We start from the raw sequence: 549357 nt of genomic DNA, 5'->3' as shown, positions 1-549357 counted from the left end.
ACCCCAGCTAAAAGGTAAGAGTTTTCAATAATACAAGAGGAGATAGTCCTAGGTTGCTTAAGTGTTTCCAGCCTATCACCAGATTCCTAGAGTTTAAAGACAGAAGAGACCATTAGATCATTTAGTCTGACCTGTATAACACCGGGTGTGACACTGAACCAGCAGAGGTTGGAACTAGCAGGATAATTAACCCAGATTCAACCTTCAGAGAGATATTAATATATAATGATTGTATTTTTGTGTGTGTTTACATATACACTTCTACCCCGATATAACGCTGTCTTCGGGAGCCAAAAAATCTTACCATGTTATAGGTGAAACCATGTTATATTGATCTTGCTTTGATCCCCGGAGCGCTGCTTTACCACGTTATATCTGAATCTGTGTTATGTCGGGTCGCCTTATATTAGGGTAGAGGTGTGTATTGTTAGAGGTTGACCATGTAACCAAACGGTTCCTGTCTGTCACTGTATTATGTTAATTCAGAGATCAAAAGGAGATGTTAACATTTAGATGAACTGCAAATGTAGTAATATCCTTGTCTTTTTTTCCTCTTTGAAGTATGTAGTAAACTACCTGTATATGGTGGAAGATGGGCAGTTGCCTTATGCTAATCCATGCAGCTCATTACCAGTGGTGCTTAGGAAATAGAAGATCTTACTTCAAAGCCACAATGATCATCTATTGTTCACCCAAGGAATACCTGCTGTCAAGAGGAAAGAAACCTGATGAGGTTCAACAAGGACAAGTGCAGGGTCCTGCACTTAGGACGGAAGAATCCCATTCACTGTTACAGAATGGGGACCGAATGGCTAGGAAGCAGTTCTGCAGAAAAGGGGTTACAGTGGACGAGAAGCTGGATATGAGTCAACAGTGTGCCCTTGTTGCCAAGAAGGCTAATGGCATATTGGGCTGTATAAGTAGAGGATTGCCAGCAAATCGAGCGATGTGATCATTCCCCTCTATTTGACATTGGTGAGGCCTCATCTGGAGTACTGTGTCCAGTTTTGGACTCCACACTACAAGAACGATGTGGAAAAATTGGAGAGTCCAGTGGAGGGCAACAAAAATGATTAGGGGGCTGGAGCACATGACTTATGAGGAGAGGCTGAGGGAACTGGGATTGTTTAGTCTGCAGAAGAGAAGAATGAGGGGGGATTTGATAGCTGCTTTCAACTACCTGAAAGGGGGTTCCAAAGAGGATGGATCTAGACTGTTCTCAGTGGTAAGCAATGACAGAACAAGGAGTAATGTTCTCAAGTTGCAGTGGGGGAGGTTTAGGTTGGATATTAGGAAAAACTTTTTAACTCAGAGAGTGGTGAAGCAGTGGAATGGGTTACCTAGGAAGGTGGTGGAATCTCCTTCCTTAGAGGTTTGTAAGGTCATGCTTGACAAAGCCCTGGCTGGGATGATTTAGTTGTAGATTGATCCTGCTTTGAGCAGGGGGTTAGACTAGATGACCTCCTGAGGTCCCTTCCAACCCTGATATTCTGTGATTCTATGATTCTAAGAGGATGTCAATAGCCTGCCAGAGATCTATAAAAGAACTCTAGGGCCCTGGTCCTGTTATCTCAGATCTGCTTAAGCTTCGACAGGGGAAGTTTGAGTTGTAAGACTGAGGTCTCCAGCTCCAGTCTGAATCACCCTGATATATGGAACTAATTCTGAAAGAACTCTTTGCAACTCAAAAGCGCACCATCTCTATTATGAAACTGACCTAAGAATTTTATTCAAGTCTGTATGTATAATGATCTTTTATCCAATACTTTGTCTCTTTTCTTTTTTAATAAAATTTTAGTTTAGTTAATAAAAATTGGCTGTAAGCATGTATTTGGGTAAGATCTGAAATATTCATTGACTTGGTGAGTAATGTGTCCAATTCTTTGGGATTGGTAGAACTTTTTATATGATGAACAAGATTTTCAATAATCCTCATCATATTTGACTTGGCTGTCTGGGTGGGAGCCCAAGGCTGGATTGTTTTAAGGGACCTGTATTTTTGGCTTCTGGGTAACCAGTAAGGTATGTAGAAGCGGTTTTGTTGTTGGCTTGGTGAATCCAAGGCTATGTCTATGCTACTGCAGTAAGTCGACCTAAGTTATGCTAGTTCAGCTACATGAATAACGTAGCTGTGTATGGGGAGATTTTGGCAAACCAGTAAAGTGCCTGAAACCACTATGTCTTATTGCTAAAAGCAGCCTAGTTAGCAGACTTTAGCTTAACCAAGGCAGGAGAGGAGGAGGTTTTGGGTGCCACAGAAAGGGCAGCTTGACCCTGTGTTCTTCCTGATAAGAATTGTGTTGAAGTTGCTGATACATGCGTTTTAGATGAGCAGGATGTGCCCCAGAAATGTCTATTGGGGCCTTGACGCTGCAAACTCTGGAAAAATCCACACCTGGTTAATCAATAATCAGAAGGAACTTCTTGCTTGACCATTGAAACTGCTTACTTAACAAGTTTTCTTTAAGGGACATGTCATTCTATTACTAATGTATAAATAGGGAGAAAAGTTTGAGGTAGTTGGACTCGTTTGGATTCTCTCTCCAGATACATCTTGCGGTCTCCACCAGCAGACGGAAGATTTGGCCACCAGAAGCCTGCCGCTGTGTCACTCAAGAGCCACACTCAGCTTTGGTAATTATCAAGGGTTGGGGGTGTTTTACTAACCTATTGTGGACGTGTGTAAGTGCTTGAGACTAAGTAAAGTTTAGCTTTAAGTGAAAGCACTCTTGTGTTGTCCTGTTTGTGCTAGCCATCTATTGGTCAGACAGCCATGTCTCCCCTGATTTATTTCATGATGCTACCTTGTACAGAGTAAAAGTTACCAAGCTTGGTAGCTTAGGTCGACTTACTGTGGTGTCTACACCACGCTGGGTCGATGGCAGACACTCTCCCATCAACTTACCTTACTCTTCTCATTTGGAGTGGAGTACTGGGGTCGACGGGAGTGCGATCTGCAATCGATTTGGCAGGTCTTCACTGGACCTACTAAATCAATCCCCAGTGCAGTGATCGCCAGAGCGCCGATCCAGTTGTAGTGTAGACATATCCTAATACTTAGGATATCCACCAGTTTTGGGATCGTCTGTGAAGGGTTCAAATGCATGTGCATTTTATATAACAATCTGGTATATGGATTGTGCCAGCTTTTTTCCAGATCCAAAGTCCAGAATTTGGTCAAGAGACCAGAGGCCTAGCAAATAGTGATCAGCTAAGAGAAAGCTGGGGTAAACAAGATAACATTGCCTTTGCTAAGCTATGCTTGGTCAGTAGAAATGCCAGATGTTGAAGCAATAACTGAATAATTATGGTTCATCCAATGTTTCAAACTGAACAAAGGATCCCTGTTCCCATTGTGTTTCTCCTGTAGGGAAACAGTCTTCCCACAGATCCAACCTTGAGTTTATGAAAAGTTGGCACATGTCAGTATAAAGATATGGCATCCTTCCACCTCCCTTCCCAGGGACCAATGCCCTGCCTTAAGACTCATAGACATTAGGGTCAGACATAAAGGGGACAATCTTTATTGCCATATACTTTCACTGTTTCTTTGCTTTAACCCCTAGGAATGTACCTGTTGGCCAATCAAAGGAGTTGCTCCATTCCTATGGACCCCAAATCAGAATTCAATATATATATTTTATACTAATAACATTTTATCAAAGTATTAATTAAATGTTAACGTGCTAACTTGAGACCATGGGCAGAGACATTACGTAATCTTTTAACCATTGGCTAATGTGCTATCTTGTCTTGCTGCAAAACCTATCCCGGGATGTGGAACTGCCTACCCCGTCATTTTCCCCCGCCCATGGAAAATCTATATATTCTATTGTAATCAATTGATTGACAGTGTCTCTGAGCCTAATAAGCAAGGTGACACTCCACCAGCACTGTGTGTAATAAACTCCTATGCTTGACCTCTACACGGTGTGGATGTATGTCCTTCAATCTGCCCCATTCTTTGCAGTTTGCCCTGATTGAGCAATCTCAGTGTCGGCCCCCCTAGGATCCCAATCACACAGGCCATTACATTTCACCCAGTTTCCACTGTACTGATCCCAAAAACTTGTGTTTGGCTAAATCGTATCTTCCAGAAAGGCATCCAGTCTCAATGTGATGACATCAAGAGAGCCATTTCCTTTGGCAGTTTGTTCAAATGGTTCATCCCCCTCACTGTTAAAAATTTGTGCCTAATTTCCAATTTGAACTTTTCTGGCTTCAGCTTCCAGACATTGGTTCTTGTTATGTCTTTCTTCATTAGATGAAAGAATCCTTTAATACCCAGTATTTTCTTCCTGTGAAGCTACTTATACACTGTTGTCAAGGTATTAGTCCCACTTTGAACTTTAGCGTCCAGAAAGTGGGGACCTGCTGTCATGGTATAATTCCCCAATCTGAACCTTAGAGTCCAAAAGTTGGGGTACCAGCATGAATTCCTCTAAGCTTAATTACCTGCTTAGATCTGATAGGCTGCCACCACCCAAAAGTATAGTGTTTTGGGGCACTCTGGTCCCCTCAAAAACCTTCCCTGGGGACCCCAAGACCCAAATTCCTTGAGTCTTACAACAAAGGGGAATAAATCATTTCCCCTCCTTCTCCTTTCTTCCTCCCAGATCTTCCCCGCCCTGGGTACACTAGGAGATCACTGTGATTCAAACTCCTTGAATCAAACACAGAGAAATCAGGTTTCCCCTCACCCTTCTCTCCCCCTCCCAGGGCTATCCTGGAGAGATAGACAGATTTAAGCTCCGTGAATCTAAACAAAGGGATTCCCCCTTTCCCCCTCCCTTCTTTCTCCCTGTCTCCCACCTCTTTCCCGGTAAGTACAGACTCAATTTCCTTGAGCCTCAACAAGGGGGAAAAAAATCAAACAGGTCTTAAAAAGCAAAACTTTTAATAAAAGAAAGAAAAAAAAGTAAAAAGTTGTCTCTGTACTTTAGATGGTAAAAGTTACAGGGTCTTTCAGCTTATAGACACTAGAGAGAAGCCTCCCCCCAGCAAAATACAATTTAAAATACTTCCAGCAAACTACACATTTGCAAATACAGAAAACAATCAAAAGACTATAACCGCCTTTCTACTTAATACTCACTATTCTGAATATATAAGAGACTGTAGCAGGGTGATTGGCAAGAAACCTGGTTGCACATCTAGTCCCTTTCAGGACCCAGAGAGAACAAAGCAAAACCCAAAAAACACAAACAAAGGCTTCCCTCCACCGAGATTTGAAAGTATCTTGTTTCCTGATTGGTCCTCTGGTCAGGTGTTTTTGGTTCCCTCTTTGTTAACCCTTTACAGGTAAAAGAGACATTAACCCTTAACTATCTGTTTATGACACCTGCATGTACCTCTCTAAACTTAATTCCTAGCTTAGATCTGATAGCACTGCCACCAACCAAAAATATAGTGTTTGGGTACACTTCCTCTCCCCCAAAAACCTTCCCTGGGGGACCCAAGACCCAAATCCCTTGGGTCTTAAAACAGAGAGAAATAAACCAATCCCCCTCCTAGACTTTCCCTGAGAGGTATACTGATCCAAACTCCTTGGATCCTAAAACAGAGAGGAATTAACCTTCCCCCCCGACTCTCTCCCCGCACCACTCCCTGGTGAGTCCAGACCCAATCCCCTTGAGTCTTACGCAAGGGAAAAAAAATCAATCAGTTTCTGAAAAAAGAAAGCTTTTAATTAAAGAAAGAAAAAATAAAAATTATCTCTGTAAAATCAAGATGGAAAATGTTTACAGGGTCTTCAGCTTATAAAGACTAGAGGGATTCCCTCCCCACTAGCCTAAGATACAAGTTACAGCAAACAGAGGTAAAATATCCTTCCAGCAAAATACACATTTTCAAATAAAGAAAACAACCATAAAGACTAATCCGCCTTCTATCTAGTACTTACTATTTTGAACATGAGAGACTATTTCAGAAAGATTGGAGAAAGATCTGGTTGCACGTCTGGCCCCCTCTTAGCTCCAAGAGAGAACAAAGAACAAAACAAACAGCACAAACAAAGACTTCCCTCCACCAAGATTTGAAAGTATCTTGTCCCCTGATTGGTCCTTTGGTCAGGTGTCAGCCAGGTTCACTGAGCTTCTTAACCCTTTACAGGTAAAAGAGACATTAACCCTTAACTATCTGTTTATGACAACTGTAATCAATTCACCTCTCAATCTTCTTTTTGATAAGATAAACAAATCTATTTAAGTCTCTCATTGAAAGCAATTTCTCCCACCCTTAAATAACTTTTGTGTACGTTTTCTGACTCTCCTCAGTTTTTCAAGATTCTTTTTAAAATGTGGAGACCAGAACTGGACTCATTATTCCAGTATTAATCTAACCAATGTGGTATACACAAGTGAAATCACCTCCCTGCTCCTACCCCCATTTATACATCCAAGGATTTCCACAGCATAACACAAAGAGCTCACAGTCAGTTGCTTGTCCACTATGATCTGTATATTAGACCTATAAATAAGTTACCCTTCGCAGGCATACTTGTGTCCAAAGAGGACAGGGAAATCCTACTCATGACAAATTAAGATACATTGTTTTCAGACCTGAACTGTATAGGTTCTGGTACTGGCACTAGCTCCGCACAGATGGAGCTGTGCACCTATTTGGAGCCCCAAAGGGTTGTCCTACACAGCAGTACTGGGGGCCTATGTCACTAACAATATACACTGTAATGAACTGAAAGAATGCAACAGGAACAGAATCTATTGTTTCAGGTGCTGCCTGTGGGTAGCACCTTGCAAACTTATTACAAATGATGACATGATGGAAGATGGTATCACAATAACACACACGCCTCCAAGACAGAGTTAAGATGACACACAGTATGGACAGTGGGATCATCAGACCCAGAGCACTTCCTCTGCAGCCTTCCCCTCCCATCAAGGCAGCCTGGACACTCCACAAGCAGGGCTGCCAAAATTTAATCTCTAACAGGCTCTTACAATAAGGGTGGAGAGCACCATGGTACCCAGGGTTATCATAGAGATATGGGGGGGGGTCACCCCTCCACACACACCCCATTACCATGGAGATAGGAGTCACCATCCATACACACACCCTGCTACCATGAAGACAGAGGGCAGCATCCCCACATACACCCAGCTATCACAGAGACAGAGAGCACCATCCCCACACACACCCTGCTATCACAAAGACATGGGAGGGCACCATCCCCTCATACACTCCGCTGCCACAGAGATGTGGGGGGCACCATACCCCCACACACCCCGCTAACACAGAAATGTGGGGGGGGCATCTTCCTACACACACACACACCTTGTTACCATGGAGATGTGGGGGCACCATCCTCACATACATCCTGCTGCAATGGAGACATGGGGGACACTATTCCCACACTCACCTCACTACCATAGAGACATGGGAGGGCACTATACCCCACACACCCCACTACCACAGAGACACGAAAGAACACCACCCCCCACAAACCCCATGACCAGGGAGATGCGGTGGGGGAAGCACCATCCCTGCACACACCCCGCTACCACGGAGACATGGGAGGGCACCATCCCCCTCACATACCGTTACCACAGAGACGGGGGGTATCATACCCCCACACACCCCGTTACCACAGAGACGGGGGCATCATACCCCCACACACCCCGTTACCACAGAGACGGGGGGGTATCATACCCCCACACACCCCGTTACCACGGAGACTGGGCCGGGAAGGGGAGGAGGAAAGGGAGCGCGAGGCCCCGCTGCCAGTAGGAGACAGCCCCACGGTCACAAAACCGCGATTACCGTTCGCGCCGACAGCTCCAGACGCTACTCAAGTTTCCCGCCAGGCAGTGAGTCCTGTCTCGCCATGATGACCTCACAATTACGTATTTCCGGGACCCAGCGGAAGGACAGCGTTCACTCAATCCCGGAAGCGAAGTCAAGGCGAAGGGTGAGGAGGGGCTAAGCCTCGGGCAAGGGGTAGCGGGCGGCTGTGGGGCCGGGGAGGGCGCTGGGGTCTCTGTGCCGGGCAGGGGGCAGGGGGCAGCAGGCGGCTGTGGGGCCGGGAAGGGCGCTGGGGTCTCTGTGCCGGGCAGGGGGCAGCGGGCGGCTGTGGGGTCCCTGTGCCGGGCAGGGGGCAGCAGGTGGCTGTGGGGCCAGGAAGGGCGCTGGGGTCTCTGTGCCGGGCAGGGGGCAGCAGGCGGCTGTGGGGCCGGGAAGGGCGCTAGGGTCCCTGTGCTGGGCAGGGGGCAGTAGGCGGCTGTGGGGCCGGGGAGGGCGCTAGGGTCCCTGTGCTGGGCAGGGGGCAGTAGGCGGCTGTGGGGCCGGGGAGGGCGCTAGGGTCCCTGTGCTGGGCAGGGGGCAGTAGGCGGCTGTGGGGCCGGGGAGGGCGCTAGGGTCCCTGTGCTGGGCAGGGGGCAGTAGGCGGCTGTGGTGCCGGGGAGGGCGCTAGGGTCCCTGTGCTGGGCAGGGGGCAGTAGGCGGCTGTGAGGCCGGGGAGGGCGCTAGGGTCCCTGTGCTGGGCAGGGGGCAGTAGGCGGCTGTGGGGCCGGGGAGGGCGCTAGGGTCCCTGTGCTGGGCAGGGGGCAGTAGGCGGCTGTGGGGCCGGGAAGGGCGCTGGGGTCTCTGTGCTGGGCAGGGGGCAGTAGGCGGCTGTGGGGCCGAGGAGGGTGCTGGGGTCTGTGATGTTCCCCTCTGGTATTATCTGGACTGGTGATCTGCTAGGTCACCCCAATCCTTGGCTCTGGGAGCCAGCCATACCCTGCTCTGCTGTGACAACCCCCACTCCTGGGCTGTTCACGCACAGCCTCTGGCATGTAAGCTGCTCCTAGCTACTTGCAACCAAATGACACTAGCCAATGTCTCCAGTCCCAAACACAACCCTAGGAACCTCCGTCCTGTAGTATCCAGTTATGCCTGCTGGACATTGCAAGATTATATGAATTCGTCAATTTATGTACCAGGCTTGTTATCCCAAGGGGAGTCTCAGACATGCTTCAAACCAAACACACTGCTTCAAATAGAATAAACAAATTTATTAACTATGAAAAACAGATTTTAAGTGATTTTAAATCAAAGCACAAGAAGTCAGATTTGGTCAAATGAAATAAAAGCAAAATGCATTCTAAGCTGAGCTTAACACTTTCAGTCGCCTTACAAATTTAGATGCTTCTCACCACAGGCTGGCTGGTTGCCCTTCAGCCAGGCTCTCCCCTTTGATCAGTGCTTCAGTCCCTTGGTGGTGATGTCTGTAGATGGAGGTGGAAGAGAGAGGAAGGGCATGGCAAACATCTCTCCCTTTTATCATGTACATTCTTCCCTCCTGGCTTTGCCCCCCACCCGCTTTCAGAGTCAAGTGGGCATTATCTCATCACATTCCCGAACTGACCAAAGGAAACAGGGTGACTCACTCAAGAGTCCAACAGATCCTTTGTTGTTGCCTAGGCCAATGTCCTTCATTCCTGTGAGGCTGGGCTGGGTTTGTCCCATAGATGCCCTGATGAGGTGTGAGCTCCCCCTCTGCTTCTGGAGAGTTTTTGCCTAGGGTTGCTTTAAGCCATGAGGGCACATTTTCAACCTCATAACTATATACATAAAATTACAACCTATAACATTACTATAACAATTACTACATTATTACCATAACAATAATGCTCAGTACATCATGAGCCTTCCAAAGACACCCGACATGACAAACTTAGCATTAGATACCACACTCATATTATAAGGATGAACATGGGGGTGCTGGGTGTTCCGCCGAGGTGCAAAATGTCACAGGGTCTCTGTGCTGGATTGGGGGCACTAGGTGACTGTCGGGCAAGGGAGGGGGCTGGGGTCTCTGAACTGGCCACAGGGCAGTAGGTGGCTGTCGGGCTGGGGTCTCTGTGCTGGACTGGGGGCAGCTGTCAGTCCTGGGGTCTCTGTGCCTGGCGGGGGCAGTCGGTGGTTATCACACAGAGCAGGCTGGGATCTCTGTGCCAGGCACAGGGTAGAATGGGGTCTCTGTGCTAGGGAGGGGACAGAAGAAGTGATGAGCGCTGGCCTGTGGCAAATGGGACATGATGCCCACATACGCCAACCCTGAGGATCAAGCAGTTCCCCACTGCTACTGTTGCTTTAACTTCCATTCTTGCATATAATGATGGGTAATTTGTGATGCTCTTCGTCCTTGTCATCACTAGGAAAACTGTTGTATTCATAACTCAACTTATTGATCACAGGTTGACTAACAGCAGGGAAAATCTCAGTTAAGACAAGAAAAGAAAAGAAAAGAAAAGAAAAGAACATTCAGCAGAAGCCAGGCAGTGTGGTGTACACACTTCTGAAGTTAGTGGGCTAGGAGCTATGGGTGATTGTTCATATTGGCACTAATGACACTGTATCAATGAATAGCTCACAGATATGATTTCAGGGAACTCAGACGCATGCTGAAAAAGAACGTTCAAGCGACCTTTTCCAAGCTCCTTCAAAAGATTCTAGCTGTGAACCACTGTCTACATAAATGGTGTACAGTGGAGGTTTGGGTTGTGTGGAACATTGCTCCTCCTTTTATGGGAAGAGGAGCTGTGTAGTTTGGATGGCCTCCACCTCAGTAGAAGGTGGCCCAATCTCTTCAGGGACAGGCTGACCAGAGTAATCCAGTCAGGGGGTTAAACTAATAGCAGGAGAGGGTAAAATGAGGGAAGATATGAACACTCAGCACAAAATTGAGATGTTGAAACAAAATTAATCAAGGAACCAATGGATGTGAAGAGAAGAAATGATTGAATTGCATATACACTAGTGGTAAAAGCCTGGATAACAAACAAGAGGAATTGGAATTACTATAATATATAGGGGGAAAACACTTGTGATCATGGGGGAGTTTGAGTAACATATATTGGTGGTCTCATGCTGCCAGTACTAAACCATCACTGGAATTTGTAAACACTGTACATAGTAATTTCCTAACTCAAAAAGTATTGCAGCTAACACAGGGGAATTCTTTATTAGACAGTGCAGTAGGTGGCTTTTGGGCTGGGGAGGGGGTTGGGGTCTCTGTGCTAATAGATGAAGAGCGAATGGATCACAGAACTAAAAATTAATGGTAGCTTAGGTACAAGTCGTCATGACTTGATCACACTTACAATGTGCAAACAGAATGAAGTCCAGACCAGAAATATATACACTTGGTGCCTTAAAGGAGCCAATTTCACAGCATTGAAAACAGTTATGAGGTATCTGCTGTTAATCACCACATGCTAGCAAATACAAGTTCAGAACACACCATTTTTCTGAAAGAAAATACACCCTTCATGAGTGGAAAGTGCTGCAGCATTCTGGGTGTAACACATAATCAGATCCATTTTGTCTACCAGAATCTACTCTAAAGATGAGCGAACCAGAGCTGCTGCTGGACTCCAATATCCGGTTATGGGTGGTTCTTCCAATTGTTTTCATAACATTCTTTGTTGGGATGATTCGTCACTACGTGTCCATCTTGCTCCAAAGTGACAAAAAGCTCACTAGAGAACAAGTGTCTGACAGGTAAGTTAACAAGTGCATCAAAGTTTTCCTAAGGTCTTTCTAATAAAGCTAGGATAAAAGAACATTAAGTTTGCAAAGTCAAGCAATCAGAAGTAAGGAAATACCAGAATTAAAGTTGCGTGTGCAAGCTTAATTCGGACTCCTTGTCTGTATGCAATATGATACCGTTTCTAATTACATGATCACATTTTTTCCACTGAACCCTTATCTCAGTCAATGAACTTGATGGATAGAGCTTACTGAATGAACAGCTATTCAATATTTCTTTTTCTTATTCACTGTGTGGTCCTAGGCCATATTTACTGTACTATTCAAATCCTATTATGTATTAGATTCCTCATGAACTTTTCTATGGTGCTTATCGTATAGCATTTGAGGATTTCATGAACTTCTGGACAAAATTCCGTTGGTTCCCAAGTTTCTCTCCCTGGCCACAATGGAAACAGGGTATTGAACTAGATGAACTGAAGACCTGATCCATGTGAATAATTTCTATGTCAGCTCAATTATCCTGCTCTAAAAGGGTGGAAAGATGCCTTTGTTGGAAGGAGTTCTTAAAACAGGCTGGAGAACTCTCCCTTATGAGACAGGGAGTATTCATTCATTATGTTCATTTATCTTCTTTTTTTTTTTTTTTTAATCTGGCTGTCCCTAGTCATGTTTGGATCTCATCTTGAGCTGCAGTTATTTTTTTCATTGAGTACGAATTTTGCAGTTAATTTACCCACAGTATCATTGCTTCCTCTTAAGGAAGACTGAGGATAACTGAGGAATCTATTCTTATGTATAAAAAATTAACACTGATTCTCCTGCTGCTTTGCAAAATGCATTTCCTCTTAAATCTCATTTAAGTTGGGACAGCAAAGATTTTGGTGAATCAAGTCTATTTAATGCAAGACCAGGGGTAGGCAACCTATGGCATGCGTGCCGAAGGTGGCACGCAAGCTGATTTTCAGTGGCACTCACACTGCCTAGGTCCTGGCCACAGTCCAGGGGCTCTGCATTTTAATTTAATTTTAAATGAAGCTTCTTAAACATTTTTAAAACCTTATTTACTTTACATACAACAATAGTTTAGTTAGATATTATAGACTCATAAAAAGAGATCTTCTAAAAATGTTAAAATGTATTACTGGCATGCAAAACCTTAAATTAGAGTGAATAAATGAAGACTCGGCACACCACTTCTGAAAGGTTGCCAACTCCTGTGCTAGACATATTTTTGGTTTTCCTATAAAAATTGCCTTTAGGCCTAGAAGAAGCTGCTATTATTCCAAAGGTACATATACAGCATGTGATAGAACTTAGTCATCCTCTGAGGAAATCTTTTCCCAATCTGGATGGAGGAAGAGGAGGTGACCTCCTTATTCCTCACCTATCCTGATTTATGAGTGAGATGCTCCAAACTGTGAAAATTACTACTCTGGAAATGAGTTTCTAGTAATAAGAAGGTGTCTTTATATTTGTGTGGTAGATGTTGCTGAGTCAGCCTCTCTCAGCTCAATTACTGTCCAGCATGTTGTTTGCATACAGCTCACTTGCTGCCCTCATTTCTATTCTTCTCTAATATTGATCTTTGATATTCCTGCAATAATGGGTTTCTTTTTTTAGCCAAGTCCTAATTCGAAGCAGAGTCCTCAGAGAAAATGGAAAATACATTCCAAAACAGGTATGTGCATGTGTGAAGCTGCATATTTGAATTGCATTAGTCTTTTTATGAAAGCTGTATAGAGAAAATGAAAACATAAATGAACATAGATTTATAAATTCCTAAGCCAGAAGGGACCAATGTGGTCATGTAGTCTCGCCTTCTGTATAACACAAGCCACGCTGCCCTCCCCTGAAAATAATTCCTAGAGCACATCTAGAAAAACATCCAATCATTATTTTAAAATGATCAGTGATGGAGAATCCACCATGACCACTGGTAAGTTGTTCCAGTGGTTAATTACTTTTACCGTTAACATTTTACCCCTTATTTCCAGCATCAATTTGACTTGCTTCAACTTCCTGTCATTGGGCAGTGTGTTATCTTTTCTCTCGTAGAGAAAAAAATTGATTGAAGAGCCTGGTATCAAATATTTGTTCCCTATGTAAGTACTAATAGACTAATCAAGTCACTCCTTAATCTTCACTTTGTTGGCTAAATATATTGATCTCCTTGAGTCTACCACTATATTCTAATCCTTTAATCATTTTCATGGCTCTTTTCTGAACCCTCTCCAATTTATCAGCATTATTGCTGAATTGTGGGCACTAGCACTGGACACAGGATTCCACCAGTGCCAAATACAGAAGTAAAATAATCTCTCTGTTCCTACTCAAGATTTCGCTGTTGATGCAGCCAAGGATTGCATTAGCCTTTTCGGCCACAGCGTCGCACTGGGATCTCATGTTCAGCTGATTATCCACCATGACCTCCAAATCTTTTTCAAATATTAAGTGCAGAAAGTAGTATTAATTCATTGTTAAAACTGAGACTTGTGCTCAAATGTCAGACAGTTCCTAAAGTAGTTAAGCTTCTTGTAGTAAGATTCATGTGGTCATTTTGTACATAGTGTTACATGTTTAAAAAGAAAAGCAGTAATGTGGAACACTGCAGGAGGTCACGGGACATAGGCTGATTGATCCCAACTAGGACCAAACATTCACCATCAGAATTGATTAATTGCTTTCAAAATATAAATAGTTTGTTCTCAGCCTCCGAGAATGTTGGGAAGCCATCTTGGAGAAAAAAAGAAATGTAGAAAGGTGTAAGTCTCCTTGATAGCAAATGGGTTCTGTGCATGAAGCAGTCAATAATGTTTGAGATGTGGATGCCTCAGAATTTCAGAGATAGACACCAACCTCGGGGACATTGAAGACAGAAGCTCTGCCCAAATACAAATCAGTTATTGGAATTACTCGGATCCAGGGAAAAAGCCCAACTGACTTCAAGGCTGAACTTGATAAACTTACAGAGGGGATTGTCTGATGAAACTTCCTACAGTGACATGTAACCATTCTGTGACTGCTTGTAGCAAATATCCCCACTAGCCAGTGATGGGACACTAGTTGGGGAGGCCTCTGAGTTACTACAGGAGAATTTTTTCCCAGGTGTCTGGCTGTTGGGTCTTGCTGAAATGCTCAAGATCCAACTGATTACCATATCCGGGGTTAGGAAGGTTTGGCAGAGGTCCTGACAGATTTTTGTCTTCCTCTACAGCATGGGCCACAGGCACTTCCAGGTTTAAAATATTGTAAGTGGTGGATTCTCTGTAACTTGAAGTCTTTAAATCATGATTTGGAAAACTTCTGTAGCTCAGCCAGAAGCTCGGGATCTATTACAGGAGGGGTGTGGATGAGGTTCTGTGGCCTGCAATGTACAGGAAGTTAATCTAGATGATTAGGATGGTCCCTTCCAGCTTTAAAGTCTATAAACCCTGGCAGGCAGAGCAAGACTGTACATGAGTTTAGTGCATCTCTGCAGGAGAGGAAGGAGGAGATATGGAAAAGGTAAAAATGGCAAGCATGCGTCCTGAACACTGGAGGAGTTCTGCTGTTTGTACACTCAGTTGCACTTGTCTGATTCCCAGCCCGGTTAGAATTTGTTGTTCCTTTTGTTTTCAGTCTTTCCTGACACGGAAGTATTTCTTCAATAACCCAGAGGATGGATTTTTTAAAAAAACAAAAAGGAAGGTAGTGCCCCCTTCTCCAATGACAGGTATGTTAAGAGATCATTGCAAAAGACATTCTAAGTAAGCTGGTCACTTTCTTGACAAGGCTCTAGCGCTCTTGTAACTTGCTGTTTTCATTTTCCACCCTTAAAATATAAACAAAGTAATAAGAATAGTAATAAGATGTTGGTTTGGCTAGGATTTACAAGCAATTGCATTGGGCTCACAAGTGTTGGTATTTTTTGTTGCCTTGTCACTTGCTGACCTCTGATCCCCTCACTGATATCCTCCACCGCTGCTGAAGTGAGGCCAAGAAGCTCGGGTAGAGTCTTTTGGGGGTTACCATCTTCAAAGGGTAAACTGCAAAAAATTGAAAAAACTGGCCTTATGCTCTTTTTCGTTGCTTTAAATGAATAAGGAGTAAGCATTTGGGGGTTTTTCCTCCTGCATGTTTTTAACCTTAGAATAATCAGGAATGTCAAGTCTTGTCTGCCCTGGCAGACCTGCTGAATGTCTCTGAAAATGTGTATTGTTGTAGCCATGTTGATCCCAGGATATGAGAGAGAAAAGGTAGGTGAGGTAATAGCTTTCATTGGACCAACTTCTACTGGTGAGAGACGCAAGCTTCCGAGCTACAGCAAAGCGTTTCAAGGTTAAAACTATCCTAGCTGGCTGAGAGTGTCTACACTACGAAACCTCTGCCAGCATAGCAGTTTTGGTGTAGGCCCTAGTGTAGATGTAGTCTACACCAGCAGGAGTTTTTCTGTTGGTGTAGGAACACTACGTTCCCGTACAATGTTAACTATCTCGACAGAAGCACTCTGCCATCAACATGTCTGTGTCTAAGCTGAGGGTTTTGGCAGCATAGCTACGTTAGTTGGGAGGTGGATTTTCACATCCCAGACTGATTTAGTTCTGCTGACATAACATAAGTGTAAACCAAGCTTAAGTCAGATTTCTAATAAGAAGAAAGGAAAAGAGAGGCAGAAGGAATGAGAGGGAGGGAGGAAATTGACAGAGTGAGTGGGTGTAAGCAGCAGGGCCGGCTCCAGGCACCAGCTGCCCAAGCACATACTTGAGGTGACACCTTATAAGGGGCAGCCAATCTTGGTTCGGCGGGGCAGCACTCAGGTTTCTGGTTTTTGGTTCAGCGGGGGGGGTGCTCGGGGGGTGGGTTGTTTTTGGTTCAGTGGGGCGGCGCTGGGGTTTTTTGTTGTTGTTGTTTTTGGTTCGGCCGGGTGGTGCTTGGGGGGAGTGTTCTTTTTGGTTTGGCCTGGCAGCACAACAGCGCCTGGGGGGAGGGGCGTTTTTGGTTCGGTGGGGCGGCGCTGGGGTTGTTTTTGTTGTTGTTTTTGGTTCGGCGGGGCAGCACTCTGTGTGGGGGGTAACTTTCTTTTTGGTTCGACGGAGTGGATTTTTTTTTTTCTTTTTGCTTGGGGCAGCAAAAACGTTAGAGCAAGCCTTGGTGAGCAGGAGCCATGTGTTTGCTGCTCGTGACACAGGAGTGGAAATAGTGGCACTGCCTACTTTCCTTGCCTCATCTCGTTCAGTCACAGCATCTTTCAGGATTAGGAAAAGGTCCAGTTATGTGATGACAAGTTCGTCAAGCCCCCAGTTGGTTGTGACAGCTGTTATATGCTTCCTGCTGCCCTACACTCGAACTATATTGTCAAATGCTCTTCAGAAAACCAGTGGTCCAAAGGGAGGGCAGCCTTGTCACATCAAAAATGGCCAGTAAAAACAAGTTTTCACTGATCCATGTATTGTCACCTTTGTTATTTTAAAATGGTGCTGGTCTCTTACCATAACACTTCTGTACCCTCAACAGAAGCCAGGTAGTCCTTAATCACCTGTCCTTTTAGGCCTTGGCTACAGACAAACTTGCTTCAGCTGCATCCCTGTGTAGCCACCAGGGCCAGCTCTACGGTTTTCGCCGCCCCAAGCAGCACGCTGAATTGCTGCCGGATGGCAGGGGCAGTCTGTGCGCCCTTAGGGCGGCAGGCGCGTTTCCGCGGCGGCGGCAATTCGGTGGCAGCTTCTATGTTTAGCTGAAGCCGCTGCGGACAGCTAAACATAGAAGCTGCCGCCGAATTGCTGCTATTGCGGAAATGCGCCTGCCGCCCTAACAGTGCACGGACTGCCCCCGCTGTCCGCAGCGGCAATTTGGCGTGCTGCTGGGGGGCCGCGAAAACACAGGGACTGCCGCCCCTTGCAGATTGCCACCCCAACCACCAGCTTGGAATGCTGGTGCCTGGAGCCAGCCCTGGTGGCCACTCTTATTTCAGTTTAGCATAAAACCTGTTCCTAACTGACTTAAGCTAAATTTAAATCCGTGTCCACCTACAGGTTTGCACCAGTTCAACTAAATTGGTTTAAACTGACACCTTTTGTTATACTCCATGTGTAGACAAGGCCTTAGTCCTGACAGCCCTAGCTCTCACCATCTCTTTGTCTCTATTCTCTGCTTTCTTTTAATAATAATTTTATATAACATGCTTATCGGTTGTGGCCTTTTTGCCATCTTTCCCCTTTTGGGACATTTGTGACTTCAGCCCAGGCTAGAGTTCAACACCAATGTCCTCAAGGCTTGGGGAGGTAGGTGCAACAGAAGGGAAAAGCTAAATTCGGTTCTGCCACTCATAAAGACTTCCTGAAGTCAACTGGGGTTAGGGTCAAGTAGAAGTTGGCTCCAGCACCCAGCAGGAAAACAATTGGCCTTTCTAACTTCCTAGCCGAGCTGAAATTTTTCAGAGGAAACCTCTGAGGTCTGCTGAGATGCAGGTAGAGTTTTCTCCTAAGAAGCTTGCAGGAAACAGCATTCTTGTCAGTACTATGAATTCAGAACCCTAGACTCTGTCTTGCTGTGTGCCCCCATTTCAGGTCAATGTAATGGATTGCATAGATGAAGTGACACCACTTTATTAACACTGTGTGCTATTGCCCTCCTTTGTAAAGTGCTTTGAGATCTACTTATGAAAAGCACTATATAAGACCTATGTGGGGATATTGTCATCATGATTAACTTCTCCTTCATTCATTGATACAACCCACTTTTTCAGTCAAGCAATGTGACCTCTTACATTGTTTTCCTTTAACTACTGTCAGAAAGGTAGGCTGTGAGAAAACATCTGGGAAGGCAGCTTGTAATCAGTGCTTAATGTTCTGTGTTCAATCTGTACCTGATAGATCCTACTATGCTGACAGATATGATGAAAGGGAATGTAACCAATGTTCTACCCATGATCCTCATTGGCGGTTGGATCAACATGACGTTCTCGGGATTTGTAACAAGTAAGTGTCATGGAGCAATATGCAATGGTTGCCTGTAGGCATTAGGCCCCATCAGAGCCTTGCTACCTCTGCCTAAGCATGGGCTGAGCTAGAGGAGTGAAATGTGTGTGATCCTGGCTCGAAAGAGGCACAGCAAATTTCTCCCCTCTTGACCAAATAGAAAGGGAATGCAGAATCTCCACACCTACCATCAACAACAATAACTACACATATAAAATGATGCTAAATTAGCTGTTACCACTCAAGAAAGAAATCTTGAAGTCATCCTGGATAGTTCTCTGAAAATATCCACTCAATGTGCAGCATCAGTCAAAAAAGCTAAGAGAATATTGGGAATCATTAAGAAAAGGATAGATAAGACAGAATGTATTGCCTCTATAAAAATCCCTGGTACACCCACATCTTGAATACTATGTGCAGATGCGGTTGCCCCATCTCAAAAAAAAATATATTGGACTTGGAAAAGGTACAGGAAAGGGCATCAAAAATTATTAGGGGCATGGAACAGCTTCCATATGAGGAAAGACTAAGAAGACTGGGACTTTTCAACTTGGAAAAGAGATGACTAAGGGGGGGGGGGGAATATGATAGACATCTGTGAAATCATGACTGATGTGGAGAAAGTAAGGAAGTGTTATTTACTCCTTCTCATAAACACAAGTACAGGGGTCACCAAATGAAATTAATAGGTAGCAGCTTTAAAACAAACAAAAAGGAAATTTTCTTCATACAACTCTCAGTCAACCTGTGGAAATCTTTGCCAGAGGATGTTGAGAGGGCCAAGACTATAATAGGATTCAAAAAAGAACTAGATAAATTCATGGAGGAAGGTCCATCAATGGGTATTGGCCAGGATAGGCAGGGATGGTGTCCCTAGCCTCTATTTTGCCAGAAGCTGGGAATGGGCAACAGGAGATGGATCACATGATGATTACCTGCTCTGTTCATTCCCTCTGAAGCCCCTGGCATTGGCCATTGTCAGAAGACAGGATACTGGGCTAGGTGGACCTTTGGTCTGACCCAGTATGACCGTTCTTATGTTATCTCCTTCCAACTGAGAAACCCCTCCAGAGCCCTCTTCTAAGGGCTAAGTGTTCCGTCTCCAACTACAGATGACATAAAGCAGAGTCATCAGAGCTGGAAAGCATGTCTTCATTTACAAATTGGAGAGAGGCATAAAAAAGAAGTGTTTGTGCAATGTGCTGAGGTACTTTTGCCATGCTTGTTTTATAATGTTTCATCACTCTGTCCTACTGGCAGAATGGATAAAAAAACAAAATGGGATTTTTATTTAAAATAAGATTTTTTTATTTGAATAAGTTTTTTCCTCAAAAAAATGCATCTAAAGATAGTTTTAATTAAGATACATTATAGTTCAAAGATATCATCATGGAATAGGGATTATAAAGTCTAATTCTATAGTATGAGACAATATATTCTTGTAATATTTAAGAAAAGTTTTGTAAATGAGTTCCAATAGTTCATGGGTTAGGGACCCAATCTTACGGAGTTCCAGGGGCTTCTGTATAGATTATTTATGTTAATCTTTCTATCTACCCAGTGGGACTCAGTGCTTAATCTAGAAGATACTATCAGAGATGCTTAGTTTTGCAGTTCTCAAACTGTGCATTTGCGTCTCCAGAGATAATGCTTGTTAACAGCAAAAATGTTTTTAAATATATAGAGGTGAGAAATAAGACCTCAACCCTGTTGTCCCTCTGCAAATTTGTGCACACAGAGTCAGTCCCTTACCTCTCTCTAAAAGTGCAAAGTTTCAAAAAGTTCAATGAATAGAAGATTGTTGGGGGCGGAATAGATCTGGACAAGGAGAAGATGTCTCGAGATAAATGTGAGAAGGGAGGAACAAGCAGTAGAAACAAAAGTGAAACTGTTTGAGCAGCATATTTCAGAAGTCTTGAGGTCTTTCTGGTTGTAGCCTTCATTGATTTGAGATCTACCACACCATTCTCTCACTAGAAAGGAAAACCTATAATGGCAGCAGGCCGTGAAAGAGACCCAGTTTGGGAATATTTTAATGAAGTTCCTCTACCTGTGAGTAAGACAGGCATGCGTGCAAAATGCAAACAGTGCAACAAAAATGCAGGGCCTGCTTGCCCGAATGAAACATCATGAGAAGTGTTCCTTCTCAGGAGGAAGCTGCGTTGAAGATTAAAGGAACATGTCTGAACATGCAGGATCTTCAGGTTGGTAAACTTTATTTCATACTTCTTTAAGGGCTGCCTGTCTTCCTTCTGGACTATTCTTGAATTCTCATGTTTGAGCAAAAAATATATAGTTGTTACTCTATGGTACCTTCATTTCAGATGCAGTTGTGAAAAAATAAATAGCTGAAATAGGCAGATCTTCCTTTTACAATTTCACCTCGAAAGTAGTACTGAGTGTCAGTGAATGCAATTAGTAATACTAAATAAGCAGTACGATGATGATAATTCAATAACTGCATTGACTTATTTTGTTTAGGAGAATCCATCCTCAACTTACAGGATACTGAAGACTATCCACCTTCAAGATCACCGTCATTTTCTATAGTTTCAGAGTTATCTGCCAATGATAGTGTTTCAAGTCACATCATATGTCACAATATATCACCTGTAGCAAAACGAAAAATATCTCCATCATCCAGAAACAACCATAGATAAGTTTGTGACAAGAACCAGCAGAATATAAAAAAAAAAAAAAAAAAAAAAAAAAAAAAAAAGAGGTAATTGATGAAAAATTGCCTGGTTTGTTTATGCAACAAACTCTCCTTTCCATATAATTGAGAACCCACGCTTCATTAACATGGTCTAGGTATTAAGACCAGGATACGGTCCACCCAACAAAGCAGATGTTGAAGGCAAATTGCTGGATAAAGTGTGTGACAGAGAAATTGAGCAGTGTGCAAAAGGTCTAGAGTGTAAAATTGTTAACCTGAGTCTTGATGCGTGGAGTAATGTCCAGAACGAGCCTGTTGTATGTGCTTGTGTGACAACAGAAAAACTGAATGTCGTCCTTACAGAAACAATTGATACATCAGGAGATGCACACACCACAGAATACTTACAAGAAGTAGCAGTAAAAGCTGTAACAAACGGTGAAAAAAAAATTTCAAATGTCTATTATGCAACTTGGTCACAGACAATGCTGCAAATGTATTCAAGATGAGAAGAAATTTAGAAGAGCATGAAGAGAGTCCCAAGCTGATAACATACGGTTGCAGTGCTTATTTGGTGCACCTCCTAGCCAAAGATTTCAGTGTTCCAGAAATAAAGGCTAATGTTGCTGAAATTCAAAATTCCTTCAGTAAGAACCATTTTGCATCAGCTGCTCTGAAAAAAGTGGGAGGAACAAGCCAACTGTCCCACAAGGCATGCGATGGAACTCAGTAGCGGACTGTTTTGCGCACTATATCAAGAACTGGCCTAATCTGATGACAGTTTGTGAACAGAATCGTGAAAAAATAGATGGCACTGTCACAGCCAAAGTTCTCAACATTGGTCTTAAGAGAATCGTTGAAACACAGGCTGAGTACCCTGAAGCCTATTTCTGTAGCCTTGAACAAAATGCAGAGAAATAGCTATTTTATTGCTGACACTGTTGAAATTTGGAAGGATCTGAATGAGATTAAAAAGAGAAATATGCAATGACAGTTAAATTACAAGCATTTAAAAAAAAACACGAATGGGACAAGCACTATCGCCAGCTCGTTTTCTTGCAAATATTCGGTACCAGAGTCAAATCTTAACTGCTGAAGAAGAGAAGTTCGCTATGACATGGACATCCAGCAATCATCCCTCCTTAATGCCAATTATAATAAGCTTCAGAGCTAAGGGAGAACCATTCAAGAAATATATGTTTGATGATGATGTTTTAAAGAAAGTCACAGCAGTGAACTGGTGGAAGTCACTCAAACACCTGGATTCAGAGATTGTTGAAGTGATAATCTCACTTTTAACAGCAGTAGCGTCTTCTGCTGGTGTAGAAGGAATATTTTCTTCCCTTTGGACTAATTCATTCCAATTTGGGACCTGAAAAAGCGGGGAAGTTTGCTTTTCTATTCCAGATTTTGAACAAACAGGAAAATGAAGGAGAAGATGACTGAGTTAGCTGCAGAAGCCAATATTTAAATTTCTCATGTTGAGCTGGCTGACAAAGTCAATGTAATTTTCGGGTTTTTTTTAAATATTTCATTTAACAAAATGAAACCTGATTTTTAAAAAACTTGACTGTTTTGTTAAAATATTATGTTTGCTGTTGAAGAAAAAAATCCAGAATACATAACGTTGTTTTAGTTAGACCTTTAAATTTTTTATAATCTATCTCGTGATGTTCTCCTCCTAATACAGCATGGCAAGGAAATCCTCCAAATATTAATGATTAACTTGTTGAATTGGCGATAGTTCACCTCTGTAAAGGTGCACGACTCGCCCCTGCAGTGCCTCCTGCTGGTCGTCTCAGAGAATTAGCTCTTTTCCAGCCTCGAAGCACCCTCTGTAGGGCTGGTGTCCTGCTTGTAGCTGGCCCTGTGTCCCTCCCGGCCCCCAGTGCCCCTTTACCCTGGAACTGCCCCCTAGCAATACCCGTACCAGTCTCTCTGAGTCTTCCCACCCTGGGGAACCCGCACCCTCTATCCCCACCTTGCCTCAGTCATGGGCTACTGCCAGTCACCATCTAGCCCCCGCTCACTGGGAGAGACTGCAGTATAAAAGCCACTCATCATAGGCACGGGGATTTGGACCAGCTGCCTTCCTCTACCACCTAGTACCTCTGTGGGCCTAGGACCAGGCCCTGCAGCCTGGGGAGTTGCCAGCCTGGAGCTCCCCTGGCCTTTCCCCAGCCCAGCTTCACTCCCAGTACCCTTTCTGCAGGCAGCCAGGCCCTGTTCTCTCCCAGCCTGTAGAGAGACTTCTCATGGGCCTCTGACTCACAGCCTTTTTATACAGGCCAGCTGTGGCCTGGTTGAGGCTTGGCCCAGCTGCAGCTGCTTCCCCAGTCAGCCCAGCTTAGCAGCTCTCAGCCACAACCTTCTCCCAGGGCTGACTTCAACCCTTTTTTCGCTGGAGTGGGGAAGCATCCCCACTACAACCTCCCAGTGACTTCATAAATATCTGCTTCAATTACCTTTGGTAAATGAAATAACCAAACAATCATTCATTTTCTGTTATAGCTGTAAAACTATAGTGTATAGTGTGTACCTTCTAAAAATGAAACCTCCATCTATCTCTGAGTTGTGAAGAATATATATTAAGGTTATAACAACCAACAAGAATGCACTTTTATGTAGAAATCCATGATTAAATTGAGTCTTCCTGACTAGTGATTTAAATCATGATTTAAATCAAATCCACCCTGCCTGCTGGCACTATTGTGATTAAGTAAAAGCAGCAAAGAATCCTGTGGCACCTTATAGACTAACAGACGTTTTGGAGCATGAGCTTTCGTGGGTGAATACCCACATCTGACGAAGTGGGTATTCACCCACGAAAGCTCATGCTCCAAAACGTCTGTTAGTCTATAAGGTGCCACAGGATTCTTTGCTGCTTTTACAGATCCAGACTAACATGGCTACCCCTCTGATATGTGATTAAGTAGACATCCACTAAACATCTAGCAGGGAATGGGAGATACTGAGTAGTTATGGCAGAGTTGCACTCTATTTGATGCAATGGCTCATTCACTGAGTGACAGTGGAGTGAGAAACACTTTTTAAAAAAAGCAAAATATAACTGTGAAATATAGACATTGGTAGGTGCAGTTGAGAGCAGGCGTAGCACCAGAAACTGCTTGAAATTTTTTTTATTGCCTAGATTTGAAGTTGGCAGAGTATGTTTCCTTCCAGACATGTACGGGAGTCAAGTCACACTAAGTAACTAGTGCAGTGGGTTCCAAACGTATATACTTTCCTTCAGTTCAGGGTTTGTTTTACTCCTACCATTTGTGAGATGACTCTTGTCCATCATGGATGTGTTAATAGCAGTGATGATTTGGTTTATTTTCAAAAACTCTTTAAAATTTGATTTTTACTGGGAGTTAAAAAAAAAAGTGAGTTTTGTGTACATCTTCTTGTATGTATTAACATTTTTCAGCTGAACAGCTGGTTGTGGAACAGCTCTGCAGTTGCTTACGATTGTTTGTGAGATGATCTTGTTTACCTTCCTTACAGCAAAGGTACCATTTCCTCTGACACTGCGCTTTAAACCAATGCTGCAGCAGGGAATTGAGCTGCTCACTTTGGATGCATCCTGGTAAGAGCTTTGTTTTTTAATCAATACATCACAGGCTGGGAATGGTGGAACTTTTTTATGAAAAGCTTAGAATGAATGAGTTCCTCTGCCTGTGCAAGCATGCCTGAAGTGAAATCAGAAAATAGGCATCCTGCATTCAGGCACTCATTGAGCTGAAATCTAATCTTTTTGTTTTGGTTTGTCAGGGTGAGTTCTGCTTCATGGTACTTCCTGAATGTGTTTGGACTTAGAAGCATTTACACGCTCATCCTGGGTCAAGATAATGGTAAGACCCTATTGTTTCTATTTAATTAACTGGTTTCTGCTTGTGTTGGGGAGTTCATCTGACTGTTAATAACCTTCCATAGTTCCAGGTTTCAGAGGAGTAGTTGTGTTAGTATGTATCAGTAAAAACAACAAGGAATCCTTGTGGCACCTTATTGACTAAAAAATTTATTTGGGCATAAGCTTTCTTGGGATATAACCCACTTCATCAGATGCATGGAGTGGAAAATACAGTAGGCAGCAGGGCCGGCTTTAGGAAGTGCGGGGCCCAATTCGAACATTTTCGGCGGGGCCCTGACAGGGCTGACTTAAAAAAAAAAAGTGGAAAAAAAAGCCTTTCATTTCTTTCATGTATTATTTACTTTCCATAACTATATGAATAGTAAAATTATATATTATATACATTGCATCATATATGCTGTTGATTGGCTATTAATGACCACCGTTTCACATGTGTGGGTCCCCACCACTCCCTGGGGGTGTGCACATGTGTTGGTCCCAGCTGCTCCCTGCCCCCCTCATTGAAGCAGGTGTGCAGGGTTACTGCCCTGGAAACTGCAGGGCAGCAGTGGACATGGGGCTGACTGGAGGCAGGGAAGGGGCTGACTGGAGGTAGGGTCTGGCTGCAGGCAGGGCAAGGGGTGTGGGGCTGGTTGGAGACAGGGGGTGTGGGGTGGGCTGGCTTCAGGCAGGGCCACAGGGGGGTGCAGCAGGGGTTTGCAGGGCTGGAGACAGGAGTGTGGGACTGGCTGGCTTCAGGCAGCGAGGTGCAGCAGGGGTTGACTGGAGACAGGGCAGGGTGTGTGGGGCTGGCGCGGGCAGCAGGGTGTGTGGGGCTGGCGCGGGCAGCAGTGTGTGTGGGGCTGGCTGGCTTTGGACAGGGCTGCAGGGTTGTGTGGTAGGGGTTGGCTGGAGACAGGATGGGGTTTGGCAGAGGCTGGCTGTGGGCACGGGGTGCAGAGCTGGCTGCAGGCAGGGGGGGCCGGACTGGTGTGGGCAGGTCAGGGGGTGCAGCAGAGGCAGCTGGAACCCCAGCCCTTTAAGTAGCCCCCAAACCCCCTTCTACCCTGCCCCGGACCTTTTAAATAGCTGCGGGAGCGCTGGGGAATGCATGGGGGAGGCGGGGCTCCGGCGGCTATTTAAAGGACTGGGGTGGCAGAGGCAGCTGGGAGCCCTGGGCCCTTTAAATAGCCCCTGGAGCCCTCACTGCCCCAGGGCTCTGGGGGCTATTTAAAGGGCCCAGAGCTCCAGCCGGGGTCGCGGGGCTTGCTGCGCTCAGGCCAGAGCTCCAGATGGGAGAGCGGGGCTTGCCGCGCCCCGCCGCCCTGCTCTCCCTGCCGGAGCGCGGCAAAGCCCCGCCGCCCTGCTCTCCCTGCCGGAACGTGGCAAAGCCCCACCACCCCGCCTGGAGCTCTAGCTGAGAGAGCAGGGCTGCACCGCGCTCCCACCGGTGCTTCGCTCAAAGGAGCGGGACCATGGAAGACCCCGGAGCAGACTGCAGCTGGGGACCGGGGTAAGTTTAAAAAAAAAAAGAAAAAAAAAAAAAGGTGCCTAAGGCGCGAGGCCCGATTCCCCAGAATCGGCCTAAAGCCAGCCCTGGTAGGCAGGTATAAATACACAGCACATGAAAAGATGGGAGTTGCCTTACCAAGTGGGGTAGTCAGTGCTAACAACGCCAATTCAGTTAGGGTGGATGTAGCCCATTCCCTTTTCCTTCATTAGCCTCAAACAGTTGGGGAGAAATTGCTCTAAATCTGCTTGGATATTTAGCTTTAAAGAAAAGTGCAAAGACTTAGACTAGTCTTCGGTACTAGGTGCAGGGCAGAGGGACACCTGGTTGCTGTCAAAAGTTTCTTGGCTGGGAAACTAGGAGTTCACATCTTGCTTCTCCCTGCACACCTCATATTAAAAGTTCTTTCGGCCCTTGCTTACAGGGGAGAGAAACACAGGAGTTGCAGCCCCTGCCCACTTCAGTAAGCCTCAGCCATCTCAGAGAAAGGGCTGGAAGCAGCTGTTGGGTTTGAAACTCATGCCAGTTCACTCTTGTGCCTCCAGTCAGAAGCTCTGATCCACTTGAAGGGTGGGAACAGCAGAAAATAAACTCAAGTTTACATCAGAGCATCAGGGGCTGCTGTACTGACTGCAATAATGTCTGCAAATGTCAGGATGATGGGTGCTACTAAAGAAGAATATGGAGCCAAGGTCCTGAGAGTTCATTGTTTCAGGCCTCAGTCTGGGACAAAGGGGAGGGCCATAAATTGGCTCAGCCTGGCCTTCTGCAGTCATCAGTCTGAGTCTCCATGGCTCTGCCCTTTTAGGGATTGTCATGTCCATCTTTATGATGGTTCTGAGAAAAGACTCTTCCCCATTCCCTGTTTAAAAATCATTGACTCATGTTGAGAAACCCTGATGTGAAATCCCCACCAAGGACTATGAACAAGCATTACAAGCTGACTCAGGCAGCATGGTTCAGTGGTCGCAACATGGCTTAGTGGCCACAGGTTGGATCGTTTGTTGCTGTGTTCAGTTTTCCTCCATTGCATTAGAAGTTACATCCCTAGGAGGGATTAGATAGCTAGAGAACCCCCCACAAAACTCAGTTTTTCTTCTCTGAAGATCCCCTGTTAAAATAAACAGAACTAAACTGCCTTTCCAATCATCCCTTTCACAAAAGAGATCAATTCTTGAGATCCCCAGAGATCTGTCATCAGCAGGTCCGAAGAGTCACCAGAGGGCTGTTTTTCCAGTACAGATCTCTACCATTCTGGCTGATAACTGCCCCAAACCCTTCACAAAGAAGATGGTGGATGCTGCAGCTCTAAGAGAGAAAAGCTAGTGGTGTTCTGCCATATCTGGGTGAGTGGAGCTGGCCTTCCTCAGTCTGTACAGTAGACTCTACTTTAAACAACATATGCAAATCTTTTTTCCAGAACCTGAGTCTGATAATAGATGAGAAGAGCTGTTCCATCCCAACTCAACAGCAGACTCTCACCTGGTAGTCCTTCAGCTCAAGGAGAGCTCTTGCTTAACTCTCCATGGACAGAATTCTAAAATTAGATCACTGGGTTCTTCTAGTATAAGACGAGGAGTTTCCAGCCAAGGATCTTCCAAGTCTGCCAGTTCTAGTGCCATATTTGCAGCTGCACACTGAATCCATTAGCTATTTGCCCAGAAGTCAGAAATTCATTTCTCTGAGCGGGACATGCTGTTTCCTCCACTACTAGTGCAAACTGCACAGTTGGCATCTTGAGCACAGTGCTCAAAGGAATGATGCTCTGAGTAGTCATAAAATACCAGGCTCTCCAGCCCATCAGATTGGTATCATGTAGCCTAGAAAATGTTTGCATTCATGTAATTGAGCTTCTAAAGGAAGTTTGATTACAGCCTCCTGGAATTAAGAGAAGTACAAATGACCTTCAAGTTGCTGGTCAATGGTCACCCAAAAACACCAAACCACAGCTGGTAACCCTCATCACTTACCAAGGAGGTAGTAAGAGCAGAGTTCTTCCCAAAATGAAACTATTGCTATTCCACTGGGCCAAGCACAACCGGCTTTTTATTATTTGAGTGATACATATAGGGCCATGCTGGATCTGGTTTATAAACTTCTACAGCTGCAGGCTAGCAGAGATTCCCTACCTTGCATTCATCAAGGTTCACTTCACTTAAGTCACTGCCAGTTTTTACACCAAGAAAAGTGATGCTTTATTGGGAAAGCTGGGCAGAACCCACCACCAAAGGGGGTAATAGCATTCTCCCCACAGCTTCTCTGGACATTGCAGGCTCAGTAGGAGCATCCTCTGGGCAGAAAGTTACTGAAACCTTTCGCTACAGGCAGTTAGTTTACCTGTTCAAGCTGAATTTTGTTTTTCCTTCATGGTTTCTGGCCATTAGCCATTTTAGCATAAGTTTCCATAGAATGTTTTCAGTTTGGAGATCTGTGTAGCTTTGCCTTTTGCCTAGTTAAATAGTCAGTGGGAATGCTAAAAAGATCCTGCACTGGTGGAGAGTCTGAGGTTGGGTGTTTTGTATCTGTGGAAGCCATTAAGTTGGAGAAGGCAGGGTCTGTCAGCAAGGGCACAAAATGTAAACTTGCACATGGAGGAAAGTTACCCACACACCTGCACTGGTGCTCAGCATGGCTCAGAGGAATTAACAGATGAAAAATGTTCCTTTCCATGCCGCCTCTTGAGCATACGTTACTTTCATCCTGCAGGGTCAGCATAGCATGATCATGGTGGGTAGGTGCCTGAAACTCTTTAGTTTACAGTTCAGATCCGGAACTTCTTCTCTGGTGGTACAGTGCTTTCAAGAACTCTGTCTGTGTTGAGTAAGTAAATATCCATTCTTTTTTCTCTGTTGCAGCTGCAGACCAATCTAGGGTAATGCAGGAACAGATGACAGGAGCAGCAATGGCCATGCCCGCAGATACTAACAAAGCCTTTAAGGTACAGTATTGCTTAAATTTCCAACTTAACTTTTGTGTGCTGTACTCTTACAAACCTGTGTACTGCATGCAGCCCCTCTTCCCTTACTCAGTGCCTGGAAAACACAGGTCCTCTGAAGGAGTGAGGAAAGAGGATGAATGGAGATCTGTGAAGGTAATATTCTGCTAACTCCTGTTATAGATAAGTAGCCTAGCTATCTCAGGAAATAGCCTCCACATTTTCCCTATTCTTGGAAATTAACAGAGCAGAAAAATCCACCTCAGGAGGAAATGTTCCTCTTCATTAATACCCCAAGCTATGGAACAGCATTTTCAAAGTGGCCCATTATGCCTTGGCATTGAGAGAGTAGTTCTTCATAATGATAGCCAAACACTTTTTCCACAAATCTGAGCTGGCATATGACTAATACAGAACGCAGAAGCTTCCATAGTGTTAGTGGAATGGGCTTTCTGGTCATCTGAAGCAAACCTAGTTATTTACAGGCCTGTCTGAATACAAGAAAGGATCCATTTGGATAAGCTCTTCATTTATTTTCCTCTTTGGACTTTCCTCCAAGTGCAGCAAATAACCTGGATGACTTCACAAAAGAGGTGGTTGGGTCATTGTGAAGCTGAATATAAGGTCAACTCAAGGAGCAGGTCTGTGATGGAGCTGGGGGGGGGGGGGGGAAATCAGCAGAGGGGTCTAGCTCAGATGAAAATCTGTTCCCCTTTTGGCAAAATTTTTGAGTGAGGTAAAAGCACAACCTCATCTTTATGAAAAGCCACCAAAGTGGTCAGGGGAATGAGTTATCAAGGGTTGGAGTATCCTCACCTGCCTGGCACAGGAGAGCACAGTCAGGAATGTAGCTCAAGGACAGAAAGCATAAAGAGCACTCAGAAGTTCTGAGTTTAGTGATGCTCAAATTTAAATCCAGCAAAGCTAGTGAAGGCAGCACTGGAGAGTTGAAGTGCCCGAGACTCTTCTTGAATTGAAAAACTTACCTGCTGATGAGCAAAGATAAAAGTCAGAAACAGCCAGGTGAACTTCCAGGGAAGATCAGGGTTAGCTGGACTCCTAGATACATCATTCCAAGATCTCTCTGTAAAAGTCTTGTAGGATTTCATCAGCACCTGACGGCGTCATCTGGAAATCCAGAGAGCTGGGAGTCCTGTGATGCCGATGGTTAAAGGTAGGGAAGCTGTGTCCATGTGTGAGGCTTATCTGTCACTCAAGAAGAAACGATTAGGCATGACTGACAGGAACAGAAAATTCTGAAGCCTGAGCATTAGATTAATAGAACTTGAGCCTAAGTGAATCACAGAATATGAGAGTTGAAAGGGACCTCAGGAGGTCATCTAGTCCAACCCCCTGCTCAAAGCAGGACCAATCCACAACTAAATCAACCCAGCCAGGGCTTCGTCAAGCCTGACCCTAAAAACCTCTAAGGAGGGAGATTCCACCACCTCCCTAGGTAACCCATTCCAGTGCTTCACCACCCTCCTAGTGAAAAAGTTTTTCCTAATATCCAACCGAAACCTCCCCTACTGCAACCATTACTTCTTGTTCTGTCATCTGATACTACTGAGAACAGTCTAGATCTATCCTCTTTGGAACCCCCTTTCAGGTAGTTGAAAGCAGCTATCAAATCCCCCCCTCATTCTTCTTTTCTGCAGACTAAACAATCCCAGTTCCCTCAGCCTCTCTTCATAAATCATGTGCTCCAGCCCCCTAATCATTTTTGTTGCCCTCCACTGGACTCTTTCCAATTTTTCCACATCCTTCTTATAGTGTGGGGCCCAAAACTGGACACAGTACTCCAGATAAGACCTCACAAATGCTGAATAGAAGAGAATGATCAAGTCCCTCGATCTACCGGCAGTGCCCCTACTTATACAGCCCAAAATGCCATTAGCCTTCTTGGCAACAAGGGCACACTGTTGACTCATATCCAGCTTCTCATCCACTGTAACTCCCTAGATCCTTTTCTGCAGAACTGCTGCCTAGCCACTCGGTCCCTGGTCTATATCAGTGCATGGGATTCTTCCATCCTAAGTGCAGGACTCTGCACTTGTCCTTGTTGAACCTCATCAGATTTCTTTTGGCCTAATCCTCTAATTTGTCTAGGTCCCTTTGTAGCCTATCCCTACCCTCCAGCGTATCTACCACTCCTCTCAGTTTAGAGTCATCTGTAAACTTGCTGAGGGTGCAGTCCATGCCATCCTCCAGATCATTAGTGAGGTATTTATGTGTCATGTGTGGTTCCTCTTGCCTTGTGAAAGACCAAGGCAGAGAAGGAAAGCATAAATACTGGAAGCCTGAACCCAGGGAATCAGAGAGGTCCCTGGAAAAGCTACTCAACCTCTGCCTGCTTGATGACACAATTACTGGTACTTGGGGCATTGGCCTACAATGTCAAGAACTATCTTGTCTGCCTGCACCTGACAGAACTATGACTGCCTCGATTCTCCCAAACAGTCTCTGTACCCACTCGCACACCAGGACACTCCTATGATTTCCCTTCCTGATTAATGGAAATGTAATGGGTGTAGTAACTGCCTCCTTCCTCCCGCACCCCCCACACTAGCCTGGTCCCACCACTTTCCACAAACCATGGCCAGAGCATTCTCATGGTGCTGTGTATGAAGGGAGTCAGGCTGATGGTCTGCCCCTGAAAGTGCTTTAATTCAGTGAGCTTCCTGAGCTCCTTGGTGAAAGACACCATTCAGCCTCAGGCCCAACCTGTGGAGGGATCAGCCAAACCCAACCAATGTCTAGCCACTGCTTATTGATGAGCAATCCCCAGAACACCCCTGCTCCACACTGCGTGGTAATCCCATACTTCATAGACAACTTGTCTCAAATTGAGCATAATCTAGGAGTCAGAACAAGAAACTCAAAGCTTATTCCCAGACCACCTATGGGTGACATTGTGACAAATTTTTGTTACCAGTCTGCCTGCGGCAGATGATTAGGCTGAGGCCGTAGGATTGTTTGGGGCGGAGATGACGAAACACACCAAGAATCTAAGCTTTACAGCTGTATTAGTAAAATAATAAAACACCACCAGAGAGTGCTGGGGTGTTTCCCACATCACTTAGAGGAGGGAAGAAAGCATTAGTGCCCCAAGCCCTAACCCACTTTCATACTTACACACGCATGACCCGAGGCTGGCCAAGCCTAGGTGTAATGTAAGAAGAGGGGGAGGGGTGGACGGGAGTTCTTGTTCTGAGCCGAAGTTGTCTGGGGTCCGCTGTGATCTCCGAATTGCTCCAGCTCTCAGGAGAGTTTTTAAGTCCAGGGGGTTTTGGAGGGGGTGTTTTGTTCCACAACTTTTGGTTTTGGTGCTTTTTGTACCAGTCTAAACTGGCTTTGTGGTCTCCTTAATTTTTCCAAAACATACTAGCTTCAGGGATGCGCAGCTCTGCTTCCCACCCACCCTTATTTTTTTGCCTGTGTTTTTATTTTTGCAGCCCTGGTTTAGTGTACTTTTTTTTTTTTTAATGGCTGCTTGTGGCTGAGTGGGAGATAAACGCAGCTGCAGATTTCTTGTCTAGTGCCATGACCTTGAACTAGGGCCAGCATAGCATCTTGTTGTTGGACTGAGCTAGATAACTCAACACTGTAGCTAACCCATTCTCTGCTTTCTTCCTCCTTCCCCCTCTTGTACTCTGCAAAGGAATCTTCCACACTCACACTTTTGACCCTCCCCAAAATGCCCTGTGATGCTTGCAACATACAATGCTGATCTGCCTCCCCCAGGGGGATGCCTTGAGGGAGGGGGCCATTGGAGTGTGACAACATAAGGAGTTTGTAACTGGTGGGGTGACTCAGCAGAAAAAGGACAGTGATCATCCACAAGGATTTCTCTCAGGTGGAAAAATCTTTTCCCGTTTAAATCAAGGCATGTTAGCCTTCGCACAACAAACATAAGCTTCACTAGCCTGGGGTTCATCTATTCTCCTGAACCTAGAGCTCTTCCTTTCCACATCCATTGTTCTAGGCCTCAGCACCTGTTCAAGGAAAGAGGGGAAGTCAGTTTAATCCCTTGCTTACTGAGGTGAGCATCCTCTGTCACAATCCTTGAGACTCTATGCCACAGACAGGAAGGTAATCAAAAGATCTTTCTCAGCTTTGATAGAAGCCACCAAATCCTGCCTAGCTATCTCAGCCTAGACTGTCTTTGCCCAACCTCAGACCCAGGTGCCTCTTGCTGCTAGGAGCTCTCACCTTAATTCAATAAGGAAACTCAGTGGCCTCATTGGTTCCAAAGATGCAGAATGAAGCAGTGATGCCATCCTCCTGATCAGAATTTTGACCATTCATCAGCACATTCTCATAAGATTGATGAAAGCAAGAGCACTCTTGGGAGCACTGCTCAGCGATCATCAGTGTCTTCCTCAGAGAAGACAAATTACCACGTCCATGAAGTATGCTGGACTCCAGCCACTTCTTAACAAGAGTGCTGGCCAACTTCTTACCTACATCAATAAGAACATAAGAGCGGCCACACTGGGTCAGACCAAAGGACCATCTAACCCAGTATCCTGTCTTCCAACAGTGGCCAATGCAGGTGCCCCAGAGGGAATGAACAGAACAGGTAATCTTCAAGTGATCCATCTCCTGTCACCGATTCCCAGCTTCTAGCAAACAGAGGCTAGGGACACCATCCCTGCCTATCCTGGCTAACAGCCATTGATGGACCTATCCTCCAATGACTTTTTAGAATCTAGAATCTGTCTGTTTTTAATAAAAGGCAAATAAGACTTCTGGCCTGTTTGTTTCTTCCCTTTGATATTTTAAGTCATCCTATGTTTATTTTTCTGAGAACAGAGAAGTTTCATTGCCATGCAGACCTGTGTATAAGCTCAGTCACAAACAAACCAACCATGTTAGTTTGTCTTTAAAAATAGAATTCTCATATGTTTGCTTAGTATGGTTACACTGTAACTGATTTACACTGCTAATGACTCAAGAAGTAACAGGGACTTCTGCTCCAATGTCAGTGAGGTGAAAATGGTACCTGGATGGAAGGTTGGGCAGAAATTGTGCTAGACTGATGTTCCAGCTGCAGCCCTGGAACTGCTCACCTTAGCGGGTCTTCAGGAGACTCAGCCTTAGCAGCCTACTCCAGTCTTACAGTGTGTATAAGCTCCACAGCCTCCTGGAACTAGCAGAGGTGATAGCCTCAATCCCTGTGGATGTCATCAATTCTGACATGAGGCCTGCAGCATTCTCAGAGGTACAGCTAATTCTAGCAATGTCTCCCAAGTGAATTACCCAATTGCCAAGAGGCACTGCTCCCCTGGGGACAAACAAATCCAGCCAATGTGGCATTTGTAGTCTCAGGTGTTTTAGAGGGAGAACAGCACTCCAAAAGTTAGAGGCCTTTTCAGAAAGAAAAAAAACTCATTTTTCAAATTCTTTGTAAGCATGAAAGGCCTTACATCACTGAAATGCTTTAATTAACCAACTTTTCAGATATGTTCTTCTATAAGAGTAGACTACTTGTGAGTAATTTCATGCAGAAAGTATTTGTTTTGAGAGAAGTGTGTGAAATTGGGCATAGTCCTGTTTATTTAAACAAGACATTGCACCATCCTTGAAGAGAATATGCACAGGAAGTGACAAGAGAACTGTTTTAATACTCAGGCCTCTCTTTCTTCCCCCTCCCCTTCTATTTACTCTCCTTGTAGACAGAATGGGAAGCTTTGGAATTGACTGATCATCAGTGGGCATTAGAGAATGTGGAAGAAGAGCTCATGGCAAAAGATCTACACTTTGAAGGCATGTTTAAGGAAGAGTTACGGATGTCTATCTTCTGAAAGCAGAGCTGAGTCTGAACATATGCTTTGCATTTTCATGCAAAAGGCGTTTTTAAAAAAAAATCGCTTACTTACTAAAATACACTGTACTTTTTGATGCTCAGAATAAAAGAGACCATGTTCAGAACTGCCGTTATCTAACTTCCACTACTGTGAGACTCAAAAGAGTTTTTGTTCCCATCTGTCTTCAAGGTATATTTGATCCAAAGGGGATCAGTATAGGTTTCCAGTTACTAGGAGAGGTTTTTATTTATCTTTTTTGATGAAGACATGCATCTTTCTGTAATGGCAGCTAAAACAAGAGGCTTATTGACAAACAGTAACTTCTAGTCCTATCATAAATAAATTAAAAATAGGGTTTTGGAGATAAAGACCTCAAAACTTTACTACAACAGCACATCAGACATCAAACAGATCAAGTAATGCACTAGTCACCTGTATTTTCTCCTTTAAAATGTCATCCAGACAGCTGGAAATCCAATTGCTCTTTGATGTTAAAACAGTCAAACGAAGTAGAAAATATAACCATATCAGAATAAGAAATGCAGACCTGAAGTATAAAAAACTATATCACTCATCTTTCAGAATTAGTCTCAGGATTGTTTCCTCAGGTTTTGATTTTTCCTCCTTGTGTTTATAGTCTTTTCCTGTTTTATCAGATTTTGTTTTCCTCTGAGAAAACCATACAAAGAAACAAACCTTGAAATACCACTGAACAAATACCACACAAGCAACTGTTGTCAGAATTATTGTTCCTCTGAAAAATCAAGGTATTAAGTGCAGTTTACATATGTACGTGGCCTGACTTGCTATGTAATATATATTCCACTGGTTTTGACCTAAGATGTGTAACAGAGTGTACAAGAAGTACAGTCCACATTCCCCAAATTCACACTGTCCTTGGAAAAAGGCAGTTACTCACCTTTGTAACTGTTGTTCTTCGAGATGTGCTGCTCATATCCATTCCAATTAGGTACGCGCGCACCATTTGCACGTCCGTCGGAAAACTTTTATCCTAGCAACACCTGGTGGGTCAGCTATGGAGCCCCCTAGAGTGGCACCTTCATGGCGCTGGGTATATACTCCAGCCTACCCAGCGCCCCCTCAGTTCGTTCTTGCCAGCTTCTCTGACAGAGGGGAAGGAGGGCAGGTTTGGAATGGATATGAGCAACACATCTCGAAGAACAACAGTTACAAAGGTGAGTAACTGTCTTTTCTTCTTCGAGTGCTTGCTTATATTGATTCCAGTTAGGTGACTCCCAAGCCTTAGCTAGGTGGTGGGGTCGGAGTGAAATACCGTGGATTGTAGGATCGCCCTTGTCACGGAGTGTGGGTGAGTCAGGGCCCTGCACCCCCAGACTTCCTGCGATTCACCATGACTCTCGGCCAGCCTGTAAAGCAGAAGGTTTAGACGACAGGAACACAGTCCAAAACAGGTTTTGCAGGCACAGACAACAGGATCCTCCCCAATTAGGTCCATCTTGGGGTCCCAGGAGCACCACAGCCCCCTTGGGGGCTCAGAGCCCTGTCTGTCCTTCCCTCCTTTCCCCAGCCAGCTCCTGAAACTCTCCCCCCAGCGTCTCCTCCCCCCTAGCCTTTGTTCAGCTTCCCAGGCAGAGGTGTCACCTGGCCTCTGACCCCCTCCTGGGTTCTCACGTTACATGTTCAGGCATCTTCTCTCAAGGCCAGTCTCCCATCCCTCAGTGCAGATCGTCCTCCCAGGCCAACACTCCCCCCTCCTCAGCAGTCACAGACCACAGTAAGAACAGTCCCAGTTTGTCTCATCTCTTCTGCCTTCGAGACCGAACTGAGCAGGGGGGTCACTTCAGCCAGTGACCTGGGGAAGTTCCAACCTACGCACGTTCCCAGGGATGCCCCAACATCTCGCCCATTCCTTGGTGAGAATTACACCAGGCCCTTCCTGTTTCACGCCCCCCTTTAGGTCGGGGGTGCTCGATGGCACTCGTAGTTTGCATGTGGGAAGGCTTATGCAGCCCGTGTCCTTTTCCCACCCCAATACCTCTGGGGTTCACGCTGGACTGGGGTCTTCTCCCAGTGTTCCAGTCTGGGGGGCTGTAATTCAGGCTCTTAGTTCAGAGCCCCTCTTTTGACCTGGGCCCTCCTCTGGAAAGGCTCCTCTATGATGGGCAAGGGTCCTACAGCCATTTTCCCCTTGTCCCGGGCCTTTCTTACCCTCTGGCAGGGGTCACAGAATTGGCAGTACTGCCAGACATTAGTAAAAACCCCAGGCCAGTAAAAGTTCCATAGCAGCCTCTACTAGGTACGCCAGGTTTCCTGAGAGGGGGATGTCATGGGCCTGGCACAGCAGCTGGCAGCGACACTTGCGGGGTACCACCAGCTGCCTCTTGATCCCCCTGACTCCATTGTCCCGGGGGAAGCCCATTCCTGGTACATGAACCCCTTCTCCCACAGGAACCTTTTCCGGCAACCTCCCCCCCCCCCCCGGTGGTCTACCACACCGAGGTTGGCCGGGTCCCTTATCTTCTGCAAGGAGGGATCTTTCTGCAACTCGGCCTGGAACTCAGCAGCTGGGACAGGGATGGAGACCTGCTCTCTCTCTCACTGGCTTGGTCTGAAGCCACAGCCTCCCTGAGCCGTGTCCCTGGGCGTTCCCTCCCCACCGGGTTAGGGTCCTGTGTCTTGGGCAAGGTACCCTCCCCGTTGTCAGGGAGTCGTGCCCCTCGCTGGTTCTGGCTCTGGGTCCCGACTAGGGCACCGTGGGAGCTGCTGGGCCAGTCCTCCAGGTCACCCCCCCCCAATCAACGCCTCAGTGGGCAAATGCGGGTGTACCTCCATGTCCTTGGGACCCTCCACTCCAGGTGTACCCTCACCACAGGCACCTTGAATGGGGTCCCGCCCACCCCCATCAGGGTCACATTGGTGGTGGGCACCACCCGATCTCAGGCCACCACCTCAGGCTGGGCCAGCGTCACCTCTGCGCCCCTATCCCAGTATCCATTGACTTTCCTCCCATCCACTTCCAGGGGAACAAGACACTCACTCCACAGGGAACCAAGAACCCTGAGTCTCGAGCATCCAGCCCCCCAGAGGAGCTGGCCTGGGTCCCTCCTCAGCAGGTGGTGCACTGCGAGCCCCCTTGCATGGCAATGCTGCCCCTCATCCGGCTGGGTCTTTACCCAGTCAATCCTCTGTGGGTTGGCTCTGCTCAGTCTGTCCCTGAGCCTGAGGCACTGGGCCCGTATGTGGCCTCTTTGGCCACAGCGATAGCAGCTCATGTCCCATGGGTCCCCTCAAACAGGGTTCTCCATGCTTCCACTTTGGGAGGTCTCCAGGTCACACTCTTTCTGCATTGTGGTGGGTCTGCTCCTTTGGGACTCCTCCCTGTCAGTCATCCCCTGCCTGACTGTCCACAAACTTGCTGGCCAGCTGGCCTGCGGGCTACGGGTTCTCTGGCTTTTGGTCCATCAACCATTGCCTCAGGTCGGGTGGGCACTGCTCATTCAGGTGCTCCAGTAGAAATAGGTCAAGCAGGTCCTCTTTAGTTTGGGCCCTAGCTGTCCACTTTCGGGCATACCCCTTCGTCCGGTTGGCCAGTTGTAGGTATGTGACCTTACGGGTTTTACGCTGACTCCAGAACCTTTTCTGGTACATCTCAGGAGTGAGCTCAAACTCACGGAGTGGGGACTTTTTGAACAGTTCATAGTCCCCTGTCTCCGCTCCTTTCATTCAGCTGTACACCTGTGGAGCTGTGGAGTCCAGTAAGAGGGTGAGAATCTGGAACCTGTCTGCAGGGTCAACCCTGTGCAGCTCGCAGGCATTCTCAAAGGCCGTTAGGAAGGTATCTATGTCCTCCCCCTCCTTACGCTGGGCCAGAAAGCACTTATCAAAGCTCTTTGTAGTCTTGGGTCCCCCATCACTCAGCGCAGCCGGGACCCTGCTGCTCCTCAGCCGGGCCAGTTCCAGCTCACGCTGACGCTGGTTTTCCTTCTCCTCCCGTTCACACTGACGCTGGTTCTCCTCATGCTGACACTGTTTTTCCCATTCCTCCCACTCCTGCTTCAGTTCTTGCCTCCTTAACTCAAGCGCCTCCCTGTCATTTTCCAGCCGCATCCGTTCCAGGGACGGGGCTCTCCACCGGGACGATCCCCTGCTGGCTTCCTGGATCAGGGTGCCCTCGCTATTTGCTGGGCTTCTCCCAACCCCTCCCCTAGGTGTAGGTAGGCAGGCAGGCAGGGTCTCAGAATGTCCTCGGCAGCAGTCTGGCCCCTCCCAGCCATGTCAGGCCCCGGGGCCCATGCTGCATCTACTGGGCAGCTTCCCTCAGGGACAAGGCTCAGTTCATTCAAGCGATCCTTCTCCAGCTGGGCAATTAGCTGTCCCTTGGTGGACCTCCCAATGCACAGCCCTCTCTGCCTGCACAGCTCCAACAGGTCGCTCTTAAGGCGTTTAGCATACATCTTCCTGCTGGCCACTTGCCGGCCTGTGCTCTCAGCTTTCCACCGGTTCCAGGGAGACCCTAGTGCACCAGCCCTTCTTCATGTCACTCCCCTCTCTGCCAGGGTCGAGGTGCAGACTCCTCTGCCCCTAGGACCGCTTGCTGCTATCCCCCGGGGGACCCTGTTACTGCAAAAGTCCTTCTCTCTGGTCACACACTCCCAGGGGTTAATTGCCCCCTGAAACCATCTCTCTCTGAATCTTCAGCATGCCTGGTCCCCGTCAATCCCCCTTCATTTTACTGCTCCCCAGTCACCTACTGCAGGAAGCACTATCCACGGGGTGTAGTACATCCCACCGCTACCACCAGTTGTCATGGAGTGTTGGTGAGTCAGGGCCCTGCATCCCCGACTTCCTGCGATTCACCATGACTCTCGGCCAGCCTGTAAAGCAGAAAGTTTAGATGACAGGAACACAGTCCAAAACAGGTTTTGCAGGCACAGACAACAGGATCCTCCCCAATTAGGTCCATCCTGGGGTCCCAGGAGCACCACAGCCCCCTTGGGGGCTCAGAGCCCTGTCTGTCCTTCCCTCCATTCCCCAGCCAGCTCCTGAAACTCTCCCCCCAGTGTCTCCTCCCCCTAGCCTTTGTTCAGCTTCCTGGGTAGAGGTGTCACCTGGCCTCTAACCCCCTCCTGGGTTCTCACGTTACATGCTCAGGCATCTTCCCTCAAGGCCAGTCTCCCATCCCCCAATGCAGATCGTCCTCCCAGGCCAACACCCCGCACTCAGCATTCATAGACCACAGTAAGAACAGTCCCAGTTCGTCACAGCCCTATGAAAAGCCTGTCTAACGATGGCATAGTGTGAGGCAAATGTATGCACTGAAGACCTAAGCAGCAGCTCTGCAGATCTCCTGGATTGGCATCTGGGCCAGGAAAACTGCCGACAAGGCCTGAGCCCTTGTGGAGTGAGTGGTGAGATGGGGGGGGGCAGGGGCGGGGGCAGGACCCCAGCCAGATCATAGCAAGCACGAATACATGACATGATCCAAGAAGAGGTCCGCTAGAAGGAGACCAGAAGACCCTTCATCTGGTCTGCTACCGCAATGAAGAGCTGAGTCGTTTTCCGTAACAGCTTCGTACACTCAGTGTAGAAGACAAGAGCCCTACGAACATTGAGGGAGTGAAGCCGCTGTTCCTGACTATTGGCATGAGGTTTTGGGAGGAATGAGCCCCCTCCACCCTTGCTTGTTGATGTAGAACATGGCCGTGGTGTTATCTGTGAGGACTGCCACACCAATGACCATGCAACCACTCCTGAAAGGCTTGGCATGCAAGACGCACCGCAATCAGCTCCCATACACTGATATGGAGAGAGAGATCGGACGGGGCCCATAGACCTTGCATCTGGATGTCCCCAAGGTGGGTACCCCATCCCAGGGCTGACACATCTGTGAGGAGGGACAAGGAGGGCTGAAGGGTGTGGAAGGGGACTCCTTCGCATACCACCGTTGGGTCTAGCTGCCGTTGGAGGGAGGCCAGGACCCTTTCTGGGACAGTGGCCACCAGGTTCAGGTTGTCTCAATGTGGGCAATAGACAGATGCCGGCCAGGCTTGAAGTGGTCGGAGCCGAAGTCTGGCATGTTTGGTCATGTCATAAACAGATAAGTAAGAGTTAATAGAACAGAAGTACTTCATATCTCTCTTCCCTGTAAAGGGTTAACAAAATCAGTGAGCCTGGCTGTCACCTGACCAGAGGACCAATCAGGGGACAGGATACTTTCAAATCTTGAGGGAGGGAAGTTTGTGTGTGCTGTTAGTGTTTGGTTATTGTTCACTCTAGGGGCTCAGAGGGACCAGACGTGCAACCAGGTTTCTCTCCAATCTCTTTGATACAGTCTCTTATATGTCCAGAATAGTGAGTACTAGGTAGATAAGGCGAGTTAGGCTTATGTTTGTTTTCTTTATTTGCAAATGTGTATTTGGTTGGAAGGAGTTCAAATTTGTATTTTGCTGAAAGGATTTTACTTTGGTACTTGTATACTTAGGCTGGGAGGGTACTCCCAGTGTCTATAGCTGAAAGACTCTGTAACATATTCCATCTTAAATTTACAAAGATAATTTTTACTGTTTCTTTAATTAAAAGCTTTTCTTGTTTAAGAACCTGATTGTTTTTTTTTATTCTGGTGAGACCCCAGGGGACTGGGTCTGGACCCACCAGGGAATTGGTGGGGAGAAAGGAGGGAAGGGGAGAGAAAGGTTAATTTTCTGTCTGTGTTAGGATTACTCTCTCTCTCAGGGAGAGTCGGGAGGGGGAGAGAGAAGGAGGGGGGAAGGTGAATTTTCCTCTCTGTTTTAAGATTCAAGGAGTTTGAATCACAGTAATCTTCCAGGGGAACCCAGGGAGGGGAAGCCTGGGAGAGGCAATGGTGAGGGAAAGGGTTTACTTTCCTTGTGTTAAGATCCAGAGAGACTGGGTCTTGGGGGTCCCCGGGCAAGGTTTTGGGGGGACCAGAGTGTACCAGGCACTGGAATTCCTGGTTGGTGGCAGTGCTACAAGTACTAAGCTGGTAATTGACCTTAGAGGAATTCATGCTTGTACCCCATCTTTTGGACGCTAAGGTTCCGAGTGGGGAATTATACCATGACAGGTCACATATGTGCAGGAAGCCATATGACCAGGAGACTCAGGCACGTTCTTGCCATCAAGGTTGGGAAGCTTTGAAGGCTCCGGATGAGGCCTGTCAGAGCATGGAAATGAGCATCCGGCAGGAGGGCTTGGGCACGCATGGATTCTAGGACCGCCCTGATGAATTCTATTCTCTGGGTTGGTTCTAGACTTGACTTGCCACATTGATAAGAAGACCTAATCAAGAAAATGTGTCCATGACCACTTGAATGTGGAACTGCACCTGTTCTATACCTGTATCCATGGCCGATGAAGGGAGGCTGCCACGACAGCCATACATTTGGTGAACACTCAGGGAGCCATGGAAAGGCTGAACGGAAGGACTGCGAACTGGTAGTGTTCACGGTTGACCACAAAGCGGAGGAAGCGTCTGTGCGATGGATGGATTGCTATGTAGAAATACGTGTCCTTCATGTCGAGGGCGGCGTACCAGTCTCCAGGATCCAGGGAAGATATAATGTTGCCCAAGGAGACCATGCGGAACTTCAACTTTATCATGAATTTGTTGAGTATAGGCCCAGGATAGGCCGAAGCCTACCCTTTGCCTTGGGGATTAGGAAGTAACGGGAGTAAAACCCCTTGCCCCTTAGCTCCCTTGGAACCTCCTCGATCGCCCCCATAGATAGGAGCATTTGAACCTCCTGAATGAGGAGTTGCTCACGAGAAGGGTCCCTGAAGAGGGACGGGTAGGGAGGATGGGGAGAAAGAAAATTGGAGAGCGTATCCCCTTTCCATCGTGCAAAGAACCCAACAGTCCGTGGTTATAAGGGACCAAACAAAGTGGAAATGGGATAAATGATTCAGGAAGGGTAGGGTAGGATCCTGAGCAGTCCGATCGTCCCTTCAAAAGTTTTGCTTAGGGCCCGCTGAGGGCTTGGAAGGGCCCTGGCCTTGGCCGGGTTGGTGGTTGGAAGGTTTCCTCCTGATATTGCACCCCCGCCTCCTATAGAAGTCCTGCCTCAGCCGAGGAGGATAGGAGCATTGGGGCTGACACTTAAATGGCTTCCACTGGGTAGCTGGTGTGTGCATCCCCAGTGATCGCATTACGGCCCTTGAGTCCTTGAGGCTCTGATGCCTCGAGTCAGTTTTGTCTGAAAAACAGGCCCTCTCCATCAAAAGGGAGATCATATAATATATTTGCTGAAGCTCCTGTTGTAAGCCGGAAGCTTGCAGCCAAGATATACGTCTCATTGCAATGCCTGAAGAGAGAGAGTCTGCAGTGTCTAACAAGGCCTGTAATGAGGTCCTCACCACCATCTTGCCCTCTTCCATCAGGGCCCCAAACTCTTCTCTGGATTCCAAAGGAACCAGCTCCTTAAACTTTAACATGGAGTTCCAAGAGTTATAGTTGTATCGGCTCAGGAGCGGCTGCTGGTTTGCGATCCAGAGCTGAAGGAGTAAACTTTGTGCCCAAATAAATCGAGGCATTTGGCCTCTTTTGATTTGGGTGCCAGGGCTTGCTGACCATGGCACTCCTTCTCATTCACCAAAGCCACCACTAGTGAACAGGGCTGTGGATGTGTGTACAAATTGTCATATCCCTTGGAGGAGATGAAGTACTTCGGCTCCACCCCTTTGGCAAATGCCCGCATCCATTCCTCCGACTGCTAGATTGTCCTGGCCATGGTCTGAATGAGTGGTAGGGCCACTCTAGATGGAGTGTCTGCGGACAAAATGTCAACCACAGGGTCCTCCACCTCTATAACCTCCTCCGCTTGGAGGTTCATATTCTGCACCACCCTGCGTAAGAGATTCTGGTGGGCACGGAGGTCTATTGGGTGCAAACCCAAAATAGCAATGCCTGCCACCGCCTCATCAGATGAGGATGAGGAGGAGGAGGCGGCCACAGGAGGAAGAGGTCAGGTGAGCAAAGCCCACAGGTAAGTGCGGAACATGAAGACCTGGGAGATGGGTCGGAAACAAGAGGGAGCGTGGGCTATAATGGCAGAGAGAAAGGAGGGTCAAGGCAAAACTGGGAGGAAAGATCAAACCAGTATCTTAAATGCCTATATACAAATGCAAGAAGTATGGGTAATAAGCAGGAAGAATTGGAAGTGCTAATAAATAAGTACAACTATGACATTGTTGGCATCACTGAAACTTGGTGGGATAATACACATGATTGGAATGTTGGTGTGGAGGGGTATAGTTTGCTCAGGAAGGATAGACAGGGAAAAAAGGGAGGAGGTGTTGCCTTATATATTAAAAATGTACACACTTGGACTGAGGTGGAGATGGACATAGGAGACGGAAGTGTTGAGAGACCCTGGGTTAGGATAAAAGGGGTAAAAAACAAGGGTGATATCGTGCTAGGAGTCTACTACAGGCCACCTAACCTGGTGAAAGAGGTGGATGAGGCTTTTTTTAAACAACTAACAAAATCATCCAAAGCCCAAGATTTGGTGGTGATGGGGGACTTCAACTATCCAGATATATGTTGGGAAAATAACACGGCGGGGCACAGACTATCCAATAAGTTCCTGGACTGCATTGCAGACAACTTTTTATTTCAGAAGGTTGAGAAAGCTACTAGGGGGGAAGCTGTTCTAGACTTGATTTTAACAAATAGGGAGGAACTCGCTGAGAATTTGAAAGTAGAAGGAAGCTTGGGTGAAAGTGATCATGAAATCAAAGAGTTTGCAATTCTAAGGAAGGGTAGAAGGGAGTACAGCAAAATAGAGACAATGGATTTCAGGAAGGCGGATTTTGGTAAGCTCAGAGAGCTGATAGGTAAGGTCCCATGGGAATCAAGACTGAGGGGAAAAACAACTGAGGAGAATTGGCAGTTTTTCAAAGGGACGCTATTAAGGGCCCAAAAGCAAGCTATTCCGATGGGTAGGAAAGATAGAAAATATGGCAAAAGACCACCTTGGCTTAACTACGAGATCTTGCATGAGCTACAAAATAAAAAGGAGAAATATTAAAAAATGGAAACTAGGTCAGATTACAAAGGATGAATATAGGCAAACAACACAGGAATGCAGGGGCAAGATTAGAAAGGCAAAGGCACAAAAATGAGCTCAAACTAGCTATGGGAATAAAGGGAAACAAGAAGACTTTTTATCAATACATTAGAAGCAAGAGGAAGACCAAGGACAGGGTAGGCCCACTGCCCAGTGAGGAGAGAGAAACAGTAACAGGAAACTTGGAAATGGCAGAGATGCTTAATCACTTCTTTGTTTCGGTCTTCACTGAGAAGTCTGAAGGAATATCTAACATAGTGAATGCTTATGGGAAGGGGGTAGGTTTAGAAGAGAAAATAAAAAAAAAGAGCAAGTTAAAAATCACTTAGAAAAGTTAGATGCCTGCAAGTCACCAGGGCCTGATGAAATGCATCCTAGAATACTCAAGGAGTTAATAGAGGAGGTATCTGAGCCTCTAGCTATTATCTTTGGAAAGTCATGGGAGACGGGAGAGATTCCAGAAGACTGGAAAAGGGCAAATATAGTGCCCATCTATAAAAAGGGAAATAAAAACAACCCAGGAAACTACAGACCAGTTAGTTTAACTTCTGTGCCAGGAAAGATAATGGAGCAAGTAATTAAAGAAATCATCTGCAAACACTTGGAAGGTGGTAAGGTGATAGGGAATAACCAGCATGGATTTGTAAAGAACAAATCGTGTCAAACCAATCTGATAGCTTTCTTTGATAGGATAACGAGTCTTGTGGATAAGGGAGAAGCGGTGGATGTGGTATACCTAGACTTTAGTAAGGCATTTGATACGGTCTCGCATGATATCCTTATCGATAAACTAAGCAAATACAATTTAGATGGGGCTACTATAAAGTGGGTGCATAACTGGCTGGATAACCATACTCAGAGTAGTTATTAGTGGCTCCCAATCCTGCTGGAAAGGTATAACAAGTGAGGTTCCGCAGAGGTCTGTTTTGAGACCGGCTCTGTTCAATATCTTCATCAACGACTTAGATGTTGGCAGACGATACCAAACTGGGAGGGATTGCAACTGCTTTGGAGGACAGGGTCAAGATTCAAAATGATCTGGACAAATTGGAGAAATGGTCTGAGGTAAACAGGATGAAGTTCAATAAATACAAATGCAAAGTGCTCCACTTAGGAAGGAACAATCAGTTTCACACATACAGAATGGGAAGAGACTGTCTAGGAAGGAGTATGGCAGAAAGAGATCTAGGAGTCATAGTGGACCACAAGCTAAATATGAGTCAATAGCGTGATACTGTTGCAAAAAAAGCAAACGTTATTCTGGGATGCATTAACAGGTGTGTTGTGAGCAAGACACGAGAAGTCATTCTTCCGCTCTACTCTGCGCTGGTTAGGCCTCAACTGGAGTATTGTGTCCAGTTCTGGGCACCGCATTTCAAGAAAGATGTGGAGAAATTGAAGAGGGTCCAGAGAAGAGCAACAAGAATGATTAAAGGTCTTGAGAACATGACCTATGAAGGAAGGCTGAAAGAATTGGGTTTGTTTAGTTTGGAAAAGAGAAGACTGAGAGGGGACATGATAGCAGTTTTCAGGTATCTAAAAGGGTGTCATCAGGAGGAGGGAGAAAACTTGTTCACCTTAGCCTCTAATGATAGAACAAGAAGCAATGGGCTTAAACTGCAGCAAGGGAAATTTAGGTTGGACATTAGGAAAAAGTTCCTAACTGCCAGGGTAGTTAAACACTGGAATAAATTGCCTAGGGAGGTTGTGGAATCTCCATCTCTGGAGATATTTAAGAGTAGGTTAGATAAATGTCTATCAGGGATGGTCTAGACAGTATTTGGTCCTGCCATGAGGGCAGGAGACTGGACTCGATGACCTCTTGAGGTCCCTTCCAGTCCTAGAGTCTATGAATCTATGAATCTGGGCCCTCTTGGTGAGCTGTGTCTCGGAGTCCTGAGCCTGCAATCTGAGCGTCCGGTCCCGGAAGTTAAGTTGGAGGAAGGTTTGGCACCTGGATGAATGACGCCCCAGTTTCCATGCCCCCAGGAGCAGGACGGCTGACAGTGGCCTCTGGCACTCGCGGTTCGGAGGGGGCTGAATGAGAAGCCTCTGATGGAGCACCCTGGGCCTGGTGGTACCCCAGTGCATCCAAAAGGGCTATTGAGTAGACCCTTGGACTGGACCTTGTCTCTACGCCTGCCAATGAGCAGCCCCTGAGTTTGGATGGCTGTGATTCAAGTGGCGGTGGTGGGATAGATACGATCCCGCATCTGACTCCATTGAACGATAGGCAGAATGCAATGGCCACAGTGGTGCTGAGCAGGTCTGCGCCAAGTCACATCGTTGGGATGGAGATCGGTACCATGAAAATGGAAAGCAGTGCCGCAATGGGGAGCGGTGCTGGGGTCTGGACCAGTGCCAAGATTTGGACCTAGTCTGCAGTGGTGATCATGGTTGGGAGTGGCGTCTGGACTGAGATCTGCTCCTGGATGGTGACCAGTGTACAGAGCGGTGCCACAAGTACGACCGGTGCCACGAGTGCAATTGGCGCCACAAAGGAGAGCAGTGGCAGGACTGCGAGCAACGTCAGAAGAGGGAACGGTGCCGAGACTGGGATCGGTCCCGTGGCTCAACCGACAGTGCCGGTGGGTGGATAAGGGCCAGCTTGCCCCAGGGTGGGACTACATAAGCAGGAACTGGTGCCTTTGTCTGCTGAGTGGATGCCGACGCTGTCATAGCTATCAGATCCTTTGCAGCCAAAAATGTATCCAGAGTCGATGGCAACTGGACTTCAATCACACTACGTGTTGGGAAGTCCAGACTCAACGGCTCCCACTCTCGGTGCCGGAGTCAACGGTACCAAAGTCAGAACTTGTGTCCCTGGTTGCTCCTCTAAGGGATGTGGCGCTGAGGGCAGATCCAGGGAGGCTGGCTGAGGTGGGCCAGCCTTTTCCGGTCTACGATGCCGCTTCTGACCAGGTGAGTGGGAGCATTGCTGGACTGATGATGTCGACTGCAGTGCCAGGGAACGCCGGTGCCACAGGTCTCTATCAGAGTCCCACCACACTGCAGTTCCTAATGTTGCCGCTGGGGCGCTGCGCACCAAAGCGTTCAGTGCCGGGTCTTGGTGTGGTGCTGGAAGTTGAGGGCTAAGAGCCGCCTCCATGAGGAGCTGTCACAAACGAAAGTCCCGCTCCTTTTTAGTGTGGGGATGAAAACCTTTGCAGATCCTGCACTTCTCGGTCTGATGAGTTTCCCCAGACACTTGAGGCAAGAGTCATGAGGGTCGCCCGACTGATGGTACTGCAGCTAGTGCTAAACCACTGTGTGACAGTGGACACTCACATGAGTGCCTCCTATCATTTGGATGTGTGCTGCAATCTTTTTTTTCCCCTCTACCTGGTGCCCCCCTGTAAGTTGTCAACCTTGCTTGACAGGTCTTCAGTGGCTCAGCCCTGCAGCCAAGTAACAGTCAAATAATGAATGAACCTCTTGCAGGGTAGCAAAGAGTTTAACAAACTCCTCAGGGTCTTCAGACCTACCCATGAGCCCCTTTAACTCCCACCCATCACTCAAGCTGTCCCCTTCTCAGGCCTTAGCCCACTTCCCCAGTGCGGGAACCCAGGCCCACCCACCACTCCTAGTGAGCCTATCTACAGCAGCCACTTACTGCCTCCTTTAGTTGGTTGCTGCTATTTTCCCTGGGCCTCTTCCCACCTGGTACTTTTCCTTTTACCCATTACCTGAGGGTTAAAGCTCTCAGGTCCTCTTTCTCCAACGTCCAGTAAATGCAGCCAGTCAGGCTCCTGTGGCCACCATGAAGTACCCTTACTCACCCCACTGATCCAGGGTCCTGCAGTCCTTTTATCTGAGCCTACTGGGCTCTGACTGGCTGCTTACATGCAGGACTAGAGGACCCACTGCTCCTTCTTGTGGTGGGGGTGGCAGGACCACAGGGCCTCCAGCAGGGAATTAAAAATGATCAGGAACACCCTGTCACTAGCTGACACTACAATACAAAGGGAGAGCTGATGCATTAAGCACTCTTCAAAGCTGAATTGTTTGGGGCCTAGTACACATCTGATGCGTTTTCTAGGACCTATGCATAGCCAAAGGGTCATCAGGGAAGAACAGAAATAAGTAACAGGGCACTTAGCTGCCCCAATCTGTCATACAGATTAATTTAAAATTTGTGAATAAAATAGTCACATTTTATTTTCAGATAAGTTAAGTAGGGAACAGAGGGATGGATGGACTTGGTTGGAAGGCACCATGGTGCAGGCTATTGCTGCAAAGCCAAGAGCCATAGGCTTAGATCAACAAAGGGACTTAAAAAGCAACAAGGAGTCCTGTGGCACCTTATAGACTAACAAATGTATTGGAGCATGAGCTTTCGTGGGTGAATACACACTTCATCAGATGCATGCACCCACTTCGGCATGTGTCTGACCAAGTGGGTATTCACTCCAATACATTTGTTAGTCTATAAGGTGCCCCAGGACTCTTTATTGCTTGTTACAGATCCAGACTAACAGCTACCCCTCTCATAAAGGGACTTAGGTGCTTAACTGCCACTTTAGGTACTGAAGTGCATCATTTAGCTCAGTGGTTCTCAACCAGGGATACACATAGCCCTGGGGGTACGCAGAGGTCTTCCAAGGAGTGCATTAACTCATCTAGATATCTGCCTAGTTTTACAACAGGCTACATAAAAAGCAAGCAAAGTCAGTACAAACTAAAATTTCATACAGACGATGACTTGTGTATATTTGCTCTATATACTATACACTGAAATGGAAGTACAATATTTATATTCCACTTGATTTATTTTGTAATTACAAAATGACAAAGTCAGCAATGTTTCAGTAATAGTGTGCTGACACACTTGTATTTTGATGTCTGATTTTGTCAGCCTGTAGTTTAAGCTTTTAAGACCAATCAAACTCCTAAAAAGGGTACAGTAGTCTGGAAAGCTTGGGAGCCACAGATTTAGCTCCTCAGAATGCCTGCTGAGCTGCCATTAACCCTGCAGGTGCCTACAGTCCCAAGATAAGGCATTTACCTGGAGAAACTTAGGTGTCCACATGCTGGAGTTGTCCAAGCACTGACATTGCTGAGCAGCTCAGGATTCACAAACTAGGCATCCCCCCACCTGTCTCATCTGTGGGACCTGCTGCAGTAGGCATATTCATGGCATGCCCAGCCTGGACAAAAGACAACCAAGGAAGGGATGCCCCTCCTCCCGATCAGACAGCCTGATTTGGAGCAAGGACTTACACCCAGGTCCCCTCCTCCCAGGTGTGTGCCCTAACCACTGGGCCATTGGACATAAGGGATCGCCACCTCCTTCTCTTCCTTGGCATTTCCTGTGGGCTAGTTTAGGTGGCTCCCCACTCATTTTGCTGACTTTTGTGAATCCAATTCCTAGGCACCTAATACATTGTATAGAAAGCCTGAGCACCTAACTCAGGGCTGAGGATTCCACCGGGAAGCATGGTACCTAAAAGTTACATGCAGCAGAAGTGAGCCTATGTCCTTTTTGTGAATTTTGCCCGTAGATTCTAGGCTTGGATCTGAAATTGTGTGCTGTTTTTGTTGGCACTTTTTGCCAACACTGAGTGAAGATAGCATGCATGCACAGCACAGTGTGTTAGTGTACATTTTCACTGCATACCTACACATAGCCTCAGTCACTGCACCGTTAAACATCTACTCACTGGTGAGGAAAATATTTTGCTGCTGTCTAGCCATATAGTGCAAAAGAATAATTTTTTAAAATGAAAAAAAATCCATACAAATACTATATTATTGTATCTGAGGGTTGCACAGTTAGATATTAAGTCAGGCAATATGACAATTAAAGTTGCATGAATGACCATATAAGATACTGTAATGGGGTCTTGTAGCACAACGCAGACTCACTCTTGTGGCGCCTCCTGCTGGGGACTTCTGGGAATTAGCTCGGTTCCAGCTCCAGAGCCCCCTCTGCAGGCCGATGATCCGTGTCCCCTCTGGCCCCATGTCCCTCCCTGGACCCGGTGCCCTTTTACCTGGGGTGCTGCTCCCAAGCAGTAACCCCTTTCTCTCTGGGTCTCCTCCTCCCAGGGGAACCCTCCACCCACTAGCCCCACCTCGCCTCAGTGTATTGCTATTGCTAGTCATCATTTAGCCCTCACGCCCTGGGGCAGAGTGCAGTATCAGCCTACTCATCACTGGCAAGGGTGGGTTTGGACCTGCTGCCTTGGCCTACCCCTGGGCTGCCCTCTGCAACCCCCAGTACCCCTTGGCCTCCTGCCTGGCTGCAGCCTGGGGCTTTCCAGGCTGGAACTCCCTGGCTCCTCAGCCCTGCTCCACTCAGGTACTTTGTCTCTAGCTCTCTGCAGCCAGACCCTTCTCCCTCTACAGGCAGAGGAAAACTGCTTGCTCCTGGCTTCCCTGGCCTTCTTGTAAGGCCCTGTTGCTCAGTCTGGGGTGTGGCCCCAGCTGCAGCCACTTCCCCCAATCAGCCAGCTACAAAGGAGAGAGTAGGGGGAGGCAGAAAGACCTGTGACAGCGGAGGGGCAACACCCCTGCTGCAGGCTGCCTCCCCGAGCACAGCTCAGAAACTAAGGCACGTTTCCAGACTCAAGCAAAGGTCAGAGTCAAAGAACTGCCCTGACCGGGGCAAACTAAGTGGGTCTATCACAGAACTACATGGTGTTCCCAAACTAGCCCAGGAACTTCTCTGATTCTCTGTAGCATCTGTACTAGCCCTGCCAATCCAAAAATCTGTGTTCCTCCAGCACAGCCAACAACATGCACTTCATACACAGGAAATCTCTTGTGGCAGGAAAGAAAAAATGGGGCATAGCCGCTGCAGGTCACCACCACTGTTCCATTGTTGGTCACCATGGAATCGCACTTAAAGCTGAACCTGGAAAGAGAGTCTCCCACAACTCCCTCTCTGAATGCTCTCCTGAACTCCCCTGTGAGCTGCCTCTGTTCACAGCTCTTGAGTTTGCATAGCAAGTGACTTTTTATATGAAGCCTCCCTGCTTAGTTTAGGTCAGCACCACCCTTTTACACCAGGGAGTGATGAACCACTCAGAGACTTCAGGCAGCTGAGCTGATCAGCACTCCCAGGGTCAGAGCCCTGTGGTCCTTATCAAGAAACCAGCAAACAGAACTGTCTTCTTTGCTTAATCAGCTGCGGCACAGTCTTGGAGTCCATACACAGAGACCAAATAAACAAACAACACACAGATGGGCCAAACACACCACTTACCAAGTCCAGCTACTTCCAAGCGCAGAGTCCGCAGCTACATCCTCTGAAATTCTCCTGTTGGCTGCCTTTGTTCATGACAGAGAGTCACAGACTTTAAGGCCCAAAGGGTCACCAGGTCATCCAGTCTGACCTATCACAGACCACCGAATACTCATACCCTAAACAACAGAGACTAGACCCACTGCAGCTTCCGAGGAAAGTCGGGGAGGAGGGGGAGGAGGATACCCTTTTTCTTATTTGTATATGATGAAAGACATCATAATAAGCACTGCTTCATTGTGCTTTTTTGATTCACTATCTGAAAACCTAAGATGGTTAAAAAGGATGTTAACATATCAGGCTTCCATAGGCATTAATGTTACTGTGAATCCAGAAATACTCAAGTTATATCTATTAATGTCTTAAAAAATGTGCACAAAAAGGAGACATTTGTATGCTGTACTTCAAACATCAATATTTTTTAGAAGGTGGTACTTGAGCCAATAAATTTTCTGAACCACTGGATGATCCAAAATGATCCCTTCTGACCTTGAAATGTATGTATATCAGAATACAAATGTTTAGATTTACTTTAAGCTAAGATTAAACTCTGAATTTCCTACATATCTGAGGTTCAGACATGCAAGATGCTAAACTCTCTGGCCCATATTCAGTAAAGCATTTAAGCACGTGCTTAACTTCAGTCATGTGAATGGTCACATTGACGTTAATGGACTACTGCTACTTAATGTTAAGCATGAACTTAATCGGCTCCCTTAAACCTCTTGGATGTAAGCTATCTGGACCTGCTGGTTTAAAAATGTCTAACATTGGTGGCTGCTCTTTAATATCCTCCAGAGATACAAGTGGAGTGAAAAGAGTGTTATCATCACCATATCATGAGAATATATCCTCTGTTTTTTCCCCAAATGCAGAAGAGAAATATTTATTGAACACTTGTCTTTTTTACAGAATGAATGATAGAATAATAGAAATGTAGGGCTGGAAGGCCCCTCAACAGGTCATCTAGTCCAGCCCCTTGAATTGAGGCAGGACTAAGTAAACTAGACAATCCCTGTCTGGTGTTTGTCTAACTTGCTCTTAAAAACCTTCAGTCCCACAACTTCCTTCAGCTAACCTGTTCTACTGCTTAATTATCCTTATAGTTAGAAACTTTTTCTCTAATATATAACCTGAATCGCCATTGATGAAAATTAAGCCCATTACTTCTTGTCCTACCCTCAGTGGACATAGTAAACAATTGATCACCATCCTCTTAATAGCAACTCTTAAAGCACATGAAGACTGTGATCAGCCCTCCACCCTCACCCCCAGTCCTCTTTTCCCTAGACTAAACATGCCCAGTTTGTTCAACCTTTACTTGTTGGCCATGTTTTTCAAACAGTTTCTCATTTTTGTTGCGCTCAGAGGGACTCTCTTCAATTTATCCACATCAAGTGTGTTGCGCAAAATTGGACACAGTATTCCAGCTGATACTTCTCCAGTCCTGAATGGAGAGAGAGACTTGCCATCTGCAATTAGTACATGCCAGAATGATACTTGCCTTTTTCAGAACAATAGCATATTATTAAGTCCTGTTCAATTTGTGGTCCACTGTAACCCCCTTGATCTTTTCTGCAGTTCTGCTGCCTAACCGCATATGCCCCATTATGGATTTGTGCATTTGATTTTTCCTTCCTAACTCTTACACCTTGCACTTGCCTTTATTGAATTTCATCTATTTCAGACCAATTAGCGATTTATCAAGATCATTTTGAATTCTAATACTATCCTCCACAGTGCTTGCAACCCTTCCCATTTTGCTGTTATGCACAAATTTTATGTGTACATTTTATTCCAGCATCCAAGTCATTACTTAAAATATTGATTAATACTGGATCCATGACAGACACCCAGGGGGAGGGGGGGCTCACTAGATATGTCCTCTCAGTTTAACAGTGAACCATTGATAACTACTCATTTAAGTATGTTTTTTTCAACCAACTGTGCACCCATCTTATAGACAGACAAGATGAGTGAGGTAATATCTTTTACTGGACTAACTTCTGTTGGTGAGAGAGAGAGAGAGAGAAGTTTTTGAGCCACACAGCACTCTTCTTTAGCTCTGTTGTTGGTCCAATAAAAGATATTACTTCACTCACCTTATCCCGGGACCAACATGGCTACACCTACACTGCATACACCCAGGAATGGCTTTAGGGGCAGGTGACCCAGGCGATTGCCTGGGGAGCTGGGCTTGGAGGGTGCCATTTTTGTTGTTAGCAACAAAAGGGAAAATAGAATGAAGTAAAACATTTAGGTATTCTTTATGTGGGTTCATTTTTTACTAACTCCCTAGAATGTTCTGGACCTTTGTAGAATCTCATGGAACCTTCCAGGCTTTCTGAGAACTACATTTTCCTTGAATCTCCTAGAATATTGTCAACCAGCCTTTTAACAAATGGGGGGAGGCACTGAAGATGCCCTTTGCTTGAAATGCCATTTAGTCTAGGGCTGGCCCTGAATACAGCCATTTAGTCTAGGGCTGGCCCTCTTATAGTAATTTCATCTAGACCATAGTTCCCTAGTTTGCTAATGAGAATGTCCTATCGGATTGTGTCAAAAGCCTTACTAAAGTCAAAATATTTCATGTCTACTGTTTCCCCCTGTGACACCCTGCAACTGCAATATTCACCACTGTCATATAATTAGGATATCTTTTGTACAAAGTATGCCTTATGAGGTATCATGCTAAAAGTCTTGATCTGCTAGACATTAATATCTCATTCGATTGTATGTGCTATCATTGTATGTGAAGTTATGAAGTTTGGCTTTGTATGTCTTACTGAAACATGGCCTGAGGTTGAAAACACCCACAAGCAGCCTTTGAGATACACCAGTAAAAAGGCCAAACAATTTTAATGACTTACTGAGGAAATGCACACAAGCACAAGGATTACCGTGGGAACTGTATACAATAGAAACCTCTCAGAGATAGCACTACACACTGGGAAATGTTTGACCCAGGTCACAGCAAAAGAGCTTTCCAGCAAGTGGAGAGAAGCTATAAAAGGGGGAAATGACATCATGATGGTACCTCACTCTCCTTACAACAACACACCTAGAAACACCTGAGGCATAAAGAATGAACTAGGGGAAGTAATGGTTCCAGGCTAAAGGGATTTTTAGTCTGTGAATGGAACACCTGGGGAATTCTAAGCTGTAAGCAAGTGCAGCTTGCCCCTTAAGAATCTGCAGCTTACTTATATCCAAAGAGATTATACAAACTCAGGGGCAAAAGGCTGATGCATATTCCTCTCCACATTGAGGGAGGGCTACAATTTATGAGCTTACGCTGTACAGTTCCCTGTTAAGTGAAAGATTGTATAATTTTGGGTTTATACTCCAGACGGGGTGTGTCTGAGGAGCTGGTAGTTGCCCTAGCTGTAGTTTGCCCATGCAAGGGCTGGTCAGAGAGCCTGCATGTAACCGCAGCTAGGTGTGTCCCTACCTATATGTATGTTGGTGAAAGTGCAGGCTGGAGGGCTTTGCAGCTTGTCACAGCAGTACAGTGTAAAGGGGAGCCCAAGCTGGTGGGTCAGGGGGGCTCAGTGGTACCCCAGATCCAGGCGACACTCGGGAGGGGGGGAAACCCGTCACACCCTCTATTCATGAAACTGGTTTCCCTATCAAAGAAGGAAATCAGATTGGTTTGGCATGATGTCTTCTTGACAAATTCATGTTGGCTATTAGTTATAATGCTATTATTCTCTAGGTGCTTACAGTTTGATTGTTTAATAGTTTGGCCAGTATCTTTCCAGGTATTGGAGTTTAGGTTTAAGGGGATATAATTTCCCCTTCTTAAAGATAGGTACTATGTTTGCCCTTCTCCTGTCCTCCATAAGTTCTTGAAGATAATCACCAACGGTTCAAAGTTTGCTTCACTATGATGGGGCAAGGCCAGATGGCTACAGGAAAGTAGTGAGGAACAGGTATGTTAGCCCCAGGCTAAACAAATCCCTAGTACCACGGTAACCAAATGGCAGTTGCTCCAGGTTAATCAAGACACCTGGGGCCAGTTAAGATCCTTCTAGAAGGCAGTGGAGATCGCTACATTGATTGGGACACCTGAAGCCAATCAATGGCTGGCTGGAACTAGGTAAAAGCCTCCCAGTTAGTCAGTGAGGGGCATGTGTGAGGAGCTGGGAGCAAGAGGCACAAGGAGCTGAGAGTGAGAGGGTGTGCTGCTGGAGGACTGAGGAGTACAAGTGTTATCAGACACCAGAAGGAAGGTCCTGTGGTGAGGATAAAGAAGGTGTTTGGAGGAGGCCATGGGGAAGTAGCCCAGGGAGTTGTAGCTGTCATGCAGCTGCTACAGGAGGCACTATAGACAACTGCAATCCACAGAGCCCTGGGCTGGAACCCAGAGTAAAGGGTGGGCCCGGGTTCCCCCCAATCCTCCCAACTCCTGATCAGACACAGGAGGAGTTGACCCAGACTGTGGGTTCCACCGGAGGGGAAGATCACTGAGGTGAGCAAATCTGCCAATAAGCACAGGGCCCACCAAGGTAGAGAAGGAACTTTGTCACAACTGGTGTCAGAGTGGGATTTTGGTGTGCACAGCATGGCAGAAGAAGGAGTGTGATTTAAAAAAAAAGAAAAAAGAGGGTTTATTTTTTTTACCACAATGGATGACGTAGTGTGGGCACTGATACAAGCCATGGTGGCCCAGGAGGAGGCTACCCGTGTCCAGGCAGCCACCCAACAAGAAGCAGTGCGGCTGCAGCAAGAGACTAATCACCTGCTGATGGACCATGCTGCTCAAGACCGAGCTATGTTGCGGGAACTGGTAAACCAGGTAAAGACCCTTACAGAGCTGAACCGTGGCCATGATGGGATGCAGCTCATACGGGTCAGCCATTGGCTGCAGAAAATGACGCGGGAGGATGATGTAGAGGCGTACCTTCTGGCCTTTGAGAGGACAGCCCTACGGGAAGCCTGGCCTTGAGATCAGTGGTCTGGCATCCTTGCCCCATTCCTGTGTGGGCAGGCCCAGAAGGCCTACTATGATCTGCCTGAAGAGGCTGCAGCAGACTACCCCCAGCTGAAAGCAGAGATCCTGGCCAGATCTGGGGTAATGACCGCAGTGTGGTCTCAGCAGTATCACGAGTGGAGGTACCAGGAAGACAAAACCCCGCGGTCCCAATTGTATGACTTCATCCATCTCGCACAAAAGTGGTTGCAAACAGAATCCTGGAGTCCAGAAGAGATACTAGAGATTCCGGTCATTGACCGATACATGAAGGCACTGCCACCAGATCTCCGCAAATGAGTAGGCCAGAACAATCTGACCACCTATGATGAGATGATCACACTGATAGAAAGACGCATGACAGCCAGGAAATTGACCTGACTACCCAAGGAAAATCCCTTTCGTAGCAAACACCCAACCCCAACCGTGGAAGTTGGGACAGCCAAACCCCTGGGGCGCCCTAGGTGGAGGAATGGCGGGGGCTGAAAACCAGTGGAGACCCCAGAAGGAAGGGATTGGCCTGAGTGAGGGGAACCCTGGGACTAAACCCCCTAACCCACATAACAGGGGAATGATTAGAAACAATTGTAGATGTTATGCATGTGGGGAGTGGGGACACATAGAAGCACAGTGTCCCAGCACTGAGGAGCCTATGCAATGCAATTTGGGGGATTGGGAGGTCCCGTGCTCCCTTATCCACCTTGCGGGCGTCGCATTAGCCCTGCATAATTATACCAGGCTGGTGAAAATAAATGGAACAGAGACTACAGCGCTTGTGGACTCGGGGAGTGCTATCACCCGTATATCAGGTAAGCTGGTAAAAAGTAGCCAGCCGCTACAAGCCAAACGCGTAGCAGTGATGTGCATGCATGGGGCCATGAGCCATTACCCCACCATCCTAGTGGAGATAGAGGTTCAGGGGAACCCCACTGAGGTGACGGCGTAGTTCCTAAACTCCCATATCCTGTAGTCATTGGGAGGGACTATCCAGGGTTTGATAATTTACTCCCCCTGGAGAGGCTGAAGGGAGGTGGGGACTCTGTTGGCAGAGACTTATCATTGGGGAAATGTCAACGCCCAATGTTTTCTGAGATTTCTCAGGATCTATTCTCAGCCCCCCAAAAGGCCCAGAAGACAAGAAAAGAGAGGAAGGCCTTGGGAACCCGGATCCTGACCCAGGGCCAGAAGACCACCCTAATAGGCAGATGGACACAAGCAGCCATCAGAGAAACTACCAGCACAGAAGGTGAGCCGGAGGCTGGCCCAGCTGTTACGGCGACGAGTCATTGGAAGAAGCAGAAGCCAGCCCCTGGGAGCTCAGGCAGGTTAGTCCTGGGAGAGAGACTTTCAGGCGGGACCAGGCAGAGGACCCTAGATATGATAACATCAGGAAAAAGGTGGCTGAGATAGATGGAATACCAGTGGAGAGGAAGGTCTGGGGTCCAGGACCCTACTTTATAGTGAAGAAAGATCTCCTGTACTGCGTGGTGCAAATGCAGGAGCAGGAGATACATCAACTTCTGGTGCCATGAAAACATCAAAAAGCCATATTGAGTCTCGCCCACAATCACCTATTTGGAGGACACCTAGGGGTAGAGAAAACCCAGGCATGGATCCTGCGGAGGTTCTTCTGGCCAGGAGTACATGAAGATGTCCGGTGATACTGTACCTGTTGTCCAGAGTGTCAGCTACATAGCTCTTGCCCACACTTGCAGGCCCCGTTGATATCTCTTCCAATAATAGCGATACCATTTGAATGCATGGCCATGGATCTGATTGGGCCCCTAGGGAAGACAGCTCGGGGCCACCAACATGTGCTGGTTGTACTAGACTATGCAACCCGATCCCGGAAGCCATCCCCCTATGCAACACAGCTTCCAAGACAATAGCTAAGGTACTAGTACATATCTTTTCCTGGTTTGGGCTACCCAAGGAGATACTGACTGATCAAGGGACACTTTTCATATCCAAGTTGATGAAAGATCTCTGTTCATTGCTCCATGTACAAGCCCTTCGGACCTCTATATACCACCCACAAACAGATGGCCTTGTGGAAAGATTCAGTAGGACCCTCAAGGCCATGATCAGGAAAGTGGTGAGCCGGGATGGGAAATATTGGGATACCCTATTGCCTTACCTCATGTTTGCCATCCGGGAAGTCCCTCAAGCCTCCACAGGTTTCTCTCTGTTCGAACTACTATATGGGTGCCACCCCGGGGCATATTGGATATAGCCAGAGAAGCCTGGGAAGAGGAGCCAAATCCCGGAAGGAACATAATCGAGCACGTACTACGGATGAGGGATTGGACAGCCCGAGTTACACCCATTGTACGGGAACATTTGGAGAAAGCACTGGAGACCCAACGAACCCATTATAACCACCAAGCAAAGCTTTGACGGTTCCAACCAAGGGATCGAGTAACGGTCCAGGTGCCGACAGCAGAAAGCAAGCTGTTGGCCTAGTGGCAGAGACCCTATGAAGTGATTGAAGCCATGGGAGAGGTAAACTATAAGGTGCAGCAGCCAGGCCGCAGGAAACCAAGCAAATTTACCACATCAATCTTCTAAAACCTTGGCATGATTGAGAGGCATGCTTAGTCACCCAGGAGACCCTTCCCCAGGAGGAGAACTTACACGAGCAAGTGAGGATATCACCTGACTTGACGCCAATCCAAAAGATTGGGGCAGTCAACATGATTAATCAGAACCGAGGTGTGTTCTTTACAAATACGGGGTGGACGACTGAGACCTATCACTATATCCACACAATCCCCGGAGCCAAGGTAACACCAAGACCCTACCGAATCCCAGCAGCCAAAAGAGAAGAAATCAAGGCAGAAGTAAAGAAAATGTTAGAATTAGGGGTTATTGAAGAATCTTACAGTCAGTGGTGCAGTCCAATCGTTCTAGTGCCTAAACCTGATGGTACCACAAGATTCTGTAATGACTTTTGCTGACTGAATGAAGTATCCCAATTTGATGCATACCCCATACCAAGAATCGACGAACTGATTGACCGACTGGGTAGTGCCCGATTCTTGACTACACTGGATCTGACAAAAGGTTATTGGCAGATTCCCCTGACTGAAGAAGCTAAAGAAAAGACAGCATTCTCCACCCCGGATGGGCTATTCCAGTACACCGTCCTTCCTTTTGGGCTATATGGGGCCCCAGTCACATTCCAGTGCCTCATGGATAAGCTGTTGCACCCCCATACTAGTTATGCAGCCACATACCTAGATGATGTCATCATCCATACGCCAGACTGGGGAATCCACTTGGAGAAAGTTGAAGCAGTACTATGCACCTTAAGGTGGACTGGCTGCACCATTAATCCTGCTAAATGCGCCATAGGGCTAGCAGAGGGTAGATACCTGGGATATATTATAGGAAGGGGTATAGTGAAACCGCAAACTAATAAGCTAGAGGCGATTTAAAACTGACCCCAGCCAACCCGCAAGAAGCAGGTCCGTGTGTTCCTAAGCGTGGCAGGCTACTACCGACATTTTATTCCCCACTTTGCCAGTAGGGCAAGTCCTCTATCATACCTGGTGAAGGCCCGAGGGCCAGACATGGTGAAGTGGACCAATGCAGCAGAAGGGGCATTCATAGACCTTCGGACGGCCCTCTGTAATGACCCCATACTCATAGCCCTGGACTTTAACAAGGAATTTATTTTACAAAGAGAAGCTTCCGAGGTGGGGTTGGGGGCGGTTCTGTCACAAATGAGTGGTGAAGAAGAACACTTGATCCTCTGCCTAAGCAGAAAGCTGCTCCCAAGAGAACAGAAGTATGCAGTAGTTGAGAAAGAATGCCTTGCTGGCAAATAGGCCATGGAGATGCTGCATTATTACCTCTTAGGCTGGCGATTTACTCTTGTGACGGACCATGCATCCTTCCAGTGGATTCAGAGAACTAAGGAAAAGAATGCAAGGGTCACCAGGTGGTTCTTATCCCTCCAACCATTCCAGTTCCGCATATGGCACAGGGCTGGATGCCACCACCGCAACACTCATGGTCTATCACAAGCACACTGCCTGGTGTCCCAAGTTGCCCAACTCTCTGGTGTTGAGCAGAGGGGTGGGGATATGTGATGGGGCAAGGCCAGATGGCTACAGGAAAGTAGTGAGGAACAGGTATGTTAGCCCCAGGCTAAACAAATCCCTGGTACCATGGTAACCAAATGGCAGTTGCTCCAGGTTAATCACGACACCTGGGGTAATTAAGATCCTTCTAGAAGGCAGTGGAGATCGCTACATTGATTGGGACACCTGAAGCCAATCAATGGCTGGCTGGAACTAGTTAAAAGCCTCCCAGTTAGTCAGTGAGGGGTGTATGTGAGGAGCTGGGAGCAAGAGGCACAAGGAGCTAAGCGTGAGAAGGTGTGCTGCTGGAGGACTGAGGAGTACAAGCATTATCAGACACCAGAAGGAAGGTCCTGTAGTGAGGATAAAGAAAGTGTTTGGAGGAGGCCATGGGGAAGTAGCCCAGGGAGTTGTAGCTGTCATGCAGCTGTTGCAAGAGGCACTATTGACAGCTGCAATCCACAGGGCCCTGGGCTGGAACTCAGAGTAGAGGGTGGGCCCAGGTTCCCCCCAAACCTCCCAACTCCTGATCAGACACAGGAGTTGACCCAGACTGTGAGTTCCACCAGAAGGGAAGATCACTGAGGTGAGCAAATCCGCCAATAAGCACAGGACCCACCAAGATAGAGGAACTTTGTCACATCACCTAGTTCCTTAAGGCCCCTAGGATGAATTTCATCAGGCCCTACTAACTTTAATACGTATAAATATTCTTTAACCTGTTCTTTCCCTATTCTGGTATGAGTTCCTTGCCCCTTGTTAATATTAATTGTGTTAAGCATCTGGTCACAGTCAGGGGCGGCTCCAGGCACCAGCATGCCAAGCGCGTGCCTGGGGCGGCAAGCCACGGGGGGCGCTCTGCTGGTCTCCACAAGGGCAGCAGGCAGGTTGCCTTCGGTGGCATGCCTGTGGAGGGTCCGCTGGTCCCACGGCTTCGGCGGACCTCCCGCAGGCTGCCACCAAATCTGCGGGCCCAGGGACCTCCTACAGCCAAGCCGCCGAAGGCACCCTAGAGCCGTGAAGGCTGAAGCCAAAAAGGCATTAAGTATTTCAGCCTTCTCTGTGTCATCTGTTATTTGCTGTCCTTTCTCATTAGTTAATAGACAATAAAGGGGAAAGAACATGTAGGTCTAACATATTTCTAGAACCATTTCTTACTGTCTTTTATGTTCCTTGCTAGGTGTAACTCATTTTGTGTCTTAGCACAAACTATGTATATTCTCAACTGACTCCAGTTTAATGTAGCTTTTGTCTAGGACTGGTGTGTTCCATTGTATTTGAGAGGAACAGTGTGTCAGTGAAGTATAAAAGAACTTATATATCTTTGGCTCCACAATAATGTCTATGTGTCTAGTGTGCCAGCCTCTTAACATTTTTCTTTTGTTCACAATGGTTCTGTAGCCCACGAGAGTTGAATCTGCAGATGCAATACTCCTAGCATAATGCTGTAGTTATGTTCCTGAAAAATGTGACTTTAAGCTAAACGATGTTAAGCTAATCCAATTTCCCTATAAGAATCAATGTAAATAGGGAGGGCTAGGGAAAAAATTTTCACTAGACAAAAAACTATATATTATATAGATATACACACAGTATACGTTTTAAACAATTTAATACTGTTCACAGCTATGATGATTGTGAAGCTTGGTTGAGGTGGTGAAGTTAGAGAGTGGAAGAGGGAGGGATATATCCCAGGGAATGCCTTGCTGCTAAATGATGAACTAGCACTCAGCTGAGCCCTCAAGGGTTAACACGTTGTTAATGTAGCCTCTCACACAAGGCAGCATAAACACGAGGAAGAGGAGACAGCATAGCAGAGACAGATGCGCACCTTATGTATGGGCGAGAGAGAGAGAGAGAGAGAGAGAGATGCACACTGTCCCTTTAAGTAAGCTGACCCACTCTTAAGTGCATTGTCTTTTGAAGTGGATCAGGAAGTTGAGACAGCAGCTGCTGCCCCAGGCTCTCTCTGTCTCTCTCCGTCCATGTCCCCTCCCTGTTCTATATGGGAAGGGGTAAGTGGGATGCAGGAGCAGGGATGAAGGGGACACCTTGACATTAGCCCCTCCCTTCCCCCCTGCACAGCAAGCAGGAGTCTCTGGGAGCAGCTCCAAGGCAGAGGGCAGGAGCCGGACATGGCAATGGGTGGAGGGACAGCTGACCTGCCCAGCAATTGCTAGCCTGCGGGGTGGCTGCAGCACAGGGAACTTAAGGGAGCGGAGAATTGATAGGGGGAGCTGATGTGGGGCTGCCGGTTCACCCTGGTTACAAGTCCCCACCAGCTAGCTGCAACAGGCTGCTCTTCCTGCAAGCAGTGGACAAAGCAGGGAGCATTGCACAAATTTAAACAAGCATGTTCCCTAATTGATCAGCAATGTAACAACGAAACAACATTAACCGGGATGACTTTAAGTGAGGAGTTACTGTATTGCTGGAGAAAGTCAGTCGCAAATAATGAAACCTCCCTTCTCACAAGAAAAGAAAAAGCAGCACTCAGAAGAAAACTTGAATGGTACAAAACACTGGCATAAAGAAGGGAGAGTTTGAAAATTACTATTATTTTAATTGAACCTTTATATTACATGGAATCTGCCATTTTTTTTCCCCCAGAAAGGCTCCATGTTTAAGAACTGTTGTTTCTTAGGTCTTTGCCTATGTAAACCTTTGAGCCAGTTTCCCTAGTTCAGTTGGTGCAGAGCAGAGATGGCTGTGCTGTAATCCTCTTCCAAATCCAGAACTGTCTGGATAATCTCTTCATCCTCAATGTTTGGTCTTCGGTGCCTTGTCTCAGAGCTGCTGCTCGCATCCATAAAGATGGCTAAAACATCATCTCTAAGTGGGGGCTCACCTGAGTGCCTGTGAACTCTGCTTAACTCATTCACTAGGGCCAGCTGGCCTGCTAACTCCTCTATACCCCAACTGTTTGGGTTCCCTACAAAATAAAGGAAAATGCCATGAAAACCAGTCCGTCAGTGTAATCAGTAATTGGAGAAGAGTAAGAGAGGCTGTAAATATCTATAGATACATTATAACCACTCAGGGATCTTTACATGGGCACCAACACGTCTCACCATATACTGGCCGAGGTGTGGCTCAGGAGTGCTGGAGACCTTTTGTACTCGAGTATGCTGTGAGCACTGGGCCCCCCACACTGTTTTGCTGTGGGAGTTGCACAGAAGCATGATGCTTTGTACATTTTAATCCCACCCCTCTTATTTGTCTCCTCTCTAAGGTGAGCAATCCCAGTCATTTTAATCTTTCTGCATATAGAGGGTTCTCCAAGCTCTGGATCATTCTTATCATCCTTCTCTGAACCCCCCATCTAGTTCTGCAGTTGTCTCTTTGATAACGGGTGACCACTCCTGCACACAGTATCTGGATGAAGCTTTATTGTTGATGGAGATAAAGGCATTATATTTTCTGCATCACTCTTCATCTCATTCCTTATGAATCCCAACACTTTCATTGAGCAGCGGTCTCCACTGAGCTGTCCAGTGAAGCTTAGATGCCTTTCCTGAAACAGCTTATTTGGAATCCTGCAAACGTATATGGGTAATTCATTTTTTCCCTCCAGTGTGCATTACCTGGCATTTATCAATACTGAATTTCATGTGCCAGCTTGTTGCTCATAGCATAGTTGTAGATATTGGCAAAAATGTGGCTTTTGCAGGCCAGAGTACCAAGGTTTGAGACACACGTAGGGATGTCATTGGTACAGAGCTGTGAGAGTGTGAAAATGTCACTTTTCATCCACTCCTTCCCAGTCATAGAATTTCCCCTACAACAAAATCTGGGTTGCCCCTTAAAACTGCCACTGCATATAATATGGTGAGAAAGTGTAGGAGCCCAGTTAGGTCTGTCTCTCTTGTTTGGTGATATAGATGGCAGAGGCAAGGATTGGGAGTGACATGTTTTATAAACCCAGAATATATTGCAGTGAAAGAGATCTGTTAAGTTCCCATTCTATACGTACCCAGGCTGAGGTCTTTGTATTCTGCCCCAATACCAAGTGAAAGACCTGCCTTAGTAGAGAGCATTCTGGGAAGTCTGAATCTGGCCTTAGAAGCAAGTCAATATAGCTTCAAGTGGCACGTTTCTCAGAGGAAGCAGTGGCTGTTCTACTGATTTAGTGTAGGAAGCTTGGGGATGGTTGGCGTATAGTAACTGAGGCAGGATGTTTGTCTTGATAATATTCACCCAGTGCCATTATTTCAGGCCATTTGATGTTGCATTTGGGAGGATTGAGGGATTGCACATAGCAGCGCATCAACTGCAGAGGGAGAGGGGAATATAGTCATCAATCTCCTCCCCCCTTATGCTGTGCCCATGGCCAATGAACATGCCCGCACCACAGGCACTGCAGATCTGGGATGATGATCTGCTAGCAAGGCTAGCAGGAGAGAGAGGTTGGGATGTGGTGGATCTCAGCAGTGTACAAGCAGTGCTGCTGGAAGCATCAAAGATAGGGAAAGAGGCTGTTGGGACCAGGAGGTCATGGCAGAATCACTGTGGGGTCTCCATCCTGGCAGTGGGGGCATTGGGTATCTCAGGATGCCTCCTCTGGCTGAGGGGCGCACTGATTTGCTACTGGGGCAGCGCAACAGCACTGAAGGTGCTGAACTGATAGTACTTAAGATTTAAATCCTATGTAGAACAGGTATATCACGCACAGCCAGCTTCCTATCTCCTTCATATGGAGGCATCACCTCTGGGGTGAGAGGGTAGTTTAGCCTCAACATTGAATCAGTGCTTGGCTTTTTTGCTGAGCATATTCATCATGCTGCCACTTGGGGTGCAGTGGCCATACACCCAGAGTGAACTGGACTGAGACACAAAACACGTTTCATCTAGTTCACCAAGCACCTACTGGTTGTTAGTCTGTCAAGCAATGAAAAAAATTAATTGCACTTAATTTCACTGTTAAAGAATAATAGAATGCCATTTATTTAAATATTTTGGATGTTTTCTACATTTTCAAAATATATTGATTTCCATTACAACACAGAATACGAAGTGTACAGTGCTCGCTTTTTTATTACTTTGATTACAAATATTTGCGCTGTAAAAAAAATAGTATTTTTCAATTCACCTTATACAAGTACTGTAGTGCAATCTCTTTATCATGAACATTGAACTTACAAATATAGAATTATATACAAAAAAAACTGCATTCAAAAATGAAATGTAAAATTTTAGAGCCTACAAGTCCACTTAGTCCTACTTCTTGTTCAGCCAGTCACTCAGACAAACAAGTTTGTTTTCATTTGTAGGAATTAATGGTTCCCGTTTCTTGTTTACAATGTCATCTGAAAGTGAGAACAGGCATGGCCAGGGCCGGCTCTGGCTTTTTTGCCGCCCCAACCCAAAAAAAAAGAAAAAGAAAGAAAACCTGCGCTGGGGCTGGAGCAGCAAAGGGGGTGGGAACAAACCTGCTGCTCAGCCAGAGCGGCAAAGGGGCGGGTGGAACAAACCTGCCAGCCAGCCCGAACAGCAAAAGGGTGAGGTGGGAAACCAACCTGCTGGCCATCCAGAGCAGCAAAGGTGGGGGGGAAACAAACCTGCTGCTCGGACGGAGTGGCGAAGGGGCAGGGGGGAATAAACCTGCCAGCCAGCCTGAAAAACAAAGGCGGTGGAGGGGCGGGAAACCAACCTGCCGGCTGGCCGGAGCAACGAAGGAGGGGGGCGTGAAACAAACCTGCCGGCTGGAACAGCAAAGGAGGGGGGGCGTGAAACAAACTGCCTGGCCGGAGCAGCGAAGGGGGTGTATGTGTGAAACAAACTGCCCGGCCGGCCGGAGTGGCAAAGGGAAGAAAAAACAAAAAGAACAAAAAATACATGCGGGGTGGCGGGAGCCCAGTTGCAGGGGGACTCCCAGTCTGCAGACCCCGGGCAGCGGAGTGCACACTCCAGCTAGCGAGGGAAGGGGGGGAGAAGAGAGAGAAGGAGGATGGCCAGGGCTTCCTTAAGCAAGGCGCTCGCCATGCGGCCCCTTCCACCGTGCTGCCTGCTGGGAGGGCTCCTCACCATTCTGGTGGGCAGGCAGGGAAGGACATGGGCTGCTGTGCCGGGCTTGCTGCAGACCTGGCACCGCTCCCAGCAGCTTCCCTCCTCTGCACCACCGCCCCCTACAGGGTGGCAGGAGCAGCAAACCAAAAAAAAAACCTGCAGGGGCGGCAGAAGTGGTGAAGCCGCCCCTTGGAATCTGCCGCCCCAAGCACAAGCTTGCTTGGCTGGTGCCTGGAGCCGGCCCTGCTCATGGCACTGTTGTAGCTGGAGTCACAAAATATTTGTGCCAGATGTGCTCAAGATTATATGTCCTTTCATGCTTCAACCACTCTTCCAGAGAATGTGTTCATGCTGATGACGGGTTCTGCTAGATAACGATCCAAACCAGTGCACGGACTGACGCATATTCAGTTCCATCATCTGAGTCAAATGCCACCAGCAGAAGGTTGATTTTCTTTTTTGGTGGTTCCAGTTTCCGTGTCAGAGTGTTGCTCTTTTAAGACTTCTGAAAGCATTCCCCAACCTCGTCCCTCTCAGATTTTGGAAGGCACTTCAGATTCTTAAACCTTGGGTCAAGTGTTGTATCTATCCTTAGAAATCTCACATTGGTACCTTCTTTGCATTTTGTCAAATCTGCAGTGAAAGTGTTCTTAAAATGAACGTGCGTTGGGTCATCAAGACAGCTATAACATGAAATATATGGCAGAATGCAGGTAAAACAGAGCAGGAAACATACAATTCTCCACCAAGGAGTTCCGTCACAAATTTAATTATAGCATTATTTTTTAAATGATATCATCAGCATGAAAGCATGTCCTCTGGAATGGTGGCCAAAGCATGAAGGGGCACACAAATGTTTAGCATATCTGGCACGTAAATATCTTGCAATGTTGGCTACAAAAGTGCCATGCAAATACCTGTTCTTACTTTCAGGTGACATTGTAAATAAGAAGAGGGCAGCATTATCTCCTGTAAATGTAAACACTTGTTTGTCTTGGCGATTGGCTGAACAAGAAGTAGGACTGAATGGACTTGTAGGCTCTGAAGTTTTACATTACTTTGTTTTTTTAGTGCAGTTATGTAACACAAACCTACATTTGTAAATTGCATTTGCAGGATAAAGAGATTGCACTACAGTACTTGTATGATGTGAATTGAAAAATACTGTCTCTTTTGTTTATAATTTTTACAGTGAAAATATTTGTAATAAAAATAATCATAAAAAGTAAGCACTGTATATTTTGTATTCTGTATTGTAAATGAAATCAATATATTTCAAAATGTGGAAAAACATCCAAAATATTTAATACATTTCAATTCATATTCTATTGTTTAACAGTGCAATTAATCATGATTAAATTTTTGAGTTAATCATGTGCATTAACTGCGATTAATCAACACCCTAGTTTTTAGTAACTTTAGTTATACCTGATCTGGCTGGATTTGAACAGGTGGCTTAGAGGCAAACAGTTCTATTGCCAGTTATCTGTTCCCTTACAATTTACAGATCCTCACAATCCCTTCTACAAAAGGGTGAGGAGATGTTTTTAAAAGCTTTCACAGAGCTGGAAAAGCCAGCCTACCCTGAGTGTGAAGAAGAAAAGTGGAGCTCTGGACTCACCGGGTGTGTCAGGAAGATCCTGCGGAATGTCCTGGGAGACAGCATTGACAGCTATGTTTGTTTCTGACTTCATGCATCTTTCAGCATCTTTGCTAGACAAAACAATGGAACGGTTTTGGTTCTCTGGACAAGCTGCACTGCAGAAGTTTGTCAAATGGTTGACAGCAAAAATGGAGCTTTATAAACACAAGGACTAAATGTAGGGCACACATTCAAATGAAGATATGATGACAATGGTTATATAGTTGTATAGAAGATGTCTCAACATCTTCTAATGTGCATGTGAAGGGCTCTACCAATTTCATGGCTGTGAAAAACGTGTCATGGACCATGAAATAAGCCCTTCCCTGTGAAATCTGATCTCCCCCCTGATGCTGGGATCACCCCAGGTGGGGGATCCTAGCTGCTAGTTGTGGCCAGGTAGAGGAGGCACAGGACTTGTCCTTCCACTGCATGTCCTCTCTTGGTGGGGAGATCAGACCCACCTCCAAAGTCAGCGCAGAAGTGAGGGTGTATCACCCTCACTTCTGTGCTGCAGCAGCCCAGGAACTGGGTTCAGGGCTTCTGCCTGCAGCTTCTGCCACAACTCAGGGTGCCTAGCCTAGGGGCTTCCGTGTGTTGGCTCCTGTCACAGCTTGGGGCACTTGGGCTTGGACTTTCTGCCCCCGCAGCACCAACCAGGGCTCAGGGTGCCCAGGTTCAGGAGACCCAGGCTTGGGGCTTTTGCCCCCATGGCTCTTGCCAGGGCTTGAGGTGCCCAGCCTCAGGGCTTCTTCCCCCCAGGGCTCCTGCTGGGGCTCAGGTCTTCTTCCCCTATGGCTCCAGCCGGGGCTCGGGACACCCAGGCTCGGGGCTTCTGCCTCCACAGCTCCAACTGGTGCATCCACCTCACAGCTCCTGCTGGGGCTCAGGACTTCTGCCCCCCAATGTCTTCTGCCAGGGCTTGGGGTTTCTGCCTCCAAAGTTTGTGCCGGGGCTTGGGGTGCCCATTTCTCCAGGGGTCTTGTAGCAGGGCAGTCACTTCGCTGCTACCTGGAAGGGCTTAAAGCAGCCTGGGAGAGGGCTATGGCAGAGAAAAGCTGGGCTGATGGGGAAAACAGCCACAGCTGTAGCCAGTGTCATCAGGGCCCAGCTAGCCCTTATAAGAGGGCAGTGGGCAAGAAGCACAGACTCTTTCTCTAATCTGTTGAGAGGGAAGGCTGTGGCTGCTGGGAGCATACCAAGGTACCTGAGCTGGAGCAGGGCTGGGGGAGGCCCGGGGAGCTTCGGCCTGAAAACTCCCAGGCTGCAGCCTAGTGGAAGGCTGAATAGGTACTGCGGTTGCAGGGGGGCAGCCTAAAGGGATAGGTAGAAACAGCAGGTTCAAACCCTGCCCCTGCCTGTGATGAGTGGCATTTATACTGCAGTCTGCCCTAGTGAATGGGGGCTAGATGGAGACTGGGCAGTAGCCAAAGACTGAGGCAAGGTGGGGATAGTGGGTGGGGGTTCCCTGGGGAGGGGAAACCCAGAGACTGAGGGGTGTACTGCTGGGGAGCAGTACCCCAGTGTGCAAGGGGCACTGGATCTGGGAGGGATACCAGCATGCAGAGGGCACTCTGATGACTAGAGAGCTAATTCCCAGAAGGTACCAGCAGGAGGTGCCACAGGGGTGAGTCCCGCACCATTACAGGCCCCAAATTGGGCAGGGCCTGTGCATTAATCCACCACTGGCTAGGACTAGCAGGTAGGAGCCCCCAGCTGTAGCACTTCAAGGAGCATATAGGAGGTCAGACCCACCTCCGCCTCTGGGAACATCCTCCAGCTGCATGAAGTTCTGGGGCTGCTGCCCAGCCATAGAGCTTCCTGCACCCAGGAGAGGTAGCTGGAAGTGGGTCTGATCTCTCCCCTAAAGGGGCCATGCAAGGAAAGAGTAAGTCCTGTCCCTCTCCAGCCAGCTGGGATTAGCAGGTAGGAGCCCCCTGGCTGGGGCACTCCCAGCAACACAGCGGAGATCACCTCCACGAGCCTCCTCCAGCTGCAGGACTCTCCCGCAGCCCAGCTCTGAAGGCAGCGCAGAAGTGAAGGGGCGCAATTCTCCTGCAACAGCTTGGGGGGGGGGACAACCTTTTTCGGGGAAGGGGATCACCCCCTATTAAATACGGTGAAATTTCAGATGTAAAAGTCAATTTTATGTTTTCAGACAAACTTTCAAATCCAATGGCTGTGACATTGACAGAATGGACCATTAATTTGGTAGGGTCCTCTGCATGTGAACGTTTTTTCATGTGGTGACTCACCTGAGATTTGTCTCAGACATGAATATTACTATATTGCACTTCAGGCTGTTTGGAACAGAGACTGTCTTACTGTACAGCTTCTAGCACAGAGGAGCCCTGAGACTGAAGTCTCTACATGCTATTGTAGTGCAAATAATAAATACTAAACTAGTCACAGATTTTAAGGCCAGAAGACACCGTTATGATAGCGTAGCCTAAACTCCTGCATAACACAGGCTGGTGATACGCTACATAGCCCTGTGTAGCAAGGCATTAGGAGGGAGGCAAGCAGCATTCTCCACCTACAGACTGAAGGGTAGATGGGGGCAAAACAGGGTGCCCAAAATTGCAGAGAATACTTGACAGAGTTGGAAATAGCACCCTGAGGTTCTGATTCTCAGCCCCCCACTCTAAGCATGAGAACTCATCCCCTCTCAGGAATAATATCTACTGTCTGAGCTTCTGGAGGAAACATTCTTGCACATATCTCCTCAGATGTTCCCTCTTCTTGGAAGTCTTGAAACTCGACACCCTGACCATCTAAGCATATGTCCGAACAATATTAATGACAAAGAACTATGAATACAAACTGTACCTCGCATGTCCTTTCCTCCATCTCTCACTGTCCCCCAGAGTTCTTGGAAGTTGTTTGTCAGACACAAAAATGGAAGAACGTAGCCAAGTATTTTCCTTACTTGTCAAAGGTTCTCTCTTTGGGCATAAGGGATTTTGGGCAATGCTTACTGGAATAAGGTTTGGTATGAAGACAGGAGTCTTTTTTTCTAGCACACAGGAGACTGCTGCAGACTGGTCGAGATAGGAAGATAAGGTAGAAATAGGATCTCTTCTGTAACTAACTCTGTTCATTTGGGGCAAGGAGGAAGGTGTCTCTGTCTGCAAGTCTGAATTCTGTTTGTTGATGCAATCTTCTGAGAGACAGAAAGGAGCTGTGAAATCTTCAAATGCCCTGTCTATAGCTGCAGTCAGTTCCTTCCTGCATCTCCTTAGTTTTTCTGACATCTCACCTAGAAGGGATGAGGTTTCTAATTACACACCTTATTGTAACCATATGATGAAAGTAAAAGACAATTGCAGTAAGAATAATAAATAAATTATATTGGTACCCAGAAAGATAATGGAGCAAATAATTAGGCAATCAATTTGCAAGCACTTAAAAGATAAAGTGATAGTAACAGTCAGTATGGATTTGTCAAGAACAAATCATGTTAAACCAACCTAATAGCTTTCTTTGACAGGGTAACAAGCCTTGTGGATGGGGGAAGCAGTAAATATGGTATATTTGACTTTATTAAGGTATTTTATATTGTCTCCCATGACTGTCTCAAACAAGCTAAGGACATACAACCTAGATGGAACTAGTATAAGGTGGGTGCATAACTGGTTGGAAAACCTTTCCCAGACCATAGTTATTTGTAGTTCACGGTTAAGCTGGAGGGGCATATCAAGTGAAGTCCCACAAAGATAAGTTCTGGGTTTAGTTCTGTTCAATATCTTTGTCAGTGATTTAGATAATAGCATAGAGAGTACACTTATAAAGTTTGCAGATGATACCAAGCAGGGAGGGTTGCAAGTGCTTTGGAGGATAGGATTAAAATTCAAAATGATCCAAACTGGAGAAATGGTCTGAAGAAAATGGAATGAAATTCAATAAGGACAAATGCAAAGTACTCCACTTAGGCAGAAACAAACAGTTGCACACATACAAAATAGGAAATGACTGCCTAGGAAGGAATACTGTGGAAAGGGATCTGGGGGTCATAGTAAATCACAAGCTAAATATGAGTCAACAGTTATTCCTGGGGAAATTCTGCACATGTCCATGATTAATGAGCCATGCATATTATTTTTTTTTGGCACAGAAAAAAAATTCTGCCAAAAATGTTGCTGCAGTTCTGCCTTTTGCCCACAAGAGAGTGCTGTGGTGATAGACCAGTGCAGCAGTTTCTGACTAGCTAGGGAAGAGAAGGAGCCTGCACTGCCTTCTTCACAGCACCTGTCAGGCCAGGTCTGGAGACAGGGGCTATGGGGAGACAGATAGCATGCGGCTTCTAGGTGGTCAGATAGGGGCTCACAAGGGCTAGTGGGGGAGGACAGACTGGGGCACAGGGGCTCAATGGGAGTGGAGGCACAGGGCCACAGGGGTAGGAAGATGTGAGCTACATAGGGACAGAGGGTGACTGAGGGACAGAGACACATGGGGACAGAGGGATGGGGTGGAGGAACACAGGGGGACAGGATCAGATGTGCTGACTGAATGGGAGAGGCTAGGAATCAGCCAAGGTCTTCATGGGGGAAGCTCTCTAACAATCCCTCCCCACCCCCAAAAAACCCTGTTCCATACTTTTCCCACCCATACCCAACAACCCTCCAAGTTCACACCCTAGGCTCCTTCCCAGCAATGACTTCCCTCTCCCTTAGCTCCTTCCTTACCCCTAACTCCCCTAAGCCTTTGCACTGCTTCTGAGGGGTGCAGGAAATATGCTTCTGTATTGTAGTTTAAACGAATTATTACTCCAAGTTCAGTGTCAATATGCCTAGTAAGGGATCTATTTGTCAAAAAAAAATCCTGAATATTTTTTGTTCTCTGTACTGTTACAGATGTAACCGTTCTGCCCCTCTAAGTTGGCAGCAACAAGGGCCGGGTTCAGTATCCAGAGGTTCCGTTTCAATAACCCAATGCCAAACCAGCTCGAGCCCCCACCCAGTGACCTGGGAAAATCTTACATACACCCCTAGGCGCCTCAAAGAGGCAATGCTTCCCCTCTCGCAAGCACAGAGTCTCGGTGTAGCAGAAAAGATTTAATACATGAGATAAACAACAAACACTAAATTGGGAAAAACACCTCTACTAGAGTTCATAGACCAAACCGTGAGCAAAGACCCACCCCAGGAAATTGGGCTGTGTCCTCTTTCCTGGGCTCTTGAGACCAGCAACCCCCAAATCACCCACAGTCCCAAAAGTCTCTGTCCTGGGTCAGTGCAGCCCAAAGTTCGAGAGTCTATCTGCAGGTCTCCCCCCCCAGCCTGGTAGAAAGGGGCACCTTACGTGGTCCGGGGCCAACTGCCCTCCCTCTCCGTGGATTCTGCTCCCGCCTTCTCCACGAACTGCTCCGCTTTACCAGCCACTCCACTCTGCTCCTCCAGCCGTTCTCAGAAACTGCTCCGCTCCGCCAGCTGCTCTGCTCCACTAGCTGTCCTATGAGCTGCTCCAGTTGTCCCTGCAAACTGCTCCGCTCTGCCAGTCGCTCCGCTGCCACCAGCTGTCCCGTGATCCGCTCCAGCCATCCCCACAAACTGCTCCACTCCGCCAGCAGCTCTGTTCCACAGTATAGCTTTGGGCTCCCCACTAGTTAGCACAGTACTCAGTGCTCTCAGCTCAGTGATTTTCAGCTCTTAGTGATTTTCAGCTCATAGTAGGGGAGCCCCAGTGCTAGTGCTAGTGCACCATTAGCCCAAAGTGATTTCAGCTCAGTCACCTGTAATTAAATTCTTAAGAGAATAAAAAAAACAACTCTGACATTCCACAGTGGAGAGAGGAGGAGGTGCAACTGGTGCTTCTGGCTCCACAAGGAGACTGCACCACCAGGCACAAATACCTGTCCCCAGCCTCTCTCAGTTCTCTGGGTTTTGGAACCCATGTCCCATGTCTAGCCAGTACCACCCAACTGAGGGTGAGCAATTTGTCACCAAGCAGTCCCACAGCTTGGCAGTCTGGGATAGGGTGGGCGTGCCTATGCAAATACACTCTCTCACATTCTTTCCACCAGATGTCAGGGTAGAGCTTATTCTGACTCTGCTTACATCGACATACTTGCTGACAGCTATTTTGAAATAAATGACCAAAAATAATTGAAACTGGTGTGATTATATTGTTATTTTGACAATAAAATATGCAGAATTTGAAAATATTTTGCTGAGAATTTCTTTTTTTTTGTTGCAGAATTTAATTTTTTGGTGCAGAATTTCCCCAGGAGTAAACAGTGTAACACTGTTGCAAAAAAAGCAAACATAATTCTGGGATAAAGAGCCCTGTGGCACCTTATAGACTAACAGACATAGTGGAGCATAAGCTTTAATGGGTGAATACTCATTTTGTCAGACGCATGTGTGGGTATTCACCGATGAAGCTTATGCTTCAATACTTCTGTTAGTCTATAAGGTGCCACAGGACACTGTCACTTTTTACAGATCCAGCCTAACATAGCTACCCCTCTGATACCTAATTCTGGGATGTATTAGTGGGAATGTTGCAAGCAAGACACAAGAAGTAATTCTTCCACTCTACTCTGTGCTGATTAGGCCTCAACTGGAGTATTATGTCCAATTCTGAGTGTCACATTTCAGGAAAGGTGTGGATAAATTGGAGAAAATTGAGAGAGCGCAACAAAAATGATTAAAGGGCTAGAAAACATGATCTATGAGGGAAGACTGGAAAACTTGGGTGTGACGGGTTGAACCCCCTCCCATCCAGTGCCACCTGATGTGCTGGGGTCCCACTGGTTCCACCTGTTCCACCAGCCTGGGTTTCCTCACCCTGACCTAGCTGTGCCAGGCTCTCAAGCCTTCCCTAGCGCACACACACAGGTAAGGACACCCAGCTGCGGACAGACTGAAATCAGCTCTGTGGGGAAGATTCAGCTCAGAAATTTACTCAGCACTCATGTGTACACCTCCTTTGGAGTGTAAACCCAATATCATATTGTCTTGCGCTCTATAAGGAGATCTGCACAGCACAAACTCATAAAAATTGCCCCCTTCCACAATGTGGAGAGAGAGATGCACAGCTTTTTGCGCACACACACACCCCATAAGAATTGTACAAACTGGGATTTCTTATAAATGAAAAATAAGTTTATTAACTACAAAAGGTAAATTTTAAGTGATTAAAGGGATAGCAAACAGAACAAAGCAGATTATTGAGCAAATAAAACAAAACATGCAAACTAAACTTAATACACTCAAGAAACCGGTTATAAAACGTAATTTTTCACCCTAAATGTTGTTTTAGGCAAGTTTCAGAGTTTCTGTAACTTAGAGTTCCAGTTATTTCTCTTTACAGACTGGACCCGTGTCTCAGCCTGGACTTAGCCCCCACCTTTCCCTTCAGGTCTTTTTAGCACTCTTCCTTCTTGGATAGAGAGGCAATGGAGAAGAGTCTTGATTGCCATATTCATCAGCCTTAAGTAGAATTTATGTAAGGTGGGAATCTTTTCTTTCCCAGTCTAACCCCCCACCCCCTCTTAATGGAAAAAACACCAAAAGCCCAAGATGAGAGGGGAGGTGTCTAGTACCAGGTGACCTGATCACCTGACCCTGTAGTGTCAAAACAGCAACCCTGGGGAACTTCTCAGGAAGGCAGGAGAGTAGTATCTTTCAAGTCTTATTGTTCTTCCTAATAGTCCATTGAGGCTGATTGGGGGAACACCCACCAGACAGTAGGCAAATACACACACAGTTGTAATAGTTACATAGTCAATATTCCTAACCTCAGATACAGAAGTGATACATACAAATTGGATAAACACATTCAGTAGATCATAACCTTTCCAATGATACCTCACATGACCCATGTTGCATAACATATTTAAGTATGCCATATTCATATCATAATATTTCTATGAAGAATATGGGGTGCAGTGTCACACTGCGCTCGTTTAGTCTGGAGAAGAGATTATTGAAAGGGGACATGATAACAGTTTTCAAGTACATAAAAGGTTGTTACAAGGAGAAGGGAGAAAGGAAAAAAAAATTCTTGTTAACCTCTGAGGACGGGACAAGAAGTAATGGACTTAAATTGGAGGAAGGGCGGTTTAGGTTGGACAATATGAAAAACTTTCTGTTGGGATAGTTAAGCACTGGAATAAATTGCCTAGGGAGGTTGTGGAATCTGTGTCATTGGAGATTTAAGAGCAAGTTAGACAAAAACCTGTCAAGGATGTCTAGATAATACTTAGTCCTGCCAGGAGTGCAGGGGACTGGACTAGATGACTTTTTGAGGTCCCTTCCAGTCTTCTGATTCTATAACTAAGGGATTGTTTTCACTGTTAGAAAAATCCAATATTTTACCTCAAGGTATCTAATTGAGTGAGCTATCTCAAGGTAAAAAACAGTGAAGAGCAGGACCGCAAGGTAAACTAGACCAGGTCACCTTCAGACAGGATTACAAGGCTAGTTTATCTTGTAAAAGTAAAGTGCCTGCTCTTCACTGCGTTTTTTACCTTGAGGTAAAAAATGCAGCTTTTCTCATGGTGAATACAAGCCCTAAGATAAGCAATGTTGTAAAATGAAGATGTAATTCCAGTTGAGGGTGCTGGAGACCAGATCTCCAATACATCCAGATATTTCCTGACTGCAGAGCAGTTACTTTTGCATGAAAATGTTTCTGTTACACATATAATGGAAATACTTTGTGATGGGCTCGGTCACAGAGACCCCCTTGGGACTGTCACCTGATGTGCTGAAACTACCTCTGAGCCTGTTTTCCCTGAAGGCTTGGGACTTCAGAACCCTCCCTTGTTGAGCCAGACACACATCAGTCTGCTGCAATACAGACCCAGCTCTGAACCATGCCCCCAAAGCTGCAGGCTTTAATTGAAAACCACTCAGGAAGTATTTCTGTCTCCAGCACCCAGCGCCCAATGGGATCCAAACCGCAAATAAATCCGTTTTACTTTGTATAAAGCTTATACAGGGTAAAACTCATAAATTGTCTTCCCTCTATAACACTGATAGACAGAGATGCACAGCTGTTTGCTCCCCCAGGTATTAATCACTTACTCTGGGTTAATTAATAAACAAAAGTGATGTTATTAAGTATAAAAAGTAGGATTTAAGTGGTTCCAAGTAATAACAGACAGAACAAAGTAAGTTAACAAGCAAAATAAATCAAAACACGCAAGTCTAAGCCTAATACATTAAGAAACTGAATACAGGTAAAATCTCACCCTCAGAGAGGTTCCAAAAAGCTTCTTTCACAGACTAAACTCCTTCCTACTCTGGACCCAATCCTTTCCCCAGTACAGTTCTTATTAGTTCACCTCAGGTGGTACCAAAGGGGATTTGTCATGACTGGAGCCCCCTTTGTTCTGTTCCACCCCCTTTAATAGCTTTGGCACAAGGCAGGAACCTTTTGTTTCTCTCTGAGTTCCCACCGCTCCTTTTAAATGGAAAAGCACCATGTAAAAGATGTGATCATGTCACCTGAACTGGAATCCATGTCCTGTGAGACTTCATTACTCACTCGCTGGCACACACATATACAGGAAGTCTTACAAGTAAACAGAGCTATTTACAACCAATTGTCCTGGTTAATGTGAGCCATCAAGATTCCAAACCACCATTAATGGCCCACACTTTGCATAATTACAATAGGACCTCAGAGTTGTAGGACTGGGATAGCTGCTTTCCACTACCTGAAAGGTGGTTCCTAAGAGGATGGATCTAGACTGTTCTTAGTGATACCAGATGACAAAACAAGGAGTAATGGTCTCAAGTTGCAGTGGGGGAGGTTTAGGTTGGATATTAGGAAAAGCTTTTTCACTAGGAGGGTGGTGAAGCACTGGAATGGGTTACCTAGGGAGGTGGTGGAATCTCCTTTCTTAAATATTTTTAAGGTCAGGCTTGATAAAGCCCTGGCTGCGATGATGTAGTTGGGGATTTGTCCTGCTTTGAGCAGAGGGTTGGACTAGATGACCTCCTGAGGTCCCTTCCAACCCTGATATTCTATTAACTGAACCCTAGGATGGCACTCAGATACATTGGGGATTAGTGCCATTTAAATTCTACAGCTAGATAGCAAGGTGGGTAGATGAACAGATAGGTATCTTAATTTGATGTTTTTGGAATATTTAATTTACATATTGTGATGTTGCACTCCATATTTTTGTGAAAATGTTTATAAGTATAAATATGATGTAACTGGAATATGCGTTATGCAGAAGGTATCTTGTAAGGTATCATTACAAAGCTTATAATCTACTGATTGTGGTCATCCTATTTGTATGAATGTATCATTCTTGTTTTAAGAATGCTTGATAGAGAACACCTACAAGATCCCTATCAAGCATTCTTAAAACTACAGTACCCACCTGCTGAAGTGAAAAAACAGATTGACAGAGCCAGAAGAGTACCCAGAAGTCACCTACTACAGGACAGGCCCAACAAAGAAAACAACAGAATGCCACTAGCTGTCACCTTCAGCCCCAACTAAAACCTCTCTAGCTCATCATCAAAGATCTAGAACCTATCCTGAAAGATGATCCCTCACTCTCACAGATCTTGGGAGACAGGCCAGTCCTCGCTTACAGACAGCCCCCCAACCTGAAGCAAATACTCACCAGCAACCGCACACCATACAACATAAACACAACCCAGGAACCTATCCTTGCAACAAAGTCTGATGCCAACTTTGTCCACATATCTACTCAAGTGACACCATCATAGGACCTAATCCTATGCCACACCATCAGGGGCTCGTTCACCTGCACATCTATCAATGAGATATATGCCATCATGTGCTAGCAATGCCCCTTTGCCATGTACATTGGCCAAACTGGACGGTCTCTACGCAAAAGAATAAATGGACACAAATCTGACATCAGGAATCATAACATTCAAAAACTAGTGGGAGAACACTTCAACCTCTCTAACCACTCAGTGACAGACCTGAAGGTGGCAATTTTGCAACAAAAAAAACTTCAAAAACAGACTCTGAAGAGAGACTGAACTTGAATTCATATGCAAATTAGATACAATTAGCTTAGGTTTGAACAGAGACTAGGATTGGTTGGGCCATTACATAATTGAAACTATTTCCCCATGGTAAGTATCCTCACACCTTCTATGGGTCATCTCTATTACCACTAAATTGATAGGCCTCTTACAGTTGATATGGCTACTTCCACCTTTTCATGTTCTCTGTATGTATAAATATCTTCTTGCTGTATGTTCCAGTCTATGCATCCGATGAAGTGTACCTGCCACAGGTACTCCTGTTCTTTTTGCGGATACAGACTAACATGGCTGCTACTCTGAAACCAGTGGTTATGTGCATGCCCACCAGCAAAACTTAGGGCCTGCGATCTCTCTCCTGGAGCTAGCCACCTAAGCCAGTCCTCTCCTCAAAGAAAAAAAAAGACCCATGCACACCTTCCCCCTCCCCTTTTATAGCCAGTAACCCAGGATTAGGACACTCAAATCCAGGAGTTGCCTGATATGGAGAAGGGCCTTGAACCCAGGTCCCCTATATCCCTAGTGAGTGCCCAGACCACCAGGTTATTGTGAACACAAGCCACGCACACCTGATGATGTGCTCTGCGGCACGAGTGGTGAGATAGGCAGGGGACCATATGTGAGAATCCTACTTCAGGGTCATAGGGGCTTTAGCTCACACAAGAGTACAGAGCTGCTCATTTGCTGTGGAGTAGTGTCAGGGTTTAGGAGGCTATGCACATGCCTACTTGCTGGGAATTTAGGCACCTACCAGGTTAGGCAGCAGCTGAGTGGTGATCTTGAGAATGTCAGTGGCACCTAAATGGTGGACTTAGGTGCCTAAAGAGACAGAGAGGCACTTAAGACCCTTTGTGAATCAAGCCCAGGTTTTTAAAATCATGCCAGTGTCATTGCGAGCATCTTTTATTGTCGAGGAATTGTGCTCAGTTGTGATCATCATTGAAAAGGTCACTTTCACTAAGTGACAGTGTTGTCCAGGTCTGTATAGAGCAGGCAGTAACTCGTGTCTCTACTGAAGTGGGTAAATGTGGCATTGTGAGGGTGATCACTGCTTCCTGTGAACTCTCTGGACTGCATTGTCCCTAATTTCTCTTAAGCGAAGCAGCACTTACTCACTCTGCCGCCCCCAGTCAGTGTTTGCTCTGCTGGCAGAGTAGAATAACAATGTTATTAATTTTCCCTTTTTGTGGATGAGGTCATCATCCCCTCTCTCCACCATACTTACCATCGCCTGTAGGGTCGAGTTACTGGACTGGCAAGACTAGATGTGGCTGGGCCCTTCGGGGCAGGCCTGCCTGGTCTCGCTCCTTCTGGGGAGTAACAGCAGCAGGACAAGCAAAATCCAAGGTGGTAGTTACACCAGCCTCCTTCCTCAGAGCTGCTGGCCAGAGCTGCTGCCACATTAGTTTGTCCTGTGGGCTCCCACCCAACAGCCAGGTCGCTCCTGCTCCAACTGCCACGGAACCTTCCTGCCCCCTGCCCCTGGCCAGAGCTGCCCCTGCAGCCACACTTAGCATTTGCCTCTTCTGTGGGTGTCCTCATGACATTCACAGCCTCTGAAACTGTCAAGAGGGAAACTGCTACTAACCTCCTCTTCTGCCCCAGACCTCACCATAGTAACCTATGGTAATTGGACACCATCCACCAGAAATTCTCTGCTGGTGCCCCATCCTGTGCTACCTGGCCCTGTGATCCCCTGCTCCACCTCTCAGTTTTCGCCCCTGCACCTTTCCATACCCCACATCCTCATCCCACACACACACACTTGCTGCTTTCAATAGAGAACATGTGCTGGCTTTGACAGGAGTGACCATTCCATTCATTCACATGCCCCATAGTCATAGATGTGAAGGCCAGAAAGAACTCTTCTGATAATCTAGGGCCAGAGTCACACAGGGACAGAGGTGCCCAATTGCCACTTAAAAGACTCAAATCCAACATCTGGGTGCCACTGACCCCTGCTTAGCAGGCACCTGACCCTGGAGGGGCCAAAATCTTCAAGTGCCTAAATTTTTGCCAGTGGGCATGCGCCAAGTGGCCTAAGTCCTGACGTCACCTCACCACAGCTCATGAGTTGCTCAGAGAGCTAGCTGCCACCTCTCAGTGGGATTCTCAGGCGAGATGCTGCACTGCCTTTCTCACTTGCCAGGCTCCATCCAGTAGGCATGCTCTGTGCATGCCTAATTCACAAAGAGGCAGGGCTAAGCATGTCAGCACTTCTTCTGTGTGAATCGCTACTCTGACATATTTGGAGCGGGGATGGAACGTACATCTCCAGTGAGTGCCCTAGCCAGCAGGTTATAGGGGATTCCAGGGTAGGGGATGCTCAGGGAAAACCTCTGGAAGATCAAATATAACCTGTGGAATGTCAGGTATAACCCTGAGGTAGCACCACAAGATGGAGTGACTATGCACTGCAGACTATCAACTAACTCTTCTCAGCTGGTATTTGTGTTGTTAATGTCTAGCAGCCCTGAGCCCCTCTTGACACTCTGCAGGGAAAATAAAGCAGAATTAGTAGGTGAGCTTCATGGAAGTTATTTTATAGCTATGGGCAAGATTTATTATAGCTGACTGGAAATGTGAGTTTATTTGATTAACACCAATAAGAATAAACATCCACATAATTTATATGATTAGATTGTAACTTTAGTGGCCTCATGGCCAAGACTGAGTCTGCTCTTCAGGTGGCTGTGGCCAAGAGAAGGTGTGTGGAGGAACGCAGCAGAGAAACTCCCTTCCACCCCAGGGGAACCTATTCCAATCCCCTAGAGGTAAGCCCCCTCCTCCATCAATAATACAACTAATATAGAGAAGAGTAGGTTACTCACCTTGTGCAATAACTGAAGTTCTTCAAGATGTGTCCCCCTGTGGGTTCTTCACTCCATGCGACAGCATGTACTGGCGCTGTTGATTGGAGATCTTCAGTATCAGTGCCTGGTCGGGCCACATGTGCGCAGCTGCTGTCTCAGGGCATTGTTTGAGTCTGTTCAGTGCACACATGGCCCGACCCCCTCAGTTCCGTGAGACAGCAGCTGCGCATGCGCAGCCCAACCAGGCACTGCTACCGAAGATCTCCAATCAACAGCGCCGGGACGCACTTTCACGTGGAATGGAGCACCCACAGGGACAGCACTCGAAGAAATACTGATGCAGAGAGGGATGGAGAAAAAGCAACAGAGGGAGAAGATGAGAGAGTGGTAGAGCAGGCTTACATCCATCCAACATGAGGCCCCAGTGCTATAACATAAAAGAATGGACGCTGAACACTGCATCTGCACTCAGAGGTCAGGAATCCTGGCAGAGTTCCAGTTCAGCGGCGAGTCTTGTGTGCTCCTGGACATCTCTGGCACCAGTGAACCTTCCCCAACAAACTCCTTGGGTGCCCTCTTCTGCCTGTCCTCATCATATTCACTTCTCCCCATCCTTGCCATGGCTCTGTCTTTTCTGTAATTCTCTGATCTCTCCAACTGCTTCTCCAGCATTCTTGGGGAATTCAACTGTCCCACCCTTCTCCTCACCGCAACCCCAGGGCTCATCCCCTGGCCTCTCTTCTTACACTATCTTTCCAAACCATCCTCCCTCATCCCCCTCACCCCACCATCCTTCCAGCACACAAGATTAGTGTCACAAGAGGCAGCAAAGTTCAGTGATCAGTGCACTGGACTGGAACACAGGAAACCTGGGTTCTGGCCCCAGCTCTGCCCTGCTGCATGACCTTGGCCCAGTCACTGCCTCTCTCTAATTAGAAAAAGGGTTTTAGGGCAGAGACTGTGTCTTGGTTGGGGCCTCTAGGTACTATGGCAACACATGTAACAGGGACACAGGCCTGGAAGGGAGCCCCTGGGTCATCATGTGTATCTCCTGCTATCACAGGCAAGCCCATCACATAATCAAACAGTGTCTCAGGCCTTGGCTACACTGGCGCTTTACAGCGCTGCAACTTTCTCACTCAGGGGTGTGAAAAAAACACACTCCTGAGCGCAAGTTACAGCGCTGCAAAGCACCAGTGTAAACAGTGCCCCAGCGCTGGGAGCACAGCTCCCAGCGCTGTAAGCCAGTCCCCACGGGGAGGTGGAGTACCTGCAGCGCTGGGAGACCTCTCTCCCAGCGCTGCTGCCGCGACCACACTCGCACTTCAAAGCGCTGCCACGGGAGTGCTCCCGTGGCAGCGCTGTACGGCTGCAAGTTTAGCCATACCCTCAGTCCTTTGCCGTCACTCTGTCTGTGGCTTCCTGACCGGGCTCCTCACTCCTGTGTCACATTTAAGGCATTAATTATGAAGCTAGTTCACCTGCACACAAAAACCACAGCACTGCCTGCCTGAGGTTCTCTCAGAAGGGAGCTCTGCATGCGGCTCTTCTGCAGTATCAGGCCATGACTGCTCCCCCACAGCCTCTCTCTATTTCCCATTGTTCTCCATCTACTGCAGGACATGAGCTCCGGCTCAAGGGTCTTTTGTGCCAAAGGATGCACTGGGAGCACTTCCTCCTGGTCTTGATCCACAAGGAACAGGGGCAAGCCTTTGGTGCCACTCCTCTTATAGGGGAGGTGGCCAGAGCAGAGAATATATGCCTAATGCAATCCTCCTCAGAGACTCTTGTGGCTGCTTCAGGCAGACAGCCCCTGCCTCTGAGCAAGAGACTACTTCTCCTGAAGGGGGTGTCTGGAGAGAGCAAGACACATTATTAGTGCATCTGGTCAAACCTTTGGTCCCTGCCACTTCAGTGGCAGCAGCAAGCAGGCCCTGGAGACTAGACAGGAGGAATGTGAGGATGCCCGTGACAGCCCCTACATGTGAGGCTTCTTCAGAATCTTCTGGGGCATGGGACTGACCTGGCTCTAGGCTCCTAAACCAGGCTGATTAATCCAGGCCAGGACTGCTGCCTATTCAGAATATTCTGCAGCTGGAGGTTGCTTCTTCCATCACAGACTCCATGCTGCCCCCTGGGAAACCCTGTGGGTGGGCAGCACTCCCCCTGGGTGTGGGGAGTGGGCTGGAGCCTGTGCCAGACTCTCCCAGAGGGATGACAGAGTGCAACTCCCATGCTCAAAGCAGAGACAGGCTGGCAGCTGGTACCTCTCCCATCTCTGGGCTATGCAAGCAAGAATCAAACTGGGGAACCAAAGGCTTGTGTATACGCTAGGTCATGGCAGTTTACTGAAAGGCAGCATGCTATATTGTTGCAAACAAGTGTGCATGCTCCGAGTTCAATTTTAAAGCATGTTGAGTGTGGCTTAGCTGAAGTTCATCAGGAACAGGTTTAGGTTATGTCTACACTACATAGCTTACAGCCACGCCGCTAAAAATCGTGCAATGTAGTCACTGTTTGTCAGTTCTCCTGCTGACAAAAAACTTCCACCCCCAATGAGCAGCATTTGCATTCATACTGGTGCTTGTCGCAGCAAAACTTTTGTCTTGGTGGGGGGGTTAAACACCTCTTAAAGACAAAAGTTTTGTCATTCAATTGCCAGTGTAGACATAGCCTGGGTATAAACCAAAATAAGCCATTCTTAAACCAGGTTGGCTAATCCCTTGCAACCTCCTGTGTGGGTACTGATTTTGGTTTAAGTATAATCAGTGCAAGTCTGTGTGTAGAGAAGACCTTACGGAAGCCCTCATAGCTAAGTTCCCTCTAAGCTGCGCAGTCGCGTCGCAGCCTATTAAGCGCTGTGCGGGTGCTCGGTGCTGCGATAGGGAGAGACGCCTCTCCTCCAGCCTCGGACCTGCCACGACTAGGGAAGAGGCACCTCTCCTACAACCTCAGCCCCAGAGCTGCTGTGGCAGGGAGAGGCACCTATCCTCCTCCCCCAGCCCAGGTGCTGCTGCGGGGAGAGCTGGGAGGAGTCCTTTCATCCCCCCCTGTAGCCCCAGGGCAGCCTGCACCCCAAGCCCCTCATCCCCAGCCCCATCACAGAGCCATCAGACCTAGCTGCAGCCCTCACCCCCCCACATACTTCAATCCTCTGCCCAGCCCTAAGCCCCCTCCTGCACCCTGAACCCCTCGTCTCTGGCTCCACCCCCGGCCGGAACCCTCACCCTCCTGCACCCAATCCTCTGCCCCAGCCCTGAGCCCCCTCTCACACTCCGAACTCCTCAGCCCCATCCCTGTCACATGAATTGTGTTATATGCACCAATATGGAGGTGATGTGTCACCTCCATATTGGTGCCCATAACAAAATTCACTCTGCACATGCATATTAAAAAAATAGAGGGTGCACTGCCCCAAAGGCTATGAATAGTCCAGTTTGACAGGCAAGACTTAGTTAATTTGGCTAAGGTGGTGAGAAGCAGCCATTGTTTGTACTGCCATGGAAACCAAAATCCACCATCACACATTAAATTGATGGAGAAACCACCAGTCAGCCAAATCTCTCTCTGCACTCAGATGCAGATCTCTTTGAAGGCAGTGCTAAGAACTTATGAGTTTGGGCTAATGATTGATTTTTGAGTAGCAACATGGTTACTGAGGGAGTTAGTGACATTATTTCATGGTAGTCCACAATATCACAATCACCCTCTCTCAACGGTGGAGCATTAGCGATACTGTAAGGCGGCTGTGGCAAAATCCTCATTTTGATAGGAGAGTTAAACCTTTATTGTTCCGGAAGTGACAACAATCCAAACCTAGGAATGAAACCCGACAGCATATGAGAATTTTTCCTGGCGATCTGGTGCAGATCAGTGCACAGAAGCACACAGATCCTGAACTGGTGCAGCTGGCTGACAAAGGATGGATCACTCGATTACCTGTTCTGTTCATTCCCTCTGGGGCACTTGGCATTGGCCACTGATGGAAGATACTGGGCTACATGGACCTTTGGTCTGACCTCATATGGTCATTCTTATGGTAGCAGTGTGTGCACTTCATGTGGGCCACCTGTGCTTGGGGGATCAGTAAGTAGGAGATAAGCTGGAACTCCTTGTGGTATCAGTAATCCCCTCCTGCCTTTCAGTCTCCTCCCAGGGGCAGTCGCTTGTGAATTAGCCTGTGTCCTATTCATTCTGATCCGAATTCAGAGAAGCAAGGTTGACAACACTAGAAAGTCCCAATTCAGTGCAAACCACTCTTCTTTATTTCCTCTTTGTACAATAAAGCCAGTCACTTACAAAGTGCCAGTCTAAAAGCAGATTTGACATTATACAGAATGTACACACCAATCAGAACCCAATCAGCTGACAGGCAGAGGAGAAGGCCAGATTCCTGTCACCCTTTTAACTGCAGTATATTAGAAGAGATTTCAATTCAGCATCCAAGAATCAGTCTTCAGCCGGATGGATGCCTTTTCAGTCTGACCATACAAAGGAAAATGGGAAGGTTTCTTGTGTCAATATAGAAGGGGAACCAAATTTGTTACATTATATTGTTCTTCATTTTTAACAGGATCTTTTCTTACCTTTTCCCCACTGTCTCCCCAAATTTTTACTTTAAAAGGGTGGAAACCCCACAATCAAAGATGCTAAACAAAAAAACCCAGTGCAGTGCTACAGTTTAAACTTAGCCCCTAGTGAGGGGGACAGAAAAGAAACATAATATCGACTTAAGCCAGGTGTAAAAACCCAAACAAACCAAGAACCAAACAGCAGAAGCATCAGCAATTCTGAGCTAAACAACTCAAACCTCAGTGCTTTAAAAGAGCCGCTCTGCAGAGCAGCAGAGCAATGCTAACCTGAGGGCTGGGGACACAGCAGCTCCCTTCTCCTTTACAGCAAACCTCGCGAATGCAGCTTTAATCCTGTACTGCATTCCCGCATGGTGCCTTCTCTCCCTCCCTCCCCCCACCCCCTTCACTTCTAGGAAATAAAATAGTGGGAGGCCTGGGCAGCTGGCAGTGCCTGTATGGGGTGGCAGTGGTATGGAACCAGTGTGGACAGCAGTGGGGAAAGGGAAGAGTTAGCACTGGGGAGGGCTGGACTGGAGTGAGGCCACTTTCTGACTGGGCCAGCTCCTGGAAAGAATTAGCATCTGGGGGGGTGGTATGTAAGGCTGTCTACACAGCAGCTGTGGAGATCACACGGAAGCTGTGATCCCTGGTGCACAGAACCCCCATGGTTTCACAAAGGTGTGGGGGAAGGGGACAAACTCAATTGGGGGGTTGTCATTCTAGGGATCGTCAGCAGGTTTCTATGGGAAATGGCACAAAGGACTGTGGAATATGAATGAACAGGACAATACCTGACTGAATTTAAGGTCCCAAAGGCTGAGACCTCACCCTGTGATAGTGCTAACAGCAGGAGCCAGAGCTGAAATCCTATCATACACATAGGAGTGTGTATATTTTGCAATCAGAGTATAGCTCTCTCCATGCACCACTGGCCAGGGGTGCTGCATTTCATTTCCAATGAACTTCCTACTTTTTTGGGACCAAAATGATATGTCTGAATGTAGGAAAGGCCCATGGCTCAGCTGCCCAGAATAGTCAAAGATGTCACCAGCATACATGGACCAGAGCAAATGCACCCAGCTGCTCGGCACAGGAAAAAAGGTGCAAAAGCAGAAAGAAGAAGAGACACCAGGAGCTGTGGCCATGTGGACCGGGGAGTGTGAAAGAGGCACTGCTGGAGCCATAGCAGGAATTCCGGACACTAAAGTTGATGGGATTAGACAGAGAAAATCTGGACTGGGCCTGACAGCTACGCACAGAGCTGTCAGACACACCACAGGAGTAGCGTTCATGCCCAAATGACACCTCTCTGTTATCTCTGCAACACCCTGCAGTCACCCTCTCCGCCCCAGGCACCAGCTCTAGCCCCACAACTAGCCCAGCCCAAGCCTCTCCTTCCCCAGCTCCAGCCACACAGTCTAGCCAGATTTACAACAATTTTATTGAAGCTTTGATATATGTAATTTTTGGCCTCTAGATACCCCATGTCAGCTCATTCTTGGCTCCCCAGTGCTATCTTACAACACCGGGCACTAAACCCTCAACACTAGATTTCCTGCTTGAGAATCCTACTGAAGGCAGAACAGCAATTCTCAGATGCTTCAGACATGGCGTCAAACAAAGAACTCTACCGAACAGTCTAAGCGCAGCAGGCTGGGCTCAGTTGGTATCCATGCCGTCACACTCTTCCAATGCCAGCTCACTTTCTGCAGGCAGAGACAGGGCTACGTGCTGCTTGCTGTCCCGTTGCTGATAGAATAGCACATATGCGGCTTTTGTCTGCCAAACAAGGAAAGAAAACCAATCTGAGGAAAAGAAACCATCCACGAAGCACAGTTCTGGAAAGCTGGTGATGCAGGAGATAACCTATCGCAGACTCCCAATAGGGCAGCTCAGTACTTCTCTGCCTCACGTGGAGGCTGGAGGCCTAGAGGGAAGCATGGCCTGTAATATAGGCTGTATGTAGAGATTAATGGAGCTTCAATATCTAAAACAAGAGAAACAATCCAGGAAATGCTTTCATATCACCTTAGTGCCCTCTCTTCCCCACTGTCTGTGCAGCCTGGGGATCCTGGGAAGGCTGTAGCCTATCAGGCTCAGGGGCAAGCCATTCAGGCTTTGCTCTGAGAAGCCAGCCCCTACACATAAAGGTGTATTAGCAGGAACCTTAACTACAGAATCTTTGCAGACATGATCTTGTAACAAAAGAAAATCCCCGCCAATGGCTCTTCATGCAGGAAGGGACGTTCGACCCATTCCAAAATGCATAGAGCAACCTCAGCAGCACAATGTGGAGGCCGGGAGAGATAGCTCAGTGGTCTGAGTATTAGCCTGCAAAACCCAGGGTTGTGAATTCAATCCCTGAGGGGGCCATTTAGGGATCTGGGGCAAAAATCTGTCTGGGGACTGGTCCTGCTTTGAGCAGGGGAGTTGGACTAGATGACCTCCTGAGGTCCCTTACAACCCTGATATTCTATGATTCCATGAAAGTCGTCTGCTCCTTCACAGCATCATCAGCTTGAATCTGACCTCAACTCACAGCAGATTCTAGCCTGTATTTATGATGATTTGATTAAGAGGCAGAAAACATCTCGGTCCATCCCATCATGCTCCTGGGTTTTATATCTGGGGATTTCCCCCATCTTGAATTAGTCTAAGTCCAAGTACTCACCACTATTTGATCTTCAGAAGCCATTGATACACTGCTGTCATCAAAGTAGTACCATTTGCCATTCACTTTGTTCTTTGCATATGCAGTATCTGTCACACAAACAGAGTGGCTATCTACATTCAGCAGTAAGGCAGGGGGCTCACTAGTGTAACTGTAATACCCCGATCACACTCAGTTCTGATAACTCCATCTATAAAAGGTACAAAGTAAGTGTGCGGGGAAAGAGAAAGAGGTTGGAGCTTGGGTTTCATTGCTCAGAAGCGATATCAGTAACACTGGAACATAGTGGATCAGAGGCTAGGTCCATCTAGTCCACAATCCTATTCTAAACAGTGGCCCATCCTAAATGCTTCAGGAGGGGGGGTGTAAGAAACTTAAATTTCTCTTTGATCTTTCAGTCAGTGGTTGGCTTTTGCTCTGGAGCAGAGGGTTTATACCCACTCCAAATTTATATTTGAAAATAATCCTAATCTAATGCTAACTGTGGTTTTCCTGGTTGCACAAACAGAAGGCCAATCTTGTTTTGAATCCTGCTAAATTTCATCCTGCTCTCAGCCTCACAGGGCACTGACCATGTGCAATAGAGAGCTTTCTTAAGTTTACAGGAGCTGCACACAGATGTGAGCATTAGCTAGTGGAAGGAATGTACAGTCTCCACTGGAAATGCCAGCCACATCCCTACACAGTAAGGCATTCCCAAGCACCACAAGACAAGTCCTTCCATATCATTTCTCTCTCTCTTTTTTCTTTTTTTTAAGCAAGGACAATATAAATGCAAAAAGCTAAACAATGCACCACATTGCACACTAAGCACCAGAGTGAGGAACTGCAGAAATTCAGGTTCCAGAAGCAGTGTTGCCAACTAGTTTCATTGCACAGTATATTCTTATTCCTATTTTAATGGTTAACAGCTCTGATTACCAGAACGTGTCCAATAAAACACAGAAGGCGCACAGGAAACTACAGCTGAACATTACATTTGTTGTGATCTCAGCATTGAAGTTTAATGCTGCCCAAACAGCTTTCCAACCAGTCCTATCAACCGTCCTAATTTCTTCATTAGCCAAGGCCCCGCCCTCCACAGTGGCCAGATCCCAGTGTGGATGCAGCAGCCCACCCATAGAATGGCTAGCTGCTCCCGGTTGCGGATGAGATTTAAATGGGGTGGAGCACATCTTTTACTGCCTACCTCCTTACAGGGATGCAATCAATCCATAGACCGCCAAGGGGTTAAGGGAGTGAGTGCTGTAAACTCTGACTGAATTTGCTCCCTTGGCTTTCAGGGCAGAACCACAGCTGTGAAACATAGGGACGGATTGAGCAACTTGCAGCCCCACTAGTGCCCATCCATCATGAGTCCCCACCCCCCGGAGAGAGAGTCACTGCTCTCCCGACAACAATTTTCCCATACGCACACAGACCTCCCATCCACCTGCAGATAAAGAACAGACAGGTAGTTACTCACAGTGGCCTACTCCCATAGCTCCATAGTGATTGGACACTGCAATGAGGTCATACACATACGGATCAGCTGCTGGGTCACAGACAAACTCAGACATGCTCAAATCCCTGAGAAAAAAGTAAGAACACATTGTTTTGTACACAATTATTATTGTACATAATAAGAGAAAGGCCTAGTAATAATGAATCATTGTAAACAGCCAAGGGCTAACCTGCTCCAGTCAATGCTGTTTGTCCCTTTTTAATTATTAATGACCTATTTGACCCACAAGCCACTGATGTCACCCCCTTAGGCAGCTGTAATATGGATGGCATCAGCCAGTTTGTCTGCTCAAGCAGTCAGGAATGATGGTCACTGGCAAACACAAGTGTTGTTGTGTGGTTAGTGAGAGAGGATGGCTAAGTGCCATGCCAACAACAATCAACGTAAAACAAGCATGAAGAAGTCAAGCTCTTCCATATGAGGGATTGGAGCAGCACTGGATAGGCCTATGTCCTGCAGTGGATGGTAGTGTTTGAGATGTATGGATGAGTGCAAGGCCTTCTCTTGGTAGAGGATGCAGAGGGACGACACTGATGGTCATGCAGCATACACGTAATCCACACTAACAGCATGGCTCCATCCTCCTCTAAAGGGCAGACTTAAAAATTTTATTAAGATGATGTTTAAAAAAAGTGAACGGTACAGAGTTTAAGCATAGAAGTTTCTGGTTATCAGTGAATAACATACAGATTATCGAGGGTGTGAAGTTCAGTTTAAGTTCGGGTGTTGTAAGGAATACATAATCTGCAATATCTCCGATTGGGGAAAAGGTTGATGGGTCAAAGTACTTACAGCTACGTAGAGAGTCTACTACAGTAAGAGGCTCATGCTTTTAGATCCAGAGGTGTCAGGTTCAACGCCTGCCAGCGACCCATTCCAGGAGCATTATGGACACAGAGATCAGAAAAAACACTGATACCTGACTTCCAAAAAGGATCTCCAGGTATGTACCATACCTGCTTCCAGGACACAGATACTATTACCCAAAGAGGACTCTGCTATGCTTTGCCAGATGAACAACTTTCATACCTCACATAGCACCTTTTTTTCCCCAAGTGCTGCACACTACTGTTTAAGTAGCGGTAACACTGAACTGGAAATCCTAGAGGATCTACACAGGTGGTATTTTGGAAGGGAAGGAAAGAATATTCAGTGAAGCTGCAGGGGAGGTTAAGCAGCATAGAAATCTCTGGCGTAGAACTTGGCCTGGACACGCTGTTGCCAACACTCTCCACCCTGACACTCATGAAAATTGTCTTAGGATCTTTAAAGGACAAAAGCGTTCAGGGTCTGCTGGGACACGGTTCAAAACTGACTCTGAGGGAATTTTAAAGACGATGAATCACCAATCCCACTTTCTGCAACACCAGATTTTCTCAGCAGCATCCTAGCCAAATAGTGGCCAGGCCCATCCTTGCTAAGCTCAGGAGCTCTGCAGAGTCATAGCTCCAAGTATCGCAGATGCAGGTAAGCACCCCCTTTCCCTAGACTATTGCCAGAGCTTCACTGAGGTTTACTGGCTTGTGGCTCTGGAGGCAGAATCCTATCCTGAGCTATGTCTCCAATGAGGCGCCCATACAATTGCTACATCAAAATTGGAGTTTCTTGCTCTGTCCAGTTATGACTTGCTGGTAAAGAACCTTACCTGATGGGGAATTCAACCACAGTGTCAAGTTTATCCCTCCAGTATCTGCTGTACGAGAAGCGTTTTAAATGCACCACCAAAATCCTGGGCAAAGACCATAGATCAAACTTCTTTGTGGCCTGCTGATGCTTCTTGCACTTGGGGCAGTACCTGAGAAAGGAGTATAAAGAAGCATGAAACACCTTTGATATCTGCCTTCTATCCAAGGGTCTCAAACCCCTTTTACAAACAATCTCTTTTTGATTAACATATAAAATGCCTATCACTATCCCAGGCTGCAGTCAACTTTGTCTTTTTTTTTTTTTTTTTTTAAATAGGCTTTGGAACATCACTCTGATTTTTCCTCACATATTCAATCTCTTCTTCCTCCAGTACATCCTCCCTCCCGCCTTCAGGCACTCACCATGTCCGCACCTACTGCTACCCAAATGCCATTGCTCAGTATCCCTCTCCTCTTCTAAGGGAATGCAGGAGCCAAGATGAGCTGTAAGAAAAACTCCTGGAGCACTGTATTTTCAGGATGTTTTTCCCCACTGTCCTCTTCCTGTCTTGTCTTCTGTCCTTATTTGCTTTCTTTCCAATCCTCCCCTCTGTTCCTCCCTCCCCTCTGCTGTACTCCCTGCCCAAGTGACAGAGTGAAAGTGGCTAGATTTCCAAGTTTCTGAAGGGAAGACATTTTGTCAGTTTCACTGGAGCACCAGAACAAATGTAGTATTGTGTTAGAGAGCACTAGGTCAGCCTGCTTCCATCTGGTAATAAATGAGGTACAGTGAGAGAACCATACAGGGTGGGGTGTTAGGACTTCAACAGCATGAGTGCTAAAGATCAAGCCTGAGGTGGCAGAACTACACAGAGCCAAAGAATAATAACTACAGCAGCTTTTTAAAGGCAACAGAGTAATTGGGTTTTGTTTTTGTTAAGGTAACATTCCCTCTCTTGCTGCTGAGGACTGAGGTGCAGTGGCAAAGCTGTGGCTGTGGGGACAGGGATAGGATAGTAAGAGGCTCAGAAAGAATAGTGTGGGGAAACCTTTACCCAAACGATCTTGTTATTTTATAGTATATATAAAGACAGTCCAAGTAATATGTCTGCCAAACAGCTGGGTGGTAAACTTACCAAGGGTCATGTTCACCAAGCGTTTCCATTGTAGTAAAGAGTTCTATACAGTCTTTAAGAGCGACAGTAGTTTTCTTCTTCTGTGACTGTAACATACTTTCATCCTTTTCAAATGCCTACCAAAAAGGATGCATGTTAACCCTTTGTATCCTGAAAATGATTATGGTCATCCTAGGCATCTGGAACCACCTTCCCATGCCCCTATACAGGTTATGTGTGTCCCATCCCAATACAGTTCCCTGCCATTGCTTTTTTATCTCCAAAATGAACCCTCCCCATTCCTCTCCTGCTCCAGTGATGACTGTTTGACAATCCATCCTTTCCTGGATGTAGGCAGCCAGCCTCTTTCTTTCCGCCCAAAACACCAACATCAATACCCACAACCTCTATTGCTCACAGCTGTGCAAAGCATTTTATAGAGGTAATTAATAAAGAGAGTTTCTTGCATGAGGGTGTTTACAGCTGAAGTTAGCCCTAAAGCAGAAAGAAATTTTGTCAGATGTTCATAAACAGAGAAGAAAAAGATAGTCCCTGCTCTGAACAGCTAACAATCTTATTGTACAACAAGAGAGAAAAAAAGAGGAAGGAAGGGGGAAACAAATAAGTACAATAGGACAATCATAATTGTCCACTCTGATCTTAAAATCTATTAACCAGATAGGTTACTGGCGGCAGTCTATTACAGATCATCAGATAAGACCAGAGAAAAGGATGTGCATTTATTATCTGGAGAAAAAAACAACACTGAATTACAGAAGGGGCCATACACTCGTGAAACATCTTTGGAGTTTCTAACATTTGTAACACAGTAAATGTTGCTCCCAGAGCGTGACTCTATAGGAAATCTCATTCTGACAGAAAATTTGATCACTGACCTAAAAAGTAGTGGCTGTCCAGGTATAAGTGATTGAGAGCTGGTTACATTTGTGTTGAGCAAACAGAAAACACTCAAATAGTTACATACATATAGCAGCTTTCAAGTGGCTAATTTCTCAAAGCCAAAATTAATTTGCTGAATTGACTGGGAGGAAAAATGTAAACAGAGAATTATGAATGAAAGCTGGAGATTGTTTAAGAACATTTCACTTGCTTCCCCAAAAATTTACAATTCCTTATCAGATAAAAAGGCTGTTGATTAATAAGTCATCTTGGTTAAGGCTGTTATTGTAGGCTTGTCGATCCCAGGATACTAGAGAGACAAGGAAGGTGAGATAACATTAGTCCAATAAAAGATACTTCCTCACCTTCCTTGTCTTGGTTAAGAATAACATGAAAGCAGCAATAAAACTAAAACCAAAAATCATTACATAAATGAGGAAAAGGAGCTGAATAGCAATAATATAAATAAGAAGTTAAGAAACACAAGCAATTAATGACTGAACCTAAAGGTATATCAACAAAATATCTATAGCCAGTATGGTTAAGGCATTTATAAATATATCAGGAACAAAAGCAATCCTAGCAATGGTCTAGCTCCCTAGGTCCATTACTAAAGGGAAATATTGTCAATAATGAAGCAGAAAAAGATGTGTTTAATAAATATTTCTGTTCTGTATTTGGATCCAGTATGAACAACATATCAATATCATATGACAGTTGCTAAGGAGAATGCTGAACAGTATCTACTATTAAAGTTAAACATTTTGTCTGGATAATTGTACAGAAAAATTTTAAAGGGGTTGGGAAAGGAGCTTGGTTATTAATGTTTAACAAGTTTTGGAAAGCTGAGGAAGTTCCAGAGGGTTACAGCAAACCCAGAGTTTTGCCAGTATTTAAAAAGGGGCAGCTGAAATGATGTTGGTAACTCTAGGTCAGTTAACCTGACACTGATCCTAGGCAAAACAGTGAAATGGCTGACAGTCCTGTCAATAGAGTTAAAGAACAGAAATATAAATTAATACCAATCAACATGGTCTCCTGGACAACAGGTATTGGCAAACTTGATATTGCTCTTTGACAAGATTCCAAGTCTGGTTGAAAAAGGTAACTGTGCTGATCTAATATACTCAGACTTTGTAAGTAGTTCAACTTACACTGTATGGCATTCAGAATAAAAAACTAATGTTATGCAAAATCAATATGGCCTGTGTTAAATTGATTACAATCTGTCTGACAGATCTCAAAGTGTGCTGTTAATAAGGAATTAACTACTGGGGAATTAAATACTAGTGGGGTTATGCAGAGATTAGTTCTTGACTCAGTATTATTTAGTATTTCTATCAAGAATTAAAGTAAAATCACTGCTGATAAAGTATGCACATGATACAAGAACTGGTGGAGTGGTAAATAATCATGAGCACAAGTCACAAATAAAGTGTTCAGAACTCCTGGTGAGTCAGGTGGAATCCAACAATACATGCTTTAATACAGCCAAATGCAAGGGCACATGTTTAGGAACAAAGACAGTTATAGCCAAGGACAAAGGTATTAGGTGTACTTGGGATATAGAGGTGAATGTTTATGTTGTAACATAGGGCCTACAGGCCTCAGGCCTTTAAGACATGTAGCTTGGCCAAGGCCTAGGACTTAGTCCTACAGCTTATTTTAGGCCTCGGGATAAGTTAACTATAATATAAAGATAAGTTCACTATAATATAAAGATAAGTTCGCATAAGTAAATTAATAATAAACCTGCTGAGCCTAGTCTATGTTTGGGAGGGAGGGCGAAATGATAGAGAATTCCTTAAGATAACTGCCTGTTACCATGTTGATAAGGTGAGGTAAATACGAGTTCCCCTTACACTCATTAACAAGTTAGCCTGTGAAAAACAGGACATCTGGAAAGCAGAAGACTGTGGAAATTCAAATAAGGAAAAGAGTTAAAACCTTCATAAATAAATATGAATTTCAGTGGGTGTCGGCATTAGCCCATTATATAAGCTGTATCCCTGCCTGCATGCCTTGCAGGGGGAAGACACCAGGATGACAACCACTGGTGGTAAGGATGATGATGAGAATGAGGGCTAACACTGAGTTTTCCCACAAGCCATGGTGTGAGTAATGCAAATACTGACAGTTCTGTGTTGGTCTCTCTCTCCTTCACCAGACTGCAGCACGTATTGTAGTTTGGTTGATTAGTAAAAGTAATTACCAGAGACAGAGCACTGTGTCGACTCTGCTGTACACCATAAAGTCCCACTTCTATTGCTGCTGTAGTCAACCTTGGGAGCTGAATTCTCACACAGTAAAGTAGGTGTAAACCTCACTTTGTGTGGGTAACTGGTTAAAATAACCCATAACTATATATAAGGCTACCCAGGCCCCACACAGAGTGTGACATTGCACTCCATATGTTTAATGGAAATATGCTTATAAGTGTGAATATGATGTAACTGGAATGTGCTTTATGCAAAAGGTCTCTTGTAAGATATCATTACAAAGCTTATAATCTACTGAATATATTCCTCCTATTTGTATGTATCATTCTTATATCTGAAGCTGGAAATATGAAGTATAACTCTGAGGTCCTACTGTAATTATGCAAGGTGTGGGCCATTAATGGTGATTTGGAAGCTTGATGGCTCCCATTCACTAGGACAACTGATTGTAAATGATCTGTTTACTTGCAAACCTTCCTGGGTGCATGCGGGCCAGCCCTGGAAGAATGAAGGCTGGGATCTCACAGGACATGTGAACATATCACCTGACACTGGAATGGTGCTTTTCCATTTAGGAGGAGGGGTGGGGACCCAGAGAGACAAAAGATTCCCGTCTTGTGTCAAAGATACAAAAGGGGGTATAACAGAACAAAGGGGGCTGCCAGTCATGAGAACACCCCTAGTTTCCACCTAAGATGTCTGCTGGAGCTAACAAGGACTGTGCCAGGAGAAAGGATTGGGCCCAGACTAGGAAGGAGTCTAGTCTGTGAAAGAAGCTTATTGGAACATCTCTGAGGCTGAGATTTTACCTGTAATCAGTTGCTTAACGTATTAGGCTCAGACTTGTGTGGTTTTGCTTTAGTTTTGCTTGGTGACTTACTTTATTGTCTGTTATTACTTGAAACCACTTAAATTCTACTTTTTATTCTTAATAAAATCACTTTTGTTTATTAATTAACCCAGAGTAAGTGATTAATACCAGGGGGAGCTAACAGCTGTGCATTTCTCTCTATCAGTGTTATAGAGGGTGGACAGTTTATGATTTTGCCCTGTATAAGTTTTATACAGAGTAAAATGGATTTATTTGGGGTTTGGATCCCACTGGGAGCAAGGTGTCTGAGTGCTGGAGATACGTGACCTGCTGAGCAGTTTTTGGTTCAAGTCTGCAGCTTTGGGGGCATGGACCAGACCTGAGTTTGTGTTGCAGCAGGCTAGCATGTCTGGCTTAACAAGGCAGGGTTCTGGAGACCCAAGCTGACAGGGAAAACAGGCTCAGAGGCAATTAAAGGATCATCACAGATAACTATTCAAACATGAACGCCAGTGCACTGCTGTGGCAAAATGTACCAGAACTATGGTAAGTTTAGTAACTGTTTTTTTTCTTTTTCAAGTGATTGCACATGTCCATTCCACTGTCGGTGACTCACAAGCAGTCCCATGTGGAGGTGGGTGTGGAGTCTATTTGAACAGGGATTGGAGGACCACTTGTCCAAATTTGGCATCTCTAGAGTTTGAGAGACTGCATAGTGAGAGGCAAACAAGTGACATGATGACCAGGTTTCTGCTTTACAAATGTCTAATATGGGCATGTGAGCCAAAAATGCCACAGAGGATGCTTGGGATCTAGCTAAATGACCCAGTACTCTCTCTGGTGGATTCATGTTACCCAACTGATAACCCAGGTGAATACAACTGTATCCATGATGAAACCCTTTATGTGGAAACCTCACTGCCCTTCATTCTGTGCACAAATGCAACAAACAATTGAAATGAAGACCTGAAAAATTTAGCCCACTCCAGATAAAATGCTAAGACTCTTCTAATGTCTAGAGTGTGCAGTCTTTCCTTTCCCTTATTAATGTGAGGCTTTGGGAAAGTCAGCAAGAAAATTGTTTGGTTAATATGAAAAGTGGAGACCACTTTCGTAAGAAAATTTGGATGGGACAAGGGGAGACATTAGCCACATAAAAAAAGTATAGGAAGGATCTGATATTAATGCCCTCAGCTCCCCTACTCTCCTGGCCAATGTATGGCTATTAAAAATGAAAAGTGCAACAGAGAACAAATCACTAGTGGTTTGAAGTGGGGATCCATCAGCTTTGTTAAGAATGAATTCAAGTGCCATGGTGAAATAAAACTCTGTACACATGGAAACAATCTGTCTAAATCCTTTAAAAATCGTATGGCCCTCAGGGTTGAAAAGCCAATATAGCAGCTTGAATAGGGTACATCTGGCAAACTGCCAATCACTGATGTTTCAGATACAAAAGATAGTCCAGCATATGCTGAATAGAAGCAAGAATAGGCAAGACCTCTTTCATCCTCAACCAGGTGGAAAAGCTCTTCCACTTAGCAAGATAAGTTGTCCTTACTGATGTTTTTCTACTATTCGGCAGTACTTCCTGCACCTCTCTGGAGCTGGACTCCTCTGCTGGTAGCCATGAAGACCCCAGGCTGTGAGGTGAAGGGCCTGAAAGTTGTGGTGGAGGAGAGGCCATGACTGAGTGAAACTAGGCCTGTGTGAAGTGTAAGAATAGTGGGAGACTGATTCAGAGGTCCAAGAGCTATGAAAATCTGCGCTGACAGGGCCATTCCAGCGTGATTAGTATAAGATTGGCCTCGTCGTCTTTGAACTTGCACAGAACTCTGGGCAGAAGAGGGATGGGAGGAGGGGGCGTGAAGCATATAGCAGATCTTCTGACTGCCGCTGAAGAAAAACATCCATCAATTAACCAGGGCCGTGTCTTGCTCTGGAGCAGAACTGGTAACATTTTGTGTTGTCCTCTCTTGCAAACAGATCCACTTGGTGAGCTCCCCAGAGCTGCAGAATGGATCTTACTACATCTGGGCGAAGGGATCACTTGTGATAGATAAACAACCTGTTCAGGTGATCTGCCAGCACACTCTGAGCCCCTAGGAGGTGGGCCACTTTCAGAAGTATAGAGTTGCTGATGCAGAAGTCCCAAAGCAGAATTGCTTTCTGACACGAGCAGGCTCCTCCCTACTTTTTTACATAAAACATGGAGAACATATTGTCCATCAGCACCAATACTTCCCTGTCCCTGATGTGAGGAAGGTACGCCATGCAAGTCAAATAGATAAACATCAGGAGGGCTACAGGCTATCTGTAGACAGATCTTGAGGAGACCACAGACATATCTGCAGGGGTGCTGGGTGAGCCCCCACCCAGATCTGAGGCATCCATGACTAGGGTAAGAGATTGTAACGGTGGGACAAAGGGAACTCCATTGCAGACACTGATTGGGTCTATCTGCTTGGTACACAGATTAATGTCTATGTGGTGCCTTCTTGGAGGATACACCTCTGCTACCCAGCCCTGAGGGTGTCCAAGACACAGTTTGGTGTACTGCACTGTGTAAGCGTACGCCGCCACATGCCCCAGAAGCCTTAAACAACTTTTCCCCGTGGTAAACGAATAAGCCTTATGTCCAGAATGAGGCTTCACAATGTAAGAAGCGTTGCCTATGGTGGTAAAGCCAGGACCTCTCCAACAAATTCTACTTTCTGGACTGGAGACAGGACTGACTTGTCTGAGTTGATCAGGAGGTCTAGTGTGTTGAAGGTGGATTGGATTATGCAAATGCTGGGCACCATCTGCGAGCTGGATCAACCAATTATCCGACAGGGCTCCATGTATTCCCTTACCTGCACGACTGTCTTCTGGAGGAATGCTGCTACTGCCTCAAGCACTTTGTAAGAACACATAGGGCAGCCAAGAGATTGAAGGGGAGAACTGTGAACTGATAATGGTGGCCACTGACAGGGTATCTCAGAAACATTCTGTGGCTCTGAAGAGTTTCCATGGGAAACTGGGCATCCTTTAACTCGAGAGCAGCATACCAGTCCCCTAGCTCCAATGGAGGAACAGTGTAAGTTAGAATGACCGTCTGCAATTTTGACTTTTTCAGGAATTTGTTTACCTGCCTTAAATCTAAAACAGGCCTGGAGATCCCCTTTTGCTTACAGACTCAGGAAGTACTGGGAGTAAAACTCCTTTCTCCTGAATAAAGGAAGGACTTCCACTATAGCTACTACAAGGAGAGAGGTGGATTGTGTAATACTGTCTTATGAGAGGGGTAGAAATAAAATGGAGCGTGTATCCCATTTCCACCATGCTTAGAACCCACCGATCTGCTGCGATGTGGGGACAAGCAAGAAGGAATTGGACCGGCAGTTTGCAAAAACTGAAAAAGAATAGACACTCAGAACTGGTATTCTGCTCTTGACCTGCCCATCAAAAAGAGCTCTTGGAAGATGCTGCCTGCCTTGACGAACAAGCAGTTGCAGAGCAGAGGCCAGCAATGGTCATTGTTTGTAACCCCTGCTCCTTCTCCTTGGCAGGTCTTAGGCTTGAGAAGCAAACCACTGAAAACACTGGGACTGATGAGGGCAGAATACATTCCACTTCGATGCTGAGGTGTAAACGTCCAGGGATTTCAGGGCTGCTTTGAGACTATGCAGAGTTTTGTCTGTCTTTTCTGTGAAGAGCAACAGCCCTTCAAAGGTAAGTCCTGAATTGTCTGTTGCACCTTTGGGGGGAGGCCAGAAAAGTGTAATCATTGTGATAGAGGCCATGCTACAGAATCTGCTGTATCAACACCCATGAGCAGAGCCGTTCTGGTGACCAATTTGTCTTCTGTAGCGAAGTGAGACTCACTGATGTGGTGCCTCCTGCTGGTCATCAGGTCTCCAGTGTACGGAGCGCCCCACTGGCCCATGTCTCACCTGCCGCTGGCCCTCATGTCCCTCCCAGACCCTGGTGCCTCCTACCCTGGGGTTCTGACCCCTGGCAGTCCTCACACTCTGGGTCTCCCCTCCCAGGGGAACCCCAACCCTCTATTCCCACCTTGCCTCAGTGGCTACTGCCAGTCATCATCTAGTCTCCTTTCCCTGGGGCAGACTTCAGTCTGTAAACCGCTCATCATTGGCAAGGGGTGGGGTGGGGGTGGGTTTGGACCTGCTGCCTCTCCTAACCCCAGGCTGCACCTTTGCAATCCTAGTACCTGCTTTAGGCCTTCACCAAGGTCTGAAGCCTGGGGAGTTGCCAGGCTGGAGCTCCCCAGTTCCTCTTCCCTTTCCCCAGCACCGCTTTGTCCCAAGTACCGTTCTCGCCCAGGCAGCCAGGTCCTTCTCTCCCAAGAGCTAGAGAATGACTGACTCAGCCCGATTTCACAGCTCTTGTATAGGGCCAGCTGTGGCCTAATTGGGTGTGGCCCCAGCTGTGGCTGCCTTCCCAATCAGCCTATTCTTATTGGCTCTCAGCCCCAACCCTCTTCAAGGGCTGGCTTTTAACCCTTTCAGGGCCGGAGTGGGGTGAGTGCCTGCTACACCCTCCTTTACTAAGGACTGGAACTCCGGTTTCCTCTCATCTGGGAGCTTGTCACTGAGCTTCAAAACAGTGTCCCAAAAGGTGAAATTGTAACACCTCAGCAAAGCTTGCTGGTTTGCAAAACAAATCTGTAATCCACCTGTAGAATAAAGCTTCCATGCAAATAAGTCAACTTCTTGTCCTCTCCTTTTTAAGGCTGATGCCTGGCGCCCTCATCTTTCTTTTTCAGTGGCTGGTACCGCTAAAGGGAGCCTGGAGGAAGATGCTTATATAGGTCCTTGAACCTCTGGGTGGGTACATAGTATTTCACTCTTTTTGCAGTCAGAGCAGGGAAGCCAAGGTCTGCCAGAGCAGTGGTTTTCAACAATCTTCATTTGTGGACCCCTAAAAAATTTCAAATGGAGGTGCAGACTCTTTTGGAAATCTATTGTCTATATATAGTTAAAATCTGTTCAATCAATGTTCAAAGTTCTTGATGCCCAGTAGATGGAGCCAGCTGAGTTGGCTACAGGGAAGCTATTGATTGGTGTGATAGAATACACCCATGTTCACATCCTCCTGTAATAACCTTTATACAAGGTATGCTCATCATTTGAAAACTCATAATTTGCTCATCAGTAATATCATAGAATCATAGAAGGTCAGGGTTGGAAGAGACCTCAGGAGGTTATCTAATCCAACCCCCTATTCAAAGCAGGACCAAACCCAACTAAATCATTCCAGCCAGGGCTTTGTCAAGCCGGGCCTTAAAAACCTCTAAGGATGGAGATTCCACCACCTCCGTAGGTAACCCATTCCAGTGCTTCACCACTCTCCCAGTGAAACAGTGTTTCCTAATATCCAACCTAGACCTCCCACTCTGCAACTTGAGCCCATTGCTCCTTGCTCTGTCATCTGCCACCACTGAGAACAGCCGAGCTCCATCCTCTTTGGAATCCCCCTTCAGGTAGCTGAAGGCTAGATCAAATCCCCCCTCACCCTTCTCTTCTGCAGATTAAACAAGCCCAGTTCCCTCAGCCTCTCCTCATAAGTCATGTGCCCCAACCCCGTGATCATTTTCGTTGTCCTCTGCTGGACTCTCTCCAATTTGTTCACATCCTTTCTGTAGTTGGGGGCCCAAAACTGGACAATACTCCAGATGTGGCCTCACAAGTACCAAATAAAGGGGAATAATCACTTCCCTCGATCTGCCGGCAATGCTCCCACTAATGCAGCCTAATATGCTGTTAGCCTTCTTGACAACAAGGGCATACTGCTGACTCATATCCAGCTTCTCATCCACTGTAATCCCCAGGTCCTTTTCTGGGGAACTGCTGCTTAGCCAGTCGATACCCAGCCTGTAGCGATGCAAGGGATTCTTCCATCCCAAGTGCAGGACACTGCACTTATCCTTGTTGAACCTCATCAGATTTCTTTTAGCCCAATCCTCCAATTTGTCTAGGTCACTCTGGACCGTATCCCTACCCTCCAGCAAATCTACCTCTCCCCCAAGCTTAGTGTCATCTGAGAACTTGCTGAGGGTACAATCCATCCCATCATCCAGATGTTAATGAAGATGTTGAACAAAACCGGCCCGGGACCGACCCCGGGGGTACTCCGCTTGATACTGGCTGCTAACTAGACATGAAGCCGTTGATCCCTACCCATTGAGCCCGACAATCTTGCCAGCTTTCTATCCACTTTATAGTCCATTCATCCAATCCATACTGCTTTAACTTGCTGGCAAGAATACTATGGGAGACCATACCAAAAGCTTTGCTAATGTCAAGATATATCATGTCCATTGCTTTCCCCACATCCACAGAGCCAGTTATCTCATCATAGAAAGCAATCAGGTTGGTCAGGAATGACTTGCCCTTGATGAATCTGTTAACTGTTCCTGATCGCCTTCCTCTCCTCCAAATGGTTTCCTTGAGAACCTGCTCCATGATTTTTCCAGGGACTGAGGTGAAGCTGACCAGTCTGTAGTTCCCAGGTTCTCCTTCTTCCCTTTTTTAAAGAAGGGCACCATATTTGCCTTTTTCCAATCATCTGGGACTTCCTCTGATCGCCACGAGTTTTCAAAGATAATGACAAATGGCTCTACAATCACATCAGCCAGCTCCCTCAGCACCTTTGGATGCATTAGATCCAGACCCACGGACTTGTGCATGTCCTTCTTTTCTAAATAGTCCTTAACTTGTTTTCACAACTGAGGGCTACTTGCCTGTTTTGCCCAGGACAGCAGTGTGGGAGCTGACCTTGTCCGTGAAAACCAAGGCAAAAAAAGCATTTTTCCACATCATCTGTCACAAGGCTGCCTCCCCCATTCATTAAGGGTCCCACGCTTTTCTTGACCTTTTTCTTGTTACTAACATACCTGTAGGCACTCTTCTTGCTACTCTTCACATCCCTTGCTAGCTGCAACTCCAGCTGTGTTCTGGCCTTCCTGATTATACCCCTGCATGCTAGAGCAATATTTTTATATTCCTCTCTCGTCATCTGTCCAAGTTTCCACTTCCTGTAAGCTTCCTTTTTGTGTTTAAGCTCACCCAAGATTTCACTGTTAAGACAAGCTGGCCGCCTGCCATATTTGCTATTTTTTCTGCACATCGGGATTGTTTGTTCCTGCGCCCTCAATAAGGCTTCTTTAAAATACAGCCAGTTTGGTAAAGTGTGATATCATACTTGGTATACCACACTTGGTAACGCATGATACCATAAAATATGGTAAAGTGAATGTAGCAACATTATAAGTAAAGTTATGAACGTAAGCTGAAATCATGGCTGAAGTATGTTTGCCAGGTAAGTCAAGGGAGTGGTTAAACCAGTGGCAAAGGGCAAGCTGACACTGCAGCCAGGTGTCAACAAAGTGGATGCGCCTACGAAGTGGTCATTCTTTGGCCAGAAAGGGGGGCAGGGAAAATGATCTGCATCTTAGCAAACAGAAAGCATGGAGTCTCCTTCCTCCAGCAGACTGCCAGTCTCCTGACTCTCAGCTAGAAACACTGTACTTTTCAAAGAAGGAATAAAACATATATATATATAAATAAATAAAAGAGGGGCAAATCCCAAGACACCCCTCTCTCTCCCCATCTGTCTCTGGCATTTCACTGAAGATGACAAAGAAAAACAGCCACTGGACATTGGGGGAAAAGGTGCCTGACCTAAAGAGTTTGGTCAGCAATGCAGCTGGAACTTTGCTTTGAATCTAATCGAGTTCAAGTAAGCACCAGAAAGTGCTATCTTTACTATCTTTATTTATTTTTTTAACCATTTCTGACTTTTATGCCTCATTACGTGTACTCACTTAAAATTAGTCTCTTTCTAGTTAATAAATTTGTTTTATTGTTTCATCTAATCAGGGCCGGCTTTAGCAAGTGCGGGGCCTGATTCTTGGGGCTTGTACTCAATGGGCGGCGCTCCGAGTCTTTGTCGGCACTTCAGATTGCCGTGCTCTGGCTGGGGGAGTGGGGCCACGGGGCTTTCAGCACTCCGGCCTGGGGGAGCGGGGCCACGTGCTTAGAGCTGTCTGCCCACTCTCTGGCCGGGGGAAGGGGGCGGCAGGGCTTACCGCGATCCGGACGGAGGAGCGGGGCCACGGGACTTGCTGCACTCTGGCTGGCGCTCTGACCAGGGGAGCGGGGCTGCGGAACTTGCCGCACTCTGCTGAGGAAGTGGGGTCGCAGGGTTGCTGGGCTCCGGCTGGGGTAGCGGGGCCACGGGGTTGCTGGGTTCCGGCCGGGATAGCAGGGCCGCAGGGCTTGTTGCACTCAGGCTGGCACTTCGGCTGGGGTAGCGAGGCCGCGGGTTTGCCTCACTCTGGCTGGACGCGGGGCCCTCTTACGCCCGGGGCCCGATTTAGGGGAATGTCTAAAGCCGGCCCTGAATCTAATGCACTGTGTAAATTGAAGTGTCTTATCAGATAAGCTGGTGTACATTATACCCTTAAGGGAATAACAAACAGTATTTGTGGACTGCATAGGAGAGGGCTGGACACTGCAGAACATACATTTCTGGGGGAAGTTTGGGATTGGGAGTGTGTTGGGGTCACCATGCAGTAATAATCAAGGCTGTTGAGAGCCCAGGTGTGGCTGGCAGGCTGCAGTTCACACAAGCATATGGGAGTGACTGGCAGACTGGTGGCTGTTTGAAAGCAGTCCACACTGGAGGTTACAGCAAGGCATTGGAAAGCACCCCAGGTTACAGGGCAGGGGTGACACAGCCACTCCCTGGTCTGGACTGCACCCCGATATGTCACAGTGGTATCGATGATCCTGACACCAGTAGGTGAAGCCAGCTGAGGTGGCTGCAAGGATGCTACTGATTGGGCAGGACGCCCCACAGGTTCCAAAAGGTTCCCCGTAAGGGCCCAGTCCCCAACTATGCATAAGTCCTGAGGTCCCTCCTATAAGCATCCTGCTGGTACCGAGGCAGAAACCACACAGGGCAGCGACACGTCCCTCCTGATGGGACCAGTTAAGATACATAGGATCCCACTTCAGCGTCTGATGAGGAAGAGACCTCTTCTTGTGGTCATGGCTGTACCCACTGGTAGCAGTGAAGAAGGCTCGGAATCTGAAGAAAGGGGAGCTGGGGAGATTATCTGTGGCTTTTCCTTGGATGGTACAGCCCTAACTGGTACCCTGATGGCACAATCCGATGGAGCTGCTTGGTGCAGGGGGACGGCACTGCAGGCAATAGCTTGGGGGCCTGGAGAGGCTTTTGAACTGCTGGTGATGGCGACTCAGAGACTGAACAACCCTCTCGTAGCCTCAAACGCCTTAGGGGTAGACAGTACCAGGAAGATGCACTGTGGCGTACAGAGGTGCCAACTAAGGTGCTTTGGGAGTCGGTCTCAACAGCCTGCACTGGGCTCTGAAGTCAACAAACTCCCCTGTTTAGAAGTATGCTTTGGTGAGTGCTTCTTCTTTGAATGCCCTCCCGAATCTTTAGAAGAAATCATCCTCTTTATGTCTGTCGACACACTTAGTATCAACTCCAATTTCTGATGCCTCTGTTACTAGTGATGCTGATCTGTCTCTTGGTACCAGTTGCCCAGTGGTGAGCTGCTCCTGACCAACACCAAGGTGCTCGGTACCTGGACTGAGGCAGATGGCTCAGATGGAGGACACGGTGCCAGTTCCATCAGGAGATATTTTAAGCTGGCTGCCCTATCTTTTCTTAGAATGAGGCTTAATGCCCTTACAAATGCCACACCTGTCATTCGCATGAGTCTGCCTCAAGAACTTAAGGCAGCTGGGGTGAGGGTCACTACTAGACATTGCCTTGCTGCTAGAGTGTCAGGGCTTGAAACCCTAAAGAGCATGGCATATCATCGGTCCTGGGGCCAGTACCCAAACGGGGTGTCAGAACCACACACAGTAACAAAAACAATTATTTTCTGTACTGACTATAGATGGGTACTATTTACAGGTACTGAGTAGAGACTTGCAGAAGACCAGGGAGCTCCAACAACTGTCACAGGGGGTAGGAAGTAACGGAAGGGGGTTGGGGCAGTTCATCCCATTATGCCTGCATAGTGTGGGTGCTCAGGTCGCCCCAACGGGTAATACTAACAGCTGAAACTCTCCTACAACTGTACACTGGAGCACACAAACACGTACAGTGGAATGGATATCTGCAATCACTTGAAGAACTGGAGTTTACCTGTACTGCCTCCCAGGATACTCTTGGATCTGAGATGCGGATAATCTGCAGGGGCTGCATGTGACTGCATATGTACACGCCTGTGTGTTGTGTGTGTCAGTTTTCTCCCTCCCTACATGCACACTGCAATCAAAATTTCACTTTAACAGGTCTGCAGACCCTAGCATGAGAAAGTAGAAACATTTCCCCATGCTTACTTGAAAGTTTCCTTTCTCTCAGCAGTAAGGTCCATAGATCCAGACCGGACACAGAGCAGATCATTCTTCGTTACTAACTGGGACCCCAATTCAGGATTTAAGTCAATAAGAAATTTTGAAGTTTCTGTTAAGCGCTACAGAACATAGCTGTCAAGTGTTCTGGAAGTGAATTCTGAACTAGTCTACTGACCATACAACTATCCTTTGCTGAGCAAGTTCTCAAACTGGCTAGGTTTTCAGGGCTGGGGCAAATCTCACTGCCAGGGACTGACAGCTCTGGCTCTGCCTCCTTTGGCGGAAGTAGGCTGAGGGCCCACTGGAATGGATCTGTAGACCTTATTAGAAGTTTTCAGGCAAATGGATAAATTTTCTCCTTCCATACTGAACTCTGATTCCTAGGAGGGAGGCTGATCTTGCATTCTGTATCAGCATTTTGGCATTTGCTTAGCTCCAACTAGAGATCACATCAATAACCTTTAAAGATGCAAACTACTGACCTGTGACTCTTGTTCATCAAACAGCAGCTTCCGAGTGTCTGGATCCAAGTCAATAGCAAGGGTGGCATAGGCTGCAGGACAGAAAAATGAGTCAGGGTTGCTGTCAGCATGCTACTGAAGGGAGAGCTAAGAGTTACAGAGGATACCTACAGTTCAGTTTTAGAAGTTTCCCCTGTGTTGTAATTGAGTTTATCTCAGAGGTCCCATAGGAATTCACAAGGCTAAAGGTGAACAGATGCTTCTTGTGATGCTGCCATTCCTTCCCCAGAAAATCACGTGCACAGCCCTCTGACTGGCAGGAATCTGTTTCTGATGCTTTTTCCCTGCCCTCCTCATCTCTATCCTGATGTTCCATCTCTTCAACTGGCGAAAATTAAAAACAACAAACATAATATTACATGCTCTGTAGCCTTTAGAGAGACACAAGTACCTCACTGAGAACCACGCTGTGTGAGCTCGTTAGGAGTGCTTACATGACACACAAATGCCAGTGAAGATGTGGCAGAAGCTGCTTTACAACAAACTAACTAAAAACAGTAGATTCACACTTTAAAGAAGAAATTTGCATTTGCTAATCAGTTGCACCAGAAAGGTGTTTTTTTTCCTGTCAAGGGATCTAGGTAATACAACCTGGGTTTTACATCTCAGATTCTGAGACTCTAAAGGGGACCACTGTGATCACATAGCCTTACTTCCTGTATTACACAGGCTCGGGGACTTCCCTGAATTAATTCCTGTTTGAACTAGAGCAGATCTTTAGAAAAACATCCAATCTAAATTTTAAAGTTGCCAATGATTGAAAATCTCACAGGTAGGTCATTGCAACCTCCACAGCCCCATCCCCTTTCAAATCCATTCAAAATGCTGGGGCTAATTCTCTGCCTGACACGTAATTCAGTAACATCAGTCCCAATGAATCTGTTCTTTGGGGAGAAGTTGCATGGAAGAAAGAACAATGGATGCTGGTCAGAGAGGAGAGAAAGCCGTGATCAAGAGTGGGATCATTAGTGCACTGAAGGGGACAGAGGGACTGATTGTGAAGGGTCCTGAAGATAAGGACAAAACAGGTATTTTGTTCCTGTGAAGAACACCGGGTAGATACTGGGCTACAAGTCATGCCAGTTAGCATGGCTGACAATATGCTCCAGCAATGTCCCAACAGAGGAGTGGCAGGGGTTCAATAGGGTCTGTCCTTTCAGCAGAAAGACGAGTAGGTCCAAGGGAGGTAGCTCTCTTTCTCTGCAGCAAGGCAGCATGTCTCTTGTTTTAAGTTCTTCCATATCCCCTGTTCCCATAGTTACTCTCATGGCAGCACAGCAGGATCCTCTTGTGGCAGCGTCTCCACAGAAGTGCAAATGTGCAACAGGCTGTAGGGCTCTGCCCAGGTGTGAGCCCCTGTATCTTTAGACTGCTGGGCTCTGGGCAACCTCTCACTTGATTACACTACAGTGCCCTCACAAGACCCCTCCCTTTCCCTCCTGCTGCTCAGCCACCTGCTCTAATGCCATTAGAACATTTGATAGAGATCAGGGACAGGAGACTACTAGTGTAACAGAAGACGAATGCACTACACCTGGTTCTTCAAATATACAAACTTAACATACAACACTGTACAACCAGAGGAGTTTGAGATTTTGTGGGCCCGATAAGAAGCCCTCTCCAATAATGTGATTCAATCACAGTGTAGAACGAAACATTCTATTAAAGTCTACAATCCACAACAATAATGCTATAAAGTAGAAAATTAAAGGCTGATAGAGGTAGGTCTGAATGACCTTCTAGCAAAGCTTCTCCAATCCAAATGATTCAACTTTACCTTCGCAGCCACCACTGGAGCCATTGCAGATCCCACTGTCCAGGCATACACCAGAATATTCTTTTGTCAGAGGGAATTTAATGTAGTGGCTAAACAAAGAAAATGTATTCTTCTTAGGACATTCATGTTAGTGCCCAATGCCAGAATGCCTTGGTCCCCTACATCAGTGGTTCTCAACTAGGTGTATGTGTGCCCCTGCGGGTACGCAGAGGTCTTCCAGGGGGTACATCTAGATATTTGCCTAGTTTTACAACAGGCTACATAAAAAGCAGTGGCAAAGTCAAACTAAAATTTCACACAGATAACTTGTATACATTGCTGTATATGCTAGGCAATGAAATGTAAATACAGTATTTATATTCCAATTGAGTTATTTGATAATTATGTGGTAATATTGAGAACGTAAGCAATGTTTCAGTACTAGTGTGCTGTGACACTTTTGTATTTTATGTCTGGTTTTATAAGTGAGGTGTAACCTGGGGTACACAAGACAAATCAGACTTCTGAAAGCAGTACAGTTGTCTGAAAAGGTTGAGAGCCACTGCTGTACATCAGTTAAAGACAATGAACAAGCCTGAGTGGCCACAGAACCAAATCAAAACAAACCATCACATACAGCAGCCCTGGCTTCAACAGGAGCAAACTCAAGTTAACACAGTGTTTTTGAAAATCCCACCCAAAAGCCTTTACAGTTTTATCTCTGCAACTGGATGATAGTAAAGGGAATATCATTATAACATGCGCCGACTGCCAGTATATCTGAACATTTTAATGGGGGCCTCTGCATGTACACACACAGACACAGTTATTTTCCTTCCTTTCTCTCCTCTGAGGGAGGGTGTAGAAGAAGGAAGGTGGGGGTAAGTCTTTCAGTCACAGACATTGTGGCAACATTTTTGTTGAAAGAAAGCAAGTAGAAAATTCAAGTAGAGAAGCCAATCAGAGCAGAGAGATTATAGCAGTCAATTGAAGTAGAGAGTTGCCTTAATTATCAAAGCGATCATGCAAGTCCCTTCACTCTGAATGGCTAATGGTGGCCAGTCAGCCAGAGAACAAGGGTTTACATACAGCTCAGTTATTTAGAAATAATCACTGCAGAAATCATGCACATCAGAGGGAGCATGGTCACAGGGAAAAGCTGTAGAGCTCTGGGCCAGAAACTGGGCAGCCTCCTGCCCTCAGAGGGGTTGAGATAGACTCACTACAGTATAACCGCATGAGCTAATACTAGAATTTTGTATAAACATCCCCACTACCATGCCTGTACTTACCCAATCTGCTCCAAGACAACATTGTACAAGTGATCCAGAGTGAGCTTGTGTTTGGGCACAGAGATTAGCAGTGGCTGCCCACAAAGAACAGTCCCCGAAGAAGTGCTGGACTGTCTTATTCTCTTTTCTCTGAAGTATACAGAGAGAATGATGCACTCAGCGCCATCCTCGCTTGACTTGCGAACTTCATATCTGTTTGAAAGAAAGAAATGCGTGAGTTCTACCCCTACAGCACAGTGGGCAGAAGCAATACTAATTAACTCTAGCAAGGGTTCTGCAAAAGATTAACACTTGGGAAGGACAAGAGGGGTTCTCAAACTTTTGCCATGTTATGGACCATACCTTACCAGAGAGATTCTCTCATGGACCCCTCCCAGGCACTGAGGATTGTGCTGATGGCTATCCCTGCCCCTTCGCCCAGAGCCCAGCTCATCACTGCTGTCTCCCTTGCCTCTCGCAGAACACTGCTGTGGTGACTATAGATATTGTTTATGTTAAAAAGCACCACTAAGAAAATACGTCTCTAGTGTAATAAAAGTTCTGCCCCTTTTGAAAGGTTAACCACACCATCTCCTTCATCTAGCCACATAACAAACAGCATATATTCCTTGACAAATCCTTCTGGTTGCCCCCTCATCCCCATACAAAATCAACATTTACCTCAGCCTTATCCAAATTAAGCCTCAGAAAGCCAGCCCTCTTCCAGACTTCAATCTCATACAGACCTCGGGTCCTTTGTTCCACTGAACAAGCAGGTTCAGAAGTAATGGGGACACAGAGCTAAGCATCACACTCAAACTAAAGCACTGCAACCCATATCACTTCAATAACCATCCCCGCACACTTCTATACCAGAGGGGCAACAAGCTGTAACTTTACAGTACTTTGCAGTAAAGAGCCTTAAAAGCAACTGCCCAAAACTACCCACTGGAATAAATGAGTAGAGCCACTCAGGCACAGCTCCACCTGCTCCTACTAGGAACCACAGACATGTCAGCAGTACTTATATCCAATGGTGTTAAAGGCAGGTGATAGAGCTGTAAGAATCAGCATTTGCCACTTCTTGAGTTTTTGCAGTGATGGTCCCTTCTAAAGAATTCCATGGACTGGACAGTACCAAGTGTTGTGCCTATATTTTAAAGAGGCACTAAGGATCATGTGGGGAATTAAATGCCAGAACACTTTCCTTCTGGTATCTAGTAATTTGGTCTAAATGATAATTTAAAAATAGAACACAACACTAGGAAGAGCACACTATGACAGGGTATAATCAGCAAAGTTTCTAAAAAGGAAAATCAAGTCTCACTAATCTACCAGTCAATAAACAAGTGGATACAGGCAAACAATTCATTGAGCCTTTCAAAAGGCCTTTCGCAAAGTCCCTCACAAAAGCTACTAAAGAAACTAAACAGTCACGATGAAAAAGGCAAAAATATCATTTACAGGTCAAAAACTGTCTAAGAAAAGGAAAACAGAATAAGAATAAATGGCCAGTTTACATCCTGGCAAAGGTTAATACTGGGTGCCACAAGGTAGCATACCCATGTTTTATATGTTTATTAGTTAATCTGGAAAAAAGGGGCAGGCATCAGAGTGGAAAATTTGCACATGACAAAATTATTTAGTTTAGTCAAGAACAAAGAAACGTTAGGACCTTTAGAGGTACCCAGCATAGTTAGGTGAATGGACACGATTTCAGTACATATTCAGTTTTGACAAATGCAAAACACATACATTGGAGAGAATAATATGAAATTGTTCATACATCTTAAAAGGTTCTAAATTAACTACATCAACCCACTGTATCACTGTAGACAGCTCAATGTGCAGCAATGGTTAAAAACCCCAAAGGTTTTATGGAATGGAATAAAGAATAATAAGGAAAATAGCATTATTGTATCTCACAAAGGATACTGCAGAATTAGAGGGGGCAGAGAAGGGTAATGAGACTGACTAGGGGCCCGAATAAAGTCTCCTATGAAGAGATTGCAAAGACCAGGATTGTTACCCTATAGGAGGATACAATAAAAGTAAACAAAATAATGTGTGATCTACAGAGGAAGGTTGGGAGCTTTTAGTCACCCTCTCTCATGATACCTCAGCAAGGGAACAGTGAGTGAAACTGAAAAGTGACAAATTCAAACTAATAACAGGAAGGAGGAGGGACAGCTCAATGCTTTGAGCATTGGCCTGCTAAACCCAGGGTTGTGAGTTTAATCCTTGAGGGGGCCATTTAGGGATTTGGGGCAAAAATCTATCTGGCGATTGGTCCTACTTTGAGCAGGGGGTTGGACTAGATGACCTCCTGAGGTCCCTTTCAACCCTGATAGTCTATGATTCTAAGCACAATGGACAATTAACCTGTCGAACTCATCGTCAAAGGATATTACAGAGGCCAAGAGCTTGACAAAATTAAAAAAGATTAGACATTTATTACAGTAACAACAATATCCAAAATTGTTATAGTAAATATTAAACATACAGATTAGTTTTGGAAAGGATCTAAAACCTCATTTCAGGACATGAGTCAATTGTTAATTGAGAAGGTTAGGAAAAACTTGCCAGAACTGCCTACTGCAGAGAGTTTCTCACACCTTCCTTAGAAACATCAGGTATAAGATACTGCTGGAGAAAAGACACTGGACTAGCTGCGTCTGATCCACTGACTGGTCTGATCCAGACTGACAACTGCTATGTCCTTACTCGTGGTACTAAGTAGGAAGCTTCTGCAGCCAAATCAATGTTTTAGAAACCAGGAACATTTTGGAATAAATATCACAGCATGTGGTAAGAAAGAGAAAGCAGAATAAAGTGGTTTATGACATGGCAAACACATATTTTATAAAAATGTGCACATTTGTGTAAGTTAAAGGTGACCTGCAAATCAGTTCGGCAAAGTTGCATCAACTTTAACAATAAAATATACTGAATGCCCCTATTAGCCAGGCTACAAGAACGGGGGTATTCAGAATATTAATCACCTGAAAAGCTTTCATTTTAGGTCCCATGACCTAAGAAGACATTGAAAATAAACAAAAAAAAACCTAAACCAAAAACAATAAAACTTTGCAAAACTGTGCACTGTACTTTTTAAAAAGTCACTTACCTGACCCCCTTGTAGGCCGGCTCCATGCTCCAGCAGGATCCCTGGGTGATGTGACATCACCAGCATGGTACATGCTGGGGCGTTACATCGGAGCGGGAGCCGGAAGCCCTAGTGGGGCTGGACATCATGGGACCTATGAAAAAAAGATAATAAGTGTTCCGGCTATGTACTGAATGCCCTCTTCTGTTTAGCCTGGAGAATGAGGGCATTCAGCACAAACAGCTGATGGCATTTTGTCAGATTGATTTGCAGACCACCTTTACATACAGTCACATTCTGATGACATGCCACAGAGATCTCACTATTCTTTCAGCAGGAATAACATTCCTCCAGAGAACAATTTACAGTGCTATGGGAAGTGGAAATACACCCATAAAGCAACACTTTGGCCACAAGGCCCTTGTGTGCATTTCCAAGGGCCTTATGAGAAATTCTGTTTTATCTAAACCCACACCCTTGCTTCAAAAAACATCTCCCCCTCTACAGTTTATATGCTCCAACTGTCAGTTACTATACCATTGCTTTGTATGGAACTGTCTCAATTATATATTGAAACATATTGTCATAAGCGGGAGAGTGTATGAGTAGAGAGACCTATAAAAGAAGCTACTTTCAGAGAATTCCAGTGTCACTCTCACTTCCCTCACAAAATTGACCTGCAAAGGAAAACAATGCACTTGTACTTTCTTTCTGGTTTAAGGTGAATATAGAAGACTAATGATGCGTTTGGTTTTGTTTTAAGCTAGAAGCTTCTTTTTTAAAACCGTAAGATATTTAGATCTTGCCTGTCCTGGAAGACTGTATTGTTACTAGAGAAGTAGTGAAACAATGACATCATAAGAACCAAGAAACTGGAAGCTGAACAACTGAGAAGAAAAAGGCTTTTAATCCATCTGCCCAAAACTCTAGTTTGTTTTTGTTAAGGCCTATTTAATTTAAACTCCAAATGAAGTCTTGGGAGAAAAGATGCTTTCGTTAAAGATTCAACATCCCCAAGTTCAATTAAGGTTTGAGAATTCACAATGTACATCTCTTGAGATGTCCTCCAGGAAATCCATAAAATACCAGAGTTGATATTCTAGATACCACCTTCCCCAAAAAGGCCCAAAACGAAACAAAGCTTTTCAGATTTTCTTTAGCCATAACAAAAGGGACCAAGGGAAAAAAAAGGCTCAAATCCAGCATTTTAAAAACACTTTCCAGAGCATCTTTCAAAACCAATTGGGATTAAAACGTCGGCACTAACACAAGACATCCTTTGTTAAAGTTATGTGGAAAAAAGTGTAGTGCCCTCTATCCTCTACCTCCTCTGAAAGTTCTCCCTGTCAAAGTGCCTGTTTGGCAATGTATCTGTACATAAGGCAGCCCTGTGTACAGCGAAACCTTTTCCAAAGCCCCCATCTGACACTTAAGAGATCCTGCTGACAAAAGCAACAGAATGAAAGTCATAACTGTACTGTCACACTCTGCCCTGGCTCTGCTTTTCACTGAAGGGAGGTGACATCCCCAGGATACAATCTGAAATGTGAAATCACTGTGACCCGTTAACTCTCTAGCTCAGGACACCTCTTATGCTGCTCTGTGAGTGAAAGGCAGCCCCTCCAGGCTTTTCTCTCACACAGCCATCAGCATATAAAGGCACATCCAGCAAAGTTACATGAATGGTCTCTCAGCCACTCGTGAACTCTATACAGGGAGACACTCCCATTAACTAGTCCACCACTCCATCAAAAGGTAATGGATATGCACCAGCCTTTGTTAACCTGAGTAGAGATTCCCCCAAATACTTCAGTCAAAGCACATTGGTTCAAATAAAATATTAAAACAAGTTTATTAACTATAAAAAGATAGATTTTAAGTGATTATAACTGGTAAAGGCATAAAAGTCAGAATTGGTTACAAAAAGAAATAAAATAACATTGCAATCTAATTCCTAAACATAACCAAGGATAGTCAACAGGCTCTCTCCTTCCAGTCAGGACCACACCTCCCAGTTCAGTGATGCTACCCTTTTGTCTTTCAAATTCTCTTGCTACCATGAGGGGAGAAGGGGAAGAAGAGGTAATGAAGAAGCCATTGTCTCTTATTTTACACCCTCCTACTCTACTTAAGGAATACCCTCCTGCGGGGTGCAGACATTCAGTCTGTGGTATACGTGAGATGTGAAGTGTATGGCAAATTTCTTGCTTATACCTTCTGCATATATGCTGTTTGGAGAACAATATGTAAGGCCTCGGTTTACAGTCCTCTGGTATCTCTAAGGAGCTAGTCTGTGGGCATTTTCCAGGACTCTCAATATGTTTCAGTAACAAACATACAGCAAAATCTCATAACTCCATATACAACATTAATGCACAAATTTTATAGGACAATGATGTTCCGCAAATTATGACTTTTCAAATGTCGTCTCATGAGGCATGCTTTGTACAAAATATCATAACCCTATAAAACGGGTGAATAGGAGGTTACAGGGGGTTACTTGGGTACATGGTGTCACAGGAGGCTGTTCTACGTTTCCTATAGATCCCTCCTTCCATCTGGAAAATGAGAACTGGGTGCTAATTAACAACATTTATTGAATTCAAAACTCCAGAATCATAAAACTCAAGCCCACCAAGAGTGATTCTGTTCTCCTATCTGAAGATCTTTATTGATTCTCTCATCAAAACAATGCTGGATGGATGTTACAAAGAACTGACAACTTAGGAGGGAAAATGTTCCCTTTTTGGAACCACTTCATGAAGCAGTACTGGTATAAGAAGAAATGAAAAAGCTGCCAGGCCAGGTTTTCTAAGGACCCCAGAACTCCATACCGCTTGAGCAATGAACTTTGGATTACATAAAACAAATGCATACATGTGGTCCTTGATTTCAGTGTTCAGGAGGATAATTCTCATGGGGTTGCCCAGGGTCTCATATCCACCACAACTGCCCTGTGATTATTCCTGGTGTTCTCAGATATCAACCATATTCACAGGCACAATTAGTAACATTAAATATCTTTTGTTTCTGGCAGTGTCCACAATGCAACAGGCACTTTCCAGATGCTATGAAAGGATTGTCCCCTCCTGAAGGGCTCACAATCTAAATAACAGATTTGATCTGTGGCATGAGACTATAGACAGAGCTGTGTGAAAGTTATATCTCCTTCAGGCTCAGATTAGAGCCACCGTCTCCTCCTGTCCACACCAACAGAATTTCAGGGGCCACAGATGAATGGAACTTGAAGGGCTCCAGACTCTTTGGGAATTACATCCCACAACCAATAAAGTCAATGGGAACTGCTGGGCAGCTGGCACTTTCAAAGTTGGGCGATTTATTTAGGGTTTTAAATATGGATTTGGGGGCCTATATTTGGGGCACCCATTTTAGAAAATCTTGGACTGATTAATTCTCAATAATGCCTGGGAGACCTGCTGCAAACCAGTGAGTAAGCAAACAACAAGGCAAGTACAGTACAACTTTTCAGATAAACTTGCACAGCTGGTTCCACTCCCAGCTCTGCACACTAAGGCACAGACCTCAATATTGGTGCAAAAAAGGTTAACAACAACATCGTAATTCACTATCATTTTAGGTTATTACAAACTCACCTTTGCCTTTACTGAATTTTAGGAGATATTTACAATTCTTTTCCATATACAAAATGCTCTGAGATCAACAGCTTATGTATTTAGGTATTTAATTGTCTGTTTTATTAAATGAAGCGTTCATGCTAATTAAACAAATTCCTGATGAAAAACTGTTTGGTTTGTTTATGTAACAAACTCTCCTTTCCGTATGATTGAGAACCCCCAACTTCATTAACATGGTTCAATCATTGAGACGAGGATACAGTGCACCCAGCAGAACAAATGTTGTAGGCAAATTGCTGGATAAAGTGTATGAAAGAGAAATTAATCAGTGTGCAAAAGGTCTAGAGTGTAAAATTGTTAACCTTAGTCTTGATGGGTGGAGCAATGTCCACAATGACACTGTTGTATGCGCTTGTGTGATAATACAGAAACAACTGCTACATCAAGAAATGCACACACAGCAGAATACTTACCAGAAGTAGCAGTAAAAGCAATAACAAACAGAAAAAAAAATTCAAATGTCTAGTATGCAGGTTGGTCACAGACAATGCTGCAGATGTATCCAAGCTGGGAAGAAATTTAGGAGAGAGTAAAGAGAGTCCCAAGATAACAACATACAGTTGCAGTGCTCATTAGATGCACCTCCTAGCCAAAGACTTCAGTGTTCCTGAAATAAAGGCTAATGTTGAAACTGCAAAATACTTCATAACAACCACTTTACAGCAGCTGCTCTAAAAAAAAGTGGGATGAACCAAGCTAACTCTCCCACAAAACATGCAATGAAACTCAATAGTGGAGTGTTTTGAGCACTATATCAAGAACTCGCCTAGTCTTATGACAGTTTGTGAACAAAACCATGAAAAAATAGATGGCACTGTCACAGCCAAAGTTCTCATAATTGGGCTTAAGAGAAACGTTGGACACATGCTAAAGTACCCTGAAGCCTATTTCTGTAGCCTTGAACAAAATGCAGGGAAATAGCTGTTTTATTGCTGACGCTGTTGAAATTTGGAAGGAACTGAGTGAGATCTTAAAAAGAGAAATATGCAATGATAGAGTTAAATTACAAGCATTAAAAAAACAAATGGGATAAGCACTATCTCCAGCTCCTTTTCTTGCAAATATTCTCAATACTTGGTACCAGGGTCAAACTTTAACTGCTGAAGAACAGGAATTGGCTATGACATGGACATCCAGCAGTGGTCTCTCCATAAAACCAACTATAATAAACTTCAAAGTTAAGGGTGAACCATTCAAGAAATATATGTTTGATGATGTTTTAAAGAAAGTCACAGCAGTGAACTGGAGGAAGTCACTTAAGCACCTTGATTCAGAGACTGTTGAAGTGATAATCTCACTTTTAACAGCAGTAGCTTCTTCTGCTGGTGTAGAGAGAATATTTTCCTTCTTTGGACTAATTCATTCCAAATTGAGAAATCAGATTATGAATAAACAGGAAAATGAAGGAGAAGATGACTGAGTTAGCTGAAGAAGCCAATATTTTAAATTTCTCATGTTGACCTGGTGACAGTCGATTTAATTTTTTTTGAAACTATTATAGTTAAACAATTTTAACAAAAACAATTTTTGTAAAACACATGACCATTTAACTAAGTTCAAAAATTCATATGCTTGTTTTGTTAAAATATTATACTGTATGTTTGCTGTTGAAGAAAAAATCCAGAATACATAACGTTGTTTTAGTTAAATAAAACAATTTAAATGTCTATCTGGTGATGTTCTCCCCCTAATACAGCATAGCAAGAAAATCCTCCAAATTTAATGATTAACCTGTTGAACTGGAGATATAGTTCACTCCCAATGACTTCATAAATATCTGCTTTAATTATCTTTGATAAATGAAATAACCACTCATTCATTTTCTGATATAGATGTAAAACTAATCTGAAAAAAAAGTTTTCAAAATAAATCACTTTAAAAATGTATAGTGTGTACTTTCTAAAAATGAAACCTACATCTATCTCTGAGTTGTGAAGAATATGCATTAAGGTTTTAACAAACAACAAAAATGCACTTTTATGTAAAAATCCATGATTAAATTGAGTCTTCCAGACTAGTGATTTAAATCGAACTGATTTAAATCAAATCCACCCTGTCTTCAAATTTGACATAATTCAGGAAATCATATTTTGCTAACAACTCCTGGTACTTAACTCTGAACTGGAGATTAGTCATCAAGAATATTTTTCTACCCAAAAGGTCAAGGTGTTTAGCACCCCTGTCAGTTGGAGGAGTCTTGGAGTACTACACCCTAGACCTTTCTCTAGCCACTTGCACTACTAAGGAGTGTGGCACCAGATGTGTGAATAAAAACTCCGCCCTTTAGCTGGCATGAAATATCATTTCTCAGCTCTCCCTGGGGTAGGGGCACAAGAAGCAGGGGTATGCCACACTGATCTATTGGGGCCCAAAATGGTTTGGCTAACTGGAAGGGCCACTCTCAAAGGGTCAGAGGATATCCAATAAGTCCTATTGCATATTCTGGACCTCTCTAAGAGGTATCTGCAGCTCAGTGCCACAACTCCCGATACTGCTTGTGGTCATCAAGTAGAAAAGGAGATGATGAAGCAACTGCCTCATCTGACGAGAAGGATGACATACCTGTTGGAACAGGTGCAATTGGCTCGACTTCATCCACCAAGCATTCTGACAGAGCCAGTTGGTACTGGCTGGGAGAGGAGGATCAGTGCGATTCCTGCACAGATCCAGGGCGCCTACTGTAAGGATCCCAAAGGCCCCAGGGCAACCAGTAAGGATTGACCAGAGAAGCAGTGGGCCAAGGCATCGGGTACCAGCAGTTCCCTGGGTAGCCATATTCAGAAGGACATGGACAGTTCCAATACCTTCTTTGGTCTCCAACCAGGTTTGTTTCCCCTGCGGGTGGGAAGCCTCCTCTGGATTGTCAGATTCACTTGATGAAATGATAGGCTCCTCTTATGCCGGTGGTGCTGACAGTACTGATGGGAGGATGGTTGCGGATGTAGTTGTTGAAGATATTCTTCCCCTCAAGGTGGTTTGCCTAGTTGTAGAGATGTCTTTAAGAGTTCAGCCTGATAGCAGGAGAGACTGTGGGTATGACAGAGTAAATATATCCTCCAGTGAAGTAAAGGCTTCAGTCTTCCTTTTGGTTTGGGGAGCCCCTGAGGAGGGTACTGGCAGATCCTGGGTCTAGTGTTCAGACAGCTCCATTGTGGGATCCCCTGATGGTGTCCCAGCATTGATCTCCCAGATGGAACCGCTAGGTACTGCTCATTAGATTTGTGGAATGGAGCTGGAGCCAGTACTGTCACATCCTTCTTCCTTTGGCCAATCCTTCTTGGACAGAAGGTTTGTGTAGACCTAATTCTTTAGGACCCACACACAAGGACTCACCTGATTTTGACTGAGATGAGGAGGGATCTTTTCTCACAGAGACAGATCTGGACAGATCTGTCCTTATGCCTATATTCTTGTTCCCTACTCTAGTAAGAGGGTTTCTTAGACTTAAAGAGATTTTGCGTCAACTCTGGAGCTCATGCTCGGAGGGGTGCTGCTCACCTTCTGAACCCCTTTTACAGAGTAGTCTCCAGAGTTTGAATCTGAATGAGGTCTCATGGCCTGCTCCATGAGGTGCTTCTCCAGATGGAGCTCATGAATTCAGAGAGGAAATGAGTGGCAGATGCTGCACTTGGTGGCAATATGAGCCTCCCCAAAACAATAAAGGCAGGCCTAGTGGTTGTCGCTAATGGAGAAGGAAGGGGGGTGGGAGATACAGTTCGTGAAACCCAGAACTTTTGCTATAGTCCCCCTTTGCAGGGAGAAGTGCTGCAAGGTGGGGAGAACTAAATTTACTCTGAAAACTATAAAAACACTAAACTATTACAAAGTATTTAAATTTATTCATACATTCACAGCAAAGGAAGAGCAAAGCAGACAGAGGATTCCGACTGAGACCATGTGGTGGTCAGAAGGAACTGGAGACCTGTCAGTCCAGACTGCCCTGTATACTTTCAGTCTGGAGCACAATTTTGTTTTAGTATTCTATATAGTTATATATTTATTATTGGTGGGAGACTATATTGTAACAAGCAATAATACACCCAGAGATACATCTCAACACTCTCTGGGGAGATATTGTGGATCCCTTGGATCTGGCTGTGATGGAAACAAACAGTCTCAATGCCTTCCAGAATTATTTGATTCCATCTAGGTAGAAGGCCAACACCCTTCTAAGATATGAAAACAGGTCTCCTGTTGAGACTTATGCAGTTTTGGACAAAAACATGGGTAGACGAATGGACTGGTTAAGATGAAATTCCAACAGTACCCTAGGTAAGAATTTAGGGCATGGGCATAAAGAGACCTTGTCCTTGAAGAACACTATAAAGGGGGACCTGCCATCAAGGCCCCAATTTCTCCAACCCTGTAGGCCAATGTGATAGCTACTAAAAACGCCATCTTCATAGATGAGTTATGCACATTGCCACTGGTTCAAATAGAGGTCTTGTGAGATATTTAAGTACCACGCTGAGTCCCAAGTTGGAGTGGGGTCCTAATCTGGGGAGTAGAGCGTCCCAAAACCCTTAATAAACCTTAATGCCATAGGATGAGTAAATATGTATACCTTTTCTACTGGAAGATTAAAACGCTGATTTTGCAGCCAACTGAAACTTAGTCACGCTGACAATGCTGATTTCTTTAGATCCAACAGCTAATCCAGGATGACATAGCAATTCAGATTCAAGCACAAGTCAGTGACAATGGCACCAATGGTAGCATCTCAGATTTCTGCAGGTAAGTAATTTGGGTTGACTCCTTTTTATTGTTCAGTAACATCTGCTGCACTTCTGCAGAGCAGGAAGATTCTAACCCTGTGAACCAGTGAGGAAACATGCTCTGAGGTGGAGAACCCTATGATGGGGTGAAACACATGATCTGCACCCTGGGAGAGGAGATGGGAAAAGGTCAGAAATTTGAATGACAAATGGACGCACAGATGGAGTAGGTAAGAGTGCCAAGCATATATCAGCCAGACTGGTATTGTAAGGATAACCATAGCTTTGTCTTTTCTGATCTTGTTCAACACCCTTAGTATTAGTTGTGTTGGAGGAAATTCTTAGAGCAGACCCTTCATCCAAGGGTGGTGGCTAGTGTTCTCTTGACCAGAACAGAGGACACTTATTGTTCTTGGACACGGAAAAAAGAGATCCACCTGTACAAATCCCCACCTTTGAAACACACTGGAATCTCTGAAAGACCAACTCCCATTTGTAGTCCTAGGAGATGCGCCTACTGAGAATGTCCACTGTGGCATTCTGAATGCCTGGGAGACAGACAGCTGAAAGATTGGATCTGATGGATTATACACCAGTTCCAGTTTCACAGTTTTGGCACACAGGGAGAGGAAACTTGCTCCTCCCTGTTTGTTGATATAGAACGTGCATGACACATTGTCTGTCATGATCCTGATTGATTTGCCCCAATGAGGGGTAAGAAATGAAAGCAAGTGTTCCTGACTGCCCTGAGTTCTAGCAGGCGGACGTGGAGACTGGTTCCTGAGGTGGCCATCTGCCCTGAGTGGTGAGGGCACTGAGGTGACCCTATCCCAACAGTGATGCATCTGTTGTCATGGTTGTTGCTGGAGCAAAGTGAATGAAAGGGATGCCACCACAAATGCTGGGTTGATTCTTTTCCAGAAGTCTAGGGAATTCCTCATCTATAGGGGAACGGTAACCTGTCTGCCCAAAGTGTCTCTGGCCTGTGAATAAGTCATTCTGAGCCAGACATGAAAGCAGCAGAGGGATAACTTTGCCTGGTCGGTCATGAAGGTGAAAAATTGCCATGTGTCCCAGGAGCTGTAGACAGTTCCTTATTGTAGTTCAAGGATTTCCTTGAAATGTCCTGACCAGACTTGACAAAGTTATGAACCTGTTTGTGGGAAAGGTAGGATCGGGCTACCCAATGAATCCAAGTATGCTCCTATCAACTGTATTTTTCTGTACAGGGGCTAATCGTGGATTTTCTTGCATTTAGATGTAAACTCAATTCCTGAAGAAGAAAAAGCAGACGATCAGCCTTTGGGCAGTGATTTGTCAGGGTACAGAAAGACTAGAATCTCCTGTCATCAGAGGTAAGCAGCCACTACCACCAGGAACTTTGAGTACATCTGTGGAGCCACAGAGAGACCGAAAGGAAGTACTCAGTACTGAAAATGAACCTGGCCTATAGTAAAATGTACGTTTTTTCCTGTGTGATGGGTGTCTTGCTATATGGAAATAGTTGTCTTGTAGGTCAAAGGTTGAAAAACAATCACCTGCCTCTACTGAAGGGACTATAGCTGCCAGAGTCACCATCCTGTGTATAACAACTGCTGTGAATATGGACCTGGTAGTGGTGTCTGTGGCCTCCAAGGACACTTGAAAAGTAAGAAGATGGACTGAAATTGTTCCCTATGTTTCCCTGTGGAAGAAATTTCAGTAAATTTATTATAGCTCGTAAAATTATATTTAGTAATAGTAATGATCGCCTGATAGTTTGTGATCTGAAATTGCAGGGTCATGGATGAATAAGATTTCCATCCAAAAAGGTCTAGCCTCTTTTGGTCCTTACAGGATAGATCTGGAGTAGTGTTGTTTACGCCGCTCTTTTACTGCACGCACCACCAGGGAGTGAGATGGAGGGCTGGAGAAGAAAAATTCTGAGGAGGAACATAATATAATATTTCTTATCTGTCCCTTTACAATAGTAGCGGGTGTTTGCCACACAATCTTAACCGAGTCCAGGAGCACCTCGTTAATGGTCGGAGTTGATGACTTTACAATGTCTAGCTGTTTGTGGTCTGGCAAATTGCTGGCAATGTGCAGTCCAGGGATCCCACCACTCTTGTCGTCATGCACAAGGATCTTCTCTGTGAATGTCAAAAAACAGGTTCCTACACAAATACATAGGAGAACCCCGTACAGAGATAGACTGAATGGAAGTCTCCCTTATTCTCCTCAATACCCTCCCAGTGACGGGGGAGAGGCACCAGCAGAAAAGGGTGGAGAGTCCTATGGTACCAGAGGAAGATGGTAATCTGGGGATTGAGGTCTTAGTACCAAGAGACAATTGGTACGCATGAGCAGTGGGGGCTCTGGTTCATCTATCTCAGACAAGTCCTTAGAGTACACTGGAATGGGTTACCTAGGAAGGTGGTGGAATCTCTCTCCTTAGAGGTTTTTAATGCCTGCCTTGACAAAGCCTTGGCTGGGATAATTTAGTTGGGGATTGGTCCTGCTTTGAGCAGAGGACTGGAAAAGATGACCTCCTGAGGTCCCTTCCAACCCTGATATTCTATGATTCTTGTGGTACCAAGTGGCGGATCCGTACCAGCGTGGCCTGAAGTAGACGGTACCGCTGATTGCGAGTGTACCATCCCAGGGGCTGTTGGTATCTGGAGCTGTGGTTTGCCGGGTGCCTTGTAGGTAGGTACCAGTGGCGGGCTGTAACCAATGAGTCCACTCTAGAGTGCTTATCCTTGTCCTCCTTATCTCTCACAGATGGTACCATCTCTGAGCTGCGTTTCTCTTTAGAGTCTGGGACTTGCTGGCCCCACTGGTACCAGAGGAGGAGTCTTTCATCTCTATGGTACCAAGCCAAGAGGTCGAGGCTTCCAAGACCATAGATCTAACAAAGGACAAGATCAGTTTTGTATGATGACAAGCCAAGTGCCTCTTCTTCGATGCTTTCCCTGAGGCTTCCATAGCCTTCCCCTTTTTAGGGGAAACCTGCAACCACTGTAGAAGGGGTGCTGGATTTGTCCAGAGACCAGGGCCACCCAGAGGATTCAGGGGACCTGGCATCTTGGGCGCGGGGGGGCCCCCGCTTCGGCGGTAATTCAGCAGTGGGGGGTCCTTCCGCTCTGGGAACCGCCACCGAAGTGCCTCGAATACCCACAGTGGGGGCCCCTCGCTGCCTAATTACCACCGAAGACCCAGCACTTCGGTGGAGGGTCCTTCCTCTGAAGACCCAGAGCGGAAGAAGCTCCAGGGGCATTGGCCCCGTGAGAGTTTTCCGGGACCCCTGGAGCAAGTGAAGGACCCTGCTCCAGCGGCCCCAAAAATTCTCATGGGGGCCTCTGCGGGGCCCAGGGCCTGAGGCAAATTTCCCCTCTTGCGTCCCTCTACCTCTGGGCGGCCCTGACAGAGACAGGTGTACAGTGGCGGTCTCCTGACCTGACTTAGAAGAGGGTTAAAGTGCCTTCAGCAGCAGCCTCAGTTTAATTTCCCTGTTCTTCCTTGCCCCAGATTTGAAGGCCTGGCAGAAGTTGCACTTCTGGGAGACATGGGACTCCCCCAAGCAACAACAAACTTGGAGTGGCCACCACATACTGACATAACCTCTCGACAAGAAAGGCAACATTTGAAACCTTGGAAGCCAGGCATGCCCTGCCAGGAGAATAAGGCTCCCGGAAGAACAGGAGGGAAACAAAACAAGTAAATCCTCTCATTACTTATAGCTAATTAACTATAAACTATCTACTAACAACTAAATATACCACCTAATCCTAAACCAAAAACTATAGATAAACTGCACAGGGGAATACTTGAGGCCCACTCAAGGCAGACATACTAAGGCTCCATCTCAGGCCAAAGCAGTTGAAAAGTAACTGAAGGCAGTTCACCCACGCATCCTTATATAGTCTTGGTGCACGGTACCAGGATACAGAGGATGCATGTCCAGTCCAAACAAACACTGCTAACAGAAAAATCTCCAGTCAAGGTCTCAAGAGGCACATGTACACCTGCAGAGAAGCACTCAAAGGGACACTACTCAAAGCAACAGCTAAAGTTGATAAACAGAAATTGTGGGATTTGGATAGCTTTTAAGATTCCTAATATTCATTACAACTTGTTACAAGACCACTCTTAGAATGGCTTCTTTTAGGTAACTGATTTAAATACTCTCCACCCATCTACCCACCCACAGGACTTAGTTAAGAATAGAGAGACAAGGTGAGTGAGGTAATATCTTTTATTAAACCAACTTCAGTTGTCGAGAGACACAAACTTTCGAGATACACAAAGCTCTTCCTCATGTCTAGGAAAGGTACTCAGATGTTCCAGTTAAATACAAGGTCGAACAGATAGGTTAGCATAAGTAGTTAGCACTAGTTATTGAAGTTGGTTCAATAAAAGCTATTACCTCACCCACACTGTCTGTCTAATATCCTGGGACTAACACAGCAACAGTAGCACTGCATATAACAATTAATTCCATTTATGAACTATTTAGCTTATCCATATTAAACCAGGCAGGACTTACCTACCCTTTGCCATGTATTAACTTTTTCAGTTATTTATGATACACAGAGAGGACTGAGTCTTGATTTTGGGACTAATGAACCTTGGCTGTAATTTACCTACATAAAAGTGTCCCATCCAAGTGCAGATCCATTCTCTAAAGTGAAATCTCTATTAACAGCTGTCCAGAGAGTCATAGAGAAGCAACTGTAACTGAAGTAACCATTGCATGTTGTTTGTGTTTTGTTTATATTTTCCTTTCTTTAATAAGGAAATAGTCATAGTTAAAAACTGCAATTGTTTTGCTTGTCTTCAATCCTGGTGTCCCCTACGATAGTGGTTTTCAACCTTTTTTCATTTACAGCCCCCTTTGGAAATTTCAAATGGAGGTGCAGACCCCTTTGGAAATCTATTGTCTGTATATACAGAGTTGAATTCTGTTCACTCAGTTTTCAGTCTAAGTCTTTCGCGGACCTCAAACTTAGTCCCTGGACCCCTGGGTTGAGAACCACTGTCCAGAGGCATAAAAAGTGTGTGACTAAAATACTGGGAGTGATATCCCTGAGTTGTTATTAAGAGACATAATTCTTAAGACTTGGTCTACTATTTCTTGTTTTTCTAGACTATACATTTTAGTAATTTGGGGGATTATATAACTTGGCACTCAATAACTGAAGACACTGCTTTCTACCCGACAATATGTCAATCACAGGTAACAGACTACACAGAATCCATATGTTCTTCCAAATTATTGTAACTTGTCCCACGATGACCAAGTTCACAATTACAGCTGCAGGAAATAACATTGAGAGTTTTTTGGAAACTCTGCTACTATTACTCAATGGCAATGCCACAACAACTAGAGTGACACTACAGCACAAGACTGCAACGTGATGCAGTGATCATCTTTGAATGACATATCAGCTGCTTCACAGGAAACAAACACCTGACTTTACACCAGCAAAGGCAACAAAACAGCTTTCTAAAACCAAGCCTCAGACTAAAACTTGTTTTTTCAGACAAAGAAGAAGAATAGTCTTGTGGTTAAGGAACTGCCTTAAGGACTCTAGGTTCAAATCCCTAGTGTCTCTCTCACTTCCTATGTGACCTTGGGTAAGTCGCTTTCTCTCTCTGCCTCAATTCTTCATCTACAAAATGGGGGTAATGCTACTTCCTTTCCACCACCTTTTGTCTATTTAGACTGTAATCTCCTTGGGGCAGACACTGTCTTTTATTTCGTATATGTACAGCACCCAGCACAAGGGAGCCACAAATTCTGTTGAAACCTCAAAGGCACTACAGCAAGACAAAAGTAACAGGAGATCAAAATAAGCTGGCAGCATCCCTATAAATTATAGAACATAAGCGCGAAGTGACTAGAAAATAATCACTCAGACTTAAGAGCTCCTCAGAACAGAGACCTTGACCTTGACTTATGTTAGGAAAGCACTTAGCATACTATGATTACTACTGGAAATAAAGCATATACACTGAGGGGACATGCATGAGAACGGTGCCCCCAGACTGACAAGCTAACTCCTGGCTAAAGGCACAGGGCCAAAGAGCAGGCACGACATGAAGGACAACCAACAGGCAGGCTGAGGGTTGGAAAAAACATTTCAGCTTTTATATACAGAAGCCCAAAATCTCATCTCTTAGCACATTCTTCTCAACACTGCACTTTCCAAAGAGATGGTTACTCACACAAAGATGTTGTCTTTTGGCATGATGTGACTTAACCCTTCATCCATTTGGAAAATTTTGTGGAATCGGTGATTATAAACATCTGTCACCACCATCTAAAAGAGTGAAGTCAGAGATGGTTAGACAAACTAAAACAATTCACAATTCTAGAAACAGTTCCTCATTTTTTCCTCTCAGACACTTTTAATGTACACGTCACCAAAGTGTTGATGGAGGCTCTATAGTGACACCTTGTGGTTGATCCAACATACTATTAACTGAACCTAATCAGACCAACGAGGCAGAGAACAACAATTGGGCCTGATTTTTCAAAGGCATTGAGTACCTGCAGCTCCCAGTGGCTTCACGTTAAGCACAGTGGCCATCGTGCGTGAAGATATCATCATACACCCCAGCAGGCTGGCATGTAACACAGAGATAACCGAACACTTAATAACTACAAAGGAACTGAACTAATCCTCTGAACTGGCATGAGGTAACAAATTATATACATAGGAATCCAGACAGCTTCCCACGAACCACAGGTTTCAAGCCTGACATTTTAATGGGCAATAAAATTATTCACTTTTTAAGAAAGATAAAGTACATCCCATTTCCTGTTGCTACTAAGGAGGTTTCTAAGGAATAGATACCCCCAAAGTAGTAATATGAGGGACAAAAAGGATAAACTAAGAGGAGTTGCAATGGTAGTGGCAGTCATTTTTCTGTCTCTTCCCTCATCCTCCCCCCCCTCCCAGCCTTTTAAAACCATTATTACTATCATTACTATAATGGAGGTATCAAAGTGAACAGGGTTTGCCTGTGTCATGGCTTTCTTTTTAGAATTCAGGCAAGCAAGGAGTTATGTATCAGTCCAATCAGTTAATGCTTAGTTACTATTTTGCTCCTCTTTGCTCATTGTCCATTTCAAAGTTTTTCCTATAATAAAATGCTTTAAAAAGAAAACACATTTATTAGAAAAATTATTGTGTGTGCTTGGTCTTACATTTTCTCGAGGGATCTTGGAGAGTTTGGAAAGAGCTTCACACAGGTCTGATATAGTCCCCATCATTGGCACAACTACCCGGTACTGGAAACAGAGAGAACGTTAAACTTACACAAGGCAAAATAAATCCAAGCATCAAGCAGAATGTTAGCAAATGGGAGTTGAGCCATTTGTTAGTCCTGACATCTTAAAAGCAGATAATTCTATGGCAAATCGGGTTTCTAGTCACACTTGGCTGTCTTCAGTGTCTCAGGCTCAGATTTAAAGATTTGAAGCCCAGACAGCCATAGCACAGATCACAGAATTTCACCCAGCAATTCCTCTGTCTAGTCCAATAACCTGGGGTAGAACTAGATCTTTTAGAAAAACATCCCATCTTGACTTCAAGGGATGGAACAATGCACCACACTGCCCCGAAAAGCTGTTCCAATGGTTAAATACCCTTACTGCTGAAAAATCTCATTACAAAAAGGTACCGTCCTAGAAAAACTCTCCCAGAATGTTTTGACTTTATGTATCTAAAGCAGGGGTGGGCAAATTTTTTGGCCCGAGGGCCATATCTGGAAATAGAAATTGTATAGCAGTCCATGAATTCTCACAGAATTGGGGTTGAGGTGTGGAAGGCGTGAGGGCGCTGGTTTGGGGTGAGGCCAGAAATGAGAAGTTCAAGTGCGGGAGGGGGCTCTGGGCTGGGGGGATGGGGGTGTGTGTGAGGGCACAGGCTGGGAATGCGGGCTCTAGGGTGGGGCTGGGGATGAGGAGTTTTGGGTAACAGCAGGGTGCTCTAGGCTGGGGCAGAGGGTTGGGGTGTGGGAAAGGGTGCAGGCTCCAGCTGGGGGTGCAGGCTCCGGGCTGGGGATGAGGTGTTTGGGGTGCAGGACAGTGCTCCAGATTAGGATCGAGGGGTTCGGAGGGTGGGAGGGGCATCAGGGCTAGGGCAGGGGGTTGGAGCAGAGGGCTGGGGTGTGGGGGAAAGCTCAGAGGTGCAGGCTCCAAGAGGTGCTTACCTCAAGCAGCTCCCGGAAGCAGCTGCATGTTCCTTCTCCAGCTCCTATGTGGAGGTGCAGCCAGGCAGCTCTGCACGCTGCCCCATCCACAGGTATTGCCCACGCAGAGCCCATTGGAGCACCGGAGGATGCCATTAGAGCGGGACATTTGGAGAGCATAGGAGCCGGAGGGGGCCATGCCATTGCTTCCGGGAGCCACATGGAGCAGCCCCCAACCCTGCTCCCCGGCAAGAGCACCAGAGGGGGGCTATGCCACGGCTTCGGAGAGCTGCACCCAACCCTGCTCCCCGGCTGGAGCTAAGAAGCAGGCCAAGCCCCGCTCCACAGTGGGAACTCGAGGGCCGGCTTAAAATGGCTGGTGGGCTGGATGCAGCCCACAGTTTGCCCACCCTGATCTAAAGCAAGCACCAGGAAAGAAGCAAGCCACTGTCAAGTTGGCTGGATTTCTACTATACCTCATGTAAATTGGAGATAACCAATGTGTCTTCCTACAAATCACTGCTCCAGAACTATCTAACTCCTATAAGGATATCACATAGGCATTGGCTAAAATCAGAGATTTCCTATGGCCACTGGGAATACTTTGCAGAGAGGAATAAATATTTTCCAGACACGAGAAGAGGAGACAAGTTGAGACTAACGCCAGGAGTCAAGCTCTCCCCTCACTTCTGCTTAAAGCCTTGCACCAGTCTCCATCCTCCTCATCCCACGAATGGTAGGCTCTCCAAGCTTGCACTAACCCCTCGGGAGCCAATCAACACTACCAGAGCCTACCGGCATCAGGCACCTGCAGCCCACTATGGCCTTCCAGCACTGAATGCCCCACTCCCATACCACCACACGAAGTGAGCTTTTCTATACAAAAATTTTTTTATTCAGCTCATGCAATAGCCGTCTCCTGCCTGTGATTAGATGTTCGGCTGTGTGTGTGTGTGTTCTCCCTGTGTGCTACCCCAGCTTTGTGCAGACAGCCATGACAGCAGACCTCAAGCGAACTGCCCAATGACCACAAGATCCTTAAGGCACAAAGGCACCAGGCCAGGTTTACTGTCGACAAAGCATGGTAATAGAACCTGGTAGACTCTACGAGGATAGTAAGACATGTATGCCCATGACAAGGATGCAGCTCAGTGAATGGCAGGACTTTCCATTCCCCTCTCGGCTGGACAAAGATACTCCCTCTGAGATATATCTTCATACCCTGAAACAAACAAATTATGTACTACCTCTGACATAGTTACTGCCCCCAACATGGCTAGTTATCACCTTGTACATGTTGGTTCAATCAAAACATCTTTATTACATACTGTCATTCTGACCTTATCTTTTAGTAGGGGTCAGCGTGTTCCTGTTATCCTTGTGGATTGCTTTTGTACCATCCTTAATATTGGGATGTTCTGGTACCATTTGATATCGGGATGTGTTTGCATGAGCACTCTGTGCTTAATACTTCTTAGGAATGTGTATTTCTGCAATATCAGCCCTGTTCTTGCCAGATTCTGTGAGCAGGTCCTGCCTCATACCAGGCCTCTGATACAAGGGCTTATGTCTCAGGATCTCTTCCTAGTACATTGCCCACTTCCTGATTCCTGCTCCAAGGGACAAGTCAACATGCACCCTGCCAGTGATACATCAGAGGAAAGACATCACTTACCAGAAACCATCATTCAAGAGAGTCTCCTCTGTGCAAGCAGACACACCTGAGGCCCCTCCCATCCAGCATCAACCTTCAGACCCTCTTCAAAAGCAGTGTCATCAGGAAATGCATGCACACCCCCTTCTGGTACCAAATGTTCAGCACATGAGATTACATAAGGGAGCACAGCAGCCCCATCACCTTCATTCCTTCTCCTGAACTGCAGAGACCCATTTACATGGAGAACTCTGAAGTAAAAGGGAATACAGGAAGGTATTGTGAATGAGCAGGGGCAATGCTCAAAGAACAACAATTACTGACAAGCTGCCCTTCTTCTCTGAGGGTCTCTGAACATTCCCAACTTCGGAAGCAGTGAGCGGTATTGCCCATATGGAAGGTGGGAGAGGAGTTTTAATGAATTAGAGACCGTAGCACCGCCTTCCCAAACTGAGCACTGAAACAGGATGCTTTGTCATACCTAGTGAGTGACACTGAAGATAGTTACAGGAGTGTTCAACAATGGTCCCCGTTAGCATCTCTGAATCTGCAAATCCTGAACACCTACTATTACAGTAAAACTAAAGAATATATCTAGGCCTACAGAGCAACACAGTCATCAGCATAATGACCAACTGTACCTAAAGGTTGACACAGTCATCATCATCATTCAAAAGGGTCCTCATCAGGGCAGACACTGATGATAATATCAGCAAATGTCAAAGGGCTCTTGCATGCCAAACAAGACCTTATAGCCAAAATGTGCCCTTACTCTCACTGCCAGGTATTATGCCTCCAGGAGACACACAAAGGGATTAACAGCCACTGCCCTGGATATTTGGGATGAACTTGACCCCTGAAAGACTACATAAAAAATACGGCAGTATCATTTTTGTCTAACAATCTTGTCATCAATAACACATCTATAGAATTTATTTAATAAAGAATATTTATTAAATGTATTGAATAAAGACTGGAAGTGGATGGGCCATTACACAAAAAGTAAAACTATTTCCCCATGCTTATTTCCCGCCCCAGTACAGTTCTTTATAGCTCCTTTTCAAGTGCTAGAAATGGGCCACTTTCATTACTACTACAAACAGTTCTTTTTCTCTCCTGCTGGCAACAGCTCACCTTAACTGGTCACTCTCCTTATAGTGTGTATGGTAACACCCATTGTTTCATGTTCCCTGTGTGTATATATATCTATCTTCCTTCTGTATTGTCCACTACATGCATCTGATGAAGTGAGCTGTAGCTCACAAAAGCTTATGCTGAAATAAATTTGTTAGTCTCTAAGGTGCCACACATACTCCTGTTCTTTTTAATAAAGAACTGGTCACTCAAGTTGTTTAAACACATGCTCAGCCACATACAAAGTACCCAAGATTTGACAAAGAACACATGTTGTGGCACTCCTGAAGCTGAGGAAGGACGCAACAAGAGTCAAACAACTTTAGGCTTATATCACTACTATGTCACCTCAAGAAACTGTAGGAGCATCTCATCCTAAAACACCTATTACCACTCATTGAAAAGCACCTAATCTCAGATCAAACTGGATTCTACCTAGGCAAGTCATGCACCAGTCAAGTACTGAATATCACTCAATACATCGAAGACGGCTTTGAAAAGTTTGTGGTAACAGGGGCCATGTTTGTCAGCTTATCAGCAGCATACAGTAGTGAATTACTAAAAGCACCTCACTAAAATATACGACAAAAGATCACCACCTCAAACAACTGATTCAATTCCTATTAGAGAGTCAATGCTTATATATCAAAACATGAGGGAAGCAGAATGGATGGCGGCAAGAGAACAAGGCCTACGATAAGGGAGCATTCTCTCACCAATACACTAATATTTACATGAATGATCAACTGATCAATCTCAGCATAAGAAGTTTTATCTATGCCAACAACAAGCCAAGGATTTTGCCCAGAATGAAGCTATGCTAACATCGGTGATCTCTGGGCTCTCTGTTTACTACACCAACAACCCAACTGCATGCCAACCCAGCCAAAACGTGAGTCTCTTCCATCTTCAGAATCATGAGGTCAGTAGATAAATCAACATAATCTGGAATGGGGTATCACTTGCTGCTGGAATCCTGTCTGCCTTAGACTGATACTAACTAACTATCTCACACTCTTTCCTTCAAGGCATGCATGGAGAAGACAAAAGGGAAAGTTTGCACCCAGAACAAACTCAGAAAGCTTGCACATTTAAAATGGGGAACCAACCCAGCATTGCTACAAGCCACGCACCTGCACTTTGCTATTCGACAGTTAAACATGAATGCCAGCATAGGAAAGATCGGTTAATTCAAAGCTGAACCCTGTCCAGGATGACAACTGCTGCTACATCACAGAATGTCTAAAACCAACAAATGAGAGCTACATTTATGTGCTTGCTAGAACCACTTCACTACATATCAGGAGAGTGGTTACAAGCAAAAGGGAACAATTACGACACGTCAAAGATGCCAGATATCTGCTACATGGCCACACAGAGGCAGCCACCCACCTGGAATCACAGAAAAGCTTCCTAGCTGCAATGGAACTACTTCGAAAAATCACCAACAGTTAATCAACTGAAAATATGGTATACACACCTCAAAACACTCAATAAGGACATCAAAACGCACACAGGTTGCCGAATCCCAAAGGTGCAGAGAACAGGTTGACTTGAAGATGTTTAAGTCGTCTCTGAACAAGAGTTGGCAGGTCAAAAGTCAACACTCAGAAGTGACCCAGATGACCAAGATATTTGTGACTGCGGTGAAACAAACCATGGCGCATCTGTTGGTTTGCCAATTCCTGCTGGAACCTTACACCACAGAAGATCTCACCAGAGCTATAGACAAGGCCATATCACATGCCCAACACGTGTCCTTCCACCACAGTCATAGGGCATAAGCAGTAGTAGTTAGATTAATGTGAATCTTTTAGAGTGCACCAGCAAGGTTATGAATGGGGCAATTAGAGCACTTTACAAATCACATGCCTGTAATGTCCTTTGCCACACTGCGTAGAAAAGCTCTAACATGAACTACAAAGTTGGAGTGTGTTGCAATATGACCTGTCTCATTCGGATTTCTTTCTTTTAATAGGTGGTAACCAAAACAGAATTTAGTTTACTACATGGGTGGAGTTCTGAGTCCTCTGTCTTGAGGCATACACCAAATGCTAATTAATTTGGGCTTCTTCTGTAGAAGTCAACCTTCTGATAAAAGTTAAGTTTAAGATTTTGTTTAACTTGGGTTCCTCGCATAGGGTCTGTGGAAAAATACAGGGAGGGATAAGTACTCACTGAGATGGTTTGGGTAAATATACAGCTACTGTGTAAGTGGCAAAAAAAGACAGGAATTTTTTCCATTTTTACACATCCTGGGCAGACAGCCAAACAAGTGGTAAGAGCTTGTTTGTTTTAATACATCTTACAAACATATAAACAGAAGCAGTTAAGTTTTGTTTTAGCTACAAATTAAGAGAGTTGTAAGTTCTCAAGCTCTGTTAACATCTGAAAGCTTTAACTATAATTTTTGTAATATTTAATTAAGATTTGTAAACCCTGATTTTGGGATAAAATTTTCAAACCTTAAAATATAACCACGTAATTCTTCCCCCCTTCTTTTTTATCCTTAAACTAAAATGATGTTTTTGTTTGTAATTGGGGTTTATGAACAAATGTCCATTCCTAGGTGGGGTTCAGAAAAGAGAGGAACTATGCCATGACAATTGGACCTACAAACTTATCCAAATGTGAGCTCAATTGTAACAAGTATGTACAATAAGATGTTACAATAACCTTTATCAGCAAATACTGATGGGGAAAAGGTACAAAAGGGAGATAAAATAATGGAATTAATCAAAAACAAAAAGGCCAAGTTGATATGATACAACTGTGTTGAAATAATGGTTGTTAAAAATAGGAGATGTGGAGCTGGAAGTTAATGAGCCAAAATTAGTATGTTGGATATTAGGTCTAACTGGTGGACAAAATAATCAAGAACATAAGAACGGCCGTACCGGGTCAGACCAAAGGTCCATCCAGCCCAGTATCTGTCTACCGACAGTGGCCAATGCCAAGTGCCCCATAGGGAGTGAACCTAACAGGCAACGATCAAGTGATCTCTCTCCTGCCATCTATCTCCATCCTCTGACAAACAGAGGCTAGGGACACCATTCTTTACTCATTCTGGCTAATAGCCATTTATGGACTTTACCACCATGGATTTATCCAGTTCTCTTTTAAAAACTGTTATAGTCCTAGCCTACACAACCTCCTCAGGTAAGGAGTTCCACAAGTTCACTGTGCACTGTGTGAAGAACTTTCTTTTATTTGTTTTAAACCTGCTACCTATTAATTTCATTTGGTGACCCCTAGTTCCTGTATTATGGGAATAAGTAAATAACTTTTCCTTATCCACTTTCTCCACATCGCTCATGATTTTATATACCTCTATCATATCCCCCCTTAGTCTCCTCTTTTACAAGCTGAAGAGGCCTAGCCTCTTTAATCTTTCCTCATATTGGACTCTCTCCAAACACCTAATCATTTTAGTTGCCCTTCTCTGAGCCTTTTCTAGTGCTAGAATATCTTTTTTGAGGTGAGGTGACCACATCTGTACACAGTATTCAAGATGTGGGCATACCATGGATTTACATAAGGGCAATAATATATTCTCTGTGTTATTCTCTATCCCCTTTTTAATGATTCCTAACATCCTGTTTGCTTTCTTGACTGCCTCTGCGCACTGCGTGGACATCTACAGAGAACTATCCACGATGACGCCAAGATCTTTTTCCTGACTCGTTGTAGCTAAATTAGCCCCCATCATATTGTATGTATAGTTGGGGTTATTTTTTTCAATGTGCATTACTTTACATTTATCCACATAAAATTTCATTTGCCATTTTGTTGCCCTATCACTTAGTTTTGTGAGATCTTTTTGAAGTTCTTCACAATTTGCTTGGTCTTAACTATGTTGAGTAGTTTAGTATCGTCTGCAAACTTTGCCACCTCACTGTTTACCCCTTTTTCCAGATCATTTATGAATAAATTGAATAGGACTGGTCTTAGGACTGACCCTTGGGGAACACCACTAGTTACCCTTCTCCATTCTGAGAATTTACCATTAATTCCTACCCTTTGTTCCCTGTCTTTTAACCAGTTCTCAATCCATGAAAGGACCTTCCCTTTTATCCCATGACAGCTTAATTTACGTAAGAGCCTTTGGTGAGGGACCTTGTCAAAGGCTTTCTGGAAATCTAAGTACACTATGTGGACAAGGAGGATCCAGTGGACATGTTTGTTGACCCCTTCAAAGAACTCTAACAGATTAGTAAGACATGATTTCCCTTTACAGAAACCATGTTGACTATTGCTCAACAGTTTATGTTTTTCTCTGTGTCTAACAATTTTATTCTTAACTATTGTTTCGACTAATTTGCCCAGTACCGACGTTAGACTTACCGGTCTCTAATTGCCGGGATCACCTCTAGAGCCCTTTTTAAATATTAGCGTTACATTAGCTACCTTCCAGTTACTGGGTACCAAAGCCGATTTAAAGGACAGGTTACAAACCTTAGTTAGTAGTTCCGCAACTTCACATTTGAGTTCTTTCAGAACTCTTGGGTGAATGCCATCTGGTCCCGGTGACTTGTTAATGTTATCAATTTATTCCAAAACCACCTCTAGTAACACTTCAATCTGTGACAGTTCCTCAGATTTGTCACCTACAAAAGGCGGTTCAGGTTTGGGAATCTCCCTAACATCCTCAGCCGTGAAGACTGAAGCAAAGAATCCATATAGTTTCTCCGCAATGACTTTATCGTCTTTAAGCGCTCCTTTTGTATTTCCATCATCAAGGGGCCCCGCTGGTTGTTTAGCAGGCTTCCTGCTTCTGATGTACTTAAACATTTTGTTATTATCTACGGAGCTTTTGGCTAGCCGTTCTTCAAACTCGTCTGGCTTTTCTTATTACACTCTTGCACTTAAGCTGGCAGTGTTTTTGCTCCTTTCTATTCGCCTTACTACGATTTGACTTCCACTTTTTAAAGAAGTCTTTATCTCTCATTGCTTCTTTTACATGGTTGTTAAGCCACAGTGGGTCTATTTTAGTTCTTTTACTGTGTTTCTTAATTTGGGGTATACATTGAAGTTGGGCCTCTATTATGGTGTCTTTAAAAAGCGTCCATGCAGTTTGCAGGGATTTCACTTTTGTTTACAAAAATGAGGGGGTTAGTTATAGTTCCCCCTTCTGAAATTAAATGCCACAGTGTTGGGCTGTTGAGATGTTCTTCCCACCACAGGGATGTTAAATGTTATTATAATATGGTCACTATTTGCAAGTGGTCCTGCTACAGTTACCTCTTGGACCAGCTCCTGCGCTCCACTCAGGATTAAATCTAGAGTTGCCTCTCCCCTTGTGGGTTCCCGTACCAGCTGCTCCATGAAGCAGTCATTTAAAGTATCGAGAAATTTTATCTCTGCATTTCGTCCTGAAGTGAAATGTTCCCAGTCAATATGGGGATAATTGAAAACCCCCATTATTATTGGGTTCTTAATTTTGGTAGCCTCTCTAATTTCTCTTAGCATTTCATCATCACTATTACTGTCCTGGTCAGGTGCTCGATAATAGATCCCTAATGTTATATTTTTATTAGAGCATGACATTTCTATCCATAGCAATTCTATGGAACATGTGGATTCGCTTAAGATTTTTACTTCATTTGAATCAACATTTCTTTCACATATAGTGCCACTCCTCCTCCTGCAGGACCTGTTCTGTCCTTCCGATATATTTTGTACCCCGGAATGATTGTGTCCCATTGATTGCTCTCAGTCCACCAGGTTTCTGTGATGCCTATTACATCAATATCCTCCTTTAGCACAAGGCACTCTAGTTCACCCATCTTATTATTTAGACTTCTAGCATTTGTGTACAAGCACTTCAAAAACTTGTTGTTGTTTATTTGCCTGCCCTTATCTGATGTGCCAGATTCTTTTTTATGTGACTGTTTATCATCTGATCTGGCCCTTACATTATCCTCTTCCCTCCCTGCTCCTGACTATAACCTGGAGACTCCCTATCATCAGACTCTCCCCTAAGAGAAGTCTGTGTCCGATCCACATGCTCCTCTGCAGCAGTTGGCTTTCCGACATCTCCTAGTTTAAAAACTGCTCTACAACCTTCTTAATGTTTAGTGCCAGCAGTCTGGTTCCACTTTGGTTTAGGTGGAGCCCATCTCTCCTGTATAGGCTCCTCCCATCCCAAAAGTTTCCCCAGTTCCTAATGAACTTAAACCCCTCCTCTCTACAAGGTGTAAACTACTCCACAAACTGGGCTCGGGGGCCCCTATAGGGTCCCTAGAGACTGCACAGGGAGTCTGCAAAATATTACCAAAAAAAAAAAATGATCTCACTGCACATGTCACACCAAATACAGACTGCAGTAAGAAGCAGGCACACCCATCTCCCTGGTATTTGTAAATATAGTCTCTCTTAAAGCATTACTAACAGTATGTGTTTGTATGAAGTACACACATACTTTTCTCAATTAGTTTCTCAGTTAGGGATCCGTGATTAACATTGTATTTGAAAAGGGGTCCATCAACAAAAAAAATTTGAGAACCTCTAATCTAAATTACTGTCAAAACAAGGGGATTTTTCCTTCTAAAAGCTCTCTCCAGCAAAAGAAGGGAACAAAGAATGTTAAAAAGAAAGCCTTATTTACTACTTTACATTTCAAATGCTTAAACTGTTTCTCTTTCTTTTCTGTATTTTTAATAAAAAGTTAAAAAGGATTTTTAAAGGGTGTGTTTGCAATGGTGTTAAGCAGGCAGAGGTCTCTGTATTCCAAACCCCAGACCTCATTCAACTCCGGTGAATGTTAGGTTATGTTAACATCTTTATCCCATTTATTCCACTTAAATTAATGCAACAGTGGAACTATACAATGTTACAGTGATCACACCGGCCCTCAAGAAATACTGAGTAGTCTCAGTTGGAGCGGCCTTTAGCACAGGAAGAATCTGATAAATACCGAGGAAACTTTTCTTTGGCAAGGAAGCTTTCCCCTGAGCAGTATCCAAAACAGCTCTCATGAATGTGATCCTCTGGAAGCGATATGGGTTGATTTCTCCTAGGTAATCTGCAAGCCCCACACTGTGGAACCAGTGGCAGATATGGACTATGGAGTCTCATCTTCTGCTACAAACCTGGCTCTTATCAGCCAGTTGTCTACGCATGGAAAGACATGGACCCATTAGGGGTAACATCTTAGTGAATGTCCACACCACAAAGGCACAGTTATGGTGCTGCAACTGTACTGCTGTTGTATCATAGTGTACACACTGCTACATAGATGGGTTTTTTCCATCAATATAGTTAATCCACCCCTCACAGAGGCAGTAGCCAAGTCAACGGAAGAATTCTGTCAACTTAGCTGCATCTATCAGTGGAGGTTAGGCTGACCTAACTACATTGCACAGGAAGTAAAAATTTTCCACAGCCATAAGCCATGTAGCTAGATCATTCTAACTTTTAGGTGTAGATCGGGCCTCAGATGAGCAGCTATTCTGGCCAGATATTTTGTGAATACCCTTGGGGCCACGGATCAACCAAAGGGGAGTACTTTGTACTGCTAATGTGTCTATCCCACCTTCCTGATGGTTACGTGGAAATGGGCATCTTTTAAATAGGGAGCCAGGTTGCAGTATCCTTGCAAGAGGGAAGGAATGATTGCTTCCAAGGGATGGGGGGTGAAGGTATGTGTGCATGGGTGTGTGAACTCCAAGATCCCGATGGAACTATTTAGACAGACAAGGTCCAGGATGGGTCCAAAGGTGTCTACCTTCTTGGGAATGATGCAAAACCAGGAACAAATATTATTCTTCACTTTCATGAGGAAGGAGTTCCCTTTTGAAATGTAAGGAACCACAGAGGAGTCCACTTTCTCTAGAAGGACTCTTGTGACAAGGGTCACTGAAGAGGGACAGAGAAGGGAGTAGGCATTGTGCAGAACCTAATGAATATCCATCACAGACTGTTTCGACCCAGCAATGAGATGTGATGTAAAAAGAAAAACAGAGGTGGTCCGAAGGGAGGAGCAGAGAGGGAGCAAGGGGAAAGATGCGCAGAGGCCAGTAGTCTGTACTGGACTGCACTGTCAAACCTGCCTTAGGCTGACCAGAAGCAAGACAAGTTTGTTTGTGTTCTGTTTGCTTCTTGTCATATGGTTCTTGCCTTTGATAACAGAAGGCTGGAGAAGCGACTTCTGCTTCTGAGAGGCAGAGGGCTTGGATAGCTTCAGGGAGGGGCCTGGGATCCTAAAAGATTTCAACTTTTCATTGATAAAAGAAATGACTCACTGGATGAGATCCTGCCTTCGAAGAGCAAATACTTTATTTTTGCCTGTGGTTCTGCAGACAGACCCGGCAAATGAAACAGGAGTACCACTGGAGAGTAATGCCATGGTCACAGTCTTCACAAATGAGTCAGACACATGTATGACTGTTCACAGGGCACATCATGCAAAAAGGGCTCCAGAACAGGACTTATAGCTCCCACAATGCATACTGGTATCTCACCATAGCCACCTGGTAGTCTGCACTCTCATCCCCTAGGAGCCTGAGGAATAGACTTTGTGGGCTAAGGAATTCATCCTCCTGCCCTCTCTATCTTTAGATGTGGAATTAATTATTCTCATCTCCTTTCCCTTTACCAAAGCTACTGACACCACCAGACTATTAGGAGTAGGGTGCTGTATCTAGTATCTAGGGCCCAGAGAAGGGACTGGGTACATCCTAGCCACCTTCTTGAGACTGCAGGCAAAGATGCTGGAATAAGGCAAAAATCCATGGCTGGATCTAAGACCACAGCTAATAGAGTCAGCTTGTCCTTAGAGCAAAATGGGAGAATGTCAACAGTGGCTTCAGAGCTTTACAGCTCTGGTTGATATTGGCAACTGTAACAGCAGTGATCTTTCTCAGCAACACCTGACACTGATATCTGGAAAGTGACACAACTGAGGATCCAGTGTTGTGATCTGGGGAGGCAGCATCAGTGACATCCCCCTTCAGAAAGTTAAAAAAAAAAAAAATCTTTCAGCATTACCTCTTACAAGATATCCAGGTCATCAACAGAGAAGGCACCAGGGAGCTGGTAGAGGAAGAGGAGGATAAGGCTGTGATGCTGGGTCCACTTGTATTGGTGCCATAAGATCAGGCCCTAGTACTGAAACAGGGGCTGTGTTGATGGGACACTCCCCAAAGCCCTACAGCTGAGGAAAAAGACAAGCTGGGGTCACCCTTCCACTAGGTCCAGCCAACTCTGAAAGTTTGTATTTAGTCCCAAATATAGTTCCATAGTTAAAAGCTGTAAAGGACTCTGTGTAAGTCTATGAGTTGGACTCATTAGGGAGTCAGAAGGCTCTGTGTCCTCATGCCGGGCAGCACAGAAGATCCTCCAATCTCCAGATCAGCAATCGTCCAGAATTGGGAGTCCCAGATAGGAGGGCTAGGTAACTACTCCAGGCTCAACGATGAGATGTATGAGTGAGGTAAATATCTAAGCAGGAAGATGGTGCCAAAGCATGAAGAACCCAAACAGGGCTCCTGCTGCAGCAAAGTCCAGCAGAAATGCTGCTGTTTCTTTTTAGGACACACTTCACTGCTGGACAAACATTTCCTTTTCTCCTCCTCAGAATTAGTGCAGTAATCAGTGCTGAGGCTGGAGCCCTATGAAGGAAGGCCTGAGGCAGAGCCAGGAGTGTTCTGCTGTACAAGCAGAGCCAGGTGTTTTGGTGCTTTAAGGGGCCTAGCAGAAGCTAGTGCCAGCTTAGAAGATCATTGGAGCTCCCTTTGTGGCAGAAGTCAATGCCAAAGGCACTGTTTTGTGTTGAATCTTGATTGTACCACATGGAGTAGACTCTAAGGTAACTGACCCAGCACTCAAGTCCCTAGTGAAAGCTGGTGCTGAAGCTGTGGCCAGAGTAAACAACTTTGCCCATACAGCTGGTGTGGGCAGCGATGAAGATAAAGGTCAGTCTGGGCGGTGCACAGAAACACAGCCTTCTAGTAACTTTAGGGCCACTTCGACAAGGTGCAGCTGGGGCTGCAGTTGGCAGTCCTGGAAAGCCTGGAGTGTGAATGCCTTGCAGGCAACATACTGGGTCGAAGAGGGGGAAATCCTCCAAACAGATCAAAAACCTCACTCGGGCATCTGATTCTGGAATCATCATCAACATGGGCACAGCTTTTCAACCCCTTGCAGGTTTCAATCTGAGCACAGCTTCAGCACTGGAGAGAATTTTGAGAACTCAATTAAACTTAGGGACATACCTCAACTACAGAACAGGGCATTAAACTTACCAGTAGTCAAGAGACACAGCAGAAGGAACTGAGACAGCGGAGAAGTGCACTCCCTTCTATGACTTGGGTGCTGAATGTTTGAAAACCTCAGAACATGTACACCCCAATGCTTTGAAGAGGGCTCTGTGAGCTCGTCAGCAGAGGCAGCTATCCCACATGTGGGGATGCACAGAAGTTCTTGAAGACAGGAACTGCCACCAGTGGATTGTCTAATCCAATATCCTGATTCAGACAGAGGACAATACCAGATGCTTCAGAGAAAGATGCAAGAATCCTTGCAATGGTTAATTACTTAACATGTCCATACAGTAAGGTTCCACATGACCCCGGAGACTGCCTTGTTCATTTAAATCCTCTATTTGTATTTTTACCTTATCTGTGCATTGTTCCAATTATCCATAAAATTTTCCTTTCTTAAATCCGGCTAAGCTTTTGGCCTCAATGTTATCCAGTGGCAATGAATTCCACACATTAATTAGGTGTCACATAAAGTACTTGCTTTCATCAGTTATAAATGTGTTATCTTTCAATCTCATTGAAGGTCCACCTTGTTCTTGTTTTATGGGAATGCTTATAAACATTCTATCTATGCCATTTATTATTTTATATACCTCTCTAAGGTCTCCTCCTATTAACCTCGTCTCTAAACTAAACAGGGTGTCATTTCAATTGTCACTCAGAGAAAGTTTCCAGGCTGATAATTTTATTGCCTGTCTCTGAATCCCTTCTGTTTCTGCTATATCCTTTTTGAGATAGGGCGAACAGAACTGAACCCAGTATTCCAGATAACGCTATGTCACTGGTTCATAATGATCTAATATCTTCAGAATTATTTTCCTTCCATTTCTGTATAAATCGCAACTTACGTTTGCTTTTTTGATGGACACTGTACAGTAAGCGTGTTTTCACTGATGAGTCTACAATAATGCTTCAGTCTTTTTCATTTTAAATGACAGCAAACTGTACGAGTAGTACAAATTATGGCCTCCAATGCACATTGTTTTGTATTTGTCAGCACTGCCTTTCATCTGGCATTATGTTGCCCATTCTTTTAGCTTTATTTGATCTTTCTGAAGCTTCTTGGGGTCTTTTCCAGTCTTCATCAACCTAAGTAATTTTGTGCCATCTGCAATTTTTCACACCTGATTGTCCACTCCCATTTCCAGATCACAGATAAACCCACCCAGCCATACAGCAGATACATAAAAGGGTCAAGTTGTTCCTGAATTTCTGCAAACACAGGATATTTTCTAATTTTTCCTCGGGATCATAAGGTCATAAGAACAAGAACATAAAAATGGCATACTGGGTCAGATCAAAGGTCCATTCAGCCCAGTATCCTGTCTACCGACAGTGACCAATGCCAGGTACCCCATAGGGAGTGAACCTAACAGGCAATGATCAAATGATCTCTCTCCTGCCATCCAACACCACTCTCTGACAAACAGAGACTAGGGACACAATTCCTTACCTATCCTGGCTAATAGCCATTAATGGACTTAATCTCCATGAATTTATCCAGTTCTCTTTTAAACCCTGTTATAGTCCTAGCCTTCACAACCTTCTCAGGCAAGGAGTTCCACAGGTTGACTGTGCGCTGTGTGAAGAACAACTTCCTTTTATTTGTTTTAAATCTGCTGCCCATTAATTTCATTTGGTGACCCCTAGTTCCTGTATTATGGGAACAGGTAAATAACTTTTCCTTATTTACTTTCTGCACATTAGTCATGATTTTATATACCTCTATCATATCCCCCCTTAGTCTCCTCTTTTCCAAGCTGAAAAGTCCTAGCCTCTTTAATCTCTCTTCATATGGGATCTGTTCCAAAGCCCTAATCATTTTAGTTGCCCTTCTCTGAACCTTTTCTAATGCCAGTGTATCTTTTTTGAGATGAGGAGACCACATCTGTACACAGTATTCAAGATGTGGGCGTTCCATGGATTTATATAAGGACAAGAAGATATTCTCCATCTTATTCTCTATCCCCTTTTTAATGATTCCTAACATCCTGTTTGCTTTTTTGACTGCCGCTGCACACTGCGTGGACATCTTCAGAGAGCTATCTACAATGACTCCAAGATCTTTTTCCTGATTAGTTGTAGCTAAATTAGCCCCCATCATATTATATGTATAATTGGGGTTATTTTTCCCAATGCATTACTTTACATTTATCCACATTAAATTTCATTTGCCATTTTGTTGCCCTATCACTTAGTTTTGTGAGATCTTTTTGAAGTTCTTCACAATCTGCTTTGGTCTTAACTATCTTGAGCAGTTTAGTATCATCTGCAAACTTTGCCACCTCACTGTTTACCCTTCTCCAGATCATTTATGAATAAGTTGAATAGGATTGGTCCGACGACTGACCCTTGAGGAACACCACTAGTTACCCCTTTCCATTCTGAAAATTTACCATTTATTCCTATCCTTTGTTCCTTGTCTTTTAATCAGTTCTCAATCCATGAAAGGATCTTCTCTCTTATCTCATGACAACTTAATTTACATAGAGCCTTTGGTGAGAGACCTTGTCAAAGGCTTTCTGGAAATCTAAGTACACTATGTCCACTGGATCCCCCTTGTCCACATTTCTTGACCCCTTCCAAGAACTCTAATAGATTAGTAAGACACAATTTCCCTTTACAGAAACCATGTTGACTTTTGCCCAAAAGTTCATGTTCTTCTATGTGTCTGACAATTTTATTCTTTACGATTGTTTCAACTAATATGCCCGGTACTGATGTTCGAGTTACCGGTCTGTAATTGCCGGGATCACCTCTAGAGCCCTTTTTAAATATTGGCATTACATTAGCTATCTTCCAGTCACTGAGTACAGAAGCAGATTTAAAGGACAGGTTACAAACCACAGTTGTTAGTTCTGCAATTTCACATTTGAGTTCTTTCAGAACTCTTGGGCGAACACAATCTGGTCCTGGTGACTTGTTACTGTTAAGTTTATCAATTAATTCCAAAACCTTCTCTAGTGACACCTCAATTGTGACAATTCCTCAAATTTGTCACCTACAAAAGCCGGTTCAGGTTTGGGAATCTCCCTAACATCCTCAGCCGTGAAGGCTGAAGCCAAGAATTCATTTAGTTTCTCCGCAATGACTTCATCATCTTTAAGTGCTCCTTTTGTATCTCAATCGTGCAGGGGCCCCACTGGTTGTTTAGTAGGCTTCCTGCTTCTGATGTACTTAAAAACATTTTGTTATTACCTTTTGAGTTTTTGGCTAGCTGTTTTTCAAACTCCTTTTTGGCTTTTCTTATTATATTTTTACACTTAATTTGGCAGTGTTTATGCTCCTTTCTATTTACCTCACTAGGATCTGACTTTCACTTTTTAAAAGATGCCTTTTCATCTCCCATTGCTTCTTTTACATGGTTGTTAAGCCATGGTGGCTCTCTTTTAGTTCTTTTACTGTGTTTTTTTTAATTTGGGGTATACATTTAAGTTGGGCTTCTATTATGGTGTCTTTGAAAAGTGTCCATGCAGCTTGCAGGGATTTCACTCTAGTCACTGCACCTTTTAATTTCTGTTTAACTAACCCCCTCATTTTTGCAAAAGTCCTCTCAGAGCCGTATACACTCAAGAGAAGTTTCAGCCTAGCACTTCCCAAGGCACCAGAGGCAGGCAGGGTTGGATGTGACAATCAAATGTGTCATTGCTTATGCTCTCCAATATTATCATATGTAGTCTTGTTGCCACCAGAGCAAATAGCTTCCTGCTGCCCCATCATCCCAGTCACTTAGACTGAGATATTTTCCAAACCACTTTCGATTTTGGGTGCTCAATTCCCTATAATTTTTAAATGAGAATTTGGCATCCAAGTCCTTTGGGTGACTTTGAAAATCTCAGCCTTAATAGTCAAATGGATCAGATTTTCCTGAACAGGATTGCAGCGACTGTCGTTGGGGATAATTCACACCTATAAATGTCTTTTTTTTTACCTGGGTAGGTCTACGATGCACGTCTGCCAAAACCAGAGAAACATCCATGGAACGATCTGTCTTCAAGGGCAATGGAAGAGTTAAATAGCAGAAAGGGTCAAAAGTAACAGAAACTTTAGAGCATTTTGGACAGACCAGGGTGGATTTGAAAAGGCCATGAAAAATATCCACGATGATAGAGTCATTTCTTAATCTATGGTTCTCCCAAGCTTCTTTCGCCACCACCTGTAGAAAGCAAATAAAATTAATTCTGACTCATACACTTCACTAGAATTGTAAATAAAGAGACATGAGACAAAAGGAACTCTGCATAATTCTGATATTTAAAATATATATATACACACATATACATACATAGACATATACACATACATGCACACATACACCTAAGTAAGCTGGAAATACTATCAAGGTTCCCTGAACTCAGCCCCTCTTAACCACCTACCATTCTCTCTCACTAACCAGGTCTGCAAATCTTCCCTGCTGCAGAAGGAAATAGCGAACACCTAATTCTACCACTCTGTGTTAGGTCAGGCCTGTATTGCTACACATTTCCTCAGTGTTGGAGGTGAGAGTTGGAGAAAGAGGGGGCAGTGGAGGGAGCAAGTTGCTTGAAGTCCATGGGACTGATCCAAAGGCCACTGCAATCAATGGGAGTCTTCCTATTGACATCAAGGACTTTGGATCAGGCCCCATATACTGGATGCAGCTAAAGTTCATCTCTGGGCTGTATGTGGAAAGTATGACATAGAATGGATTTCCTGTCCATAGTGGGGTATGAAAGGCTTCATGTAGTCCTTACCCAAGGAAGGTATTTGCTTTCTGTCCTGACCCAGAAGGGACAGGTTGTGGTCTCCAGCTTGCAAAAGCTCTCAGCTTATAAATGTTATATAGAGTTCTCTCTGGAAGAGTAGAACACTGTGGCCTTTGAGCCTAAAGTTAGAAGATGATGATTCATAGACCAGACAAAAAGGGACCACTGTGATCATCTAGTCTGACCTCACATGTAACAAAGGCCATAGACTTCCCTGAATTAATTCCTGTTTGAATGAGAGCATAATCTTTTAGAAAACATCCAATCTTGGTTTAAAAATTTCCAGTGATGGAGAACCCACCTCAACGTTTGGTAAACTGTTCCAATTGTTAATTATTCTCAATATTAAAAACATATGCCTTATTTCTAATCTAAAATTGTCATACTTCAGCTTCCAGCCATTGGACCTCGCATAAGCCTTGTATTATCAAATGCGTTTCCCATGTAGGTACTGTAACCCATTAAGTGTCTCTTTGTTAAACTACACAGATCAAGCTCCTCAAGCATCACTATAAGACATTTTTCTAATCCTTTAATCCAGAGGTTCCCAAACTGTGGTCTGTGGACCAGTGGCAGGCCACGAACACCATTCAGGTGGTCCACGGATAGTTCCCTCTAAGGTGCATGCCCGGGCGGCCACGCACAAGAGAATGAAGGGCCACTCAGCTAATTAGTGGAGCCGCACAGGCATGGCTCCACTAATTAGCTGCCTGGACCCTGGAGGAGATGCACATGTAAGGTGAGGTAGTGGCCTTGGGGGGAACAGGAGGTAGATGGGAGGGGGCAGTGGGGTGAGAAGAGGGAGTAGTGGGGAATTTGGGACATGCAGGGCTGTGGTTGCCAGAGAAAGAGGCGACTTTCTTCAGCTCCAAGGCTGTGGCTGCCAGGGAGAGATGGCCCTCCTTCCCAGCCTCAGCTCTATGGCTGCTGTGGCTGGGGAGAGACCCTCCTCCTTCCCAGCCCCAGTTTAGGGACTGCCACGAACTACCACGCATTAGAAAGGTAAGACTACTAATACTAAAATATGAGTTGTGTGCTTTTATTTGTAGAACAAAAAAACATTATTAAGGGTTTTTTAATATTGCGCTTTTATCCAAAGCACTTTACAATAGTTAGCTAACGGTACAAACAATATCTGGAAAGATCATTAAGTGGTCCACTGAGACCCTCAGCAATTTTCAAGTGGTCCATGAAAAAAAAAAAGTTTGAGAATCGCTACTTTAATCACTATCTTGGCTCTTTCATAGAATCACAGAATATCAGGGTTAGAAGGGACCTCAGGTCGTCATCTAGACCAACCCCCTGCTCAAAGCAGGACCAATCACCAGATAGATTTTTGCCTCAGATCCCTAAATGGTCCCCTCAAGGACTGAGCTCACAACCCTGGGTTTAGCAGTCCAATGCTCAAACCACTGAGCTCTCCCTCCCCCTTTCTCTGAATCCTCTCCAATTTAACAACATCCTTCCTGAAATGTGGACACCAGAACTGGACATGGTATTTCCAGTAGTAGTTGCAAGAGTGTCAAATACAGAGGTAATATAATCTCTCTACTGTTACTCAATATTCCCATTTATGCATCCAAAAATTGCATTAGTCTTTTTGGCCACAGCTTTGCACTGGGCACTCACGTTCACAGCTGATTATTTACCATGATTCTTAAGTCTTCTCCCACAGTCACTGCTTCCCAAGATAAAGTCCCTCATCCTTTAAATATGGCCTGAATTCTTTGTTTTCTGATGTATGACTTAATATGTGGCTGTATTAAAATACAGATTGTTTGCTTTCACCCAGATTACTAAGAAATCCAGAACGCTCTGTATGAGTAACCTGTCCTCTTCATCATTTAACAATATTTGTGTCATCTGCAAACTTGATCAGTGATGATTTGACATTCTCTTCTAGGGCACTGATAAAAACTATTAAATAGCAGTAAGCCAAGAACCCCTCCCTGCAAGAGTCCACTAGAAACACACTCACTCCATGCTGATTCCCCATTTAGTTACATTTTGAGACCTAACAGTTAGCCAGTTTTTAATGCATTTCATGTGCGTCATGTTAATTTTGTACTTCTAATCAAATGTCATTTGGTACCAAGTAAAATGTTTTAAAGAAACCTAAGTATATTACATTAACACTATTACCTTCATCAAACTTGTAACCTCATTGAAAAAAAAAAAGATATCAAGCTAGTTTGACAAGATCTGTTTTCCCTATACACATGATGATTGGCAATTACAGCACCCTCCTTTACCTCTTTATTAAAGGAGTTCCCATATCAGCTATTACATTATCTTGTCCAGAATTGGCATCAGACTGATGAGTCTATAATTACTTTGCTCATCCCATTTATTTTTTTTAAATATTAACACTCTAGCTTTCTTCCCCAGTATTCCAAGACACACTAAAAATCAACATTAATGGCCCAGAGAGCTCCTCTGTCAGCTCTTTTAAAACTCTTTGTTGCAAGTTATTTGAACCTACCAATTTAAAAATGTCTAGTTTTAGCAGCTGCTATTAAATATCTTCTTTAGATACTCTTGGAATGAAAAGTATTTTTATTAATCATCATTATCCTATGATACATCTACATCACTTGGCTTTTTCCCCAGTGAAGGGTAAGGGGACTGAACTAAAGAAAATCTGCAGGCAGTAATCATGGAGATATCTGAACTGGCTTTCTGGAAATTCTTGTCAAAGTTTCAGGATTTCTATTTGCTTGAGCCTGTGGATTGCGAGCTCTTCTTGGTTTGGCACACTTTGCCTATGGTACAGTACCATATGCACTATAACTAGGTACCTGAGATGAGATCAGAGTTATTGCCAACAGCAGGGCTCAGGACTATAAAGGAAAGATATTGCATAAAAGCTCATAGCGTCTCCTTAAGTTAGAGAAAAATGGAAGTGCTTGGATAAAAGGCAAAGGTAGGCTGGGTCCAAGGCCTCTTCTCCTTAACAGGATTCTAGGTAATTCCTTATATACACACAACAAACAGCTTTATGTGGTATCTTGGAGAAAAGGTAAATTATGTCATCATTTGTGTTGCCACATAATCACATTCACTGCACACAGAACACAAAAACATAATTTATTAAATTCTGTGCTCCAACACCACATATGGAATGACAGTAAAGTGATAAGTTGCAGTGACATGGGATAATGCAGTTTCCATTCACATTTGAGTTTATTAGCTGCATTCTGCTCACTAATCTCCCTCTATTGAGGCTTCTAGCATTCCAAGTGTCAGAGCAACGCTGGGGATATAACAAGACCACTGCAATCCCAAGGTGCAAACAATAACTTAAGCTCATTTGCAGCTTTAACTATCATCTTCCTGGCTTTGGACAGCAGTTTAGCACAGACTATTCATGCTATTTAAATGTAGCTCAGATCCTCCAGTGAGCATAGGTGTAATTTTATCTAAGCACTGTACCGAATCAGGCCTGCCATTGGCATCCTTGAGCTCCAAGTAGGGCTTCTTCTTCACTCGGTTCAGATCCTCGTGCAAGCCATCCAGGAGGAATGCCAGGAGCTCCTGAGAATCTTGCTGCTGGTACCCTGAGAACTGAGGGGCAAAACGGCCAACCTGGGTCTAAAATTAAAACAGAATAGGACAATCTGTTCAGAGCAGCATCATGCATGTATTTGTAGAAATGAAATAAAGAAATTCATATCCCGATTTCTGCAGAACTCTGCAGCAAGAAGCTGTTGTAGAATTTATTGCTAGCTACAATGAAGCTGAAGGCAACATAACAAGGATGTCAGTACAGATTTTCTGGTCTATTTTAAAGTTAGAGCATCAGTTAGAGCAGCGTTTCACAAAGGATGGCGGGTGCCCTTCCTCCCACATGACATGAAGGATTAGCTGGGTTGTGCGGCGCAGACAGGCCTCAACTGTTATCCAGTCTCAGCTTTCACTAAAAATTATTAAGAGTGAAATTCTGGCCCCACTGAAGTCAGTGGCACAACTCCCAGTGACTTCAATGGAGCCAGGACTCTACTCTAAGTCTCTAGCTGTTTTAATTTCAAACAAACTTTGAAAACTGACTAGAGTATAACCGAAGGTAACAATAACAGCCTAGATTTGACAGTGACTGACTCATAGTTGTTACTGCTAAGTAATATTGAAAAGTGATGTTCTATTTCAAATTTATGATAATTATGAAAAAGACTAAACATCCACTATTGAATCCACATCACGGCTTAACGTAAAAATTTAACACTTTCAAAAACTAAACACACAAAAAGAGTTCATTTGGGGACAGTTAAGGACGCTTCACGATATATGTCTCACACCAAGCCAAGATCTTAGAAGTTAAGGGGAAAGTTTCCTGCATTCCTTGCCACTTCCACATCACCCACAACACTGTCAATAAGCGACTCCACCATTCCATAAGGCTTACATTTCCACCTTCAACAGCAACTCACCCCAAATTCAAGCTTATACTTTAAGGCAAAGCCTTTATAGCAACTTCTGACATTATTTCAACAGATTGGCTTAGTTGAAAGTGACACATTCCATACATTTGAGAAGTTATTCTACCTTAACACTGTTCAGGTTGTTTGGGTGCCTTAAATGCGTTTCCCTTCTTTGACATCTGTGGATTTATTTTTATGCTCAACTTCAACTTGGTTTATAATGTTTGCTTCTGAGGTAACTGCAACATTATTCTAATGTTTGCAATTTTGGTGGAGCGGTGGTGGTCCCAGGATATGGAACAGACAAGGAGGGTGAGGTAATATATATTTTAATTTCCCCTCTATTCTGCACAGGTGAGGTCACATCTGGAGTATTGCATCCAGTTCTGGGCACCCCACTACAGAAAGGATGTGGACAAATTGGAAAGAGTCCAGCAGAGGGCAACGAAAATTACCAGGGGGCTGGGGCACATGACTTACAAAGAGAGGATGAGGGAATGGGCCTTGTTTAGTCTGCAGAAGAATGAGGGGGGATTTGATAGCAGCCTTCAACTACCTGAATGGGAGTTCCAAAGAGGATGGAGCTCGGTTGTTCTCAGTGGTGGCAGATGACAGAACAAGGAGCAATAGTCTCAAGTTGTAGTGGGGAAGGTCTAGGTTGGATATCAGGAAACACTGTTGTAATGGGTTCAGTCACAGAGACCCCCTTGGGACTGTCACCTGATGCGCTAAAATTACTTCTGAGCCTGTTTTTCCTGCCAGCTTGGGACTCCAGAACCCTGACTTGTTGACCCAGACCAGCTAGCCTGCTGCAACAGAGACGCAGGTCTGGTCCAAGCCCCCAAAGCTGCAGACTTTAACCAAAAACAGGTCAGCAGGTTTCCTATCTCCAGCACCCAGACACCCAGCTCCCAATGGGATCCAAATCCCAAATAAATCTGTTTTACTCTGTATAAAGCTTCTACAGGGTAAACTCATAAATTGTCCGCCCTCTATAATACTGATAGAGAGATATGCATAGCTGTTTGCTCCCCCAGGTATTAATCACTTACTCTGGATTAATTAATAAGTAAAAGTGATTTTATTAAGTATAAAAAGTAGGATTTAAGTAGTTCCAAGTAATAACAGACAGAACAAAGTAAGTTACCAAGCAAAATAAAACAAAACACGCAAGTCTAACCCTAATACATTAAGAAACTGAATACAGGTAAAATCTCGCCCTCAGAGATGTTCCAATAAGCTTCTTTCACAGACTAGACTCCTTCCTTGTCTGGGACCAATCCTTTACGCTGGTACACTCCTTTTTAGTTCCAGGTCAGGTGGTAATTAGGGGATTTCTCATGACTGGCAGCCCCCTTCCCTTTGTTCTCTTCCACCCCCTTTTATAGCTTTGGTACAAGGCAGGAATCCCCATCCCTCCTCCTAAAGCACCAGGTTTAAGATGGATTGCAATATCCTGTGACATGGTCACATGTCCTGTGAGACCTCAGTCTTCATTCTTCCAGGACTGGCCTGCAGGTACCCAGGGAGGTTTGCAAGTAAACAGAGCTATTTACAACCAATTGTCCTAGTCAATGGAAGCCATCAAAATCCAAGCCACCATTAATGGCCTACACTTCGCATAATTACTATAGGACTTCAGAGTAATACTTCACATTTCAAGCTTCAGATACAAGAATGATATTCATACAAATAGGCTGAACACACTCAGTAGATTATAAGCTTTGTAATGTTACCCTACAAGAGACCTTCTGCATAAAGCATATTGCAGTTACATTATATTCACACTCAAACATATTTCCATAAACATATAGCGTGCAACGTCACAACTATTTCACTAGGAGGGTGGTGAAGCAATGGAATGGGTTACCAAGGGAGGCAATGGAATCTCCATCCTTAGAGGTTTTTAAGGCCCAGCTTGACAAAGCCCTGGCTGGGATGATTTAGTTGGGGTTGGTCCTGCTTTGAGCAGGGGTGGACTAGATGACCTCCTGAGGTCTCTTTCAACCCTAATATTCTATGATTCTATAATATCTTTATTGGACCAACGTCTGTTGGTGAAAGAGATAAGCTAGTTAGTTCAATAAAAGATATTGCCTCACCTACCTTGCCTTTCTCACATCCTTCTAATGTTATTTTACCCTTTGTACACCAAATGAAAAAAACTTTTTTGCCTGAGAACATTTTAAAACACCAATCCTACAATATTCTTTCACGGAGGATAGGTCAATCAATGGTTATTAGCCAGGATGAGCAGCGATGGTGTCCCTAGCCTCTGTTTGCCAGAAGCTGGGAATTGGTGACAGGGGATGGACCATTTGATGATTACCTGTTCTATTCATTCCCTCCAAAACACCTGGCACTGGCCACTGTCGGAAGACAGCATACTGGGCTAGACAGACCTTTGATCTCACCCAGTATGACCATTCTTATGTTACGTTCCTATTTCCATATCACACTATTTTCCTTTGTATGTTTTAAAATTCTGTTTTGTTCACAGTTCAGCTATTTTATTGTCAAGTTCAAAATCTTTGGCTATAATATGCTGAGTAGGTTCCTATGTGCTTTATCAATTTGTTCCAGCACCCCTCTGAAGATGAGAGTACCTCATTTTTAAAGATCTGGAACAGCACTTGGGCAATTTTTCATTATAGCTTTCGTGATAGCAAAACCTGCGGAAAGACATTACAACTTTCATTCTAACCCTGCTTTCACTACCATCCCTCCCTGAAAAATGTGTCTACTTACTTTGAACATACGAGGTGCCACGTGAGAGTGTCTCCCAGACCACATCTGCTTAATAAGCTCTGCATATGCTTCTGCAATTTCTCCTCTCATCCCCAGAGGATTGTCGTGATTTATTTCAGCCTCATATCTATCTTCCAGGAAATACTCAGTCAGAGGTGGGGTGTTACTCAAACACTGAAATTAAAAAAAAAATTTACAAAGCTCATGTCATTGTCTAGGACAGCAAACTCCTATGAGAAGGAAGTAATGCAACAGTCCAACTTTCACATCAGTACATATGTGAAATGACAAAACCTTTATAAACGCTCATGTGAAAATAGACAGAACAAAGTATTTAAAAGGAACAATGCAAGTTCTGAATCTACAGCTCTCTCACAACTTAGTAAAACAGAAAGCCTCGTATTGAGATACAATGCCACTCAGACAACAAAGGCCATATAAAAGAGTTCACAATATTCCGACTTCTCTTCCAATGGTAAAAAGTGTAAATACACATCTACCCTGATAAAACGCTGTACTCGGGAGCCAAAAAAATCTTACCACGTTATAGCTGAAACCGCATTTTATCGAACTTGCTTTGATCTGCCAGAGTGCACAGCCCCGCCCCCCTGGAGCCCTGCTTTACCATGTTATATCCAAATTCGTGTTATATCAGGTCGCGTTATATCACAGTAGAGGTGTATCAGCACTTTGCTAAGGCTATTGCTGAAGCAGAGATGCCCCTTTAATGCACAGCTTCTGTTCATGTCACTTACAGTTTAATGAAGAGTTAATTTCAGTTTAATGAAGAGTTACTTTCTGATCTACAATTTCTCCACCTTGTCTCCAATCCCAGCACTAAACACATAGCACTCGGCGTGGCTAACAGCAGTAGTGAAGCTAGCCTCTGCTTAGACAGCATAGCTAGCTGTTTTCAGGAGTGTGTCTGTTAAAGGTTTTCCACCCCACTGAACTCCTGCAGACTGAAATGAGGCCTAAAAGATACTATATAATTGTAACTGTCCACAGTGGAATCCATGCATCCAACAAAGTGGGTATTCACCCACAAAAGCTCATGCTCCAATACATCTGTTAGTCTATAAGGTGCCACAGGACTCTTTGCTGCTTTTACAGATCCAGACTAACACGGCTACCTCTCTGATACTTGACACAGTAGAATGGAGAATATGAAAAGGGAGCACTCTATTCCATGTGACACCTTTCTCCCCACTCTGTCTATAGCAATTTTCCTCATTTGTACTGAGATTAAAGATGCATGAGTAGTCGACTTCTGTAACACAGTAGAACGTCTCTAACCTACACGAATGGGGGAAACTCTTGTGTGAAGTACCAGAGGCGGGAGCAACACAGTGATGCTGTGGTCCCCGCAAACCAACATGGCAGGGAGGGGTGTGTACCAATCCCTGGACCTGCCCCACTCAATGAATCTGAAGATTACCCATGTACAGTTGGTCTTCCCTCCTCCTAGCTGCTCCTCCTCCCTGGTGCTGAGATACTTTCTGTAACCCAGTGACTCTAGGAATCAGCATTGAGCAGGGTAGGGAGGCTTTTAGGAAGCTACCTTCCTGCTCTCCTCGACTCTGCCGTCTGTGTGTGCCTGGCATAGAGTCCAGGTACAGCGAGGGAATGCAATTGCTAAACATGGGGAAATCACATGTACATTTTATCCAACAACGAGATGGAAATATTGTCAAAAAAAGAAAACTGACAGTATTTAAAAACAAAAAATACCTTATCTTGAATCTCTGCCCCCATGACCTCTTACCTGTATGCAACCTATTTAGGCTAGACCAGGGGTAGGCAAGCTATGGCAGGCGTGCCGAAGGTGGCACATGAGCTGATTTTCAGTGGCACTCACACTGCCCAGGTCATGGCCATTGGTTCAGGAGGCTCTGCATTTTAATTTAATTTTAAATGAAGCTTCTTAAACATTTAAAAAAACCTTATTTACTCTACATACAACAATAGTTTAGTTCTATATTACAGACTTACAAAAAGAGACTTTCTAAAAATGTTAAAATGTATTACTGGCACACGAAACCTTAAATTAGAGTGAATAAATGAAGACTCGGTACAGCACTTCTGAAAGGTTGCCGACCCCTGGGCTAGACGCTCTTCAGGACAGCTAATGGTCTTCTAACAGGCCTATAAAGTGCCTAAAACACTCTGAGGTGCTATATGAGAGCACGAGACAGGTGTGCAATGGATCCATGGGGATAAGGCGTGAAGTGGATTCTTTTCAGCCCTTTACCTGTAATGCAGAGTTCATGAAGCAGGTGTTTCCCAAGTTACTGAGCCCACAGATGCCGGGCTGTGACTGGGAAGGGGACTCCCTGCAGCTGTACGAGTTGTAGGAGAAGCCAGAGACTCTGGAAGAAGAAAACAACAATTTTTTATCTAGACCACACCAGTCCACATTTCACCCATCACAGCAATGTTTACGATTTGCATCAAATGCTATTCCTTCTTACTGGTGCTTTTTCATATATTTCTGCTCTTCCATATTTGTTAGTTTTGACATCTCATTTAACTCTGATCACTGGCAGGTCTGATGTTTACTGTAACAATGTATTTTCTGTATCTATTCAGGCTACTTTTCTTTGACCATTTACCTCTAGTACTTTATGACAATATTTTCCTCAAGTGTATGGTGCCTACAATCCTTTATCACATTATACAGACATATGCAGGTGAGCTACTACTTCACAAAAGTTGGTGAAAGTTTTATAGTCTCTGCCTTGTGAAGTGCCTATCACAGCCAAAGAATGGGACACAAAACATCTGAAAGGGAGAATAGGTGTTGGAGTAAGTGCTAGTTTTTCATGCAGTTGGGCTAGAGTGGGGCAAGTGTTTCTTTCAACAACAGCTTGAAAATATAAGTAGCCAGAGATAACAGGGAGGACACAAAAAGGTAGTCACAGGAAGGAGAGGGGGAAAGAAAAGCATTCCTGCTCTTACCCCCTGCCAAGGCTGGAGCTGGTCAGTCCATAGGAGTGATTGCTATCACCATTTGCAATGGCAGAAGAGACAGACATTGAGGAATAAGAATTTACTGATGATGCTGAAGTACTAGTAAAATTTCTGCTAGTTGCAGTGCTTGATCTGGGAGAAAGGAAAGAAGCAGAAACAATGCCACCAGTTTTTGCAAACCCCAGACTCTGGCACTCTGAAATAAAGGTCATTTCTGATTGAGAATTTACAATCTTAACCTGTTAGTACCTGCATTTCCAAAACACTAGTCTGGAACACGGGGTCAATCTAGGGCATCACAAGTGAGAGGCAGAAACAATAAGCCAATCATACGCAAGAAGAGGCCCCAGATGGCATAAGCACAGGACGTTTGGACTGAGTGGGTAGCAGGCTCCAAACAGCCTGGTGCACTAAGAAATTACACCCTCTAAAAATAATAAAACCTTTTCCCTAAATAAACAACAGACTACCAAACAAAACACCTCTCTTTAAAACTCACTCTAACTATGCAGGTAAGAAACAAACCGCAGACTAAGAAAGGTGGGCACTACCTAACTTGGGCCAAGTACAGCATGTAAAACTACATGCTTCGTGGCTAAGTGGTGTATGCAGGAACCCAACACAAGCAGTCTGTAGCACTCAGAGCCCAGCTGCATCATCTTGAGGTTAGAGCGGGTGAACTGGAGGAGCAGAGAGACAGAACTACTTATATGGGGTAGTCAGTAGGCGGATGGTAAGCCAAATCTGGACCACCAGATGCTTGTGAATGGACAAAGATATCCTTTTATTAACTTGATGATGATCATTATTGTTCTTGTTTTTGTGTTATTTTCTCGGAGTCTAGACCTGGACCAAAAAATATGGACCCGACAAATAATTTATTACCAGGGTGGATAAAAATCAACGACTCAAAAAAAAATCAAATTTAAATAAAAATATCAATCTAAAGATAGTTTTAATTAAGATACATTATAGCTCAAAGATATCTCATTATCGAATAGGAATTATAAATTATAATTCTATAGTATGAGAATATATTTATGTAATGTTTAAGAAAAGTTTGGTAAAATGAGTTCCGATAGTTCATGGATTAGGGACCCAATCTTATGGAGTTCCAGGGGCTTCGGTATAGATTTAGGTGAATCTTTCTATCTAACCAATGGGACCCAGTGCTCAGTCTAGACAATACCATCAGAGAAGCTTAGTTTTGCAGTTCTCAAACTGTGGATTTGTGTCTCAAGAGATAACATGCTTGTTAACAGCAAAATTGTTTTTAGATGAATAAATAAAGGTGAGAAATAACAAACCTCAACCCTATTGTCCCTCTGCAAATCTGTGTACATACCTCTCTAAAAGTGCAACGTTTCAAAAAGTTCAGTGAATAGAAGATTGTTGGGGATGGAATAGATCTAGACGAGGAGAAAGTCTGGAGATAAATGTGAGGAGGAGGGGGACAGGCAGCAGAAACAAAAGTGAGCAGCATATTCCAAAAGTCTGGAGGTCTTTCTGAGTGTAGCCTTCATTGATTTGAATTCTATCATACCATTCTCTCACTAGAAGGGAAAACCTATAACGGCAGCAGGCTGTAACAGAGACCCAGTTCGGGAATATTTTAATGAAGTTCCTCTACCTGTGGGTAAGACAGGCATGCGTGCTAAATACAAAAAGTGCAACAAAGAAATGCAAGGCCTGCTTGCCCAAATGAAACAACATTGTGAGAAATGTTCCTTCTCAGGAGGAAGCTGCACTGAAGACGATGTAAGGAACATGTCTAAATATGCAGGATCTTCATGTTAGTAAACTTTACTTCATACTTCTTTCTTAAGGACTGCCTGTCTTCCTTCTGGACTATTCTTGAATTCTCATGTTTGAGCAAAAAATATAGTTGCTACTCTATGGTACTATCATTTTAGATGCAGTTGTGATAAAAAATAAATAGCTGAAATAGGCAGATCTTCCTTTTACAATGTCACCTTGAAAGTGAGCAGTACGGTAATAATAATTAAATAACTGCAATGACTTATTTGGTTTAGGAGACTTCATCCTCAACATACAGGATTCTGAAAGACTATCCACCTTCAAGATCACCATCATTTTCTATAGTTTCAGAGTTATCTGCCAATGATAATGTTTCAGTCACATCATGTATGTCACAGAGCCACGGTATATTACCTGTAGCAAAAAAAAAAAAAAGAAAAAAAAAACTCCACCATCCAGAAACAACTATAGATAAATTTGTGATAAGAACCAGTAGATTACAAAAAGAGAGATATACTAGTTCACAAGCCCAATATTTTTGGTAAAAAGTGACACATCAAAGAGCCGGGGGTTGCCTTATAAACGGGTCTACACCAAAATTTGATGATTTTAAACTCTATGGAAATCACTACCTGGAGCATTTGCAGGCAAGGAGCCCCTCAGCTCCCTGTGGCTGCGATTCGCTGTTCCCAGCCAATGGGAGCTGCAGGAAGTTACGTTATTTTTAAAAGAAAAACCTTGCCTAAAAACATGAAATTTCCCGCTGGCGTCATCGTACATGCACACAAAAAGGGATGGATGGATGTAAGTGCAATTACTGAATGGCTGGGAAAAGTGTGGAATAAGAGACCAGGAGCACTTTTCAAGAAACCTGCTATGCTTGTTTGGGACATGTTCAGGGCACACAAGACGGATGAGGTGAAAAATGTGGCCAAAAATATGAAAACTACTTTGGCTGTAATACCTGGAGGCTTAATTTCAGTTCTACAACGGCTTGATGTCTGCCTGAACAAACACTTTCAGGACAGGCTACGCAAAATATGGTCTGAATGGATGTGCTCAGGCATGGCGAAGTTGACAAAAGGCAGCAATCTTATGAAGCCCAAAATCAATTTGGTCACCCAGTGGATAAAGGACGTGTGGGTGTCCATTCCCTCAGATAGAAAAATCATTTAGGAAATGCTGTATCAGCAATGTAGTCGATGGGTCAGACGATGCCATATTTTATGATGAGACAACAGAGGTTGATGATGAGAAGGAATCTGAGTCTGAAGACAACACTGCTGATATCTACGATGACAATGCAGGTGCAGCTGTGACTGAAGCAGAGTTTAATGAACTGTTTGGTGAATCAGAGACTGATTCAGACTTCGAAGGATTTTAAGACTTTTTAAAGTCTCATATTGTTTTAAGTTACGTGTTTTAAATATCCATTTACTGACTTTAAATATTGACTGTAATTTTAAAGGTGAATACATATTTGTTGAGTTATTATAACAACAACAGGTTTTAAGTTAGATTACATTAAAATAATTCTAGCACAACTTCTGTGTGTTTCTTGTGATGACAGCTTTTAAAATATAGCAGGGATCAGAAAACTCTGGTTCCTGGCCCATTAGGGTAAGCCACTGGTGGGTCGGATATTTCGTTTATTTGGCAGCAGGCACGGAGCTCCTCAGCTCTCAGTGTCCATAGTTTGCCATTCCCAGCCAATCGGAGCTGCGGGAAGTGGCCACTTCCTGCAGCTCCCATTGGATGAGAATGGCAAACCGTGGACCATGGGAGCAGAGGGGCTCCGTACCTGTGAACGCTTCAAGTAAACAAAATGTCCAGGCCTGCTAGCGGCTTAGCCTAATGGCCAGGACCCAAAGTTTTCCAACCCCTGAAATATAGGGTCGGCTTATGAAAGGGTCATACACTTTTTGCTATTTTTACCTAACCATCTTCGGGGGTCAGCTTATAAAAGAACAGGCTAATGAGCAAGTATATATAGAAATTAATGAAAAAATTGCCCTGTTTGTTTACACAACAAACTCTCTTTTCCGTATGACTGAGAACCCACACTTCATTAACGTGGTTCAGTCATTAAGACCAGGATACAGTCCACCCAACGGAGCAAATGTCGCAGGGAAATTGCTGAATAAAGTGTATGAAAAAGAAATTGAGCAGTGTGCAACAGGTCTAGATGGTGAAATTGTTAACCTGAGTCTTGATGGGTGGAGCAATATCCACAATGATCCTGTTGTATGTGCTTGTGTGACAATAGAAGAATAGAATGTCTTCCTTACAAAAACAATTGATACATCAGAAAATGCACACACAGCAGAATACTTCCAAGATGCAGCAGTAAAAGCTATCACAAACTGTGGGAAAAAATTCAAATGCCTAACTCTCCCAAAAGACGTGCGATGGAACTCAGTAATGGACTGTTTTGATCTTTATATCAAGAACTGGCCTAATCTGATGACAGTGCCATCTATTTTTTCATGATTTTGTTAACAAATTGTCACAGCCAAAGTTCTCAACAGAATTGTTGAACACATGGTGAGTACCCTGAAACCTATTTCTGGAGCCTTGAACAAAATGCAGGGAAATAGCTGTTTTATGCCTGATGCTGTTGAAATTTGGAAGGAACTGAGTGAGATCTTAAAAAGAAAAATAGGCAATGACAGAGTTAAATTACAAGCAGTAATAAAACAAATGAGACAAGCACTATCACCAGCTCATTTTCTTGTAAATATTCTCAATACTCGGTACTACGGTCAAACCCTAACTGCTAAAGAAGAGGAGTTGGCTATGACATGGACATCCAGCAATCGTCCCTCCATAATGCCAACTATAAAACTTCAGAGCTAAGGGTGAACCATTCAAGATATATGTTTGCTGATGTTTTAAAGAAAGTCACAGCAGTGAACTGGTGGAAGTCACTTAAGCACTTGGATTCAGAGACTGTTGAAGTGATAATCTCACTTTTAACAGCAGTAGCTTCTGCCGGCGTAGAAAGAATATTTTCCTCCTTTAGAATAATTCATTCCAAATTGAGAAATCGTTTGGCACCTGAAAAAGCAGGAAAGCTTGTTTTGTTTTCCATATTATGAACAAACAGGAAAATGAAGGTGAAGATGACTGAGTTAGCCGCAGAAGCCAATATTTTAAGTTTCTCATGTTGACCTGGTGACAGTCAACTTAATTTTTGTGGGTGTTTTTTTTTTTTTAAATATTTCATTTAATTATTTTAGTTAAAAATAATTTTAACAAAAACAAACCTGATTTTAAAAAACGTGAATGTTTAACTAAATTGAAAAATTCATATGCTTGTTTTGTTAAATATTATGTTTGCTGTCTAAGAAAAAAAAATCCAGAATACATAACATTGTTGCTTTAGTTAAATAAAACAATTTAAATGTCTGGTGATTTTCTCTGCATGGCAAGAAAATCCTCCAAATAGTAATGATTAACCTGTTGAATTGGAGATAGTTCACCCCCAATGACTTCATAAATATCTGCTTCAATTACCTTTGCTAAATGAAATAACCAATCATTCATCTTCTGATATAGCTGTAAAACTAATCTGAAAAAACTTCAAAATAAATCACTTAAAATGTTTAAAATGAAATGAAACCTACATCTAAACATAAGAACGGCCGTACTGGGTCAGACAAATGGTCCATCTAGCCCAGTATCTGTCTATCGACAGTGGCCAATGCCAGGTGCACTAGAGGGAGTGAAGCTAACAGCCAATGATCAAGTGATCGCTCTCCTGCCATCCATCTCCATCCTCTGATGAACAGAGGCTAGGGACACCATTCTTTACCCTTCCTAGCTAATAGCCATTTATAGACTTAGCTACCATGAATTTATCCAATTCCCTTTTAAACATTGTTATTGTCCCAGCCTTCACAACCTCCTCAGGTAAGGAGTTCCACAAGTTCACTGTGCGCTGTGTGAAGAACTTCCTTTTATTTGTTTTAAACCTGCTACCTATTAATTTTGTTTGGTGACCCCTAGTTTATATTATGGGAATAAGTAAATAACTTTTCCTTATCCACTTTCTCCACATCACTCATGATTTTATATACCTCTATCATATCTCCCCTTAGTCTCCTCTTTTCCAAGCTGAAGAGGCCTAGCCTCTTTAATTTTCCCTCGTATGGGACCCTCTCCAAACCCCTAATCATTTTAGTTGCCCTTCTCTGAACCTTTTCTAGTGCTAGAATATCTTTTTTGAGGTGAGGAGACCACATCTGTACACAGTATTTGATATGTGGGCGTACTATGGATTTATATAAAGGCAATAATATATTCTCAGTCTTATTCTCTATCCCCTTTTTAAATGATTCCTAACATCCTGTTTGCTTTTTTGACCGCCTCTGCGCACTGCGTGGACATCTTCAGAAAACTATCCACGATGACGCCAAGATCTTTTTCCTGATTAGTTGTAACTAAATTAGCCCCCATCATATTGTATGTATAGTTGGGGTTATTTTTTCCAATGTGCATTACTTTACATTTATCTACATTAAATTTCATTTGCCATTTTGTTGCCCAATCACTTAGTTTTGTGAGATCTTTTTGAAGTTCTTCACAATCTGCTTTGGTCGTAACTATCTTGAGTTGTTTAGTATCATCTGCAAACTTTGCCACCTCACTGTTTACCCCTTTTTCCAGATCATTTATGAATAAATTGAATAGGATTGGTCCTAGGACTAACCCCTGGGGAACACTACTAGTTACCCCTCTCCATTCTGAGAATTTACCATTAATTCCTACCCTTTGTTTCCTGTCTTTTAACCAGTTCTCAATCCACGAAAAGACCTTCCCTTTTATCCCATGACAGCTTAATTTACGTAAGAGCCTTTGGTGAGGGACCTTGTCAAAGGCTTTCTGGAAATCTAAGTACACTATGTGGACAAGGAGGATCCAGTGGACATGTTTCTTGACCCTTTCCAAGAACTCTAATAGATTAGTAAGACATGATTTTCCTTTACAGAAACCATGCTGACTATTGCTCAACAGTTTATGTTTTTCTCTGTGTCTAACAATTTTATTCTTAACTATTGTTTCGACTAATTTGCCCGGTACCGACGTTAGACTTACTGGTCTGTAATTGCCGGGATCACCTCTAGAGCCCTTTTTAAATATTGGCGTTACATTAGCTAACTTCCAGTTACTGGGTACCGAAGCCAATTTAAAGGACAGGTTACAAACCTTAGCTAGTAGTTCCACAACTTCACATTTGAGTTCTTTCAGAACTCTTGGGTGAATGCCATCTGGTTCCAGTGACTTGTTAATGTTGAGTTTATCAATTAATTCCAAAACCACCTCTAGTAACACTTCAATCTGTGACAGTTCCTCAGATTTGTCACCTACAAAAGCCGGCTCAGGTTTCGGAATCTCCCTAACATCCTCAGCCTTGAAGACTGAAGCAAAGAATCCATTTAGTTTCTCCGCAATGACTTTATCATCTTTAAGCGCTCCTTTTGTATTTTGATCGTCAAGGGGCCCCACTGGTTGTTTAGCAGGCTTCCTGCTTCTGATGTACTTAAAAAACATTTTATTCCCACCTTTGGAGTTCTTGGCTAGCCATTCTTCAGACTCCTCTTTAGCTTTTCTTATTACACTCTTGCACTTAAGCTGGCAGTGTTTGTGCTCCTTTCTATTTGCCTCACTAGGATTTGGCTATAACTAAACGTTTTTATTCATTTTTTTTGACTTTTCAATTCACCAAAGAATTCTGAAAAACCATTTTCAGCTGAATATGAAATTTTAATTTATTTTCAAAACTGCCAGCAAACCAAAAAAATCCCATTATTTGTCCAACTCTAGCAAATAGGACTGTGAACCCAACACTATAACTTGTCTGCTTGGTGCAAAGGTGGCAGATATTATGAGACACTGAGATGGACTTCCGGTGAGTGCTGAAGAGGAGTCTGTGGTTTATGGTACATGTTGGTACCACTGATGTAAGGACATGTAAAAGAAAAGTCTTGGAAGTGAGATTTAGACTGCTAGATAGAAGACTTCGTCCCAAGGTCTCCAAGGCAGCTTCCTCTGAAATGCTTCCAGTTCCATACAGAGGTCCAGAAGACAGATGGAACTGCAGAGTCTCAATACATAGTTGAGAAGATGATGCAAAGAAGAGAAGATGAAGTTTATTGGACACCATGTAACATCTGGGTGAGGTGGAACCTATACAGAGGAGATAGACTCCACCTAAATTGGAATGGGATCAGGCTGCTGGAATATAAAACAACACATTGGAGTAACATTTAAACTGAACACTGGAAGGGCCTGAGCAGCACATAAGTCAAAAGCCCATTAAGATGTTGAACATACAATGGTATTTGTAAATCCAATAAACGGTAGGGTGCAAACTGCAACTGAAATAGAGCAGTGACAGGATAAGACCATAGAGGCAAATTCTGCAAAAAACAGGGTGCCAGATCAAGGAGTTAAATAAAACAGGCATCTAGTCAAGAACAAGAACTATAAGTGTCTATATACTGTGACAGACCCAGGCCAGTGTGGTACAGGAGTCTGGTAGAGGGCAAATATACTAGTCACTGGCTAAGTAGTTTTCTGTTCCCTGAGTGATGAGAGCAAGGGCTGCACTGGAGTAATCAGGAACCTGCTAGAACCAATTACGGCAGACAGGCTGATCAGAACACCTGCAGCCAATCAAGGCAGGCTAATCAGGGCACCTGGGTTTAAAAAGGAGCTCACTCCAGTCAGGGAGGGAGGAGCTAGAGGAGAGGAAGTGTGTGTGAGGAGCTGGGACCAAGAGGCACAAGGAGCTGAGAGTGAGAGGGTGTGCTGCTGGAGGACTACGGAGTACAAGCGTTATCAGACACCAGGAGGAAGGTCCTGTGATGAGGATAAAGAAGGTGTTTGGAGGAGGCAATGGTTAAGTAGCCCAGGGAGTTGTAGCTGTCTTGCAGCTGTTACAAGAGGCACTATAGACAGCTGCAATCCACAGGGCCCTGTGCTGGAATCCGGAGTAGAGGGTGGGCCCGGTTTCCCCCCAAACCTTCCAACTTCTGATCAAACACAGGAGGAGTTGATCCAGACTGTGGGGAAGATCACTGAGGTGAGCAAATCTGCCAATAAGCGCAGGACCCACCAAGGTAGAGGAGGAACTTTGTCACAATACATATGCAAGAAGTTTAAAAGCAAATATCAGAGACCTAGAACACCTACCATGGACAAGGACCTTGATAAACAGACATTACAGAAACATGGTCGAATGAGAAAAAACAAAGGTATTCTGAAATACTTGCTTACAAACTGTACAGAAAAAGACAGAAAGTTGAACAGGTGGGGAAGGAGAACTGGATGTTAGGGATTCCACAGAATCTAGTGAGATAAAAATTCTGACTGAAGACCATCACACAGCTGAATCTATATGGATAGAAATCCCAAGCTTTCAAAATAGAAATATATTACTAAAGCTATACTACTGGCCTCTGGATCAATAAAGAAACTCAATGCACAATGCTGAGGAAGATCAATGAGGAAACAAGATCCCACAAAACTATAATTGTGGGCATTAACTATCTACTGTACATAGAAACTGGTCAAACAGCACAACAGGATCAAATTTAGAGAAAATTTCAAGACTTCATATATCCATAGACCCCAAAACCAGAAGGGACCTTTAGTGATCATATAGGAGGTCAGACTAGATAACAGAGATCATAGAACTTCTTCCAAAAATTCCTACAGCATAAACTTTTAACAATTGCTTCTTGGAGCAGCTAGTTCTACGGCACACAAGGGAAGAAGTTACTTCTGACAGTGTCTTAAGTAACACAGAGGAACCAATTCAAGAAGTGACAGCAGCTGAGTCACTAAGTAACAGTAACCACACTATAACTAGGTTCAACATCCAAGGAGTAGGTGGTATACCAAAAAGTGATGCAGTGACACTGTCCTTTAGAAAAGAAGATTTCAGTAAAATGAAGCGGTCAGTCAAAAAGTGCACAAAGCTGAAATAAAAAAGTAAAATGTGGCTTGGATGCTACTAAAAAGACCCCAGAAGACAAGAGTACTGTTGTGCAAAAAAGGAAGTAGGAAGGCAAGGAGTAAACCATTGCAGCTAAATGGCAAGGGTTAAGAGGCTATTCAAGCTAAACAGAAATCCTTCTACATTTGGAAATATAACCTTTATGAAGACAATAAATTATAGCAGTCGTTAAGTTCCTGTTTATGTAAGAGGGAAAATAGAAGGATCGAAATAAAGTTCAAAAAGCAAATGACTAAAGGTATAAAAACCAAGAGATACTTTAAGATGATGAGAAGCAGGATGCCTAGAAACAATCACTTAGTCCATTGCATCACCAAGAGTTAAAGGCAGCCATCAAGGAAGTAAGGATGTTTCCAAGAAGCTAAATAATTCCTTTCCATCAGTCTTAACCACTGAGAATTGGGAAGATTCCTTCCAAGACCTGCTCTTTCCTGGTTTCAAAGATGAGATGCTGTCAGAGGTAGAGAAACAGATATAAACAGGTGTAAAGCAAAATGATAATTTAAAATGCAGTAAGTCACAAGACCCAGGTGGTACATCCAAGAGAGTTCTGAAGGAACCGAAGTATGAAGTAAACAAACTGCTAACAAAAACCTGTCATCTCTCATTAAAAACAGCTACTGCTCCAGAGGATTGGAAGACGGCAAATGCAGTCACATTCTAAAAAAGTTAAAAGGTGTGATCTGTACAATTATAGACCCATAAGCCTTCCATCTGCACCTGAAAAATTGGTTATATTAATAATTAAACAGAAGAACAACACATCTAGAAGTTCATGATTCAACAGTGTCTACTGAGCAAGGATTCTGCAAAGGAAAAATCATGGCTGACCTAATCTCTTCAAATTCTTTGAGCGCGTAAGGTAAAGCAGCAGCAGCATATAAAAGAGAGCCATCTGATGTAACTTATGTTCCAAAAGGCCTTCAACAAGGTCTCACACAATAGACTACTAAAGAATCTAAACCATCATAGGGCAAGAGGCAAAAATAGTGTCTTGGATCAAAAAGGAGATAGGACAGAAATTTAAAAAGGAGGAGCAACAGGTCAATTTTCATCATGGCAAAAGATGAATGGTGCAGGCCTCAGGGTAACGTACTGGAGTCCGTGTTATTTAATATATTTATCAATGATCTGGAAAGGGCAGTGAACAGTGGGGTAACAAAATCTGCACATGACAAAGTTATTTAGGTTAGTCAGAGCTAGAGAGGACTGCAAGGAACTTCAGAGAGATCTAAACAAGCTAAAGAAATAGGCAGCATGATGGTAAATTAAATTTGAAGTCAATAGATGCAAAGTAAGGCACAATGGAAAAATTAAAACTAACCTTACATTTATGGGGTTCTGAATTAACTGCATCAACCCAAGAAATGGCACCTATGCATTGAGGTGTTTACAGTTGGTCCAACTTCCCCTCTTTCCTGAGTGCTCGACCCCCACACTCTGCCCCTGTCACCACTCTACCCCTTCCATGAGGCCCCCCTGCCCTGCTTCTTCCCACCCCTTCCCTGCCCCCATTCCAACCCCTTCCCCAAAGTCCTCACCCCAACTCCACCCCCTCCCTGTCAATATTCCAACTCCTTCCCCAAATCCCTGCCCCTCCTCATCCCTTGAGCACATCACGTTCCTGCCTCCCCTCTTCCCGCCCCCCGGAGCATGCTAACACCGCCAAACAGCTGTTTGGCAGCGGTCGGGTGGGAAGCGCTTGGAGGTAGATGGAGGAGAGAGGATGTGGCATGCTCAGGGGGGAAGTGGGGGAGAAGGAGGTGGGATGGGAGGGAGGGGAGCTTGGCTGCTGGTGGGTTCAAAGCACCCACTACTTTTTCTCTGTGCGTGCTCCAGCCCTGGAGCACTCACGGAGTTGGCGCCTATGCCTCATTAATGACCTCTGTTCAATATCAATGTTAGGACACATAAGAAATGGGGTGGAGAATACTGAAAACATTATGATGCCTTTGCATAAATCTATGGTGCAATCTCACCTGGAATACTGTCCGTGTGCAGTTCTGGTCACCCCATATCAAAAAAATATTAAAGATTTGAAAGGGGTTCAGAGAAGAGTAAAAAGAATGAACAAAAACTCTGGAAAAATCCTCATATGAAAAAACTAGGATTTATACATTAGAAAGGAGACAAATAAGAAAGACCATCATAAAAGGAAACAAAATAATGAATGTCAGAGAGAAGGGTCGTTCATGAGAGCCTACCTGTCTCATCACACAAGAATAAGGGGATGGTCAAATAAATTAAAAGGCCAGAAGGTAAAACCAATAAAAGGAAACACTTTCACAGAATGTGCAATTAAGCTGTGGAACTCTCTGCCACAGGAAGTCATTGAGGTCAAGAAAGTAAGGTTCAAAAAGGCACTGACATTTATATGGATATCAAGACTGTCCAGAGATACCATAATTAATGGACAATAATTTAGAAGGGATATAAAATCTTTCACTCCAGGGCTTAAGACAATCTTTAATATTAGAGATCAGGACCTTTGTGGAGGAGGAAGAGAGAGAGAGGGAGAGAGAGAAATTATTCCACAAATGCCTATTTCTGGGTTCATACAGCCTTTCTGGTCACTGTAGAACACAGGACACTGGACTAGATCAAGTGCTGGTCTGATCCAGTCAGGCAATTCCTAAGCTCCATACTGCAGTTAAGTAATTTTGTTTTTCTTTTTTAAACACAAAGGGCCACCACATTTCACCCTTTTTCCCCTTATTCCCATGGCATTCAAGAATAAAAGTAAATGTTAAAAGGAAGAGTCAAAGAAATTAACTACAAAATTGATTAGTGAAAAGCACCCAACTCAATACTGTTAACAGAAGGAAAGAAATACCAACTCTGGCTAAAGGTTTATAACCTTTGACACCTCAAACTAGAACCGTAATTCTAAAATTACAAAGAAAACATTATTTGCAACTTCAGAACATATGGAAAATGTCAGGGCAGGTCATTCCAGAAAGGGGTACTGAGACTACAGAAACATTTACAAGTACACGCCTATTTCTATGACCTTGAAAAGTCTGGAACATTATGGTCTAGCATCCCATCCACATACAAGAAGGTAGTGGAGTTTTACTGAGGAACAACTCTTCTCCACACCCTACAGAGACAGCTGCAGAGGTGTGTTGATCCAGTAATTACTGGGGAAAGTGCATAGACAGGAACAGCTGGCAGCTCTGTAGATCTCTTCTATAAAAAGCTTCCAGTCCTAGCCGAGAAAGGTGCTGCTGAAGAGAGTGCACTCTTAATTCTCAGGACTCCCTAAAACAAGCTTTTAGTCCGCCTATCAGAACAGCCTGAGAAGCACTGGATTCCTTCCTGGGCTCACTGCACATGGTTACACACTATTTTTTCCATAGGATCCCTGCTTCATTCAGCACATGAGGGGACGGTGTTCAGCGGAGGAGGCAGATATTCAGTGTTTCTTTTGACCTTTTTCATTTAACGTATGGTTGTGGCTGGGAGTGACTATAAAAGAAAATCTAAAATAGGAGCCAACACATTAGGTTCAGAAGTGACTGGATGCCCCTTATTGCCAAGAGACTTCTGCTAAACACAACAAAACTTGAGGGTAGCATGAGGGACTGGGACTTGGGAGACCTGGGTTCTATTCCTGGCTCTGCTTTTAAACTGCTGAGTGACCTTGGGCAAATCACTTCCCCTCCCTGTGCCTCTCTTTCCCCATGTGTAAAGAGAGGCCTGAAACATGCTTTGAGATCTAAGGATGAAAAGAGCTAAGGAAGGAGCTATGTATCATCACCGGCAGCAGCTACGTATGATCCAGCCCTGGAACCGAATACAGCAATATTTTCTTCCTCATGAGCTTTTTGATGGTGCTTATCACCCCGGTATGCAAGCCCCTAAACATTAATTCTCAGAACAATCCTGGGAGAGGAGATTCCCTTATCGCATTTCACACATGGGGAAACTGAGGGGTTGTCTACACTACAGCGCGGGATCGATGTAAGATACGCGACTTCAGCTACATGAATAGCGTAGCTGAAGTCGACATACTTGGAGCTACTTACCGCTGTGTCTTCACTGCAGTAAGTTGACAGCTGATGCGCTCCCACCGACTCCACTTGTGCTTCTCGTTCTGGTGGAATACCGGAGTCCACGGGAGAGTGCTCAGCGGTCGATTTATCGTGTCTACACTAGACAAGATAAATCGACCCCCACTGGATCGATTGCCGCCTGCCAATCCAGCAGGTAGTGTAGACAAACCCTTTGACATAGAAAGTGCAGCTTGCCTGAAGCCACACAGTGAATCAGTGGCAGAGCCAGGGTTAGAATTTGGGAGTCAGACGGTCCCAGCCCCGTGGTTCCTCCTCCAGAACACACTGACTTAATGGCACAAATGCTGAGCATTCACGGCACCCCATGACTTCAGCTACAGTTGAGAGTGCTTCACACTCCTGGAAAATCAGGCCCCCAGTGTCTCCTCTTGAACTGAGAAAATGTGGCTGCCTACCAAAATGTTGATTTAAGTGACCTGCTTAGCATCATATAGAATTCTGTGGCAGAGGCAGGAACAGAACTGAGTTCCCCTGTGTAATACTCACCTGCCTTAATCACAATACCATCTTTCTCTTCCTCCAGTTCCCTGTCTCTCCACACCTTCAACTTCTGCTAATCAAGAAGCGGTCCTACAGACAACAGCCTCCTTCGCTATACAACTGTTCAGTTCCCTGAGCTACATCTGTCCTTTATATACCAACTGAAGCACTGGTCCAGTAGAAAAGAAAATATGATCATGTAATGAAAGATTATATCATAACGCATACACACAAGGAGACAGAACTAAAATTTCCCTGCATCCTTAGTTCTGGCATTTCTTAACTTTCAGTGTGTTCAATTTTGCAATGAGAAATATTGGGGGGGGGGAGCGGGAAGGGAGATGTAATTTCCTACTTTTTCAAAACAGAAAAAAGGGGGAAAAAATCTGTTCTATAAATTCTATTATGTGCACCGTCCCTCCATCCATCAGATTATGAGCAGGATTTGAACCCCTCCTCTCTGCAGGATATGCAGACCTGGGCCAAGAAGTTTATTACTAGGGCTCTTGGTTAACTGCAGTTAACTCACACGACCAACTCAAAAAAATTAAATCGTCATTAATCACAGTTTTAATCACACTGTTAAACAGACCACCAACTGAAATTTATTAAATATTTTTGGATGTTTTTCTACATTTTCAAATATATTGATTTTAGGGCTGTCAATTAACTGCTGATTAAGGCACAGCACAATTAACATGTTAATTTTTTTTAACGCATGTTAATCACAGCAGGGCAGCACAGGCTGCTCCAGAGAAGCTACCTCAGGTCAGGAGCAGTAACACAAGCCGCCACTGGAAGGCAGATGGAAAGAGAAGAGGCTTTTAAGTAAGTAAAAACAGGACTGTCAGGGGCTCACCTGAGCCAGCCCGCCCTTTGCATGGTGCTCCAGCTGCCTTCCCCATGCTCCCTGCTACTCCCGGAGTGCCGCACTGCCCATGCTGGGATCTCCCCACATGCCCTGTGCTGCCTGGGGCTGACACACACACACACACACACACCCTGAGCTCAGGGCTGACCCCTACCCCTGAACCCAATGTCTCCCGCAGCTGGGGCTCAGCCTCCCCCCTGAGCTCTGCACTGCCCACGGTGGGGTCTCCCCCCCACACCCGGCCCTGTGCCATCCACAGTTGGGGCTCGGGCTAACCCCCACTGCCCACAGCTGGGGATGGGGATGGCTCCCCCTTCATGCCACCCACAGCTGGGGCTGAGCCCCGTGCCACCCACAGCCCCGTCCACAGCTGGGGCTAGGGCTGACCCCCATCCCTGAGCCTCATGTCGCTCACAGTTGGGGCTGGGCTGACATCACCACCCCGATCTCGGGGGCTGACACACACACCACTCCCCAGAGCTCCATGCCACCTGGGGCTGACCTCCACTCCTGAGTTCCACGCCACATGCAGCTGGGGCTGAACCCCCACACCCAGCTAAGTGCCTCCCTCGGCTGAGGCTTATCCTGCCCCCAGCTCTGCGCCATCTAGGGGTCAGCTCTGAAGCCAGCATTGCCTGCCAGCAGAAAATTTCTCCACTTTCCTGCTGGCAGGTAGTGCTGTCTTCAGCTGAGCCCCAAGCAGCAGCTGCCTCTCTCTGCTTTGCCCTGTTGCTGGGACAAATGCCCATGGTGAAAAAATAGGGACAGCCAGGACAGAGGTGAAAAGGGGGACTGTCCTGGCCAAAACAGCTTGTACCTTCTTGTGCCCGGCTGGCCGCTCAGTCCCAGGACCAACCCACCTGCGTCATGCCCCATTGCCCCTAGCCAGCTACTCACGCCAGCAGTACCCCATAGAGAACATGGCCTGACAAGCTCAGTTTCCCCACACCAGCTTCTCCTCCCCTGCAGTATTAGTCCCTGAGGTAAAATCCACCCTCCCTTGCAAACAAGGGCTTACTCAGCTGAAGGGAGTCCACCTAGCTCAGTAAAAGGAGGCGAGCCCAGTACCAGAAACCACCCTTCCAGAAGCAGCAGCAAGACACCTCCCTCACCCTCCTCCTGCACAACTTATTGCTTGCTGCTCCTCGTTGTCACCCCTAGTCCTCCCAGACCTTCCTCCTGCACAAGTCATTGCTTACTTCCCCCCCTCCCCTGTCCTCCCCCAACACTGAATGCAGATTTCTAAGATGAAACTCTCTTTGGACAGAAGGTGAACCTAGTGAGCTCAGAAACCCACCCCTACAGAAGCAGCATCAAGAATTCACTTTCCTCCTGCACAACACACCCCTCTCATCCTCAGAGTACTGAGATAAAAAAAATCTTACCCTTTCAATAAACCAACACTCCTCTAAAGGACACATACAAAATAGTACACAGAAGGCTAACCAAGCAGCAGCAGGCAAAAAAAAAAAGCCTCCTGCACAATTCACTCTCCTACTGAATGTTAATCCTAAGGTAAAAACCTTTCAATATCCATGGCAAGGACTCTTTTGAACAGGACAAAAATATATTGATTATGTAGAAGAATCTATTGAATTTTCCAGACATTGACACAGTTCTACTGTGCTTTCATGATCTGGAGTGATTAAATATCAGAAAACGGTAATGGAGCAAAGCAGCAACAGTTCAGGTCTTTTGAATGGAAAGTTTATACTTAAAATACTTCCAGATGGTTCTTTGGCTAAAAAGACTTATCGGTAGCTATTGCAAGGCTGAGTTCCAATACCACAGGAGCACTTCAAGTCTGCAGTACCACTTAAGTTCTAAGCATGCTTTTGCCTCCGGATCTTGTGCTACAGATAACCCACCGTCAGCAAATGAATCCAGCCAGCCAGGATAGAGTACAATTACAGAGTTTTAGGATCGGTTCAAGCCCATGGATCAAACAAAGTACAACACTTTAACCAATGCTATTGCTAAATGGATAGCTATGGAATGCAGACCACTCAACATTGTAAATGACAGACGTCTCTCAGATATTATTCAAACTGCATCTTCCAATCAGTCACACACCTTGCCCCCCTGAGGAAACATTGCATCATAAATAAATGACCTATATGACAACGAGAAGACTACAAAGTTGGAGCTTCTGAAAAACGCACTGGCTGTTACTTTGACTGGTAATCATTGGACAGCCTTGAGCAATCAGCTATCTTGGTGTCACTGCATACATTATTGATGAAGCATGGACACTGTAGTTGTTTGTTGTAACAATAACTCATACTGAAAAGAGACATGCTGAAGCATGTGCAGAGAGTTTCATGGATGTGGCGAAAGAATGGAATATTCAAGAAAAGGTAACAACAATTGGTACTAACAGTGCACATAACATGGTAGCAACAGCCAGTCGCTTGCCTTTTGAACACGACATGCATTGCTCACAGTCTGCAGCGATCCATTACAGTAGCGCTCAGTGAGGGTGGTTTTGAAAACCTACTAGCAAAACGTAGAAAACTTGTGGGCCATTTCAATCACAGTCCAGCTAACAATACAGAGCTAGGAATAACACAAGCTGCAAATAGACAGAAACAAGAACTTCTCGTACAAGATATTTCAACCAGAGGGAACTCCAGGTTGGCTATGATTCAGCGCCTGCTTTGCAATAAAGCCGTTATCACATCAACATTAGCTCTTCAAAAGCACTATCAGTATTGACAGATAAGGATTTTGAAAAACTGCAAAAGCTAGAAACACTACTTGAGCGGTGCAAGTTTGTGACTGAACTCCTTGGGGGAGGAATTGTATATCTCCTGCCCTGTGGTTTTACCCACATTCTGCCATATATTCCACATTATGACAGTCTTTGATGACAACCCAGCATATGTTGTTCCATTTAAGAATGACACTGAACTGGGAGAAGTGGTAGATACGCGGGAGTAGTGGTCCCCAACCTTTTTGTGGCCAGTAGCACATTCATATTTTCTGAAAAGTGTGGTGGGCGCTAACAATTTTTCAAGGCTTATTTTGTATTTGTACATTAAATAATATGAAAATCATATTTAATATACATAATATATGAATCCATAATATAGAAAAAGTAATTTTACATGTAAAAAGGTATTAAATTATTCTGCAATTACTCTTTCACCTTACCATGTGAATTTGCTATTTTTTATCGACCTGTAAGAAAAATTAAAGAGGAGATTTTACAAAATAAATAACAGTTTTCATCTTATTTATTTTTTAAAAGTTAAACATTGTTGAACTGTTGGTCCAAATATATTTTATTTATTATTCTTACTGTAATACAGAATGAAGCCTGCAGCCCCGGAGTTCTCTGTCCCCAGCAGGCCCGGGGCTGCAGCTTCTCTCCTCTGCTGGCCACTAGGCGGGCGCACATAAATGCCCCAGCGGGCACCAAGGCGCCCACGGGCACCACGTTGGGGACCACTGTGCTGGAGGGTAGGGATAGGATACAGAGGGACCTAGACAAATTAGAGGACTGGGCCAAAAGAAACCTGATGAGGTTCAACAAGGACAAGTGCAGAGTCCTGCATTTAGGATGGAAGAATCTCATGCACTGTTACAGACTAGGGACCGAATGGCTAGGAAGCAGTTCTGCAGAAAAGGACCTAGGGGTTACAGTGGACGAGAAGCTGGATGTGAGTCAACAGTGTGCCCTTGTTGCCAAGAAGGCTAACGGCATATTGGGCTGTATAAGTAGGGGCATTGCCAGCAGATCGAGGGATGTGATCATTCCCTTCTATTCAACACTGGGGAGGCCTTATCTGGAGTACTGTGTTCAGTTTTGGGCCCCACACTACAAGAACGATGTGGAAAAACTGGAAAGAGTCCAGCAGAGAGCAACAAAAATGATTAGGGGGCTGGAGCACATGACTTATGAGGAGAGGCTGAGGGAACTGGGATTGTTTAGTCTGCAGAAAAGAAGAATGAGGGGGGATTTGATAGCTGCTTTCAACTACCTGAAAGGGGGTTCCAAAGAGGATGGATCTAGACTGTTCTCAGTGGTAGCAGATGACAGAACAAGGAGTAATGGTCTCAAGTTGCAGTGGGGAGGTTTAGGTTAGATATTAGGAAAAACTTTTTCACTAGGAGGGTAGTGAAGCACTGGAACGGGTTATCTAGGGAGGTGGTGGAATCTCCTTCCTTAGAGGTTTTTAAGGTCAGGCTTGACAAAGCCCCAGCTGGGATGACTTAGTTGGGAATTGGTCCTGTTTTGAGCAGGCGGTTGGACTAGATTACTTCCTGAGGTCCCTTCCAACCCTTATATTCTATTTTAAGAATACTTTCAACCAGATTTTACAGAACGCAAAGAAGGTACCATTCTGAGTTTTCTAAAAATAGCTACAGCACTAGACCCAAGATTTAAGAATCCAAAGTGCCTTCCAAAATCTGATAGAGATGAGGTGTGGTGCATGCTGTCAGAAGTCTTAAAAGAGCAACATTCTGATGTGGAAACTACAGAACCCGAACCACCAAAAAAGAAAATCAGCCTTCTGCTGGTGGCATCTGACTCAGACAACTAAAATGAACATGCGTCAGTCCCCCAGCTTTGGATCGTTATCAAGCAGAACCCGTCATCAGCATGGACATGTGTCCTCTGGAATGGTGGTCAAAGCATGAAGGGACATATGAATCTTTAGCACATCTGGCACATAAATATCTTGTTACTCCAAGCCTGTTCTCACTTTAATGTGACACTGTAAACAAGAAACAGGCAGCATTATCTCCTGTAAACGTAAACAAACTTGTTCAGCCAATCACTCAGGCAAACAAGAAGAAGGACTGAGAGAACTTCCAGAGTCTAAAGTTGTACATTTTTTGGTTTTGACAGTTTTTTGTGTACATAATTCTACATTTGTAAGTTGCACTTTCATGATAAAGAGATTGTACTTGTATTAGGTGAATTGAAAAATACTATTTTGGTTTTTTACAGTGCAAACATTTGAAATCAATATATTTGAAAAAACGTAAAAAACATCCAGAAGTATTTCAATAAATGGTATTCTATTATTGTTTAACAGCACGATTAATCACACAGCCCTATTACCTATGCCCAGAAAATAGTTAAAATATTGGCACCACTTCTCTACACTGAAGACATTTGATAAAGACCACCAGAATAAAAGATTGAAGCAAGGGTTCCTGGACAACCTCTTAATGCATTTTAAGCCACAGAGCACCATACTCACATTAGACTTTAACTATCCAGATATTTGTTGAGCAACAAATACAGCCAAAGATGCAGTATCAAAAGAGATCATTTAATTACGCAAAAGACTACTTTATGTAAAAGAAAATGAAGACTTGTATTCTACAACCAAAGATAAGCCATTTTGGATATACATCTTGCCTGATGAGTGGGAACTGACAGACTACCAGGAAGCTTGGAATGTATGACCATGAGTTGCTTGACTTCAAGTGAACATAGTAGGGAATGAGGATTTAGAGATGTTGTTCACTGAATGCAGCTCTACAGAGGTGTTAGATTTCAGGAAAGCACATCTGGAGAAATTAAGGAATCTAGAGAGGAATGTTTGAGAGGAGGTCTCATCCAGCAGCATAGAAGGTGGCTGACTACAAGCTACCTGAAAAAGACGACACCAAGAAAGAAGAATCAGCTAACTTGGTTGCTAAAAAAATCTGTTTAAAGGGGGGAGGAGGGGGACAATCAAACAAAAAACATCAGAAGCAGTTATAGCTGTGGAAGAAAGATATAGGCAATATAAATATAAAATGAACTAATATTACCAATTCATCAATGGCCAAAGTAATACTAGGAAGAAATCTGGTCCATTAATAAATGAGAATGCTGAAATTAAATAACTCCTTTTTAAGCATGTGTTCAACAAGATAGATACTGAACAAAATAAGGAAGACCGACCTTGTGAAATGACTCTTGAGAACAAGCAGGAAAGAGCATGCTGAGAAATATGAATATGTATATTTAAACCAGCAAAGAAACCTGTGGCACCTTATAGACTAACAGACGTTTTGGAGCATGAGCTTTCGTGGGTGAATACCCACTTCTTCAGATGCATGTCTTCTTCAGATGCATATATTTAAACAGTCCAGATAACAGCCTGATCCACTGACATTTTTGAAAAATCATGGGCAACAGGGGAAGCACCAAAAGATGAGAGAAAAGCAAGTGTAATAACAATCTTGCAAAAAGGAAAAAAGTATAATCCTACCAATAATTGTGCCATAAATCTAATATAATGAAACGTGCTAGCAGAACACACACCACTAAAGACGACCCATAAGCAATAAGCAACACTAAGGATTTATCAGGGGCCTTCTGAAATGATCAATTTAACCTAATCAATCATCTGCTACCTACAGCAAACATATGATTATGAACAATAAATTTCTGAGCTTCCTTCTCCCGACTCCCTGATTACTGAGGTAAAGAAGATTACACTGCAATTCAATCTGTTTGCTAGGGGAATGGATTTCCTTGAGAAATAGGCAACCTTCAGAGCAAAACAGCACCCTGCTTGTTAAACTAGTCCACCAGTGCTGACCTGCCTTAGTCTGACAAACACAGCCCTGAGTTTTTACACATTAATGTACATTGGTTTCTCAGAAAAGAAACCTTTAACCCTTGAAGCATTCAATATCCATAAAGATTCCAGTCTGGCAGATTGGTATATGACCACCATAAATCCCAAATGTGTTTTTAAACAGATTATACAATGAATTTAAGAAACTAGGAAGATAAACAGGTGCCCCTGCAAGAAAATGCTATCAACTCAACATCACCTTCCTTTCTTATTGAATTGTGGACATCTGTTTAGCATAACATTCCTGATTCCGTTCCCCAGTGAAAGGGAAATGAAATATTGACTCAGATTGAACAGAGGTATAGATAATCCCAACAAGAGAGATTTGCTTCTATTGCAGTGTTCTCAACCATCATTTGTAGCTCTTCAATAAAACACACTTAATATTTTATAAATTCTACATTATATAATCCAAAATCCAAGGTTTCCATCTATGGTAAAAGCTTTTTTATCTGGCATGTTGGGGCATGAGGGGTGCCAGTAAGTGAAAAAGTCCAATTAACTAAGAGGGAGGGAGATTGGGTGCGGGAGGGGGTATGGGGCTGGGGGTTGGGGCACAGAGTGCAGGTTCTAGGAGGGAGTTTGGGAGCTGCGGGGGTGGCGCTTGCAGGTGGAGGCAGCGAGCAGAGCCATCGAGCCACACTTCCACCTAAGAACAGCAGGGACAGCTCACCGCTTGCAGGGAGCAGCCCGAGGTGAGCACTTCCTGGATCTAGCGCCCCAAAGCCCCTCTCATGTCCCAACCCACAGCCCCAAGCCGTCTCCCACACTCCAAACCCCTCATGGCCCTTCGCCTAGGAGCAGCAGGGACATGTTGACACTTCCTGGGAGCCACGTGGAGCCAGGTAGGGAACCTGACAGCCCCATGTCAACTGGACAGTAAACTGGACTTCCTATGAAGGATTAGAAATGCCAATTTTTAGAGCTTTCCGGGTTTTTTTTTACTAAAAAAAAAAAAAAAAAAAAAAAAAAACGAACAGGAGTACTTGTGGCATCTTAGAGACTAACAAATTTATCTGAGCATAAGCTATTCTCAAATAAATTTGTTAGTCTCTAAGGTGCCACAAGTACTCCTGTTCTTTTTGCGGATACAGACTAACACGGCTGCTATTCTGAAACAACTTTTACTGTAATTAGGAGGTAGTAACTTGCACCCTGGTAAGCATTTTCACTTAGAAAGTCCTAGGTATATGAAGTTAGGTATATGTCTGTTTCTAAGTCTAGCTACTGAAGGAGAAAAGGTATGATACTTGGGAATTATATAGAATTCCTTGTAAATTTTTAGAATGTTTGATACTTGCCCAAGTATCCAGCACTTAAGACAAATCTATAATTGGCCAAATGGTTGAACCTTCTCTTTTTGGATCAATGGTCAAAGAAAGTTAGAATGACATAGGTCTGATTTTCCATGGAATCCTCTGAACCTCCTTGACTTCTTTCAATCATAGTCCTCAGTGATCAATTAATTCTTCTTGTACAAACAGGAATTTTCCTACCAAATCAGACCAGTGTTTGGTCCCCCACATCTTGTACTGTTTCCCAGTGGACAGTAACAAGCTACAGAGGAAAATGTAAAACTTCTAGAATGAACAATCCTGGGCTAACCGGCTCATAGATCATGTTTCATCCTATTCTGAGAGAGTTAGGGGTTGACTTTTGCTATGAAGCATGACGGTTTGTACTATCTATGCAATCTGAAGCATGATGATTTATACTATTTATACAATATTAATCTTATGAACTACAAATGTGGATGTTGTCATGATTCACATAACTATCTAGGGAACATTTTTCAAAGGAATAAGTCACTTAAAAATCCAGATCCCATTATAAATCAGCTTTTGAAAATTGAAGCCCTGGTCTTTTTAATCTTACTAAGCTGTTAGCCTCAGTAATATCTCATGGCAGCAAGTTCCATCAGTTAACCGTGTGTTTTATAGAAAAGCATTCCCTTTGTCTCCATTAAGTTTGCTGCCTTTCTATTTTACTGAAAGTCATTCTGTTCTTGCACTATAAGAAAAGAAATAGTACACATACATTTTAAATTTCATTCTATAGCATTAATTATTCTATATACTTAGATCAAGGTCCCTCTTATTCATCTCCTCGCTAAATTAAAAAATTCTAATCTTTGTAATCTGTTTTCATGCAAAAGCCTTCCCAGGCTTCCAATCATGTTGTCTGCTCTTCTCTGGACCTTTTCCATTTCTATTATATCTTTTTTGATGGGAGATGACTAGAATTGAACACAGAATGGAATAAAATACTCAATATTAGTATCTCTGTTAATACGCCATGACATCTTGTTTGATTTTTTACCACCACTGCACAGATATTTTCATTATGCAGTACACAGTGACATACAGGTCTGGTCCACACTGCAGAAAAATCAACACCCCTGAGCAACATAGTTATACAGACCTAATCCCCAGTGTAGATGGTGCTATGTCAGCAGGAGAGCTACTGCTGCCTCTCAGGGTATGGCTACACTTGAAACTTCAAAGCGCTGCTGCGGAAGCTCTTTGAAGTGTGAGTGTGGTCGCAGCGCCAGCGCTGGGAGAGAGCTCTCCCAGCGCTGCACGCACTCCACATCCTCTACAGGAGTAGCTTGCAGTGCTGGGAGCCACGTTACCAGTGCCGCGGCACTGTTTACACTGAGGCTTTACAGCGCTGTATCTTGCAGCGCTTAGGGGTGTGTTTTTTTCACACCCGAGTGCGAAAGTCGCAGCGCTGTGAAGCGCCAGTGTAGCCATGGCCTCAGGGAGGCATATCAACCACGCCAACAGGAGAGCTCTTTCCCATCAACATAGAGAGTCTTCATTAAAGGGCTAGAGCAGTGCAGCTGTGCTGAAGCAGTGTTTTAAGCGCAGACATGCCCTGAGTCTTTGCATCTTTTAAAACTGTAAAAGCAACTAAAGCAGCACCAGGTTTGTTTTAGAACTTAAAAAATAATACAGATGGTACACTTAGCATCTTCTAAGCATGATACAGACATGCATCAAGTCACCTATTTGAGATCACACTTCGTTGCCTATCCCCTTTTTACAGCCCAAGACCACAGAGTCAGTGGTAGGGCCAAACTAGAACTACAGAATGCTGATGTTCTTGCTTTGAATCTCACATTCAGTTGATCAGGGCATGCTAACCCTTTCTCTTTAAAGAAATTAGCAAAATAATAGCCTTTAACAGGGCTTCTCTAGGAGGCACCCGGTCACTGGAATTAGAGAGTTCAGCAAGACAACGAAACAAAAGTGAGAAGACAAGAATGGAGAGAATGCTTACTTTGCTGGAAGAGACTGCCTAGGCCATGTACCATCTTCATTCTTCACTTCTATTAATAGCACCTGAAGAGGGAATGCAGACAGTAGAGCAAGCCAAAAACAAACTTATTTTACATGTTCTATAAAATGACTTAGACATCTCTTAATTGATGTTCTCTGAATATTGTTTAACATCTTTTTTTTTCTATTAAATGTATATAATGCTTCCATTGCAGGGTCTCTTTATTGATAGATTCTCTTCTTGTGCATAGTACAGGAAAACATTTTCATAGACAAGCTACTTACCCAAGGAAAACCAGGTGTTAGGCATTTCAATATCATGATCATTAGAGAATTCTGAGCATCTTACCTGACCATGATAGAGCCCTGCATCTTGTACAGTGCTATCCAGATAGTTGACCTGCTCATAGGTGTTACTCATATACCTGCTCCATAATCTAGTTTCCTTCTCACTGGGGATATTAAACAGCTGTCGCATTTCCTTCTCAATGGTGGCTGTTTAGGGGACAAAATATATATAATAAACTTCTGAAATGCTTAAATATTTCTAGAAAGAACTAATCAACCAAAGATACATTAAAGGCATATGTCCCCACTTTATCAGTGCCCGAACAGTAAAAGATATGTCTCATAATCCAGTAGTGTGACCATCATTTGAGCTGAAAATGTCTACTTATTAAAACTCTATTTTCATACACATTCATCTGTCAGAAATGTTCCTTTTGGCTGGGTTGCAAGCAAGCTTGAGAAATTTGTCCAACAAGTATCTTTTCTGAAATGTGATAAGCACCTGAAAATTGGAGTTTAAAAAGGAAGCGTGCTCAGATACTACTACAAGGTCACACTACTCAGAACTATCAGCCAAGCACATCTATGGATCACATTATAGTTTACATGCAGCATCTTAAAAGGGGGGGGGGGCATATGATGATGCAGTGACATAGGATATAGGGCCAATTTTCAAGTAAAATGAATGAGCAGGGGAAACTGGAGGAAGTATCTGCTGGAATATTTTAGTCATAAAGCCCAAGGAGCCACATCTCTTGTACATTCTGTCACTGAAGTACTGGAAATATTTAGACACAATTGTTTCAAACAATGTCTTGGCCATTTGCTAAGGAAGTGGACAGAAGACAATGATAAGCACCGATTACCCTTTAACCTCACCCCCACCCCATTTACAGGTCTTGGGATCATAGAATATCAGGGTTGGAAGGGACCTCAGATCATCTAGTCCAACCTCCCTGCTCAAAGCAGAACCAATCCCCAGACAGATTTTTGCCCCAGATCCCTAAATGGCCCCCTCAAAGTTTGAACCCACAACTCTGGGTTTAGCAGGCCAATGCTCAAACCACTGAGCTATCCCTCCCCCTCAGGTCTGCTGAGGCCTAACTTTTAAGCTACCTGGCCTCAAAGGGTCAAGCAGTTTTCCAACCAAACGTAACCCTTCCCCCTCAAACCTGAGTCAGTGCCATTGCTGCCTCCAGTCCATGGAGTTGGTACGTGGTGGTGGATGCATACCCTGTTCCTGATGCCTCTTCTACACTGTGTGTGCTCAGAGCAAGAAGTGATGAGGATCTGCAGCACACACTGTAGTGCATACAAAGCAAAGCAAGGAGTAGGCCACGCCGCCATCACTGTGCTGACCCGAGAGGCAGGAGGTGGTCATCAGAGGCAACCCAACCCAAACTTTGTAGTCATGTACCAACAGGCTAAAGAGCTCTACCCTCATTTACTGCTATTAAATGAGGTGTTTTTAAATATTCCTTATGAGAATCAGTCAGTTCAAAGAGGCAAATATCACATAGCTACTTACCAATGGTGTCTGCTTTGCTGAAATGACAGGTCAACACATTGGTAGGATCACTATTTTCACACAGCTTCAGTTCGAGGAGATAAACTTCTACTTTACAGTGCTTCACAAACAGACCGTACTCCACCACCTATAAACAAAAGGCTGCCCCTGAAGCAGGCATGATACTGACCACTTCACATAGGTGAGATGACAATCATTTTTAAAGCGCCCTCCACAACCTGGACTGGCTGCCTAAACAGTGATTTACAGTTTTAAATTGAGTGGGGGAAGGGTGGTCTGACTCAAACTGGGAATTCATTAATTCAATCCCAGCTCTGCCCCGTCTTGTTGTGTGACCTAGATCACCATTTTCCCATCTGTAACACACAGACTACTCCTTTTTTCCCCATGGGAAAGTTCTGAAACTTAATTACAGCAGCTGAATAGTAGCACCAACTAGTTAAGGTTATAAAAAACAATTCCTATTGCAACTCCTATGTTTCATGCAGAGAATTCCAAAAATGTTTACCTTTTGTACCTGGTCTCTGCCCAAAGGCAATGTTCCACCCCCTAGAACACTGCAACAAAATCCTACCTGTTATTTTGAGTTACAACAAGGAACGAACCATTTTATGATTTCATGACTACATTCTCACCCACACTCCTCTAACAAAAATCAATCAATGATGGCACAAAAGTGACTGAAAAGTCAAGTACTTACTAGAACATAAGTAATCCTGTTTGCTTTGGTAAACCTAACAAAAATTGGTTTCAAAATGAAGGACTCAATACTTCCAAATGTGAAACTGCACATGTGCAGTAACCCTTTTCATTCAGCTATCATCCGCACTCATAAAAAGGCAGAGTGCACTGGGACTTAACTGTGCAGCTATGTACCACATGCCATGTTACTTCCGATTAAGGAACTGAGCTATAGAGGTAGAAAATAGCAGCGTGTGGAGCCAGTGTTAGCTTCACCAGTACGCAGAGCAGCCTATACATATTAGTAGTGACTATTCATATTAGAGTAGCACCCAGAAGTCCCAACTGAAATTTGGAACCCACTGGGCTGGGAGGAGTTAAAGCCAAGCCTTATGGATATTTTATTTGAGAGACGCGGGCAGGAAGTGGGGAAGGCGTGATGGAAGTGGCAATGTAGGATTCAGTGAGGGAGGTAAAGTAGATCTGTTGGATAAACACACAGCAGGAAGAATGCAGTTGTAGCAGACAAGGTCAGCATAGTCACAAGACTTCCAGAGACTCCACAGCAAGAGAACAAGAAGGCAACAAGCAGAGGCTGGGGGTGAGCCAGGGCTTGGTAATCAGACTCAAAGCTCAAAGAGAGGGGGAAGGAGGGGCTGGAAATGGCTGGATTGAGAGAGAAGCAGCCCAGCAAACCTGCCAACAGACTTCAGAAGATGACTCAGGGTGAGAGAAGCGGTAAGAGAAGCGGTAAGAGAAGCCATCTTATAGATTCATAGATTCCAAGGCCAGAATGGACCACTGTGGTCATCTAGTCTGCCCTCCTGCATAACACATGCCACAGAACTTCCTCAAAATAATTCCTATTAGGATGAGGCTCTATTATCTGAAAAATCAGAGTTATTGGTCCAGCTTCTGATTTACTCAGTCAACACCTGGAAGTTTCTTCCAAATTCTTAAGGCCTCTTTAAAATCACATAAATCTGGCTGCCTCCTTCAGGTCAATGTTAATAAAACTGGGGTCTTTGTGTCTTTCCAGCGCTTACAAATACTATCCTTTTCCAGGTAAATATACAGCCTCACAAAACAAATTAAAATACAACAGAGATGAATTATGTAACAGTTTAAAATTCAAATGTTTAAATGACCAGGGAACTTGCTTCTCTGATAATAATCAATCTACCAAGTCAGTTTGTTTAAAATCTTAGAAGAATACATAACAAGAAACATTGTGGTCCAGGATATAGGGCAAACTAGATCAGGAGACCCAGCTTTGCCACAGAATTGGTGCATGACCTTGGGAAGTCACCTCATGTCTCTGTCTTTATTCTCCCTCCCATCCTTTATCTGCTTTGTCTATTTAGAATGCACGTTCTTCCGTCTAGGGATGGTCTCTTACTAGGTGTTTGTACAGTGCCTGGCACAAGAGGGTCATGATCTCAGATGGGTCCTCTAGGCACTATGGTAATACAGGTGATAGATAATAAACTGCATTCCATTTATGGAACCCTAAATGGAACAGACTAAGTTTGCATTCAGTTAAATTTAATGCATGGTACTCATTGTTTCGTACTGTCACCAGCTATAAAGTCTTGCTCAGTTTCATTCTGAGCAGTGCACCAAGGAGAAGTGTCCATATTTGCATATAGCTGCAAGAACCAGACTGGAGCACAGGACTGTGGTAAGAGTCACTGCACATATCAAGGTACCGTGTTGTTTGAGCCCCACTTGACAGAGTGGATGCAGCAGCAGTGTCAGATGAGATCCTAGTCTTGGTGAGGACCAGGAGCCAGAGAGCAAGGGATGATGAAGTAATGGTTGACAGTGATATATATTATGTGGGTCAGAGGGGTGGGGTAAGGAGGGCAGAGAAGTAAAGCTGGTGGGAAAAAAGAAAGGGAGGAGGAGAAGATGGTGGCAGTGGATGGAGGGAGGGAAAGATATATTCATAGTATCTAAAGCCAGAAGTGACAATCCAATTATCTAGTCTGATGACCTGCATATTATACAGCCTTTAAACTTCACCTAAATAACCCTGTGTTAAGCCCACTGACTCCAGTGAGTGGCAAACTGATTAAGTGAAACATGTCCAGCTGATCCTACCAGGCATGCCATGCCGCAGACAAAGACAAAAAACCTATGAAGTCCCACCCAATCTGACCTGAGGGGAAATTCCTTTCAGACTCTAATCTGGGAATTAGTCTGACCGTGAGCATGAGAAAAGGCACACCAGCCAGGCATCCGAGACAGGAGTCTCTGGACCGCCTCTGAGCATCAGTCCATCCTAACCAATGTCCCATCTCTAGCTGTGGCCAATCACTGATGATTCAGGGGTGCAAGAGAGATTACAAATGTGCATTGGGGAAAAACATTTCTGTGACCCTTGCAAATGACTGAAGCCCTGCAGCATGAGATTAGATTATAATCAATGACATACAGAGCTACAAGTGTTATGAGCATGCTGAGGGCAACATGGGAAATTCTGTTCTCCCCAAGACCCATAAGGAAAGGGGGTGAATGTGGGACCCACAGACTCCTAAGCCATATAGGACCATCACAACCCAGGCCAACTCCCTCCACACAAAAGCTACAGAACCTCTCCCAGAAACCAAATTAAAGTTTATCTTTCAGAAAGATAGCTAATCTCGTTTTAAAGTCTCCAAGCAAAGGCAAGTCTACTATCTCCCTATGTAAACTATTCCAATGTTGAATCAGCCTCACTGCTAGGAAATACCATCAAAGTTTGTCCAGTTTCAACTTCTGACCACCTTTTTATATCTCTGTCAGTAAGATTAAAAAGTCCTGCCCCAACAAATGTGTTGTTACCTACGCACAGTGATCAAGACACTTCTCAGTCTTCTCTTCAATAAGATATATAAATTGAGCTCCTTAAGCCTACATCATAACAGCTTGTGTTCCAGCCACTGGATCATTTTTATGAACCTCCATTGAATTCCCTCCAGTTTTCCAAACCCTCCTGGAAGTGCGGGTACAAGAACTGGGCCCAGTATTCTAGCAGCAATTTTACCAATGCTGTGAATAGCAACAAGATTACTTACCTACTTCTACTTGATATTCCCCTTTTCATATGTTAGCCTTTTGGCCACAGCATTGCACTGAGAGCTCACACTGAGTCAATTATCCACAACGATCTCTAAGTTCTTTTCGAAGTCACTACTTTCCAAAACAGTCACCCATTCTGTAGGTATAACCTGCATTATTTGTTCCCAGATGTCTGGTTAACCACAGCAGTTAGTGCTGAAAACTGAGCCTATACAGCAGGAAATCTCAAGGTCCTACCCTCAGAGATGCACTCTGTCTGCAGGCTCAGACAGTTACATCCACATTTTTCAGAACTGATTTTCACCCCACTGTGCAAAGTGGGAGCGGACAAAAAAGGATGGAGGCTCTTCTTCCAAGGTCCTACTTATGTTGGCCCAAGGACAAGCCTTCAGTCTCCAATCAAATCCCTGGATAATATTTCCTCTTAACCACCCCTACAGGCTACATCTATCAGGCAGGAGGATCTGGCAATGATGAAGGTTCAACTTGCAAGAAAAGTTTCTTCTGCTTCCTTCACAATTGCCAAGTCCTAATCAGTGGAAGTGTGCTGAGTGGTGAATAGCCTGACTAACCCACAGGATTACAGAACCAAGTATTTCATGCTGTGAGGAATGCAGTTTGAGGATGAGCTCATTTGGACAGGATTACAGAACCAAGTATTTCATGCTGTGAGGAATGCAGTTTGAGGATGAGCTCATTTGGACAGGATTACAGAACCAAGTATTTCATGCTGTGAGGAATGCAGTTTGAGGATGAGCTCATTTGGACAGGATTACAGAACCAAGTATTTCATGCTGTGAGGAATGCAGTTTGAGGATGAGCTCATTTGGACATGGACTGAACCTTCTGTCTCCATGGTAGCAGAGCTGTGAGTTTGTGTGTTTCCTAGCTTGCCTCCAGTCTTTGTTTCCCTTTAAGTTAGTGTTGCTCACTGAGGTTCTGGGGGAACTTCGTGCTACATCATAGGAGTTGTACTATTGTCCTCCCCTATTGAAGGCCTCACTCCATTATTAGGAGCATGTCAATTACTCTCTTTAAGAAGGCCAGGTGCCATCTGCTCTTAAAGTTACACTTTTGCTCAGGAAACCACCTCTTACTATTGACACTTGTGCCAATTATTGACTATTCTTAAATCTCAAACGTCCCTGTTTAAGAAAAGGTTATCAAGACAAGTGTGGCAAGGCCACTCCAGTAATAGCGGAGTTCTCAGATTTTCTTGCGTCCAGGCAGTTTGATTTTAGGGCTAGGTATGGCAGGTTACATCATCCATTGCAAGGAGGAAATCAGCCAAAGATCAAGTGTCCATGATTTCCTCCAGCAGTTGCTTTTGGCACTGTTCAAACAAAGTTACCAGCAAGCTCCTTGCATGTGTGGCCATGTGCCCTGTGGGCATGCTGTGAAAAAAGTGGGAATTTTTTGTAAATGCTATGAATTATGTGCCTCAGTTTCCCCTATGTGTTGCATTGTTAGGGAGAGGGTGGAAGAGGGCTCCATGTTCTCGGAGAAGGCTAAGACATAGGTGTCGGTGGTGCCTTTCTGTTTGCATCTTGGGTCCCATGTCAATGGAGTATCTCAGAATATGAAGGCAAATCCACTTGCCCAGACACTATGGCCATTCGTTGCCAGGTGTCAGATTGCCCACCTCTCTGCAGGATGCCAAGCAACATTGCCCAGCTTGAAAAAAAAAGGACTGAGAGGGGTGAGGTAGTGAGTTAAAAGTTGGCTGCTGAAGAAGTGAGGGAAGAGGGGCTACTCACCAGGAAGTCTAATTGAGTGACAGAGCTTTGGGCTCTGGACTAACCAGAATGGATTCTGCCATGGCCTTCATGTCTTTATGCTAACCCAAGGACTTCCCGTGCTGTATTCCAGCTGACAAATAAACCCTACTGTTTTACAACACTGGCTGGCAAGTATCAGAGGGGTAGCCGTGTTAGTCTGGATCTGTAAAAGCAGCAAAGAATCCTGTGGCACCTTATAGACTAACAGATGTTTTGGAGCATGAGCTATCCTGGGTGAATACCCACTTCGTCAGATGCATGTAGTGGAAATTTCCAGGGGCAGGTATATATATATATATGCAAGCAAGCTAGAGATAATGAGATTAGTTCAATCAGGGAGGATGAGGCCCTGTTCTAGCAGCTGAGGTGTGAAAACCAAGGGAGGAGAAACTGGTTCTGTTTGGCAAGCCATTCACAGTCTTTGTTTAATCCTGAGCTGATGGTGTCAAATTTGCAGATGAACTGAAGCTCAGCAGTTTCTCTTTGAAGTCTGGTCCTGAAGGTTTTTTTGCTGCAGGATGCTCACCTTAAGGTCTGCTATAGTGTGGCCAGGGAGGTTGAAGTGTTCTCCTACAGGTTTTAGTATATTGCCATTCCTGATATCTGATTTGTGTCCATTTATCCTTTTCCGTAGAGACTGTCCAGTTTGGCCAATGTACATAGCAGAGGGGCATTGCTGGTATATGATGGTGTATATTACGTCGGTGGACATGCAGGTGAATGAACCGGGGATGGTGTGGCTGATCTGGTTAGGTCCTGTGATGGTGTCGCTGGTGTAGATATGTGGGCGGAGTTGGTATCGAGGTTTGTTGCATGGATTGGTTCCCGAGCTAGAGTTCCTATGGTGCGGTGTTCAGTTACTGGTGAGAATATGTTTCAGGTTAGCAGGTTGTCTGTGGGCGAGGACTGGCCAGCCACCCAAGGCCTGTGAAAGTGTGGGATCATTGTCCAGGATGGGTTGTAGATCCCTGATCATGCGTTGGAGGGGTTTTAGCTGGGGATTGTATGCGATGGCCAGTGGAGTCCTGCTGGTTTCTTTCTTGGGTTTCTCTTGCAGTAGGAGGCTTCTGGGTACACATCTGGCTCTGTTGATCTGTTTCCTTATTTCCTCGTGCGGGTATTGTAGTTTTGAGAATGCTTGGTGGAGATTTTGTTGGTGTTGGTCTCTGTCTGAGGGGTTAAAGCAGATGCAGTTGTACCTCAGTGCTTGGCTGTAGACAATGGATCATTTGATATGCCCGGGATGGAAGCTGGAGGCATGAAGGTAGGCATAGCAGTCGGTAGGTTATCTGTATAGGGTGGTGTTAATGTGACCATCACTTATGTGCACTGTAGTGTCTAGGAAGTGGACCTCCCGTGTAGATTGGTCCAGGCTGAGGTTGATGATGAGGTGGAAGCTGTTGAAATCGTGGTGGAATTTTTCCAGAGTCTCCTTCCCATGGGTCTAGATGATGATGTCGTCATCAATGTAGCGTAGGTAGAGAAGGGGCATGAGTGGACGAGAGCTGAAGAAGCATTGTTCCAGATCAGCCATAAAAATGTTGGCATATTGTGGGGCCATGCAGGTGCCTATAGCAGTGCCACTGATCTGGAGGTATATATTATCATCAAATTTGAAATAGTTGTGTGTGAGGATAAAGGCGCAGAGGTCAGCAATCAGTTGTGCTGTGGCATCATCAAGGATACTGTTCCTGACAGCTTGTATTCCATCTGTGTGTGGGATGTTTGTGTAGAGAGCCTCTACATCCATGGTGGCTAGGATGGGGTTTTCTGGAAGGTCACCAAAGCATTGTAGTTTCCTCAGGAAATCGGTGGTGTCACAGAGATAGCTGGGAGTGCTGGTGGCATAGGGTCTGAGTAGAGAGTCCACATACCCAGACAGTCCTTCAGTGAGAGTGCCAATGCCCGAGATGATGGGGCGTCCAGGATTTCCGGGTTTGTGGATCTTGGGTAGTAGATAGAATAACCCTGGTCAGGGCTCTGAGGGTATGTTGATTTGTTCCGGTGTTAGTGTAGGGAGTGTCCTGAGTAGATGGTGTAGTTTCTTACTGTATTCCTCAGTGGTATCTGAGGGAAGTAGCCTGTACAATTTGGTATTGGAGAGTTGTCTGGCGGCCTCCTTTTCGTAGTCAGACCTGTTCATGATGACAACAGCACCTCCTTTATCAGCCTCTTTAATGATGATGGTGGTTTCTGAGGCTGTGGATGGCATTGCATTCTGCGTGACTTAGGTTATGAGGTAAGCGATGTTGTTTTTCCACAATTTCTGCCTGTGCATGTTGGCGGAAGCACGACGGCACGATAGCTCATGCTCCAAAACGTCTGTTAGTCTATAAGGTGCCACAGCATTCTTTGCTGCTAACACTGGCTGGGTATCACAACAAGTGCTTGGTGAGGTGCACTGCTCTCTAAGATTGTACAAGGCTCTATCAGGGTCTGTCTCAGTTGGACTTGCTGAATGGAGCTCACTGGGCAAAGCAGGGGTGCTAAACGATCATAGATCCAATCTAAGGAGGCAGTGAAGCCACATGAATAAGCCTGAGGGAAGAGTGAGACCCCCTAGGGGGTATCGCACACTGAAAGGGTTCCTCCCAGAGACTGTTCAAAAGCTGGGGCCATAGCATCGGTCCTGTGGATCTGTGACACATGCACCATGCTCAAATGTCCATCATTCAGAGGGGAAGCATTTGCACTGGGCTCTGTCCTTTTCCCTAGCCAGTGCTACCAATCTAGGGAAAGGGCTTCAGTGCTCCTCTCTTCCCCTCTTTCCTTTCTACCATTATAACTATTCACAAAGTGAAAGTGAGGGAGAGGGTAGGAGGAAAAGTAAAGGAGTGGCAGTGGAGATGGAATGCGTGAATGAAGTAGTAGAAACAATGAGGTGAAGGAGTGAGAGGGACTGCACTCTTACTTTTATGTGCTCAGGTTGTCACTCATTCTGCACACAGTAAAATAAGTAAGGAAAATTGTTACTCAGTACAAGGCATTGTTAACACTTGTGCAGCCCATATGAGGAGCAGACAGTCCCTCCAGTGACTCAGTTCCCTTCTCTCCCAGATGTTTCAGAAAGCAATAGGGGGGAGCTGCTCATCTGCCCCAGGGGCACCCTTCACAGTGCTTTCTACTCTATCAGTGTTCTACTAACATGATCCATCAGTACCTACACAGAGAGAAGATTTCTGATAGGAGAGGGCTCTTAATCTAGGAGGCAAAGCATTAAAAAATCCAGTGGCTGGAAGCTGAAGCTAGACAAATTCAACATGGAAAAAAGGCCTAGTTTTTAACAGAAAGTAATTAATCACTGGAACAGCTTAACTAGGGGGATGTGATGGATTCTCTATCACCTAAAGTTTTTACATAACTATTGGGTGTCTCCCAAGATCTGCTCAACCAGAAATTATGGGCCTGATGTAGGAATCAATGGGTGAAATTCTCTGGCATGCATTATCCAGGAGTTCAGATAATGGTACCTTCTGGCTTTAAAATCTATGATTCTACATACATAAAGCCATTAAGCAGTTATTGAGGTGCAAACCCAGGTGGATTCAGTGCACACATTACATCCTGCCTACTTTCAGGAGACCTGGAAGGTGCAGTTAACATAGCCTGCATCTGGCCACGCTTGGATGAGAGTTATTAGGCAGAGACTCTGTTCAGAAAAAACAGAAGTTGTGCCTGTGGGTTTGGAAAAATGGTATCACCTAGCCTGCATGAGAGAAGTGTGCTCATCTTTCACCACGCTTTTAAAACATGGGAATTATATTAGGTCCTCAGCTGCTCCTTGGAAGCAAAAGCACTTTCCAAAATCGGTACTTGCCCAGAAGTTTTTGACTTCTCTTTCAGAGGCAAGATTTTACCACAGGGATCTAGGCCTTTGTCACCTCGAGATGGGATAACCACAATACGCCCTACGTGTGGTTACACCTGTAGTGCACTAGGAACTTCCTGCTAGCACAGGATGTAGCCAATCACTCGTTTAGTGCATCATACATGGGCTCCACGACCTGCACTAGCCTCGAGTACATTTCTGGGTCCTGGCTACTTTATAGGCCTACTGCGCTGTGGGCCAATACAGTGGCAAAGCCTAAGGTGCTCACGGTAACAGTCCCACAGATTTAATAGGAAGAGACAGCGAGCTTTTGTGCAAGATCATCAACGCTGGAACGTACTCCATCTCCCTCAGTCAAAACCCAGATCTGTTAACCCTGAGGCATATTGCACAGGCTGCATTCTAATGTTTTCCCTCAGGGATATGTGTGAAATGGCAAATGGGGGGGTGGGGAGAGACCTTCTTTGCGGAGAGCAAGGAGCCTACTGTGTAGACAGAGAATCACTGGAGGTTTTAAGTGTTATAGTTGTTATACAGTACCTGGAATACTAGATAAGTAAATCACCTACTTATTATTAAAATGTTCCAAATTAGATACAAAGGGGAGCATTCAAATACCCTCTTTAGGGTTCCGTTCTTGGGTGCCAGCAGTTTTCCGGGAAGACAAATGGCTTTGGCCTGTTAAGTCACAGTGGTCTTCTGGTGACAACCACTGCTGTCAGAGCTTTTGACAATGAAGAGAAACATGTCAAGCTTTTCAAGACAAAATATCCACATCTTTGCAGACAAGGAAAATCAAATCAGAGAAGGCAGAGGATGAGACATAACCGTGGAGACAACATGAAGCAGTATAACAACATTTGAGCTCTTTCCTTATTTTAGTCCAAAAAACTTCGCACTGATCTTTTTATTTTCTGGGCCTAAATAACTGTAGTGAGAATCCACCTGTGTTAGGATTGCACACCTGGATACACGTAGACAAAGAGCTAATAGATATGAAGCAATATTATTATGTCTATCCTAGGATCCTGATTTCTGTAAATTTGTTAAGGTATCTAAATGCTAACTGCCTCTCTTGCTACAGAGTGAGAGGGGCATCACCACAGTACAATAGGGATGGGGATACTGAAATATTCTGGAAAGTTCCATCAAGTTTTAAAGAGATTGTATATGTAGCAGCAAGAGCAATTTTTCTGCCACAGGCAGAGTGCAATCCTTTGAAAGATGGTAGAGAAGAACTGTGTCATGCTTTGAGTGCAGCTGGGATCACTGGGGGAGGACAGTAAAAATGCTGTGGCTAACAGATCTTGGTTTGGTTAGCAGAGAAAGCCAAAGCTGGATGCTGAGCTGACCGGTAGAAGAAAAGTCTCTCAGCTTATTGATGTTGGGAACAGGTAAGTACCCAGAGAAGAATTCTCCTTTTCAACAATTTTGCACTGAAGGAAGTAGGGTGCGCATACACGGCTGCATGAGCAACATTAACGCTGGCATTTATTGATACTTTATAGTGGATATGTAGGGTTTTTGTTTTTTAATATATAACTATACATAGCACTGCAAAATGGAACAGCTTGTCTGCTTAGGGCACAACACTAATTGCTACATGCTAAGATTAAAAAGCCTGTGTGGCATTAAACTAACTGAACTTCTCCTAATTTAAGAAAAAGGGCTAGTACTAACAAACTTTAAGTGATCTTGGAAGTCAAGAAATGTGATATTAAATCCATAAGTTACTTGCTTTAAAGAGCAAAAAAAAAAGTGAAGACACCTGAAAAGACTTTTCTGTAATATTTTATTGATAAAGCAAGAACAGAAATTAAAAATCCTTATGAGAATAATGAACCGGCCAAACTTATTTGACTTTTTGCTTTGTTTTCTTAAGAATAAAAAGGCACTTGCAACAAGTGTTCAGTTGCTCTTTCGACTGTATGGGAAATAGATCTTTCCTATTTACTGATCTAGTCTCTGACTTCTATAGTTCTGATGTTTTTAATTAAGCAGAAGGAAAAAGAGGTCGTGTTCAGAGATGGAACTTCTTAAAAAAATTTAGTTCAAGTCAAGGATTCTTATTACAGCAGACACCAAATAAAGCTAGTCTCTAATGTAATAGTTTAAAGATGCCAGACAGATAGAAGCAGTTTTGTAGTAAACTGCAAACTCATTTCTAGTAAAGATTTTGGCAGACGGAAACTTCGCTTGTGCTGTTGGGTAGGAACCTAAAGACAATATATATCACTTTACTGAGAATAAAGTGCAGCCTTAGAAAATATGCACATCAGCACAGTTTAAGTGTGAAATTCAACGGGAGGATGTTGAAGTATAAAACCTCTTCACTAGTCTAACACTTCAACTGTTAACAGGAAACCCCAAAGCCTGAATTCAAATATCATAAAAATGAGCATACCATCATCTAGTCCACTATGCCCAGATCAGATCAATAGTTCATCTAGTCACTATGCCCATCTATGACCACAGCAAATACTGGATCCCTCAAAGCAAGAAAACTTATTCTGGAATAAGCTGCATGAAGGGAAGATTTCTTTGTAACAGCTAATCAGCTAGATATATACCTTGAAGCATGATTTATAGGCTAGTTTATGCTATCCTGTATTATCCACAAATGTCTAATCCTTAAGTCCAAATAAGCTCATAAATCTCAATGGTATCTTGTGGAAATGAGTTCCAGATGACATCTGACCAGTTTATATGCAAACAGTTGAAGCCAGATATTTAGTTTTACTGGTAGCTGAAAGCCCATGCTGTCACACACATGTAATTCATAAAGTCACATGTGTGAAAGAGCCAAAAATAAATGAGAACTTAAAAAATGGACAATAACTGACCATGAATCTGAGTGAAAACTGAACCCAGTGATATTCTAAACTAAAAGAGCTCTCAAACACATGTGTAGTAGCTCTTTCCATCACTTCACTCTGACTCAGATATGCTACACTTCAGAGCAATGTTTGGGATTGTGCAAGCTGGTTGTGTTGATCCAGGTGGAAAGTGGAGGGGGCAGAATGCATGCTGAGAGATCTTTGTTGATCTGTGCAAATGCATAGGTGGGCATTTAGGCCCAGTGATCCACCACCTGTGCAGTCTACTTTCATATAACTAATGAAACAGTTGTATACAAATCAACTGTACAGTAAGGGTGAAAACTGATTGTGTTACCTCTGAAATCACAAAAATCTAGGACAATTGGCATGGCATAGATACATGCCTTGGTGTGCACAGATGTAATTTATAAAGCCAAAATGGCTGAGAAATTAATCCCAGAAATTATTCAACCCAGTGATATTCTGAACAAAAAGAGTTCTCAACGATGCCTGAAGCCACTCCCATCGCCTCATGCTGACATTTAGGATTCCGAGTGACACAGAGTGATGTTCCTGAAATCTTATTATACAACTTACTTATTTGCCTCTGAGCTCTTCATAACTGTGCCCCAATAACCCTTCCCTGATCTGGAGGCTTGTAGTATAACCCATAACGCAGGCCACACAATCTCACCCATCCACTCCTGTAGCAAACCCTTAGCCTATGTCTGAGGGTATGGCTACATTTGGAATTGGCAGCGCTTTGAAGTGTGAGTGTAGTCAGAGCGGCAGCGCTGGGAGAGAGCTCTCCCAGCGCTGCTGCCCTGATTACACTGACGCTTTACAGCGCTGTATCTTGCAGCGCTCAGGGGGGTGTTTTTTCACACCCCAGTTGCAGCGCTGTAAAATGTGAGTGTAGCCAAGGCCTGAGTTATTGAAGTCCTCAAATTGTAGTTTGAAGACCTCAAGCTGCAGAGAATCCTCCAGCAAGTGACCCATGCCCCATGCTGCAGAGGAAGGCGAAAAACCTCCAGGGCCTCTGCAAATCTGCCCTGGAGGAAAATTCCTTCCCGACCCCAAATATGGCAATCAGTTAAACCCTGAGCATGTGGGCAAGACTCACCAGCCAGCACCCAGGAAAGAATTCTCTGTAGTAACTCAGATCCCACTCCATTTAACATCCCATCACAGACCACTGGGCATACTTACCTGCTGATAATCAAATATCAATTGCCAAATGAATTGCCAAAATTAGGTTATCCCATCATACCATCCCCTCCAAAACTTACCAAGCTTAGTCTTAAAGCCAGTTATGTCTTTTGTCCCCACTACTCCCCTTGGAAGGCTGTTCCAGAACTTCACTCCTCTAATGGTTAGAAACCTTTGTCTAATTTCAAGTCTAAACTTCCTAGTGTCCAGTTTATATCCATTTGTTCTTGTGTCCACATTGGTACTAAGCTTAAATAATTCCTCTCCCTCCTTGATATTAATCCCTCTGATATATTTATAAAGAGCAATCAAAACCCCCCTCAACCTTCTTTTGGTTAGGCTAAACAAGCCAAGCTCTGAGTCTCCTTTCATAAGATAGGTTTTCCATTCCTCAGATCATCCTAGTAACCCTTCTTTGTACCTGTTCCAGTTTGAATTCATCCTTCTTAAACATGGGACACCAGAACTGCACACAGTATTCCACTTGAGGTCTCACCAGTGCCTTGTATAACGTACTAACACCTCCTTATCTTTGCTGGAAATACCTCGCCTGATGCATCCTAAAACCGCAATAGCTTTTTTAACGGCCATATCACATTGGCAGCTCATAGTCATCCTGTGATCTCCGAGGTCCTTCTCCTCCTCTGTTACTTCCAACTGATGTATCCCCAATTTATAACCAAAATTCTTGTTATTAATCCCTAAATGCATGACCTTGAACTTTTCACTATTAAATTTCATCCTACTACTATTACTCCAGTTTACAGTGTTAACTCTAAAATCAATCTTTGTTTTCAGTGCAGCCTTTGTTGTAGCCTCTGGGTTTTAGGTACTGGCGGTTGGTTCTTTTTGTTTTTTTAAACATCAGTGCCGCTTAGAAAAAGCTTTGAGTTATGGGAGTCACTGATTTTACTTTTTCTTTCTTTCTTTCAGTGAAGCTCAGCAGAGCTATTTGCTTCACAAGGCACTGTGCTCTTAAATGTTTTCTTGTACTAGTTACTTGTGTCCAATGTTCATTCAGGAAAGTTCAAAAGTTGACAATCTTTTAGAACTTTTACTAAAGCAGCAAACAAGCCTGTATGGCATCCATGCCCTTCCCCATGTTTAAATAAAAACAGAATAATATAGAGGGTCAGCAAACCTTGTGACGAGTCCCTGAATCTCCTATTTTAATGGCAAAGCATCTTTGTCTGATATCTCCTTCTGCCCAAGAAGATCCTCAACTCAGAGGCAACAGGCTGGGATTTAGGGTAACCCAAATAAAATGTTCACACTCTTCTGTTATGAAGGAAATTTACTATCACCACTACTTCCAACCCCCATTTTAGCTCTGTACACATGGGCAAACAATGCATTCATCCTCAGGTGGAGCCAAATATGCTATTCTCCTACCAATCACTAAGGTAAAAAACGTTATCCAGGATGAACCTCTTCACTCCCCCCAACAGAAGCAATTAGTTGAGGAACTTGCAATACTCATCATTCCAACTAATCATTCCACCTGTGATAGTGAGATCACCGCCTGCCAAACCAGTGAGCAGCCCACAAGTCCATATTTTGGGTTACCTTTAAACCAGCTACTACTGGAGAGTAACTTCATATGCCTGATTTAACTCACACTAGCACCACAAATCTGATAAACTTCGATGGTGTTTCAGATAATGAAGATTTGTGGGAGTGTTTAAAGGTGGCTAAACTGTTTGGCAGATTATAAATCAAGAGTCTCAGGTTCATGCACACTTACTTTTCTTACAATAGGTTGCTGCCCCTCTATACAGCCATACCAGTTCACTAGCTTATTCCAGGCTTCAGTGGGAACCAACACATAATCCAGCTCATCAATGAGATGTTCTTTTAACGTTTGTATTTCTGGATCTAAAAAGGAAGAGAGGGAAAAAAAGTGAGATTTGAAAGTGGGATAAACTAGAAGTTCTTCATGTTTTAATGGCGTTCCACATATTCTATAAAATGCAAGATCTCTGAGACATGCAAATCAAAATTTTCTTAGCCCTTTGGATGTTGGCTAAGATTGTGAAGTTTCATACTGGGAGCTATAAAAGGTAGAAACTCAGGAAAAATTCTGTATTAATTCATTAAATGTCAGCAGTATCTTTACTGTTGAACAAGACATGGTCCTCTCCCAAGAGTCCTCCTTACTCTGACAGTCTCAGAAAATAACTGAAGTATAAATGGAAAAGTTAATTAAAATCCATTATTTAAATAGAGGCTTTCCACTGATTAAATCACTGAATTAAATTGCTCTGATTAAATCAAACTGTCCCAGCTTGGCACTGTCTCTTAGGATTTGGGTGTCAATTAAAAGGAAGAAAATAAGTTATGCAAGTCCTGGGAAATGTCATTACAAAAACAGAGGCAATAAGAATCCCAGAAAATCTTAATTGCCACAACTGCCACCTCAGAGGCCTTAAGTGCCACAAGAGCTAAATGATGAACAATCTCCCCCTGCCAGTCTGTGACAGTGCTGCACCACATTCTGAAGAAAATGATATTTCTATGGCATTATCGACCGCAAGAGGACATAGTTAACTTTCATTGTTATTAAAATAATTCAAAAAATGCAATGCAGATTGAACACAGAACTAGCCTATATTATTCATTTGTGCTACAATAGAGGATAGTTCTCTTGTGAAGCTTAATAGCCATGACAGGATGGGAGCCTTTGCATTGTGCAGCCAGCTGAGAAAGTAGAAGTCAAGAAAACCAAACAATAAGAAAGGCTGAAGCACTATCTTGGAAGAATTTGGGATGAGACATAAGATTCTTGGGAGCTCCATATAGCAACCCTCTTTCCATGCTATGAGACTCTCAAGACACACAGGCGTAAGTCCTCTTACAGCACAGGACATGATATATCTTGGTTTTAGTAACACTTCTGAAACAGTCCCACATGACAATATCATAAGCAAACTAGGGAAATGTGGTCTAGATGAAATTACTATAAAGTGGATTCATAATGGGATGAAAGACCATACTCAAAAAAAGAGTAGTTTATCAACGGTTTGCTGTCAAACTAGAAGGGTGTATCTAGTGGAGTCCTGCAGCGATCAGTCCTGCATCTGGTACTATTCAACGTTTTCATTAGTGACATGAATAATGGAGTGGAGATTGTGCTCATAAAATTTGTGGATGATACCAACCTGGGAGGGGTTGGAAGCACCTGGAGGCCAGGATTAGAATTCAAAACAACCTTGACAAATTAAGTAACTGGTCTGAAATCAACAAGATGATGTTCTATAAAGCGTGAAGTACTGCACTTTGAAAGGAAAAATCAAATGCACAATTAAAAAATGAGTCATAACTGGCTAGGTAGTGGCTGAAAAGAACTGGGTGAAGTAGCAGATCATTAATTGAATGTGAGCCAACAATGTGTTTCAGTTGTGAAAAAGGCTAATATTCTGAGGTGTATTAACAGGAGAGTCATATGTAAGACACAGGATGCAATTGTCCTACTCTACCTGGCACTAGTGAGCCTCAGCTAGAATACTGTGTCCAATTCTGAGCACACACTTTAAGATAGATGAGCATAAATTAGAGAGAGACCAGAGGAGAGCAACAAAAATGACAAAAGAAAACCTGACCTATGACCAAAAAAAAGGGAGGGGCATGTTTACTCAGGGTGGGGGGAAGAGTAGGGACCCGATAGTCTTCAAATATGTGAAGAGCTGTTATAAAGAGGATGGTGACCAATTGTTCTCCATGTCCACTGAAGGTAAGGCGAAGTAATGGGCTGAATCTATAGCAAGTGAGATTTAGGTTAGATATTATGAAAAACTTTCTAACTAACGCTAGATAAGTTCTGAAATAGATGTCCAAGGAAGTTTGTGGGATCCCCATCATTGGAGGCTTTTAAGCACAGGTTGGACAAACAGCTAACAGGGATGGTCTAGGTTTTCTTGGGCATACCTCAGGACAAGATCCTGACCTGTGATAGTCTCTTACAGCCCTATATTTCTATGATTCCAAGAAACTAGTAAGTATACAAGCTGAGGTGTTGGAAAATGGTTATTTGCAGATTTATTATGGAGCAGCTGCTAGTCGGACCATAATTAAGGTTGCTGAATTTAAAGCTGAATTTTCAACATGCTCTAAAACCATATGCACAATCAGATCTTTCCCTGCAGGGATGCCAAGAGGAACTGGGAACATTACAGTACCTTTCCCAGCATTAACAAGAACTATTTTTTTGGGGAGACCTCCAATTCAGGATTCCTATTCACATGCTCCAACAAACTTTTAACATGTTCTGTACAGCACCACTGATTTGTCAAATACTTGTTGTGGTTTGGATGAGATCACACTGCGCTAGAAGACTGAGGAAAGGGTAATAAACTACTATGATGTTACAAAGGAACACTAAACTGCAGGGAGACCTAAACTGAGCATTTCCTCATTCTCTGCCTCCCTTCTAATACTCAGGTTTTACATTTTGAGGTTCCATGTTTTGGAAAGAGAAGGCAGGACCTGTGTGCTGCAGAAATATTAACCAAGTTTTATGGCAAAAAAGTTTATGTAACACTAGGGCAGAAAATTTACACACTATATCTACAGACAATCATCAGCTGCATCTATGGACAACCAAGCAGGCATTGCAGAACAGAAGCAGTGTTACCACTGGTTTCCACTCAGCCACTGACTGTATTTTCTAATTAACTTTTAGTATGTTCATTTCCCCAAACACTTACCAAGGCACTTCAAGAAGTTAATTAAGTCCCAAACACAAATCCAGGAGAACTGGTTTGTGAGTCAGATCAAACTCAGCACTTAAAACCATCACAAACTAACTCTTATAAAAATTTAGAATTGAGCTTCATCCAGAAGGATCCACCAGTGGAGAGAATTCCAAACTCGCAATCCCTCAGTGGAAAAACAGCCTCACTGCTGTTGTTCCATAAAGGTTTGATGCACACATGAACACCAAGAGTCTCTTTCCTAGGGCCAGTGGAGTCCAGATATATCTTGCTAATAACATGATAGGGTGCCTGCCACAACAATCTCCATGCCAGACAATTGACAAAGCAGCACTAACAGTGGCTCCAAAGTAGATTGCACATTCTATGTTACATGCTATGATGTCAGGCACTTAAAGTAGCATCACAGGAGCAAGAGCATAAAGAGTGCATTGTATCACCTTACAGAAGATCAGCAAGAATTCAAAAACCCCTTATCCCCTACCCCAGACACACTAGCTTAGATCTGGTCTAGGGAACACAAAGAGAACTTTATAGCATATTTTGTTCATTTTTCAAAACATTAAGTCTAAAAAGGTTTCCTAGAGTTATTAGAATTTTGTATCAGGCTAGAAGTTCATTCAGACTGATCCAACTATCAAAATTCAAAGTGGACATACATTTTTGCTTCCAGGTGCAACTTTTGAAAGTTTTGTATTTCAGTTTCTATTTACAGTAAAGTTGACTGTCTCCAGACATTTACAGAATTTCATGTCAGTGTGTGGGAGGGAAGGAAGTAACTTCAGGCTAGGGTGTGGAGAAATGGTAGAAGATTATAATGTTTCCAGCCTTCTCAGAAAACAGAATTTATTCCTCCTTAACTTCACTCATCTGTGCTCAACCTGAAATCCTGTTCTGGCACATCATGATAAGAGCCTAGTCTGGTCAAACCCATTATTGATATTCCATTATTTCATGCTCCCTCTGGAATATACACTGTGCCCCTCAGAAAGGTTAGTGGGTTTTGTTTTTGTGAGGGCAGGGAATGAAAAGAGAAGCTAATCTGCAGATTTTTTCAGTCAGCTGGTGTCAGAGCTAAAGGACACTTTCAAAAACTGCTAAGAGCTCCTAGATTCTCCTTCTCTGCCAGACACAAATAGCTGTCAAGTGCACCTTAACTATGGAGAAATTGGAGAGGGTCCAGAGAAGAGCAACAAGAACGATTAAAGGTCTTGAGAACATGACCTATGAAGGAAGACTGAAAGAACTGGGTTTGTTTAGTTTGGAAAAGAGAAGACTGAGAGGGGATATAATAGCAGGTTTCAGGTATCTAAAAGAGCGTCATAAGGAGGAGAGAGAAAACTTGTTCATCTAAGCCTCTAAGGATAGAACAAGAAACAATGGGCTTAAATTGCAGCAAGGGAGGTTTAGGTTGGACATTAGGAAAAAGTTCCTGTCAGGGTGGTTAAACACCGGAATAAACTGTCTAGGGAGGTTGCGGAATCTCCATCTCTAGAGATATTTAAGAGTAGGTTAGATAAATGGCTATCAAGGATGATCTAGACAGTATTTGGTCGTGCCATGAGGGAAGGGGACTGGACTTGATGACCTCTCAAGGTCCCTTCCAGCCCTACAATCTATGAATCTATGAAAAACTGCATGCGTTTTACCTGCAAAGAGTCCAGAGTTATCAATGGGTCCAGGAAACAGGTTAGGCTCACCCACGTTGTACATGTCCCAGCTGTCAAAACCCACATACTTCTTCCACTGTTTGAACCACCGACTGTCAATCAAATACCTGGAACACAGTTTGAATAGCAAGATGTCAGGAGCAGCTTTCAGCTTGTACCAGCCAGAGCACATACTACAACATCGTTCTCGCTGGAGGAGGAATAGCTGGTGCAGATGCACAGGAACCCTTGCAGCTAAGAACGTCCTGGGAGCAGAGGCCACTCTAAGCTAAGGTAACCCAGCTGTGTAGGGAGCAGATCATGTTCATGGGTGGGAGGCCTGTCAACAACACAAAACAGAACCCAGTGCTGGCCAGGCCTCTTGTCCTGTCTGTGTAGTGCTGCATGCTGGCCAGGTCCAACTCTGCCTTGTACCCAACCCTTATCTCTCACTGGCTGCTGAAACCGCAGAAGCTTGTCTCAGAGCCCTCTCAGTGACAGGGACTGGTTAGATACAGGACACAAGAGATGCACCACCAACAGGGCTTGCCAACAGGGAAAGAAAAGGACTGGTTGGGAGGCAGGAGCTCTGGGAGAGGAGAGCTAAGGGGAGGCTAGCATAGTAAAAACAAAAATGAATACACACACTTGAGTATTTTAACAAATGAACAGCAGTATGACCTAGTGACTGAACTAGACGACTAGCTAAGTAGTTAGGTCGACAGAGCCCTGTTCCCAGCCTTGACTCACTGTGCAATCTCGGGAAAATCTTTTAGGCAAATATGTCCAAAATGTCCACTAACCTGGGAGGGCTTCAGTTTTTTGTTGGTCATCTTGGGTCAGCTATTGCCAGGTTTTTGGAAGTACTAAAGACTCATAACTCCAACTGACTTCAGCGGGAGTTTCTGATGCCCAGCCCCAGTAAGGAGTCCACCCAAAAACCAAGGCACTCTTGATAAGTAGATACTTTTGAATATTCAGCTCTCAACCTCTTTTTGCATCATTTTCTCTGTTCGTAAAACTTTGATAGTAATAGCTCCCTTCCATTATAATCACTTTGAGAATCACTGATAAAAAGTGCTATTTCATATAGTAACTTGTAAATAGATCATCTTTAATTCATGTAGTGTTAGTTACGGTTCCCCCTTCTCTTCATTAATGTCTGTATAATCTTGACATAAACTGGACAAGGTAGATTAATGAGAAACTACTGATTTTTGTTGTTGGACACCACCACAGGCTTTGAGTAGTACAAGCTTAGCAAGCAATTGTGGTTTCATCTTCAGTGCTCTAGATCACTCCAAACTCCCACTGAAATCAACAATGGGCCTCAAATGTAAAAGCAAGGGGCATAGGACAAGCTTTTCAGATCAGATATAATATTTGTCTGAAAAGTGCTTCCCATGCTTTCAGTGCTATATACAGTAAATAAATAAGATGAAAATGTATTGCTATGGAAACAAAGCAGATAAACTCATAGGAGATACAGTGTGCAAATGCCAATTATTTCCCTTCCAAAAGGGAATATGTAGTCTAAATGAGAAATTTCTGTTGCTATCTTTCCATATGGGAAGTTCAAACATGTCTTTAATATTTTGTGTATTTGTTTTTATCTCTTTGCCAGTTTTTACATCTTCATTTAAAAAAAAAGAATTTATTTCATTTTTCCTCTTTTTCCCTCGCTCAGTAGAACAAAGTTTCCACAACAATTTACATACCAGGTTTATATTTCAAGTTTTTCTAATGGTGGGATTTAATTTTAATTTTTTTTGTTTTGTGTTTTAGCTTTACCTACCAATGACATCACTCCCCACATTGGAGCAATTATCCGTAAGCAGGGTCTGAACTCATCCCTGAAATCTAGTGGTGAACTGGGGGGGAAAAGATTTAAGGAGCAGACCATATTTGCACAAACACACCTACTCTGCTTAGGTAACCTGCAGACAGACCTGCTTTGGTCCCTTTGGCATTTCTGTTTTGGGTTAAGATTCACTTTACTATTAAATGCAGGAGTAATGAAATATTATTGTATGAGCAAAGGGCAGCATAGCTATACATAGCATGCCCTAATTGAGGGGGTCATCCTAAAATCAAGTCCACTTGCTAAGCACGGGATAATGATTCCACACCTAAGTAAAAAGGCAGAGTGAGTGAAGGTGCCACAGGACTCTGCTGTTCCTACTTGGTGACATGGACTCCTTTTAACAAGGCATTTAACATTTGACCCTCCCCTCCAGTGTTTAAAGACAGAGCTGATCAGAGTCAGTTTAGAGTCCTTGTTTCTGTCTGTAATTAATAGAGCTGAAATCACTGATATGTTGATCTAAGGGAAGCTGGTCTTAGACTGGTGTGGAGATAATATTGCCATTAAAAGACAGTACAAAAGAGGCAACAGCAGAGACTTCCACTTACACCACTAAGAACTGGGCTGACAGAACCACAGAATCACAGCTAGAGCAAGTAGTGAGCAATGGCCCTCTGCACAAAGAATCCCACCCAAAAGCAAAGGTAGCATCTACACTAAAGCCCAGCAGCAGGGCAGCAGTAGCGTTTTAAAGGTAGACAAACCCTGAGCATTACGAAGTCCTGAAAAGCGGAATGAGCAGGTTTAAGTATTACACATTTAACGAGGGGACCCACATTAGAAACCTGCACTAAGACGCACGTTCCTGTGGCTCCACCACTGGTGACTCAGCCACTTCAGCGGGCAGAGCAAAGGCCCACATGCACGTGATGCCTCCCAAGAGCCGAGACTCGCCTTATTGAGCCACCAGCTCCGTTACAGCCAGGCACAGAGACCCACACACCAGGCCATGAGGCTCGAAGGCACCGCCATTCCCCACTCAGCCTGGCCCTCTCGGTCCAGCTCCGCTCCCTGCCCCCCCGCGTCGCGTCCCGTCCCGTCCCGTCTCGGCTCCGCTCCGCTCCCCCCTCACACGCACACCTCGTTCCCTCCCCCGCCAGCTCCGTTCCCCGGCCCCACTCGCTCCCCTCCGCCCGGCACGGCTTGTCACTGCCAGGGGCAGCCCTCCTCTCACCAGGACTCGCCCGGCCTCAGAGCTATCCCTAGCAGCGGCCCCAGCTCTGCCCGCTGGGCCCCGACATCCGGCCTCTGGCCACAGTCTAGCTCCGCCGCCATGTCCGCACACCCGATACCCCCCGCCCTGCAGCGGATATCCGGCCTGGCCGCACCGGCCAACGTGCGCAGGCGCACTGCCTTCCTCCCTCCCGCCGTCAGCCGCCCGGGCTCCAGGCGCCCCTGGCAGCACAGCTCCCCTGCGGGAGGCGGGCCCCGCGCGCGGAAACCCGTGGGACTGGCTGCTTGACGGAATGTGCGGCTTGGCTGACACTAAGCATGCGCAGTAACGTCCACTGAGACCGCTGCCCTCAGTGGGCATTAAATCCGCTCCCTGTGGTATTTATGTGGGGTGTGCACAGTCGCCTAGCCAAGCGATGGCATCTTCAGGGGAATGGTGCATTCTTCCAGGCCACCGCTGAACCTAGTCAGCGGGCATTCCTGGACGAAATGCATCATTGTCTGTGTTGTGTGCAGCTGCACAAAGGGCTGTCACGAAGGCCCCAGCGATACTGGTTTCTTGCACAGAGACCTTGGCTCGTCGGGAACCTGTTCAACAGGAACCATTGGCGACAGGGCAGGTCAAAACCAGGTGGGCAGATTGTGGGGTCAGCGATGAGGCACTGGTTGGGGATTATAACAGATATCCATTCCTCTTGCCAGACTGTTTCTGCCCTAACATCCTGGCATAGCGGATGAGACCATGACAGGCAACGTGATGGCAAACGTGCAGCTGGTGGTTTAAAAAGGTCATTGTGCAGCAGCGAGCTTGAGTTGGCGCATACTTTCTCCACTTGCCAGTGACAAACTCTCGTCTGATATGTGGAGGAGCAATATTGCTCAGAACTGGAAGCCATTGGACTGGAGTCGGATGCAGGGTGCCAGAGGTGATACGCATGGCAGCATGTAACTGCATATTCACCATTTTAGTGCGTGATAATCTACTCCAAACTGGTGCACAGTACTCTGCCACTGAATATGAGGTGGCAAGAGCTGACATCTGCAAAGTTGGAGCACGAGCACTCCATGATGAACCTGCCAGTTTGCTAAGGTTGTTGCACATCTTAACTTTAGCTGCTGTCTTCTTCAGGTGGGCATGATAACTCAGTGTGCAGTCTAAGGTCACACCTAGAGAGACCAGTTCTACTTCATGCTTCTCCTTCTGACCATTCAGATAAACATTCAGGTCTCGGGTTCCACAGGTGTGATGAAGATGGAACAAACTGGAGACTGTTTTTATGATACTTCGCTGGAGGCTCCAAGTCTTATAGTAGTCAGCTAACTTTATCATGTCCAGGTTTAAGGTGGCATCAAGTTTGTGAAACATCCAGGCCTGGGTACCACAACAGATGTTGTCTGCGTAAATGAACTTGCATGACTCTGTTTTTGGCAGGTCACTGATGTAAAGGTTGAAGAGAGCTGGAGAAATCACATAGCCCTGGGGTAACCCATTGCTCTATCTTCTCCATCATATGGATGAGAGGAGACAACCGAGAAGATGAGCTTTACCTGCTCCAGCCGCAAGTGTGGGAGTCTGCTCTGATGCCTTAGAACAGCGCAGCAGCCACCTGCACTCTGCCAACCCTCAGTGATACCCAGCCAGGTAGCCGGACACCTACTTAAAGTGGCCAGAGCACCTATGAAGTAACACGTGCGAAGACAAATGAGGAACAAATGGCATATTTTTAAATGTCTACACCAGAACAGAAACTGCCCAGAACCATTCACTGCAGCAGAGTACCATCAAGTGTGGAACAACTGCAGGCTATGACAACATATCTCCAGAATTTCTGAAAAATCTTGGCCCCCATGCTTGTCTTTTGCTTCTGAAATTCTTCACCAGGATCATCAGTGAAGGTAGGCTACCGAAGATATGGTGCACTGCAAAAATCATTGTTCTCTTAAAGCCTGGAAAGGACCCAAGTCAAGCCTCAAGCTATCGTCCAATATCATTATTGTCGGTGTGCTTCAAGGCACTGGAGCGCTTGGTCCTACAGCGCATATTACCCTATGTGGAGAGAATTTTGAGCCCCAAACAAGCCAGCTTTCACCGAGGCCATAGCACATGTGACCAAGTACTTGTGCTGACTGCATTTGTTGAAAATGGCTTCCAGATAAACTTGAAAATAGGCGCTGGTTTCATTGATCTAACAGTGGCGTACAATACGGATGGCACACTGGCCTGCTCGTGAAGGTATCACGCTATCTTGAGTCACAGGCGTTGTTGAACTGTTCCTCCACAATAGGCTCCCTCTGGGGCCAGGGGCAAGCAGGGGAGATGGGCACAGTCTGTGCCGGGGGGGAACAGAAAACAGTAGGAATGGGCAGGAGAGGGACTGAGGGGTAAAATCGGGGAGGGGGTATAGGTGCCAGGTTTGAGGCACTACCTGAGGGGGGCAGAGGGGAAACCCCACACAGGGAGGGGCAGAGGGAGTAACAGTGTCCCCAAGGGCAGTGAGCTACATGCAGCGTTTGCAAAGATAGGCAGGTTGTAACCCCTGTCATAGGGCTGTCTGGCACAGCATCCACGTCCCAGGACTGGGGTTTGTGCATCCCAGTGCCTACACAAGGCAGCTCTACCCTAGCTGGTGTGATGTATGGAACTGGTAAAGTTAAACATTTTACACACACCCGCAAAAAACTATCTATATATCATGCAATCATAGAATATCAGGGTTGGAAGGGACCTCAGGAGGTCATCTAGTCCAACCCCCTGCTCAACTCCCCCAACTAAATCATCCCAGCCAGGACTTTGTCCAGCCTGATCTTAAAAACCTCTAAGGAAGGAGATTCCACCACCTCCCTAGGTAACCCATTCCAGTGCTTCACCACTCTCCTAGTGAAAAAGTTTTTCCTAATAATATCCAACCTAAACCTCCCCACTGCAACTTGAGACTCCTTGTTCTGTCATTTGGTACCACTGAGAACAGTCCAGATCCATCCTCTTTGGAATGCCCTTTCAGGTAGTTGAAAGCAGCTATCAAATCCTCCCTCATTCTTCTCTTCTGCCGACTAAATAATCCCAGTTCCCTCAGCCTCTCCTCATAAGTCATGTGCTCCAGCCCCCTAATCATTTTTGTTGCCCTCCGCTGGACTCTTTCCATTTTTTCCACATCCTTCTTGTAGTGTGGGGCCCAAAACTTGACACAGTACTCCAGATGAGGCCTCGCCAATGCTGAATACAGGGGAATGATCACGTACCTCGATCTGCTGGCAATGCTTCTACTTATACAGCCCAAAATGCTGTTAGTCTGCTTGGCAACAAGGGCACACTGTTGACTCATATCCAGCTTCTCGTTCACTGTAACCCCTAGGTCCTTTTCTGCAGAAGTGCTGCCTAGCCACTTGGTCCCTAGTCTGTAGCCGTGCGTGGGATTCTTCCATCCTAAGTGCAGGACTCTGCACTTGTCCTTTTTGAATCTCATCAGATTTCTTTTGTCTAGGTCCCTCTGTATCTTATCTCTGCCCTCCAGCGTATCTACCACTCCTCCCAGTTTAGTGTCATGTGCAAACTTGCTGAGGGTGCAGTCCACGCCATTCTCCAGATCAGGAATGAAGATATTTAACAAAACTGGCCTCAGGACTGACCCTTGGGGGACTCCACTTGATACCGGCTGCCAACTAGACATAGAGCCGTTGATCACTACCCCTTGAGCCCAATGATCTAGCCAGCTTTCTATTCACCTTATAGTCCATTCATCCAGCCCATACTTCTTTAACTTGCTGGCAAGAATACTGTGGGAGACTGTATCAAAAGCTTTGCTAAGTCAAGGAATAACACATCCACTGCTTTCCCCTCATCCACAGACCCAGTTATCTCGTCATAGAAAGCAATTAGGTTAGTCAGGTATGTCTTTCCCTTGGTGAATCCATGCTGACTGTTCCTGGTCACTTTCCTCTCCTCTAAGTGCTTCAGAATTGATTCCTTGAGGACCTGCTCCATGATTTTTCCGGGGACTGAAGTGAGGCTGACTGGCCTGTAGTTACCCGGATCCTCCTCCTTCCCTTTTTTTAAAGATTGGCAGTACATTAGCCTTTTCCCAGTCATCCGGGACCTCCCCCGTTCGCCATGAGTTTTCAAAGATAATGGCCAATGGCTCTACAATCACATCCACCAACTCCTTTAGCACCTTCAGATGCAGCACATCTGGCCCCATGGACTTATGCTCATCCAGCTTTTCTAAATAGTCCTGAATCACTTCTTTCTCCACAGAGGGCTGGTCACCTCCTTCCCATACTGTGCTGCCCAGTGCAGCAGTCTGGGAGCTGACTTTGTTTGTGAAGACAGAGGCAAGAAAAGCATTGAGTACATTAGCTTTTTCCACATCCTCTGTCACTAGGTTGCCTCCCCCATTCAGTAAGGGGCCCACACTTTCCCTGACCACCTTCTTGTTCCTAACATACCTGTAGAAACCCTTCTTGTTACTCTTAATATCCCTTGCTAGCTGCAACTCCAAGTGTGATTTGTCTACTCCTGCATGCCTGAGCAATATCTTTATACTCCTCCCTGGTCATTTGTCCAATCTTCCACTTCTTGTAAGCTTCCTTTTTGTGTGTAAGATCAGCAAGGATTTCATTGTTAAGCCAAGCTGGTCGCCTGCCATCTACACATTGGATGGTTTTTCCTGCAACCTCAATAAGGATTCTTTAAAATACAGCCTGCTCTCCTGGACTCCTTTCCCCCTCATGTTATTCTCCCAGGGCATCCTGCCCATCAGTTCCCTGAGGGAGTCAAAGTCTGCTTTTCTGAAGTCCAGGGTCCGTATTGTGCTGCTCTCCTTTCTTCCTTGTGTCAAGATCCTGAACTTGACCATCTCATGCTCACTGCCTCCCAGGTTCCCATCCACCATTATCCATTCCTATATCCCATCCATTCCCATTTCCCAGCATTAGACATCCTCACAGTTTCCTGTCAATGGCCTGGACTTCCAATTTAAACAAAAAAATCAGCAAACCAAAGCATGAAGTGATAGCTGCAAATGTTTTTGCTCTATAGGCAAATGATTGATTAATTAATTAACTATCTGAAAAATGTTGAATGTGTGTCATAGAATCATAGATTATTAGGGTTGGAAGGGACCTCAGTAGATCATCTAGTCCAACCCCCTGCTCAAAGCAGGACCAATCCCCAATTGGCCCCCTCAAGGACTGAATTTACAGCCCTGGGTTTAGCAGGCCAGGGCTCAAACCACTGAGCTATCCCTCCCCCCTGTGTGTTGATGCATCAAATCGCAGACCGGTGAAACTGGTTCCTGGCTTGATTTGCTATTTCAGGGCTTATGAAGGCAGTGCATGTGGTCACACTGAACTTGTAGATTTTGTCAAACTTAAAAGGCGAGACCTCAGAACTTATTGCAGCTGAAATAATAAGGTTGTGCCATTCTCAGTAGATAATACAAACACAAACTTTGGCAGCCTCTACAAACGTGGAAGATGCATGCCAAAGTAAGATGAGCATAGGCCTTGGATACCCTGCTCATGTCATGCACAATTGTGCCTGAACTGCAGGGGATAGAATGCCTTCAATGTCTACTGCACTTGTAATCAGGGCCATCCTTAGGCATATGCAGAATATGCAGCTCCATAGGGCACCACGAAATTTGGGGCACCAAATTGCCCCAAATTTCATGGTGCCCTACACAACTGCGTGCTTCGTATGTGGCATCGCCAGCAGCCAGCCCCATCCCCCAGCTGGCCCCCCTCTGCATTCCTCGATGGGTGCGGGGCCTGGGACAACTCCCTCTGCCCCTGCCCCACCTCTTCCCACCCCCATTTTCCACCCCTTCTCCCAACCTCCTTTCCCCAGCAACGGATGTGGCCCAGGGAATTTGGTGGGGGCCTGGCAATGGCAGCAGAAGTCAGGCCTACCCCCGCACTCAGCGGCAGTGGCAGGAAGCAGAACAACCCAGCCCCAACCCACTCAACTCCACTGGTTTCCTGCACTCCGCTCCACAGGCTCCTCGCTGTGTCACTCTGCTTCCCACTGCGGGGGGGCGGACCCTTTCCCCCAAACCGCCTCCCCCAAATGACACGGCTGGGGTGGATGGATCAGAGAGGGCTGAGGTCGGGTCATTCTGCTTCCTGCTGCTGGTGCCAGGTCCCCCACTCGCCCCCCGGGCCGCTCTGGGCCTGTGGGGCCCCCCAAAGTGGCCCTCCACAGCTCCTGCCTCCATGGCCCCACAGGCCTTGAGCACAGCCCAGACCCTCCGTGAGGGGGGCAGAATGGGGGACCAGGTGCTTGGGATGCGTAGGACACTCTAATTGGTAGGACGGTCCTGCTTGTAATTAAGATTTTTGGATATTTTCATATATTTGCTGTTCACATAGACTGAAAAGTTTTTGTGAGTACATGGGACAAGAATATCAGAATATCGTGGGAGGCAGTAGTGTCAGATGGCTGTTGATGTTATCTGCTTTAGAGAGGATCCTTCAACTCTGAGTCATTGAAGTTGTTTTTCTCGTCAGAGGAAAAAGTGCCGAGTAGTTCCTCACAAAATATTTGAACACCCATGTACCAAACTCTGGCTTGCTTTTATCTATGCAAAAATGACACGTTTTTGTGACAATCAAAATGCTTGAGGGAGATGATCACTATGCCGTAAAATGGGCGGATATCTTAAACAATCTCAAAAAGAAGCTGGTTACAAGGTATGAAGAAGACTTTTTACTTGTTTTACTGAGAAAACTACTTAGAGTCCTAGAAGAAGTGGGGGTCATGACACATCACTTCTGTCTTAATATGTTGACATCTTTTTTTGATACAGCCATAAAATAAATACATGCGCAGGGAAAGCGTACAGATGACTTGAGAGATTTGAAGTGTCTGCTTTTAAATAAAGTTTCTTTAAGATCCAAGGTTGAAACAGCAGTCAAGTTACTGCAGAAGAAATGCCTGAATGTGACAATTAACAAAGAAGTACTGTTTGCTGAAGTAACTCCATTCAATAAATGTATGACAGGAAAACTGTGTGAATGGAATGACAACTACAATTATCACAGTTTATGGCAGATGGGATGAAGTAATCAAGCTGTCAAGGTTCCCCACCCACACTCTGAACTCTGGGCTACAGATGTGGGGACCGACATGAAAGACTCCCTAATCTTATATTCTACCAGCCTCGGTTAAAACTTTCCCAAGCCCCAAATTCCTTTCCTTGTCCTTGGATGGTATTGCTGCCAAGTGATTTACACAAAAATTCAGGGAAGGGTCACTTGGAATCTCTATCCCCCAAAAATATCCTCCCAAAACCCTTCACCCCGCTTCCTGGGGAGGCTTGAGAATAATATATCAACCAATTGTCTTGGCAGTGTAAGCACAGACCAGACCCTTTGTCTTCAGGACATTGAAATCAATCAGGTTCTTAAAATAATAACTTTATTTATAAAGAAAAAGTAAAAGAATCACACCTGCAAAATCAGGATGGAAGGTAACTTTACAGGGCAATAAAAAGATTAAAACACAGAGAAGTTCCCTCTGGGCTCAGCTTCACAGTACAAAAACAGGAATAAAACTACCTCTGTAGCATAGAAAAATTCACAAGCCAAAACAAAGGATAACCTAACACATTTCCTTGTCCTACTTACAATTCTGTGGTTTTAGATGGATTATTCCAGGTATATTTTCAGAAGTTATTCCTGTCCAGAGAGGGAATAACAAAGGAAAACAACAAACAAATCCTTCCCCCCCCCATCCCCCAGATTTGAAAGTATCTTTTTTCCTCATTGGTCCTTCTGGTCAGATGCCAAGTAGGTTATTTGAACTGTTTAACCTCTTACAGGTAAGGCGATTCAGTACAGCTGCCAAGGAGGGATATTATGCTACCCTTCACTCTATATTTATGACACAAGCATTTTAGAGAATCCTCAGTACCACATGCAAATATTAAAAAAATGTCAGAACTGATGCTTCACTCTAGAGAGTGTTTTCTGTCATGAATGACCTGTGCACAGCAGAAAAATCCAATTACAAGTTTGAAACTTTGAAAACCATTCTCATTGGCTAAGCAGCAGTTCTGCAGAGAAGGATCTGGGGATTACAGTGGATGAGAAGCTGGGTATGAGTCAGCAGTGTGCCCTTGTTGCCAGGATGGCTAACAGCATATTGGGCTGCATTAGTAGGAGCATTGCCAGCAGATCGAGGGAAGTGATTATTCCCCTTTATTCGGCACTAGTGAGGCCACATCTGGAGTCTTGCGTCCAGTTTGGGGCCTCCCACTACAGAAAGGATGTGAACAAATTGGAGAGAGTCCAGCGGAGGGCAACAAAAATGATTAGGGGGCTGGGGCACATGACTTAGGAAGAGAGGCTGAGAGAACTGGGCTTGTTTAGTCTGCAGAAGAGAAGAGTGAGGGAAGATTTGATAGCAGCCTTCAACTACCTGAAGGGGGGTTTCAAAGAGGATGGAGCTCAGTTGTTCTCAGTGGTGGCAGATGACAGAAGAAGGAGCAATGGTTTCAAGTTGCAGTGGGGGAGGTCTAGGTTGGATATTAGGAAACACTATTTCACTGAGAGGGTGGTGAAGCACTGGAATGGGTTACCTAGGGAGGTGGTGGAATCTCCATCCTTAGAGGTTTTTAAGACCCAGCTTGACAAAGCCCTGGCTGGGATGATTTAGATGGGGTTGGTCCTGCTTAAGCAGGGTGTTGGACTAGATGACCTCCTGAGGTCTCTTACAACCCTAATCTTCTATGATTCTATGACTGTCAAAATAAACTTCACTTTGCCCTGTCTTGAGTTCAGCAAACTGAGCAAGAACATTAACATTCTAAAACAGATATACTCATCAGAAATACAACTAGTAATCCAGCAAGCTTCTCCAATACTCACCAGTATTCCTGGTGCTGGCAGCACAATTCCTTATATGCATCCATAGGTGGCAGTTTTCCATCTACAGCTGATTTCCACCTCTTAGACCATTGGAGGAGTATGCAGAGGTCTTCCAGGGAGTATATCTGTTCATCTAGATATTTGCCTAGTTTTACAACAGACTACATAAAAATCACTAGCGAAGTCAGTACAAACTAACTTCATACAGTGATGTGGTTATATAGCTCAATACACTGAAATTTAAGTACAATATTTATATTCCAATTTATTTTATAATTATATGGTAAAAAAGGAGAAAGTAAGCAATTTTTCAGTACTAGTGTGCTGTGACACTTTTGTATTTTTATATCTGATTTTGTAAGCAAGTAGTTTTTAAGTGAGGTGAAACATGTGGGTAAGCAAGACAAATCAGACTCCTGAAAAGGGTACAGTAGTCTGGAAAGATTGAGAGCCACTGTCCTAGACATTTGGGGGGAACTGTGAAAAATTGAGGGACCTTTTTTGTTTTATTTTACATATAAACTCTATAAAATCATTTTGTTTGTAGTTTTATAATGCTCCACTAGGTGGTGAAAAGTCACTTCTGTTCATTCTCATTTAAAATTGTTACATTCTTTATAGCCACATTATGGTTGACTACATGGTTGTATGGTGGAGGTTTAGCTCCAGGTAGATTCCACTAGCAGAAGCAACAAAGTAGTCGTGCCAGTTTTCTTGAAATGCAGAGATAACACAGCACTCATTGATAAATCTGTGAAAAGTAAATGTTGAGTGATGTGAAGAAAAAGATTATTTAAATAGACCATACTATGGACAGTGGGTACAGAAAACTGATATTTCTTGAACAGTGTTTTTGTATTGTTTGTAACTGGTGTCTGAATGCACTTCTTTAGCGTGGTGTCACCTTCACTGTGATTATATATATGCATATTTATAGTGTATATTTTAATAGTTACATATATAACTGTTAACATAGAAATGTTTTGCTTTGTTACGCTCCACAACTTACATTTTCAGTCTTGGCTACTTTGCTGTGCTCTCACCCCATGCATCCGCACATTTGTTTTACAAACAATATGGTCACTTTAGATTGCTAGTAGTTTTAGCAATGACAGCTGTGTTTCTAGTATAACACTGCCTATGTTTTTACTGTGGTTTTTAATTTGGAATTTTTAATTCAAAATTTTTCTTCTTGTTGTTATAGCACAAGTTTATTCTGATGGATCATGTGACATCCATTTTGACTGATTTCCTGGTCTGGTGTCAAAACTTCTTCATTTTAATTTGACCCACCAATGGGGATTGCCTTTCTCAACTGTTGTTATGCTTCTCAATCCAGCTCTTCGCACTCTTTTGCATTTCACTGCTGGTGTGTAGAACTTGGTTTCCAAATATTCACTAAGGGCAGTATACTATCTCATATTAAATCCTTTTGAAAGGCAACTATCTACTGTGATTTTTATTAAAACACATCTACAATCCCAAGATTACTTAACCACAATAACTCTAAAGTCCTGAGTTACATACCCACAAGTCATGACATATAAAAAAAAATATTTGTACCTTTTTGTTCATGAGCCTTTCGTGTGCAGTAGGCCCAGATCCACAAAGCCTTAACACCTTAGTGAATCTTGGCCTAATCTCATACTTCTGTTGTTATCTCACACAAACAATTCATATCCCTAAGGCCACTACAAACTTATGTTTACTCAAATTACATCAACATAGAGCCACCACAGTTAGTAGATCATGGTTCTGAATTCAGTACGGAAGTAAAAATACTGTTTTTACTATTTCTTCAATCTCAAAAATAAGTCACATTATCAGGTCCTAGATAATTGATGGTGAATATAGGCTTCATTATCCTCATGAGTTTATTTAATGTGAATTGTTGCGGACAAGTTTTTCAGCCCACCCTCCCTCTTTTTGCAAACACTGCAGGTGGCTCATCCAATGAGATGTTGCTATGAAAAAAATTCTGTCTCCTTACCTACCAATACCCCTTCTCCTCCCAATATATTTTTCCATATAGTAATACTAAAAGATGGGATAGCAAACCACACTAATTTCATGCAGAAGAGGGGAAGGAGTATACATTCAGGCTTTTCCAACGGAAAGATTCTGGCATAATTTTTCTTTCAGTTTAACCTGATTTTTTTTTTTTTTTTTTTTTTTTTTTGGTAAATACAAACACACCACACATAGTATCACCAGCCCATACCACCCACAAATCAATGGCTGGATGAAAACACCAACAAATCCATCAAAAGGTAATTTTAGGGTGAAAAAATTCTAGTACTAGAGGCAAATAGAATGCACCATGCCATAAGTGCTCATAAGTTTTTGGAAAGTGTAGGGGACAATTTCCTGGTCCAAGGCCTGGAGGAACCAGCTAGGGGCAGAGCTCTTCTTGACCTGCTGCTCACAAGCAGAGAAGAGTTAGTAGGGGAAGCAAAAGTGGATGGGAACCTGGGAGGCAGTGACCATGAGATGGTAGAGTTCAGGATCCTGACACAAGGAAGAAAGGAGACTAGCAGAATACAGACCCTGGATTTCAGAAAAGCAGACTTTGACTCCCTCAGGGAGCTGGTGGGTGGGATCCCCTGGGAAAACAACATGAGGGGGGAAGGAGTCCAGGAGAGCAGGCTGTATTTTAAAGAATCCTTATTGAGGTTGCAGGAAAAAAACAACCCAATGTGTAAGAAGAATAGTAAATATGGCAGGCGACCAGCTTGGCTTAACAGTGAAATCCTTGCTGATCTTAAACGCAAAAAAGCAGCTTACAAGAAGTGGAAGATTGGACAAATGACCAGGGAGGAGTATAAAAATATTGCTCAGGCATGCAGGAGTGAAATAAGGAAGGCCAAATCAAACTTGGAGTTGCAGCTAGCAAGAGATGTTAAGAGTAACAAGAAGGGTTTCTTCAGGTATGTTAGCAACAAGAAGTCAAGGAAAGTGTGGGCCCCTTACGGACAGAGGATGTGGAAAAAGCTAATGTACTCAATGATATTTTTGCTTCTATCTTCACAAAAAAGGTCAGCTTCCAGGCTGCTGCACTGGGCAGCACAGTATGGGGAGAAGGTGACCATCCCTTAGTGGAGAAAGAAGTGATTCGGGACTATTTAGAGAAACTGGAAAAGCACAAATCCATGGAGCCGGATGCGCTTCATCCGAGAGTGCTAAAGGAGTTGGCGGATGTGATTGCAGAGCCATTGGCCATTATCTTTGAAAACTCATGGTGAATGGGGGAGGCCCAAGATGACTGGAAAAAGGCTACTATAGTGCCCATCTTTTAAAAAGGGAAGAAGGAGGAACCAGGGAACTACAGGCCAGTCAGTCTCACCTCAGTCCCTGGAAAAATCATGGAGCAGGTCCTCAAGGAATCAATTCTGAAGCACTTAGAGGAGAGGAAAGTGATCAGGAACGGTCAGCATGGAGTCACCAAGGGCAAGTCATGCCTGACTAACCTAATTGCCTTCTATGAGGAGATAACTGGGTCTGTGGATGAGGGGAAAGCAGTGGATGTGTTATTCCTTGACTTTAGCAAAGCTTTTGATACAGTCTCCCACAGTATTGTTGCCAGCAAGTTAAAGAAGTATGGGCTGGATGATTGAACTGTAAGGTGGATAGAAAGCTGGCTAGATCATCGGGCTCAATGAGTAGTGATCAACGGCTCCATGTCTAGTTGGCAGCCGGTATCAAGTGGAGTGCCCCAAGGGTCAGTCCTGGGGCAGGTTTTGTTCAATATCTTCATTAATGATCTAGAGGATGGCGTGGACTGCACCCTCAGCAAGTTTGCACATGACACTAAACCTGGAGGAGTGGTAGATACACTGGAGGGTAGGGACAGGATACAGAGGGACCTAGACAAATTAGAGGACTGGGCCAAAAGAAACTTGAGGAAGTTCAACAAGGACAAGTACAGATTCCTGCACTTAGGATGGAAGAATCTCATTCACTGTTACAGACTAGGGACCAAATGGTTAGGAAGCAGTGCTTCGGAAAGGGACCTAGGGGTTACAGTGGACGAGAAGCTGGATATGAGTCAACAGTGTGCCCTTGTTGCCAAGAAGGCTAATGGCATTTTGGGCTGTATAAGTAGGGGCATTGCCAGCAGATTGAGGGATGTGATCATTCCCCTCTATTCAACATCGGTGAGGCCTCATCTGGAATACTGTGTCCAGTTTTGGGCCCCACATTACAAAAAGGATGTGGAAAAATTGGAAAGAGTCCAGTGGAGGGCAACAAAAATGATTAGGGAGCTGGAGCACATGACTTATGAGGAGAAGCTGAGGGAACTGGGATTGTTTAGTCTGCAGAAAAGAAGAATGAGGGGGGGATTTGATAGCTGCTTTCAACTACCTGAAAGGGGGTTCCAAAGAGGATGGATCTAGACTGCTCTCAGTGGTACCTGATGACAGAACAAGGAGCAATGGTCTCAACTTGCAGTGGGGGAGGTTTAGATGGGATATTAGGAAAAACTTTTTCACTAGGAAAGTGGTGAAGCACTGGAATGAGTTACCTAGGGAGGTGGTAGAATCTCCCTCCTTAGAGGTTTTTAAGGTCAGGCTTGACAAAGCCCTGGCTGGGATCATTTAGTTGGGAATTGTTCCTACTTTGAGCACGGGGTTGGACTAGATGACCTCCTGAGGTCCCTTCCAACCCTGATATTCTATGATTCTACACCCCATCAGGTTTTTCCCTCTAGTTCCTCCATCTGCCCATTAGTCTTCTTAACCTTTTCACCGAGGCCTATCCTCTACTCCAGGTACCAGCTCAAGGAACCTCTGGCTAGCAACCAAGAGCTGCACTGTCTTAACCACCCACACAGGAAGAGACTACCAGTTACTTCTTTATAGCCACTTCCGTTACTAACTTCCTGGCTTTATAAAGCTGGCACAGCTCCTCCCCCAGCTGGGCTTCATCAAATAATTAGGCATTAGTGCTGCCTGGCTTTCCTCTTCCAGGTGCAGCCTGTGGAGTTATTTGGCCCACCTGGCTATCTTAACCCCTTCCAGTTCTGTGTTGGGTGGACACACACAGGTGTACCCCATCTATAAGAATTTGCTATCCTAGACCAGAAGATAACAAAGGTGAGAGAATAAATAAGAAAGGTAATAGCAGAATGGAACAGCGTCCCTGCCAGTGGTGGAAGGGAGAATAGGAATTCCTGGTATGGGGGGCAGCAGCACAAAAGACCCTGCTTGGTGGGAGTATGGGAGACCTAGGACTGGGGCATGCAGAGCTAGCCCTGAGCAGGGGGATAATGGTATCAGAAGGGGGACAAGAGGGGACACAGAGCCACTAACATGGGGGGAGAATGCAGGGAATGGAGAACACACAACAACCTTGCCATGAAGGAGGACTGGGAGTTGTATGGAGTCCCTGAACCAGACGTGGATGGGAGGGTGGCCCACAGGGAGCTGGGAAGGGGGTGGTGGTGGAAGGGTACAAGGACCCCTGGGGTGTGCCATGAGAAGCAAGCCAGTACACTCCCCCTAGTCTTATTTTATCTAATTTAGGGTTTCCTCTTAAATTGCAGGAACAGAATTGAACCAACATTTTCTCTCCTAACCAGCTCAGAGATTCCTGTTTTCTAAGTGTGACTCTCAGGGTCTGGCTGCAGAGCATTAACCCAGTTATCTACACTCATTCCTTCTCTTGAATGGGCTGAGCTCAATGAGCATGGCCACACTATGAGATAACACTTGAATTCCAGTGCCCACACTGGGTCTGCACCCACACATGCATCTACTAAGGCATCTGGGGATTTGCACTAGCACGAGATCTAATACCTGAACTGCTTTGGCACCTACACCATTGTCTCTAGCCAGATGCCATCCCACAATTCATTCTCAGTGAATGAATTATTTCCCAGTGAATGGCAGAAGAATGTGCATGCCCTCTCTGGGCACACAGGGGGAATTGTGGGAATGCATTGGGAGGGTTAAAGGGACTTGAGTGGGGCTAGCCTGCATCCACACTACAGGTTGTGTTAGCAGCTGATTACCTGTGCTGATTCAAGCTTTAGCCTGTGTCCCCTGACAGACCAGGCTCTTGAGGTAAAAGCACCGGCACACTTGATTTTGTAAGGACTGGACCTGAGTTAAGGGAAATACCTGAGCAACTGTTATAAAGGGCCTCCTAGCTCTTACCCTCAGTTCCGCTACCAAGACAGACCCCTGCAGTAAAATCTCTCTTCCATTATATGGCACAGAAAAGTCACAGATCCAGATGCCATATTAATCACCATGGGTTCCCCAATATTTAACCCAATAACCCTTTTTGGCAGCTGTGAAAGTTAGCAGGATTTTGCTCATCCATTGTGCTCATTACGGAAAGCTATTTGTTCCAGCGTGTCTGGTGCCATCTATCTGGAGACAGGTTTGTGCCATCACATTAGATACACTCCCTGTTTAATTCTGCAAATGAAAATGCTTTTTCCTGTGAAGTTGATGACAGCTTGGGTTTCAGACATTTCCCTTATGGCTCTGTTATTCTATAAACATCCACTACAGGGATTCTTGGATTTTTCTCTGAAGTATCTGGCTGATGTAAGAGGATCCTGCAGTAGATGGACACTGGTCTGGATCCACTGTAGCAATTATGTTCCTAAAAGAGCACAACTGAAACGTGTACTGCACCCCAGGTGCTGGTAGTTGGTATTTCTTGATCCAGAGTTTAGTATCAGGCAGTCCAGATTCCCACCATCCTGCTCTTTAAAAATGCCCTTGATTGAAAGGCTTTAAAATAGACTAGGAAATCTGTACTGACATCCTTGTTATATTGCCTTCAGCCTCACTGTTATTAGCACTAAACTTCTGCAGAAGCCAGCACATGAGTATTTCTCTCTCTCTCTCTCTCACACACACACACACACACACACACCATTATTCAAGCTATACTTTAAAATGTTCTATGCTGCCTGCAGCCCAAAAATACCGTTAACATCTCCTTCCAACAGCTCTTATCAGTTATAGGAAGAGGTGGAGACTTAAGTGAAAGAGGAAGACCCTACCAAAATTAGGCAACTGTTTAACCATACACTGAAGCCCTTGCACATACAGAAATTAAACAGACATCCTGTTTTTCACTGGGTGGAGTGAAGCTTGAGTAATAATGTGGTAAACACTCTGCAACACTCAGCTCCAAGTACCATTACTCAGACCTACATGAAAGCAGAACATTGGCACTCACTTCTGCTGCCACCTTATTACACAGCGCCATAGAAGGGTTGGGCCACATGCAGGAGAAAAGAACCAGTTTTTATTAGTACAGGAGACGCAGAGAAGCTCCCTGAAGAAAGCAGAACCATTTAGAAATGTAGCAGTTGAAGTAGTGTTATTTTTTTAAGTACACCACCTCCTCCCTTCCTCAAGCCAATAGGAACTGGTGTGTTTGGCACAACTCAGGCAGAATGCAATGGAGAGGCTACCCCACCCCCACGGGCTTTGCAACAGGCTCATTGTGGGCAGCTTTGTGCAAGGATTAGGTGTTCTTCCTCATAGGGAACAGGATGCTATTTTCCATGAGAAATGGGCCCAGTCAGTTGTACCTTGATTACCCAATTCTGCATTAGTTTGGTTCCTTTGGGAAAAATATTTTGTGACAGCCAACCCCCCACCCGCAAAAAAAAAAAAAAAAAAGCCGTGAACATAATAACTTAAATATTCCCTTTAACTGTCTAAACGCAGTGCTGCTGGGGTAACTTGTTCAGTAAGTTACTGTCCCTTCTCCCCAACCCATTGCAGGACAGTAGTGTGCAGCTCATATGTGGCTTGACATATCTGTGTTTGTCTACCCACCAAAATTTTACCAATAGAGTTAAACAGATTAACTCTCACATACCCTCCACAGACACTTATTCTGGTATAAAAGAGTAAAACCCTTCCAAAGTGACAAAAACTAATCCGAAAAAATTCATTCTTATACCAGCATGAGTACCCATACTGGAGTTACACCTATGTATCAGTTTAAATTCACATCTTATCTTCTACTAGCATAACATTCCCATGTGCACAAGCCCCAAGTCAGAGAGACCAGATAAGGTACTTATCTGTTATTTCCTCCATGCCATTTCTCCCACAAGTTGTGGTCTAACAAGTCCCTTGTGCATGAAACATAATAATGTTGATCTATTTGATGCTGTATATGACCCTATTTAAGAAGCAGAGTGCGCCCCCCCACACCATGTTCTCTGCCTCCTGTCTAGGGCATAGACAAGAGGCAGGACGTTGCAATTTCTTGCAACATCCTACGCAAACCATGTTGAATTGAAATTTTCAGTATTTTAGGAGTTCATTGTATTAAAAATGAAAGTGTTTTTGTTATTGTGGGATTAACTGGAAATTCTTTGGAAGGAAGAGAGAATTAACACAATCTCTGGCAAGTACTGTGAGCTTCAGAAGCCGATGCTGAACAACATAGCAGACACAACTGATCTTTGTGGAAAATACGTGTGAAGTGGAATCCTTAGGGGCTCAGCCTTTGAAGCTTCATTCTTAGGGTATGGGAGAGGATGGGACCTCTTGTCTGCTGCTCACCTGTTACAGAACAGTTCAGAGACCGGCTGTATAAAGGAGTAACTGACTTACTTATGAGGGACTTTTCACTGGCCAGAGATAAGATGATTAGTAGGCATTTAGTTTTTGGGGTTTTTTTAATAGTATGTTTTCTCTGTAATGCTTGTTACCTTAGGAATAAATGTCCTTGTGTAGAAAGAGCTGTGGGGTAGTCTAACTGTGGTACTTACACTGATTACTGTCTCGGAGGAGAAAAGTACAGCAGGCTGATTTAGGCAGCCAGGCGTTGCTGGAGAGGTCACAGCCCAGGCAGGGAGCTGTGCAGTCTGGAAAGACCTGGGTCAGGAGGCAGAGAGAGACTGCCCAAGGAGGAACCTTCCGGAGGAGCCTGGAGCAGGTGCCCTTGCTGGCCCACGGAGGGAAATACAGGTGCAGTTGCCCTGAACTGTAACACAAACAACTTGATATCAGGCACTGTGCTTGCAGAGCTTCTGAATCAGGGTCCAGTACACCAGTGAGCCAGCAGATCATTTTACAAAGGATGCTCACAAGCTCAAGGGCAAACTGATCATCTGATTGGGGTCAGGAAGGAATTTTCTACCAGGTCCAATTGGCTGAGACTTGGAGGGGTGGTGGAGCAACTGCCTTCCTCTGACGCATGGGGTGTGTATTGCTAGGTTGGGCATGTCTCCCTATATCTTTTCTCTGCCATTGCAGGGCCCTTAGGCATTGGTAGCACCTCAGCCTCTCCTGTTCTCTGTCTGTGGAATACAACAGTTTAGTTTCCTGGGGACTGAAACCCCTCCCCACCCCTCCAAGTCTAACCCAAGTTATTGGGCGCTATACAGGGGTAACTGCGTGGAATATAATGGCGAGTGATATAAAGCAGGTCAGACAAGACGATCAAAGGCCGGAAGGGACCATTAAAATCTTGAAAATGACGGTGCAATGTGGCAGCCCCTTCTGCCTGGCCCTTCAAAACTAAAGAAGCCATGAGACACAAATACCCAACACCCCATGGCTAACCAGGCAGTAACCTTACACAGAAAAAAACAGACTTCTGGTCTTCAGGAATTGTATTAGTAATACAAAGGCTCACAATAAGCTACCCAGACTCAGGGCTGCTTCCCCTGCGGGTAATTTGCTAAAAATTCACATGCAACTTTTACAGAATACATCAAGTGCTTCTCCTGAAGAATTTGGAAGAAGCACCTTCATGAGTAAAACTTCCATGGACAATAGCATTTTACTTGCAGAGCAAAGAGGTCACAGAAAGAGCAGGGAGTCCAGGCTAGGGACAAAAAGACTAGCAAAATGACTCAACAGGAAGCAGAGAAAAAGCAAAGCTGAGGAGAGAGAAAAGTTTCAGCAGGACTTTGGCTTGGTTGAGAACATTCTATGGGACATGCTGAAGGAGCTTTTCAATATCATCTTGGATCTTGATAGTTTCAAAGTGCCTGCTGTAGCGCTTGAAGGGCACGCCATCACGCCCAATGAGGAATTTTTCAAAGTTCCAGGAGATGTCATTCCTGCACACTGGAGACCAGATGATGTACTGTGGGTTGGTCATCAGTGACATTGGATCATCATGTGGGAAAGGGAGTGCCTCTTTCAGGAAAGTGAAGAGTGGGTGAGCATTTGCCCCATTCACATCACACTTCTCAAATACGGTGAAGTTGGGCTCATAACCATTGCCAGGGCGGACATGCTTTAAGGAAAGTAGGATCTCCTCATTGGTAGCATTCTCCTATTAAGAGAAAAAGGAAGTGTGATCTATTGCAAGGATAAACACCAACAACTGGAATGTATTCAAGACAGAGCTTCCATCTCCATTGCGGGAAGCAAACAAGAGACAGACAGACAGACACACACACACAGTCTGTCTCTTTCACATTCATCTCCCAACAAATACTTGTATTACTGTTGTTGTTACTTCTTGGTACTTCCTTCAATGCGCATATATCCTCTGTAATTTTATTCTTTCGAAGTGTTATTTTAGTGTTTTGACTGGTCTATGCATTTCATAATTTTTATTTTTCTTACACTTAAATTTAATTCTTTGAGTATTGAGTTCTAAAATGGCTAACCTGCCCTGGCTGGAGTAATTATCCCTATGGCAACTTCTTAAAAAATATAATATATATCTAGGTTTTGTTGTTTCCTCTGCTGCACATACCTCAGTGCACATAGCAAAATTTATTCCACACATGGATGGAAAAAATGAAAGGGAACATTGCCTAGCACCCTCAGCAATATGGGTGAACAGATATGCAAGTCAGCCTCTTCCATCTGGCACGTTTATTTTCACAAGCACACTTTCTGCCTAGATAACATTCTATGCAGCAATGCCCTTGATATCTCATTTGCTAATTCACAACGTTGTTTATTTTGCAACAGTGCCTGGTAACTAGTGCCAATTAAGGAGAGTCTGCTGTAGCCCTAAACCTTAGTTACACTAGCAAGTTTACTTCAGACCCTCTATTACTCCACTCCACCCTCTGCCCCAGGCCGTTTTGCTCAGTTACCAGCACTGCTGGAAAGCAAGAAGAACATTCTGTGATAACTTCATCCCAGGTAGCATCCTAGCCAATCCACTTAACTTTTAGCCTCGGCTTGCTGTGACAGTGCATGAAGATGGGACTGCAGGGCAAGCACGGGAAACATTAGCAGCACAGAGACATGGGCAGAGAACAGGATCCCCAGCAGGCTTGTTGCTAGCCCACATCAGGATGTTTACACTACTATTGTTACCTGTTACCTAGATTAAGGCGAGCACAGGCACGCCTACATCTGCTCCAATCACACTGACTAGGTAAAACTAGCAAAGAATCCTGTGGCACCTTATAGACTAACAGACGTTTTGGAGCATGAGCTTTCGTGGGTGAGTACCCACTTCCTCAGATGCGTGCAAATACCAAAGAAAACCAAAACGTCTGTTAGTCGATAAGGTGCCACAGGATTCTTTGCTGCTTTTACCGATCCAGACTAACATGGCTACCCTCTGATACTGACTAGGTAGGCACAGCCCTGGCGGGTCTGGAGCTGTGCACCACTGACACTGCGCGGCATAGCAGTCACTAGGCCAGCTAGGATGTAGTCTGGCCAATGGATAGGAGGAAGCCACGTACTGGAGACTAGATGCAGGGACCAGCTCTGAAAAGTTATGGAGATTTATCCCTTTCGGGGGCACATGCCCTGCAGGACACCACGCCGGCGTGGGGGGCAGCAGGGCCTGTGGAGGGAGGTCTCAAGCATTTAAACCTCTTCTCCTGAAAGCCGCCCCACAGCCCGCGCCCCACGATAGCTGCGCAGTTGCCCTGCGAGGCCCCACGCGGCCGCTGAGGGGGAGGGATCAGTGGCTGTAGCCGGGCCCGGCGGCGGCGGCGGCAGCAGCAGCCGGCCAGGATCGCTACAGCACAGGAAGCGGGTGCAGGGCCTCCCGAGCTGGGCTGTGCGAGCAGCTGCCTCCCGCCCCACCGCAGAGAGCCGCCCGCCCTGTCCCCGGCGGTACCTGGTGGCCGAACTGGTTGCAGGGGAAGGCCAGCACGGTCAGCCCGGGCCCGTAGCGCCTCTGCAGCTCGCTGAGCTGGGCGAAGTCCCGGGCCGTGGTGCCTCAGAGTGACGCCACGTTGCTCACCAGCAGTACGCGGCCCAGGAGCGAGCCCAGCGCCAGCGGTTCCGCCGCGCCCAGCGGCCGCGCCTGCAGCCCCGCCAGCCGCCCGGCCGCCATAGGATCGCGCAGGGTGTGAATCGGGGGCCGCGCCCCGGCAAGAGCCGCTGGGCGGCCCCGGCCCCCAAGCGGGGCGGGGCCTGGGCAGGGCCGGCCCCCAGAGAGGGGCACGCACAGTGCTCGGGTGGGAGAGTCCCGGGGAAGGGGCCCAGCCCCAGCAGCAGGGGCCGGGTAGGACCGGACAGGCGTCTCAGCGCCCCGGAGGGTAGAGCTACAGCTGGACCGCGGCTGGCCTCGCCGTGCCCGTGTTTTCTTCAGGAATTAAAATGCGGGGCGGAGGTAGTGAGGACCGATAAGAGGTGAGACCATTAGGGCGAAGGTGTGCTGTATGGCACCATGGCAAACACTGAAAAATGTTTCACGACCATTTTATTAGCTTTAACTTATGTTTTTAAATCATCACACAGTGTAAAGTCGGCTACACAAGCCTACTATGAAGCACTATAGTTACCACCTTCTTGGTTTCCTGTTGTACTTTTGCACAACTCTGTTATTGTCTCGAATGCAGTACATTCATTTTTGGTGGCATCTCATGTGTCTGGTACCTCCAGTCCTTCATGATGTGCTCATGAGCCTGCAGAAGGGGACTTCTATTCAAAATTCTATTCAATGAGGAAAAAGCACAACTGTCGCTGTTGGGACTGGGAGCAGAAAAAGATGAATTCCTACTTCTTTCATCCCAGGAAACACAGCACAAAGTTTGGGTCGAACCACTAGTGATGATAAAGAAGACGTTGAAGTAAAATCTTCATTTGTTCATCAAATGATATTCCTACTATGTGTTCAAACTCTATTCTGTCCTGATTACATGGCAGTCCCATTGCAGGTAGTGCCTCACTCCACTGAACTGATGGTGTTTTATAAGACAGGCATCTGTAAAGGCTAGGTAGAGGTTCATAGAATCCAAAAGCTGCTGTTGTAGAGATGTAAGAATCAAGTCTTTGCGCTTTACTTTTTCAGATGGCTTAACTAACGCTTCTTGTCCTCTTCATTTAAGGAGTCAGTATAAGTGCCCTAATTATTCAACTTCTGAACTGAAGTCGTTGCTTCTTCCAGTATGTTTTTAATTTATATTTCTCTGATTGATCCAAGGGTAGTTTACATTACTGGACAGAGATCTACTACTGTTATAGCAGATGCCTAAATGGCATTGTTCAATGACCCATGCAGTTTCAACAGTAGACTTACAAGAGAGTATGGTGATTGTCTTCTCTGAAATTAGTAGCAAAAGTAGTCCACCAGCCTCACTACTTAGATCCATCCCATCTCAGTAGATACTTTCCAAAGCCAATGATAACAGTTGCTGTAAATTTAAGACAACAGGGTGTGTGGATGGGGCGGGAGTCCTGGGGGGGCTGTTAGGGAAGGGGGGGTGGATGGGGCAGGAGTCCTCAGGGGGAGCCAGATAGGAAGTGGGGGCCGGGTCATGACCCGCTCCCCTAATGGGCTCTCCATACAATTTACGAAACCCCATGTGGCCCTCAGGCCAAAAAGTTTGCCTGCCCTGGTCTAGCAGATCAAGACTTTTAGAATGATACCTCACAGTACATGCTTTATACAAAACATATCCTAATTGCATGACAGTGGTGAATATTGGGGTGCCAGGGTATCATAATCCCCATAATAGAGAGACAGGAAATGGAGGTGAGCTTCAGTTCACAACTTTCAGTCAGCCAAAAAGTGGTGTGAGCACTCTGACCAGCAAACCATGTTATAGGCATTTGAAACCTGCCTGTTGGGTGACATGGCCATGGAAACCAGGACACCTTATCCAGGGAGTGTGGAGGCTCCAGAGACCAGGCACCTTTATTACATGGGAAAGGGCTCGACTGGATGGCTAACTGCAGAGAGTTATGAAAGCAAAGAGGACTAGCTCTACTACTTATAGTGACATGGCTGGGAGTCCTAGCTACGTGCCAGGAACTAGGGATTCTAACAAGAATTTTTTTGGTAGCCTCAGAGTGCAGCCACTAGTGGCCGCTCTGACAATTTTTCCTAAAATAGTTAATTAACTTTAGGAAAAATAAATAAATATGCCCATAGACTAGGCCTGCACAACTCGTAAAATGGCGAGGGCCGCATTACTCCAAAGAAAACAGCTGAGGGCCGAAACCCCCAGGACCTCCTGGCCCGGCAGAAACACCCTGCTCCAGCACCACCTGGCCCTGCAGAAACAAACCCTCCTTCCCCAGCGCCGCCGCACCAAAACAGCTGTGGGCCAAAAAGGAAGGTTGAGGATGGGGAGGTGATACTTGATTTTAAATCAACCAGGGACTCCCAGCTGAAGAGGTGGTTGGGAGCTGTCAGGGGCAAATTAAAGGGCCCGGGGCTCCAGCGGCTGCGGGAACCCGGAGCTTTGCGGGGCTGGGGCAGGGATTTAAAGGGCCCAGAGCTCCTGCCGCTGAGGGGAGCTTGAGCCCTTTAAATCCCAGCCCCAGCCCATCCACTGGAGCTGCGGCTGGGATTCAAATCTCTGGGGCAGCCCAAAGCCCTTTGAATCCTGGCTGCGGCTGGGATTAAAAGGGCTCTGGGCTCCCTGCCACTGCGGGCAGCCCAGTGCCCTTTGATTCCTGGTGGCGGCTGAGATTTAAAGGGCTCAGGGCTCCCAGAGGCTGCGGGCAGCCCAGAGCCCTATGAATCCCATCTGCGGCTGAGATTTAAAGAACTCTGGGCTCCCCACCACTGCGGGCAGCTCAGAGCCTTTTGAATCCCGGCTGCGGCTTGGATTTAAAGGGCTCTGGGCTCCCCGCAGCTGTGGGCAGCCCAGAGCCCTTTGATTCCCCGCCGCGGGCTGCACAGTCGGCCCGCAGGCCGTATGTTGTGCAGGCCTGACATAGACTCATAGACTTTAAGGTCAGAAGGGACCATTATGATCATCTAGTCTGACCTGCACAACGCAGGCCACACAATCTCACCCATCCACTCCTGTAGCAAACCCTTAGCCTATGTCTGAGTTATTGAAGTCCTCAAATTGTAGTTTGAAGACCTCAAGCTGCAGAGAATCCTCCAGCAAGTGACCCGTGCCCCATGCTGCAGAGGAAGGCGAAAAACCTCCAGGGCCTCTGCCAATCTGCCCTGGAGGAAAATTCCTTCCCGACCCCAAATATGGCAATCAGTTAAACCCTGAGCATGTGGGCAAGACTCACCAGCCAGCACCCAGGAAAGAATTCTCTGTAGTAATTCAGATCCCACTCCATCTAACATCCCATCACAGACCACTGGGCATACTTACCTGCTGATAATCAAATATCAATTGCCAAAATTAGGCTATCCCATCATACCATCCCCTCCATAAACTTATCAAGCTTAGTCTTAAAGCCAGATATGTATTTTGCCCCCATTGCTCCCCTTGGAAGGCTGTTCCAGAACTTCACTCCTCTAATGGTTAGAAACCTTTGTCTAATTTCAAGTCTAAACTTCCTAGTGTCCAGTTTATATCCATTTGTTCTTGTGTCCACATTGGTACTAAGCTTAAATAATTCCTCTCCCTCCCGAATATTTATCCCTCTGATATATTTATAAAGAACAATCACATCCCCCTTCAGCCTTCTTTTGGTTAGGCTAAACAAGCCAAGCTCTTTGAGTCTCCTTTCATAAGATAGGTTTTCCATTCCTCAGATCATCCTAGTAGCCCTTCTCTGTACCTGTTCCAGTTTGAATTCATCCTTAAACATAGGAGACCAGAACTGCACACAGTACTCCAGATGAGGCCTCACCAGTGCTTTGTATAATGGTACTAACACCTCCTTATCTTTGCTGGAAATACCTCGCTTGATGCATCCTAAAACTGCATTAGCTTTTTTAACAGCCATATCACATTGGCAGCTCATAGTCATCCTATGATCAACCAATACTCCGAGGTCCTTCTCCTCCTCTGTTACTTCCAACTGATGTGTCCCCAATTTATAAATTTATAAAATTCTTGTTGTTAATCCCTAAATGCATGACCTTGCACTTTTCACTATTAAATTTCATCCTATTACTATTACTCCAATTTACAAGGTCATTCAGATCTTCCTGTATGATATCCTGGTCCTTTGCTGTGTTAGCAATACCTCTCAGCTTTGTGTCATCTGCAAACTTTATTAGCACATTCCCACTTTTTGTGCCAAGGTCAGTAATAAAGAGATTAAATAAGTTTGGTCCCAAAACTGATCCCTGAGAAACTCCACTAGTAACCTCCTTCCAGCCTGACAGTTCACCTTTCAGTACGACCCGTTGTAGTCTCCCCTTTAACCAGTTCCTTATCCACTTTTCAATTTTCATATTGATCTCCATCTTTTCCAATTTAACTAATAATTCCCCATGTGGAACCGTATCAAATGCCTTACTGAAATCGAGGTAAATTAGATCCACTGCATTTCCTTTGTCTAAAAAATCTGTTACCTTCTCTAAGAAGGAGATCAGATTGGTTTGACACGATCTACTTTTTGTAAAACCATGTTGTATTTTGTCCCAATTACCATTGACCTCAATGTCCTTAACCACTTTCTCCTTCAAATTTTTTTCCAGGACCTTACATACTACAGATGTCAAACTAACAGGCCTATAGTTACCAGGATCGCTTTTTTTCCCTTTTCTTGAAAATAGGAACTATGTTAGCAATTCTTCAATCATACGGTACAACCCCTGAGTTTATTGATTCATTAAAAATTCTTGCTAATGGGCTTGCAATTTCATGTGCCAGTTCCTTTAATATTCTTGGATGAAGATTATCTGGGCCCTCCGATTTTGTTCCATTAAGCTGTTCGAGTTTGGCTTCTACCTCGGATGTGATAATATCTACCTACATATCCTCATTCCTGTTTGTCATCCTACCATTATCCCTAAGCGCCTCATTAGCCTTATTAAAGACTGAGGCAAAGTATTTGTTTAGATATTGGGCCATGCCTAGATTATCCTTAGCCTCCATTCCATCCTCAGTGTTTAGCGGTCCCACTTCTTCTTTCTTTGTTTTCTTCTTATTTATATGGCTATAGAACCTTTTACTGTTGGTTTTAATTCCCTTTGCAAGGTCCAACTCTACTTGGCTTTTGGCCTTTCTAACTTTATCCCTACATGTTCTGACCTCAATAAAGTAGCTTTCCTTGCTAATCCCTCCCATCTTCCACTCCTAGTAGGCTTTCTGCTTTTTCTTAATCACCTCTCTAGGATGCTCTCTCATCCAGCTTGGTCTGCAACTCCTGCCTATGAATTTTTTCCCCTTTTTTGGGATGCAGGCTTCTGATAGTTTCTGCAAATTTGACTTGAAGTAATTCCAGGCCTCCTCCGCCTTTAGATCCACAAGTTCTTCAGTTCAATCTAGTTCCCTAACTAATTTCCTTAATTCTTTACAGTTAGCCCTTTTGAAATCAAAAACCCTAGTCCCAGATCTATTTTTGTTTATCCTTCCATCTAGTTTGAACTGAATTAGATCATGATCGCTTGAACCAAGGTTGTCCCCTACAACGATTTCTTCTATGAGGTCCTTACTACTCACCAAAACCAAATCTAAAATGGCATCCCCTCTTGTTGGTTCTTCAACTACTTGGTGAAGGAATCCATCAGCTATCACATCCAGAAAAATTTGAGCCCTATTATTACTACTACCACTTATCCTTCAGTCTATATCTGGGAAGTTAAAGTCTCCCATGATCACACAATTCCCATTAGTGTTTACTTCATTAAAAACATTAAAGATGTCTCTATCCATATCCAAATCGGATCCCGGCGGTCTGCAGCACACCCCAAGCACTATCTCAGGGGAGGCTCTAGTAGCTTTCTTTCCCAAAGTGATTTTTGCCCAGACAGACTCTCTCTTATCCATTCCATCACTTCTCATTTCTTTACAGTCTACCACATCATTGATATACCAGGCTACTCCACCACCTTTGCCTTTATTCCTGTCTTTCCTAAACAGCACATAGCTTTCAATACCCATACTCCAGTCATTACTACTATTCCACCATGTGTCTGTTATCCCTATAATATCCGGTTTCACTTCCTGCACCAGTAGCTCTAGTTCCTCCATTTTGTTACCTAGGCTCTTCGCATTAGGGTACAGACATTTTAATTTTTGCTGTTTGGCTTCACTGACATTCTTTACCCAATTAGGCACAGATATTCTACCACCAGTATCACCAATTAGACTGGTATCTACACTACCCTTCCTCCTTATGTCCATTCTTCTGCCCACGGTTGTATCCTCTCTTTGTTTTCTTCCCTCTCAATGTTAAATTCCAGCGTGGAGATTACCTGGACATCTCCCAAACATCTCCCCAAAATTCCTAGTTTAAAGCTCTCTTAATCAGTTGTGCCCGTCTCCATCCTAGAAGTCTATTTCCCTCCTTACACATATACACATCCAAATCATTGTCATTTATTATGTAGGGGTTTTTTGCAAGCTTGGGAAAAAAAATAATGTACAATTCTCTCTATTCCTTACTGGACCTAAACAGAATAGAAACACAAATAAGGTACTCTGCATGTTCTTGTCTTTTGTTTTTGTTGTTTGTTTTGCTTTTCTGGTTGCTTTTTTTCAGACTTGCTAGCTAGTAAGTTTGCTGCTGTGAAAAGTGATATTTGTATGTTTGTTAATATTTTTCACAGCAGCAGACATGCTAGTTAGCTGGGAAGCAGTGAAAAGTGATATTAACAAACATACAAATATCACTCTTCACAGCAGATTTACTCAGCCCCAGCAAACTGGGGAACAAATTAAGCCCTGGATGGAGAGGTAGGTAGGGAGGCAGTGGGGGCCAGAGGTGATAGGTGAGGGGGCCGTGATAGGCAGCAGGGGCCAGCAACAATGGCTGGGGGACAACTTGGGCTGGTGCCCAAAGCCTTGTGGTCAGGGACCGGAGCCTGCTGCTGTGTGGCTGAAACCTGGCGTGGGTGGACACAATGGGGGCGAGTGCTGATGGGCAGGGGGGGTGAGCCTGGGGCCAGAGCCTGAGCTTGCCGCTGTGCAGTCAGGGCCCAGGAATGGAGGAGACAGCAGGAGCCAGGGATGATGGGGGGTGTGGTGAGCCTGGGTCTGGAGCCCGCTGCTGTGCAGTTGGAGCCCGAAACCCCCTGGCCAGAACTGGCACCCCTGGGCTGAATCTAGAAGCCCGAGCCACATCACCCCCAGGAAGGTGGGGAATTCACACTGGCTGCTTGCTCCTCTGGCGTCTCTGGCTACAGAGGGGGGCAGGGCCCAACCCCTGCTGGTGGCCCCAGGGAAGGGGCCACCTCTTCCCCTCCTCCCAATCACCGACAAGGAGGCTGTGGTGGCAGAAAAAGCCCCTGGTCGCAGCATGCAGTCATGGTGGCCCCCTCTGAGAAACGCTGGGCTAGGGACTGTGTGACACTAGGCAGCAAGTGGGGAGGCACCCAGTTAAGATTCAACAGTTATTAATTTGGTGCTATGGTGACATGGATGCAACCAGCCATTCCCCTGACCAGCCATAGGCCCGGTCAGAAGTTGCTGTGTGGCTGGATCCTGCTTGGTTACAAAACTGTAGTGGTGGTGTGGATGGGCTCTGAATCTACACTGTTGCCCCAGGGGCAGGGAGAAGATGGACAATAAACAGGTTGGTGAATGCTGGAACTCCGCATGATGCAGGCCTAAATGAAGCAATGAAGATGAAATGCTACTAACTGGAGTTAGTTTTGTTCCTTTAAACTTTGCCACAGGAGATCTGGGTGGCAATTATCCCCTGGCGACTGAGTCTCTGGATTTTGGCTACACATTTGTGTAAACAGACCTCTCCCCATGCTGTGCAGGTGCAGGCTCAGTACACTCAGGCTGACCTGCCTTCTTCCCCAGCATGTCAGTGCTTGCAGGCAGTAAGTGTAGTGCTCTCTCTTGGGAAAGCAAGAGAGCACCTGCTTGTCCCCACTTGCCCAAAGTGACCCCAACCCACAGCTGCTTTGGCAACTTGCCAGGCTCATCGGGGCTGCACCAAATTTGCATAGACAGGAAAGTTAATCTTTAATCAAGAGCAAGAGTGTGGCCAAATGGCTAACCACGGTGGTGGGAGGTTTCCCTAGCCCTCCAGAACCCTAGCATCCCAGGACACTTGGTGTGACCACAGCTATCAGCGTTGCAAGTGTCAGGCACACAGGAATCAGAAAGTAGCTGAGCGGCAGAATGGAGTGAGGGCTTGTGGCTGTGAGAGCTCTGTGTACAAACACACACTGCGGCACAAGAAACAGCTCAGTTTGCAAAGTCCAATGCTTGAAAGTTAAGAAATGCCAGATTTAAGGTTGTCTGTACAGCCCCCTTGGGGACATATGCTTTGTGATAGACTAGTGGTGATGGCTAAAGGATTGCACAGGCCTATTGCTGCAGGATTTGTACCTCATCCAGTGCACAGTCTGGGTGAGCTCAGGGAACATTTAGACTGAACATGTGGCCCCCTGCCTTATTTACTGCAACCATTCAGATCCTGCAGGGAATACAGTCACTTCATTTCCCTGCTGGCTTTGTTATGGCCACACATCACTGTGGGAGCTGCGAGCTAGAGTCAGCATGGCGCACTGATGTTACAGTCTGTAACTCTTTGGCATCCTGTTCCTCACTGGAATCCTCAGCTGTAAGTCAGGTGCATGGGTGCACCCTGCATTGCATGGGAGGACACAGGCACCCAAGAAAGGGATCCTCAGAAACTTGCATGTTGAACAGGAAGCCATCGAAAAAATTCAGGAGTGAATTGCACTTAATCAGGCTCAGCCCTTTCTCATGAAACACCAGAGAGAGAGAGACCTGACCCCCTTCCACATCTCAGGGCATGCACCTGGGATGTAAGAGAGTTGTTTTCAACCCCCTACACTGCCTGATCTGGAACAGGGACTTGAACCTGGGTCTTCCAAATTCTGGGAATGCCCCACCCACCAGGTTGTAGGGCATTCTGGGGTGGGATCTCTCAGTCTCGCCCGTTAAAGTTTTGTCTAAATAGTTCAGTATTCCTTGGGGCAGAGCAAAGGAGTGTGCGCGCATGGGCGATATGCTGACATGTTAGCCCTACGGCAGGTACTCACTCAGGCTGTGAGGAGAGAGATGCGAGTCTCTGCTTCAGCAATATTGAAATATTTATTTGAAGTGGGAGAGACTGAGAAAGCTCCACCCCAGAATGCCCAGGGATCAGGCCATGCTCCCAAGATGTGGGTGACCGAGGAAGATGCAAGCCCTAGATCCTGGGGGATTCTGGGACCCCACAAGCTGTATGGGCTTGACAAGCTCAGAGCACACCTACCAGACCAGGCCCCACTGGCAAGAGAGGCAGGGGATCACCTAGCTAGAGAATCTGTCTGGGGCGAAGTCAGGAGGCAGGGCTCTAAGCACCTTCTTGGCTGTAGGCAGTGCCAGGGCTTAGGCGGTTTCATGCCTGCCGACCAGTGGAAACCAAGCACCATGAGGATGTCAGTACCTCCAGGGTTATGGTGCAGCTGTGCAGGGGGGTTGTGACTGTCACAGTGCCCAAATGTTGGTGGAGGCCTAAAGAGATAGGCCCTTTGTGAATGTAGCCCTCAGTGAAAGGACTCAGACAAATGATCTTTCAAGTGCTAGAGGTTCAGTAGGACTTCTGTGCCTGTGTGCATGTAAGCAGGGTATGAATGAACTCTCCCTGACAGTGAGTTGGGGAGGGTGGAGGGTTGCCAATTTTCTACTCACACAAAACCAAACACCCTTGCCCTGTCCCCTGCCATGCCCCACCCCCGCTCATTCAACCCACCCCCGCTCATTCAACCCACCCCATCTCTTGCTCTCCCCACCCTCACTCTCTTGCTCATTTTCACCCGGCTCAGGGTGTGGGGGGGCAGGAGGAGGTGAGGACTTCAGCTGGGGGTGAGAGCTCAGGGGTGGGGCCAGAAATGAGGGTTTCAGGGTGCAAGAGGGGGCTCTGGGCAAAGGCAGTGAATTAGGGTACAGGGGGATGTAAGTGCTCCAGCTGGGGGTGTAGACTCTAGGGTGTGGAAAGGTATGAGGAGTTTGGGATGTAAGAGGGTGCTCTGGGCTGGAACCAAGGGGTTCAGATGGCAGGAGGGGGATCAGGGCTAGAGAAGGGGAAGTGAGGGCTCCAGCTGGGGGTGCAGGCTCTGGGGATGAGGGGTTTGGGGTGGAGGAGCATGCTCTGGGCTGGGACCCAAGGGGTTGGAGAGCAGGACGGGGATATGGGCTGGGGCAGGCGTAGGAGGTTGGGGCATGGGAAGGGGAGAGGGGTGGTGCTTACCTCAGACAGTTCCGCCTTTGGCTCCTATGCAGAGGTGCAACCAGTTGGCCAATGGGATCTGCGGAGCTAGCACTTGGGGCAGGGGCAGTGCGCAGAGCCTCTTGGCTACTCCTATGCATAAGCGCCAGAGAGGGGACATGCTGCTGCTTCTGGGATCTGTGCAGAGCTACAGCAGGCAGCCTGCCTTAGCCCCACTGCGCTGCCAAGCAGACTTTTAATGGCTGTCAGCGGTGCTGACTGAAGCCACTGGGATCCCTTTTCGACCATGCATTCTGTTAAAAAAAATGGACACCTGGCAACCTCTGGAGGGGGGAGACTTCAGGAGCAAACTGTGTTTACATAAACACATCGACTCTGCTTAGATATCCAGCAGACAGGAGATGTGTAGCTCCAACTGATCAACTTTGGCTGGTGTTGGGTTACAAATCACTTTAGCACTGAATGCAGGGGTAGTGAAATGCTGTGATCAATGTTGTTGTCTCTGAGCCCTCGTCCAGACTAACCCGCGGCATCGGCGGGTTAAAATCGATTGCTCGGGGATCGATATATCGCGTCTAGTCTGGACGCGGTGTATCGATCCCCGAGCGCGCTTACATCGATTCCGGAACTCCATCAATCCGAACGGAGTTCCGGAATCGACGCGGAGAGCCGCGGACATCGATGGCGCCCCGTCCAGACTGGTGAGTATCTCGATTTTAGAAATTCGACTTCAGCTACGTTATTCCCGTAGCTGAAGTTGCGTATCTAAAATCGATTTTAATTCCTAGTCTGGACGTGGCCTATGAGTAAAGGGGAGCAACAGAACTGTGCTTAACCTGTCCTGAATGACGAGGTCACCCTAAGGCCACGTCCAGACTAGGAATTAAAATCGATTTTAGATACGCAACTTCAGCTACGGGAATAACGTAGCTGAAGTCGAATTTCTAAAATCGAGATACTCACCAGTCTGGACGGGGCGCCATCGATGTCCGCGGCTCTCCGCGTCGATTCCGGAACTCCGTTCGGATTGATGGAGTTCCGGAATCGATGTAAGCGCGCTCGGGGATCGATACACCGCGTCCAGACTAGACGCGATATATCGATCCCCGAGCAATCGATTTTAACCCGCCGATGCCGCGGGTTAGTCTGGACGAGGGCTCAGCTGAAACAACCTCATTAAGCCAGGAGCTCAAATGTCAGACCCCTGTGAAAGTAGAGAGGGGTGAGGGCAGTTGTCCCAGCCAGGTGGTGTGGACTCTCCCTCAGGGTCCCTGGTCTGTTTTAACTTGTTCCTCCCCAGTGTTTAAAAACAGAGCTAAATAGGTTCCATGAGGAGTCTTTTATGTTAAATAATAATTGCATTACTAGCATCTAAAATCACTTCTGGTGGGACAATGTTTCAGCCTCCTAAGAGCTGAAAATCAATAAGAGACTGACCTGAAGAGGTCACAGCAGAGAGGCAGGTGGCAGCAAAAGGTGACTGATGGGCAGCTGATGGAAGCAGCTGGCAGGGTGGCCAGTGTCAAAGAATGGCAGCTGATGGGGTGGCCAGAGTAACGAGTGGCTGGTGTGACAGCTAGTGGAGAGGAATTGCAGCTGGTGGAGCAGTCAGCCAGAGCAAGTGCTCAGATAGTAGAGCAACCAAGTGCCTTCTTCCCCTGGTAAGAGATGAACTCACACAGATGCACCTCTGAAGCCTGGGTCCTCTGACCAAGGAGAGCCACACTGAGTGAGGTGGGACGAGGGAGCACAAAGACACAGAAAAGGAGCTTTTGGTTGTACAACTCAAGAACATGAGGCGAAGACTCTACCACACATGCTCTGGGGTGGGTGTCCTGCTCAGAGTCTTATGATTATGAATTCTGTTGGAGGGGCAGGTTGATGTCTTGAAGCATGAGGGTTTGTATTAACTCGGGCTATTTTCAGAGTGGGGCTTTCCAAAGCCCCTTAGTGATTTTCAATGGCACTTCTCGTCCAGTTACAGAAAAACTCCCATCCATTATAGTTTCATAGAATTGAAAACCAGAAAGGACCATTAGCTCATCTAGTCTGGTCTTCTGTACGTCACAGACCATTACATGTGACCAGTTTCTCTGGGCTCAGTATAGGGTCTTCTAGAATAAAACATTTCTGACCTTAGGAGCCTGAATTGTGCCACAGTTTACCTGGGGAAAAATTCCTGCCCAACTCCAAATCTGGCAGTCAGCGTGACCCTGAGCTTGTGAGCAAGACCCAACACTAGTCATCTAGACAGAAGATTCTCTCTACAACTTCAGACCACTGATCCTCCCCAGCTGATGTCCCATTAATATTTGCATGGTGGTGACCCCAACACCCTCCCAGTCCTGAATTATCTCCAAAATGTGGGTTCTGCATGGCCCACTCCTCTCCTGTCCAATTCAGATATTCAGGGCCATTGCCCTTGTAAGGGGTCAATATACAACAGTTTGCTACTTTAACTGGAGTTACCCCCACAGTTCAGTTTAAATGTAGCACTGGCTTAAGTTTAAGTTTATTTAAACTACAAAGCTGTTAAGTAAGTACAAATATAAGGTATTCAAGTCAGAAATGGTTACAAATTAAATAAAGCTAAAACACATTCTAGCAGGTAAAACTTAATAAACTAGACTTGGTTCAAGGTTAAAATCCTCACCACACGTTCCAGCGAGTGGGCAGACCAAATTCTCATGTCAGAACTTCTCCCAAAATCCAAAGGCTGGTTCCTTTTTTCCTTAGGTGAGAGAGCACAATAAGGAGAGAAAGAAAACACCTAGGGCATCTTGCCCCTCATTTTATAGTCCAGCTACCCTTTGAAATGCGTTTTCCTGAGGGTCACCACCTAGTTAAGTTCCTTTTTATTGTGATGACAGAGACATGGAGTCTTATGACAAAGGAGATTCCAAGTTGGTGTTTGCTAAAATACAAATCGAGCTGTTCCTGCTCCCTGCCATTGACCAAGAACAGCCACTTGACTGGTGATTCCCCCTCCTGTCCTCGAGAAACAGATTTACGTCTTTCCCAGACTTGTCTCGTAAACACATTTCAGTCATAATTTCAGCATATGTTCTTAGCTATATAATGTTATACACATTTCATCACATTATTGGTCAGTGAGTTACTAGTTTTCAAATGATACCTCACAAGGCATATTTTGTACAAAGAGCAATACAATGGTGTGTAGGATGTGAATACATGGGTGCATTCAGTCGCAATCAGCATCTACATCTTTAATACAAATTAAATAGCATTGAACTAATTCCTACAGCATCCTGCTAGAAACAGCTCCACACATTGATACCTGCCATTACTAACTACATTCTGAGAGCTGTCTGTGATCCTTGTTAATGCCATATAACACTTCGATTTAAAAAACTTTTATGTGGTACCAAGTCAAATGCCTTGGAGAAATCCAAGTATACTGAATCATCACAGTTGCCTTTATCAATTAGGCTTGTAATTCTGTCAAAAAGACAAGATTTCTTTGACAAGCCTTATCATCCATGAAACCAAGCTAACCGGCATTATCAACAAAGAACTAGATGTTAAAAATAAAAGACCCAAATGAACTCTTCCATTATTTTACTCAGGATTGATGTCAGGCTAACTAGGCTGTAGGTCCTAGGGGCATCCCTTTTACCTTTTTAAAATATTGGAACCACACTGGCATTTCCCTTCTTTCCCAAGATTAATTTTTAACATCAGTGGTTTAGAGCACTTCTCAGCTATTTCAAGACTCTTGGGTGCACATTATCTGGGCTTGTTGATTTTAAAAGGTTTGAGTTTAGTCAATGCTGCCTCACATCTTTCTTTGTTACAGATAGTAAATTTTCCTATTCCATCCACATCATCCTCTGGGATGGATACATCCTGATGCTTTGTTACAAATGCAGAACAGAAATAGCTACAGTGTATAAACCAAGAGATTTTTTTTTTTTTTTACCCCAACTAAGCTCTTGGTATTAATACTATCTAGTTGCAATGAGGCTCAGTCCTGTCTCTGTAACCTTTTATCACATTTAATTTTTTTGCCTTTTGATTTCAGCATCTGTCTCTTTTTTCCACCAAAACCTTTCAGCCGGGAAATACGAAATAATACATAGCCGCCCAATGCCATCAAACTTGCATGCTCATATGAAAATCTTAATGGTGACCTCATCTGCTTTGTGTCACTTAGGATCAGCACATCCGACTGTCTCACATTCCCTGCATTTAGGAATTTATTTTGTCTTAATGCTGCTGAGGTCACTGTGAAAGGTTTGATGAAGCTGGGATATGTATTGGTTGGAGACGTCATGAAAGACTTAGGAAATGTTGGAGTGCGTTATTGACAGCATTGTAGGCTATATGAAGGTCAAAAAGAATCCACAAGTTTTTCCACTTCCAGTATGGGGTTAGGGAAGTGTGTCCTATACAACCGTACCTGATTAACGTAGTTTTTCATAGGGCTTTGGCATATCTCAGAGCATAGCTCCCCTCAGTCAGGGAGAAAGGGAGCTGCACCCACCTGGGAATCAGAGGAGGAAACTGCGCTGCTAAAGCAGCAAAGAATCCTGTGGCACCTTATAGACTAACAGACGTTTTGGAGCATGAGCTTTCGTGGGTGAATACCCACTTCCTCAGATGCATGTAGTGGAAATTTCCAGGGGCAGGTATATATATGCTAGCAAGCAAGCTAGAGATAACGAGGTCAATTCAATCAGGGAGGATGAGGCCTTGTTCTAGCAGTTGAGGTGTGAAAACCAAGAGAGGAGAAACTGGTTCTGTAGTTGGCAAGCCATTCACAGTCTTCGTTCAATCCTGAGCTGATGGTGTCAAATTTGCAGATGAACTGAAGCTCAGCAGTTTCTCTTTGAAGTCTGGTCCTGAAGTTTTTTTGCTGCAGGATGGCCACCTTAAGGTCTGCTATAGTGTGGCCAGGGAGGTTGAAGTGCTCTCCTACAGGTTTTTGTATATTGCCATTCCTAATGTCTGATTTGTGTCCATTTATCCTTTTCCGTAGAGACTGTCCAGTTTGGCCGATGTACATAGCAGAGGAGCATTGCTGGTATATGATGGCGTATATTACATTGGTGGATGTGCAGGTGAATGAACCAGTGATGGTGTGGCTGATCTGGTTAGGTCCTGTGATGGTGTCGCTGGTGTAGATATGTGGGCAGAGTTGGCATCGAGGTTTGTTGCATGGATTGGTTCCTGAGCTAGAGTTATTATGGTGCGGTGTGCAGTTACTGGTGAGAATGTGTTTCAGGTTGGCAGGTTGTCTGTGGCAAGGACCTACGCTACACTGATGACATCTTCTCATCTGGACCCATGGGAAGGAGACTCTGGAAAAATTCCACCACGATTTCAACAGCTTCCACCCCACCATCCACTTCAGCCTGGACCAATCTACACGGGAGGTCCACTTTCTTGACACCACGGTGCAAATAAGTGATGGTCACATTAACACCATCCTATATCGAAAACCTACCGAATGCTATGCCTACCTTCATGCCTCCAGCTTCCATCCCGGACACATCACACGATCCATTGTCTACAGCCAAGCACTGAGGTACAACTGTATCTGCTCTAACCCTTCAGACAGAGACCAACACCTACAAAATCTCCACCAAGCATTCTCAAAACTACAATACCCGCACGAGGAAATAAGGAAACAGATCAACAGAGCCAGACGTGTACCCAGAAGCCTCCTACTGCAAGACAAACCCAAGAAAGAAACCAACAGGACTCCACTGGCCATCACATACAGCCCCCAGCTAAAACCCCTCCAACGCATCATCAAGGATCTACAACCCATCCTGGACAATGATCCCACACTTTCACAGGCCTTGGGTGGCAGGCCAGTCCTTGCCCACAGACAACCTGCCAACCTGAAACATATTCTCACCAGTAACTGCACACCGCACCATAATAACTCTAGCTCAGGAACCAATCCATGCAACAAACCTCGATGCCAACTCCGCCCACATATCTACACCAGCGACACCATCACAGGACCTAACCAGATCAGCCACACCATCACTGGTTCATTCACCTGCACATCCACCAATGTAATATACGCCATCATATGCCAGCAATGCCCCTCTGCTATGTACATCGGCCAAACTGGACAGTCTCTACGGAAAAGGATAAATGGACACAAATCAGACATTAGGAATGGTAATATACAAAAACCTGTAGGAGAGCACTTCAACCTCCCTGGCCACACTATAGCAGACCTTAAGGTGGCCATCCTGCAGCAAAAAAACTTCAGGACCAGACTTCAAAGAGAAACTGCTGAGCTTCAGTTCATCTGCAAATTTGACACCATCAGCTCAGGATTGAACGAAGACTGTGAATGGCTTGCCAACTACAGAACCAGTTTCTCCTCTCTTGGTTTTCACACCTCAACTGCTAGAACAGGGCCTCATCCTCCCTGATTGAATTGACCTCGTTATCTCTAGCTTGCTTGCTAGCATATATATACCTGCCCCTGGAAATTTCCACTACATGCATCTGAGGAAGTGGGTATTCACCCACGAAAGCTCATGCTCCAAAACGTCTGTTAGTCTATAAGGTGCCACAGGATTCTTTGCTGCTTTTACAGATCCAGACTAACATGGCTACCCCTCTGATACTTGCGCTGCTAAAATGGCTCTCAGCTATGTCACCCCTTCTGAACCTATGAACACATCAATATATGAGTGCCAGCTTGGCCAACACCAAGGATTGAACCGATAAGCTCCAGCACTAAAAGCGGGAGTCTTTGTAGCTTGTACTCAACCTAAAACTGGTCAAACTCTCCTCCTGTGTGGACCAGCACAGGGGGACCAGTGTGCACACAGTGAACAGTGGGTTGCACAAGCAAACTAACAAATGACTGAAACGTGAAAAACGTGGTGTGAATCAGCAGAAAAGATAATTGGCAAGTCACGTGAATCTGTTTCTTCTCACTGTGTGGATCACACAACCATCCCTTTCCCCACATAGATCAATAGCAGCTTGAATCCTTACACTTTAGATCCTTAGCTTTGACCCACTAATGTTTTTTTTTTTTTCTGATTAGATGCTAGGGTTCTTTGCTACAGTGACCTTACATAAGTTCTCCGCTAATTTGAGAAGGGGGGAAAAACAGTGTTCTGCAGCTCTTCCCTTTCTTCTACATGGCAGGGGGGTGTTATTGCTTTACTAAATTACACGGAAATTTAAACAGCACTAAATTATGAGATTTGAACTCCTGCTCTCCTCTTTCTTGGCTTAGGAAACTTTTCCTTAGGCTACAGGGATAGATGGTGAAGGAGGTAAAAGTTGGTCTGTCTCAAATTAGAGTTCAGAAGGTTTAACTTGGTGCCTGTTTTCCATCAGGGAGAACAGTTATACAAATACTCCCACTGTATAACTGATATCTAGACATCCTCACAGAAGCAGCAACAATATGGCCACAGGCCAGGCCCAGACATGTTTTAGGTTTGTTGCAAGAGGGGTACAATGAAAAACGAGAATCCCCACACAAAAAAAATTGGTTGTTTTTGAATTCTTATTATTCTCATTATCAATATATTTTTCATCAAACCACGAGTGCTGTTAGAATTGCTCAAAGTTTGCATTCTGCTTTGGGTTTTGCTCTTTCAATGAGATTTTTACACTTTAAAGGTTTAAAGCGCTTGTTAAAACTGAACTCTGTAACCGAGTGTTAACATACCACCTCTCTCATGTCCATAGACGAATAGAACCAGTATGGCACAAGTTCTGTATCTGCAGGTCTCCCACACTCCTTTGTGGCACAGGGCACACAGCTCTCACATACCATTACCAGGGGAGCCTGGCTCAGATGTTCCAGAGGCAGGGGGGAACATCAAAGGAAACTGCCTGGGTGTAAGAGGTACATTCTGTGGGTAGCAAAGAACACATTCGACAACACTCAGGCATGCTGCTGCTGGAGAGTGTGCACCCAACACTCCTCCTCCTGCTGACACATCACCTCTCGCTACACTCTCCTCACCTGCGCAATGAAGTAAGAACTTCAACTGTTGCAGCAGCTAATCATCTGGGAGCTGATGGTCTAGTCTGAAGGGTCTTTCACAAGAGATTCCTCAACACACAGAGGTTCATTTTTGGGCACTAGAGAGCAGGGAGAAGATGCTGGAATTCAATGGTTGGGCTCTGCCACTATCAGAATTTGCTGCAGCCTCCAGAGTGGAATCCATTGCTGCCAAAGGTATTCAAGTGCCTGGATGTGCCAGGTGACTTTCTAATGAAGTTCTATCAAAGTGAGATTTTTGTCTGAGCCTGTTAAATGCAAGGCCTCAGGGCAGCTGCATACAAATACCCTGCAAAGAGGAACACAAATACCAGGATACCAAGAGCTTAGAAAACTGCCTTTATTCTATTAGTTGTTGGAAAAAAGAAATAATACAGAAAAGAAGAGTTTAGTTGGCTGCAGATCAGCAAGAAGTTCACAGATGGGAGTTGGGCCACCAGGTGGTAACCAAGCAATACATAAAGAACTTGCATTTTTATAGCCTTGAGCTGAGTCCAGCAGGTTAACTTAAAGCTTCTGAAATGTTCAGTTGCCTTGAGTGTGAACAGGCTGCCTTTCCCTGGCTCCTAAGGCAGATGCCGGAAGATCACAGAAAAAACCTCTTCCTGGGTGCAGAGATTAGAATTTATACCATACAAATGCGTCAGACACTTACAAATAAACAGGGAGGTGGGGGAGGAATCAGTTGCTTTCCACTCAATTTTATTTTCAAATAAACTTTAAAAAAAAAACAAAAACAAAAAAACCCCAGAAAACCCTTATGCAGGGCTGACAAGTAACAGTAGTAGGAAATCCAATTATACAAAAAGTACTACATTGCGGCTGGGGCATATAGATTTATTTTTGGTACCATACATTTAAGTGGCACTAATTAAATGGTAACTAAAAGGTAACTAACATGAAACTACAGAACTGTCACTTTTCATAGCTTGATGGGATCTGTTATTTCAGGGTGGTCACAGTTTCCAACTATCGTTTTACACCCTATGCAGCCATGAAAAATCAAATCTCCCTAAAATGTGAAAGCACTGGTGTTATTTTGGACTCCACATACAGCCATGTAGCTCTTGTACCCAATTTGAATGGTACACTAGTTATAAAGTAGTTACAGCTCAATTCTCAGCGTTACCAGCTTTTTCCTCTTTCTAGAAAGAAGCAAGAAGTTAGAGAATTGTCTTCAATTAGCGCCTGGCACATACTGCACGTGCAGACGTTTGTTAAAGGAATGTTGACGTTACTTGTGTGCACAGACTAATTCGATGCAGACTGTTATAAAAATCATAGCTGGCTTCTAAATATTGGTAGCAAGATGATTTGATTTTTAAATCTCTTAAGTAAATTATTATAGATAAATGAAAAAGGCCAGTAATCATACACTAAGATTAATAAACAGCACTTCAAAATTAATCAAGTGCAGGGTGCTGCCTGGGCCATCTTCCCTTGGCCATGCTTTACAAGAGAAGGCAGCCAGATTTTTTTTTGCCACGCCGGGCTTGCAAAGCAGCTCTAGTGGCCATTTCAAAAACCTCCCTCACACCGTCTTTGGTCTTTGCAGAGCACTCCATGTACCCGAATGCACCAATGCGGTTTGCCATGTCTCTGCCTTCTTCAGGTTTGACTGGCTCCTGTGCAATACAATAGTAAAAACAAATTAGTAGGGTCCAACAATGCACCTGAACAGGTCATTCCTTTCGTCGTCTTCCAGGTTTGCCAGAAGTGCAAACTACATACTCTGTTTACATCCCATCTGGAATCTAACATGCACATTTATTTTCTGGATTAAGACCCAGTTTAATTAAGAATAATGTTAAATACATTTTCTTTCCCATAGGTTGTAACATAACACTTCACATTACTGAAGAATTTTTAAAATCTCATTTACCTCATCACTTCATTTATTTATATTTTGGACAATGAAAACGATAGCCCAGTTTGGATCTGTCAGTGTCAATTATTTATAGTCCATTTATTCAGGGTCCAATTCTCATGTCATAGTATAAAAGCTTCAACATTTGTGTTGCAAATGCTTCAGGGGAATATATGTTTAAACGAACTGTTGCCATTGGCAATTTAAAAGTCATGGAACCAGTGACTTAATGATACTTGGGAAGTAAACGCAATTTTACAAGTCATTACCGTAGCAGTACCAAACACCCCAGCAATATTAATAGCTACAAAAATTGACGTGTCACTTTTCGTTTAAAAGAAACATTATGCCAGGACAGTCAAGTTTGCCTATTTGGGAAGGGTATTCTCATGCTGAAGGATTAATACTTTTTACTAGATCTGGTATGCTGCTGTTGGGGATTGTTTCAAAATGAACCACATTTTGTCTTTACTCATGAACAAACCAAAGCAAGGCTGTTCAAGTTATTATTTAAAACCACTGTCCAATGCAATGGTTTCTTTGTGGGACAGTGTACTATGAGTACCGGATAAATGGTATCCTACATAGTAATCTAAGCATCTATTTTGTTGTGTATGTGCTTGGTCTGTTGATTTTACCTTATTACTGACCTCCCAACTCTTCTAGAACCACTCCTTCAATTTGGGGCATTCATCTACCAATAGTCTAACTGACGAGAGAGAAATTCTTAATTTCTCTGAGAGTGACCTTTACTGCTACGAAGCCCCAAGAAGGTTAGGAAAGCATCATTTGGTGCCTCTGACAAGATCCTTCGTAAGAGACTACTAAAGAAAATCTCTAACTGCAACTGAGCATCATTTGGCTCTTTAACGTCTGTATTTAACAACTTAGTTCTGATTTAAAACTATGCAACCATAACACTTAAGTAACAGATTGTGTTTATTTTTCATCTAAAAGAGACTTTCAATTTTCTGTCCTGCATAACTGTCATTTTCAGCCAGTTCTCTATGATCTGTATTGCTCTGAACATTTTCCAATTTCAATATAAGCCCCACTTAGCTATTTCCCACAGATCATGTGAGTCAAAACACACGCAGGGTGACCTGCTCTACATCAGCTTAGCAAGAAACAGGAGCACACAGACGAGGGGTGGAGGAGACGGATGCGATAAAGGAATCTAACACTTCTTATTCTACCTAGCGGAGCCAAACTGCACTAGAGAAGGATGAGGAGACAAGTAGCTTTGTTCCAGGATGTGGTGCTGAGGGGATGGTGTCCAGGAAAAGCTGTCAATTAGTGTGCACATTTAGTTAATGTGCTCATTAGCCATATTACAAAAACTGTCACGTTTTATTGTAAGAGGGGCAGAAATAAACTTGCCTGCTTCATTTTGGCCAGCTCCCGTCGTGTGTGCTCATCATTTCTTAAGTCCTTCTTGTTTCCTACCAGGATGATAGGCACATTGGGGCAGAAATGTTTCACCTCTGGGGTCCACTTCTCTGGGATGTTTTCTGGAGGAAGGGGGAGGAAAAAAAAAAGCAGAATTGTCTCGTAATCCACATACAAGGCTAAGAAAAAGTGTTTGGGGCAGTTTTCTTTTTAAGATCATTGCTGCTTTATCCCATGAAATTTCATGCAGCTTCTGGTGAGATATAAACCACTAAACATCACATTTTCTCTCTCTTGTTGCAACTATCACCAAATACACAAACATTCTAAAGCCAGGGCCTGTCTGTTACCCTCCCAAATTCCTGTTCGAAGTGGTCTCTGATTTCCAATTTTCTGGTCTCTACCATGTCCATTTCTCCAAGCCCCATTCATATCCAGAAAGTCAGGCCCCATACTCTGCATGTACACGAGGCCTTAAATAATCATCTCTCTGAGACCAAGCCTACCCACAAGTTTTAGACTTTTGGTGCACATGAAGGTAAGACTGGGGATCCATCTGTCTCAGCGCTGAGACTGTCCAAATGAAACAGATGATATTTCATGATTGCTATATGACTTGGCAGGTGTTCAGCCACCCGGAGCGAATGGTCTGAAACGTTTGAACTGTTGGCTGCACGAGCTTTACAAGAACAAGACTCCAACACCACAGCAGAGGAAATGCCTACACCAGACCTCAAGTGTAGCTCAAACAAACCTGTCCCACCATGGTCTCCAGAGCACAACCCTTACATGCTAAAGGAGAATTTCATTTCCTTTGCCACAACTATCAAGGAAATGCTATTCCCCATAAGTAACCCCAATAGCAGGTAGAGCAATTCTTTTATAAACTTGTTCAACTGCACCATGAGTGAAGGCTAGGAAACCTGTGCATTAAAGCATGGGAAGCAGAGATGGCATCACATCTACCTCAACAAAATTCAAACACAGCTTAACAGCTACGCATTTGGGGGACACCCCTGGCACAAAGAAAGGCCAAATAGTGGGCTACAGTGTTATGAGCAAAGCTCCTACCCTACACAAACCCGGTATATTCAATGAGACACACAGATGAAAGTAGTATCTTTCAAGACTGTCACATCAAGCTTGCTGTTTTAGCTCAGTGCAACTAATGGGAAGCTCCACAGGGAGAAGGAAGAGTGCCTCAATGTTTCCTCTAATTTTTTTCCATCCATGCGCAGAATGAATTTTGCTTTGTGCACCAATATCAAGGCAATGCGCAGATGTGTGCCACCAGTGGAATATAATATATATATTTTTAAAAGTTACCTTTGGGATAATTACTCCAGCCAGGACAGGTTAGACATTGTAGAACTCACTACTTGAAAAAATTAAATTTAAGAGTAACAGAGAAATAAAAATTATGACATGCACAAGACCAGTCAAAAAACTCAAACAGCAGCACTTTGAAAGAATAAAATTACAGAGGATATGTGCGCATTGCAGGAAGTACCAAGAAGTAACAATAATAATACCAGTATGTGTTGGGAGGTGGGCGAGAGAGAGTGAGAGAGAGACACACACAGAGACACGCACATACTGCCCCTTTTAGTAGATCAGCACTTACCAGTCTGAATGCTGCTTTTTCAGACACAGCAGCACCACCACCAGCTCCGTCCCACTTCTGAGCCCTGTCGTGTTCCCCCCACCCCCGGGGCTCTGCAGAGATGGGGTACTGGGGGGGGGATATCCTGACATCAGCAGCCCCCCACTCTGCACAGCAAGCAGGAGGCTGCCAGGAGCAGCTGGCCAGGGGCTCCAAGGCAAAGGGCAGGAGCAGCGCGGCATGGGGGGGAGAGAGGCACTTGACATGTGCGGCACTTGATTGACTCTTGTGCGACTGTACAGATATGCAGCTTAGCGGGAACACTTCTGTGGACCACCTCTGGGACCCAGACAGAAGTGGACATTCCTTTATACTGTCTCTCAGGGAACTGATACAACAATACAACTGTTTGGCCTGGGGTGGAAGTCATTGTCAATACACCGATAGCTGGCAGTCCTCATCTACAACAACATGGCCAAGGATTAAACTTTCCACACCAATAAACCCTAGAGAATGGAGTCTATTCTTGTGTGAATCCAAGAGTTCCAGCCTAGTGCTTCTTCTCATTGGCCACCATTACTGCCCAAGTTCTCAAGTACACAACATTCGAAAACACTGTTCATGGACTAGATACAGACTGGCTGTCACATCAAAGATGGGAGGAACTGAACTGAGGCCCTCAAATGCTGATCCCATTTGAGCTGGGGAGAGAGTTTCATACAGGCAAATGATGGCACCCTTTCAATCTCTGGCACTAAAACAGAGCTCACCGTTGCTGAAGAGGAACCTCCTGGCCATCTCAGTCCCTGGCACCAAGGGCTCCTTGGTTCTAACAACTTGGGATAACTACTCACTCTGGAATGATCTCAGAAAGTCCCCTTTCTGCTGCAACTAGCTTCTTGTTCTAAGCCTGGAAGTTGGCAGATCAAAAGGACTCCAGGGATAAGATATGGTTTCAGTAGATGATGGTCTGTTGTTATTTGTATTACAGGAGCACCTAGATGCCTTGAGATTGGGGCCCTATTATCCTAGGCACTGTATAGACCTACAGTAGCAGCCCTCACCCCAAAGAGCTGACAATGTAAATAGAAATGACAGAGGGAAACAGAGCCATAGAGCGGTAAAGGAACTTCCAAGGTCACACAGCAGATCAGTGGCAGAGAGTCTGGAAGAGAACCAGGTCTCCAAAGTCCCAGTCAGTGGCTTATCCACTGGACTAAATTCCAGTTTGCAGTCTGCCCAGGAAGTGTTAGGATAGGAGTCTGGTCACTGAGGAAACCCCACCTCAGACCTCACGGTCCATCCTTGAGCAGCTCTTTGGAGCTGACAGTGATGGAACCTCTCAGCCCAGACTCAGTCTACCTCAGCGGTTCTCAAATTTCATTGCACCACAACCCCCTTCTGACAACAAAGATTACTACAGAATCTCAGTGCCTTGTATGACTCTAGAATAGTTAGTATATTTGAAATCAAAATGCATTACAAGGCCGCATCTACAAAAAAATAGCCACTAAATATTTTAATTCACAATCTACTCGCAAGACAATCTTTATATCCAGCAGTAAAAAATAAATATGCACCTAATGAGAGAGGTGAGCTTGTATTGATGAACACAAAGGCTTGAAGCAGAGCTCTGTGTGGGTGAGGTAAAGATGGAAGCCCTGTATTTGTTTTTCAGTAAAGTCAGTGCTGAAAACCCCAGCTTCACACAGGTAGGCGGATGAAAAATGGCATGAGTGCTTTCAAAGCTGCAGACGACAGCTCTGGATATTCTTCACACACAGCAATCCAGAAATTGGCAAAGGGTTGTTCAGAAAATCTCAGCATCAATGCCTCATCACAGGAAAGATCCATTAATGTTTCTTTCACTATAAAAAGGTGACAACAGCACTTGCAGTCACTTCTGCATTAAAGGGATTTCTAATGCATGCCTGTTTTCTGATCCTTTACAGGGAAGTACTCCTCAAGCTGCAGTTTAAGGCTTTCCAGGTGGCTGATAATGGATTGCAAATCATAATTTTGGCAAGGCATTTTCATCCAAAAAGTTATCCAGTAAAAGGCACCCTTCAAAACTGCCACAGTCCACATGAGCATACCACAAGGAAAATTTCTTGAATCAACTTTCAATTTGGTCAGTGAGAGAAAAGGCGGAAGTACCTCATACGTGAAGTGAGGTACTGGCATTCAAAAATGTCTGCCAGGTAAGCTAGCAAAGCAAGCCACTTGGTATCTGCAAACTTCTCCACCAGCGGGGAATCTTTGAATGAAAAATTCTCACTTCCTCTCTGAGCTCAAACAAATGATTGAGAACCTTTCCCCAAGAGAGTCACCAAATTTCTGTGTGGTAAAAGTAACTGACGGTGCTCAGCTCTCACCTCAAACAAAACTCCAAACAGAGATACACTTGTTGAGCTACTCTTGATGAAGTTGACTGTGCGAACAGCAGGGCTGCCCAGAGGTGGGGGCAAGTGCGGCAATTTGCCCCAGGCCCCGCAGAGGCCCCCACGAGAGTTTTTGGGGCCCCTGAAGCAGGGTGCTTCACTCACTCCAGGTGCCCTGGAAAAACTCTCGCAGGGCCCAGGCCCCCGGAGCTTCTTCCGCTCCGGGACTTGCTGCCGAATTACCACCAAAGCAGGGGCCCCACGCCGCCAAAGACCTCAGGCCCCCTGAATCCTCTGGGTGGCCCTGGCGAACAGTTTAATCAAGAACTTGGTTTTAGAATGAGTGGCATTTTTTTTGCAATTAGGACTTGCCTGTGTATAATACAGTGAGTCCAAACTGCTGCAGTGCAACAGCCTTCACCCGAGTGACTCACTCACTGTTTTTTTCCAGTCTTGGCACAAGCACCATCCCTGCAAATTCCTACACAGCACTGTTATTCCAAGCCATAATCAGAGACAAAAGCATCCAAAAGTGCAAAGAGCTGTTCCCCAGTAGCATGCCGTGGTAATGGCTGGTAGAACAGAAATTCCTCTTGGAGTTTTTCCCATCACTCTCAAATTTTATGTATGTCAGTATCTGAACAGCACCAGACATCCATCGTTTTGTCAAGCTAAATGGCAAAAAAGGACTTGGTTTGATTTTGGAAATCACTTGCTCAGTCACGTTGTCTGCCATAAGTGAATACGCCTTGCAATGATTCAATTCTCCTGACACTAAGTTGAGTTGCTGCACCTTGCCCCACCATAATTGAAAACACTTTCTTGGCATATGGCCGAAAAAACGTTTCTCTGATAGTGTGTGGTGTCCCAGTTTTAGCTATCTACTATGACACATGAAAGATGTCTCAAGGGCTCTCTCATTTGCTGTAGTTGCCATTCTCAGTGCTCTTTTCTAGCCCTGTAGCTCTCCCAGCTTTTGCTGGAGAAAAATTGAGCAGTTTTGTCTGAAGACAACTGTGCTGTGTCTGCAAGTGCCATAACATTTTACATGGTTTTAAGCTCTCCTTTGCCAGAACTTCACCACACACGACATACTGTGCCCATGGGTCTTCCTCAAAGCCTGTCCATGTAAATCCAAATTCAAAATATTTCGGATGGTATTTGCAGTTTCTCTCTTTCTTATTTTTTAAATTGCAGTTTGGATCCTTGTTGTGAACTCTTCTTTAGCCAGAAGTGGCAATTGACTACCCTTCATCACCCGTCTTTCCTACACTTTTCTTCAGAAAACGGTTCATTGCTAAAATTATTTCTACATCAACTTTTCAAACTGGCTTCAACCATAACACATGCCAGGTCCTTACTAGGAAACCACACAGATGTCTGAGTAGACAGAAGTAATGCACAGAGCCAGGGTCAGGGAGTGGGAAGCAGGGCAATTGTCTGTGGCCCCATGCCAAAGAGGGCAAGCAGCTAAGTTGCTCGGGCTGGGGTTCCGGCTGTCAGCAGGGGCTGAAATTTGTGGCAAGAAACTCAGGGTAGAGGGTGGGGGAGCAAGTACCCCACACCCTCTCTGATACCCCTGCAGTTTCAGCCCCAGCCCCGCAGTCAGGTACTCTATATAGGTGTGCAATGACTATTCAGTTGTCTCAGCGAAGTTTCTGCCTATCAAAGGGGAGCTCATTATTAGTATTCTAGAGCAGTGGTTCTCAAACTTGTTTTTTCACAGACTTGAAAATTGCTGAGGGTCTCGGCGGACCACTTACTGATCTTTCCAAACGTTCTTTGTACCGTTGGCTAAGTATTGTTTTGGATTAAAGAACTATATAAAAAACAAAAAACCCAAACCAAAAAAAAAAAAAAAAATCAGTTCTACAAATAAAAGCACACAACTCATATTTAATATCAGTAGTCTTACCTTTCTAATACGATGGATGTGCCCTCTCCCCCCTGCTGTGGCAGCCCCTGAGCTGGGGCTGGGAAGGAGAGCAGTCTCTCCCTGGCAACCACAGCCCTGGCGCTGTGGAAAGTCGCCTCTTTCTCTGGATGTGCAGCCCTGCACATCCCGAATTCCTCCCACCCTCTGCATGGCTCCACTAATTAGGTGGGTGGCCCTTCGTTGTCTTGTGTGCGGCTGTCCAGGCATGCACTTTAGAGGGAACTATCCACGGACCACCTGAATGGAGCTTGCAGACTGCAGGTGGTCTGCAGACCACAGTTCGAGAACCTCTATACTAGAGTTTCCTAGGGAATTCAGAGAGCTGAAGCCAAGATGCCCAATGCATCATGACAGCAGTGGAAATGGACAGAGCTGCCATATCAGCTGCATCTATGGACGCTTGTAGCAATGCCCTAGCCCAGGGGTAGGCAACCTGTGGCATATGAGCTGATTTTCAGTGGCACTCACACTGCCCAGGTCCTGGCCACTGGTCCGGGTGGCTCTGCATTTTAATTTAATTTTAAATGAAGTGTCTTAAACATTTTAAAAACCTTATTTACTTTACACACAACAACAGTTTAGTTAGATATTATAGACTTAAAGAAAGAGACCTTCTAAAAACGTTAAAATGTACTACTGGCACACAAAACCTTAAATTAGAGTGAATAAATGCAGACTCAGCATACCACTTCTGAAAGGCTGCCGACCCCGTTAGCTGATAGTTGACCAGGAGCTATGATGGCCTGGAACTGTTCACGATGTTCTGTTGGAAGGTGATTCAACAGACAAGGTGACTTTTGATGGTATGACTGTACTTTGCCATAAGGGTTTGATAATTTGTGATCCTGAAGTGTAGAGTCACAGACAAATAAGCCATATGGCCCAAAAGGTCAAGGTGTTTTGATCCTTATTGTATGTGGTCAATTTAGCATGGGGCTGCCTGCCATGTTCATTTACAGCTGAAACACAACCAAGGATTTAGGTGAAGGGTGCTAGATGCTCCGTCTCAGTTGGAGGCAATTGAGAAGGCACTGAGGGCAGTTTGCTTGCATGACCCAACATATCCTCAGCAGGAGGCACAAGGAGGTGTAGGGCGCATGCACTGGTTGAATGGGCACTGCTAGTAAAACTCTCCAATCAAAGGCAAATGGGGTGCACATGCACCTGAAGTGGAGCACCCACAGGAACACTACTGAAAGAACAAAGATCCATTACACAAAATATTGAAGCTAACATTGCAATGTATATAAAAAAGTGGTTAGTAGAAATCAGAATTTCCACTCAATATTAAAACATAGATAAATGAATTAAAGGCTGCACAGTACAGTCTCCTAGGGATACAGGAAACCTGGTTTGGATTCAGTTTTACTTACCTAAACTATCAGGACTATCAATTGAAAAACACATAAGTATAACATCAGTGTCTGGATATGACAGAGGCCTAAGTCGATCATAATCTTCTTGTCCTGCAGTATCCCACAGGGCCAACTCAACCTACAGAAAAAAATGAAGGCAATTAGCCAAAATGATCAAGGGGAAATCTGATTCAAGTGTGAGTAATCCAAGCAAAGTAGAGAGTGGATTTCAGTGAACATGACTCAACAGGAGGGGAACACAGTGCACTCCACATTCACAAATGGAAAATGAGGAGTTGTCTATTCCCTGCATCCAAAAATCAATTTAACATAGTGACAAGATTTTCCATTATATCAGTGGTTATCTCTACACCTCTGAAGAGTAGTAGCTACCAGAAAGAAAAGCAAGATGGATGAACTGAAGGGATAAAATAGCCTAAAAATAGTTCTCTGAGGCTGGGAAACTACTCTAAACAATCGAAGAGGTCACATTTTCAGTAAAACAGGACTATACATGCACTTGCTTTTCAGGAACTTGGACAGATTAAAAAAAATTCACCCCACACTCCAACTAAAAGACAAAAATGTCAAGGGGCCACTCATTTCTGTTTAGTTTTACTGAAGTTCCACCACCATAGTGGAAACTTAAACCTGCAATTTGCTGATCTTTCGTGTGCAACACCCATTATTGCTAAGGGCTGAATAAATGAAGTCATCTTTTAACATCTCAGTTTGGGGCAGAGCAAGGAGAACTACAGCACAGAATTTTTTGGAAAAAAACCTAGATAACTACAAGCTATATAAGTACTTAAAATAATAAATTTGTAAAACTGCAAATACTAAATGGATGGACCCTATGCAAAAAAGAGTTCAGAAACTTTCCAAGCAGGTCTGGTTAAGTGTGACAGGCAGCAACTGGACTCCAAACATCAATATGCTTGAATGCCAAACAACTGTCAATTGTTTAACTTATAAAGACAACAGCTCAAATGCTACTCTCAATTACAGGGTGCATCTGCATAGATTTCCAGGAAGGTTGCACTAATGGAACAGAGGGCAGAACTGGCTCAGAATGAGAAGTTACTTACCAGTAACTTGTTCTTTGTGTCTCCTTTGCGCATTCACATTTGTGGGAGCAGGCTCCTGGTGGTGAACACATGGAACCCTCTTCTAAAGCAGTGTCTGCTGGGGGAGTGCACGAGTGCCTTTGTGTGGTGCTGAAGGAGCTGCTCTACTCTACACAACAGTGCATACCCTTTAGCCACCTCAGCTCCTTCTCTCCTTTGACGGCATCTGTGCATTCCCACTTGTGGGACAGTAGTAAGTAGTGTTCCCTGTGACGTTCCCCTCTGGTATTATCTGGACGGGTGATCTGCTGGTCACTCCAATCCTTGACTCTGGGAACCAGCCTTACCCTGTTCTGCTGTGAAAGCCCCCACTCCTGGGCTGTTCACGCACAGCCTCTGGCAAGTAAGCTGCTCCTTGGATTGTGCAACCAAATGACACTAGCCAATATCTCCAATCCCAGACACAGGAACCTCCATCTTGCAGTGTCCAGTTTATGCCCTCTGGACACTGCAAGCTTATATGAGTTCATCAAAGAAATTGATATGTACCAGGCGTGTTATCCCAAGGGGAGTTTCTGACATGCTTCAAACCAAATGCACTGCTTCAGGCAGAACAAACAAACAAACATTAATTAATTAACCAATCATAGAATATCAGGGTTGGAAGGGACCTCAGGAGGTCATCTAGTCCAACCTGCTGCTCAAAGCAGGACCAATCCCCAGACCCCTAAATGGCCCCCTCAAGGATTGAATTCACAACTGTGGGTTTAGCAAGCCAATGCTTAAACCACTAAGCTATCCCTCCCTCCAAAACAACTGCAAAGATAAATTTTAAGTGATTATAAATCAAAGCATAAGTCAGATTTGGTCAAATGAAATAAAAGCAAAATGCATTCTAAGCTGATCTTAACACTTTCAATGCCCTTACAAACATAGATGATTCTTACCATAGGCTAGCTGGTTGCTCTTCAGCCAGGCACGCCTCTTTGATCAGCGCTTTAGTCACTTGGTGGGGTGTCAGTAGATGTAGGTGGGAGAGGAAGAGCATGGCAAATGTCTCTCCCTTTTATCATTTCCTTTATTCCCTCTTGGCTTTGCCCGCCCCCCTCAGAGTCAGGTGAGCAGTACCTCAACGCAGTCCCAAACTGGCCAAAGGAGGGTGCGTGTGTGTGACTCACTCAAGAGTCCAACAGATCCTTTTGTTACTGCCTAGGCCAGCATCCTTAGTTCCTGTGAAGTTGGGCTGGATTTGTCCCATACCTGCCCTGATGAGATGTGAACTGCCTCTCTGCTCTTGGACAGTTTTTGTCTGGGCTTATTTTAAGCCATGAGAATATATTTTCAGCCTCATAACTATATACAATAATGTTACAGGTTATAATTTATGTAACATTACTGTAACAACAATGCTCAGTGCAGCATGAGCCTTCCGAAGACACCTGACATGACAAACTTTGCACTGGATACCACACAATCATTTTACAAGGATGAACATGGCAGCGTTGGATGTTCCCCCGAGGTACTGAGCATCACGTTCTCTTAGGAAGAAGGCAGGCAAGGAGAGCGATAATAAACTTGGACTGCAGCATTGTCCTACCCAATTTCGCATCGGAGTTCAATTTCAAAAGAAAAATGCCTGGTTAAGGTATGCACTGAACTCCATGTTGCTGCTCTCTCTTTCTACAACAAGAATGTGCCTGAAAGAAGCCACAGCTGTAGGAGTGGCTCCAGTACAATTTTTTAAAACTATAGGTACTGGTACTTTAGTTATGATTTAACAATTCTATGCATCTCTTAATCCACTGGGACAAACTATGTAGAGAGAAATGCCATGGGGAGTCTCTCTCCATGAACTATAAACAGAATTTGTCTTAATAGATTTTGTTCAGTCTAGATCAGGGGTCTCAAACACACGGCCCACGAGCCGCATGCGACCCGCCAGGTTATTTTCTGCAGCCCACAAGCTCCTCGTGGCCCCCCTGCCCTCCCCCAGCGTTTACCTAGAGCGGCTCCGATCTGGCGTACACCAGGGACAGGGCAGGCTCCCTGCCGACCTGCCCTGCCCCTGTGCCGCTCCAGGAAGCAGATAGAACCTGGGGGAGGAGAGGCACAGGGGTGTGTGTTGACATTGCTTCAGGCACCGCTCCCAGCAGCTCCCATTGGCCGCAGTTCCCCATTCCCGGCCAATGGGAGATGCTGGGGGCGGTGCCTGAAGCAACAGCAACATACACACCTCTGCACCTCTCCACCCCCACATTCCAACTGCTTCCCGGAGCGGCGCGGGGGTAGGGCGGGGAGCCTGCCCTGCCCTCGGTGCATGCCGGGCCAGAGCCCGCCCCCTGAACCTCTCCTGCAGTCAAACCCCCTGCCCTGAGCCCCTTGTCGCACCCCGCACTCCTCCTGCACCCCAACCCACTGCCCAGAGCCCCCTGCTGCATCCCGATCCCTTGCCCTAACTCCCTGCTGCACCCTTCACCCCAACCCACTGCCCAGAGCCCCTTGCCGCACCCCTCACCCCTCCTGCACCCCGATCCCATCCTGACCCCTTGCCACACCCCTCACCCCCTCCTGCACCCCACACCCCGAGCCACAGCCCAGAGCCCTCTGCCGCACACCTCCTGCACCCTGACCCCCGGCACACCCCCTCATCCCTCCTGCACCCTACACCCCAACTCCCTGTCCTGAGCCACCGTCACACCCCACACCGTTCCTGCACCCCTTGGGACGGGGGGGCAGAGTTGAGGTGGGGATTTTGGGGAAGGTGTTCGAATGGGGGCAGGGAAGAGGAGGGGCCTCAGGGAAGGGGTGGAGTAGGAGCGGGGCCGAGGGTGGCACAGGGGAGGTGTCAGTAATGCGGCCCTTAGGCCAATGTACTAGTCCTCATGTGGCCCTCCTGGTCATTTGAGTTTGAGACCCCTGGTCTAGGTAAACCCAGGGAGTTATTTTAACACAATGTGCCAGTGTGTTTCCCTGAGATGGGAATGGGGTTTTAGGAAGAAGACAGCAAGGGAAATGTATTGACTGAGGTGCAAGTCAGATACCAGCTTAGGCCTTATCTACACTACCGTGGTAACTTGACCTAAGTTACACTACACTTCAGTTACATGAATAACGTAACTGAGGCTGACGCAGCTTAGGTCGACTTACCAAGGTGTCTACACAGTGCTGTGTCAATGGGAGACGCCTTCCATCTACTTTTAGGGTTGCCAGGCATCCGGTTTTAGACCACAACACCTGGTCAAAAAGGGGTTCTGGCAGTACTGGTCAATCCTGCCGACTGGGCCGTTAAAAGTCCAGTCAGCAGCAGTTGCAGGTTTAAGGCAGGCAAGTCCCTAACTATCCTGGCACTGTGCTGAGCCCTGGAAGCAGCCAGCAGGTCCAGCTCCCAGGCAGGGGGGCCATGGGGCTCTGTGTGCTGCCTCTGCCCCGAGCACCAGCTCCACACTCTCATTGGCCAGGAACTGTAGCCAATGGGAGCTGGCGGGGGGCGCCTGCAGGCAGCACCCAGAGCCTGCTGCCCCACCCCCAACCTAGGCGACGGACCTGCTGGCCACTTCTGGGGTGCAGCGTGGTGCCAGGACAGGCAGCGAGCCTGCCTTAGCCCTGATGCATTGCTGACCGGGAGCTGCCTGAGATAAGCCTGCACTCCAACCCCGAGCCCCAACACTGTGCCCCCCAAACCCAGAACCCCTGCAGCAGCCCAAACCCCTCATCCCCAGGCTCAGCCTAGAGCCTGCACCCCCATCTGGAGTCCCCCCCCACCTCAATTCCCCATCCCATCCCAGAGCCAGCATGCCCTATTTAGAGCCCTCACCCCCTCCCACTCCCTAACCCCAGCCCAGTGAACGTGAGAGAGGATGGGGGACAGTGAGCCACTGAGATAGGGGTAATGCAGTGAGTGGGGGGCAGGGCAGAGCAAGGGTATTTGGTTTTGTGCGGTTAGAAAGTTGGCAACCCTACCTACTTCCCTTACTCTTCTCGGGGAGCTGGAGTACTAGAATCGATGGGCTAATTAGCTAAGCCATCGATGTAGTGGGTCTTCACCAGACCTACTAAAATCGATGCCACTGCATTGATCACAACAGCGTTGATCTACCGGTAAGTGGTCATCACCTTAGGCATGATGGAGCCTCATAACCATCTTTGAGCCATGGTGTAAGGTGGTGTAGCCCTTGTGCCTGGAGTACTTACCCTCCTTGCAGAGGTGGAGACAATAAGGAAAGCTGTATTTAGAAATAAGATTTTCTAAAAAAGCTAATCTAGGAAGCTCAAAAATGAGGAGGGAAGGAAAGAGGAGGAATTAGTACAAGATTTAAATCCCAAGAGGAAGGACACTGCTTGGTTGGGGGAAAAAGCATTAGTCAAGCCTTTAGAAATCTGGAGACTGGAGTGGAGGGAAAATTGGTCTGCCTCTGACATACTGCTAATAGTGGAAACGGCTGCCAGGTGAACCTTAAGAAATGCACCCAACAGACCAGACCTTGGGTTGCAAGATGCAGTAAGTAGCCCAGATGTGCAAAAACCCATTTTGGAATGGAGGCATAACCTTGTCATTGGTCCAGATGCAAAATCTTTTCATTTTTGTTTGAAAGAGGAGCTCTTTCTAAACATGAGCATGATGGACTGGAATCTAAGAACAGGTGCAGTCCACGCTAATTAACCAGGCTGTCGTCCATGCTGTGAGATGTAGCATCTCGGGATTCGGGTACAGTATTCTACACTGAAACAAGCAGTCTGGAGACAGAGACAAGCAGGTTAGGGTGGTTACCTAGAGAGGTCCAGGAATTTGTGTACCAGAGTTGGCATGGTCACAGGTTAGGAAAAAATCAAAGCAGACAGTCACTGATTCTAATGACCTTGGGATCACAGGTGCAGGGGAGAGACAGGTCCCACTTCAGAAGAAATGTATCAGAAAGAGGTATTGCCTCTTTCTGCTCTGGTGCAGCAGAGTTGGCGCTTGGTATTTTGCCTTGATGTGAAATGGTATAGTTTTTGTGTGGCCCCATCTGAGAAAATTTTCTGACCACTGATGTTTTTAGAGACCATTCATACAGATTCTTCATCTTGCTGCTCAACAAGGCTGCTTGCACATTTTCTTCCAACAGATATATGCCTACCAGATGGATCTGGTGCTTTGTATACCACATCTAGTTTCTTCACTCTACTTAATGACGGAGAACCTGGATGTGATGTTGCTCATTATTAACCAATATCAGTTTCCCTAAGGACCCATCACATTGGCCTGAAAACAATGGCGACGGCACTTGGATTCTTGACTTCCCTTGGGAAGGAAGTAGAGGGGTCAGTGGCGAATGTGGATATGAGAGCAGAAGGGATGGACTGTATACCCTACAAGGTATTTTTCCTCACCCCAACCAGGAAAGCTGTTGTAGGACTTCAGAAGAGATCACAAGTTTCCTCTAAAAACAGCAAGGAATCCTTGTGGCACCTTAGAGACTAACAAATTTATTTGGGCATAAGCTTTTGAGATATAACCCACTTCATCAGATGCAATCATATGAAGTGGGTTATATCCCACGAAAGCTTATGCCCAAATAAATTTATTAATCTCTAAGGTGCCACAAGGACTCCTCATTGTTTTTTACTGATACAGACTAACACGGCTACCCCTCTGAAGTTTCCTCTGTAAACTGCATAGTTAGACTGTGGTGTTCTGTGACCCAGTACTGCAGGGGTCTCACATGAAAGTGAGCTTGAGCCATCACGTATGCTGAAGAGGCCATAGGGCTCATAAGGCTCAAATGAACTGTGTCAGCTGGTTTGGTTGGGCACTGAGTGTGATCAGGGCTTGCTAGATCTTGAGGAACCTGTCCTCAGAGGAAAGCTCTGGCATGGACTGAATCCAGGAATGCCCCAATTCAGATCAATTGGTTGGACTGTGAATTTCTCATGGATTATCTGAGGTACCAGAGAACAGGTTGCAAGTGTATTCAAAATGCCAGTTCTTGCTGTGGTTTTGTGTTTACTAGTTAATCGTCCAGGTGCTGGTATACATAAACACCCCTTCATCTGAGATGAGCGGCCATCACTGCTAGACATAAATAACCAGGGACTTATGGACAGGCCGAAAGAGAAAATTTTGAACTGGATAGCCGATTCCCATGTAGAACACCTCAGGTATTTGATGTGCCTCTTCCTGACGAAACATGAAGGTATCTAGAATCACGTACCATGTCTCCTTTAAATCAAGGGTTATGTACCAGTCTCCATGGGATAGGGATGAGATATGCTCTCTCCCAAGATGGGTATCCTGAACTTGAAGGTATATGTGTACTTGTTCAGGTTCCTTTGTACTAGAATGGATCTAAAATTACCTGCCTTCTTGGACATCAGGCAATATGGATTGTATTCATTCCCTCGATATTCCAGTGGGATTTTATTCTCCCTTTGCAAGGAGGGATACCAGTTCATATAAGACGACTCCCTCATGAGACTGGTCCCAAAAGAGGAAAGAAGGAGATGATGGTGAGGGGACTAAGTGCAGAACTGGACAGACTGCCAAGACAGCAGATTGGTATCCAATACATAATGCCCAAAAGTAAGCGAGTAGCAATCACTACAGGAGGAGGAGACAAGTTCCAAAGAGAGGAGATAGGGTACAGATATCTGAAGAAGTGCTGTTAGAGTGGTATTTCTCTCTTGAAAGTACCCTCAAATCCACGGTTTTGAGGCAGATGCTACATGCTGCAAAGGGGTCTGAGGAGAAATCCCGGTACTGTGTTACTAGAATTTCTCAGTATTTGGTTTGGCAGGTGGCTGGTATCGTCTTTGGTGCTACACATCTTGAGGATAAGCTGGGATCTGTCTCTGGTCACAGAAATCATGGCATGAGAAACTCCTTTGGAAGAAACTATTACACTGGAAGACACCTAGTGAATGAGCTATGGCTCTAGTTGTCTTGATCTTTCCTAGGATCTAATCTATGTGTCACTAAATAGGCAGTTTCTCTTTAAGGGAAGATCCTTGATTTTACTTAGACTACGGCAATAGCCCTGAATATCTAAGCTAGGATTCACTCTCTCCCCTGCCCCAGAGATCTCCATTTTCCTGGCACTTGTATCTGTAGCATAGTATGCTGCCCTCAAAGAATGCAAAGCCAACATTCAGCCCTCACTTGACCAGGATTCTGGCTGCTGCTTTTTGTTCTTTGGGGAGAAAGTCCAAAATGGGGTTCATTGTATCCCATATGACATACCCCTACCCCACCATTATGGGTTGGTAATTCACCACTCTGAGGCCCAAAGATTCCCAACAGGACCTTCATCCAAAAGGATCCTTTGATACTCATGTGGGCTGAATGAGAAGCTCTAGTCCCTCAACATCTTTCCTGAGCAGCAGACACTACCAGGGAGTTGGTAAGCAAGTGCTGCTGCAGAAACTGGTGAGCTTTGGAGGGGATGGGGTACATGCTATCTACTTTCTTTACAACAGGTGGAACAGGAGACAGATGAGAGCCATATCCTTGACTGTGTTCAACAGACCACAACTGGTAAGTTAGGCAGTTATCATCTTGTAAAATGTCAAATAAGGAATGTTTCTGGTGTTGTGATCCCTGTTGATAACTGAAGCATACAAGCCATCATCCCTAAAAATTTCAGGAACTGTTTGTACTTGTCAGTGGGGACACGACTGTTCCAATCTGATTGTCTAGGGAAGTGGCATCTGCAGTATTCCCAATAAAGGACTTATCTGGTTCCTGTGAATCATCGCCACCCCAATCAACTGGTCCATCTTATGATCTTGAGTATTAGGGAGTGGTAGTGGGATAGATGCCGAAGACCTGGTGTTGATCGCATTACCAGTGATAGCATAAGTGCTGGTGATAGCCATCATTACTGGAGTTGTATACTGTAGTGGCCTGGAAAGTGGAAATATTGCTTCATTCAACAAAGTCTTCACTGAATCCTGCATGGGGGCCACATTATTAACTGAAGCAAGCCTTGTATAAAGTCTTTTCAGGACCCCTATGCCTGAGGGGAAGTGAATGGTCTCGAGTCCCAGTGCTGAGGTTGCCAAAAAGAACTCTGATTCAAAAAGGTGCTCCACACCAACCCCAGAGTGGAATAAACCCAGTCATGGGGCTAGCTTAAGATTTTGGGCTGGATGGGGAATAATGCATTGGAGAAGATAGGATTCTAACTGGTGGCCCAGAGCTCTGACGGGCAAGTACTGATATCATTCAAGGAGTCCTCAGCTGCAATAGTCCTCAAGGTATAGGCACGAATGTACCTGGTGCTGGAAATGGCCTTGCTGTTCTGGCTGATGCTGGAGGTTGTTCTTTTGCACACACTCTCTCACTGGAGACCAGGACAGAAGGTACCATTTGTTCTTTCTATGCCCATCCTCCTCGATGATGTGCTTTCTCTTTCCTTTTGCACTGGTGGCACTCCTTTTTCCACTGCACAGATGGTCTATACCTGAGCCTGGAGCAGAAATCTCTCTGAGCAGGAGGAGGGGTTCTGTATAGTTGGTGCCACGAGCAGCATAACCAGCTGAGATTACTGAATGCCTGATGTGCAGGAGGAAGCCTCCTGTGTTGGTGCCAGCTTAGGCTTGATGGCTATGGCTGCAGCCACCGAGGCTGGAGGGATCCTGTATCACGCCCTTTAATGGTGGGTGGTTCTGGAGCTGGGGAAATAGTGTTCTTGGGTGCCACAGGCAAGGACCTCGGCACTGAATCTGGTTCTGTCAGGTCTAAGTGCCAAAACAGGGTCCTATGTTGCATTTGGTTGAAGGCTTTAGGCAGCCAGGTGGGCCTCCAGCCTGAGATCTACGACTGTGGGTTCCAGAAGTGAAAGTGCCACTTATCACACACTGAGATGTGTCGCCTATAGACAGATGGCAATGTACATGCATATCAGATTGTGGTCTGTCAAGAGGCATGCCTTTTGAAACCCCATTTTGGAATCAGGGCCAGGCACATTTGCCCTTCCTTGGGAGAGCCTTAGGGCTCAGAGGTAAAAGCTCAGGAGGCATACTTAAAATTATTTTGAGCTTTTTAATTAGACTAACTATCCTTATTAGCTATTTACCAAGTTGTCTCAATCAACCTGGACACCAGAGAAGGGCCACTCTCACTACTGGCAGTTATGAAGAAGGAGCAGAGGCAGCTAGAGGGTGCATTCTGTTTGATAGAGACTAGGGCAGCTGATGTCAGTGCTGCCAGAAGGCACTTGCATACTAACCCACAGACATTGTTTTGAACAAGGTGCTGCATACTTGTCACCAAAAGATAACTCCCACAAGTGGAAATATATGAAGGCCCACAAAGAGGAACCATAGTGTTTGCAAAATTATGACCAGTGGAACTGCTAAAACAGTGAACCAGATAACCTATCCAGAAATGCTGCCACCCAGTCTCTTCTCTTCACAAGACGACATCCTGGCATTATTCTACTCACCACTGCCAGAAAAATAAGTTACTGCAACAAGATCATACCCTAGACAATTGCATTTTGTATAAGCTTCTCAACTCAAAGAAGGCTGGTGGGATTTTGTTGACACTTAAAAGCCAGCTATAGACACATCACCACTCACAGATGATCTTTCTCCCCAAACAGGTTTCAAATGTGTTTTAGGTCCCATAAGAACGTACATCTCTCTAGAGGTTTCACATACATAGGTTTCCTCACCATTCTGAATAAAATAAGTGCTGTTTAACTGTTGCAGAAATGTGTACCTACCTGCTTTCCATCCACTTCAATATCTGCTACATAATTTTCAAACACTGTGGGAACATAAACTTCAGGGAACTGGTCTTTGCTAAATACAATCAGCAGACAGGTCTTTCCACAGGCACCATCACCCACTATAACCAGCTTTTTCCGAATGGCTGCCATAGCTAGGGGAAAAAAAAAAATGGACTTGACAAATATAACAGAAATAATCATCTATTATATAATACAAATGCTAGAAACTGAATAACTGATTATCTCTATGTCCCCAATCAGCAAGAACTTTGAAAACTGGTACACTCGTTCCTTAAGATTGCTGTGTATGTCATCAGTTTTGACCAATTCACCATCCTCTGAAAACCTCACAACCCTAAGGACACTTGCCCCACCATGCAGCATAGGACCATATGGACTTGGAGGAGGGAGAAACAGAACCAGATGTGAAGTGGCGAATCAGGTATCTAGGTCAGATCATTGTTAGAACACAAGTGGATACATTTCTAATGTAGAAAGTGGCTGGAAAACTAAGGAAAATGTTTGGAAGCCTACTGAATCCAGAGGAACAAGATAATTCTCCTGGGACATCTGGTACCCAAGAATACATGTGATTGTCTGTCTCCCATAGTAAATCACAGGGTAAAAGGGGAGGTGAGACCAATAGTCTGATGCCGTAGTGCTTAGTAGTTCTTTGTGTGTCTTGTAGACTCAAGACAGGAACCTATCAAGACAGGGGAAGCAAAAGAGTGCAAGTATTATCCTCTGGCTCCTTTCTGAATCGTTTGCTTTCTCAGAGAAATTTCCTCTTCGGAAATGCCAATCAATGTCTACACAAATATTCTGTTAAACTGATGGCCAAAGCTGTAAACTTGCCATGCTGAGCCAACAGAATATGTATTTTAACTATAAAGGTACCAGAGGCTTTCCACTCCTTCCTGACATCCAGTGCCACCCACATAGACTGAGTACTTCACTGATATGCAGGAAGAGAACTGATGGAATTATCTCAGTGCGTTGGACAGGTTCCTAAAGCAGTAAGCTCCATGAATATGCTACATGGGCTCTTGAAAGCCATCATCTCCTCCTACAGCCAGTTCCAAGGACACTCACCCCTGTAGTAGCAAGAGAACCTGAGATATTTAAGCCCTTGTATTAGAGGGCTGCTATGAGGAAGACCCTGATTACAGAATCTGGCAAGAACAAGGCTGATATTGCAAACACACACATTCCTAAGAAATGCTAAACACACACACACACACACACACACATTCCCAAAGGGTGGTACCAGAACACCCCATACCAAGAATGGTACAAACACATTCCCTAAAGATAACAGGAACACACTGACCCCTTTTAAAAGATAAGGTCAGAATGAACATACGTAATAGAGATGTTTTGACCTAACCAACATGTATAAGGTAATGGGTGATAAAAAGCCACGTCAGGGGACGGCAACTATGTCACAGGCAGTACTAACTTGTTTGTATCAGGGTATAAAGATGCATCTCAGAGAGAATATCTTTGTCCACCCAAAGGGGAATAAAAAGTCCAACCATTCACTGAGCTGCATCCATTATCATGGGCATACATGTCTTACTAGCCTCATAGTCTGCCAGGTGCTATTACTGTGCTTCGCTGACAATAAACCTGGCTGGGCGCCTTTGCGCCTTAACGGATCTTGTGATCATTGGATGGCTCACCTGAGGTCTGCTGTGACGGCTGTTTGCACAGAGCTGAACAGCCACAGGGAGAACACACACGCAGCCAAACATCTAACACTGGTGACCCTGAATATTGATCTGGTAAGTAAGCAAGCTGTCCTGTGTAGGAATTGCGATCTAACATGACAGAAAACCACAATAAAGCAAATTTTTTATCCACTTTTACTAAAAGTTTTAAATAAAAAGGTAATAACTTGTTTTTGGCACAGGAGACCTTGAGTGAACCGCCCAATGATCACAAGATTCGTTAAGGGGCGAAGGCGCCTGGCCAGATGTATGTTTACTGCCAAAGATTTAAAGAAATTCAAACCACTGAATCAGAAGTTCTCACTGGGTAACTGCTTGGAAACAGAGCTTTTTGAAGTATGACGAACAGTGGCCTCTTCTGCAGGTGCAGAGAAGATATTCCTTTATTCCAGTTTATTCAACTAGTTCAGTTCAATGACTACTAGCATGTTCACTTGTGAGATACCAATTGGGAGTTGAAAAAGCAGGAAAGCTTATTTTCTTTTTCTAATCTATGCATAAACATGAGGCGGGAGAGGACGTAATCTATGAATTTGAAAAACTTGAAAGACAGATGACCAGAAACAATGAGTACAATTCACACTACATTAACAACTACATTTAATATTTCCTTAGTTTTAACTGCAAAACATGTTTTAATAAATGTACATAAATAAAACTACCTTAAATGTGCTGGATACTTTATTAACTAAGGCCAACAAATCCTGAAGCACAACATCCAGAATGATGGGCTTGCACTTTGAGAGGTTTAACAGCAACTGGGATAGAACATTCTGTGAAAAATATTCTACACATATAGAATTAAAAAAGACTTCTTTTCTGGGGCTTTATGTGGAACATATGCATTTCTTAGAAAAGATTCTCTTCAGCAATGGAGCATAACAGGCGCTTACTATTTTTTTCCCATTTTATAATGAATCACTCTCCGTCTCCCCTCTGCAATTACGCAGGGTTCTTTTAAAATAAGCTAGCTTGGCAGCTTCAGCTACTGGAGAGGAAACCCACACCAGGCTCACCCTGCACAGCATGAATCAGATGATTAGTTTCCATGGAAGGGATTCAACGATGACATTTCCTTAACTCAGACCAAGGTTTTCAGAAGTTATCACACAAGCTTTAAGACACAGTTTACTCCCTAAAGTCACAGTAGGATACAACAAAGTGGCTCCTGTTAGCTGAAAGTTAGCACAGCAATATCTCTGCTCAGCCAGAGGGTATTTCTGGTGGTGCATAGAGGCATTCCCAAGACAATGTCTACTCAAAACATGCTTGTAAAAAGAAGCTAAAAAACTGACATTTCCCATCCTAAATGTATGTTTCACAAAAGTGTGCATTTCCTTTTCCCCGCCATCCCCCTAATTCAGTTTCCAGATGAGCCATGTTTTAGGTCTGTCGTTAACACACAAGTTTCAAGATTCTGCAAAGACTGTGGACAATTTCTGAACCCTCTGGCGACACCTTTGGATTGGATTTGTTAGCTATACCTGTAATATAGCTGAGGCATTAAAGCTGATCCTGGAGAGTCAATTGTGGGAATGGACTTCCACTATGGCATGAATAGCACTAACGGATTTCAATTTCTAATGGCAGTCAACCCACATGCAAAATGGGGAAAGAGAGCCTCCCCAGCCAGGCAACAGGATAAAACTGTGTTGTTTGCTAACAAATGACAGAAAGGTGGTGCTGCACTTAATGGTACCCCAGAGAACAGGGATCTCTCACCCACCTACAGCCAGGTGATGGGATATGAGTACCCCTGGTCTTCGCTCTTTGTGCAGACAATGGACAGGCATTAGGAGGAACCTGTTTGTATATTAAAATTGGAAGCCACTCATCTGTAAAAATCTTTTTTCAGCCCTTACTAGCATTGGTCCAGCTCCTGTTGCTTCCACACTGCCAATGTCAGTTTCTCTAGCAGTGATGGCATTAGTACACCACCCATATAAGGATCCTTGGCAGTGGACACATCCTCTGACCATTTTGTGACAGATATGATGAACAAAGGCATATCTTTGAGACTACTGCATCCACATTATAGAGGTGATCTGCATTTTTGTGAGCCAGACCTTGGAAGCCTGAAACCTTGAAAGATTATTGTACTGAGACATACCAGTCATCATGGGCCCATAGGATATCCATAGACCTTTCAATCAATAAATGATATCTGCACGTGTGTGTTCCTGGCTCACTGGCTGGGTTTCCTGCAGAATCTGGAATCACAAGGGGGTGATTCACAGAAAATACCAATACCGGCTATACAGACACCCACTATCTGAAGCTTGGCCCTCCTGTTCCTCCTCCACCAAAGGGGTATTGACTTGTTTTACCTGCTTTAGGAAGCCTGGGAAACAAAGGCTCCACAACTGTATAAAGTGTCAGCATGAGCTGACTGCAGCACCTCCGGTTTGATTAAAAACTCCAACATGAACCTGTAAACGAAGGGGGAGGCAAACCCTGCTCAAAGGGTCGGAAGGGCTCAAGGTAAGCTCAGTATGTGTTTAGACCTTGGATTGTTTTAAAATAGGACAAAAAACATCAGAGATAATCTAAAACAAATGTACCCCAGAGCTACAAACACCTCAGGAAGGGAGGTTGCTCGTAACTCTGAAATATTTGTAACTCTGAACAAACAATTATGGTTGTTCTTTCAAAAGTTAACAGTGACTTAAGACAGCTTTGAAACTACAAAGCAGAAGAAAAATGCTGATTCCCTTTTATTTATTTATTTTTCTAGTAGTTTGCATTTAACATATACTATACTTCCTGCCTTTTTTTTTTTAAATCTCTGCTGCTGCCTGATTCCATAATTCAAATTCCAAATGGAGTGTGTGGTTGACTAGTCAGTACACAACTCTGGTGTTCTACTGTACTCTGCTTTGTGAAGATGCCCAGTTCATTAGTAAACAACTGTTCCTGGAGAAAGAGTGAAACTGCATGTGTTGAGCTAGGCCAGAACTGCTGGGAATTCCAGGAGGACTGCAGCTTAAATCCTTGGCCTGGGTGAAAAAAAATCTGTGTCCCTGGTGAGTGACAGGTGACAGCCAGAGGTTTGAAACCAAAGGGGGTCTCTCTTGAGCAAACCATGGAGTGGATCAGAAAGACATAGGGTTAGAAGGGACTGCAAACGTCATCTAGTCTAATCCCTTGCTAAGATGCAGGATTTGTCATGTCTAAAGATCAGAGATGCAGTTACCCCAAAACTGTGACATTTACCTGTAGGTGGAACAGACAGTACTACTCAGACTTAAGGTTGCCCAACATTCCCCATATAAGACCATGGTTTTAGTTGCTTGTAACTTTGCCATATTTTAATCTTCTAGGATGAAGTTCTTCCACACCAGCTGTCTGCCTCAGATTGATTTTTGGGGAAAATTTCAGTAAAAGATTTCAGCTCTTTCTAAAATCATTGGTGAAAAAAAAAATCACCAAAAAATTCTGACATTTTGTTGAGAAGCTTTGGAACAAGGACTTGGTATTTTGCTTGTGGGGGAGTGCCAGTGTGCCTTTTGGCTACATTATAAACCTTTGAAAAATCTAAGGTCCCACCTACTTGGAGACTTTTGTTAGAGTTGGGCAGCTAAATTCTCCCAAGATTTCATGGAGCATGCTCCATCTCAGGCATGCAGGGGCCCAGCAGTACTTTCCCTGCAATTGCTCTTCCCAGCTCCTGCACTCTGCTGGATGCCAAAACTGAGAGCAAGGAGACTGCTTTTTCTGTGCTCTCAAAGCTCTCTCTACAGGCTCCCAAGCAGCATGGAGCAGGAAGTGATCTCACTCAGATATAGAGAGGACAAGCATGGTGGGGCAGGGGGAGTGACAGGTGGGGGGAAAGACTGAATGACGAGCCCAGGGACGGGAGACTGGAAGAGAAGCATAGGGGAAGAGTTGAGAGGAAAACTGGAAAAGGCTGGAGGAAAGGGGGGGGGGGGCGGGGAATGAAGGATCTGTCACTATTAGAGCACACTTCCTTCCAGAACCTAGAATGGAGATTCATGAGCCTCACCCTTCCTCTGCTGTCAGCAAATATATGTGAAACCCACTGGCAAAGCATGAGTCTCATCCCCCTCTGATGCTTGTTTAGTCATCCTCTGAACAAAGAACCCTGAGACATTGAGACCCCAAGGTCACAATGCCAAGAGCAGAGAGCTAGGCCCAGCCCCAAGGACAGGAGCCACCTCTGTATGGGGTGGCCTGGCTCTCCAGCTCCTGCCTCCCTCACCACAGTTGACCTGATCTCTAGCCCCATCAACAGGCCAGGGCAAGCTTGCTCTCCTGTCTCTTCACAAACTTCTGGTGTTAAAGATGGAGTAACTGTCTGATGGCAGGTGACATACACTGATGGGCACCAAGTGAACCTGTAGCCAGCTAAGGGAAAGGCCCATTGTCTTTAGAATAAGAAGACAGTCTACAATAATAGAAATATCCACCATCTAAGATACAGGATTTGGCTGGGCCCAGACAGAGAAACCTTTCTACCTGGCTAAGTAACATCTCTTGGAGACTTCTGTGATATTAAGAATGGTTTGCATGGCTTCAGAATAGGAACCAAGCCATGAGATGAAGCACATTCAGGTTGGGATGCCAGACTATGCCATTCCGCTGGGTCAAGAGAACAGGGAAGAACCTATTGCTTATAGGTGACGGGGATGACATCTGTAGGAAAAAACTGTCAACCAGAACTGTCTGAGCCATTTGGGGGAGATAAAGATGACTCATGCCCTATCCAACTGCATCTTCCATAGAACCCGAGGTAATAGGGGGATAGGAGGGACGGCATAGCTGAACTTAACCACCACCACACTCAGATAGCAAAAGTCCGTTCTGCCGAATGTCCATGGCCACCTTGTATGGCTTTATTCCAGGCAACTAAAAGCTCCACAGGGTTATTACTGATCTGGTACAGCCAAGTTAATCACGGATAGCCGTGTGGCTGCCACCAGTCCATGACCAGGCAATGTCCCTTCCTGACCTCAACCCTGATCTTCAGAGTTCGATGTGTGTGGGACTCGCTCTCTCTGATGCGGGTTATATGACTAAAAAGTGCCAACCGGTGGTGATCGATGAGGACTTAATCCTCTCAAGGTCAGTTGTCAGTAATTCATCCCGATTAAAATCAAACCACTTTATTCCCAGTACTCACTGCTGGCAAGGCATATGAAATGCCTCCAGCCTCCTGATGTCTTGTTTAAGCAACATCTATGTTTCCGGTCCATAGAAGAGGACTGGAAGTATACAGGTTTGATAAATCTGTACTTTTGTATACAATTTCATTTTCTTTTGCCCTCCACATCCTCTGGAGATCCTTCATGGCTGAGGCTCAGCTTTGGCTGTCTGTGCTCATTTGATGGCAATTTAATAAGTGATTTATTAAACAGAAGGATTAACTATAGTCAGTGAATTAAACTGATTATTTCAGACCAGCCAGGGAAAGTTTTCAAATATGCCTAAATGAAAGTGACTGGAGCATAAGCTCTTACTCACCTAAGTCTCTTGAAAATGAGCCAGTCTCCTAAATTACTTAGGTAGTCCTTTAGACTTATAAAATTAGTAAGATTTCATCCTCTCCCTCCTCATTTTTATTCACAGACTGGAAGAGAGAAAAGTTTTCTTGCTTTTTCAATCCTAAATTGATTTTTCCAGTTAGTCCAAATGGAGAATTTTCTCTATACCTGCAGAAGAGACAACTACAGTCAAAAGCTGGTTTATCACTTCAATAACTCTAGCTCCAGGGGCTTTAGCTAGTGACTTCCAACTGTTCAGTAGTGTGAATTTCTTTAAAACGTCAGCAGCAAACATGTAATGCTTGAATGGTTCATCCCCAGCCCTGAAATTTAGTATGGTTGGCATAGTATGGATGATTATTAGATGTTCATGTCAAAGCATCATCTTCTTCAGCACTTAGACATCTACCCTGGTACTTTAGGTTGAGAATATTGGCAAGAAAATGCAGTTAAGTGCTTGATCCATCCACTTCTTTATTGCCTGTAATTTAATTTTGTCATTGAGTATTCTTTATTGCTGTTGGACATCAATATAGAAGCAATCTTTCTGCCGTTTGTCCAAGACCATGGAAATATGTTTCAGTATATTCAGTGTACCTTCTCCAATTCCCTTTAGTCTGATGTTGACTATTTTGGCTGTGACAGTTTCATCTGTTTTGTCATAATTTGCTTCACAAATTGTCATCAGGAAAGGCTAGTTCTTACCAAATAGCTCAAAATAGTCAACCACTGAATTCCATCCTACATTTTGGAGGAGAATTCATTTGGATGCACCTGCTCTCTTCAGTGAGGCTGAAACAAAGTGGTTGTTATGGAAGTATTTTGCAATTTCACCATTTTCCTTTATTCCGAAAGTTGTACTTAGGCCCTTGTTTAAAAGATGCCTCAAACGAGCACTGCACCCATATATTGCAAGTTGCAGGATTCGACACAAAAGCTATGCACTTGATAATTGAATTTTTGTTCAGTTTGTTACAGCTTTTACTGCTACTTCGTTTAAGTACTCTGCTGCATGGGCATCTTCTGATATTTCAATTGTTTCTGAAAGACAGACAACTCCATCTTCTGTTGTTACCAGTGCATAGTACTGGATCACTGTGTGCACATTAATGAATTTCCTGGCAGGGTAGACAAGATAAATGATTTTTTTTTAAATCTTATTTTTTTGATAAAATGCTTTTTGAGGAAAAAACTTATCTAGTTTTAATTAAGATATCTTTGAGCTATAATGTATCTCATCATGCAATAGGGATTATAAATTCTAAATCTATAGTATGAGACAATATATTCATGTAATGTTTAAGAAAAAGTTTTGTAAATGAGTTCCAATAGTTCATGGATTAGGGACCCAATCTTATGGAGTTTCAGGGGCTTCGGTATAGATTAATCTTTCTATCTAGCCAATGGGACCTGGTATCTTCTAGACTGAGCACTATCAGAGATGCTTAGTTTTGCAGTTCTCAAACTGGATTTGTGTCTCCAGAGATAATATGCTTCTTAAAAGCAAAAATGTTTCTAAATAGAGGTGAGAAATAACAGACCTTAGTCTTATTGTCCCTCTGCAAATTTGTGCACACAGAGTCAACCCCTTACCTCTCTCTAAAAGTGCAACATTTCAAAAGGTCAATGAATAGAAGATTGTTGGGGGCGGAATAGATCTGGACAAGGAGAAGAAGTCTGGAGATAAATGTGAGAGGGGAGGGACAGGCAGTAGAAACAAAAGTAACACTGTTTGAGCAGCATGTTCCAGAAGTTTTGAGGATTGAGTGTAGCCTTCACTGATTTGAGATCTACCATACCATTCTCTCACAAGATGGGAAAACCTATAATGGCAGTAGGCCGTGAAAGAGACCCAATTTGGGAATATTTTAATGAAGTTCCTCTCCTGTGAGTAAGACAGGCATGCGTGCAAAATGCAAACAGCGCAACAAGAAATGCAAGGCCTGCTTGCCCAAATGAAACAATATCATGAGAAGTGTTCTCTCTCAGGAGGAAGCTGCACTGAAGATGATGAAAGGAACATGTCTGAACATGCAGGATCTTCAGGTTGGTAAACTTTTTTATTTCATACTTCTTTCTTAAGGACTGCCTGTCTTCCTTCTGGACTATTCTTGAATTCTCATGTTTGAGCAAAAAATATATAGTTGTTACTCTAGGGTACTATCATTTTAGATGCAGTTGTGATAAAAAATACATAGCTGAAATAGGCAGATCTTCCTTTTACAATTTCACCTTGAAAGTAGTACTGAGTGTCAGTGAATACAATGAGTAATACTAAATAAGCAGTATGATGATGATAAATAACTGCATTGACTTATTTTGTTCAGGAGAATCCATCCTCAACATACAGGATTCTGAAAGACTATCCACCTTCAAGATCACCATCATTTTCTATAGTTTCAGAGTAATCTGCCAACGATAGTGTTTCAGTCACATCATGTATGTCACAGAGCCACAGCATATCATCTGTAGCAAAAAAGAAAAAAAAAATCGCCATCCAGAAACAGCCACAGATAAGTTTGCGATAAGAACCAGCAGATTACAAAAAAAGACGTAATTGATTAAAAATTGCTTGGTTTGTTTATGCAACAAACTCCTTTCTGTATGATTGAGAATCCACACTTCATTAACATGGTTCATTCATTAAGACCAGGATACAATCCACCCAAAACAGCAGATGTTGCCGGCAAACTGCTGGATAAAATGTATGAAAGAAATTGGGCAGTGTGCAAAAGGTCCAGAGGGTAAAATTGTTAACCTGAGTCTTGATGTGTGGCATAATGTTCACAATTATCCTGTGGTATGTGCTTGTGTGACAACAGAAGAAGGGAATGTCTTCCTTACAGAAACAATTGATACATCAGAAATGCAAAAGCAGCAGAATACTTACAAGAAGTAGCAGTAAAAGCTATAACAAACTGAAAAAAAAAATTCAAATGTCTAGTATGCAGCTTAGTCACAGACAATGATGCAAATATATCCAAGTTGAGAAAAGATTATTTAGAAGGAAGTCCCAAGCTAATAACATATGGTTGCAGTGCTCATCTGATGCACCTCTGAGCCAAAGACTTCAGTATTCCAGAAATAAAGGCTAATGTTGTTAAAATGGCAAAATACTTTAACCACCACCACCACTTTGCAGCAGCTGCTCTGAAAAAAGTGGCAGGAACCAAACTAACTCTCCCACAAGACTCATAGACTTTAAGGTCAGAAGGGACCATTATGATCATATAGTCTCACCTCCTGCACAATGCAGGCCACAGAATCTCACCCATCCACTTCTGTAACAAACCCCTAACCTACGTCTGAGTTACTGAAGTCCTCAAATTGTGGTTTGAAGACCTCAAGCTGCAGAGAATCCTCCAGCAAGTGACTCATGTCCCATGCTGAAGAGGAAGGCGAAAAACCTCCAGGGCCTCTGCAAATCTGCCCTGGAGAAAAATTCCTTCCCGACTCCAAACATGGCGATCAGTTAAACCCTGAGCATGTGAGCAAGACTCACCAGCCAGCACCCAGGAAAGAATTCTCTATACTAACTCAGATCCCAATCCACCTAACATCCCATCACAGACCACTGGGCATACTTACCTGCTGATAATCAAATATCAATTGCCAAATGAATTGCCAAAACAAGGCTATCCCATCATACCATCCCCTCCATAAACTTATCAAGCTTAGTCTTAAAGCCAGTTATGTCTTTTGCCGCCACTACTCCCCTTGGAAGGCTGTTCCAGAATTTCACTCCTCTAATGGTTAGAAACCTTCGTCTAATTTCAAGTCTAAACTTCCTAGTGTCCAGTTTATACCCATTTGTTCTTGTGTCCACATTGGTATTAAGCTTAAATAATTCCTCTCTCTCCTTGATATTAATCCCTCTGATATATTTATAAAGAACAATCATATCCCCTCCTCAACCTTCTTTTGGTTAGGCTAAACAAGCCAAGCTCTTTGAGTCTCTTTTCATAAGACAGGTTTTCCATTTCTCGGATCATCCCAGTAGGCCGTCTCTGAACGTGTTCCAGTTTGAATTCATCCTTCTTAAACATGGGACACCAGAACTGCACACAGTATTCCACATGAGGTCTCACCAGTGCCTTGTACAATGGTACTAACACCTCCTTATCTTTGCTGGAAATATCTCGCCTGATGCAGCCTAAAACTGCATTGGCTTTTTTAACGGCCATATCACATTGACGGCTCATAGTCATCCTCTGATCAGCCAATACTCCGAAGTCCTTCTCCTCCTCTGTACTTCCAACTGATGTGTCCCCAATGTATATCTAAAATTCTTGTTATTAATCCCTAAATGCATGACCTTGCACTTTTCACTATTAAATTTCATCCTATTACTATTACTCCAGTTTACAAGGTCATTCAGATCTTCCTGTATGATATCCCGGTCCTTACTCTGTGTTAGCAATACCTCCCAGCTTTGTGTCATCCACAAACTTTATTAGCACATTCCCGCTTTTTGTGCCAAGATCAGTAATAAAGAGATTAAATAAGATTGGTTCCAAAACTGATCTCTGAGGAACTCCACTAGTAACCTCCTTCCAGCCTGACAGTTTACAACGGGTCGTACTGAAAGGTGGTCTCCCCTTTAACCAGTTCCTTATCCACCTTTCAATTTTCATACTGATCCCCATCTTTTCCAATTTAACTAATAATTCCCCATGTGGAACTGTGTCAAATGCCTTACTGAAATCGAGGTAAATTAGATCCACTGCATTTCCTTTGTCTAAAAAATCTGTTACTTTCTCAAAGAAGATCAGGTTGGTTTGGCACGATCTACCTTTTGTAAAGCTATGTTGTATTTTGTCCCAATTACCATTGATCTCAATGTTCTTAACCACTTTCTCCTTCAAAATTTTTTCAAAGACCTTACTGTCTGTTACAGCTGTCCCCCTGCTGCATTCCTTTTTCCCCTCTCCTTTCTGTTTGTCCTGTGTAGCCGCCCCTCCCGGCCATTGTGCTAACTAAAGTCACAGCCCTATTCATAGGAAAGGCTTGTACAGACTAACTGGAGCCATTGCTCTGCCTAGGGAGGGGGCTTTTTGCTTCTTTGTTTGGCTCCTTTGTTCAGACCCAGGCTCGGTGTGGGGGGCACTGCCCAGAAATGCAAGACCTGAAGTGGCCAACTAATTAAGCATATGAGTCATACCTGTGGCTCAGAACATGCCCAGGCATGCCTATGCTTACCCGCAGCCTTTCCCTGCCTTCTCTCCTCCCCTGTATCAAGAGGAGCCAATCATAACTACTGGTGGGAAACTGCCTGAGTTTGCCTTTAAAGCCGGACATTTTCTGATCAGACCTCGGAGAAGGTCCTTGCTTTGCCACCTGGTCTGATCAGGTAGGGGTCTTTGGGGGGCCCTCTCCCCGCTCTTGTTTGTTCTTGAGCACATCCCTGTTTTTAAACTCCCCTCCCACGAACAACGAATTTGTGCCTGGAGATCTCCTGATTATTGTAGGCGAATCGAGTCCTCTCTCCATCCTCCGATGCTACTGCTGTTCCTGCCTCTGTGCTTGCTGCTGTCCTGGGGATTGGTAAGAACTCTCTCTTGCAGACTCCCCCTGTCCTAGCTGCTGGCCTTGTTTCCCCAGCAGACAGACCCAAGCTAACTCCTTGGTCTGTATCTGTAATCTGTTTCTTGCTCCGCAGCACCTTTGCTGCTAAAAATAAGCCTGTGCCGCTGCTAAGCTGTGCCTTCCTGGACTGTATCCTGGGCCGCCGGCTTGCAGCCACCCCACTGCTGCAGCCACCCCACCCCCCGGGAGCTGTACCCTGGGCACACACCACTCCGTTCTCTGGAACAGCTCCCCCTCCCGATTAAAGAGTGTAGTGATCAAAGAGTGTAGCTGCATAGTGTAAGGTGCACCTATTAGAATCAGGTTCTTAGTCTAGATAAGTTGTAATTTCATTTTGCATAGCTGTGGTTAAGTTAGGTTTAAAGAATTGTTTGTATTGTTCTCTGTAAGTTAGGTTTAAAAAAGAATTGTTGCATTGTGTTCTGTTACTTGCTAATTTGTGTAGTCTTGGTTAAGTTAGATCATAAAGAAGATTTTGCTGTGTTCTGTATAATTGTGGTTAAGTTTGTCTTCCCGCTGCCCTAACCCCGCCCCCAGCTCCCCAGTCACTCCTTGCAGTCTCTCTGCTGTTTAAACTTGCAGCCTGTCTGCTCTGTGTCTCCCTGAGTTTAAATCTCCCTCCGCAGCGCCTCTGCCTTTGGTCTCTGCTCCACCACATGCTCCTCTTCCCCCATCCCCCAACCTCATTCCTCTACCACTGCCTCTCTCTCTCTCTCTCTCTCTCTTTTAATCCCTTCCCCCACATGTTCACCCTGCTCTTACTGCTGCCAAACCTCAATTGTATTACTGAAATCTAGCATAAAACCCAATTGGTTACCCTTGTTCTCTGACACGCCTCACATTTTACATTTACACCACTGAGACACATTTTTACCTAGAGTTGTTGGTTATTTAACACATTTTACCCATAACTGTTAGTTGGTTATATGCTGCTGTGACACACCCTTTACATAGAAATTGTTAGCTACCTGTTACATTTATACTTCAGTGTTAAATGGTTACCAACTGTATTGTACCCCACTGAATTGTACCCCACTATTGAAGCCACCTATACTATTTACTAAAATAAACCCCTCCCCAATTGTCTACCTTAACAAACCCCATACCCCTCACTATTGAATTTTCCCTGTTTTTGCATTTTCTTAATAAAGTTTATTTTGCACCCCACCAGTGCAGTAGTTGTCCCAAGATCCCCTACCTGCTAGCAGGGTCACTTACACACTACAGATGTCAAACCAACAAGCCTATAGTTACTCGGATCACCTTTTTTCCCCTTTCTTAAAAATAGGAACTATGTTAGCAATTCTCCAGTCGTACGGTACAACCCCTGAGTTTACTGATTTTTAATGGGCTTGCAATTTCATGTGCCAGTTCCTTTAATATTCTTGGATGAAGATTGTCTGGGCCCTCCGATTTTGTCCCATTAAGCTGTTGGAGTTTGGCTTCTACCTCGTATGTGGTAATATCTACCTCCATATCCCCATTCCCATTTGTCATCCTTCCATTATCCCTAAGCTCCTCATTAGCCTTATTAAAGACTGAAGTAAAGTATTTATTTAGATACCGGGCCATGCCTAGATTATCCTTAGCCTCCATTCCATCCTCAGTGTTTAGCGGTCCCACTTCTTTGTTTTCTTCTTATTTATATGGCGATAGAACCTTTTACTGTTGGTTTTAAATCCCTTTGCAAGGTCCAACTCTACATGACTTTTAGCCTCTCTCACTTCATCCTTCCATGTTGTGACCTCAATAAGGTAGCTTTCCTTGCTAATCTCACTCATCTTCCACTCCTTGTAGGCGTTCTGCTTTTTCTTAATCACCTGAGATGCTCGCTCATCCAGCTTGGTCTACAATTCCTGGCTATGATTTTTTTTCCCCTTTCTTGGGATGCAGGCTTCTGATAGTTTCTGCAACTCTGACTTGAAGTAATTCCAGGCCTCCTCCACCTTTAGATCCACAAGTTCTTCAGTCCAATCCACTTCCCTAACTAATCTCCTTAATTCTTTAAAGTTAGTCCTTTTGAAATCAAAAACCCTAGTCCCAGATCTATTTTTGTTTATCCTTCCATCTAGTTTGAACTGAATTAGATCATGATCACTCAAACCAAGGTTGTCCCCTACAACGATTTCTTCTATGAGGTCCTTACTACTCACCAAAACCAAATCTAAAATGGCATCCCCTCTTGTTGGTTCAGCAACTACTTGGTGAAGGAATCCATCAGCTATCACATCCAGAAAAATCTGAGCCCTATTATTACTACTACCACTTGTCCTCCAGTCTATATCTGGGAAGTTAAAGTCTCCCATGATCACACAATTCCCATTAAATGTTTTTAACGAAGTAAACACTAAAGAGGTCTCTATCCATATCCAGATCGGATCCCGGCGGTCTGTAGCACACCCCAAGCACTATCTCAGGGCAGGCTCTACTAGCTTTCTTTCCCAAAGTGATTTTTGCCTAGACAGATTCTGTCTTATCCATTCCATCCCTTCTTATTTCTTTACAGTTTACCACATCATTGATATACAAGGCTACTCCACCACCTTTGCCTTTATTTCTGTCTTTCCTAAACAGCACATACCCTTCAATACCTGTACTCCAGTCATGACTACTATTTCACCATGTTTCTGTTATCCCTATAATATCCGGTTTCACTTCCTGCACCAGTAGCTCTAGTTCCTCCATTTTGTTACCTTGGCTCCTCGCATTAGTGCACAAACATCTTAATATTTGCCATTTGGCTTCACTGACATTCTTTACCCAATTAGGCACAGACATTCTACCACCAGTATCACCTATTAGACTGGTATCTACACTACTCTTCCTCCTTATATCCATTCTTCTGCCCACGGCTATATCCCCTCTTATTTTTTTTTCTTCCCTCTCAATGTTAAATTCTGGCGTGGAGATTACCTGGACATCTCCCAACCATCTCCCCCAAAATTCCTAGTTTAAAGCTCTCAATCGGTTGGGCGAGCTTCCATCCTAGAAGTCTATTTCCCTCCTAACTCAGGTGAAGTCCATCCCGAGAGAACAGTATTCTGTCCATGAATGCTTCCCAGTGGCCGTACATCCCAAAGCCCTCCTTATAGCACCTCTGCCTGAGCCATCTGTCGATAGCCATAATCTTGTCACATATTTGTTGCCCTTCTCTAGGAACAGGCAGAATCCTACTGAAGATCACCTGAGCCTCAATTTCCTTAAGCATCTTCCCCAGTCTGGCATAGTCTCCCTTGATATGTTCCAGCGAGAATCTAGCTGTATCATTCGTTTTCACATGAAGGACTATCAAAGGATTCTTTCCCACTCTCGTTAGGATCCTTTTCAGCCTCAGGTCCACATCCCGTATCTTAGCACCCAGCAGACAGCACACTCTTCTGTTCTCCAGATCAGCTCTAGTTACAGGCCTGTTTATTCTTCTCAGTAAGGAGTCCCCAATCCCGTAGACCTGCTTTTTCCTGGTGACAGTGTGATTCTCTGGTCTATTCCCTGCTTCCACTGGCTGCAAGTCCTCTCAATTCCTATTCACCCTTGCAATCCTCCGCAACCCATCCTGTATCCTCCTGGGGCTCATATTTGGTGTTGTCTCCATTGACTCTTCCCCTCTTCCTGTAGGACTAGCTGCTTTTCTCTTCTTCCTTGCCCTCTCACCTTCAGTGATCACCTGCTGTGTCCCTTCTTCATTTTCCAACTCTGCAAACCTGTTCCTGAGCTCTATTTCTCTTTCACTGGCCCGTCTTTTCTCCTGCATGGTTCTCTTAGTCACAAGCTTCCACCATCCACTTTCCTCACCCAGCAGTCTCCCCTCAGAATTCTTTGGTCCTGCTTCCATCTGCAAGTCTGAGCTTATCCTTTCAGCCTCCTCATGTCTTTGCTCCATCACCTGCTCGAACCCCCTTCTAAACTCAACCAGAGTTTCCACCTGCATCTCCAGTCCTGGGATCTTTTCTTCCATCAGCTCTATCAGGTGACACTTCATGCAGATGAAACTCTTTTCAGGTACCCACTCCAGGATCATGTACATACCACAGCTTCCACATCCAGTCATCCTCATTCTGTCTTTTACTGCTGCCTCTGTATCAGTCATAGCCTTCTCACCTAAAACCTGTTAGTCCAAGAAACACAACCAAAACAAACCCCAACAGGCACCAGAACACTGGCAGACTGCCACCCATTCCCTTCACTAGCCTGTCAGTTCCTCTGCTTAGGTCTCTAAGTCTCCCCCACAACTTCCCCCTGTAAACTCCCACTCTAACTCCCCTGTTTACAGCTCTGTTTGCTGGCTGCTGTGCCACTGCCTGACTGGCTGCCTTTATAGGACCCCTAAGCAGTGAAGCACCGCCCCCGAATCAGGGCTCAGCTCCTCTCCCAGCACACTGCCCCTACCAGCCTCCATACATACAAACTGCTCCTCCAACTGAACTCCCACTGAAATTCCCGTTTACAGCTCTGTGATGGAACTCAGTAGTGGACTGTTTTGACCTCTATATCAAGAATGGCTTAATCTGATGACAGTTTGGGAACAAAATTGTGAAAAAATAGATGGCACTGTCACAGCCAAAGTTCTCAACAGAAATATTGAACACACGCTGAGTACCCTGAAGCCTATATCTGTAGCCTTAAACAAAATGCAGGGAAATAGCTATTTTATTCCTGATGCTGTTGAAATTTGGAAGGAACTGAGTGAGATCTTAAAAAGAAAAATAGGCAACGACAGAGTTAAATTACAAGCAAATGGAACAAGCACTATCGCCAACTCATTTTCTCGTAAATATTCTCAATCCTCGGTACTAGGGTGATAATCTCACTTTTAACAGCAGTAGCTGCTTCTTCTGGCGTAGAAAGAATATCTTCTTCTTTTGGACTAATTCATTCCAAACTGAGAAATTGTTTGGGACCTGAAAAAGCAGGAAAGCTTGTTTTTCTTTTCCAGATTATGAACAAACAAGAAAATGAAGGTGAAGTTAATAGCAGAAGCCAAAATTTTAAGTTTCTCATGTTGACCTGGCTGACAGTTCGTTTAATGAAACATTAAAAAAAAAAACTAAACTATTTTAGTTAAAAACAATTTTAACAAAAAAAACACATCTGATTTTAAAAATCTTGAATGTTTACATTCAAAAATTAATATGCTTGTTTTGTCAAAATATTATATTTATGCTGAAGAAAAAATCCAGAATACAGAACGTTGTTTTATTTAAAAAAAAACAACTGAAATGTCTGTATTGTGATGTTCTCCTCCTAATACAGCATGGCAAGAAAATCTTCCAAATATTAATGATTAACCTGTTGAACTGGAGATATTTATTAAGTCATTGGGAGGTGAATTATCTGTTTCAGTTACCTTTGGTAAATGAAACAAACAATCATTAGTTTTACAGCTATATCAGAAAATGAATCTGAAAAGTTCAAAATAAAATCACTTAAAAATGTATAGTGGGTACCTTCTAAAAATGACACCTACATCTGAGTTGTGAAGAATATGTATTAAGGTTATAAGAACCAACAAGAATGAACTTTTATGTAGAAATGCATGATTCAATTGAGTCTTCCTGACAAGTGATTTAAATCAATTTGATTTAATCAAACACACCCTGTTTCCCCATCAGTAATTTTTGCACACTGTTCAATTTTCCTCTTATATACTGTATCCATCAACCCTCCTACAAATTCAGCTGCACCAGATGGAACATAGTCTGGTTGTAATGATTGAACCGTCCCAATGCAATGTTTTTTCTGAACAAGATGAAAGGGAGAATTTGTTGCATAAATTAACCGAGCAACTGGAATTTGCTAGTCCTGATTATGAACTCATCCATGATTCATATGTTTAGTTGCAGCACTGCTGGCATTACCAGCATATGATTCTGAAGTTGAAAACTCTGCAGATACTGAACACTGAGAAACCTCATGTCTAATCTGGACCCTGAAATTAAATGGCAAAGTAAGTCACTCTCACTATTAGTCCATTTCTTAAAATAAAATAAAATGACAGATTCCTCCTGCTGCAGCTGTTTGTGTAATTTATTCTAAACCCAGTTCTACAGGAAAATAATTAATAGTAAAGATTTTAGATAATCTATTTAAACCCTTATCTCTAACATACAAAAGAGCTTGGGGGGGGGGGGAGTCAATGCCTAATCAAACTTCACTTTTAAACAGGAAATCTACACCTAGGATGTCTGATTATACTAAGCAAAGAAAAATCATTTCAGAAGTCCAGCAGTAACAATAAAAGTGTAATTGATAAATACCACGAAAACATACCAATTATATTTTGAACATAAACATTTTGAAATGCATAAATAATCAATCCAAAATACACTTACTAGCATAGTAAGACATGGTAGGCAGTCCATAAGAATCGTGCAGAAATGTTTAGTAACCATTAGATCCAGATTGAAGATGGTGGTGGGGATTTGACTGAACAAAGTCAGTCAATGCCTTCCGAGGACATTTTTCGCAATATTGTATCATTTGGGCAACCAGGCCTTGTATCTCTATGTTGCTGCACTGTTTAGATTTGGTATGTATCTGCTTTTTACTTGGAGGTTCAGAAATTCCCTGAAAAATTCCCAATAGGATTTTTTTTAAACAACTTGTAGCCATGGCAGGTTTTTTCCTCCACTTCCAAGGTATTAAAATCAACACTAAAGGCTGCACTTAGAAGAATGTTGTCCCTTCTTCCAGTGTTCTTGCTTTGACACCAGTGTAGCTTCTTTCTGGTTGCATACTCTGCTTTTTCTCCCTTGTTACATAACTCCTCTCTCCCCAAAAAACAAAATCAATGAACTAATAATCCAAGACTACTTCTCATGTAATGCACGAGCCTTTAGCACTGCAGTATTTCATTTGTTCAGAGACAGAGGGAGGCAGTTATGAAATGAATGGATTTCTGTTTGCGTACACACTCAAGGAGACAGAGCACAATCATTTACCTGAAGTGCCCAGAACCATCTAGAACCAAAGGCTGGTAGAGCTCAGCGCATGATTGTGATGAGATATATGATGGTGTCTCCTGATGTCAGAGGCTGGGTCCCAATGCCTGTGATGAGTTTGCCAGTCTCCTAACCCTAATAGCACAGCCACTGGGTCCCCCTCAGGATCAGGCCCGTAATACCGTATGTGACCTATTGTGCCACATTTATAAAGCTTGACCTCAAAAAGTTAGATGTTTTCTCCTGATTCTCTCTTTATATAGAAAAAGTAGCTTTAACTCAAAGTTTTTGACATAGGCTCATGGATTTAGCATATTTATTTTTCATTTAAATGTTTTAAAAGATCACAATATGTTTAGGCCTTAACATATTTTGCATTAAAATGCAGATTTTAAACACATTTAAGTTTAAAAAGAAAAAAATTATAATGTAAATAATATAAAAAAACTGATTTAAATAAAATAATCTATTTTTATCCACTCTGCCTAGAATGCTTTCCTTGAGCTCTCCTGGAGCAGATACGTTGCATTTTTTTTTTTGCTTCAAAGTGGGGATTCCCCACTGAGTGAAAGTGCTCTACACCCCTGAATCATTTAATTCCCACTCATGATCAATAGCAAAATGACTGCTGCGGCTGTCTGATAATGAATTCTGGGAGCCTGGAAGGTATAGCTTGATAAGTGATACAGCCTTTGATAAACCAGGTCCATAAGGTGACCACTTCTTTATACAGGCGGATGAATCTCACAGCTCAGGCTTGTTTCTGTAGAAGACTTGTGTTGTCTGACATGAGTACATGGTGAAACTGGATGAATGATAGAGAAGCTCTGCAAGCCTCTCAGACTGGAAGGCGTTCCAAAGAGTTAAGTGCATTCTGGTCTCCTATGGCATCTAAGAGGCCCGTGCTGTGTCTGTCCATGTGAGCTCCCCAACCTAGCAAGGAGACATCTGTAATTATCTTGTCAGAAAGACACCAACACACTTGGCCAGGATCTTTCCACACTGGGAATTGTCACTCTGGTGTTCATGCTATACTCTGTTCAGAGCCAAGCCTGCAGGTAATGGCACAAAGAATGTACATGATTTTATGAGCACCAAGAGAGAAAGACAAATCCAAACTGATGTTTGAGGGTTGCATGTACTGGTCTATCAGGTTGCTCATTATATGAATTGGTCTACTGGGAGATAAGCCCTTGACCTGACTGAATCCAAGGTCGCTCCTATAAATTCTATAATCTACACTGGGATCAGGATAGACTGTTCCAAATTCTCCCAGACTCCTAGGAATGATAGAAGATGAAGCAGTTTCTAGGCAAGTCATGCCAGTGAGAAGCCAAATATAACTACAGGAAGACTGTGAAGCTGTTTTGTCTGAATTGTGCTGATACTATTAGAAACACTTTAGTGAAGACCCTGGATGCGACTTCGAATGCAAGTACCATGTATTCAGTGGTCAGGACCCGTCATCAACCATCTTTCAGACTGAGAGCTGTGAACTGTGTCTCCTTTCCTAGGGATGGTAATATATCAATGCCAGTTTACCTATACAGAATTTTAGTGTGCAAATAAAAATGTTGAATTAGCACAGGTTAAGAATGGGTCTCCATCCTCCCTTCTTTTTGTGAACTAGAAAATATTTGCCAATAAAACTCTAGTCCCTGGAGTTGCAGACATACTCACTCTATCATTCCCCATTTGAGAAGAGATTCTACCTCCTGTAGGATCTCCTCCTGAGATTGGCCCCTGGATATGAGAAAGGGGTTTTTGGAGGGGTAGGAAGTGAAACTCGATAGTACAGCTGGAATGGAGGATATTCACCATCTACTTGTCCATTGTTATTGTACTCCAGTTATGGCAGAGTACTGGACAGTCACAGGAAATGTGAGGAGTGGGTTTCAATATGGCATCAATAGTGGTTGACAATGTTTGAGAGCTGCAAAAGTGTGTTTTGGCTGGTGGGTGAGGTTCAATTGATGTGGAAGGGGCAGGTGGAGCATTCTCCTTTTGTACTCTGTCTTTTATGTGGCGGTTCACAAGACTGCTGACAGTAAAATGGCTGAAGCACAGGCCTTCGTTGGTAGGGATGTTTGTGGTATTTTCCCTTTAGTGATGGTGAGTACATATACATCCAGGGAGTGGAGGGCTACCCTGGAGACCTTAGTGAATGCAAAAACCCATCAGTCTTTTTGTTGAAAAGTTTGGTCTCATCGAAGGACAAAATTCTTCAGTGTTGAGGACTGCCCTGAAAAATTGAAGATTGTAGCCGTGATTCCCAACACATGCCGTCAACCTCTATGCAAGTGTTGGCTGCATCTACCACAGATTACAGTGAACTTCTGGCCACTTGCTTTCCTTCATCAATAAGGTCCTGAAATTGAGCCCTGCTGAAGTAATTTATCTTTTAACTCTACAATTTTCAGAATTCAAAATTTCTACTTATCCAAGAGTGCTCAACAGTTCAGTATTCTAACCTGGAAGCTAGCAAATGTAAAACTTAACTCCTATTAGGTCTAGATGCTTATTGGAGGGTAGGGGCTCTTGGCTGTTGCTGCCTAGATCTTACTGGGGCAGCCTGAATAACTAGGGAGTTCAGTGTAGGATGGGTAGACGGAAATTCTGATCTCTTAGCTAGGAAAAAGCTACACTGCTCAGCTCTCCTGGGGTAGGGAAGCATGTTGCTGGTATAAGACACACACCTCTTGCTGGTTCTGGTATGGCATCATTCACTGGGAGTGCTACCTGGTTGGACCCTGCAGGATGTCTAGGAGCCTGTGTTGAGTGTCCTGGACCTCCTGTAAGGAGACTGAGCTCCTTGCTATCCTGCACAACAGCTCTTGGAACTACTTTTTGTCATGGGGTGGGGTGGGGAGAGAAGAAGGGACAGCAAAGCTGGAGCAATCACTTCATCAAGAAATGAGGAAGATACTCCTACCTGTACTGGCAGACCGGGCTCATAGTCTTCCTCTCCTATAGAGCCAGGAGGAAACTCTGCTTACTCTCTCGGAGGGGAGAGGTCCTTACCAGACTGCACAGACCCTTCCTGATCATCATGCATGTGGGTCCCATGGGTCCCAGGAGGAAGGATTGATTGTGGGTTATGGATGTCCCCAAGGAATGGTATACCAACACTGTTCCCAAGAGAAATATGTCTTGATTTGGGAGGAGGCTAGTTCCAGGAAACTCATTTTCCTGTCTGAACTGATCTCCTTCAGAGGAGACGACGATGGTTGCTTCAGTAACTGTACTTCCCCGGATGACGAGAAAGCCAGATCCAGCTGAGTCAGTAGTGCCATCAATTCCACTAAAGGGAAGTCTTAGATAGTAGGCAGGATGGAGTATTTACTTCTCCCATAGTGTCTTCAGGTGGGATCAGAAGAGAAATGGTCCTGACAACAACGAGACTGCAGATCTGAGAGAGCAAAGATATCCTCTGGCGTGTTGCATCTCTGTGCTCTCCCTGGAGCGTGTGGGGTTTCTGTCTGCTCAAACTGACAGAACCAACGTAGGAAGGCTCTGGGTTGCCACATCCATACGATATTGTGGTAGTACTGCTGGTGGCTGAGGTTCCCAATGAGAACTCTTCATTTGAATTGGCAATTCTCAGCCTCTTGACCCAGATGGTACTACTAATGAAGTTATTGCTGGCGAGGAGTCTGGTACCAGCAGAGACTTGTCCCATGAGCCTTTTTATCACAGTCCTGGAAGTTAGAGCATCTTTAGTCTTTGGGAGATGGGTGCAAAGACTTATCCAACATGATCAGAGTTCGGGAGGGATCTGTCCTCTTCAGAGTTGACTTAGAGAAAGATCTTCTCTTGTGCTTATGACACCAATCCCTGCCCTACCGATGAAATCTTGACAGAGGATCTGTAGGCGTGCTGTCCCTAGCTCCCAAGTCAGGCCTTGCGATAGATGGCATATTTCTCGATACTTTGTCCAGTGTACTAGAGGAAAGTTGGAGGGTGGCCTGAATCTGACTGGGCCCTCAATCTTTTCCATGAAGTGCTTTTTAAACCAGAATTTCTGCATCCGTTGAGTCTGACTAGGGAAGGAGTGACAGATGGTGCACCTGGCAGAGGTGTGCTCTTTTCCAAGGCAGTACAGGCAGTGTTGGTTGTCATCAGTGACTGAGAAGGAGTGGGGACAGGAGACACTTTTTATGCCCGGTGTCCCGGGCATAATCTAATTCCTATACTGGAACCCAGAGGGGCTCCAAGACTGGGGAATCTAACTAACCACTACCCATACTAATAAAACTAAAGCTGAAACATTTACAGGTTTGAGGACAAGACAAATCCTATTCAACTTATTCATAAATGATCTGGAGAAAGGGGTAAAAAGCGAGGTGGCAAAGTTTGCAGATGATACTAAACTGCTCAAGATAGTTAAGACCAAAGCAGACTGTGAAGAACTTCAAAAAGATCTCACAAAACTAAGTGATTGGGAAACAAAATGGCAAATGAAATTTAATGTGAATAAATGTAAAGTAATGCATATTGGAAAAAATAACCCCAACTATACATACAATATGATGGGGGCTAATTTAGCTACAACTCATCAGGAAAAAGATCTTGGGGTCATCGTGGATAGTTCTCTAAAGACGTCCAAGCAGCGTGCAGAGGCAGTCTAAAAAGCAAACAGGATGTTAGGGATCATTAAAAAGGGGATAGAGAATAAGATGGAGAATATATTATTGCCCTTATATAAATCCATGGTACGCCCACATCTTGAATACTGCGTGCAGATGTGGTCGCCTCATCTCGAAAAAGATATACTAGCACTAGAAAAGGTTCAGAGAAGGGCAATTAAAATGATTAGGGGTTTGGAGAGGGTCCTATCTGAGGAGAGATTAAAGAGGCTAGGACTTTTCAGCTTGGAAAAGAGGAGACTAAGGGGGGATATGATAGAGGTATATAAAATTATGAGTGATGTGGAGAAAGTAGATAAGGAAAAGTTATTTACTTATTCCCATAATACAAGAATTAGGGGTCACCAAATGAAGTTAATAGGCAGCAGGTTTAAAACAAACAAAAGGAAGTTCTTCTCACAGCGCACAGCCAACCTGTGGAACTCCTTACCTGAGGAGGTTGTGAAGGCTGGGACTATAAGGATTTAAAAGAGAACTGGATAAATTCATGGAGGTTAAGTCCATTACTGGCTATTAGCCATGATGGGTAAGGAATGGTGTCCCTAGACTGACTGATGGTCAGAGGTGGAGATGGATGGCAGGAGAGAGATCACTTGATCATTACCTGTTAGCTTCACTCCTTCTGGGGCACCTGGCATTGGCCACTGTCGGTAGACAGGATACTGGGCTAGATGGACCTTTGGTCTGACCCATTATGGCTGTTCTTATGGCTGGAGAGAAAGAAGAAGCTCTAGATAGTGGAGGTCCCGACTAAGGCCATGTGGCAGTAGAGAAGGAACTGAAAAAGCAGTTGGTCCACCCTGGCCCTTATACCCACTGTGCAGAGCATGAGGAAAACAGGGTCGCAGGTGTGGACCAACGGACACTGCTTGCAAGATTTCTCTAGTCTCAGGCACATGAAGTATGTGTGTACGCACCCACAGTGAAATATACATAGGGACCAGTTCTCAAAGAAGTTATAAATATCCACATAGCACTGCACTAGATTTCTAATATAACAGTCATGACACCTATCAATTGGACTTCTTTAAAAAGTGGAAAGAGAGCTTCAGTGCCTTATGGAATGTAATGAAACCTACATCTTTTCAGTACCAACAGAATTGGTGCATTTGGCCGATAAAATCTTGTGCATGGGTTTAGAACCATGTTAACAGCACTGTTCACTATAAGGAACTTTTATAAAAATTAAAATCTGTAGAATCTGGACAGAAAAAGGAAGCTACTAAATCTGGTTGAAGTTTTTCACCCAGAACATTTTCTAGCTGAAAAATTAAATTTTATTAAAGAATGAAATCTTCCATAGCCAAATCTTGATGTAATTTTTCAATGGAAAATTTATAATTCAGCCAAAATCATTACTTCTGTTTTTCAAAAATTCAGATGTGGTTCTCCCCCGCCTCCAAATTTTTACTATTGACTGCAATAGGATTGTGGTAAGTGAAATGGGGGAATGAGGGAGGGAGGAAGAGCTCCCTTTTATGGACCCAGCCAGGCAGTTAGCTATAAAATCCCTCTCAGTAGCTGTTCTCTACTTGCTTTACCTGTAAAGCATTAAAAGTCACTGCTATGCATAGGTAAAAGGAAGTGAGTGGACACCTGGCCAAAAGAGCCAATGAGAAGGGTAGAACTTTTTAAATTGAAACAAAACTCTCCTTCTGTCTGTCTGTTCTCGGGGAGAGGGCTGGAACCATGAAGAAAGAAGCTTGGGGCCAAGTATGAAAAATCATCTGTATCATACCTAGAAACTACTCATTTGAAACCCCAGATATGCAAGTAGATCAGGAAATGTCTAGGAAGACGCGATCAGGTTTATCTCCTTTTATTTCTTTATGGCTTGTGGACTCCTCTGTGCTAACTCCAGATGCTTTTGTTTTGCTTATAACCTTTAAGCTGGACCTCAAGAGACTATTTTTGATGCTTAATCATTGTAGTTGCTCTCTTTAAATCTAGCAATAGCCTAAGTTCCCAAAATGTATTTTCTTTCTTTTGTTTTTTTAATAAACTTTACCTTTTTTTAAGAACAGAGTTGAATTTGTGTGTCCTAAGAGGTTTCTGCACGTTATTTAATTAGCTGGTAGCAACAGTTGATTTTCTTTGTTTTTCTTTCTCAGTTCTTCCCTGGAGCGGAGGTTAAAGGGCTTGAGGGTACTCCACAGGAAGGAATTCCCCAAGTGCACCTTCCTGGGTTCTCAGAGGAATTTTTCACGTGGGTAGTGGCAGCATTTACCAATCCAAGGTCAGAAAAAGCTGTAACCTTGGGAGTTTAATACGAACCTGGAGTGGAAATATTAATTTTTAGAGTCCCTGTGGGCCCCCACCTTCTGCACTCAAAGTAGCAGAGTGGGAAATCAGCCTTGACAAGGATAAACATTGTTCCCCCCCACCTCACCTTTTCCACTCTAACTTTTTAAAACGCCCAACTTTAGAGTGACAAAGTTATAGTGCTTCAATTTTCCTTGTGCCACTAACTTTTCTAAAGATGGAGAAGTTATGAGAAAAACCATGAAAAAAACCCTGGACACTGCACTCGCTGGCAAAAAAGGAAGTACAAAACATTGATGTTTCATGAAAAATGTAAAGAAAAAGAATGATTGCTTTAATTTTCAACCCTGTGAAACAAAATTTATTTAAAATTTCAGGAAAGTGATTTTCCATTTTTAGAACAGCTTTAGAAGTTACACTCCTTCCCATCAAAATATGCTCTCTAATCTAGAATTATAGCAAAATACTCTGTCAGCAGTGATTCAATAAAAAGAATGTATTCAGTCAGACTTGTGATTAAAATTATGACAAGTTTCTCTCAAAGGAAATTGTAGAACTGATAAATGAAATTGTTTTTAATTGTTCACTTTATTAATGTAACTTCTGTTCACCATTCACTACACTTGCCTACATTGTAACTTCTGTTCACTGTTTGCCATCCACTACACTTGTCTATATTTAAACTTCTGTTGACTCTGCCATATTGTAATTCAACCTCCTTTTTAAAAACGCTCACTCCATTTTGTAAAAGTTTCCTCCAACCTTCATTTTTGCAAACCCTGCTGTAATCTTATTAGTTTAGTTTAGACGAGTGACTGAGGTATGTATGGATGATGGAATCAACCTCCAGCCCCAGCCTGTCCTGATGAAATAAAGTTCAAATCCCACCGGCTGAAGATGCAGACAAGAGCCCTAACGAAGTAAGAAGAGTCCACCCTAAAAAGAAAAGGTACAATAGAAGGAAGCTCAAAGCCACGTCCCAGGCTGAAAGTCATGCCTGCAATTGACCGGTGATCAATCACCAAACCCAGAGGCAGCCTGACACAGCAAGGCCTATAGACTCTGAATTCAAACTAAAGCCTACAAAAGGATGGGTGAGATGGAAGACTTTGGAGAGTAACATTCTGCTGCCAACATGGAAGGACATCGGTGCATGCCCAACAGAGACCCAGCTCGTCCTTGTGCCCGGCTTTCCTGGCCAGTTAGCCACCACAAGCTAAGAACCCAAGCTGCAAAATCAAGCCACGAACTCAAGCTATGTCCAGGGCTGGTAATTATGCAGCAGCTGCAGAACATCTGATGGATGTGTCTGTGTGTGTGCGCGCGCAGGTATTAGGCATAATGTGTGTGTATAAGGATTAAGACATTAGTTATTGGTCATAAATCAGATCATTATCATAATAAATGTGGCATCTTTGTCTTGCCCCCTAAAAAGATTCTGTGTAGTTTTGTCTGTACAACAAAATGCAAATGGTTTTTCTTGGACAGTGTGCTTGGTTATAAGCAGGAATGTCATTGCCTGTGGAAACTCTCCAAGTGAACTCTGGATGAAGAGTGAGAATGTAGATTCTTGTTGCTGTACAGTAGTTAATCTTGATGTAAAACCATAGGACTTCCAACTTTAAAGGAAAAGTATTTTGGAAACAGTAAAGCTTAAAGTGATGTCTCAAATACTGGCTGTCCTTCAGGACTTACACAGTTCACTAAAAGCCAAAGGTTTAAGAATAGTTCTTTAAACTGTTTTCTCTATAATGAACTCTCGGCCAAATTCAGAGCTTGCCTACACACAACCTGAAACGAAAATTTCTACCATATATACTCGTTCATAAGCCAAATATTTTTAGTTAAAAAGGGAAGCACCAGAGAAGGGAGTCGGCTTATGAACGGGTATGGAGAGGGAGAGGTGGGACATAGCTCCTCCCGCCAACAGAGGCAGCAAGGAGAGGCAGCACAGCCAGAAGGGAAGAGGTGGGGCCAGAGTCTCTCCCCTTTTGGCCATGCTGCTCTCCTCATAGCCTCCAAAGCAGCTGCAGCTTTGGGGCTGGCAGGCTGTCGCCGCCTGGCCGGGCCCACCAGAGCAGGCTGCGGCCGGGCCGCCTGGCCCGCCGGAGCAGCTCCAGCCAGGACAGAGACATCCTCCCCTGGCCCTCCCAGATAAGGCAGGAAGGGATAGGATGGCAAGAGCGTGGAGGTCCTGGGCTAGGGGTGGGGTAGTTTAGGGGGTGGTCACAGGGGTTACTCCCCTGACTCCCGGCTCTTCCCTCCCAAAAAAATTTCCCCACCAGCTGCTGTCCCGGCCCATCTGGGTAAGCAGCTGGCGCACCAGGCACTTTGTTTACTTAGGTTTACATATGTAAACTCCATATGGGCGGACGTTCCAAGTAAACAAACCATCTCAGCCCACCAGCGGCTTATCCTGATGGCCTGGGAGCCAAAGTCTGCTGACCCTTGAATTATAGTGTCGGCTTATGAACGAGTTATAAAAAATTTCCATTTTTATGTATTCATCTTGGGGGCATCAGCTTATAAACAAACTGGCTTATGATTGAGTATATAAGGTATATTTGTTTTAAATTTACATCCTTAGTATTCTGGAGTAAGTATTCACACAGACTTAAAGTAACTAAAGATACGAATTAAAACAGATTTAGTTATTTCGCTTTCAGTCTGCTTAGACAACCTCTCTGCCCAGACAAAAATAGGTACCACTGTCATCTGCTTACATCAAGGCTGAACTGGAAAGAGACATGACAAACGAAGAGAACAATAGCTGACCTCACTACCATGATTGACAGATAGGAGAGAGTCAGGAGCCTGCTTTCAGTGCAGCCTACCTTGGGAAGGCTCCAATTCTGGTAACAAGAGTTGTGCTTTTGCAAGAAGGAATGACTAGCACTAAGAAGAATGGATCAGAAAGGGAAATGACAGAACCTACCATAAAGCCACAAGATTAAAGTCAACTAGTAATGCTGTAAGACTTATGTTCCTCCAAAATAAATAAATAAATAAATAAATAAAAAATGGAGATACGTTACCTAGAGCACAGGGAACTGAGAAACTAATATATCTCTGTAAAAGAACGTCAAGATACTCAGGTGGAAGCTACTATGGAGTGTGCAAAGTATTCATTGTTATTGTATAAATGAGTAGCCTGAAAGGTTCAATTGTGGTTTAAATCACCTCAAGAACTCTCTAGACAGGAGCTGTATGGAGTTCGAGAGATGATTAAGGAAAAAAAAATTTCTTTAAAAAACAGCCAGCTGAAAAAGAAAAAATAATAATATGGAGCTCTGTGGAGGCAAATAAAACTGTTTATCAGAGATGTCAGATGAATGATTTGCCCATCATAGGCCTTTATTTCCTGACTCAGATGATAAAAGTTTATTTATAAAAAGTCAAAATCAAAGATTCTCACAAGTGTGCAAAAGAAGTTAGTGTAAACAGAAAAACGGGAGTACTTTTCAAGATGCTACATACGACTGAAGTTGTAGAAAACAGTATTGAACAGAGAAATATTAATTATGTACCAGCAGATTATAACAACATATGCAAATTAACAGAGTTTAAGGCTGCACAGGTAACCTGAAATACTCCAAAGTCAGTAAAAGCTGATTCAGTGTGCAACTTCAGCGTCCTTGTTACATATTTTTAATAATGGAATTTCCTAGAGGTTTGTTCTGAAAGAAAAGAAAGAATATCCATAGTATGGAAACATTTGCTAGACCCCACTATAATGATCCATCATGCCCATCTTCTGGAAGATGTTTCCCAAAAAACATGTGGGTAGAGCGAATCAAGGGCTCCTGCATAACTCTGCTTCATTCACAGCACATCATTTGTTAAGTTTTTCACTACAACGGCACAACTTATCCTACATCTGTCTAAAAAACCTCTATTTTATGTACAATTAGTCTACTTTGTAGGGTGGATAAAAATCAATGATATTAAACAGATTTTTATTTAAATTAGGTTTTTTCCTCAAAAAAATCCATCTAAAGGTAGTTTTAGTTAAGATACAATATAGCTCAAAGATAACTCATCATGGAATAGGGATTATAAATTCTATAGTATGAGACAATATACTCATGCAATGTTTAAGAAAAGTTTTGCAAATGAGTTCCAATAGTTCTTGGATTAGAGACCCAACCTCATGGGCTTTCAGGGGCTTCTGTATCGATTATTTAGGTTAAACTTTTTATCTACCCAATTGGACTCAGTGCTCAGTCTAGAAGCTACCATCAGAGATGCTTAGTTTTGTAGTTCTCAAACTGCGGATTTGTGTCTCCAGAGATAATATGCTGTTAACAGCAAAAATATTTTAAAATAAGTAAATAATATATAAAGGTGAGAAACAGACCTCAACCTTATTATCCCTCTGCAAATTTGTGTACACAGTCAATCCTTTGCCTCTCTCTAAAAGTGCAAAGTTTCTTCTATTCATTGAACTTTTTGATTGTTGGGGGTAGAATAGATCTGGACAAGGAGAAGAAATCTAGAGATAAATGTGAGAAGGGAGGGACAGGATGTAGAAACAAAAAGTGAAACTGTTTGAGCAGCATATTCCAGAAGTCTTGGGGTCTGAGTGTAGCCTTCATTGATTTGAGATCTATCATAGATACCATTCTCTCACTAGAAGGGAAAACCTATAATGGCAGCAGGCTGTAACAGAGACCCAGTTCGGGAATATTTTAATGAAGTTCCTCTACCTGTGGGTAAGACAGGTATGCATGCAAAATGCAAGCAGTGCAACCAAGAAATACAAGGCCTGCTTGCCCAAATGAAATATCAGCATGCAGAAGTGTTCCTTCTCAGGAGGAAGCTGCGTTGAAGATGATGAAAGGGACATGCTGAACATGCAGGATCTTCAGGCTGGTAAACTTCTTTATTTCATACTTCTTTCTTAAGGACTGCCTGTCTTCCTTCTGGACTATTCTTGAATTCTCATGTTTGAGCAAAAAATATATAGTTGTTACTCTAGGGTACTATCATTTTAGAAGCAGTTGTGATAAAAATAAATAGCTGAAATAGGCAGATCTTCCTTTTACAATTTCAACTCGATAGTACTGAGTGTCAGTGAATACAATGAGCAATATGGTAATAATTAAATAACTGCAGTGACTTATTTTGTTTGGAGAATCCCTACTCAACATACAGGATTCTGAAGACTATCCACCTTCAAGATCACCATCATTTTCTATAGTTTCAGAGTTATCTGACAATGATAGTGTTTCAGTTACATCATGTATGTCACAGAGCCACAGTATTACCTGTAGCAAAAAGAGAATAAAAAAATCTCCATCATCCAGAAACAGCCACAGATAAGTTTTTGATAAGAACCAGCAGATTACCAAAAAGGGTAATTGATTAAAAAATTGCCTGGTTTGTTTATGCAACAAACTCTCCTTTCCGTATGATTGAGAACCCACACTTCATTAACATGGTTCAGTCATTAAGACCAGGATACAGTCCACCCAACAGAGCAGATGTCACAGGCAAATTGCTGGATAAAGTGTATGAATGAGAAATTGAGCAGTGTGCAAAAGGTCTAGAGGGTAAAATTGTTAACCTGAGTCTTGATGGGTGGAGCAATGTCCACAATGATCCTGTTGTATATGCTTGTGTGACAACAGAAGAACGGAATGTCTTCCCTACAGAAACAATTGATACATCAGGAAATGCACACAGCAGAATAGTTACAGGAAGTAGCAGTAAAAGCAATAACAAAGTGGGGAAAAAAATCAAATGTCTAGTACGCAGCTTGGTCACAGACAATGCTGCAAATTTGTCCAAGATGAGAACAAATTATTTGGAAGAGAGTGAAGAAAATCCCAAGCTAATAACATATGGTTGCAATGCTCGTTTGATGCACTTTGAGCCAAAGACTTCAGTGTTCCAGAAATAAAGGCTAATATTGTTGAAATTGCAAATTCCTTCCGAAAGAACAACTTTGCAGCAGCTGCTCTGAAAAAAGTGGGAGGAACCAAGCTAACTTTCCCACAAGACATGTGATGGAACTCAGTAGTGGACTGTTTTGACCTCGATATCAAGAACTGGCCTAATCTGATGACAGTTTGTGAACAAAATCGTGAAAAAATAGATGGCACTGTCACAGCCAAAGTTCTCAACAGAAATGTTGAACACATGCTGAAGACCCTGAAGCCTATTTCTGTAGCCTTGAACAAAATGCAGGGAAATAGCTCTTTTATTCCTGATGCTGTTGAAATTTGGAAGGAACTGAGTGAGATCTTAAAAAGAAAAATAGGCAATGACAGAATTAAATTACAAGTAGTAATAAAACATATGGGACAAGCACTATCGCCAGCTCATTTTCTTGTAAATATTCTCAATACTCAGTACTAGGGTCAAACCCTAACTGCTGAAGAAGACATTCAGTAATCATCCCTCCATAATGCCAGCTATAATAAACTTCAGAGCTAAGGGTGAACCATTCAAGATATATGTTTGCTGATGATGTTTTAAAAAAAGTCACAGCAGTGAACTGGTAGAAGTCACTTAAGCACTTGGATTCAGAGACTGTTGAAGTGATAATCTCACTTTTAACAGCAATAGCATTTTCTGCTGGTGTAGAAAGAATATTTTCTTCCTTTGGACTAATTCATTCCAAATTGAGAAACTGTTTGGGACCTGAAAAAGCAGGAAAGCTTGTTTTCCTTTTCATATTATGAACAAACAGGAAAATGAAGATGAAGATGACTGAGTTAGCTGCAGAAGCCAATATTTTAAGTTTCTCATGTAGACCTGGCTTACATTTAAAAAAAACCAAAAATTAAATTGACTATTTCATTTAACTATTTTAGTTTAAAACAAAACAAAAACAAACAGGATTTTAAAAAACTTGAATGTTTAAATTCAAAATTTCATATGCTTGTTTTGTTAAAATATTATGTCTGCTGTTGAAGAAAAAAATCCAGAATACATAACATTGTTGTTTTAGTTAAATAAAACAATTTTAATGTCTGTCTTGTACTCCTAATACAGAATGGCAAGAAAATCCTCCAAATATTAATAATTAACCTGTTGAATTGGAGATATTTATGAAGTCATTGGGCGGTGAACTATCTGCTTCAATTACTTTTGCTAAATGAAATAATAATTCATTTTCTGATATAGCTGTAAAACTAATCTGAAACATTTTCAAAATAAAATCACTTAATGTATATAGTGGGTACCTTCTAAAAATGAACACTAAATCTTGAGTTGTGAAGAATATGTATTAAAGTTATAACCACCAACAAGATTGCACTTTATGTAGAAATTATGACCAGTGATTTAAATCAAATCCACCCTGCTAATTTGTATTACACATGTGCAAAATTAGATTGTTTTCAAAGGCTCCATTGCCACATCCAGGCCATTTTTTTGTTGCAGAACTCAAAGGCACTTCTCCATGAAAGCTACCTCCAAGCCAAATTAACTTTCCACCTCTAGCCACTGGCATAACAGCTGCTTAAAGGTCACCGAAATCTATATAGTTTTTTTAATGGAAGGAGTACGTTTCTTTCCACTCTTTATACTCAGGACAACTGATTACTGCTCAAGCTTTGAAATATACTCCTTTGGAGACAAGAAAGCCTGGATAATTTCAGTCTGATATAATTACCACAGTCACAAATCTCTGCCACAAAGGACATGGGCCTTGGTTATTTCCTCTCCTAATAGTCCACGCTGTGACAACTTTCCTAGCGCCTGAATATTGTGAGGAAGTAGGAAAGAGCCTTCCAGAGCCTGCTTGTGTTGTTCCTTCAGTCACCTCAACACACTGTCAAAAGGCACATACTTCTAGGTGTTAAATCAACTGCCTTTAGCAGCACCTTGTGCCTCTACCAAGAATGAGAGAGTTCTAGCAGTACAAGGATGGGAATGGAAATCAGGAGTCCCAATTTATAGTCCAAGCTCTGCCACTGACCTGATCCGTGGCACTGGATGAGGTCATTTCACTTGCATTCATCAGTTTCCCTATTAGCAAAATGGAGAATACCTACTTCCACGGGGATTTAGGGAGGACTCTTTGTAAAAACCTTGTAAGAGCTGAAGTGCTGTTTATAGTCCTTCCCCACTTCCTGTGTTTTCCCTTGTGGGTGCCCCTCCCACCACCTACACAGGTAAAACCGTCAACAGGAAAGCCCTGTATTATTTTAGAAAATGGAAGGAGATTCACCACACACACACAAGGTTCCAGATGTACACCAGTGGCAGTTAGTACAAGACTGACAACATCGTATACTCTGGGAGAATTCTGCACCACTGCACAATTTTGCAGAAATTTATGTTGAGAGAGTAGAATTTCCTTTTCCTCTCATAGAAATGGGCTGCAGAAATGTTGGCCACCACTAGGGGCAGCTGGACCCAGCACAGCCCAGCTCACACATAGAAAACAAGGCTGGCAGGAGGGAACTGGAGGGATCCCAGCAGCTCAGGTTCCCAGCATGCTCTGAAGGAAGAAGGTGGCAGCGCACAGAAAACTCTGTGCAAGCCAAGGCCCAGTATCAGGCTGTTTCTCCCTCTAGATCCCTGGGTTCTAAAAGGGTCGTGCGTGAGAGTATCTGGGCCAGGGGTCCCCACAGCTGGCTTCTGGGGAATAGAGGGTGTCTGGGCTTGGAGGGAGATTTGGCTAGGCTCTGAGGGGTACAGGGTGTAGGTGTCTGGGCTGGGGATCCATGCAGCTGGCCTCTGAGGGGTAAAGGGTGTGTCTGGGCTGGGGGAGCCACACTTTTTTTTGTGGGGGGGGGGGAGACAGGATTAAAAAGCACCTTGGTAGAATCCTTCCCTCTTGAACATATTAGGAACCTCCTCTGCAGCACTTTTTTTCCAGCAGTAAGAGAACTCCTAGTCCAAGGGTCGGCAACCTTTCAAAAGCGGTGTGCGGAGTCTTCATTTATTCATTCTAATTTAAGGTTTCGCGTGCCAGTAATACATTTTAACATTTTTAGAAGGTCTCTTTCTATAAGTCTATAATATATAACTAAACTATTGTTGTACGTAAAGTAAATAAGGTTTTAAATTATTTAAGAAGCTTTATTTAAAATTAAATTAAAATGCAAAGCTCCCCAGACTAGTGGCCAGGACACAGGCAGTGAGAGTGCCACTGAAAATCAGTTCGCATGCCGCCTTCAGCACACGTGCCATAGGTTGCCTACCCCTGCTCTAGTCTTAGGACTGATCTACACTGAAAAAAAAAAACTTACATCCATACAGCTATGTCTCTGAGGGGTGCAAAAAATCCACACCCGAGAAACATAGCAATGCTGACGCAACACCTGGGATAGACAGTGCTAGGTCAACAGAAGAATTATTCCACTGACCTAGCTACTGACTCCCAGGGAGGTGAACTAACTACAGTGATGAATCTGGTCTACACTAGGAAATTCGGTCAGTATACCTACATTGTTCGGGGTGTGAAAAACTCATACCGCCAAGCAATGCAGTTAAACCCACCTAATCTCCAGTGTAGGCAGTGGTAGGTCGAGATAGAGTACCTACACTGGTGGGAAAACCCGTCCCCCATCAGTGTAGGTAGTGTCTTCATTAAAGCGATCCAGTGGCACACTAGCCCCACTGCAGCGTTTCAAGCATAGACAAGTCCTGCAAGGAGTAGATACACCAATTTAAATGTTCAGTGTAGACCAGCCCTAAAATTAGAGGTTCTCTCATGCTACTGAGCCCTAACTACATGTGCCCTGTCTCATTACCAGTATACTGTACACAACTATAAATAGGATTCTCAAATTAAAGGTTTATTTAGGAAGTTTTAACAAATGTACAACTCATTTCCTTGCAAGTCCCAGGAAGAAATTATTAACCATTACAAAATGAGTTTATCACTTAGTTTAGAGAAACATTTACACTACCCAAAATGTACGGCTTGAGAATTTTCTTACACTGAAAGAAAATTTTGTCTTTACTAACGTTTACAAATCCAGATAAGTCTGTCAAACTTACTATTACTACAAAAAAAACCACCTCCAAATATAAAGTATGTTTGCTGGTTTTGGTTTTGGTTTTTTTGGTTTGTTTTGCAGGAAACTATGTCTCTGAAGAAGGCATCTATATGCTGCCCTTTGTTTGGCAAATGTCCATTGCTGAGTATATTGTTCCCACAATTCTGTATGCCCGGATTTAGCATAATTTTTTCTTGGAAACTTACATATTTTATTTATATATAAAAAATTTCCCATCCTCAGCCATTTCGCTTCCACTCACCCACATTCTACTTTCTGTATCATCTTAAACCCCAAAGTAAAAAAAAAATCACAAGAATATCAGTCTCCAAATAACTGACCTGTTTGCTGAACCCCCTGTATTCTTCCTTCCTAAATATTTGGGAATACTTACCTTCTGCTGGCCCGGAGGCATACCTTCTCCACTCATGGAACCTCAACTCTCACTTTTAGGAACAGTCTATTATAGTATGTTTTGAGTTACGCGACAAAGATTTACACAGAATCCATGGAGATCCCTCTTCTGGATCCATTCTTTAATTTCTCAAGACCACTCACTCCACAGCTCTACCCCCTAAACAATAATTTACTCTATATTTTAAATATTAAGCACAGCTACTACACATACACATTTACACCAATCAAAACTGAACTGTGTATTTTCTTATTATTAATATAGTTATTATTCAACATCTCATTTGGATGATGCCCAGTAAATCCCTTTTGGTTAATCTTCAGGTATCCGAGCTCTCCTGTTTCACAATACGACATCTGTCACTGACTTTTCTATAGAGGGTCTCTTTTCCTACCCTCTTTTTCTTGGGTTTCACCATTGGTCATGATTTATTATCAGTTCTTCCCTTCTTTAGAGTCTATGTGAATGATACTGAAAGTTTAATTAGAAGTCAAATGGAAACCCACAGCTGATCTTTTAAGTGTTGTTAAAATTTCACCCAGCTCTACTCTCTTTTTTAAAGAGGAGAGAGATGGTTTTGGACAAACTTGAGCTTGTGGCTTTGGAATATAAGTTCTGAATGTGCTCTAGCCTTTTTCATAGTAAATTCATTTTGACAACAGTGATGAAATTTCACAAAGTCTATAGGCTTTGTGTCACCTCTTCCACAGAGCTCAAATTTAAATGATCCCTTAACTAAAGTTTGTGGATACTAAGATTTCCTCCTTCAACTTTTTCAGGCAGACGTCAATTCTAATACAGTTTATTTTCTCTTTTCCATGTCATTTACTGTGAGCAGCAGCTCTCTTTTTCACTTCAACAGGACCACAGAACATGGCAGCTGTCTGTTTTGCTCTGCTGTTTCTCCCAGTCCTGCTTTCAGCAATAACTACTTATTACTTTTCCTCACTGCCACAATCTTGGGGTAATCCCATTTGCAAACAAATTCAATTAGCTTTATGCTCAAGACTCAAAGATCTACCCATCTATTCCTTCTGTCCAAACTAAAACCTCAGCCTCCCTGCCATCTCTGTGCAGATGTCTGCCAGCTCATGCTTAACATGGCTATGACAGAGCTTCCCATCGCCCGCATCCCAAGCTCTCCCCCTGCTCCTTTCTCAATCACTGTGGACACCACCTCCTGTCTGTAAATCAGGTCCATAATCGGGGAGTCATCTTTGATTTGGACCTTTAAGTCCTCATAGTCAAGCTACATTTAAAACTTGCAGATTCTTTCCACATAACATCTTTAAGATAAAGTCTTTCCTATCCATCCATCCATCCATCCATCCAAACAAACAAACATTCTCATCTAAACTTTTATAGCATGTCTCAAGAACTGCAACATCACCCTGATTTTCCAGCTCATAAAATAAAGCAGTCAGGCAGCTTTTAGTTAGTTGTCATCCCTTCTTCCCTGGGACATGTTTATGAAAACTTATGAAGAATCCAAGCAGAACACAAAACCAGTACTAACAAATACAAACAGCAACAAGCAGCAGTTTCCATATATAGACTTGGGGGCACAGCAAGCAACAACACCCAGTTGTTTCCCACTGCTGCCTTCCAAGTAGCCCATTATATTGGGCTTGCTCTCTCTAGTAGGTCAGGGTTAATTGGCTGCTGCTTTGACCCCTTACGATACACGCTAGGGAGTGTCCTTGTAACTTTTGTTGCCACACGTACTCCTGTTCTTTTTGCGGATACAGACTAACACGGCTGCTACTCTGAACACTTGTAACCTGTCACACATTCTTTTCTCTGGCCTTGACAAATGCAATGTTGCCCTGTTCATATCCATTCACAATGCTTCTACAAAGATCACTTTCCTAGCCTATTGCTTTGACCATGTCACCCCCTCCCTATGAATCCCTCCATAGATTTTCCCCCTTCCTATTACATCAAACATAAGCTGCTTATCTTCACTTTCCAAGCCCGCCCCCCACCTTATCTACCATCTCTCATTCCTTACTGATCTACAGTCTTCCCCAGGATGCTAGCCTCCATTGCCCCCCACCTGTTAAGTCTGCAAACAAGCAATCTTCACTGCCTCTCATATACACATCCACAAAGCTACAGCATTATCTTCCTTAAATCTCTCCTGTAATGAGGCCCAAAGGCCCCGGCTGGAGGCCTTAGGGTGCTGCAACACCCATATCAGGAAGGAGCATTAGGGAGGTCCTCTAAGCACTACAGTCAAAGGGGAAGCAGCCAATCAGAGAGGCTGCAGGGAGCAGCCGATGAGGGCCCAGCAGGCTCATATAAAAGGAGCTGCACAGCCAGAGTGAGTTCGGTCTGATAGCAGAGACTAGGGGAGCAAGAGGTGCTCCTGGCTGGCTGCAAAGGTTAAAGCAGGTTGTTGCTGGCAGGGACTGAGGAAGCAAGGGAATAGATTCTGGCTGGCTGCCAGGACTCAATTAAGATGGGCCACCTCCCCATAACCTAAGGAAAAGAAGTTAGTTAAAGGGATATGGCATGTGGCTACTCAGAGAGTCCCTGGAGTAGTGGGTGGCCCGGGTCCTCTGTCCCCCACCCTCCCAACAGTCATTGGAGAAGCGGCTGTGCCCTGAGAGAAGGGAATTTAGACAGGCCTAGGGAAGGACTGTATATGGATCTGTTACCCCCTGGAAGGGGGCTGAACTGAAATGGACCAGCTGAAAAGCTGGGGTCAGAGGACTAAAGGGCAGTAAAAGAGCAATGGTAATACAAACAAACAATCATCCCCTCCACTGCTTGAATTAAAAAAGAAAGAAAAAAAACCCCACCTCATGAGTGAAGCACGAAAAGATCACAAGATCTAAAAATATACACTTTTGGCTTATTTGCCTTCTGGGTTGGGAACCTTTAAAGGGTCAGATTTCCATGTGTTTTGCTGCAGCCAGGAAGGTATAAACGTTTGGGGGTTTTTTCAGTCTTTTTTTTTTTTAATGAAAACAGTGTGTCACATACTCACATGACTCTATACACTTGAGCTCTAAAGAAAATACCAGTTATTGTGAGACTTGCAACAGTATCATGACAGTTGGCAAAACAGTTCTTTATTTTACAAAGTCTAGTTCATTGTCTGCAGTCAACAGTGTTGATAGTGTTGAACTATTTATTAAGAACGGATCAATCCTGCTACAATTTGTAAAGAAAGTCATGACAAAAACAGTTGGAACTATTACAGCCAAAGCAGTCACCACTGAAATAAAGATGTAGAAAATATGCAGCATTTACTGAAACCTGTTTCCACAGTGACCAAATGCTAAAGAACCTTCTCTATTGCGGATACTGTTGAAATCTGGAAACAACTTCAACAAAACTACAGAAAAATTCCAGGCAGTGAAGGAGTGGATAGATCGAATACTCACTCTACCACATTTTCTTGTAACACAAAGTACCAGGATAGCCTAACTGACAAAGAATATGCTGCTGTGATATGAGCCCCTAATAGTCTATCAATCATAATCAATGTCAGGGCTTGAGGTGCACCATCAAACAGTACATATTTGCTGCCAAAGCCATAAAGAAAGTCAAACTGCTAAAATGGTGAAAGTCACCAGCTAGCCAGAGTTTGCTAAAGTGATGAATGGCTTTTAAACAGAAATACCGTCTGTTGAGATGAAAAATATTTTCTTCAGTTGGACTAACTTATTCAAAGTTTAGAACCTGACAGGGTCTTGAAAAAGCAGGACAGTTTGTCTTAATCTTCTACTTTATAAATAAAAATGAGGTGGGAGATAACAGTTCTTAGCTGCAGAACTTGAAAGACATGGAGATCTACACACGTATTTATAATGCACAGAAAAAATCCACATGATCGCAGGGGGCTTCAATTTGAGTGACATATGATGGAGGTCTTGTGCTGCCAGTTGTAAAAAACATTATACATTATAGTTGACAACTTCCTAACTTCCTAGTTTAACTTCTGTGCCAGGGAAGATAATGGAGCAGATAATTAAAGAAATCATCTGCAAACACTTGGAAGGTGGTAAGGTGATAGGGAATAGCCAGCATGGATTTGTAAAGAACAAATCGTGTCAAACTAATCTGATAACATTCTTTGATAGGATAACGAGCCTTGTGGATAAGGGAGAAGCAGTGGATGTGATATACCTAGACTTTAGTAAGGCATTTGATACGGTCTCGCATGATATTCTTATAGATAAACTAGGAAAGTACAATTTAGATGGGGCTACTATAAGGTGGGTGCATAACTGGCTGGATAAACCGTACTCAGAGAGTAGTTATTAATGGCTCCCAATCCTGCTGGAAAGGTATAACAAGTGGGGTTCCGCAGGGGTCTGTTTTGGGACCGGCTATGTTCAATATCTTCATCAACGATTTAGATGTTGGCATAGAAAGTATGCTTACTAAGTTTGCGGACGATACCAAACTGGGAGGAATTGCAACTGCTTTGGAGGACAGGGTAAAATTCAAAATGATCTGGACAAATTGGAGAAATGGTCTGAGGTAAACAGGATGAAGTTCAATAAAGATAAATGCAAAGTGCTCCACTTAGGAAGGAACAATCAGTTTCATACATACAGAATGGGAAGAGACTGTCTAGGAAAGAGTATGGCAGAAAGATCTAGGGGTCATAGTGGACCACAAGCTTAATATGAGTCAACAGTGTGATACTGTTGCAAAAAAAGCAAATGTGATTCTGGGATGCATTAACAGGTGTGTTGTAAACAAGACACGAGAAGTCATTCTTCCGCTTTACTCTGCGCTGGTTAGGCCTCAACTGGAGTATTGTGTCCAGTTCTGGGCACTGCATTTCAAGAAAGATGTGGAGAAATTGGAGAGGGTCCAGAGAAGAGCAACAAGAATGATTAAAGGTCTTGAGAACATGACCTATGAAAGAAGGCTGAAGGAATTGGGTTTGTTTAGTTTGGAAAAGAGAAGACTGAGAGGGGACATGATAGCAGTTTTCAGGTATCTAAAAGGGTGTCATCAGGAGGAGGGAGAAAACTTGTTCACCTTAGCCTCCAATGATAGAACAAGAAGCAATGGGCTTAAACTGCAGCAAGGGAGATTTAGGTTGGACATTAGGAAAAAGTTCCTAACTGTCAGGGTAGTTAAACACTGGAATAAATTGCCTAGGGAAGTTGTGGAATCTCCATCTCTGGAGATATTTAAGAGTAGGTTAGATAAATGTCTATTAGGGATGGTCTAGACAGTATTTGGTCCTGCCATGAGGACAGGGGACTGGACTCAATGACCTCTCGAGGTCTCTTCCAGTCCTAGAGTCTATGAGTCTAACAGATGAAGAGGGACTGATCCCAGAAGTTAATGGTCACCTAGGAAAAGTGTTCACAATTTGACTACATTTATAATGTGCCAACAGAATGAAGTCCAGATCAGTAATGTATATACTTGGTGCTTTAATAGGGACAGTTTCACAAAGCTAAAAAATTACGAGCCAAATCAGCTGGGAGAATGAATTTAATCAGAAAAACGTGAATGAAAATTTAGAATTGTTGAAAAACATTGTAGTAGATGCCCAAAAAGCCACAATCCAACAATTAAGTCGTCTGTGCTGGCTAAAAAACAACCTGCTTTAGAGGGGAAGTAAAGGAAGCAGTAAAAAAACACCCACACACCACAAATGCATATAACCCAGAAGCTAGGAATTGTAGAAAATTGATAAGGGAAGCAAAGGACACAAGGAGAACTCTATGCCCAGCAGAGTTAAGGACAAAAGGTTTTAGAATATATTATGAAGAACCAGAATCCTGATAATGGTACTTATCCATTATTAGATGGAAATGGTAAATTTATAAATAATAATGCAGAAGTGTTGAATAAATATTTCTGTTTTGTATTTGGGGAAAACACAGATGTTATAGTCTCACATGGTGATGACTACATTAGTAGTTGCTGTTTAACATCCTCCCGAGACACTAAAGTTAGACATTTTAAAAACAAACTTGTCTGGATAACTTGCATCCAAGAGTTCTAAAAGAGCTGCATGAGGAGATTGCTGGACTGTTAGTGTTGTTTTTCAAGAAGTCCTGAAGCACCAGAAACATTCAAGAAGACTGGAAGAAAGCTAATGTTGTCCCAATTAACAAAGAAACAGGATGATCTGGGTAATTGTAGGCCTCTTAGCCTGACATCAACCCCAAGCAAGATAATGGAGCAGCTGATGTGAAACTCAATTAATAAAGAACTATAGGAGGGTAATATAAATAATGCAAATCAACACAGGTTTGTCAAACTAACTTGCTTTTAATGAGATTATAAATTTGGTTGACAAAGGTAATAGTGTTGATATAATATACTTAAAGACCTCTGTATGACGTTTGACTTGGTACTGCATGACATTTTGATTAAAAATAGAATGATATAAAGTAAACATGATGCTTGTTAAATTGATTAAAAACTGGCTGAGATCACAAAATGTAACTGTAAATGGGGAATTGCCATCATGCAGGTCTGTTTACAGTAAAGTCCCACAGAGATCAGTTTTTGGCCCTATGATATTTAACATTTTTATCAATGACCCGGAACAAAACACAAAAACACCACTGATCAAGTTCGCAGATGACACAAAAATTGGGTAGTGGTAAACAACAGAGGACAGGTCACTGATTCAGAACTATCTAGCTCGCTTGGCAGACTAGGCACAAGCAAACAATGTGTGTTTTAACACAACCAAACATAAAAGTGTGCATCTGGGAACAAAGAACTCAGGCTGTATTTACAGGGTTGGGGACACTATCCTGGGAAGCAGTGACTTTGAAAAAGTTTTGGGGGTCATGGTGGATTATCCATGAACATGAGCTCCCAGTGTGACACTACGGCCAAAAGAGCTAATGCAATTGTAAGATGCAAAAACAGTATGAATAGAGAGGTTGTTTTACCTTTATACTTGACACTGGTGAAACCACTCTACTGTGTACAGTTCTCGTGCTCACAATATTTAACAATAGGCTCTTCAATCTGGCAGAGAAAGGAATTAACAAAATCCAATGGCTAGAAGTTGAAGCTAGACAAATTCAGACCGGAAATAAGGCCTATGTTTTTAACAGTGAGAATAATTAACCATTGGAACAATTTAGCAAGTGTTGTGGTGGATTTTCCACCACTGAATTTTTAAATCAAGAGAGGATATTATAAAAGATATGCTTTAGTTATAATTTTCAGAAATTCTGTAGTCTGTGCTATATGAGAGGTCAGACTAGATCATCACAATAGAATCTATGAATTCAATGATTACATATAAAGCTTCCTTTGTTTAGTAAATCTGTTAGCTGTAGATGTGAAACATGTTTTGATAAAACTTTCTTAAATGTATCCACACATTTAAGGTAACATTTTTTAAAATGTTGGTGCTAGACTGAATTCAACTTTCACTCAAATTCAGGTTGTCACAAATGATAAGTAAATCTTTTATTGCGGGGGGAGAGGGGGAGCTGGTATTAGCCACTCTATTTAGGTTGCTTAATACTTTCTATTACAAAAGGATTCTTGCTACATTTTCCTTTAAAAAGCTCTCACACCATTACTGTTTGCAGCAGGCTTTTGATATTAGACAGAGGGAACACCTTCAGACTATAGAAGTGTCTTTTCTTTGCCTCATGAAATTCTAGATTTGGCTGACACATCAAGTGCTAAAAAATGCCATTTGCCTTCTTTCACTTCCGTTCCTCAGAAAAAAATCTGACAACCTTCCAAAACGAACATTCTGAGGCCTGTCACCAAACCAGCAGCAGCAACATACATTGTACTACATTGGGAAATACATGGAAGCTGACAGGAGTTGTAGCAGGGGGAAGCCCTTCATCCTGTTAGCCTTCTGATCCAGCACATTGCTTTAGCAGCACGTTTACCCTCAATCCCTTTGGGAGCACCACATAGGGTAGGAGCCTGGAAAACTCCCATGCAGTAAGAGAGAGATATGCTGTAGGTCTGGCACCTCCTAAATACTCCTTGGACTCAGTGGCCAATCTTGCTCTGGGGCAGGAGCTCCTCCCATTTTGGAGGAAGAAGAGGGTCAGCCAGGTGGGGCCTGACTCCCATCCCCTCTTCTGGCAAAATACCCTTTCCCTGCTGCCAGCTAATATAATTAAATCCTGTAGCTCAAGAAGTAGCAGCCTGTACTGTGGAGCTGACAGTTTGGGGTTCAAACCCTGAGGGTGATTCAGGATGTGGAAGAAGGTGGTTGTTACAGTTGCACAACAGTTTACCTTTTTCTTTTTAAAAAACCAGAAGTTACATAGACAAACTATGCTAAAATAACTCTCAGCTGCAAACTCAAACTCTCAAAAGTTGGAAAATTAAAGAGTTACGGCTGCCTGCACAATTTTGACCCAATACAATAGAGTCTTCAATTGCATGATCACATTCTGTTTTTTTTCCACAGGATCTTGGTCTCAGTAAGTGCACAGGCTGGACATGCAAATTGACATGCAAGTTGGTTATCAGCTGCCCACGGAATCTTTCATTTCCTAATTTTTAAGTTGTATTCTTTTAGCATAATGCTTTATGTTCAATCTGTTAAACAAGAAACTGTACAACAGTCATTTTCTAACCTACTGAAAAATGTATCATATTAAAAATGTTCAAATTCTTACTCTATAATACTAATTATATAAATAAAATGTGTATAGTTACAGTGTATTCTTCTGGTTAGCGTAAAGGCATACCAGATCTAGCATAAAGGCTACATTTTGTGATAAGTCAAATCAACGTGGTGGCTCATTCTCAAACTGATATTTTCTTTAGGAAGATAATGAAGAAGTGTAAACAAAATAATTAAGCTTTCTTTAAATCCAAATTTTCCACTCACTGATTTATATTATTAGAACTGGTCTGAGATAAAATGACTTAAAATCAATCCAGCCTGAGCAAGAATGCGACCAGCTCCTCTATGCCTCAGGGGACGCAGGGCCCTTGAGAATAGCTTCTTTTCTGAACTAGCGTGGACCACTGGATAACTGACTCATCTCATCTTCCTGCGTTGGGCTGCTCCTCTGAAGCTACACATCAGAATTAAAAAAAAAAAAAAAATCAAACTACAAAAATCAGAAAGTTATGATTAAATCTCCTGCTGTTTAATGGTCATATCATACGGTGAATATTGAGACAATTTTTATAAAAATAAGTTCTTCCTATTTTCTCTTCCCTTGCTTCCCTCAAATGTGTAACTTGGATACATCTAAAACAACAAGATTGCTTCTCCGAATATAGGTTTTAGAAGCTGGATTTAGAAGTTACGAGTCAAGTATAGTCCCAGGAGACACATCTGCCAACAAAAAGCAGTTATTTCAAACTTATCACCAAATGTTATTGAAACTATTTCCTACTCCTATTCAATGTATACAGCCTTCTGATATAGGTTTTCCACAGACAGTTGCTGGAAACCCTGCTCTCATTTCAAACAGATATTCAGTCGTAACACTAACATACCAGACTTGCTAATTTCTCATTGTTTGGATAAGATATTTAAAAGCCCATATATTTTAACATATGCATTTTTGATAATGTATAATGCTTATTGAATAACTCTGTCATCTTTTCATTACTGATTCTGAGGCTTTTTTAAAAGTACATTCTTCTTTAAAGCAACAGGGTAAAAAATAATCTTCTGGATGTTGCTGACAGTCAGTGAGATGGTTGAGACTTTCCACTCAGTTTGTCTAGACTGGGGGAAACAATCAAGGTTAGGTTGGGTTAGCTAACACATTTCAACTTACCTGATCCACACACAAATCATTTTTTCCATCTAGGCAAATCCTGAGTTACAACATACAATTCAGCTAGCACCCAGAGTGGCATGCTACTTTTGGATGTAAAGAATTTGCTTGGCTTGCCAACTATTACAGTAATAAGTGTGGGTCAGCTCACTCTGCTTTCCTTTCACTAACTAATCCATTTTGCAGCAGCCACCTCCAGACTCTCTGCTTTGAATGTCAGCCATTACCAGAGACCTCATAAATCAATGCATATCCTGCCTTCTCCACTTCTACTGCTGAAAGTGTCTATGCTGAAAGTTCAATGAAATATTAATAAGGGTTCACCGATGTTTTCAAAATTGATCAAAGCTCAATGTTTTTTTTTAAAAAGTAGTTTCAGAAGTTTGCTTTTTTAAACTTTTAAAAAGAAAACCAATGGTTAGAAGCTAACTAATGTGTACAAGCAGGAAACCCTCTCCTAAAAACCCTCTCTTTTGTTAATCTCAATGTTAGAAAGAGACATGCAGCCAAGTTATACAGTAAACTGGTTTGTGATCCTACAGTGAATGTTTCAATAGACCCTTTGCAGGGTCTGATTGGGGGCTCATTTGCAGAAAGAGAAATTAAATGCACTGCCCAGCAGATTTTTAGGGCATAGCTACACTTGCAGATGTAGAGCACTTTGAGTTAAACCAGCCTTCGTAGAGGGCTGTAGTCTGTCCACACTGACAGCGCACTGGCGTGGCCACATTAGCATCTCTTGCAATGGCCACAGAGAGCAGTGTATTATGGTAGCTATCTCAGCATGCAAGCGGCTGCAACGTGCTTTTCAAACGGGGAGGGGATGGATGTGATAGGGAGTGTATGGGGGGGAGAGACTGGGTTTTGGGGGGGCATGTCAGCATGTTGTCCTGTAAGTTCAGACAGCAGCAGACCTCCCCCTCCCCCTGCCTCTCTCTCTCATACCACAACATTCCACAGTAATGGTTGCTTTGACTTTGGGCAGATAAGCATGCTGGCTGTCAAATGGAGTTTTCAAAGGGCATATCCAAAACAATGACAAGAGTGGCCAGCTGACAAGAGGATTATGGGACATTTCCAGAGGCTGATCACAGCACAGTAATGCAACATCTCGTTCACACTGACGCTGGGGAACTCCAACAGGGGTGCATCAAACATTATTCTGCTCGCTGAGGTGGTACTAGGATGGAGTCAGAGCGCATTACGAGCCTTGCCAGTGTGGACAGGTAGTGAGCTAGTGTGCCTGGGGCTCCTTTAATGCGCTGTAACTTGCAAGTGTAGCCAAGACCTTAGTAAAAATAAGTACTTTCCAATACCAACAACCCAAAGACCTGCTGCAACATCACAATTAATACTGGACTAACAACCATTTTTAAAAGGGTAACATATTAGAGCAGCAACAAGACACTTCGTTTTTCAGAACTTAAAGACTTCTTGCCTGATTTTTAATACTTGACTACAGAATTTTACTCAATATTAGGGAAATGATACCACGAGTGGGGGGAAAAAAATGAAGGAAGTAATAACTGAGGAGCAGCTTTCCAATATAACTGCATTGTAGCTTCCATAACAGTTATATTGGAAGCATAATACTAGCAAAGGAGGCCGGAAACACAGGAATTGCCAAACCAGATTAGAGACAAGGTACATTCAGTATAGCGTCCTGTCTCTCTCAGTTACCTGCACCAGATGCTTCAGAGGAAGGTGCAACATAACGGACAATAATGGAATAAACGGCCTGTTGGGAAAATTCCGTATGTAATGGAAGTTGGCTTACAAACTACAAGTTTCTATCTTTCAGTTTATTTTTAATCCAAGCTAATTTAACTGTGGATATTCTCATTGCCTACATCTATATCCATCTACACACACACACACACACACCCACCCAGCTAATCTCTGAATCCCACTAAGCCCTTGATCCCAGTGACATCAAGGGTAGGTCTACACAGTGTAAGCCTAGCGTTGAGGGACTCAAATCAGCTGACCTGCATCAGAAAACCCTGGGTTTGAGCATCTACACAGCATTTTAACTCTAGGTTAAGGATTTTCTGAACTGTGCTTGATCCTAGGGCTCTAGAATCCACACTGTGGTGCACAGATCCAAGTCAAAGTAACCTTATCCCAGAGTACCTACCACACCCCCCAGGGTCAATACTCTAGCCCTATGAATGTGTTGCGCTGAAGGAAAACTCTACTGCCCACCCTTTTCCCTAACTGTGATGGTGCTACTGATGGGACTCAGGTGCCCATAAGGAAGACACAAACTGCATAATGAGCTCCTTTGATAGCTGTCCCAGTAGAGTGACTGCAGTTTGAGAAGGCTTTATATACTGAACTACCATCTAATCTGAGAATTGGGTTCTCCCCCTCTAGGGGGAGTCACACTGGCAGGAAAATGTCCTTGTGCACCTGTTCTGAGGGTAAATAGGCATCAGGCTCCAGGGCTGTCAAAGCATGAAAATTAAAAACTTTTACAGTGATTCTTAATTTTTAAAATGGGACACTGAATCGAAGCATGTGTTTGGTTTTATTTATTTTTATCTGTTCAGAAGTTTGACATAAAATGCAGGTTTCAGATTAAAAACGCGCACGCACATACCTCCAGCCTGGCTGCTGCTGGTTGCAGAGCAATGAAGTGCATCCCCAGGGCACAGGGTACAGGGTGCTCCAGCACACCTCGGGATCCCTTATATCTGCCCCACCACACCCCAGGAGGCAGGCACAAAAGATCCATGGGGGGCTGTAGGGAAGTTTTGAGGCTGGCCCCCACTCACTGTCCTGACAGTGCACACATCCTGGGTGCCCCTGCACATGCAGCCCCAGGGAGGTGAAGGGCAGCCCAGGAGTAAGGACCAGAGAGGAGGATGGCGACCAAGCACTGTCCTGCAGGAAGGGGTAGCAGCAGAGCTCCCAGCTCAGTGGTGCTGAGGGAGGAATAACCCCCAACATCCCAGCAGCAGGGAGCCACCTCCTGCCTGTCAGCTTTGCTCCCTGCTCCAGCCAGGCTCCACGCAACAGCAAAGAGGAGCTGGAACAGGAGCTGCCATCACCACATGAGGAGCAGAAACAGGGAGCACCCTCGGTCAGCCAATAATGGCACCTCTGGCTGCTGCGCTGGCTGCCTGGAGTGCTACTCTTCTGCCCCTAGTAACTCTAGAATACATCCGGAGGATTTTCAGGACCAGAGTCAAGCCAAGGCTGTGTGCACACAGGAAAGCTATAGGCCTGGATCCTATGTTCCAGCTTAACACAGTCTCGGACCCTAGGTTAACACAATGGGTGTGTGGATGCAAGGGGGAGTTAGTCTTGAGCCCAGGCTCAAATTGCTGTGTTGACATACACCAACTGGCAATCTGTTCCACAGGTTAATCATTGATGTAAAATTGATTAAATCTGCTGCCTTTCATATGAAAATTTAGTATCCCTTTATTGTGGTATTATGGGCAGGGGAATATGTGGAACACAATTTATCTTCTCTATACTATACAAAATAACGAATATCTATCACAGCCATTTGCTTCTGCTTAACAATACACATTTCCAGTCTCTTCATAAGGATTTTGTCTTTTCATGCCTCTAATAATTTTGTTGCCTATCTCTGAGCTCCTCAATATCTTCTGTAGTCTGAAACAGGTGATGACCACTGAAAAAAAATATATTCCATTTGATGGTGTACCACCAATTTATATATTGGCATTAAAATATTTATAGTATATAGAGTTAGACAGAAAAGTGTTGGGATGTATTTTTCCTGACCACTGCTGCAAATTGTTCAAATGTTTTCATTAGTTGACTACAATAACTCATGGCTTAAATGACAGTTAATTTAGAAGTCAGTGGGGTGTTTGAGTAGATCAAATTATTCCTTCCATCAGGTATAACTGCATTTGTCCACAGTTAACTTCATTTTTCATTCTGTGTCCCAGATACCTGTTCAGTTCTTTCTACCTAAAAGTTCTCTCTAGTCTTTGCCATCTGCAAACATTGCCACTTTAATACATTAAATGATCTGGAAAAGGCGTATGCAGTGGTGTTGCTGCTGTGTTGCTCCCAGGATACGAGAAAGAGAGAGAGAGAGAGAGAGAGAAGGTGGGTGAAGTAATATCTTTTATGGGACCCACTTCTGAAGGGGGTGGGGGGAAGAAGAGAGAGAGAGGGGGGGGCGGCTTTCAAGTTTCACAGAACTCTTCTTCCAATAAAATTTTGCCTCACCCACTTTGTCTCTGGAAAAAGCATAAGGTCAACATCAGCCCTAGTACAGAACCTTCGTTAGCCTTTGGCCATGTTGAAAATTGACTATTCTGGTTCTTTGTTTTCTGTCTCTTGGCCAGTTTCTAATTAATGACAGAACTTACTTATGAGCTACTAGCCTCTTGTGAGGAACTCTGTCAAAGGCACTGTGAAAGTCGAAGTAAGTTAGGGCATGGCTACACTTGCAGATGTAAACTGCTTTGAGTTAAACCAGCCTTTGTAGAGTGCAGTAAGGAAAGTGCTGCAGTCTGTCCACACTGACAGCTGACAGCGCACTGGCATGGCCACATTAGCATCTCTTGCAACGGCCACAGGGTGCAGTGCATTGTGGTAGCTATCCCAGCATGCAAGTGGCTGCAACATGCTTTTCAAATGGGGGAGGGGAGATTGGAGTGTGACAGGGAGTGTGTTGTGTGTATGTGAGGGGAGAGAAGGTGAGTTGGGGGGGTTGAAAGCATGTCAACATGCTGTCTTGTAAGTTCAGACAGCAGCAGACCCCCCCCCCACCCCGCCTCTCTCACGTACAGCATTCCTCAGCAATGGCTTGCATGCCGGCTATCAGACACAGAGCTTTGAAAGAGCATTTCTGCATTCCTACAGAAGTTCAAAACAATGACAAGAGTGGTCACTTGACTTAAGGGGATTATGGGACATTTCCAGAGGCCGATCACAGCGCAATAATGTAACACCTTGTTCACACTGACACCTGTGCGTTGTAGCCAAGGCGCAGCAAATGTTATTCCTCTCGCCGAGGTGGAGTACCAGGAGCGCTCTAGCAGCAGAGTCAGAGCGCTCTAGGTGCCTTGCCAGTGTGGATGGAAGTGAGCTAGAGAGCATGGAACTCCTTTATTGTGCACTAACTTGCAAGCCCTTAGAACAACCAGTTATCCTTTATCCATTCTCTTTTTGGACAAATTCAAAGTTCTGTAGTAGACTAAAGAAGCACTATTGTCCTTTATAGATGTTTTGCTGGTTTGTTTCTATGTAGGTGTATTATTCTATTTTGAAATATCTTGACAACTAGATCAACAATAGGGGTTTTTTATAAAGATGGATATATCACTTGCTTTGCTCAAGTATCAAAGCAGATTTTAGTGAGTTTGCCTATTTGTTAGCATCTTAGTCATGTCACTCTAAATTCCTGCTCTCACTGCTACTAGGCAGCAAGAAAGAACCCAGGATGTTGTGCTGAGCATTTGCTCCTCTTTTTTCTTGTAGAGGACACCACAAAGTTCTATTTTTTAACCCTTCCCATTCAGCGTATATGTAACATAGGAATCGCCAGACTGGATCAGACCCATGGTCCATCTCATACAGTACCCCATCTGTGACAGTGGCCAGTACCTGATGCTTCAGAGGATAGTGAACAAACTCCACTGATCAAGTATCAGAGGGGTAGCCGTGTTAGTCTGGATCTGTAAAAGCAGCAAAGAATCCTGTGGCACCTTATAGACTAACAGACGTTTTGGAGCATGAGCTTTCGTGGGTGAATACCCACTTCTTCAGATGCATGTGATGCAAATTTGACACCATCAGCTCAGGATTGAACAAAGACTGTGAATAGCTTGCCAACTACAGAACCAGTTTCTCCTCTCTTGGTTTTCACACCTCAACTGCTAGAACAGGGCCTCATCCTCCCTGATTGAACTGACCTCGTTATCTCTAGCTTGTTTGCTAGCATATATATACTGCCCCTGGAAATTTCCACCACATGCATCTGAAGAAGTGGGTATTCACCCACGAAAGCTCATGCTCCAAAACGTCTGTTAGTCTATAAGGTGCCACAGGATTCTCTGAAACTCCACTGAATGTATTTATGAGATATTCTGCCCCCTCCCAAAAGTTTCTCCTAACCAATTCATATAGGTAGAGGTTTGTTTAAGCCCTGAAGAATGAGGGTTTCTCTCTCTTCCAAAATTTGTTTGCAACAACTCTGGACATTTTTGTTATCGTGTATATATGTCCAATCCTTCTTTGAATCATGCTAAATTTTTGGCTTTAAAAATCACTTGTGGCAGTGAGTTTCAAAGTTTAGTTACACATTTAATTGAATACCTCCTTGAGCTTGTATTGTAAGGACAAGGAGAATAGGAGGCTGTCAGGCATGCTAATAAGGTAGTACAGGCTGCAGACATCAATGTGTCATTTACACTTTTTTCTTTTCAAATCAGATGTGGATGGTGCAGTCTCAGCTATCCCAGTGTTTAAGGCTACAGTTTGGATGATGGCTAGCTGGCTGAGACTCAATACAGATAGCACGGGTGAGCTGGGGAAAGCATTCAGAGGAGATAACAAGAGTTGATATCTGTTCCCATACAGAGGGTTTTTACACTTTTTGTCAGTGAAGCGCACAACGTAAGGTCCCTGCTGCTTTTAGATCAAGCAGCAGCAGTCAAAATGCTTTTTCCTCTTCACCTGGTTATGAGATGGAGACCTCTTCTTCTGGATATGGAACTCACAAGGCAGCTCCTTCAGACTGCATTACTGCCATGCATCCCACTTGTAGTTATACCTGACCAGCATTTGGAAGCTTCATATAATGCAGAATATAGAGGACCACCTCCTTAGAACTGCTTCTCACAGACAGCATTTCACACCTACGCTCCACAGTCTAAACTGACTTGAATTCCTTCTCTGGGTAAGTGTCAGCATTCATAGATTTTTCAGCAAGAAAGGACCTTTAGATCATCAGTATTATACCTGGTGTCAAACAGGACCACTGAATTGCAACCAACCAGTTAACCCTTGTATTGAGCTCAGTAGCTTGTGATTGACTAAAGCATCTCTTTCAGAAAGGCTTCCAGCTTTGATTTGAAGACTTCACAATATGGCAAATCCACCACTTCCTTTGGTAGCCTGTTCCATTGGCTAAATCACATTCAATAGTAAATATTAGTCTTATTTCTAATTTTAATTTTCTGCCTTCAATTTCCAGCCATTGGTTCTTTTCATGCCCTTTCTATTTTCTAAAAGAACCCATTAGTTCTCGATATTTTCTGTCTGTGAAAGTACTTATACAGTAATCAAATCACCTCTTGATCCTCTTTCCAATAAGCTAAACGGATTTAAGCCTCTCACTGTCAATCACCTTTTCCATCTTTAGATATTTTTTTTTTGTTCTTCTCTGCACCCTCTCCAGTTTTTCAAACATCCCTTTTACAAATGTTGACACAACAGAATGCAGTATTCCAGTATCAATCACACCAATGCCTCATACAGAAGTAAAATCACCTCCCTATTCCCACTCACTACTTTTGTTTGTACATCCAAGGATCATATTAGCCCTTTTTGCCACACCATTGCACTGAGAGCCCACATGGAGATGTTTGTCCATTAGGACCCTGTTTCCATTCCAGGAATTCCCAAACTGGTATGTGTACCACTGGTGGTACATAAGGTTGATGTTCCATCCACTCACTTCACAACAACTTTTTAAGAAGGTGATACATGAATAAATGAAGTTTTGGAGCCAATGCTCCATTCTTGTAATAATAGCCTGTATTCTTTGGGCAGTCATTACAGAGCAGTCATTTACCACTCCAGTCTTTGTCATCCATAAGTTTTTTCAGCAGTGACTTTATATTTACTTATAATTGATAAAAGTATATTGAATAGTGCAGCCCTACAAGAACTGATCCTTGCAGATTCCCACTAACTCCTTTAACGATAATTGCCCACTGACTTTGAGAGGAATCAGCCAGCCAGTTGTTAATCTGTTTAAATGTGTGCTTTATTGATATTGTACAGCACTATTGTTTAAAAATCAGAATGCTGCACGGTACTAAGTCCAAGACATTACAAAAGTCTGGTTTATACCATCATTCATCTTCTCTCTCTCCCAATTTAAGAAAACAGGTTTCAATGGAACTTGAAGACAGTAGCTTTTTCCTTGAACCGGACAGCAGCCTATGATAAAATATGGCATGCTGGTCTTCTGGTAAAACTGTCAAAAGCTCTCCCAGCATGGTTGGTGGATATTGCTGAATTTCTACTTCGTGAAAGGCATTTTTGGGTACATATGGGAGACCGAACAATGTATGGAGAAGCAATCCAACTGCTTATCCCAAGGTTCTGTGTCTGCATTCACCCTGTGTTCAGTCTGTGCACAAATGTCCTGCCACTGACTGTCACGCAAATGTATCTATGCCGATGACATCCCAGTCATGCTCTTTCACTGAATGGAGAACAAGATGGCAGACTACTATAGCAGTTGGAGGCACCAACCAACTGTGACTAAGTTTTGAGCGAGTGTCTTCCACCTCTACAATGCAAGCACTAAACATGAGTTAAATATCTTCCTCAATAGAAAACAACTGAAACACGAGGCAAAACCACTCTACCTTGTCAAACTGGACTGCTCTTTGACTTTCCATGACCATCTAAAAAAGTCAGGCCAGCAACAAACTAATCAACTAATTAGCTGATTTGACATGGGATACAGGTGTACAGACTTTGCACACAGGCTTTGGCACTCCGCTATTCCTCAGTGCAATACAGTGCCCCTGTGTGGTATTGTTTGCCCCACACTAAATTGGCTGATGTCAAATTGAACTCAACCATGTATATCAACACAGGTACCCTGAATCTCACTTCTTTTCCATGGCTACCAGTTCTCAACAACACAGCCTTCCCCCCCACCCCTCCAATCATGGCAGAGAGTCTACAGCCAGACTGGTGGAAAAGCTACTTGCCTATCCAGGTCTCCCACTGTATGTGGACATTTTCAGTCACCCCAAAGCACAACTTACTTTGAGGTGTCCATTGTGGTTTCAACTGCCAGATCTGAATCTGTCAGCTGCAACCCTATGGCACGGTGAATGGTTGAATAAAGACATTTGGAATAGTTTCCTTATTGCTGATCCAAGCATTCAACTTCCTGGATTTGACCTACCATGTCAGCTTTGGGCTCTGCTGAACAAGCTCCAAACTGGCCAAGGAGTATGCACAGCCAATCTGTAAAGATGGGGTCTGCAGGACGACCCATTCTGTCCCTGTGGCCTCCATCAGTCAATGACGCATATTGTAGAAGAGTGTCAACTGACTAGATTTCAAGGTGGCCTTAGAGCCCTTCATTGTACTGATGAGGCTGCTGTTGGGTAGCTTGGCAAGCACTGCAAACACTAGCAGAAGCAAATTAAAAACTGTGAACCCCTGGTTCTGTGCCTTTCCATGCCTTGCACAGTGTCAAACATGGACTGTGTGTATCAAATTAACAATAATACTATTCAACAAACTGGTGTTGACCAGTTTTATATAATGTGCGTCCTTCCTGGCTACTTTTGAGAGCACTTCATGTAATACCATGGAAACTAAGATCATATTAAACAAAATTAGGTTAATATTGATGTAGTTACAGGCAAGTTGTGCACATTCACTAATGAGTGTGAAGTGCTTTTATTATATTTGCATTCAAGTAAGGAGAAAAAAAGTCTGCCTTCTTTCTTTCTACTTTGATCCCTGTATGCAGTACAGTTGTAGCTGTGTCAGTCCCAGGATACTAGAGACACAAGGCAGATGACGAAAGAATATTGTTTATTGGACCAACTTCTGCTGGTGAGAGAGACAAGCTTTCAAACTACACAAAGTTCTTCTTCAGGTCACCTCACCCACTTTGTTACTCTCATCCCTGACACTTCTGTACTCCTGCATTACAGACAAGGACTTGAGGATAAACCTTTTAGATGCATCACCTCAATTCCTTTGACCTCCTCCTATTTGCTGGTACTTATCTTCTCTTGCTGGGACAGAAGAGAGCAGACAGACCCATAGGAGAAGAAGCTATTTAACAGTCACTATGGTTCTTGGAGACAACTGCATTTTTGTACTCACATTTGTAGAATGACACTTTCCACTGCAGCAACACTGAGCTTCTGGAAAAGCAGTGCCTGTTTGGACTACATGCGTGTCCCCTCATAGCACTAAAAGTTTAGAGGCAAGATTACAAGTAGTCATGAAGTCCTCCACCCAACTCAATTCTTCTGCTAAACTGCAGAGTCCCATAATGATAGAAGTCTGTGGAAGAGGGGAAGGTGCATGGATCTTACGAATACGCAAAGGTAACATTTTCAACCTAGTTACCATGGTAATTACCCTTCCTTCCAGGGAGCCTCTGAATATTCTTTTTATAGGAGTACAGCTAGCAGTATAATCCCCCGGGAAGTAGGTTGAGGATTTCTAATTCTAAACAAGGACTAGAGAACCGTTTGCCTAAAGCAAGCATCAGATTGAGATGCCAAATTGAGAAAACAGTGCTGCATAAATGTGCATACAGAACTCCAGATAGCAATTCTCTAGGTTTCTATGATGAAAACATTAGACAGGCTTGCTATCAATGCCACCTTAACTGTAAATTCAAAAAAAATTCAGGCACCGACAACCTCCCCAAACCAAACCAATAACATAGTCCATTTCAATAAACTTTCCTTGGAAATGGTATTCCCCTTACATTTTACGTAATATTTTGGGATTAAGACTAAGGTTTTCAGGAAGTCATTTACACAAATCAATAAAAACTCAAAGCACACTTAAAATTTAAGGTATGGAGCCTTGTTTCTTCCTCATAAGAGAGAGAGGTTTTGAGGAAAAAATGATAGTTACTTACTCGTAAACAGAGTTCTTCGAAATGGACTTTGCATATTCATACTCCCTACCCACCGCCCCCACTTTCTGGAATCAATGCTGCGGCAGGGGTAGGGGGGTGTGGTGGGGGAACTGAGGCAGCCAGAGCACCAAGCCCTCTCTTATATCCTGCCCTCAGTGTGTGCTCCAACACTGAGGGGAGGACATGGAGTGCTCCAGTGGGCATTGCTGGTTTATGTTCCACTGCCCAAGCTACACTGGCTGGAGCGACCCATAGTGCAGAGGACACTACAAGAACTAGGAGATTAGCTGTCTGGTTTAGGCAAAACTGACTCTACAGGTGAGTCTCATCTTACATGCATTTAACATGTGTGAATTCAGTTTTGTGCAGTCAGCAAAAACAAAAAAGAGAGGAAAACAACAATTTAAATACTGTACCCGTAATGCAGGCGATTCCGCCCACCATTACACTCAATATAATTTTGACTATACGCGATTTTCGCTTTACACACTGATAGCGGAACGTAACCCCAGCGTAAGATGAGACTTGCCTGTACTTTAGGTAAAAATGTTGGACAATGATGCAAGACAACTTTATATCTTCCATTGTTGTATGCAGTGGTGTTGTAGACATGTTGGCTTCAAGATATTAGAGATCAAGATGGGTGAAGTAATATCTTTTATTGGACCAACTTTTGCTGGAGAGAGAGACAAGCTTCCAAGCTACAAGTGCTGAAGAAGTGCTTTGAAAGCTTCTCTCTCTCACCAATGAAAATTGGACCAATAAAATATTACCTCACCCACCTTAAGCCATATGACTTCGCCCCCCAAAAAATCCTAGGACATCTCTTTTTTAAAAAAATCCAATCTTGATTTTAAAATGGTCAGTGATAGAGACTCCACTGTGACTCCTAGTACATTACACCAACTGGTTATCCTATTTTTCTGTCTTCATATCTATGAAGCGCTCCTTGTTATGGTAACTGATCATCTCAGGCGAGATGCCAAATTCAGAAAACAGTGCTGCATAAATGTGCATACAGAACTCCAGATAGCAGTTCTCTAGGTTTCCATGATGGAAACATTAGACAGGCTTGCTATCAATGCCACCTTAACCCGGGGGAGGAGGGATAGCTTAGTGGTTTGAGAACGGGCCTGCTAAACCCAGTGTTGTGAGTTCAATCCTTGAGGGGGCCATTTGGGGATTGGTCCTGCTTTGAGCAGGGGGTTGGACTAGATGATCTCCAGAGGTCCCTTCCAACCCTAATAATCTATGAATCACTCTTCACTGCACCCAGACTCTGTGATGTAATTACTCTGCCTCTGATTGGGAAAGATATTTAGATTTAAGTAAACAAGGCTACAACTCAACCCAGATAAGACTGATGTGACACTTGTTGAACAGGAAGAAGTGGTATCAGCACCATTATTGAAGGAGCATGATCAGCTTCCACTAAAATTGATTATAGCTGTGTGCCTTATTGGATCCTCAAGTAGTAGTGACGGTATGTGGGATTGTGCATCAGCTACAGCAACCAAGACAGCTATTCCTTTCTAATGCAAACTTCACAACCTTTATCTAGACCATTGTCACCTCCAGGTTAAAGAACTGCAATGCACTCTATTTAAGGCTACTCTAGAAGCTTCAGTTATTGAAGAATGCTGCAGCTATTTATTTTAGGTTTGTCAGGGCACCTATCGCAGCAGTGAATTGAACTGCTCAAGTATCTGCAACAGCTTCATTTCCAAATTCAATACAAAGTGCTAGCAATGATCTTGGCTGTTTTTGGTACGGCAGCAGTATGGTTGGAGCTTTAGAGAAAGGCATGAAAACAAGAGCTTGCACTATTGTCTGCACACTATACTCGTATAATGAAAGCTGCAGAAGCCCTCCATGACCCACCCCACCCAGAGTGGATGCAGTAATATCACCAAAGAAGTGTTTTATACTGACAGTTATTTTCATATGGGAAAGGTAAGGAGCTGTACTGGTATCAGGCACCTTTATATTAATAAAACTGCATCCACTCGAGGGATTTTACCAGTATAACTATTAACAATACCTCCAACTGAAAATTACATTGGCATAAAAATTGTGTGTAAACCAGATCTTACTAAACAAAAGAAGTGTATAAATGCAGAAAGGGGGGTTGGGAACAGCACAATTGAATAGAAAAGGGAATGGAAAACAGCATGACTGAGAAGAAAAGTTCCAGATGTGCCACTGGCTCTGAGATTTATGTTTTTACCCTTTTGGTAAAGATTTTCAGTCACCTACTTTGTTACTATTACTTTAATGAGTTGAAGGTCAAAAGACCTTTTGAAAAAGTGTATTTTAAGGAGGGACTTGGAAGAGGAGAGAAAAGACATGGCAGGCTGATTTAAGAAAGGAGAAGTGTTTAGGAATAAGGAGCTGCAGATGAAGTGGCTCACAGACTAGCAAAAGTGGACATTAAGGCTTCTTTTATAAAAGTAAGTGGCACTAGGCTTTATTTTAATTTAAAAGCAATTACTTATAAACCTAAATAACTTAACCTAAAGGTGTGGGGGGGGGCACACATTCTTAAAAGCGTGTGCCTCCACAGCTACACTGCTATTTTCAGAAAGTTGGCTAGCTTGGAGAAGCTAACGTGTTGCAATCCTGCATCCTGATCATAGCGTAGACATACTGCTAGACTGACTAGAGCAAGCTACAGATGTTTGAATCTTGGAACAAAGTTTTAGAGGAGGTCAAGACTAACCTTTACAAAATATGTTAACTACCTCAAATAATCTGATAATTAACCATAGGTAAAAACCAAAAACTTTAAACAAGCCCTAAAGGGACAGAGAAGCATGTCTCAAACCAAGTGGATGGGGAAAATAAGAGCATCCAGGTTGTTATAAAGCTTTGCAGAGAACACGATGCTTAAATTTAACATGGAAGGTAAAGGAAAACTTGAAAGATTTGAAGGACTTACTGTGGTCAGCGCAGTAGGCAAAGTCAATAGAGAGTTTGAGAGCTGAGGTGTTCCATCCTGGCAACATGGCCAAAGAGCAAGCAATGTCACTTTTGAATATAATGAGTGAGTGAAGAAAAGCCAGATCTTTGATTTTCTGCAAAACGTCAATCTCGCAAACCACTTTACATATGAAGTGTTGCAGCTATGTTGGTCCCATGATATTCAAGACACATGGTGGGTGAATAAATATCTTTTATTGGACCAACTTCTGTTGGTGAGTTGGTCCCATAAAAGATATATCACCAACTTTGTCTCTCAAAACACTTTATACTCAGGATTTGGCATGGACAGTGTGTATGGAATGTCTCTAGCTGCTCCAAGTCTGCCTGTTAGAGGGTGCAGATTTCTGACTTGTATAGTGATAAAGTTAGTACACCGGTTTGACAGATCCTGAACTTGTCTCAGTGCAAATCTTTGCATCCAAAAGCAAGATATGGACTTCATGCAGAAAGCAGCAAGAACTATTTCTCAAGGAATGTCTAGCTTGCTGCAATTGTTTCAACTCTCCTTGCAGCCAGGTAGAGAGTAAGACATTGCAGTAGTCAAAATGAGAAAGTCAGGGCTTGGGCAGATTCTAGAAATTATGTCAAGGAAAAATTGGCAGGATTTGGAGGCATGTAAATGGTTTGAGGAAACAGATAAAAGGGGAGCTGAAGATAAAAAGGTTGAGAGACAGACAGGGAGGCCAGAGCAATTGAGAAGGGAAGGGGAAGAGAGTTCATTTTTGCCATTTTTTGTTTCAGTTGATGCCAAAGCACCCTTTAAGCCCTGGAATGATCAGAGACCAGGTTATCCAAAGTGCAGTTACTAGTCCTACACCCTGGTGGTCAATAAAATCAGTTGGGGTGTTTTTAATTGTCTGTTTCTTCAGCGCAGGGTCCCGGCCTTTGGCACTCACTCCATATGGCAATCTGCAAGAGCTTAGGTTTGATAAGCTATGGGGAATAATGCAAGACTTACTTAGTTTAAGCAGCAAAGAATCCTGTGGCACCTTATAGACTAACAGAAGTTTTGGAGCATGAGCTTTCATGGGTGAATGCATGCATCTGAAGAAGTGGGTATCTTTGCTGCTTTTACAGATCCAGACTAACACGGCTACCCCTCTGTTACTTAGTTTAGTTGAACATCCTATTAAGCATTCCCATGAAAACTTCCTGAAATTAAATGTTGACTGTTCTAATTTTTTATATCTCAGCCCAAGTTAGAACTGCCATTATGCTCCAGAATTAAGAGTTTGAATCTAAAATGCTAGTGCGCTGGTGATTGTCAGAAAGGGGGTGGAGTTTGCTACAACAGATCAGCTCACCTGCAGAAAAACAGGAAAAATTTCCAAGCAGGGTCCTTCCAGGGAGGTTCAGACTTGACACTGGTCTCAACCAGTAAACACTGGACTTCCAAAGTACAGCCTGGCAATTTGAGTCATAGAAAACTTGGGTATTAAGTTGTTACACATCTTAAGTATTATCTTCAAGTTTGGGTATTTTTGAAAGTCAAAAAGTAAGACTACACATCTTTTAAAAACCTATGTCATTTAGATTATCTAAACACCAGATATGTTTTTTTCTGCTCTATATTAGAAATAAGCCTTTCATCCCATAGCTAGATTTTTGTGAGTAATCTAGCTTTTTCCTGAAGCCTTCATGACTTGCAATATGAGAAGGTGAGGCTTAATGCATCTGAAGAGACCCCCATTGCTCCTCACATATCTACCTACTTATTGTGGGGTTGTCAGGGAAGAGATGTTCTAGAAGAAAAACAAGAGCTGGGAATAAAGTGAAAAAAATTAAGACATTCTAGATATCTCAAATGTTGATAAATCTGATCTTTTATAATCAAAAATTTACTCTGACTGAGCAATAGTACTTTCAAATATTTTCCATGACAAAATTCATTGCTCTAGCCACTGTACTCAAGTCTCTCACTTAATTTCTTCCAGTGCAAGATGAAAGTATTAATAATCAAAGGACATATTGAGCAACAATCGATTTTCAGCTATATTTAATATAAGGTTGTTATGCCATTAGCAGCTGACAGTGCTTCCCTGCAACTTTAAAATTCAATTGTATTTAAAACTGAATTCAGTGACAACCATACACACTTAAATGTCTTTGTGAGCTTAACTAGAACCTGCTACAAAAACCTAAAATATGCCAGCTATATACACACTATGAAATAAAATTATCTGTGTAGCAAACAGTACTAACACAAGAAACCAACTTCCTACACCAACTGAAATAGCAATTTTCACAGTAAACTCTCTGTGTAATTACAGCAAATATATACCCCACCACACGAAAAACATTTACTCAAGGATACAGAACCACCACCACCACCGCATAAAAGTCCTCGTGCTCATAAAGAATCCTATTATGGCTTTCATGCCTGTTCTCTTTACGTAAAGGACATGCTCAAAGTAGTTTACTAAAGGCTGATCCCCACACAAAGTTAGACCAGTACAACTTCTGTATGTACACAAGATCCATGTTTGAAAAATATTCTCACTATCAAGACCCTTCAGAGATGTCACCCTTTCTCCAACAAAAACAGAAATCCAGAGAAATTAACATACAATTACTATTAAACTGGACCTAAAGCAAAAACTGAAGCCATAGCTGTTTAGCCTTGAACAGAGAAGAATCAGACTAGTGAGCCCTCAAACTTTCCCATAAGGGGATACGAATTTTAGTAGAGAATTAGCACATGGACACCTCTCCCTCCTATTCACGATTCAACAGATCCAGCTCGTACCCATGACACAGGCACATCCCAGAGCTCGGGGGCGAAGACCAGAGACAGACCTGTGCCCACCCCTGAGGTATCACCCACTGGGCTCGTAGGAAGACAAGACAACGATTTCTGTCCCTGTAACTCCCCATACCCCGCCCACAGGTCTCACACGTCCCCTTCAGAGAGAGGGGAAACACCTAATCGCCCCCGGTTTCCCACCAGGGTGGGGCATCCCGGGGGTCCTGTCCCCAGGGCCCCGCACTCCCGCACCGCAGAAAGGGGGAGGGACGAGCCAGGATGCAGCCGAAAGGCGCCAGCCCCGCAGCCCGCGTTGGGAGCGCGAGGGGAAGGCAGGCCCAGTTCACACCCAGTACCTGCAGGCCCGACTCGGTCTCGCCTCGCTAACGCCGCTTCCTGCTCTACGGGCCCCCGGAGCAGCAGCAGCAGCGAGCGGCAATAGGCGGGGCAGGATGTGCGCGCTCACAGGACAGCACAGCGCGTGCGCGCCGCCGCCAGCTGATCCAATCAGCACAGCTGGCGAAAGGGCTGCCGGGAAGCGGCGCTATAAAAGTCCGGGAGCTATTTACGCCGCCGGTACCTACTACCGTTCTTGCGCCTGCGCGCTAGGGCCGAGAAGGCTCGAGGCTGATAGGGGAAGGGCGCAGGGATGGGTACGAGAGACGTGGGGCCGCGCGTGGGGCAGGAACTTCGGCTGCGAGCCCGTGGGGGGTCGCCTGATAGCGGGAAAGCGGGAGCGCCGCACGGCCTGACACGTGTTGCCTAGAACTTTGGATCGGCAACTTGGGTGGGGCTAGGGCTGCAGGGGGCGGGGCTCCATCCTGTACGGGAAGCCGCTTTCCGCGCCCCCCAGGCCCCTTGGCGATCCGTGTCCCGCACATGCGCAATGCGGCAGGGGGCGGGGCTGGGTGTGGGGTGGCGGCGGCCATGTCGCTGCAGGAGGACCCGGTGCAGCGCGAGATCCACCAGGACTGGGCCAACCGCGAGTACATCGAAGTGATCACCAGCTCCATCAAGAAGATCGCGGATTTCCTCAACTCCTTCGGTGCGTGCGCGCTCGGCTCGGTCGGGCTCCTCCCGCCGGTTCCCCCGGCCGGCTCCGCCTTCACCCCTCGACTCCAACCCCCATCCCTCCTAGTGAGGTCTGGGCCGGCTCGACCTTCGCCCCACCCCGGTTCGACTCTATCCTCCCGGGCCTGGCTGCACCCCACCCGGGCCCCGCCGGCCGCCGCGCTCTCTTCGGGCGGGTTCTGGGGTCGGGGCTCCCGGTGGGCGGAGCGGGGGGCGCACCTGTCCTAGTGGCCGGGTACCGCGGAGCCTGAGGCCGGTGCATCCCTGATCCGACCCTTCTCCCGCAGACATGTCCTGCCGCTCCCGGCTCGCCACCCTCAACGAGAAGCTGACCGCGCTGGAGCGACGGATCGAGTACATCGAGGCCCGGGTGAGGGGTAGAGCAGGGGAGGTAACACTAGGGGCAGCCCTGGTGTGGGAGGAGGGGTTGCCTTGCGAGTAGCTGGGTACGGGCTCAGCCCATGCTTAGCAGCTCAGGGACAGCTGGGACCTTGCTGTTCAAGCCCCTCTGCGGCTTTTACCCTATTTCCAGTGGGTATTGCTGTGCTGTGCCCCCCAAACCACCCAGCTAGGCGGTAACGCTGTGCCCAGCACCAGCAAATCTTCTCTTTTCGCAGTGGGGGGGGATGTGTGGGACTCCCACACACAGCCCCTTTGCACTCCTTGTTACCGAGGGGTGGTGTTGCAGGCTTTTCTCCTGAACAATAGTCCTGAAGCTCCTGCCCTCTGCACGCTGGTGGTCATCCCAGCAGTACTTACCTTGCGGCATTGGTTTTTGCCAGCAGGGCTGGAGAGAGAACTGAGATCCGAGGGGAGGGATAGCTCAGTGGTTTGAGCATTGGCCTGCTAAACCCATGGTTGTGAGTTCAATCCTTGAGGGGGCCACTTAGAGATCTGGGGCAAAAATTGGTCCTGCTAGTGAAGGCAGGGAGCTGCACTTGATGACCTTTCAAGGTCCCTTCCAGTTATAGGAGATTGGTATATCTCCAATTATTACTTTTTATTATCTTGGTGAATCAATGACTCTGGCCTGGGCCTAGCCTTGCTGCGAGGGATGACTTTTACCCAGTTCCCAGTGTACAGGAGCTCATTAACTTTCCCTGAGTGGGCACACTGGCTAGCCCTTAGTGACTGCAGGCTGTGCTCTCCTTTGGCAGGTAACAAAGGGCGAAACTCTGACCTAACTGCAGAAGGCTGGTGGGGAGCTGACCTGGAGAAGATTGTGCAGCTGTGCTAGAGTTGACTGTCAGGCATCTGATTTCTTCATTACTTCTTATTGGTGACAGGACTTCAGCTTGTTTCTGCGATGCAGTATCCCTGCCTTCAGTGCATGGCTCCAGGGTGACTCCAGAGGAAACTCATAAAATGCAAATGAGCATGTTGAATTCAGTGATTTTTGTACAGACAGATTCATGCAGATGTCAAGTACTCCTGCACCCCTTAATCTCTCTCTCATTCCCAGCTGTGCAGTAGAACACCTACATTTTGCAGCTGCAGAGTCTCTCTGGCCAAAGGTTGCTTTGAGGAAAGAAAACTTCTCTTGGGAGCTGACTGGCTGAGGAAGTGGGTGTCCATGCTGTTGGCGGGCCACTCATCTAGTGGTTTCAGTTCCTTTAGCAAACACTGCAACTCATATCGTAGCAAAAATGTCAAATATATCCATCCTTACAGTCTGTGAGCAGAGCAGTAGATGTGCAGTGTGTGATTGGCGAGGGGAGACGGGAATAGGTAATGTGCCAAGATAAACTCTCTGGGCAGGGTGAATTTCAGAGCTTTCTGCGTCTTTTTGTATTCTGTAGTGTTACATGGGGGGTGTCTTTCATTTGTGTTTCAACAATAAACTGCCTCTGCTGATGGGTTCTGAGCTGGTCTATAGCTAGAGGTCATTGTCGGGGTTCCTGAGATAAAGGGGCGGGAGCGTGGCCGTGGAGTGCAGATGGCCAAGAGGAGTCACAACGGCCTGTTACTGTAAGAGGTGCAGTTGCCTCTTGCTATTCCCTTCGCCACCAATTTCCGCTCCAGTGGGTTTCACTCCTACTCCCCAAAAATGATTAATAGTGATCAGGGATCCTAGTTTTCTGTGATTTAGAGAAAGAGAAAAAAGAATTATTTGCTGAAGGGTTCTCTGCAATTGTAGGGTCTACTTCTATTCCTCTCTCCATTCACTTATCGAGGCAGAGTTCCTCTGGGCCACATCACTGGCTCTCTTGACATGTTTCAGGAGCAGTGGGCCTTGTCTGGGGTTCTCTGCTCTGTGTCCCCATCAGGTGTGAGGGTCAAAATTAGGGAACCTATCCCTGTTTTTTCTTTTGTAGTCTCCTGTACTCATCTGTCTCCCAGGTTCATTAAATCGTCCCTTTAGGCTGGAGGAGCGGCCTTTAGCCATGGGTGGGCTTGTGCCTGCCCACTTCCCATAACCCAGCAGGACCACTCTCTTACAGTGTCAGGTCTGTCTTTTTCCCCAGTTAGTAAGAATGTGCTAATGAAATTTGCTGATGATAGAAAGTTGGGAGGCATCATGAATACTGAGGAAGATTGGAATATTTATACAGGAAGATCTGTATGTGAACACTGTTATGGAATTTCATCCCATGTTTATTACTCCAAAGGTGTGCCAAGCACTTAAAGTCCTACAGTAAGAATTTCTACTACAAGCTGGAGACTCGTCACTTGGAAATGACAGAAGAGGAGAGAAATCTGGATGTGTTGGTTAACCACAGGATGACTATGAGCCATGGCTGCAAGAAAGGCAAATGCAGTCCTAGAATGTATCAGGCAAGGATTTCCAGTGAAGATAGAAGTATTAATGCTATTGTATAAGGTACTAGTAAGACCTCATTTGGGATACCATGTACAGTTCTGGTCACCCATGTTCAAGAATGATAAACTCAAAACTGGAACAAGTGCAGAGAAGAGATAGTAGGATGATCAGGAAAATGGAGGGGCCTGTCTTATGAGAAGAGACTGGAAGAGCTTGGCTTGTTTAGCTTAGCAAAATGGTGGCTAGTAGAGGATCTCATTGCTCTCTCTAAACACATTGTGGGTAACCACCAGGAAGGGTGAAGAGCTAGTTAAGCTAAAGGACTGTTAGCACAAGAACAAATGGATATAAACTAGTCATGAACAAATTCAAGCTGGAAATGAGAAAAAGCTTTCTAATGGTCAGGGTAAATGTTTGCTCTGATTTTTTCTATCCATGTGTGGAATAAATGTTATGTGCCGCAAGGTATGTGCGGTTGTGCGCTACCAGTAGAAACAAAAAACTTAGATAAAATATATATATTTTTGAATGTTAAATGGGAATAATTACTTCAGCCAAGGCAGGTTAGGCATTTTAGAACTCACTACTCAAAGAATTAATTTAAGTGTGAGAGAAATAAAAATTATGACATGCATAGATCAGTCAAAACACTAAAATAACACACTTTGAAAGAATAAAGTTACAGAGAATATATGTGCATTGCAGGAAGTACCAACAAAAGTCATACAAGTATGTGTTAGGAGGTGAGTGTGACACAGAGACAGGCTGTCAAGTATCAAAGGGGTAGCCGTGTTAGTCTGGATCTGTAAAAGCAGCAAAGAATCCTGTGGCACCTTGTAGACTAACAGATGTTTTGGAGTATGAGCTTTCGTGGGTGAATACCCACTTCGTCAGATGCATGTACAGAGACAGGCTGCGTGGTGACAGAGTGTGTGTGTGACAGGGTGTGCGACTGTGTCACAGAGACTGTGTGTGAGACGCAGAGAGCATCTGTGCTGGCTGCTGGGAAAGTTTCTGAGATGCCTTGCACTGTCTCTTTAAGGCACTCACTGAAAGCTCTCCTGCTCTGTCGTGAGCCTTATTGTCTCCCCTCCCCTGTTCTGCAGAGATTAGGGTACATAGATAGAGAGAGGGGGAGAAAGAGTATGTGACAGAGACTGTGAGCTGGCTGCTGGGGAAATCTCTGAAACAGTGAACTGTGTCTTTAAGAAAGGCACTCAACCCCTACCATTCCTTGCAGAAGCTCCAGGTCCTGAGCCAGGTTCTGTCCCCTGTCTCTCCCCTACTCTGTAGATGGGCTACAGGGGCTGGGGAGAGGGGGACACACCGACATCAGCACCCTCCTCCCACCCCTGCACAGCCTGCGGGGAGGGGCACGTGAACACATGCTGCCAGCTGTGCATGCTCTCTTAATTGGCTGGGCAGCACTTAAATCTTTCCTGTGCAGCTGCTCAAGTGCACAGCTTATAGGGAACACAGTTTTCCCTCCATTTTTTGCCATGCCTGGGCAGGTTGAGTTGGGTCAAGGGAGGGATGCCCCTCCCCTGGCCATGGCAGGTCCCAGGGTGGGTTCCCTAAGTGCTTGCATAGTGCTAAATAGGTTGCTGCACGGCCACGCAGCTTACAGGAAACTTAAGACAGTGGCAGCAGAAGGTGACAGAGCAGGGCCATTGGTGGTGGAGTGAATGGTGGCACAACAAACAGCGGACAGAGTGAGTGGCTGGAGAGTGGCAAGCGGCTGGAGGAATGAGCAAGGTGCCTTTGTCCCCGCACCCTCCCAGGGTGGGAGGTGAACTCATTTGAAAGCAGCTCTGAACACTGGGTCTTCACTGACCAAGGACAAAAACTATGAGTGAGGTGTGGTAGAGGGAGAAAGGAGGGGCACTGTAAAGACATGTTTGTGGGACTGCATTTTAGTGACTTTGCTCTAGAATACTAGATTTTGTGACGATAAACTTACATAAATATACATTTCTTAGTAGGCCAAGATTTTTGAAATGCACAGTCATTATCTCACATTGTTAGTATCTCAAGAGGTTATCTTGAGCAGTTTTTGTAATATTTTTGTCATAATCAATTTTTACATAAGAATGGCTATATTGGATTGGAACAATGGTCCATCTAGCCCAGTATCCTGTCTTCTCACAGAGGCCAATGCCAGGTGCTTCAAAGGAAATTAACAGACGAGGGCAATTACCGAGTGATCCATCCCCTGTCATCCACTCCCAGCTTGTGGCAAGCAAAGGCTCTCAAAGCATGGTGTTGCATCCCTGCCCATCCTGGCTAATAGCCATTGATGGACATATCCTCCATGAACTTACCTAGTTCGTTTTTGAACTCTGTTATAGTTTTGGCCTTCACAGCAACCCCTGACAAAAAGTTTCATGGGTTGACCGTGTTGTGTGAAGTACTTCCTTTTGTTTGTTTTAAACCTGCTGCCTATTAATTTCATTGAGTGACCCCTAGTTCTTGTGTTATGTGAAGGAGCTTATTCCCTTTCTCCACAGCAGTCAAGATTTTATAGACCTCTATCATCTCCCCTCTTTGTCCTCTCTTTTCCAAGCTGAAAAATTAGTCTTTTTAATCTCTCCTTATATGGAAGCTGTTCCATACCCCTAATCATTTTAGTTGCCCTTCTCTTTATCTTTTCCAACTCCAGTATATCTTTTTTGAGAAGAGGGCTACCAGAATTGCATGCAGTATTCAAAAGGTGAGCGTACTATGGATTTCTATAGTAAAAGTGGAGGAGCTTGGCTTGCCAGATCAATCAGCAAAGCCAATGCTGACAAACTATGTGAAAAGGCTGCAAAACACCAATCCTCTGGACTACATTGATATACAAAAAGCCTTATAAGCCAATCATTGTCAAAGCCAATTTTAGTAGTACTTACCGAGGCTGTTAAAAATGCTGGAGACCCAACACTGTTTATTCAAACAAACATGGCTTTCACATTATACTTTCTCTTTAAGCAAGAGATGCCACACACCAGAAACTGGAGACCAATGTTAAGTGTATTGTTATTTGGTAATCCTGAAGTTGGACACTGGTTCTGACCAAGACCAGGAAATGCTCACTATCTTTCTGCAAGAAACTCAACTGACTGGTCAGAGTCACGCAGTTAACAGTGAAAAACTCAGCTGTTGAAAAAGTGAAGAAGTCTCACTGCATTCAGAAAATATGCATACATGGCTGATGAATGAACCGGTGCAAATGAATGTCAAGTATTAAGTCACTGCATACATTTTCTTAATGTCAGTGGTAGGGGCAGTAGATGAATTTCTAGATGTTCAGGTTATAGAAGACACCAGGGCTGCCCAGAGGGTGGGAGCAAATAGGGCAATTGGCCCCGGGCTCTGCAGGGGCCCCCACAAGAATGGCTGAGGCTCCCTCCCCGGTCCCACCGACCCCATCTCTTCCCGTCTCCCGGATCCTCAGTGCATACAGCAGCGTCCCTGGGCTGTGAGCTACAGGCTGAGCTCAGCTCCCTCCTCTCAGCCTGGAGCTCGCAGCCCCGCCCCCTCACCACGTGGCTCTAAGCGGGGCAGAGCTCAGGCACCGCCTGAGCCACCGCTGGAGCTGTCGACGAATGCTCCTGGATGCGCTGAGGCTCGGGGTGAGCAGGGAGCCAGGGTAAGGGGCCAGGGCTGGGGGGTTGGCTGCAGGGCAGGAAGTCCTGGGGACAGGGAGAGGGCAGAGTTGGGGGGGCAGACAGGGAACAGGGGGTTTGGATTATGGGCGTTCCGGGGAGTCTGTCCGGACTCAGCAGGAGGTGGATAGGGATCAGGGCAGTCTGGACAGGGAGCAGGGGTAGGGTCTCGGGTGGTGTGTTGGGGGGTCTCTGGGGAACGGTGAGGAGACAAGGAGCAGGATAGGTCAGGGATTCTGAGGGGGGGTGGGAAGTGCGTGGGGGTTAGATAGGGGGCAGGGCCAGGCTATTTGGGAGGCACAGCCTTCCCTACCCTAAAGCTCATTCAGCAGTTTGAGGCTTGCAGAAGAGCCAAGCTGTTAGCTTTTCCATTAGGGCTACCATCCCTTTCACTTCTCAAATGCCAAATTATAGTCTATATTTAATTTCAGTGCCATAGGGAGATTCATGTCAGGGGAGGGTAGCTTCATTTAAAATTAGCCATTGGGGGAGGGATCACATGAGAAGAGCAATATCCTTCCCAACCCTACCAAGGGAGACCCCCCTTCCCCTACATTCCCTGAGACTCCAGAGGGGTTAATTCGGTGGTTCTCAAACTTTTATACTGGTGACCCCTCTGAGTGCGACCCCCCCCTTATAAATTAAAACACTTCTTTATATATTTAACACTTATAAATGCTGGAGGCGAAGTGGGGTTTGAGGTGGAGGCTGACAGCTTGCAACCCCCAGTAATAACCTCATGACCCCCTGACCCCCAGTTTGAGAACCCCTGGGTTAATTTAATTTTAGCACCCTGTGTCCATTCACATGCATGCGCTATTTTGAGCATTTCAGTTTTCACAACATAGGCTCATCCCAGATTCTGGAACAAGCTCATGCTCAGTTCCTGGAGTATGTACGTAAGCTATACTAAAGACAAACCCACAGTAACCGTTTCCAGTTTGTGAGGGACCCCATGGGCCAGTCTCTAGGAAACAGATAAATGCATGGAGGTTAAGTCCGTTAATGGCTATTAGCCAGGATGGGTAAGGAATGGTGTCCCTAGCCTCTGTTTGTCAGAAGGTGGAGATGGATGGCAGGAGTTAGGTTCACTCCCTCTGGGGCATGTATAGACTCATAGACTCTAGGACTGGAAGGGACCTCGAGAGGTCATCGAGTCCAGTCCCCTGCCCTCATGGCAGAACCAAATACTGTCTAGACCATCCCTAATAGACATTTATCTAACCTACTCTTAAATATCTCCAGAGATGGAGATTCCACAACTTCCCTAGGCAATCTATTCCAGTGTTTAACTACCCTGACAGTTAGGAACTTTTTCCTAATGTCCAACCTAAATCTCCCTTGCTGCAGTTTAAGCCCATTGCTTCTTGTTCTATCATTGGAGGCTAAGGTGAACAAGTTTTCTCCCTCCTCCTGATGACACCCTTTTAGATACCTGAAAACTGCTATCATGTCCCCTCTCAGTCTTCTCTTTTCCAAACTAAACAAACCCAATTCCTTCAGCCTTCCTTCATAGGTCATGTTCTCAAGACCTTTAATCATTCTTGTTGCTCTTCTCTGGACCCTCTCCAATTTCTCCACATCTTTCTTGAAATGTGGTGCCCAGAACTGGACACAATACTCCAGTTGAGGCCTAACCAGCGCAGAGTAAAGCGGAAGAATGACTTCTCGTGTCTTGTTTACAACACACCTGTTAATGCATCCCAGAATCACGTTTGCTTTTTTTGCAACAGTATCACACTGTTGACTCATATTAAGCTTGTGGTCTACTATGACCCCTAGATCTCTTTCTGCCATACTCCTTCCTAGACAGTCTCTTCCCATTCTGTATGTGTGAAACTGATTGTTCCTTCCTAGGTGGAGCACTTTGCATTTATCTTTATTGAACTTCATCCTGTTTACCTCAGACCATTTCTCCAATTTGTCCAGATCATTTTGAATTTTGACCCTGTCCTCCAAAGCAGTTGCAATCCCTCCCAGTTTGGTATCGTCCGCAAACTTAATAAGCGTACTTTCTATGCCAACATCTAAATCGTTGATGAAGATATTGAACAGAACCGGTCCCAAAACAGACCCCTGCGGAACCCCACTTGTTATACCTTTCCAGCAGGATTGGGAGCCACTAACAACTACTCTCTGAGTACGGTTATCCAGCCAGTTATGCACCCACCTTATAGTAGCCCCATCTAAATTGTACTTTCCTAGTTTATCTATAAGAATATCATGCGAGACTGTATCAAATGCCTTACTAAAGTCTAGGTATATCACATCCACCGCTTCTCCCTCATCCACAAGGCTCGTTATCCTATCAAAGAACGCTATCAGATTAGTTTGACACGATTTCTTCTTTACAAATCCATGCTGGCTATTCCCTATCACCTTACCACCTTCCAAGTGTTTGCAGATGATTTCTTTGATTACCTGCTCCATTATCTTCCCTGGCACAGAAGTTAAACTAAGTGGTCTGTAGTTTCCTGGGTTGTTTTTATTTCCCTTTTTATAGATGGGCACTATATTTGCCCCCTTCCAGTCTTCTGGAATCTCCCCCGTCTCCCATGATTTCCCAAAGATAATAGCTAGAGGCTCAGATACCTCTTCTATTAACTCCTTGAGTATTCTAGGATGCATTTCATCAGGCCCTGGTGACTTGCAGGCATCTAACTTTTCTAAGTGATTTTTTACTTGCTCTTTTTTTATTTTCTCTTCTAAACCTACCCTCTTCCCGTAAGCATTCACTATACTAGACATTCCTTCAGACTTCTCAGTGAAGACTGAAACAAAGAAGTCATTAAGCATCTCTGCCATTTCCAAGTCTCCCGTTACTGTTTCCCCCTCCTCATTGAGCAGTGGGCCTACCCTGTCCTTGGTCTTCCTCTTGCATTGGCCATTGTCGGTAGACAGGATACTGGGCTGGATGGACCTTTGGTTTGACCCAGTATGGCTGTTCTTATGTTCTAACCTAAATGAACCCAAAGTTATGGAGACAGATACGAGTCAAGGAAGCCAGCAGAGTATCAGAAACCTGGAAAAATCTCTGACTGGATGGCCTCAGGCGTTTGGTCACAAGCTGAGGTGGTTCAAAAGTTTTGGATTGTTTTTTAAGCAGATTTTTTTATTGTTTCTTTAAACAATCAAACACAGCAAGCAGCAAATATTTGGCCACACATTTCTGAAACCCCAAACCATATTCAAATTTTGGCAGACTAATTTAGCTTTTCAATTAAAAAAAAACACAACAAATTTTGAAGGAAAGCAGTCATTGTCCATGATTTTTTTCTGCTTTTTAAAAACCCCTAGTTTCCATCCAGAAAAAGTTTTGATGGAAAATATTTGTCCAACCCTTTTAATGAGCTTTTGTGCCTTTTATAGCACTAGCTGATGCTGAGAACAAGTGATACCTTGTAAAGAAGTTTTCTCAAAACTGGGTTTGTGCTAAAATGCAGAAGGTTTATTTTTTTATTTTTCCCAGTGCCGCCCATGGCAGGGGACCAAGTGAGGCAATTTGTGCTGGGCCCCACAGGAGCCCCCACAAGAATATAGTATTGTATAGTATTGCAATTTTTTTTTTGGAAGGGGTCCCCAGAATTGCTTTGCCCCAAGCCCCCTGAATCCTCTGGGTGACCTTGGAAGACACGTCAGCTGTATCTCAGACAACCCACATCTTAGAAGAGTTAAATGCTTGTAAATTGAACCCCAAAGAGATGGCTGCTTGTGCATTTGATGCATCTGCAAGCTTCTCTGGAAAACATAGTGGAGTGCAAGCTTTGCTCAGAGAAAAGTGTTACTAAACTCTCCTATACACACTGCAGAGGCCATCTGTGATGGGTTCGGTCACAGAGACACCCCCTTGGGACTGTCACCTGATGTGCTGAAATTACCTCTGAGCCCTTTTTCCCTGCGAGCTTGGGACTCCAGAACCCTGCCTTGTTGAGTCAGACACGCTAGCCTGCTGCAACGCAGACTTCAATACGCCCTCAAAGCTGCAAACTTTAACCAAAAACAGCTCAGCAGGTTACCTCTCCAGCATCCAGACATGCAGTTCCCAATGGGATCCAAACCCCAAATAAATATGTTTTATTCTGTATAAAGCTTATACCAGGTAAATTCATAAATTGTCTGCCCTCTATAACACTGATGGAGAAAACAGCTGTGCTTATCTGTCTCCCAGGTATTAATCACTCTGAGTTCATTAATAAACAAAAGTGATTTTATTAAGTATAAAAAGTAGGATTTAAGTGGTTTCAAGTAATAACAGACAGAACAAAGTAAGTCACCAAGCAAAATAAAGCAAAAACATGCAAGTCTAAGCCTAATACATTAAGAAACTGATTACAAGTAATATCTCACCCTCAGAGATGTTTCAATAAGCATCTTTCACAGACTAGACTCCTTCCTAGTCTGAGCCCAATCCTTTCCCCTGGTACAGTCCTTGTTAGTTCCAGCAGACATCTCAGATGGTAAGCCAGGTCTTTCTCATGATTGGCAGCCTCCTTTGTCCTGCTCCACCCTCTTTTCTAGCTTTGGCACGAGGCGGGAATCTTTTGTTTCTCTGGGCCCCCAACCCTCCTTCTAAATGGAAAAGTACCAGATTTAAGATGGATTCCAGTATCATGTGACATGGTCAAATGTCCTGTGAGACCCCAGCCTCCATTCTTCCTGGGCTGGCCCATACCTATGCAGGAAAGTTTACAAGTAAACAGAGCCATTTACAGTTAATTGATTCTGAAGCACCGAGTCTTTATTCAAGCCTAGTTTGATAGTGTCAAATTTGCAAATTAATTCCAATTCAGCAGTCTCTCGTTGAAGTCTGTTTTTGAAGTTTTTTTGTTGTAATAATGTGACTTTTAGGTCTGTAATCGAGTGGCCAGGGAGATTGAACTGTTCTCCAACTGGTTTTTGAATGTGTGGATGGGCCATTACACAAAGTAAAACTATTTCTCATGCTAATTCCGCCCCACCCCCAGTTCCTTACATCCCCTTGTCAATTGCTGGAAATGGGCCATTTTCATTACCACCACAAACAGTTCTTTTTCTCTCCTGCTGATAATAGCTCATCTTAACTGATCACTCTCCTTATAGTGTGTATGGTAACACCCATTGTTTCATGTTCTCTGTGTGTGTATATATATATATCTTCCTACTATATTTTCCACTACATATGTCATAAACACATAGTTAAGGGTTAATAGAACAGGAGTACTTCATGTCTCTTTTGCCTGTAAAGGGTTAACAAGTTCAGTGAGCCTGGCTGTCACCTGACCAGAGGACCAATCAGGGGACAGGATACTTTCAAATCTTGAGGGAGGGAAGTTTTTGTGTGTGCTGTTAGTTTTTGGTTGTTGTTCACTCTGGGGGCTCAGAGGGACCAGATGTGTAACCAGGTTTCTCTCCAATCTCTCCGATACAGGCTCTTATAAGTTCAGAATAGTGAGTACTAGGTAGATAAGGCGAGTTAGGCTTATGTTTGTTTTCTTTATTTGCAAATGTGTATTTGGCTGGAAGGAGTTCAAATTTGTATTTTGCTGAAAGGATTTTAATTTGTACTTGTATACTTAGGCTGGGAGGGTATTCCCAGTGTCTACAGCTGAAAGACCCTGTACCTACCTGTTCCATTTTAAATTTACAAAGATAATTTTCACTCTTTTTTCTTTCTTTAATTAAAAGCTTTTCTTGTTTAAGAACCTGATTGTTTTTTTATTGTGGTGAGACCCCAGGGGACTGGGTCTTGATTTACCAGGGAATTGGTGGGGAGAAAGGAGGGAAGGGGGAGAGAGAGGTTAATTTCTCTCTTTGTTAGGATTACTTTCTCTCTCAGGGAGAGTATGGGAGGAGGAGAGAGAAGGAGGGGAGGAAGGTGAATTTTCTTCTCTGTTTTAAGATTCAAGGAGTTTGAATCACAGTAATCTTCCAGGGTAACCCAGGGAGGGGAAGTCTGGGAGAGCCAATGGTGAGGGAAAGGTTTACTTTCCTTGTGTTAAGATCCAGAGGGACTGGGTCTTGGGGGTCCCTGGGCAAGGTTTTGGGGGGACCAGAGTGTACCAGGCACTGGAATTCCTGGTTGGTAGCAGCGCTACAAGTCCTAAGCTGGTAATTGAGCTTAGAGGAATTCATGCTGGTACCTCATCTTTTGGATGCTAAGGTTCAGAGTGGGGAATTATACCATGACAACATGCATCCGATGAAGTTGGTCTGTAGCCCACGAAAGCTTATGCTCAAATAAACTTGTTAGTCTCTAAGGTGCCACAAGTACTCCTGTTCATTCTTAGTTGCCTCTTTTTCAAGCTGAACACTACAAGGCTTATTATTGTCTCCTTATATGGAAGCTGTTCCACACCCCTAATAATTTTTCTGTCCTTTTCTGCATTTTCCCCAACTCTAATTTTTTTTTGAGATGGAGTGACCAGAACTTCATGCAGTATTCAAGGTGGGGGAGTATATAGTGGCATCATGATATTTACTGTCTTCTTATCTATCCATTTCCTAGTGGTTCCTAACATTGTTAGCTTTCTTAACTGCCCCTGCACATTGAGCAGATATTTTCAGAGAACTATCAATAGTGATTCCAAGATCTCTTTCTTGAGTGGCAACAGCTAATTTAGACCCCATCATATCATATCTATAGTTGAGATTATGTTTTCTGATGTATATTACTTTGCATTGATCAATATTGAATTTAATCTGCTATTTTATTGCCCAATTGTGTGAGAGCCCTTTGTAACTCTTCACAGTCAGCTTTGGAATTAACTATCTTGAGTAATTTAGCGTCATCTGCAAACTTTGCTATCTCACCGTTTACCCTTTTTTCAGATAATTTATGAATATGTTGAATGGTACTGGTCCCATTACAGATCCCTAAGAGACACCACTATTTACCTTTCTCCATTCTGAAAACTGACAATCTATTCCTACCCTTTGTTCCCTGTCTTTTAACCAGTTACTGATCCATGAGAGGACCTTCCCTCTTATCCCTTGACTCCTTACTTATGAGCTTTTGATATGGGACCTTGTGAAAGGCTTTCTGAAAGTCCAAGTATACTGTATCTTCTGGATCACCTTTGTCCACATGTTTGTTGACTTCCTCAAAAAATTCTAATAGATTGGTGAGGCATGATTTCCCTTTCCAAAAGCCCTGTTGACTCTTCCCCACAAATCGTGTTCATCTATGTGTCTGAACTTCTGTTCTTTACTATAGTTTCAGCCAATTTGCATGGTACAGAAGTTAGACTTAAGGGGCTGTAATTGCCTGGATTGCCTCTGGAGCCTTTTTAAAAAATCAGCTTGATAGACTGACCTGATCTTGAACAAACCTTATTGAATTAAAATAAACTCTATCAAATTAAGTTAAAACTTATTGAGTTAGGGTTAATGCCTTTGGGGTATATTATATTAAAAATGAAATTAAGTACATGTTACTGTGGCATTATATGTATTTTCTTTAGTTGCAGGGGGAGGTTAATGTACTTCAAAGCCACCCGCTGGAGATGTGCATGTATACTAGTACAAACCAGATTCTCCGTGGACCAATAGACAAAGAGGATTTTTGGATAAAGAGCCTGGTTTTAAACTGGCTCAGGGCCTTCTTTCTGATGAAGCAAACATAGGACTCCTGGTCCATGGAGGCCCTCCCATCCTTACGGAAGTGTTGGAAATACTGGGCCTGCTGAAGCCGCATAAGATTGGGTGCTTGTTCTGAACTGATCTGTTATGAGCATGTGACCACACAGGAGTCCCCCATGGATGTTTAAAGACTGCTGTTGCCAGAGCCCATGTTAGGACTGGGGTGACCTGTGGTAACCATATGAGCAGGCATGTAGGCTCTTTCATTGTTTTTAATTTTTTTCCTGTAATACTTTCACCTTAAGAATAAGACAGGCTTGCATAAGTAGTACAGTGTATCAGAGTAGCAGCCATGTTAGTCTGTATCTGCAAAAAGAACAGGAGTACTTGTGGCACCTTAGAGACAACTAACAAATTTATTTGAGCATAAGCTTTCATTGGCAACAGCCCACTTCTTCGGCTGCATAGAATGGAACATATCTCAGTGTGGTAATTTACAGACAGTCACTCTTATCCCTCTCTGAGGAGAAAGTAAGTCTCTGCTGGGAATAACACAGTGAAGGCAGAGAGCTGGCAGCCTAGAAATAACCCCAGTCAGAAGGGAGAGAGACATAGGTCTCCAGCCAGAAAGGCAACTGCTGGGGAGTTTGAAAGCCCAGGAGCGGATGCCCTTCCTGGACCACAGTCAGGAAATAAAGGTCCAGTTGCTCTCAACTGTGACAACAAAGTCAGAGTTCAAAGCCAGAAGGGAGCAGATCGTCTAGTTCAGTGGCTCTCAACTTTTCCAGACTACTGTATCCCTTTCAGTTGTCTGATTTGTCTTGCATATCCCCAAGTTTCACCTCACTTAAAAACTACTTGCTTACAAAATCAGACATAAAAATACAAAAGTATTACAGCACACTATTACTGAAAAACTGCTTATGTTCTCATTTTTACCATACAATCATAAATCAACTGGATTATAAATATTATACTTATAGTCTAGTGTCTAGTATATAGAGCAGTATAAACAAGTCGTATGAAATTTTAGTTTGTACTGACTTCGCTAGTGTTTTTTATGAAGCCTGTTGTAAAACTAGGCATGTATCTAGATGAGTTGATGTACCCCCAGAAGACCTCTGCGTACCCGTAGTTGAGAACCGCTGCTCTAATCTGACTTCCTACCACCCGCTGTATAGCACAGGCCACTAGCACCCCCCAGCACTAGCCCACTAAACCCAACAATCAAAATGTGACCCAACTATTACAGCACACAGGAGACAAGACTATTATGTGACACAGGCAGAGAACAGGAAGTACTGGGTGCTGAAGGCTCCTGCAATGGCAAGGAAATGATGAAGTGAGAGAGACTCAGATAATCCTGGCAAGTGACCCATACCCCACATTGCAAAGAAAGGTAAAAAAATCCCCAAGGTCCCTCCCAGTCTGACCTGGGGGAAAATTCCTTCCTGACCCCACATATGGTGATCATTTTAGATCCTGAGCACATGAGCAAGAATCAACTGGCCAAGCACCTGAGAGAGAATGCCCAGTGCCACCTCAGAGTCCTGGCCCACCTTGCCCAATGCCCCATCTCCATCCATGGCCATCCCTGATGCAGAGGAAGGAGACCAACCCTCATTCCCCTTAAAACCCCAGAAGATTGCTTAAACCCTGAAGCATGAGCTGTAGGCGCATAAGACAATAACCCAAAGGGACCCTCCAGTGCTGCTGAGCCCCACTCCCTACTATCAGAAGCATAGGGGTTGACTCCAGGGGTGCTCCAGGGTTGGAGCACCCATGGAAAAAAATTAGCTCTTGTCCTTGATCCTCCCACCTGCTGTTGGCCCCACTGATCAACTCCTCCCTCTCCTCCCATTGCCTTCTGCAAGGAAGGTCCAGGAGGGAGGGGGAGCAGTGGAGATGGGACACGCTCAGGGTAGGGGGCAGGAGGAGGTGGAGCGAGGGTGGGAACAGGCAGAGCAGGGGTAGGGTTTGGGGAAAGGGGTACAGTGGGAGTGGGCCTGGGACAGGTCAAGCACCCCCCAGAGAAGAGAGGAAGTCGGCACCTATGATCACAAACAACCCTTTCATACAATCTCACTCATAAATTTGTCCAGCTCGCTCCTAAAACTAAGTAAGTTGTTTGACCTCACAACTCCTAGTGGGAGTTAGTTCCAGAACCTGGTCCCCTGCAAGTCGGTCTCTTGAGGTTCCACTCAGCTCTCAGTGATTTCAGCTCTCAGTGGGGGAACATTACAGCATGTGCAGGCTGGGCTGTTTTTTCCACAGAAATGCTGTCCTGCAGCAGATCTAAGAACTCAGACCTGATTTTTGGTGATTTCAGCTCTAGTGGTCACTTAACAAAACAAAAGACTCTTTATGGAGCCTAAGCTCTATCTTTAAATAGGAGAGAGGGGCAAGTTAAATAGTGCCTGTGACTCTTAGGTCCCATCTACACTGGCAAGTGTATGCATAGTAAAGCAGCTTTAAGCGCTGTAACTCCTGAGGTGTACACACTGCCAAGCCACTTAATGCGCAGAAACTGCACAGATGCAGCACTCTAAAAAAACCACCTCGATGAGAGGCATAGACAGTGCTGCCGCACCGATGTAGACACTGGTGATTACAGCGTTGTGATTGGCCTCCGGGACCTGTCCCACAATGCCTGTTCTCACCTCTCTGGACATCCATTTGAACTCTACTGCCCTGCCCTCAGGTGACCAACCATCAGCCCCACCTAGGGTGACTAGACAGCAAATGTGAAAAATCAGGACAAGGGGTGGGAGGTAATAGGATCCTATATAAGAAAAAGACCCAAAAATCAAGACTGTCTCTATAAAATCAGGACATTTGGTCACCCTAGCCCCACACCACATTCCTTTGCAAATTTGAAAGTCCCCTTCCTGTTTGCTCAGTGATGTGTGCAGTGGTCTCAGCACATCTTTCCAGGCAGCCATGCCTGCTCCATGCACCAGGCGATCCCCCACTTGGAGCAATGCCGAGCTGCTGGACCTCATCAGCATTTGGGGAGAGGAGGCAGTGCAGTCACAGCTGCGTTCCAGCCATTGGAATTATGATACCTATGGACAGATTTCTAGGTGCATGATAAAAAAGGGCCATGACTGGGACACATTGCAGTTCAGGGTCAAACCGAAGGAGCTGTGGAATGCCTACTAATTTCCACTCCAGTGCTGCGTCCATGAGCTGCCTGTTCTACAAAGAGCAGGACACGATACTCAGTGGTGACCACACCTTCACTGTGAAGGCCCCTGCGGATACTTTGTCAGCTCATGTGCCAGTCAAGAGTGGATCGAGCTAGGAGGAGGCAATCTTGGATGAAGAAGGGTAGGGGGAACCAGAGGCAGAGGATGACTCGGAGGCCAGAGATGCATGCAGACAGGAGCTCTTTTCTTCCCTGGAGGAGCCTAGCCAGTCACAGCAGTTGGACCTTGGCAAAGCGCAAACAGGAGAGGAGGCCCTTGGTAAGTGGATCTGATTTTGGGAATTGCTGAAATGAGTTGTTGGGGGCAGGAGGGTTGCAGAAAGCAGACTTGTCTCCCACCTCATGCCTAGTTTGAGCAGTGGAACAGGCTGTTGATACACTCCCTCACTTCATGGGAATCTCCCTCAGAGATCACCAGGAAACTCTTGTGGAGACACTGGGCAATCTGCTCCCACAGGTTCCTCAGCAGAGCTGCTTTGTTTCTTGCCCCATTAACAGTAACTTTCCCGTGCCACTGTGCCATTTCGGGTGCAGAGGGGATGGGGGGGATCATTGCCATACACAGGCTAGCCGCATGGGGCCAGGGCGGAAGCTGCAGACTTGGAGAAGACACTCCATTGATTCCCTGCTCACCCTCAGCAGGGAGATATCTTCCATAATGATCACCTCCTGTGGAAAGTGTGGGAACAGGAATGATTATCAAGCCCCCCCTACAGTGCTGGCTCTCCCCAAGTGCCGAAGAACCATGTGCCCAGTGTACAGCAGGGTCCAGGAACAGTGATTTACCCTGCCCCTGTGGCTACTCACCATTTTGGGGGTCTTATGGCTTATGTGTGCTTGCCTGGGGTCAGCCAGTTAGTGACAGGTGTGTGAGTACTGGCTGTGTTTTAAAACACTGGAACAGTGTTGTCTGTGTTGCAAACAATACAGCTTCTGTAAAATGTTGCATTTAAACTTCATAGAGATGACCTTGGGAGCCTGGTCTCCCTCTTTGTTATCGGTGGCAGAACGGTTGCGAAGAATTAGGAAGTGTCCAAGAAAAACTAAGGATTGGGTGACCAGACAGCAAATGTGAAAAATCGGGACGGGGTGCAGGTAATAGGAGCCTATACATGAAAAAGATCCAAAAATTGGGACTGTCCCTATAAAATCGGGCATCTGGTTACCCTAACTAAGGAGGACTTTATGCGTGAGGTTATGATGCACTCCGCTGCTGAGAAAAAGGAATTGAAGGAGTGGCGGGACAGCAGGAAAAGGGAACAAAAGGAGAACACGGCACACTAGAAAGAAGCCATGGAACGGCTCTTAACAGTTATGGAGTGCCAAGCAGACACGCTCCAGGCAATACTAGCTCTTCAAACTGAGCAGCTCTGCACTCGCCCTCCCCTGCAGCCACTGTTGCAAAACTCTTTTCCATGCGCCCCCTCCCCTCACATACATCACCAACACACTCTTGTCAACATCCTGCTCCACTCTCTACCCGCAGCATTCCACTCCTCCCTTCTCACAGTCCAGCAATGTGGACTCCCAATACACACTGCACTCAACACCCGTCCGTTTGCAGTTTGGCCCTGCTGAAGTGTAGTGAGCGATGTACCCTCACTGCTTCCTTACTGCTTCTTAATCCCACCCACCGTACACCCCGCATTGGGGACCTTACAGACTGTATATGTTATGTGGTAACCAATTTCCAAATACCAGCGTCCCCCTATACTCTGTATGTTGCCCCCAATGACCAATAAATGACGTTTCAAACTCTTTGTATCATCTTTATTTAAATATTCTCTAATAAACTTTTAAATCCACTGCATCATACTCCAAAGGAGAAGACTGGGTATGATCCCTGGACATATACAAATCTGTAGCTGTCTCGGGACCCCTCCTCCTCTTGAGGCTTTCCATTCCCCCATCCCCCTCCCTGCTGATTAATTTTTTAGTTTCACTCTCTCCTCTGGTTGTTGTCTTTCAATAAAATAATTGTGTTTGTTTGAAAGCAATCTTTATTCTATTAAGTGAAAGCAAAAAGAGCACTGCAAAGCAACATACAATTACGTTAACGCCTCTTCTTGCATAATGTGCACCAATCACCTCCTAGCATCACAAGCATGGCAATCCTGAGCATAGCAACAAATATTAGTGGCTTTCAGTTTCTAATTGCTGCTTTAAAGCATCCATGATCCTTATGGCCCCACGCTGTGCCCTTCTAATAGCCTTGGTCTCTTGCTCTTCAAACTCAGCCTCCAGGCGCTGAGCCTCTGTGGTCCAGCCCTGAGTGAAGCTTTCACTCTTCCCTTCACAAATATTATGGAGCGTACAGCACGCAGCTATAAGCATAGGAATATTGTCATCAGCCATGTCCAGCGGGATTTTAAACAGCCAAATGCACACTCCACAGTCATTCTGCACTTGCTCAGCCTGTTGTTGAACCACTCCTTGCTGCTGTCAAGTTGCCCTGTATATGGCTTCATGAGCCACAGCATTAGGGGTAGGAGGGGTCTCCCAGGATCACAATAGGCATTTTGACTTCTCCTACGGTGATCTTCTGGTCCAGGAAGAAAGTCCCTTCTTGCAGCTTCTTGAACAGGCCAATGTTCCGAAAGATGCGTGTGTCATGCACCTTTCCAGGCCAGCCTGCGTTAATGTCTGTGAAGCGCCCACGGTGATCCACAAGCACCTGGAGAACCATTGAGAAATATCCCTTGGGATTAATGTACTCAGTGGCTAGGTGGTCTGGTGCCAGAATTGGAATGTGCATACCATCTATCACCCCGCCACAGTTAGGGAAGCCCATTTGTGCAAAGCCATCCACAATCTCATACATGTTGCCCAGAGTCATGGTCTTTTGGAGCAGGATGCGATTAATGACCCTGCACACTTCCATCAACACGACTCCAATGGTCGACTTTCCCATTCCAAATTGGGTAGTGACCGATCAGTAGCAGTCTGGAGTAGCCAGCTTCCACAGTGCAATCGCCATGTGTTTCTCCAGCGACAGGGCAGCTTTCATTCTCGTGTCCTTGTTCCACAAGGCTGGGGCGAGCTCATCACACAGTCCCATGAATGTGGCTTCTGCTTTCCTCGTGAAAGTTCTGCAGCCACTGCTCACCATCCCAGATGTGGATCATGATGTGATCCCATCATTCAGTGCTTGTTTCTCGAGCTCAAAGGCCGCGCTCCATTGTGGTCAGCACCTCCATGAATGCCACAAGCATTCTTGTGTCATAGCTACTACATATAGTGAGATCAATGTCGCATTCCTCTTGCCTTTGTAGTTTAAGGAATACTTCACTGCCACTCGTGACATGTTGGTCAGTGCAAGCAGCATTCTGGTCAACAGCTCAGGATCCATTCCTGCCACCAGAAAGAGGCAGAGCAGGGTGTGCAGTACACAAACCTTTGAAAGATGGCGCGAAATGCAGACGGAAGCACAGGGATTGCTGGGATGTGAAGCAATGCATCACAGGGCATTGGGACAGGACCCAGGATGCCTTCTGCCTTCCCACAAGTCTTAGCGGCAAAAGAGAAAGAGGTGCTCTGTGGGATAGCTGCCCAGAGTGCATTGCTCTGAATAGTGCTACAAGTGTGAACACACTATTGTGCAGGCAGCTGTCAGTGTGAACACACAACAGCAGTTTTTCTTCAGCGCTTTCTGAGCAGCGCTGTAACTTTGCCAGTGTAGATGTGCCCTAAGGCACAGCCCACACCACCAAGCAAAACCCCTGCCCCCCACACCCCCCTGCTCTCTCTTCACTGGGATCTACCATTCAAACCCCTAGTGTGACGGGTTGGATCACAGAAACCTCCTTGGGGCTGCCAACTGATATGACAAGACTACTTCTGCCCCTGCTTTCCTGCCCTGGCAGCTTGGGACTTCAGTGCCCTGCCTGGTTTGAGCCAGACCCGCTAGCCTGCTGCAAACCCAGACCCAGGTCTGAACCACATCCCCTAACAGCTGTGAGCCTAACTGAAAGCAGCTTAAGAAGTGTTCCTGTCTTTAACACTCAGATGCCCAACTCCCAATGGGGTCCAACCCCAAATAAATCTGTTTTACCCTGTATAAAGCTTATACAGAGTAAACTCATAAATTGTTCGCCTTCTATAACACTGATAGAGAGATATGCACAGCTATTTTCCCCCTCCTCCTGGTATTAATACATACTCTGGGTTAATTAATAAGTAAAAAGTGATTTTATTAAATACAGGAAGTAGAATTTAAGTAGTTCCAAGTAGTAACAGACAGAACAAAGTGAATTACCAAGTAAAAGAAAACAAAACACGCAAGTCTAAGTGCTTGGCTACACTTGCGAGTTAGTGTGCAATAAAGAAGCCCCATGCGCACTAGCTCACTCCCTGAGCACACTGGCAAGGCATATAGAACGCTCTGAGTCCACGGCTAGAGAGCTCCTGGTACTCCACCTCGGTGAGAGGAATAACGTTTGCTGAGCCCCCGCTGGAGCGATGCGGCACCAGTGTGAACAAGATGTTGCATTACTGTGCTCTGATTGGCCTCCGGAAAGGTCCCATAATCTCCTTAAGTCAAGTGGCTACTCTTGTCATTGTTTTGAATTGCTGCAGGAATGTGGAAGTGCCCTTTGAAAGCTCCGTTTCTGACAGCCGGCTGCTTATCTGCTCCGAGAAAAATCAACCATTCATGTGGAATGCTGTATGTGAGAGAGAGAGAGGCAGGGGGAGAGAGGGGGTCTGCTGCTCTCTGAACTTACAAGACAGCATGCTGACATGCTGTCAGCCCCCCCAAAACCCAGTCTCTCTCCCCCCACATACACACATCATACTCCCTGTCACACTCCACCCCACCAGCCCCATTTGAAAAGCACATTGCAGTCACTTGGATGCTGGGATAGCTGCCCATAATGCAGCTCTCGCAATGCCGCTGCAAGTGCCGCAAATGTGGCCACGCCACTGTGTTTGAAGCTGTCGGTGTGGACAGACTGTAGTGCTTTCCCTACTACGCTCTCCGAAGGCTGGTTAGCTCAAAGCGCTCTACATCTGCAAGTGTAGCCATGCCCTAAGCCTAATACAGTAATACAACTGAATACAGATAAAACCTCACCCTCAGAGGTTTTCCAGTAAGTTTCCTTTTACAGACTAATCTCCTTCTAGTCTGGGTCTAGCAATCACTCACCCCCCTGTAGTTACTGTCCTTTGTTCCAGTTTCTCTCAGGTATCCTTGGGGGTGGAGGGGCTATCTCTTGAACCAGCTGAAGACAAAATGGAGGGATCTCCCAGCGGTCTCCGTGGCTACAGCACTGCTGGTACTCCACTTCCCTGAGAGGAATAACAGCTGTTGCGTATTGGCTGAGATGCTGCTGCTCCAGTGTAAATGGGGAGTAACGTTATTACACACTGATTGACCTCCGGAAACTCCCCATAATCCTTTTAACTGAAGCGTCCTCTCTTGTTTTGTTGTGAACTCTGGAGGAGCAAGTGCCCTTTCAAAGCTCCGTTTTGGGGGCTGCTTATCAAAAAAACAAACACAGATACTGGTTGCTTTGAATGAGTGAGAGACAGGCGGGGGGAGGGGTTCCGTTTGAAAACATTCAGCTGTTTGCTTGAAGAGAGAGGTGGTGCGGGGTGGAGGAGTTGGGGTCCGTTTCTGCAAGCGGCTGCGTATCTGGTCTATGAGAAAAAAAGAAACAGCTTTCAGTGAGTGAGAGGGGGTTGGGGAGGGAAGAGGGTCTGAACGTACAAGACAGCATGCTGACACAATCTCATCACTTCAAAAACCCACTCTCTCTCCCCCCATGCTCCCTGTCACACTCCATCCCCCCCATTTGAAAAGCATGTTGCAGCCACTTAATGCTGGGATAGCTGCCCATAATGCACCGCTTCCAATGCAGCTGCAAATTGGCCATGACAGTGCGCTGTCAGCTGTCACTGTGGACAGACTGCAGTGCTTTCCCTACTCAGCTGTACAAAGAAGGATTTAACTCACAGAGCCGCACAACTGCAAGTGTAGCCATAACCTAAGGCTACTTAGAAATTAAGGAAGTACACAGCCAATATTCATAACTTCGAACACAAAAATGATACATGAATACAAATAGGAGGAATAAATTCAGAAGATCATAACCTTCACAGAGCAGGAAAGAGTCCTGTGGCACCTTACAGACTAACAGACGTTTTGGAGCATGAGCTTTCGTGGGTGAATACCCACTTTGTCGGATGCATGTATTCACCACGAAAGCTCATGCTCCAAAACGTCTGCTAGTCTATAAGGTGCCACAGGACTCTTTGCTGCTTTTACAGATCCAGACTAACACGGCTACCCCTCTGATACTTGACAACCTTCACAGAGATATGTTACATGGCATTAGGTAGCATAAAACATATTCCAGTTATGTCACATATACATTTATATCAAATTTCCATAAAGCCTTATGGGGTGCAACATCACACCTTGCTTAGTGAGTGCAGTTCAGTTAAGGGTGACCAGTGGTTAATTTGTAATGAAAGAGGTGCCAGGGCTCAAGCAAGTTTTTTACTTTCATTACTGATGCAGCAAGCCCAGAGGTGCCGGGGCTATGAACTGACAAGCCTAGAGGTGCCGGGGCTCAGCCCTGGCAAAAATTAAGCATTGAGGGTGACCCTCTCAATCAGGACAGGCTAAGTATAGTTCTGCTGACCTTTACTCATACAATAAGGGTAACATTCCATGACCCCCACATTCAATACTAAAGTGATTTTTAACTGAACAGCAGCCAAAACTGATCACTTGGATAACACAAACTCTGTCTGCTGGATACCTAGGTACAGTAGGTGAGTTAATGTAAATACAGTTTGGTCCTAAAGCCTTCCCTCCCTCCCCTGGCTCATCACCAGCTGTCAGGGAAGAGCTCATTCAGACCTTGCTTACAAATCATAATTTGAAATGATAGGTTGGCCAACATTGCTGAAACGAATCTGCAAGCATTGTCAGAAAAAACAACAGCTGTGTGAAGACAAGAAGCTAGTCTTTGTTCATACTTTTCAAACCTATGACACTTTTCCAGGTACAAGTATTTTATCATACACTGTATATGCTTTTAAAGTGTGTATTAATGTTTCAATTACAATTTCCAACCAAAGACTCAATTGGTAACACTGCATGTGACTAGTTGAACACTGGAGGGGGAGGTGTTGGGGAAATTCAGGGAGGTGTAGGGAAATCCCTGCCTGCCAAGGGCATGGGCAACAGGTTTGTATAATTTTTGGTGGTGCCCAGAATGGGTCCAGGCAGAACTGTCCCATCCATAGGACGGACCGGGGCAACCGCCCTGGGCCCTGTGCTTTGGGGGCCCCATGTTTCAAGGGGATGTGGGGTCCAGGGTGGCCTGGAAGGGTTAGCGGGGAGGCCTGGCGCTAGCAGCAGCAAGCAACCTGGCCCCACCCCGTCCTGCTGGCTCCCAACATTACTTGGGGGAGGAGGCAGAAGCCAGAAAGAAGCGGGATAGGGGCTTGGGGGAAGGGGTGGAGCGGGCTGGGGCCGAGTCGCTCACTGCTGCTGTCGCCAGGCCCCCTGCTAGTCCCCCAGACTGTCCTGGACCCCACATCCCATCTGTACTCTGGACGGGATGGCTTTGATTAAATATAAGCCCAAACGTTGGTGGAGCTAGTCCCATGTTCCTGAATATCGGTGGAGCCCGGGAAGGCTGGCTATATTTTATGTAGATAAGAAAACATAATATACAGATGAGGGACCCTGCAATCTCCTCATCCCTGGCCCCCAGATCTGACAGCGAGCTCCTTCAACGGGACCGGGGCCTGCTACAGGGCCGCTCCGCACTGCACCGAGCGGGGCCCCTCCAGGTTCAGCATGGCACGGGAAAGCCGAGATCCCGCAACTCCCAGGCACGCGCGAGACACCCGGCCCGAAGGCTGAGCCGGCGCTCTCCCCCCGCAGGGGGCGCTGCGCCGCCAGCTCAGCCCAGAGCAGCGCCCCGCCCGCGGGGAGCCGCTAGTTCCGCCAATCAGGCTGTTCGCGCGGAGAGGCGGGGCCTGTGGCGCGGCCCCGCCCCGGCCGCAGTGTCCCTGCTGCGGCTCCGTCCGTAGCCGGGTGGTTGTTGTGACTGAGGGGCGCGGGCGGGTGAGTGTCTGCGGGCCTGGCCCTAGCGCGGCTCCCGAGCGCCCAGGGTTGTGAGCGCTGTGCCCCTGGACGTGCCGGGGTCTGGGACCGGTGGGGGCCTTGTCCCTGGGCGTCATCGGACTGTTGGGGGCTGGAACTGATGGGAAGGGGCCCTGGGCGGGAGTGGATGGATCAGGGGCTGGGGGGGCGGAGTGGGTGTCCTTGGGCGGGAGTGGGCTTGTCGGGGGTGGGAGCTGGTGGTGGGCGGGAGTGGGCGTGTCGGGGGTGGATTGGGGCTGGTGTGTATGTGGGGTGTCCTTGGGCAGGAGTAGGCCTGTTGGAGCTGGTGTGGGGGGCCCTGGGTGGGAGTGGGTGGGTTGGAGGGGCTGGGGTTGGTGGTGGTGGGGTAGTCGGGAGGGAGCAGGGGCCCTGATGGAAAGTGGGTGTTCCTAGACTAAAAGCCCATGGGTTCCCTCACACAATAAAAGCATTGAGACAGGTGAGTTAACTTTGCACCCAGCTGAAGCCTATGGTAGCTCAGCAGGGAGCCTGTTCCGGCTGGGAATAGGAGAACCACGGTAGATTATTCAGGGTGATGGGGATTAAGTGCCCACTGTGCTGGGCGTATGGATGCTTGCCTGGGGGCTAGGACAGATGTATCAGCAACTAGTGCAAGCAGCCCATGGGCCTTGGAGCCCAAGTCCATCTTCTGCAGTCAGCGTTGCTGTGCTGCAAGCCCAAAGAGATGGCTCTAGTATGCATGTGGTAGTACCTCTGGGGTTCCCCCTTTCACTTCAGGCATTCATTCACTTTGTTCTGCATGAAAGGTGTGTTGTATCTTCCCTCAGTGTGCAGCAATGATCTTTAGGTAAAGCATGAATTTTCTGACAGATTAACTAAATCTCAGTTTATTTGTGAAAACTATTTAAAAGTGGGCTTTTTAAGTACTTTCTCCAGCATTTGATCTGTTATTTCTCTCTTCTTGCTAACAAAGGGCTGGCTTTCTGTATAGTTGAAACTTGTTGCCAGCATTCCTCAAATGTATGCTGAGGCCTGGTCTACACCTAAAAGTTACGTCAAACTAGCTACATGGCTCAGGGCTGTGAAAAATTTTGCGCTGGCACTCTAGGTTGACCTAACCACTGTAGTCACAGCCAGGTCAATGGGTGAACACCTCTCCACAGGTGGATCTGCTACAGCAGTGTGTCTCAAGCTTTTTGTGCTGGTGACCCTGCCCCCCTCCCCCCAAAAAATTGACCCTCTCCTTTAAATATCATTAAGTAAATTATGATTAATACTTAGGGCTGGCAAGCAGGGCCTTGCAAAGCTAAGTTACATGGTTCAGCCCCAGGCGGAGCTCAGGCTTTGGCATGGGCCCCGGGTGTGGGCCACCCAGCCCGTGGGTCAGTGTCAATGCTTCCGTGTCCAGGGCTGGCTTTGCCCCTAGAGACTGTCACATGTGCCTTCTGTGGGGTCCCACTCTTTAGTTTCTGCCCTGGTCCCCAGCAAGTTTTACTCCAGCCCTGCTTGCGACCCCTCTAAAACTGTCCTGCAATTCCCAAGTTGAGAGAAACTGTACTGCAGGGACAGAAAAACCCCTTTAGTCATTGTAATAAGTGTCTACAGAGCTACAGTGGCATAGCAGCTGTTCCAGTGTAGTGCTTATAATGTAGACATACGCTTAAAAGATTAGGTTGTAAGGTAATCAAAGTTTGTCTTTATATCTTGCCCGTTATATTACAATTTTCCCTTCCTTGAAATGGCTGTCAGTTCATATAACTTACAAAGGACAGAAATTACTTATACCCTTAGTAAAAATGGCTGCAATTTAACTGGTGTTGGGGCCTTTGTTTCCAAGAGCACTGAAGCTACAGGCTGTGGTCAAGAGAAGTGGCCTCCATTTCCCTAAAGCCACTGGCAGTTTTGGAGCTTGAGAGCCAGTGTGTGATACAAGCCACTGGAACGTAGATTAGAGTGACTTTTCGCTATAGCACCTGATTTTAAGACTATTTTCTTACTGTATGAAAAGATAAACATGTTTTAAGAGGGAACTGGAAAAAAGGAATGCTGTCCTCCTGTGGCCCATAAGAAGCCCTAACAGTATTGAGCAAAACCTTAATTGCAGCCTTCCCATTCCCCATAAATACAGAATGCATAGTATTGCAACCCTGAATGTTTGCTGCTGTTGCTGTATGTGTACTGCAGGCTTTGCTGTAACCTGTGAGGGAGGTGAGTGTGTTATTTGGAGTCAGTAGGAAGTTCAGTGTGGTGCAGAGCCTGTTGCTTTCTCTGGAAGTGGTGCTACATGGGTAGTTTGGTCCAGATGATAGCTGTTCCATAATTTGCTTTTTAGGGTTTGCAATAGAGGGGATATTATGTGTATCAAGTCTTAGTTCCTTTTAAACACAAGATTTTGTTTATGGCTATTATAGTGGCAATAGGGGCAGTAAAGTGGGCTGATCTCAGAACTGCCTGCTCTGATCATCTAGCTGATTAAACTGTAAAAGCAGCAAAGAGTCCTGTGGCACCTTATAGACTAACAGACGTTTTGGAGCATGAGCTTTCGTGGGTGAATACCCTCTTCGTCAGATGCGTGTAGTGGAAATTTCCAGGGGCAGGTATATATATGCAAGCAAGAAGCAGGCTAACGATAACGAGCTTAGTTCAATCAGGGAGGATGAGGCCCTCTTCTAGCAGCTGAGGTGTGACAACCAAGGGAGGAGAAACTGGTTTTGTAGTTGGCAAGCCATTCACAGTCTTTGTTTAATCCTGAGCTGATGGTGTCAAATTTGCAGATGAACTGAAGCTCAGCAGTTTCTCTTTGAAGTCTGGTCCTGAAGTTTTTAAACTGGTCTCATGAAGTGAGGGACAAAATAGAAGTAAGACACGCTGATCGTTCCTCACGTGCTGGAGGTCCTCACACTGGAAGAGGGGGGGTATAGTAGTGAGAGGGGCTGTGGTAAGGACACACTTGTGTGGGCATCATTATACTTTGTCTCGTAAAACAGCTTAAAAATTTACTGTCTTGTGAATGCTGTTGTGTACTGAACAGATGTCTCCACTAGTCACTGATTTATTTCCTGAGAATTTACAGATTTTACAGAACTTGTTTGTGTCCTGTGTGCACTATGACCTTTTAGATGCCTTCACTGAACTTCATCTTCTCTTGTGCTGCTATTTCTGTTTGGCCTTTATGGCAAACTTCACTGTTTTTCCTAGTATATGCTAACCAAAGTCAACATGTGCCTTTGGTAGATTGCTGCAAACCACTCTTTCTCCTCTCCCAGATAGTTATCAAATACCTTGGACCTCACCAGCTCTGGCACTAATCCATAAGTACCCAGCTTCTAGTCTTCCCATACTGAGAATTGGTCCTCTATCCCCATGCTTTGCTTCCTTTTGCATTAAGCAGTTGTTAAATTCATTGCAGTGGCAGCGCTTCACCTTTCACACTGTTGCTGTCATTTTTCCTTTACACTTGTTGGGTTCTCTGTAAAAATTCTTTAGAAAATCCAAAGTGCTATAAATTGGTGCCTGGTCTGCTGTGGTTTTTTGTTGTTGTTTTAAAGTGTTCTGGCAGGTTAAAATAAATACAGTTTTGAGAAGAGTAAACCAAGTTCCTTATAATATAATACACCCCAAGGTGTTGTATTAACCTGCCCTTACCTGGTTTTCACAGCTATTTTTTCTGAAGCTAAAGTCAAGTGTCATGCTTGTTGACAGTTCCCAAGCAACTTTTAAAACTGCACATGCAGCATAGCAACTAGCTTTAAGGGTAAATTGTAGAACTGGAAGGGATCTTGATATGTCTAGTCCAGTCCCCTGCACTGAGGCAGGCCTGAGTATTATCTTCTGGACCATCCCTGACAGATGTCTAACCTCTTCTTATAAAAACCCACCGGCAGATATTTCACAACCTCCCTAGGCAATTTGTTCCAGTGCTGAACTACCCTGATAGTTAGGAAATTGTTCCTAATGTCCAACCTAAACCTCCTTTGTTGCAATTTAAGCCCATTGCTTTTTTCCCTATACTCAGTGGCTAAGAAGAACAAATTATCACTCTCCTTTTAATGACAACCTTTTATGTACTTGAAGACTGTTATCATGTTCTCCCTCAGTCTTTTCTTCTCCAGACTAAACAACCCCAGTTTTTTCAATCTCTCTTCATAGGTCATGTTTTCTAGACCATTGATCATTATTGGTGCTTTCCTCTGGCCTTTCTCCATTTTGTCCACATCTTCCTTGAAGTATGATGCCCAGAACTGGACACAACACTCTAGTTGAGGCCTTATCAGTGCAGAGTGGAGTGAAAGAATTATTTCTTGTGTTTTGTTTACAACACTCCTACTAATACTGCTGTCACGGATCCACAGGGCTGGTGCTATGCCCTAGCTTTGGGACACTGTGGGGCAGGGGTGGGCAAACTACAGTCTGCCAGCCGTTTTAAGCTGGCCCTTGAAGTCTGGGGCTTTCCCTGCTCGGCACTCCAGCCGAGGAGTTGGGGGGCCACTCCATGTGGCTCTGGGAAGCCGCAGCATGGCCCCCCTTCAGTGCTCCAGCCAGAGAGCAGGGTCGAGGACCACTCCATGTGGCTCCCGGAAGCAGCTGCATGACCCCATTCTGGCACTCCAGCTGGGGCGCAGGGTCAGGGGATGCTCCACACGGCTCCCGGAAGCTGCAGCATGGCCCTGCTCCAGTGCTCCAATGGGAGCTGCAGGGATGGTGCTTGCAGATGGGGAAGTGTGCAGAGCTGTCTTGCTGTGTCTTCGTGTAGGAGCTGGAGAAGGGACATGCTGCTGCTTCCTGGAGCTGCTTGAGGTAAGCGCCGCCCGGAGCCTGCCCCTCTGAGCCTCTCCCAATGCCCCAACCCCCTGTCCCCCCTTCCACCCTGTGAACCCCTATGCAGCCTGGAGCACCCTCCTGCACCCCAAACTCCTAATCGCCAGCCCCACCCCAGAACCCACAACTCCAGCTGGAGCCTGAACTCCTTCCTGTACCCCAACCTCCTGCCCCAGCCCTGATCCCCCTCCTGCTCTCCGAACCCCTCTATCCCAGCCCAGAGCACCCTCCTATACCCCAAACTCCTCATCCTCAGCTCCACCCCAGAGCCCACACCCCCCAGCTGGAGCTCTCCCCGCCCCCTGCACCCCACTCCCCAGCTCAGATCCCCCTCCCGCATTCTGAAGTCCTCATTTCTGGCCTCACCCAGAGCCTGTACCCCCAACTAGAGCCCTCACCCCCTCCCACACTCCAACCCTAATTTTCTGAGCATTCATGGCCTGCCATATAATTTCTATTCCCCAATGTGGCCCTTGGGCCAACACATTTGACCACCACTGCATTAGGAGGAACCTCTTCAGTGTGCCGGACCCCCTTGGACCTCACTCATCCTACATAGGATTGAACTCTTTGGATTGGACTGAACTTCTGGTGCTCCAGCACTCCTGCCTCAACCCGTGAGCTCTGTTCAGCTAGTTCACATGAGATGGACCCCGGTAGAGATTTGTACACTCTTTAGAGATTAATATGCCTCTCCAGACATTTGCAGTGACATTTCAACACCATTGTCAAAACAGTCAGGTTTATTAGCCAACTGGAACCCAGCTTAGGAAGTCCTTATAGTAGCCCAGAGAACTGAAAGTTAAAGCATAGCCCAAGTCCATTCTGATTAGTCAGAGCCCAGACAAGCTGTCTCTCTCTCTCTCTGTCTGATCTCCTTGGTCAGTTCCCAGGTGAGAGTGAACTCCTTCCAGCAGCCAGGTCCTATTCTCTCCTCCTCCCCCCCCCCCCACACACTTTTTTCCTACTGAGAGGTGGGGAAATCTATCCCCCTCTGGGTTGTTGGTTGCTGGACGGTGATGTCCTGGTGACTAATTTGCCATTGTTTTCTTGGCCAGGCTTTTCCCAATGATTCATTTCGTCTCAGACTGGTAGGCAACATTCATACTGTACCTGAGTCACTTAGCCTGTCTTGAGAGCAAACAGTCCTTTCCCCCCCGCTGGGTATCACTACTATGTATAGGAGAAACTGATGCACACACAAATTGATAAAAATTACAGAAAATTCTCACATCCTCACAACATCCCAGAATGATTATCGATTTTTTTTGCTACAATATTACACTGTTGACTCCTGTTTAATCTGTGATGTGGTATAACCACCCCATTCTTCTCTTCAGTACTTCTTCCTAGGCAGTCATTTACCATTTTGTATTTGTGCAGTTGATTATTCCTTCTGAAGTGGAGTATTTTGTGTTTGTCCTAATTGGATTTCAATCTGTTCAGACTTTCTCCAGGTTGTCAAGATTGTGAATTCTGTGTGGTGTATTGTTTTCATTCTTGGCCAGCTCTCAGATGAAAGCTGTTCTGGGGGTTTAGTACATCCTAACTTTGAGTTGTTCCCATCATTTTGTTTTTCATTACACTCCACTGGAGAGTTGAGAGAGTGCCCCACCATCACTACAGTCCAGGGCAACTGTGCAGTAGGGATTGCTCCATTGCACTGGTGGAATTGGAAGAAATCCTGTGTTTTCTTTACAGTCTCTTGTTTCTCTCTTTGCTGCCTGTTGGCCTAGCTGTCCCAATTTACCTCCCACCAATGGATTTCCTGCGGTACTTAAATTGTTGGCTTGGGTCTCCGTTTTTCCTCTGAGCTGCTCTAGTCTCCACCCTGCACTTTGCTTGGTGCTGTTTCCACTGGGTGCAGACACTTGCTTTGCACTGCCTGCTCCTTTTCTTCAGAGCAGGGAACACACTAAAGTTGATCAGACAGCTGTTCTCCAAAGGACTTGTGGGAGGACTGTAGTGATTTTCAGTAGAGTGCTTGCTCACAAACAGTAGATGCCAGCTGTGTTCTAGCTCACAAGTGTTCTGCAACTGACACATCTGCCGTCCTTGGTAGCAGCCTTTAAACAACATGAGTGATGTCTAGAAAACCGTGCTTTCTGCCGGTGATCTGCTCAGGGTGAGAACTTGGGCACCTAGGGGTGGCTCTGAGGTAGTACTCTGTTCCCAATATTACTAGAACTCAATAAGAAATATTCAGGCTAATGCTAGGTTTACACCTTGAAAACTACTTCACCAGTAGCTCATTTGCTTCTAGCCAAATTAGTTGCTGTCCATGTAAAAACCCCTTGGGTGCTCAATGGCTTCTCTGCTTTGTAAGCAATATGGTTCTGCTTTTGTCTGGTTCAGGCCTCTCTCTGCCTTCTGCTGTCACTGACCAAGGCAGTTCCCTCTTGTACAAACTGTCAAACAGAAGAATGAGGTGTCATTCTATTCCTGTCTCTGTGGGCATGTGGGGTATTGTCAGGATGAGTGTGAGGACTGCTAGGTTGGTATTTGTACCACGTGGCTGTCCCTGGGCCCCTTCTCTAATGAGGCATGTCTATGCTGGGCACTGATGTACTGCTCTTGCCCAGTTTCTGTGCAGTGGCTCTAGGTGTGGGGCAGCCTAAGCTCTTTGATGGCTGTAGAGCCCATGGGGGTTGAGGGCACTGTCTGGTGCATGCAGGTGCTGAGTCGTACAACCTGGGTCAGGTGCTGGGTATGGCTGAATTACAATGTGTTGTGATTGCCTTGTCTCCCACTCCCCTAGGCTTCAGGTGAGACTGAGGGTGGGGCTGGCAACCTACTCCAGTTAACTTCCCTGGTTGGGTGGCAAGCTCTTCGGGCAGGGACCCTGTTAATTGTCTGACATCATCATGTACACATTGAGTGCCATGTTGGGTACTTCTAAAGCCAGGGAAACCTAAGTGACATTCTGTACTTGCCTTTGATTCATAATGATGGGCAAGAGCTAAGGGAGGGACCTTTCTCACCAACAAGTCTCCTTGCTCCTAATGACAGACTGGTGTGCCTCCCTGTTTCAGCTTTGGCCTCTGTGGTGGTTCACACAGCCGTGAAGAATGACGTCGAAAGGTGCTGGGACTGCCTTTTCCCGGAGGAACTACAGGCTGAGCATTGAGTCTGAGAAGCCCAAGGTCACAGGTACGTGCCCTTGCATAGTGTGTAAATGTGGGGTGAGGCTGTCACACCTTTTTCCTAGGCTGAGTTCTTCGCAAGAGCCAGTTTGCAGTTTCTAGTTGACACTGAGGATTTTCCCCACTTCCACCCTTTAGTGCTGCCATACCACTGCCACCTCCCCAGTGTGACGAATAGTTGCAGTTTGCACTGGGGCATCTTACCCCACTTTTGGACAGGGACAAGTTGGGCAAAACTCCAGGGCAAACAAGACCTAAACCCTTCCTAAGAGCCCAGAGGGGTTTTGTCTTTCTGGGGGGCGGGGGGGGAAGGGCTTTTCACTGCTCTAAGGGCTTCTCCCTCTTGTCTCTGTACCACAGTGGTTTTCTCTGCGTGCAAATCTTATACCTTTGGGTGAAGTAGAGTGTAAGAGTTTGTCTGTATGGCAAGTTAATGTATGATAAGCTGGGCTGTGAATGTACCATAGCAAAGGAGGTGCAATTGATATTTCTGGGGTGATCTTCCTGACTTCCCGTTGCTTATCTTTTGCTGTTCACTACAGGGATAGTGAACAGCAAGCTGCTCAATGACTATCTCCACCGCATCTTCCCCAGTGCTGATGAGATCCAGCCTGCAGCTGCTTACAGGTACTGGTTGCCTTCTAACTCTTACCTAGTGAGTGAAGCTGCACCTGCCTTCCTCCGGACACGTCATGACATGTCGGACTGGGAGATCCTTTCCAGAGTCAGTCAGTAACAAAGCCTCTCTGTGATGCTGGCATTGGGGAAAAACAAGCCAGTGGAAGTGCATTGTGTTGCAGAAGTCTCTTCTTTAATGGCTTCTCACAATTAGACTTCCAGTGCCTGACTTATAGAATTGTGCACATGTAATAGCAGGCCTAACTTACTTGGAGATGTACAGTAAATGTAGTGATTGTACGTACTTAGGGCCAGCTGTGCATCTTCCTGATCAATCATGCACACGCTTGTCCAGTTTGCTTATGCAGTGGCAAGTGCTGCAGAAATGTTGTGTAAGCTTTTGTGAAAATTGAGCAGTCAGTGCCCTGTAAACTAGACACAATGCTACTATTGTCATGTTTAATACAGTGACACTTCCTATGACAGTAATATCCCTTCTGTTGTCTCAGTCTTGGGAGCACTGTATGGTGACCTCTTTATTACTAAAACAACGAGGAGTCTGGTAGCACCTTAAAGACTAACAGACTTATTTGGGCATAAGCTTTCGTGGGTAAAAAACCCACTTGTTCAGATGCATGGAGTGAAAATTACAGATACAGATATAAATATATATTGGTACATGAAGAGAAGGGAGTTACCTTATAAGTGGAGAACCAATGCTGAAGGCCAATTTAGTCAGAGTGGATGTGGTCCACTCACAATAATTGAAGAGGAGGTGTCAATACGAAGAGAGGGAAATTGCTTTTATAGTAAGCAAGCCATTCCCAGTCCCTACTCAAGTCCAAATTGATGGTGTAAGTTTGCAAATGAATTGTCCGGTTTGGCCAATGTACATGGCAGAGGGGCATTGCTGGCACATAACAGCATATATCACATTAGTCGATGTGCAGGTGAATGAGCCTCTGATGATGTGGTTGGTGTTGTTGTGTCCTATGATGGTGTCGCTGGAGTAAATATGGAGGCAGAGAAGGCAATGGGGTTTGTTACAGGGATTTGTTCCTGGGCTAGTGTTTCTGTGATGTGGTGTGTAGTTGCTGGTGAGTATTTGCTTCAGGTGGCGGGGGCTGTCTAATTGAGGATTGGCCTGCCTCCCAAGGCCTGTGAGAGTGGGGATCATTTTCCAGGTTAGGTTGCAGAACGTTGATGATGCACTGGAGAGGTTTTAGCTGGGGGCTGTATGTGATAGCCAGTGGTGCTGTTATTTTCCTTGTTGGACCTGTCCTGTAGTAGGTGACATGTACATTGGCCAAACCAGACAGTCCCTACATAAAAGGATAAATGGACACAAATCAGACATCAGGAATGGTAACATACAAAAGCCAGTAGGAGAAAACTTCAATCTCCCTGGACATTCAACAACAGATTTAAAAGTAGCCATTGTTCAACAAAAAAAAACAAACCACTTCAAAGAGAAACTGCAGAGCTACAATTCATTTGTAAACTTACACCTTCAATTTGGGCTTGAACAGGGACTAGGAGTGGCTGGCTCACTACAAAATCAATTTTCCTTCTCTTCGTATTGACACTTCATCAGTTATTGGGAGTGGACCACATCCACCCTGACTAAATTGACGTTCAACATTGGCTTTCCACTTGTAAGGTAACTCTCTTCTTTTCATGTGCCTGTAATTTTCACTCTATGCATCTGAAGAAGTGGGGTTTTTTTTTTTTTTTTACCCATGAAAGCTTATGCCCAAATAAGTCTGCTAGTCTTTAAGGTGCTATCAGACTTCTTGTTGTTTTTGTGGATACAGACTAACCCGGCTACCCCTCTGATACTTGGTATCTTTATTAGGTGTTATCTGAAGGAAATTGCTTATGCAGGGCAAAAGTAAAGCTAGAGACCAAGCTGTGGCATTGAAATTCTTTTTATGCTTTCAACTCTGCTTCACATTCTGTGGGTCAGAATCCTGGGGCCTCTTGTTGCGTAACTCGTGTTCAGCTTTGCCACTGGAAGTCCTGTAGGTGGGTACAGTTGCAGTTGGAATGGTGTGGAGCCCCTCTGGTGAAATGTTCCTCTTTCTGTCTGGCTGTGTTTAAAAGGCGCTGGGGGTCACATTCCTCCCACTATGCTTAGATTCTGAGCTCACATCTGATCTGTCATCACCTCTAAAAATAACACTGGGCCCTCTTGGCTGTTGGTAAGTTGAGGTTATGGGGGGAGGAGGGAGGACTGTCTCATGTTACTTTGCCACAAACTTTCCAGCCAGCATGCCTTGGAATATTCCATTTGCACCAGCGTGTCAGTTTTCAGAACTCCAATTCTTTTGTTTGATGACTGGAGCCTTAAGGACATAGGGACTGACGACCAGGAAAGGGTGATTGGTCCAACAAACTGGCTTCTGTTTGGTTTTTTCCTCTCTGTTTCCCTGGACTTGAGCTGAGAAGTAGAAGGCTGTTGCCTGATCCCAGTACATTACCATCTCTACTCAGGTGCAGACAAACAGAGCTCTTGGCTAATAGAACTTGCCATATTGAAGCAGTCGTCCTAGGCCGCTGTGCTCTCTGGTAGTGGTCTGTACTGTGCTTGAGTGGAGCTCCCTTTAAACATTCACACAGCTATCTCATTATCCTCCTTCAAAGCCCTCCTGAAAACTCTCCTGTCCTGAGATGCCTACAAAATCTGGACAGCGGTTAGATTGCAGGTGCGCCAAGACCAATTCCTGTCATGCTGCCCAATACTGTCTCATTGTTTCCTTGAGTGCCCCCATCTGTCTACATTGTCTCTTGTTTTATATTTAGATTGTCAGCTCTCTGGGCCGGGGACTGTCCTTTTGCTCTGTTTGTACAGCACCTAACACAACATGGTCCTGGTCCATGAATGGGGCTTTAGGCACTGTGGTAATGCAGTTGTCCAGTTTCACAGTACTCCCCAAGGGATTGCTTCTGACCTCAGCTGATAGCACCCAAGACTTGAGGGCCTTTGATAATTTAGCTTATCTCTCTGCAAACACTGTTCTTCTTCACATGTCTCAGCCTTTGATCCTAGCATGCCTGCCTGCCTCAAATTCCTTCCGTTAATAATATGTAACACAGATAAGTGGATCTTCTTACTATGAGCTTTACTATAAATAGCAGCAAAGGACAATGCCGGGGACAGTCAGGCAGCTCTGTCTTACAAGCCACCAAGGTGTGAACTCATTAAACCTTGGTAACACACTGAGTTTTGAAGGTTTCAGAGTAGCAGCCGTGTTAGTCTGTATCCGCAAAAAGAACAGGAGTATTTGTGGCACCTTAGAGACTAACAAATTTATTTCAGCATGAAAGCTCATGCTGAAATAAATTTGTTAGTCTCTAAGGTGCCGCAAGTACTCCTGTTCTTTTTGAGTTTTGAAGGGAACTCTTCTTCGTTCTCAGGAAGCCACTGACATTCCAGAACCTGCAGGAGCACCTTGACAAATTGCTGGCAGAGGACAGTGGTGCAGAGGACAGTCGAGGTAGGAGATACTGGGTGTCTGGTCCTCTTGGAGCTTCCTCGTGTGCCTTATTGGGAGAAGAATCAATCTCATGGGAGACTGATTCCTAAATGAGTTTGGTTCTTGCTTCCCTATGTTCTGATTCATCATCTCTTTAACTCCTGGATTCTAAGCACTTGTGGGCTAACCCTGCAATAGATCAGTTCTTAGTTGTAATAACAATGTTTCCAGATGGATAGTAGGGTGCTTGCTCCAAAGAATGGACAAACTCATGCAGCGAACTATTGTTTGGGCAGATGTGTTGGAGACATCTCCTTAGCAATGATATAGCAAGCTCTTGCTGCCGAGATTTCATACTGCAGAATAGCTGGAGTGTCCCATTCTTCAGTGGAATATGCATGCTTGTTGATAGTCTCTGTGGCTTATTCTTCTGATGCATTCCCCTACCATTGTTGAATTTCCTCAGCCCCATGCTTTTACCTGCCATAATCTGAGGCATTTGTTCTCCCCCCTAGTCATTAAAGCACAGCCCATAAGAGGTGATGCTTTGCCTCTTCATGTATCTAGTCATGAGCTTATATCTACTGTGTGAGTGTCTTGCTGCCACTAGATGGGAATGTTTTAGTCTGTTTGGCTGGGGGTTTAGCTTTGATGGCCTCCAGACTATTTTGAAGCCACTGAAACTTTTGGGGTAAATTTTCCAGGTGCTATATGAGACTGGGCATGTGACTTGGGTGCTGCTTGGTTAAAACATCATGCATTGCTTTCAGAACTTCTGTTTAAATTCCACCCTGAGCCTGCTGCCTCCTGGAAGGGCTGATAATCTGATGTGTTAACTCTGTTCTACTGCTCCTCCTCAGCTGCAGAATCCAGGTGTTCTTTTCTAGTCTATACCATAGCGTCCATGAAATTCTTGTACTACAAGTGCCATGTGGCTTTCTCTGCTGCTCTGACTGGCTTTCATGCAACTCTCATTTCAGATCAGGTATTAGAGGGGCGACTTGGTCCCTCTACTGTGGTGTTGGACCACACCAGTGGTTTTGAGGGACTCCTCCTGGTTGATGATGACCTACTTGGGGTGAGTGTGACAAGGAGCCCAGTGTGTGTGGAATGGCCCTTGGGGATTTAGAGGTCTGTCTTCAGGCCTGTGTTGTCCTCTTGCAATATGTTCTTCAAAGCAAATCCCCCTGCCGCCATTTTGGTGTGTTGTTAAATGATGCTCTGGGAGGCTGTAATACTCCTGAGTGAAACAGATTCTCCAAGAGGAGTTCTAGCAGTGCCTTCAAACTGCATTTCAGGCAAGCTGCTACTGCTCTGGTATTATTGCATAGTCTTTTGTCCAGAGATTTAAGATTCTGAGGTGGTTCTCAATTGTTTTTCAAAATCACCTCGAGGTTGCATTGCACTTAGCCTGTATTCTGTGACACTCAGGTGCTGCAGGTTAAGTCAGTGAAAGAGCAAACAAAAATCAAGGGCAGCATGCAGGGCTGTTGGGTAACCAGAGGTCTCTGGTCAGCAGGGGCCAGGCAGTTCTCGCATCCTTCCCTTCGTGAGCCTGTTGTCCATTCTCACTCCCTGGTTCACTTCCGACACCCATTCTCTCTACTCCTGCCATGGTGCTATGGGAGCCCCCAACACTGCACTGACTTGTTCTCTCCTTCTCCACTTGCTCTACCTCATTGGCCAAACAGCCCTGCTTCCTGCTATCCACTGAACCCACTGCTCCCCATTGAGCCCTGCTGCCTCCACTTACTGCAGCCTTTTCTACCCCAGCACACTCACTGAAAGAGCAGACTGGCCCAGTGTGCAGGGATCTAGCAGATTCTCCACCTGCCCCTCACTGCCCTCTTACGTCCCTTGCCTCATGCTTACGCCTCTGTCTCAATCTCTCATTGTTATTCCTCAATCCTCCTTGCTTTGCCCGCCACCACCCCATCTCTATCCTCCCCTTGATCTAGAGCGTGTTGTCAGACTGATGTGTGTGTAAATTGCCTGTCACTCCCTGAACCCCTATCTCCTTGTCTACCCTGAAATCAGGAGCACCTTAAGAGCACGGGTTGTCATTTCTCAGTGTCCGGAAAGAACCCGGTGGGAACCCTAGTAAATACTCACTAGTCCTTGTCTCCAGGCTGGATATACTGAACCTGTGACTTTATCCTAGCTTCACATGGCTTATCTAGGATCCAGACATTTCTCCCGCTCCTCTTGTACTCTCAGCAGCACCTGCAGCAAGCTATATTTACTTGGCAGCTGCTGCTGGGCCCTCATGCTGCTTCTGAGCGCCTACTAAGCTCCTAATGTATTTGCAAACACCATGCCTTACGGAATGTATCCAATCCAGGTAACTCCAGACTGTTTGCTGCTGAATATCCTGGGAATTGATATGCTTCCTTTGATAGCAACTGTCTCCCTGACTTATGATGGAAAAGTCTCCTCTGTGACTTGGGCTGCATGCAATGAGAAGTGCCAGTGGTGGGGCCTGGGCTGGGGGAAATCTGTGGGCCTGCCTCAACTGTACAAATCTCCCTTGTTTGTTCCTTGGTTCAGGTGATTGGCCATAGCAACTTTGGCTCCATCAGGGCCACGACCTGCGTATATAAAGGTAAGTGCAGTGAGTGGATGGTGTGGCTAGAGAGCCTGCCATGGCAGAAAGGAATCGCAGGTTACCCAGCTGAAGAGGCAAGGATGTTTGTGATACCCTGCAGCCTCATCAGGCCTTTAAAACCCCAGTCCTTCCACTTGGTCTGTGGGGATGGAAGGGAGGGAAGGCATTGTCTGATACCAAATGGGAGGAGTTGGCAGAGGGGGTTGGGCTTGACATTAAGGTCCTCTGGATATCTCATCCTCTCCTGCAGTGGCAGTGTAGCTGCCTGCTCCTCTGTTGCACTGAGTTCTTAGCCTGTGCTGTCTGGCTCTGTCATCTCTGCTCTTCTCCTCCCTCTTCCAGGCAAATGGATCTATGAGGTGCTCATCTCCTCCCAAGGGCTCATGCAGATTGGCTGGTGCACTCTCAACTGCAGGTTTAATCAGGAGGTACTGTAACTGCACAGCTCTGCAGCTTGTTCCTGGCCTACATGCCGAGGTGGGGGGTGTGTTCTGTTGTCTTGGTGCACTAAAGCTGCTTCCCAGCACATGTGTACACTGTAAATGTCACATCTTCATAAAATAATAAAGACCTCATAAAAGCTGTTTCTGCTGCATTTGCAGACTAGGATACAGTGCAGGTGTCCTCCAAATCCCTCGTGTGTTGTGTTCACGCTGGATACACAACTAGGGACAGCAAATGCTGCATCTCAGGATACATAAGGCTCCCTGCTGCTCTCTCCTCTGGCACCGTTAGCATGATATACAGGGCTGATGGGAACAGTGGTGGCATCTGGGCCTCAGCATGGTTCTTGCAACAAAAGCTACATGGCTTCTCAGGCTAGCATAAGCAAAGCCTGGTAAGCTCTTGCCAGGCATTTGGGGAGGGTTTGTTTCACTTGGAGTCTGGCCTGCCTGTTTTCAGTTTGTCCTGGAATGTTGATGTGTGATTGGCAAGGCAGGGGGGATGGGGAGCAGCTGGTGGTGTCTCACTGTCTAGAGTGTTTGGTGTGTGGTTTGCTCCTGTTCTTTTGTTTGGGTTGAAGGTCAGTGGGGGGGGTCTGTAAAAAGGCATAGGAAGTGGGAGTGCAAGTGCCGCTGGGTAACAGGATCTTTGCAGGTGTTGTGGGAGTGCAGAGAGCAGTCTGCTGCTGCCCTGGGAGGATCACAGGTGATGCTCTGTTAGACCACAGATCTGGGGGCTGTGTATGTGTGTCAATTACTAGAATTATGGTCCAACGCTCTCCTCCTTCCCCCAGCAGAGTGCGCATGCTGCTGAGCGCCAGAGAGCCCATTTTCTCTGCCCTGTGGCTTTGCTTCCATTGTAGTGGCTGCCCCTCTGGGTGTGAGGTGCTTGGGCTGGGCTCCTTGCGCCCAGACAGCTTGACTCTACTCTTGGCCTCCTCTCTATGCAGGAGGGGGTTGGAGACACTCCGGATTCGTATGCATATGATGGAAACAGGGTGCGCAAGTGGAACGTCACCACCACCAACTATGGTAAAGTAAGTGCCTGCGCTCAGTGGCTGCCGAGAGGGAGCTCCCCTTTGCTCTTGGGCCTTCCCCCCAGGTAACAGGTTAGGTTGCTACTGGAGCACTGTGATTGCAGGGTCTAGCATTCCCCAGCTGCAGTGATGAGCTCTGCAGAAGCCTTAATTGGCATCGACAGTGACACGGAGGTGTTGAGAGGAGCAGGCTCTGCAGGCTCTGTGCAGCAGTTAGCAGAGTCCTGAGAGGCAGTGCTGCTCTCAAACCACATTGAACCCCATCACCGTCTTTGTGAATGCCGGCAGGGGAAGAGAAGAGCTAGCAGAGCCATGTTCCCTTTAAAAGGGAAGGAAGGGGCCAGCTCCAGGTGAGCTCGGGGATGCAGGCAGCCTGATAATCACTGACCTATGCTCCTGGTAGCACATTGCATCCTTACAGCACCTACATATTCAGACCTAGCTGCTTGACTATCTAGTTCAGTTCACTGAGCAGCTGCTGACGGGAATGAACCTCATCTTGGCGCTGTTACTGCTCTTGGGAGGGCACCATTTGGTTTGCTTCTTGTTAAACAATGCTGCTGCCCTGTGGCTAATTCTGCTGGGTTTGTGGGTCTAACACAGCCACAGTCCTACGCATAAACCTAGTGATGGCGAACAAGGAGAGCCTCTGAGTGTTGTGTGCACAACTGTGCAGAGGTGGCTGGCGATTGCTGCGTGAGCTTCTGTGGGAAGGAGAATCCTGTGCTTTCCTCACTAGACTTGGCCAAAAAAGGGTTATTAGAAAACAACCCAAATTGCTCTCTTTGCAAAACTGAAATCTTCCCTGTGAAAACTTCCAATTTCTGTCAGGAAAGTCAGAATAAATGCTCCTGGCTGTGCCTGCCTGCAAGGCTCGGTCTTAGAGAGACTATGATTCTAAGGTGGGTGAGATCATATCTCTTATTGACCAATTTCTGTTGGGAACTGAGACAGGCTTCTCAGGTCTGTGAAAAGTACTCAAGTGCCACAGCTAAATAGGAGGTGGAACAGATTATTGAAGCAGGTAACACATTTGAAGGGACCGTTCAAGGTGAAGTGGCCCGTTAACAGCCCTCCATTCGTAGGGAGGAAAGGAAGGGCATGTGGAGCAGCTGGGGGAGGTTGGTAGTGGATTATTGTAATAAACTATAAATCCAGTATCTCTATTCAGTCCATGATTTTTAGAGCCTAGCAAAGTTATGAATTTAAGCTCCCAGGCTTGTCTTTTGAGGGAATTGTGCAGGCTTCTTTGAGGATGAGGACTGAGAGATTGGATATAGAGTGATCACTTTGGGGAAAGTGTTCACCCACAGGGGCTTGGGTATGTTTTGTCTTTGGAAGGCTCTTGTCAGCTTCGCTTTCTGCAAGAGAAATTGACACAAGCTTTTCTGGGGGGCTGCTGAGACACAGTGCCTGGTCCCACACCAGATCTGGGAGGCAGAGCCTCCCGCTGTACAGTCTACCCTGAGGCGAAGGACCCCAGTTTTCCATGGTATCTGACTCTTGGGCAACCTGGCATTGCCAGAGTTTCCAGGGCCCCTGCTGTGGAGCAGGGACTCTAACTGGGGGGTGGCTCCAGGGGCCCTGGAAGCTCCTGACAACCTTGGATTGAGCCCAGACTTACAGGGTTTCCCAAACTGCCTGCTGAGAAACCAGGAGCATGGAAGCCCTGATGCTCTCTTGGGATCTGTGACAGCACTGCCATGTGGACTGCCCTGGGCCAGGGACCCCCAGGGCTTCCAGACTTATGGGCAGCGGGCTCCCTAAACAGACACTAGTGTTTGTATTGGAAACATGTCAGTGTTACTGAAATGAATTTGGTGTGTGTGTGAGGGGATTTCTGGTTCATGGGACACGGACGCAAATTTTGATTCATTCCTTTTTGTAATGAAACCAAATTGTAAAAACGCAAAATTTCCCATAAATCAGAAATCCCATGTTTTGGCCAGTTTTTCTCTTCCCAGTCCAAGAGTCTGGGATAGGTATCTGGTTGTGCTCTGGTTTGGGAATATCCAATGGGAAGCTGGTCGAACACCTGGATAAGCCTCTAAACCTTTTTCTTCTCTTTTTTGCAGTCCTGGGCGGCAGGAGACATCGTCAGCTGTCTGATAGACCTGGATGAGGGGACCATTGATTTCTGCCTGTAAGCATCTTTTCAGGGCTCCCTGCTGCATTGACTAGCCCTGCTTAGTATAAATATTCCTCTTTCCTCTATTCTCAGCAGATGCTGCCAGGCCTTGGTTGAGCTCCTCCTGGCAACCGCCAGGAATATTGTACTCCCATGGCTGAACCCTTGGCCAAAGTAGCAGCTTGGTAGGGTACTTACCCTTTCTCCCTGGCTCCTAATAGTCATGGAATCCAAATGGTTTACTTCTGCGCATGACTTAAAGGGTCTGTCTCTGGTGCAGAGCTAACACAGGGGAATGGTGCTTGGGTTAACCTAGTCCAGATGTGAGCAGCCACACTGCAAAGACCTGGTCAAGTTATTGGGTGCACACCTAAGTTCCCTCTAAGCTGTGCAGTCGCACAGCAGCCTGTTAAGCATGGTGCAGGCGCTCGGGCTGTGGCAGGGAGAGATGCCTTTTCCCCAATCCTGGGCCTGCTGTTGCTAGGGTAGAGGCGCTCCTCTCCACTGACCTTGGCCCCGGGCCTGCTGCGGCCGGGGGAGAGGTGCCTGTTCTCCTCAGCCCAGGTGCTGCTGCGGGGAAAGAGAGCTGGGGGAAGTCCTCTTTCCCTGCTGTAGCCCTGGGGCAGCCTGTCCTTCACCCCAAACCCTTCATTCCTGGCCCCACCCCGGAGCCTGCAACCCCAGCTGGAGCCCCCACACTCTGAACCCCTTGGCCCCACCCCTATCGCGTGAATTTTGTGACACATCACCTCCATATTGGTGCACGTAACAAAATTTGTTCCGCACATGTGTGTGGGGGAAAAATTAGAGGGAACACTGGTCCACACTGATGCTGCACTCCTCCGAGTGTGTTGCTAGGACTACTAGGGGCGTATCCCATGTTCTTAGCACTGCAGTAAGCTGAGATCCTCTGATGGTTTTGCAGTGAGTCATGGGAGAACTTGTCTGTCCTGGGCACATGAGGAATTGTGGGAAGGTATTGGAGTACTATTGGCATGAACCTGCTTCCTTACTGCAAACTGGGTGGGTTACAGGCCCAAGTGAACGCAGCACCTGGGCTTTAGCCAATAACCCCAGATGAACTAGCTGGTCTGAATTGAAAGCTCTGTCAAATGTAGGTCAGAGGTTTGTGTGTACATGGGAGCCAGGTTAACTTTGTAGTGAAGACAGCTTAAAGGAGTCCAAGGGTTCAGGCTGTGCCCTCAGGAGTGGGGCAGTGCCACTAGGTGTGATGGGGAATCACTCAGGTTCTCAGACCTCTGGGTCAGGTGTCTGTGGCGTTGCATGGAGTTCTGCACCATTGCAATATTGCACTTGTGAAAACTCCCCCTGTCCCATTCCATGGACTCCCCTGCAGCAGTAGCTGTCTGAAGGATGCAGAGCTGCTGCAGGCATGCAAAGTGGTGAGCTAATGGGAAGGGCAAGCCTGCATCAGAGCTTGGTTTTAAACTTCTAAAAGGCTGGTACAAAGCTAGAGAACTAGACATAGATGAGTGCTGGAATTTGCTGTTAAAGGGAGCTGCAAAGCAGACTGTGAATGGGGCTTGTTCTTTGCACTGTCTGGTGGCTACAGAAAGTCTGAAAATGTCTTCAGAAACTCTCTTTTCTGCTTATGTTTTCCATGAGAAATTCCGTTCATGTCTAGCCTGGAAGACTCTGGGGCTGGAGAACTAGTAAAATAATAGTGCATAAGGCTGGAGAGTGAAAGTTGAGTGAGAGAGGAAAGGGAGCTCCAGTCAGACTGTGTAATGCTGCTGTTAATTGAACAGCTGTTTATGTTCAGTGACTCTTTGTTAAAGAGTCAATCCCTAGCCCTCTAATTAAAGGTGAGAGTTCCAAATATGGCACCCACACCCTCCAGCCATCCTGCCTGGGGGAGGAGTGGTGGTGGGGGAACCCTGCAGGCTGCCTTTGGGTCTCTTTTGCTACTTTCCAATGGATAATCTCATTTAAAAAAAAAATCCCTCAAAGGTGACCTTTAAACTCAATCCCAGGCAGCTATGTGACACAGGGTAGATGAGCTCCCCCCTTCTGGGGCACTTAGGGTGTAACAGTCTGTACTCCTGTTCTTGTTGAGTGTGAGGCATCCGCTGGCAGGTGGGCAGAGCACTCATCCCCCTTTTCTCTGGGGCCAGGGCAAGTTGGGAGTTGCTGGGCTTGGCTCTATGACAGCTGGTTGATTGGCAAAACAGGCCCAGTGGAGTGTGGCAGTATTCTCTCCAGGGAATGGGAATCTCAGGTGTGGAGCAAACTGCTGCTGGGTGCCTGCTAGGGGAGGGGAGTCCAGCAAATGGTGAGTGTTTCTGATGCACGGCAAGGACTGAATGCAGGTGCTTTGTGGAGAAGATGCTCTAAGGCTGCACAATAATACAGACTGCAGGTGTGTGAACTGCAGTGTCCACCAAAGTGCTGCACTGTAGCTGTGGTGTGGACGCTGCTGGCATGAACTGCAAGGTGCCTAGTTTGCTCTGTACGCACAAGACTACGTTAATGTACAATAGAATAATGGAAGCATAGGACTGGAAGGGACTTCTAGAGGTCATCTAGTCCAGTCCCCTGCACTCGTGGCGGGACTAAGTTCACGTCAGCAATGTCCAGTGCAGTTACGTTACAGAACTTCAGTGCATGCTGCAGTTTGCACCCCTGTAGTACAGCTCATGGCCCCTCCCTCCTAATTACATTGGCACCAGGGTTTGCTTCCTCCTGCTGTGAACTGGGAGCAGCACCGTGGGAACACATTGCTGTTGAACCTGGTGGGCAAAGCACAGGGCACTTTCTGTCCCTGAAAAGTAAAGCCTATGGAGGGGCTGATGTTGAGAATTCAGGGGCGCTATGGGTGACCAGCATCTGCAGACCAGGCCCTGCTGGAGTCCAGCTAGGCACAGGGCCCCTACTGGCGGGAACGTCCTTCACCCAGGCGTGTCTGTTTTCAGTATTCCTTGCTAAACTGGTTAGCGAAGTGTTACCCTGCAATGCCTGTCCAAGGCCAGGCTCCTGTACATGTGAGCCGTTCTGTGGGCTTAGTGCTGGTGGCATGGCGCAAGCAGTCTGCAGCGCAATGGGACTGAATTCCATAGCACTGCTAACATGGTTTGTCTGTGACATCCCTCAAATTCTCACCCCCAGGCCCACAGCCATGGCTCTGGAGAAAATCCTCTTCAACATAACTTGCTTGATTTTGATGCTGGGTTCTTGTTGTGCTTACTGACTGCAGGGGCCTTGGCAGCACCGGTTATGCCCAGGCCTGCCAATCTGTATTGGAGAGGGGGCAGCTTGTAGCCAGCATCAGCAGCTCATCTGCAGCTGCCTTGCTGCTCTGGCTGTACTTCCAGCTCCCTGTCTCCAGTTTTACCTCTCTGACCCCTCCCACCATTGCCTGGCACCATAGATCTGTGCAGGGAACATACACTGAGGACCAAGAGGCAGCTGCAGGCAGGTCCTAGCCAGGCAAGGGGACAGGAAACAGCCTGATACAGCACAGGATGAATTCTACAGCTGAAGTTGAATGTTGTGGCTGAGGAATTGGAGATCTGCGGGGCCCTGACATAGATGTACAGGGCAAATCACACCCACTGACTGTTATCTGTGATGTATTGGATACCATTATTGCTACACATTCCGTTCATGTTTTCAGGGTTACTTCAGCACTAAAAGGGCTAGAGACACATTTTCTGAATGAGATTCTGGAGCGCACGTTTGGTATGGATTCGTGGGCCCCTGGTGCTTGGCGGTGATTTCCATATCTGCCAGTGCACATCTTCCCCCTTGCTGTGTGATCACAGTAAATAAGGTCTATTGCCTCCTCCTCCAAACATGGTTTCTGAGTTGGATGAACCACTAACCTCCTCCAGGCTACTTAAACCCCATGGGGGCTCTCTCTTCTTTCAGGAATGGTGTGTCTCTGGGAACAGCTTTCGATAACATCACCAGGGGAGCTGGCATGGCCTACTTCCCCGCTATCAGCCTCTCCTTCAAAGAATCAGTCGCTTTTAACTTCGGCAGCCGCCCACTCCGATATCCTTTCATTGTAAGCCTGAGGGAAGAACAGCCAGCACCTAGACCATGTTGGCTCAGGGGTGCTGAGTGCACACGCCAAACTCCGCAATCCATGAGCCTGCTCTCGCTTGTCCTGTGAAGATGCGTTATTTGCCGCCCGTAGGGCTGGAAGTTAAGCAAGGGTGGCAATATGAAGGGCCTTCTCCTGTACTGGGAGTGTTCCACTTTGCTCTGAAGTGAAGTGGCTGTAATGCTGCCTCAGCTGTAGGCTGACTGGTCTTGAGTGCCAAGACCCCTTCAGTGTATCTTACTCAAAGTGTAGAAGCCCCAAAGGGGCCAGGAGTGTAGGCCCCCTTTGCTACAGGCCCTTCCCATCCTCCACTCTGGGCTGAGGGCCCTCTAATGTATCTCCTGGCCTGGCAAAAGTGCCTCACGTGTTGGTGGGAGGGTTGGGAATGGCAGCCCATAGCTGTGTGGCTCTTGGGCCTGAGGATCCCAGAGGTGATCTCAGTCACTGAGATGCAGAAGGGTCCTAGCAGTACTTCAGTGAGCAAAGTCTGAAGTACTTGTACTTCCTTATGGCCTCTCGGAATGTCTGTTACCTGCTTGGCACGCAGACTTGCAAGCATGGGGTGTCCTCAAGCCTAACCAGAGACTATATGGACTGTATAATACAGCACATGCATGGCAGTCTCCTTGCAGAGCCAGTGGGGCAGGGCTTCTGTTGTGTTCTGGCTAGCAGACTTTTCTTAACACTCCTGCACTTATCCAGTTGAGGGATATCGCCCCCTGCAGAGCCCGCCCAGTGTGGACCTGGTGAAAGCTCACAAGCTGTTGGGCTATTTGAAGAATGTTATTCACATTGGGATAGACGTGTTGGTAAGTTGGCATCATCAGGTTAGTGAGGCTAAGATTCTAGGAAATTTGTGCTGCTGCCTTCCCTCTGCCTGCCGCTTTAAAAGCTGTTAAAACTCTGAGGATACTCCCTACCTTCAGGGGATGTGCTTGTGGGGGCTCAAGTGACTTGGTGACTCCTAATTGCCTATCACTCAATGGTTGCAATAGGTCATCTCTAGCTTGTTAAAATATTTTTTGTTTGCAATGGTGATGTAGCCATGTTGGTCCCAGGACATTAAAGAGACAAGGTGAGTGAGGTCATGTCTCTTCCACCAACAGAAGCTGGTCCAGTAAGAGAGAAGTTTTCGAACTGCACAGAGGAGTTCTTCAGGTCTGGGAAAGGTCCTCAGAGTTGCAGCTAAATACAAGGTGGAACAGATTAAACGTAAGGGGTTAACACACATTGCAAGAAACCACTTTAAACAAAGTGGTCAATTAATACCTCTGCAGTATCAGAAGCAAGCTCCCCACAGACCAGGATTCTCAAACTCAAAGGCACCAGACTTTGGCAGAACAAAGGATGCAAAACCTACAGACATAGCTCCAGCGTTAAGATGATCAGTACCCCCATTACACTTTTTAGGATCCATGGGTCCTACATATGTCTATCACAACCTGTGGTATACCTCGTCCCATGCATCAAATGCCCCCATAACACCAATGTGGGCAAACTTGCACAGAAAAATGATAGAAGTCCAAAACACCCTCGGACTTGTGGGGAATGCCTTTCCCAAAGCGATCTCTCCATGTCTGACCTCTCAGTCCTCATCCTCAAAGGAGCAAAGAGTCCTGTGGCACCTTATAGACTAACAGACGTATTGGAGCATGAGCTTTTGGGGTGAATACCCACTTCATCGGATGCATGTCAAAGGAAACCTGATAACACCTTCAAAAAATGAGCCTGGGAACATAAATTCATAACTCTGCTGGACTCAGTCTTGGTCTACATGCAAAGTTGGGTCTTCTAAGCTGCTTTGTGTTGACCTAGTTGTGCATGTGTCTACACTTAAGCGTGTGTCCTATTGATGTAAGCACCCTGTTACAGCAACACAGATTCACCACTTTCCTAGGGGGCACTGAGTCATGATCGATGTATGGAGGTGGCTGCAGCATGAATGTAGATACTGCGTTACTTATGTCTACCCTAACAGCCCTCCAGCAGCTGTCTCTCAATGCCCAACACTGACCGCTCTGGTCACAATTGTGCACTCCACTGCCCAGGGGTCACAGAGACCGGAAGGCCTCCCACTACCTCTTTTTTAAAGCCCTGTGAATTTTTGAAATGTCTTTTCTTGTTTGGCTTGACGAACACCTCAAGCAGCTCTTTATTGTGTGCAACTGCCCAGCTCACCGTACCAGCTATGTGCTCAAGATACTCTTGCTTGGAGTGGACAGGAGCTATTGCATTCCTGGGCCTGTGGGGAGAAGAGGCTCTGCAGGCACAGCTACGGACCAGTAGTAGGAATCTGGACATCCATGAGCAGATTGTATAGGGGATGCAGGAGAAGGGGTACAACAGGGACCAGCACCATGCTGTGGGAAAGTGTAAGAATCCAACAGATGTATTAGAAAGCCAGGGAGGCCAACAGTCAATCCATTGCCAAGCTGCAGAGCTGCCGCTTTTACAAAGAGACACATGCCATACTCTACGGAGACCCCATCACCAACCCACAGACGATCAGAGATACCTCCAGGGAGCCTGAGCCATAGGCCCCTGGCATGAACAGTGAGGAGGCTGAGGAAGAAGAGCATAGGGAATGTGCAACTGGGGGTCCAGCTATGCCATGAGCCAGGACCTGTTTGAGATTCCACTGCAGTCCCAGCTTTCGAGCCTAGGCGAGCCCAATGTAGGGGAAGGAACCTCAGGTAAGTGTATAATTGTATTTTCCATTACAATGCTATACTGATGGTGCTCCCATCTTAACAGGAGACAACTATCAACTTTTCATTAATTTACTTGTACAAGAAGAGGTAGTGGTGGAACAAAGAGGTAGTATTATCATCTGCATTTCAGTGCCCTGTAGAGTTAAGTGGGATGGGGGGGCGCACGCCAAGCAGTTTATGCACCCAGGGATGTTCCCTGAATCTTCCTGAGAGATCTTGGTGAAACTTCCATGGAGGTTCTCTGCAGTTCTCTCCCAAAGGTTTCTAGGGATGACGGCCTTATTACTTGCTCCTCGGTAGGACACTTCTCACTGCATTCAGCAATAACTTCAGCAGGCACCATTGCAGTGCATAGGCAAGCAGCATACCACCACTCCCAAGAGCAGGAGATGGGTGGTGGTGGTGGTCAGGGACTCCCTCCTAAGCGGGATGGAGTCATCCATCTGCAGTCCAGACCAGGGAACTTGAAGTGTGCTACTTGCCTGGAGCTAGAATTCAGGATGTGATTGAGTGTCTCCCAAGACTTGATCAAGCCCTCTGACCGCTACTCCTTCCTACTTCTCCATGTGGGCACCAATGATACTGCCAAGTATGATCTTGAGTAGATCACTGCAGACTACATGGCTCTGGGAAGAAGGATAAAGGAGTCTGAGATGCAAGTCATTTCTTGTCCATCCTTGCTATTGAAGGAAAAGGCCCAGGTATGGACCATCAAATTGTGGAAGTAAATGCATGGTTAAACAGATGGTGTCGGAGAGAAGGCTTTGGATTCTCTGACCATGGAATGTTCCAGGAAGAAGGATTGCTAGGAAGAGATGGCATCCATCTAATGAAGAGAGAGAAGAGCATCTTCGCAGGCAGGCTTGCTAACCTGGTGAGGAGAGCTTTAAACTAGGTTTGCCGGGGGATGGAGACCTAAGCTCTCAGGTAAGTGGGGAAGTGGGATACCAGGAGGAAAACGAGGAGGGTGCAACAGGGGAGGCCTCCTGATTGATACTGAGAAAGTAGGGCAGTTGGTTAGTTCAGTTAGGTGCCTGTACATGAACACAAGAAGCCTGGGAAACAAGCAGGAAGAACTAGAAGTCTTGGCACAGTCCAGGAACTGACGTGATTGGAATAACAGAGACTTGGTGGGGTAACCCACGTGAGTGGAGCACTGTCATGGGTGGATATAATCTGTTCAGGAAGGACAGGCCGGGGAGAAAAGGTAGAGGAGTTGCACTGTTTGCAAGAGAGCAATATGATTACTCAGAGCTCCAGTATGAAACTGCAGAAAAGCCTGTTGAGAGTCTTTGGGTTAAGTTTAGAGGCAAGAGCAACAAGGGTGATGTCATGGTGGAGTCTGCTATAGGCCACCAGATCAGGAGGATGAGGTAGACAATGCTTTCTTTGGAAAACTAACAGAAGTTTCCAAATCACAGGCCCTGGTTCTCATGAGGGACTTCTGTCACCCTAACATCTGCTAAGAGAGCAATACAGCAGTGCAGAAGACAATCCATAGAGTTTTTGGAGAGTGTTTGGGACAACTTCCTGATGCAAGTTCTGGAGGAACCAACTAGGGGCCATGCGCCTTTTGACCTGCTGCTCACAAACAAGGAGAAATTTGTAGGGGATGTAGAAGTGGGTGGCAACCTGGGCAGCAGTGCCCATGAGATGGTCGAGTTCAGGATCCTGACAAAAGGAAGGAAGTAGAGTCCGTATTCTGCTGCTCTCGACTTCAGAAAAGCAGACTGACTCCCTCAAACCTTGTGGGGTTCCCACTCCATGCCTGCAGGACACCTGAGCTAGGTGAGGGGAAAGGAGGATCCGGAATGGCACGTTCAATGAGATCCTGCAAGCCAATGCTGCATCAGTGTGTGAGCACAGGGCCCGGAGTGTGAACACTGCAGACAGCCTGGAGAAGAAAGGAAAGGCCCAGGAGTCCCACCAGGAAAAGGAGAGGGAGATGCACCAGGAAGCAGTGGGCTTCTTTTGCAGCAAATATAGGTGCTGCAGACTTTTGTAGACCTACAGGTTCAACAATCCGGGGCTCGTCTCCCTTTGCGGTCAATGGAGAACTCCACTGCAAGACCTCCTGACATCCCCCCCAATGTTCCACATGACATCAGGGGCTGCATCCCTGCCCTACGACTCCACCCTGAGGGACATTAAGGACAACCTCGGCTTCATGTGCACTGACCTGTGATAGCCATGGTTGCTGTAGGTGTAGGTAAAATGGACATGAATGTTCTTTCTCTTTTTAAGTTTTGTTCCATTAATTTATTAAGTTTTTAGTGTATTTGCTTTTAAATGGCACAGATTTCTTTTCACTGGTTTTGTGACTGAATAAAATCCAGTCTGGAAAATTCCTCTTCATAAGTTCACAAGATATGCTTACAGCCTGCCTAGCAGTTCTGAAAGCATCCACTTATTACTGTACAGTGGGACACAGATTGTCAGATCAGTGACAAAAACTGTAATAATAAAATGTACAGCAAATGCTGCAAAATTAATAAGATGTGCACGAAGCAGCATACAATTCCTAACAGGCACCCAAACAGCAGGGCCAGGTAGCACCTTTCAGTGCTCTCCAGCCACTCCTTGTCATCCCAAGTCTGCATGATGATGTGATCCCATCAGTCAGTGCTCATTCCTTGGGCCCAGAAACAGCACTCCATCATCTGTAGCTCCTCTCTGAACTCTATGTACCACCTTGAATTGGCAATCCATCTTCCAAGCAATCAGCGTGTTCTCCACTGATTTGGTGGTTCTTGTGGCTCTGGAAATGCCAGAGGATAGTTTATCCTGTACTTGCAATCCTTGTGACAATAGTGCAGAGCTGGGCAGGCTCCATACTGCTGTCAGATACCGGACTGCGAGGAGGGCTGAATAGGTTCGTAGGATTTTTAAAACAAATGCAAAAATTATGGGATATAGATGACATTATGTGGTGGAGACAGCTGCAAGCTGTGAAGTTAACCCCTTGTTCGCAGTCATCCCTGCACGACTCTTTCCTGCCCCAGTATACGTTGCCAAAACTTCCCAAAAGACTCTGCTAAACAGTGGTGGATTGCACACTGGGATACCTGCCCATAGTGCTTCACATTGTGCCTTGACACAACACTCCCGCTGAGTATGCTCAGCGCTGGCACAAGGAACCAAGTATGCACGTGCACAAAGTGTACACTAATTGCTGTGGCTTTATACCAATGTAACTTGTGTAGCATAGACATGGCCTAAAAATCATGGGCTCACCAGAGAGCCTGGCTTTGTCTCATTACAAAAGTTTGTAACCTTGTAATCCTCCTTTGTCCCGTGACTGCAAGGATATTAATTGCCCTGTTCATTTTAAGTAGTTTCTTGCATTGTGTTAATCGCTTATGCTTTAACAATCTGTTCTAGCTTGTATTCAGTTGTGATACTTTGGTTAGACTTAAAGAAATTCTTTGAAGCTCTAAAGCTTGTCTCTCACCAACAAAATATTTCTTGTATCACAGCTTTCAGCAGTGAGAGTTCTCATCGATGCTATCCACTGAGGGAGACTAGAATTTATAGCTTGTATAGTCATAACCACAGAATTTATTTATTTTTGCAACTACACCTCTACCTCGATATAACGCTGTCCTTGAGAGCCAAAAAAATCTTACCGCGATATAGGTGAAACCGTGTTATATCGAACTTGATTTGATCCGCTGGAGCGCACAGCCTCCTCCCCCGCCCCTGGAGTGCTGCTTTACCGCGTTATATCTGAATTTGTGTTATATCTGGTGGCGTTATAACAGGGTAGAGGTGTATGTGAAACTGTTTTGCATATTTAACTCTCCCTCGATCCCATGATCCAACTCTACTCGTCCAATTTTTGACATGCCTCTCATGGCAACAGTGTGGGCACATCTTAGAGAATCTGTATTCTCATCCCCGGCATCCAGCATCAGGCAAGAGAGGGAGATGAAAATAACCATTGCTGAGGGTAGCTAGAGACTGTTTCTCTAGCAGTGACTCTTATGAGGCTGCCTCATCATTACCCAGGCTGGAAACACTTGCTTTATCCCCCGGTGGCCTTGGCCTTCTGCTTTCCCACAGAGGGCAGGACTTGGATCTAGCCCCGGTCATGATAGGAAGCACACCACAAATCTTTCTTACCTCGCCTAGTTTAGAAACTTGCTCAGTTAGAACCTGTTGGGATAGGAAGTGCAGGCAGATTGGGGGAGTAGTAAATAATGAAGAGGACAGGTGTGTCAGATTGACAGGGTTTGGTCTGTGACCCTTTAATGTTCCAAACCTCAAGGGTCCACAGAGTTCAACAGGGCAGGCCTGTGGCCTCCACAGCCCTGAGCTGTCTGCCCCCAGCAGCAATTCCTGACTCTTTCCATGGCTCCCTGCAGCAAATCCAGGTATGTATGGTACCCCTCAGGGAGCAGTGTTCTCTGTAGTTATTTGCAGTGACACCAGACAACCTTTTAAAAAACAAGGTAACGCTTTAGTAGTCATCTGGCCTACAGAATATGACAGTCCTGATGCTAGTGGAGGGGAAACCAAGGTTCATACAGTCCATACTGCTGAAAGCCAGGGTTCTACCCAGTCAAGCTGCCCGTAGAATGTATGTTGGCTCTTTTTTTTTCCTTCTCTTTTGTTTGTCATGTCACCCACACACTCTAGGGCACCCACATTTATCCTGTTCCTAGGGCTCAAGGCATAACCCTCTTAATTGAGGCACCCATCCATACCCCATTTCTAGGGCTCAGGGTGTAATAAGCAACACTCCTAATAAGGCAGATGAACTTTCCCTGGTGGCCAGTCAGGATCAGGTCATATGGGGACTCCAGCTTCTGCATGATATTGCTGGCAGGATGTTGTGGTCTGGCAGCTCTGATCTTGGGCTGTATCCTGGAGTTGGTTCCAAAGAACTTCCTTTTGGACCCCAGTTTATATTGTGAAATTTGAGTCCTGCTTAACTGTACCTTAACCAATCATTTTACTAAAATATTATGAGATAATTCTTTGACCAATCCTAACATACTGTGAAATAATTCTTTAACCAATCAACCCCCACCACCTTAATTGATTTAAATCTTGTAAAATTAATTATGCAATAGACAGAAAAAATCAAAGAACCAGACAGAAAGGGGAGGGATAGGTCAGTGGTTTGAGCATTGGCCTGCTAAACCCAGGGTTGTGAGTTCAGTCCTTGAGGGGGATATTTAGGGAACTGGGGTAAAGATCTGTCTGGGGATTGGCCCTGCTTTGAGCAGGGGGATGGACTAGATGACCTCCCAAGGTCCCTTTCAACACTGATATTCTATGATTCAGATAAACAATAGAGAAGTAGGGACCATAAAGGCTGAACAGTAGAAGTATAGATTTCATAATCACAACTATCAAACACAGTTTTCTTTAAGGATTTGAAGATCTGTTTCTTTATCTGGTGATGGTGGGTGCTATAAAGACAGGATCGCCTTCTTAATAGCCTGATATTACATTGTTTTAATGTAATTTAGATGGAGTGTGAGGATGTGACTTTCTGCTTCTTGGCTCATGGCTGCTGCTTTCCTAATATGGCTGCAGAAAAAAGCCTCAGACACTGAAGTCAGTCCAGGTGAGAGCTCTTTGGAGGGACAAAGGCCAGCTCTTAACATAGCTACCTGCCACTTTTCCCCTTTGTTTTCCAACTCTCTGCTTCCCAACAGAGAGGTGGGTGTGGCTGGGGGAATCTCGCTTCTGGTTGGTGGTTGCTAGATGTGAATAGCCTGGCCAGTGGCATTCCCATTTGTCTTTTGGACCCTCAATTGAGATGGGTCATTTTCATCCTGTCTTTAACGGCCAATTCATCCCACCCCAGACAGGTAATCCAACAACTTCATGCCTTCTGCTTCGCCCCAGGCTCATTTTAACCTTTCTGCACCCACTAGCTAGCAAGCCCTAGTCAGGTGTAAGTCCCTGGCAGGCACATCATCCATACACTGTTATGGACAATTCCCACTTTGTCACAACAAGTCACTGACACAGAGCCAACTGAGTGGCTTGGTAAACTGGGTGCAAGCAAACAGTCTGTTCTGACACAGCTAAGTGTAAAGGTATACAGCTAGGAGCCAAGAGTGTAGGTCAGAACAGGGAGTTTCTTGGTGTGCTCTGGTGTGACTAGTGCTGGATACAAGTGCTGCACTCTCTGCAAAGCAGGGGAGGTCAAGCTTACAGGACGGGACTATTCAGGGAAGCAATGATATTGTAAAAGATATGGGGGTCATGGTGGATAATCAGCTGAACATGAGTTCCCAGCACGAAGCTATGACTAGACAGGCTAATGTGATTATTGGATGCATACATGGGTGTATCTCCAGTAGGAGCAGAGAGGTTATTTTATCTCTGGATTTGGCACTGGTGTGACTGCTGTGGGAATACTTTGTCCAGTTCTGGTGTCCACAATTCAAGAAGGATGTTGATAAATTGGAGAGGAGTCAGAGAAGAGCCCCAGGGATGATTAAAGGATTGGAAAACCTGCCTTATAGTGAGAGATTCATAGCTTGGTCCATTCAGACTTGATTACAGTGTGTAAGTACCAGCTGGAAAGCAAATAGTGGATAATGAATTCCTCAATCTAGCAGAAAAAGGTCTAACATGCGCCAATGGCTGGAAGCTGAAGCTAGAGAAATTCAGACTGGAAATAAGCTGTGAACTTTAACAGCGAGGGTAACTAATTGGAGCAATGTACGAAGGGTTGTGGTGGATTCTCCATCACTGACAATTTTACAATCTAGGCTAAATGGTTTTCTAAAAGCTCTGCTCTAGGAATTATTGTTGGGCAGGTCTCTGGCCTGGGTTACACAGGAGCTCAGACTAGATGAGCATAGTGGTCCCTTCTGGCCTTGGAATCTCTGGATTTGTGGGTGCTCTCCTCACTCTGCATCTTGGGTACCATTGGTTTCTGTAGTGACTGTGCCTTACGGTATCTAAGGCCGTTCTGCCCTACACATGGGGAGAGGGAGAAGAGCGCTAATCATGTTCTGAACTCTTGTCTAAACTGCTCTGTGAAACATGCAGCTTAACCAGGGCATGTGCTGGTGTGTGTTAAAGTTCCAGTTCATAGAATCATAGATTAGTAGAGTTGGAAGGGACCTTAAGAGATCATCTAGTCTAACCACCTGCTCAAAGCAGGACCAATCCCCAAATCCGTAAATGGCCCCCTCAAGGATTGAACTCACAATCCTGGGTTTAGCAGGCACCCCTGCACACGGCGGCTTAGCCCATCCCCCCCATCCTTATTCGCCCCAATGTGTGGTGGCTTAGCTTATCTCCCATCCATTGATGGGCTGCCAAAATATTAACAGGTTCCCTCCTCACCCCACGAGGGGGTCGTGGCTGCCCCGCCCCCGGACTGCTGTCCCATCCAACCCCCCACGTTCCTTGATGCCCCCCCTCGGGACCCCTGCCCCATCCACCCCCTTCTCTGTCCCCTGACTACCCCCTGCTGCCCCATCCAACCCCTCCTCTCATTCCTGATTGCCCCCTGGGACACCTGCCCCATCCAACCACCCCTTCTCCCTGTCCTCTGACTGCCCCTGGAACCCTTGCCCCTGACTGCCCCCCGCCACCCATCCAACCCCTGCTCCTTCCTGATTGCCCCTCCCAGGATCCTTGCCACCATTCAATCCCCCTGTTCCCTGCCCTCTGACTGCCCCACTTCTATCCACCTCTCCACGACCCCCAAACTCCCCTGCCCTCTTCCAACACCCCCTTCCTGCTCCCTGCCCCCTTACCGTGCTGCCTGGAGCCACTGTGCTGGGAGCAGCACCGGTGCCACAGGGCTGCACCAGGCTGCTGGAGCCGGAGCTGTGGTGGCTGGGATGGAGCCTCGGGGCCGAAGCTGGGGGCGCTCGGCTGGGGCTGGGACAGGATGGGGTTAGGGGAGGTGCTTGGCCTGGGCTGGGGCTGCTTGGCCGGGACCAGGAGCCGGGCCAGAAATAGCCACAGGGCCAGGGCCAGGGGCACTTGGCTGGCGCTGGGAGCGCTCGGCTGGGGGTGCCAGGCTGGAGGGAGCCGCTAAGCCAGCCGCACCTCCCCTCCCCCCCTCCCTGCGGCCCAGCTTACCTGCCCGCTGCTTGTTTCAGGCTCTCCACGAACATCTAATTCGCGGGAAGCAGGGGAGGAGGAGGATAAAGGGGGCGGAGCATTCAGGAGAGGAAGGGGAAGTGAGCTAGGGCCCCAGCGGAGTGCAGGAGTTTTTGTTAAATAAAGCCCTTATAGAACCGGTTGTCCTGGAACAACCAGTTCTAAAAGGACTTCTAAATGTAACAAATGGTTCCTGCAAGCCGGTGCGAACCGGCTCCAGCTCACCACTGCCCCCATCCCCTGCTACCCTAGTTTACTCCAAAGCATGGCAGCCTAGCCCATCTCCCCTCCCTTCTCCTGTTCCCCATCCTGTCATCCTAAGTCACTCCAGCCTGGGGGCAGTCTAACCCATCCCCTCTGTTGTCCTAGTTCAGCCAGGCATTTGGCAGCAGGTTAGCTCTTGGGCGGTTAGGGCGTGCACCACGGCTCCTTCAGTGATTTTTCCCAGAGGGCTGTTAGGGTGTGACTTCTCCCATGATTCCCCAGGGCCCTGCAGTGCCTTTCACCATTTCCCAGTGCGTGTTGTGGCAGGAAGCTGAGTCAGGTTCTGTGGGAGAGGTAGACAGAGAAGCATTGCAGCTGAGCGATAGTGTGGCTAGGGGCCACACCTGAAAGTGCATTAATACAGTTCAGCCAGGCAGATGCAGGAGCATGGACTACAGATATGCTGCTCTTTACTATAGGTAGGGCCCTATCAAATTAGTGGTCCATTTTGGTAAATTTCACTGTCATAGCATTTTAAAAAGCTTGAATTTCGTGATTTCAGATATTTGAATCTTCAATTTCACAGTGTTGTAACAAACCATGAATATGTATTTAAAAATGGTGAAATATACATGTGGAAAGCCATTTTGTCAGCATTTCTCAAACTGGGGGTCTTGACCCAAAAGGAGGTTGCAAGGCTATTGGGAAGGGCAAGTTTGTGGTATTGCCATCCTTCTCTGTTGCAGTCAGAGCTGGGTGGCCGGGGGGGAGTGGGGAGGCGGGGGCGACTCTTGGCCTGATATCCAGCTCTGAAGGCAGTGCTGCATGGCGCCAGCAGCAGCACACAAGTAAGGTTGGGAATATTATGCCACCGCTTCACCGCTGCTGCTGGCAGTGGTCAGATGAATGACACCTGCTTCTCTATAAGCCGTGGCTTTTTTAACCCTACTGTTGACAGGCTAACAGGAAAAGAAGGAAGCGCACTATCTGCAACCCAACTAACTACTGCTACCCAGGAATGAATTCATAGTCTAATAACCAGTAACAAGATTACTAGGGAGCAACACGCTTGTTCCCACGTCCTGCCTGAGATTGTTCGAAGGAACCAAGTGGTAACGAGGGTTGCTGTGCCCTTAGTGATGTGGGAGTGAGTGTGTGAGGCCATGCAGGATGTGTGTCTGACCCTCTCCCCTACCACCCTTGGACACTGCCAGTGCAAACATTCTGAGCTCCTGTGCTGGGTACATGGACACTGTGAATGGGATCCACACTCAAAGAGCTGAGCATGTCCCATGGCGTGGTGGGAAAGGCTAGTGCTGTCTAGTCACCATTACTGTAAATTCTTGTGCCTTCTCTTGTCCTAACAGTGGTTCTCAAACTTTTGTACTGGTGACCCCTTTCACACAGCAAGCCTATGAGTGTGACCCCCTCCTTATAAAGTAAAAACACTTTTTTATATTTAACACCATTATAAATGCTGGAGGCAAAGTGGGGTTTGGGGAGGAGGCTGACCGCTTGCGACCCTGCATGTAATAACCTCACGACCCCCTGAGGGGTCATGACCCCTAGTCTGAGATTGCCTGTTCTAGCATCTGAGACATAATGAACTCACATACATCTCCATGCCTGCATTCCACCCACTGCCTCCTGATTGGTCCCTTCCCCAGCAGCTGAGCGACAGAGTGCAACAGGGTGCAACAAACATAACTGAGGGGCAGGCGCCCAGCTGTACCAGGCAGCACTTGGAGATGCAGCCGCTGAGACAGCACTGCCTGGTGGGCTTAGAGCTCTCCTGGCACCCTCACAGCTGTCTGTATCTTGGAAAATTCCTTCCAGTGCTGGGAGTGGAGTCTCAGGCTTGCAGGCCTCTCTCTCATCTCCTCTGAGCATGGATGGTGAGCGAGGAGGGAAAATGCACTTTTGGGGAAGGGGTATATGGAGAAAATGAACGGAGTGGGGGTTTCATATAGTGCATATAGTAACATGCATTTCTGTTTCTAACCACATGCACTGTCAGGCTGTTCTGGGTATGCAGGTTTATGAAAGAGGTTTTGCTTGACATCTGGTGTTGGGCCTGGCTGAGCTAGGACTCACCCCCCAAAGGCTGTTTCAGGCACTGTGGCATTTTGGATGCTGAGTTCTATAATGGCGTCCCTACTGAAAGCCTTCTTGTGGGGCAGGGGGGATGTGCATGCCTTGGGATGTCCCTGAATGGATGCCCAATGTGCTGCTGACCTCTCTGCAGAGGCGGGGAGTGCTGCCCCCTCCCTCCAGCGTGTGTGCATGCGTCTGATGATGGAACTGCAGGTGGGATTGGGGTTGCTCTGAGCCTTATGTCGCCTGGGATTGGTGTTGCAGGAGGGGAAGTTGGTGGAGAAGGACACGTCAACGTGGCAGCTGCAAGGAGAACCCACGGTGCTGATCACCCTGGCACACATCTTTAATCACTTTGCCCCTCTCATGGTGAGTGCTGGCTGCTGGACATGCATGTATTTGCCCCTTAATGCTTGCAGGGAGGGGGACCCACAACTCCTCCTTTGTTTTCATAGCTTGCCTGCTCAGACAGGAGAGGTGACGTACTCTGGTATTGGAGAATTCACAGGCCTAGAGTTATTTGTCAGGTAGTCCCAAGTCATGAATGGCCCCTCTCCCATGGGGTGGCAGCTCCCGCTACAGCCTGACTGAGGGAGTGATGTTGCAGAGCGAGTGTGGAGGCTTTGTGTTGACCAGGGTGTGTGCTTGCTGTCTGGTCAATGAACTGCAGAGTGGTGGTGTTAGGGGTGAGATTGGTGCTGCATTGCAGGGGGTTAATGCATAGGCGGCAACTTTCTCCGGCGCTGGTGGGTGCCCGTGCCCCCTGCCCTGACTCCACCCCACCCCGCCCTTGGACCTGCCCCCATTCCAACCCCATCCCAAAAGTCCCCACCCTAACTCTGCCCCTCCCTGCCCCTATTGAATCTCTTCCCTAAATCCCTGCCCCGGCTCCACCTCTTCCCCAGTGCGCTGCGTTCCCCCTCCTCTTCCCTCCCTGCCCCATGAATCTGCTGTTTCATGGTGCAAGCGCTGAGAGGGAGGGGAGAGAAGCAGGATGCGGCAGCACGCTTGCGGAGGAGGTGGAGGTAAGCTGGAGCAAGGAGCAGGGCGGGTCTAAGGGGAGCTGCCAGTGGGTGCTGAGCACCCACCAGTTTTTTTCCTGTGAGTGCTCCAGCCCCGGAGCACCCACGGAGTTGGCACTTATGGGTTAATGAGCTTCAGGGCACACTCTTTTGGAGCCCTTTGTATCCTGAGTTTGGCAGTCAGGCTCTCCATGGGCTCTGCTTTCTTGCTTTCACATCTACTGTGGCCCACTTTTGCCTGGAACTTGTCAGAAATGGTATGGTTTCCATGTACTCCTGAAGTGGGCTGGGCTGTTCATGGCACAGAGCTGGGCATTGCTGCCAGACATGTCATCTTCAGCTTGCAGTAACAAGAATATCCCATGAGCGGCAGTAAGTCACCGTTCCTACCTGACTCTGTCCCAGCAAATCTACAGCTTTCCACCTGAGCCTAGACCCTCTGTCTAGTGCTGAGAACCCATTTTCTGCTGCTGTTTAGTGCTGCTGCTGGCTAGAGCTGCTGACCACAGGCTTTCTGTTTGCAGTGCAAAGTGTACCTGGTGGAAGATGTGCTCATGAACTTCCTGCTGAGCATTCTGGAGCGAGGAGGGTCTGTGGAAGCACATCCTCTCGTCCAGCAGTTACTGGATCTCATGTGGCTTCTCATGGAGGTGAGTTGCTCAGGCACTTGCCTCTCTCTTAACTCTGCATCCCCTTGGTACTCTGTGACAACAGGCTGGTGTGAGGATCTCGGTTGGGTGCTGGACTTCCTCATTTGCCCATCTTGTCTGCACTCTGCACTGGCATGGTTTAAGAGCTGAGTTGGTTTCTTGCCACCATCCCCCAAAGCAGCTTTGCCTGACAGCTGCACTCCCTTAAGAATGCAGTACCAGCATCTGGTGTCCTGGTACTGCATGCCAGGCCCTGGCTACAGTGACTGCAGGGAGGGAGCTGGGAAGAACTAGAATTATAATTAGAAATTGCTGGCCATAGTGAGTTTCTCCTCCCACCCAGAACCCAGTGACCAGGTCCTTTCAGTGTTAACAACCGTCCCTTGCGAAGAGGGAAAGGCCGAGCTGCTACTATGGAACTGGGAAGAGAGGTGGAAAGAGTTTGGTATTCTTGACCTCTGAAAAGTGATTTCTGAATCGGACTTTTCTAACTTCCCTAACTGTAAATAAATTCCAATGTTAATTATTTAAATTCCTGCTTCTGTGACAGTAGAACTGTTACTCTTGATGAAAATTCTTTGAAAATAACCACTATTTAGTAATACTTCTGGAATTATAAAGTTTTCTTCACTGGAGTGGCCGGGGCTACCTGGGAAATGTTATAGACCATGACATTGCATTGGCTGCAGTGGCAGCTAGTGTTGCACCATTGCCCTCTTAGTAGGGGTAATGAAATACAACCCATCCTGTGGCCCAGGCTCAGCCAGGCCAGGAGGTTGTGCCCCTTCCTGAGAAGTGTCTGAGCTAGGCTTTGACAGGCATCTCCTGGGAACCCCTTTGTGAGAGTACCCTGGTGGGTCTAAACCCAGAATTGGCAGAAGCAGCCTAGGTGCTGATCTAACTGCTCCAGAAGATGTAGGGAAGAAACTCTTCTGGGTAGCTGGGGTCAGGCTTGCATAGGGTGTCCAGATGTCCCAATTTTATAGGGACAGGCCCAATTTTGGGGGCTTTTTCTAATATAGGCACCTATTATCCCCACCCCCTGTCCTGATTTTTTTTTTTTTTTTACACTTGCTATCTGGTCACCCTAGACTTGCAGGAGTTCCAGGGTTTTGCCCACCCCTGTGGTTGCACCTGGCTAGCAGATGGCTGCTACTAGCCCTCATCACTGTGGGTCAGATGCTGCAGTGAAATCTCCTCTAGCGTGTTCTGGACACTTGCTGGCACATAGCTCAGTGACAGATTGGCTCCTGCCTCCCCCTCCTCCTCCCTCTCCCTCTCATTGCTGTTCTCCAGGAGTGAAATCAGAATCCCTGGCAGGATGAAGTCATGAGAGGTACCTAGAGGTATTTTTCGGTCTGGTATGGACCTGGGGAGCTGCATTGGCTTTGTGGGCTCTACACCAACAGAACCTGGGCCACATGGTGTCTAGGAGATGACTTGTCTCAATGTTCACTCTGGTATTAGACAGCTGTTACTCTCTGCTGCTGACGCTGTGTCAGAGGCAGAGTGCCAGACTGCCCATCAAGTGGGTGGGTTCAGAGTACCTGAGTGCAGGTTAGCTTCCAGAAACTAACTCTCCTCCTTCTTCATAAAGTCCATTGTTGGACTGTCTCCAGGGAATGGGACTTGCAGCCTGGTGAGGGCTGCAGAACAGAACTTCCCAGGTGTCCGCTGGATCTGCAATAGGTGATGGGGTCTGCTGGGGCCATGCAGCAGTGGCAGAGCCTTCCCAAAAGTGGTTGTGGCGGAGAGCCCCCTGCCCCCTCCTTGGCCCTGCCCTGCCCCTTCTGCCTCAGGCCTGGCCAAGCCAAAACAGGCTAGGAGCTGCGGACCCTTCACCTGCCTGGGGTGATAGGGCCAGGAGCAGCCCCCTGGCCCCACCCCGTGGGTCCTCAGGGCAGTTTGCTGGTTCCCACAGCTGCCTGCGCAGGTCTCCCTAACCTGGCTCCATCTGGGGCCCGGGCCTTGGAGCCACAGCCAGGCAGCTGTGGGGAGCTGTAGCGTAGATCCTCTACTTGCCCTAGGTGGAAGGTCTGGGGGGCGGGGACATGGGCCCTCCCACCCCAGGCAAGTGGAGGGTCCGTGGCGCCCCACGCAGCTCAGGCTCCCCAGCCAGATTCCAGTTGCTGGCCTGGCCTAGCAGGAGGCCTGTGGTGAAAAGTCCGCTTTCAAAAAGTGGGAGGGCCATGGCCCCCTGGTCCCCCGGTTCTGGCACCATTGGGGCTATGCTGGACCAGAGGTGGCTTTGCTTTCCTTGATTCAGGGGCTGGTTTGTACCTGAGGGCTGCTGCTGGCTGGTTCCAACAGCTGCAGACTGCTGATGTGTTAGAATACCCTGGCATACCTCGGGGTGTAGGTGCTGCTATCCTAGCTCTTGGCCATCTCAGGGTTCCTCCTGTGCAGGGAAATCTCGGGGCGGGGAGGAGTGTGAATCTGAGAATTGGGTCCTCTTTCTAGGACTCATGTTATGACTAAACAAAAGCCAGGAGGGAAGATAAGGCCAACATGTGCGCTGTACTGCGAGATGCCTGGTTCATATCACTAGTGTCCAGCTGCAGTATGGGGTCACATACAACCCAAGGGACTCCACTCTTTTCTGCCTAGGCAAATGCCATTTCCGTGTGTTCAGCCAGAGGCGATGCCTCTCTTGGTCCTGATTTGGTTATTTCTTAAATAACCAGCCTTCCCAATGTCCCCCCAGATGTCGATTTCTGTTGAGTGTTTCTCTTACTCTCTCTCAGGATTACGAGGTGCATGAATGCCTCAAGCAGCTGCTGATGTCCCTGCTGCGGGCTTACAGGTTCTCTCCCATCATCCCAGACCTGGGTTTACAGGTGAGTGGTAACTGAGAGTGCCTGAGAACAATGACTAGCCAAGGATTCATCCTTCCCTGGCTTCAGGTGTCCCAGCGCAGGGAGTGGTCTGGAGTCAGACAGGTTTCTGCACCAGAAGGGACCACTGTGCTCATCTAGGCTGACTTCCTGGATAACATGGGCCAGAGACCTGCCCCAAAATAACATCTAATGCAGGTCTTTCAGAAAAACAACTAAACCATTTCAGTGATGGTCCCTATTGTATTCCATTGAGGGTAATGCATATGTGCCTGGAGCCAGAACTTTTCAAAGTAGTAGTGTTTGTCAGTCCACGCATGCGCCTCTGTGTTGCCTTGGGCAAAACCACGAGGCAATAAAAGGCAGGGTGGACTGACTGCATCTTCAGTTTCTTCTTACCACTGCATGGTCTGAGTTGGAGTTTCTGCTGTCTTCTCGTCCTTGGTGACACATTTCCTGGAAAACTGTTTTTATTCTTTAGTTAGGAATTCAAATGTTTTGTGTAATAGTTTTGTTTTTCAAGGTTTCATAGGGCTAATAACTGGGGATGCTGCTCCACTGGTTTTAAGCCAAACAGTCCTCAATGCCCCCACCCCCCGCCTCTGCATCTGGGTACTGAATGAAGTCAGGATCTTCCATGGTTTTTGGTAGTAATTTTCTTTTGGGATGCTGCTTTGGTCTCTCCTACCAAACGATCCTCCCCACCCAGGTCTGGGTATTGGATTATGAGTAAGAGGCCATGATTCAAAGTCTGCGCTTCCTACCCTTGTTTGTTCTCCCTCAACGATGAGCACCAACACTGTCTGTACTGTTTGGTGGACGCCCAGACCATGGCCAGGTGCAGGTTCTGTGTCTCCTTCCCTGCCACACGCGGGAAGGCAGAGCCCTCCGTCTTAAGAAGCACCTCATGGAGGTTGCCACAGGACGGCAGTTGGATCCTGGGTGGGGAACAAGGCCCCCAACACCCTCTCTCTCCCCGGTCATACACTAGCCTGAACAATCCCTGAGTGCACTTCTTACCATGGAGCCCCAGTCCAACGTCGTTGGTACCAGTATTATGGACCCCGCAGTGGGACCTAGCCATGAATCATGGAAGCATGCACATAAGCATGGAAGTAAGTCTCCTTCCAGATCTAAGAGAGACACTGCCATCCATGAATTCTGGCCAAGAGGGAGCATCATGCTCCAAGGCCCAGAAGACTGACAAAAGACTGCATTGTTCGCCGTATCTGCCGGTACTGGTTATGGACCCACACACCCTGGCGTCGGTTCCAGTGCATTGCTGGTCTTGAGACAGGGCCTGTTACCAGCTCCAGTCCCATCCATAGACCTGGTACTGCTGACTCTGGGGAGACTTGGAGATGCTCCTGGACCTCATGAACTGTTCACCCTGGAAAGGATGACGTCTCTCCGTGCTCTGGTACTCTTATCTACCAAGGGAGCTTTGTCCCCTGCATCTGATCTGCCACCTTCTGGCAGTGTTCATGTAACACATCCCATTCTGTCGGCTCCATTGGCACTGCCATCGATGTGAGATTCTGGTTCTTCCTCTGAGTCTGAGGATCCAGACGTTACCCATGGCCTGCTGCTCCAGTTCCAAAAACATGACTATCAGATTGTTCCAAAGTGTAGCCTTTTATGTTGTTTAAAGTACATTTAGTAGTGATGATGTATGACATCACTGTGGGTTCTGTTCTGGTGGCTAAAATCTCAAGTTCAACAGAGTTACCTCTGCCACTTGTTTCAGATCTAGAGCTTCTAGGAATATATGAAGATCAAGGAAAGTAAACCATACAGTCACAAGAACAATGTCCAATATCTTCTATCAATTTTATTATAGTTACCGCAAAGTTATGACTCTCCAAGCATATATCTATCCTAAATATATCCATGCATAAATTATAGTGACAGTCATACTTACATCCTCCTTGACAGTGTTAGGGTGTGGTAGGTTTCTTATTGATTGTGCATCAGTAGAGGGATGGTTCCTGCTGGAGTTTTCCCATAGGGAGCTCAATTTTTCCCAATCTGGGCACCCTCTTTTATAATATGTATCTCATACCCTGCACATGTGTGTGAAAGTGTCAACCCTCTCTTTCCTTATTTATATTGTGTCCCCCTCATAATATTGTACCCCATTTTCTATAGGTTGTGTATAGTTCATTTTATTCTCATTAATACTGATGTACAACCTGTATCTAGTGGTTAAGGGAAAAATGTGCCTCTAGAGTGCTTTGTGATCTAAAATTAAACTTACGGCTAATTTTTCGCAATATCATCCCTTGGCACATCTATTCCTGTAATCTTATGGCATTGAATTACTCTTTTTGGTTACTTATGTCAGGCATAACTCCTAAGGCCTAAAATGGCTAAGCTAAAATCTTACAGGCCTCCTCCTGTGGGCCTTGCATTTCAGCCCTCCTTACTTAGATACCTAATACATATTTATCCCTTCTAACTACTGATCAATCTTATATTTCTATAATCCTAACATCACACGGCACATGATAAAATAAAATCATTGGCTACAGATGGCACTGTGACAATTCCCTCACTTACCTCAGCCTAGGAGCCACTGGTATCCGACTCCCTGATGTTGCAGTGGTGGTACCAGGATAACTCAAGTTGGCCATATTGGGGCTTTTGGCCCCAATATTTGCCTTCGGAACTGTCCTGTTCAGCATGGGAGAATTCTCCTGTATCACTTTAGAATCATAGAAGTTTAGGGTTGTAAGAGACCTCAGGAGGTCATCTAGTTCAACCTCTTGCTCAAAGTGGGACCAACACCAACTAAATTATCCCAGCCAGGGCTTTGTCAAGCCGGGCCTTAAAAACCTCTCAGGATGGAGATTCCACCACCTCCCTAGGTAACCCATTCCATCCTGTTCTTCATTGAGTAGAAGGGAGAGAAGGTGTTCCGCCTGCCAGGATGGGGGGCTCGTCCATGCTGTTGGCTGAATGTGCCTGTGGAGTGACCCAAGCATGGATATGGCCAGGAGCACAGTATCATGCTAAATTCCAAGTGTAATATTGCACTCCATATGTTTTATGGGAATAGGCTTATGAGTGTGAATATGATGTAACTGGAATACGCTTTATGCAAAAGTTCTCGTGTAAGGTATCATAACGAAGGTTATAAACTACTGAATATATTCCTCCTATTTGTATACATGTATCATTCTTGTATCTGAAGCTGGAAATGTGAAGTATAACTCTGAGGTCCTATTGTAATTATGCGAAGTGTGGGCCGTTAATGGTGATTTAGAATCTTGATGGCTCCCATTGACCCAGATAATTAGTTGTAAGTTGTTTGTTTACCTGAAAACCTTCCTGTGTATTTGTGGGGCAACCCAGGAAGAATGGAGACTTACTCTGTGACATGTGACTATGTCACATGATGCTGGAATCTGTCATAATCCTTGTACTTTTCCATTGATGAGGCGGGGACAAGCACAGACAAAAGATTTCCACCTTGTGCCAAAGCTATAAAAGGGAGTGAAGCAAGACAAAAGGGGCTGCCAGTCATGAGAGAACCCCTGCTTATGATCTGAGATGTCTGCTGGATCTAACAAAGACTGTACCAGTGGAAGGGATTAGGCCCATACTAGGAAGAAGTCTAGTCTGTGAAAGAAACTTAATGGAACATCTCTGAGGGTGAGATTACCTGTAATCAGTTTCTTAATGTATTAGGTTTAGACTTGCGTGTTTTGTTTTATTTTGCTTTGTGACTTACTTTGTCCTGGCTATTGTTGTTTGAAACCACTTAAATCCTACTTTTTGTACTTAATAAAATCACTTTTGTTTATTAGTAAACCCAGAGTAAGATATTAATACCTGGGGGAGCAAACAGCTGTGCATATCTCTCTATCAGTTTTCCAGAGGGCAGACAATTTATGAATTTACCGAGTATAAGCTTTACACAGAGTAAAATGGATTTATTTGTGGTTTGGATCCCATTGGGAGCTGGGTATCTGAGTGCTGGAGACAGGTAACCTGATGAGCTGTTTTTAGTTCAAGTCTGAAGCTTTGGGGGCATGTCCCAGACCCCGGGTCTGTGTTGCAGCAGGCTAGCATGTCTGACTCAACAAGATAGGGTTCTGGAGTCCCAAGCTGGCAGGGAAAACGGGGTCAGAGGTGATTCAACACATCAGATGACAGTCCCAGGGGGATCTCTTTGACCAAGCCCATCACGCCAAGCTAGTTTAGAGGAAGGCAGGTTGGTAGCTATGTCCATATTTCAGGCCATGGTTGATTCAGCAGACACATCTTCGTGCATTTTGGCAACTGGAATCATCATGAGGAGGGAATCCTGATTCCACTCCTCTGGTTTCCATAGGGAAGTGCAGAACATGATCAAAGATGTCCCTTTTGACGAGTTATACCTGTTCAATCAAAAGACGGATGACTCCTTGCACTCGCAGAAAGATTCTAGAGTCACCTTGTGATCATTAGTCATTTACACATCAGCATCAAAGTGAAAGCCGTTTTGCCCACTGCCACGCAACGTTACAGAACTCCCCAATTCTACCACCAACAGGCCTACAAACCTCCACAGAAACGCCCCAAGGTTCACAGACCCTGTCCACCTGTTCCGATAATGCAGTCCTCCATACAACACAGTCTGTATATAAACAGTATTTCTGATTATGACCAGAGACTCATCAACCACACTGCGCACATTGACCTTGCCAGTCACTCCTTTCGGGGGCAGTCTCAAACTCTTTCTGCCAGCATGGAGCGGGATTACAATGGACTGGTGAGTTCTGAATGTCTTTCGGTGCTGCTACACTATTAAGCTTCTGATGCTATGTCCCCCACCCCACTCCTGTTCCAAGGAACATTCTCGCGACAGTTTTCTTGCCCTAGAGGTGGACTCCCTCCTGAAAAGAGGAGTGGTGGAGCCAGTCACTACACCCTCCAAGGCACAGGGTTCTACTCCAACTATTTCTTCGTACCCAAGAAGACAAGAGGATGGAGACCAATCTTGGATCTCTGATGCCTCAGCCGATACATTTGGAAACCAAAGTTACACATGGTCATGCTTTCTGCAATCATTCCCTCACTAGAAAAAGGTATGTGGTATATGACTCTGGATTTGCAGGATGTACATGCAACCCACAGACAATTCCTGAGGTTCACGGTGGGTCCTCGGCACTTTCAATACAGAGGTCTCCCATTTGGACTTATCATTTCCTCATGAGTCTTCACAAAGGTTTTCTCTGTGGTAGCAGCTTACCTCTGACCACGAGGAATCCTTCTTCCTTTACCTAGACAATTGGCTGCTGACAGGGTGGTCCAGAACAGAAACTAGTGTCAGCATCCCAGCTTCTTCAAGTATTGGTTTTTATTGTATTCAGCTGAGGAGGATTAACAAGCAGTACGTAGGTAGGAGGAGGGTGTAAAGAAGATGATGGAACTGTGGAACGGAGGGCCACGTCACCGAAAGAGGCGTCTGTGGCAGAATCATGCACTAGGGCATAGAGAGAAGAAAAGGCAGGTACCAAACTCCACATGACCGCCTTACATATGTCTGTGATGGGGCACATCATGGAGCGCTGCAGCAGCTAATGCCTGCACTCTTGTGGAATGTGCCCCATCCCACCTTCTGGGGACTGTCCCGATAATTGATAGCAGAGCATAATGCACCCTGAGACCCACTTCGAGAGTCTCTAGGGGGAGATGGCCTGCTCTTCAGTTCTCTCTGCTATGGCAACAAATCTGAGACAATTCCAGAATGGCTTTGTCCTTTGCAGGTAAATGGCCAGGCCCTATGTACATCGAGGGAGTTGAGTTGTCATTCTGCACTGGAGGCGTGCAGTTTGGGGAAGAAAATGGGCAGGTGTATGGGTTGGTTGAGGTAGAAATGGGAAATGAGCTTTGGTAGGAACCTGGGATGCAGGTGAGACCTTGTCCTTATGGAATGTGGTGAAAGGAGGAGTTGCCAGCATAGCCTCCTAACCCTCCTTGCAGAGATAATGGCGATCAGAAAGACGACTTCCATAAAAAGAAGAGAGAGGGGGCAGGAGGCCAAAGGTTCAAAGGGAGAAGTTCATTAATGATGGGAGGACTAAACTGAGGAGCAACAGCCTGGATGGGTGGGTATTTGCATGCAAGGCCCTTCCAGAACCTGGCAGTTAAGTGGTGGGTGAAGACAGAATGTCTATCCATGGGAGGGTGGAAGGCACTAATGGCTGCTACATGCGTTTTGATGGAGAATGAGCCCCTAGGTCTTTAGAAAGAGCAGATAATCTAATAGCATGAGGATACCCATGGCCTCTGGGGCAAGACCTCTATGTTGGGGGCCAGGTAATGAAATGAGCCCATTTGGCCTGGTAGGATTGCCTTGTGGACTCCTTTCTGCTATTGGAGAGAATTTCTCAGACCGCCTGCGAGCATTTGTGTGTTAGCGGAGGCATCCATCCAAATGCCATGCTTTCAGGTGGAGCGCCCTCAGATCAGGGTGTCTGAGTCCACAGTTGTGTTGCGTGAGTAGTTGCAGGAATGTTGGGAGCAGGAGTGATGGATGCTTTGGCATGCGGAGAAGAGGAGGAAACCACAACTGGTGAGGCCAGTATGGGGTGATCAGGATGACCATCACCCCCTCCCATCTGAGATTGTGTGGCAGGGGCATAAATGGAAGGAAGGCATAGTTGATCTGGTCTGACCAGTTGATCATCAGAGTGTCCTCCTGTGAGTGGGTACTAAGTCCTCCCTTCAAACAATACTGAACGCACTTGGTATTGGTGTGAGATGCAAAGAGGTCCCTGACAGGTTCTCCAGTGGCTGAAGATGTCTGCAACTATCAGTTGTGTAACTCCCATTTGTGGTCAGTCGCAAAGTTCACGCTGAGAGCATCAGCAAGTACATTCTGGGTTCCTGGTAAGTAGGCTGCCGACAGGAAGATATGATGTGAAATGCACCATTTCCAGTGCTGGGGACCGTGCGCCTCCTTGCTTGTTTATGTAGTAAACTGCAGTGGTGTTGTCTGACATGAGAAAAACAGACAGCTGTTAAGGACACGTGGCATGCCTTATGTACCATACAAAGTTCCAGGATGTTGATGTGCACCCTGGTTTCCTGAGCATTCCAAGTGCCTTTCGTCATGTGGTATCCCATATGGGCGCCCCAGCCTTTGAGCGACGCATCCATTATAATTGTAATGCTTGGCGAGGATGGAAGAAAGGGCATTCTGGAGCAAACGTGGAATGAATTTGTCCACCATTGGAGAGAAGAGAGGACTTCACCCTCACAGTTCCACCAGGTGTCCATGGACTGGCACATGGGGGAGTAGACTCCCTGTAGCCAGAGCTGGAGACAGCGGAACCACAGATGAGTGAAGGGCATAACATATGTGCACACTGCCATCTGACCGAGGAGGGAAAGGCAAATTCTGGCTGATATCGAAGGGCTGGAGGTCACTAAGGTGAGCAGGTTCAGTAAGCTCAGGAATCTGCCTTTTGGCAGATAAGCACATGCAGAGGCTGCATCAATGCATGCTCCTTTGAATTCTAGGGATTGTGTAGGGTGCAAAGTCGATTTTTTTCGATGTGGATGCTCACTTCTAAGGAGGAGAATGGGAAGATACTTGTAACTGGGGTTTCTTCAAGATGTATGGTCCCTGCCTGTACTCCAGACCCACCCTCCTTCCCCTCCACTGCGGATCTGTAGATCCGTAGTGGAAAAAGAACCAAAGACACAAACCCATGAGGAGCAAGGAGCGTGAAGAGACTGACGGACATTGCTACTTTGAAAGCTCCAGTTCTGTGCGCATGCGCATTGCCCTCAGTGGAAAACAGATGGGGGCCATCCATGTCAAATAACATATTGTTAAATATTTGTTTCCCAAGTCACCCTGGAACCATCTCTCTGTTAAGCCAAATAGATTCAGAGAGCTCAGTCAGTCTCTTTAGTTGCTGACTTGAAACGTGGCAGCTCTTTGTTCCGGCTGTACTTGTATTGGTAACTGAACCCTTGTCGCTTCCCTGGGATACAGCTTTTCCTGTTGACTCTGTTCTATCTCTCTCCCCAGATCCACTACCTCCGGCTCACCATTGCAGTCCTGAAGCACGAGAAGTCCAGGAAATACCTTCTCAACAATGTCCTGTATCTTTTGCATTTACTCCCATTCCGACATACCCCCTAGAAGATGCAGTTAGTTTCCTCTCCCTGGGTGCCCTGTGTTCTGAGGGGAGTCATGCTGGGGGCCTCTTTAGCTGCAGGAATGGTTGGTACCATTCTCCATGGAATCTCACTGTTGAAGAAGGGAGGGGAGCTCTCCAGACTGTGCTGCATCCTGTTGGGGTCTTTCTCCTGTCCCATGCCCTGCTTCTCTCTGTCTATACAAACCCCACACTCCATATCCGTTGGCTGACTCCTGGAGTGAAACCACAGAGAATTCACCAAAACAGCTTTCACAGCAGTCAGCTTCCCCCTGGCACCCAGCCTGTCTGTTTCAGTGGGATCCCCCCAGTTTCTGAGCACCTCATGAAGATGGATTCAAGAGTTTGTTTGGAAAGGTGCCTAACCTCTAACCCCATCTTAGCGGTGGGGCTGCTTTTCCCTCCCCTGGGGCTCTTTGTATGGCTGACATGCTCCCAGCTGCCCTGCTGGGCTTCTCCCTTAACTCCCGCACAGCTTCGATGTGCTCCGCTCAGTGGTGTTCTTCTATATCAAGAGCCCCCTGCGTGTGGAGGAGGCTGGCCTGCAGGAGCTCATCCCCACCACCTGGTGGCCAAACCGCTTCACCAAAGAGGTGTGCAGCCACATGCCTCTTCTGGGAGTGGGAAAGATGCCTGGCCTGCCCGGTAGGGGTGGGTGTGCGTGTGTGTGCACGCCTGTGATCAGAGAGTGAAGGTCTAGCTGTGCTGCCAGCTGGCTAAGTAGGTGAAGCTGACTGCCTCGCCTGGTGTCTGGCTGAGACCTGAGGCAGGTGTGATGGTGGCAGGCCAGGGAGGGCATAGCTGTCTCCTGCTGGGGGGTGCCCCACTGCCTGGGACATGCTTGCACTTTGAGGCTGGGTTAGATACTCAGATACCCATGCCGACTGGGATGGGTTTTCAGCTGTGTCTGGCCAGGAGGTTGTGGCCGTTTTTCTTTGTGAGGACCTCTGTCCCCTCCAGACCAGACTGCTGCGGTGTGATGTTCAAGGGTGTGGAGTCAGAACGATGGGTTGTGGTGGGGAGAGTGAGGGAGAGTCACAGCACAGCCCCTACTGAGTGGCGTCCCCAGGCTGGTTCTTGCAGCACTGCAGTGGGGTGGAGACGCGGAAGGTGCGGTTTTGAGGGGGTAAAGGCAGTGGCTGGCTGCGGTCTCTGTGAGGTGTGGGAGGAGCTAACAGGTGGGTGGTGAAGGCTGGGGATGTTGGTGTGGTGGAGGCAGGCAGATGCCCCTGTACACTGCTGGGGAGGTGATGAGCCATGTTGGAGGCGGAGGTGAGTGGGGCGTGCAGGGCATGGTAGCGGTGAGAGGGCAGAGCAGTGAGTCGGGAAGGTTAGCGAGGGGCCAGAGCCGGCCAGGAGGAGGTGGCAGCACCAAGGAGCGATACCCTGGGTGTGGCAGAGTGTGAAGAGGAAGCGTCATGGTGTGGACATGGCCTGAATGCTGGGTCCAGTGAGTGGCGGAGTCAGCGAGTGACCTGGTTACGGTCCCAAGTGATGGGCAGGAGGGTGGTGGCTGGGGAGGAGGAAGTTTTGAGAGGAATGTCTAGCGCTGCCCACTAGCCCCTGCTGTCTCTGGGGCAAAGGGCAGTGAGTACCTTGCTGTGACCCTGTGCCAAGGAGCTGCACTGGTTGCTGACTGGCTTCTGTGTAAGTACTGGGAGTACTTAGCTCCCAGAGCTGCCTCTCTCTGCCTGGCATGCAGCTGCGATCGACAGAGGGGCTTGAGCAGGAGCTCCAGCAGGATGCTAGCAGGGCATTGTCTATGGAGGTTAAAATAGCTCACAATGACTGAGCTGCTGTCTGCTGTCCCCAGCTGCTGGGACAAGCTGGATGGGATGCTGTCTCCGGGGGTGAAGTGGCGTGGGCTTGGCTGAGTCTGATATGTGGATGATGTGTCAAAAGCACCCTGAGCTGGAGAGAGAGATTAACTAGTGCTGTGCACGGGGCACCAGGAGGTTGAGGCCGGTGCAGTGGGACATACCGAGGCCAGGGAGTGGAGGGATGCATTGAAAAACTCCCTGATAGCTCGTTATTTTGTTCCCAGGCGGGGCAAGGAAGCAAAGCAGCCTTCAAGCTGTAGCTCCAGTGACAGGAAGAGGGGAGGGAGAGAGCAGGAGCTGAGCCCTGGAGCCTTCAGTGGAGGGGGGCAGCTGGGGCTCCCAGGAGACAGCTCTCAGTAGAGTTTAGGGGCTCCCCTCCTTGCTCCCCACTGTGGTTGGTTTTAGGGGTGGGGGTGGGGTGGCTTGAGGGACTAATTGGTTTGGGAGAAGGGAGAACTGCTTTTGGGAAGGTGTGTGTCAGGGACTGGGGTTGAACTGAGGGATCCTGTATTGTGAGGGGGGTCCTGGGGGAGGGGTTGGGTTCGGGGCTGTTCCTGGGAGTGGGTGCAGGGAGAGATGAGGCTGGGGGCTCCTGGGGAAGGAATGGTGTTCCGTGGGCACAGGTGGGCTTGGGAGAGAGACAGAGCTGGGTCACTCTGGGGGACAAGGCACTAAAATCAGGGCTCTAACAAGGCAGCTGCTGCTTCCTTCTCCAAGCCCAGTGGGACTCAGCAGCAATGAGCTGGGGGGCTGACAGCTGCTTGTTGGCTCCTAGTTCAGTGTCTGAAGAATGCTGGAGAGGACTGCAGAGGGTGGCAGCCCTGTTCCTTTGCTGACTTCTTGACACTGGGGTGCAGTACACTGGCTGGGTAGGCAGGGGAACCCCCAGGCTGTGCTCACATGAGAACTGGCAGATCTGTGCTGCATCCTCTGTGTGCCAAGGGCTCCCAGCCACTCCTCCACCATCCGTCATGGTCTGACCTGGGTTGCATGCTGCTGTGGGGTTGGGGCAAGTATACCTTACAGGAGGGTAAGGGGAAGGGCTTCCCTCCCAAGTTGCTGTTGTAATTCTGCGGGGTTGTCTAGTTGCTCTCCACCCCTCAAAGGTTTGGCACTGTGGCTCTGGGCAAGGTGGCTCCTTCCTGGCTCCCGCATCTGCTGGGGACCTGTGACACTCCAGGGAGGGCTCCCAGCTTGGCTGCCAGCTGCCAGGCCACTGACTGTCCCTGGGGGGGAAGTGCCGCTGTCCCTCTGTGGTGCTGGGCTTGATGTGCTGGTCCTGGCTGGGGTTAATTGTCAACCACCTCCTCACCCCAGGGCAAGGAGAGCAAGGAGGTGAAGGAGGAGAGTGCCGAGGAGAGGCTGCGCCGACGGGCATATGACAGAGGCTGCCAGCGGCTCAAAAAACGCATTGAAGGTCTGTGAGGGGGTCACTGCTGGGGGACCAGCGCCTTGTAGAGCCGTGTGGCGAAATGCACTCACACCATCACAGGACGGGCATCTGAGCTGCCTCCAAGTGCCCTTGGCAGCCAGGAGCCAGCTGTGGGCCCATGCATGCCGAGCTGGTCAGTGTTCCCATGGCCATGCAGTGGGAGCCAGGGGCCAGGCTGAGAGGGCTCAGCAGCCATGGATAGTGCCGTGCTGGCCTGAGCATGCCTTCTTGACTGCTGGGGAGCAGTCTCAGGCAGTCTCTGCCCATGGCATGGGGGTGAATGGGCTCTGAGCTCTCAGGGCACTTCCTCTGGTGGCTGACTTGTGTGTCCCTCTCTTAGTGGTGGAAGAACTCCAGGTTCAGATCCTGAAGCTGCTTCTGAACAACAAAGATCGAGGAGGGGTAAGTAGAACGGAAACACCTTGTGGGCCCCTCTAATGCGGGATCCATGGACTGCGAGGCTTTCAAGGCAGAGCTGCTCAGGCTTTCCTCTCCCGGGGCTACCTCTGCCATATAATAGCAAGCACCCTCAGTTTTGTATGCGGAGAGGGCAGCGCTCCATGTTGATCTGTGCAGGCAGGCTGCATTGCTCCCTGAGCCCTGGACTCTGTGTTAAGAGGGAGGGGAGGATCTCTGAACTGCATTTTCTCATGCTGTGAATCACCTGCTTTGGCCCTTGGTGTCCAACACAGAAACTAGAGCTCTTCCCTCGCTCTGAATTTCCTTCCTCTTTGGGATTCTAGTCAGGGCCGGCTTTAGGAAGTGCGGGGCCCAATTCGAACATTTTCGGTGGGGCCCTGGCAGGGATAGAATCATAGATTATTAGGGTTGGAAGAGACCTCAGGAGATCATCCAGTCCAACCCCCTGCTCAAAGCAGGACCAATCCCCAAATCCCTAAATGGCCCCCTCAAGGACTGAACTCACAACCCTGGGTTTAGCAGGCCAATGCTCAAACCACTGAGCTATCCCTTTCATTTCTTTCATGTATTATTTACTTTCCATAACTATATAAATAATAAAATTATAACTTATATACATTGAATCATATATGCCATTGATTGGTTATTAATGACTGCTGTTTCACATGTGTGGGTCCCAGCTGCTTCCTGCCCACCTCATTGAAGCAGGTGTGCAGGGTTACTGTCCTGGAACTGCAGTGCAGCAGTGACATGGGGCTGGCTGGAGGCAGGGCAAGGGGTGCGGGGCTGGTTGGAGATAGGGGGTGTGTGGGGCGGGCTGGCTTCAGGCAGGACCGCGGGGGGATGCAGCAGGGGTTGGCAGGGCTGGAGACAGAGGCAGAGACTGGCTGGCTTCAGGCAGAGGGGTGCAGCAGGGGTTGGCTGGAGACAGGGCAGGGTGTGCAGGGCTGGTGCAGGCAGCAGTGTGTGTGGGGCTGGCTGGCTTTGGGCAGGGCCACAGGTGTGTGGCAGGGGTTGACTGGAGACACGGCAGGGGGTTTGACAGGGACTGGCTGTGGGCACGGGGTGCAGAGCTGGCTGCAGGCAGAGGGAGTGGGGCTGGTGTGGGCAAGGCAGAAGGTGCAGCAGAGGCAGCTGGAGCCCCAGCCCCTTAAATAGCCCCCAAGCTCCCTGCTATCCCAGGGCTTTGGGGGCTATTTAAAGGGCCCAGGGCTCCCCAGCTTCTGGACCTTTTAAATAGCCGCGGGAGCCCTGGGGAATGCATGGGGGTGGCGGGGCTCTGGCGGCTATTTAAAGGACCAGGATGGCAGAGGCAGGCAGCTGGAGCCCTGACCTTTTAAATAGCCCCTGGAGCCCCTCACTACCCCAGGCCTCTGGAGGCTATTTAAAGGCCTGGAGCTCCAGCCGGGAGAGCAGGGCCTCGGGGCTTGCCACGCTCTGGCTGGAGCTCCAGCCGGGAGAACGGTGCCTCGGGGTTTGCCGCGCTCCGGCCGGGGCTCCAGCCGGGAGAGCGGGGCTTGCCGCGCTCCCGCCTGCGCTTCGCGCAAGGGAGTGGGACCACGGAAGACCCCTGAGCAGATCGCAGCCAGGAACCCGGGGTAAGTTTAAAAAAAAAAAAAAAGTCTAAGGCGCGGGGCCCTCATAGGCGCGGGGCCCGATTCCTGGGAATCGGGCAAATTGGCCTAAAGCCGGCCCTGATTCTAGTGAAATGTTAACCCACAGCCCATGGGTATGTGGCCTCTAAAAGCCCCTGTGCATGTGCATTGCATACTGTGTTCACACTAACTGGCCACACTGGCAAATCCCAGCAGGGTCCTACTGACTATCCCACACTCCCATCAGGAGGCACTGATGATATTGGCAGGAAGGTGGGGTGGGTACTGGCCCTGCTAAGCCTAGCTCCCAGGTTTCTTAGTGGCACTTGTTAAATTGCTGTCCAAATGGCAACAGAACATAGCTGTCCATAGGTCACTGGCTCCGTGGGGAGGGACCAAGTGTTGTTCTCAGGGCATTGCTATGCATGCCAGTGGTGCAGGATGCATGTCTGCAGTGGGAATAGCTTGGTCTGCCTTGGTGCAGGCCAGAAGGGGAGCTGGGAGGGAGAAGTGGAGTGCACTGGACATGCAGACTAGCACGAGAAGACTTAAAAGGTTTCCAAAGATGAAACTGGTCCTTGTGCAGAGGGTTGTGCCAAGGCCTGTGTGGCACTTGATTCCCAAAGGGCTTCTGGGGGTGAATTTTGGGCCAGGTGAGCAGAGCAGTCCCAAAGCAGAGAGGAGAGCACGGGTTTCTCACAGCTGGGTAAGCACCACTCCTGTTCTTTCTTCTATCAGGGGGAAGCCTCCAGATATATCTTCCTGAACAAATTCCGCAAGTTCCTTCAGGAAAATGCCAGCAACCGAGGGGTAAGTCGTGGTGCCAGCACTGCTGGGATGGGCCATTGTTCTTCTCTAGTGCCTCCCAACTGGGCAGCCGAGCCCTGCAGCAATGTGAGGTGGCTGCATTGGGCCCTCTTGGCACCGGAAAGGATTGGCGCAGGCACTGTCCAGGGGATAGAACCCAAGAGACTCAGCTCTTCCCCCTGTAGCTGCCAAGCGTGCTGTCCTCCGGAACGTCGCTTGCGCACGCAGCATGCACTGGGGAGGGACGGGTGCTGGGGTTGAGGCAGGCAGTGGGGAGGGAGAAGCCAAATGTTTTAACCCCTCTCCCAGCCAAGGTTCTCATCCCTTTAGGACCCCATCGCTAGCCCCTCACAAAGAGAATCTGACCCTACCTTCACCCAGGCACTGAGAGCAACATGCCGTTAGGGGCATGTTGGGTCTATTGAGGAGGTGCTGTTGGAAGAGGGGAGGGATAGTTCAGTGGTTTGAGCACTGGCCTGCTAAACCCAGGGTTGTGAGTTCAATCCTTGAGGGAGACATTTAGGGATCTGTGGTAAAAATCTGTCTGGGGATTGGTCCTGCTTTGAGCAGGGGGTTGGACTAGATGACCTCCTGAGGTCCCTTCCAACCCTGATATTCTATGAAGGCAGACAGCATGGTGATAGCTGGCAGTGCTCACAGCTCTCCAGTGATGCTGCCGCTGTCCTCACCTTCCCAGGCCAGACCCACTCATGGGTAGTGAAGGGAATTGTGCCGCTGTCAATGATACAAAGCTGACTAGTTCCTGTAAGAGGCTGTTTGTGATACCCTCAAAGGCTCAGCACCCAGGAGGGATTGTTATCTTGGGGGACAGCCTGTGTCTGCCCCAACCTTCCCCTCCGATTTCATGGCTGCACTGGCCCCAGTGCAGTCCCACTACAGTAGTTGTGGGGAATACTAGTGTAGGTGGAGCACTGGTGCTTAACCCTGGTCAGAGCATCTCTGGGGACAAGATGTCAGTGACTGGGCAGGGTTAGTGTTTTCTTGCTGCTGCTGCCACCAGTGGTGGAGCTGCTCCACAGCTAGTGCAGTGATGGGAGATTTGGGAGAAAGCCAGGGAACCCCAGCTGGCAGCCTGCTTCACTTGCTGCTGTTGAAGGTCTTTGTGATGCTGTGGTCACAGCTAGCTCTGTGCTAGGTATTTGTGCTCTTCCCCACTGCATGGTTACGTTATTTAGAAGCTTACCTTCTCTGCCACTGAGAGTGCCCAGCTGGCGTTCAAACGTTTGTCTGCTAGCATGCCTTCAGGCCAGCGGGCTGGCCCAGCACGCGAATTTGTAATGCCACCTGGCGATGCCATGGGGAGGTGCACTGTGCCATGGAGAGGGGCACTTCTGGGGAGGCGCTGTGTGCTGGGGCTGGGCTCTGCGGCCAATGCTCCATGCAGTCTGCAAGACAGTGGAGTGTACAGAGTGGGGCTGGGAGCAGAAAGTCCAAGCAGTGCTGCTGCTGTGACTGCCAAGTGTGACTCTCCTTCACTGTCTGCTCTGCTGCCCCCTCCAGAACCTGACTGTACTGTGCCCGCCAGAATACATGGTCTGCTTCCTGCATCGACTCATCTCCACCTTGCGCTGCTACTGGGATGGGCACAAGGCCAAGGCTCCTGCAGCCCTGAGCAGTGAGGGTAAGGCCTCTGTATGCTCCAGCAATCAGCAGTGGCCCGGCATTGTCATGGAGGCCCTGGTACACTGGGGTGGGAACGGGATGGGGCCTGGCTGCTGTTTTCCAGGAGGTTGGACACTTGAGCTCCATTCAGGAGCAGTGACCTTTCATGACCCTGCAGCCTGGGAACCTTTACACTTGGGCAGTGGTTCAAGTAGAAATCATTTCTTGCTGGTACGCTGCACTTACAGGAGGGACACAAAAGCGGGGGAGGGGCATGTGACTTCCCCCATGACTCCTCCCTGCCCCACGCCCAGACCAGGGGCCCTGTGCTCTCCCCATCCTCTCCCCATGATCCACATCCATCCCACATTACTTGGGGGGGCTCTGTCGTCCTCCCGCTGCACTGGAGACTTCTGCTGTACAGACCCCAGTCAGGAGGACTCAGGAGATGCAGCTGTGTGGAAGGGCTGGGGGCAGTACAGCCGCGCCGGAGGAGCTGCCAGTGTTCTCCTTTCACCGCTGTGGTTCCTGGGGGATCAGGGCTTTCCGGAACAGCAGTACCGAAAGGAGCAGAAGAGTGTGGGGCTGCTGGGCAGCCCCCCACCGGTAGCTTCTCTGGCATGGCTGCTGTACTGCCCCCAGCCTTTTCATGCAGCTGTTTCTCCTGAGTTGTCCTGCCTGGGGTCTGTACAGCAGCCCTGCCGAAGAACGGGGCTGGGAGGGGGTAGGGCTGGTGGCGGTACAGCCATATGGGAGGAGCTGCCGACGTTCTGTTCCTTTTCCTGCTGTGGTTCCCAGCGGGGATGGGAGCAGAACGCTGGTAGCTCCTCCGGCAGCTGTACCGCCCCCCAGCCCTGTCCTCTGGCGGGGCTGCTATACAGGAGGAGGAGATGCAGCTCTGTGGAAGGGCAGGGGGTGGGGCTGGGGGTGGTTTCCTCCTCTGTCTTTCTGGTATGCAGTACCAGCTATAAATATCTTACCGGTACGGCATAATGAACCATACCACTGCACTTGGGGCTTGGCAGCACCTGGGAGGTGACTGGCATCGCTAATGCGGGATAGTGCTGCAGCCAGGTAACTCCACTGTGTGCACACACACTTTCGGAATGGTCCTTCTGAGGACATGCCTCCGAAGCTCTGCCGCTCAGGTTTCTCACACAGACCAGTCCTCCGAGGGGAGTGGATGGGCTTGTCAGAGCCCTGAAGTGCAGGATGAACAGCACTATCTGGCCAGTGGGGCCTGTGCTAGCTGCTCTTACGCGTCTATATCAGCATCATCTATTCCAGGGGTCTCAAACAGGTTATTTTCTGCGGCCCACAAGCTCCTCACGGCCCCCCCGCCCTTCCCCAGCATTTTACCTAGAGTGGCTCCAACCTGATGTGCACGGGGGGGCAGGGCAGGCTCGCTGCCTGCCTGCCTGCCCTGCCCCCGTGCTGCTCCGAGAAGTGGACAGAACCTGGGGGAGGAGAGGCACAGGAGTGTTTATTGATGTTGCTTCAGGCACAGCCCCCAGCAGCTCCCATTGGCCGCAGTTCCCCGTTTTTGGCCAATGGGAGATGCTGGGGGCGGTGCCTGAAGCAACAGCAACACACACACACACACACACCCCTGCTCTTCTCCTCCCCTACTTTCCAACTGCTTCTCGGAGCTGCGCGGGGGCAGGGCAGGGAGCCTTCCCTGCCTCCGGTGCATTCCAGGCCAGAGCCCGCCTCCCGAACCCCTCCTGTAGTCGAACCTCCTGGCCTGAGCCCCTTGCCGCACCCTACACCTGACCCCCTGCCCTGAACCCCTTGCCGCACCTCTCCTGCACCCTAACCCACTGCCCAGAACCCCCCGACGCACCCCTTCTGCACCCTGATCCCCTGCCCTGACTCCCTGCCACATCCCTCACCCCTCCTGCACCCCAACCCACTACCCTGAGCTGCTTGCCAAACCTCTCCTGCACCCCAATCTCCTGCTGTGACCCCCTGCCTCACCGCTCCTGCACCCCACACCCAACTTCCTACCCTGAGTCCCCTGCCGCACCCCTCCTGCGCCCTGACCCCCTGCCACATCCCTCACCCCTCCTGCACCCCACACCCCAACCCACTGCCCAGAGCCCCCTGCTGAATGCCTCCTGCACCCTGATCCCCTGCCCTGACCCCTTGCTGGACCCCTCACCCCTCCTGCACCCCAACCCACTGCCCTGAGTCCCCTGCCGCACCTCGCTTGCACCCCAATCCCCTGCTGTGACCCCCTGCCGCACCCCTCACCCCTCCTGCACCCCACACCCCAACTCCCTACCCTGAGCCCCCTGCTGCACCCCTTGTGCACTCTGACCCCCTGCCACACCCCTCATCCCTCCTGCACCCCACACCCCTTTTGCACCCCCTGGGGGCAGGGAGGGGGCAGAGTTAGGGTCGGAATTTTGGGGAAGGGGTTGGAATGGGGGCAGGGCAGGAGTGGGGCCTCATGGAAGGGGTGGAGTGGGGGCGGGGCTGAGGGCGGGGCGGGGAGGTGTCTGTGATGCGGCACTCGGGCCAATGTACTAGTCCTCATGTGTCCCTCCTGGTCATTTTGAGTTTGAGACCCCTGATCTATTCCCTCTCAGTCCTGGCTTGCCACCCCTGCTATTCCAGCCTTAGCCCCGCCTCCCAGCTCTGTCCAGCCTGGAATTGGTCAGGAGCACCCCACTGTGTGGCTCGGTGGTTGGAGTGTGTTGCTAGGAACTGGGTGGAGACCTGCCCCGCTCATAGAATGAGTAGGCTGTCGAGGACAAGGCAGCTGTGGGGGAGCAGTGTGTGGCCTGTCTCTGTGCTTGTGTGGGGTGTGCTCCACTCTGGAAACCACCTCTGCCAGAGTGGATTTGTGACACATCTTCAGGACTGTCTGGCTCCCCAGGCTGGGCCCAGTGCTTAGTGCTCTCTGTCTCTTTGAGTTAGCTGGGCCACAGCCTGGGACGCTCGCCATAAATCTCTCTGTTCCTTTCCCACCAGAGGCATATGTTCCTCCTCAGCTCTTCTATAACGGGAAGGTGGATTACTTTGACATGCAGCGGCTCGGTGGACTCCTGTCTCATCTCAAGAAAACTCTGAAAGGTGAGTGCTGGATCAGATTGCTTCGCTTTACTGGCATGGTGTGGAGTCCTACCCTTCAGAGACCTTGGTCTAAATCGAGGGGAAGGGAAAGGAGGAGATTGAGGGCAATACAGTCTGTGGTAGCTTAGGCAGTAATGGGCATCTCCTTGTCCTTTAACTGCAGTGTTGGTTTCTGGGCACGTGGGGAGGGAAGGGCTGGTGTTCTGACTACAAGGAGAGGGCTGTCCATTGCCCAGATTATCATCAATAATAATGCAGAAAAGGCAGACGTGTTCAATAAATATTTCTGATCTGTATTTGGGGAAACAACAGATGATGCAGTCTCATCATATCGCGCTGAGAACACTTTCTATTCCATTGGTATCTTGGGAGGATGTTAAATAGATCCCGGGATGCGTAAACAGACATTTGTAAATCAGCAGGTCTAAATAACTTGCATCCAAGAGTTTAAAAGAGCTGGGTGAGGACCTTGCTGGACCATTAATATTGATTTTCAGTAAGTCTTGGAGCACTGGGGAAGTTCTAGAAGAGTGAAAGAAAGCTAATGTGCCAATTATCAAAAAGGATAAATGGAATGACCTGACTAATTGTGGGCCTGTCAGTCTGACATCAATCCCTGGCAAGAGAATGGAGCAGCAGATACAGGACTCAATTAATAAAGAATTAAAGGAGGGTAATATAATTAATGCAAATCAATGTGGGTTTAAGAAACTTAAAATATCTCTCTTTGAGATTACGAGTTTGATAAATTTACTAGTGTTGATATAATATATGTGGACTTCAGTAAGATGTTTGACTTGGTACCATAAGTCATTCTAATAAAAATTTAGAATGATATAAAATTAACATAGTACACCTTAATGGATTAAAAACTAGCTAACTGATAGGTCTCAAAATGTAACTGCATATGGGGTATCATCATTGAGCTAGTGTGTTTCCAGTGGGGTCCTACGAGGGTCTGTTCTTGGCCCTACGCTATTTAACATTTTTATCAATGACATGGAAGAAGACACAAAATCATTACTAATACTTTTGTACATAACACAAAAATTGCGGGAGTGGTAAATAATGAAGCGAACAGGTCACCGATACAGAGCAGCCTGGATTGCTTGATAAACTGGGCTCAGGCAAACAAGATGTGTTTTAATATGGCTCAATCTAAATGTATGTTTCTGGGAACAAAGAATGTAGGCTGTATTGTACAGGCTGGGGGACACTCTTCTGGGAAGCAGTGACTCTGAAAAATCTTTGGTGGTCGTGGTGGATAATCAGGTGAACAAGCGCTCCTAGTCTGACTGTGGCCAAAAGATCTAATGAGATTCTGGGATGCATAAATGGCAATTTCAGTAGGAATAGAGAGGTTATTTTACCACTGGATTTGGCACTGGTGCAACCACTGCTGGAATCCTGTGTCCAGTTCTGGTGTCCACAATTCAAGAAGGATGTGGATAAATTGGAGAGGGGTCAGAGAAGAGTCACAAGAATGATGAAAGGATTGGAAAACCTGCCTTATAGTGAGAGATGCAAGGAGCTCAATCTATTTAACTTAACAGAGAGAAGGTTAAAGGTTGACTTGACCACAGTCTATCAGTACTTACATGAAGAACAAATATTTAACAATGGGCTCTGCAGTCTAGCGGAGAAAGGTCTAACACAATCCAATGGCTGGAAGCTGAAGTTAGACAAATCCAGACTGGAAATCAGGCCTACATTTTTAACAGTGAGGATAATTGACTGTTGGAACAACTTACCCAGGGGCATGGTGGATGCTCCATCATCTCTAACAATTTTTAACTCTGGATTGGCTGTTTCTCTAATAACTCTGCTGCAGGAATGCTTGTGGGGCAGGTCTCTGGCCTGTGCTCTACCAGGGGTCAGACTAGATGAGCACAATGGTCCCTAGTGGCCTGGGAATCTAGGCACCTAGAAGGAGTCTGCAGTGTCATTTGGCCCTAGCTACCTTGCATGCTTCCCTTTCCTACTGTGTTATTTTAAATGGTGCCCTTCCTTGTAAGGGGTTAATGTGAGGATTGATTGTTAGAGAGGTTTGGGGGCAGGGAGAGGGGGGACAACGATAGCCCCATGGAGGGGGCCATGCCCAGGTTGGAGGGACTAGTGGCTAACAGACTGAAAGATGGAAGGGAGTGGGTGCCTTTAAGGTGCAGGGAGAACCTGAAGGAGAGGTGAGGGAGACTCTGGGGAAGGGAAGATGGAGGGGCCTGGGGGACTCAAAGGGGAGAGCAGGGGATTCCAGGATTGGGGAGGAGGGGAAGGGCAGTGGAGGGAGGAAGGGCTTGCTGGGGGATGTCTGGGCTCTGGCCCCATTGCAATGATGCCTGAGCACCCCCAGCACTTACCCTGTCAGCACGAGGGAGCTTACCATGCCAAGGGACAGTTCACTTCATGCTCAGCAATGGTGGGCCTTACTGTGAAACCTGGGCAGCAACGGAGGGACCTGGACCCACAGCGTGGCCTACATGCCTGCCAATCTGGCAGTACTATTGCCTTGGTTTAACTTTCTGGCTTTCCCACGTCTGTTTGTGCACTATGAGGCACAGGTGCCACCCGGGGAGCTGGAATGGAGGCGCTGGGATCATAGAATCATAGAATATCAGGGTCGGACGGGACCTCAGGAGGTCATCTAGTCCAACCCCTTGCTCAAAGTAGGACCAATCCCCAGGTAGATTTTTGCCCCATAATCCTTGAGGGGGCCATTTAGGGATGAACTCACAACCCTGGGTTTAGCAGGCCAATGCTCAAACCACTGAGCTATCCCTTCCCCCCCAAATCTCACTGTGCAGGCTGCGCTGCAGTAATGGACAGGATCTTCCCCAGGTTAGATGGGGCAGAACAGTGCCATGGTGTGTGCCCCGGCTGAGGGCACTGCTCCATCTCCCAGGAGTGCCCCTTCTGCTTGCTCTACAGCCTCCCGACCCTGCCTCATTCCTCCAGCCTGGGCACGCCTGGTCCCTGGAGCCTGCCCATGGCCTCTCACGGGGGTGCCGCAGTGGGCAGAACTGGGGCTGTCTCCAGTTCTGCAGATTTGCTATTGACATGGTGGGGTTGTGCCAGGGATGTGTGATGGCAGCACCAACCCTGCTTCTGGTGTAGCAGACTTGTACTGTGGTAGCCCAGCTAGGGAGTAGTGGAGAGGAGCGTAGGCTCACGTGAAATGGCAGAGTTGGGGAGACCAAAGGGACCAGAAGCTGTGACTTCACTGGGACAGCATCAGTGTCTCCCCGCCGCACCCTCTGGGGCTGGCCATGTGCCATTTTGCACTCCAAGGGTGCGGGTCCATAGCGAACCCTGATCCCATGGCTCCTTTCACACAGATGACCTGACTTTGAAAGCAAATATCCTGATTGACCCTGCGGAGCTGCAGGCTGTGACCATGGACGACCTAGATGAGGATGAGGAGTCTGCAACGTCCACAGCCCAGGTGGGCCCCGTAGGCCTATGCCTCCAGCAGTGGCTAGAGAAGCCACATGATGGGGAAGAAAGGGGACTTGGCCCTACTGCTCCAGTCCCTGCCGAGTGAGCCTGGTGGCTTCTGGTGTCCAGTGTTCAAGTACTGCTGCCATCAGAGAAGTACCTGTAAAAGCATTTCCATCTCAGCACAGCTCTGCTCCCTGTGTGGCTGGAGCAGGGTGCTGCATCCTGTTGGTCCTGCACAGCCAACCCAGCTGTGGCAGGGAGGGAGGGAGCAAGCTGGGGTCTGTCACGTTAGCCTTGGGAAGCCAGGGAAGCTCTGGGCTGGCATAGTTGCGACCCTTGGAGATGAAGGGCTTGGAGTTAGTAGTCAGCCTAACAAATAGAACTGCTTGCATTTCTGACCTTCTATGTCTCAGCGCCCAGTTGCAGCACTGGCCATTGGTGGTGCCCTTGCCAGGCCCAGTTGGCTCAGCTCACCCACCCTGGGCCGTGCCAACCGCTTCCTCAGTACAGCCGCCGTCAGCCTGATGAACCCACGGCGGTCCCTGGGCACCCTGGAGAAGATGAAAGCACGCACGCTGAGTGTGGAGCAGCGGACAGAGGATGACAGTGAGTAGTTCCCACTGCTTGCTTGCCAAGGTGTCAGGTAGGGATAGAGGAAGAAGGCAAAGGAAAAGGCCCAGCCAGTCACTGGGAATGGATCAGCCCTGAGTCAGCTGAGAAAGGATGGCAGCAATTGCTCGCTGACTGACTGAGGAGTTGTCGCTCAGCTGGTGAGCTCAGTGTGTGATGCTCAAAGCCTGGAGGTGCTGGGGGCTGGCAATATTCTGGGCATAGCCCTGCTTGCAGGAGCTGCTGGAGAGCTGGGATGAGCCCGTGCGCTGTCATGGCAGCGCTGGTCCTGGCGCGGGCAGCCTGGGCTGGTGAAGTCTCTCCTGAAGCAGGTTATCAAAGCGCCTGCATTTTTCTTTAAAAACTATCTGGTTGCCTACCCAAAGGCAAGGAGGCGAGCCCGGTGGCTGAGGACTCAGCCCCGGCTGCTGCAGTGCAGGAGCAGGCCAGGTAGTGGGGCTCGGGGCTCACATGGAGGCAGGTTAGAGCCCAGGTGGTGGAACCCAAATCTGTAGTAAGAGGCACTCAGCACTGCAGATTAATGGCACGTAACGCAGACCTTGGGGCTGAGTTCCTGGCCCTGCCAACCCTTGACGATCTTGGCCTCACTCTGATTTTGGCAGAAGCTGTTGGGTTTGGCTCATTTGCCTGGCAGTGCTTGGAATGCCCCAGTTGTGCCGAGCCCTTTCCCAGCATGCAGAGGGAAGAGTTGGAGGCTCACACCATTCTGCTCAATGTGTGTTTGCCAGGCACTTCCCTCCTTGGCCTGGGAAGGATAAGGGCTGTGTGCGGGGCCAGACTGCAGTAGCACGTCAGACAGGAGCACTGCTCACACTCTGAGAGCCAGCTTGACCCCTTTGTGTGAGGCCCCCAGGCCTGTAGAGAGGGAACGAGGGCTGGGGTAAGGCATGGAGTGGGAGGGAGCTGTGCTGTGGACATGGTCCCTGAAAACACTGCACACTGGAGCGATGCATTGGCTGAGAGGTGTGCAGGCCTCGCACTGCCAGCGACGCTGCTGAGAACTCTCTTCTGTCTTGGGGCTGGGTTGCAGTAGAAGGCAGCCATGGAAATGAGGGTCTGTTACTGGGGAGACCCCCTGAGGAGCCGGAGCAGTCAATCACTGAGAACTCTCTTCTGGAGATCCTGGATGGAATAGTGATGATGTACAACCTTAGCGTCCACCAGCAGCTTGGTAAGGTGAGCAGGACTCATAGAGGAGAAGGTCACAGCCCTTGTCGTGCTGGCTCACACTCGGGCCGGCATCCGTGGCTCGTTGCAGTGAGCCAGCTCCTTTGTGCCCATTGAGCCACCAAAGAGGGAAGGCCACCTTGGCCAGTGTTCATGTCTGTCTGTGGCACAGCTTTGTTTCGTTTGTTGTTGCCATCATCCTGGGATGGCTCTAGCACGAGGGGACCACATGTCTCCAGTAGGGACTGTAGATCCTGTCCCAAATTGCATTTGCTATGCTTCAGTGTCACTGGAGGTTGCAGCTGAGTCCCTGATCACCAGCGCTCTTCTCCCCCCCCATGTTAGGGGTAGGGCTGAGTCCCTTTCCTGGAGAATGGGAACTGAGTAACAGCAGAGTGCTGGGGCCTAGAGCACAGGGATGCTGGGCCAGATGGCTGTTCACTTGAGCAGCCCAGGGCACGTTGGGATCTGGACGTCTGTGCTCAGCCCACCCAGTTGAGTCCAGGACAGCGCAGGGCTCACTACTAGCATAGCATAGGGGGTTACAAGCTAGCATAGGTCTTGCTTTTGGTCCTTTAGCCTTTGCTATGTTTGAGCAACTGGCTGGGTTTGGTGAGGAGGAATTGCTCCTGTATCTGCAGTGAGAGCAAATCACTGCAGCTCCAGCCTTCTGACCCCCTGGCCTGCAAAGAGCAGCCCAGCCAAGGGACCAGAGTGCCACAATGCTGACTTATAAGGAGAGGCTGAAGGAACTGGGATTATTTAGTCTGCAGAAGAGAAGAATGAGGAGGGATTTGATAGCTGCTTTGAACTACCTGAAAGGGGGTTCCAAAGAGGATGGATCTAGACTGGTCTCAGTGGTACCATATGACAACAAGGAGTAATGGTCTCAAGTTGCAGTGGGGGAGGTTTAGGTTGGATATTAGGAAGAACTTTTTAACTAGGAGGGTAGCGAAGCACTGGGATGGGTTACCTAGGGAGGTGGTGGAATCTCCTTCCTTTAGAGGTTTTTAAGCTCAGGCTTGACAAAGCCCTGGCTGGGATGATTTAGTTGGGGATTGGTCCTGCTTTGAGCAGGGGGTTGGACTAGATGACCTCTTGAGGTCCCTTCCAACGCTGATATTCTGTGATTCTATGGATGGTTTGCTGCTTTCCAAGGTCAGGCTGCTGAGAGCAGCCCAGCCAGGGGACTGGAGCACCACGATGCTGGCTGGGTTGCTGCTCTCCAGGGTTGGGCTGCTCTTGACCATTCTGGAAAAGCTCTGTGCTGGCATCACTGATCCCCACTTGCCTTTCAGATGGTGGGTGTGTCCGATGATGTGAACGAATACGCCCTGGCACTGAAGGACACGGAGGAGAAGATTAGCCGATGTCCAAAGAAGGTAAGGAGTCCCTCTGGTAGCCCCCCCAACTTCCATCTTTGTAGCCTTTGCAGAGCCTTGTGGCAAAGGGCTCTGCCATCTCTGCCGGAGGATAGCTCAAAACGGGGGCTGCAAGGAGGCTGTCAGGGAGGAGGGGCATGTGCACTGTGTGGTCCAGTTGCTGCTTCTCTAGAGTGCAGGCCCCAGCAGCAGGCCAGGAGGAACAAAAGCACAGGTGTTGCTCTCCATTTATCTCAGGGGCTTGCAGGCTGAGCGGCCTGCCTCATGGGACAGGTGCGCCAGACTGGTCTGTTATGGGGTGTAGAGTTTCTATCCCCAAGGGTATTGAATAAAATAACCCTCCAAACCCAGCCTCAAATAACCCCCAAACCCATAGATGCCTCTCTCCCCCCCGCCTCTTTTGGGTCTGGGCACCACCGCATGCAGCACTGGGGCTTAGTGGAAGGACACCTGTCTGGTGGTGCCACCAAAAAAACAGACAGAAAATGCCCAGAATAGTTTCTGGATCAGGACTCCTGTGGGTGGAGGGTAACTCCATCTGACCAGTCCTACTAAAGGCCACCTCTTAGAGCAGGTGATTTGGGGCTAATACCTGGGCCAAAGTTCCTGGTCCTGGGTTCTTGCTGGTCAGGGCAGTGATGGATCCCACCTGGGCATTGCTCTGCTTCTGGCTTTCACTCCCCCAGCCTTCACATGGATGCCTCTTGGCTGGGCAAGACTGGACTCTGGCCCCTCTGTCCTCCCTTGCGAACCATAGAAGGGGGGACCTCTTTTGTCCTGTCCATTCTGCTCTGCACCTTGCCTGTCTGGGCAGGGAGTGGCTCCTCACACCCGCTATGCTTCTTTCAGAGGAGGGACATCTATGAGGAGCTGGTGAAAAGCCAGAAGGTTTTCTCGGAGAAACTCAACCACCTGAGTCGCCGGCTAGCCTGGATCAACGTCACCATCTACTCCAAGGTGAGAGAAGCGTGTGGTGGGAGGAGCCAGGGGGAGGGTGGGCAGCAGTTCAGCCTGACCCCTGTGAAATTCTGAGCTGTGGGGCTTGTCGTATTGATTTTAATGGACTAGAGGGGCCCAGAGAGTCCCAGGGGTAAACGTGACCTTGCCACTGTTCCTGTTTAAAACTCTTTAATGTTGATTTGGGGCGGGGTGAGCAGAGACCTCGACCTGCTAGTACCATGGCAAATGCACCATTACAAACCAGTCAGCATTTCAGTAAAGATCTAGAAAAAGAAGGAAACCCAGTTAACTTCACATTTCCAGTATTTTAAGTGGGGCTTTCATTGTAACAATATTTCTTCTCCTACCCCCACTCCCTCCCTTTGAGCTGTAGAGCCTTTGGCAGGAACACTCCCTCGCCCCCCCCCCATATCTGAGCCTTAGGTGGAAGTAAAGATGGTACTAGCTATTCTCTTTGGGGAAAAGAGAAACTGTGAGTTGGAATGGGCTGGAGCTGCCACTGCTGTTAAAGTTCAGTCCCCTTTCCTACAAAACAGAGTGAGACAAGACCATGAAAAGGGGAAAAAACCACAAAGAGAAAATGCAGCTTCTGTCTCTGGGGCTGGCTCTGACTTGCACCCACACGGGCTCAGCATATGGTCTGATCAGCCACTTCCGCACTTGGCAACTTGTGCCCGTGCAGGTCGGTTCAGGGAATTGCTTTTAGCTGTGTTTTTGGTTACAGGCTTACAGCAGAGTTGCAGAGCATATGGTCCTTAGAAGGAAAAAGAGGGCTAGGAAAACATAAAGCAGCGGGAAGGAGGGGAAGGGAGGCATGTGATAGCAGGCACCAATATCTTCATCCTAGGGAGTGATTGGGGTTTAGCTGGAGCTGGTGGAGGCAGCAATGTATTTTGGCTCCCTTTCTCTGACCCAGTCTGGTCAGAACATTTTTCAGAATTAGGATAGTAAAGGCCCAGTGGTGGCTCCTGGAGGCCCTGGAGATTGAGGGTGATAGCTCACTGCTTTTGGGCAGCCTGTCTGTCAGCTAGCATTTATTGTTCAGCAGCTTTTTCATTTGTCCCCAAAAGTCTTTTAAGGAACCTCCAAAAAAAGTAATGGGCAAAATAGCCCCTCCTCCCATTGTTTTCTTTACTGTTGGGCCTAATTCTCGACACTGGTTTTGGGTTACTAATTTATGGTCCCATTCCTCTTTTGTTTGCCAGGCATGATCCTAACCCAGTCCTTGAGTTAAGCCTTTTTGCTTGAACAAACCCAGTCCGTTTGTCTCCGTTTTGGACGTTTTCTCATTAACATTTATTGTTATAGTTATTGTTTAGACAGCTGTTGATCCACTGTGTCATGGTATACGCGTAAAAGGTCTAGTTAGGTACCTGCTGAATCCACTTATGACTGACCAGCCCAATTTAAGGGTAACCCGGCTTGCTAGAAGTTTTACAGATGGACTCAGATGTTGTCTGAGTTGGAGTCCAAGATGACAGCACTCTGCCTTCTTCTTTCACTCTTAGCTTCCATCCTCTGGTTCAAAGCCCCTTCGGGTTGAGCTGCCCCTGGCTATCCACATGGCATGGTGCTGGGACTCTCCACTCAGTCCTCAGCCTCTTATCCTTCGTGCCCACAGCAACAGTCACTTTGGTATATTGCCTAGAACTTTTTCTGGCCTGCCTGGGTTGGAAGCTGAGTCTTTCGTGGCTGTGTTCTCCCCGGCAGGAGAAGATGCAGGACATATACTGGCTGCTGCGAGTGTGCATCCGCACCATTGAGCACGGGGACAGGACGGGCTCGCTCTTCGCCTTCATGCCGGAGTTCTACCTCAGTGTGGCCATGAACAGCTACAGCGCGCTGAAGAACTACTTCAGCCCTGTCCATTGCATGGAGGAGCTCCCCGGTGAGGAGGGCGCTCACACTGCCATCACTGCTGACTTATGCTGTGGCTTGGTGCTGGGCAGGACAAAGCTGCGCCTTGGCTGCAAGCTCCCCGGGGGACGGCGGGGCTGCTTCCCCTGCCATGTGCTCATCTCTGCACCAAGTGCTGGCCATTTCCTTGGGGGGGGGGTGGTGCAGCTTGTTGAGTTAGACTGGGATTCCAAAAGGGCCCATTGGGATTTCCTGGGCTTGGTCACCTGCTCTCAGCCTGCGGCATGTGGGGACTTGCAGGCAGCCAGGAGACCAAGCCGTCTTTGGCCATTATGTTGTCTTTATTATATGCTACCCCTGCTTCTGCAGTGTGTTGTGGAGTTTGCCCTGTGGGTGTCTAGCTTGCCACAGTGGTGGCTGGCGGGGGGGGGGTTGGAGACTTTGGCAGATGACTTTTGGCTTGGGGGGTGATGGAAGTAGCTTGGTTTGAAGGGATGCCTACCCTCTTTGCTCCCTGCCAAGGATGGGGGTGACGAGCTGGGGTGTTTCTGTTAAAACCATCAGCAGTGAAATGGCGAACAGTGAAGCTGCCGTCACTGCGTTTCAGAGCCAACATCTAAGGTGTGGAATAGGCAGTTCCCACTCCCTTCCTAGCCACCAGACCTTTGCTTTCTAAGCCATCTTCTGCTCCAGTGGAGCTGAGAGTGTGTGGCCAATTCTGCAGCTGAAGTCGCTGCGGAGCTGGGGCCCTGCATGATTTGTGGCTCCTTCCTGCTCTGCTCCCCATCCTGAGATCCCCTTCAGGTTTAGGCCCTTCCTCAGCTCTGCCCTCCCCTTTGCTTCTGTGGGGTTAGCCCCATGCCTGGCTGGCTGGTGGATTGGGCAGGGCTGGCAGTCAAGGTATAGGGAGCAGATCTGAAGGCCCAATGCAAGCCAAGACCCAGGCAGTCACTGAGAGATGGTCAGCTCTCCCTGCGTCCCTGCCCCGAGTGATCCTCTGCAGTGTCTGGATTTCCTTGCTGGGCTACTTCCAGCTCTTTGTGTAGCCAATGGCAATGCAAGCCTGCCTGCTGAGTCCTTTGGGTCTGAGAGCCAGGCTGGCCAAGCTGGCTCCAGCGCCCGCCTGGTTCTCTGCCATGTGCTCCTTTGTCAGGGAGGAGGCCGTTTGGTGTGATGTTCTGGCAGGTTTGAGTGAAAATCTGCTTGCTCTTTAAGGAGGGAAGGAGGGCAGGCAGGTGGGTGGTACAGGCTTCTCTCGCAGTGAGAGGCAGCATGGGGCTGACATGGGCATCCCCCCAGGATGAGGGCTGTGCTGACTTGGGAGGGAGAAGGTCTGAGGGGCGACTCTCTGGCCTGGGCTCTGTCCGCGTGTGCAGTGCCTGGCCCGGCTGGCCCGCTGCTGCCGAAGTGCTACTCCAAAACGGCCCTGTGTGTGCAGCTGATTGAAGGGATTTGCAGACCTGCTGGCTCCTCTTGTCCAGTCCAGCCTGGTGTGCCATGGAGCCAGAGCCCTGCTCCTGAAGTATTCAAACTCTGCGGCAGAGAATGGCCGTCTCCAGCATCCCCAGTGGGGGCCCACCCTGGCAGTGTTTTCTAGCACTGTGTAGCACAATGTTGCGTTGCTCCTAACTGTGTCCCATGAGCACATAGGCCACTCAGGGCCACACTGCTGAGCCAGCTGCAGGAGCCATACCCTTTGTGTTCCCACCTCGAAGGGGCAGTTGGGCTCAGGTGTGCTACCCTGAGCATCCCGGAGCTGCTGTGCTGGGGCTTCCTTATGTCCAGCACCCATCGTCCCCATATGCGCAGCTAAGACTTGGAACTGTTGGTTATTTGCATGGCTGGCCTTTTGCTGGATTCTCCAGGCACCTGGCAGCCGCTGCGTCCAGGGAGGCTGACTCAAAGCGATGATGTCAGGCTCTCTGCGGACTCAGGCAAAGACACCCATTCAGTTACTGTTCCCATGGTTATCGCTGCCCCACATGGGGGAGACCTTGTTATGTTACATAGGAACTGACTCTGCCGCCCAGCTCCACAGCAGGGGTGGTTCCTGTGACTGCCTGAGGGCATGGGACTGTGCCCTTCTCCACCTGCTCGATCCCTTTCCTTGCAGGCTATGAAGAGACTCTGACACGTCTTGCTGCCATCCTGGCCAAGCACTTTGCTGACTCCAGGATCATCGGCACTGGTGAGGCTGTTCTCTTGGGGTGACTGGTGACTGCTCTGCCTGTTGGGGGTGAGGGCCAGGCAATGACCAGCACTCATCTTGCTGCCAGACCTTGCCCTGGAGCAGCAAGGGGCTGCTGGAGTGCAGCAAAGGGGGCAGGCTGGCTGTTTCAGGGCTGCTGGGCACCCTGGGGTGGCTTTCCTAGCAATTGCTGAGGTTATTGCATTAGTAGGGGGAAGGGAAGGGGAGCAGAGGGTCCTAGCTACTGGCATGGGATGGGTTCTCCTGGGCGTGCTCCTCTGCCAATGGCAAACCCTGGGCAGCTGCCTGGAGGGCTCAGCACCATCCCTGGAGTCTTGGCTGGGCACAGATTGGCCATTTCTCAGAGAAGTCTTGCATTTCTCAGCTGCGTGGGGTAGGGGAATTCATGACCTCCCCGTTGTGCAGGTGATGGGCGGAGATGAGCAGGGACTAGGCAGTTCCCCTGTGACTGTAAAAGGCCTGAGATGGCTCCAAGCCTGGCCCCTGGCCTGGTGGCCTGGGAGGCTGCAGGATGGAGTGATCCTGCAGGAGGGGATCTGTTGCCTGTGTTACTAGGGCCCTAGCTAGCCCCTGGATTGTATCATTTAAAATGCCACTTGTCCCTCCTGCCGCGGACCAGTCCCTTCCCTGGCTCCCTGCATGGCTGTCATGGGCCTGGCCCTGCTGCCTCAGTCTAACCCCTCTCGTCTGCCCCCAGACATCCGGGACTCACTGATGCAGGCGCTGGCCAGCTACGTCTGCTACCCACACTCGCTGCGGGCCGTGGAGAGGATCTCAGAGGAGCAGTAAGTCCCAACCCGCACCCTGAACTGCGTGAGGAGCTGGAGTAAAGGAGCTAGGAGTGGAAGAGTGGGTGTCAGGACAGTGGGGCTTTGAGAGGTCCCTGGGTTGGAACAGGCTGGGCTAAGGGCAGTAGCAGTGATTATGCCTGCTGAGGTAGATCAGCTGCAGACTAGCCGGGGACGGGAAGATGTAGCTTAATTTTAACCCCTCCCCTAGGTGTGCCACAGGTGTCGGCCCTGCCCCTCCCCAAGGTGTGCCACAGGTACTGGCCCTACAGACACTGGTGCTCTGCCATTCTCCCTCCCCTGCCCCTAGGAACCCCAGATGTGCCACCCTGCCCCTCCCTATGTTTCTGGCTGCCAACATATCCCTTCTATCTGGCAGGCGAATATCCATGATGAGGAACCTTCTGGCTCCTTACGAGCAGCGGCCGTGGGCGCAGACCAACTGGATCCTTGTTCGGCTGTGGCGGGTAAGGTCCCACTACTTGTTGCTGCCAGCAGCCTAGGCCCATGCCTCTGAGGCCATAACTCAGCTGCAGACTAGAGGTCTCAGCCCTCTCCCTGGCAGGCTGGGCAGCACCTGCGGTGTCCCCTTCAGCCTTCCTGGCACACCTCAGCGCTCTGCCGTGGTGGCCTGGGGAGCCCTGCCCTAACCCTTCCCTTGTCTCCCTCCCCGCAGGGTTGTGGGTTTGGATACAGGTACACGCGGCTCCCGCACCTGCTGAAAACCAAGCCTGAGGATGCCAATCTCCCCAGCCTGCAGAGTGAGTGGGGTGGCGGCAGGGTCTGGCACTGGAGCGCTCACGACATTGAGGAGGAGGCTGGGATCTCGTGCCAGGACAACTGTGGCTGTGGAGGGGGAGTGGGGTCTGGCACGAGGCGCTTGCAGCATTGTTGGGGAAGGGTGGGGTCTGGTGTGAGGCGCTTGCTGCATTGGGGGCGGTGGGGGGGCAGGGTCTGGTGCTGGGGCGCTTGTGGTCTGGGGACAGGGGGGAGAGTGGGGTCTGGCGCCAGGGTGTTTATGGAATTGAGGGTGGTATTGGGGCACTCGCAGCTGGGGAGGGAGAGTGGGGTCTGGTGCCAAGACGCTTGCAGCATTGGGGGTGCTAAGGGGCGGGGTCTGGCGCCGGGATCTAGTGGGGCCTTGCTGGTGGGGAACCAGGGATGTGTCCAGCAGGCCCATCCGGAGGTGCTGGGAACAGCCCCAGCAGTGTGCAAATGCTGAGCCAGGGGCTCTTCAGCAGGTGATGGAGGAGGCGTGAGCAGAGGCTTCTTGGGGCGCCAGGGAACATACGATGGCAGAAGCCTGAGGGGGGCTTGTTCCCTTCTCCATACCCCACTGCTCTGGTGCCCTTGTTCCATCGCACTCCTGTGCTGTTGTGGCCTGGGGCCTTGCTTGTGGACAGCAGCAGGGGCCAGGGCAGCTGGCCGCAGCCAGCTTTGCTGCAGCAGTGACTGGAGCAGTGTCCCCCTGACTTCAGCCAACGAGGAGTTGGAAGGGCCAGTCTTAGTCTGTTCGCTGGGGCAGTAGGTGATCTGGGGAATCAGCAAGTTCTGTGAGCAGGCCATGCTGTTCCAAAGCGCCCCAGCTCCACCCAAGCCCTGGGCAAACCAGCTGCACTAGTGGCAGTGGAGGCCTCAGAAAAGCAAATGAATCCAAATGTCACACTGCCAGCCAGGCGCCTGGCATGCCCATGCGGGGTGCCGGTAAATAGAGGAGATATGGTGGCATCCTCCTTTCTGTGTCCTCCCTTTGTCTGTTCCCTTTGCTGCTCAGTCCCTGGAGTTCTGCTCCCTACATGGAGCTGTGTGAGGGCCACTGGGCCTTGGGGGCATGTGTGTGTGTACGTGCACACAAGCTGCTGGGTCTTGGGGTGTGGGTGTGTGTGCGTGCGTACTTGCAGCTGGGCTCTGGGGGGGAGTGTATGCACAAAGAAGCCGCTGGGCTTCGGGGTGTGTGTGTGTGCGCGCGCGCGCGCATGCAGCTGGGCTCTGGGGGGGAGTGTGTGCACATACAAGCCGCTGGGCCTCGGGGGTGTGTGTGTGTGTGTGTGCACGCGTGCGTGCACAAGCTGCTGGGCCTCGCTCTCATTGGGTGGAGAGCTCTGGTGATGCCAGGTCAGCAGCTGGCACACCGCTCTGGGTTTGGGCTTAGGGCCCTGCAGCCATAGGTGCTGCACTGCGCCCTGCCCCCTCTGTAATGCCGCTCTCTTGTCTCTCTCTCTCGGGGGCTCAGGAGATCTGTCTGTTGCTAGCCTCCAGCGTAAGTTTGCTGTTTGCTCGGCCCTGTCTTGTGTGGTCGTGTAGTAGCTCTTAGTTCCCTTGTGGTGCTTCCCCTCCAGGTGTGCCTCTGGCCCTCCCCCCACCCACTCCAGTCCTGGTGGAGCCCTGGTGGGGGAGGGGCTCCTTGGCCTGCATCTCAGCTCTGTACCAGGGAGATGAGGCAGCTCATGCCAGTGTCCTGAGCCCCTGCTGCAGCTTTGCAGAGGGGGGCCACTCACCTAGGACTGCCATCACCATGGTGATGGCTTCCTGGCTCATGGAGCAGGGTGGCTGCCTCCTGCCTGAGAGATGGGGGAGTTGCTGTAACTGGGGGGTAGACAGAGCTGGCAGATCCAGGGTATGAGCTGCACCAGCCTCTGCCTTGGCCTGCGGGCTAGAGAGTGCTGTGGCAACATCCCCATGTCCTGTGCTGGCAGCTGTGTGGCATGCTTGCTGCACCCCCAGGGGCAGCAGCGGTGTGGCTCTGCTCCTGGGTGCCCCGGTATCTGATTTGGGAAAGGTCTGAGCAAGCAGAGGAATGGGCCTGGCTCCTGGCGCTGCTAGTCTGTGCAGCCCCTGAACCAATAATGAATGCTGCTCTAATTGCAAGGGAGCACGTTCTGCAGAGGTGCCCTTGGGTTCTGCCCCTGCCTGGGTGGGGCAGGAGGACAAGGGGCTAATTCCAATGCAGTGCCCATTGCATGGGCTATGTCTCAGGGGTGGCTTGAGGGAAGTGCTGCTTCCCTGCCCCAGAGCACCAGGTCCAACTGGCAGAGGTGCCCCCAAGCATCTAGAGTCTCTTGCTGCATTGGGAGTCCAAGCAGGCTGTCTACGCTGGCACACCCCTTGCACCCTTCTGGCTTGGTGGCCCTGGAAAACAGGCCTACCTCCCTTAGACCTGGGCACTTTGGCCCTTGCTAGAGGCAGGATGGAGTGTTCAGAGGAGCAGCGTGCTGCCAGGCCAGGCACCCCTCCCTCCCTCAGGAGGGCAGGACAGAGTGCCCTGGTCTGCAGCATTCGGGCTCCCTGCTGCAAGGGGGAGCGCAAGAGCCAGGAAGCTTCAGGCCCTGCTGCTCATTGTCTGGGCCAGTCCCGGGGCTGCTGTTGGTGCCAGTCGGTCCCTCCTGGGAGCAGGGCTCTGGCTGCTGAGACTGGGGTGGCTCCGCTCAGCAGGACATGGGGGGCCCTGCACTGCAGGGAGCTGCTGCTATCTGCATTCCCTGCCGGGGCTCCCCACATGCAGGAACGTGACAGCCCCCCTGCTGCAGCAGGCATGGCTCAGTGCTGGGCCCTGTGGCTGTGGTAGTGATTAGGGGCTGCGGTGCAGTGTCCATTCCCCTCCCTTCCCCTTCTCAGTTGGGTAGTGCCTAAGCCCGAGCCCCGTCTTTGCCAGGAGGGACACTGGCTGAGCCGCTTTGGGCCTCAGTGTGTTTGTGCTGAGGGCTGCCAACACTGAGAGGGCTGAGTCGGGGAGCAATGGTGGGAGTGCTGAGAAACGGCCTTAGGTTCTCTGCATCAGCCTGCCTGGGCCACGGGAGTGCAGCCCTGGGGGAGGGCTCTGCCCCACCTTAGGGAGGGAGCACCTTCCTCACTGGCCTTCTGAGCGCAGCCGGGCAGGCCAGGGTCCAGGTGAAGGGGCGGGTGTCTGGGAGCAGGGCAGCGACTGTGGTGCTGGCGTCAGGAGAGGTTACTGCAGAGCTAGTCCATGGCTTTCTGGAGCCGAGCACGAGAGGCTTGGTTAGTGCTCGGCTGCAGGGCTGCTGTTCCCCTGGGAGGAAGGGAGGGAGCAAGAGCCGTGACCATGCGCAGCTGTGGCCCAGCTTATGCAGGGCAGTGCTGGCAGCCCACAGACAAGCTCTGCTCAGAATAGTCTGTGGACCTAGCCTTACAGGGCACCTGCCATCTCTATTCACTGTCCAGCAGCTGGGCATGAGGGGCTGTCTGCTTCATGCTCAGTTTCCCGCCTGGCCTTAAAGTGCTGCATGGCACCAGGCCTGTGCCTATCCCAGCTGCCCGCCTCCCTGAGCTGGGCATCCCAGGCTGCCCCCTGTCCTAGTGCTGGGTCTGCCCTTGACGCTTCTGCCCTTTGGTCCTAGAGCCATGCCCCTCCACCCTTCTGCAGCAGCACATGGCCGATCTGCTGCGCAGTGACTGCGACATGGCACCTAGCTTCCTCAACAGCGTCCTCAACCAGCTTAACTGGGCCTTCTCGGAGTTCATTGGCATGATCCAAGAGGTGAGTGCCGGGGCTTGGCTGGACAGCACCTAGTGGGGACCCCAACAGGCTATGCAGGGGTGGTTTCTGGGAACCAGGCCAGGGCAGCCTGCTTGTGGAGTCCAGCAGCACAGCCCTGACGGGTGCATGAGCGAGTGGAGGCCTGTGTTCCTTGCAGGGCCCTGTACTAAGCTGTGTCCTGTGCCTGGACAGATCCAGCAGGCAGCAGAGCGCCTGGAGAGGAACTTTGTGGACAGCCGCCAGCTGAAGGTGTGCGCAACGTGCTTCGACTTGTCGGTGAGCCTTCTCAGGGTGCTGGAAATGACTGTCACGCTAGCCCCCGAGATTTTCCTCGACTGGAGCCGCCCCTCCTCGGAGCTGCTGCTCAGGAGACTCGCCCAGGTACATCCCCATGCTGGGAGCCGGTGGAGCAGGCAAGAGCACCTCCTGCTGGGGGCAGGATGGCATGAATAAAGAGCCCCCTTCCCTGGTGTCCCTGTTAAATCTACCAACCCAAGGGATCCAGCATCAGTTTCTCAGGCTGATGTACCTGCGGGCAGCTATTGTGGGAGAAATCTGGCTGACTCTAGGCACTGCCAAGCCCTCCTATGTGATTAAGCTTTTCCAGCAGGCACCTCATCAGCCCCCTACCCCACAGAAACCCATCCCACGCAGAACTCCTTGCAATCCCATGAGGGAGAAGAGATGCATGCTCCGGACTGCACACTGAGGACCTCCCCATGCCAGTGGCTTTCACATGGCAGCTGCTCAGATCATGCGGAAATGGCAGTTGTACAAAGCCATGAGAGAGAGGAGATGCATTCATCTGCTTGATGTGAACTCAAGGGAAGCAGGGGAGGGAATAGCTGGCCTTACTTGGAACCTGAAATCAAGTTTAGGGTGGGTATTCCAGACCTGGGTGCGCACTCTTGCTGTGCCAATACCCTTCAATCCTAATTGATAGCCCTCTGCTGTTCCAGTCCCTAGCTTCCACCCCTTCTCAGCTCTGCTAGTGCCCCCAGCGACTGACCTGCAGCCCCCTGCTGTTGCTGTCTTGGGATTTCCTCCTCCCCAGTTCTGCCCTTGCTCCTTAATCATGACCCACTACTATTCCCACTCTGGCACCTCCATCGCCAACCACAGCCCTGTGGCTAAAACTAGTATAACTAAAATCAGTTTAGCAACTTTCCTTCTGCAGTCTGCATCCACACGTAGCCTTGAACTGACATAATGCTTGGTTTTACAAGTCCCCTTTGGTGTGCAGAGCAGCTGCACTAGCATCTTACTGAAAGGAGGAGTAAATGGTGACTTGACCCCAGGCAGAGTCCCTCTGCAGGGAGAATGTGGCTGTGAGCAGTGGGCTCTGACATCCAGCAGCTAAAGGCAGAGCACGAGCCAGGACAGGGAGCTGAATTTGGCAAAGATCAAATGAAGCATGACCCCAGCTGTCTGAGTGAAGCCCTAGTCCGTCGGAGCAGATTACCTGGGCCGAGGGGCATTCTCCGTCCTGGGAATCTGTAAATCGGGACTGGATGTCTCTTTCCCAGAGCTCTGCTCTGGCCAGCCACCAGTCATTGGCTGGAATTGCGAGGTGTTGTTCCCTGGCCTGTGCTAGGCCCAAGGCTGCACTAGGTCCTAAGGCTCTCTTCTGTGTCTCCACTCTGAGAGGTTGCTTTGGGCAAGGCCATGTCATCTGGCCAGGGCTCCAGGCAGGGGACGCTGTGCCAGGAATGACTAGGTACAAGCCCTCTGGGGCCCACATTGGCCAGCTGAGCTGGCAGCACAGGTCTGAGCCTAGCCACTCGCCAGAGTGCAGTGGCATGCCCCTCGCTTTCTGTTGTAATGGGGAGCTGCAGGAGGGGTGCAGTACAGGAGATGGGAGCACCACCAGCAGCTTTCCCTAGCATACTGTTGTGTGCCATGCCTGTGTCCCAGGATAGACCACAAGAGGGTGTGATAGCAGGGTCAGACAGCATGTAGCCAAGGTGGGGCCTCGCTGCCTGAGAGGGGACATGGCCAGTGAAGGGGGTTATACAGATGCAGGTAGGGCAGAGTGAGGGCTGGGGCGGGGTGGGGAGAGTGAGAGTAGGCCTGTCTGCTCCCATGGCTTTCCCTGCTGCAGACAGAGACCACTGGGTGCCCAGGTGGTGCTGGCACCAGACCCGCCCTGTGCCATGGGGGTCCCGCTGGAGCCGGCCCTACCTACTTGGCTGCACCAGGGATTTGCTTTCAGCTGAAAGAAGAGTAGCCATGATGGCAGCAGAAAAAGTGTGCTGAGTGAGCTGAGGTGGGCTGTGTGCTGGAGAGGGCATGGCCAGAGGCTCAGCTGTCGCAGTGGGGGTTCACCCTGGAGCCTAATAACATTTGGTTTCACTGCCAGGTGAGGCAGAAGCCTGCTGCTAGTCTGGGTGGAGCTTGGTTGTATGTGATTTGCCCAGCAGCCTCCTGAGCCTGAGCTGTTTCCTTGCTGTGCTTGGGGACCAGCAGTCCTAGTCCTGTTAGATCCTGGGCTCAGCAGAGAGCTCCTCAGGCAATTGGCAGTTGTTAGCCAGCAAGTGCCTGCACCCAGCCCTGCTCACAGCTGGCACTTGGTTGGCCCACTCTGACCACTTGTGCCGTTGGCCACGATGTGGCCTGGGATGTAGCTTCTCCTTGGTGAGAGCTTCCTGCGGACTGACTGCAGCCTGGAATGCAGCTGATGTGACTGCCCATGTGTTCAGCCTCTCACTGCTGCATACTGTGGCCCACTGCCCACCAGGGGTTACCAGCGCTGCTTGCCCTGCTGATGTGCATGTGGCCTGTTGGGAGTCAGTGTGCACCCACAGGGGGAGTGTTGCACTGCTGCTGCCATCTCTTGCAGTGCAGCTGCACTGTCTACTCCTGAAGGAACGCTGCATGCTGGGAGCTGCGGTTCTCCCAGGCATCGCCCCAGTAGGGATGGGAGGGCTGCAGTCTGCTCTGTCATTGTGCTCTGTGTTGTGGACCCTTAACAATCCATGGGATGTGCTCAGCCAGATGCCTCTTGTCCGGCTGGTGGGAGGTTCAGGAGTAGCTAGTGGAAGAGGGGCTATCTCCTGCGGAGGCCCTGCATGTGGCGGGTGTGCTCTGAGGGTGATGCACTGACTTGGGGCTGGGGCTGACAGCTGGAACGAAGCTGCTCCGTCCTGCTCAGGCGGGCGTCCTGTCCGGGAGATAGGAACAGTCTCTCCTGACAGCTCTCCTGTCCCCGCACAGCTGTTGAACCAGGTGCTGAATCGGGTGACAGCCGAACGGAACCTGTTTGATAGAGTGGTCAACCTCCGGCTGCCAGGTGAGTCACCCTTGTTGGGTCTGGCTACATCCTTGCTTATCAGGAACTTACTGGTGGCTGTCTGGGGGGCGTAGGGGGTTCAGGTGCTCCCCCTCGCCAGTGGAGTGATGTGGCTGTGTGGGTGCTTTGCAGAGATAGGCCCGGTCTGTGATCTTCTAGGGCTGTCATTGGGTGCTGGGCTATGTGGCCAGGAACCTGAGATGCTGCGGGCTGAGGCTATAGCAGGGGGCATTCTTCTTCTGAGTCAGACAGAAGGGTGACCTGCCAACCCAACCATGGGCACTTGCATGACAGGCCCAAGGAGATGTAAACAGGGCTCTTGAGCATTATGCTTACTCCCGATTCCCTGGCTGTTTCCATGAGACCCTCTGTCCTACTGCAGGTGTCTCTGCCTTCCTCACTTCCCCTTTGGGTCCTGACCTCTGGGATCTCCAGCCACCAAACTCTGAGCAGCTGTTAAATTGCCCTCAAGTGGGCACTCTAGGGAACTGGAAAGGGGGCTGGGATGGGAGGTGCCCGTAGAATGGAGGCTGATCTCCTGCATGTGCTAGGGAAGGTCATGCAGGAAGTCCTTGTCTAGTTATGCATTCCTGAGTCTGTCCTTGGGCTGCGTGGCTGGATTTGGGGAAGGACAATGTTGTGCTAGCAGTCACCTGCTGTCCCTGCATCGCAGACCATCTCCCAACTTGCGTAGCTAGGGGAAGATTGAAGCATAGCCAGCAGATTAACCAGCATGCTGCTGGGAAGTAACTGGAAGCGCAGCCCCTGGGCCATGTGGTACTGCTGAGTCAGCCTTTCTCCCCTCAGGGAATGATGTCTCATCAATGTCCCCTCTTCCCTTGAGGCACAGCTCATCTACACTCCCGTGGGAAGGCTCCAGTGAGCCCCCTGCATATCACACCAAGGTAGGGCACCAGCCCCAGGGTGGGGGGGAGCCCCCCTTTCCTGAGGCTTTCAAGAGGTCAGTGCTGCCCATGGGGAGTTGCCTGCGACCAGGGCCATGTGAAAGGTGCTTATGTGGTTTGTGGGAGGAGGAGGCAGCACTTCTGGCCCAGGGCTCCCCCAGTGTGGCCATGGGTGCAGCTGAGGTGGGCTGCTGCAAAGAGAAGGATGGCTGTCAGGCTCGGAGTACAGAGCCGGGCATGTGCTGGGGTGGGGTACGGCCTGACCTTCCCAGCCATGGTCATTGCCCTGGCTCTGCTCTGTCCCCCAGGGCTAGAAAGCGTGGATCATTATCCAATCCTTGTGGCTGTGACGGGGATTCTGGTCCGACTCCTCATGGACACTGACTTCCAAGGGTGAGTGACTCCTCGTGCGAGAGGCAGTGTCACCTTGCGGCTGTGCTGTGGTGTAGCTGGAGATGGACTCAGCCCTTCAGAGCCTGGGGATGGGAGTCCGCGCGGGTAATGTGCAGGTCGCTAGGGCCAAAATATCTGCCCCACAAGGTGGGCTGGACACCACGTTCACTTCACTCCCTCTGTACTGGCCCAACTGCTGCTCTGCCTTGCCTTGGCTCTGCTGAGACTCCTCCTGTCTCCTAGGTCTGCCTAGCCATGGAGGGGGCAGGCGTGCTCCCTTGAGCACAGAGCTAGCCCTGCTCTCCTCCTGCCGCAGTGCCCCCACTGCTTCATATGCCCTGCTCCCTTTCAGATTGGCCTGTGTCCCCTGGCAGCATGGCAGCAGCAAGCAGACACCTTCCCAGCCTGCTGGTGCCTCACCTCCACTGTGCTGCTGTCTGAGGTGTTGCCTTTCTTCTTAACTGGTGGCAGTTTAGCCCTCAGGCAGGGCTTCACGCACGTGTACACCTCTAGCACCAGCTGTGTAAAATACCTTTGTGGCCCTCATCGCTGTAGTTTCTGGGGGCCACTCCAGCTCACGTCACTCCCCAGCCTCACTGGGGCAGGGCAGGACTCCTATCTCCGCTCTGCGGATGGCATCTGATGGCCAGAGAGCCCGAGTGACTTGCTGAGGCCAGGGAGCCAGTTGCAGAGTAGGGAATGGAACCTGGGTATCCTGCTTCCCAGGTTAGTCCCCTACCAACTGTGCTACCTGCCTTTCTAAGTTGGCTGCTCTTAGGGAGTCCTGGTAGGAGACTCAGCCCTTTGTGCTGCTGAGCTGGAGCCTGCTTTGGCAACCTAGGTGAGTCAGGAGAACAGCTCTGCCTTCCGGGGTCCCAAAGCCTTGATGTGCTATTACTATAGGAAATGGCAGGGTGGTGCCATGCGACCCTCCACTTTTCCATGTGCAACCTTCTGTCTCCCTCAGTTGGCTCTGGGCTGGCGGCTTCTTAGTGCCAGGGTGGTGAGCTCTCCTTCTAGGCACCATGTGCGCTACCTAGCACTGAGCACATACAGATTGAGCTCACCAGGGCAGGCCTGGCACTTGCCTTGCTTCACATCAGCCACAGGCCCTGGCATGGCCAGTTCTCTCCAGTCCCCATCCTGGTCAACACTGCTGCGAGGCAGGGCCAGCTCTCCCGGGGGTGTTCTGGGTGGACGAGGGCTTGCTTTGGCTGTGTGTGAGGTAGGCAGGGGCTGGAGGGACACCTGGGAACTATGGAGATCCCAGATGTAGCCGGAAGCAGCTACCAGTGTCCGGCTCCTACCCTATGGTAGGAGGGGAAGGTGTCAAATCCTTGCTGTCCTTGTGTCCCTGTGGTGTAAGGAAGTGACACAAATGCCTGTAGTCCACTGCAGCAGCCTGTGAGCAAAGGGGCCTCTGAACTAGGTGCTCCCTGAAATCAACCATGCATGGAGCTTACTGTGGGGAAGGGGCTGGCAAATCCATGAGGGATTTCACTGGCCAGATGGCTGAGTGTCATGGCAGCCACAGTTGTTGCCTCCTTTCATGCTGCGCTGTGCCCAAGCACACTGCTGTGCTCACAGCCATGTCCATGAGATGAACAGCATGGACAAGCCCTGTCCGGGGAAGGGGAGCAGAGCGGTCCTGCCAGGCAGGACAGCCTCTCCTCCTCCTTGTCTCAGAAGGCCCAGGGGCCGTGGTGCAGGCTGAATGCATGTCTGCAGGCCCTGGGTATGTATGTGTGCTTCCTGCTGAGAGCCCAGCCCATGTCCAGGTGGGCCACTCAGGCTAGCTAAGATCCACTTGGCTTTGTCTGTAAACGTATGTGCATTCTCCCTGAATGCCTTCTGCCTCCAGCTCTGCCTTGTCCCTTGCTGGGAGGCCCCAGTCCCCATCCTCCGCTTCCCACTTTCCCTCTGTGCATGTGGAACAAGTTAGTCCCTGGCTTTGCAGAGAGCAGAGCCCCATCTGGCTGGGCCACTCAGCCCTGCAGTCAGACTCGCTCTGATCCTTCTCTCAGGGACTCAAAGATGTACACAAATGCATCTAATTATATCCTGTCTCCCACGGTCCCTGCACCAGTCACACAGCCCTGAGCATGACTGTGCCAAGTATTCAGTGCAAGGTCACTAATCAGTGGCCTTTTCTGCTTTGCAGATGCAAACAGACTTTGCTCTCCCACAGACTTCACAGGGCAGCTCTCCCTTTGGAAGGGGCTCGGGAGTGTGATGGGGAGTGAGCTCTTGGGGCACCTCCCTGCCCTGGCCTCCACAGCTCATGCCCCTACTCTGGTTGCTGGACTTGTCAGCCAGAGGGAGGGATGAAGGCTTTCCTTTATGCCCACAATCAGACCCATGTGAACTTTGGGAGGGCAGCACGAAGAGCGTGGTGCTAGGGGTAAGCAGGGGCCCAGTGGAGCCTCCATAAGGGAATGTGTGAGATCCCAGCTCAGTTCTTGGCAGTTGGCAAGGCTGTGGGTTGGCACTTGGTAAAACCCATCTGTGACAATGCAGTTCTGGCAGGACCCAACTGAGTGCCAATTCAGGATCTATTGCTCAAACAGAGCAGTTACAGCCCTAGGCTGGGGTTTTTCCACCTCTAAGGCAAACCAAACCAGCCAGACAAAAATGACTTCGGTTTCACCCCACTGGCCAGCCGCATGTCACACAAGCAATTTCCTTAGACACTCCAGTCTCCCAGTATCACCACCAGTCCCACACGTCCTGGGGAAGAATGGTTATGAAAACCAACACCCCAGTGAAAGCAAAAGTTTCTCTCGATCCTAAAGAATCAAGCCCGAGACCCAGGTCAATATACACATCAGATCTTACCCACAAATCATGCTGTTGCCAGTCCTTTAGAATCTAAAAACTAAAGGTTTATTCATAACGGGAAAAAGGTAGAGATGAGAGCTAGAATTGGTTAAATGAAATCAATTACATACAGTAATGGCAGAGTTCTTAGTTCAGGCTTGCAGCAGTGATGGAGTAAACTGCAGGTTCAAATCAAGTCTCTGGAGTACATCCCCCGTTAGGATGGGTCATCAGTCCCTTGTGTAGAGCTTCAGCTTGTAGCAAAGTCCCTCCAGAGGTAAGAAGCAGGATTGAAGACAAGATGGAGATGAGGCATCAGCCTTATATAGGCTCTTCCAGGTGCAAGAACGCTTCTTTGTTCTTACTATGGAAAATTACAGCAAAATGGAGTCTGGAGTCACATGGGCAAGTTCCTGCACACCCTGCTGAGTTACAAGGCGTATCTGCCTCCTCTCAATGGGTCAGTTGTGTAGCTGATGGTCCTTAATAGGCCATCAAGCAGGCTGGGCAGAGCTAACACCAACTCGTCTGGGATTTTTCCCAGAACTACAGCACCAATTTGAAATTCAGACAATATACAGCCAATACTCATAACTTCAACTACAAAATGCTACAGACATACAGACAGCATAATCATAACCAGCAACCCATAACCTGGTCTTAGACACCTTATATGACCCCCTTTACATAAGATTTGGTGCCACTACAGGACCTTGGTTGCAAACCATGTTCTGTATGGTCCCAGTTAATATCAATAACGTCACACCATCTCTGTCCTTACGTGAACCAAGCAGTTCTGACATGGAAATCAGCAAGGCTTCCAAGCTGTGGAACCTTGGCAAGCCTCTTCTTGAGCCCCCTCTTCCTCTTCCTCGCTGGCTGTCAGAAAGAAGGGTGAGCAGCAACCCAAACCATGGACACTGCTAATGCTTGAAGAGCAGGCATCATATTCCAAGCAGTGAGGCAAGCACTGCCCCCCTCCCCTCCCCGACCGCCCGAACAGTGCACATCTGAGTTAAACCTCATTGTTGGAGCAGGAGTGTCCAGATGCCCTTGGGGACAGTGGCCAGCAGATCAGACAGGAGATGGCCGTGCGGCAGGGCAGTGAGCAAAACGCAGCGACTGTAATCCACCCCACCCCATCCCCCGGCATCCCTGCATGGAGGCAGCAGCTCCCTGCCATAGGACTGACCGCATACCTGGAACGCTGTGTTCATTCTCCTTTGTGCTCCAGAAGGAGGGAGCGAGTTGAGGGCAGAATAGACCAACCCACTCCATTAGCTATGGCACAGTGCTCCTCAGCCAGTGGGCCGGGGTTGTCTCTGCAGGGGTGGGGAGTTGGGCTAGCAAGATGCAATCAGAGAAATCCCAAGTGGTATTGGTTACAGAAGGGGCTGTTTACCAGTGGGAACCATGAGAGGGGGTGCAGTGAGGTGGCTAAACTTGGAGATGGCCCAGTTCTTTGTTAGTCAGGTCCGGAGGGACTGAAACAATCCACGGGAACAGGCAGCCCAGTGGCAAACTATACTCAGTGTGCTGAATGCAAACTAACATGTACTGGAGGGGTTACTCCCAGCAGGCCTGACTTGACTGTGAGCTCAGGGATGGGAGCTGGATGCCTTTAGAAACATGTTATGGAGACCTGTGCTCAATGGGCAGCTGCAGTCAGAAGAGCAAGGTATGTTCAACTGCATAAGGAATGGGGCAGAGAATGTTCTAATTCTGGTTTGGCCTCGTCTGGATCCTGTGCAGCCCTGGGCACCCCATCTCTGAAAGGATATTGCAGAATTAGAGGGGCCCAGAGAAGGGCGATGAGAAAGACCCAGGGCCTGGAGAAACTCTCCTATGAAAAGCAGTTGAGAAGATGGGGATTGTTATCTTAGAGAGGAGACATGATAGTCTATCAAATACTGACTAGTCTGAGGGATATCAAGAGCATCTCTTATCAGTGGCACCTAGTCCGTGAACAAGGGGACATTCAATTCAGTTCAATTCAATTCAAAATCTGATTAAAGGAAACAGTTGTTGACACAATGTGTAACTGACCTGTGGAACTCTCTGCCACTGGAAGTTGTTGAGGTCAAGAACTTGGGAATATTCAGTAGAGAATTAGACATTAATACAGCTAAGCAAAATATCCAGAACTGTCATAGTGAGCGCTAATGAGAGGAGTGGAAGGGAGGTAACCCTCCTGCAACAGGGTTTAAGTAGTCCTCAACTATTAGAGATGAGGATGAGAATATCTTTGGAGTAGATTGACCAGTCTGCTACTGTGGGTTCTTACACCTTCCTCTGAAGCACCTGGGGCTGGGCACTGTTGCAAACAGGAGACTGGGTGGCATGGACCTCAGATCTGATCCCATCTGGCAATTCCTGTGTTCCTGAAAATATCAAGGAAAGTTCCTGGAGTAACTGGACTGCTCTCTGATGCTACACACAGACACTAGCTGAGTCTGCCTGGCTCCAGGCCCCCTCCTATCAGGCACCTTCTGAACTCTCCTCTTACCTGGCCAGTGCACCACCTCCAGCACAGGGCAATTCAGTCATGGGAGTGGGTTCCAGGCCCCTGTACTCCAAGAGGAGCCAAAGCACGGGCCAGAGTGCAACAGCGACCCATTGAGCATTCCAGCCCTGGCTGCAGCCGCCTGAGCTCTGAAACAGGAGAGTGCCAGCCCGGGAATCTCCCCCGCAGACAAGCGAGTGCAGGGTTTTATGGATCAAACAGGCAAACAAAATCACGCAGCAATGGAAGAGCTCTATAAGGTTCCCCTGGGCCTGGCCAGACTAGCATAACCATAAATGCCCCAAGCAACAGGGCTCCAATCCCAGCCCTGGGGGAGATGCTTTCCTGACTAAACAAGCCACAGTGCAAGGAACGCATTGCTATGGGGCAGGAGGCGACAAGGCATCTCATTACAGACTTTCTCTGGTGGGGTGAGCCTCCTGGAGAGGAGCGTTTCTCAGGCAGAGCTGATGAGCGGACCTGCACTGCACAACATCCTATTTCAGGGCTGGACAGAGTGGGCTCAAGAGAAGCACTGCAGTATTTAATACCTCCAGTCACACTGGTGTTAATTGTGGTGAGTCACAGCTCTCCCTGGGTGGTTACCGCCACATGACTTCCCAGTGCTTCCTGGAGGGGGAAGGCAGAAAGGGATGGATCTAACTACCAGTGTTCAAGTGTGGGGAGCATTCTCTGCAAAGAGAACCCGAGGCTTGTTTGACCGAGGCACAAGTCCCAGTGCTTCACCCCTCTGCTTTGGCTGGGCAGGCCACTTAGCACTTTGGAGACCTGGGTTCCAGTTTGCTTGAAATCACTAGGGAAGCTGAGTTTGGCCCCATGTAATCCTTCCCGGATGTCAAGTTCAGCACCAGCATTTTGTAATGGGACAGACTCATGGTGAAGAGTAACGGGGGCTGAGAGTTGGATTGAGAGGCACTGATAACTGGGTTGGGGGAAGCCCAGGCTAGGATAGCAGAGACTGCAGTGCCAGGCCAGGATTTGTCAGCAGAGCTGTGGGGAGCCCTGCTCGGTGTGCCCCTGCCTTGGGCTTGGTTCTAGTTATTGTTGATCTGTTTTCACTAGCACAGAAATGTTCTAATGAGAACAATTGAGAGGCAGGGTTGGCTGCAGTAGGGCTGCCCGCAGTGGGCCAGTGGGAAGGGATTAAATGTAATCCCTCCTGGAATAGCTTTAGGGAAGGGCCCCGCCACACATGACTCCCCTGCCCTGCCAGTTCAGACCCTCTCCCATAGTGGGACAGCAGAGGGAATGGGCCACAGGCTGGTGTGGGGGTGCCTTGTTTCCTTTCCCTCGGTGGCAGCCTGGCAAGGATTGGGGCTGAAGGCAGGGAGCTGGCAGCAAGGGGCAGAGATCAGGGACTCTAATGAATCCAATGAGTCCCTGAACCCGGGTCTCTAACAGCTGCCCGTGCTGGTGAGAAGCCATGCCGTGGTGTCCAGCAGGGGCCAGCACACCACCTGGGATAGACCATATGACTTCTGTTGCCTGGCCCATAGGAGTCCTGCTCCACCAAGTTGGGGAGGTGGCTGCTCTGCGTGGAGTGAGACTGTTGCAGAGATTCCCTGCTGCATTGGTTTGCAATGCTGAGTGCCAGCAGCATCTGTGCCCACCATGCAGCAGTGGCTAGCTGACTCGCACCCGCCCCTTAATTCTGAATCAAAGGCTGAGAAGCTGAGTGCCCTGGCATGTATCTGTGTCTCTGGCATGGCTTCTGGTGCCAGGCCACGTGCCCTACCCCACACTAGGCAAAGCTGCTTCCAGGAACTGGAATAGGCCTGGCTGGCATGACAGCAACTGCCATTCGCACATGTTGATATCTCCTGCTTTTCCTCCGGCTGGCATATTGGTGCAGGGTAGCTGGGTGGTGTGCTTCAGGGCCCCCACTCTAGGCATCACCATCTCCCGCTGTTCCCACCTTGGCGTGCTGCTGGCCACCATGAGTCTGTCCCAGAGCTTGGACTCAGTGCCATGGGCAGCCTGGTCCAGAGCTGGAGTGCTGGGCAGCAATGGCATGGGGAGAGGCATGGGCAGGGGTCCCAGGGGCTGATTTGGAGCCAGGTCCTAGACACACATGGACTTGCAGTGTGGGGGCCAGGAGACAGAACAGCCTCAAGTGTTGGTCCAAGCCGCTGAGCCTGTGGCAGTCTCATCCCTGTGTGTGTCTGCTGAGAAACTGAGCTGATGTTCTACTGAGCAGCCCTTGGAGGGAGCTGAGAGGAATAGCATTGGCAGGAGGTAGAGCTTGTGTAGTGACACTGGCAAGAGCCAGCACAGCTCCAGGAGAGCCTCCTTCTCAGTGCTGTGTGGGTCACCACAAGCTGCCCAGACACCTGGCCATAGGTGCTTGCACCTTCCCCCCCTCTCTCCTTCCCCCTGCAACTGGGCTGCCCAGAGGCCCTGGATCTGGGCACTCACCCCGCCTGCAGGCAGGCTGGGGTTGCTGGTTTTCTCATTCTCCTCTGACTCTGGATGGATTTCTGGCACCCATGTGATAGGACACAAGTTATACCATGTTCCTTACCAAAGTTCCCTGAGAAATAGAGCTGTGCCCCTAGGGATGCCTCTGGGCATGGCAATGCCATCTCAGCATGAAGGAGATGGGCTGGGGGCACCTGCCTGGCAGCTCTGCCATGGGAATTCTGGAAGGGGGATGAACAGGTCCCCTTGCCCCTCCCAGATGGCAGGGCTGTTAGTGGGCCCAGCACTGGCCCCAGCTGGGGGTCTTCGTGGCACAGCATTTTGGGGGGCATGGGTGGTGCAGCAGAGCACTGCAGGACTTAGCCAGAAATGCTGCTTGCTGGGCTGCAGCATCTCTCCTTGTCCTCCCCTCCTAGGAGGTGGATTGCAGAGGCAACTCCGCAGCTGTGCCCTGGTTCCCCGGCCTTTGCTTGCACTGATTGTGTTCAGGCTGTTGTGAGCTTCTCAAGGGCTAATTTTAAAGAGCTAAGGAAATTAGTTAGGGAAGTGGATTGGATGGAGGAACTAGTGGATTTAAATGCGGAGGAGGCCTGGAATTACTTTAAGTCGCAGCTGCGGAGACTGTCGGAAGCCTGCATCCCAAGAAAGGGGAAAAAAAACCATGGGCAGGAGTTGTAGGCCAAACTGGATGAGCAAGCAACTCAGAGAGGGGATTAGACAAAAGCAGAAAGCTTACAGGGAGTGGAAGAAAGGCAGGATCAGTAAGGGAAGCTACCTTGGTGAGGTCAGAACATGTAGGGATAAAGTGAGGGAGGCTAAAAGCCGCATTGAACTGGACCTTGCAAAGGAAATCAAAACCAATAGTAAAAGGTTCTACAGCCACATAAATAAGAAGAAAACAAAGAAAGAAGAAGTGGGGCCGCTATACACTGAGGATGGAATGGAGGTTAAGGATAACCTAGGCATGGCCCAACATCTAAACAAGTACTTTGCCTCAGTTTTTAATAAGACTAGTGAGGAGTCTAGCGATGATGGAGGGATGATAAACGGGAATGTGGATATGGAAGTGGATATTACCGCAACTGAGGTAGAGGCCGTACTTGAACAGCTCAATGGGACGAAGTCGGAGGGCCCGGACAATCTCCATCCGAGGATATTAAAGGAACTGGCGCGTGAAATTGCGAGCCCGTTAGCGAGACTTTTTAAGCAATCGATAAACTCGGGGGTTGTGCCATATGACTGGAGGATTGCTATTGTAGTTCCTATTTTTAAGAAAGGGAATAAAAGTGATCCGGGTAATTATAGGCCTGTTAGCTTGACGTCTGTAGTATGTAAGGTCTTGGAAAAAATTTTAAGGGAGAAAGTAGTTAAGGACATAGAGGTCAATGGTAATTGGGACGAATTGCAACACGGATTTACTAAAGGTAGATCGTGTCAAACCAATCTGATCTTCTTCTTTGAGAAGGTGACGGATTACTTAGATAAAGGAAATGCGGTAGATATAATTTACCTAGATTTCAGTAAGGCGTTTGACACAATTCCGCATGGGGAACTGTTAGTTAAGTTGGAAAAGATGGGGATGAATATGAAAGTTGTAAGGTGCATAAGGAACTGGTTAAAGGGGAGACTCCAGCGGGTCGTATTGAAAGGTGAACTGTCAGGCTGGAAGGAGGTCACTAGTGGAGTCCCTCAAGGATCGGTTTTGGGACCGATCTTATTTAACCTTTTTATTACTGACCTTGGCACAAAGAGCGGGAATGTGCTAATAAAGTTTGTGGATGACACAAAGCTGGAGGGTATTGCTAACACGGAGAAGGACAGGGATACTATTCAGGAAGATCTGAACCACCTTGTAAACTGGAGTAATAGAAATAGGATGAAATACAATAGTGAAAAGTGCAAGGTCATGCACTTAAGAATTAATAATAAGAATTTTAGATATACGTTGGGGACGCATCAGTTGGAAGCGACAGAGGAGGAGAAGGACCTTGGGGTGTTGGTTGATAGCAGGATGACTATGAGTCGCCAATGTGATACGGCTGTTAAAAAAGCAAATGCGATTTTGAGATGCATCAGGCGAGGTATTTCCAGCAAGGATAAGGAGGTGTTAGTACCGTTATATAAGGCATTGGTGAGACCCCATCTGGAATACTGTGTGCAGTTCTGGTGTCCCATGTTCAAGAAGGATGAATTCAAACTGGAACAGGTTCAGAGACGGGCTACTAGGATGATCCGAGGAATGGAAAACCTGCCTTATGAAAGGAGACTCAAAGAGCTTGGCTTGTTTAGCCTGGCCAAAAGAAGGCTGCGGGGGGGATATGCTTGCTCTATATAAATATATCAGGGGGGTTAACGTTAGGGAGGGAGAGGAATTATTTAAGTTTAGTACTAATGTAGGCACCAGGACGAATGGGTATAAACTGGATATTAGGAAGTTTAGACTTGAAATTAGATGAAGGTTTCTAACCATTAGGGGAGTGAAGTTCTGGAACAGCCTTCCGAGGGAAGTAGTAGGGGCAAAAGACTTCTCTGGCTTTAAGACAAAGCTTGATAAGTATATGGAGGGGTTGTTATGATAGGATCGTTAATTTGGGCAATTGATCTTGGATTACCACCAGATAGGTCTGCTCAATGGTCTGCGGGGAGATGCTGGATGGGATGGGATCTGAGTTACTGCAGAGAATTCCTTCTTGGGTGCTGGCTGGTGAGTCTTGCCCACATGCTCAGGGTTTAGCTGATCGCCATATTTGGGGTCGGGAAGGAATTTTCCTCCAGGGCGGATTGGCAGGGGCCCTGGAGGTTTTTCGCCTTCCCCTGCAGCGTGGGGCACGGGTCACTTGCTGGTGGATTCTCTGCAGCTTGAGGTCTTCAAACCAATTTTGAGGATTTCAATAACTCAGTCCTGGGTTAGGGGTTGTTATAAAATTGGATGGGTGGGGTTCTGTGGCCTGTCTTGTGCAGGAGGTCAGACTAGATGATCATATTGGTCCCTTCTGACCTATGAGTCTATGAGCTCTTCTGCATCTGTGTGTCCCCCTTTACATGCCCCACCAAGACGGCAGATGCTGAGGCAGTGATGCTCTCTGGGCTGCCTGCCTGCCCAGCTGCAGCCCCAGGGAGCCTGAGGAGCCCTGGAGGTGATCTGAGCTGCTCTCTGAAGGGGTGCCCTTGACAGATAAGCCCTGCTCCCAGCTGCCTAACCTTTGCTGTGCCGTTGATGGGCTCCCCCTACCCCCCAAATGCTCCAGCACCTCTAGGAACACACAGGTGCAGCCAGGGTGGAGAGAACCAAGGTGTCCCCGGCCTGCTTGGGGTGGGTCTGTCTAACCTCCAGACAGCCCTTCCAGGCTCTCCCATCCCTTGGCAAGAAAGCTGGCATCTGCCCCTCAGGAGGGCTAACGAGTGTTGGGATACCCAGGGCAGAGCTGGCCTGGGTGCTATATTGCCAGTCAGCACAGATGGGGAATGCGGGCGTGGTTGGGACTTTTCAGGCACTGGCTATCCAATTCTCTTCTCAAGGAGTGCTCTGTATGTCAGCAGCCATTGCTGGCGTGTCACGAGAGGCAGCCACAGGGTCTGGGTTTGATTGAGGGGCAGAGCTGCCCTCCCACTGGCAAGAACAGCTGGAGCTAGCCCTGCAAACTAGGAGCTTGCATCAGAATGATTCAGGAGCCAGCTCCCTGGGCATTGGTGAGGTGGCATCTGCCCAGGTGGGAGACGGGCAGGACAGGACAGTCTCTGCTCCAGGGAATCTGAGCCAGAGTGCAAAGGGGTAGAGCTGAGGCAGCTGCATTACTTGTGTTTAAGTGTGTGAGAGAATTTGGCTTTCATGGCTCCACTGGTAACCTCCCTCCAGTCCAATAGTTCTCCTTTCACCATGGCCCATTGCCTTCTCTCCTTAGCCAGTTCCTTACTGGCTTTCCAGTGCTTATGCTGATCCTCATCTTCTCTCATTTATCTAATTTCCCATGTGGTACTATGTCAACTGCTTTACTGGAGTCCAAGTGTATTAGAATCAGTTATTCTTCAAGTGCTGGTCCCCATGTGTATTCCACATGTGGGTATGCATGTGCTCACGTACCTCAGATCAGAGATTTGTAACATGTAGGGTCCATTGGTCCATGCATTCACAGTTGTCTCCTTGTGCTCCCAGCCGAGTGCATAAAGGCTGGCACAGACACACGCCTCTCCAGTTCCTTCTTATTGCTATGTGGCCTGAGTCAGAATTCTGTGTCCCCTACAATCTTGCTCTACTTTAATACCTGTAAATGTGTATTATAAATAGATTTTAGTAAGTTTAGTTTGTCTTTCATTGTTTCTATAGTCAGTAGAGTTAGTTCAGTTTTCCCAACTTTGGGAGCTTCTTCCCCTGGGAGAAGGACTATGCCAAGTGTCCTGGGGTTTAAGAACTGTCTCCTGCCCCTGTTCCTTCTCCATCAGCAACAAATTCCAGCACTGCCTTGGGGAGGCTCATGTCACTGCCAGGTTCAGCATCTGATGCTCCTTCCCTCCTCATGCTCATGAGCAATGAGAGCTCCATCTGTGGAAGCCCTCACAGATCAGGCCAAATGGCTCTATTCGGATCTGGGCTGGGGAGATGCCCCGTACACCAGCCTCAAACTGTGAGCAGCGCCTCTCTGAGCATAAGCTCCAGAGTAGAGGCCAAAACACATTGTCTTAAGAAACCCTCTCCCAAGAGTAGGTGACATGAATATAAGCATAAGGACAGGTCACTGTCCAGATCTGCTTCTAAGAGAGAGAATTTCGTCCCTTCATGGTCAAATTCAGGTGAGTCTTCATTTGCGGGTCCTAAGGAATTAGGCCAACACAGACCTTCTGTCCAAGAAGGAAAGGTGTGAAGGAAGAAGGATCCAATGGTATCAGTCCTGGTTCCGTCCCACAGACCAAAAGATTGGTACCATCTGGTCTGGGAGCTCCGTGCTGGACCGCACTCTGTGTGGGATCCTCTTAGCACCAGATCACTGGACACCCCAGATCTGCTAGTCCCCTCCCTAGGGCTACCAAAATACCATAAAGGACTGAAACCTTTATCTCACAGGATATTTTTGCTCTGCCCTATCCAAAGTCGTCTCTTCTATGGGGTTCAGTTGTACTTAGAGACATTTCTACCCTCAAAAAACCCACATCAAAGAAAAATGTCTTCCCCTTCTACATCCACAAGCTGGAGTATCTTCCCACCGCTACTAATGGCAGCGCTGGTAGAGCAGGGACCCTACCTTTTCATTGAGCAAATCCAATGCTCCAGATGAGCCTCCCGGTGAGGGAAATGAGTCCAGACAGAACCCATAGGAAGCACAGAGGCGGCTGGGGTGAGTCAGTCTCCTCACCAGATGAGGTAATTGCTCCATTCTCCCCTTGCCTCTCCAACGACCATGCAGAGCTGTTACAGAGGGCAGCAAGCGAGCTTCAGATATATCTAGAACACACAGCATAGTCTACCGAACATCCTTCAGCCCTCTGGCCCTAGTAGGGTGGTCCTCCCAGTAAATGAGACCATTTTGGAACCCACCAGGTCTGTGTGGCACATCCCTGCCTCCTGTGTCCCTACCTCGAAGAGGACTGAAAAATATTTCATGCCAGCTAAAGGGGCAGAGATTTTATTTACTCATCCAGCACCCAACTCCTGAGCGTTGCAGGCAGCTACAGGGAGGTCCAGAGCACAGCTCCCCAAGAGCAGCCCAACTGACAAGGGTGCTAAATATCTTGATCTCTTGGGAGGAAAATATTTTCATCAGTTACTCTCCAAGTCAGTGTTGCTAACTACCAGTTATTAACAAAGTATGACTTTGCAAATTATTCTAAATTTCTAGAATTCAGACACAAACTTCCTCAGGAAGACAGGGCTCAGTTCCAAGCCTTCATTGATGTAGGCAGATTGGTGGCTAAGACATCACTCCAAGAGGCAGTGGAGAGCCATCGCCACAGCTGTAGTAATGAGGTATGAATTGTGGCTGCATTTTTGGAGGTTCCCCAGGAAGGTTCAGCATGTCAAAGGGAAGATTCTGAATGATAAGTCTAACGTCCTCAATAAGAGGTCAGTAGGCTCTCTTAAAGACTCAAAGACAACCCTCTGCTTCCTAGGTATTTACACCTCATCCCTGAAGAGAGAGACCACAAGCAAACTTACAGGCCCAGATTTCCCCCCACAGACCTTTCAGCACTAGTGCCTTTATGAGCCACTAGGCAAACAGAGTTCAGAGACCCTAATACATGGTTTCTTCTACCTCTACAGCCACTGCGCAGCCCCACCCGCTAACTAAGGGGTTCTTTGGATGGAGTACTCAAGGACCACACACAAGTATTGATGCCATGCCCAGTATCCTGTCTCCAACAGAGGCTAGTAACGGAGGTTAAGGGGGAATGAGCAGAACAAGGCAATTTTTTGAGAGCTCACCCGTATGTTCCCTTCCTTGCTTCTGACAGTCAGACATTTATGTGCCCCCTGAGTAAGGGGTTACATCCCTGACCACCTTGGCTAATAGCCATTAATGGACCTATCTTCCTTGAATTTATCTAGTTCTTTTTTGAATTCAGTCATACTTTTGGCCTTTACAACATTCCATAGCAATGAGTTCCACAGATTAAGTGTGCATTGTGTGAAAAAGTACTTCCTCTTGTTTGTATTAAACTTGCTGCCTATTAATTTCATTGGGTGACCCCTGGTTTTTAGTATTGTAGGAAAGGATAAATAAATAACACTTCTCTTTTCACTTTTTCCACACCATTCTATCCTATCACCCCTTAGTCATCTCCTTTCCAAGATGAACAGCGCTAATCTTTTTAGTCTCTCCTTGTATGGAAGCTGTTCCATTCCCTTGATTATCTTTGTTGCCTTTCTCTGAACCTTTTCCAGTTCCATTACATCCTTTTTGAGATGGGGCCAACCAGAACATCATTATTCCAGGTGTGGGTGCACCATGTGTTTTTATAGTGGCTTTGATATTTTCTGGTTTTCTATCCTTTTCCTAATAGTTTCTAGCATTCTGTTAGCCTGTTTGACTGCTGCTGCACACTGAGCTGAAGTTTTCAGAGAGCTATCCATGATGACTCCCAAGATCTTTCTTGAGGGGTAATAGCTAATTTAGAGCCCATCATTATATATGTGTAGTTGGGATTATTTTTTCCAGTGTGCATTCACTGAATTTCATCTGCCATTTTGTTGCCCAATTTTGTGAGACCTCTTTATAACTGTTCAGTCAGCTTGACTATCTTGAGTAATTTTGTATTATCTAAAAACTTTGGGACTTCACTGTTCACTCCCTTTTCCAGTTCACTAATGAATATGTTGAGCAGGACAGGTCCCAGTATGGATCCCTGGGGGAGCCCACTGTTTGCCTCTGTCCATTGTGAAAACTGACCATTTATTCCTACCTTTTGTTTCCTGTATTTTAACGGGTTACTGATCAATGAGGGAATGTTCCCTGTTATCCCGTTATTGCTTAATTTCCGTAAGCGACTTTGGTGAGGGTTTTTTGTCAAAGGCTTTCTGAAGATGCTCTATATCCACTGGATCACCCTTATTCGCATGTTTATTGACACACTCAAAGAATTCTAATCGATTGTTGAAGCATGATTTCCCTTTGCAAAAGTCATGTTGACTCTTCCTGAACAAATCATGTTAATCTACATGTCTGATTATTCTGTTCTTTCCTATCATTTCTACCAATGTGCCGGCTACAGAAGTTAGGCTTACTGGCCTGTAATTAATTAATTAATTAAATATAAATATAATATATATATATATATATATATATAATCCTGTATATAGTGCCAGGATTGCCTCTGGAGCCTTTTTAAAAATCAGCATTACATTAGCTACCTTCCACTAATTGGTTCAAGTGATAGGTTACATACCACAGTTAGTAGTTCTGTAATTTCATATTTGAGTTTGTTTAAAACTCTTGGGTGAATCCCTCTGGTCCTGGTGACTTCTTATTGTTTAATTTATCAATTTGTTCTAGAACCATGTTCTAGTGACACATCAATATGGGACAGTACTTCAGATTTGTCTCCTGGAAAGAATAGTGCTGATGTGGTTATCCCCCCCACATCCTCCACAGTGACCACAAAGGCAAAGAATTTATTTAGCTTTTTTGTAATGGTCTTCTCTTCCTCGGGTGCTCCTTTAACATCTTTGTCATCTAGTGGCCCCACTGCCCTGTTTGACAGGATTCCTGCTTTTAGATAGATTCATAGACTCCAAAGCCAGAACAGATCATTTGAGATCTAGTCTGACCTCCTATGCAACATAGGCCAGAGAACTGCCCCACAATAATTCCTAGAGCAGATTTTTTTAAAAATCCAATCTTGATTTAAAAATTGCTGATGCTGGAGAATCCACCATGACCCTTGGTACATTGTCCCAGTGGTTAATTGCTCTCACTGTTAAAAATGCATGCCTTATTTCCAGTCTGAATTTGTCTAGCTTTAAGTTCTTCTGATGCATTTAAAAAAATTCTTACTATTTTTGCGTCTTTAGCAAATTACTTCTCGGATTTTTTTTCTTGGCCTGCCTTCTTACATTTAACTTGTTGGAGTTTGTGCTCCTTCCTGTTCTCCTCACTAGGTTTTGTCTTCCAAATTTTAAAGGTTGCCTTTTTACCTGGCCTCCATTACTATGCTGTTTAGCCATGGTGGCATTCTTATGGTCCTCTTAGTCTTTTAGTCTGTTCCTTTATTATGGTGTTTTGATTAGTACCCATGCTACCTGCAGGCATTTAACACTTGTGACAACTCCTTTTAATTCCCATCCAACGAATGTCCTCATTTTTATGTGGTTCCCCTTTTTAAAGTTAAATGCTATCGTCTTTGGGTTTTTTGGTATTATCCCCTCTACTGGGATGTTAAATTTTAATTACATGTGGTCGCTATTACTCGTGGGAGGGTTCTGCTATAGTTACCTCTTGGACCAGATCCTGTGTTCCACTTACGATTAAATCAAGAATTGCCTCTCCTCTTGTGGGTTCCAGGACTAGCTGCTCCAAGAAGCAGTCATTGATGGTGTCTTGAAATTTCTCTCTGCAGATAACATTTACCCAGTCAATGTGAAGATAGTTGAACTCCCATATTGTTTCAATTTTTGCTTTTGTAGGCTTTCTTTCACATACAGTGCCACTTTCCCACCAGCACCACCTACTCTCATTCTTGTATATATTATACCCTGTATTACCATGTCCCATTGACTATCCTCATTCCACCAAGTTTCTGTGATGCCTGTTACATCAGTATCCTTATGTAATGCCAAGTACTGTAGTTCACCCATCTTAGTATTTAGAGTTCTAGCATTTCTGTATAAGCACTTGTATATTTTGTCAACGTTCAGTTGCTTGCCTTCGTGTGTTATATTTAAATGGGACATTGTTTCATCTGGCTGTTCCTCACTAACTCCTACCTGTATTTTACTACTTTTTTCATACACTCTTTACTAGGATATAGAATTTCCCCCTTTAATAAATTAATCACTAAGGGATGGCTCTGCCCAAACCATGTACTTCTCTACATCAGTCACTTTCCCCCAGCCCTTAGTTTAAAAAAATCTTCTACAACCTATTTAATTGTATATGCCAGCAATCGAGTTTCTCTCACCTTCTCACCACAAACTCCCTTCCCCGCCCCTTCACAAGGACAACTCTCACAAGGAGATCCTTAATCAGGAGGTGGGGTCTTCCTCTTTCAGTTAGGCGGTAGAGCAAGTGTCACTCCAACATCAAGGGAAGGAGTTCTACTCCCCATATTTGAGTTCCCCCAAAAATGGAGGATAGAGACCAATTGTTGATCTATGCCATAAGTCTTTATTCACAAATCAAAGTTTTGCATGGCAACATTGGCATCTGTAATTCCCTCCCTGCAGTTTGTGGCCCTCAACAGGAAAGATCCTTATTTTCAAGTGGATTTTCACTTGTCCCACAGAAGGTTTCTCCGATTCATGATAAGGCAAGAGTGCTGCCAGTTCAGAGCATTCCCATCTGGGCTGACAACAGCACTTAGGGTCTTTGCAAGAGTCTTCTCAATGGTGGCAGCCCAGATGACATGCAATGGCTGCACCGTTTTCCTGTATGTGGATGATTGGCTACTAATGGGCAGCTCAAACCAGGTGGCCTGGTTGTCAATCCTGCTCTTGCTCCACCTTCTGTGATCACTGAGGATCTGTGTAAACAAAGAAATTTTCACTTTAACTCTGAGGACTATAGATTTCATAGGAGTGACCCTAGAGATCCTTAGGAGAAGCCTACCTGCCAATAGACAGAGTTCAGGCTGTGAATGGTCTGATTAAACCAAGTCACCCTCTGACCTCTTGCCACAATCAGGATCTGCTTTTTCCTACTAGGCTGTGTGGAATCATGTACATGTGTGACATGGTTTGCCAGACTCCACTTTTGTTGCCTGCAGGCCTGGCTTTGGTCTGTTTACACACACAACAAGGACAACATGAATGACAAGTCAGAGCCTCTCATATGGTGGATGAAATCAGATCAGCTGTGAGAAGGAGTTCCTTTTCTTCCACCCATCTGCAACATAACCATCATTACAGAGTCATTCCTTATAGGATGCGGATCCCACATGGACAATCAGTGCACAAGGCACATGTCAGAACAGGTTGTGGAGTAAATGCCCCAAAAACTAGGCTGGCCCCAGCCTGAAGTAATGTGCTGTGGGCGCCAGCCCTGCCGGGGCTCTGCAGATGGGCTAGCTGGCTGCCAGGAACTGAGCTGCTCCCTTGGTCTTTGGGTGATTGCTCTAGCATCAGCCTGGCTGTAGTCCCTGGTGGTGCTGAGGTTACTGAGTCATGGGAGAGTGGCAAGTGCTCTCTAAATGCCAGTCAGGAGTAGTCTCCCTCTAGCAACCTGCTGGCGACCCAGCTGCCTTTGGTGGTTTGTAGCAAGAGCAGTAAGTGCTTGGTGAAGATCAGGACCCACATGGCTCAGCCAAAGGCCCTGTCGGGACAGGGAAATGAGTGGTGCCCAACACCTGCTGACATTGGGAGGTGCGTTAGCCCCAGTGCCTGTGTCCCACTCTCTGCTCCTCTGTGCTGTGCTGGCATCCCACTAACCGAATGGGTCCAAAGCCACTTGGCCAGCTGAGTTGTGCAGGGCTCAGAGGTGGTTGCTCAGGGCCTGTCTCTCCCAACCATGCACGTGCTGGGACTAGTAGAGTGGCAGGAGCAGGGATCCAGGCTGTGTTGGCAGTTTTTTGGCAAGCGTAGGCCTGGCAGAACTTTGCATGGACTCAGGGCAAGTTTGATACCCTGCATTGCTGTACACAGCCCGGCTGTGGTGTCTGGCCAAGGACAGGCTGAATGGGGCACAGCCCTGTGCGTCATGGATCCAGCCCACACAGCAGCAGTAGCTCAGTGGGCCTGTGTGCTCCCCCAGAGCACAGCCAGGGGTGGCGGCTCCCAATGTACCATAGTAACCTAGCAGCTAGGACCCGAAATGCCAGCACCCGGGAGGCTCAGCAGGCTGCTCCCAGCCACCTGATCAGGACCCTGTGTGGGTTTGCTGAGAGAGGATGATGCATTCCGTGGGGAAAGCCCTCAGCAGGGATGCTGGGTCCAGGGCTGTGGTGGTCTTTGCTAGTCTGATCCCTTCTAAGAGATCTGAGTGGCTTCAATGAGCCTCTGTGCTCTGAGTACCCCCCTCCCCCCTGCAGGAGCTGAGGCAGAGGCAGTGTGGGTGCTGGACCCCCTACCACTTGGGCCTTCCCTGAGGGAGGCAGCTATGCAATCGCAGCAGGGCTTTCCTGTGCACAGCCAGCTTCAGAGAGCCCCCTGGAGCAGCCAGGCTGGCACTGGGCTGCTGTAGGGAGGGGATGGCTGGTCAGAGCCTAGAGTGAACGCTCCCATGGGGCAGCAGGCTGCAGCGCTCTGCCCTGCTCCATTAGTTGTCCTGCCTTTTGGGGTCTTTCTCAAGGCACAGCCCTGCATCGCTGCCAGGCCAGGCTCCCTGAGGCAGGAGTGGGGGAGTTTGGCTCTCACTGTAATCCTGCAGGGATGTGAGCCTGGCACCCTGCACTGTGCCGCCTCCTTACAGGCTGAGGGCAGTGCCTGGTCAGAGGGTTAAAGCTGATGCGCCCATCAGTAATGCAAGGGGCCTGTGATATGGGAGTTTGGCCTGACGGATGTGTGTGTGTGATTGAAACAGTGTTGATCTCCTTGTTTCTTTCATGGCTGGCCCGGCCCTGCTCTGCCCAGCCAGATGGCGGGTGGAGTGGGGGACAGGCAGTGAGATCACATTACTGGAGAGTGGGAGGGATTCTTGTCTGCATTCTTCTCACCCATTTAACTCCACTGCCTGGGAGGCAGCTGTTTCCTTGCGTAGGCTCCAGGGATTTCCACCTCAGTTCTCTGCTCCTCCAAGGAGATCTCCAGCAGCACCGGTGAGTTCAGAGCACAGGGAAAGCACAAACCGGAACAAAGCCTTGTTGGGCAGGAGGCAGGGTGAGTCCTCTCCACCTCACAGAACTGCAAAGTGCTCTCCTCCCCGCTCCCAGCGAAAGAACAGTCAGGACTCAGACATGTCGCCTGTGCACTGTGCTGAGAGTAGGGAGAGGGCATCTGCTGTGGGATTCTTGCTCCCCATATCTGCTCTTCTGGCTGCCCTGGCAGATCCTCCTACCCCTCGTGCTGGACCTGGGTGGGTACCATGTCTGACTGACGTAGAGTAAGAGCTTTTCTGCCAGGACTTGGACGTCAATGCTGGGCTGTGCTGGCCATTGCACTGAGCATGGCAGCAAGGACTAGCGTGAGCTCGGCCCCTGTCTTGGCCCACAGCGCTGGAGACAGGTCCTCCTGGACCATGCCCTGCATCCAGGCTGCCCTCGGCTCCTCCCAGCACATTCATCCCCTGGTTGCGTGCGGTCCTGTGCCACCATTCTCTGACTGGCCATCTCGTGCCCCAGGCATGCCTAGGATTGTTTCCAGGAGGGGATGGAGGCTGAGGCTAGCCTGTGCCCCAGTGCCATGGAAACGAGTTAGCCCGAGCCTTAGACCTTTCTGTATGATAGTGCACGGGTACACAGCTGGCTTCCCCCAAGCCAAGCTCTCAGGGTGGCTGGCCCTACTCAGACCAGAGTTTCCCACACTTGGTCATGGCATGGTCCATCTCTTAGATGAGTGCCCAGTGTGGGGGGAAAAGGTCCATGAATAAAATAGCTCATTGTAGGGAGGTAGCTAATATTTGTACAGCTGTGAGCAAGGAGCAGCTGATCCCAGCACACATGTACCTCTTATGTTGCTGTTCTCTTCCTGCAACCTGCCTCGCTGCCATGTGCTGTGTTCATCCCCTAGCTGCCCACTGCCTTCCTATGAGAAAACAGTGTCTGTCTACACCTGACTGGGGCTTGGGCTGCAAAACGGTGTAGACATGCAGGCTTGGATGGGAGCCTGGTCTCTGGGAACCTGCTGGGGGAGGGTCCTGCAGCCTGGGCTCCAGCCTATAGGTGCTAACTCCCATAGGTGCCAGCCCTGGAGCATCCATGGGGAAAAGCTGGTGGGTGCAGAGCACCCCCTGGCAGCTCCCTGCCCCGCCCCCCCCAGCTCACCTCCGCCTCCTCCCCTGAGCAGGCTGCTGTGTCCTGCTTCTCCCCCTTCCCTCCCAGCACTTGCACCGTGAAACAGCCCAAGTCTGAATGTCTACACTGCAGTTTTACAGCCCTGCAATCTGAGTTAGCTGGCATGGGCCAGCCTTAAGTGCTGTGTCAACAAACCCAGAACAACTATAAAATGAGTTGGTGGTCAGAGTGAGGCTGGGCTGCATCCCAGGTCTCCCTGTGTCTGCTGTTGCAGGGTGGAGGTGCAGGAGCACCTGAGCCCTGCGGTGCTGTCTGGTGCATGGGCATTCTAAGTGTCGATGGGAGGTGCTAAGTTTAGAAACCAGTGGGGGAGGAATCCTAGCAGAGATTTCCCATCCCCCACTCTTTCTGGGGTCTGGTTGCTGCTGTTGGTCTGTGAGCTTCCCTGGAGCAAGCAGGATGGCCGTGGGGGGATGGCGCTAGGTTCTATTCCTGTCTCTGCTGTGGAGTCGCTGCAGTTAACCAAGTCTATACTTCAGTGTTTCCATCTGTCCCATTGGATTGCTGGGTGAGGCTGAATGGACTGTCAGGGAAGAAGCTAAGTGTTGTGCAAGATGCTGCCCCGTGTCAGTAACCAGCTGATTCCCGTGCAAAGCTCCACCAAGGCTTCAGGCATGAACCCAGCCTTTCTGTCTATACCCCTCCAGGGCCCTGCAGTACCCCTGGCCAGGCACTCAGAGCAGGAGTTATGTCTGGGCACCTGAAACACACAGGGGTGGAAAGGCTTCCGGGTACTGGGGTGAGTGAAAATTCCCTCCCCTGAACATTGGAGCCCCAGGGACAGTACAACCTCTGTGCACTCCCTGCCTGTGTGCAGGAGTAATGGTCGCAAGTTGCAGGGGGGGGGTGGGTTTAGACTGAATATTAGGCAAAACTTCTTCACTGGGAGGGTGGTGAAGCACTGGAATGGGTTACCTAGGGAGGTGGTGGAATCTCCTTCCCTAGAGGTTTTTAAGGTCAAACTTGACAAAGCCCTGGCTGGGATGATTTAGTTGGGGGATTGGTCCTGCTTTGAGCAGAGTTCCCTTCCAACCCTGAAATTCTATGATTCTCTGACTGCCCCTTTCCCCAGCTGTGGCTGGAGTGGAGGTGAGGCCCCCTAGCTCTCCTGAAGGTCTGTGCTACATGCCCACATTTGACCATTGCCTGTGCTGCGTGTGCTGGCACTGAGAGCCACTGACACCGTGGCTGTCTTTCATGCAGCATCTATGTGCGCACACCTCTGGCCAGCTATGTGTGTGGGGACGAGCCTGTCAGTCAGCAGCAGCAGAGTGCTAATGAGACCAGACAGGGCCCTTGGGTTTGAGAAGCAGGTGTTCAGGCGCATGTAGCTTGTCATGTTCTGGACACAGCTCCCAGAAGGTGTCTGGGGTCCAGGGCAGGACGAGGTGTTTTGCACCCTGCAAGGGACGAGGCTTGTTGAAATGGCAGGCTGTGAATGTGAGCCCCGAGAGAGTCCCCCAGGGACACACTTCCCTAGCATGAGGGGGCTGGGCTCTGGGTTAGCGTGCCACTTGGGAAACAGCGTAGACAAGCTGGACTTGGGGATAGGGGGTGGCCTGCCCGTAGGGGAGGGGTGGCAGCTCAGGGCACCTATGCCAGGTGCCAGAGCACTCTGAAGCTGGAGTGTAACTGGCCCTGTGGCCCACAAACTTCTGTGGGTGGGGCATGGGGGACCCAGCAACTGGGGAGCCTGCTCGAGTGTCTCGACCCCAAGACCGTGCATTCGTGGGTGGGTATGCAGGGGAGGGGTTATGTGTTGGGGAGGGATGGGGTGCACGGTGTTGGAGGGAGGGATGGGGCAGGAAGCATGGGGTGATGAAGAGGGATGGGGTGCTGGGGATGTTGAGGGAGGGATGGGGTGCTGGGGATGTTATGGAGCAATGGGTTGGGGCACAGGGGAGGGGAGGGGGCAGGCGCTCAGAGTGGTGTTGATGGGGGTATTGTGGGAGGATGGGGCGTGGGGCACAGTGGAATTGTGGGGGAATGGAGGTATTGTGGGAGGTGGGGTGTGTTGAGGGAGCGATGAGGTGGGGGCTCAGGGTGGAATTGTAGGGGGATGGGGATATTGTGGGGGGATGGGGTGGAGGATGTTGGGGGAGTGATGGGGCAGGGGGCTCAGGCTGTTGAGGGGGAATGGGGGGATGTTGGTGGGGCTCAGGGTGGTGTTGAAGAGGGTTGGGGATTTTGTGGAGGGATGGGGCGGGGGCTCAGGGTAGTGTTGTGGAGGGGTGGGGGAGTGATGGGGCAGAGGGCTCAGGGTGGTGGTGGAGGGGGCATTGAGGAGAGTGAAGTGGTTGGCTTGTGTTTGTTGGTCCCTGGGGGGATGGGGGCACTGCTCTCCTGGGGCTGGAGCAGAGGGAGCTGGGGGGCACTCCTAGGGCTGCTCAGCCCCCGGGGAGGCCTCTGTTCTCCAGCCCCCTCAGCAGGGAAGCCTTGGTGCTATGGGCAGAAGGGTCCACCTGGAGAGTCCCCAGCTCCCAGGGTGTGCTGAGACAGGTTTGGTGTTGGCTCTTCTCCCCGCACCCCCCAAGAGCTGCCTCTGGTTCCCACCAGCAGGGATCTGGGGGGTGTAGACACCCCTGCTGCTCCCTGCGCCTGGGGAGAGAGCCATCACCGGGCTCTCCACAAGCTCCTTAGGTCCTGAATCCTGGCAGGGGCTGCCCTAATGGGCCTCTGGCGTAACCCCTCTGCCCTTGCAGGTTCCCAGGGCTCTGTGGTGTGGGAGTTCCCCTCCTGCAGGGGCAGCGGGCGGGTGAGAGCTGGGGTTGGCAGCCCAGAGGCTGTATTCCCACTCCCAGACAAAGGGGGCTGCAGTGTGTACCTCCTCTGCCCCTTACCCCTGCATGTACTTCTGCCTCAGGGACTCTCCCAGTTCTGCAGAGTGGTTGACTCTGCTGAGTGCGAGTCCAGGTCCTTGTGGAGCTGGACTGAGATCCCAGAGCCACTGAGCCCCACCCCAGCTGCTGTGCAGCTGCCCAGTACCTGCACTTGGGGCTGAGCACCAGAGTCCAGCTGGCAAGGGTGGGGTGTGAAGTGGTGCAGAACTGCCTGAGATCTGGGTGTTTGTGTTCAGTGGTGAAGCTGTTAGAAACTGCCGGCCTGGGGACTGTATGTGAGGGATCCCTCACCATCATCATGCACCTGACCCAGAGCTCTCCCTTGCCCCACCCCCAGTGGTTGTGCTGCTCCTGCCCGCCTGCCGAGTTCAGAGCCAGATCCCATGTCTAGGGAGGGACAAGGCTGGGAGCAGAGCTGTGAGCCAGCACTGCGTGTGGGGCTTCCTGGGGCAGTGGGAGTCCGTCCCTCATGCTGCTCCCAGCCACAGCTCCATTAGCTTCTCCCCAGGCCAGGCTGACTGCTGCTGGGACCAGCTGGGTTGAGCTGTGTGCAGTTACTCTGTGAGATGTGCTGCTGCTTCTCTTGGGGGAGGGATAGCTCAGTGGTTTGAGCATTGGTCTGCTAAACCCAGGGTTGTGAGTTCAGTCCTTGAGGGGGCCACTTAAGAATCAGGGCAAAAAATTGGTCCTGCTAGTGAAAGCAGGGGACTGGACTCAGCGATCTCCAGTTCTAGGAGATTGGTATATCTCCAATTATCTTATTATTTATCCTTTATCTCAGCTGGGTGCCCAGGCATGTGCCAGGCAGGCCAGCACTGGCTCCTGTGCTTGCAGCACCAGGGTGCCTGCATCCCGGCCAGGCTGAGCCACTGACAGGTGCTTGGTTCACAGCCTGTTAGCTGTACCAGGCTGTGTCACTTCTGCATGGGCATTTAATGCAGCTCACTGAATGCCTGGGTGTGCCATCAAAGTCCATGGAGAGACAGGCTGCTGGAGCCTGCTGTGGAAAAGGCTGTTCCTGCTCTGCATAACTCTCCATGCAACCTCCTAGGACTGGCCAGTGCAACAGGGTTCCCATTCACCTACTGCCCCTGCTCCTGCCTGCTCTGCAGAGCCATGCTCTGTTAACCTGGCCGGCGCCTGTCTAAGGGCTGCTCGTGCAGCAGGTTCCCTTTTGAACAGCTCTGGCTTTGCCCACTGACACCCCTGCTGCTTGAAGGCAAATCTAAATCTCATCTGATAGCAGCCTCAACATCTGGCCAGGTGCTGCCATCAGGGAGCAATGGCCTGGCCCCCTATGCAGGGGCAGCAGGAATGCCAGCCCCTCTTAGGACAGGACGTGGGCAGTGGTCCTGAGTGGAGAGGTTTGTCCTGCTGACAGATATCAGGGCAGAGGGGACAGGCTGAGGTGGGCTCTACTCCAGGCCCCACACAAGGGCAAAGAGACTCTTGGACCAAGTTGAGTTAAAAAAAAAAATAAGCCTTTTTTATTCCAATGTAACTAGAGAATTTATGATGCAAGAAAGTGAGAGATGGTTTTAGTCCCAATCCTGGATACACTATTGGGTTATTTTCTAAACAGCCTAGCAGCAGGTCTGCCTTGCTCAGGGAGATTGTGCCCAGGGAGATGATGGTGCGTGTAGGAACTGCTCCTTCTCCGTTACAGGGGGAACATAGAACAGTGCAGGGTTGGGTCATTAGTATCACACCATGCGCAGTCATCATCTATTACATTTCTGAACTCAACTGCTTACAGCTGCTTGTGTGTAGCAGAGGTGAGGAGTAATTGCATTGTTTACTTCACTGAATGGCTTTGTCCAGTGAAGAGCCCAATGAAATTTGCCTCCTCACTAGGACCGGACCACACACAAGCTAGGCAGCACTTCCCTAATTCTAGGGCCAGCTGGTTGAAGGAGCTGGCAGTGGGTTAGTTGTATGTAATAGGCAGCATTAGCCTGTGCCAGGAGTATGTTCTCCTTACCCCTGTGCTCTGGGGATGGAGCATGCTGCTCTCCTTCTCTAGGGCATATAGCCTGTAGTGGCTTGTTTGCTGCTGCTGCTACTGTCCTGAGCTAGCAGAATTCTAATGTAGCATTGCAGGTGCTCCAGAGCTATTAGAGACTATGGGCTGGAGGAGAGCTCTCACTAGGAAAGAAGCCAAGTACACTGGGCTGGCCATGTGGCTTTGTAATTAAAGCAAACTACTCACTAAGCTAGGTCAAGCAAAAGTCTAGCTGACAGCCTCCAGCACTTACGGTGCCCTCTGTACATGCCCAGAGGGCAAGTGGTCAAGTTGGGCTCAGCCTTGCCCAGGAGAGTGCTAAACCCTGCAGTGCACTATTCAAGGAAGTCGGGGGCTGGTTGGAAGTGGAGGACTCAGCCATGCATGTTTCCCTGCATCCAGTGTTGGACATGTGAATATGGGGGGTGGGCGGGAGAGAGAGGTGGGAGGCAGAAGGGTTGCCCAGTCTTGTGCCACCACTAGGGCGTTCTGGAAAGACAAATCTGTAAGGATGTTAATTAGCCAATGTGCATCATCCTGAAGGTCAAAGCTGCAGTCCTAGCTAGACAGGCTGCTCAGTTAGAGCCAGGAGCTACCCAATGGGCTTCTCTTGTATCAGCCACTGGACAGCACTTGGAAGAAATTGTCCCTGTTCCATTGACAACAATCTAAAGTGAGGAGAACCCTCTGCTACACCATATTGTCTGGGTGGTGCAGAACAGGATGCAGTCATTTGTGATCCTTCAAAGAGCATCTGACCTAATAAAAGCCAGCTTTGTTTTTGGGATGACCTGCCTGCCTTTAACCACAATGAAGAGGAGAGGCTGAGGCCATCAGACTGCAGTCATGGGGGCTATTCTTATCTTCTCTCTCCCCTGGGTTGTTTTACAATGTGGCAGTGGAGCCTGGAAGTAGCTGGAGCCTTATAAGGATGCATCATAATCCTCCCTCTAGGAGTAGCAAGTACAAGAAAACGCAGCTCTTCTGTGCGGCAGACTGCATCTCAGCATGATGCCCCTTTCTCCCTCCCAAGCGGTGGCTGCTAGTGACCCAACACACACCAATTTTGTCTCCTGGGAGACTGCCCCCCCATTTCTGCTCCCCAGCCTGCCTACCTCCTAGGACATGATGGGAGTGTCTGAGAAGATGGAACTAACGGATTCTGAGTCCGACTTGAGCTGCAGGAACTTGAGATTCTTGGTGTCAGTGACGTCCTCCTTGGCAGCCAGCCTGATCTTACCATTGTGCGCTTCCTTGATGGGCTCAAGGAACACCACGTGCTTGCTGGTGCTGATCTTGCGGCTGGGCCTGTCTGGGGCTGGTGGGGTGGTACTCAGGATGGAGGATTGAGCACTACATTCCTGGGGAGGGCTAGGAGCAGCGGCTTTCTTGCAGCACTGGAAGCAGTGGCATGGAGTGAGGTACAGATATATGAGGACTAGCATGAGGCTCACTACGCACCCGAGGAGGGTTGTGAGGCCGGTGCTGAAAGACTCCCCATCCAGCATGGGGTAGTGGATGGTCACGTTGACTTCGTGCGTCTTGTTGAGCTGGTGGTGCTTGCCAATAGCCATGCACACGTACACCCCAGAGTGCCAAGGTTTGGCTGCGATGATCTTCAGGCTCCCGTTTTGGTAAACTTCAAGTGTGCGATTGCCATTTCCAGGGTGCGTGATGGGCTCATGGCGGGGTGATATCCACATGTAGGTGGCAGATGTGTCATGCGTGCTTGTGTTGCAGTTGATTAGCAGAGTCTCTCCTACGAGCACTGTGGCATGCACGTCTGAGGTGCCAGGGGAGCCCTGGCTCGAGGAGCAGTTCTCAAAGATCTTGTTGTACTTGAGGAATCTGACTAAGGATCGTGCCATGTTGTCAAATGCTATACATGTGTGTTCCTCTAGGAAATCCTGCACTGAGCTGAGGTGCCGCTGCTGCCACTGCTTGAACATCTGGTAGAGTGAGCAATCACACCTCACTGGATTGTTGTGCAGGTACAAGCCATTTCTGATGTACACAGGCAAGGCTGTGACCTCCTCGATGGGGATTCTATTCAGGTTATTGGTGGAGAGGTCCAGGGTTGTCAGGTTAGGGTGGCTAAGCCCCTGCATGGAGCTGAAGGGGAATTGGGTTAGGTTATTCCAACTTAGGTAGACCTTCTGCAAGCTGCTTAGCCTGAGGAAGGCTTCTTCATCTACCTGTACAATCCAGTTGTTGTAGAGCAGGAGCTCCTCTAGGCACACCAGCGCTTCAAAGTAGTGCTTCTCGACGGCATGCAGGTAATTGGAGGACATGTCCAGGTGTCTCAGGCCTGTGGCATTGTGGAATGCCTGTGGCGAGAGGTCCATGATGCGATTGTGACTGATGCGGAGGGCCTGGAGGCGTGGTAGGGCTGCTAGCCAACGGTTGTGAAGCTGGAAGAGGGCATTGTGGCTGAGATCCAAGGTGGTAGCTGTGGGAGGAAGTGCAACTGGCACCTGCTGGAGACCTTGCTTGGCACAGCTCAGAAGGTCTGAGGTGCATATGCAGACAAGGGGGCATCTGCGGGGGATGGCTGATGTGTTTAAGAAGTTGCCTTGAACAGACAGCTCTAGGATCACCAGCAGCTTTCCCAGGTATTTCCAGAGAGAGTGGGCCAATGCCTGTGCATTCATCATGTGGCCGTAGGGTCCTGCTGAGCACCCAGCAGCATGGAGAGGCGCTATCCTAGGGTGAGTCCAGCCTGAGCAAAGGCTCGCCAGGCACCATTAGAGTGAGCATGCTGTGGTGTAGGTTAACCAGGAAGCTCTGCTCGGTAAGGAGAGCTTTGGGTGTTCCCAGCCGCTGGGCAATTCTGTAATAGTCCAGGACACACAAGCAGGAGAGGAGTCACAAGGAAAGGTCCAAGGCTTGAAAAGAGTTAAAGAAAAATGGCCCAGCTCTGTCCTGCTGCACTGGGGATTAGGGCAGCCTCTCATGGGCCCTGGCTGGCTCTAGGGGTCCTGGCAGAGGGGCAGATGCAGGCCAGGGTCTGGCTTGGGACTGCGGGCACCTCCTGAAAACATCTGAGTTCCTGCCTCGGAGCCGGGGTCCCTGGAGCCCAAAGTTTCCACGAGTCAGTGCTCGCCTCCTGGCTGAGCCCTGTGGCACGCCCCGGCCGGGAGCCTAGCTGCGGAGTAGCCGAGGAGCGGCTGGGTCGTGTCCCGGCAGAGCCCTTCCCAGAGCCCGCCCGCTGCTGCGGCCGCTATTTACCAGCAGTCGGCAAGCACGGGGGCGGTGCCTGGCCGGCAGGGGCAAGCCGATTGGTTCGCGTAGGAGGAGGGGGGTGGAGGAAGGAGGAAATTTCTGAATGGGGCGTTCTTCCCCCATCGTATCACTAGTGGGCAGCACAGCCCTGCGAAGGCTGCTGCGAGCTGGCTCGGAAGCACTGAGCGATTGCAGCAGCTGCAGCGGGAGGTTTTATTTCCAAGGGGAAGTGACCGGGAACAGAGCGGCCAACTGCCTGGGGGAGTCTCCGCTGCTGGTCTTGGGGTCCAGGCAATGCTTGGTGTTCATCAATTCCCAGGGGCCACTGCTCTGTGCTGCGAGGTGCCCCCCCCATGTTAGGCATCGCAAGGACAGTGGGATGGGGAATGGGCACTCCAAAGGGAAACGGACTTGCCCAAGTTCACAGCAAGTCAGTGGCAGAGCAAGTGGCAGAATGGCACTGCCAGTCCAGTGCTCTGCAGTTCACTGATGGGAAACTGAGGCACGGAGGTGTGGCATGACTTACCCAAGATCTCTGTCTGTGGTGGACTCAGAACTAGACCCCAGCGCTCTGCCTAGTTGTCTGGCCCTAGCTGTCTGTCATGTGGAAGCCCAGATTCCAGACAAAGCTGCCGGGGAGGTTTCCAACATGGTGCATGCAATCCAGCTCCCTGTGCCTTTGTCGTGAGTGAGGCCCCTGGTGCTGCTTTGAAACAGTCCCCACTCTGCCTCCAGCCGCAGGGACTGCTGTTCTCCGGCAGACACGGCTACTGAGCATAGGCCACTCTCGCATGCTGGGATCAAGGGAGCAGCCAGGATATCCTCTGTGCTGCACCCTCCCCAGGGACAGCAGAACAGAGCAGGAGGCCTGGCAACTGTTTCCTCTCGTTAGCATAGAGGTGTGCTGTGTGTGTGCGCTTGGGCAGGATGCAGATCCTGCAGAGGCATCTGGTAATTCCCAGCAGCCCCTGGAAGCCTTGGGCTTTGAATCAGCTTGTTGATGACTGCTCCACAGACCAGCCTCCTGCATTGTATGTTCTTCCTGCTCTGTTCTAACAGCCCTGCCCCGGTCTGTGCCAGGGGAATGAGCCCTCTCCTAGCTCCAGCTCTGGCTTTCACAACAGACCTCTCTCCGCTGCTTGGGGCCCGCAAACAGCAAGCCCCTGGTTCCCTCCTGAAATCCCACTTCTCGTTCTCCCCATGGCGGATGGAGGGCAGATTTCTGCTGTAGGGGAATGCCATGGCATTCACCTTGTCCCTGGAGAGAGAATTGAAGCATGTTGGTGTGTCTGAGGTGGGGAAGGGGAGGGTCCTGTTTTGGAGGGCAGAGTGGGGGGGGGGGGGAGAGAAATAGATCTGAATTTGCAGACGATAGCGTTCAGATTTTGATGAGACCAATGTGGCTTGTGGCCTTTTAAATCACCCACCCCCTGCTCTCTTTGGTCAGTTGTGTGTCTTGCTTCCCTTGCTCGTTCCTAGATTAGGTGGTGGGAGAAGAACCTGTCCTTTCATGCTGCCTGGCCTGGCGCCCCCCATTGCCTGTCAGCCCTCTGTGCTGGAGATGCTGTTGCAGTCAGTGCTGTGACTGTGTTGCTGGGCCTAGGAGCAGTCCCTGATCTAGGGACAAGGGGACAGAAGGAGCCGGTGGGCTGGGAGTGCTTGTGATGGGGCTACCTCTCTCCTGCATGTGGGGGGGGGGGGGGTGGCGGCCAGGAGGGTGCTGTGTGTGAGTGCCTCTGCCCCTCTGCAGTGACTGGCACTGGCAGTGAGCAGAGGCTGGCTGGGGCAGGTGAAAGCAGTGCAGTGCATCAGGTGCAGGAGTGTAATGCTGACAAACTGGGCTGCTTTATTGAAGACGTGGAAATCAAGACTGAGTGACTGGTTTCCTTTAGGGCAGCAAATAACTAATTTGGCGGCTGCTGCTGCTGCAGCTGCCAGGTGTGAGGGCTCTTAGTTCGCAGCAAGGGGCAGCCTCCCTCTGGGGTGTCAGCATCGCGGGGAGCTCTCTGCACACATGCCCTCCTGAGGTGCCCTAAAGATAGGGTGCAGGCACCTGTCCCCAGTGCCCACAGACTCGGGCACCCTGATGTTGGCGTTGCTGCCACACAAGGGATAGCAGCAGGTTCTGCTGTTACGTTACATGGGTGCTGTCAGACCTCGAGCAGCCTGTGCATGTGCAAGGGCTGTGTCCTGCAGCACCACTGCTGTGTGAGATGTGTAAGCACCTAAGATCAGCCTGGGACTTTGTCCCCTCTTCTGCTGGGTGCCAAGATCCTGCCGTGGCCAGCTGAGGGAGGGTGATGGCATGCCTTAGAGCTTGCTCACATCAGGGTCTGAGGGGAGAGGGACAAGGGCTGATGAGCTGGGCTGAAAGGGCCTGACTACATGGCACTAGAATAGAGGACTCCAAGGCCAATGGGCAGGCTGGATGGAGTCTCTAGGCCCTGCCCAGGCAGAGTGCTCCCAGGGCCAGGCAGGATGTTGAATAGATTGAGCCCCTCAATGGGCACCTGTCAGCCCAGGGGTCCGTGCAGAATGTTCCCTGCAATGGCTGCATTGGCAGGAGCCATGTTGGGCTATTCCCTCCTCTCCATCACCTTCTCCACCCTCTGGAAGCGGAGCCACAAAGAGGAAGAGGTTGCCACGTTGCATAGTCCTGTTGTGCCGGCCCTGAGATTTTCATGTGCAGCATGGCATGGGAACATGCTAGGAGCCAGCCTTGGAGCTAGGGCGGAGAGTGCAGGGCTGTCTGTGAACTGAGCACATGTGCTCTGGGGTTACCTGGACCTGTGAGCCAAGATCAGCTTCATGGAGGGTGAGGGTGCCTTATCCTTTCCACTGCCCCAGCCCCAAAGAGCTGGAGTCTGTCTGGGACTGCTTGCTGCCCTGGGTGAATGGGCAGGGTCAGTGCTTAGCACTGCAGCAGGGTGTTGCTGCAGTTGTGCTTGTGGGCTGCCAGTGTCCACCAAGTGGAGGCCGCACACACAGGCAGGGTGGTTGGTTACTTGTCCCCTTTTCATTATCTTCTGGGTCCATGAGCCAGGCAGCAGCAGCAACTTGCAGGTGCTGTGGCCATAGCACAGCCCTCAGCAGGGCTGTTCTGTGGATCTCACAAACCAAGCAGCATGACCCTGGGCTCAAGCTTAGATCAGCTGGCCAATTGAAGAAATCTGGGCAGGAAAGGCCAGTCCTGCCATCAGTCCTGCGAAGGACTCCATGCCCAGATACCAGGCCAGGAGGAGGTATCGGTGTCTCCTGAATGTGACCTTGAGCTGCCTGCAGAGCTGCTGTGCTGATGCTGTGCTCTGGCAGAGAGTATCACCTTTCAGCACTCACAAGGAGGCTGCTGCAGTCATCCTGCCCAGCCCCCTCCCTCATCCCTGTCCCGTTGGGAGCTCCAGAGAAGAGATGGGAAAGCATTTTCTTTGGTGGGCTGCCCTAGCACACCCAGCCTTCGAGGCTAGGGAGCAGGAACTGTCCCCCTCGGATACACCCAGGAATCGAGGAGCAGCACATATAACCCAGCACATGGGAACCAGCCCCGGCACTGGCTTCACTGCCATACCCATAAGCCCCTCTTTTTGCCTGCTGGCAGCATCCTATCCCCCAGGTGGCCCTGCTGGAGACCAGAGGCAGGTACTCAGGAATCAGGGCATCTGTTCCTGGTGCATTTGCCAAAGAGCACTGGGTGGCTGGAGCTGCTAAGGGGGCCTGTGGGTCGCAGGCCGTGGGGGCATTAATGCCATTCTAGTTCAGAGGGGTTTAAAAGGTTCCCCTTAATCTGTTGCAGCGCTTACCTGCCCATCAGGCCAGTGTGCTGCTCGTCTGGCCTTGGAGAGCTGCCCTGGTGGCAGCGTGGCATGCTTCTGTGCTGGCTAAGAAGGCCACGTCGCTTGGGGCAGCAGGCTCTGTGCAATCACCACTCCCCATGAAACCAAGTTGAGACCCGTCTGTCCCAGCTGGTGCTCCCTGGAACACTGCCATCTGGTGATTTGGCTTTATTACTTCTGGGGAGGGGAGTTGAACTAGAGACATTAACTGCTATCTGCTGCAGAGCCTTTCTGCAAATCCTTCCTGGAGACCCAGCTTGACATCACCTGCCTTTGCTGTTGCCCTGTTGATTCAGGCAGCTGAAAGATAAAGGACCAAGGGGCTGCAGTGAACGTTTGCAGGAATGATTGATCCCTGCCGGGAAGAGCAGTATTTTTGGACAGGGAGCAGGTTAAGTCCCAAACGCTTCCCTTCAGAGCTGGTGGTGGAGAGCAGAACCTGCAGGGGTTTTGCAAGGAATGGGACACACTTGGAACCACTTACTTTTGAAAGCTAGCTGCTCTGCCCCTGTCCCAGGATCGCTGCTTCCTGCAGGGCAGCTCTGAGACTCCCTGGCTACAGCATGTATAGCTGTCTCGGGCCTGGTGGCGGCAGAGGGGTGATAGTTCTGTGAGTGCTTGGAAAATGTGACCCTCAGATCTGATTGCGTTTTGCAAAGATAAGGCGCAACCTAATGTGAAGGCTGAACCTGTTGTATTAATTTACATGGGCTGAAAGTGTTAATGTGACCCAGTCCCAGTCCAACATTAAACTGTTAAACAAGGTCTGAGGTTTGAGATCCAGAGACCTCACCCTGCTCAGCCCCAGGGCAGACACCCCAGCAAACAGCCCTGTAATCTTGTATTAACAATACAGAAAAGAGGGAAAACCAGCTGATGCATGTGAAATGGCAAGTCGTTGTAACAACATCCCATATTCCCTTTCCCTTTGGCTGGAGAGTGGTTTTAGAGGGGAAACCCCCCTGTCTGAAGTCTCTTAGGTGATACTAAAGATGGTACCAATGGGCCTTTTGGGAACAATGAGGAGTGAGTTGAGCTGGACTGATTTCTGGTTCCACTCCTCTGTTCACCAGGCATGAGCTTACCCCCGTCCTTGAGTTGTTATAACTGTAGGATTAACTCAGTCTGTCTCCCCTTTGGACCTTTTCCCACCAGTGTTTATTGTGACATGTGGTGTGACCCTTGAGAGACTTTCACTCACTTTTCACAGTTGAGCTCACAATTAGGGAAGCTGTGCAGGGCCGCCCAGAGGATTCAAGGGGCCCGGGGCAAAGCGGGGGAGCTATGGCGCTTGTACTCACTTGGCGGCGGTCTCGGTCTCAGCAGCGGGGGGGCCCTTCAATCGCTCTGCGTCTTCAGCAGCACTGAAGGGCCCCTTGCCGGCCAAAGACCCAGACCGCCACCAGGACAGGGCTTGCGGGGCCCCTGCGGGGCCTGGGGCAAACTGCCCCACTTGCCCCCCCTCTGGGTGGCCCTGAAGATGTGTGCTTATCCCCATGGACCCTTCATTGTCTGGAAGCTTTCCTCTAAATCATCCCAGCACTGGGCTGGGGCCAGGCCAGTTCCTAGCTCTTTAGAAGCTGATGGGGTAAGTCAGCACCAGATCCATGGACAGTTCCCTGTGTCCAGTTTGCAGGCAGTGTCTGGGGACCTCCTGCCAGAAGGCACTGTGTCCCTCTGGGCATTTACTGGGGCACTTCCTCCAGCAGAAGTCCTGTGTGGTTGTAATTCTTTGGCTTCTGGCCCCAGGCTCATTCCCTAGACTGAGCAGGCTCTGGAGGCCAAGGGAGCAGTGTGTAATAATACTAGGCCCCCTGCTGCTGGCACTATGCTACAATGCACACTGCACCAGCCTTTGGGGGAGGCACTGGGGTCAGGTACAATACTCCGGTGCAACCCTTGAGCTTGGGAGTCCACACCCTGGAGATGGGGAAATTGGCAGCTTTGTATATGCTTGTGGCCATGCTTTGGGACCTGGCAGTAGTTGTGTTGCTGTGGTGCTCAGCTCAGTTCTCCTGCTGTAAGCTCCATTTCAGGCTACTGGGAAGGTAGCGAGGTGGCAGCCCTACACGCTACCTGTCCCATTGCTACCCACTAGCTCAGTGTCATCACTCGCCCGTTAACGACAAGCTGCTAGGTGTAGCTGGCCTGCACTAAGCAGAATGGCTCCAGGCCCCAGATGACAAGGCTCTGACCTCGCTTTCACAGGTGATGGCCAGGTGTGATTCCATGCATCTTGTCCAGGCTGCGAGTGCCACTGTAGTCTCAGCTCTTTCCAAAGCTAGAGGAGGCAGCAGGAGGCAGTAGAATTGTCTGCAGGATCCTCCACTGGGTTAGTGAGCTGGTGGCAGAGGGGTCCTGTGCAGACAGAGGCATTGGAGGTGCTGTGTCTGTGCTTCTGGCCCCTTGCTACAGGGCATGAGGCCAAGGTCTCGATGTCTGTAAGTGGAGTGCAGCAGTTAGTGTCCCTGTCTCCTTGTTAGTCACCACACTGGGCTCTTCTTTGAGCGATAGTCTCCGTTGTATTCCACTGAAGGTACTGTGCATAAGCCGTGCATCCGGAGCTTTTCAAAGTAGCAGTGTGTATCAGTCCATGTATGCACCCTTACATAGCCTCATGGTTTTGCCTGAGGCAATAAAGGGTGGGGCAGACCGACTGCATCTCAAGTTGCTTCTTACCAGCACATGGTCCAAGTCAGAGCTTCTGCTGGCTTCTCCTTGGTGATGCATTTTCCAAACTTTTCAGAAAAGTTTTTATTCTAGTTCATAGTTAGGATTTTGGTTTTTCCCAGTAATTTTCTAGTTCCTAGAAGCTTGATAAGATTAAGGACTTGGGTAGGGTGACCATATTTCCCTATGCTGAATATGGGGCACCTGGTAAAATTACTTGTATTCAAGCAAGTTCAATGGCAATCAAACAGAACAATGCGGTACAAAAGTTCAAATTAACACCAAGTTGACTAAACCCCTGTTAAAAAGCAATATTGCATAGTTGGATTCTTTTTATTTACTTTCTTATCTTTAAGACTTTAGGGTTCATATGGGGAGGGTCACACTCTCTCTCTCACAGGCTTGGTCTACACTACGCGTTTAAACCGATTTTAGCAGCGTTAAACCCATTTAATGCTGTACCCGTCCACACTATGAGGCCCTTTATATCGATATAAAGGGCTCTTTAAATCGGTTTCTGTACTCCTCCCTGATGAGAGGAGTAGCGCTAAAATCGGTATTACCATATCGGATTAGGGTTAGTGTGGCTGCAAATCGACGGCATTGGCCTCCGGGTGATATCCCACAGTGCACCACTGTGACCGCTCTGGACAGCAATCTCAACTCGGATGCAGTGGCCAGGTAAACAGGAAAAGCCTCGCGAAATTTTGATTTTTGTTTCCTGTTTGCCCAGTGTGGAGCTCTGATCAGCACAGGTGGCAATGCAGTCCCAAATCCAAAAAGAGCTCCAGCATGGACCGTATGGGAGATACTGGATCTGATCGCTGTATGGGGAAACAAATCTGTTCTATCAAAGCTCCGTTACAGATGACGAAATGCCAAAGCATTTGAAAAAAAAATCTACAGGCTACACAGTGCTGCGTGACAAGCGTAACGGGCAGCCAGAGACTCAAATGGACGCTCATGGAGGGAGGGAGGGGGTACTGAGGACTCCAGCTATCCCACCGTCCCCAGCAGTCTCCGAAAAGTATTTGCATTCTTGGCTGAGCTCCCAATGCCTGTAGGTTCAAACACATTGTCCGGCGTGGTTCAGGGAATAGCTCGTCAATTTACTCCCCCTCCCCACATGAAAGAAAAGGGAAAGAAATCGTTTCTTGACTTCTTTCAATGACACCCTATGTCTACTGAATGCTGCTGGTAGACGCGATGCTGCAGCAGTGAAGAGCAGTATCCACTCCTCTCCCCTGCCTGGTGGCAGACGGTGCAGTAGGACTGGTAGCCGTCCTTGTTATCAACCCATGAGTGCTCCTGGCTGGCTTCAGGTGAGGCTGGCCAGGGGCACCTGGGTGAAAATAGGAATGATTCTCGGTCATTCCCAGTAGGTGGTACAGAACGGCTGGTAACTGTCCTCATCATAGCAACTGGGGGCTGAGCTCCATCAGCCCCCTCCCTTTCCTGTGTAAAGAAAATATTCTGTCCTGCCTGGACTGTCATAGCAGCGGCATGCTGGGCTTCTCTCCCCTGCACCGCTTAATGTCCTGCCTGGACTGTCATAGCATGGGGAGGCTGCCTCCCCCTCATTTTATCTCACTAACAAGTCACTGTTTCTTATTCCTGCATTCTTTATAACTTCATGACACAAATGGGGGGGGACACTGCCACGGTAGCCCAGGAAGGTTGGGGGAGGAGGGAAACAACAGGTGGACTTGTTGCAGGGGCACCCCCCGTGAATGGCATGTAGCTCATCATTCTTCTTCGAGTGATTGCTCACATCCATTCCAGTTAGGTGTGCGCGCTGCGCGTGCACGTTCGTTGGAAACTTTTTACCCTAGCAACTCCAGTGGGCCGGCAGGTCGCCCCCTGGAGTGGCGCCGCCATGGCGCCCAATATATATCCCTGCCGGCCCACCCGCTCCTCAGTTTCTTCTTACCGCCGTGTCGGTCGTTGGAACTGTGGAGCGCGGCATAGCTGTCCTCCACGTCCCTAGCTCTCCTTGTTATCTATCGTTTATCTCTAGCACTATTGTAGTTGTTAATTAGATTGTTAAGTGTAGATAGTAGTAGTTAAGTTAAGTAGTTTGTAAATAGTTCTTCGCCGGGGGCTTAGCCCTTCCCGGCACCCGGCACCAGGCTCATGCCTGGTTCGCCGGGCTTCAAGCAGTGTGCGGCCTGCAAGAAGCCCATGCCTACCAGCGATCCCCACGACGCGTGCCTGAAGTGCCTGGGGGAATCGCACAGATCCGACAAGTGCCGCATCTGCAAGGCTTTTAAGCCAAGGACAAAGAAGGAGAGGGATCAAAGGCTCCGGACTCTCCTTATGGAGGCGGCACTTGACCCGGCGGCTTCGCAGGCCGTGATCTCGGCGCCGGCACCGGATCGCACCGGCACCGAGAAGACTCCCCGGCACCGACCTTCTCCGGCACCGGGGACAGAGCCTAGGCCGTCGAAGTCTATTACTCCGGCCAGGCAGACCCGACTGGAGCGCCCGGCCTCAACATCGGCCGCGGCGCCGCCGGCACCGTCGACTCCGGGCCCGGCGGGTCCGTCGAGTCTGGTGCCGCCAAGCTCCCCCATGACATCTGGGGTTGAGATAGTGGTGCCATCCACACCGGAGACCTTCGCCTCGGCACGGGACCTCATAGCCATGACTGAGCCCACTCAGCTGCCACCCCCGGTACCTCCGGTGCGGGTCGTGTCCAGAGGCAAGCCTATGATGTCGGCACCGTCTCGGGACTCACGTTCTCGATCCAGGTCCCGACGTCACGGTCGCTCCAGATCCCGCCGCCGCTTGCAGTCCCGGCACCGCTCCCCTCAGCGGTACCGGTCGCACTCGCGGCGCCGGTCGACATCAAGACGATCGCGGTCGGACTCCAGCCGCCGATACCGGCACCGCGATTCCAGGAGCCGATCCAGACATTACTCGCCGCACCGGTCGACCTCCCGGCACCGAGCTGGTGGCAGGTCCCGGTCCCGGTCGACCTCCCGGCACCGAGCTGGTGGCAGGTCCCGATCCCGGCACCGAAGCGGCGCCCGGTACCGGTCCAGATCCCGGCACCGTGACAGAACCCGGTCCCGGTCCCGGCACCGATATGACTCCCGGCACCGGTCCCCGGCACCGAGACGATCATCCGTGCCGGCCCGCGCAGACCCTTACCATCCAGGGTCCGCCATGGCCCTCTAGGCAGCCGTCCGTATCTTCGCAAACGGACAGCGGGTATGCGCTGGGCACCGACCGGCAGGTGGCGCTGTTCAGCGATCCGCCACAGCAGGACCAAGGCCCGCAACAATGGGGATTCTGGACACCCTGGGCATACCATCAGGCCCAGGGCCCCCAACAGCTCCCTGCTAGGCCGGCGACTGCGGAGCGCAGGGCACCTGAAGCCTCGTTGTCTCGCCCCCCTCCCTCCCCGGATGGGGAGGAAGGGTCCAAGCATCAAGACTCCGCTTTGGCTCCTGAGGCAGAGGCGAGGGCCGAAGGAGACCCGCCGTTAGACACTCTCTTGCCGGGGGTCTCCTCATCCTCCTCCCCGGATGAAGCGGTGGCTGGTACCTCCTCCAACAGCCCCCCCCCCCGCTGGACCTCAGGGCGCACCAAGATCTCCTCAGGCGAGTAGCTCAAAATCTGAGTCTGCAAGCCGAGGAGGTCTCGGAGATAGAGGATCCAATTGTATACCATCCTCTCGGCAGACGATCCCACCAGAGTCGCCCTACCATTCATACGAACCATCCAGGCCAACGCCAACACCATCTGGCAGTCTCCGGCCTCCATTCCTCCTACTGCGAAGGGCGTCGAGAGGAAGTACATGGCTCCTTCTAAGGGCTACGAGTACCTCCATGTGCACCCGACTCCGTGTTCCCTGGTGGTTCAATCAGTGAACGATAAGGAGCGTCACGGCCAGGAGGCTCCAGCCCCCAAATCCAGGGAGGCCAGGCGGATGGACCTCCTCGGCCGTAAGGTGTACTCGGCTGGGGCGCTGCAGCTCAGGGTCTCCAACCAGCAAGCCCTGCTGAGCAGATACGCCTTCAACTCCTGGGTGGCAGCAGACAAATTCAAGGAGCTGCTGCCACAAGATGCTCGCCAAGAGTTTACGGCCATCTTGGAGGAAGGCAAGAAGGTCGCACGCACGTCCTTGCAAGCCTCTTTGGACGCTGCAGACTCGGCTGCCCGTACCCTCGCGTCGGGCGTAACAATGCGTCGCATCTCCTGGCTGCAGGTTTCTGGCCTTCCGCCGGAGCTCCAGCACACTATACAGGACCTTCCTTTCGAAGGCCAGGGCTTGTTCTCGGAAAAGACAGACCCCAGACTCAAGAGTCTGAAAGACAACCGAGTCATCATGCGGTCACTCGGGATGCACACACCCGTGACGCAACGCAGACCCTTCCGGCCGCAGCAACAACAACAGCGCAGGCCGTATTCCCAGTTCCGCCAGCGGCAGGACCTTAACAGGCGCCGCGGCAGGAACGGAAGGCGCAGGCACTCGGGGAACCAAGGGGGGCAGAACCAAGGCTCCTCTAAGCCCCCGCCTGGACCTAAGCCTTCATTTTGAAGGTGCGCCCGAGGGCGCAGTAACAGTTTCCCCAATGGATCCTTCCCCCCCGTTTTCCAACCGCCTTTCGTTTTTCCTCCCAGCGTGGTCCCTAATAACATCAGACCGCTGGGTCTTAAGCACGGTGCAGTCGGGATACCGCCTGCAGTTTGTTTCATTTCCTCCTTCCCGCCCCCCTTCCTCGTCCCTCTTCAGGGACCCCTCTCACGAGCAATTCCTTCGACAGGAGGTGCAGACGCTCCTCGGCAAAGGAGCTATAGAGGCGGTGCCGGAGAACGAGAAAGGCAAGGGGTTTTATTCCCGCTACTTTCTGATCCCCAAGGCCAAGGGGGGCCTCAGGCCTATCCTCGACCTGCGAGAGCTCAACAAGTACCTGGTGAAGTTGAAGTTCCGCATGGTATCCCTGGGGACCATTATCCCATCCCTGGATCCGGGAGACTGGTACGCCGCCCTCGACATGCAGGACGCGTATTTTCACATTGCCATCTGGCCACGTCACAGACGTTTCCTTCGCTTCGTTGTGGGGCCTCTTCATTATCAATTTGCAGTCCTCCCATTTGGCCTGTCCACGGCCCCGAGGGTGTTTACGAAATGCATGGCAGTTGTTGTGGCGCAGCTTCGGCGCAGTCGTATCCACGTGTTTCCGTATCTGGACGATTGGTTGATTCGGGGCACGTCGGAACAACAAGTCTGCAGCCATGTCCGCGTGATCACCGACGTGTTCGCCACTCTGGGCCTCTTGGTAAACACGGACAAGTCCACCCTGATTTCCACACAAAGGGTGGAATTCATCGGGGCCGTCCTGGACGCCACTGTGGGCAGGGCCTTGCTGCCATTGCAGCGGTTCCAGGCCTTGTCGGCGATCGTGCAACGGCTGCGGACAGCCCCCTTAACGTCAGTGCGGACATGTCTAACCCTGTTAGGCCACATGGCGGCTTGTACCTTTGTGACCAATTACACTCGGCTCCGCATGAGGCCCCTCCAGTTGTGGCTCATCAGTCATTACAGGCCGACAAGACAGCCACTAGATATGTTAATCACAATCCCCCAGAGGGTATTAGATTCCCTCGGCTGGTGGCTAGACCAGTCAGTGTTATGTGCGGGTCTCCCCTTCCACCCACCTCAGCCCTCGGTGTCCCTAACAACGGATGCCTCGGATCTCGGCTGGGGGGCCCACCTAGGGACCCTGAGGACACAGGGCCTGTGGTCCCAGGAGGAGGTGGGGCTACACATCAACATGCGGGAGTTGAGAGCGGTCCGTCTTGCTTGTCAAACGTTCTGTCATCAGCTTCAGGGTCGCTGTGTCGCGGTGTTCACCGACAACACGACGACCATGTATTATATCAACAAGCAGGGCGGCACCAGATCCTCCTCCCTGTGCCACGAGGCGATACGACTCTGGGACTTTTGTGTAGCCCACTCCATTCACCTCATGGCTTCCTTCCTCCCCGGAGTACGGAACACGCTGGCGGATCGATTGAGCAGATCCTTCCTGTCACACGAGTGGTCCCTTCGCCCAGACGTCGCCCTCTCCATCTTCCGGAGGTGGGGTTATCCCCAGGTGGACCTCTTCGCGTCCAAGGAGAACAGGAAGTGCCAAGCGTTCTGCTCCTTTCAGGGCAGGGAGCCCGGGTCGATAGCGGATGCCTTCCTCATCCAGTGGTCGACCCACCTGTACTATGCGTTTCCCCCATTCCCTCTGGTTCACAGGGTCCTTCTGAAGGTGCGCAGGGACAGGGCTCACGTGATCATGGTAGCCCCGGCATGGCCCAGACAGCACTGGTACCCCATGCTGCTGGACCTGACCATAGCCGACCCAGTTCCCCTGCCCCTTCATCCGGACCTGATTACCCAGGAGCACGGGACCCTCTGTCACCCGGACCTGCAGTCGCTGCACCTAGCGGCGTGGCTCCTGCGTGGCTGACTGGCTCTGAGCTGCGCTGTTCCACGCCAGTGAGGGAGGTGCTCTTGGGCAGCAGGAAGCCGTCCACAAGAGCGACATATTTGGCCAAATGGAAACGCTTCTCCTGTTGGTGCGTGGAGAGAAATCTCCGCCCTTTGGAAGTTTCGGTAGCCGACATCTTAGACTACATTTGGTCCCTCAAAGGGCAAGGTCTGGCCATATCGTCGTTGCGAGTCCACCTGGCAGCTATCTCCACCTTTCACCCGGGTGCGGATGGTCGCTCTGTTTTTTCTCACCCGACGGTGTCTAGATTCCTTAAGGGGCTGGAACGTTTATACCCTAACGTCTGTCCCCCTGCTCCAACCTGGGATCTTAACCTGGTGTTGTCCCGGCTCATGGGGCCCCCCTTTGAGCCGTTAGCTACTTGCTCCCTGCTTTACCTCTCTTGGAAGACGGCCTTTCTAGTAGCTATCACCTCAGCTAGAAGGGTGTCGGAACTCCGGGCTCTTGTGGTAGACCCCCCATATACGATCTTCCACAAAGACAAGGTGCAGCTGAGACCACACCCTGCTTTTCTCCCCAAGGTGGTCTCAGCCTTCCACGTCAACCAAGAGATATTCCTCCCGGTTTTTTTCCCGAAACCTCACTCCTCAGGCAGGGAGCAGCAGCTCCACTCGCTTGATGTCCGTAGGGCTCTCGCGTTCTACGTGGAGAGGACCAAGCCCTTCCGCAAATCCCCCCAGCTTTTCGTGGCAGTAGCGGACCGCATGAAAGGGCTTCCTATCTCCTCCCAGAGGTTATCCTCTTGGGTAACGTCCTGCATCAGGACCTGCTATGACTTGGCCCATGTCCCTACGGGCCGTGTGACTGCGCATTCTACCAGGGCGCAGGCGTCGTCGCTGGCTTTCCTCGCCCGTGTGCCCATCCAGGAAATCTGTCGGGCAGCGACCTGGTCATCGGTCCACACCTTTGCTTCCCACTACGCCCTGGTCCAGCAGTCAAGAGACGACGCGGCCTTCGGAACTGCAGTGCTCCATGCCGCGACTTCTCACTCCGACCCCACCGCCTAGGTATGGCTTGGGATTCACCTAACTGGAATGGATGTGAGCAATCACTCGAAGAAGAAAAGACGGTTACTCACCTTTGTAACTGTTGTTCTTCGAGATGTGTTGCTCACATCCATTCCACACCCGCCCTCCTTCCCCACTGTCGGAGTAGCCGGCAAGAAGGAACCGAGGAGCGGGTGGGCCGGCAGGGATATATATTGGGCGCCATGGCGGCGCCACTCCAGGGGGCGACCTGCCGGCCCACTGGAGTTGCTAGGGTAAAAAGTTTCCGACGAACGTGCACGCGCGGCGCGCACACCTAACTGGAATGGATGTGAGCAACACATCTCGAAGAACAACAGTTACAAAGGTGAGTAACCGTCTTTTTCTGCAGGATCTGACACGGAACAGCTGTGCTCTCTGATACACTGGTTCTCTAATACACTTGCTCCATATTCTAGGCAGGACTGACTCTATTTTTAGAAACCATAAAGGAGGGATTGACTCAGGGCGTCATTCCCAGTTTTGCCTTTGTGCCCCCGCCCGATCTCAGCCAGGGGGACCCATGATAGCAGCAGACTGTACAGAAGGACAGATAACCATCATCTCATTGCCAGTTTACACCGGCAGCAGATGGTACAGAACAACTGATAACTGTCTCTGCTATCATGCAAAAGCAAATGAATGCTGCTGTGTAGGTGCTGGAGTATCGCCTCTGTCCGCAGCATCCAGTACACATACAGTGACTGTTTAAAAAAAAAAAAAAAAAAAAAAAAAAAGGCTGAACGGGCTCCATGGTTGCCGTGCTATAGCGTCTGCCAGGGCAGTCCAGGGAAAAAGGGTGCAAAATGATTGTCTGCTGTTGCTTTCCCGGAGGAAGGAATGACTGACGACATTTACCCAGAACCACTCGCGACAATGATTTTTGCCCCATCAGCCACTGGGCTCTCAACCCAAAATTCTAAGGGGCGGGGGAGACTGTGGGAACTATGGGATAGCTACGGAATAGCTACCCACCGTGCAATGCTCCGGAAATCGACGCTAGCCTCGGGCCATGGACACACACCGCCAAATTAATGTGCTTAGTGTGGCCGCATGCACTCGACTTTATACAATCTGTTTTATAAAACCGGTTTATGTAAAATCAGAATAATCCCGTAGTGTAGACGTACCCTCACATAGCCCTACCTGTCTGGCCTTTCTGCCCTCCATGCCTGGCTGGGCCCCCAGGATGGACCTGCCTCTCCTTGTACCTGGCACTGCTTCTTCCCAAGGCAACACATGGGGGCACTCAAGGTCACATTCCCCCCCACCCCACACCCCCGAATGGGGCCAGTAGCAGCCTTTTGTCACTGCACAGGAGGGAAGGAACTGAAGCTACTTCCAGATGCGGGGTGGGGTTGGGGAGTGGGATGATCTGGACCATGTCTTTGCAGAGCTCATCTCTCCTCCCCTGCACCTCCCCCATGTGGTTGGAAGCAGCTTGTCCCTTCCTGCCCACATAGTATCGAAAGGCAGCTAACATCTCCAGGCTGCTGATGGCAACGTAATCCAGCTGCTTCCAGCTACAGTATGGGCAGGAAGGGGTTAAGCCCTAAGGATGCGTTGTGCACCAGGACCCAGGGAACCTGACTGCAGGGACTTCAGTGAACCAGGCCAGAGAGGGGACTCGGCAGGGAGGATGCCTAGGGGACAGAGCAGCCCTGTGCTCCCTGGGGGCAGGACACAGGGTGAAGGGTGCAGGTGAAGAGGGTGCTAAGCCTCTTCCCTGGGAGCTGCTATGGAGCCTGCAGGGTTGGGGTGTGAACAGGCTGGAAATCTTTCTATCCCCTTGCCCTCCTCCCCACCCCCCTCTCCAGAGCTTAGTTGAGGGATGGAGAGGCTTCCCAGTGCCAGCTCTGTGTGGGGCTTTGGTACATGCAGGGCATGGCTCCTCCTGGCCAGCACCCTGGGCCAGATTGTCTTGGGCTTTCCCGGGGCATTGGCCCAGCCAGAGGCAGTGGGGGAAGAAAGGAACCTGCCGGTCAGGCTGTCAGTGAGCTGAGTGCTCAGTGAGCACAGCGCTGGGAGTGGGATGTGCCCTGCCGGGGCAGATATGGCAGAGCAGCAGGGCTTGGGGGGCGAAGGGGCAAAACAGAGAGGACAGTGAGAGGGGGAGCATGTAAAGGGCTGATGGGTGGGCAGCAGAGGCGACACATAACTAGCCATCGCCTGGTGTCTTCCCACACTCACTAGCTGCTGCAGCACGCAACCAGTTCTGTCTGGAAATGGGCAGGGGGCGGGGCCCTGCCGGCTGAGAGTTGTCATGCAGCAAAGGGCTGCGCTAACTGACCAGCAGGGGGTATGGCTGGCCCTGTGCGCTGCATCTTTGCCCTGCTACCAGCCTCACACACCCACCTCCATCGTTGGCCACTGGATTTCCTCCACTCACTGCTGGTGGGTGGGTGGCTGATGAGCAGGGATCCAGCCAGCATCAGGATCTGCTGGTACTGATTTTTTTTGGGAGAGGAGGGAAGGAGACAGAAAATACAGGACAATTTGCTCGTTTTTTAAGAAAGTCAGGACACCTGCAGGAGGACTTAAATATGAGACCGTCCCTTTGAAAGTGGGATGTCTGGTCATCCTAGACTTGGGACATGGCTGTGGTGGTTTCCTGCCAAACAATTCCTCCCCTCTCCCCCCCAGTACACAGGTCTGGGAAATGGATTATGCCAAAGATGTTGGGATTCAGTCTGTGCTTCCTTGCCTCGCTCATTTTCCATCAGCAATGAGCACCAACGCTGCCTGTACTGCTTGGGGGAAGCCTAACCCACATCCAGGTGCAGTATCTGCCTCTCCTTCCCTGCCCTTATGTGGGAAGGCTGAGCTCTCCACCTCAAGAAGCACCTCATGGAGGTCTCCAGGGGGCCACAGTCAGTCTCTGGCTGGCAAACGCCCCTGTACATTGGCCTGAACAATCTGAGCACTCCCTCTACTGTGGAGCCTCTGTCCGGCTCTGTTGGTACCAGTGCTACAGACCTTGCGCCAGAACCTAGCCACAAGCCTCAGAAGTATGTGCATAAGCATGGCAGTAAGTCTTTTTCCAAATCCAAGGAAGACTCCGCACTGTCTCCGAGTTCCAGCTATGGAGGAGTGATGCGTTTCAAGGCTCACAAGACTGACAAGAGGCTGCACCATTTCCCGGGTCTGCACCATCTGCTGGACCCATGTGCCCCCTCCTGCTTCAGCTCTGCCAGTGCCTCATGAACCATCGGTTCTGAGACAGACCCCTTTGCCAGTCCCAGTTCCATTCATGGACCAGGTAACATTAACTCTGTGAAGACTCGAAAGTGCTCCTGGGCCTCATGATCTGTTCGCCCTGGAAAGAGTGAGGTCTCCGTGTGTTCTGGTGCACTCACCTGCTCAGAGGGCCCCGTCTCCTGCATTAGATCTAATCATCTGCTGGCTGTACCCCTTTAACACATCCTGTTCTGTTAGCTCCGTTGGCACCACCATTTGTACAAGAGTCCGGTTCCTCTGGGTCTCAAGATTTGGACGTTCAGCATGATCCACCACTTCCATTCCAGAGACCTGACTATTGGAGGGTGTTGGCACTGTGGTAGTTCCCTCCTTTTATAGCCCAGGAGCCACTGGTACCCGGCTCGTTGGGCACCAACACAATACCAGCAGGATCAACCAGGTTGGCTATATTGGAGCTCATGGCATCAGAACCATCCCATTCAGCATGGGGGCATTCTCCTATTTCACCTCCCCACCCTTTGAATAGGCATTCGGAACCTGGGTTAGATGATGCACTGATGAGCCTGGTACCAGCTGATGTGGAGAGATTCCCTTTGCCATCCCCAGACGCCAGATGACTATAATCCATTTAAAGAGTGACTACAGAGGATAGCCAGTGCTCTTGAGATCACACTAGAAGAGGTGCAGGACAGCCAGTACCAGCTACAAGACATTCTGCATGCATTGGTACTGTGAAAGGTGGCCTTCCAGATCAATTATGCCATTCTTTAACTGGCATGCACAGTGTGGCATATCCTGGCCACATGCACTCCCACTCCAAAGGGGGCTGAGAAGAGATACTACCCCCCACCAAGGGATCTGAGTTTTTTATTTCACACCCTCCACCTAACTCCTTGGTGATCCAGGCCCCATCGGAGTGGGACAAGCAGCAACACTCATGCTCCACCCTGGCAGACAGGGAGGCAAGAGACAGGCCCTTATGGGTCGAAAGGTCGTCTTAGCTGGATACAGTTCCGGATCTCTGACTATTGGCACAGATGGCCAAATATGACTTCATGAACTATGGACGGAGGTAAGATAAGTTACCTCAGCAGAATCATTCCTGATTCCAAGCAGTTTTACAGGAAGGCAAGTTGGTCACCAGCTCCATACTCCAGGCTGCAGCTGATTCAGCGGACATCTCCTCACAAGTACTGGCGACTGGAATTGTCGTGAGGAGGGAATCGTGGTTGCATTCCTCTGGTTTCTCTAGAAAGTTACAGAATACAATCGAGGACCTCCCCTTTGACGAATCACACCTCTTCAACCAGAAGATGGATGATTCCTTATACTCACTGAAAAGATGCTAGAGCCTCCTTACAATTCTTAGGCATATATACATTGGCACCAAAGCAAAAATGTTATTGCCTGCCACCTACATAGCACTACAGAACCCCCTACTTCTCCAACCAATGAACCTACGAACCTCCTTAGAAATGTCCTAAGACCCACAGAATCCATCCGCCTGTTCTGACGATGCAGACCTCTGCACAACACACTCGGTCATCATGAAACTGATATTTCTGAGTGCGACTAGAGAACCATCAACCACTCTGTACACCAGTGCTCTTGCCAACCACCCCTTTCGGGGGTTGTTTCCAGTTCTGCCTGCAAGGAGAGTGATAACAGACCAGGGGGGCTGGATGTCATTTGACATGGCTCTACCATTGAGTTCATGATGATACCTACTCCATGTTCCCTGCCTCAATCCCTTCTCAGGAATCACTCTCATGATAGCATTCTTACCCTAGAGATGGACTTCCTCCTGCAGAAAGGAGCTGTGGAGTCAGTCCCTATACCCTTCCATGGCACAGGGTTCTACTCCAACTATTTCCTGGTACCCAAAAAGAATGGGGGATAGAGATCTTGGCTCTCCAACACCTCAACCATTCCATTCATAAGCCAAAATTCCACGTTCATGCTTGCAGCCATCATTCCCCCACCAGAAAAAGGCTTTCAATAAGCAAGATGGCTACTTCCATATTGACATATACACGACCCACAGACGGTTCTTGAGGTTCAAGGTGGAGCCTTGACACTTCCAATACAGGGTACTCCTTGTGGTGTACTGGGGATTTTCCCTTTCTATGTTGTATGTGAGCCTGTGTGAGTCTTACTGTTTTGCATGAATGCTGTGTATGCCTCAGTTTCCCTGTGTATTGCACCAATGTCTAGGTTGTGGGAATAAGGGTGTGTGACTTTTGTGGGGACTGCTCCAGCTGCCTGCATGGATGCCATGGCCACCCCTTCAAAACCTGAGACCCAGGAGGGGGATGCGACCGGGTGACTTTTGGCCCAGGAAGTGAGACAAAGGCCAGAGGAGGAGCAACAGGGAGGGCAGGGGCCAGGCAGCTGGAAATGAGTCAGTTTCAGCCGGCTTGGGGCATGGAGAGGGCCAGAACCCTGGCTCTGGGCTCCCCTCCCCCAAGATGGACTTGGCTGAAAGTCACTGATTTCTGTGCTAACAAGTTCTGTCATACGCTATGTTCCTGTCAACTAATGAACCTTTGTTTTACCGGCTATCTGAGAGTCATGTCTGACTGCGGAGTTGGCATGCAGGGCCCTCTGGCTTCCCAGGGAGCCTCGCCCAGGTGGACTCGTTGCGGGAAGTGCACGGTGTGGAAGGGGATGCTGAAATGCTCAGAGGTCAGACCCAGGAAGATTGAAGCTGTGTAAGCTTCTTGCCTGGAGACAGTATGGTCAGAGAGAGGAGGGTCCCCCACAGTCCTGACTGGCTTCATATGGAATAGTTACAGAGAATCACCCCGATGACTCCGTGACACTCCTGGACTTACCACTGCCCCACAAGTCTTCACAAAGATTTTCTCTGTGGTAGCAGCTCATCTGCTGCATCAAGACTGAAATCAAGGAGTCCTTGTCTTCGCCTACCTGGACGACTGACTGCTGGCAGGGCAGTCCAAAGAGGAAGCTTGAAAATTGACGTCCCAGCTTCTTCTACTCCTCTCCTCTCTAGGAGTGAGCGTCAATATTGAAAAATCAACTTTGCACCCTACACAAGCCCTGGAATTCATAGGAGCATGCATCAATGTCACTTCCACATGTGCATATCTGCCAAGGGACAGGTTCCAGAGCCTACTGGACCAGATTGCCCTGGTGACTGACAACCCTTCAGTCTCAGCCAGGACCTGCCTTTCCCACCTAGGGCACATGGTGGCATGCACATACATCACACCTTTTGCTCGTCTGTGACTTTGCTGTCCACAACTATGGCTGCAAAGAGTCTATTCCCCTATGCAACAAATCCTGGACATCATACTCAGCTTTCCACGGGAGGTCACCTCTTCACTTTGATGGTGGACAGACCCACTATAAGTCTGCTCTGGGATGCCCTTCTTTCCATCCTCACAAGCTGGGATGTTCACATGGGGGAGATCACATGATACAAGGCACCTGGACCATGCAAGAGGCCAAGATGCACATAAACATACTGGAACTTTGGGTGGTGCGCAAAGTATGCCATGTGTTCTCACCAGCTATCTGTTATCATGTCCTCATCATGTTGGACAACACCACCACAGTATACTACATAAACAAGGGAGCACGAGATCCCCAGTGCTGTGTATGTAAATGGTACACCATTTCCATAGGTGTACCATCTCACACCATATCCTTTTGTTGGCAGCCTACCTGTCTGGCACCCAGAATGTGATTGCTGATGCTCTCAGCAGGAACTTTGCAACCAGCCATGAATGGGAGTTGCGTGACATGGTAATTGCGGACATATTTGGGAGATGACAATCAGGGACCTCTTTGCATCCCACACCAACACCAAGAGCACCCAATATTGCTCAAGAAGGCGACTTGTCGCCTACTCACTGGGCGACACTCCAGTCGTTGATTGGTCAGACCAGCTGAACTATGCCATTTCCCCCTTCCCACTCTTACTCTGCATCCTCCACAAACTCCAGCTGGAGAGAGTGACAGTCATTCTGATTGCTCCGTTCTGGCCCTGTAAATTTGGTCTTCTCCACATCGAAACATTCTCCACTCCTGGTCCAGGTGTTTCTGGAACTGCTAGCACAATACAGTGGCAGACTCAGGCACCCCAATCCGCAGACTTCCACCTGACAGCTTGGTTTTTGGATAGACACCTCTGTTAATACAAGAATGCTCATTCCTAGTATAAGACTTCCTCCTCCAGAAGGAGTCTGTGAGATACTCCTATCAGGCTAAATGGGCCCATTTCACTTCCAGGGCACAAGAACAATGCCTTGCCCCCGAAGCCATGGGCATCCTGATGCTCTTAGACTATTTCCTCTATTTAAAGATCTTGGGTCTCGCTCTCAATTCCAGCAGGGTGCATGCAGCAGCCATTAGCACTTTCCACCAGCCAGTGGAGGGGCATTCAATATTTACCTATCCCTTGACTGCCCGATCTGAAAGGGCCTTTTATGTAAATACCTGCCCATTCAGCCAGTTGCTCCCTAGTGGGACCTCAACCTGTTAATGAACTCTTTCTTCGAACCTCTGGCCTCCTGCTGTCTCACCTCTCTATGAAGGTCGCTTTCCTCGTCTCCATGACTTTAGCGAGGAGGGTGGTGAACTGGGGCTATGGTGTCCACATTCCATAAGGACAAGGTCTCCCTGCACTTGCATCTGAAGTTCCTACCAAAGATTGTTTCCCGTTTCCACCTCAACCAATCCATACACCTGCCTGTTTTCTTCCCCAAACCGGATGCCTCCAGTGCAGAACGACGACTCCATTCCCTCGATGTAGGGCCCTGACCATTTACCGGCAAATGACAAAGCCATTCCGGAAGTCTCTCAGAGTATTTGTTGCCTTAGCAGAGAATTAAAGAGCAGGCCGTCTCTCCCAAGAGACTCTCAAAGTGGGTCTCAGGATGCAGTATGCTCTATCAATTTGCAGGACAGTTCTCAGCAGGCAGGGTAGAGACCCATTCCCTGAGAGCTGCTGCTGCACTCCATGACGATCCCCCTCACAGATACCTATAAGGCGGCCACGTGGAGTGTGGTTCCCACCTTTTCTTCTCACTATGCTCTAGTGCATGATTCTGTGACAGACGCCTCGTTCAGTGCAGCGGCCCTCTGTTTCACAGTTTTGTCTTCTTCCTCACACCTTCCTCCTACCTGCATACTGCTTGTTACTCCCCCTCAGTGGTATACAGTAGGGACCAACACTCGAAAGAGGGGAGGTTACTTACCTGTAACTGGAGGTTTTTCAAGATGTATGATCCCTACCTGTACTCCAAATCCACCCTCCTTCCCCTCCGCTGTGGATCTGCAGTGGAGAAGGAACTGCCCCTTCCACCCGCTGAACAACATCTGCTCCCCAGACTGTTCACTGGGCCCTGGGAGCTTAGCACCTTGCACTGCCCTGACCTCTGCTAGAGTCAGTGTGAAGCAGTGTCTGGAGCCAGCAACAGATCTGGGGCTCAGCCACCTGTGCAATAGGGCAGGGCTGCCCCCGGTGGGTTCCAAGGGACCTGATTCCTTGTCTGCAATTACTCTTTCCTCCAGCCAGCATTTGATCGGGTCCTTCCAAAGAGCCTGCAGCCCTTTCTATCTGAGCAGGGAGCCTTTATCTAGTGTGCTGGGGTGATTTGGCTAGTCCTTCACAGGCTGTCCCCTCCTGCCTGGCTCCCTGACCTATGGGTTGCATGAGGCGCTGTTGGCTCCTGGAACTGAGAGCTCTGCTGCTGGCAGTGTCTAGCCAAGGTGGTCAAGCACCTGGCAGGATCAGCCAGGCTGTCGGTTGCTCTGGGGTTCTGGAGGTGCCATGGCAAACCAGTGCTGTCACATAGTCCTCACCCATCAGAAGTCTGGTCCCAGTGGTATGGGTGGGAGGGTCAGCCCTGGCTAATGACCTGTGGTGCAGGGCTCCAGGTCAGCGCTACTCTTCCCTGGAGTCTAAGAAGCAGCTGGCTGCTGCGATTTGATTCCAAGCAACCTGCCCTTGCTCTCCATGGGGCATAGAGGCCTGATCTTGTGTGTTTGTTTGCAGGGCCAAGCGGGCGACAGCTGTGCTCCTGGCAGACCCCTGCTTCCAGCTCCGCTCCATCCAGTACCTGCTGGGCCATGCAGAGCCATCAGCGCTGGCAGCCACGCCTCCCTCTGCAGACAAGAGACATTTTTCCCTGCACACCTGTAAGTGTCTGCACCGCACCAGGCGAGGGCCATGGGGTTGTCCACTTGGGGCATCTGGCTGGGCCGGCTCTGGGCACTGAAGCTCTGTCCTCCTCCGAGGCAGACTGGCGCCCTGGGCCATGCTTGGGGGTGAGGTGGGCCAGGCCCTCCCCCACCCTGGGAAGCAACACGGGGTTGGTTTTTCCATCTGGGTATTCTCCCCATTTGTGTAAGAGACTTGATTTGATTTGGCAGGGAGAGATTCCTGCGGCTGCCTGTAGCCAGCAGGGGATGGGCCATGAAGGACACTGCTCCTCCATGGGCTTAGTGAGCGCTGTGGGTGCTGCAGGGGACTGGAGCTCATTGCACTGTGTGCACACCTCAGGGCAGGACAGTGAGCTGAGGCAGAGCTGGATGCCAGGGAGCAATGTGGGTACACCTGGGCCCCAGCACAGAGCTCCCCCTCGGATTCTGCTTTTCCCAGGCACCTTCTGGCAAGAGAGGAGAGAGAGAGAGAGAGTGTCTTTGCCAACTGCCCTGTCCTACCCCAGGATCAAGGCCCACACCCTGGCCATGCCCAAAGCCTCTCCAGCCTTCTCTGTCATCCCTCCATTTTGCTTCATTCCCCTGGCACTGAGAGAAGTGCCAGCTCCCAGGGCACTAAAGGCATGTCTCAGCAGTCCTGTTGGTCCTGGCAGGATGGAGGTGTCATGGAGTCACAGGGCTTGGTCTATGCCCTGTGGCCTGTCATCAGTCTCCTGGGAATGTCCCCTCTAGTGTGCCAGGCCCCACATAGTTCCACTGGGACAGGCCCATGGCCTCCATGCCTGGGTCATCAGCACCAGCGATCTCTGGTTCTCTGGGTGGCTCCCTACAGCGAGTCCAGCACAACCAGACCCCTGCCGGAGGCTTGAACTATTCCCTCCAGGGTGCAGTGCTCCAGAGTATCTGCAACAACACCAGCAGTCTGTTCCTAGCCAAGGGACCATTTACTAATCACCTGGATACAGAATCAGGGAGTCTGAGGGGAGCCCAGGGAACTGACGGCTAATGCCCAGCCCAGGTCCCATCTGGACAGCCCGGGCCCAGCCATGCTGTCGTGAACCCCATGGTTCAGGCTCTGTGTCTCTGTCTGACTCCTTGATCAGTTCCCAGGCAAGCGCCCCAATTCCTTCCAGCAGTCAGCTCCTATCCCCCGACCTCACACCTCCCGGCCTTTGTGCTCGGGCTGGGGCCTGAGGAGGGGAATCCACCTCCCTCCAGGCTGCTGGTCAATAGGTGTCTGTGTCCTGGGGGACTGGCTTTGCCATTTGTCTTCTGAGATTTGCCCTTGATATGGGGTTGGCCTCAAGCCAAGTTTTTTCCAGCTCAGACAGCTAGGTGCCATTCATACCATTCCTTCAGCTTGCCCGAGAGCAAACAATCCCCTCCCCCATCCCACACCGGGCAGACTTGCAAAATAAGAGGGAAACTGAGGCATGCATAGGCTTCATAAAAATATGACAGAAAATCCCCCCCCCCTAGTCATAGGAGGCACTGGGCAGTCATGGTGACCTCTGACTGGAGCTCCAGGTGGCCCAGCTGAGGATGGCTCAGAGCCCAGGTGCTGTGGTGCCCACTGGGAAAAGAAAAGGCTGTGCTGTCCCCTTTGCTCCAGGCAGTAAGGCTGTGCCACAGCACTGTGCTGCAAGGGAGAAGGGGGGCGTGCCAGGAAGCAGCTAGAATCCCCACTCTGCCAGCAGAGCTGCTCTGAGCACCTGCCCTGCCTGGACTGCTGGTCCCTCTGGGCAGGCACGCATCTTGGGAGCAGGCAGTAGGCTGGAGCTTCCCACCACTGCTGAGACAGGAGTCCCTGCCCCATGGGAAAGGGTCTGGCCCTGCTTCAAGTGGAGACCAGCTGGCTGGCCTGGGGTTGGCTCTGTTGGTCTTCAGGATGCCGCTGTTGCTGCTTTCTGCCTCAGCTTGCTGAGCACTGGTCTCATTACAGCTGAGAGTCCACAGTGATCTCCTAGTGCCACAGCAGGGTGGGCACTCAGCCTGTGGGTCACTGCCCAGTAAGTGGAGATGGCCTTGGATAGCTGGCCACTTGCACGTTAGTGCAGCTCTCAGAGCCAGGGGCTGGGAACAGCCTCCCCCATGCCAGTGTCTAGTAAGGCCCTGTAGGCTGCAGCTGGCATGGGTCCCCTTAGTGTGGGAGTGTTCACTGAGCTCTGCCTGGCAGTGCTAGGTATTGTCTCCTAGTGCTGCAGAGGGAAAGTGTGCTGGAGATGCAGTGGCCAGGTGGCATGTGCTCATGCATGGCCCTGGGCATCTCTCCTTATGCACAGGTATGTGCTGCTAATTAGTTTCCCAGAACATGTCTCAGAGCACGCTGTGCTTGGATCAGTCACTCACCATTTGGATCCCAGTACCTGTGGGCATGCCCTGCCCAAGCCCCTCTGCGTAGTGAACGCTTTGTGCTCAGGCTCTGCTCCCCTCCCTGTGGCACTGTTTCTAGCACAGTGACTGGGTGCTGTGGAGCGCTGTTCTGCAGGCCAGCATCTCCCCCGGCTCTGGACATCTTGGCTGCTCTCATCTCTCTGCAGTGCACAGAGGTGGATCAGCATTTTGGCACCACACCCTCTGGTGACGCCCCCCATGTTCCCACTTGCTGCCGCATTCTCTGCCTCTGTGGCAGCAGACAGTGGCTGTTCCTTTTGCTCCTGTCCTTACTCCTTCTATTTTAACTTTTCTGCCTTGTTCTTTGGGCAGTGAGGAGCAGAGTTCTCCCTCCTGGGCATTGCTCCTACGTGGGTGGCTAACCCCTCAAGGTTTTAACCCTCCCTGAGCCTCGGCTGCAGTGTTTCCCTGCTGGCTCCTCTGTCCCTTACAGGCACGGCCAAGAGCCAGACCTCTTGAGAGGGCTCCAGGCCCTAAAGAAGACAAGCTGTAGGTGGCCTCCCCAAAGCTGCAGCAGAGTTTCTATGCTCCCAAAGTTTGCAAAAAAATGAAAAAATCTGAAAGGGGAAGAAAAGGCACACAAAATCCAGGAGGTCTGAGTCCTCCAATTCCCCCCACCCCGCTCCCCTGCAGAAGGCGAGCTGTCTGGCGCTGACTCCAAACAGGCCAGTGGAAAACTCAGCAAAGGCTTTTTCTCCTGGAGAAATGTCAAACCATGTGCAGCAAGGTTATCCGCACGATTCAAACACAACCTCAGCAGGCTCCTGAGAGCAAGCCTCGGAGTCAATTCTTCCCTCAAAACCCTCCCCAAGTAAGGGCCAGCATGTTAACAAGAGCGATGTCAGGCTCCATAACCTTCCAGACCCAAAGGGCTCCAATGCTGAGATACCAAAGGCTGACGCTGCTGTAGTGTCTCTCTCAAGGGATACGGTTAGCCCTCAGAAGGGGAGTTCTACCCTATGGACTTCACAGATAAGAAGATGGAGGCCATTCTCAAACAAAACTTTGAAATCTCCTCTGCCGCTTTCTGAGCATCCCTGGGAGCAGCTGCCTGCGTTGCAAGAGCATCTCTCCTGAGTTGGAGATCACAAAGCCCTTAAGGAGAGAGATCACCCTGACTTTGGCTCCATTTTAATTAATGTGTCTGTAGCATCAGGTTTCAGAGTGGTAGCCATGTTAGTCTGTATCAGCAAAAACAACGAGGAGTCCTTGTGGCACCTGAAAGACTAACAAATGTATTTGGGCATAAGCTTTCATGGGCTAAAAACCACTTCATCAGATGCATGGAGTGGAAAATACAGTAGAATGGTATAAATACACAGCATATGAAAAGATGGGAGTTGCCTTACCAAGTCGGGGGTCAGTACTAACGAGCCAATTTAATTAAGGTGGAAGTCTGGCCTTTTGCTACTTGTCCTCACAGAGGTACCTGCAAAGGGACAGCAGGTTCCCCAAGGGAAAACAGTAGGGTCAAAGTCCAGGGGGAAAGTCCAGAGGGACCTCAGCTCAACTTAGGATGGAAGAATCCCATTCACTGTTGCAGACTAGGGACCAAATGGCTAGGAAGCAGTTCTGCAGAAAAGGACCTAGATGTTACAGTGGACGAGAAGCTGGATATGAGTCAACAGTGTGCCCTTGTTGCCAAGAAGGCTAATGGCATTTTAGGCTGTATAAGCAGGGGTATTGCCAGCAGATCGAGGGATGTGATCATTCCCCTCTATTTGACATTGGTGAGGCCTCATCTGGAATACTGTGTCCAGTTTTGGGCCCCACACTACAAGAAAGATGTGGAAAAATTGGAAAGAGTCCAGCGGAGGGCAATAAAAATGATTAGGGGGCTGGAGCACATGACCTACAAGGAGAGGCTGAGGGAACTGGGATTGTTTAGTCTGCAGAAGAGAATGAGAGGGGATTTGATAGCTGCTTTCAATTACCTGAAAGGGGGTTCCAAAGAGGATGGATCTAGACCAGTGGTCCCCAACCTTTTTGTGACCAGTAGCACATTCATGTTTTCAGAAGAGTGTGGTAGGCCCCAACAATTTTTCAAGGCTTATTTTGTATTTGTACATTAAATAATACCAAAAAACATCATAGTTAATATTACATAATATATGAATCCAGAAAGAAACTGGAGAGAAGCCGCGAGGACAGAGAACACCGGTGCCCGCAGCCCCAGAGTACTCTGTCCCCAGCAGGCGCGGGGGCCCGGATTCTCTCTCCTGCTGGGCACTAGGCAGGTCCTGCGCCTGCCGGGAACCGAGAACGCCTGCAGCCCCAGAGCTCTCTGTCCCTGGCAGACACGGGCTGCGCCTTCTATCCCCTGCGGGGCGCTAGGCAGGCCCCGCACCTGCCGGGAACAGAGAACACTGCACCTGCAGCCTGAGTTCTCTGTCCCCCGCAGGTGCAGGGCTGCGGCTTCTCTCCTCTGCTGGGAACTAGGCGGGCACACATAAATGCCCCGGCAGGCGCATGGTGCCCATGGGCACCACGTTGGGGACCACTGATGTAGATTGTTCTCAGTGGTAACAGATGACAGAACAAGGAGTAATGGTCTCAAGTTGAAGTGGGGGAGGTTTAGGTTGGATATTAGGAAACACTTTTTCACTAGGAGGGTGGTGAAGCACTGGAATGGGTTACCTAGGGAGGTGGTGGAATCTCCTTCCTTAGAGGTTTTTAAGGTCAGGCTTGACAAAGCCCTGGCTGGAATGATTTAGTTGGGGATTGGTCCTGCTTTGAGCAGGGGGTTGGACTAGATGACCTCCTGAGGTCCCTTCCAACCCTGATATTCTACGATTCCCCCAAAATCCAATTTATGACAAAGATTACGTAGGCCTCCGCCCCAGAGAGAAGTGAGGGGGGCAGAATTGCCCATTTTCTACAAGAATGGTTTTCTTTAACCACAGAGAAGTTAATCAGGGTGATAGTGAACCAGGGATAGTCCCTCAAACTGTGGGCTCCACCCCATCCATTCTTCATCCAATCACCTAGTTTCAACAACCCTGTAAAAAACAATTTGATCCAGAATGAAATATCTCATCTTCTGGATATTGGCATGACAGAGACTGTTTCCTCAGAAAAAGGTTTGCTGGGTTGTACTCCATCATCTTCATCGTGGAGAAGCACATGGTGGGTATCAGCGCCATTCTCAACCTCAAAAGGCTGAACAAGTGGATGAAGAAAACAATGTTTCTGATGGAGACCCTGGCCTGTATGGTGTCCTCCCTGTCCAGGGGGACTTCTTGACTTCAGTACCTCTTGCAGACACACATCTCCATATCCCTATCTGATCGTGCCTCCGCAGACTTCTGAGGTTCACCTACAGCAGGAAACATTATGAGTACTGAATACTTCTGGTTGGCCTGTCTTTGGCCCCGAGGGTTTTACACAGATAGTGATAATAGGCAGACTCAGGTTGCAGAGAACTCACCTGTACCCTATTCTTGACAACATCCCAATCAGAACTCCAGCAGTGCAGAGGATCACATCTTGGATGTTGAATCTCCTCCAGGTGCACAGCTTCATCATCGGAGCCAAGAAAAGTTCTCTGGTCCCATCCAACAGAATAACCACCTGGGAGCAGAAATAGACACCTTGATAGCAAAAGTTTACCCATCATTAGAAAGGTTTCAGAAAATCCAGAAATGTATTATCTTGCTCCAGAGATGCAGCAGGCCTACTATAGCACTGTGCTGATAGGACTCATGGTACTGTGCATATGGATCACTCCATGGGCACAATCGCTCATCAGATGTCTTCAGGTCTTCATACTAAAGGTGTGGAACCATTCCCTGGAACACATGAAAGATCAAGTATGGGTTCCAACACAGGTATTTAACTACTTACACTGGTGGTTAGCCCGTGATAAAGCCTGCCCAGGCATGTCCATCTGCCTTCCAGATCCTTTAGTCCTCGCAACCAAGGCCAGCCTGGAGGGCTGGGGAGCTCACTTGATGATCCAAACAGCCCAGGGCCTCTGGAGCTGGGAGAAAAAGGCAAAACCGCATAAACCTCCTAGAGCTGAGAGCTGTCCAGCTAGCTCTGCAAAGGTTCCAGCTCATTCTAAGGGGGAACCATATCTAAGGGTTCAATCCGACAATATGACTATATTTACATATTTAAACAGCCAATGGGGAACAAGGCGTCCAGCAATAAGTGTGGAAGCAATGGAAATAGTGAGGTGGATGGAACAGTTCTGCCTTTTTCTCAGGATGATCCACATCAAAGTGGACCTGAACCACAAAAGGGCAGATGGTCTCACCAGGCGCAGGGTCAACAACTCCAAATGATGCCTGAATCAGGACTCGCCATTCAGATGTTTTGCCTCCCTTCAACTGACCCATGTGTGAATCATACAAATGCAAAGAAGCCAAAATACTTCACAACTGAAGCAGACTCCAGAGCCATGAGCACAGATGCCTGATTGCACACTTGGCCATAGGGCCTACTTGATGTGTTTCCACCTTTTCTGCTACTGAGGAAGGTGATTCAGAAAATAAAACGAGAGCCGGTGATGGTAATTCTTATAACTCCTCATGGGCCAAGGAGACCTTGGTTCTCAGACCTGATAGAGCTGAAACTGGAACTCCCACTCCAGGTTCTGTGGAGACCAGACATCCTTTCAAAGGTCCTGTTCTTCAGCTAGACCCAAAACAGCTTCAGCTAACAGCCTGGCTATTGACAGGCAAACACTAGAAGGTCTTGATCCATCTTCCAGATTAATTAAGACATTGCTTTCATCTAGGAGAGTATCAGTAGTAAAAATATCCTGCTCTCTCTGATCCAGATTCTACAACTGGTACCAAGAACACAATGCAAATCCCAGAAATCCTGGAATTCCAGCCATTCTGGACTTTCTCCAACAAGGCATAGACAGAGACCTTCAGCTGAGTAACATTTCATGTCAGGCATCTGCTCTTAGTATTGTGCTATTTTAGGATCCTTGCCCTCCTTGCAGACCATCCACAGGTAGCCAGATTCCTTCTAGAAGTCTGATTAGCCAGACCAGCAGCTAGGCCAGTCTTCCCAGCATGGGACCTACTGCTAGTTTTGAGGGCCCTGCCAGTCATCCCTTTGAGCTGCTGACTCCAGTGTCGGCCTTTCATTTATCCATTAAGACTTGTTCTTAGTAGCTGTCACGTCTGCTAGGAGGGAATGTCGGAGCTGGCAGCCTTATCCATATGTGAGCCTTACTGGGTGTTCCATGAGGTCAAGGTGGGGCTTGGGACACCAGCATCCTTTCTTGCTAAGGTAAATTCCTCCTTCCACACTTCAAGAGGCTGTGCTTCCTTTGTTCTGTCCAAAACTACAACATCCAACGGCAAAGATGTGGTAGACCTGGAATGTCAGAAGAGCTTTGAAAATCTCTCAAATGTGCAGAATCCACAAGAAGATCAGGCTCCCAATTTGTGTCGTCCTACTCGAAATGCCAGAGAATCAGAGCTTTGAAGTCCTCCATTGCTAGGTGGATCAGACTATGTATTGTGGAACCCTGAATCCTCAGAGGCTCCAGTCCCAGAAGGGATCAAGGTGCACTCCATGAGATCCTTAGCAACCTCATAGGAGAAATAAGCAAGTGCTTTGGAAATTTACGAAGTGGCCACTTGGTCTAAAGCTAATGCCTTCATTAAGCTCCACAGGGTGGGCCTTCTGTCTTCTGCAGAGGCTCCTGTGGCAGAATGGTGCTGCAAGCAGTGGCTCAGAAATAGTACAGACTTTTGAGCAAGTTCACAAAAGGGGCTGGAGGGGGTACTTTCCTATCAAACTTCTGTTTCATAACCCTCCCTGCATCTGCTCATTACTTCCCAGACAGCCAGAACTGTGGGAGACATTGGGCTGCAAAATAGAAATAATTTTCTTTCTGCTAGCGCCGTCTTCCACAGTTCTCGCCACCCTGGATGGCTCAGGAGCCAAGGTTGGATACTAAGAATATTTACCATAATGTCATTATCTCTGGAATATTTGCTAATGCTGTTTCAGTTTTACCACTTGGAAATATTCCTCTGGCAGCAAGCGGGAGCAGAGCGGGCATGGCCACAGTGTGCTGATCCAGCTCCGAGAGCTGCAGTGAGAGGAGATGCTGCTAGCTAGCAGAAAGGAAATAATCTTTGAGGAATTTTCCCTGTCTCCTTTGGAAATGGCATGGCTGGCCCAGGTCCCCCAAGCACTGTGTGCCTCCAGGCTCTCTTGTCTTGTCAGGGTTGCCCAGCCTCCCATCACACAGCTTGGGTGCCCCCTTCCCCTATCATCCCTTCATTGCCCTAGGCCTTTACATTGGAGCCTCTCCCAGGAACCAGCATCTGCCCCCTCGCATCCCTGCTGGCCTAGGCCTGTTGCCATCTTGGTCCTCCCTAGCTCCCCCTAGCCCAACCTACTTGCTTGTATGCCACCCTCAGGTGCTCTGACTCTCAGTGCCCTCTCCAAACCCCAGTCAGTGCTGCTTGCCCACCAGCAGCTTCCAGGCAGGCTCTAATGCATGCACACAGCTTCTGGTAGAGAGCAGGTGCCCATCTCTCTGGCCTTGCCCTGCAGGGAGGAAGCGGCATGACCAGCGCTCTGCTTGTCTCCTATGCTGCTGGGATCCTGGACACCCCCTCCGGCTCATCCTGTGCCTACCTGTGGGGACACTGCAGCTCACACTGTCCTGTCCAGCTAATAAGGCTGCAGTTTACCATTCCTGGGCAGCCCCCAGCCAGTGGGGTGTCCTGACATGAAGTCAGCCACAGAGCTGTGCTGTGTGCCCCACAAGTACCCACCCTCCCCTTTGGGGCCAGCCCTGGTGCTCTCTTCCCTTTCACTTTAGCCCTTCTCTCCACAGACACAGACTACATCAGCCTGGAGGAGCTGGCCAAGGTGGAGCGGATGCTGAGCCACCTGAGTGAAGAGTCAAAGCAGGCAGCTGCCTCCATACTGGTGAGTCCCTGCCTGGTATGCACCCAGGCCCTGCCCAGCCCAGAAACCAGCAGCCTTGCAGAGGAGGGAAGCTGTGCCCTTCCTGGGGTGGAGGTCGGGAAACCCGTCATGCCAGCTGAGATGGTGATGTGGCAGGGTTCAGCCTGGGCAGCCTTGGGGCTGGCTTCACATATGCTGCCTGGCTTGGCCACACACTGCACAGCTCAGCCAGCTGTGTACCCAGCACTCTGCTGAATGCTACATGCACCCACTTCTCTGTGCCTGGCAGCTGGAACCACTGGGAACTGGATACACAGAGTCGGGGGCTGCTGCCCTACTGCACAGTGGGCATGTTAGGGTGACAGCTGGCTGGGAAAACTCCCTGGGGCAGAGGCTTGCTTGGCCAAACCTGGGGTATGAGATGTGATTGGGAGTCCCCAGGTAGTCTGAGTCTCTCCAGCATTAAATCCCTGCCATGCTGGGCGAGACTGCACAAGGCTGTGTCCCACTGCCCTGGCCCAGGGGTACTGCACAAGCCACAAGCCTGAGCAACCCAGGGGCAGCTGCCAGCCTGGGCTACAAGGGACAGGAGGGCCGGGCTCAGGCTGCTTGGTGCAGCACCCCTAGTGCTGCTGTCTGGCAGGAAGCAGCCAAATGGCAACAAATTTGTGTGGGTGCCTTCAGCTGCTAATCAAGGCCGGGGTGATTGTCTTTGCAGCCCACCAGTGAGGAGGACCTGTGTCCCATCTGCTACGCACACCCTATCTCAGCCATCTTCAGGCCATGCTCCCACAAGTCTTGCAAGTGAGTAACTGCAGTGGCTCTCTGCCCCTTCACTCCCTGCTGGGGGCCAGGAACAAGGGAGTCTGCTCGGCCCCACAGGCTAGGAGCCAGGGAGAGCTCTGCTTCTCTGCTCCCCTTGAACCCCTACACTGGTAAAGGCTGTGTCTGGAACCCAAGGACCTGGCTCACACTCCATGGAAGCTCTTGGACCTTTTTGCATGTGCTGAGAGGGGCTCCCCTGGGGAGCGGGCCAGGCCCCATCCCTCACCACACTGGGGCTCTAGGCCTCGCTGCAGGATGACAGCAGGGGTGCAGCCGTGGGCTCCACTGCTCAAGGGAAGCACTTCGCCTAAGTGCAAGGCTGGGCACAGCTCCCTCATGGTACAAGCTTTGTCTTTTCAGAGCCTGCATCAACCAGCACCTGATGAACAACAAGGACTGCTTCTTCTGCAAGGCTACCATCACAGGCGTGGATGACTTCACCAAGCCAGCCAGCTCCTAGCAGGGGGTTGACCCTGCAGGCTCCTGAGGCTCCTTTCCCTCAGCCTCCAGTAGGGGGTAGCCCAGCTCTGGTTAGTTGTGGGCTCTTCCAGAGCCCAGCCTGCTTGCTCAGAAGGGTGAAGGACACCAGCAGATGGTGGAGGTGCTGCTCTTGCCCTGTCTGAGCCAAGGCTGGGCTCGGCCTGTTCAGAAGGTGTGGGGAGGCCTGAGCAGTAAGGGCTGAAGGGCAGTGCCTTTCCCTCATGAGGCTAATGCCAGCATGTATCTACTGGAGTCTCAGCAACGGCCTGCAGGAGCCTGGCTGACCCCAGGGCCTGCCCTGCTGCTGTTGCCATTTGCTATGGAGCATTTGTTCATGTGGTGAGCCTTTCTGTGCTGCGTCAGGCCACTGCCAGCTTCCCTTCACTGGGGGTGGGGCACGCTTTGGCGCAAGCTCTGGGTACCGGGCAGCCAGATGGGAGAGAGCTACTGCTTCTGTGCTAAGCTAGACCGAGAGCAGAGGCTGTTCACAGCTGGCTTGGTCTAGGCCTGGGCACTTGTGGCTGAGTTCTCTGCTGAGCTGTAATTGGCTAGGACCTGGCAGCCTGCAGTCCCCCAGCTGTAGCCTGGTGGGGGAGAAGTATGGGGCACCTCACCCTGCAGCAGCAGAATGTGTAGCTGGCAATGGGGGTGGGTGTCCCTGCTGGTTGGTGCAGAATCCTTGGCCTGGATCTCTCAGCTAGGGGAGAGGCTAATGCTTGAGCTCTGCTGCAGGTGGGGTGGGACTAATAGTAGCATGTGATTTGTGACCAGCCCTGTGGGATGCTCTGTGCTGTGCATTGGGTGCTGTGTTACCTGCCCCAGCTGGGGTCAGTTCTCTGCACGAGAGCATTAAATTATTCTTCCTTATGCGGTGGCATCTTGTGTGTGCGACAGATGACAATGCAAGGCCAGTGGATCTAAGAGCACCTGTGCCAGGGGAGCTGCCTCAGGGGGGATAGAGACACACAGGAGTGGTAATGCGGGGGAGAGGCCACAGGACCAGCCACAGCAAGAAGGTGACATGAGGCCATTCAGTGCTTTTAGACAGTGTAATTGTATTGGGTGGGGCCCTGTAGGCCTGGCCCTTAGTGGCACACCAGGCTCCTACCAGCACCCAGGACAGGCATGTTGCAGCTGTGGCCCCTTGCTTTCTGCTGCTCTAGCATGGAGGCATACCCCCCTAACACCCTCCCAACAGCAGCCTACTCAGAGCCCAGCAGCCCATGAGGGCCTAGTACTGCTCCCTGCTGTGAATCTCTCCCAGGCACCCTGGCAGAGATGCTGTGCCAGCAAAGCCAGTTCCTATGTTTCCCCCTCCCCCCTAAAATGCAGGGCTCTGCTCCAGGCAACAACGTGTTAACAGTTCAGTTGCAGGGAAGCTGGCCTAGCCCAGCCCAGCCACTACATGATGATGCGAGGCTCTGGCACCGACTCTGCGATGGACTTGTGTGGCAGCACGTTGGCCCCGTTGAGATAGAGCTCATCATTGACGATGACATCCTCGCCCAGCACTGTCACGTTCTCCATCCGCACCTAACCAAGACAGGCCACCTGTCAGCCAAGCCCCACCACATGCTCCCTGCATCAGAGGCAGCATGTCTTCCACAGCCTGGGTATGTGGGTGGACTTGCGCAGTGCTTCAGCCACCCAACTCTGAGCTGCCTCTCCCGGCTCCTGCTTGGGCCTCTCCCGGCTCCAACAAGCTAGGGCCATAGGCTGGAGTAGCGATGGGACCCACCACCACTACTGCAGCCAGGCACAACAGCAGCTCCCTATTGTCAGGGCTAGGAGCAGCTTGGCCCCTCCCATACCTGCTCCCAGAGGAAGGATGAACTGGGAGCTGGTCTCTCTGACTCCAGCCTGCCCTAAAGCCAGATTCTAAACCCGAGAGGTGGGGGCGAGGCTACAAACTCCAGCTGCCACCTCTGTTCTTGTACAGGACGGGACTGTGTCCTGGGCCTTGCTGCCACTGTGTGCCCTAGCACCCCCAAGCCAGCCAAGCATGACCCCCTCCAATGGCCCCCAAAAGAAAATTGGTCGCAGCCATGTGTAGAGTCAACTACCCATTAAGCATCTGTGATAGACACAGCCAGCCTCCTGGCTGCTAGGCCCTGCTGAAGGCATGTGCCAGCCTACCAGGTAACTCACCCACTGGCCAACAGATGACAGCCAGCCAACAATGCAGGACTCTAGCCAGGAGTGGGAGCGGATACGGGAGCCTTTCAGGATGGTGCAGCGCTTGATCCGTACCCCATCCTCCACCACCACCCCAGCCCCAATGGTGACATTGGGGCCAATTGTGCAGTTCTCACCGATCTGAGCACTTGGGTCCTGGAAAGGAAGAGCGAGGTGGGTGTGGGCCCACACTACAGGTGCAGCTGCCCGCCCTGGCACCAATCCCCACTGCTCCAGCCCTCATGGTGCTAGAGGTGTCTTGCCAGGGCTGGCATGTATGCTTCAGATGCAGGCTGGAGGAGCTGCCCTCTGAGAACAGAGCAAGGAGAGTCATGGACCCAAGTCCTGGCTGATTCTCTATCAGCAAAGGGGACCCTCACCCAGCAAGGAGCTCCCTGGTTCAAGGCAGCCCTGTGCTAGGAGATACCAGCCCAAAGGAATCTTATTCCCAGCCTGCTCTGCTGGAGGAGGCCCCATAGCTCTCCTACAGAGATAAAAGTCTGCCAGCACCCCCGCAAATGCTGTACCTGCCAGTACTTAGGCACAGATGCCAGACCTGGAAGCCCAGCAAGGGCCTGCTCCTCAGGTCAGCTGCTGAGCTCACTGTAACCCCCACTGTTGCAGGCAGGCAAGAGAGAGAGGGGAGTTTCTACCCCAGGCTCCCCCCTTCCCAGTACCCAATCCCAGGGTCATCCTGTCCCTACATAACTATGCCTTGGCACGGAGCCCTGCATGAGAGGGGGTAGCTACCTCTAAGGGAAGTGCTGTTACAGATTCTTTCAATAGCCTGTGCCCTCAGAAGGGGCCAGCCCACCTTGCTCAGTCCATCTAGACTGTTTGGGGGGAGCTGCAGGCCTCAGCCATACTCAGAGGCCGCCTCAGGACCCCAACGACAGCACAGCTCTAGGGCTACTCTCTATGCCCATCCCTCAACTTTCTGGCACCTGCTCAGCCAGCGAGACTGCAGGTTTTTTAGCACTCCACAGAACTCTGCCTGACCCTTGGGATGAGTATGGAGTGTACTTGCTATGGGCCTGTTTGAACTGAATTGTATGGGCTGGTTGGGTACCATGTGCTGAGGTTAGCTGAGAGCTTCGATCCCTAAGTCCTGAACCCTTAACCAGAGGGCAGAGCTACTTAGGTGGACAAGGGTTGAAAAGCCAGCTCCAGAGCAATGAGGGGAGGCTAGAGAGTGAGCAAGAGAGCCAGATATACTTTGTTCCCTCAAGTTAGGCCAAGGAAGACTCCCCTCTCCCAGCACAGGCTCCAAGAGTACAAATACTGCAGGCAAGAGTACAAGTCCAGCAGCAGAGCGCAGGCTCTCCAGTTTATTGCACTGAGTGCAGGATGGATGATTACCTGCCTCATGGGCACATAGCTGCAAGCAGCTCCTGGCCCTCAGAGACTGGAGTGGCTGAACCAATGGAGCTAAGGGAGATAGAACAGTACAATATCAAACCTTCTGGGACACAGCAGAGCTGGCCCATCCTTGGTCTGACAGCCTCTGGGCTTCTGAGGAGGATGAAGGTCTCAGAGAAAGAGACAATTAAGCTGGAGCGGAAGGCAATAAACCCTTACTTGAGACCCTCATCTCACACCAAGGACACCCTTCCAGGGGAAGGGACTCCACTAATTAGGAAGAGACAGGTAATAGTAATGGGGGATTCAATTATTAGAACAACAGCTTGGTTTGTGAGAAGCGCATGGTGAATTACCTGCTAGGTGCAAAGGTTGCAGCTCTCAAGACATCTAGACAGATGTATATGCAGTGCTTGGGAGGGGCTTGTGGTCATGCTACATGTAGATACCAGTGACATAGGGCAAGGCAGATGAGGTCCTGGAGGCCAAATGTAGGCTGCTAGGTAAGAGGCTAGAATCCAGGAAAAGGGAAGTGCTCTGTTACACTGAAATGCTTCCAATTCCATGTGCAGGGCCAGACAGGCAGAACTGCAGGGTCTCATTGGATGAGACAGTGGTGCTAGAAAGAGGGGCTTAGGTTTATATGGGAAAGAAGGAGCCAATACTCGAAGGAGGGGCTCCACCTAACCCAAACAGAACCAGATTGCGGGCATGTCAAATCAGAAAGGTTGCAAAGGAGTTTTTAATCTAAGGGCTGAGGGAAAGCTGACATAGTTTGGGCAGACACATTCCTTAGAGGAGGATCTCTCTATGTCCTAGTAAAGAGGCGAGGACAAAAGTTGATTAAGTGCAAGTAGGACCTGAAGAGAAACAGTCAAATGAAAGAGTCCCATTTAATTATATCACAAAGGCAGACAACCAAATATTGACCAGTTTTATATGCGCTTGTATACAAATGCAAGAAGTCTAAATACTAAGATGGGAGAACTTGAGTGTCTAGTGTTAAATGATGATAATGGGACACGGTAATACCAGGATCCTATATATGCTGTAATGATAGAGCAGCTCATGTTAGTGCAGGAGTGTAAAAGAAAACAGAGTGAAACTTGTAAAAATCTTAAATTAATCAAACAGCACCAGAATTGCTGTGGATAGAAATTCCATGTCTGAATAATAAGAGTATAGCAGTGGCAATATACCACCTGACCAGGACAGTGACAGTGATTATGAAATGCTGATAGAGATTAGAAGTGAATATAGTTGAACCGCTTCGTGAGAGTGTCCATAATGTAATTAAATTTAACATGGGGGGGCGGGGGAGAGGATATCAAAGGAACTCATCATAGTAGCATTTAACTTCAAAAAAGGGAATTACACAAAAATGAGAGAGCTAATTAAACAGAAATTAAAACTAATAGTTTCAATAGTAAAATGCCTGCAAACTGCATGAAAACGCTTTAAAACACCATATTAGAGGCTTAAATGTATACCACAAAAAAAATACAGTAACTCCTCACTTAAAGTCATCTCGGTTAACATTGTTTCCTTGCTGATCAATTAGGGAACATGCTTGTTTAAAGTTGCACAATGGTCCCTTATAATGTTGTTTGGAAGCCGCCTGCTTTGTCCACTGCTTGCAAAAAGAGCAGCCCATTGGAGCTAGCTGGTGGGGGCTTGGAACCAGGGTGGACTAGCAGCCCACCTATCAGCTCCCCTCTCCTCTAAGTTTCCTGTGCAGCAGCCGCCCAGCAGGCTACCAATTGTCAGCAGTCCCTCCCCCCACTGCCATGTGATGCTCCTGCCTTCGAGCTGCTCCTGGGAGCCTCCTGCTTGTTGTGCGGGGGGGGGGGGGGAGAGGGGGGAGTGAGGCTAATGGCAGCAGTGGGTTCCCCTCCCCTCTGCTCCTACCCCCTGCTTACCCCTTCTCCATATAGAGCAGGGTGGGGCAGGATGGAGTGAGCTTGCTGGCCGCAGCTGCTGTCTCAACTTGCTGATATACTTAAAAAGGAAATGTACTTAGAGTGGGGTCTGCATACTTAAAGGGGCAATGCACATCGCTCTCTCCCACACACAGGGTATGTGTCTGTCTGCCATGCTGTCTCCCCTCCCTCCCTCTGTGGTGCCTTGTAGAGTGTGAGGCTACATTAACAACAATGTGTTAACCCTTGAGGGCTCAGCTGAGTGCTAGTTCATCATTTAGTAGCAAGGCATTCCCTGGAAAATATCCCACCCTCTTCTACCCTCTGACTTCACCACCTCAACAATCATCATTGCTGTGTATAGTATTAATTTGTTTAAAACTTATACTGTGTGTATATATATAGATAGATAGGTTCCAGGGAAATTTTTTTCACCAGACAAAAAACTAACCCCCCTTATTTACATTAATTCTTATGAGGAAATTGGATTCACTTAAAGTTGCATTTTTCAGGAACATAACTACAACATTAAGCAAGGAGTTACTGTAGTAAGAGGAACAAAAAATTACTACATGGCTAACCAACAGAGTAAAAGGCATGCTTTATAAATTATAAGTCAAATCCTACTGAGGAAAATAGGAGCCTAAACTCTGGCAAGTGAAGTGTAAAATAACTAACATAAGAACAGCCATATTGAATTGGACCAACAGTTCATTTAACTCAGCATCCTGTCTGCAAACAGTGGCCAATGCCAGGTGCTTAAGAAGGAATGAATGAATGAGACAGCTGAGAAAAGAATTTGAAGAGTAATTAGCAAAAGAGAAAAACTGCCAGTAAAAACATCCTTTAAGTCCATCAGAAGCAGGAAGCCTTTCAAACCATCAGTGGGGCCACTAGGCCATCAAGGTGCCAAAGGAGCACTTGGACTTTCAGAAAACCTTTGACAAGGTCCCTCACCAAAGGCTGTTCAGCAAAATAAGCTATCATGGGATAAGAGGGAAGGCCCTCATGGATCAATAATTAGTTAACAGGAAATAGAGTATGAATTAATGTGTTTTCACAGTGGGCAGAGGTAAATAGCAGGATCCCCTGAAAATCTGTACTGGGACCAGTGCTGTTCAATATAAATGATCTGGAAAAGGGGTAAATGGTGAGATGGCAAAGTTTGTAGATGATGCAAAATTATTTAAGATAGTTAAGTACAAAGCAGACTGGGAAGCGTTACAAAGTGATCTCCTACAACTGGGTGACTGGGCAACAAAATGGCAGATGAAATTAAATGTTGATTGCCATATTTGGGGTCGGGAAGGAATTTTCCTCCAGGGCAGATTGGCAGAGGCCCTGGAGGTTTTTCGCCTTCCTCTGATGCATGGGGCATGGGTCACTTGCTGGAGGATTCTCTGCAGCTTGAGGTCTTCAAACCATGATTTGAGGACTTTAATAACTCAGACATAGGTTAGGGATTTGTTACAAGAGTGAGTGGGTGAGATTCTGTGGCCTGCATTGTGCAGGAGGTCAGACTAGATGATCACAATGGTCCCTCTGACCCTAAAGTCTATGAGTCTAAATGCAAAGTAATGCACATTGAAAAACAATCCCAACTATACATACAAAATAATGGGGTCTAAGTTAGCTGTTCCCACTCAAGAAAGAGATGTTGGAGTAACTGTGGGTAGTTCTCTGAAAACATCCACTCAATGTGCACCAGCAGTCAAGAAAGTGAACAGAATGTTGGGAATCATTAGAAAAGGGAGAGATAATGACAGAAATATATGCCACTATATGAAGCCATGGTACGCCCACACTTTGAACAGTGTGTGTATTCTGGTTGCCCCATCTCATAAAAGATATATTAGAATTGGAAAAGGTTCAAAGAAGGGCAACAAAAATTATTAGGGGTATGGAACAGCTTCCATAGGAGGAAAGTTTAAAAAGACTGGGACTGATCAGCTTGCAAAAGAGACCTCCAAGGGATGATATGATGGAGATTTATAAAATCATGGCTAGTGTGGAATAGGTGAATATGGAAGTATTATTTACCTCTTCACATAACACAAGAACCAGGGGTCACCCAATGAAATGAATAGACAGCAGGTTTAAAACAAACACATTCTTCACACAATGCACAGTCAACCTGGGGAACTCATTCACAAAACCCCTGGCAAGGCCAAAACTATAACTTGAGTTCCAAAAAAGAATGAGATCAGTTCTTGGAAGATCTGTCCATCAGTGGCTATTAGCCAAGATGGTCAATGATGCAACCCAAGCACCAGCTGTCCCTAGCCTCCAACTGCCAGAAGCTGGGACTGGACAATGGGATGGATCACTTGATAATGGCCCTTTTCTGCTCACCCCCTCTTTAGCACCTGGCACTGGCCATTGTCGGAAAACACGACAGTGGAGTAGCTGGACCTTTGGTCTGATCCAGTGTGGCCGTTCTTATGTTCTGTTCTTTTCACTCCCTCCCTGTGGGCTGGGCCCCAGGCACTGCCTAAGGGAGACAATTACAGCCAGCTCCTTTCCTTGGGCTGGAAAGCATGAGCCTAGATGGTCCCTTGGCCAGGACTAGCCCAGGCTGTTGTCAGAACAGCAAGACCCCTGTCTCAGCTTCCTCAGACAGGGCCCAGGCAGCCCAAACTCCCTGTCTGGGAGGGTCCAGGCCCAATGGGATGAGGGACCTGGCTGGGCTGGCCATAGCAGGCCTGCTGGGGTCCCACATGGGCTGCACAGGTTGGAGGCCAGTGCTAGTTAGTGTTCTGGGTCTGAATTTCCTAGCAGACAGCAGTAGAGCTCAGCAAGCCAAAGCCCATGGCCTGCTACAGAGCCCTACCATCAGGAGCCACATGAGCCAGCTCAGCTCCCAGGGAACAGGGCGAGGCCAGCAGCAGGGTGACCAGAGTACTGCAAACCCACCACGAGGTGTCACACTGGGGGTGCATCTACACCCAACCGTGTCAGGATGGAAGCAGCACCCCAAGCACACCGCTGGGTGGAGGAGCACAGGCACTCACCACCAGCACGTTCCCCACGAAGCCAGGGCCCGCGTGCAGCCTCTCTGGGTGCTGAACCCTCAGCGACTGCAGGAACATGCACATGCCTGTCAGAAAGTCCTTGGGCTGCCCAATGTCCATCCAGAAACCTGTAGGGACAGAGCAGCACTCACAGTCTACAGGGAGGGCAACAGGAACATGCCAAACCCCCGCAATAAGCACAGGAGATTCCCCCCATCCTCCTGGATGGGCCCAGAGAAGGCAGCTCATATACCCACTTGATGCCACTGGCGCAAGAGGCACACAGACGTTGGCCAGAGGGGTTCCTTTGTGCTGGGGCGGGGGGGGGGGGGGGTGGGGGAATGGATGTCTCCTTTACTCCAGGGCTGGGAAGGGGTCTCAGTGGGGTCCCTTACCCTGCAGCTCCATGGCATACAGCTCCGCATCCTGAGCCATCACCGGGAAGATCTCCTTCTCTATGGAGGTGGGCCGCAGCTACAGACAGACACACAGGGCCCAGTCAGGGGCATCTCCTCCAGTCTCGTGCTCCTGTTTACCCAGAGTGCACAGCCTCCCAGTTCCCACAATGCCCTGAAAGCACATGGCTGTTAAATCTACATGCAGCCTAGAGATTCCAGATGGTCATAAGTGCTCCTGGATGGGCCTGGTCTCTGCCTTCATCCTCCTTGGCTCCAACTGATCTGGCTCAGTGCTCCAATTGCTGGGAATCCCTCCCCTTCCACAGCCTCCTCTGTCTCCTGGAAAACCCCGAGCCCAACACATAGACTCCACCTGCCCTCTGCTACACATGCACACAAACCTGAGGAGGGAGAGAGAGGGTGCAGACCAGGAGACATGCCTCCCTCCCTTCCACTCCCAGCCATCACTCTTCCTGCTGAATGCTGGGAGTGGAAGGGAGGGAGGCACACACAGGGCCACAGCTGGCCAGCTCCCTACCTGGATCCGGTGCAGGAGGCTGGGGTTGAAGATGTACATGCCGGCATTTATCTTATTTGAGACAAACACCTGGGGTTTCTCCACGAAGCGGTGGATGCGTCCTGTTTCAGCTTCGCACACCACCACCCCGTACTTGGAGGGCTCCTCCACCTTTGTCACCTGCAAGGCAAAGTCACTGCAAGGCACCTCCCCGCGGAATGACTGAGGGAAGAGCAAGTGGGCTCTGCCAGGCCAGTCATTACATTGGCCAGGAAAGGGGCCAGGGCTGTTGCCCCTTTTTACAGACAGGGAAACTGAGGCATGGGGAAAGGACTTGGCCAGGATTGCACAGCCAGTAGTACAATTTCTACCAGCTGTACTTTTTTTTGGGGGGGGTGGGGTGGGGGGGGAAGAGAGGCAGGGGCAGCAGGTTTGTATAATTTTTGGTGGTGCCCAGAAAGAGGCCAAGTCCGCCCCCCCTGCCGCGCCCACCTGCCTAAGGCTTTGTGGGAGTTTGGGTGCAGGAGAGGGTTTGGGATGCAGGTTCTAGGAAGAAGCTTGGGTGCGGGAGGAGTGCGGGCTCCAGGATACAGTTTGGCTGCTGGAGGCAGGCTTTGGGCTGGGGGAGGAGGCCGGGGTGCAGAAGGGGGTGAAGGAGGAGGTTTGGGTGCTGCATGCAGCTCCAGGCTGGGAGAGAAGGTTGGGGTGCGGGGCTGGGCCAGGGATGAGGAGTTTGGGATGCAGTAGGCAAGAAGCTCCAGGGTTAGGGTAGGAGACCAGAGAGAACTTCTCCCAGCCCTCTCCCGGCCAGCAGCAGTGAGCTCCGGGGGAGGGGGACCCCCTTCCCAGCTCAGTACTCACCCAGCTCAGGCCGACACTCACCCAAGCTCCCCCAGGCTGCTGCTCAGGAGATCCAGCCAGGATAAGTCCCCCCCCCACCACCACCACCCTAGGTCAACTTGGAGTTGCCTGCCAGAAGGGAGGAGGGAGGCTGTCATGTGACTCCTCCCTTCCTCCGGCACAGCAGCCACCTCAGCCTGCCCCCGTGCCGCTCCCTTGTAGCAGCCGGCTTCAGCAGCGGCTGGCGAGGAAGCGCAGCACGGAGCAGCAGAGCAGCTGCCCACTGCCCAGGGCAGGCAGGGACGCTCGGGCGAGGTGCACGGGGGCAGCAGGCGGGCGGGGGTGGGGGAGAGACCCAGCCCCAAACACTGGTGGAGCCAGGCCCCCCATACAACTCATCACCCCTAGAGATGGGTCATAAAGGCAGCAGCAGGGCTGTGCTTCATGCCTGGGGGGGCTGATAAGGTGATCAGTCCCCCAACAACGAAGCGTTGTCCCTGCCAGTGGCACCAGCCTCTTCGCAGGGGGGAACTGAGGTGGGCCTTAGCCCTTCACATTTCACCAAGAAGCCCTGCCTCCTGCTCCTCCTCTTCCTTCTGAGGCCCCGACCCCTGGCTAGGCCAGAAGCATGGCCATGGTAATAGCTGCCCAGAGAGCCTAGGCAACTGTGAGGTAATCCAGACCCTCCATCTAGTCTGGGTGGCACACCTCTAGGGGCAGGAACACAGGCTGGGGGCTGCTCTTGGGCACCCTGGCCCCCCCACCCAGGGCAGGTGGAGGGTCCTGGGATCCCTACAGCAGCCTGGGCTGCTCTTATCCTGGCCCAGCACCAGCTTCAAGCCATGCCAGGGAGTGCGGTCAGGGGGCATTGCCCTCCATTTTTACACAGGATCCAGCACTCCTGGCTGTGCCCCTAAAAGCCCAGGAACAAGTGCAGCATGATACGCCAAGTCAGTAGGGGGTGGCAGGAGCCAGTCCTGTGCTGACCCACCGGATCCAGCCCTGGGCACTCACCACGATGGAGCCCTCCTTGCCGTGGTGCTTGTGGAAGCGCACCATGTCTGTGAAGGGGAAGTCGCAGATCACGTCGCTATTTAGGACGAAGAAAGGCTCCGAGCTCTCAGTCAGCAGCTCCCGGGCCAGCGCCAGGGGCCCCGCTGTGGAGGGAACACAGCTCAGAGAGAGCTGGCAGGGGGGGCAAGGCCACCCACTGCTCCCCAAGGTGGATATAATAGCTGCCAGCAAGCTCTGGCTCTACGCTGTGCTGAGCCAGCCACTTAGCTTCAGTTGTATGCAAACAGGGGTAGCGCTGGAATGAGAAGCCTCACTCCGGCCCTGTAAACTGCACGAGCAGGTAGTTGGGCCCCTTGGCCGACCCTGCAGGGGGCCCCATTGAGCATGTGGGATGGGCACAGACTCACCTGTGCCCAGTGGCTCCTTCTCATGGGACAGGGAGATGCGAATGCCCAGCTGAGAAAGGTAACAGAATCCAAGGTCAGGAAGATGCACTGCACCAATGGCCATTCGCTGCCCCCAACGCCACGCTACTCTGCCCAACCCCCTGCCCCTCTCACATGGCCCCCTTGTCCTCCCACATAACCCCGCCCCTCCCCTACCCAACCCCTCTTCCAGTCCCGCCCCCACCCCGCGCTGTGAGCCGGTGGCTCCCTGCGCCCCTGGACTCACCCGCTGCTCCTGCGCCCGCATCGCCCCCTCCAGCACCTCCGACATGTAACTGACAGCCAGGATCACGTGATCGACGCCCGCCTGCCGGGGAAGGGGAAAGCGCGTGAGCGGCGGGGGCCTGGGAGCCGCCGGGGCGGGGTTCGGGGTTCGGGGCCCGGGCCCGGGCCCGGCCCTACCTGGCGCAGAGCCTCCAGCTGGTGCAGCAGGATGGGCTTGTTGCAGAACTCCACCAGCGGCTTCGGGGTGCTGAGCGTCAGCGGCCGCAGCCGGGTGCCGTAGCCGCCCACCAGGATCAGCGCCTTCATCGCCCTGTGCGGGGAGGGAGCCGCCACGTCAGGCTGGCGCGCGAGGGGGCAGGGCCCACTCCGCCCCCTTGCCGGGTCCCGCCCCCTGTCCGACCGTCACCCTAGCCCAGCCCGCGCTCCTTCACCGGCCTCGTCACCTGTCCGGCTCCGCCGCGCCCCTCAGGCGGGGGAAGCCCAGGCCGGGCCGAGAACCAATCCGAGCTACGGACGTGTCTCTCTACCCTGTCGACCAATCACGCAGCACGCAACGGCAGTGCCATAGTAACTGCAGACGTCACAGCAGCGACTCTCGCGTGCAGGACGACGGTCTGGCGCAGGAACAGTGACGTCTCAGGAGCCGTGGCAAATCGCGCCTTTCGCGTGGTGGTGGCGGCTGGTTCTGTGGGAGCGGTGTCCCGAGCTGCTCGTAGCTAGGGCGCCGGGCAGCCTCCGGCGGGGGCACTGTGCCAGGCTAGGGCGGAGGAGGTGAGGGGTTTCTAGCCCAGGGTGGCTGTGCTGGGGCAGGGCTAGAGAGGAGGCTGCACACAGGAGCTATGGAAGCCTAAGCAGAGTCAGAACAGGCTCTATCCTGGCGTCTGGTGGTGAGCTGTGGAAAAGGGCTTCAGGGGCTGATCTCATTTGCATGGGCACAGCCACCCTGCCTAGCCTGAACATAAGAGCGGCTGTACTGGCTCAGACCAAAGGTCCATCTAGCCCAGTATCCTGTCTACCGACAGTGGCCAATGCCAGGTGCCCCAGAGGGAATGAACAGAACAGGGGTCTCTCGCCTGTCAGCCATCTCCATCCTCTGACAAACAGAGGTTAGGGACATCATTCCTTATCCATCCTGGCTAAAGCCATTAATGGACTTAACCTCAATGAACTTATCCAGTTCTCTTTTAAACGCTGTTATAGTCCCGGCCTTCACAACCTCCTCAGGCAAGGAGTTCCACGGGTTGACTGTGCGCTGCTTGAAGCAGAACATCCTTTTATTTGTTTTAAACCTGCTGCCCATTAATTTCATTTGGTGGCCCCCAGTTCTTGTGTTATGGGAATAAGTAAATAACTTCTCATTATCTACTTTCTGCACATCACTCGTGAATTTATATATCTCTATCATATTCCCCTCTTAGTCTCCTCTTTTCCAAGCTGAAAAGTTCTAGCCTCTTTAATCTCTCCTCATATGGGACCTGCTCTAAACCCCTAATCATCCTAGTTGCCTGATGGGGACTGCTGGCCCAAATGGTCACTGGCTGCTGTGGGAAGGACAGTAGAACTGTACTTGGCACTTCATGATGGAGGGACTTGCCCTCAACCAAGTAGCTGGAGACAGGTATTTGTACCTGGTAATGTAGACCCCTTTTGAGGGCCCTAAACACCACTTTGACTCTTCCTCTCTCCACTGTGTAATAACAGAGCTAATTTTGACTCCATTAGGAGTCTTGTTACATGCTGCAGAGCTGAAACCACAATACCCAGGTCTAAGCATTAAACCTACTTTGAGCTAGTGGTACACTAGCACTGAGGCTCCCCTACTCCTAGCTTTAATCACTAAAGAGCTAAAGTTATTAAGAGCTGAAATCACTGAGTGTTAAGTAGGGGGAGAGCCTGAAGATATATTGGTGAGTGGCTAACGGGACAGCTGGTGGAGAGGAGCAGCTTGGGGTGAAGACTGCAGCAGAACTCCACGGAGAGGCATGGCAATCGACCATCAACATGAGCAGCGGAGCACGTAAGGTGCCCCCATACCTATGCCCGTTCTGCCTATGCTGGGAGGTAGACTTGGTGGAGGAACTTCTGAACTTTGAGGGGGGCTACATTGACTAAGGGCAGAAACTGTGGGAGGGGTGACTTTGGGTTGCTGGACTGAAGAACCACTCTGGGGCTGCACTGACCAGGGACAGAAACTGTGGAGGGGTGACATTGGGTTATTGGACTCAAGAACCAAAGGGAAGGGACATGGTCCATTCTGCTTGGGGGTGGGCCTTTGCGTTCATGGTTTGTGTTTATGAACCCTAGTTATGGTGTTTTCCCAATTTAATATGCTGTGTTGTTTACTTCATGTTATTAAAGATTTTTGCTACATTGAGACTCTGTGCTTGCGAGAGGGGAAGTATTGCCTCTCTGAGAAACCCAGGGGTGTCTGTGTAATTTTCCCAGGTCACTGGGTGGGGGCTTGAGCCGGTTTTGCATTGTATTGTTGAAAGGGAACTCCTATGTGCTGAACCCGGCCCTCGCTGCTGTCAACTCAGCCACGCAGAAGGGTTACAGAAGAAAAAGAGAGAGAAAAAAAAGGGAAAGAAAAGACCAGCTGGACCTGCTAAAGAAGCAGAACCAGAACCCCCTGGCCCCAACGACTTCCATCACTCCCAAAATCCACAAATGGGAACGCTTATGTCCCGCATACAGCGAGGATGATGATATTGCTGAATATCTGACTACCTTTGAAAGGCTGTGTGTAATACATGAAATCCCTGATAATAAGAGAGTTCTTACCCTGACTGCAAAATTAACTGGTAAAGCTTGAAATGTATTCAATGGAATGCCTATTGAAGATGCTTTAGACTATTGTCAACTTAAAGATACTGTTCTGCGAAGTTTTCAGATTACCTCCAATCATATAGAATTAAATTTAGTAATCTTAAAAGGGTTATTGGGATGAGTAATGGGGAATATGTAAACAAAATGAAATATTTGTTGGGAAAATAGGTGAGGGGTAAAGAGGTGGCAACCTTTGAAGAAATGCTTGATCTTGTTGCTTAAGAGGATTTCTTAAGCATATGTAAGGCTGAAGTAAAGCAGTGTCTATGGGACAAAGATGTAAAGACTGTGGATGAGAAGTTTCTTTTTAGCTGATGGCTCTGAAAAGACTCAGGCATCTATTGAGGGCATACCACAGAAAGAGGGGTTTAAAACTGATGGGAAGGGAAGATCCCATTTTGCCCCTGAGAAGAGAGAAGGGGGTTGGGAGCCTGAACATGCTCTTACCCAAAACCATCTCTCTACTGGTAACTCCTGTCCCAAATCCCCTGTAAAAGCTGAAGAGCCGAAAAGGTGCTATCAGTATAATTCCACTTATCACCTGAGGAATAAATGCCCTGTATTAGGAGGAAGCAGGCATCCAACAGCTCATGTTAGTTCTGTGCTGTTAGTTTTCAGCACAGAAACGCCCCAAGCAATTGAAATCTATCATATTGGTTTTGTGCGATTAGCCTCTGCAGAACTAGATATGGAGCATGTTAAGGTTGTCCAAATTAATGGCAGGGAATACTTGGGGCAGAGGGATACAGGGGCCCAGATCTCTCTGGTTAAGCAGAGTGTGGTCCCAAAGGCCAGTATGCTACCTGGCCAAATGGCAGAGATTGTGGGGTGGGTGAAAGCAGATTCCTCATGCCACTAGCTCAAATCCATGTGGTGTGGGAAGGTTTGGAAAGTTTTTTGACTGGAGGCGGTAATGGAACACCTCCTAGTCGACCTGCTTCTTGGTAATGATTTTTTCCATGTAGCTCAGGTTAAAGTATTTGCCTGCAGCAGGAGGGAGTTCTATGCCAGGACACCTGGAGGAAAGGGTATAAGGTCACAGGAACTGCTGAGAGAATGGGAGAGAGTCTCCTTGCTTCTTCTGCAGCAGGGGGAAGCCACATGCTTCCAGGTGGGAGCAGGGCCGGCGCTTCCACTAGGTGAGCCTAGGTGGTTGTCTAGGGCGGCAGGATTTGGGGGGCGGTATTTTGCTGCCTTTGGCAGAAATTCGGCGGCGGGGGTCCTTCCGCTCCAGGTCTTCAGTGGAAATACGATGGCAGGACTTTCACTCGCTCTGGGACCTGCCGCCCAAGTGCCCCAAAGACGCGGAGCAGAAGGACCGCCACCGCCGAATGCTCAGAAGATGAGTGCTGCCGCCTAGGGCGGCAAAAACCATGGCACCACTCCTGGGTGGGAGGGTGGTTGAGACCATCTCCTGCATTGCAGCTAGAGACAACACCACATCAGAGATGGGGGTGTAATGCCTGCCAGGGAGAGGACTGTCCAGGTTGTTAGCTGCCAGCAGGTCACAGCTGAATCAGAGATAAAACTGGCTCTAAGGAGCACAGAGAAATGTGGCCCAGAGAAGGGGCAGGGAACCTCAGAAACCACTGAGGTGGGTGAGGATTCCTGTGATCTGTAACACAGAGAAGCAGTGTGCTTCCAAGTATGGGAGGGGCTGAGACTAGCTCCTTTCAGCAGAAGGCAACATGCCCTAAGGCACAGGGGCAGGAGAGGTGTTGTCAGTGATTAGGGAAACTGTCCCAGTTAGCTGGCAGAGTTTTTCAGCTGAACAAGGGATAGAACCCTTCCTAGGGAGCACAGAGAAATGTGTCTTAGGAGGAGGCCTAGAAGAGGACACTGGGGAAGGAATAGTGGGGGTACAGGAATGTCTCCTCACTGGTCATTTGGGAGAGGATGCCCAGGACAGAGTGGCTGAGTCAGCATCTGTGCACCCAGGCACGCAGCCCATGACCCAGTGTTTGAGAGGGAACTGTGTGACCGACTTCCTGGAGGGATGATGGAGGGTACCCCAGTACAGGTCCTGGTTTTTCAGGATGCTATTTCTGGTAAGTTTTTGGAAAGTAACTGTCTCTCTTTACATGAAGATGCAGCACCAATGCCAGGGATAGCAGAGCTGTTGAGACCAGGACGTTGCCAGGTGGCAGTTTGTGAGAACACAAATGACAAAGAAGGGGGTGTTTTCTTCCAGGCTAGGGAGAGACAGGGAGCATTTATGGAAAAGCTGTTGGAAAAAGGTGTATCTGATCAAAGGGTAAACACACCTAGCCCAGAGAGCACAGATCACAGAGCTCTAGGGGGCAGGGAAGGACTCAGTGCTGGGAGGGGGAAACACAGGGTAACCCCAAAAGGGGAGTTGAATTTTCTGCGTATGTATAGTCCTGGGATTGGGAAACTGCTCCCCAAAGGGCCAGCCAATGAGCAGGATCCCATGAACACCTATTTTGCCAGACCCTGAGGCACCAAAATTCATAAGAACAGCCCTACTGGGTCAGACCAAAGGTCCAACTAGCCCAGTATCCTATGTTCCGACAGTGGCCAATGCTGGGTGCTCCAGAGGGAATGAACAGAACAGGTAATTATCACATGATCCATCCCCTGTCACTCATTCCCAGCTTCTGGCAAACAGAGGCTAGGAACACCATTCCTGCCCATCCTGACTAGTAGCCATTGATGGACCTATCCTCCATGAATTTACCTAGTTCTTTTTTGAATCATCACATTTTATAAGCCAACCCCCGCTCTTTGGTGCATCGCTTTTTTACCAAAAATATTTGATTTATGAACGAATATATACGGTAAGCACTTTAAAAACTTGTCTCCTTTTAGCTGTGTGCCATTACATGATGTGATTGAATGGGACTCTTTTTTTTATTTGACTGTTTCTGATCAGACCCTGCCTGTATTTTATCATTTTCCATCCTCTTGTCTTCACTAGGACATAGAGATTAATAGATCCTCCCCTAAGGGATGTCCAAACCATGTGCTCCTCCACACCTGTTGGCTTTCTCCCTGCCTTTAGTTTAAAAACTGCCCTACAACCTTTTTAATATTCAGTGCCAGCAATCTGGTTCCATTACAGAAACATGATTAAATTAAGAGCCCACACACAGGGGAACACTGGAGGGAAAGAAAAGTCAGTGACTGATTACATGAGAGAGAGTTAAAGGGGTAATGAACAAACTAACCTCAAACTAGAATATCTGAACAGAGGGTGTGGTATTATAAAGATACTTGTAAATGCAAATCTGTGATAAAAATTTTGGTATTAATGTTAAGTTTTGGGGATAAGAATTTTGACACGGATGTTAAACCTTATGATAATGCTAGTTTTCAATTAATACCTGTGAACAGACTTAAAGCTTACCACAGCAGAGAAACTGTAACAAACCTGGCTTCCTGGGTGATGAGGAAACTGAGGCATACTGCCTCATGGCCTTAATGGCTGGGTGCCAAGAGAACTATAACACAAACTGCCTTTGAAATAGTCACTGACTAACCCTCGTGCAGTAAACTAAGGGGGCAGGTGTGAAAGTGTTAAAATCAGCTTAGAATGCATCATGCTTTTATTTCATTTGACCAAATCCAACTTGTGCTTTGATTATAATCACTTAAAATCTATCTTTGGTAGTTTGTTTTATTCTACCTGAAGCAGTGCGTTTGGTTTGAAGCATGTCAGAGACTCCTCTTGGGATAACAAGCCTGATGCATGTCAATTTCTTTGTTAAATTGACAAACTCTTATAAGCTTGCAGTGTCCAGCGGGCATAACTGGACACTACAAGACGGAGGTTCCTAGGGTTGTGTCTGGGACCAGAGATATTGGCTAGTGTCATTCTGTTGCAAGTAGCTGGGAGCAGCTTACATGTCAAAGGCTATTCGTAAACAGCCCAGGAGTGGAGGTTCTCACAGCGGAGCAGGGTAAGGCTGGTCCCCAGATTCAAGGATTAGAGTGACCTAACAGGTCACTGGTCCAGATAACACCAGGGGAACGTCACAGTGGTGAGGCAAGATGTTTCTCTATCCCGGGGTAGGGTGGGAGGCTGTGCCGGGGTGGGGTGGAGGAAGGCGAGATGTTTCTGTAGTCTTGGGGGGCGGGGGGGGGGGTGCTACAAGGTGTTTCTGTAACCCAGGAGTGCCATGCCAGGGCAGGCTGGGGGCAGAGATGAGGGGATTCTCTAGCCTGTTGGAGCCGTGAGAGGGCAGAACTGAGGGGGCAGGTAACGTATTTCTCTAGCCTTGGGTGACTGTACCAGGGCAGGGCTGGGGCGAGTGCGTGTGTGTGGGGCACTAGGTGTTTTAAGACCATAGGAATAGCCATACTGGGTCAGAACAAAGGTCCATCAGCCCAGTATCCTGTCTACCGACAGTGGCCAATGCCAGGTGTTCCAGAGGGAGTGAACCTACCAGGAAGCGATCAATTGATCGCTCTCCTGCCGTCCATCTCCACCCTCTGACAAACAGAGGTTAGGAACACCATTCCTTACCCATCCTGGCTAATAGCCATTAATGGACTTAACCTCCATGAATTTATCTAGTTCTCTTTTAACCTTGTTATAGTCCTAGCCTTCACAACCTCCTCAGGCAAGGAGTTCCACAGGTTGACAGTGCGCTGTGTGAACAAGAACTTATAGATTCATAGACTCTAGGACTGGAAGGGACCTCGAGAGGTCATCGAGTCCAGTCCCCTGCCCTCATGGCAGGACCGAATAATCTCTAGACCATCCCTGATAGACATTTATCTAACCTACTCTTAAATATCTCCAGAGATGGAGATTCCACAACCTCCCTAGGCATTTTATGCCAGTGTTTAACTACCCTGACAGTTAGGAACTTTTTCCTTATGTCCAACCTAAATCTCCCTTGCCGCAGTTTAAGCCCATTGCTTGTTCTATCATTAGAGGCTAAGGTGAACAAGTTTTCTCCCTCCTCCTGATGACACCCTTTTAGATACCTGAAAACTGCTATCATGTCCCCTCTCAGTCTTCTCTTTTCCAAACTAAACAAACCCAATTCTTTCAGTCTTCCTTCATAGGTCATGTTCTCAAGACCTTTAATCATTCTTGTTGCTCTTCTCTGGACCCTCTCCAGTTTCTCCACATCTTTCTTGAAATGCGGTGCCCAGAACTGGACACAATACTCTAGTTGAGGCCTAACCAGCGCAGAGTAGAGCGGAAGAATGACTTCTCGTGTCTTGTTTACAACACACCTGTTAATGCATCCCAGAATCACTTTTGCTTTTTTTGCAACAGTATCACACTGTTGACCCATATTTAGCTTGTGGTCCACTATGACCCCTAGATCTCTTTCTGCCATACTCCTTCCTAGACAGTCTCTTCCCATTCTGTATGTGTGAAACTGATTGTTCCTTCTTTTTATTTGTTTTAAAGCTGCTGCACATTAATTTCATTTGGTGGCCCCTAGTTCTTGTATTATGGGAACAAGTAAATAACTTTTCCTTATTCACTTTCTCCACACCACTCATGATTTTATATACCTCTTATCATATCCTCCCTTAGTCTCCTCTTTTCCAAGCTGAAAAGTCCTAGCCTCTTTAACGCCTCTTCATATGGGACACGTTCCAAACCCCTAATCATTTTAGTTGCCCTTTCTGAACCTTTTCTAGTGCCAGTATATCTTTTCTGAGGTGAGGAGACCACATCTGTACGCAGTATTCAAGACGTGGGCATACCATAGATCTCCTCCATCTTATTCTCCATCCCCTTTTTAGTTATTCCTAACATCCTGTTTGCTTTTTTGACTGCCACTGCACGCTGCTTGGATGTCTTCAGAGAACTATCCATGATGATTCCAAGATCTTTCCTGATTCGTTGTAGCTAAATTAGTCCCCATCATACTGTATGTATAGCTGGGATTATTTTTTCCAGTGTGCATTACTTTACATTTATCCAATTTAATTTGCCATTTTGTTTACCAATCACTTAGTTTTGTGAGATCTTTTTGAAGTTCTTCACAGTCTGCTTTGGTCTTAACTATCTTGAGCAGTTTAATATCATCTCCAAACTTCGCCATCTCACTTTTTACCCCTTTCTCCAGATCATTTATGAATAAGTTGAATAGGATTTGACTGACCCTTGGGGAACACCACCATTTACCCCTCCCCATTCTGAAAATTTACCATTTATTCCTACCCTTTGTTCCCTGTCTTTTAACCAGTTCTCAATCCATGAAAGGATCTTCCCTCTTATCCCTTGATAACTTAATTTACATAAGAGCCTTTGGTGAGGGACCTTGTCAAAAGCTTTCTGAAAATCTTATTGACTTTTGCCCAACAATTTATGTTCTTGTATGTGTCTGACAATTTTATTCTTTATTATTGTTTCAACTAATTTGCCTGGAACTAACGTTAGACTTACCAATCTGTAATTGCCAGGATCATCTCTAGAGTCCTTTTTAAATATTGGCGTTACATTAGCTATCCTACAGTCATTGGGTTCAGAAGCTGATTTAAAGGGCAGGTTACAAACCATAGTTAATAGTTTTGCAATTTCACATTTGAGTTCTTTCAGAACTCTTGGGTAAATGCCATCTAGTCCCGGTGACTTGTTACTGTTAAGTTTATCAATTAATTCCAAAACCTCCTCTAATGATGCCTCTGTGACAGGTTGGATCACAGAAACCCCCTTGGGAACTGCCAGCTGATGTGCCAAGACTACTTCTGCCCCTGCTTTCCCTGCCAGCTTGGGACTCCAGCACCCTGTCTTGTTGAGCCAGACACACCCGTCTGCTCCAACACAGACCCAGGGTCTGAACCACATGCCCCAAAACTGCAAACTTAGCTGAAAGCAATTTACAGAAGTGTTCCTGTCTTTAACACTCAGATGCCCAACTCCTAATGGGGTCAAACCCCAAATAAATCCATTTTACCCTATATAAAGCTTATACAGTGTAAACTCATAAATTGTTTGCCCTCTATAACACTGATAGAGAGATATGCACAGCTGTTTGCGCGCTCCCCCCCAGGTATTAATACACACTCTGGGTTAATTAATAAGTAAAAAGTGATTTTATTAAATACAGAAAGTAGGATTTAAGTGGTTCCAAGTAGTGACAGACAGAACAAAGTGAATTACCAAGTAAAATAAAATAAAACACACCAGGTTAAGCCTAATAGAGTAATAAAACTGAATAGAGAGAAAATCTCACCCTCAGAGATGTTTCGATAAGTTTCTTTTACAGACTGGACACCTTCCGAGTCTGGGCACAATCCTTTCCCCTGGTACAGCCCTTGTTCCAGTTCTGGTAGTAGCTGGGGATTTCTCATGATGGCTCCCTAATTTGTTCTGTTCCACCCACTTATATATCTTTTGCATAAGGCGGAAATCCTTTGTCCCTCTGGGTTTCCACCCCTCTTTCTCAATGGAAAAGCACGAGGTTAAAGATGGATTCCAGTTCAGGTGACATGATCACATGTCACTGTAAGACTTCATTACCCACTTGCCAGCACACATGTATACAGGAAGATTTACAAATAAAACAGAGCCATTGTCCTGGTTAATGGGAGCCATTAAGATTCCAAACCATCGTTAATGGCCCACACAACTACATAACTACAACAGGACCTCAGAGTTATATTTCATATTTCTAATTTCAGGTACAAGAGTGATACATTTATACAAATAGGATGACCACACTCAGTAGATTATAAGCTTTGTAATGATACCTTACAGAGACCTTTTGCATGAAGCATATTTTAGTTATAGTATGTTCACACTCATCAGCATCCTTTCATAAAATCATACAGAGTGCAATGTCACAACTTCAATCTGTGACAATTCCTCAGCTATGTCACCTACAAAGGATGGCTCAGGTTTGGGAATCTCCCTAACATCCTCAGCCATGAAGACTGAAGCAAAGAATTCATTTAGTTTCTCCACAATGAGTTTATCATCTTTAAGTGCTCCTTTTTTATCTCAATTGTCCAGGGGCCCTACTGGTTGTTTAGCAGGCTTCCTGCTTCTGATATACTTAAAAAACATTTTATTACCTTTTGAATTTTTGGCTAGCTGTTCTTCAAACGCCTTTTTGGCTTTTTATTATTACATTTTTACACTTAATTTGGCAGTGTTTATGCTCCTTTCTATTTACCTCACTAGGATTTGACTTCCACTTTTTAAAAGATGCCTTTTTATCTCTCACTGCTTCTTTTTTACATGGTTGTTAAGCCATGGTGGCTCTTTTTTAGTTCTTTTACTGTGTGTTTTAATTTGGGGTATATATTTAAGTTGGGCCTCTATTATGGTGTCTTTGAGAAGTGGCCATGCAGCTTGCAGGGATTTCATTCTAGTCATTGTACCCTTTAATTTCTGTTTAACTAACCTCCTCATTTTTGCATAGCTCCCCTTTCTGAAATCAAATGTTACAATGTTGGGCCACTGTCTTGTTTTTTATGCCACAGGAATGTTAAATGTTATTATATTATGGTCACTATTTCCAAGTGGTCCTGTTTTAGTTACCTCTTGGACCAGATCCTGCGCTCCACTCAGGACTAAATCGAGAATTGCCTCTCCCCTTGTGGGTTCCTGTACCAGCTGCTCCATGAAGCAGTCATTTAAAGTATTGAGAAATGTTGTCTCTGCATTTCATCCTGAGGTGATGTACCCAGTCAACATGGGGATAATTGAAATCCCCCACTATTATTGAGTTCTTTATTTTGATAGCCTCTCTAATCTCCCTTAGCATTTCATAGTCACTATCACTGTCCTGGTCAGGTGGTCGATAATAGATCCCTACTGTTATATTCTTATTAGAGCATGGAATTACTATCCATAGAGATTATATGGAACATGTGGACTCATTTATGATTTTTACTTCATTTGATTCTACATTTTCTTTCACATATAGTGCTACTCCCCCGACCTGTTATGTCCTTCCAATATATTTTGTACCCCAGAATGATTGTGTATGTAACAGCACCCTCCTGGTTCTTTCACAGAAGTCAGTCAGAGACCACCTCAAGTGTATGCACCAGTGCTCTTTTATTCCTTTGTGCTAGTTCCCACCACCAGCTGTATACATTTTCTTCAGGCCAACACCCTGAGGGGAACTATGCAAAAATGAGGAGGTTAATCCCTACTTAGAGCCATACACTCCTCCCCTTCCTGTGTCTCCTCCCCGCCAGCTTTATATGGTCGGCTGACTGATTAGGCCCGCAGGTTCCGATGCTCAAGTAATCAGGGTGTGGTCTCCCCTGCCAGCCCCAACTAATCCCCTTAGTTGGAGAGGAGCTAACAGGGACCTGGCCAGGCTCTCCTGGCCAACTCCCTGTTACAGTGTCCCATTGATTGTCCTCACTCCACCAGGTTTCTGTGTTGCCTATTATATCAATATCCTCCTTTAACACGAGGCCCTCTAGTTCACCCATCTTATTATTTAGACTTCTAACATTTGTGTACAAGCATTTAAACTTGTCATTGTTTATTTGTCTGCCCTTTTCTGATGTGTCAGATTCTTTTTTATGTGACTGTTTCTCGTCTGATCTGGCCTATACTTTATCCTCTTCCATCCTCTGCTCCTGACTAAAACCTAGAGAATCTCTAAGAGAAGTCTCTGTCCAATCCACATGCTCCTCTGCAGCAGTCGGCTTTCCCCCATCTCTTAGTTTAAAAACTGCTCTGCAACCTTTTTAATGTTAAGTGCCAGCAGTTTGGCTCCACTTTGGTGTAAATGGAGCCCATCCTTCCTGTATAGACTCCCCCCTCTCAAAAGTTTCCCGAGTTCCTAATAAATCTAAATCCCTCCTCCCTACACCATTGTCTCATCCACGCATTGAGACTCCGAGGCTCTGCCTGCCTACCTGGCCCTGCACGTGGATCTGGAAGCATTTCTGAGAATGCCAGCATAGAGGTCCTGGATTTCAGTCTCTTTCCTAGCAGCCTAAATTTGGCCTCCGGGATGTCTCTTCTACCCTTCCCTATGTCATTAGTACTACATGTACCAGGACCACCAGCTCCTCAGCACTACACGTAGGTCTATCTAAATGCCTTGAGGCAGGCAAGTCATCATACAGTTCTCCCGCTCATCACAAACCCAGCTATCTCTATCCCAGGGGTGTGGGGGGTGGGCTGTGCCAGGGCAGGGCTGGGATGGCGGTGAGGGAGGCGAGGTGTTTCTCTAGCTGGGGCTGGGGGTGGTAAGCAAAGGGTTTTTCTAGCCTGGAGGGCTGTGCCAGGGCAGGGTATGGGGGGTGGGAGGTAAGATGTTTTTCTAGTCTGCGGGGGACATGCCAGGGCAGGGCCTCGGGAGGGGGGGGGGGCGAGGTGTTTCTGAGCCCGGGGCTGCTGTGCCAAGGTAGGGTGGGGGGAGGTGAGGTGTTTCTCTAGCCTGGGGAGGTTGTGCCAGAGGAGGCTGGGGGTGGTAAGTGAGGTGTTTCTCTATCCCGGGAGGACCGTGCCAGGGCAGGGTCCTGGGGGGAGGATTCAAGGTGTTTCTCTAGCCTGGGGGCTGCTATGCTAGGGCGGGCTAGGGGGTGGCAAGGTATTTCTCTAGCCCTGGGTGACCATGCCAGGTGTCATGGACTCACAGTTCATGCCCACTCCTGACCCCGTACGGTGCCTGCGGGGAACCCCCTTCAGTGTGACAGCCCTTCTCGGGGGTACACTCTTTCTCGGGGGTTAAGCCCCTTCGTCTCCTGGAACTGCACCTGTCTGAGCCTTAGCACACCTGTCTGTCTCTGTGGGTCCCCTCAGGGAGTCCACTTGCTCTGGACCCCCGGGGCCTCCACTCCCAGAGGGAATAGTGCAACCCCATTCTCTACACTGGAGTGACTCAGCCAGCATAAAATAGGAGGGTTTATTGAGTGTCTGAACACAGCATAAGAAACTCTCAGGGCCCTCAGGCCTGGCCTCCTTCAGCACAGTACATCTAAGTCTCCCCTGAAGCCAGGTGGGCTCTGTCTGCTTTCTCTCCAGTCCTGAGCCACGGTCCTTTCCAGCTGGGCATCTGATATCACCTGCCCTCAAGTCCCACCTCTGTCCTGTGTCTTCTGTCTGGGCCTCCTCTCCTCTTAGCTGTCCTTTGTTCACCACTGGCTGATCAGGTCACCGGGATCCTCTCTCCACAGCCCATTGTCCGCCCACTGGCCAGAACTGGCTATGACATCCCGAGCTGGACTTTCTGGTTACTAGGCCACCAGTCACTGGGGTATCCATTCTCCAAACAATTGGCCGGGGTCCCAAGTTCCATCACTGGTCCTCTGTAACCGCAAACTCCCTCTCTCATCATCTCGTTAAAACAGTAACACCCAGAGAAACTGAGTCTCACCCCTTCGGCATGCAAACCATTGAAAAAACCAAGAAAATCCCCCACTTCATCACCTCTTTCGCCCCCCGCCCCCCCGAGTCTGAACTGAGCCACTTAGCCAATGACCTGGGGAAATTCAGGGGCCCCGTTCTGTGATAAAGCATTGACTATAACATTGGCACTTCCCCTCACATGGACCAGCTCCCTGTCAACCCAGGAGGGGCATGCCCCATATCAGGAGCTTGGTATTAGCTCCTTCCATTTGGTGCAGCCACAGCAGGGGCGAATGGTCATTATACACGGTGAAACACTGCCCAAATAGAGCTGGCTGCAGTTTTTTAAGGGCCCACACCATGGCCAGGCATTCCTTCTCTATGGCCGCATAGTGCTGCTCCTGGCGCAGCACCTTCTTGCTCAAGTACACAATGAGGTGTCTCTCCCACTTAGTGTCAGCTTGCATCAGCACCGGACCCAGCCCAGTGTCTGAGGCATCAGTGAACACTAGGAAGGGTTTGTTAAAATCCAGGTTTACCAGCACCGGGCTTTGGATGAGTACTTCCTTCGGCGCACAGAGAGCCCTCTGGCACTGCTCGGTCCAGACCATCTTGTCCGGCTTACCCTTCCTACCAAGCTCCATCAAGGGAGCTGCCACAGAGCTAAAGTGTGGCACAAACCTCCAGTAGTTCCCCGCCATCCTGTGAAAGCCTGGGCCTGCTGCTTAGTCTGGGGAGTGGGCCAATCCTTGATTGCCTCCACTTTGGCCATCTCTGGCTTCAGGTGGCTCTCCCCACCTTGTCGCCCAGGTATGACACCTGCCATCCCCCACCTTGCACATACCAGCTTTTACAGTCAGCCATGAATCCTGGAGGTGACACAGCACCCTCTTTACCTGGGAAACATGTTCCTCCCAGGTCTGGCTAAATACATAGATATTATCAATATAAGCTAGAGCAGCGGTTCTCAAACTGGGGATCGGAACCCCTCGGGGTCACAAGGTTATTACATGGGGGGTAGCAAGCTGTCAGCCTCCACCTCAAACTCTGCTTTGCATCCAGCATTTATAATGGTGTTAAATATATTTTAAAATGTTTTTAATTTATAAGGGCAGTTGCACTCAGAGGCTTGCTATGTGAAGGGGGTCACCAGTACAAAAGTTTGAGAACTACTGTACTAGAGCAAAGTCCTCCATCCCCCTCAGTAACTGATCCACCAGGTGCTGGAAGGTGGCACCCCCTTGGGGCCCAAAAGCAGGACCAGGAACTCAAAGATCCTCACTGGGGTGGTGAAGGCAGACTTCGCCCTGGCCTCTGGGTCCAAAGGCACCTGCCAGTAGCTTTTGGTGAGATCCATAGTAGTGAGGTACCAGGCGCCCCCCAACTTGTCTAGGATCTCATTGGTCCTAGGCATAGGGTAGGCATCCATCAAGGCTGATTCCCCACTCTGGCACTTTGAGTGCAGAAGGTGGGGCCGACAAGGATTCTAAAAATTAATATCGGAGGGGGAGCCGTGTTAGTCTGGATCTGTAAAAGCAGCAAAGAGTCCTGTGGCACCTTATAGACTAACAGATGTATTGGAGCATGAGCTTTCGTGGGTGAATACTGTGATACAGCATGGCCAGAGGGCAGCAGGAGAGTGTTAGCAGGAAGCCTTATTCCCTGCAAGGGGAGGAAGGTTTGCTATAGATTAACTAGAGCACCTGAAGCCAATTAGAGCACCAGCAGTCAGTCATGTGATAAAAAACCCCTGCTTCAGCCAGACAGTGTGGGAGTTGGAGCAGAGAGACAAAAGGAAAGTTTGGAGGAGTGCTGTGGTGGGCTGAGAAATCCAAAAGAAACCCTAGGTAAGGGGCACCTGGCTTGTGTAGAAGGAGGGCAAGAAGCCCCTTCACAAGCTGAAGGGCAGGAGAGGGAAGCAGCCCAGGGGAAGGAACCGCTAGTTCAAGTGGTTCACCACAAACCTCAAGGCCCCTGGGTTGGGACCTGGAGAAGAGGGCGGGCCCAGGTCCCTCCCTCTTCACTCCCCTCCTCAAGGACAGTAGTGGGGTAATTAAAATACCGGTTCAGAGGCAAGCAATGGTGCCCTGAACCTTCCTCAAAGAAGAGAAAGCATGAGACCCAGCATAATAGTACTGGCAATTTGCCACAATACCCACTTCGTTGGATGCATGTAGTGGAAATTTGCAGGGGTGTGTGTGTGTGTGTATATATATGTGCAACCAAGAAGCAGGGTAGAGATAACGAGGTTAATTCAATCAGGGAGGATGAGGCCCTCTTCTAGCAGTTGAAGTGTGAAAACCAAAGGAAGAGGAACTGGTTCTGTAGTTGGCAAGCCATTCACAGTCTTTGTTTAATCCTGAGCTGATGGTGTCAAATTTGCAGATGAACTGAATCTCAGTAGTTTCTCTTTGAAGTCTGGTCCTGAAGTTTTTTTGCTGCAGGATGGCTACCTTTAAATCTGCTATTGTGCATCCAGGGAGATTGAAGTGTTCTCCTACAGGTTTTTTTATATTGCCATTCCTAATATCTGACTTGTGTCCATTTATCCTTCTACATAGGGACTGTCCAGTTTGGCCGATGTACATAGCAGAAGGGCATTGCTGGCATATGATGGCATGTATTACATTGGTGGACATGCAGGTGAATGAACCAGTGATGGTGTGGCTGACCTGGTTAGGGCCTGTGATGGTGTCGCTGGTGTAGATATGTGGGCGGAGTTGGCATCAAGGTTTGTTGCATGAATTGGTTCCTGAGTTAGTTACTATGGTGCGGTGTGCAGTTACTGGTGAGAATATGGTTCAGGTTGGCAGGTTGTCTGTGGGCGAGGACTGGCCTGCCACCCAAGACCTGTGAAAGTGAGGGATCATTGTCCAGAATGGGTTGTAGATCCCTGATGATGCATTGGAGGGGTTTTAGTGGAGGACTGTATGTGATGGCCAGTGGAGTCCTGTTGGTTTCTTTCTTGCGTTTGTCTTGCAGTAGGAGGCTTCTGGGTGCACGTCTGGCTCTGTCGGTCTGTTTCCTTATTTCCTCATGTGGGTATTGTAGTTTTGAGAATGCTTGGTGAAGATTTTGTAGGTGCTGGTCTCTGTCTGAGGGGTTGGAGCAGATGCGGTTGTACTTCAGTGCTTGGCTGTAGACAATGGATCATGTGGCGTGCCCAGGATGGAAGCTGGAGGCATGAAGGTAGGCATAGCGGTCGGTAGGTTTTTGGTATAGGGTGGTGTTAACGTGACCATCGCTTATTTGCACCATGGTGTCTAGGAAGTGGACCTCCCGTGTAGATTGGTCCAGGCTGAGGTTGATGGTGGGGTGAAAGCTGTTGAAATTGTGGTAGAATTTTTCCAGAGACTCCTTCCCATGGGTCCAGATGATGAAGATGTCATCAATGTAGCGTAGGTAGAGAAGGGGCATGAGTGGACGAGAGCTGAAGAAGCATTGTTCCAGATCAGCCATAAAAATGGCATATTGTGGGGCCATGCGGGTGCCTATAGCAGTGCCACTGATCTGGAGGTATATATTATCATCAAATTTGAAATAGTTGTGTGTGAGGATAAAGGCGCAGAGGTCAGCAATCAGTTGTGCTGTGGCATCATCAAGGATACTGTTCCTGACAGCTTGTATTCCATCTGTGTGTGGGATGTTTGTGTAGAGAGCCTCTACATCCATGGTGGCTAGGATGGTGTTTTCTGGAAGATCACCAATGCATTGTAGTTTCCTCAGGAAATCAGTGGTGTCACAGAGATAGCTGGGAGTGCTGGTGGCATAGGGTCTGAGCAGAGAGTCCATATATCCAGACAGTCCTTCAGTGAGAGTGCCAATGCTCGAGATGATGGAGTGTCCACGATTTCCAGGTTTGTGGATCTTGGGTAGTAGATAGATTAACCCTGGTCGGGGCTCTAAGGGTATATTGATTTGTTCCGGCGTCAGTGTAGGGAGTGTCCTGAGTAGATGGTGCAGTTTCTTAGTATATTCCTCAGTGGGATCTGAGGGAAGTGGCCTGTAGAATTTGGTACTGAAGAGTTGTCTGGCGCCTTCCTTTTGGTAGTCAGACCTGTTCATGATAACAACATTACCTCCTTTATCGGCCTCTTCGATTATAATTTCAGGGTGGTTTCTGAGGCTGTGGATGGCATTGCATTCTGCACGACTTAGGTTATGAGGCAGGCGATGTTGTTTTTCCACAATTTCTGCCTGTGCACGTCGGTGGAAGCATTCTATGTATAGGTCCAGACACTTCAATCTCCCTGGACACACAGTAGCAGATTTAAAGGTAGCCATCCTGCAGCAAAAAAAACTTCAGGACCAGACTTCAAAGAGAAACTATTGAGCTTCAGTTCATCTGCAAATTTGACACCATCAGCTCAGGATTAAACAAAGACTGTGAATGGCTTGCCAACTACAAAAGCAGTTCCTCTTCCTTTGGTTTTCACACCTCAACTGCTAGAAGAGGGCCTCATCCTCCCTGATTGAATTGACCTCGTTATCTCTACCCTGCTTCTTGGTTGCACATATATATACATACACACACACACACACCCCTGCCCCTGGAAATTTCCACTACATGCATCCGACGAAGTGGGTATTGTGGCAAATTGCCAGTACTGTTATGCTGGGTCTCATGCTTTCTCTTCTTTGGGGAAGGTTCAGGGCACCATTGCTTGCCTCTGAACCGGTATTTTAACTACCCCACTACTGTCCTTGAGGAGGGGAGTGGAGAGGGAGGGACGTAGGCCCGCCCTCTTCTCCAGGTCCCAACCCAGGGGCCCTGAGGTTTGTGGTGAACCACTTGAACTAGCGGTTCCTTCCCCTGGGCTGCTTCCCTCTCCTGCCCTTCAGCTTGTGAAGGGGCTTCTTGCCCTCCTTCTACACAAGCCAGGTGCCCCTTACCTAGGGTTTCTTTTGGATTTCTCAGCCCACCAGAGCACTCCTCCAAACTTTCCTTTTGTCTCTCTTCTCCAACTCCTTCAAACTGCTCTCTGCTCCAACTCCCACACTGTCTGGCTGAAGCAGGGGTTTTTTTATCACATGACTGACTGCTGGTGCTCTAATTGGTGCACCATCACAGGACCTAACCAGGTCAGCCACACCATCACTGGTTCATTCACCTGCACGTCCACCAATGTAATACATGCCATCATATGCCAGCAATGCCCTTCTACTATGTACATCAGCCAAACTGGACAGTCCCTATGTAGAAGGATAAATGGACACAAGTCAGATATTAGGAATGGCAATATAAAAAAACCTGTAGGAGAACACTTCAATCTCCCTGGACACACAATAGCAGATTTAAAGGTAGCCATCCTGCAGCAAAAAAACTTCAGGACCAGACTTCAAAGAGAAACTGCTGAGCTTCAGTTCATCTGCAAATTTGACACCATCAGCTCAGGATTAAACAAAGACTGTGAATGGTTAGCCAGCTACAAAAGCAGTTTCTCTTCCTTTGGTTTTCACACCTCAACTGCTAGAAGAGGGCCTCATCCTCCCTGATTGAACTAACCTCGTTATGTCTAGCCTGCTTCTTACTTGCATATATATACCTGCCCCTGGAAATTTCCACTACATGCATCCGACAAAGTGGGTATTCACCCACGAAAGCTCATGCTCCAATACATCTGTTTAGTCTATAAGGTGCCACAGGACTCTTTGCTGCTTTTAAAAATTAATACTGGCCACTCCAGGCTTGTATTAAAGTTACAGCTTTTCTCTGACCTTGTGTTGCAGGGGGCAACAGTTGGGGTTCGTTTGCCCGGTGTGCGTATCCCCAATGACCACACCGGAGTGGAAAAGCAAGTTTATTTGAAGTCAGATAAGGCACAGGGAGCTATCAATCTCAAATCCTGCACGAATCACTATCCGTTGCCATGTCTTATATACCTCACTTGTTTATAGAGATGTTCACAGGTGCTACAATTCATCATTTACAATTCATTAACTACTGGATCTTTAAATTAACTATATCCTTAACCCATACTACTGACCCCGCCCCTTTGATCGATTACATCTTGTACCGTGAACAAAAGAAAATGATAAATGATTACATATACTCATGCTAGCTAGCAGGCCTGAGAATGTAAACTTCTGACCCCACGCCATATTGCCAGTCACTTGGAGCTTTTCTCCCCACCCCCCACAACAAACTCCCCTTTGAGAATACTCAAAGGCCTTCCATTGAGTTTTCTCATATTCATTACTTAGAACAAGGTTGAAAGGTAGGCCACCTGATGTTGGCAGTGAGACCACCCTAAGGGGGTACATTTCTGTTGGCTGACGGAGGGCAGAAAGACAACTTTTACAGCAAGGCACTCCTATCTGCAGACCACAGCAGAAGAGCAAACCAATCGCTATCACCACTAGCAGGGAGGTAAAAATGCTTTTGAGACCCCAAGCACCCCACCAATCATTGTCACTATTTTGCGTTATGTGAGTGACAATGTCATGCAACTTAGCCAGTCTATTTTCAATACTTTGGCTGTGATCAGAAAGGTTAAAGCAACAAAGATCCTTAAATTCCTCACAGCCGTGATTATGCCTTAAGAGGAGGTAGTCTATTGGAGCGCGATTTTGGAGTACCCCTTCTCGGACCCCTGTGAGTTCCGAGGCCAAGTCAGAGATTAAAGTGGAATGGACTTGGCAAGAGCACAGGCCACTTTAGCAAGCTGGAGCTCTGCATCTAAGGCTAGGCCTGGGACTCCAACCAATGAAGTAGCAAGGGCTATGGCCTGAGATTTGGACACCAAATTTACCTTAGAATCATGTTTCGTCCAGAGGCAGGCCATGCCGAGCCCGGGTAGGTCCAGGTGTTTTTAAAACTAGAGCATGGCCAGGGACAACCCCCATGGTTAATCGTCCGAGAGAACAAGGGCCTCCCGAACTGTTAGCTGGGACATAGGTAAACAGAACAATTCATCTCATAGTTGGTTAAATTAGTACCAACCTTTCGTGCCCCTACAATAGTAAAACAAGAAGTAACATTTGAGGACACAGCCATTAGCCTAATCTGAAGACGATGCTGGTTTGTATAGGGCTTAGGACTTGAGATAGAACCAAACCGAGACAGATGCCCAGCTGTTAATTTAATATTGAAACCAGCAAGTTTAGTATATTTGTGAATTTCTTGCAAGGGCATAGCCACCCCCACAAAACAAGTAGTAAATACAGATCCTAAAGTGTAACCACTCCCTACACAAAAGTGGGAAGAATTAGAGGCTGTGACAGCTAAAAGGTCCCACCAGTTATTTTCTGGGGAGCGGAAGGATAAAGGGGCCAGCTGTCCAGAAACAGTAAACACCCATACAAGTATTAAAAACATGGCCAAATTAGAGTGATTTGCGTTTAAATAATAACTTGAATCCCAAATCTTCCGATGCTCCGGTCCCGGTAGGCTGAGCCGTCCACTGCTCAGGGTCTGGATTCTGCGGTGGAGGTAAAGCTTTTAGTTGGGAGTAGTGAATCCAACTCTTGTCTCCCTCTACTTTAGCCGCCGTGTGGGAAACCAGTAAGACGAGATAGGGTCCTTTCCACTTTTCCAGGAGGGGTTCATCCTTCCAGGTACGGATGAGGACGAAGTCACCAGGCTGTAGGGAATGGACAGGTGCATCCAAAGGGAGTGGCTGAGAGTCCCTGATGTACCTGTGAAGGGAACATAAAACAGCAGACAGAGAACACATACACTGAGACAAATATCCACACCCAACCTCCCATTCCCCTAGCAGGATCGGGGTACCATTCATAGGCCATGCCCTTCCAAACATAATCTCGAAGGGGATTAAACCAGTTCTACCCTTAGGAAGAGCCCGAATGCGGAGTAAAACCAAGGGTAGGGCATCGGGCCACTTTAAAGACGCTTCCTGACATATTTTGGCTAGGTGCCTTTTCAGTGTCTGATTAGTGCGTTCTACCACTCCACTGGCCTGTGGCCTCCAAGGGGTGTGAAGTTTCCAGTTGAGCTGGAGGATGTCCGAGACATTCTGGACAATCTTTGAGGTGAAGTGTGTTCCCTGGTCAGACTTCATCCATCGAGGCAGGCCAAATCTAGGAAAAATTTCTGTAACAAGTTTAAGAGCCACAGTCTTAGCAGTGTTATTTCGGCAGGGAAAAGCTTCAGGCCACCCACTGAAACGATCCACCAGGACAAGGAGGTTTCTATACCCCTGGGCTCGAGGAAGTTCGGTAAAGTCAATTTGCCACACTAGCCTGGGGCCCAGAGTGGGTTCTAGGGTAGCTGGTATAACTGGATTCCCTGGTCGAGGATTATTTTTCTGGCAAGTAAGGCACTCCGCAGATATCTGGGACGCTAGGGGCTGAAGTCCTGAGGTGATGTCTGTGTAAGCTGGGTCAAAGCTTCCCTGCCCGCATGAGAGGTTTGGTGTAGTTTTTATAATACTGGTCGCATCGTACACCTTGGTAACAAGACCTTTCCCTCCGTGGAATGGAACCATCCTTTTTCCTCCTGAAGCCCAAGAGATTCAGCCCATTCTAACTCCTCACTCGTATACTGCGGGGTAGGGAGGTCCCCTAGTGATGGAATCAAGGCGTGGAGATAGACACCCTCGGCTAGTCCCAGTTCTAAAGTGGCAGCCCGCTTGGCTTCTCTATCTGCTCTAGTGTTGCCTCGATTAATACTGTGGTCCTCCTTTTGATGAGCCTTGCAGTGCATTACTGCTACCTCTAAGGGGAGATGTACGGCTTCCAAAAGCCGAAGAATCTGTAACCCGTGCTTGACCGGAGAGCCCTGAGCCATCAGTAATCCCCTTTGTTTCCACAGACCTGCGTGGGCATGCAGCACACCAAAAGCATATTTAGAGTCCGTGAAGATATTAACTCTTTTCCCTTTTGACAATTCAAGCGCACGAGTTAAAGCCACTATTTCAGCTAGCTGGGCTGAGGTCCCAGGGGGCAGGCGTTTTGCCTCCACAGTTTCATGGAGAGACACAACAGCATAGCCCGCCCTTCTAAGTCCATTTACAACAGTGCTACTGCCATCTGTGTACCACTTATAGTCTGCGTTAGGGAGAGGTTGATCTTTTAAATCCTGATGGCTGGAATACTGGGCATCTATAACTTCCAAGCAGTCATGTTCTTGGCCCTCTGTTTCTGGCAGCAGAGTGGCCGGGTTAAGGGAGGGGAAGCCTGCAGGGTAACTTCGGGGTTCTCTAAGAGCTTAGCCTGATACCGGGCTACTCAAGCTTGGGTGAGCCAGAGACCCCCCTTTGTGTTCAGTAAGGCTTGTACCATGTGTGGAGTGTATACTTGGACAGTGCCCCCCCAAAGTCAGTTTTTCTGCTTCCTCTAACACCAGAGCTGTAGCTGCAACTGCCCATAAGCATGCCGGCCACCCCTTAGCAACCTGATCCAATTGTTTGGAGAAATAAGCCACTGGATGTTTCCAGGAGCCCAATAACTGTATAAGTAGTCCCAGGGCCACCCCTCTTCTTTCATGTACATACAATTGGAAGGGCTTAGAGAGATCGGGCAGACCCAGGGCTGGGGCTTCCATCAGTTTTCTTTTTATTAAGGTAAAGGCATTATTTGCCTCTGTTGTCCAGTAAAATGTGTCTGATCTGGAAGCCTAGGTAACGTACTTCAGGGAGGGCAATTTGGGCTTTATTTCTTGACACGCAATACCCCCGCAGCCCAAGAAAGTTTAAAAGACTTACGGTTGCCTGGAGACATACTTCTGGTCCCACTGCTGCTATTAATAAATCATCAATGTACTGCAGGAGAAGGACTTTGTTCTCATTTTCCCATTCTTCCAAGTCCTGAGATAGCTTGGCTGAAGAGAGTGGGGGAGTTCTTAAATCCTTGTGCCAGCACCGTCCAACACAGCTGCCTTTTATTCTTGTTTGCGTCTTCCCATTCGAAGAAGAAAATTTCCTGGGACTGGGGGTCCACCGGAATCGTGAAGAAGGCATCCTTTAAATCAAGAACTGAGAAACATTAATACTGTCCCCCCACAGAGGCCAGCAGCAGGTGGGGAACGGACAGAGAAAAGCGATTGCAGCAGTAGTGAGGTCTCAGCCTGTGCATAAAAGTACCTGGCAGTCATCCCAGTCAGGTTTATGACTAACAAGACAGCCTTCAAAAACTGAGATAAATCGGGAGGGGTTGGTTGAGAATTCCTCTGCCTGCGCTTTGAAAGCTGCTAGATCCACAGGATTAAAAGGAACATGAGAGTACACCTGCATAGTGGCTGCGTCGTGAGTAGCCGTAGCATTGCGAGTGATTTCAGGTTTCAGTAATTAAAGGGTACGAACCTGTGGAGGGCTCAATTGGCGGGGCTGAGGGGACTTTGTCACCATATGGTGGGGGTGCTGTGGCCAAATGTGACCCCGCTCCTGCTATTACAGTAAATAATGAGTTTTGAACATTTTCACAACTCTTTCCTAAGCCTGTTGGAATCAAATTACACTGCTTTAAAATATCTGTTCTTCTTCGAGTGATTGCTCACATCCATTCCAGTTAGGTGTGCGCGCCGCGCGTGCACGTTCGTCGGAAACTTTTTTACCCTAGCAACTCCAGTGGGCCGGCAGGTCGCCCCCTGGAGTGGCGCCGCCATGGCGCCCAATATATATCCCTGCCGGCCCACCCGCTCCTCAGTTCCTTCTTACCGCCGTGTCGGTCGTTGGAACTGTGGAGCGCGGCATAGCTGTCCTCCACGTCCCTAGCTCTCCTTGTTATCTCTCGATTATCTCTCGTACTGTTATAGTTGTTAGTTAGATTGTTAAGTGTAGATAGTAGTAATTAAGTTAAATAGGTTGTAAATAGTTGTTCGCCGGGGGCTTAGCCCTTCCCAGCACCCGGCACCGGGCTCATGCCTGGTTCGCCAGGCTTCAAGCAGTGTGCGGCCTGCAAGAAGCCTATGCCCACCAGCGACCCCCACGACGCGTGCCTGAAGTGCCTGGGGGAATCGCACGGATCGGACAAGTGCCGCATCTGCAAGGCTTTTAAGCCAAGAACAAAGAAGGAGAGGCATCAAAGACTCCGAACTCTCCTTATGGAGGCGGCACTTGACCCGGCGGCTTCACAGGCCGTGATCTCGGCGCCGGCACCGGATCGCACCGGCACCGAAAAGACTCCCCGGCACCGACCTTCTCCGGCACCGGGGACAGAACCGAGGCCGTCGAAGTCTGCTACTCCGGCCAGGCAGACCCGACTGGAGCGCCCGGCCTCATCATCGGCCGCGGCACCGCCGGCACCGTCGACTCCGGGCCCGGCGGGTCCGTCGAGTCCGGTGCCGCCAAGCTCCCCCATGAGATCTGGGGTTGAGATATTGGTCCCATCCACGCCGGAGACCTTCGCCTCGGCTCGGGACCTCATAGCCTTGACTGAGCCCACTCAGCTGCCACCCCCGGTACCTCCGGTGCGGGTCGCGTCCAGAGGCAAGCCCATGATGACGGCACCGTCTCGGGACTCGCGCTCACGGTCCAGGTCCCGGCGGCACGGCAGATCGAGATCCCATCGCCGCTAGCAGTCCCGGCACCGCTCTCCCCGGCGGTACCGGTCGCACTCGCGGCGCCGGTCGGCCTCAAGACGGTCGCGGTCGGACTCCAGCCGCCGATACCGGCACCGTGACTCCAGGAGCCAGTCCCGACGTTACTCGCTGCACCGGTCGACCTCCCGGCACCGAGCTGGTGGCAGGTCCCGGTCCCGGTCGACCTCCCGGCACCGAGCTGGTGGCAGGTCCCGGTCCCGATCCCGGCACCGAAGCGGCGGCCGGTACCGGTCCAGATCCCGGCACCGAGACAGAACCCGGTCCCGGTCCCGATCCCGGCACCGAGACATTCGTCCATGCCGACCCGCGCAGACCCTTACCAACCAGGGTCAGCCCCGCCGTGGCCTTCTAGACAGCCGTCGGTCTCCTCCCAAACGGACAGCGGGTATGCGCTGGGCACCGACCGGCAGGCGGCGCTATTTAACGATCCGCCACAACACGACCAAGGCCCGCAGCAATGGGGGTTCTGGACACCCTGGGCATACCATCAAGCCCAGGGGCCCCAACAGCTCCCTGCTAGGCCTGCGACGGCGGAGCACAGGGCGCCGGAAGCCTCATTGTCTCGCCCCCCTCCCTCCCCGGATGGGGAGGAAGGGTCCAAGCAGCAAGACTCCGCTCTGGCTCCTGAGGCAGAGGCGAGGGCCGAGGGAGACCCTCCATTAGACACTCTCTTGCCGGGGGTCTCCTCATCCTCCTCCCCTGATGAAGCGGTGGCTGGTACCTCCTCCAACAGCCCCCCCCCCCCGCTGGATCTCAGGGCGCACCAAGACCTCCTCAGGCGAGTAGCTCAGAATCTGAGTCTGCAAGCCGAGGAGGTCTCGGAAATAGAGGACCCGATCGTCACCATCCTCTCAGCGGATGCTCCCACCAGGGTCGCCCTGCCCTTCATAAGAACCATCCAGGCCAACGCCAATACCATCTGGCAGTCTCCGGCCTCCATCCCCCCTACAGCGAGGGGCGTCGAGAGGAAGTACATGGCCCCTTCTAAAGGCTATGAGTACCTCCATGTACACCCGACACCGTGTTCCCTGGTGGTTCAATCGGTGAATGACAAAGAGCGTCATGGGCAGGAGGCTCCAGCCCCCAAATCCAGAGAGGCCAGGCGAATGGACCTCCTCGGCCGTAAAGTATACTCGGCTGGGGCGCTGCAGCTCAGGGTTTCGAACCAGCAAGCCCTGCTGAGCAGATACGCCTTCAACTCCTGGGTGGCAGCAGACAAATTCAAGGAGCTGCTGCCGCAAGACGCTCGCCAGGAATTTGCAGCCATCTTAGATGAAGGCAAGAAGGTTGCACGCACGTCCTTGCAAGCTTCTTTGGACGCTGCAGACTCGGCTGCCCGTACCCTCGCGTCAGGAGTAACGATGCGTCGCATCTCCTGGCTGCAGGTTTCTGGCCTTCCGCCGGAGCTCCAGCATACCATCCAGGACCTCCCTTTCGAAGGCCAGGGCCTGTTTTCTGAAAAGACAGACCCCAGACTCAAGAGTCTGAAGGATAATCGGGTCATTATGCGGTCCCTCGGGATGCACACACCGGGAACGCAACGCAGACCCTTCCGGCCACAGCAACAACAGCGGCGCAGGCCGTATTCCCAGTTCCGCCAGCGGCAGGACCTTAACAGGCGCCGCGGCAGGAATGGAAGGCGCAGGCATTCGGGGAACCAAGGGGGGCAGAACCAAGGCTCCTCTAAGCCCCCGCCTGGACCCAAGCCTTCATTTTGAAGGTGCGCCCGAGGGCGCAGTAACAGTTTCCCCCATGGATCCTTCCCCCCTGTTTTCCAACCGCCTTTCGTTTTTCCTCCCGGCGTGGACCCAAATAACATCGGACCGCTGGGTCTTACGCACGGTGCAGACGGGATACCGCCTGCAGTTTGTATCATTTCCTCCTTCCCGCCCCCCTTCCTCGTCCCTCTTCAGGGACCCCTCTCACGAGCAATTCCTTCGACAGGAGGTACAGACGCTCCTCAGCAAAGGAGCTATAGAGGCGGTTCCGGAAAACGAGAAAGGCAAGGGGTTTTATTCCCGCTACTTTCTGATCCCCAAGGCCAAGGGAGGCCTCAGGCCTATCCTCGACCTGCGAGAGCTCAACAAATACCTGGTGAAGTTGAAGTTCCGCATGGTATCCCTGGGGACCATTATCCCATCCCTGGATCCGGGAGACTGGTACGCCGCCCTCGACATGCAGGACGCGTATTTTCACATTGCCATTTGGCCACACCACAGACGTTTCCTTCGCTTCATGGTGGGCCCCCTTCATTACCAATTTGCAGTCCTCCCATTTGGCCTTTCCACGGCCCCGAGAGTGTTTACAAAATGCATGGCAGTTGTTGTGGCGCATCTTCGGCGCAATCGTATCCACGTGTTTCCTTATCTAGACGATTGGTTGATTCGGGGCACGTCGGAACAACAAGTCTGCAGCCATGTCCGCGTGATCACCGGCATGTTCGCTACTTTGGGCCTCTTGATAAACACGGACAAGTCCACCCTGATTCCCACGCAGAGGGTGGAATTCATCGGGGCCGTCCTGGACGCCACTGTGGCCAGGGCCTTACTGCCATTGCAGAGGTTCCAGGCTTTGTCGGCGATCGTTCAACGACTGCGGGCGGCCCCCTTGACATCAGTGCGGACATGTCTAGCCCTGTTAGGCCACATGGCGGCTTGCACCTTTGTGACCGGTTACGCTCGGCTCCGCATGAGGCCCCTCCAGTTGTGGCTCATCGATCATTACCGGCCGGCAAGACAGCCGCTAGACATGCTGATCACAATCCCCCAAAGGGTGTTAGATTCTCTCGGCTGGTGGCTAGACCAGTCCGTGCTATGTGCGGGGCTCCCTTTCCACCCACCTCAGCCCTCGGTGTCCCTGACAACGGATGCCTCAGATCTAGGCTGGGGGGCCCACCTAGGGAGCCTGAGAACGCAGGGCCTGTGGTCCCAGGAGGAGGTGGGGTTGCACATCAACATGCGGGAGTTGAGAGCGGTCCGCCTTGCTTGTCAAACGTTCTGCCATCAGCTTCAGGGTCGTTGTGTCGCAGTGTTCACCGACAACACGACGACCATGTATTATATCAACAAGCAAGGCGGCACCAGATCCTCCCCCCTGTGTCACGAGGCGATGCGACTCTGGGACTTTTGTGTAGCCCACTCCATTCACCTCACAGCTTCCTTCCTCCCCGGAGTACGGAACACGCTGGCGGATCGCTTGAGCAGATCCTTCCTGTCGCACGAGTGGTCCCTTCGCCCGGACGTCGCCCTCTCCATCTTCCGGAGGTGGGGTTATTCCCGCGTGGACCTCTTCGCGTCCAGGGGGAACAAGAAGTACCAAGCGTTCTGCTCCTTTCAGGGCAGGGAGCCCGGGTCGATAGCGGATGCCTTCCTTATTCAGTGGTCGACCCACTTGTACTATGCGTTTCCCCCGTTCCCTCTGGTCCACAGGGTCCTTCTGAAGGTGCGCAGGGACAGGGCTCACGTGATCATGGTAGCCCCGGCATGGCCCAGGCAACACTGGTACCCCATGCTGCTGGACCTGACCATAGCCGACCCAGTTCCCCTGCCCCTTCACCCGGACCTGATTACCCAGGAGCACGGGACCCTCTGTCACCCGGACCTGCAGTCGCTGCACCTAGCGGCGTGGCTCCTGCGTGGCTGACCGGTTCTGAGCTGCGCTGCTCCACACCGGTGAGGGAGGTGCTTTTGGGCAGCAGGAAGCCTTCCACGAGAGCGACATATTCGGCCAAGTGGAAGCGTTTCTCCTGTTGGTGCGTGGAGAGAAATCTCTGCCCTATGGAAGTTTCGGTGGCCGACATCTTAGACTACGTTTGGTCCCTCAAACAGCAAGGTCTGGCCATATCGTCGTTGCGAGTCCACCTGGCAGCTATCTCCACCTTTCACCCGGGTGCGGATGGTCGCTCTGTTTTTTCTCACCCGACGGTGTCTAGATTCCTTAAGGGGCTGGAACGTTTATACCCTAACGTCCGTCTCCCTGCTCCAACCTGGGATCTTAACCTGGTGTTGTCCCGGCTCATGGGACCCCCCTTTGAACCGTTAGCCACTTGCTCCCTGCTTTACCTCTCTTGGAAGACTGCCTTTCTAGTAGCTATCACCTCAGCTAGACGGGTGTCGGAACTCCGGGCTCTTGTGGTAGATCCCCCATATACAGTCTTCCACAAAGATAAGGTGCAGCTGAGACCACACCCTGCCTTTCTTCCCAAGGTAGTCTCGTCCTTCCACATCAGCCAAGAGATATTCCTTCCGGTTTTTTTCCAGAAACCTCACTCCTCAGGCAGGGAGCAGCAGCTCCACTCGCTTGATGTCCGTAGGGCTCTCGCGTTCTACGTGGAGAGGACTAAGCCCTTCCGCAAATCCCCCCAGCTTTTCGTGGCGGTAGCGGATCGCATGAAAGGGCTTCCTATCTCCTCCCAGAGGTTATCCTCTTGGGTAACGTCCTGTATCAGGACCTGCTATGACTTGGCCCACGTCCCTACGGGCCGTGTGACTGCGCATTCTACCAGGGCGCAGGCGTCGTCGCTGGCTTTCCTCGCCCGTGTGCCCATCCAGGAAATCTGTCGGGCAGCGACCTGGTCATCGTTCCACAGCTTTGCTTCCCACTACGCCCTGGTCCAGCAGTCAAGAGAGGATGCGGCCTTTGGATCTGCAGTGCTCCATGCCGCGACTTCTCGCTCCGACTCCAACGCCTAGGTATGGCTTGGGATTCACCTAACTGGAATGGATGTGAGCAATCACTCGAAGAAGAAAAGACGGTTACTCACCTTTGTAACTGTTGTTCTTCGAGATGTGTTGCTCACATCCATTCCACACCCGCCCTCCTTCCCCACTGTCGGAGTAGCCGGCAAGAAGGAACTGAGGAGCGGGTGGGCCGGCAGGGATATATATTGGGCGCCATGGCGGCGCCACTCCAGGGGGCGACCTGCCGGCCCACTGGAGTTGCTAGGGTAAAAAAGTTTCCGACGAACGTGCACGCGCGGCGCGCACACCTAACTGGAATGGATGTGAGCAACACATCTTGAAGAACAACAGTTACAAAGGTGAGTAACCGTCTTTTTCTGTTCCATAATGACATAAATATCTGACCATACATATGCTCATTCCATTTACCAGTTCACTGACAAAATAAGAGAAGTTGGAGGATCGTATTATAATTAATCAAACCCTCCGGTGGCCACCGTTTCTGATCCTCCAGCTGGTATAGAGGCCAATCTATTGTACAATATCTTTTTAGTTTACCTTTAGTTAGTGGATCCATTCCAAAGATTTTCCAGTTAACCAGAATGCAACCAGAATGCATTCTAAAGGCGTGCACGCTACCTTATCCTGTAACTGTCCCTGTCCCATTTCCTTACAGGGAGACCCTGGGCGTCCCCAGGTCCTAACAGGTGACAGATTAAACCCTTTAACTTATATCCTACCTTATCCCCGAGACTGGTTTCTCACCGTCGCTCGGGACCAAAGCGTCTCCACGTTCTGGGGCGTTGCACCGTTGTGCCTCCCGGGGTCGACCGTACTAGACTTCGCCGAGGACCCCGGTGAGAGCACCGGTGCGCGCTGGGCATCAGCGACTGTCACAAGCCATCGGCCATCGGAGAGGATCCGGGCAAAGCTAATTTTCATCTCCTGCCTGGCTCGCCAAAGCTGTTGCAGGGGGCAACAGTTGAGGTTTGTTTGCCCGGTGTTCGTATCCCCAATGACCACACCGGAGTGGAGAAGCAAGTTTATTTGAAGTCAAATAAGGCACAGGGAGCTATCAGTCTCAAATCCTGCACGAATCACTATCCGTTGCCATGTCTTATATACCTCACTTGTTTATAGAGATGTTCACAGGTGCTACAATTCATCATTTACAATTCATTAACTACCGGATCTTTAAATTAACTATATCCTTAACCCATACTACTGACCCCGCCCCTTTGATCGATTACATCTTGTACCATGAACAAAAGAAAATGATAAATGATTACATATACTCATGCTAGCTAGCAGGCCTGAGAATGTAAACTTCTGACCCCACGCCATATTGCCAGTCACTTGGAGCTTTTCTCCCCCCCCCCCCCCCCCCCCGTCAACACTTGGATGGGTAGATGCTGCTACCACCCAAGTGCAGAATCCCTTTGAGAGCCCAGGAAGGCACACTTCCTTCCTGTGGAGTACCCTCAAGCCCCTTCACCTCCTCCTCCCAAGGAAAAGCTGAGAAAGAAAGGGAAAAAAAAGATAACAGCTGTTGCCACCAGCTAATTAAATGACATATGTACAAACCTCTTAGGGACACAAAAATCCAATTGTGTTCTTAAAAAAGGTTAATTTTATTTAATAAAAAAAAGAAAGAAAATGCATCTGGGAACTCAGGCTATCGCTAGATTTTAAAAGAGCAACTACAAGGATTAAGCACCAAAAATAGCTTTCTTGAGGTCCAGCTTAAAGGTTACAAGCAAAACAAAAGCACTTGGGGTTAGCACAGAGGAATCAAAAAGCCATAATGAAATAAAAGGGATAAACCTAATCGTGTCTTCCTAGACATTTCCTGATCTACTTACATAGCTGGGGTTTTAAATGAGTAGTTTCTAGGTATAATAATGATTTTTTCATACCTGGCCAAAGCTTCTTACAGCATAGTTGTTGTTCTCCAGGGGAGAGGCAGACAGGGCAACAAAAGGCGGACATTTATCACAGGCCCCTCAAATCACAGACTATGTTGGGCAGCCTGGTTCAGGGTGGGTCCAACACCAGCTGGAATTTCTTCATGGAGGTTTAGGAAAATAGAGTTAACAAGATACATGCACCTCTAATTTTACTACTAATTACATGAAGAAATAAACAGTATTTTCCACATTTTAAGGACTACAATGACTTAGAATACAGGGACATTTTTACCCAGCTGATTCTGGGAAACCTTCCCAGGAGAGTGCATCTGACAAAGTGAGTATTCACCCTGAAATGTGTTGTATTTCAAAATAAAAGTCTTGAAGAGCTAAACTCCACCAAAGAAGTTTTTTTGTCAGATTCTTTGACTGTGTAAAGCCACTTCAGTGCAGCATGGCCAGTCTGCACGTGGAAACACCACCCCCAAGCGTATAGGTATAGCTTCTCCAGAGCATACACAATGATGTAACATTCTTTTTCTGAGACTGACGAGCGGCTTTCCAGCTCAGAAATTTTTTGCTGAGAAATGCGACAGGATGGAATTGTTGATTTGGTCCTTCCTGCGTTAAAACTGCTCCTACACCACACTCGGACACATCTGTGGTTATGATGAAACGTTGGTTGAAGTACAGGGTCAGATGAAAGGGCCTCCTTAAGCTGGTTAAAGGCTTTCTGATACTTCTCAATCCACTGAACTGCATTTGGCTGTTTTTTCTTGGTCAGGTCTGTCAGTGGGGTGGCAATTTGGCTGTAGTGTGGTACAAATCATTGGTAATACCCAGCCAAGCCCAAGAAGGATTGGACTTGCTTTTTTGACGTAGGGACAGGACAATTATGGATAGCATTTACTTTAGCGTGCAGGGGGTTGATAGTTCCTTGACCCACCTGGTGTCCAAGGTACTTTACACTGTTTAGGCCTATTCAACACTTTTTGGCCTTAATGGTTTATTCTGCCTCCTTTATGCACCAGAGGACAGCTTGGAGGTGTTCTAGGTGTTCTGCCCATGAATCTGAGAATATAGCCACATCGTCAAGGTAGGCGACTGCAAATTCCCCAAATCTAGCCAGAAGTTATCTACCAGTCTCGCAGTTATCTACCAGGTGCATTTCGCAATCTGAAAGGGAGCACATTAAATTCATACAGCCCTACATGGGTGATGAAGGCTGACCTTTCCTTGGCTGGGTCATCTAGTGGCACTTGCCAGTACACCTTTGTTAAGTCTAGGGTGGAGATGAACTGGACAATAGCTCATCTGTGCGTGGCTTTGGATAGTTCTCTGAGTGAGTTACAGCATTTAGCTTGTGGTAGTCCACACAAAAGCAGATTTCCCCATCTGGTTTGGCAACCAGAACCACTGTAGAGGCCCATGCTATGATAAATGTGAGGATGGGGGTAGCTCCCTTTTATGGTCAGCCAGCCAGCCAGTTTGATATAAAAGTCCCTCTTGGTGGCTGTTCTCTGTTGTTTTACCTGTAAAGTACTCTGA

General features: G+C 47.2%; 8 protein-coding genes and 3 long non-coding RNA genes across 22 annotated transcripts; 6 read left to right on the top strand and 5 right to left on the bottom strand.

Annotated features, from left to right (window-relative positions):
* Nucleotides 1-7850: 7850 nt before the first annotated feature.
* EMC3 (ER membrane protein complex subunit 3) lies at nt 7851-35337 on the top strand. 4 transcript variants are annotated; one of them, XM_050960320.1, is made up of 10 exons: nt 7851-7927; nt 11334-11502; nt 13114-13171; nt 15112-15205; nt 18345-18449; nt 24613-24694; nt 24880-24959; nt 29324-29406; nt 29498-29559; nt 35082-35177. In XM_050960320.1, exons 2-9 carry the CDS (start codon nt 11348-11350, stop codon nt 29528-29530), a joined length of 690 nt encoding a protein of 229 aa, XP_050816277.1. In that variant the 5' UTR covers nt 7851-7927; nt 11334-11347; the 3' UTR covers nt 29531-29559; nt 35082-35177. The 4 variants fall into 4 exon arrangements, with proteins under 4 accessions (XP_050816277.1, XP_050816278.1, XP_050816279.1 ...); XM_050960321.1 differs by having other exon boundaries at nt 35086-35170; XM_050960322.1 differs by lacking the exon at nt 29498-29559 and having other exon boundaries at nt 35086-35196.
* Nucleotides 18456-22746, top strand: LOC127054330 (uncharacterized). The gene is made up of 2 exons (XR_007775223.1): nt 18456-20653; nt 20931-22746. It is a non-coding gene; the product is annotated as an uncharacterized LOC127054330 (long non-coding RNA).
* A 28883-nt stretch (nt 35338-64220) lies between the features above and the next one.
* Nucleotides 64221-72109, bottom strand: C6H3orf62 (chromosome 6 C3orf62 homolog). Its single transcript, XM_050960384.1, has 3 exons — nt 72061-72109; nt 69211-69297; nt 64221-64515 (listed from the first exon to the last, which is right to left on the bottom strand). Exons 1-3 carry the CDS (start codon nt 72065-72067, stop codon nt 64262-64264), a joined length of 348 nt encoding a protein of 115 aa, XP_050816341.1. The 5' UTR covers nt 72068-72109; the 3' UTR covers nt 64221-64261.
* A 15162-nt stretch (nt 72110-87271) lies between these two features.
* LOC127054156 (ubiquitin carboxyl-terminal hydrolase 4-like) lies at nt 87272-209971 on the bottom strand. Its single transcript, XM_050960072.1, is given in 24 exon segments — nt 87272-89382; nt 90275-90363; nt 91740-91843; nt 93424-93573; nt 94540-94655; nt 109331-109401; nt 109481-109693; nt 111147-111235; nt 112418-112609; nt 130084-130178; nt 131069-131152; nt 149036-149260; nt 153282-153440; nt 157016-157189; nt 159267-159384; nt 159974-160117; nt 185063-185124; nt 185411-185556; nt 186878-187004; nt 202001-202131; nt 206615-206742; nt 209653-209807; nt 209809-209917; nt 209919-209971. Coding segments are annotated over 24 exon segments (3054 nt in total). The 3' UTR covers nt 87272-89262.
* Nucleotides 209871-219959, top strand: LOC127054327 (uncharacterized). Its single transcript, XR_007775219.1, has 2 exons — nt 209871-211884; nt 219721-219959. It is a non-coding gene; the product is annotated as an uncharacterized LOC127054327 (long non-coding RNA).
* An 8137-nt stretch (nt 219960-228096) lies between these two features.
* GPX1 (glutathione peroxidase 1) lies at nt 228097-230795 on the bottom strand. The gene is made up of 2 exons (XM_050960358.1): nt 230550-230795; nt 228097-228785 (listed from the first exon to the last, which is right to left on the bottom strand). Exons 1-2 carry the CDS (start codon nt 230766-230768, stop codon nt 228435-228437), a joined length of 570 nt encoding a protein of 189 aa, XP_050816315.1. The 5' UTR covers nt 230769-230795; the 3' UTR covers nt 228097-228434.
* A 75-nt stretch (nt 230796-230870) lies between these two features.
* Nucleotides 230871-238451, top strand: LOC127054314 (uncharacterized). The gene is made up of 2 exons (XR_007775204.1): nt 230871-231067; nt 238294-238451. It is a non-coding gene; the product is annotated as an uncharacterized LOC127054314 (long non-coding RNA).
* A 10835-nt stretch (nt 238452-249286) lies between these two features.
* Nucleotides 249287-334080, bottom strand: RHOA (ras homolog family member A). 2 transcript variants are annotated; one of them, XM_050960351.1, is made up of 5 exons: nt 333967-334080; nt 270263-270420; nt 259510-259630; nt 252208-252338; nt 249287-250585 (listed from the first exon to the last, which is right to left on the bottom strand). In XM_050960351.1, the coding sequence occupies exons 2-5, from the start codon at nt 270416-270418 to the stop codon at nt 250412-250414; spliced, it is 582 nt and encodes a 193-aa protein (XP_050816308.1). In that variant the 5' UTR covers nt 270419-270420; nt 333967-334080; the 3' UTR covers nt 249287-250411. The 2 variants fall into 2 exon arrangements, with proteins under 2 accessions (XP_050816308.1, XP_050816307.1); XM_050960350.1 differs by lacking the exon at nt 333967-334080 and adding an exon at nt 277480-277667.
* A 407-nt stretch (nt 334081-334487) lies between these two features.
* LOC127054302 (probable protein BRICK1) lies at nt 334488-336545 on the top strand. Of its 2 annotated transcripts, XM_050960392.1 has the most exons (3): nt 334498-334655; nt 334969-335051; nt 335839-336545. In XM_050960392.1, the coding sequence occupies exons 1-3, from the start codon at nt 334538-334540 to the stop codon at nt 335863-335865; spliced, it is 228 nt and encodes a 75-aa protein (XP_050816349.1). In that variant the 5' UTR covers nt 334498-334537; the 3' UTR covers nt 335866-336545. The 2 variants fall into 2 exon arrangements, with proteins under 2 accessions (XP_050816350.1, XP_050816349.1); XM_050960393.1 differs by lacking the exon at nt 334969-335051 and having other exon boundaries at nt 334488-334655.
* A 23309-nt stretch (nt 336546-359854) lies between these two features.
* Nucleotides 359855-504606, top strand: RNF123 (ring finger protein 123). 7 transcript variants are annotated; one of them, XM_050959986.1, is made up of 40 exons: nt 359855-359937; nt 362712-362795; nt 367788-367905; nt 368441-368525; nt 371934-372013; nt 372973-373070; nt 374540-374594; nt 374940-375025; nt 375991-376077; nt 378153-378220; nt 382094-382219; nt 382966-383080; nt 395630-395734; nt 396912-397037; nt 399782-399874; nt 407901-407974; nt 408506-408623; nt 411168-411267; nt 411623-411684; nt 414036-414107; nt 415626-415746; nt 418704-418805; nt 422138-422244; nt 422654-422846; nt 423901-424046; nt 425336-425419; nt 426269-426376; nt 428090-428267; nt 430350-430424; nt 431143-431230; nt 431613-431700; nt 431910-431994; nt 435589-435728; nt 435921-436109; nt 438942-439017; nt 440231-440315; nt 492986-493128; nt 502361-502455; nt 503153-503238; nt 503620-504606. In XM_050959986.1, the coding sequence occupies exons 3-40, from the start codon at nt 367824-367826 to the stop codon at nt 503717-503719; spliced, it is 3921 nt and encodes a 1306-aa protein (XP_050815943.1). In that variant the 5' UTR covers nt 359855-359937; nt 362712-362795; nt 367788-367823; the 3' UTR covers nt 503720-504606. The 7 variants fall into 7 exon arrangements, with proteins under 7 accessions (XP_050815943.1, XP_050815944.1, XP_050815945.1 ...); XM_050959988.1 differs by lacking the exon at nt 359855-359937 and adding an exon at nt 360007-360027 and having other exon boundaries at nt 423904-424046; XM_050959985.1 differs by lacking the exon at nt 359855-359937 and adding an exon at nt 360007-360027.
* A 168-nt stretch (nt 504607-504774) lies between these two features.
* GMPPB (GDP-mannose pyrophosphorylase B) lies at nt 504775-516106 on the bottom strand. The gene is made up of 9 exons (XM_050960268.1): nt 515821-516106; nt 515645-515725; nt 515380-515428; nt 514973-515115; nt 513140-513298; nt 512599-512677; nt 512204-512331; nt 505888-506070; nt 504775-505272 (listed from the first exon to the last, which is right to left on the bottom strand). The coding sequence occupies exons 1-9, from the start codon at nt 515947-515949 to the stop codon at nt 505141-505143; spliced, it is 1083 nt and encodes a 360-aa protein (XP_050816225.1). The 5' UTR covers nt 515950-516106; the 3' UTR covers nt 504775-505140.
* Nucleotides 516107-549357: the final 33251 nt, after the last annotated feature.

The sequence above is a fragment of the Gopherus flavomarginatus genome, chromosome 6 (genome assembly GCF_025201925.1).
Source record: "Gopherus flavomarginatus isolate rGopFla2 chromosome 6, rGopFla2.mat.asm, whole genome shotgun sequence".
NCBI classification, from domain to species: Eukaryota; Metazoa; Chordata; order Testudines; family Testudinidae; genus Gopherus; species Gopherus flavomarginatus.
This window is presented reverse-complemented; position numbering and strand designations above follow the sequence as displayed.

What these genes read in the sequence shown, in the direction of transcription:
- EMC3 (XM_050960319.1), top strand. Translation starts at nt 11,348, where the DNA reads ATGAGCGAACCAGAGCTGCTGCTGGACTCCAATATCCGGTTATGGGTG. An exon ending in GAAAATACATTCCAAAACAG is followed by an intron (nt 13,172 to 15,111) that starts GTATGTGCATGT and finishes TTTTGTTTTCAG; the next exon opens with TCTTTCCTGACACGGAAGTA. An exon ending in ATACTAACAAAGCCTTTAAG is followed by an intron (nt 29,407 to 35,081) that starts GTACAGTATTGC and finishes CTCTCCTTGTAG; the next exon opens with ACAGAATGGGAAGCTTTGGA.
- C6H3orf62 (XM_050960384.1), bottom strand. An exon ending in GGATCTTCCTGACACACCCG is followed by an intron (nt 64,516 to 69,210) that starts GTGAGTCCAGAG and finishes TTTATTTTGTAG; the next exon opens with GGAACCCAAACAGTTGGGGT.
- RHOA (XM_050960351.1), bottom strand. Translation starts at nt 270,418, where the DNA reads ATGGCAGCCATTCGGAAAAAGCTGGTTATAGTGGGTGATGGTGCCTGT. An exon ending in TTGAAGTGGATGGAAAGCAG is followed by an intron (nt 259,631 to 270,262) that starts GTAGGTACACAT and finishes TTTTTTCTGTAG; the next exon opens with GTTGAGTTGGCCCTGTGGGA. An exon ending in TGATAGTCCTGATAGTTTAG is followed by an intron (nt 252,339 to 259,509) that starts GTAAGTAAAACT and finishes CCCTTCCTCCAG; the next exon opens with AAAACATCCCAGAGAAGTGG.
- LOC127054302 (XM_050960393.1), top strand. Translation starts at nt 334,490, where the DNA reads ATGCGCAATGCGGCAGGGGGCGGGGCTGGGTGTGGGGTGGCGGCGGCC. An exon ending in GGATTTCCTCAACTCCTTCG is followed by an intron (nt 334,656 to 335,838) that starts GTGCGTGCGCGC and finishes CTCCTTTGGCAG; the next exon opens with GTAACAAAGGGCGAAACTCT.
- RNF123 (XM_050959986.1), top strand. Translation starts at nt 367,824, where the DNA reads ATGACGTCGAAAGGTGCTGGGACTGCCTTTTCCCGGAGGAACTACAGG. An exon ending in TGGTGCAGAGGACAGTCGAG is followed by an intron (nt 372,014 to 372,972) that starts GTAGGAGATACT and finishes CTCTCATTTCAG; the next exon opens with ATCAGGTATTAGAGGGGCGA. An exon ending in ACTGCAGGTTTAATCAGGAG is followed by an intron (nt 375,026 to 375,990) that starts GTACTGTAACTG and finishes CTCTCTATGCAG; the next exon opens with GAGGGGGTTGGAGACACTCC.
- GMPPB (XM_050960268.1), bottom strand. Translation starts at nt 515,949, where the DNA reads ATGAAGGCGCTGATCCTGGTGGGCGGCTACGGCACCCGGCTGCGGCCG. An exon ending in AGCTGGAGGCTCTGCGCCAG is followed by an intron (nt 515,726 to 515,820) that starts GTAGGGCCGGGC and finishes CTTCCCCGGCAG; the next exon opens with GCGGGCGTCGATCACGTGAT. An exon ending in TGCGGGCGCAGGAGCAGCGG is followed by an intron (nt 515,429 to 515,644) that starts GTGAGTCCAGGG and finishes TACCTTTCTCAG; the next exon opens with CTGGGCATTCGCATCTCCCT.